This window comes from Puma concolor, chromosome C1 (genome assembly GCF_028749965.1).
Source record: "Puma concolor isolate L17-30 chromosome C1, mPumCon1.1.hap2, whole genome shotgun sequence".
Lineage (NCBI taxonomy): Eukaryota > Metazoa > Chordata > Mammalia > Carnivora > Felidae > Puma > Puma concolor.
Window position 1 is genome coordinate 222,550,744 of NC_141674.1, and position 553,204 is coordinate 223,103,947.

At 53.1% G+C, this 553,204-nt stretch overlaps 13 protein-coding genes, 4 long non-coding RNA genes and 1 pseudogene across 52 annotated transcripts; 10 read left to right on the forward strand and 8 right to left on the reverse strand.

The window, feature by feature from the left end:
* The first annotated feature begins 1,271 nt into the window (after window positions 1-1,271).
* Window positions 1,272-90,318, forward strand: SNED1 (sushi, nidogen and EGF like domains 1). 10 transcript variants are annotated; one of them, XM_086720169.1, is made up of 31 exons: window positions 1,272-1,850; window positions 25,829-26,116; window positions 29,008-29,148; window positions 29,771-29,933; window positions 32,771-32,896; window positions 33,137-33,250; window positions 35,077-35,190; window positions 35,296-35,409; window positions 43,679-43,804; window positions 44,343-44,447; window positions 44,678-44,791; window positions 45,402-45,518; window positions 50,878-50,994; window positions 51,145-51,261; window positions 51,422-51,535; window positions 51,858-52,031; window positions 61,087-61,200; window positions 61,517-61,630; window positions 62,619-62,732; window positions 63,151-63,447; window positions 64,930-65,113; window positions 66,835-66,947; window positions 67,788-68,069; window positions 69,224-69,365; window positions 69,450-69,532; window positions 71,024-71,137; window positions 78,989-79,105; window positions 79,619-79,706; window positions 84,060-84,143; window positions 84,966-85,011; window positions 86,738-90,318. In XM_086720169.1, the coding sequence occupies exons 1-30, from the start codon at window positions 1,638-1,640 to the stop codon at window positions 85,003-85,005; spliced, it is 4,143 nt and encodes a 1,380-aa protein (XP_086576295.1). In that variant the 5' UTR covers window positions 1,272-1,637; the 3' UTR covers window positions 85,006-85,011; window positions 86,738-90,318. The 10 variants fall into 10 exon arrangements, 5 of the variants coding, with proteins under 5 accessions (XP_086576295.1, XP_086576296.1, XP_086576294.1 ...); XM_086720170.1 differs by having other exon boundaries at window positions 88,106-90,318; XR_015255667.1 differs by having other exon boundaries at window positions 84,060-85,011.
* LOC147578786 (uncharacterized) lies at window positions 5,003-9,703 on the forward strand. The gene is made up of 2 exons (XR_015255672.1): window positions 5,003-6,482; window positions 6,825-9,703. It is a non-coding gene; the product is annotated as an uncharacterized LOC147578786 (long non-coding RNA).
* On the reverse strand, window positions 26,447-95,903 carry MTERF4 (mitochondrial transcription termination factor 4). Of its 2 annotated transcripts, none has more exons than XM_086720173.1 (4): window positions 95,808-95,903; window positions 94,206-94,701; window positions 91,782-91,966; window positions 26,447-26,949 (listed from the first exon to the last, which is right to left on the reverse strand). In XM_086720173.1, the coding sequence occupies exons 1-4, from the start codon at window positions 95,826-95,828 to the stop codon at window positions 26,722-26,724; spliced, it is 930 nt and encodes a 309-aa protein (XP_086576299.1). In that variant the 5' UTR covers window positions 95,829-95,903; the 3' UTR covers window positions 26,447-26,721. The 2 variants fall into 2 exon arrangements, with proteins under 2 accessions (XP_086576299.1, XP_025768093.1); XM_025912308.2 differs by lacking the exon at window positions 26,447-26,949 and adding an exon at window positions 90,565-91,089.
* Window positions 95,904-97,712: 1,809 nt separating this feature from the next.
* Window positions 97,713-138,990, reverse strand: PASK (PAS domain containing serine/threonine kinase). 5 transcript variants are annotated; one of them, XM_086720175.1, is made up of 19 exons: window positions 138,833-138,990; window positions 137,466-137,546; window positions 127,492-127,657; window positions 125,529-125,761; window positions 124,807-124,977; window positions 124,000-124,140; window positions 123,403-123,537; window positions 121,333-121,593; window positions 119,367-119,559; window positions 117,097-117,253; window positions 111,245-113,043; window positions 110,216-110,397; window positions 109,675-109,842; window positions 105,963-106,088; window positions 105,713-105,847; window positions 102,797-102,996; window positions 100,669-100,802; window positions 98,908-99,054; window positions 97,713-98,303 (listed from the first exon to the last, which is right to left on the reverse strand). In XM_086720175.1, exons 3-19 carry the CDS (start codon window positions 127,655-127,657, stop codon window positions 98,197-98,199), a joined length of 4,455 nt encoding a protein of 1,484 aa, XP_086576301.1. In that variant the 5' UTR covers window positions 137,466-137,546; window positions 138,833-138,990; the 3' UTR covers window positions 97,713-98,196. The 5 variants fall into 5 exon arrangements, 4 of the variants coding, with proteins under 4 accessions (XP_086576301.1, XP_086576300.1, XP_086576303.1 ...); XM_086720174.1 differs by having other exon boundaries at window positions 137,992-138,897; XM_086720177.1 differs by having other exon boundaries at window positions 127,273-127,657; window positions 137,992-138,897.
* On the forward strand, window positions 138,942-168,158 carry PPP1R7 (protein phosphatase 1 regulatory subunit 7). 3 transcript variants are annotated; one of them, XM_086720178.1, is made up of 10 exons: window positions 138,942-139,099; window positions 141,919-142,059; window positions 146,148-146,203; window positions 147,022-147,087; window positions 147,628-147,758; window positions 148,117-148,279; window positions 150,084-150,200; window positions 151,040-151,144; window positions 154,320-154,406; window positions 167,847-168,158. In XM_086720178.1, exons 1-10 carry the CDS (start codon window positions 139,048-139,050, stop codon window positions 168,021-168,023), a joined length of 1,095 nt encoding a protein of 364 aa, XP_086576304.1. In that variant the 5' UTR covers window positions 138,942-139,047; the 3' UTR covers window positions 168,024-168,158. The 3 variants fall into 3 exon arrangements, with proteins under 3 accessions (XP_086576304.1, XP_086576305.1, XP_086576306.1); XM_086720179.1 differs by having other exon boundaries at window positions 141,919-142,047; XM_086720180.1 differs by lacking the exon at window positions 138,942-139,099 and adding an exon at window positions 141,488-141,509 and having other exon boundaries at window positions 141,919-142,047.
* On the forward strand, window positions 143,611-145,383 carry LOC147578787 (deoxyuridine 5'-triphosphate nucleotidohydrolase, mitochondrial-like; annotated as a pseudogene).
* Window positions 168,159-173,503: 5,345 nt separating the features above from the next.
* ANO7 (anoctamin 7) lies at window positions 173,504-202,565 on the forward strand. The gene is made up of 24 exons (XM_086720189.1): window positions 173,504-174,032; window positions 175,172-175,283; window positions 176,541-176,598; window positions 180,947-181,086; window positions 182,997-183,104; window positions 183,672-183,808; window positions 184,553-184,610; window positions 185,324-185,434; window positions 186,327-186,492; window positions 187,826-187,916; window positions 188,820-188,916; window positions 190,034-190,177; window positions 190,249-190,386; window positions 191,035-191,133; window positions 191,225-191,327; window positions 192,217-192,328; window positions 192,568-192,622; window positions 194,223-194,320; window positions 195,385-195,530; window positions 196,951-197,156; window positions 197,236-197,378; window positions 201,096-201,186; window positions 201,702-201,821; window positions 201,953-202,565. Exons 1-24 carry the CDS (start codon window positions 173,995-173,997, stop codon window positions 202,067-202,069), a joined length of 2,688 nt encoding a protein of 895 aa, XP_086576315.1. The 5' UTR covers window positions 173,504-173,994; the 3' UTR covers window positions 202,070-202,565.
* Window positions 202,566-202,567: 2 nt separating this feature from the next.
* HDLBP (high density lipoprotein binding protein) lies at window positions 202,568-275,250 on the reverse strand. Of its 3 annotated transcripts, XM_086720183.1 has the most exons (29): window positions 275,098-275,208; window positions 248,331-248,484; window positions 237,318-237,382; window positions 236,008-236,120; window positions 234,468-234,625; window positions 233,025-233,240; window positions 227,561-227,767; window positions 227,261-227,476; window positions 226,536-226,742; window positions 226,296-226,403; window positions 224,895-224,999; window positions 224,445-224,523; window positions 222,663-222,802; window positions 221,137-221,241; window positions 220,911-221,024; window positions 219,845-219,931; window positions 219,548-219,679; window positions 216,048-216,266; window positions 213,332-213,553; window positions 213,022-213,240; window positions 212,094-212,232; window positions 210,451-210,605; window positions 209,510-209,614; window positions 209,199-209,333; window positions 208,100-208,243; window positions 205,933-206,118; window positions 205,377-205,493; window positions 205,035-205,163; window positions 202,568-204,919 (listed from the first exon to the last, which is right to left on the reverse strand). In XM_086720183.1, the coding sequence occupies exons 4-29, from the start codon at window positions 236,081-236,083 to the stop codon at window positions 204,833-204,835; spliced, it is 3,807 nt and encodes a 1,268-aa protein (XP_086576309.1). In that variant the 5' UTR covers window positions 236,084-236,120; window positions 237,318-237,382; window positions 248,331-248,484; window positions 275,098-275,208; the 3' UTR covers window positions 202,568-204,832. The 3 variants fall into 3 exon arrangements, with proteins under 3 accessions (XP_086576309.1, XP_086576307.1, XP_086576308.1); XM_086720181.1 differs by lacking the exon at window positions 248,331-248,484 and having other exon boundaries at window positions 275,098-275,250; XM_086720182.1 differs by lacking the exons at window positions 248,331-248,484; window positions 275,098-275,208 and adding an exon at window positions 241,754-241,874.
* SEPTIN2 (septin 2) lies at window positions 274,895-311,073 on the forward strand. 6 transcript variants are annotated; one of them, XM_086720186.1, is made up of 13 exons: window positions 274,895-275,137; window positions 283,498-283,527; window positions 285,256-285,376; window positions 295,624-295,746; window positions 296,339-296,462; window positions 297,741-297,875; window positions 298,055-298,172; window positions 302,011-302,112; window positions 302,504-302,649; window positions 304,004-304,087; window positions 305,623-305,680; window positions 307,023-307,125; window positions 309,009-311,073. In XM_086720186.1, exons 2-12 carry the CDS (start codon window positions 283,519-283,521, stop codon window positions 307,122-307,124), a joined length of 1,122 nt encoding a protein of 373 aa, XP_086576312.1. In that variant the 5' UTR covers window positions 274,895-275,137; window positions 283,498-283,518; the 3' UTR covers window position 307,125; window positions 309,009-311,073. The 6 variants fall into 6 exon arrangements, with proteins under 6 accessions (XP_086576312.1, XP_086576310.1, XP_025791112.2 ...); XM_086720184.1 differs by lacking the exon at window positions 274,895-275,137 and adding an exon at window positions 275,389-275,500; XM_025935327.2 differs by lacking the exon at window positions 274,895-275,137 and adding an exon at window positions 275,390-275,500 and having other exon boundaries at window positions 295,660-295,746.
* Window positions 288,581-294,384, forward strand: LOC147578788 (uncharacterized). The gene is made up of 2 exons (XR_015255674.1): window positions 288,581-292,422; window positions 292,666-294,384. It is a non-coding gene; the product is annotated as an uncharacterized LOC147578788 (long non-coding RNA).
* Window positions 311,074-313,199: 2,126 nt separating the features above from the next.
* On the forward strand, window positions 313,200-418,824 carry FARP2 (FERM, ARH/RhoGEF and pleckstrin domain protein 2). Of its 8 annotated transcripts, XM_086720213.1 has the most exons (29): window positions 313,200-313,358; window positions 328,403-328,634; window positions 359,462-359,566; window positions 360,615-360,657; window positions 362,022-362,100; window positions 364,131-364,228; window positions 365,980-366,094; window positions 370,759-370,906; window positions 375,629-375,724; window positions 377,911-378,074; window positions 378,406-378,474; window positions 378,987-379,044; window positions 381,983-382,235; window positions 393,179-393,357; window positions 397,692-397,781; window positions 398,155-398,288; window positions 398,680-398,761; window positions 402,445-402,682; window positions 405,315-405,445; window positions 410,809-410,877; window positions 411,474-411,563; window positions 414,892-414,912; window positions 415,120-415,202; window positions 415,942-416,060; window positions 416,401-416,561; window positions 417,459-417,566; window positions 417,793-417,944; window positions 418,211-418,324; window positions 418,569-418,703. In XM_086720213.1, the coding sequence occupies exons 2-28, from the start codon at window positions 328,431-328,433 to the stop codon at window positions 418,278-418,280; spliced, it is 3,159 nt and encodes a 1,052-aa protein (XP_086576339.1). In that variant the 5' UTR covers window positions 313,200-313,358; window positions 328,403-328,430; the 3' UTR covers window positions 418,281-418,324; window positions 418,569-418,703. The 8 variants fall into 8 exon arrangements, 7 of the variants coding, with proteins under 7 accessions (XP_086576339.1, XP_086576337.1, XP_086576336.1 ...); XM_086720211.1 differs by lacking the exon at window positions 418,211-418,324 and having other exon boundaries at window positions 418,569-418,824; XM_086720210.1 differs by having other exon boundaries at window positions 414,892-415,202.
* Window positions 418,825-418,945: 121 nt separating this feature from the next.
* STK25 (serine/threonine kinase 25) lies at window positions 418,946-430,964 on the reverse strand. Its single transcript, XM_086720217.1, is given in 14 exon segments — window positions 418,946-419,402; window positions 419,621-419,757; window positions 421,262-421,333; window positions 421,491-421,525; window positions 421,528-421,571; window positions 421,573-421,605; window positions 421,823-421,968; window positions 422,358-422,543; window positions 422,627-422,784; window positions 423,506-423,614; window positions 424,071-424,127; window positions 424,809-425,039; window positions 430,199-430,321; window positions 430,830-430,964. Coding segments are annotated over 13 exon segments (1,278 nt in total). The 5' UTR covers window positions 430,229-430,321; window positions 430,830-430,964; the 3' UTR covers window positions 418,946-419,362.
* An 834-nt stretch (window positions 430,965-431,798) lies between these two features.
* On the reverse strand, window positions 431,799-442,486 carry LOC147578789 (uncharacterized). 2 transcript variants are annotated; one of them, XR_015254355.1, is made up of 3 exons: window positions 442,035-442,486; window positions 441,443-441,561; window positions 431,799-432,062 (listed from the first exon to the last, which is right to left on the reverse strand). It is a non-coding gene; the product is annotated as an uncharacterized LOC147578789 (long non-coding RNA). The 2 variants fall into 2 exon arrangements; XR_015254354.1 differs by lacking the exon at window positions 441,443-441,561.
* Window positions 442,487-448,831: 6,345 nt separating this feature from the next.
* BOK (BCL2 family apoptosis regulator BOK) lies at window positions 448,832-462,255 on the forward strand. Of its 2 annotated transcripts, XM_086720191.1 has the most exons (5): window positions 448,844-449,035; window positions 449,356-449,607; window positions 452,318-452,446; window positions 460,306-460,469; window positions 461,469-462,255. In XM_086720191.1, exons 2-5 carry the CDS (start codon window positions 449,385-449,387, stop codon window positions 461,592-461,594), a joined length of 642 nt encoding a protein of 213 aa, XP_086576317.1. In that variant the 5' UTR covers window positions 448,844-449,035; window positions 449,356-449,384; the 3' UTR covers window positions 461,595-462,255. The 2 variants fall into 2 exon arrangements, with proteins under 2 accessions (XP_086576318.1, XP_086576317.1); XM_086720192.1 differs by lacking the exons at window positions 460,306-460,469; window positions 461,469-462,255 and adding an exon at window positions 457,398-457,898 and having other exon boundaries at window positions 448,832-449,035.
* A 7,193-nt stretch (window positions 462,256-469,448) lies between these two features.
* THAP4 (THAP domain containing 4) lies at window positions 469,449-511,046 on the reverse strand. 3 transcript variants are annotated; one of them, XM_086720194.1, is made up of 6 exons: window positions 510,487-511,046; window positions 507,287-508,446; window positions 486,542-486,701; window positions 485,486-485,595; window positions 484,586-484,689; window positions 469,449-469,714 (listed from the first exon to the last, which is right to left on the reverse strand). In XM_086720194.1, the coding sequence occupies exons 1-6, from the start codon at window positions 510,561-510,563 to the stop codon at window positions 469,595-469,597; spliced, it is 1,731 nt and encodes a 576-aa protein (XP_086576320.1). In that variant the 5' UTR covers window positions 510,564-511,046; the 3' UTR covers window positions 469,449-469,594. The 3 variants fall into 3 exon arrangements, with proteins under 3 accessions (XP_086576320.1, XP_086576319.1, XP_086576321.1); XM_086720193.1 differs by lacking the exon at window positions 510,487-511,046 and adding an exon at window positions 509,833-510,232; XM_086720195.1 differs by lacking the exons at window positions 507,287-508,446; window positions 510,487-511,046 and adding an exon at window positions 493,766-493,998.
* Window positions 511,047-511,066: 20 nt separating this feature from the next.
* On the forward strand, window positions 511,067-537,864 carry ATG4B (autophagy related 4B cysteine peptidase). Of its 2 annotated transcripts, XM_086720197.1 has the most exons (14): window positions 511,100-511,228; window positions 511,722-511,815; window positions 519,886-519,987; window positions 520,132-520,203; window positions 522,078-522,176; window positions 522,565-522,666; window positions 523,138-523,210; window positions 525,904-525,983; window positions 532,275-532,468; window positions 532,990-533,068; window positions 533,354-533,499; window positions 534,704-534,760; window positions 535,167-535,260; window positions 536,382-537,864. In XM_086720197.1, exons 2-14 carry the CDS (start codon window positions 511,809-511,811, stop codon window positions 536,453-536,455), a joined length of 1,179 nt encoding a protein of 392 aa, XP_086576323.1. In that variant the 5' UTR covers window positions 511,100-511,228; window positions 511,722-511,808; the 3' UTR covers window positions 536,456-537,864. The 2 variants fall into 2 exon arrangements, with proteins under 2 accessions (XP_086576322.1, XP_086576323.1); XM_086720196.1 differs by lacking the exon at window positions 511,722-511,815 and having other exon boundaries at window positions 511,067-511,228.
* LOC147578791 (uncharacterized) lies at window positions 522,334-525,906 on the reverse strand. The gene is made up of 2 exons (XR_015255675.1): window positions 524,815-525,906; window positions 522,334-524,498 (listed from the first exon to the last, which is right to left on the reverse strand). It is a non-coding gene; the product is annotated as an uncharacterized LOC147578791 (long non-coding RNA).
* Window positions 537,865-540,338: 2,474 nt separating the features above from the next.
* On the reverse strand, window positions 540,339-547,081 carry DTYMK (deoxythymidylate kinase). Its single transcript, XM_025935049.2, has 5 exons — window positions 546,913-547,081; window positions 546,097-546,205; window positions 543,533-543,623; window positions 542,613-542,810; window positions 540,339-540,749 (listed from the first exon to the last, which is right to left on the reverse strand). The coding sequence occupies exons 1-5, from the start codon at window positions 547,040-547,042 to the stop codon at window positions 540,639-540,641; spliced, it is 639 nt and encodes a 212-aa protein (XP_025790834.1). The 5' UTR covers window positions 547,043-547,081; the 3' UTR covers window positions 540,339-540,638.
* Between the last annotated feature and the right edge of the window lie 6,123 nt (window positions 547,082-553,204).

Below are 553,204 nucleotides of genomic sequence, written 5' to 3' on the forward strand. Positions count from 1 at the left end.
GCCCCACAGGGGCTGCCTCCTTGAACGACGAGGCCGCCAGGGTGCTGGCCGAACGGGACCTGTGTAAACCTTTGGCCCCCAGAGTCACACTCAGAGGACCTTTCCACTACTTCCTAAAAGTCACATTTACTATTTCTTGCTGACCACAGAGCAACACCTGTTCACTGAAGACGTCTTAGGACACACAGAAAAAACACGGAGCCCAACGTAAAAGCGCCCAGAAACTCAGTGGCAGCTGCTGCTATCGTGCTGGCTGTTTCTGCTGATCTCTGACGGGAACACCGCTGTCTTCAGGGGCTGGGCCTGCACTCACACATCCCCTAACACCAGGATTCTGAGAGCAAGGGGGGTGGGGGAGGGCCTCAACCCCAGGAGTCAGGCCCTGCACCTGGGGAGGGACCAGGTGTGCGGTCAGTGGTCTCAGAGACGGGAGAAGCGCTGGGATGGCCACAGCTGGGGATACGGAATCTGAATTTGGGCTCTGGAGGCCCTACTGCGGTCCGCCAGGCCCACTAACATCCGTCCGCTTGCCCCCCCCCCCCCCCCCCCCCCCCCGCCGGCCCAAGAGGACCAGCCTTCCCTTAGAGCCCTCCTTACCCTGGAGTCTGCTAGACACTCTCTTGCTGTGAAGTTCCCTTAGGGCCCTGAACCCATCAGAAAACCTCCCGGGGGTTTCTCCCTGATGGGTCAGTGCAGGATGCAAACACCTGGTTAGTGCCCTGAATTCCCCCAGGCCAGGGGTCCTCACATAAAATCAGACCAGGAGCACCCCCCCCCCAACAAGTGTCCACAGGCTCAGATCTTGGGGAGCAACACGGGGCTGGCCCCTGGCCACTTCCATAAGGGCATCCAAGGCACTGCTAAGCCAGGGTGGCCCCGACCGAGGACACTCTGCGGTAGAGCAGCGACCCAAGCCCAACATCTCAGGCAGGCAGGCCTTAGGGTCTGTCTCAGAACTGCGCCTTGAGCAAGGCGCCTCCCCTGGGCTCGCTCCAGTCTGGCAGCTGGGAGCCCACGGAGGAGGAGGACGGTCCCCGCCGCAGGAGCGCGCCCGCGAAGCGCTCACCTCGCCAAAGCCTGGGCCAGGGAGCTCCTCCCCGCCGTCGCGGGGCGGCCCCAGGCGCGCAGCGAGCGCCCTCGCCCTCCCGCGGGGCCTGGCGCTTTAAGAGCGGCCTTATTTGCATGGCCCCGCCCAGGCCCCGCCCAGGCCCGGGGACCGCCCGGCCGGGTATTTAAGCCGCGGCCCCTGGGGCGGGGCCGGCCCTGAACGCGGTCCCGCCCGGCGCCTTCCTTCGCGGAGCGGCGACCCGAGCGCGGCCCGGCCGATCGCGCGGGAGCTCCCCGACGGCGCGCCGCGCCTCCCGCACCGCACCCGGCCCCGCCGGCTCCGGCCCCACACGGACCGCGAGGCCCCTCGGTCCCCGCTCTGTCCCCGCTGCGTCCGGCTCGGTCCCGCTCCGTCCCCGCTGCGCCCCCCGCTCTGTCCCCACTGCGCCCCACTCTGCCTCCACTGCGTCCCCGCTCCGTCCCCGCTCGGTTCCGGCAGTGTCCCCGCTCTGTCCTCCGCTCGGTCCCCGCAGTGTCCCCCGCTCGGTCCCCGCAGTGTCCTGCTGCGTCCCGCCCGCCGATCCCCGGCGATGCTGCGCGGCGCCGCCTGGGCGCTGCTCCTGGCCGCCGCCCTGGGGCTCGGGGTGCGCGGGGTGCGCGGCGCGGTGGCCCTCGCCGACTTCTACCCGTTCGGCACGGAGCGCGGCGACGCTGTCACCCCCAAGCAGGACGACGGCGGCTCGGGGCTGCAGCCGCTCTCCGTGCCCTTCCCGTTCTTCGGCGCCGAGCACTCCGGACTCTACGTGAGTAACCTCGGGCCGCGGGGGCGCCGGGGCGGGTGCTGCGCCCCCGCCGCTGCCCGCCGCCCCGACTCGCGCCGCCGCCGCCAGCAACTTGGCACCGCGGCGGCCAGAGGTGGAATGAGGACAGCGCTTCCTCCCTGCGGCGGCCAAGGCCGGACAGCGGCCCGCGGGAGAGGCGGGCGGGGGTGGGGTTCGAGCTGCGGCCCGGCCACCTGGGCGAGCGGAGCGCAGGCCCGGCCTCACCCGCCCCCGGGGCTTGGGCAGCGTGCGCACACCGCGTCCGCCCAGCCATTGGCCCCCCGCAGAGTCCTGGCCCCGTCCTGGTCCCACACGTCAGTGTGACGGCAGCCACGTGCTCCCTGGGGCCTCAGTCTCCCGAGCGGGGCACCTGGCCTGCAAGTACCCTCTGGCAGCCACCTAGACCCCGCCCCGCCCTCCTTGACGCCTGAGGCCCGCTGGCAGGAGGCTGGGACCCCTGGCCAGGTAGTCAGGGCAGGGCCTGCTTCTGGGCAGAAGCCCCCCTGGGTGTGGCAGCAGCTGGGCGGAGTGTCCCCTCCGAGCCTTTCCCTCCCTTTCTCCCTTCCTCCTGAGTCCAGGAGCCACTTACTCAGGCCAGTGCCTCCCCAGCGGGACTCCCAGAGGGAGCTCTGGGGCCAGGCACTCAGGACAGCAGGAGTCCTCAGGGCGAGGGGCAAGGGCGAGGGTTCTGTGTCTGGCGCTCCCGGTGTGGGAGCCATTTGTGGGCCACAGAGGGAATGAAACGTGATGGCTCGTCACCGCATTGCTCTGTGGGTGGGCCGCTGGGCACCTGCCGTCCCCTGAATAGAAAAGAGTTAGGCCGGCCGGATGCACTGTTACCTCTACAACCGCCGCCCCAACCACGACCTCAGCCACTTTCAACTCCATCCACTGCCACTTCCACCACCTGTCCTGCCATGGACCCGCCCCAGCACCCCCCGCTGGGCCACCACCTGCCCCTTCACCACTGTCACCCACTCCGTCGGCCCCTCCTGACATGACCAGCACCCTCCCCACCACCTTCAAGGCCACCCGCACCACCACTCCCATCTTTTGCACTACTGACACCCTCACCGGGCCCCGTCCGAGCGGCCACCACCAGCCCCTCCACCACCGTGGCCACCGTCATGTGCTCTCTCCCCCGGCGACCACGGCACTCCCCATGCCGATGCGGGAAGCTTCCGCACCTCGGCAGCAGCATTTGGTGACGTGACAGTGGTAGGAGGGGGCCGCCGTCCTCTCTGTAGGCCAGGACTGACTTCCAGAAGTGCGTCGTGGACAGCACAGAGCTGTGCTCAGGGTCTGCAGGGGCCGGAGCGGCTTGGAAGTGGGAAAACTCACGCTGGCACCATTTGAACAGAACACCGTCAAAATGCTCCTAAAGCATCTGGGCCAGGCTCAGCTTTCCCCCTCACGGTCACGGGTGAAAATATTCTTAAGACGGTTGACCTTCTTAATAGCCTCACCAAAAACATCTACTCTTAGCAAAACAACTGGGAGAAATGGTTCTAAAGTGGAAAGATCTACTAGGAAAACAAACAGTTTCATCAGAAATGAACATTATGGCCGCTAACAAAACATATATCTCCGTGAGAGCTTTTTCCGGAAACAAAGATAATATTGGAAAAACAAGTGTCCATGTGGACATAAGTAGCCACGCTGTGCCTTCTCTTCCTTCAGCGAGAAAGACCGTGGGATTCCTGAGGGTGCCATGCCCGGACAGCTTGCCTGACGGCACCGGGAGGGCGCGGGGGTCCTGCACGAGCAGGCCGGTGGGTGGCTCCGATTAAAGCTAAGTGAGAGAAGGGAAGGTGTTTATTCCAAAGCAGGTGATCTGGCCAGTGCCTCCCATGCCTACCTGGTGGCTACGCCTGGATATCAGAGGGCAGATGGGGAAACTGAGGCTCAGAATGCAGATTCAGGGCCTTTAGACCACCCTGTCCGGCTGCCTCCTTAGCATTCCATCTCAAACTTAGCAGGACCCAGACAGAGGTCCTGCTTCCTCCCTAGGGCCACCGTAGCCTTTTGATGCCTCCCTCCTTTCCCTCGTCCCCTCCTTGTTGGAGACTTAGAAATACATCCCACTCCTCAGCGCCTGCATGGCCACAGCCCGGGGCAGGGCCACCGTTCCCACCCGCCTGGATGCATGTAGGTGCCTCCTCGCTGGCCTTTGTCTCCCGGTCCTGCCCCTCGAGCCTGTGCATCCGGCGGCTGAAGCAGCATTACCAAATGTGAATGAGATCCTGGCTCTCCTTCCAGCCCTTACCTGCTCCTGGCCCTGAGGCTGGGTGGTCTGGCCCCCTTGTCCCCACCACACCCTCCAGCTCTGTCTCCTGTGCTGGCCCCTGACCCCACCTCAGTCGTTGCCCTCTGGTGTCCACTTCCTGCGTGTGGACGTGTGCCCTGCGAGCCACAGAGGGATGACCTCACAGCACATATGTCCGTATGTCTACGTTTACATCTCATGGCAGCCGGCTGTGGACACAGGCCCTTACGCATGTGTCTATGCACACAGCTCACTCGTTTCCTGGCTCTGTCCACTGAGGGAGAGCGACGCTGCGACACCCCCGTAGCGCCAAGCACTCCTGGTGCTCAGATCCTGCTTGCCAAACACCAGTTCTCCCTGGAAGGAACCAGGACTCTCTGGAGATGATGGAGCCCTGGCAGGGAAAGTGCAAAATGCACCTGGAAATCAGTCACACGCAGGAGGAAGAAGAGTGCTCCAAGAATGGCTGGGATGTGTCCAGAGGACACAGAGGCCATCAAACAGGCTCCCTGGCCATACGGGGGTGGGGGGGGGGGCGGCAATCTGAGCATTAAAATAATGGTAGTAATAGGTTTTAAGCCATTGGATAAAGGGGGAGCCAGTGAGCTCGCACTGGTAAAAGGAAGTAAACGATTAAGTGTGTAAATGGGAGGAAGTAGTGTGGACGGCCTCACATCAACCTCTAGCTTCCCGACCTGGGTCCTGCGTGTGCGCTTCCAGCAGAGAGCATTCTTGTCTGCCCTTCACTCTCCAACAGCTCAGGAAACATTGCATAGAGACAGACGGACAGACAGACAGAGGGGGGAGAGCGAGTGCACGGGGCAAATCCGAGCAGTGGGAGCGTGTGGATTAAGAGTGGGAGGACAGGGGCGCCTGGGTGGCGCAGTCGGTTAGGCGTCCGACTTCAGCCAGGTCACGATCTCACAGTCCGTGGGTTCGAGCCCCGCGTCGGGCTCTGGGCTGATGGCTCAGAGCCTGGAGCCTGTTTCTGATTCTGTGTCTCCCTCTCTCTCTGCCCCTCCCCCGTTCATGCTCTGTCTCTCTCTGTCCCAAAAATAAATAAACGTTGAAAAAAAAAAATTAAAAAAAAAAAAAAAAAAAAAAAAAGAGTGGGAGGACATTCCTGGCTGCGACCTTGCGTAATGCTGTCAGCTTGACTTTACGTCAAAACTGAGCGAATGCCTCCTGGTGAGAACACCCTTGTGTCTGTGCCCAGAGCACCTGGCCACACACCTGGCCAGCCCCACTGGGAGGCAAGCCTGGCCAGCTGGGAATGAGTCCGGGGTCCCCACTCCTTAGCTCTCGGTGACCGTATGAACTTTGGAGCTAGAAGCGACCAGCTCGCCAAACCCTGTCCTTCCAGACAACTCACCATGGAAACCTCGTGCATTCCTTCGCCAGTGACTTGTTCCCTCGTTCATTTATTCATTCACTCATTCATTCATTCCAAAACCTTGACTGAGCCCTTGCTCGGAATCGAGGAGTCCAGATGCACTAACAGCAGTGTTTTGGTTTTAGTATTACCATCATCCTTGTCTATTTTGTTCACCGCGCTATCTTGGCTTCTGGAAGAGAGCTAGCTTCTAGAAGCTTCTAGGTCAATGTTGTTGTTCATCTTCTGATCAGTGGGATGGTACAGGCAGAATCCCACCATCCAAAAACAACACTTTTAACATTTTGGTGAAATTCTTCTTGATCTGTTTGCAAGCATACCTAGGGTCCCACGAGACAAACCTGGGGCTCCCATTTCGTGCAAGTTTCTATTTTGCATATTTCTTTCGGTACTTTAGGCTGTGAGCATTTCCCATGCCCTAAATTTATAGAAACATGCTTTTAGGTGACAGTGTAATATTCCTTCCTGTGGCTGCATCATAATTATTTAAGTCGACTGCTCTGTTGACTGTTGCCCCTGTGGCTGGTTTCAGTGTCTCCCATGAATTGACGGTGCGCTGGTGCACGTGCACCCTATACACGCCTTGTTACGGGTCTCTCGTCCTTTCCTCACAATAAATTCCCCCAAGTGGGCTGACTGCGTCCGAAGGAATGTCTCCTTACTGCCCCGGCCATTCAGAAGGGCATCCTCTTCGACACCTTCCTCTGCTGGGTCAGGTGGCCGCCTCACCTGGCCTGGCTCAGCCCGGGGGCAACTGCTCTGCCCACCACCCCCCCCACCTCCCTCAGCTCCAGCAGCCATCAGGAGCTGTGTGCACCTGCAGGGCACGACCCCAGCATGTGTGCTGCCGGTCGCCAAGGGGCGTGGTAGAAATGTAGATCCCCGGGCCCTCCCAGAGGGTCTGATTCCAGAGGTTTGCATGGGCCCGACTCCACATTTTGACCAGGGGTTCCTGGTGCCTGTCCAGAGTTCCATCTGAGAAACGCTGCTCTTCCTGAGGACACCCACTGACCTGCCCTCCTACTCACGGCTGGCCCTGGACACTCCTAGCCCCGCAGGCTCGGGTGTTGACTGCCTCCCATTTACTGGTACAGGGCGGCCAGGACAAGCCTCCCCAACAGGGCCCTGGGCACGGGTGCTCCTTGTGATCCGTGATGGGGGTGGGGCAGTGAGTGGGCCCCAGGACAGAACATCTGGAAGAGCCTGAGCCCCAGGGATTCCGCTGCTGTGGGTCTGTGAGCAGGCAGCTGGGTGAGGGCACCTGGCTGGTTTCACCCCATACCTGGTCTCCAGGGAGGCCCAGCCTTAGGGCCTCAACATCCAAAATCTGGTTCTTTACAAAGTGGGGCAAGTTGTTCATTAAACACCTACTGTGTGCTTAGCCACTGCCCCGCTCCCCAGGCCCGAGGGGACTCAACAGGTCCAGAAGTCTGAGCTGCACAGGCTGAGTGCGGGAAGGAGGAGTGAGAACAGGACGGGGTCCAGGCTCAGGTCCCTGACCCCAGCCCCTCCACACCGGGAGGCAGCCCAGGACCACACTGTCCCCTGAGCTGGCCTCGGGGTGGACCAAAGCCAAACGCAGTCCCTCGAGCCTTGCTGGCTACTCTGGGCAGAGGGCGCATGGGCAGAGGCAGCTTCAGAAGCTTGCTGGGGATGGGGTCTGGGGTGGAGCTGGGGTCCCGAAGGAGCAACTACTGTCCCCAGAAGTGAGTGTGAGTGGAGGGCAGGGACACACCAGCTGCATCTCCAGCTGTGGTGGCTGCAGGATGACAGTGGACCCCATGGTGGTCACAGAGATGCAGGGTGGCCCAGGGGTGCAGGGTGTCCAAAAGGAGGGCCCCGGTATCTGAGGAGTGGACCAGGCTGAAAGGCAACATGGTCTCCAGAGAGACGGGGAGGCAGCGGCTCGGGCTGGTAATGGATGCCGAGGGAGGGCAAGGGTGCCCGGATGCTGTGGGACTGTATTCCACAGGGAGGCGTGTCCAGGAGCCACTGGGGAGCTGGGCTCTTGCCCTGGGGGGGCACCTGGTCCTGGTGTACCAGAGGAGAGGCGGGGGGAGGCTTTGCCGGGGAGGGGGAGGCGGGAGCTGCCATCTACACAAGGATAAAGGAGGGACAGGTGCTGGGACACCTGGAGAGGCAGCCTCTGTTGGTGGGGGAACAAGGGCCTGGACTGTGGGGCCCCCCAGGAGACCAGAGGGTGGCCACAGGGCGGCCCTGGAGGAGGACAGAGGAAAGGGAGAACACGGCAGGAAGCCCGGTCCCGGGGGCCCGAGATCCAGGCGGGCTGGGCCTGTGGGGGCAGAAGGGACTACTCCTCCAACACCAAACTCTGCTGTCCCAGCCTCGGGGGGGACTCCCTCCTGCCCCAGTTCTGGTGGGGGCACTTCCCCCGGAAGTGGGCCCTGGGGCCGCTCCCTTGAGTCTGCCTGTTTGCCGAGGCTCAGCCCGGGGCGGGCCTCCCCTCCTTCCTGGGTTGGGCGTGCGGCAAGTTCTGGGTCTCCGGGGCTCAGACCTGACCTTGCCCGGGAGCCCCAGGGGCCCTGCCCACTTGCTGCCCTGCAAGCCGGACTCCAGCCCCCAACTGTGCCGTGGGAGGAATCCTAATTACCCAGAAAGCTGCCAGGAAATAAAAAACATGCCTACATTTTTCAAAACAAGCTTATAAAAGGCCTCAGGGGCTTTATTGTTTTATTTTTGGCAGAGAAGTCAAAGCAGGAACCAAGGCCCCGCCCGTTTGGATCTGATGTTTGCAGAGCAGGGGTGCTATGGCCTCGGGGGTCCCTGGCTCCCCTCCAGGCCTGCCTGGCCCGCTCAGAGCAGCCCCTCCACCCAGCAAGGGTGGCACTGGCGAGCCCTCAAACTCCCGGCTCAGGGACCCGCCAAACACACGTCACATACTTTGGGCTGCAGGTCGCCTCCGAGAGGCTCTCCAGGACATTTCCGCTCTTTCCTGGTTTTATCCAAGTCGGAAATGCCACCGGTGCTGTCCTCCTGTGCTTCTCAACAGGCGGCGTGGGGGGGGGGGGGGGAGGGGGCTGGTCCTGCAGAAAAGGCATGGGCGCCCTCTGGCCAGCCCCCACACCGCACTGCACACCCAGGCACACACACACGCTCATGTGCATATACACACTCGTACACACTCATCACCTACACACAGCCACACACTCATGCACGTACACACACATGCTCATATGCATATACACGCTCATACACTCATCACATACACGCTCACATATGTACACACTCATACACACATATGCACACTCATTATATACACTGTCATCATACACAATCACAATACACACTCATAAATATGCAAACACTCATGCACATGTACAGTCATACACACACTCATCTCATATACATCCTCGTACACACATACACGCTCATTCATACATACACACACTCACACACATATACACAATTACACACTCATACACACCCATACACACGTACATACTGATACACATGTACACACAGGTACACACTCCTATACACAATCACCACACGCCCTCACACACACACATTCATACACAAATACACATCCTCATACACACATACAGACTCATCACATACACATCATACATATACACACATACCCTCATACACATAAACACACTCATACACACTTGTACACATACACTCACACATACTCATTACATACACACACTCATACACACACATAACCTCATACACATACTCATACATACTCATATACATGCACACACTCTTATACACATATACACATACAGATTCATACACACAAGCACATTCTTACACATACATATACTCATATACATACACACTCACACACATCATATATACACACACATACACACTCATCACATACATATGAGCACCCATTCACCCTCATAAACGTACACACACTCATACACACACACACACACACATTCATACACACATATACACCCTCATACACCCTCATATATACACACTCATACACATACTCATTACATATCCACCCTCATACACACACACTCATACACAATGTACGCACTCATACGCACACTCATCACATACACACACGCTTATCACATGCACACGCACATACACACATTCATCACATACACATTCATACATGTACACATATATACTCACACATACACAGTTATACACACACTCATACTCATGTACACTCATCACATACACTCATGCACATACGCATACTCATATATATATATACACGTACTCGTACACACGTGTACATTCGTACGCATACACACTTATACACACACTCATACACATACATATTCACACACACTCATACACACATACACTCACACACACAATACACGCATGCACACAGACACATGCCCTTCCCCCAGGTCAAAGAGGGGCCTCTCCACCCCAGGGCCACCTTGCAGTTCACAGAGTCACTGCAGTTTCCTGTCAATGTGGCTTCGGGGCCTCCCTAAGAGCGACCACCAGCAATTCCTTCCCTAGGACCATCAGCCAGCTCAGAGGGGATTGGAACACCCCCTCCGCCGACTGACCGCAGGCCTCCTGCACCTGCCTGGGACAGGAGAGTGCAGGGGGATGGCGTGGAGGGTGCAACTGCCAGTCACCCACCCCTGCACTCGGTTCTGTGCTCCACGCAGGCCTCACAAGGTAGCCCGTGTGCAAGTCCCACCCGGGGCTGGGACCCCCAGTGGCAGCCTTGTTCTCAGCAGCAGGTGCCTGGACACCAGAGAGACAGCCGCTGTGTGGGAAAGGAGAACTGACCCCAAGGCCTGGCTTAGGGACACCACAGGGTGGCCTCAGGGAGGCCTGGCCAGAGGGGTCTGCAGGGAGGGGCTGGGAGCAACAGGTCCTGCAGACCAGTGCAAGCAGGTCCCCTGTCCCCACTGCTCCTGGGGTCTCCCTGTGTCTCTGTGAGAGTGCCAGTGAGCTGGGCAGTCCCCTCATCTGGCCCCAGATCCTCATGGCCAGCCAGTGGGGGGTGGCCGTTCCAGGCCCCGGGCTCCAGCAAACACCCAGGCCCGTGGCCACGTTTCTGGGGCTTCAGTGGCTCAATAGTGCTGGTGGGTCCCCCTTCTCTAAGTCACAGGTGCAGATCAGACCTAAATGATTCATCTAGGACATTCACCTGGTGACGGGGAGGCATCTGAGGGGGAGTCTGGGCCTAATCCTTTCTCCTCAGTTTCCATGTCTGCACCTCATGTTTCATAAAGTACTACTGCACGTAGAAAAATAATAATAAAATTGGAATTTTGTGGGAAGCGGCATTTGCCCCACCCTGAAGGAGGGGAGGGACCCCGGTGTGGGGTGGAAAGCGGCGGCCACACGGCTCCCCGCACCCCTCAGCTCCCTGCTCTAGTTCCGCCACACCCAGCCCTCTGGTCCAGCTTGCCCACTCCCCAAACCCTCACCGGACGAGCAGATGCTCTCATCTGGGTAAAGGAAGTCCAACAAGGTTCCTGTCCAGGTGACAGCGCCTGCCAGCAGCCCGCTTGCTCAGCCCCTGGGCCCCCACCGCCTTCTCGGCTGTGGTCCTGGCCCGGCCCTGCCCTGGCAGGGAAACAGGGCCGGCTTGTTCTGCCTCCTTCCCGGACCCCTGGGCTCCAGGCCCACACCCGGGAGGTGGGGGGGAGGCGGGCAGCGTCAGTGTGGGATGGGGGCACACACCACACACACCTGGGGGCTGGACTTGGACTTCAAAGACAGGAGGAAACTCAGTGGTCTGTCTGTAGGAGCCACAGTGGGGAGCAGACCAGCTAAGGGATGCAGGGAGGGAGGTGCAGGCCAGTCCCACCCTGGCAGGTGGCCCATAGCTGCCTGCAGCTCCAACCCGACCCAGGGTCCCCCGGTGCCTGCTGCAGTGGCCTCTGTCCCATCCACAGTCACCTTGTCCACCTGTGACTTCTCACCCTTAGCTCTCTTCCTAAACGCATGTGCCACAAAGGCACAAATGCAGTACAAGCCCCTAGCCCCGGCCCCTCATGACGATGCCCTCACCCTCCTCCCCCCCCAACCATGCACCCCTAAGACCGTGTGCAGACTCGGGCTGACGGAGGCACGCGGAGCCCGTTCTCTTGCACCTGTCTCCTTTGCTCCAAACCGTGCGGACGTTCGCCCACCCACGTTTGGCGCGGCGTCTTGGTTTGTCACTGCCGATAATTACGTGGAGAGATCACAAGTGGTTTATCTGCTGCACCGTGGGGGACATTTGGGGTTCCTACTCTTAGACTATTTTTAACAAGGCTGTTTATGAAACTCTGGAACATGTACCCGGGTGTCCGTCCCCAAGGGCACGTCTCACACGAGAGCGAGAGCGTTGAGCCGGGGGACGCGCCTGTCTTCAGCTTCATCAGATGCGGCGGCGACAGGCGTCCCCACCGCATGACACCCTAGCCGACGCTTTTACCCATCTGGCAGTTGTGCACCGGTGCGTTAATGCGCTTTGAATTTCCTTTCTCTTCCACGAGGCTGAACGCATCCTGTGCGTGTTCACCGACTGTTGGATTTCCTCATCTGTAAAGTCCTTCCCCTCTTTTCTACACAGTTGCCTCTTTCCTGTTGAGTTGGGGGAGAGCTTGACAAACCCAGGTCCCAAGTATCGTAAATCTCTCCTCCCATTCTGCGCCTTATTTCACCCTCGTTAATGGCGTCTTTGGGTGAGTAGACGTTCTTAATTTTAACGTAATAAAATGTGTCCAGGTTTCTTTTTATGGTTAGAAGTTTTTGTGCCGGATTTTAAAAACCACCCTCAGAAGTCAGGAATATACTCTCCAACAGTGTTATTGCCGGACTGTTTTGTTGCTCACACTGAGGCGTCTAACGCACGTGGAGCTCGGCTCCGTGTGTGGCACGAGATCGAAGGTACACGGGTTCCCATCTTACAAAAGAGGAACCACCCCGTCCCCCTTCCCAGGGCTCCACCGCGCCCCCTCTGTCCAAACGGACTGTCCTGCGTGTGGGCTTGCCTCCTGGCTCTCTGTCCCTGAGCCAGCATCGCCAGGTTACCGCGGTGTTGTGGGAGACCTCAGTGTCTGTCACAGCAAGCACCTGCCTCGTTCTTGAGAGAGTCATGGTCACTCTTGGCGTCGCATTTTCGTTTGCAGTTTAGAACTGGCTTATCAAGTTACACCAACACACACATACTCGCTGGGATTTTGTGACACTGCCTTGAGTATATAAATCCGCGTGGGAGAACTGGCATCTTTACAGTATTGAGTCATACGGTTCAGGAACACGGTGTGCTTTTGTATTGATTTAGGGTGTCGTGAATGTTTGCAATCCAGTTTTAGAAGCGATTGCGGACAAGTCTTGTGCATCTCCCGTTTAACTTATTCTTAAGCACTTTATATTTTTACTAGTGTCAATGCTGCATTTTCTTTCATTTCTTTTCTGCTTATTGCCGGTATGTAGAACCACAGTTGACTTTTTTACATTTTCTAATTTTATATTTAACAACCGAACCAAGCCTCTTATCAGTTTTACTAAACTATTTGGGGATTCTTTCAGATTTTCTCCAACCATGTTCGTATCCTACACAACTCATAGCAGCTGTGTTCCTCCCTGTCTGATCTCTTTACTTTTTGATTCCTTTTTTTTTTTTTTTTGCCTTGCTGTGTTGGCTCGGGTCTCCAATGTGGAAATGGTGTTAGAAGGCTCCTTGTCTCGTTCCCAGTCTCAGAAACCAAGTCTGTATGTCACCACTAAACATGATGTTCGTTCTTGTTTATTGTGAAGACGCTCTTTATCAGATGAAGGGTGTTCTCTTACGTTCCTCGTGTTCTGAGAAGTTTGATCACAGATGGATGCTGACTTTTATCAACTGCCGTCTCTATACCTAGTAAGGTGATTATAGGACTTTCTCCCTTACTCCGCTAAGTGGATCATTTAAATTACTTAAATTAGTTGGTTTTCTAATGTAAAGCCTAGCTTGTACTCCTCACAAAAATCCAACTTGCTAATGATGAACTGTTTATCCTATTCATACATCACTGGATTCAGTTTGCTAATTTATTGAAGATTTTGGCAACGTTTTCGGTGAGTGGAACTGGCCTGGTTGCTGTTCCTGCACGAACTGGCCCTGTTAATCTCAGTGTCATGATCGTGCCCGTCTCATGAAGTGATTCTTCTGTTTAGAAGGGCGGGTGTGTTTCTGGAGTTACCCCCTACATGTCAGCTGGAACTGACTGGGGCTGCCGTCTGGAGCAAGCTTTCCTGGGAGAAAGTTTTGTGCCGATTCAAATTTCTTTAACGATTATATTTTTAAAAGTTTTCTATTTCTCCTCGCATTCGGTAGGTTGTGTTTTTCTAGGAAAATTTCCATTTTATGTACAATTTCAAGGTTGTTAACATGAAGTTGTCAAGGCTTAGGATGTGCTGTGCCCTCCTTACTGGCTCATGTTAGCCTGTTTCAGATTGGGGGGGTGGGCACTGGCAGGACCCTAGACTCCTGGGTCAGAAGCACAGATCCATGGTGCAGCGGGCAGCACAGAGCAGTCAGCCGCATCGGGGTCCCTTGCTCCCCGAGTCCCACGGGGCAACACAGGGGTCTAGGTACATGCTCCCCCCACTGTGGGTTTGTGTCACGGCCAAGAAACACTGAGCTTGGGGAAGCCTGCCCTCTGTGCACAAGGGAGACACTTCATCCCTCAAGCTGATCTCTGCAAACACAACCCCGAGCCGCAGCCCGGGGACGGCAGACGGAGCCTTGCGTTCTTGGCATACCCAACAAAAACACGAAGGCGCTGAGGACCCATGGCAGATTGCCTCTCTCCACAGTCCGCCTCCTCGGCCCCACACGTTCTTGGCCCAACTCAGATTTTCACATGAGTCTGCCATTCCAACAGTCAATCTGATCAGTCGGACCACAGAGGCCGGGACCGATTCTGTGTGATTTGCCTCATGACGCATTTCCCGCGGGCTGCCCCCCACGGGGCTCCCAGCAGCAGCGCGAAGCCCTGCGGTGTGGACTGCACCTCGCCGCCGGGCTGCAGGTGCAGCCGGCTGTGCGTGAGTCCCGGAGAGGCTGGCAGGGGCTACTTCGGCCAGGGTGCGGCCTGAGGCCAGGCTACTCCCCCTTACGACCCACACGAGGAGCTCGGACCGCTGACCTCTGGTGCCACCACCATAATTACAGGGGCAGCAAATGGGCCAAATAGGTGATTCCCCTTAGGGCGACCTGCTTTACCAGAACTTTCCAGGTCTCGGCACTGGAAGGCCCCGGAACCCCCTCGGTCTCAGGCCGATGGGGCACGGTTGGCCCCCTCATCTCCACCCCCGTGGAGGGACATTCCGTGGCTCACCCTCCCCCGAGGGGCACAGGCCACTACGGTTCGGGATCTGATGCTAACCTGATCTGGATCTCTGCCTGAGGTCTGTGGGCCGTGTCCCCAAGCTCCTGTGGCCTTGCTCGCCACACACGACATAACCCAAGGCCAAGTGTGCACTTGTGTCTGAAGGACCTAGACAAGGTCGTATGACATGTGTGGCAGCCCGTGAGAGGCAGGGGCCCACGTTGGGAGTCAGGCCCAGCAGAATAGTTTGTGACTGGCTATGGCCACTGTTTCCGCTGCAAGCAGGGGTGCAAACCCCGCACAGGTCGCGGTGCCCCCTGCCTTCCAGGTGCCGGATCCAGGGGGAAAGAACCGTCACTGCTTCTGACCCCCGAGCCCCCAGGCCTGAGGTGGCCCCTGCCGGTGCCCAGGTGGGTCTCCGCCTGCACAGTGTGCCCATCTCAGTATCTCGTGCCTTCTCTCCACCCATCGCCTGCTCGCACACAGACCTTTCACCTGCAGGCTTTAGGAGAAAAAAAGCAATGGGGGCATCTGAGTGAAATTTATATAGACTCACCACACCCCTACTTCGGCCCCCGTGGACCACCACAGATGACAGTGAGGGGGTACGCAACCAAGTGACCTGTGTCTCCAGGACCTAGGGACGTGTTGGTCCACCAAGAAAATCCAGGTGGCTGCACCAGAGTTCAGTTTGAACCCCGAGGCCCCTTTCGGCCCGGTGGCACCCGGCAGGCACCCCCAGGGGCTGGCCTGTCCTGCTATCGGTAGGGGGAGCTGCACCATTGTGCCCAGGAGCAGTGTGGGCGTAGGCCCCAATTTTCAAAATAGGCCCGCACAACCCCATATCAGTCTCCTCCCTTTTGTCCTGGTCATTACCCAAGGGCAACCAAGAGGAAGCAAATCCTGGCGGGGGACGGCCACATTCAGTGAGCAAGCTGCCCAGACCAGGGCCACGGGGTGTCAGGGGCGGAGGTCTTTGGGGTGGGGTCTGGGGAGGCTGATCCAGAGCTCGGCAAGGCCTGATGCCAGTGGATGGTGGGAAGCATAGAATGGTCCCTGGACAGTTCTGCTGCTCAGTGGCCTGTGACACAGAGGGAGCATCTCTGTCGGGCACAAATGGCCCAGGAAGTTGACAGTGATGTGGCCGGAGCAGGTGTTTGGGCTGCCACAGCAGCATTGTCCCCTAGATGCTGGGCCTGGGGGCCCACGGTCCTTCTCGGCAAGATGGAAAGTGGGTCAGCTTCCATGGGGACAAACCCGGTGTGTGGGAGGGGCTTCTGCACCAGCAACACAGAGGCCTTTCCTTTCACTGGGTCCCTGCCGTGGCCGTGGTGCCATTTCCGGTATAAGGAGGGATCCCGGGGGCAGTGTCGGCCGGCGAGAGGCCTCCATCGGCAGCTTGGTCCCCATCAGCGCCATCAGAGAATGCTCCTCCCTGTGGACCCCTCTGAGAGTGACCCAGACTGAATCCAGTGGCCGCACCGTGCGCCCAGTTAGTAGGCCCCAGAGGTGGGCGTCTTTCGTCTGCCAGGCCGGGCCCTTCCGAGCAGCAGGCCCGATGACAGATGGCAGGCTTTCTCAGCGGAGGGCCACGAGCGAGTATGTGGGGCTTTTGGGCCGAAGGGCTCTGTCTGGATACTGAACTCTGAGCGGCCATAGGCGGAGTGGGGGTGAGCGGCACCCCGGCGTTCCGGCAGAGCTTTGTTTATAAGACGAGACTAGGGGTCTGCAAAGGACAGCCTAGGGACTGGCCCATCGTCTGTTTGCGGATGGCCTGTGAGCTAAGAATGCTGTTTATATTTTTAAAGGGCTATAAAAACAAAAGCACAGAACAAAGAAAAATATGTGATAGAGACCGTATGTGGTCCACAAAGCCAAACACGTTTACTATCTGGCCCTTCGCGGAACAGCGTGCTGACCCCCAGCTAGACCATTTGCAGCAACTCAAAGGTCAGTAAAAATCTGGCGTGCCTGGTCAAGAGTCCCTCCTCAGCCAGGGTGACCGCGTCCGATCCCACCCGAAGCACCGGCCGACCTTCCCACAGGCTGCCCTGCCAGAGCTGGGGCTCCGGGGCGGTTCCCCAGGCTGCTGCCCCCCAGGGGACACCATCGGGCCCCAGCTCGGCCAGAGCAGTGGCAAGCCAGGCAGGCTTTCTGGGGACCCTGGGTGACTCGAGGGCCCACTGAGCCAGCACCTTTGCTTTGGGCACCGGCCTGAAAGACGAGGTCCCCCAGGGGTAGCTGCCATTTTTTCACGTAAAACCGAGATGCCTTAGCCTCTGTGCAATTTCCCCTTGGCCGCCCAGCCCGTCGGGCCCTTCCCGAGCTCGTGGGCACGTTCAGAGTCATGAGCCCCCATGGGTCACCTTGGCTTCTGCAAGCTCCCAGCTGGGCCCTGACTCGGGCAGGGGGAGCTGCTGCATGGAAGCGCCTCTTGGGCCCGCAACGCCCGGACTCCACCAGTTTCTGCACAAGAGCCTGCAGACAGGGCTCTGCGGTGTCCTCTTATCTCCCAACTACAGCGGCCCCTGAAAGGAGAAGCCCCAACCCTTCCCGGCGGAACGGCAGGCAGCAACTACACACTTAGACACAGAGGCCGTGGGACTTGAATCCCGGCCATGGGGTTCCCTTAAGCTTCCTGTCTCCACTGCAAGTTTGTCTTCCCCTGAGTCAGAGGCCCATGCTCTGCCTCTAGAAGCCCGGTGGGCGGGCGGGGGGTGGGGAGGGGGTGGCGTGCACAGGGGAAGCTGCTCGCTTGTGTGGCCTTTAGCTTCGGGTGATGCCCAAGCCCCAACCCCTGCCCGCCTCCCTCCCTTCCTCCCTCCTTCCTTCCACTTTATCGAGATATACTTCACATACCCTACCTTTCACTCTCTTACAATGCAATGGGTTTTCATAGATTTCAAGTATTTGTTCGTCCATCACCACAATTTTAGAGCATTCTCCTTACCTCCAAAAGAAACGCTGACCCCGCACTTGTCACTCTCCAGCCCCTCAATTCTGCCCTGACCTAGGCAATCACAAATCTACTTTCGGTTTCTATTGATTTGCCTCTTCCATACATTTCATAGAAGGGGAATCATACAGTTTAGTTTGTCTGGCTTCTTTCACTTAATATAATGTTGACAAGGTTCATTCGTGTTGTGGCAAGGGTATTTCATTCCTTTTTATGGCCAAATAATATTCCATTTACCTTTATCCATTCATTAGTCGATGGATACATGCGTTGGCTCCACTGTTTGGCTATTGTGAATAATGCTGTTATGAACATTTGCGTATAGATTTCTGTGTAGATGTGTTCTCGGTTCTCCTGGATATACATGGATATGTACCTGGCATGGAATTGTTGACGTGCGTAGTGATGTTATGTTTAACCATCTGAGGAACTGCCAGACTCTTCCAAAGTGGCTGTACTATTTTACATTCCACTAACAGTGTATGAGGGTTCCAATTTCTTTACACCCTCACCAACACTTGTTACTGTCTCTTTGTTTTCGTTACGGCCATCCTAGTGGGTGTGCAGTGCTGTCCCATTGTGGTTTTGACTTGCATTTCCCTGATGGTTAATGATGCTGAGCATCTTTTACACTATTTGTGTACCTTCTTTGAAGAAATGCCTATTCACTATTCAAGTCCTTTGCCCATTTTTTATTGGGTTGTCTTTTTTCTAAGACTTTATTTTTTTCAGAAGAATTTGAAATTCACAGCAAAATTGAGAGGAAGATAGAGATTTCCCACATATACTCTGCTTCCACACATGCACAGCCTCCCCATTATTAACATCCCCACCCCAGTGCTAGCTTTGTTATAACTGATGAACCTACACTAATACATCCCAGAGTTGTAAAAGTGTAAGTCCTTCCCCTCTCTGAAGTCTCCTGCCATATGTGGCTTTTTCCTTAAAGCAGCTGAAGTCAGGATAGAGGAGGAAGCAAGGATCCAGGGACACAGCAGAAGACAGTGACTCTGCACCAATAAGGAAGGCTTTGCAGTGGTCACTCACACAGCTCAGCCAAATGGACTTTTAATGTTTCGGGTCCCCTCAAAATTCTAAATCCTTAAAAAAAAAATTCTCTAAATCCTCATTGTTAAAACCATTTATCTCAGCTTTGGGAATCTTTCCTCAGTCATCAGGGCCCTTCTGCTTTTTCATTGGGGCGTTAGAGGGTTGCTACCCCATTGTCATGGTAACAACCAAAGTTCTGATCAGATGGCTTATTTCAAGCCTAGCTCTCACTGCTCTGCTTTATTGCAGGTAAGACAGTGGGCACCCTCACTTTCCACCCCCGACTCACACTACACCTCACTTGTGGAGAACACTATCTGCTGGGATCCTGGGGCATCTTCTCAGTTTCTCCTGTCCCAGTCCACGGAGGCCCTTGTCCATCCTCTTCCAGAAAGTCAGTTCTCTGTTATGCTAACATCCTTCCTCCTTTATTTCTTCTTAACCCAGTTCTTTAGAAATTTTTTTCATTTCATCTAAAAATTTAAATGTATTGTTATTATAAAGGTATTTACAATATCTTCTTGTTACCTTTTTTGAGAGTGTCAGAGTATGAAGCCATATTTTCTTTTTCAGTCCTGATACTGGCCATCAGTACCTTTTTTTTTTACTTAACCAATTCCAACAGAAGTTTATCTATTTTACTGGTAGTTGAAACAAACCAAATTTTGGCTTTGTTGGTTCTCTTTTTCAGTGTTTGTTTTCTAGTTTATTAACTTGTGCTCTTAATTGTTTGTTTTTCTCTTCCCCTGTTTTCTTGTTGTTGTCGTTTCTTTCCTGTATGTGGATTATTTACTAAATTTTTGGTTTCTTCACTAAGTATACACACTGAGATAAGCATGCAAGGGTATAAATTCCCCTTTTAAGTTTGCTGGCACCTCACCCTCATGAGTCTTTTTTTTATTTAAAAAAATTTTTTTTAATGTTTATTTATTTTTGAGAGAGAGACAGAACACGAGCAGGGGAGGAACAAAGAGAGAGGAAGACACAGAATCCGAAAGAGGCTCCAGGCTCTGAGCTGTCAGCACAGAGCCCGACGTGGGGCTCGAACTCACAAACCGTGAGATCATGACCTGAGCCAGAGCTGAAGCCGAAGCTCAGCCGACTGAGCCGCCCAGGCGCCCCACACCCTCACGGGTTTTTTCTAAATAGCACTTTTGTTATCTTTCGCTCCCAAGTTATTTATAACTATATTTCTTAATTTCCATATACATAGAAATTTCCTACCTTTTGGGGGTTAATATTTTGAGTGTAATTGCGCTGTGGCCAGAGAACAAATTATTTTTTGCAATCACTTGAAATTTGTTGACACTTGCTATGTGATCAGTATATAGTAAATTTTTAAAAAGATATTTGTAGTATCTATTAGGTCACTCACTATTTTCATTGCTCAAATCTTCCGTATTCTGCCAGATAATTTTGTCTGCCTAGTCCATTTTGCTAAGGAATGTATGTTGAAATGTTCCACAGTGGTTATGAATTGACCTATTTCCTTTTGTCAGTTTTTCACTTATGTGATAACTAACGTTGTTATTAGGTATGTAAAAATGCAAACTTGTTATATCTTCCTTTATTATCAACAAGTGGCCCTTTTGGTTTCTAGCTATACTTTTTGCCTTATGGTCTATACCAGGTTTCCTTTGGTTAGCATTTGGATAGTATGTATTTTAACCGGAACATCTAATTCATTTTTATTTAAAGTGTTACTGACGGAGCTGGGTTCAATCTAAGATCTTCTGTGCTGTCTGTCCCACTTGCTTTATATTTCCTTCTCCTTCCTTTCTTGCCATCTTATACATCAAGTATTTTAATCATTCAGTCACATCCCCTCTATCGGTTAGGATGATATACACTGTTCCTATTCTTTTGGTGATTATCCTAGATAGTACTGTATTCATTTTTACTTACCAATATTCACTAATAAGTGAATGCCTTTACCCTTCTGGAAAATACAGTGACCTTCAAACACTTATGTATTCTCCCAATTTATAAGCTATTATCATTAATCTTAATTCTACAGATTTTTTTTCACACAACTACACAAAGCTTTATTTATATTATTTCTGTATATGGTCAATGTTCATTTAGATTTATTCTCATGCCTTCTGGTTTAATCTGTTCTGGCTGCTATGATAAAAATGCCACAGACTGGGCAGTTAAAATTTTTTTAAATGTCTTTTTGTGAGAGAGAGCTAGAGCATGAGGAGGGGGAGAGACAGAGAGAGAGGGAGATACAGAATCTGAAGCAGGCTCCAGGCTCCGAGCCGTCAGCACAAAGCCCAACCCGAGGCTTGAACCTGCAGACAGTGAAATCATGACCTGAGCTGAAGTCGGATGCTTAACTGACTGAGCCCCCCAGACGCCCCTAGACTGGGTAGTTTAAACAACAAACACTATTTCTCACAGTTCTGAAGGCTGAGAAGTCAAGATCAAGGGGCTGGAAGATTTAGTGTCTGGTGAGGACCCACTTCCTGGTTAATAGACAGCATCTTCTCATCGTGTCCTCACATGTCAGAAAAACAGAGACAGCTCTTTGGGGTCTCTTTTATAAGAACACTAATCTCCTTCATGGGGGATCCACCCTCATACCTAGTCTCCTCCAACAGGCCTCACCTCCTAACACCATCACAGTGGGGGCCAGGTTTCAACATAAGAATTTGGGGGAGATACAGACATTCAGTTCATAGCACCTTCTTTCACCTTCTTTGCCCTTTTCCCCTCCTTGCATCTCTGACTTTACATTTCCCTTTGACTTGGCTTTGTTTATGTGGATCTGCTATTTAGTTCCTACTTATTTATTATTTATTTCAATTATCTTTCTTTTGCCTGCAGTAATGAAGGATATTTTATCTGGGTATAAAACTGCAAGCAGATTATTTTCTTCCAGCGTATTCAAAACACAATCCCACCATTTTCTAGTCCCCATTGTTGCTTATGAGAAATCAGCTGCCACTCTACGGGAAAGACCCTTGATGATAATTCATATATTCCTACTTTTATAACTGTCTCCTTATCGTTGATGTGCATTTACAGCAGTCATTTGTTGTTGCTATATTTTAATTCTTCCAGCTAGGGAATCACTGGGATTATTGAATATGTGGCCTGATGTTTTTCATCAGTTCTGGAAATTCTCAGCCATTGCCTTTATACCTCCTTACCCTCTGGTGCTCCAAACCGTACCTGTATTTGACCATCCTCCTGCTTCACATAAATCTTCTTTTCTTTTCTCTACTCTCCATGTCTTTGTCTCTGTTCTAAATTCCAGATGGTTTCTTCGGACCTGTCTTCTAGGTCCAGCTCACTAATTCTTCCTTTAATTGTGCTCTTAAATTATCCATTTAAATCTGCTTTTAAATTATCTACTTAGTTCTTAATTTGTTATTTACTTAGTTTTAGTCCTAGAATTTCTATTCAGTTCTTTAAAATGGTTTTTTAAAAAGAGAATTTCCATTCCTGATTATTTTTTTTTTTGTCCCAGACTTTGCTTTAGTCAATTTTTTATATTGTGGACAATACACATAATATAAAACTTAGCATCTTGACCTTTTTTTTTTTAACATTTATTTATTTTTGAGAAGAGAGAGACAGAGCATGAGCAGGGAAGGAAAGAGAAAGATGGAGACACAGAATCTGAAACAGGCTCCAGGCTCTGAGCTGTCAGCACAGAGCCTGATGTGGGGCTCGAACTCATGGACTGCAAGATCATGACCTGAGCTGAAGTTGGATGCTTAACTGACTGAGCCACCCAGGTGCCCCTACATCTTGACCATTTTTAAGTGTACAGTTCAGTGGTATTAAGGACATGTTGTTCAATCATCACTACCTTCACCTCCAGACTCTTTTCATTTTATAAAACTGAAATTCTGTCTCCACTAGACATGCCCCCACCCCATCTCCTCCAGCCCCTGGACACCCCCATTCTATTTTCTATGAATGTGACTACTCTAGATCCCTCATATAAGTGAAATCACAGCATTTGTCTCTTTGTGACTGGCTTATTTCATTGAGCATAAGGTCCTCAAAGTTCATCCACTTTGTAGCACATGTCAGAATTTCCTTCCTTTTTAAGACTGAATCATATTCCATCGTATGGATGGACCACATTTGCTTATTCATCCATGCATTGGTGAACCTTGGGTTGCTTCCACCTTTGGGCTGTCGTGCAGAATGCTGCTATGAACACGGGTGTACAAAGATCTCCTGAAGACCCTGCTTTCAATTATTTTTGAGTATCGTTGTGGATGAATTGTGTCCCACCCAAAATTCTTATGTTGAATTCTTAACCCCCAAGGTGATTGTACTTGGAGATAGAGCCTTTAGGAAGGTAAACTGAGGTTGTATGGTAGGGCCCCAATCTGATAATAAGAGGGACAGACACCACAGAGCTCTCTCCCTCTCGTGTGCACACAGAGGAAAGGCAGTGTGGAGACACAGTAAGGAGGGAGCCATCTACGAGCCAGGAAGAGGGGCCTCGCTAGAAACCAATTCTGATGACACCTTCATCTCGGATGTCTAGCTCCAGAACTACAAGAAAACAAATTTCTGTCGTTCAGGCCACTCAGTCTGGTATTTTGTTATGGCAGCCACAGCTGACTAATACAGATATATACCCAGAAGTAGAATTTCCGGATCATATGGTATATCTATTTGCAATTTTTTGAGAAACTGCCAACTGTTCTCCACAGCGACTGTGCCATTTTACATTTCTGTCAGCAGTGCACAAGGGTTCCAGCTTTTCCGTGTCCCTGACCACACTTGTTCTTTTCTAGGTTTTTTGATGGGAACCATGCTAATGGGTGTGAGGTGTTAGCTCATTGTGGCTTAGGTTTGCATTTCCCTAACGATAGTTATGTTGACCATCTTTTCATGGGATTATTGGCCATTGGTAGATCTTCTCTGGAGACAAGTTTATTGAAGTCTTATGCCCATTTTTTAATGAGGTTGTTTGCATTTGTTGTCGTTACTGAGTTGTAGGAGCTCTCCATATGTTTAAGATATTAAGCCCTTATTAGATACATGATTTGCAAATATTTTCTCCCATTCTATGGGTTGCCTTTTCATTCTGCTGATAGAAACAAATATTTTTAATTTTGATGAACTCCAGTTTGTCTGTTTTTTTTTTTTTTCTTTTGTGGCCAGTGCCTTTGGTGTCATATCCAAGAAATCATTACCAAAGCCAATGCTGTGATTCTTTTATCCTATGTTTTCTTCTGACCTTTATATGTTTAGCCCTCATGGTTAGGTCTTTGATCCATTTTAAGTTAATTTTTGTATCTGAGGTGAGGTAAGATTCCAACTTTATTCTTTTGCATGTGGACGTCCAGTAGTCCCAGCTCCATTTGTTGAAAAGACTGCCCTTTCTGTTGACCCCCTTGATGAAAATCATTTGCCCATATATGTGAGGGCTCTCTATTCTCTTCTATTTGTCTGTATTTCTGTCTTTAAGCCAAGACCTCACTGTTTTGACTGCTACAGCTCTGCAGTCCGTTTTGAAAGCAGAAAGTGTAAGTCCTCCAACTTCGTTCTTTTTTCAAGATTGTTTTGGCCATTCTCTTGAAGAAATTTAAAGCTTGCACTTGGAACACAGTAAACTTAGTCACTTTATAGTCTCTGGTCTGATAATTCTGATATCCAATGTTTCTTGCATTTCTGCTGATTCTTGTGAGTGGTACCTTGTTTCCTTATGTGCCCAATTATCTTTGTGACCTGGGTTTTGTACTTGAACAATTATTTACAGGACTAGCTTGAGGCCTAAGGTGATGCCAGCTTCCACCAGAGAGGCTTTTCTTTGCTTCTGGAACCTCAGGATGCTATCCATTGGGAACCGAGAATCTGAGCCTTGATCCGAGTCCCAGTTTGAGGGGCCCTGGATCTCTTGGGTGAGGGGATGGCAAAGCGTGAGGCCGCATGAGGACTGTGTACTTCAAGTTCACCCAGCTTAGTGTGGGGGCTTACCCCCAACCCCAAGTGAGCACCGAGCTTTGGCGTCTCTCTCTCTGTTCCTCCACGAGGCTGCAAAACTTTAGGTCTTGTTTGCAGCCACTGCTCCTCAGTGTGCAGGTGCCCTCACTTGGGCGGGAAGGAGCTTTGAGAGCCGGGCTCGCCTTCGGTCCCTCGCTGTCCTCAATTTGGAATCCAAGCCCTGAAATACTTCACTTGCTCGATCGCTCTCGGTGCCTTTAAGAAGAGAGCTGTGCTTCTCTGGGTTCCCGGGCCACCCTCACCTAAAGGGCAAGTCCAGAGTCTTTTCTGAAAGCATAGTTCTGACCACGAGCCTCCCAGGAGCAAATCCTGACAGTCTAGGGCCCAGCTCTGTGCTCACTAACTCGTTCCAGGCTGCCAGCATCCCGGAGGCAATAACTAGTGTTATCCCCATGTCACAGGTGAAAACCCAGAGCACAGAGAGGTGAAGGCTGAACTGCCTCCTGGGTGCACGGCTAACTGCACTGGGACCAGTTGCGTCTTACCGCACAGACGCTGCCTGCCGCCCCCCACCCCCCCTTCTGCTCAGGAGCCTTCTGCAGCTCCCTACTGTCTGGAGTCCTGAGCACAGACCCTCCCCACCAACCAGACATCCAGGCCTTTCCAGCCTCCCCTCAGCCCACCTCACGTGGCTCCAGCTCACCTGTCCGCACCTGGATCCAAGGCTGGCAGCCTACTGCGCCTCCCAAGGTGCCTGGTTAGAGTGGGACCCAGGACCCTGAGCGCCCCAATTGCCCAAGGCCAGGGCCCACAGCGGGAGCTCCCTGACCCCACAGCAGCAGCCCAGGTCTGGGCGCCGTGCGGCGCATCAGGTAGAGCAAACAGGTCAGAGTCTGTGCCTGAGCGCACAGCCTGTCCGCAAGGGGATGGGACGGGCCGAGGGGTCCCATATCAGGGACCAGGAACTGTCAGGCCGTCCTAGGGTTGCCCGGTTCAAGGCCGGCTCCCCCTTGGAGGGCGCCTGGCGGGTGAGGCAGGGGAGGCCGCCGGGCCCACCCACCTGTCCCCAGGTGCCCACTGGCCCCCCGTCTGGCTTCCTGACAGGTGAACAATAACGGAGTCGTCTCCTTCCTGAAGGAGGTCTCTCAGTTCACCCCCGCGGCCTTCCCCATCGCCAAGGACCGCTGCGTGGTGGCAGCCTTCTGGGCAGACGTGGACAATCGGCGTGCAGGTGATGTGTACTACAGGGAGGCCACTGACCCTGCCACGCTGCGCAGAGCCACAGAGGACGTCAGGCGCTACTTCCCCGAGCTCCAGGACTTCTCCGCCACCTGGGTCTTCATAGCCACCTGGCACCGTGTGACCTTCTTTGGAGGCAGCTCCTCTTCCCCCGTGAGTTTTCTGTCCTGGGGGAGGGAGGACGTCGGTCTGGGGTCCAGGCTCTCCCTCCAGGGACCCTGCCTTGCTGAGGTGGGTCAGACACAATCACTGGTGCACGGCCGAGAGGGGAAAACTGGGCTCAGGGATGGAAGTTACTCTCCCAGGGTCGCAGAGTCAGGTTGGAGGAGGGCAGAGCCCTGACCTTCCCCAGCCCCCACCCCCCTGGAACCCATCTGCCTCTAGGAAAATGCCAAATGCCCCGATACAGGAGTTCACACGCTAGGGAGATACCGATCATGTGTTAGAAGAGTCTCCTCTTGGAACGGTTTGAAACTCAACAGGTTATGCGGGAAGTTTATTCTGTTTTATCCTTTATTCTGCGATAATGCCAGACGACGAAGGCACTGGGGACCCGCGTCTCCTATGCGGCACATTCTAGACGCCAAGGGCCGAGAAGCACTCAGCCAGCACAGCCCGTGGGACTGCTGTGCCAGGCAGAAGGTGGCGGCTTAGCCACAGGAGGCTTCGGGGCTCGAGGGACGGGAAGGCTCAGAGCGGCCCCGAGGGATAGATGTGTCTGCACAGTGGACCGCAGGGGACAGGCACGGGCACAGCAGTCAAGGGCAGGGCCTGGTTTCCCGCCACACACACACACACACACACGAGTGGGTGGGCAGAGGGTGGGAACAGGTGAGGTCTTCACTCGGCACGGCGGTGCGGGGTCCCCAGTAGCGGCGGCTCGGGAACACAGCGCAGGTGGAGAGCGCTGGCCGAGTTCTCCAGCAGCGGGGGGACCGAGCACGCCCGGAGCGAGACAGCCGCTGAGCGACTGCGGTGCTCGCTTCCTAAAAGGAGGGCAGTCAACAGGGAAAGATGGGCTTTTTCTGTAAATATTACTACGGATGAGGGTTCACGCTGGTGAACTTCGTTCATGGAGAGCCCGCTCATCTTTCGCTAAGTTTTGTTTTTTCTTATCACCAATTTGTAAGAAAAACATCTGTGTAACACAAAGAAAAAAAGAACCAGAGATTCCACCACCAAGAGGTAACTCCCAGTAAACACTTCCTATTGTATACTGACACCCACTTTAAGAAATAAATAGAGCCACGGAGAACACGCCGTTTTGTGGTTTTGTTCGCTCAACAGCGTCCGCCTTCCCCACGGCATCGCGGAAACCGTGATGTCACCTGTGCCCTCTGTTTCCTGAGCCCCTCCTGTGTTGCCAGAGGAAACCTTACTGCTCTCCGGTGTCCGGGCCCAGGGGTGTGAATGTCTGGGCAACACAAGAATTCTTATAAGGGCTCAGAGTTCTGAGTTTGGGCTGGGAGAGGGGCCGGGTGCTGGCGGACCCGGAAAGCCCTCCTCTGGGAACAGGCCGCATGACAAGAAGGGAGGAAGGGACGTAAGCCCCACGCCCGGCCTCGCTCTCCTCGCACGCCGGGCCTCAGCAGCTCGCGAAGCCCCGCCGCTGGCCTTGCTGGCCCTAGTCTCACCCTACGTCCCCCCTCGGCTTTCCTGCCTTCGTGGCCGCGGCATCCTGGTCGCATTAGCTCCAGGTCTGCCATCCCGAAGGGGAGCACTCGGTCTCCCTCTTGCTCATTCTTACGGAAGTAAGAAGATGGACCATATGATGCCGTGTCGGGCGGCACCTGTGCCCCGAGGCGGGCACCGCGCGGCCCCGCTAGACCGGGGACCGTCTCCCGGCACGAGGCTCCAGCAGGGAGGCCGCTGCCCGCAGAGCTCTGACGCGCCTCTCAGACTCGTGGCCTCAGACATGTGAGTGAGCCACGTGTGGCCGCGGTCTCCCTGGGCCCAGCAGACGCCCGTGGCTCCCCTCCCTCGCCAGCGCCACGGGCAAACGGGGAAGGCCTTTTCCTTTTACTCCAGGCCTTTGGCGTCCAGGGCTGGCGAATCTGTTCAGTGTGACCGGGCGGTCGCGCTCTGCTGTAACGCATCTGCTCACGCGACCCTTGCCAATTCTGTCACCTTTCTCGTCTTTTTCTTGCTGACCCGTACAAGTTGTGCTTGAATTAAAGACACCCACAGTTTCGCCGGCCACCTATGTTGTAGAAACATCTTCCACTTTGCTCTTTGCTATTCAGTGTGATCTTACGGCACTTTTTATACACAGAAGTTTCTGTAGTCAAACATACAAATCTCCTTTCTGGCTTTCACGGTCGACAAACGTTATGCTTCAAGTCCTTCCCCGACGCAGCTCTGCAGACTCGAGTGCCCATATTTTCCTCTAGGGCTTTGATGGTTCCATCCATGACCTTACTTGACGTGGGCTTTATTAAAGTGAGGTAAAGATGTAAAGCTCCAATTTTATACTCTTTCAGAGAGTTTCCTACTAGTCCCGAGATCACTTTTTAAACAGCCCCCCTCCCTGCCCGATCTGAAATAACGTCTCCTATACATGCTACTCAAGCATAGTTTCATGGAAGAGAATTCCATGAAAAACAAGAATTACTAAGACCACTTTTTCTCGTTTCCTTTCTTTATCTCCCTCCCGCCCCCCCCCCCCCCCCCCCCCCGCTTTACGTTTTTTTGTTTCACACAAGGCAGTGGTGCGGATCTGGCCCAGTCAACGCTCACCCTTGTGCCCCAGCCACCACAGGGCGCAGCGTCTGCTCCTGGCGTCCGTGGGCCCTCATGACCCCTTGGTGTGTCTCACTCACCAGGCGACAGATATTGGGGGTCTGGCCCGTGCCGGGGCCTCAGACGCTGGGGACACGGTGGAGGACGGGGACGAGGCCGTCAGCCTGACGGCAGATGGCTGACCACCCGGTCGGGAACACAGCCGGTGGATGATGACAGTGCGCGAAGGGATGCCGGAGGGGGGCAGGGCCTTGCGGCGTGGACACTGGGGTGCAGAGCCCTGTTCAGACCTCCCTCCTCGGCAGGTCAACACGTTCCAGACTGTGCTCATCACTGACGGCAAGTTCTCCTTCACCATCTTCAACTACGAGTCCATCACGTGGACCACAGGCACACACGCCAGCAGCGGGGGTGACACCACTGGCCTGGGAGGGATCGCGGCCCAGGTAGGGGCCCGGCTCCCCACCGCCACGCCTGTCACAGCTGACAAGGCGGGCGGACCCTCCCTGCACACAGCCAGTACCGTGAAGAGGCCAGTGGTCCTCCGTGCACTGACTGTCCCAGGGGCTGGCCCATGGCCCACAGAACTGTGGCCGGCAAGAAGTCTTAAGTGTGGAGGGCGTGGTCAAGTGCAAGTCCCCGAGGCCAGCCAGTGCTCCTGCACTGTGTGAAGGCCCCCACCTCCTCCCGGGCCACCTACTTTCTCCTGAGCTCACACTTGCCCCTGGCCCCCGGTCCTTATGGGAGCTGAGACTCCAAGGGAGTGAGCCCCGCAGGTGTGTGTGTGGGGAGCACGCCAGTGCTCAAGGTCGGTGGCTGGAGGGACTGTCGGCTGGGGTCAGGATCTGGCTGGGAGGTTGCTGATCGGGACAAGGACAACATGGGGGGGTGGTAGGGGTACCCCTAAACCTGTAAAGCTCCAGGGTTACAAAGCTGCCTTCCACGTGATTTCTTTGACCCTGGCCACTGGGGGGGGGGGGGCGGTGGGGAGGCGTTATGTGGGTCTCAGGAGCTTCAGGGGGACCTGGGGACCCAACTGGCGCCTGCCCCCCACTCTCCCCACCCCAGGCTGGCTTCAATGCGGGTGACGGGCGGCGCTACTTCAGCATCCCCGGCTCGCGCACCGCGGACATGGTCGAGGTGGAGACCACCACCAACGTGGGCGTGCCCGGGCGCTGGGCGTTCAGAATCGATGATGCCCAGGTGCGCGTGGGGGGCTGCGGCCATACAAGTAAGAGGATGGAAACAGCGGCTCAGGGCTGTGGGGGCTGGGGTGGCTCAGGGAGTCGGTGGGGGGTGACAGGAGGGGACCGGAGCAGGGAGGAAGGGATTGGGATGCTGGGGACAGGGAGGAAGGGGCAAGAAGAAGGGGACTGGATGCTTGACGGGGGAAGGGCAGGATGGGAGAGGGGGCAGGGAGGACGAGGCTGGATGAAGGGGGTGCTGGACGCTGGGGACAAGCAGGCTGCTGGAGGGCATGGCTTTGCCCACCCCCCCCCCCCCAGCCAGGAACCTGGGCTGGTACCGGCTCGCCCCTTGAGCCCCATCTTTTCCTGGGGAGGCTTTCCTATCCCTGCTTTGGGCGCCACGTGGGGGAATATGCTGGAGACCACGGAGGAGCTGGGGTCACCCGTCCTGGGTCCAGGAGCTGGCACTCTCCCCTCATTCTCCCCCAGCCTGTGTCCTGGGCTGGGGAGGGGCACCTGTCCCCAGGATCGCCTGGAAGGCAGGCACCCTTTTCACTCTTCTCCCCATGTTTGCCAAGGACCTGATGCTTGGTGGGATTTGCTGCCTGTTTCACACCCCCCACATCTGCCTGACCAGACGGATCTCCCCGACACCCAGGGGGCCTTCAGGCAATGACCACGCATCAGACGGGGCGGGGTGGTGGGTAGGGTCCATCTTAGGGCAGACAGTCGGGACTGGCCGAGGAAGGATTTGTCCCAGCCCCTTCCCCTGTGTGGCGTTGGCCGAGGTGCAGACTTTCCTGGAACGTGCTTAGAAATGGAGAGGGTGTGTAAATGATTGATGTGGCCACTCTGAGGGGAGGACTAACCACAGGCCTGCAAAGGCTGAGGCCACAATGACGCCCACGTGGGGACCGCCTTCGCGGACTCACCTCCCACCCACAAGGAGACCGAGGCCACAGAGAGGACCCTCTTCCCACTTCTCCCAACCCCGTAGCTCGGCGAGTGAACCCAGCGCGGGTGGATCCCACCCAGACCTTCCAGGGCAACAGGCGCGCACTTTGCAGGGACGGGGGCAGGAGCCGGGGAGGGCAGGTGTGCGCCCCGGCGGGCAGGAAGACTCACCAAGGCCTGAGGATGGTGCCCCAGTGAGAGATGCCTGGGGAAGCCGAGCCCACCCACTCACTGGAGCACCAAATAGGCCCCAGCCAGAGCCTGAGCTCAGAGGATGGGGAACCCACAGGCCAGGGAGCCCAGGAGCCAATAATTTTGCCCCTTCCCCAAAGTGGCAAGCGGGGCACCCAAGAACGCAAGCCCTCCTGCAGCCCCAGGGTGGGCCAGGCCAAGCCCGCGGCCTACTCTGCCCATCGGGGCTCTGGGCGGTGGTGTTTCGGGGGTGGGGACACCGCTGTGTCTCTGATGGCAGGGAGGTCTGTTGCTTGTCACCCACCAGTAGCCAGGGGCTCAGGCTGTGGTTAGGGATCAAAGTACGGGTGCAGGTGTGGGCTGCCGTGAGCGGTGCGGCGTGGACGCGAGTGTGGGAGCAGGTGTGAGAGCAGGCGTGTGTCTAGCTGTGGCCAGGCCCATGCTCCCCACCAAGGCTGCAGGCTGTGACCCTGAGAAATGATCTTCAGAAGAGGGTCTCGCCAGTCCCTCGGGGATCCTTTTCCCACGGTGACGTGCTTCTCTCCACGATCCCAGGCTCCTGGGGGAGTAGACGGAGGAGGCAGGGCTGGGCCTTCCAAACTAGTGTGCACAGAGGCCCACAGGAGCCCCCTTGCTTCCCCGCGGCCACGCTGCGGGCCCAGGAAGGGAGCTCGTGCGTGTCAGTCCGGGTTGCCTACACACGGGCCGTGCCGGGACGGGAGGGTCAGTTCACACGCGAGAGGCAGCGCCTCCACCGTCGGAAGGCTCACTCCTGAGGAAGGCCGGTCCAGAAACGGCTGGTGGACACAGCCACCACACAACGGCCGGCAGAGTGACAGTGTGACCGAGTGAACGGGGGAGGGGTACGGTGAGGGGCGGGGGCCGTCCGAAAGATACCCTTAGCTCTGACGGTGTTCTGGGCCACGAGGTCCTTCCGGGAGTGTCCCCCGCTTGCTCTCCTTCATACCACGCCAGATCTCCCGGGGCCCTCCTAGTAACAGGAGATCCGAGACCTGGGGGTGCTCTAGTTACATGCCAAGCCGCGCTTCTTCATCGCAGATTTCAGTGGCCCTACTTCTCCAGAGGGGTACGGCCCCCCGAGCTGAGCTCTGTGGGCTGCGCGTCCTGCGAGGCCCAGGCATGGCCCTCGGGGACCGCTGGAGACCCCCTGGCCAGGAGGCCATGATGTGCGAAACCCTGACTTCAACAGCCCTGAGTGTGGCCCTCCTGTTTCACGCGGGGAGACCCGGAGGGCAGCTGGGCGTGCATTTCCGTAACTATCGGGGCGGCCCTGGGAGCAGACTGCATCCCCTCAGAAAGGCCCGAGGGACCCCGCCCACCACCTCTGGCTCCCACAGGGGTGGGTCCCCCTCATCCACACCCGCAGACGTCCTTCTCATCAGGCTCACTCATGCCCGCACACCTTCCTGTGTCGCTAGGCACCCTTGGGTCTTGAACCTTGTTAGTTCCTCAGACAAGTTGATGCATTAAAGAGATAGGAAGTGCTGTGGGCTTAAAGGATTCTGGGAAAGCCTGGCCTCCAGGGAAAGCCAGAGTCACAGAGTAGGAATCTAAGTGTCAGCAGGACAGACGGCAGGTGCACTGGGCACCCTGGGAGACCTGGGAAGTGAATCATGGATGCTGGGTGGCCAGCAGACCACCGGTGATCCTTCAGAGACGGGCCCTTTGGGTCAGGGGAGGGAAGGGACGGCTCGGCTCCCTCCTGTGTCCACAGCCTCCGTGTGCCTGGCCCTGCGTCCCTGCCTCAACGGCGGCAAGTGCATTGATGACTGCATCACGGGCAACCCCTCCTACAGCTGCTCCTGCCTGTCAGGCTTCACCGGGAGGCGGTGTCACCTGGGTGAGTTTGCACTGCAGCACAGCCAGGGGCCCCAAGAGCCCAAGGTCAGGGTGTCTGTCCCCACAGTGTGGGCGATGGAGGGGGAACACACAGAGGCTCCCTGACAGAGAGCATGGCAGGCGGGGCTACGGCTGCCCCGTCTGAGCCGACCCCCCCTGAAGCGAGGCCGGGAGGGCATCCGGGCAGAGTCTCCCCAACCTGGCTTCGTCCACTGAGGCCCCAGCCGGCCCTGTTTTTCAGATGTTAACGAATGTGCTTCCCATCCATGTCAGAACGGCGGGACCTGCACACACGGCATCAACAGCTTCAGCTGCCGATGCCCAGCCGGCTTCGGGGGGCCCACCTGTGAGACAGGTGAGAGGAACGCCAGCGGCTGCAGGGCACCCCGAGTGGTCCTGCCCGGCCAGGGACACGTGGTCAGCCCGGTGGGGGCACCGGGTCGGCATCCGCGGAGGGCTCGGCGGTAGACTCGGGCAGCCCCAAGGCTCGTGGGGGCAGGAGCGGAGACTCGAGAGGCAAATCCAGAGCGCCTCCTGGGCCCTGGTGCACACACCAGGGATGACACGTTGGAGCAGTCGGTGCCCGGTTCCAGCCGGGCCACAGGGCCTGCACGAGGGCCGCCCCAGGTGCTACAGGCCGTCACTTGCCTCTCAGCTCTGGACTGGCTTGGGGCGAATGTGGGGCCTCCTGAGGTCAGACAGGCCAGCTGTGGGGTGCAGAAGGGCACAACCCCCCACCCTCTTCCTCTCTGTACCCCCAGGACCCCAAACCCCAACAGCCCCCCACAGAAGGGGAGGCCCCCAGGTCTCACAGGCGAGGGTTGGGGTCCTTCTTGAGACCTCCTTGTTGCTGCACCCCACCTGCCTCCCTCCTTCCAAACAGCACCCCCTGCCCTTCCGCCAGCACCTCTCTGGGGTCCCTTCACCCTGGCCCTTTGCCTACCTGGTGCCGGAAGGGGGGCCCCCACTTCCACCCCCAGTCTCACTGTGGGAAGCTGCTAGGGGAGCCCAAGAAAAAGAGCCTCTTAAGATCAAAGCACCGTGATCCCTAACGCTCCTGGGCTGGACCACACACCCATTCCCCTATAGAAGAAGAACCATTTTTCAGGGAGACTTATAGCCACAAGGAATGTTTCAAGGTCTGTGACTCCAGTGCACATACACGTGTCTGGGCCCAGGGAGGCCCCTCGGAGGGCCTGGGGCTGGAGCCGGTGGCCCCGTGCCTCAGATTCCTCACGGCCAAGACGGTGACACCGATGAGTCCCAGGTCCCCACCGACGCTCGCTGGTCTCAGGACCCACCTCAGCCACCAGGGCACACGACAGCAGGGACACCCAGCAGCGTCCAGACAGGGACACCTGTGCTGTTCACCATGAGCCTCCCCTCCCCACAGGTGCCCAGCCCTGCTCTCTGGTGGAGTCAGGGTCCGGGAGACGGGGGTCATCTGGTGCCGTCAGCCAGCAGAGCCCCTCCACACCGCCGTCTCCTTCCTCCCACTGTCCCCCACGAGGCCCGGGAGGGCCACGTGCTCCCGACGCGTTTGGCGCCCACACTGAGTCGTTTGGGGAATGCGCTGTCATCAGGACATGTGTCATGGCTGAGGGAAGGCAGTGTCCCCCCACCCCCGGCTCAGCCACCAGAGCTCAGGGGCCAGCAGCCACCAGGGAGTCTGAGAGGCCAGCACGCTGGGTGGAGGTGGCCAGGAACAGGCGCCACCACGGCTCACCCCCACCTGGTGGGGGCTGACAGCCTCTACGCCCAGCCCTGCGGCAAGACATGCCTCCTCCCCCCTCCCCCCCCCCCCCCGCCCCTTCCGCTAAGGGCCATTCTCCCTGCCCGCTGCACCCCTTCAAGGCTCTGGCCCAGAGGAATCCCTCCAGCCAGTGCCCCAGAATCCCACTCTGTGCTGGCAACTGAGAAGAACAACCACAGGGAGGGTGGAACCTGGGCCCGGTCACCCCTGCGCCCCCCACCAGCGCGCACAGCCTCCTTCCACCCCAGATCTGCTGCCACAACCCCGGCGCAGACGAGCTCGAGGCCGATGGGTGGGAACCGTCCGGGCCAGGCCCCCCACAGCCAACACCCTCCAGAGCCGCCTGCAGAGTGGGGCTCCACGGGACTCCCCCCCGCCCCCGCGGCCACAGCGAGGGGTCCGACACCTTCCCCCCTCTGCACGTGCAGCACTGTCTCCATGTGACACCAGAGAGTGTGAGAACGGCGGCCGGTGCCAGGCGGAGAGCGGCTCGGCGGTGTGCCTGTGCCAGGCCGGCTACACGGGCACGGCCTGCGAGACGGGTGAGTGGCCTGCCCGGGGGGAAGGGAGAGGCTCCCGCCCGGCCAGACCAGGTGCCAGGGAGCCAAAGGCTGGCTCGAGCAAGCTCCCACCTCCTCTGCCCGCAGATGTGGACGAATGTGCCTCGGGCCCGTGCCTGAACGGAGGCTCGTGTGTGGACCTCGTGGGGAATTTCACCTGCCTGTGCTCAGAGCCGTTCGCGGGACCTCGCTGCGAGACAGGTAAGGGCACGTGCCCACAGCCCCCGGGCCCCACAGCGACGGCGGTCCAGCGCGGGCACCCGGCCCCTTTACCTCACTGTCCAGATCGGCTCCACTGCGGTCTGGGGTGGGGAGGGTCACCTCCCCAGCCTGCCTGTGCCAGCCTGTCCCCAGGGCTGCCGTTGTGGCCCCGACTCTGCCGCCCACGTGCCGTGCGGGGTCCTCTCCAGTCCCCATGTCCATCTGTAACATGCAGGGAAAGATGGCCACACCCTCAAGGCCCCTCCTCCAGCTCAGGAGATTCTTGGCTTTTTCACATCCTTCTTTCCGACTCCAGACCGCTCACCGTGCAAGGGAATGGGTGACGGGAGTCAGAAAGAAAACTGATCTTTACTACATGTGATGAATTTGCTGGTTTCTATTTCCCATTGTTTTAAATGCTGATTACGACTTGGTAGATCAATGTAAAAAACAACCAGATTTTACAACCCACAGAATAAATCCAGGCTGTCAGCGTCTGACATTGCTCTGACCTCCAAAGGTCTTGCTCGGCCACTGTGCCGAGAGCAGTGTGCACGGCATGGGCAGCTGCTCCCCAGGGGGCCCAAGACAAGCTTGTCAGGTTTCCTTGGAGTCTAAAAACTTAAGGAGGAAATGACATTTTGCCCACAAGTAAGATGTAGGTGGATGCTATGCCCTCCATCAGTCTTTGGTCAGACGGCCACACATAGGACGGGCCACATCCTGAGGACAGGGTGAGGCTCTGCAGTGCAGAGGGGAGGAGGGGAGGGCAGCAATCTTATCTGTCTGGTTGCTTAAAATCACTGCGAGGGGTCCCAGCTCACCTTGCCCAGATTATTATCTAAATATCTGTGTATTTAACTAAACTCATGTCAGAAAACAGATTAGTGATTTTAAAAGATTTCGCAAAGAAACCACATTCGGTATGGGAAGAATAACGCAAATACAAGCAAATAACGAGGAAGGACAGAACCGACACCTCCATCCCTAATGTACGCTCATCGGTCACGCTGCAAGATGCCAGCCTTCACGTCCTAATCAGATTCAACAGGGAGGTGACCAAAAGGTGGAGGTAATTTTAAAAACCAGTATGCACTCTTCTGCTTCTGGCCAAGGGAATTTCCCTCACCGTCCACGACTGGAAAACCGGGTAAGATACACGAAACAACTATTTTTGGCCTCTGGACAACAGACGTCCTGGGACTGTTCCCCTGCGAGGAGGGACTGAAGTGCAGTACACCCCACGACTGCCCCGAGTCTGCCTGCAGGAAGCCCCCCAGCTCCTTGCAGCAAGGGATCCAGGCTCCAGCGGTTCCCCGGAGTCTCGGAGTCTCGGAGTCTCGGAGACTGGGACTCGAGTTTGGTGGTTGCAGTCTGTGGGGAGAACTCCACAAGGGACGGAGCTACTAAGCAGGAGGTTGGAGGAGATGTGAGAAGCAGCTCTGAGGATGAGCAGAGGGGACCCCGACTCTGCTCAGCACAGTCCAGGTGGGGTGAGGTCCACAGGCCGGGAAGGAACCCCCAGAAGTGTGAGTCAGACAATCCTTGGAACTCCACAAGGCTCAGGATAACCCGCTTCTCTACAGCCAGGGTGCAGAGAGCTCTTCACAGCCAGGGCCAACGCTGAGGAGGGTCGTCGGTGGGGATCATCTTGCTGGTGTGGATACATAGATGCTAAAGGCTAATCTGACCTGTCCTAACAAACACTGAAAGAAAGTCTGAAAGGCTCAAACCAATCACAAGTAGTTTAACCACATGCCAGAATCAAATCCTATACTCCTTAAAGGAATGTAACAGAATCCAGGACCCCAAAATGCCCAGCCAAAAACTACCAGGTATACTAAGCATCAAGAATATATGACCCACAGGCTCAGTCGGTTGAGCCTCTGACTTCGGCTCAGGTCAGGATCTCTCGGTTCGTGAGTTCGAGCCCCACGTCGGGCTCTGTGCTGACAGCTCGGAGCCTGCAGCCTGCTTCGGATTCTGCATCCCCCTCTCTCCTACTGTCCCTCCCCTGCTCGCGCTTTGTCTTTTTCTCTCAAAGATAAATAAACATTTAAAAAATTGTTAATTAAATAAATTAGAAAAAAAAGAATATTATGACCCACAGCCAGAAGGAAAATAGATCAACAGGAACAGACGGCAGAGACGATGAAATTAGCAGATGTGCACGTTTAATCGTCTCCTGTGAACATGCTCTGTATGCTCAAGGCTGTGGAGGGGAAAAGACACAGTGAGAAGAAGATACAAGGAACTTCTAGAGATACAAAACGTAAAATCTCTGTATTAAAAACACACTGGACATATTAACCACAGGTTAGACCCTGCAGAAGGGAAGATCCGTGCACTGGAAGAAACGACCCAACAGGCAGCACAGGAAGGAGAGAGACTGCGACCGAGGCCGAGTCTTCAGTGACCCGTGTGACACACACCAGGCAGTTTAGGGTCTACACATGCGGGGCCCAGAAAGATGAAGGGGCTGCAGGGGCACAGAAAAAGATTGAGGAAATAATAGCCACGTATTTTCTAAGTTGGATGAAAATTAAAACCCACGTATCCAAGAAAAGCATGAAGAAAATCACACAAAGCACATCATAATCAAATTGCTGAGAACAAGTAACAGAGAAAATCTGAAATGCAGCCAGAGGAAAAAGACCAGACACAGGACAAAGAGAAACAAGAATGGTAAAGACTTCTCATCAGCAGCAGTGCCAGCCTCAAGACAGCGGGCCGTCCCCCTAGCAGTGTATACACAGAAAAACTGTCTCTCAAACATGAAGTAAAGATCTGTCAGACAGCAAAAACAGAATTATTCAGCACCGGCGTATCTGATCTATAAGAAATGGGTTTTTTTTTAAGTTTATTTATTTATTTTGAAAGAGGTGGGGAGGGGCAGAGAAGGGGAGAGAGGTCCGGGGGAAGAGAGAGAATCCCAAGCGGGCTCTGCGGGGTCAGCATGGAGCCCGACACAGGGCTCAAACTCATGAACCGCAAGATCATGACCTGAGCCAAAACCAAGAGTCAGATGTTTAAGCGACTGAGCCACGTAGGCACCCCGCCTGCCACCCATTTTAAAAAATAAAGTTTTATTGGAACACAGCCATGCCCATTCATTCATGGATGTCTATGGCTGGCTGCTTTTGCATTACACTGGCAAGTTGAATATCTGTGGTCACATGGCTCTTAAAGCCAAAAATACTAGTATCTGGTGCTTCACAGGAAAAGCTTGCACACTCTGCTTTAAGCTATTAAGGTCATACATTTATTTCTATAAATGCTACAAAGCCCAAAACATACTTTTATTTTTTGTGTTAAAATTATCTTTGAAGAGATTAAAAAGAAGAGAAGTATTTTACAATTATACCTTGGAGATACTGTGGGTTCAGTTCCAGACCACTATAATAACATGGATATGGCAATAAAGGGAGTCAAATGAATTTTCTGGTTTCCCAGTGCCTATAAAAGTTAGGTTAACATTACACTGCAGTCTATTAAGTGTGTAACAGCATCACATCTAAGAAAATATACACACCTTGATTAAAAACTACTTTGCTAGGGGTGCCTGGGGGGTTCAGTCGCTTAAGCATCTGACTTTGGCTCAGGTCATGATCTCGCAGTTTGTGGGTTCGAGCCCCACGTCGGGCTCTGTGCTGACAGCTCAGAGCCTGGAGCCTGCTTCGGATTATTTGTCTCCCTCTCTCTCTGTCTCTCCCCTGCTCACGCTCTGTCTCTCTCTCTCAAAAATAAATAAACATTAAAAATATTTTTTAAAAAACCTACTTTGCTAAAAAATGGTAACCATCATCTGAGCTTTTAGTGAGTTATAAGCACTGATCACAGGTCACCATAACAAATATAATCGCAATTTAAAATTTTGAAATACCGCAAACTTACCAAAATGTGGCACAGAGACATAAAGTGAACAAATGCGATTAGAAAAATGGCCCCAGGGACTTGCTTGGTGCAGGGTTGCTACAAACCTTCGATATGTAAAGAACACAGTATCAGTGAAGCCCAGTAAAACGAGGTATGCTTGTACATTTACCCACATAGTTAGGGTTTCCAGAGCCCTTCATTCATTTGTGTAGATCCGGATGTTCATCTGGTACCATTTTTCTTTAATCTAAGCAATTTCCTTTAACATTTCTGCCTGTGCAGACCCTGCTTGGGATTCTCTCTCTCTCCCTCTCTCTCTCTCTGCCTCTCCCCCCTCGAAATAAATAAACTTAAAAAAAATAAATAAATAAAACAGTGGTGGAAATAAAACGGAATCCTAAAAATACTCAATCCAGAAGGCAGGAAAGAAGAAAAAAAGGAGTAAGAAATACATGGAACGAGTCACAACCACCAGCACGATGGCAGGTTTGATCATACTGCTAGTTCTGTTAACATGTGACATGCGTACACACACCACTTAAAAAGCAGACGTTGTAAAACTGAATTGAAAAGCAAGACCCGACTAGACACTGTCTACAAGAAACCTACTATAAATATAAAGACACAGATAATTTGAAAGTAGTGGAGTGGGTTTCTGGTTTTGGGTAAGATGGAGTAAGCATGCTGTGCCCTGTTTCTCCCACTGGATGCAGCCATAAATCCTGGACAGAATGCGTGGAGTAGCTCTCTGAGGACTCGGAAAAATAAATAATAGCAGGCGGACTGGGGAAGGGGACCCAGCTTCGAAGCACCACAGAACCAGTGGTGAATTTACCATTTTTTTCCTCTGGTGCCTCCCCTGCCTGGACTCAAAGCATCTCCCGGGCCACAAATGAGCATCAGATGGACAGAAAGAGCTCCAGGAGTAGGCACTAGTCAGGCACGAGAAGCAGGGCCAACAACAGCAGCAATGGGTGGGGGCGGGATCCCTCAGGGGTCCAAACTGACAGGAGGAAACTTCCTCTCCACCCGGAGGTCCTATGACTCCACGAGGATGGGCAACTTCCATTGCTTTTATTTTTCTCTGTCCACCCACCACTTGGCCCAGACTTGAGAGCGCACTCACAGGATGGAAGTAGCAGAATGGGGTCAATAAAAGCCCCAGATTTCTTGCCAGAGGACTCAGGGGTCGCCCCAGAACACTGGGAACTATGGGGAGATTGCAGAGAGGGGGATCTGGGTTCAGCAACCCCATAATCACTTCTGAATTCCAGAGCTCCTTAAGTTGGGCAATCCGATCGAAAATGTTAAAAACAATACCATTTAGCTTCTCCCAAATTGAAAGACTTAGGCATAAATCTGACAAAACACGTACAGGACTTGTATGCTGAACACCACAAAATTCTGGTGAGAGAAACTGAAGATCTAAGGAAATGGAGGGACATCCCATGTTCATGGATTGGGAGACTCAACATAGTAAATATGTCAGTCCTCCCCAAGGTGATCTATAGATTTAACATGATTCCAACCAAAGTCTCAGCAGAGTTTTGTAGCTATGCATAAGCTGGTCCTAAAATTTATATGAAAAGACAAAGGAATTAAGACAGCCAAAACAATTTTGGAAAAGAATAAATGTTGAAGAATCACACTACCTAGTGTTAAGACTTAACTATAAAGCTACAGTGATTAAGACCCTGTGGTATTGGCAAAGGGACTGACACATACATCCCTGGAATGGAAGACAGGATCCAGAAGAAGACCCACACACATATGGCCAAGTTTTTTAAAAGGTATGAAAGCAATTCAGTGGAGAAAGGATTATCTTTTCAACACACGGTATCAGAACAATTAGACATTCTTGTGCAAAAAATGAACTTCAGCTTCAACCTCACACCTTATACAAGATTAGGTCAGAATGAATCATAGACCTGAATGGAAAACCTGAAACCATTATATTCCTAGAAGAAAACATAGGACGAAAATCTCTGTGACCTAGGGTTAGATGAAGGTTCTTAGGTAAGACAGCAAAAGCGTATCCCAGCAGAGAAAGACAGAAACAGTGGTCTTCATCAGAATGAAACACACTTCTCTGTGAAAGACACGGTCCAGAGAATGAGGAGACAAGCTGCATGCTTCAAGAAGTCCTGTCTGACAAAGGAGTGGTGTCTGGAACACATAAAGAACTCTCCATGCTCAACTGTGACCAAACAGCCAACCAATCACAAAATGGGCAAAAGACCTGAACAAGACATTTAACCATAAAGGATGCCCAGAAGGCAAAGAAGCACATGAACAAACGTGGTGATCTGTCATTATCATTAGCCATTGGTGAATTGCAAATTAAAGCCACGATGAGGTACCACCACAAAGCTATCAGAATGGCTACGAGAAAAAGTGCTGACTGGTGAGGACACAGAACTATAGGAACTCCTGCGTATGTTGGGTGGTGATGCCAAATGGTTTAGCCACTGTGGAAACAGCCTCGCAGTGTTTCATAAAGTTAAACGTGCACTTATAATATGACCCAGCAATCCCATTCCTAGCTATTAACCCTAAAGAAATAACAACTGTTCACACAAAATACACAAATGTTCATAGCATGTCTATTTATAATCACAAAAACCTAGGAATCCAAATGTCCTTCCCCGTTCATGGAATACATGACTGCTGATCATACAACTGAGACAGATCTTGGAGGCCTGATGCTGAGTGAAAGATGCCAGTCTCAAAAGATCACATACTGTTCATACATAATCTTCCACTTCTCTCATTCTTAGACAAACTGTGGTGATGAACGGATCAGTAGTTGCCAGGGGCTCAGGAAGGGAGGGAGTCTGTGACCCTGAAAAGATAGAACAAGGAAGCACTTGAGATGACGGAGTGCTCAGTGTCCTCATTGTGGTGGGAGCAACACAGATCTGTACGTGTGTTAAAAGTCGACATCGAGCAAAAGCCAATTGTACCATATGTTACTTAAAAGATAAATTCTGAACCACATGAAGAAATCAAACATCTAAACAACGAAAAGCAACAGGTTGGCAAACACTGATCGAGAGAAGCTGGGGTGGCTATCTCCATATCAAACAGATTAAACTCTAGAGTAAGGAATACTGCCGGAGACAGATGGCTCTTTTATGCCAAAGGTGTCAACCCATCAAAAAGGCAGAGCATCTGTAATGTACTTGCACCCGTGAACGCTGAACACGTATCAGGACAAAGGAAGCGAAAGCAAGGAGAAATAGATCCCTAACTACCGGGGTGGCTCCAATACGCCACCCTCAGTGACTCACAGAAATCAGTATGGACCTCAAAGATGTGAATAGCACCATCGGACCACCTGACCTAAGTGACATTTACAAACCCCCCACATCCTTTCCAAGTGCTCATGGAGCACTCACTATGACAGACCATCCCGTAGGACACAAAATAAATCTCACCCCATAATCCAGCAATCGCACTACTAGGTATTTGCCCAAAGGATACAAAAATGCTGATTGGAAGGGGCACATGTACCCCAATGTTTATAGCGGCACTATCAACAATATCCAAGCTATGTCCATCGACTGATGACTAGGTAAAGAAGATACGGTACATGTAGACAATGGAATATTACTCAGCCATCAAAAAGAAGGAAATTTTGCCATTTGCAAAGACATGGATGGAGCGAGAGTGTATCGCGCTAAGTGAAATAAGTCAATCAGAGTAAGACAAATACCAAGTGATTTCACTCATCTGGAATTTAAGAAACAAAACAGATGAATGTACAGGAAGAGGGGGGGAAGAGAAGAGAGGGAAACAAACCACAACAGACTCTTAACGATAGAGAACAAACTGAGGGCTGATGGAAGGAGATGGGTGGGGAGTGGGCTAGATGGCAGATGGGTACTAAGGAGGGCACTTGAATAAGCACCGGGTGTTGTATGCAAGGGATGAATCACTAGGTTCTACTCCTGAAACAAATATTGCACTGCTTGTCAACTAAAATTGAAACAAAAATTAAAAAAAAATAAAGTTCAGTCAGTTGGAAAGGACTGCGTTCTCTGATTACAGTAGTTAAACTAGAAATCAACAAAAACTGTATGTGGAAAATCCCAACCATGTTACTAACAGAAATGTGTGATTAGAAACATTTGTTTAGAGCCTCTGGCCTTAGCTGTGCACACCATGGGGCGCTTACTCTTGCTTGCCCTTCTGCTCCCCACAGAGGGGGCTCAGACGGTGACAGGCAGCTAGAAAGCAGTTTCCAGAAAGTGAGCCTCAGACTCAAATCTGAGACCTGAGACCTGAGCACTGTGGGGCCCGAGCAAGGAGGCCCTTGGCCTCACTCCCCACCCCACCCCACCCCGCCCCGTGCGCTCCGTGTGGCCTCTGGTGACTTCTGTCTTTCTTGCAGGAAGCCACCCAGTGCCCGACCCCTGCCTCTCAGCCCCTTGCCAGAACGGGGGCACCTGTGTGGATGCAGAGGAGGGCTACGTGTGCGAATGCCCCCAGGGCTTCACTGGCCTCGACTGCAGGGAGAGTGAGTCTGGGCTGGGGCTGCCGGGGCTGTGGTTCAGGGCAAGGTCCTCCTGTGGTAGTGTATGCAGGGAGTCAGGTAAGTGTGCATGCAAACACCCACGAGGGGGTGGGGGGAGGGAAAGAGAGAGAGGGAGGCAGAGAGAGAGAGAGAGAGAGAGAGAGAGTGTGTGTGTACACAGCAGCACTCATGGGAACAGGGGAGGGTCAGGCGTAGGAGGGGGTCAGGCGCAGGAGCGGGTCAGGCACAGGGGAGGGTCAGGAGCAGGGGGAGTCAAGCGCAGGGGTGGGTCAGGCTTAGGAGAGAGTCAGTTGCCCAGGTGTGTCAGGCGCAGGAGGGAGTCAGGTGCAGGAGAGGGTCAGGCTCAGGGGAGGGTGAGGTGCAGGGGAGGGGGGAGGGTCAAGAGCAGGAGGGAGTCAGGCGCAGGGGAGGGTCAGGCTTAGGAGAGAGTCAGGTGCACAGGTGTTGTCAGGTGCAGGGGAGGCCTCTGCCTTCCAGCACTCCCACATCGGAGGCTCTTCCCTCCCTTTGTCTACGGCAGGAACCCCTGAGCACTGTGGGTGCCGCAATGGTGGCAGATGCCTAGAGGCCAACACCACCCTCTGCCAGTGTCCCCCAGGGTTCTTTGGGCTCCTCTGTGAATTTGGTAAGTGCCCAGGGCTGTGGCGGGGGCACCCTTTCCGCCTTGCCCCTAAAAGTCCCCCAAACCGGAGGATAGGTGGTGGCTTGGGTCTGGGCCCGCAGCATAGACCCAGACCCTTAACTAGGGGTCCCGTGATCCCCCGCTCCCACCCCAGGGTGTGGGGCTGGCCACCTGCTCCTTCCCAAGGACTCCAAGTCCCCAGGGAAACACACGGGCCTCTTCCTTCCCTGCAGAAGTCACAGCCACGCCCTGCAACATGAACACGCAGTGCCCGGACGGGGGCTACTGCATGGAGTACGGGGGAAGCTACCTCTGCGTCTGCCACACTGACCACAACGTCAGCCACTGTGAGCTGGGGGCGGGGCTACCGGCACGGGGGGGGGGGGGGGGTGGGGGGGGGGGCGGTGTTAGGAGGAGGAGTGGGGGCACAGCAAGCGGAGGCCGGGGCTTCCCTACAGGCCACCAGAGGCCCTGTGTGTGACGCCACCCCCTACCGTGTCACCTTCTGTAGTCTGGGCCAGGCGTCCACCCCCTCCACCGCCAGAAGTTCACAGCTGGAAAGTCATGTCTAGATGCTTGCGAGCTCTTCCCTGAGCCCCTGGCTCGGCTATGAAAATCCTTCACACGAGCCTAATTCAGTATGTGTGATTAAATACTTACTCCTGTGTATGTGTTGGTATACAGAGAAGTCATGGCTTACCTACGTAACGTATAATTACACGTGATGACGATGGTGGTGCTCGTATAGAAACATCTACATACCACAACTCGTCCTAGCTCATACAAGAGGTAGGATGAATTCTGGAAAATTTGAGAATAAAAGAATTTCCAGGGAAGGGCCTTAGAGGCTGGTGTAAAGAATTAAGACCCCCCCACCCCACAATCCCACAAATTGTATATTTTAAGTGGCCTCGGTTCCAGCTGGGAAGTCAGGGTGACCACCCTCTGTCCCCCCAGCACTGCCATCACCCTGTGACTCGGACCCCTGCTTCAACGGAGGCTCCTGTGACGCCCATGAGGACTCCTACACTTGCGAGTGCCCCCGAGGGTTCCATGGCAGGCACTGCGAGAAAGGTGGGGAGGGCAGGGATAGGAGGGCAGGGGAGGGGTGGAAGGGCAGGGTGAGGAGGAAAGGGGAGGGGTGGGAGGGCAGGGGATAGGAGGGCAGGGGAGGGGTGGGAGGGCAGGGGATAGGAGGGCGGGGGAGGGGCCGGAGGGCAGGACAAGGCACAGAGGCCCTGCTCACCCTGAATCATCTTGGTCACTCACGCTCAGTGTTTCATGCCAGCACCATCTCCCCACCCAAGTGTTGCTTATTTGGTTTGTAGTTCTACTCCGTGGCCTCCTGGCCACTCCCTGGTTTTCCTCAGAATAGGCTTCATTTCCTGCTCGGCATTTTTTTGAATGGATTTTAGAATCCTTGATTTTTTAATTTAATTAGGACTTTATTAAGTCTCACCGAACCTGGGAAATGTCAACATTTAGCCACTTAAGAGCACATAAGAACACATAAGAGTTGTATAAGAGCATGGTGGGTGGGGCACCTGGGTGGCTCAGTCGGTTGAGTGTGGGACTCTTGATTTCGGCTCAGGCCATGATCTCACGGTTCATGAGTTCAAGCCCCATGTTGGGCTCTGTGCTGGCGGCACGGAGCCCGCTTAGGATCCTCTCTGGCCCTCTCCCCTGCTCGTTCTCTCTCTCCCTCTCTCTCTCCCTCACAATAAACAAAAAAGAACGTGGCAGGCATCGCTGTCCTTGCCCGTGCCCAACCTGGACTGTCCTTTCCGTGCAGGCAGAACCAAGCTCAGGGCTGTACAGTGGCACCCCTCGGTCGGAGCCGGGCCAGCCCGGGGCCTCTGTCCCGGTGCTCAGTGCTTGGGCCACACACAGCCCTCTAGGCCTCCTGCTGCCCTCAACTGTCCGAACAGAGGCCTCGGTGGCTTTACCTGGAAGTCTCTTCTGCTCTCAAGGGGGCCCCGAGGGCAGGTCCTTGCCACTCTGACCCAGGGAACCCCCACAGCTTTGGCCACCCCTGTAGGAGGAGGAGGGAATTTCCAAAGGGAAGCCCCCGGGCTCAGCCCTCTGCACGTGCAGTTGAGGTCCTGTGCCTTTGACAAAGGCGCCCCAAAGTGGGGATGCGGGGTGGCTGCTCTCAGGGATGGGGTGGCTGGAATCTGGGCATGCAGCCTGTGAGGCCGTGCAAGGTGTGGGGTGGTGGGGAGAGAAGGGCTGAGTGCAGCGGGCAGGCCCCCTTCCTGCTGCACACTTTTCCCAAAAAAGTGAAGGAAGCTGAGGCTCTAACTCCTCCCGGGGCCTGTGAAGGTGCCATTCCTCAGGGTGGAGGGACCGACGTGCCATTCGATTCACATCTGTAAATCGTGGACTCCTCAAGCGCAGGCATGGGCATGTGAGCCCCTCGGGGCCCTGGGAAGCTGTTGGGACCCAGAGAACATGCGTCCGTGCCAGAACAGGCACAGAAAACAAAAACCAAAATGGACTGCTGTGATTCAGGCCTATCTCAAGAAGTGAGAAAGGTTCCAAAGACACAAGCAAAACTTACACCTAGAGGAATTAGAAAAGGAGGAGCAAATAAAGCCCACAGCCAGCAGAAGAAGGGAAATAATAAAGATTAGAGCAGAAGTAAACAATATAGAAACAAACAAAACAGCAGAACAGATCAATGAAACCGAGAGCTGGTTCTCTGAAAGAATAAACAAAGTTAATAAACCCCTGTCCAGACTGGACCCAAATAGATAAAATCATGAATGAAAGGGGAGAGATTACAACCAACACCACAGAAATACAAACAATTATAAGAGAATACTGTGAAAAATTATATGCCAACAAACTGGGCAATCTGGAAGAAATGGACAAATTCCTAGAAACTCACAACTACTAAAACTCAAACAAGAAGAAATGGAATATTTGAACAGGCCCATAACCAGCAAAGAAATTGAATCTATAATCAAAAATCTCCAAACAAACAAACAAAAAATCTCCAAACAAACAAAAGTCCTGGGCTAGATGGCTTCCCAGGGAATTTTACTAGACATTTAAATTATTTTAATGTGTATTTATTTTTGAGAAGGAGAAGGAGACACAGAATCTGAAGCAGACTGCAGACTCCAGGCTCTGAGCTGTCAGCACAGAGCCAGACACGGGCTCAAACCCACAAACCACGAGATCGTGACCTGAGCCGAAGTCGGATACGTAACCAACTGACCCACCCAGCTGTCCCACTAACAGACACTTAAAGAAGAATTAATACCTACTCTTCACAAACTGTTCCAAAAAATACAAATGGAAGGAAAGCCTCCAAACTCATTCCATGAAGCCAGTATTACCTTGATTCCAAAACCAAAGACTCCACTAAAAAGGAGACTTACAGGCCAATATTTCTGATGACTATGGATGCAAAAATTCTCAACAAGATACTGGCAAACTGAATTTAAGAGTACATTAAAAGAATTATTCACCATGATCAAATGGGATTTATTCCTGGGCTGCAGCGTTGGTGCAATATCTACAAATACCATGTTGGTGCAACATGATACACCACGTTAATAAAAGAAAGGATAAGAACCCTATGATCCTGTCAATAGATGCAGAAAAAGCATTTGACAAAACATAGCCTCCATTCTTGATAAAAACTCTCAACAAAGTAGGGAGAGAAGGAATATACCTCAAACACCATAAAGGCCACATACAAAAGACCCACAGATAATATCATCCTCGGTGGGGAACAACTGAGAGCCTTTCCCCTACCGTCAGGAACAAGACAGGGTTGTCCAGTCTCACCATTACCATTTAACATTGTACTGGAAAGCTTCGCCTCAGCAATCAGACAACAGAAAGAAACAAAAGGCATCCAAATCAGCAAGGAAGAAATCAAACTTTCACTATTTTGCAGATGACATGATACTCTATGTAGAAAACTCGAAAGACTATCAAAAAATTGCTAGAACTAATACATGAATTCAGCAAAGTTGCAGGATATAAAATCGACAGACAGAGATTGGTCGCGTTTCTATACACCAATTAGCAAAGCAGCAGAAAAAGAAATCATGAAATTGATCCTATTTATAATTGCACCAAAACCAATTAGACACATAGGAGTAAACCTAACCAAGAAGGTAAAAGATCCATACCCTGAAAACTATAGGACGCTTATGAAAGGAATTGAAGAAGACACAAAGAAATGGGAAAGTATTCCATGCTTATGGACTAGAAGAACATTGTTAAAATGTCTATACTACCCAAAGCAATCTACACATTTAATGCAATCCCTGTCAAAATACCCTCAGCATTTTTTGCAGAGCTAGAACAAACAATCCTAAAATTTGCATGGAACCAAAAGAGCCGAATAAGCAAAGCAATTCTGAAAAAGAAAAACAAAACTAGAAGCATTATAATTGCTGTATTACAAAGCTGTAGTCATCAAGACAGTATGGTACTGGCATAAAAACAGACACATAGATCAATGGAACAGAGTATGGATCCACAACTGTATGGTCAACTCATCTTCGACAAAGCAGGAAAGAATATCCAATGGGAAAAAGACAGTCTCTTCAACAAATGGTGTTGGGAAAACTGGACAGTGACACACAGAAGAATGAAACTGGACCACTTTTTTACACCATACACAAAAATAAATTCAAAGTGGATGAAAGACCTAAATGTGAGACAGAAAACCATCAAAATCCTAGAGGAGAACACAGGCAGCAACCTCTTTGACCTTGGCCAGAGCAACTTCTTGCTAGGCACATCACCAGAGACAAGGGAAACAAAAGGAAACATGAACTGTTGGAACCTGGTCAAGATAAAAAGCTTCTGCACAGCAAAGGAAACAGTCAACAAAACTAAAAGGCAGCCTATGGAATGGGGGAATATATTTACAAATGACATATCTGATAAAGGGTTAATATCCAAAATCCATAAAGAACTTCAAACTCAACACCCAAAAAACAACCCAGTTAAGAAATGGGCAGAAGACATGAACAGACACTTTCCCAAAGAAGACATCCGGATGGCCAACAGACACGTGAAAAGATGCTCAACATCACTCATCGTCAGGGAAATACAAATCAAAACCACAATGAGATACCACCTCACACCTGTAAGAATGGCTAAAATTAACAACACAAGAAACAACAGGTGTTGGTGAGGATGCAGCGAAAGGGAAACCCTCTTGCACTGCTGGTGGGAATGCAAACTGGTGCAGCCACTCTGGAAAACAATGTGGAGGTTCCTCAAAAAACTAAAACTAGAACTACCCTACCACCTAGCAATTACACTATTAGGCACTTACCCAAAGGATACACGAATACGAATTCGAAGGGGTGCATGCACCCCAATGTTTTATAGCAGCATTATCAACAATAGCCGATAGCCAAACTATAGAAAGAATGCAAATGTCCATTGACAAACGGATGAAGAACATGTGATATATATACACATACACAATAGAACATTACCCAGCCATCAAAAAGAATGAAATCTTGCCCTTTGCAACAATGTGGATGGATCTAGATGGTATTATGCTAAGTGAAATAAGTCAATCAGAGAAAGACAAATACCATATGCTTTCAATCCTATGTGGAATTTTAGAAACAGATGAACACAGGGGAAGTGGGGGGAAGAGAAAAGAGGGAAATAAACCATAAGAGACCCTTTTTTTTTTGCAATATAATTTATTGTCAAATTGGCTAGCATACAGCGTGTAAAGTGTGCTCTTGGTTTTTGGGGTAGATTCCCGTGGTTCATCGCTTACATACAACACCCAGTGCTCATCCCAACAAGTGCCCCCCTCGATGCCCATCACCCATCTCCCCTCTCCCCCACCCCCCCATCCGCCCTCAGTCTGTTCTCTGTATTTAAGAGTCAACCATAAGAGACTCTTAACGATAGAGAACAGACTGAGGGTTATGGAGGAGGAGGGTGGGGGGGAGGGGCTAGATGGTTTATGGGCATAGGGAGACCACTTGGGATGAGTCCTGGATGTGGTACGAAGGGATGAATCACTGAATTCTCCTCATGAAACCAGTATTGCACTGTATCTTAACTAAAATTTAAATTAAAAAAAAAAAGAGAAATAAAATAAAAATGGACTGCTGTGGATCCCAGTGTCGTATCGGCTGCAACCGGGCTCCTTGCTGGCTGTCACTCACCTGCCGTGCAGGAAGCAGGGCTGCAGTGTCTGCTGCACTGTGGGGCCAGATCTCCACCAGGAAGGGCCCAGTGGGCCCCAGAACCTGGGCAGAAAGAGAGGAAGGGTGGGCAGGGGGCCCCCAAGGGCCTGGGCCTTCTGGGCCCCTGGGGCCCGCAGGCCAAGAAGAGGTGAGCAGGGTATCATGGGTGCCGCAGGGCTGGAGGCTGGCCCCTGTTCACCCACTTCTGTGTGTGTGTCTCTCTCTCTCTCCCCCACCCCACGCAGCCCGGCCACGCCTGTGCAGCTCGGGGCCCTGCCGGAACGGGGGCACGTGCAAGGAGGCAGGCAGCGAATACCACTGCAGCTGCCCCTACCGCTTCACCGGGAGGCACTGCGAGATCGGTGCGCTCCTGCCAGCTGGAGTCAGCCTGGAAGGGCTGGGGGGGCCCAAGGCCCACCAGCTCTGGGGTGTGGGAGGGTCAGGGGAGGGGCGCTGGGCGGTGGGTGCAGGACACCCGACACCCGACTCTGATGGGGCCCCTTCGTTTCCAGGGAAGCCAGACTCATGTGCCTCGGGCCCCTGTCACAATGGCGGCACCTGCTTTCACTACATCGGCAAATACAAGTGCGACTGTCCCCCAGGCTTCTCCGGGCGGCACTGCGAGATAGGTAAGGCGGGTAGAGGCCAGCGGGCCAGGGCACCTGGGGCGGCATGTCCTCCCAGTGGGCAGGGGTGGCCCCGCTCTGGAGGAGTGGGAGGCAGAGCTCCCGTGGAGCCTAGAGGCCGTCGGGGAGGCCCCAGTGATGGTGACCCCTTGTGTCCTTGCAGCCCCGTCCCCCTGCTTCCGGAGCCCCTGCTCGAACGGGGGTACCTGTGAGGACCTAGGCACAGACTTCTCCTGCCGCTGCCGAGCAGGGTACATGGGACGCCGGTGCCAGGCGGGTGAGAGGGCTGGGGGTTGGGGTGGAGGGACGGGATCTCTTCCTAATCCCGAAAGAGCAGAGGAGGGGAGGGGGAAGAAGGAAAATCCGACGGGCAGCCAGCCCTGGAAGTCAAGGCACTTCCACCTGGAAGGGCTGTGCAGGGAGAAGGGTCCTAGGCCCTGTGGCCCAGCGGGGCAGAGGGCAGAGTGGCGGGGCAGAGGGCAGAGGGGAGGGGAGAAGGGTCCCAGGCCCTGAGGCCCGGTGGGGCAGAGGCCAGAGCCGGCGGAGAGGCCTCCGGCAGACGAATCTCAGTGCAGGACAGGGCCGCTGTGTCCTTACAGAGGTGGACTGCGGCCCCCCAGCGGAGGTGAAGCATGCCACGCTGCATTTTAACGGCACTCGGCTGGGCTCGGTGGCCCTGTACAAGTGTGACCACGGCTACAGCCTGAGCTCCCCCAACCACGTCCGAGTCTGCCAGCCACAGGGCGTCTGGAGCGAACCTCCACAGTGCCACGGTGATCCGCAGGCCCTCCGGGGCAGGGAGGGCGGGTGGGTGGGCTCAACCGGTGAGGTCCACAACCCCCTCATCGGGGCCACCCGGAGGAGCACAGGAGCCACAGTTCTGACCCTGGTCCTCCCCTTCCTCCCTGCAAAGTCAGGTCACGACCCTGGTGGAGGCGCTGATGACTGTTCACTAAGGGCCTCCCTGTCCTCAGAGCGAGGTGTCCAACTCATATGCCTGCTGTGCAGATGAAGCAGCTCAGACCAGGAGGTGGCCCCAGGGCAGGGTTCTCAAGGGGCAGATTGGGGATTCAGGGCCTATCTCCTGCCTCTGGCCCTGGCCTCCCCCCTGGAAGCAGACCCTCCTTTGAACAAGGCCCCCAGGACACCCACAGCTGTCGGAGGAAGTCCGCTCCAGACAGCGTCACCTCCAGGCTCCCAGAGTGCGCCAGGTGCATGGCCTGGGGTGGCCCCCGTCTACCTGACGCCCCTGCAGGCGTGGGGTCACTTACACAACTGCATGTGTATTCCACTGCATCCCTAACTCTGTCCATCAGAAAATCTGTGTGATGTTAACACATCTTCACAAAGCAAGGAGTTTTAAAACAAAGTAGCTCAGGGACCATGACAGCACCCAGAGATGGGGCGGGGGGGGGGGGCGGGGTGCGGCACACAGTGCCGCTCTCTCCCAGCACCCTGCAAAGCCCATGCCGTGCGACCCCACACAGGTGAAGAATTCTGGAGGATGGATGGGGCTGCCTAGCCCCACGTGTCTATGCTTTCCTCCTATCCTTCCAAGCACACGGGGCTGGTGGTTACTGTCTGGGAGAACACCCCTCTCCAACAATAACAGCAATAAAGTCCAGACAACAAATATTTAGGAGCAAAAGAAAGAAGGTGGACGAGCATAGAAATAGGCATGGCAGATATACAGAAGAGAACATGGCACTGGTCGTAAAAAAACAGGGTCGATAAATCATTCTTAACAAAAGAAAGTGGAAAAAAGAAGACTGGAGAACCCTAATAGTTGAAACAATTTACAAAGTCACAATTTACAAACGGATACAGATGAAGTTAATGAGTTGAGAGGTCCATTTGAGGAATTTTCCCCCAGAGAAGCAGAGAGGCGTGTGTAGATCAGAGAGAAAATGCAGGCGCTGTGGAGGGCGGAAGCGGATGTGCCAGCACCGAGGCAGCGGGAGTCCAAGATGAGAGAAAAATAAAACCGCAGGGAAACGTTTGACCAACTGTGGAGCTCAGTTTCCAGGACGACAGGTGAGCCCCACGGCCTGACGGGCCTGGAACATCAAACGGGAGAAAAGAGGAACATTAGCGCATTACAGCCGAATTTAAGATTATCAGAGACAAACAGAAAAAATCCTTAAAATAATGACTACGGGAGCAAGCATGGTGGGCTGGCATCAGGGGTCGCAGACGCAGGGCAAGTGCTCGGCACCCGCCAGTTCTCCCCCACGGCACTTTCACGAAGTGCACGGGGAGCCAGGAGCTGGTCTGGAAAAAGCAAAGAGGGATCTCATACTCACTCTCCCAAGGCTGAGGTCTCCAGTCCAGCTGGAGGGAGAGGCCTGTTCCAACCCTCAAGCATCTAAAGCCAATCGGGGACTGGCACTAACGAGCACAGCGCACCAGGCCCAGCCCAGCTCACTTCCTGAGGACATCAGAGATCAGCTCCTCCGCCCAGCTGCCCAGCGCAGAGTGGAGCAAGCCCATGCTTGGTACGGGGTAGGTATTTTCTGCTTCGGGCTCTCTGGTCTTGTACACAGTATGTGTAAGAAGCAAGAGATTATGACGTATCATCTCAAGAAGAAACAGGCCTGCGGATGACCCACACGTCTGCATTAGCAGACAAGGACTTTAAAAAAGCCATTATAAATACGTTCAAGAGAAGCAAAAGAGTGAGAGAACAGCACTCTTTGAGCAGAATAAAGAAAACTTCTTAAAGTAACAAAATTAAAAGTGCAACATCTGAAGTGAAGACTGATTGGATACGCTCACCCGTAGGATTGATACAACGGAAGAAAATCATGGACCTCAAGGACAAGTCAACAAAATGATTAAAACTAAAGATCAGAAGAAAAAACGAACTATGAATTACTCATGAATGAATTTTCAGCATTTTTTAATGCTTATTTATTTTTGAGAGAGACAAGAGCACGAGCAGGGGAGGGGCAGAGAGAGGGAGACACGGATTCTGAAGCAGCTCCAGGCTCCAGCTGTCAGCACAGAGCCCGACGCGGGGCTCGAACTCATGAACCCCACGATCATGACCTGAGCCGAAGTCAGACGCTTAACTGACTGAGCCACCAATAAACGGTGCCCCCAATAAATGAATTTTTAAAAAAACAACAGAGCATAAGAAATCTCTGATTTGGAAATATCGAGCAAACAAGCACACAATTGGGAGTCCCAGAAAGAGAGGGCAGAAGAGGCAAAAGAAATATTTGAAGAGAGAATGACTGAGTATTTTCTAAAAATGAAGAACTATGTCGACCCACAAATCCAAGAAGCTCAGCAAATACCACAAGATAAATATTGACATAAATAAACTTAAGACCTAAAACTTTTATCTAGTCAAATTATTCAAATGTGAGGGCATAATAAAAAATATCCTCTTACAAAAACAGCTTCAGAGGCTGACCAAAAAAGAGGATTGGGGGGTGGGGGGGGGATAGTATTCAAATAGTAAGATAAACCTAGAATATTCTGTAAGCAATAGGAGAAGGGAGAATTATCACATACTATAGTAAAGTCTGTCACTATCTAAAAGGAGATAGAAAAAAAAGCAGAAAAAAGTGACAGTTAAGATCATGATAGAAAAAATACAAGTCAATACGAATGAGCTAAATTTGCCATGTAAGAGATTGCCAGATCTTTTACAGAACAAAACGAAACAAGCTATACTTTCGTAGATGAGACACTCCTAAATCAGAAGAACAACAAAAAAGTACAAGTATGGAAAAAATATCACGTAAATACACATACAGAAATAAAGCTGGTTTAGCTACACTACCATCAGCCACAATAGACTGTCAGACGGAAAGCATCATTAAGAACGAGAGGGTCTCCTCCAATAATTGGTTCAATTCACCAAGAAGATCGTTATAAACATTCCAGCGTCTAATGCAATAGTCTCAATACATACAAAGCAGACATTAACAGACGGCACGAAGAAACTGACGGATTTACCTCAACACTGGGAAATTTTGAACCACCTCCCTCAATTAGTTCGGGTTAAGAAGCCAAAAAAACAATAAGCAAAAAGAAGGTCTGAATAATACAGCTAACAATTTGAACTAATTCATTCCCAGAACACACAGGAAATATTACGTTATTAAGAAGAAGAAGATAAATTTTAAATCTCCATGTTTAGATATTTTTAAAGATACTTTGAACTAACTTATCGGTAGAGGAAATATGGACAGTTACAAATTTTGAGTGCATATTAACGATCATTTTCTATATAGAAACTTGTGTGATGTAGCAAAAGCAGTGCTTCAGGGGAAATGTACAGCTTTATTTTTTTGAAGATTTTATTTCTAAGTAATCTCTACACCCAGTGTGGGGGCTCAAACCCACAACCCCAAGATCAAGAGGTACGCACTCTACTGACTGAGCCAGCCAGGCACCCCTAGAAATTTACAGCTTTAAATCCACAATAAGAGAAGTCCAAAAATTAATGAATTAAATGTCTGAGTTTAGAAGTTAGGAAAAGGACAACAAATGATACAAATAAAGTAGAAAGAAAAAGGTAACACAAGAGCCATAATTAACGAAACATAAGTCAAAAGTACAGAGAACACCAAAATCAGTTCTTTGAAAAGCCTATGAAAATGGACAAACTTCGATCAACTGATCAAGAAAAACAAAGAGCACACATAAAAATCCTTATAAATGAAAAAAATTACATAGCCACAGATATAACAGAGATTAAAAAGATAATGAGAATGCTATCAACCAGTCTATACAAATAAATTTGAAACCTTAGCAGAAATGGACATAGTCACAGAAAAATATAACTTACCAAAAAGGACTCAAGGAAATGTAGAAAGCCTACATAATTCTATAAAGGTCTAAAGGTATTGAAGCAGCAGTTAAAGCATCTTCCCACAAAGAAACTCCAGAACCAAACAATGTTATAGGTAAATTCTACCAAATTGCCAACCAATAGATCATTGCATCATTATATAGGCTCTCTGGAGAGCAGAATATAAAGCGTATGTGCCAACCTATTCTATGAGGCCAGTATAATCTTGTTGCCAACACCAGATATGGACAGTGGGAAAAAGTAAGCCATGAGTCTGTTAAACATACGGACATAGATGCAGAAACTCGATGGTCTATGAAGACTATACATACCATTATCAAGCTGGGTTGTTGCCATGAATAGTTCGATATTAGGAAAACCTGCTCTATTAACCAACTGAAGGAGAAAAAGCATGTAAGTATCTAAATAAGTGCATAATAAACATTTGGCAAAATTTATACCTATTCATGAAATAAATTCTTACCAAATAAGGAATAAAAATGTACTTCCTTACCAGATAAAAATCACACACACACACACACACACACACACACACACACACACACACACCCCTGCAGTGCCATGTGGTATAAAATATATAGGATTTACTGGAGGAAAAGCTTAAAAGAGAGAAGGAGCAGAATCCACATAACCCCCAAAGTGTGCATCATCCCACAGAGAGGTGTGCTTAGGCTGGGCACAGCCAGACTGGTCATACTGTGTGTAGCCAAGCTATAAGACTTCACACCTTTACAGAGGAAGGACTACAGGTTACATCGAGAGAGCTGTGGAACAATGAGTGTCCTGACCCTTGTTATACAGAGGTAGGATCTGGAATTCAAAAGCTGTGCTTCTGTTGATCTGACTCAAACACACTGGGCGGCCAACAGGGGGAAGGAAATTAGCTTCTGAAGCAGTTTTACTATGCTTCTCCTCAAACCCCAAGTAAACATTATCCTAAATAGACATTCCTCTTAAAACTGGGGACAAGGATGCCCACTGTCACTAAGCCTCATCAAAATTATATTTCAAGTATTAGCCAGTGCAATAAAGAAAAAGAAACTGAAGTCATGAGAATACTAAATAGGGAGGTAAAATGTCAGTATTTGTAGCTGATAAGGTTGTCTTTAACCTGCAGGCAAACCACTGAAAATGACAGGAAACATAGTATGTTTAGTGGATATAGATTATTCTAACACAATTACATTTTAATATCTCAACAATCGAAAATGTAATTATAAAAAAACCTGCGCAGAGAAAACCAATGAAACTGAAAGGTGGTTCCTTGAAAGGCTTGATAAAATTGACAAACCTCTAGCTATACTGATCAAGAAATAAAAACGAAAAATTAGCAATATCAGAATTAAAGAAGTGTCATCACTTAGGATCCTACCAGCATTTAAAGGACAACAAAGAGATATTGTGAACGACAGTAGGCCAATGTATCTGGCAAGGGAAAGAAAAGGGACTACCTTGAAAGACACAAATTACTAGAAATGACAGAAAAATAAATAAAAAATACGAATAGCTCTGTATCTACTAAAGAAATTTAATTCATAATTAAAAACCTTTCTGCAAGGAAATGGCAAGACTGGATTGCTTCATAGATGAATTCTAACAAACACTGAAGGAAAGAATAATACTAACCCTACACAAGCTTTTTTAGAAAATACAGGAGAGAGAGTACTTCTCGATTCATTTTGTGAGACCAGTATTGCCTTGGTACAAAAGCAGACAGAAAGGTTATTTTAAAAAATGAAATCAGAGACTAATATTCCTTACCAACATGAGCATAAATATCTTAACAAAGTATTACTAAATCAAACCCAGTGTTACATAAAAAGTATGATATATCATGACCAAGTGGGAGTTATCTCAAGAACACAGGTTGGCTTAATACTTGAAAAATGTAATTCACCATATTAGGATAGGAAGAAGAAAACCATATAGTCATTTCGATAGAAGCAGAAAAATCATTTCAAAATATTCAACTACTGTTTAAGACTCTTACTAAGCTAAGAGTGGAAGGGAAGATCTTGAACCTGATGAGGGCATCCATGAAACACCAACTGCTAACAAAGGACTTCACGGTGGGAGACATCTGGCTGCCATCAGTAACAAGGCAACTGTGTCCGTCTCACCAATTCCTTCCAGCATTGCCCAGGAGTTCCCAGACGGTGCCACAGCCAAGGAAAGGAAATAAAAGTCACATCTACTGGAAAGGAAGGGGACATGATCATGCACATAGGAAATCCCAAGAAATTCTACAAAAGAAGCTATAGAACAAATAAGCAAATTCAAGTGGGTCACAGGACACAGGACGACATTACAGAACCTTGATATTTTCATATTCTGGCAGTGAACACTTGGCAAATAAAATAAAATGAACAATATTGTGTGTAACAGCACCAAAAACATGATACATTTTTACATGTGTGAAATGAATTGTAGACATAAATGTAAAAGCTAAAACTATAAACTTCTAAAAGAGCATTGGAGACAGTCTTCTTGACAGCTGGAGTAAAATGGTTATGCATTTGGAAAAATATTACATTGTCCCCTGCTTTTCACCACACACAAGATTCCAGATTAAGGACTTAAATGTTTTTCTAAAACTATAAAATTTTATGTGGAAAGTATAGGTATCTTTTGGCCTTGGGATTAGGAAAGTTTTCTTAGGCCACAAAAAAGCACTATCAAAGGGGCACCTGGGTGGCTCAGTCAGTTGAGCGTCTGACTTTGACTCAGGTCATGATCTTGAGGTCTGTGAGTTCGAGCCCCGCATCGGGCTCTGTGCTGACAGCTCGGAGCCTGAAGCCTGCTTCAGATTCTGTCTCTCTCTCTCTCTCTCTCTCTCTCTCTCTCTCTCTCTCGCTCTCTGCCCCTCCCCCACTCATGCTCTGTCTCTCTCTCTCTCTCTCTCTCTCTCTGTCAAAAATAAACATTGAAAAAAAGCACTATCAAAGAAAAAAATGGACAAATTTGACTATATAAATATGAATTTAAAATCATCAGCCCTAAGGAAGAAAGTGAAATATAAGCGACAAAGCGGGAAAAGATGTATTTATATAAAACTGGTTTCAAGAATATATAAAGAACTCTGTGAATGAATAAGAAAAGAATGATCAACCCAATAGGAAAACTGGCAAAACACCCGAGTAAGCCCTTCATGGACGAGGAGATACTGAAAGCCAACAAAAACAAGGAGAAATATTAGTAATCAGTGAGCTGCACATCAAAAGCTCACGGAGGCAGTTGACAAACCTAAGAAGCCATCTGCTGGTGAAAACGTGGATGGGCAGGATTTCCTAGCAACGGCTGGAGGGAGTGTAAGTCGGGGGAACACTTTGAAAAGGGTCTAACAGTCTGCCTGTCCAGCTGACCATGCGTATAAGCTGTGTGCCCGTGATTCCACCTGTAGGCTTAGCACACTTATACCAGGAGCTAGGAAAGGGGAAAAAAACAGAAGCAGGTTTCTATCATAACAAAAAGTCCACAACCAACCCAAAGGCCCAGCAAACGACACCGGACAAAGTATGGTGTGGTCACACCACGGATCCCACCGCCGCCCCCACGTTCACGCAGCAGAAAGCAGAGACCCCGGAGATGCGGAGGCCCCTCACGCCTTCCAACAGAAGAGTCCCTATACCCCAGTATCTTATCAGTAAAGTTCATATGTAGCACAAACAAACCATACATGTTTAGGTGATTCATAAAAATCGAAACACGGAAGGGGTAACGAGATCGTGGCCCTGAAAATTCCATCCCCGGGGGTGGGGAGGGGCACGTGCCGGTGAGCCGGTGGACTTTGTAGCTCCCAGGCGTCATTACTTACTCATCTGCATTTTGAGCAGGAACAGTAAACTTTAAGAAGTTGAAACTTTTGAATTCGGAAGTACACTTCCCAGTTTAAAAGAAAAAGTGAGCCTGTGGCAAATACTTCAAAGGGAGGGCCCCGTCCCCATCGCGCCGGTTTCATATGGGATTGCTGTGTATCGAACGAACAAGATTGGGCCTTGCCACCCGAGAGTCACTGGGGTGAAGTCCCACACCACCTCTGTGAGCCCTCGGGTCATCATGCGCGCCTGCTGTCCCCGGGCCTGCTGCCGCTGCTTCCTCTCCAGGGTGTCCCCCCCCTGCCTGGTTTCTGGCCTCTCCAGGCACTGAGAGGTGCTGGAGACTTCCGTCTGTCTCCTCGAACAAAGCTGATTTATGTCCATCTTATTCGGCTTCAAGCCACTGCTTCCAATCACAACACTGCTTTATTCTTGGGGTCTCTCCTGGTGCCCGTGCACCTGGGCGCCCCTCCCTCGGAAGCTGGTAGAGCTGCACGGGGGCTCCTGCCAGGCACCTGTGCGTCTGCAGCACAGGGCGCAAAGGAGCCCACTGTGAGCTGAGTAAGACTGCGGGACACAGCTCCAGCCCCTCCTGCCCAGGCTGCCGGGCCCACCACTGCCTGCCCTCGGACCCCTGCCTCTCCGACTTCTAGAAAGACAGAGGTTTACAAACATCTCTGCCTCCACCTCCCCAGGGAGACGGACAGCGCAGCTGAACAAGCTGACCTTGACCTCCTCTCGCAGCCCCTCCTTCTGCAGCCTCCGCCTCAGGGGTGGAGGAGGTGGGGTGGAGAGAGTCACATCCTGACCACCCCTGGTCCTGTGCTCCAAGCCAGCAGAGGGAGGGGAGAGGCCTTTGGGGTACACTGACGGACGAGCCCTGTGCCCTCCACACCTAGGTAGGACTCTGACACCGCCCCAGGGAGGGCCAGGCCCAGGATGCCTCCGGGCCCCTGAGAAGCCTGGAAGGGAAATGCTGGAGTAACCTGGGGGTGAGCCTTTGCTGGGCAGACAGCGGAGAGGGTGGGTGTCAGGCTGAAGCCGCAGGGCACATGTGGAACCCTGGGTGTGGTGGAGGCCCGTGTAGAGCCCATGCAGGGCTGTGTCATCCCGTGCAGGGCCCATGTAGGGCCACGCAGCCTCCTATCCTGTCTCTGCAGAGACAGACAAGTGCCCCTGTCTCTGCAGAGACAGATGAGTGCCAAATGCAGCCTTGCAGAAATGGAGGCTCCTGCAGGGACCTCCCGGGGGCCTTTGTCTGCCAGTGCCCCGCAGGCTTCACTGGAGTCCACTGCGAGACAGGTAGGGGCTGCGCTTGGGTGGGTCCCCTGAGCGGCTGGGCCCTCACCCACGATCGCGATGCCCCGGACACCCCGGGCAAACCTGTTTTCAACAAGCCTAGACCCTGGACCGCTGAGAGGGCAGAGGGAAGGGGCTGGGGCCCATGGCCCAGCTGGACAGGCCCCCTGGTGGGAGGGACCCCAGGGCTGAGGGGGGTTTGCCCAGCCCCCCCACCTGGCATCTCTCCTCGGTTCCCCTTCCCTTCTTCCCGCTGTCCTCTCCTCCCTCCCCCAGACACCCCCTTGCGGCTCTGGCCGACTCTCTGGGTATTCTCCAGAGGTGGATGCCTGCGACTCCAGCCCCTGCCAGCACGGAGGCCGGTGTGAGAACGGTGGCGGGGCCTACCTGTGCGTCTGCCCAGAGGGCTTCTTCGGCTACCACTGCGAGACAGGTAGGGAGGTGGGGGCAAGTCCCTGCTCCCTCTCCAGCGGCCCCAGCTCCCCCCGGGAGACTCGGGCTGGCCCCTTGTCCAGCCTGGACGGGCGGAGCTCACCACAGCCCCAGAGTCCTCACGGCTCCTTACGGCTGGAGACGCTCCCCACCTTTTCCCCCTTCATAGGACTTGCCACTGTCTGGAGCCGCCTCTGCGATATAACCCCAACTTGCTGACCTCAGCTCTCCTCCTGGGATGGGTGTGTCCTGGGGGCACATCCTGGCCTATCCTGTTCTAGGCCCCAAGCCAGGCCCGGCCGGGGCGGCACCGCACTGTGTAGGGTGCACGCTGCAGGGCAGCGAGGGCTGTGCTGGGGGTGAGGTGTGCCATCCACGCACTGCAGGGCGGCGGCGGGGAGGGGGCCCAGACGGAAGCATGGCGGGACCGTTTGCGGCCAGGGGATCTCACCGCGCAGGCTTGGGGTGGGCGCGGGCACACCCGCAAGAGCAAGGTTAGTGGCTGTGACGGTGATAAGGGGACACGTTGGTTGTTTGCCATTGTTTCCTGAGGCTCCACTGGGAACCTGCTGACCCCTGGCCCTGGCCTGGGAAGCCCAGGTCCGCTCGGTGCCCGCAGCCCTGGCGCAGAGGGAGGCTGCAGAGGGCTGGGGCCCTTGGATGCCCGGCTGCCAGCTGCCCCCCCCCCCCAGGAGGGGCCAGCACCGCGCTCACCCCCGAGTCACCGCCTGCCAGCCCACCTTGGCTTGGAGCAGCAGTGGGACAGCCCGGCTCAGGAGGAAAGACACACTTGCCCAGCCCCTCAGTGGGACCTCCAGCAAGCCCTGCAATCCCCGTCAGACAATGTCCCCTCCTTCACTTCCTAAATCCCTGCCTGTGATGGTACCAGCCACCTCCACCCCACAAACACACCCACACAGGAAGGACAAGGGTCCCGCTGGCGGAGCTGCTAAAACCCCAGTGTTCACCGATACTTTCCCCTCTCCCAGTGAGCGACCCCTGCTTCTCCAGCCCCTGTGGGGGCCGCGGCTACTGCCTGGCCAGCAACGGGTCCCACAGCTGCACCTGCAAAGTGGGCTACACGGGCAAGGATTGCGCCAAAGGTGAGGTGGCAGAGGCACCAGTGTGGGGGGCGGGGCCTCCCTCACCCCTCAGAGGGCACAGGCGCCCCCGGGGACAGGCCACAGTGCTGAGCGGCCCCCCAGAGCAGAGTGTCTAGGCAGCTGCTCACCCAGGCTCTGCCCGAAAAGCAGGGAGGGTTATAAAAATACTCCGGGAGGCATAAATGCAGTCGCAGGTGCGCACACACCTGAGACCTGGGAGGCACTGGCCAGAGGCTGAGAGAAGAGGTCCATCGCAGGCGACAGGAGCTGGCTCCCCACCCCCGGCAGCTGCCCCCACCTCCACCCCCCAGGGTAGCAGGCCCAAGAGCCACCAGGTGAGGTATCTGACTGGGGGCCAGGGCTTCCGTGGCCGACAGCTGACCACCCCCTTCCCTTGTTCTCCACCGAAACCCCGAAGAGCTCTTCCCGCCGACGGCCCTCAAGGTGGAGCGAGTGGAGGAGAGTGGGGTGTCCATCTCCTGGCGTCCGCCTGAAGGTCAGGCCGCCAGGCAGATGCTTGACGGCTACGCGGTCACCTACGCCTCCTCGGACGGTGCCTACCGCCGCACAGACTTCGTGGACCGGAGCCGCTCCTCGCACCAGCTCCGGGCCCTGGCAGCCGGCAGAGCCTACAACATCTCCGTGTTCTCCGTCAAGCGCAACGCCAACAACAAGAATGACATCAGCAGGCCGGTGCTGCTCCTCACCCGCACACGTGAGTGCCCGCCTGGACGTGCCTGCTGCCACCTGGAGAGGCACACTGGCCAGGCACCCCGAGGCACCACGGGGACCCTTAACCTGTTCCCTGGGCAGTGGCTAACAGAGATAAGAGCCGGTGGCTTAGGAGTGAGGCTAGGGGAGAAGTGGGGGTCTCCCTGAGAAGGCACCTGTGACGAGCCAGCGCATGTTGGGGCGTCCAGGAGGCCACCCCAACATGCTGAGGGGGGAGACGGCAGCTCGGAGGGGCCGGGGAGGGAGCCTGCTGGTGGCAGGTCTAGAGAAGGGGGGTGGGGCAGCGAGGGTGCCTCTAGTGCTGTTGCAGAGTAGCTGGAAACCTAGCCGAGGGAGACCTCGGGGCCTCCACTGGCTTGCCTGTTTCTGGGCTCTACGGGGGAGGAGCCACTGGTGGGCAGGGGCCAGGGGACCCTGGGGACTTTGGAAGGGGGTGCTGGAGGCTGGAGGGAGGAGTATGGATCAGGCAATGGTCCCTTGGGCAGCACTGAGGGGCCGTGAGGGCAGCCAGTAGGGGTTCAGAGTGTGGCCAGCACACAAGGGGCTCCGTGCCCGCCACACCAGGTGCTGGCACAGGTCAAAGCAGGCAGGCGGGGCCAGCCACAGGAGCGCCGTGAGGCCAGACAGCCATGGCCCACCGGTGGGGACTCGGGCTGGGTAAGGAGGGAGGTGAGGACGCTCAGAGGCATGGAGAGGAACTTAGCGGGAGAAGGGAGGGTGCCCTAACATCACCTGCCAGCCCGAGCCAGACACTAACCCTGAGGACATTGAGGGCCAAGTGAGAGAGGAGATAAGGAACTCAGGACAGGTGTGTCGTGGGAAAGCACAGCCAAGAGGCACCTACAGCGAACTTGGGCAGCAGGTAGGCCGAGCGAGCTTGCGGGGTGGAGTGGGCTCAGCCTGAGCTTGGCTTCAGGAAGAGGTGGCACCCCTCCCTCTCCCCCATCAGAGTGGGGTCTCCCCAGGAGATCACGGTGGGCAGAGCCAGCACTGCCCGCCAGACCGGGCACCGCACCTGCCCAGGGAGCCAAGAGCTCCCCTCCCAGCTCCCGTGCTGAACCCAGACCCTTCCCTGCGGCAGCCCAGAGCTTTCCCGGCTTCTATGCCCGCTGGCCCAAGCGTCACCCAAACGTTCACTGTCAGTGTGACCAAATCAGACAGACACAGGGGAAGGGGGTTCCCAGGGTCCGTGCACGTCCAAACATGTCTAAATAGGCAAGACTGCGGGCCTCCGGTGGAGCTGACTGCACCGCCCACCCCAGGCTGGAGTCCGGGGCCTGACTTCCCCTAGTCCCACTGTGGCCAAGGGGTGCACTCAGCAAGCCCAGGTGGGCCCGCACCTCACTTGGGCCACCTCTGTGACCCCCAGCACACTTCCTGAGCCTCGTCTCATTGTCTCAAGCCCCTGCCCTCCCCTGGAGACGAGGAGGTGCCAGCATCAGCTGAGGGGCCCATTGCCCCCCAGGACCCCGCCCCGTTGAGGGCCTTGAGGTCACCAACGTGACAGCCAGCACCATCTCAGTGCGGTGGGCTCTGCACAGGATCCGTCACGCAACGGTCAGCGGCGTTCGTGTGTCCATCCGGCATCCCGAGGCCCAGGAGGACCAGTCCACCGATATGGACAAGAGTGTGGACAAGTTCACGTTCGGGTGAGAGCACAGGGCCGGCCTTCCCTTCCCTCCGGGCCCCAGAGCTTCCTCCTCTCTCCCTCTGTGTCCTTACCCTGCCATTCCCCAGCTGCCCAGCCTGCTGTGAGAAGCAGGGATGTGTGTGTGTGCGCTCCCCCCGCCCCGGGTCCCCCAGGCACCTGCCCGCCTTGCCTCATCACGGGGCTGCAGAGACTCTCAAAAACTCTGGGAGGTGCTGCCTCCTGCACAGATAAGGAGGGAGACTGGGCCTCCTGGAGGGCAGCACGGCCTGAGTCACACAGGCCCCTCCCCTGAAAGGGAGACACAGGGCACCCCTGCAGCTGCTTTACATTTTTATGCTGTTTAAATAATATGGTCAAACCTTAAACTGGGCACAGAACCATCTTATGCTGAATGATTACAAATCAGATGCAAACGGAATTACAAACTAGCTCCGAGCGGCTGAGGACTGAAGTGTGCTCGGACAGCCCGCAGCGAAGGCTCACACTCCACGGCCTCAGCCCCCAGCGGCCCCGTGGGCCTTCACCAGCCAGAGGGGCTTCCGAGACCTGCTGGGGATGGTGCTGGAAGACAGGAGTGTGGGAAGGAAGACTAGCTGGCCGCGGCCTGGGGCCCCTGTGCCTGCAGCGTGCACACAGCTCTGGTAGAGGACAGGCCCACCTAACTGCCCACACCCGACAGCAGCGGGCCACGTCGCCAGATCAGCAGCATCCTGCCCAGAGCAGCCACAGGCCACGGCCATGGGGAGGGCTGTCCGGAAGGCAGGCGCTGCAGGGGTCGGGGCAGGAGAGCCGGGCACAGCGCTCAGTCCCCTCTGCACCACCGAGCTGTGTTGCTTCTAGTTGGCGGACTTTCCAACGCCGTATTTTCCATGCCTGCTGTGCTGGAGACAAGACTCTGCTCTCTTTGTCTCTTAAGTGTTGCTGTGACCTTTCTTGATGTACATCCTGCCCACTTCCGAAGAACAGTGTCACAAAAACACACGTGGGGCCCCGGGTGGGCACTTGGTGAGTCAGGGTCCCCAAGACCACCCAGCTCGGTGAGTCACTGGGGGCCCCCCTGAGACTCAGCACAGGCCGCGCTCCCAGCTGGGATTCACAACACAGAAATGGTAGGGCGCGCAGGAAGGGAGAAGTCGGGGGAGCAGGCCTGAGCTCCCGGGCGCCCTCCCTGTGCACTCACACAGGCCACCACCAGGTGCCTGTGAGAGACGCAGCGCCCGGGGTTTTAATCGGGGGCTGGGCACGGGGCCCCCTGGGCCTGGCATAGATTCCGGATGCCCGGGCGGAAGCGGGTGCTCAGCTCGAACCACGCCGCACAGACGTCAGGGGGCAGCGAGGTCCTCTGATCCATGAGTTCCAGCCTCGGGCCACCTGGCGGGCGGGCATTCCCGAGGAGGGCAGCGGGGCCTGCTGGTCAACCCTTTCTGCACAATGACCTCCAAGGGCCCTCCCTTTTCTGGCCTCTCCTGTCTGAATACCAGCCTGGGCACTACAGCCGCCGCAGGCAGGCGTGGGCTCTTCTCGACCCTTGCCCTGTTCTAGACAGACAGACCAGGGAGGAGCTCCCACCTGAGGAGCACACAGGTCTCAGCCCACAAATCTGGTCCTTGTGGAGGCCCCCCGGGCCACCTGCAGGACCACTCACACCTCTTCCCCCACCTGTGTGGGAGGAGTCACAGTCTGTAATGGAGTCTCTCCCCCTCCCCTCCCCTCCCGCAGGGCCCTGCTGCCAGGAAGGAGATACACCATCCACGTGACTGCCCTCAGTGGGCTCGGGGGACAGGAGCCTCCCACCGAGAGTCTGGCCTCGGCCCCGCTGCACGTGTGGACGCGTGAGTACAGTGGCATGAGCTCAGCTCTTAAGGGAACTTTGCCAGCCATCACCTCCCTCCGGCCCCAGTCCTACCAAAGTGGCCCTGGTGCCCCAGAGGTCTCTTCCCCTCCAGTGCCAGGGAAGGCGGCCTTCCCAGGAAGCCCCCTGCTTGCGCATTCACCCGGCACCCGGATGCTCCTGGGCTCCTACCGGATGGGAGTCACAAGCCAAAGGCCAGAGGGGCACACCGGTGAATGCACACGCTGTCCACTCCTGATCTCCATGGCGTCTCATGGGCAGGAGACCTGGCCCTCACCAGCCCTCCCAGCCCAACGTGTGGGAGGGGGCTAGAGTGCCGTGCGGTCCACGCACAAGGGGACCAGTGAACACGGGGGATGCGTGGTGAGGACGGAAGGTCTGGGCGGGGCCTTGCCCAGCGGGGAGGCATATGGATGGCCCGTGGGGCAAGGGTGATCACAGGCTCAAGTCCTGGCACTGACCCTGAGGCTGGGACCCTGGCCCATTCCCTGCCTGTCTAGCCCAGCCCCTCTTATGTGTCCCAGGAGAAGGTGCATATGGCCAGGCTTAGGGGATCAAAAGGAGGACACGCTGACAGGCTGCATAGGCATGGGGGCCTCCGTGGGTGCACCGGGCAGCATTCTGGGGTGCATCTCGGGCAGGAGGACGTGCTGCTACAGACACCCCTCCACACCATCCTTCAGGACCATAAGGTTGTCCGTAATGACCAGACTTGGCTTCGCACGAGGCTTTGGCAATCCACGTCAGATCTGTAAACGTGGCGGTGGCAGGAGACCCCGCCGGCCCCTGTCACCTCCCTCCCCTGCTCTGTGCCTATCAGGGCCCCTGCCACCAGCAAACCTGACCGCCGCCAGAGTCACGGCCACCTCTGCCCACGTGGTCTGGGACACCCCCGCTCCAAGTACCTTGCTGGAGGCATACGTCATCAACGTGACCACCAGCCAGAGCACCAAAAGCCGCTACGTTCCCAACGGAAGGCTGACGTCCTACACGGTGAGGGACCTGCTGCCAGGGCGGCGGTACCAGCTCTCGGTGACAGCCGTGCAGAGCGCAGAGGGCGACCAACTGCACAGCGAGCCTGCTCACCTCTACATCATCACCTGTGAGTGCAGCCCTACCAGGGCTGGGGGGAGGGGACGGCCACACACACAAGGCCCCGTGGTCTGCTCAGGACCCATGGGGCCATGGTGAGTGCAGCCTGGCCCCTGGTGCTCCCTGTGGGCCACCAGCAGGGCAGCGGCCTGGACTGCCATCCCTGGGGAGTGGTGTCCTGGCCCAGGAGACGGCTCAGCCCCAGGACCCTCTCCCAGCACGGACCACAACTGACCCACGGACATCAGACAGACAACCTCAAAACAGGACCGTGTTAACGCAGGAGAATCGGGGGTGTGGAAATCGGTGGGGGAGGAAGGACTTGTGTGCAGCTGGCACAAGGTCAGTACACCAGGAATTTGGAGACATAAGCATCTTGCTCCTCACCTTGTCCCCGGGGCGTGGCCGTGCAGCCAGGCCTCACCCACGAGGAGCCGATGGACAGAAGCATGGGAGAGAGAGAGGCCCAGGATGGCCACAGGAAGGGGAGCCTGGGGGAGGCCCAGACAGATGGACGGTGGGAAGAGCTCAGGAACGCAGCGTCTCAGAGAGGCCACATGGAGGACGTGGCCCGCGGGGTCACCCAGGTCCCTCACAACCCTGCTCACGTTCTCAAGCTGTAGGAAGACGGTACATCCGGACAGGTGCTACAGTGAGGGCAACAAAGGGAGAAGAAAGAACCGTGGGGTGGACAGTGGCTGAGGCAGAACAGAGCCCCAGAGAGCAGACACGCGGGCACCACGCAGGAGGTGGACGCTTGCTCCGAGAGGTTCAGACCCAGCACGGCTGCATGCACCTGCCCAAGGGAGGGCTGAAGGGCACAGTCAGGCGACAAGGACCCACGGAGGCGCCTGGTCCTCCCGCTCTGGGCGTGTGCAGGGTGGGGGCCTCGCTGAGGTGTCCCGTCAGGTCTGAGTGGCTGGCCGTGCCCTGCAGAGCGAGAGCCTGGGCCCAAGGTGGGCCAGGACAGCTTGTCCCGCGAGCCCTGGGATGGGAAGCGGGTGGAGGCGGGGGTGGGCACGGACAGGGCCCAGGGCTTCTCGGAAAGCCGTGAGCCTGCCGCGAGATCTCGGGCATGCACACGCCCCTCTTCAGTCCTCCCCCTCCGAGGGGCCAGGAGGGTCAGGCCTTGTGCAGCCACCCGCTCCTCCCACCCACCTGCAGCCCCAAGGGACGGCGCTGACAGACGCTGGCACAGGGAGGGACTCCACCCACGGGTGCTCAGAAACAGACCGCCCCCCGTGCGCCTGCCGGAGCACCTGCTCAGTGACCGTGACGCCCCTGAAGCTCAGACCCCGGCCCCCAGGTGCAGCCTCAGCCGCCCCCACCCGGAGCGCGCGGCCCCAGCCACAAGCCCCACAGTGGTGACGCATGGTGACTCCCTTGGCAGGTTCTCGGAGCTTGTGGACGGCAGAGGGCGAGTGAGTGCCAAGTTTAGTGGCTCACCTGGCAAATCGGTCACCGTGAGATCACGTGAGTGCCTCAGCCAGCCCCTGTAGCCTCACTGCCACCTCATCCGGCCCTTGTCCCCGGCACCCTGAGAGCTTAAGGACAACCCTCCCCACCCAACCCCCAACCCCGACACCTGACACCACCTTCAGCAGGGACCTGGCGCAAGGCCAGGCCCTCACACCTGCACAGGCTCACAGGAGCCTTCCTGACTCGGAGCCGAAGTGCAGGTTGCTGGCAGGGCTCGGGGGCACAAGTCGGTCTGAGGCACAGAAGCTGGCCTTGCTTCAGGAGTCCCCGCGTGGCTTGCGACACTAAGCAGGAGAGTGTGACGCCATCTAACTCGTTGCTGCTCCCAGCACACCAGCCTCGCCTGGTGGCTTCTAGAAGTGCAGGGCCCCACCCAGAGCTGTGCAGCTGGAGTCTTTTAACAAGGAGCCAGGTGACGGCAGGCACATCAGTCAGCGGACTGCACCTCTCTGCTACAGTAAGAGATCGTGTCCCGTGTTCCAGGCAGAGCCTTGGGGTCAGATCCTGCTCGGCCTGGATGGGTGGGATCACCCGTGGCAGGCCGGCAGGCCTCTCTGCAGGGCCCCAGCAGCACAGGGCATGGGCGATGGGCCCCGATGGCCTGGCCCCTTCTCATGTGCTTCCGCAGGAGCAGGTGGCCAGGAACCTATCTGCAACAGGTCCTCCCCAAGACTGTGGCACAGCAGGCCAGGAGCCACACGCCCACTGGCTGCCCTGCCCCGAAGGCCCTCAGGACGCTGTAAACCAGGGCCCGTCCTCATGGATTCCCTGGCAGAGAACCTGATTACCAGTTTAGTGAGGATTTTCAACCAACACAGACATTCCTGGGCCAGGGAACAAAAGGGACAGTGATGAGCAGGTGGTGTCGCAGCCCTGGCGGCCAGCAGAGGAGCAGCCGAACGGCTCGCCGCACACAGCGACCAGGAGCAGGAAGGGCCCGGGCAGGTGTCTGGGCAGCTGCGCAGGCTGGGCTGGGTCTGGACACCCTCCTAAAGCCATTAAGCACACAGGCAGGGACCCCTCAGAAAAGCAGACTTACACACAGGGGTGGCCAAGTACAAGGTCCGCCTGAAGGTGGATGGGGGTGGAGAAGGCACCACAGCCCTCCAGAAGCAGGGGTGGAGAGAGAAGAGAGCAGAATTTGACCACAGGAAGGACAGCACAGCATCAGCCACCTGGAGGGATGGGGCCACCGGGTTGGATAGGACATTCGGCCCAGCCTCAGGCCACCGGTGACCTTCACCAAAGCAGCTGTGAGGTTCAGCAGGACAGGGAGGAAAGCTCTCCTGCTGGAGGGAGTGCAGGGGCCCGTGGGACTCTGCCCAAGTGGGGGAGGGGGCAGCAGGGAAGTGGGCGCCGAGCGCTCACCACGGACATCCCTGCACCCTGAGGGAGAGAAGCAGCTCAAGGACACCCAAGAACAATCCTGGGCACGAGGCAGCAGGCTGTGTGGTCAGCACACCGGGGCATTCTCGTTTCTCCTAGAACCCACAGCTCTGGCGCAGCTCGAGAACACGGAGGAGGCCCCCAAGCAGGCGCCTGAGCAGGTCGGCCTGGCCCTCCAGCTCCCTGAACGCAGCAGCGACAAGGACATGGAAAGTAAGTCAGCAGGAGTGGACTTTCAGAGCTGACCACCTTAGGGGGCCTTAGGGCCGGAGGTGAGGAGGGGGCCGCCCACAGGGAAGAAGCGGGAGACACAGAGCTGCCCAAGGAGCAGCCAAACACCCCGTCCTGGAAAGGGTGGGCGAAGCTCACCACACGGGCCGCGGCGCCCACATCTCTGTGTACAGAGAACAGGCTGGGAGCACACTCACCCAAACGACCCAGGCCTGCCCTGGAGGGACAGCCCCTTCCCCCCCAACAGAAAGCACAGCCCTTGCTTCTCCAGAGGACCGTGCTGAGCAGGGTGCAGAAGTCCCGGAGGGGCAGCCGGGACAGCTCCAAGACACACGTCCGTCACCCAAACTCAGACCCCGGCCCCACCTTTCCTCCTCGCTCTAACCCCTGGGGCTGGGTCCCTCTGGGGACCATTCCTGCAGGACCCAGCGGCCCTTTCTCCCAAGTCACACCACAGGCCCAGGCTGGGCCCTCCCACCAACCAGACCCCAAGGAAGGCGGGAACGGTGAGCCAAGTGCCCGAGATGCCGCCTCCGAGGGCGCGTCTCACCTGCAGGCCTGCCCCGGGTGACCCAAGGACTCCCGCACACATCAAGGGCATCTGCGCCAGAGGGTGTGTGTGCCTGGAGTTGCCCTCAGCCCGAGGAGCCCCGAGAGGGTGGTCTGCATGACCCCATTAGTTGAGGTGGGTGCAGAGTAAAGTAAAAATTATGTTGCTGTTGGTTTGTAAGTGACATAAGCACCCGTGTCATCAGAGGGTCTGTGTTAGTCAGCCCTTTTCAATATGAGACGCTGCGTTTCATAAAACTCTGGAACCAGAGAGACGTGAATTACCGCTCCTTCTCAAGGCGGGGGTTCAAGCTGGCCCCGGACGACACTGCAATCTGCAGTGTTTGCTAACGAGAGCCATGCAGGCAGGCGGGGGAGGGGCAAAAGGAGGTTTCAGGTGATCAACAGGAAAAAAAATCATCAACATCCCCGAGGTGTGCAAAGTTAATTGTGGCTTTTGGTTCCTGTTACACCTATTTGGGGACCATGACAGCCCCTTTTATTTAGTTTAATAAGTTACCTTTTGCTAAGATAACGAGTGACCTTTAGATGTGGAACCCGACCCGTGAACTAGAACACGAACAGTAACCTGCATCTCGCTGTCGTACTGCCAGCTAGCCATGCCCCTGGACTCCGTGTTAAGTCCCTTTGCTCTGCTGCAGGGTGGGCGGTGGGGAGGGGGCCTCACACATACCCACGTTTGCCTCAACAGTTGAGGTTTTTTAGTTACAAGGTGTCTGCCGTGCACATCCTCCCGGACCGTCAGTAAGGTCGGTCAGAGCTGTCGTTCGTGGCCACAGCTCATTCACACATGAGTGAATTCGCCGCAGCCTTGTCCACTCTTTGCCCAGAGGGCACCTGGGTCGTGTTGGGCTGTCACTGGCAGCTTCACCATCAAGTTCCTACATGTTTCCCCCGGCACAAGTGCAAGAGCAGAAATGCTGGGCTTGGGATGTGTGAAAGCCCAAGTCACTCAAGAGTGCGAACCTGTTTTCTGAGCGGGGACGTGAGTTCATACTCCCTCCAGCTATGATCAAGAGTGTGGTTAAGCCAGTCTCTCTAAAACTGATCTGGCAGGGTTACCAGATTCTGCCAGTGGAATGGGGATGAAGCACACCCCTTGGGATCTGGATTTGTGTCTTGAATGCGGATACGGTCAAGCGTCTTTTCATTGGTCTTGACCAAAGGCTCTGGGTCCACCGCTCTGTTCCACTGTTTTCCCTTCCTGAAGCCAACACCACGATTTTAATGGCGCTATCTTTGGTAAGACATGCTATCCCTCAGGGCCCACCCACTCACTCCGACCTTCAGTGTTGGCTGTTCTTGGTCTTCTGTCTTTCTATACAAGTTTATAACCAGGGGCACTGGGTGGCTCAGTAGGTTGAGTGCCAGACTTCGGCTCAGGTCATGATCTCATGGTTTGTGGGTTCGAGCCCCGTGTCGGGCTTTGTGCTGAAAGCTCAGGGCCCGGAGCCTGCTTCAGTTTCTGTGTCTCCCTCTCTCTCTCTGCCCCTCCCCTGCTCGTGCTCTGTCTCTGTCTCTGTCTCTCTCTCCAAAATAAATAAACATTAAAAAAAAATTTTTTTTAAGTTTATAACCATCTTGTGGAGTCCCACAAAGCACTTGGGATTTGGCCCTACATGCCTGAAAATGCTCTTAGTAGCTGTCACATTTGAAAGACAATTTGAGGGGCGCCTGGGTGGCTCAGTCGGTTAGGCGTCTGACTTTGGCTCAGGTCATGATCTCGCGATTCATGAGTTCGAGCCCCGCATCAGGCTCTGTGCTGACAGCTCAGAGCCCGGAGCCTGTTTCAGATTCTGTGCCTCCCTCTCTCTCTGCCCCTCCCCTGCTCATGCTCTGTCTCTCTCTGTCTCAAAAATAAATAAAAACATAAAAAAAAAAAAAAATGAAAGACAATTTGAGTGGGTATAAAATTCGAGGTTCAAAGGTTGTCTACCTTTCAGTTCTTCAAACATTAGTCCCCTGTCATCTGTCCAGCACTGCTGTCAATGGGTGTCAATCTTATTCCTGTTTCCTTGTAGGATATCTGCTCATTTTCTCCGGAAGCTCTTAGACTTTTCTTTCTCAAGGAAAGGAGGATCCCCAGAGAGCCCTAGACACCCAAAGACTACAATTAACACTCTTGATTGGTGTCTCCTCACCAGGCAGCTCTCTGGGTTAGGGGTGCACCTTTGAGCTCCCAGGGAAAGTTCATGGAGAGGAGGAGGATCCCCAAGATCATAACCTGCCCCTTCAGAGGTCTGGAGTGGCCACTGAGGCTAGTCAAATTCTTCCTGTTTCCTCCAAATTCTCACCCCAGCAGGATTTGGGGGTTCTCCCGGTTTTATCCCCTGCATACCAGAGACAGGCAGGCAGTCTCCATCCTCGGGTGACAGCAGCAAGGGCAGAACTTACACCTCTTTACTCTGTGACTTATCATCACGTGGGAGCCTCCCACTGCCACCACCCCAGAGTGCAGCCATACCCATTCCCCACCCCGTTCAAAACAGCCACCTCTGTTAAAGGGTGCATAGGTCACAATAACCTCGGGATTCAGTGGGCTGACTTCACAAGATGAGGCTACAGTGGGCAGTGCCCTGGTGAAAATCCCACTGCTGCATGACCTGCAGGCTTAGGGCCTCAGCTGCCCAAGAGTGGAGCGAACATCAGTCAGTCTCTGCAGCCTGGTGTCCCGATCACAAAGGGTGAGGGTAGCTGGCAGAGGCTCACGGGCTCCACACAGGCCTGCGCACTGCCATGTTCCGTAAGCTTGCCATAAGATATCTATGGACATGGTGTATGGGGCCTAAATTCCATATGGAATTGGAAGGGACCCGGAATAACAAACACTATCTTTAAAAAGCAGAAAGACCCATACACCCCGTTGTCAAAACTTACCACAGGGCAACGGTAATAGGTCAGTGTGATACTGGCACAAGGACAGGCTTATAACCAACAGAACAGAACTGAAAGCCAAGAAAGAAACCCATCCGTCTGTGGTCAACTGATTTCAACGAGGAGGCCAAGACCACTCAATGGGGGAAAGAACAGCTTTCGACACATGGGAGCTGGGAACCCTGGACGTCCACATGCAGAAGAATGAAGTCAGACCTCAACTTCACACCATACACAAAATTAATCCAACAGACCAACTACTTAAATCTAAGGGCAAAAACTGTAAAACTCTCAGGAAAAAACACAGGGGTAAATCTTCATGACCTTGGATTTGGCAAAAGACTTTAGATAGACACCAACAGCCTGAGCAACAAAAGAAAAAAAGGCAGATTGGACTCATCAGAATATAAAGCTTTTTGTGCTTCAAAGGACGTTATCAGAGAGAAGACAGCCCAGAGAAAGAGAGACAATATCTGCAAACATATACCTGAAAGGCATCTGTATCCAAACTATATAAAGAATAACTTTGCCTGAATAAAAGATAATCCTAGTAAGAAACAGACAAAAGGATCTAAACACTTATTTCTAGAAGGAAGATACACAAATGGCCAAGAAGCCCATGAAAAGATGTTTGGCATCATTAGGCATCAGGGAAACGCTAGTCAAAACCAGTGAGATGCCACCTCATACCTGCAGGATGGCTAGAACGAAAAGATGACAATGAGCACCGGTGAGGATGTGGAGAAACTGCTGGTGGGCACGTAGAGTGGTGCAGCATGACGGGGGAAGGCAGGTGCAGCACGGGGCGGGGGGGGGGGGGGTAGGGGAGACAGGTGCAGCGCGTGGTGGGGAAGGCAGGTGCAGTGCGTCGGGGGAAGGCAGGGGCAGCAGGTTGAGGGAAGACAGGTGCAGCATGGCGGGGCTGGGGGGAACACAGCCCGGCAGTTCCTCAAAGAGCTGAACCGAATTATATGACCCAGAAAATTCCACCACTCTTAGGTATGTACCCAAGAGAAATGAAAACAGATGCCCACACAGGGACGTGTGCACAAATGCTCATAAGAACATCATTCACCATCCCCAAAAGATGGAAACAACCCAAATGTCTACCAACTGGCGAACGGATACACGGAACGTGGTCCACACAGTGGAACATGATTCGGCCATAAAAAGGAATGAAGAAGTGCTGGCACAGGCTACGACATAGGTAGACCTTGAAAACATCGTACTAAGTGAAAGAAGCTAGTCACAGTAGACTCTGTATAACATGGTTCCACTCACACGAAAGTCCGGGACAGGGCACTCCACTGTGAAAGCAGAGTCAGTGGCTGCCTGGGACTGGGGGTGCGAGGAGAGGCGAGTAGAGGGGGTGACCGCCTGGGGGTACCAGCGTAGCGTGGGGGATGACAGCTAAGGGATGTGGGGTTTCTTTCTGAAATGACAAAAACACTCTAAAATTGACTGTCGTGACGGATGCACCTATCTCTGAATATGCTAAAAACTAATAAACTACACACTTAAAATGGGTGAACTGTATGGTATTTAAATTATATCTCAATAAAGCTATTATTAAAACGTAACGTGTAGACCAGTGTGTTCAGTATCTCTTTTGTGTAGAAAAGTGGGGAAGGGATATACGAACACACCTATTTTCTTATATTTAAAAAGAAATAAAACTAACAAAAATGGTTGTATGAGGAAGGAAATAAGAACAAGGAAGCAAAGGGATGGTGGTGGATGCTAGACTTCCCTGAATGTATCTTTATAGTTTTTATTTTAGAACGAAGAAAGTGTTTTTTTCCCAAATGACACACAGAAAAAGCAACACCTAATAACTGAAAACAAACTGAAATAAATAAACCTATTTACCATGTTGATGGCATAACCAGACCGGAAAAAAGTATCATTTCAAGTGATTTTAAAAACAGCCTTCTGACTATTCATTCCTAGAAGGATATATTTAATAAGAAGAATTCTTATTATGAGAAGAATTGAGAGAAATTTCAAGCTGTACTCAATGATCTCAATGTCAGTAGACACAGTGGTACTATTTAGAATTGTTACACGTACACTGCGGGATAACGAAAATAATTATGTCAATGCCACCAAGATTTGCAGTGTAGAGAGACACAATATAAAATCAAAGAAGTAAAATCCCTGTTTCCCTTCTTAACTAAATATTGATATAAACTCACAATTTGTTTACTTTTATTTTTAAACCTAAGTTCCTAGTTCCGTCCACTGAAAAGGCCTGAAGCACTGACACCCCAGGAGCAGTGAGCACCTTGGCCGCCCAGACTGTGGGCTCTAGACGCCACCCTCCGATTAAAGGAACCAGGGGTCTTTGGAGAAGCGGCTGATTCCAAGACTGAAGCAGAATATGGACAAAATACACCCAGGACATACTTGTAAAACAAGCAAGCTTTCAAAGACAACTGGGGTTTTATCTCCTGAGCACAAGAACAGACCTGAAAGGCTCCCACAGGCAGAGGACGGATAACCGGGGCATCTGGATAACCGAAGACTCATGGCAGCTGCAGACTGAGTCCCATCAAATACAGAAGCATCCCTGAGTTGACGATGGCACCGAGAGCAAGCACCATGTGCTGGTCCCTTTTAGAGCTGGCTGGGGACCAATGCTTACTCTGCAAGTGTACAAATAAAGGGCAGGAATGAAGCATCTGTCTGGCCTGGCCTATGTGGACTGCAGTTCAGGGTGACCAGGCAGTGGGCAAGGGAAAGCAGGTCCTCACAGGAGGCCTTCCAGCCAAGGAAGGCAGAAGAGTTACAGTTGGGGTTAGATGCGGCCCTAGTGAGATCACGGAACTGGGACTCGAGATCTCCTGACGCTCAAGCCGTCAGGTGCAGAGCCTATCAGAACTTTCTCCTGGATTAATCAGACTGCCGATGCTGAAGCAGTGATCAATCCCCACATCGCTAAAACTGGAGACAGAGACATCACACGCCTCCTGGAGTAGCGAAGGGGGAAGGGGGAAGCAGTCCTGCAAAGACCACTTGAAACCGAACCCTATCAAGCCCTCTCTCTGATGATCAGTTTACAGGAAATGTGGGGATCGGAGAGGAGTTCGTGCCACAAGAAAGCAATAAGTCCAGGAGGGAGATTGTACAGGACAAATGACCTGGTTTCTTTAATAAATGCAGATGGGGGAAAGACGAAAAGTTACAGATTAAAAGAGAGATACATCAAACTAAGGCAGTGTGTCCTTAGGACTCCTAATTAGATCAGACCAGCTGGAAATGACATTTTTAAGATGATCAGGGAAAACCTGAACAAGGACTGCGATTTCTTACAGTACTAAGGAGCTACTGCTGATTTCGCAGAAATAGCGTTGTGCTTACGTAAAAATTTATAAAAATCTGTACATATCAGACACCTGCTATATTTATAGGTGAAATGGTTTCTGTGAACTGCTTCAAAATTCTTCAGTGAGAAATGGGAATAGATTAAATGAGATTGGCAAGATACCAAAGATCCCTGAAGCTGAGCGATGGCTCATGGGGCTCTTCATACTCGACATTTTACAGATTTCTAAGTTTTCAACAATAAAACTTTCTCGTAAAAGCTGACGACTCACCTTTAGCACACCAGGAAAGGCAAGAAGACAAGTCCCAGAGCAGAGTCAGGGGAGGAAGGAGGAAAAGTCGCGTAGATACAGTGAGGAATGAGAACCGGCCAGCACAGAGCCCCCAAGGGCCAGGAGGGCCCAAGGGAGGTGTGAGGCCTGCGGTCAGCACCCAGCCGCGAGGAGGTCTTGAGAAGGGGGCGTGGGAGGAGATGCAGAGGGGACGGGCCTTCTGCTACTGGAAGTGGTGGTTGCGCACAGTTCTCACTCTTTCGTGTTCCTCAATTTTTTAAGTTAAAAAGGAAAACAACAGGCGTCTTGACAAAGCTAAAGAAAAAGAAAACAAAAGACAGGTCTAAGGGAAAAAGCCGGGCCTGGCCCTCCCGGGCAGCAGCACCGACACCCTCTGCCTCCAGCCGCCAGCAGTGCGGTGAGGATGCAGGGGAAGACACCGGCATGGAGGCCTGCAGAGGGCTGGCTGGGGACTTGGGGACAGGCACTGGAGGACAAGGAGGGGGCAGGGTGCAGGGACCAAGTGCAGGGTGGCAGCGGCAGGGACCGCAGGCCGGAGCGGGGCTGGAGTGTCTCTGTACTGCGGGCCCCAGAGTCATCCCCCTCCCTGGAGGTGCAGGCTCAGGGACAAGCACACCGAGGCCAACCTTCCCACCTCTGCTCTCGGACCGCTTGACAGCGGACCACCCCCAGGGCCCGGGAGCGCTGCGGACGGCAGGAGGCAGCCACGGGGCAATGTTGGCAGCCCTTCCTCTGGGGTCCCGGCAACTAACTGCTCATGGCTTGTTCGCAGACACTCCTGGGAACTGTTCAGAAAACCCCTGTCAGAACGGAGGCACCTGCGTGCCAGGTGTGGACACCCACAGCTGTGACTGCAGCCCAGGGTTCAAAGGCAGACGCTGTGAGCTGGGTAAGTCGGGGGCCGCTCCCTCCTGTGGGGACCCAGGTCTCAAATCACCTGTCACAGCCGACTGTGATGGGAACCCTGGGCCCAGGGTGGGCTTGCCACAAGGACCTCCGACCTCCAGGTGCCAGGACGGGGGCCCAGCTTTGGTGCCCCAGACTCCGGTGCCCGGGTAGGGATATTGAGGCGCAGTGAGTTCCGAAGCACCAGGGTGAGGGGCGCTGCCCAGAGAACGGGGGAGGCTGGGGACAGTCAGAAAGCAAGGGACATGGAGCATCCCCAGAGCCAGACATGGTAGCAGGAGGGAGAAGAGCCACCGGCCTCCCCCACTAAGAAGAATCTGGGACTGAAGGTGGGGGGGGTGGGGCGTGGACCAAGTCTCCACAGCAGCTGCTCACCCCCGTGGCCGGGCAGAGCCGACAGCCTGGGGCTGCCAGGAGCCAGGGCAACCCCGCACTTGTGGGAGGGGTGCGACCTCAGTGCCAAGCCTCGGCCCTCTCCCTCCCTCTGTGCCGGCAGCCTGCACCAAGGTGCCGCAGCCCTGCACTAGGCTCTTCTCCGAGACCAAGGCTGTGCCCGTCTGGGAAGGAGGAGCCTGCCACCACGTGTAAGTTTCTCTCCTGCTCTCACCACATTTGTGGAAAGTTCCCGGCTTCCAGAAGTGCTTTCACAAAGCCCAGCTCACCCACCCTTAGAAGCCCCGAGGAGGTCTGGGGGTTGAGGTCACACAGGGGCTTGCACCCTTTCCCTCCATGTAACACATCAGGAAGCTAAAGCAGACGGCTGAATAGCTTGTCGAGTCCGTGCAGGAAACCCTGGTCCCCTGGCTCCTGACCCCTCGGACCTTCCTCTCCCGCACCCTTGAGTGGCATCACCCCACCCCCTCACTGGACGGCAGGGCAACATGTACATCGATGTCAGGAAATGACATCCCCTCCTCTCTGCCTCCGAGCCCCCAGGAAAGATAAGCAACCGCACAGGAGAACGCAAGTCTCCGTCCTGCCATTAGGTCATGACGTTCATGCCTTGGCTTCCCCATCTGTAAAATGGGTTGCAGAGGGAGAGCTGGCCTGGCTCATCTCACAGGACCTTTCTTGCTAACACCCTGTGGCCCTTTGGGTCATACTTACAATGTGTTTGGTTAACAAACACACTCGGCACATGCCCGTGAGCAGAACTGGCCAAAGTCCTGCCCTCGCGATCCTTCCACTTTCGACGAGACAGGACACCAGCAGCAGGAGCATGTTATGTAGGGCTGGGGAAAAGATGAACAGGTGGGGCCAGGAGAGCCAGGGTTGGGGGACGGGGAGGGGCCGGCTGCAGCATCACACAGGGTGTCAGGGGAAGCCTCGTGGAAACACGACATTGAACAGACACGGAGGGGGTGAGGGATACCTGAGGGGAGAACATTCCAGAAAGTCAAAATATCAGTCGCCAAGGCCCTAAGCCAGGAACATGTCCGCCTGTCTGAGGACCGGCAAGGAGGCCAGTGGGGCTGGAGGGGAGCCAGGGGAAGTGGTGGTCAGGTGGGCCAGCAGGAACCCAGCAGGGTCCTGGAGGCCCTTGGAAGGACGCTGGCATGTGTTCGGAAACGGGGAGCTACTGAGGATGCCGAGCAGAGGAGTGACCTGTTCGGTTACGTGTCTAAAGATCACTCTGGATGGGACGCGGGAAGGCCGGGTAGGTTTGCTCTGAACGTGGACAGGAAGCCAGGCCTCACACACGGCAGGAGCTACAGGGGTGCTGAGCTGCACTGGCGCCCGTGGATCCATGTGCGCAGACCGTGTGAGTTTGGTTCTGCGGAACGGCAGCCCTAACCTGCAGCGTCCCCCACCTTCCAACTGAGCCAGAGACACCGGTGCCTGCTAGGCCCACCCACCTGTCAACAGCTCTCCGTCCTCTCACCTTAACCACGTGCCTGGACGTGACTTTCTCGTGTTCAGCACGTGGGGGTCTCGCTTTACATCCAGTCTGACGCCTCTGGTCTTTATTGGGGTGTTTACACCATCCACATGTTGCCGTGATGACCGGCGTGACTGGGTTTAAATCCACCATATTGCTGTGCGTTTTCTATTTGTCCCATCTGATCGCTGTTCCTTTCTCTCCCTTTTCCTGCCTACATTTGGACCAGTTACTTCTTAGGATTCTGTTTTACCACTGCGGTTGGTTTACTGGTAATACTTGTTCGGTCGAATGTTCTGTGGTGACCATGCCTATGGGATCCACAATATGCATTTTCAACTCAGCACAACATACCTTTAACTGCTGCCACACGAGCTCAGATGATGGAAGGCTCCGGCTACGGCAGGCTCACTTCCCCTCAGGCCGTCAACGACCGTAGCCGGACGCTTTACTTCCACAGTCTGAACCATACAGTATGGTGTGCCGGCTCTCAAAGGACAGTTACCTTTTTAAAACCTGTTGAGAGTCAAGTCTCTTGTTCTCCCTTCCGTGTTCATCCCCAGCACCTGGTATTCCTTCCTACAGACCTAAGACGCCCTCGGGCACCATTTGCCTGAACAACTTCCTGTGGCCCCTCTCACAGTGCAGGCCTGCTGGCGATGAACTCTCTCTGCTTTTGTCTGGAAAGGGTTTATTTCACCTTCGTTTTTGAAGGATGTATTTGCTGAATATAGAATTCCTGGCTGACAGTTGCGTTTTTCCTTTTGGCGCTTTAGAGTGGCCCCTCCTTGTCTTGTGACTTGCATGGTCTCAGGAAGACTGCACTCATTTTTTTTTTTTTTTTAATGCTTATTTATTCTTGAGACAGAGAGACAGAACTCAAGTGGGAGAGGGCAGACAGAGAGAGAGAGACAGAGAGACAGAGACAGAATCCGAAGCAGCTCCAGGCTCTGGGCTGTCTGCACAGAGCCCAACACGGGGTTCGAACTCACAAACCAGGAGCTCGTGACCTGAGCCGAAGTCGGACATTTACCAGACTGAGCCACCCAGGTGCCCCAGGCTGCACTCACTCTTCTCCCCCAGTGTGACGTGGCACCCCCCCACCCCCACCCCCCACGGCTGCTCTTATTCTCTTCTACCGTCTCTGGGAAACTTGAGTGTGCTGCATTTGGACGTGCTCGTGTACATGGTTTTGCTCTCAGGAGTTTGTTGGGCTTCTTGGATCTCTGGGGTTCGGGCCCTTATTCTTCAGGTATTCTTAGCGTCCCTCCATTTCTCTCCTGTCCCGTGACTCCAATCATGCAGGTGCTACACTGACATAGTCCCTTCAGCTCCCCAAGGTGCTTTTCATCATTCCCAGCCTTTCTTCTACTTCACTGTAGATCGATTCCACAGCTGTGCCTTTGAGCTCCATGATCTTTCCTTCCGCACGGTCTCACCTGCCATCAATCCCACTCACTCAGCAAAATCTTCACTTCGTCATCTCTGGAGATTCAATCCAGTCTTTTCACATGTCTTTCCTCTCCATCCTCACTGCTTCTGTTTTCCTTCAGATCACAGAACATATGGGAGCAAATCTGTGACACGTTTTATGGTCCTTGTCTGGTCTTCCTGCCATTGCGCTCCCGTGTGAGTGTCTTTCTATTCAATTATTGTTTGCTGTTCACGGGTCACATTTTCTTGATACTTTGTATGAGTCTTTGAATGTCTTGTAATTTTTTGTTGGATGCCGGACATTGTGAACTTTATGTTACTGAGTGCTAAGTTTTTTGTGTGTGTATTTCCAAGAACCTTAGTTATGTTCTACAAGGCAGCTGATTTTAGTTTGATCTTTCTGAAGGCTGTTTTAGGGTGATTTGTGTTCATTTTCCCTCCTTCTAAACCATGGTCTTTCTGGAGCTTCTAGTTTATGGATAGAAGATTGCTCTAGCTCAATTGTTCAGCTTCTCGGTAGTTCCCCCTGCCCAGCCTCAGGGGACCTACCACATGTGTGCACAGCTTAATTTTCAAAGGGACCCTTCTCCAGGCTTCAGCTCGCCCTCTACATAGCTCCCTCCTCCCCAGTGCTCTGCCCCACAGACCACAGCTGCCTCTACCTCAATTCTCACATTGTTCCCTCAACTCAGTGTGACCACTGCTTGGCTCCCACGCGCCTCCCCCCCCCCCCCCAACTGCCACCACCCTGCAGTGCGGTCCAAAACATGCCTCCAGACTGAATTCAGGGGTTACAGGGCTCATTTCATATGTCCCTTGTCTCAAGGACCACAGTCTTGCACTGTATGTTTTCTAACATCTGAAAACTGCTGCTTACATTTTGTCCAGTTCTCCGGTTGTTCGTATTGGGGGGTTCACTCCAGATCTTGTTACTCCCTGATGGCCACAACTGTGAGACTTAACCAAAGGCTTTAAGTCCCAAGGGCTCTCCTAGACTGAACATGAGTTGGAGGTCTGCCCATCACACTCCCTGGATCTCCCTTTCCAACAGCTCTGACATTTGAGAGCTTTAACAACAAACACTTTCCTGTTCATTATTGTCTACAAATCTGTGAGAGGTAACACAAATAATTCCCGTTTCACACAAAACTGAGGCCTAAGTTCCAGACACACACTCCAAATAGACTAGTTAATAAATGGGAGGCAGGGCTGGAGTCTACACTGTCCATGACAAGCACCTGCATCTTCAAGGCTCTCAAACTTCTCCAAGAACTGCCCCTAAGACAGAAAAGTCGTACTGTATCAAGGCTTCAGCAAAACACGTGCTTGAAATTTCTCCTCTCATGTCTTAATGTCGTTATTTTGCTCACATTTCTCAAAATGCACATTTAAAATGGGTGTATCTTATGTAAATTATGCCTCAGGGCAGTCAATTTTTTTTTAATTGTATGACTTTTATGTTGGACATTTTATTACATCCACGTGAGATAAAGTTTTATTTAGAAAATAACGACCTGTCCCTCGAACACGTGCACGGTCACTGCGGGCCCGTGAAGCCTAGGTGAGGCAGCTGGGCAACGTCCTGCTCTAGTTTCTGGCTTCACAGAACTTTCTCGTGACACAGGTATAAGAGAGTCTACAAGGTGCACCAGGACGTCTGCTTCAAAGAGAGCTGTGAAAGCACGAGCGGCAAGAAAACCCCGAGCAGGTGCCACCTCAGGGGGGAGGCCCACACGGTGTTCTGCGTATAGCTCACAGGGTAACGGGGCAAAGGTGGCCCTGGGGACAGAGCGCCGTGGGCTGCCACGGTCCTGTGGGCTGAGCCAGGCTGTCTCGTGTGTTTGTCCAAATGTCCAGCCCCGTATGGACACTCCACTTAGAAACTGTGTGCACGTATGTGTGCACCTGAACACGCACAGACTGGTCAAGCCAGGCATGGTGGGTGTGGGGGAGACCACACGGTGGGTGCTTAGAGGGTCTCTGGTTATGCATGTTCACACAGTACCTGTGGTTCACACAGTACCTGTGAATTGGGAAGCAGGGGACATCACTGACAGGTGCACATATGTAACTGCAAATATAGTAAATCTCTACTTTTTATTTACTCACAGCCAGGTTCTTTCCCCAAAGGGCCCCAGGGACTCACAGGAGTTATTACATAATGTACTGCCCGAGTACATTATATGCTTCCCAAACAGAAGAGTCCTCACCCCAGTCGCTCCGACAGACCAACCAGTAACCACACACCTTAGCTTTTGCATTACTGACTGTCAGGGAAAGACTGCAGTGTGCAATTCGACACCTGCTTGGCCAAATATGTCCCTGTCCCTTCCACTCTCCTTCTCCTCCCTGTGACTCACAGCCGGTCAAGTGGGTGCACAGACACTAAAATGCTAGTCTCTGCATCAGCGCCTCGCTAACTGTGTTCCCCAAAATGGAATATACCTGAGCCAAAGAAGGGACCCCAGCAGGCAGCCTGGGCTCCAGGTACACAGTTTCTTTTCTGTTAAACCGCCTTTTTCTATTTCAGGAAACAAAGTAACAACAGTCCGACACTGAAGAAATCTTAGGTACAGGTATGTTTCCCACCCCGGCTGGGTGGCTGGTGGAGCCGCTGGGAGGTCGGAGGGGCTGGCCCGGCAGGCGGGCTCCGGGAGGGCTGCCATGTCCTCGGGGCCCAGCTGTACCCTATTACAAACCCCCAGACCAGGGGGTTCAGAACTCTCTGAGGGGGCTACAACGGGAGAGAAAAAACAAATACCCAAGGCCTCCGAATACACATAAACCTGGTAGAGATGCACCTGGGAGTGAGCACGAGTCTCACTCTACCTCAAGCAAATGGAGAAACGCCTCCCAGCCCCCCAGCAGCAGCAGCAGCAGGGGGCAGGACTGACGGGGGCTGCCGTGAGGGGTGGCGGCAGGTGGGGAGCTGGGAAGGGAGGGTGGTCAGAGGGGCCTGGGGAGACGCAGACCCAGGGGCGCAGGGGTTCAAAGGAGGGCTCCCAGACTCCGTGAATGGCGATACGTTGAAAGAAAAAATGGGGTGAGGGACCTCGATCACGTAACTTTGGGGAGGTCCTGACGACTCCCTCACTGGGCAATTCCCAATGGACGCAGAAATCCTGAGCATTCGGAATCCTGGAATGGAAGAAACTCTCTAGCCCTATTCTTGTTTGATCTGGCATTTCCCAAACTCCCCTGGAAACTCCACGCCACCCGGCTTACTCGCCACCCATAAACTCTGTCCAAGTCTTCCTAACAGGGACATATCGGGTTGAACCACGAAGACCCGTCTGCAGCCCAGAATCAGTCCCACGCTGAGCGTCACCGGGAATAAGGTGGCACACCCCCCCCCACCCCCACCCCCACCCCGGGCAGCTCACTCCTCCTGCTCCGTAAGTGAGCCTCCCGAGTCCATCCTCCTGGTGTTGAGAGGAAAGTGAGGCACCTCAGGGAACAGGCAGCTTCAGCACAGGCTATACCGTCTTATGGACTGAGGAGATGGAGGAGGAATGTTTCTCAGAGCCTTTCCAAACAAGCAGAAGCAAAAGAGCCTCGCAGGGGAGGCGCCACCACAGGAAGTGCGTCCACCCCAGCCAAGCGGGGAAAGCCGAGGCTGGGGTCTGCACAGCGCGGCCTTGGCAGCCGTCCCCGGGCCGACTTCTCAACAAGCCTCTGCGTTCAGCTTGTCTACCCAAAAGCATCATTCCCCTCCCATTTCATACCCCACAGACACACAATGCAACACACGCCCCACGGCTCGCGAGCAATTTGCTACCGGGACAAGAACCCGCAAGTATAGCTTGGGTCTGAAACCTTTGTATCACAGTAAGTCACCTGAAAGAATAGTACCTTTCTCTAAAACTCAACAAGTCCATTAGTATAAGAACAAATCAGAAACCCTCAATTAACTCCCAGATCATCAAATACTAGCTTCCAGGACACCCATTCTTCAAACAATGGAGAAAACACCACCAACAGGAGTTCATTTCAATCCAGAGCAACAAGGGACAGCCTGTGTCTTCAGAGCCAAAATTCAAGGGCATCGCCTAACGGAAGGGAGCAGCCGGCGGCCTGCGGTGCCGCCCGAACACCCCTACCGCGGGGTCGTGCAGCCAGAGCTCCTCGGCACACCTGCCCTCCCCCTGCTGAGTGTTGGAGAGCTCAGCGAGGCTCTGATGCGACAGGAACACGGGGCCACCTGGGGGCGGGGACCGAGCACCGCTAGGGGAACAGGAAGCTGCGTCTTAAAGAGGTATGGGTATCACTCTCCTCACGCCCCGTTCTCTTTCTCCTTCAAAGGATTCAGGACGTCCTTGTTACACTCCATCAACCTCGTGAGCTTCCAGAGCCCAGAAAGACAGGGCTAAAAGTGGACTGAGACGGGCGCCTGAGACATCAGGTCCTGGCTAGCGCCCGAACCCTCTGCAGCTTCCCTCCCCCGCCTCTACGAGACAGACGGCCAAGGCCACGCCAGGGACGCCCTCTGGGCTGAGTCACCTCCAGGCTCCGCGACACTTCTAGCAGCCCGTGCTGTAAGCCCGGCTGCCGTTTCCTACGGGGACAGCCCAGGCATCGGCCCGGATAAGCGAGGCAGCCAGCCAGGAACGCTCCTGCGACATCCAGACACCTGCTCTGGGACTCCGAGGTCGGGGGGCAGTTCTCCCCCGGAGACCTCACAGTCACGCTGAGGACGAGCGGCTCTCAAGCCCCCCAGGCAGAGGCGGCGGCGCCAGGAAGGGGCTGCGATGAGGCGCCACCGCGAGGGAAGCCGAGGGCTGGGTGCCCGTCGGACCCTCCTCCACCATCGCCCCCGCTCGTCTGCTGCAGGCGCAACCCGGCACCCGGCCCAGCAGATTGGGAAGAGAAAGTACAATAAATACGAAGATGGGGTTTACACACTTCCAGCCTCCAACCCTTTCCCAAACAGTGACTATTTTTGGCTCCGTGGACCAGACGGTCTCCGCGGCAACGACTCAGCTCCGCGTTCACAGCAGCGCTGCCACAGACGTGTGACCGGACGGGTGTGGCTGTGTTCCAGTAAGACCTCATCTACCCACTTGGCTAAGCCCCGCTCGATCGGGTCACCCAGGCCTCAGTCTCGCGCAGAGAAAGCCATGCCCCGATGACGCACCTCGGCAGCAAAGACCCCAGAGCTGCACGGAAGCCCCGCGCGAGCCCCCCAATTCGGGAAGCCGAGGGGGTACCCACGGCGCACAGCAGGGGCTCCTTCCTCCTCTTGGGGCCGGGTGCCACAGAGACCTGATCACGCCGGAGATGCTCAGCCCGTGCCTTGAGCGACACTGCTGTAGGCAGTCGGCTCGCGGCCGTTCACACACTTCGTCTCTGCAAACAGGGGGCCATGCAGCCTCGCCACATATGCCTTCCAGAGTCTTCTACCAGCAGTCTTCTCCCTGAGGAGGCCAAAAGCAAGCAAGCCAACCCACCTCGAGTCGCGTACATTTTAGGAGCCGACCCAACGTGAACTCGAGCCCCTGGGCGCCTCCCACAGACACTGCCCCAAGTCTGCATTCCAGCACAGAGAGGGCTCCTTCCCGTCATCTTTTCTAAAAACACTTTTTTGAAGAGTTAGAGTATATTTTAGGCTTTTTGTTTTCATTAAAATTTTGTGTGCATATGTCTGTGTATTATGCGATTTGTCCTTTTCAGAAAGGAAAGACGGTCATTTCAAGAGCGTCCCCAGTGACCCAGGCCCGCCTGGAGAAGACGGGGGAGCTCATTGCGGGCTCCGGCACTGGGGGAGTGAGAGGAGACCACGTACAGACACGCGTACTGCTGACTTCTGCTGTGTCCCTGGGACCTGTCGCTGTGTGCCTACGGAAAGCTACAGCATCACCAGCAAGTGGCGAGATCAAGTGATATCACTGGAAAAGTAGATGAAACTTTCTACTGCGATGCTAATGACCTCAAGCCCCTCAGCCGTGAGGCGAACACTAGCGTTTCAGTTTTTAACTCAGAAACGTTTGTTTCTACAAGAAACAGTCTACTGAATCCTGAGCTTGGTGGCGTCTTATGATGAACTCATCGTGATGTTTTACAAATCTAGTAAGTCTAGTAAAAACATCTCCTGATGCTAAAGGAATCACAATTCATCCTGGAAACATTCTAAATGAGACACTGCTTTTTTCACACAGTTCTTTCACAAAACTGTAGCGTCTTCCTCGAACATACACTCAAACTCCACCTGAAGAAATTAGTAATAATGCAAATCAGAAAATTATCAGGTGCGTAGAAATTTATTTCTGCATCAAAATGCAAGGAGCAATCATGAATTGCTAGGTTAGCCATTCCAGTCATAGAAATTTGTAATTCTACTTAGTCCCCCGACTGGACACAAAAGCCCATCTGAGGGAGAGTACTGGTCACTCGGACGCCACAAAACAGAAAAGTGAAAACGCCAGCAGAGTGAAACGCTCTCGTTTTCACATAACCTTGCCCACGGCCGAGAACCCAGTGAAGACAAAACCTTCCTTCCGCCGCCGCACGTGGGCTGCCACAGAAGCAATCCCTCACCCATCCTGCTGCTCTCCCTCCGGCAAACCCAGGGCCAGCCACCTCCAGCAGCTGCCTTGGCAGGGACTCTCCTGCCGGCCAGCTACTGCCACGACACTGGCCTCCGACACCACACAGGGACTCACTGAGCTACTTTCCTTCCGCCGAACGTGGCTCTGTGTGGTCACGCTCACACATGAGCCCGGAGAAAACAGAAGTACCTTGGTGCTGAGTCCCCACAGCAAACAGAGCTCAGACTACAAGAACACTCCAGTGCATGGGGGAACGGAACGCAAACACGCAGCTACTGACTTTTCTCTTAAATACAAGAAATGTAACAAACATAAGCCTGCTTACAATCCACCGGACCAGGCTTTAGAGCTGCTCCTTGGCCACGGCCCCGCTGACACCCCAGCTGGATGGTTCTGCAGTGAGGCCATCACGGGCCTGGCAGGATGTTGAACGGCAGCGCTCGCCTCCACTAGATCCCAACGGCGCCCTCCCTTGGTCCTAACAACTGAGACGTTCTCAGATGTTGCCAGACGTTCCCTGGGGTCAAGATCGCAACAGGTGGGAACCGCTGCCCCACAGGATTCCTGCACAGTCTCTGCTGGAAAAATAAGGCCGAGCACCAGAACTTTCACATGGTTGTTAAAATGCTGCCAAGACCTGGATTTTGGTTGCATCACCAACAATGTCTTCTGCGTCACCAACCCCGTGCTGGCTCCCCCGAAGGGAGGGACACCAGGACGTTCTGAGGTGCACCAGCCCTCCCTCGCGGAGCCCAGACCATCAGGGCCGGGCCTCTACCTCAGAGATGACTTCTATCACATTCCGCTCTTTAAATCACCCCTGAGGCCCACCGGGTTCCCCGAGGGGACTCCCAGCACCATGCTGTCGTGGGGCCCCCTGAAGGAGACCAGGTCCCGCCCCGCCAAAGACCCCGTGTGACTCCTCTTCTCCTCTGGTCTCAGGAGCCACTGTGTGAAACGGGCGATAGGGAGATGACATCAGACTGCCCCAGCCCCTTCCTGTTCTGGCGCACTCCAGGCCACATTCCTGTGGCCGCCAGAGCCTTCAGGCCTGGATGTGGCCCACCGGCCGTGAGCTCGGCCTCGCAGGCAAGCCAACTTTCCTGAGAGGTCAGAGCCAGGGCCTCGTCCTCACAGACATAGAGAGCAGCCCCCCAACCCTCCAATGGCAACAAGAAGCTGTGCGAGATGAAAACACACATCACTAACAACTCCCTTCACGCTGCCGGATGCTGAATGCAGTTAGGAAGCAATATGTGTGGATGGAAAACACGAGTGTTTCTGTGGGAAACCGGCTACTTGTTTTCATAGAATAAAGTGCTGTGATGTACAAAAGCCTCCCTGCCTGCTCATAATTGTATCTTTATCACTAGAAGGAAATATATATTGACTCGAACCAGAGGGAGGAACCCCATTCCCCACAATCATGGAATCATCACCCACGTATGTAACAGAGAAAAAAACAAAACCGGATGTTGAGATACTCAGTCCCCCTGAGTTTAACAGCTCAGAGTAACTCTCATTCAGGATGGAACAGGGCCCTCCCCACAGAGATCCGACGACAGATCAAACTAATGCAGTTCCTTCTTAGTCTGACCTGCTTCTCAGGTGATTTATAACAATGTTTTCACTAGAAGACCAGTTTTAGAAGGAAAAATAACCTGAGAAGATCCAAGTGAAGCTCTCAAGAGCTCTGAGAAAATTAAAACATTCTTGGATATCTATGGGCTCTTCACTCCTGTCCTTCCATCACTCCTCCTCCTCTTCCTCTTTCTCCTCCTCCTCTTCCTCGTCCAGACTTAAGCTTTTATGGTCAGGCATGGGGCTCTCGGACTTCTCTTCCTCCTCCCGAGCAAAGAGCTTCTTAAAAACTTCAAACTCCTCAGCAGAAGAACAGGCTGTCCTGGCCAGAAACTCAGCTTCTGACACTCTGAGGATGTCCTTGAGTAAAGGATTGGGGACCTGGGTCTGGCCCTTCTTATCAGGGGTTTGGTACCGTCCTAGGCGCTCGAGGAACACATGTCTCTGCTTGATCTTGGTGATGGAATACTGCAGCAAGTCGGTCCTCACCACGTCCGCGTGCTTAACCCCCATCCTGAAATAGGCATACTGGAGACACAGACACAGTTAGGAGGCCCAGGCACAGTGACTTACAACCGGCCCTTCTACGGTCCATAATCGCCTCAAGCTGTCCAAACGCACTCACAAAGGGCCGCCCAACTAACAGTGGCAGGACACTCCATGACGCCCGGCAATTATGTGACGACTGAGTTTTCAAAACATTTTCAAATTCATATTGAGAAAAATTTAGCAGAAAATAAAGGGACAAGGGAGATAAATTCAGTTCTGTTTTTCTCAGGGAAAAAACCGTGAGTATGGAAAGAACAGGCAAAAAATTCAGAAAACATCTAACAATTTGACCTAAGTTGTCATAATTGTTACCCAAAAGTTGGGACAACTGTCACAATTATACTTCTAAAATCAACATGCAGAATAGGTTCTAAAGAAAGGAAGATTTTCAGCTCTTTTTAAATTAGCTATTTCAAGCAGAGGCCCCGTTTGGCCCCCAGGAGTGAGACTGGGTGACCCCCCATCAATGGCAGAAAAACTGCAGAACCGGTCCTACATAAAGGGGTGAAAGACCAGAGGCCGATTCTCTCTGGCTCCTGCAAAGAGGATCTAAGCCCCTCGCCTCATCCACTCACCCTCAGGGCGCCTGAGGCCTCCCTCGGTGGAGCGGCCCCTCCCTACAGCTGAAGCACTGGCTGTCCCTTCCCAAACCCCTGACCAGGCACCCTCACCTGGAACTTGTACTCCAGTTCACCGGGGTCCTCCTGAAGAACATACGGGCACCTGTGCAAAATCCTGGTCACCTGCTGTACCGTGAAAAGACATTTCTCCTTGAGAACTCCGACAATGCTGTCGATGTCCCTCTGGTGCATGGTGAAGATTTCAGGGCAGCAGAGAAGCACCGTCTTGAGTTTCCCTGCAGAACATAAAAAAGGGCAAGTGCATCATTTCAGGATAGTCCAGAAAACCAAGGGCTCGCTACACCCAAGCCAGCATTTAAAACACGGACCAGGGTGCTCTCCTCCACGAGTGACAGCGTCCACTGCCCGCCCAGGAGCGCCAGAACGACACATCTCCTCACCGACTCTCTCTCACTTCTGAGACTCACCAACCTTCCCTCCCTGATAGAAAGAGGGGGCCTCTTGCTGGCCTCCCGGCTGAAAGCCACTAACCTCACATTCTCGGCTTCCTCCTCTTGCCCCCTTCCTCTAAAGAACTTCACGGTGGGGGAGTGGGGGGTTAGTGCACCTGGGTGGCTCATTTGGCTGAGTGTCTGACTCTTGATTTTGGCTCAGGTCATGATCCTATGAGATACAGCCCCACGTCGGGCTCTGTGCTGAGCGTGGAGCCTGCTTCAGATTCTTTCCCTCTGCCCCTCCCCTGCTCATGCACAATCTCTCTCCAAAATTTAAAAAAAAAAAAAAAAAAAAAAACTTCACAGGGGATTTACGGAAAGATGAGACAGTAAGATGAGACAGTAGTTTCCCCCACACTGGGGCTTTGGATTGATGTTTCCTTCCATAATAAAATAGAAGCACTGACAAGCAACGTTCCTAAGATCTGGGAGCCTAAACTCCATGAAAAGGACTTCCATGATAATAATTAATGTAATAATAAGAATACTCATGATGTGTAGCCATAAACACTGATGTCCTAGTTAGTGAAGTGACCATACATTATATCCAAATTAGGGCAATTCTGAGTGAAAGAGGTCCTATTAACAAATGCATTAGGGTAACTGGTAACTGAGATTACCCTACGCAAACTGGGGCATATGGTCTTTTTTTTCTTTTCTTTGAGGGGGGAGGAGTGAGGAGGGGCAGATAGAGAGGAAGAACATCTTTTTTTTAATATTTAAAGTTTATTTATTTTGAGAGAGAGAAAGAGAATAAGGAGGGAGGGGCAGAGAGGGACAGAGAGAGAGGGACAGAGAGAGAGAGAGAGAGAATCTCAAGCAGGCTCCAAGCTGTCAGCACAGAGCCCGACGTGGAGTTCGAACTCACAAACCACGAGATCATGACCTGAGCTAAAGATGGACACTTAAACCGACTGAACCACCCAGGCACCTCCGAGCTTTGTAATTTATAATCATAACATACAAAGTCTTAAATTTAGCCTTTTAGATTATACCACAACAGGTAATCCAGTAAGAGAAAGAGAGAAGACTACCTTCTTCCTTATCTTCTAGAGGAGGTCCGTAGAGATCCTCTGAAATAGTAGATCCCTAAACCTTCTGTCGCCCTCAACAATATATTACCAGTAACAGTCAAAAATGACAAAAAAGAACAGTGGTCCTCCGCTGGTCAAAGTAGGTAAAGATCCTTGGAGACGCTCATGGACCCCTAACCCCCTTCTCCTAAAGGCCCATAAAGAGATCCAAGGAAATTCAAGAATCCTTGGGGCACCTGGGTGGCTCAGTCAGTTAAGTGTCCAACCTCAGTTCAGGTCATGGTCTCGAGGTCTGTGACTTCGAGCCCTGTGTCAGGCTCTGTGCTGACAGTTGGGAGCCTAGAGCCTGCTTCAGATTCTGTGTCTTCCTCTTTCTCTGCACCTCCCCTGCTTGCGCTCTCTTTCTCACTCTCTCTAAAATAAATAAACAAAAAAAAAAAAAGAAAGAAAGGAATTCTAGAATCCTTGAGGTGTGAATCCTGTTGGGGATAGGGGAGGGGGTGGGGGACGTGGTGGAGGGAACAGTCACTCCTCAGTTTCCTAGGAGTTTGGGAAGATCTCGTTTTCCACAGCAAATCAAGACACCTTGTTGGAATGCACGTCTTTACCAGGGCCTCTGTAAGCCTTTGGCTCTACGTCATACAGACACAAAGCACTAAGACCACTTCACGTTAAACATCAAAAACGCCATAGACACACATGTATCAGTATCACATACTGACATCTATCTGCTGGGCATGAGCATGTAGTACGTGCTCTAGATGCCAGGGGCCCCACAGTGAGCACACCAGACAAGAGTCCTGGCCTGTCCCCCCTTCCCTCCGGCAGTGCCATCCAGAGGTCACTCCTCTTTCTCACCTCCGAACCAAATCACGTGTTATTCTCAAGGACGTTCCCCAGAAGCCCCCCTAGTCCATCCCACCTGGGCTACTCATCCCCCAACCCCGAGTCCTCGGCGTCGTCCACGAAATCAGCACTTCCGGTACCTTCTCCAAGCCCAAGCTTCCGCAGGTAACTGGAGCGTTTCCTCATCTGCATTATAGGCAGCTTCAGCAGCTCAGGGCTTTTCTTTAGGGCCACATACACAGGCTCTGGGTTCAAACCCAAGAGTATTAATTCTGAAATGATGTCCAGCAACTGTTGGGGGGGCACAGTTGGCCACATACTGAGCAATTCATTAACGTGGATGTCACTGAAACCCATGTCCAGGAGGGCACTGATGACGTTCTCTCGCTCTAAGAACCCTCCAGCCACAGGAGTCCTCTGCTTCTCAAGGGGGTCCGGGGTGAGATCTGTCCTGCACTCTGGTTCCCGCACATACTTTTTGGGTTCCACGCAGGATACCTTCTGGAGGTCCCCTCCATTGGAGGCTGTGGTCAGTAGACACAACAACGACGCAGACGTCCTTTTCTGTTCTCCGAGAGGAGTCTGCCTAGCAACATGCGCCCAGGTGAGGGGGATCAGGCGGTGCCAGTCAAAGACCTACGAGACAGAGTACCAATGGGGAATAAATTCCTCACTACCCCAATTTAACAGACATCACAGGGCTCCTGAGCCAGGTTACCTAGTGCCTCGGTCCCACATAAGCACAGCAGCCTTTGTAAGCAATCTGCAGAACCGTACCTGAACCTAAAAAAGCCCGCAGAGAAGGAAGTTCACATACAGACAGCAGAGTACTGCAAGGGCACAGAGGTCAGAGAGCCAAGCAAGTGTCCGCCAGCTTTTGTCACTGTAACTGAGGGGGCAGGGAGGAACAGAACTAGAAAGGGTGTCTGTGCGTGGGGTACTTTTGCTCTACCCCTAAGGTTCAGGGCTTGGGGGGGGGGGGGGGCGTGCAAATTTAACTGAAAACAGACAAACAGGAAGATTAAAAACCAAAGTTTATTCATAGGCATGGAGCTGCTCACAGAAGGGGTAGCTTTCTATACGGTAAAATTAGGGCCTAACTTAAGGAGGAGGCAGCGTCTATGGGAAGAACAAATGGGGGATAAGCAAGTGTGTAACAATGTTTGTTTACGCAGATGCAAGTGGTCTCTCGTTTTCTTCTTGGCCATAAAACTACCCAGGACAGAAAAACATGAAGCCTGTTTTACCAGTGAGATAAGGGAATCTCCCAGAAACCCTTCTGCAGCTGCTGTATCCTAAATACAATAGTTGAAAACAACTTCCGTGCCACCCCTGGGGGTCTGAGTTGGCGTCCACACCTCAAAGATGTGGACCTCACACTAGTGTGCAGATTCATCGACCTAAGTCCACTCCGTAGAATCAGCCTGACGGCCAAGGTGCACACACACAACTCCCGCCCGCCTCGAACGGCTCGGCGGTGCTGGCCACGCGAGGCAGACCCCGCAGTCGCCGCCCGCGCACTCAACACCCTACCCTCCCCACCCCGACCCGCAGCGCTCGCAGGCGTCCACCGGGGTCGCCGCCCGGCCGCCCGCCCTCCCCTCCGCCGGGTTCGGCCCCGGATGCCACCCCGCGCGACAGCGCGCCGCGGCCCACGCGGGTCACCGGCCCCCGAGTAAGGCTCCACCCGGCGGCGGCTCGTCTGCGACCGCGCGGATCCCCGGCACCGGGTGCCACCTCACCTGCCTGCCGAGCGCCGCCATAGCGCGGAGGCGGCAGCGACCCTGGCGCCGGAAACCGGCCCTCACTGGTCCGCGCTTCCGCCCTCGCGAGCCCTCCCTTCCGCCCTCCCCCGGCAAGCGCGGGCGCGCGAGAGGCGCGTTCCGCCGCGAAGGTTCCCAGTCCCCCGGCCTGCCCTCCTCTAGCGGGGACGCCCGGTCGTGCGGACACGGAGCCCCGGTGTCTTTCAGAGCATCCTCCGCCCTCCCGAGCCCCGAACCTTCGTTTGTACGAGCTTCCTCTTTTTTTATCTAGCACTGGCTTCTGGACTGAGAAGGGCTTGGAGCACCTGCTCCGTGCCCGGCACTGGGCTGGGCGCCGCCACAGGTCATGTGACGAAGGACGTTGTCAAAAGAGAAGGTTGTAATCTGTGTAGAACCAAAGCATTGGTTGTTTTTCTTGTTTGTTTTTTTTACTCCAGTTTTCTTGCAAAACTACCCAAGTGTCGGCCTCTCAGGATAAAGTAATGCTTTTACACCCAAAGCCTAAGAAAATCCCCGTGTGCTGCCGCCACTCCCTGGAGGGAATCAGTCACCGAGCCCCAACAGGTAATCCGGCTGGAGAGATAAAGTCGTGGCCGAGATGCAGGCCTCGCTCTAGGAAGCCAACAGCATCTTCAGTCCTCTGAAAATGCCGCTCTCTGGAATCGCACCGGGAACACAGAGAGAAAGATCTGCCAGCCTGTCTCAGCCTCAGCCTCTCTCTGCAAAGAACGCTCTCAAAACGTCAGACCTCCTACTGCCATCCAGAAGGATGAGTTTTATTATTCCTCAGAAGTAACAGTCCTTGGAGAGCTAGGACTTTACCCTCTTAGTCCATTGCACCCGGGTCTGAAAAGAACATTCTGTAACCTCTTACGTGTTATAAGTATCATATCTACTACAAGGAAAAACGTGGGGTTTTTTTTCACTCTGGAAAAGAGTTATCAAGAAACTCATTCAAACTCAGAAGAGTAAACATCACTTTTTATTACACACTTTAAAAAAAATACACACCTAAAAACCAGGCCTTTGTGGTCCTTGATGGAGGAGGGTGTGTCCCCCTCCCCCTGTCAGTCTCTGGTGACAGCAGGGACTCAGGCAGCACTTTGTAAAGGAAGGGGATAGCAATATCCCATATCCCCACAGTTGAGAACGAACCACTGCTCTCTGGGTGTCCCAAGATACTGGAAGACAGTTGGGTGCTCCCTAATGAGCCCAGGGCTTCACCAAAGCTGTGTGACTGAGCATCTTCCGGAGGACAAGGCAGAGGAACCGTCAACCTGCAGAAAGGGGTGACGTGCTGGAAAAAGGGTGGGGGGGGAGGCCTCGGGGTTTTTTGTTTTCTTCTCACCATCTTAGCAAAGAGAAGAATGAAAGAGTTCCCTCTTACTCCCAACCACTCCCTCCCCTCCAACACAGATAAAAAAGAAAGGCTGCTTTTCACGTGCTCCGTGAGCATCTGGATTCCGCTCCGAAGGGGGATGGGTCGGAGCCATCGGAGTGTGTGAGAGACATCCCGGCATGTGAACCGGATGGGAAGTAAGACAGACTGGACGCCCCGGCCAAGGTGGGGCCTGGGCTGGACGCAGGCTGTCTGGGGAGTGCTGGCAGGGCGTCTGGGTGGACAGCAGGGCCCAGGTGGGCTGCAGTGCTGGGGGGGGGGGGGTGGAGGGGAGAAAGAAGTGCTTGAGCATCAGTGCCCATCCGGCCTCCTTAGACTGAGCAAGCTGCAGGGCTCCCGGCTCACCCGGGGGAGGCAGCCCCAAACTGACAGAGGCTGAGCCCCTCTCCAGCTGTAGCAAGTGGGTGTGCACAGACATAAAAATAAGGAAAGGAAACGCTTCCCACACTGGCGTTGTGGAAGAATTCAGACAGTCCAAGTCAGGATAATTGTTTACTACAAAATTGCTTTAATTTGGAAAATGTTCAAGAAAATAAGTTAATGAAATAGTCTGGTCAGTTGCTAACCAGTTCTACAAACTCCACACATCCGATGGGCACTTGTCCAGTCAGAGGAGACAAAAACACATGTGTATATACAAAAGCAAAAAGACTAAAAAACTTTATGCCTTTCCGAAGTCCACAAGTGAAAGCCCTTTAACAGTACAAACTCAACCCGGCATTAGAACGCTTTCCCAAGGTCATGACAAAAGTGAATTCCAAGTCTATTTATAAACCTAAAATCTTACAGCATCACTGGCTTTTGTTCTAGCATTTTTTTAATGCTAGAGAGCTTTTAGCATTTTGCATGTGAGCTTTTAGAACGTGAACTGGGCCTAGTTCTTGAGAGTTTACTTTCTCTGAATGGAAGAGGCCCGAAAACAATTCAGTCCCCCAGAGTGATACAGAGGAGCAGGGAGCTGGTGTCCGCTCAGCAGGGGCCGCCCCTAGGGCACAAGGCCCCGCATGGCTCTGGGGCCACTTCCCTCGCGCACCTGCTCTCCATCTCCAGACTCAGCGCCGACAGACCTCCACTTTCTGAAGAAAGAAGAAGACATTGTATCATTCACACAAGATTCTAAGACACTTGCTTCTCGCTGGGAGAATCCCTAGCCGCAGAGACATCAGGGGCCTTCAGAACGGGCCTGGCACTGCCCGAGTCCCGGCCCCTGCCGAGCTGCTGCACGGATTCTAGGCCGGGGGCCGCCAGCTCCAGCTTGGTCCACCCGCTTTGAGCACTGGTGACCAGACGCGCTGGCTGCTGCCCAGCTCTGCAGCCAGAAGCCTTATCTGAAGAGCCAGGGCTCCTGGGTCCCCTCAGAGCATCCCACTCCCACCATCTGCAGCCTTACCCTTTCCTTTAGCTGGCTCAGGCCACCACCAGCCTTTTGCCCCCAATCCTTCTGTGGGCGCCTCCTTGTCAGGGCCTCCCCTGGGTGCTCACCCACCTTCTAAGGCCCCGGTGGTGTTCAGGGGCCTCTGGAACAGAATCAAGCTCCACTTTCTCCACAGGTGACAAACCAGCTACAAGGCCTGACATTTGTGTCCAGGACAGCATGGAGAAGGGATCATCCTCCTCAGACCCAGGAAGGCAGCCTGGGGAACCTCCTTGCCTTCCTGGCACACCGGCCATGCCTCTCACCTGGCTTGTTCACTCGACACACCTCATCCCAGGTGTAGTCAGCAAGGTTCACAGGCTGTGTCACCCAGGGGTCTGTCACCAGCTTCTCCAAGGTGGTGCGCTGCTCGGGGATAGGCTGCAGCAGCCCAGACACGAGGTTCATGAGATCTGGGGACAGAGAGACCCACCCCACGCTTGTGGGTGGATCCAGGCCAGGCTCAAGTAGAATATGTCTCAAAACTACAGGTCCTGGGTGTGCCTGCCAGGAGCACCTCTGAGCCCTGGAACCTCCATTTCTGACAAGAACCTGGGGTCCCTGGCACACGGGCCCAGCTACGCCCCAGACAGGCTGCAGGAGACGCTTGTCCCTCTGAAATGGAAGCATGGAGCTCAGGGTCCCGCCTCGCTCACCTAACCAATGTGCGGAGCTTCGTAAACTCGACCTGTTCTTGGGGCTCTGGCTGTGCAGAGCTTTGAACGACACAGGGTTTGTGGGACAAGAGGAGAGGGACGTGGCCAGAGCAAGCCCTGCGTTGTCTCCCCCCCCCCCCAAAGGAAGCACAGGCTCTGGGAAGAGCCCCAGCCTTGGGTCTGGATTTGGGCCCCATTTCCTGTAAGAACATGGGGTCCCCTCAACCAGGGCTACTCTGGGCCTCACCATCCCAGAGGGTATCGTGAGAACCTGGTGAGTGTGTGGAATAGGCGCTGTGGGTGGAACAGAATGTGCTGCGAGCGGCGTGGTTCGTGGGAATCCGGGACTTCAGCAAAGCTCTAAAGATCCTCCTCCAGGCTGTTAGGGACTCAGTGTCCCCACACCTCCCCCCATCCCTGTCTCCCACTGGGACAGTGTCAGGAGGTGGCGCCCTCGGGAGGTGACGGGGGCGGGGGGTGTTATATGACGTCTTTCATTTGAGTGTGCAGCCCGGTGATAGGGTTAGTGTCCTCGCAAGAAGAGAGACCGAGCGTGGCGTGTGGGCACTCTCTCTCATTGGGAACCGAATCCGCGGGCACCCTGATCTTGGCCTCTCAGCCTCCAGACAGAAATGGATGTCTGTCTGTCGTGTAAGCCCCAATCCGTGGCGTGTTTTCGTGGCGGTGCTGACACTGGCTTCCAACCCAAGCGGAGTTAGGCTGGACCCCAAGCTGGTTCCAAACGGACTCCGTGCACGAGATGTTCATGCTTGTCACCCCGCCACTTGTAAGGATAAACGAGTGCCGTAGAGTCACAGGACGCCAAGCCTGGAAGGGACCCCGGAGCCCACGGGCCAGCAGTGCCCGTGAAACTCTTACCAGCCCCCTCCCTGGGGCTCCTCCGCTTGGGGTGCCAAAGGGGCTGACTCCAGGCACAGGAAGTCATTTCCAGGCCACTGAGCCCACTGGTCCTTCCTCCAAATGCACACAACCCCCTCCCCCCCGTGGCCCCGACAGGAGCCGGAGGTGCGACAGAAACCCGCAGGCTTCCCAACAGCTGCTAGGGGACCGAGTCCCACCACTGCCCCCAAGTGATGAATGTCTGACCCCAGTGCTGACCTTACAGTCACTGCCACAGCCAGGTTCTCAGGCTGCTAGCGTCTGTCTCAGAAGCGGGTCCCCCGGGACCCAAGGGGGATTCTCCTGCACATAATGTTATCATAACGGTTTAGTCATGGTCACGTTACCCTTCTGTCCACATCGGCATTAGAGGCACAGAAAGAGCAATGAGGTTGTCAGCACGGACAAAGGGGCGCTGTGCCCGAGGCAGGGGACTGAGCCGTCTCCGCGGCACCTGCAGCGCAGGCTCACCTTCTGACACCAGGTATGGCGGGTGGATCACGGCCTCCATGGTCTCCTCCAGCTCGCAGAAAGGGTTCTCCTCAAAGATCAGCGTGTACAGCGTGACCCCCAGTGACCACATCTCCAGCTCCGGCCCCTTGTACCTGCAAGGAGGTGGCGGCCACGTTCGGGGCACGCCCGGGCTCAGCCCAGAGCCACAGGACGCCCCCGGCGCGTCCTGCAGCCCTCCTCAACTACGCCCTCAACTCCGGCTCCAGCCGCGCGCTGAGGAGGGAGAGAAAAGCAAACCTTCGTGCTCAGGCAGCTGAGAGATGCCCACTGCCAAACGGGAGGGTGTGCGGCATGTGAGGGTGGAGCACCTCCTGATGGGAGGGCTTCCTGGAGGAGGTGCAGAGAAGGCACAGCAGAATAGAGGCTCTAAGCTGCACGGGAGCAGGAGGAGGGCCAAGGTAACAGCAGCGACCCAGAGGAGGGGGCAGGGGGGGAGGGGGTGGAACAGGGATAGTGCTTTGTCGCCATGTTTCATCATCGTAAGGTCCTAACCTGGCTTCCACTCGTGGGCACCTGTGAGATGCCAACACTCCGCCAGGCATTTTATGGGACCCTGCCCTAAGCCCCACAGCTGGCCCGAGAAGCAGCACCTCCACGTGACACAGAAGGTGGGGAGCTGCCGCCGAGCTGGCCCCAGAGCCGCATGGTCACGGGGGTCTGGCACTCGGGGGCGGTCCGAGAACAGAGACGGAGTCAGTCACACAACGTGGCTGAGAGACACTGGTGAGCGGTAAGAGGGTCCAGGACGTCAGGGCGCCGGAGAGCGAGCTGGGGGGGCCCTGGACGCTGACAGGTGCTGGGAGGACAGACCTCAGGCAAGTGCGGGGTGAGAGACTGCACAAGCCAGAGCGAGGAAAGCAGGTTCGACACTTTTTGTTTTGTGTTGTTTTGCAAAGAAAGATTTCAAGAATACTGGAGACTGAAGACAAAAGTCCAACAGGGTACCACAGGTGACAGCGAACTTTTTCCGTAAAGGGCCAAACACAAACGTTTTCGGCTTGTGGGCCACCCAGCCTCTGTCACCAGCACGACACTCTGCCACAGCAGCGTGAAAGCTGCCACAGACACTGCATAAGCAATAAAAGTCTACGTCTAAAACCCAGTGGCGGGCCGGTTTGGCGGAGAAGGATACAGAGACAATGAGGAAGGAAGCAGAGTCCCTGAGGACGGGATCGAGAATCAGAGCTCAGCAAACCCCTGGTGAGGTGAGACGGGGGAGCATGCAGGAGAGCGCCCGCAGGCCAGAGAGGAGGGCGCAGGGACGGTGCAGGGCCGGGGCTCCCGGAGAAGGCGGGATCGCCCTCGGGCGGGCACTGAGGTGCGGCACCACCCTGTGCTTCCCTGTGGGAGCTTCCCAGCCCGGGTGCAGGGGGTGGGGTGGGGGGCAGACAAACCATAGAGCGCATGCCGTGATCCCACGGACAGGACGTGCAGCCCCCCGCTACAACTCTGACGACCTGGTGGCCACCACAGGACAAGACAGCAGCCAAGAGCACGCTTGGGGGCACCAGGTGCTCAAATTACATCTTCAGAGAAACTCCAAGGCCCTCTTAGACTATCCCCCTTCAATCTTCCCTCTGGTCTGGTGGCTCTGAGTGTGCCGGATGACAGGGGAAGGGCTTAGTGAGCACTGGCTGGAGCCCCCTGTGGCCCGCAGGCTCCGGGGCAGGAGCAGGAGGCCTGGCCAGGCCCCAGGCCACTCGGTCCTCTGCACCAGTACATCCCATTGCTCGATCCCCAACAGTGGTTACTAGAATAGCTGTTATTCCTGTTGTCACAAGGAATAAACCCAACTGAGGAGAGACCCTCTTCATTCTTATGCTTATCTTGATCTTTCATGTTTTCTAAAACTCCAGACCTACACACAAGTTGAGAAAAGACCACAACAGATCCTGCAGCCACCGCCCAGCATCCCGTAACCAGCCTTACTTTGCCTGCCTGCCCACAGACAACAAAACGCTCATAATGAGTCGGCGGCCCTGTCACCAAGAGGCACAAACTGAAACAGTTTCCCACCTAAACTCCCGCGGGTGGCAGGGCCCCGACGGAAGGCGCAAGGCCCAGCTGCCGTGCAGCTCGTACGTACGGGTTTCCCAGGAGCACCTCGGGCGCACAGTACTCGATGGTCCCACAGAACGTGTGAAACAGCCTGCCCTTCTCCAGGTAGGCAGCCGAGCCGAAGTCGATCAGCTTGATGGTAAAGTCCTCCGCAATCACGATGTTCTCGTCCTTGATGTCCCGGTGAATGATGCTCTTGGAGCGCAGGTAGGCCACTGCCGACACCAGCTGCAATGGGGGCCACAGGGACTTTTTAAAAAAGCAAGTCAAGTAAAACATGCATTTAAAATAAGGATTAACCGCAAAGAAAGAAACAGTAACGAAGCTAAGAGCCTATTGTCTGGTTTATCACGCGTGGGTGACAAGAAAGAAGGCTGGATGCTGCAGACGCCGCCCAGCTCAGCATAGGCAAAGCAGGTCCAGGTGGGGTGCTTGGCGTGGCCGGCCTGTCCCACCGCTGGCAGGAGCACCAGCACCTGATTCTTCTTTAAAATTTCGGAGCGCCTGGGTGGCTCAGCTGGTTAAGCGTCCGACTTCGGCTCAGGTCATGATCTCACAGTTCATGAGTTCGAGCCCCACATCGGACTCTGCGCTGACAGCTCAGAACCTGGAGCCTGCTTCAGATACTGTGTGTGTGTCTCTCTCTCTCTGCCCCTCCCCCAGTTGTGCTCTGTTCTCTCTCTCTCTCAAAAATAAATGTTAAAAAAAATTAAAAAGCAGGCGCCTGGGTAGCTCAGTCAGTTGAGCATCTGACTTCGGCTCAGGTCATGATCTCACGGCTCATGAGCTCGAGCCCTGCATCGGGCTCTGTGCTGACAGCTCAGAGCCTGGAGCCTGCTTCTGATTCTGTGTCTCCTTCTCTCTCTGCCCCTCCCCCACTCATGCTCTGTTTCTCAGGCTCTCAAAAATAAAATATAAAAACGTTAAAAAAAAGTTAAAAAAAATAAATGAAAAAAATAAAATTTCATTATTATTATTTGTGATAAGGACACTCAACATAAGATCTACACTAAGCCAATTTCTGAGCCTGCACTACAGTATTATTAGCTATGAAACAGGACTTAGTCATCTTGTGTAGCTGACACTTTGTGCCCCCACCAGACAAACACTGATTCTCAAGTTCTCGCCACGCGGAGAAGCCTTCCCAGCAGACATTCACTCACCCCTCAATACACATCGTGACAATCTCAGGAGGAAAGACAGACCACAAGCAGAAGCTACAAAGACGCACGGTGGGCACCTTACTGAGGGTGGTCTGGGCGTTCAACGGGAGGGGGCCCTGGAGAAAGACGGAGTCTGACACCGTCGGTTCACGGGGAAGGAAAGGACCCTGCCCAGAGTTCATGCAGTGCATGGGGGCAGAGCTGGGAGTGGAGGCCAAGTCTCCAAAGTCCTACTTCTGGGCTCTAGCAGCTTCTCAGAGAGCAGCACCGAGCATCAGCCACACTGCGTGGGGCTCTCACGGAGGCAGACGTAAAGTAAGTCCACTGGAAGTGGGCTTCATTCCAACAGGCCTCATGCAATAGTTCCCGCTCTGAAAGGGTACGGTTGTGACAATATACTGTAGGTCCTCCCTCCCCTTCGCTGCATAGGAGAGCTGGCCGCTGAGTGGGCCCTTGGTGGATTTGGAACTGAGAAGCAATTCACTGATAACTGGCACTCTACATACCTACGCTAATATATAATGGTATTTCTCTATAAAATCATGAATCCATACGCACATACATATGTAGCACTTACACATGTAAATTTACAGAAGGGCTATAGATACTTCTTGAAAAATTATAAAGTAGAGGACACTATATTTACCTATGTCAGTTGCCCCAGAATTAACAACTGAGAGACACCAGCTATTAACAAGTGACTCCTGTTGTCATAGGACTGCCTGCCATGAAGATCTCAAAAACAAATCTTCGCTATGCGTTAAGGTAGATGGGTATGTAATCTTGCAAAACAGGAAGAGGGAAAAAGGGGACGACGGTCTTTGAGCAGAATCATGATGCCTGAAATTTATAAGTAGGTGCCTGAGAAAGTTAATTTCAGAAATCCAATAGCTTCTGGGATTTTATAGCTCTGGGTACAAAATGTCAATTTATGGAAGCTGTCATGAGAAATTAAGTCATCACCAGGAAACAATCAGAGAGCAAACCTGGGACTTGTTCACTCCCCTCTGCCCCCGGCCTTCCAGATTATTTCTCCACTCTTTCCAGGGTGCTTGGAACAGTCTAAAATGAAATCACCACCGTCTCCTCAAAACAAGAATTACTGTCTCCTCTCCACCCCCTCCCCAACCTCTCAATCTCCCAGCATGCCTTTCTATTTCGCTGATCAGTCTCCTATTCCAATAAAAGAATAAACGGACAAGATCAATACATAAACAGATATAAAGAGACCAAGACAAATACTGTAAAATGAGATTGCTAGAATCTCAACCTTTACTGATTACTTTAACTGACTGGACAGCTACTATTTATCGAGCATTTACAATGTGCGGGACACCGTGCCGCACAAGTGCCTTAGAGGCTCTGATCTAACCCTCTTAGCCTTCCCGCGCCAGCACTATCATGATCCCTGCTGCACAGATTAGCAATGCTTTCCTGCTGGGAGACGAGGATTCAGATCAGAGGCGCAGGCCTCAAACCTTAATCCAAAAGCCTTGCTGGCCAAGTTTTGCAATTGGCATGGGTACTGTAGGAATATTTCTGGCTAAGTTTGCAATTGGCATGGGTGCTGTAGGAATATAAATAAGCTTCCATCTCCGAATGGTCCAGGACGGCATCTGGCCTCCAATGTATATCTTATTATGTATCTTACTCCGTCAAATCCAAAATCTAAAGGCTAGACCCCAGCTTGTGAGAGAAGTGCGTGTGAAGCCACATCTGCGCGGCCTCAGAGCCCCGTGCCCAAGCCCGTCACCTCCCCAGCACGGCGCCAGCCTGCTCACCTGTCGGAAGATGTAGCTCGCCAGGGGCTCGTCTAGGCCGGGGTGGCGGTCGATGAACGCAAAGAGGTCCAGGCCGGAGCCGTGCTTCTCCATCACCAGCTGAAAGAACTCTTGGTTTTCAAATACATCCACCACCTGCAAAAACACAAAGTCAGGTCTGGGCCTGCCGAGACACCTTCAAGACCACGTATTTAAGAGCTTCTCCCACAAGCAATGTCGGGACACCGCTAAGTGAGAAACAGCACTCCACCTTGATGATGTTGGCGTGCTCCACCCTGGACAGAATCGCAATCTCCAAAGTAACTTTTCCAAGTTTGGGATCCTCAATCCAACAATCCTCCAACACCTTCTCCTTCTTAATAAACTTCACCACCACCTGCAAGGAAGACAGAGGGGAGAAGTGACCGCCAGCGTGCCTCTGCGTCCCCTCAAGCCTGGTGCCCACTGCTGCATCGCAGTGCAGGGGAGGGTAACCTCCACGCGTACCTCCCCTGAATCCAGGGACGGGAGAGAGGAACCTAGTAGTGACCCCCGCCTGGCACGAGGAACACACAGGCACACCAGCAGCTGGCCAGCAGGGCTGAGGACACCTGCCCACTTAAAGTGGATGCGAGGACATGATGGAGGGGCCAGGAGCTGAGGAGCCACAGCCTGGGCCAGAGACCTTGCAGCAGGTACCCCTCAGAGGCCCCAGCACCCCCATTTCTCAAGTGAGGACAGGTGCCCTGACCCAGGAGACGAACGAGGAGGCCTGAGGACTGGGAACACAAAGGCCACCACTCACATCAGCTGGAGCCCAGTGGAGTCCAGCAAGCCTGACGGACACAGGCCAACACAAGAGAAACAGCATCACTGCCCAGGACGATGGCAAAGGTCACGGGGAGGAGACGAGCACTGTGCCGGTGAGGGCCGGGCGCGTGGCCGAGGGGCCAAGCGGAGAGCAGAGACGGCCGGCAGGAGACCCCACAAGATGGCCCCCGAGCCCCACCCCACCGGCTCATCGGCTGCGGGGGGCACGGCCAACACACAGCGTGCCCAGTGCACCGGGCGAGCAGGGAAGCAGGTAGGGAGGCTCCCCGAGAAGGGACAGCTGAGGGGACCCGCCGGAGGGGCAGCGAGCGGGAGAGGAACACGCAGAGGCAGGAGGAACAGCAAGGAGCACGTGGAGCACCCGGTCAGCCCTCACGTGACCTCGAGGAAAAGGTGATGGGTTAGTGCTGGCCATCAGTGGTGACAAGTGGTCAGATCCTAAGGATCCTGTGGAGAGAGGGCCCCGTGATTCGATAGGCTGGAGGAGACACGTGAGGGAAGGCAAGAAAATGAGGGAAGCAAGGCTGAAGCCCTGTGCACCCAGGGGCACGGCCAGCGGGGGTGGGGGAGCACGCAGAGGCTGTGGCCGTCCCACCACAGGGTTCGAGCAAACCAGCAGGAAGCCTGCTGCCACGGGCTGCAACACACACCTGAGAAGGGGTTCAGGGGAAAGTACAGAGCGAGAAAGAAGGAAAAGAAAGAATTAACAGAACAAAAGAATACATTCTCTTAAGGTAAAGAAAGCTTTACACATTTAGATCAAAGTCTCACCAAGCATCAAGCAAGAATAAACAACACACATGCACGCGTGCACACGCACACACACACACGCAGAAATACATCCTGGTGAAACGTATGAAGTCCAAAGATCAAAAGAAAAAATTCCGGGGGCGCCTGGGTAGCTCCGTTAAGCACCTGACTCTTGGTTTCAGCTCAGGCCATGATCTAAGTTCAAGCCCCACGTCGGGCTCTGTGCTGTCGGGCTCTGTGCTGACAGGCTCCAGCACGGAGCCTGCTTGGGATTCTCTCTCCCTCTCTCTCTGCCCCTCTCCTGCTCGCTCACGTGCTCTTTCTCTCTCTCTCAAAATAAGTAAACTTCAAAGAGAATTTTTAAGTAAATTAAAAAAATCAGAAAGGAAAAACATCAGATGGCTCTTCAAATAAATGCTAGATGACAGCAGACGTGGGCTCACACGTTCGGAGAGGAATAGGGAGGGCGCATTGCCACTGAAATGGAAGGGAAACAAATCAGAAAACATGTAAGAACTCAAAGTGTCCTTCCTAGGAAATTAGTAACGCACATTCCAGCAAAAGAAAACTAGGCACAAGAAAGAGAAGAGACTGGATATAGAAATGACACCAATTTAAGAAAAGGAGGACAGGATTTGCACATGGAAAACCACGGCATGCGGCTGAAAGAAACATGCTGGTCTGAACACGCGGAGAGACACCGCAGGTCCTGGGTCACAAGAGTCACTGTGTAGGGATGGCAGTCCTCCCATCCTGTCCCGTGGACTGAGACTGCAGAGCAGCGCTTGGCCCTCGAACGGGCACCTCACCCGTGCAGGGCTGTTTTCTGATTGGCTGCTTTCCTTCATCGTTTGCTGGCCTAGTAATATTTAGGCTGACATCTGTGTTCTGAAAGGTGAAACTACTCATGTGTTTCTTTTCAAACCAAGAGAAGGACTCTCGGCAGCTTCTTTCCTCTTCCTTTAGGCAGAGCGGTCCAAAGAAAGCCCTGTGGTCTGTCGGGTCGCCGACCCAACCAAGAGCGAGACCCGCCTCACAAGGACTAGACAATGAAGCCCCTGCAAACACAGGTGGCAAGAGCGGCCCGCGCCACCACCAACCGCTCTGCAGGGGCCTTGTCACTCAGTAATGGCTCCACGAGACACCTCCAATCCGATAAGCTAGAAATACAGCACAATTAACTCCCAGAAGGTACAAGAAGACAAGTTCAAAGAAAACAAAACAAATATCTGGTTAACAAAACAGACACTTCTTTGGCAAGTCTCGCAAAGACGAGAGAGGGCAAACACAAGAACTAGGATGGCCGAGCGAGCAGACGCAGCTGCACGTCACCTGCACACGGATTTGCACACGGAAAACCACAGCATGCGGCTGAAAGAAACATGCAGGTCTGAACAGGCGGACAGACACCGCGCTGACACGAAAGCGCTAACTCCACAGGCCTCGCGTCACGCTGATGTCAGAAGAGAGGGAAAACTCATGGATGGAATATAAATGAAAAAGAATCCCAAGTAGCACTATCAGCAAGCCAAATTCAGCAATACGATAAGAGAATATTGTAACAGAACCAAGGGCTGATTCTGGAAAACACAAGCTGATCGGTGTTACTGACCAGAGAAACCAAGGGTGTGATCGTGTCAGCCACTCACTACCAGACAGAACTCAGCACTCGTTCTTCAAGCCAAGTCTCAGCGAGCTGCAAACAAATGAAACACCCTCCCCAGAAGGATCCATCGAGAAGGGAACGGAGCGGCTGCGATGGCAGGGACGCAGCAAGCGGCTGCCTGCTCCTGAGCTGCTCACCTGGAGCTCTGGGGGACCCACGAAAACACGTCAGGACTGCAAGGGTCTCGCACAGACACACAATGTGTCAACCCCAACACGTGCTGGTAACAGCCAACAGGTCAAAGGACCCCGAGTACACAGTCTCCCAGAAACCAGTAGGTGGCACGGGGACACCTGGGCAGTGTCACGGTGTTCACAGGGACAGGCAGTACAGTCACCATGTCGATTCCCTCAAATCACAAAACGCTGGGCAGCTACACCCGCAGTCTCAACAGGATGTGGGAGGAGGGGCAGCGAGGCCTCGGCTCAGGTGGACGAGGAATAAGTAAGAATGGCCACGCCCACTGAGACCACAGAAGGAAGCCTGGCGTGTCCCAACCTGAAAATCAATAGACATCAGCCCCCGAGGGAGAGGCACTCGAGAAGCCCACATGGCCCCGAAGCGGCGGGCAGGATTGCCAAGGGGGGAATGTGTGCGCTGCCTCGGGTGCCCTCCGGGCCAGCCGGTGTGCTCAGTGCTTTCCACGGAGGACGCCTCCTGCCCCGTGCCACGGCACTGAGGCCACGGACGCACCGGAGCGGCCCCGTTGCTGCGCACGGCCCAGGAGCCACAGTACCTCCTTATTCTCCTCTCTGTCCACCGCGGTCCACACGAAGCCGAAGGCCCCGCTGCCCAGTGGGCTCAGCGTGCTGTACTTGCGGGAGTACGCGCCCTCGCAGGCGGCCAGCCCCTCCACCTCCAGAGCCGTCGGAGGCTCCTCAAACCAGGGCTTGCTCCTGAGCATCTGTGAATGAAATGGGACGCCCGAGGGGCCACGTGTGACCAGCAGCAGGCAGGCTCGCGTCATCCGGTCCCCTGTCCCCCCTCCTCCCGTGTCCTGGGGGTATCTGGCCTGAGAAGTGCCCTCCCGGTTAGCCCAGATGGGCACACACACCCGAGCGTGTTTATACCCCGCCCTGCACACGGGGCAAACTCAGGTCTAAGATTCCACATCTGGCTTCCAACTTACCCACGAACTTAGAAGATAGGCCCAAAAAGGCACAACTGGACCTCCCTCCCGTCGCAGAGGAAGCAGAGAGAAAGAGAGAAAAGCCGGGCAGCACCGGTTCCCACACCACGCGGCGGGTGCAAGGTGGGAGCTGACCGCAGACACCCACCTCCCCTGTGCTGGGTCCAGAAAGCTCGCACATGGAGTGGCTGGAGCTGGGCAGGCTGGCCAGGAGCAGGCGGGTCCGCGCGGCCGAGTCCCGGTGGCTGCGTAGCAGGTCTTTCACGAGCCAGCAGCAGAACAGGGTCGCGGAGCCCTGGAGCTCCACCCGCTTCACCTCAAACTGCACACCTGGAGGGGAGGGAGGGTCACCACGACAGCTCCACCGTGCACCGGGCGGGGCGGGCAGGGGCACCCACACTCGGAGGACGGGGGAAGCCTGGAGACAGCTGCCAGGAATGTGAGCGGCCTCAGTGGAACGCGTACGTGCCTATGGCGGTTCCTGCAACCACACGTGCGCGTACGTACAAAGCCCACATGGTTTGGATACACGTCTGTGCATTTTTGCACGGCCTCCAAGGTACACGCCAAAACAAACGGGGTCATCTTGGGGGAGGCATTTACAGGTGGCTTTATTTTCTTTTTGTTTGTGTTTTCTAGTACATCTACAGATAACACATATTTCTTGTAGAACCTTTTTAAGGTTAGGGAAAAAGCCTTAGTAATCGACACTGTGAAGCCAGCAGTAAGGAAACAACTGGTGAAAAAGATGTGGATCTGCTAAGAAATCAGGAGATAATGTGCTAAGAAATCACGAACATAATCGACTCCCAGGGGCAAGTGAAGGGGCCCGACAAGAACATTGCCTCCTAGCGCACAGCGCGTCAGGCGCCAGAGCCCCAGTGGCACACGCGGGGCCACAGAGCACCTCGCTGCCCAGGGTGACCATGGAGGTCGGGGCCGGCAGAACCCATCCCCTGGTGCACGGAGCAGCTCCCAGGAAGGGACCGCAGGCTCCACCCTTCCCTAGCACGTGCACTCGTCACCCTACTTTTCAAGAGATAAGCTCTCACTGCAGATCCTTTAGCGCATCATTTCTGCCCAAACTATTCAGGGGGTGCAGCCACGTCAGACTCTGGGACGAGGAAGTCCCTGCACCAGCCACGCTGTGCTCCCACAGCAGCCGCCCGCCACATACTCAGCCACGAGCCGTCTCGGTGGTAACAGCTGCCGGAATAGGTGCCCTCCTGGATCTCATGCTGCGGAGGGGCCCCGGGCATCGCCGGGCTATCCCCTTTCACAGGCGTGGAGGTGACCTGGAAGCTCAGCCTGGGCTCCTCCAACGGGCACACCTCCACGGAGCCAGCTCCCGGCGTGGGAAGGACGCAGGTTGGGTTCTCTCTGCCACTCACTTTGTAGGGTCCTGAGGACACCACACGGGTCTCAGAGGGCTCGGCTGGGCCGCGCCCCAGACAGCTCTCGCGAGGCTGAACTTCACCAAGATGCAAGCAGGTGCCCGTCAGGAGCAACAGCTCTCTGTCGTCCAGAATTTGTGACCCGGGCCCGTGCGGACCACTCAGGTCTGCGTCAGAGCCCGCCAGCGAAGGAGAGGCCATCTCCACAAGCTCCAACGTGGTACAGGAACGGTTCGAGAACATTCGGTCTGTCCGTTCACTGAAAAAGAGTTCCTTGAGATTCCAGGAAAATGAATTCCCATCGGCCTCCCGGGCCTGCACTGCATCCAGGACCCCGGGGAGGTCTGTGGCCAGTGCGTAGTAAGCCGCGGAGCTGCCCACACGGCTGCGCGGGCCTCCACCTCCCGGGTCACACAGCGACACAGGGGCAGAGAATAGGGGGTGCTCTGTGTAAGAGACGCCCGGTGGCCCCACGACGCTCCACTTGGACAGCTGCTCCTTAATTAGGCAAGTCTGCAGCTCATCTCGGTCACTCTCCCCTGCCCACGGCTCATCTAGCACAGGCTTCCAGAATGAGGGTGGCGCTGCCCTGGGGGGGCTTCCGGGCTGCGTGTTCTGCTCACCCCCATACCTGGGGTAGCACGGCAGGAGGCGCTGTCCCGCCGGCTGGCCTGCAGCATGGGGCACGGGCATGACAGAACCAGCCCGATGGTTTGAACCACCGGCACTGCTCACACCTGCCCCCTCCAGCTGTGCCTCCTGGTGCGGGCCACACACCCCAGGGTTTCTGCTCCCACCCTCTGCTGGAGCCGGGCCTTCAGAGTCTTCACGTGAAGCAAACGTCCACGTGTCCCTGGGGCCAGACCCACTTTTTCCCTCAAGGTCCCGTATGAGGCTCTCTGGGGCTGCACGCTCCTCCTTCTCCAAGACAGTGTCCTGCTGGGCCTCGGGTAAGGACCACTGGCTATGCGCTGGCGGGCATCCTTCTGGGAGGTTCCGCTGGTCCTTGGACAATGAGTACTCCTGGGTTGTCGGGCTTCTTTCCAGGGTGTTCTGCTGGTCCTTGGACAATGACTTTTCTCTGAGGGCTGCCAGGCTTCCTTCTGGAGTGTTCTGCTGCTGGCCCTCAGGAAATAACCACTTACTGAAGGCTAGTGAGCTTCCTTCTGGGATGTTTCGCTGGTCCTCAGGCAAGGACTTTTCCTGGCATGGTGGGCATCCTTCTGGGATGTTCCGCTGGTCCTCAGGCAATGAGTATTCCTGGGATGGTGGGCATCCTTCTGGGATGTTCCGCCGGTCCTCAGGCAATGACTGTTCCTGGGATGGTGGGCATCCTTCTGGGATCTTCTGCTGGTCCTCAGGCAGTGACTGTTCCTGGGATGGTGGGCATCCTCCTGGGATGTTCCACTGGCCCTCAGACAATGACTGTTCCTGGGATGGTGAGCATCCTTCTGGGATGTTCCGCCGGTCCTCAGGCAATGACTGTTCCTGGGATGGTGGGCATCCTTCTGGGATGTTCTGCTGGTCCTTGGGCGATGACCATTCCTGGGCTGGCAGGCTTCCTTCTGGGATGTTTTCCCCTCTGAGGATTGTAACACGGATGATGTAATTACTTAAGAGCCACAGAAGAACCAAAAGTAAAGACCACACGGATCCTCCTCTATTAAAGACAAGTATAAAGCAGTCACCACCATAAGCTATGAGCAGCTCATGTATTCTCTAGATAAATCCTCATTTAACAACGATTTAGCAAAGACAGCCCTGAACACCCAGGACCCTACGTTCAGGGCTCCGGTCAGCATCGTCGCTTCGCAGGGAGGGAGCCTCCCTGTAGCCGTGCAGCCCTGTACGATGTTGACCTGTGATCGGCTACAAATGCTATCAGATGTCACAGCCAAAGACAGACAGCTCTGAGAGGCTGGCACAAGGAGGGGCCGTGAGAGCAGGGCCTCACAGGGGTGGGAAGAGCTGGGACACAAGCCCAGGAACTTCGCATGGAGGCCACCGAGGGAGGGGCCGCCTCCAGGCAGGGGGGCGATCACAGAGCCAAAGGCCCCAGGTGAGGACCCCCGCCCCCACAGCTGGCCTGGCCACTGTGGCCCCACGTGACAGATGACGCTGAGCTCCTGCCCGGGGCCAGCCGAAGCCTGACGCCAGCACCAAGACGCACAGAAGGTGGCCGTGGCCGGCCTCGCTGGGGCGTGTGCGCCGGTGATCTGGCAAGCGTCACCACAGAGGTTTGTAAAGAGGCACAGGTTAGGAAGGAACCAACAGAAAAGGGCAGGTCCCACAGAGGAGGGAACCGTGAGTGGGGTTCTGGGAACAGCAGCAGTTTTCTGGGGAAAACGAGGGCACGGGCAAGGGTGTGTAGAGGCCACGCAAAAATCATCTGCGTCTCTGGCTGTATCTCTCTATCTCTGTCCATTCACCCAGGTCAAGAGACCAGCCTGGAGCTGGCCCCCAGGAATCGGCACGTCCTCTGCAAGGTCCAAAAAGGAGGCAGAAGGTCTCAATCCCCTTTCCAAGCAGTGCGGGCACCCTCGGAGGGCACGCGGGGTCAGGCCCCAGGGCAGGGTGGGGCACCCTCCCATGTGGGCACGCGGGGCGAGGCCAGGGGCAGCACTGTACCCGCGTCCACCACCACAGCTCCCGGCAGCCAGGTTTCATAGTGTCACTGCATTCCAGCCAGGGTAAACTGAGGAAGTGACAAGGAGGCTTCCGGGGGAGCCTTTAAGTACAGAGAGGCTCCCGTCCCCCTCCCACCTCCCCTCCACCCCGCTGCCCCAGCTGGCACACGGCAGGGCCCGCACCGGTGCCTCCGGGTGGCTCACGCAGGGTCACAGGCTGGTCTCCAACACAACAATCCACTTGGTTGGGTTAGCACCTGCCTCCGGGGCTCCTGGGAGAGCTGGGAGAATGAGGAGCAGGCACGACCCTTGGTCCCCGGCACCGAACACTCCCAAAGTCATGCTGCAAACCTGCCTTCCCACTTCCCAGTCTCACCGTGTTTGCTGATTTAGCCCATTTTCTGCTACAAAGTATTTCTTAGGGATGATCCTTCAAGTCTTTTGCGATGCTTATTTATGGAGTGAGTGATGAGTGACTGAGGGAGCGATGAAGGAGTGAATGAAGGAGGGAGCAAGGGAAGGAGTATGGGAGGGAGGAAAGGAGGGAGGGAGAGAGGAAGGAAGGAAGAAAGGAGTGAAAGGAAGGAAGGAAGGAGGGAAGGAAGGAGGGAAGGAAGGAGGGAAGGAAGGAAGGAAGGAAGGAAGGAAGGAAGGAAGGAAGGAGGGAGGGAGGGAAGGGAGGGAGGAAGGGAGGAAGGAGGGAGTAAAGGAGGGAGGGAAGGAGGGAAGGAGAGAGGGAAGGAGAAAGGGGGGAAGGAGGGAGGGAGGGAAGGAGGGAAGAAAGGAGGGAGGGAGGGAGGGAGGAATGAGTGAAGAAAGGAAAGAAGGAGTGAAGGAAGGAGGGAAGGAAGGAGGGAGGGAGGAAGGAAGGAGAAAAGGAAGGAGGAAGGGAGGGAGGGAGGAAGGGAGGGAGGGAGGAGGGAAGGAGGAAGGGAGGGAGGAAGGAGGGAAGGAGGGAAGGAGGGAAGGAGGGAGAGAGGGAGAAAGGAGGGAGGAAGGAAGGGAGGAAGGAAGGAGGGAGGGAAGGAAGGAGGGAGAGAGGAAGAAGGGAGGGAGGGAGGGAGGAAGGAGTGAAGAAAGGAGGGAAGGAGTGAAGGAAGGAGGGAGGGAGGAAGGAGGGAAGGAGGGAGAGAAGGAGGGAGGGAAGGAGGGAGGGAAGGAGGGAAGGAGGGAGGGAGGAAAAAGGGAGGGAGGAAGGAAGGAAGGAGAGAAGGAGGGAAGGAAGGAGGGAGTGAGGGAGGGAGGGACGGAGGAAGGAGGGAGGGAGGGAGGAAGGAGTGAAGAAAGGAGGGAAGGAGTGAAGAAAGGAGGGAAGGAAGGAAGGAGGGCGGGCAGAAGGAGGGTAGGAGGGAGGGAGTGAAGGAAGGAGGGATGGAAAGAGGGAAGGGGGAAGGAGGGAGGGAGGGAAGGAAGGAGGGAGGGAGGGAAGGAAGGAGGGAGGGAGGGAGGGAAGGAAGGAGGGAGGGAGGGAAGGAAGGAGGGAGGGAGGGAGGGAGGGAAGGAAGGAGGGAGGGAGGGAAGAAGGGAAGGAGGGAGGGAGGGAGGGAAGGAAGGAGGGAGGGAGGGAGGGAGGGAGGGAGGGAGGGAGGGAGGGAAGGAAGAAGAGAAGGAAGGAAGGAAGAAAGGAAGGAAGGAAGGAAGGAAGGAAGGAAGCAAGCAAGCAAGCAAGCAAGCAAGCCAGGGGCAGTGACAAGGACAAGCACACCTACAGGGCCTCTAGGAGGGACGTCGGTCTAGCACTACAACTTGAGCTCAGCACGTCCAACCCGAGAGAAGCGTCGGAAGCGGCTCATCTGGTGGGACTTGCTTGTCGCACAACCTCGTCCCAGAAAATGGAGCGTGCGGGGCCCAGACGGGAGCTTGGGGCAGAGCAGATGAGAGCCACTGCCAGGGTCCCCCACCCCGGGACTCGCAGGCCGGGAGCCCAGCGGCTTGTAGCAGCGACCACCCCTGGGGCCAGGGGATCACGCCTCAGGCGGCCCCGCCGGGGGAGGGTCCCCCCGTCCACAGATGGGCACGTGGCACAGAGACCATCCAAAGCGGACCCCAGAGTGAAGTAGCGGAAAGCCAGGGAATCCAAGCCAACGGCAGGAAAGCAGCGAAACCGCAGAGCTCCACGGGAGGTGACGCGTGGAAAGGGCTCGGACGCGCACGTCTCACACACACACGTCCAGGACAACACGCACGGGGTGACCCGGTCTGTGCCACAGGGGCAAGAGCGGCTGCCCACGAGCACCCGCGGACGCGGAGGACACGCTAGGAAGGTGCCCCGCTCCGAGGACAGGGACGTGGCGGGGCAGCCCCAACAGCTGACGGCGGCTCCCGCGGGGAGAAAACTAGTTAAGAAACTCCAAAACGCTGTGTACCGTGGGACCACGATCTAAGCAGGGGCGACCGGTGAATTTCTCTCTGCCTTTCTACATTTTCCACGTGTTCTAACGTGGACTTGACCACTCTACATACAGTATTTCGTTATTTAAAAGAGAGCAGATGCAAATGGTTTTTTATTTTTTTTTTTAATTTTTTTTTTTTCAACGTTTATTTATTTTTGGGACAGAGAGAGACAGAGCATGAACGGGGGAGGGGCAGAGAGAGAGGGAGACACAGAATCGGAAACAGGCTCCAGGCTCCGAGCCATCAGCCCAGAGCCTGATGCGAGCCTGACGCGGGGCTCGAACTCAAGGACCGTGAGATCGTGACCTGGCTGAAGTCGGACGCTTAACCGACTGCGCCACCCAGGCGCCCCTACAAATGGTTTTTTAAATGAGGAAATCCTGCTATGTTAACTCCCTGGAACCCCACCCACACAACGGGGCTGGGTCTCAAGGCCACCACCGGGGACCACGCCAGGGACCACGCCAGGGACCACGCCCAACAGCGGACTGGAGCAAGCACTCGGTGGCCAGGAGCTAGCGCCGCCACCGCTGCTGCGGGCACCTGTCTCCCCGCAGCACGCTCCTCGACCGCGCCCGCCTACCGCCGCCCCACCCCACCTCCAGGGGACTCACCGCGGAACAGGCGGAGGCGGGAGGGCAGGAGGGAGGTGGCCTCCGGGGTCTGCCTGGCCCCCGGTCCCTGCGAAGGCTTCTCGGCTTCCCGCTACCTCTAGGGTCTCGCCTCGTGGCAGCTCATGGTCTCCGACAAGCGAGCCGTCAACCCTGGAATCTGGCAGCAACAGAACAGACCGTTTCCCACCTGCTGACCGAGTCTCCCCCCACGGGACTCGTGAGCAGGGGGGGCCCCGACCTGATCTCGGAAGCCGTGGCGAGCCTACGTCCGCAGCGTGTCCCGGGCCACCCCCTCGCCACTCCGCAGGTGCCCAATCGGGGCCAGCGGCCCCCACTCTCCCTGCTGCAGTGTCCCAGGCCCTGTCCTCAGCCGGCAGGATCCCACCACCACCACCCCCCGGGGCTGCAGCGCGTCCCTCCATCTGCCGAGAGCCCCCCGAGGGCTCTGCTCTGACTCCAGGTAAAAGCCCAAATCCGTACTGTGACCCCCCACGGCCCTGCGGCCCGCCTCCTGACCCTCCGCCCAGGGCCTCTGGCCCCCGTCCCTGGAACGCCACTCCTGCCTCCTTCGGTGCTTCACCAAAAGCCACCGTCCCAAGGGTCCCTCCCAGGCCCACGGACCCTGAGACTGTACGTCCTCCCCCTGCCTCGCTCTTCCTCCTGAGGGCTGGTCACCTACGCGTCAAGCCTATACTTGCGTGTCACAGCCTCCCCACCAGCTCCCCGGCCCGGTGCCTGTCCACCCACACAGGGCCGAGCACACAGCAGGGGGGGTGGGAGCAGGCGGGCTGTCCCCGTAAATGGCAGTCTGGATCGGGGCTGTGGGGAAGAAGCCCGGCCCCCGGCGGTGGAAGTGGACGGGCCGGCACCATCTTTCCAGTGGACATTCGGACGACAGCCAGAAAAAGCAAGCATCCCCACGTGCCCAGAAATGCCACTTCCGAGAGTTCATCCTGAGGAGGCACAGGGAGAGGGGCAGAAGCGACCCCCGCCCCCTGACCTTCCACAGAGAACGTGCGTTAGACACACACACGGGAGAGACGGTGGAACGGTGGGAAAGGGAAGACTCGGAACTAGCGACGGAGAAAAGAAACTGAAAAAGGGCCGTCTGTGTAGACAGAACGCAGATGCGACGGAGGAAGCCGGCGTGGGAACAGTGGAGACCCCAGCAGAGCCAGCAGCCCGACAAAGCACCTTGTGAAACAAAATGCTACGAGGTCACCTCCAGTGCCTGGAAAGCAACCCTCAGGGCACACGCCCCACTCCCAGCCTCGGGTCCGAGCCACGCGCTGCAGAAACCCCCGCTGGGGTTCAGCGCCCAGAACACAGAGCGCTGCCCCACGACACAACGGCTCCCACGTGGCCCCTCCACTCCCTTGGTGACTGTGTTAAACCCCCGTATGTGAGCGCTCAGACAGCAAGTCGGGCCACAGGCGGCAGCACGGGGACAACGTGTTCCAAGGCACCCCGAGCCTGCCCCGTGCGCACGGCATCACTACCACGCCACCCTCCAAGAGGGCCACGGAGCCCTGGACACATGCGGCCGCCTGACACCTGCTGCTCCCCAGCAGCCCTCTCGTTTCATTTCCGGTGTCCCCTCCCACGGGACGTCAGAGACCAGGGAACGTGAGGACCGCACCCTGTCAGCGGGCAGTGAGGGAGCGGGTACTTGCAGAGTGGGGCCCTGTGGGCTGGGAGCAGAACGGGGCGCAGCTGCTCCTCGCTCCTTGTCAACGGAAAGGTGAGCACTGAGGAGGCTGCCGGGCGGTATCGTGCCCTGTGGTCCCTGCTCCTGGTGCCCCGAAGCCAGAGAGGAGCCCTGCCAGGGCGGGAGCCGTGCTCCCGGCCCGTCCTCACACACCACGGCACCTAAGATGTTCACGTCTTGGGGACTTGGGATATTTGCTGAAATAACACTAAACGCTAAACTAAAAGTACAGAGGAGAAACACAACGAGCAAACAGGCCTAGAACTACTTAACTTAGGGGTTAACGCGATAGGCTACATTAACACTGTCGTAGGCTACGTGAGGCTCCACAGATCTACTCGTAAAACACCACCAACAAGCTACCCCCGGGACCCTCTCTATGCTCACGGCTGTCAGACTCACGACACGTCCCATCCCCTGGGAACACAGAAGGCCCACGACAGACAGGGTCTCCACGAATGCCCGGCGGCCACTCGCTTACACTCTCCGTCCCGCCCAGCACGCCCGTGCCCCCTCCCTCTGAGGTGTAGAGCTGTGTGTGGCTGGGCAGCCACGGACGCACCTGGGAGGAAGAGGCTGGGCCGACCCTTGGCCTCGCCGGCCGGGTCCCAGCCCTGGTGGGGGTCCACAGCACTCTCCCCAGGCTCACTCTGGTTGCCAACGTCCAAGCAGTTGGTCAGGTTTGGCCGTGGTAAGGAACTGTCATATGCGAGCTCCATGTAGTCGTAGAAACCGGGAATCAGAAAAGTGATATTCTAGAAAAGAAACCATGACATTTCAGATCTGGTGAGGATCCACCCTGACCCACGGGGCCGGCGCACCATCCGGTCTGCAGACAAAATGTACGCGACGTGAGCACATCTCCGGGCAAGGTGAGCAAAGACCCCAGGTCGTATTCCTTTCAACAGACCCACAAAGCCCCTCTGACACTCAACATGGAATTCGTGACTTTTCCTCCCTTTTCTTACGAAAAAACAAAATCAACAACTGAAGCTACCAATACCAACACACCTCCATGTCTCCCGGGCAGATGTTCGCCCCATGTTTTCCTTAGGCATGAAAGCCACGTGTGCAAATCTCACATGTGCAAACGTGGCTCTCAGGGAGCGATGGGTGCCCAGGATAAGACAAAGGACCTGGGGCGCCTCTGCTGTGCTGGCCAGCACCTCAGCATGAGGGTCCCAGGCCCCCGAGCTGCAAGGACACGTGCCCTCTCTGAACCCGTGTGCGCCCCCTACTCACAGCCGTGTGAATCTGGAACACAGTCTAATCCAGAGGCAGGTCCATCCACCCCACATGTGGTCCCTACAAAGACGGGACGCCCTCGATGTTCCTGCGGGAACCCCTGGTCCAGAACTCACACTGACTGTGTTTTCATTAACTTCAAACTAAGTTTACCTTCATTTAACTAAGTTTCAGCTTACTTGCTCCTTAATATTTCTAATTAGAAAACAAAGAGGGACCTGTGTTTGGACCTTGTCACTGGGTCTGAGAATGACAAGAGGGAACAACGTTCCCTTCCTCTGCGGCAGCGCGTGGTGAACAAGGTGCTCCGTGAAGGGCTGCAGGCAGCCAAGGGCCGAGCCAGCCGGGCGCACCGGCACAGTGGCCACTCGATGTCAAAAGCGATGCACCAGCCGGCAGCCTCTCCCTCCCCCGTGACCCTCCTCCCACTGAGCAGAGGGCCCGTGTCCCCTTTCCAGGACCCAGGAGGACCCTGGGACCACGTGAGGAGCATGCTGTGGCTGCCTGAGATGCTCACCTGCCCTTGGAGCCCGGCCACCACACGACACACAGGGGCTCTCAACACCGCCCCAGCCACGGACCTAGGCAGCCAGACCCACGGGTAGGCGCGCCTGGGGACGATGCCAGCCCCGGCTGACACTACATCAAAGAGACTAGGCCATCCTGCCGAGCCCAGCCCAAAGGGCCCATCTGTGACCTAAATATGAGATTGTCATGTTTTAGGCACCAAGCTCACAATGGTTTGCAGCAACAGATACAGACTCTCAGCACGGTCTTAGATAGAAACTGGCAGTTGGCATCCCAGCTGGGCCTGGCTCTTGGTGTGTGGAGATTTCCACCTCCCCGTGTTCAAGAAATTCAGAGAAAGCTCCATCCAAGGAAGAAGTTCATAAACACTTTCCTCTGACTCTGACCGCACAACAGACCCCCCCCAAGATGGCCCCCAGGGCACAGGAGGTGAGACAAGCCCCGAGCTCCACGCGCAGAGAAAATCCGCACAGGTGGGACACACGCTCTGCTCGGGACAGGTCTCAGGGTGACAGCCCCTCCCTCTCCCAGGGCAGCACCTCGAGACAGCCCAGGGGGTCATGGAGGGCTCGGCGTGGGGTCCGGAGAAATGAGTGCAGACAGGGAGCACGCTGCCCGGCACCCCCCAGGGGCAGCCAGGGGGCCGGCCCAGCAGACAGGGAGGTACGAGGCCTGTGGCAAGCACAGGTCCTCACTGTGGAAATGGACCAGCCCCCTGCAGGGGCACGCAGGCTGGCCACCTACGCAAGGCCCACCTTGCCCAGGAGCTCCGTCTTCCCGTAACCGAACAGCATCAGGGCAAAGCTGTGGTTGATGCCATAGATGGTCCCGTCGGGCAGGAGGGTGATGAGGCCGCTGATGGTGGAGAACACCCAGACTGACGCCGAGTAACCCCGCTCAGGCACTGCCCTGCCGTCTTCCACCATCTCGCTTCTGGTCTCGGATTTCAGTTTTAAGCTCAGAGGGAAGGTGGTGCCATCTTTGGCTCTCCCGACAGACCTCTGAATCTTGAGATTCTGGAAGGAACACGCACCACTGAGCTGACAGCAGCATCGCACCCAGCCCCAGCTTTGAGTCTTTGCAGCCTGAGAAGTGAACCCACCCACGTGTGCTGGGGAGCACCCCCAAACATCACACTCCCCACACCGGCCCTCCTTCCCTGAGCTCCCCACACCCCGCCTTTGCCCCAGGGAAAGCGGAAGCTGGCCAGGAGCTGTGACCGGGGGCGAGGGCACCCCAGCACGGCAGCCGCTCACCACTCCAGAAAGGCCCGAGGGCAGCAGACACCAGGGCAACCAAGACGCGCGCGAGGGCTGGCGTCTGGGAGGGAGGGCCAGCGCTCCTCCCCGCTCTCCACCTCGGACCGCCAGTATCCCCAGGGTGCCCCCCTCTGCAGACGGCCCCATCCCTCACTCTGTCCCCCATCCTTCGGCCTGAGGGGCAGTGGCTCCCTGCTGTTGCTGACTACTGGGTGGCCACGCCCCATCTGCCTCATCGGCACCTACATCACCCACGAGAGCACATCCTTGCTTTACGTTTCCCTTCTTGAAGACATGGAATGTATCCAGTTTCAAGTAAACCTCGACCAAGGCAATATCCTCACCCAAGGGCTTTGAGACTGTGCGCCCTTTCAGGTTTCAAGATGAGGCCCAGGCTTCTGTGCCCACCCCTCGCCCTATCCCACCCACCCCTTCGAGGGGCCACCTGGGAGACAGAAGATGTGAAGGGGCCCACGTCGTGGGCACCGCCCTGAACACAGGAGGGGAGCTTCACTCAGCAGCACTGCACCCTCAACAGGGTCGGGACTCCACACGCCAGGCTCCCTGTGCCAAGGCCGTAGGCCAGGCGTCAGGTCCCAGGGGGCCCCACAAGGAATGAGGGGTGCAGCACCTGTCTCCATTCGCTGCCGGGGAGTCGGGGACTCTAGTTCGAGGTTATTACAAACGTGCCTTCTAGAACATACTTCTCTTGGATGCGTGCCTGCGTTCAGACTGAGCAGGTGCTGACACGCGAGCTCCCAGCGGGGCTGGGCCAACAGGCGCCCCCCACCCCCCGGCCTTGGGGCAGGGGAGAGGACACAGAGACAATAAGGACTAGGGACGGGGGCAGGGGGTTCCCATTGAGCTGGAAAGCTGAAAAATAGCCGATGACTGCTCAGAGGGTTCGGCTCTTGGCCTGAGGCCAGCCAGAGAACCAACGAGTGCCTTTGGGTGGCCTGAAACCACCTGCGAGTGCCTATGGGTGGCCTGAAACCATCTCTGATTTCTTACAGCGGCAGAGGTGACTTTAGGCAAAAATCAACCGTCCAGTCTGATCCTGCAGGTCACTGGGGTGTGACATGAGGTGAACTCACTGCAGTGTGGGTCACTGGTGTGGAGGCTGCACACTAGTATGAAACGGGGCTCCTGGGAACTGGGAGGATTCGGTCGGCATCAGAACCTCCCCCCGACCCCAGACCGCCACTGACCCCAAAGCTGCCGGCCCTCCCCCATCTGACTGCCATCCTGCCTTGAGGGGACACCTGCCATCAGCCCGTTCTCCCTGTCCCTCAAGACCCCAGACCTGTCAGTAAAGAGAGGCAGCAGGCGTTCCCTACCCCAGGCTCCAGGGAGAGGACCGAGGGGACAGGGCAGTCAGTTGGAGAGCCACACGGGCCCTGACCGGGTAAGGCTTCTGAGCCCAGAGAGCAACAGGGGAACGGGTGCCACTGAGCACAGGTCCCAGACTGTGTGGCCAGGTCACGGATTCCAGTCTGGGAGATGAACGGTCACCAGTCACTGGATAGACAGACTCCCTGCGGTGGCCAGAGGTCCCCGGGGCCCTACCTGTGGGACGAGCTCGCCGGGCGGAGGCAGCTGCACAGAAGGGATGAGGTCTGCCACGTGCTGCCCGAGCACCTCCTCCCTGGACGCGTACCCGTACAGGAGAGGGAAGAGGCTGTCGCACGACGTTATGGTTCCCTAGGAGGAAGTACCAACATTTTTAAGCCTTAGGATAAAACTCCTGGCACCTCAGCTTCAAGCTCCACCAAACGCCAAGTCTCGAGCTTGAAAGTTCGCACCGCGCGCGGCAGAAGTGTGCGAGGCGTGCACAAACACTCCTGAGGCCCAAATTCCTGACTTCTCGAGATGTTCCGCAGAAGCCGGCACAAACCACACCCACAGCTCACAGCCCAGGGCTGTGTACCACACACGGTGCGGAAACAGTCCTGTGAGTGGTTCTGATTATATCCCAGTAGTACACATGAGGAAACTGAGGCACAGGGAGATTGGATTCCTTGCCCAAGTGCACACAGTGGGGGGTGCAGCGGGGCCTCCCACAAGCCCCAAAGGCACACAGCAGGCCACAAGGTGAGCCCGAGCTCCGGGAGCAGCGCCACAGGGTCAAGTTCCGTGCAGCTGAGATGCCGCGGGCACACTCACATCGCTCTGGAAAGCGACCCAGGCCGAGACGCGCTCCACGGGCTCCAGCATGACCACACAGCAGAGGCTGCGTTCCCGCTTCACCTTCTTCATCCACACAGAAACTGGAACCTTCTCCCCACTGCGGCTCATGATGTCCACCTGTGGGGACAGACGGGCCTGCACCTGGCCCTCCCTGGACCCCAGGCCCACGGACGTCTGCGGCCTCTGCTCACCTGCCCCACATCTCGGAAATGAACCAAAGTATAAACAAGGTTTCGGACACTTAACCTAACAGTCTCTGAGCCAACGTTCTATGGGAAGAGAAGGGTTTCTGGCAGCTTCGTTCAACACCACAGGGGAAACAGCATCCGTAACTTCTCGAGGAAACAGACACCAATGTGTGGTGAACATGCCAACTTTTTCTTCACAACAGCCAGGTGGCCTTTCAGAAGTAGCGGACCACATCTCACTCCCCTCGGTGCCCGGGGCCAAGGGCTCAGCATCTAACACGCAGTTCAACCCGTCAACTGCCAGCTGATGCACCACACGGGGAGGACCGAAGCCCCCGGGAAACCTTGCCAGCCCCGCCAACGAACACCGACACACAGAGCTGGAGATTTAGGGGTGGGGACCCTGAGACGAGAGCATCCGCGCCGCATCCTGCAGGCCCGCAAACCGCTGACTGGCCTCCTCCCCCATCAGGTGGTACCGCCCTCACGCCAGCTCAGCTGTCCCCCGCACCAGCACCGAGGGGGGGACAGCAGCCGCGGTGGCCGGTGACCGGCCGTGTTTGTACGGCCCCGGCGGCACACGCCGGGCACTCACCACCGTGCCAAACACAACGGCGGCGTGGCCGTCAGCCTCCACGTGCTCTTCGCTGAGGGCCTTCACCACGTCGGAATCTGGCTTCAGGAAGAACTGCGTGAGATTCTGGCCGATCAGGTCATGGCTGCTGTACCCCAGGAGCTGGCAAGCCTTGTCGTTGGCGACCAGGATCTGGGGGTCACGGAGAGGAGAGGGCACGAGCATCACCAGCGGCACCTCTAACCCCCGGGAACAGCAGACGAGGCGGCATGGTCCAGCGTCCTCCTCCCAGTGTCCTGCCCTGGCGGTTCACAGCAGTGACGCCTTGGGTCCTCGGGGGCCTTGGCCACAGAGGGGGACACAAGAAATGGCAGCGCCGCGACCGGGCACCTCACGTCATCAAGACTACGTGGACGTGTGGGGACTTAGGCCATACTCCTGCCCACCGAACAATTTCAGTTCTCTGTGCCCCTAAGCGCTCTGCTCTCAGGCTGGGAATGCGTTCTCACTCTCGGGCGGCCAGTGCCTTAGCACGAGCGCGTGCCTCGCCCCCTCCCTGGGGTCTCCACCTTGGTGAGAGGACTGTTTGGTGTGGTTGAGTCTTGTTTATGTCGCTTCTGCAACTACACAGGTGAAACCCAACGCTTTTCTGATCTCACTTAACACAAACGCCTCTGTTTGAGGCCACGGGTTGAAGACACGGGCTACACGCTCATGGCAGGGTCACAAACCGAAGCAAATACCTCTGTGGTCTTGGCGTCCACGGTGAAAACAGCCTTGTTCGGGTTGGACACGGGGGCCGGGAGGAGGGGCGTGGACCGCCCCGAAGACAAGCCCCGCAGCAGGGAACAGCAGGACGCGCCCCCCAGGGACCCGGCCGCGTCCGACCGCTCCGGTGCGGCCAGGCAGTGCGGCTTGCTCGCGCACATATTCTGGGCAGCCAGCGAGGACAGACAGTAGGAGCTCCATCTGCCTTCTGGAAAGAGAAGGAAAGGAAGCCTTGGACCTGCCAGGAGCGCACTCCTCAAACACACCGCCACACACAGCCCCTGCTCTCAGTTCCTGCCAAAGGCTCCAAGGGCTGGTTTGCACCCCTGGGTGCGTCTCAAACGTCCCCAGAGCCCAACAGAACAACACCTGGGTGTGTCTAGCCATGCGGAGTCGCACCTATGGGGAGCAGGCCCAGCCTCAGTGATTCTGTGTAAACACACTCTGAGGTCCCTTTCCACCCAGCCCCCCGAGGGGTGCCCTCCTGGGTCTGTCCTAACGCCCCTCGATCCCAGAAAGTCTCCCAAATCCAAGAGCTGCCTGGCTGTCCCGGCCCCTTCCTCTCTCCCTCATTCATTGGTCAGGTTCACTCACGATCCCTCCAGAAAACCCCCTCCCGGTAACAGGTCCAGTGGCTCCCAAGATGCTCAACCCCGTGGCTAGTTCTCAGGGCTCCTTCACCCCCACCATCAGCAGCCCTGGGCCAGGGGGCAGCTCCCCAGCTCTTAAACCTCTGCCCTTGGCAGAGCTCCCGCCCCCCTCCACCTGCCTGAGCTCTCATCACCCTGGAACCCTGGGGATCAAGCTCACCGCTTCCGCTCCATCCCAGCCACTCCTTGGTGGCTTTAAATACACTTCACCCAGGAATGTGCTGCGAGGCCCCTGCTTACACCCCTGCCCTGCCTCTCCTTTCCCATCTCAGTAAATGTCAGCTCCATCCTTCAAACGGCTCAAAAACCAGGCAAAGGCAAGTCTTCCCCCCTTTCCCCTCCTTAGCTCACGGGCCCACCCCAGACCATTCTAGGAGCCTGGAAACTGCACGGCCCAGAGCCTCGGCCCTCCTCTTCCAGGCTGCCCCAGGCCCGGCCTGATCTCCTTACAGCACCAGACAGGCGCTGTGGCCCCAGCTCCGCCCCCTGCTCCCCAAGCAGACACCCACCCATGCTCCCTCCCAAGGCCGAGGGCGAGGGTGGCTACCTGCCTGCCTCACAGACCTGCCCAGCCCACCCCACAGAGCCTCCAGCCCTCACCTGGAGGACCTAGCCTCTGCTCCCCTCTGAACAGCCCCACCCTGTGCCTCCAGGCCAGCATGTGAGCCCTCTTCTTGGGCTCTAACCCTCCTCCTCCGTGGGACTGTTCCTCACCTCCACCTTTCCTCCAGCACCAGCCCTTCTATCAACCTAACAGACTCCCCGTGTCCTAGCCCCGGGCTGCAGGCATGCACCTCTGTCTCCCAAAGCACCCCCTCCGACAACGAGCCCCTCGGGGGTGTCTGGGCTCTGGAGGCACCAGTTAACTTGGGGAAACATGAGCGAGTGGGTAGCAGGTGCCTCGACCTCCTGCCCCCTCCCCCCACCACACCGGGCACCATCTTCTGCACTGGAAAGCTAGCTGCCCTCAAGCCCGTGTTACTCGTCTGTAACTGGGAAGAAAGCATGAGCCCGCAGCCCAGCAGCTGGGAAATATTTGCCGAACTAAAGCCGCAAAACTGTATCTTACTTGCAAGGCAGCCCAGCCCAGGGTCGCGCTCACACACACTCCGCAGGACAGGCTCATGCCTAAGAATCACGGCGGCGCAGGAGAGGCTTCAGCCAGCACCGCCGCCCGCACACAGAGCGCGTCCTCTCAGCAAGAAGAGAGAGAGTGGCCAGAGCCCAGAGCGCCCCCTCGCCTGCGTTTTCGACACCGCCACCCACGATGCCCAGAAGGGGCGGGTACCGGAGAGGGCCATCCTGCTCTGGCACAGCTTCGCCAGCCCATTCCTTCTGCTCAGGTGTCTGTGCGCCGAGGACGAGGACCTGCGGGGCTCGGAGGTGGTCCGCACGGCAGGGCTCTCGGCGGGGCCTCCGCCCTCCATCGGGGAGCTGGCAGGCCAGGAGAACATCTGGAAAACCAAGCGAACGCCATCAGCATCTGCAGCACAAGAACCAAGAGGCAACTGATCCCCCCGCGAGGCTGAGAGCAGCTCAGCCCCACGGCCTCCCCCAGCTTACAACGCGAGCCCAGAAGGACCGAAGTCCTGCTAGGAGAAGTCCTTTGGGAGAAACGTGGGGGAAGAGACGGGAAAGAAAGAAGAAAATGAGGAGAGAGCAGAGCAGGGCAGGAGGGACCTCCAAGGAAGGCCCAGGCTGCGGCGGCACACCGACTACAGATGGCCCCAGGCGAAGGGCGTTCCCGACGACAGGAGCACCTGCCAGCGTGTGAGGCTCTGTGTGGCCCCAGCTTTCCCCAAATCCACTGCATCTGACCAGCCACACCCAGAATCATCCATGGGGCTTCCAACAAAATAGCAACGCAAAGCCAACATACAGAGTCTGGAGATGGGCCTGGCACCAGACGTTTGTGTTGTTAACTTCTTATTTTTAAATACTTGCAAGCAGTTGTAAGGAAAGCAAATACAGAAAAATCTCCTGCGTCCTTCACCATTTCCTCCAAAGGTGACATCTTGCAGAACCACTGTCTGGAGGTCCAGGCCAGGGTATACAGAACCTGCTTCCAAGACCCTCGTGGGCCTCTCCCCCCACCAATGCTCCCTCGTGGGCACACACAGGCCCAAGGACTGGCTGAGGGGCTTCCTTTCCAAGGAAGACCAGGCTCCAATAAGCAGGCGGGAGTGCCCCACAGGATGGACCTGCTATGGAAAGGGAAGGCAGTTGCCCCCCCCACCACCACATTGCAGCTCCAAACTCCAAGGAGGCCCCGCCCACCCGTTCTATTCTGGCTTGAAGGCCTTCATGAAGATTCACCACCAGGAGAGGAGGGCAGTGACTTTCATAGTTAACGGCTTTGAGCCCAATCTATAATTTTGCATACAGTGGTAACAGCATGGGATCTCCAGTATGTTCACGTTCCAGGCCCCTCAGGTGTTAGGGCCCGGCCAATGCTCACCTCAGCTGCCAGCTCCTGAGCACGGTGGGGCAGGGGCCCCCTAGACAGAAAACTGAAGGCCCTCCTATCACCAGCATGGAAGGCTGCTGACATCAAAACATGCCAGCGAGCCACAGAAATGGAGGTCGGGACAGCAGAGGAACAAAAAAGACGACAAAACAATCAATTTCACAAACAGACTGATGCTGTGATTGATGTCGGCACCCGGTGAAGATCGGTGGGGGGTGAACGCTGCTCCCCAGCACAGCCCCCTGGCCTGCCAGCATCAGCCCCTTCTGTGCACAATGTGAGCAACGATAATGCACAACTCTCAGCACGCTTGTGATGACCCAAGGGTCTCAGCTGCTACCACGAATTAGAAATGCCTAATAGCCTTGAGCTGTCAGTTTGGGAGTTGGCGTAATCAGGGGCAAAGTGGCACCTCTATGACTTGCCATGTACAAAAACTAGTTCCAGGTGAATTTAAAAACAAAACATAAAAGTTCTAGGGAAAAAAAAAGATGAAGCATACAGTGGCCTGGGTAACTTGAGCGGGCCCTGTATCCCAGACCAGCTAGAGCTCATTAAGAATATTGGTGCTGCGGCATCTCGGAGCTACCCAGAAAAGACACGACCTTTGAAAGATGCACATAAGCTGTACAGAGCTGTAAGCAGGTCACCCTAATGAGGCAGGGGCTCCCCGAAAGGACGCCAGGGCCCCAACAAGGGACAGTGTGGCCCTAGCTCAGGAGCCTGGGCCCTGGCAAAAGCAATCTTCCTGATTGCTTCCAAGATCAAGAACAAGCAAATACATTCTCTTCCAACAAAAAAGACAGGGAAACAGGTACATTTGGTGAGAGTCTACAGAAGAATCAAACAGATCCAGACCCACAAGAACATCAGATGTTAGAAGTACCCAGGTATATGTTTAAAACGTAAAAGATATGAGTCAAAAAGTGAGAACAAGAGTTTCTCAAAAATAACTACATACTGACTGAAAGAATCGATTTCAGCATTATACAAATGAAGATGTAATTTAAAAACTTTCCCACAAAGATCTCTAAGCCCAGATGGCTTCACTGGTGAATTCTATCAAACGTTTAAGAAGGAAATAACAATATTACACAAACTCCTCCAGAAATTAAAAACCAGTGGAGCACATCCAGCCCAGTGTTTGAGAGCAGCATTACCCTGATACCAAAACTGGACAAAAACATCGATAGAAAAGGAAACCACAGGGACACCTGGGTGGCTCAGTCGGGTGAGTGTCTGACTTTGGCTCAGGTCATGATGTCACAGTCCATGGGTTCGAGCCCCATGTGGGGCTCTGTGCTGACAGCTCAGAGCCTGCAGCCTGCTTTGGATTCTGTGTCTACTTCTCTCTCTGTCCCTCCCTGGCCTGTGTGTACTCGTGCGCTCTCTCTCTCTCTCTCTCTTTAAAATAAATAAATATTAAAAAAAAAAAAAAAAAAAAAAGGAAAGGAAACCACAGACCAAAAACCCTTGTGAACAAAGATGCAAAAATCCTCAACAAAGTGTTAGCAAATCCACCAGGCAATAAGTAGAAAGGAGAATACATGACAATCAGGCAGCGTTTATCACAGGAACAAAAGGCCAGTTTAACATTTGGAAATCAGTCAGTGTAATTCATCATATCAACAGGCTAAAAAAGGAAAAAAAAAAAAAGGAAGAAAAATCACACAATCATATCATATCAACAGATGTTGAAAAAGCATCTGACAAAATCTAACACCCCTTTATGGGAAAAAACACTCAACAGTTAGGAGTTGAGAATGTCCTCTACCTGATCCAGAGCATACATGAAGAACCCATAGCTAGCGACATGCTTGCCTTCCAAGGTCAGGAGCAGGGTAAAAACGTCCATTCTAGCCTCTTCTCCGGCGCTGTCCTGGAGGTCATAGCCAGGACACAATGGCAGAAAAAGAAAGAAAAGGCACATATACTGGAAAGCAGAGCATAAAGCTGTCTCGATTCACAGAGGACATGAGAACATACATAGAAAATCCTAAGGATTCATAAAACTAATAACCTGCTTATTTTTAAAGAGGGTGGAGGATGTAGGTTTTCAATGGACACTTCACCAAGGGAGGCACATGAATCACAAAGAAGCACATGAGAAAAACATTCACCATCATCAGTTACCAGGGAAATGGCAGTGAAGCCCTTAAGGAGCTACCATACACGAGCACCAGGCACTAGCGCAGACAGGCCCCACCTGTAGGGGCAGCAGGCCAAGCAGGGGCTGTGGGGGGCCAGGGGTGGGAAGGGCAGGGGTGGACTCAGAGCACAAAGGGGATTCTGAGGGTGACGGAAAGGCCCTCAGACTCAGCTGTGGCTGTGACTGTGAGGTTGGGTAAGCCTCCCGACACTCCTGAACTATGTACTTAACGTCAGCACGTTTTACTGTCTGTAAACTATCTCAATAAAGTTAATTTTTAATGTCATTGCATGAGTAAGACAGGTAGGTAGTCACAGCTGAAAAGAAAATCCGAGGATTGGAAGATCTATGTGAATAAATAACCCAGAATGCAAGGACATAAAATCATGAGAGAGAAGTTAAGAGATTCAGGCTGAGATGATCTAACTGGAGGGAGAGTGGAGAGGAAGAAACATCAGAAGAGGTAAGAGCGAGTGAGCTTCAATAACAAAGAAATAAATGTACAGGTCCACACCCCTGAGGGGGGCAACTGGGCCTGCCAGGTGTGAAAGATCGACAGGAAGCTGTGCTCACCGGGCGGGTGTGTCTGGGCAGGAATAACCAAACCCATCAAAGGAGCAAACGGGCGCCCAGCCGCAGGCCTGCGCGGGCCCGAGCCCCGGACCCGTGCCTGCGGGAGGGCCCGTGGCTGGAAGAACCCAGCCACCAGCACACGGGGAGGCCAAAGTGGCTCCACCTCCAGACCAGGATGGTCACAGCAGAGCTGGCCACACGCCAAATGCACAAAGCGGTGTCCAGGATGTGAAAGACTTAACTTGTCAAAGTCAAAACACTAGGCTTTTAGAAGACAATTAGAAAGACCGTCTGTGAGTTTTGGGCAAGGAGAGTTTTCTTCAACAAGACACAAAAAGCTCTACCTGCAACATAAGATTGAAAATTTAGCATTAAAGTTGAGAACACCTGTTCACATACATACACACACATATAGACACACGCGCACACACACACACACAAACCAAATGATAGAAATAAACCACAGGTTGGGAGAAGATATTTGCCACACATATATCACCAGAAAATATCCAGTATAGTTTAAAAGGTCAATCATTGAAAATTTACAAAATTCTAGGGCACCTGGGTGGCTCAGTCAATTAAGCGTCCGACTTCGGCCCAGGCCATGATCTCATGGTTCATGAGTTCGAGTCCCAAGTCCGGCTCTGTGCTGACAGCTCAGAGCCTGCTTCAGATTCTGTGTCTCCCTCTCTCTCTGCCCCTCCTCCCCTCTCAAAAATAAACATTTTTTAAAAATTTACAAAATTCTAAAAGACACACCCAGTTCTATAGAAAAATGAAAACAAGGATTTCATTCAACAAGAAGAGGAAGCCCTAATGGCCAATAAACCTATAACAAAAGGTTTAATTTTATAAGCATAATCATGACAATTGTACACCGACTACATCAGCAAAACGTAGTAATTCTAACATAGAGATGCTGTCCTCTGAGAGCACACGACCTGGCTTCATCAACCTTCAAACGCTCCTGTTTTCACAGGTTTAACTCAAATGCCAACCAGAAACACCTGCAAGTCCAGCCCTATGTTTTCAGGATCATTTTTCTGGGTTTTGCTTTTTCCTCTGTACCTGCTCTGAGCAGAAGATCCAGGAAGTTGAACCAGAGAGCACCTGACGGTGTCTAAGAGTAATTCCATTGCTGTTGCTAGTTTTGATTTCAGAAGGCATGAGTGTCCCCCCCCCACCCCGGACCCCCGAGACCAAACAGAAGCAAGAAGAGATTTGCAGGGAGCTTCTGGGAAAGTACCCTTTGCTCTTATGGGTGAACCTTTGGAAACAACCATCTTTCTCCCACTAGAACACAAGCTGGGAAGCAAACAGCTCCAACTGATCCCACCACTGCTGTGCAACCAGGTGCAGAACCGGCCTCAGGGAGAAGCCAACATGATGGAGAGCAAAGCAGAGGATGGCAAGGATGGCATTTTGAGCCACTGGATAAACCCACCCTAAAATCCTCCTTCCTCTGGACTTCAGGTTTGGGGCCAATAACTACTCAGAGCCTTTCCAAGACCATCTGTGTCTCTCCCCTGGAGGCATCCTAGAGAATATCTAGGGTGACAGCTGCTGCGATGAGGCGGGGAGGGGGAAGCAAAAGGCACTTCCCAGACCTGAAAGGGCAATAAAGGCTTCCTGGAGGAGGCACCAGCAGAGCTGAGCACTGAAAACTGGGATGAAGAAGCCTTCCAGGCAGACAGAGGCACCTTAAGACAAAGATTCCCACAGTACCCCGGGGAGTTTGGGACACAGGAAAGTGGGTGGAGATGGCCTGGAAAAGTCAGGCATAACTCCCAGGGATTCCTAAGCCTGCCCAAGCAGTCTGGACTTCTTACCAAAGATTGTCTACGCTTGGGAATAACATGACCAGATTGGCAGTTTACAAACATCACTCCAGGAGCAAAGGAGGTGGGGGATGGTGGGGAGGCAAGTAATACAGGCAAGAAATACAAGGTCTTACATTAAAGCAGTGGCAGAAAGAATACAGGAGCCCCCAAATATATAAAACAATTACTCACAAACATAAGCAACCTTATTGATAAGAATGTGGTAATTGCAGAGGATTTTAACACTCCACTTACAGAAATGGATAGATCATCTAGACACACGGTCAATAAAGAAACAAGGGCCCTGAATGATACATTGGATCAGATGGACTTGACAGATATATTTATAACTCTGCATCCCAAAGCAACAGAATATACCTTCTTCTCGACTGCACATGGAACATTCTCCAAGATAGATCACATACTGGGTCACAAAACATCCCTTCATAAGTATACGAGAATTGAAATCATACCATGCATACTTTCAGACCACAATGCTATGAAGCTTGAAATCAACCACAGGAAAAAGTCTGGAAAACCTCCAAAAGCATGGAGGTTAAAGAACACCCTACTAAAGAATGAGTCGGTCAACCAGGCAATTAGAGAAGAAATTAAAAAATATATGGAAACAAATGAAAATGAAAATACAACAATCCAAACGTTTTGGGATGCAGCGAAGGCAGTCCTGAGAGGAAAATACATTGCAATCCAGGCCTATCTCAAGAAACAAGAAAAATCCCAAATACAAAATCTAACAGCACACCTAAAGGAAATAGAAGCAGAACAGCCCAAACCCAGCAGAAGAAGAGAAATAATAAAGATCAGAGCAGAAATAAACAATATAGAATCTAAAAAAAACTGTAGAACAGATCAACGAAACCAAGAGTTGGTTTTTTTTTTTTTTTTTTTTTTAATTTTTTTTTTTTTGAACGTTTATTTATTTTTGGGACAGAGAGAGACAGAGCATGAACGGGGGAGGAGCAGAGAGAGAGGGAGACACAGAATCGGAAACAGGCTCCAGGCTCTGAGCCATCAGCCCAGAGCCTGATGCGGGGCTCGAACTCACGGACCGCGAGATCGTGACCTGGCTGAAGTCGGACGCTTAACCGACTGCGCCACCCAGGCGCCCCAAGAGTTGGTTTTTTGAAAAAATAAACAAAATTGATAAACCTCTAGCCAGGCTTCTCAAAAAGAAAAGGGAGATGACCCAAATAGATAAAATCATGAATGAAAATGGAATCATTACAACCAATCCCTCAGAGATACAAGCAATTATCAGGGAATACTATGAAAAATTATATGCCAACAAACTAGACAACCTGGAAGAAATGGACAAATTCCTAAACACCCACATGCTTCCAAAACTCAATTAGGAGGAAATAGAAAGCTTGAACAGACCCATAACCAGCAAAGAAATTGAATCAGTCATCAAAAATCTCCCAAAAAAAAAAAAAAAAAAAAAAAAAAAAAAAAAAACTCCTAACAAATAAGAGTCCAGGACCAGATGGCTTCCCAGGGGAGTTCTACCAGACGTTTAAAGCAGAGATAATACCTATCCTTCTCAAGCTATTCCAAAAAATAGAAAGGGAAGGAAAACTTCCAGACTCATTCTATGAAGCCAGTATTACTTTGATTCCTAAACCAGACAGAGACCCATTAAAAAAAGAGAACTACAGGCCAGTATCCCTGATGAATATGGATGCAAAAATTCTCAATAAGATACTAGCAAATTGAATTCAACAACATATAAAAAGAATTATTCACCATGATCAAGTGGGATTCATTCCTGGGATGCAGGGCTGGTTCAACATTAGCAAATCAATCAATGTGATACATCACATTAATAAAAGAAAAGAACCATATGATCCTATCAATCGATGCAGAAAAGGCCTTTGACAAAATTCAGCAACTTTCTTAATAAAAACCCTCGAGAAAGTCGGGATAGAAGGAACATACTTAAACATCATAAAAGCCATTTATGAAAAGCCCACCGCTAACATCATCCTCAATGGGGAAAAACTGAGAGCTTTTTCCCTGAGATCAGGAACATGACAGAGATGTCCACTTTCACCGCTGTTGTTTAACATAGTGTTGAGAGTTCTAGCATCAGCAATCAGACAACAAAAGGAAATCAAAGGCATCAAAATTGGCAAAGATGAAATCAAGCTTTCACTTTTTGCAGATGACATGATATTATACATGGAAAATCCGATAGACTCCACCAAAAGTCTGCTAGAACTGATACATGAATTTAGCAAAGTTGCAGGATACAAAATCAATGTACAGAAATCAGTTGCATTCTTATACACTAATAATGAAGCAACAGAAAGACAAATAAAGAAACTGATCCCATTCACAATTGCACCAAGAAGCATAAAATACCTAGGGATAAATCTAACCAAAGATGTAAAAGATCTGTATGCTGAAAACTATAGAAAGCTTATGAAGGAAATTGAAGAAGATATAAAGAAATGGAAAAACATTCCATGCTCATGGATTGGAAGAATAAATATTGTCAAAATGTCAATACTACCCAAAGCTATCTACACATTCAATGCAATCCCAATCAAAATTGTACCAGCATTCTTCTCGAAACTAGAATAAGCAATCCTAAAATTGATATGGAACCACAAAAAGCCCCTAATAGCCAAAGTAACTTTGAAGAAGAAGACCAAAGCAGGAGGCATCACAATCACAGACTTTAGCCTCTACTACAAAGCTGTAATCATCAAGACAGCATGGTATTGGCACAAAAACAGACACATAGACCAATGGAATAGAATAGAAACCCCAGAACTAATACCCACAAACGTATGGCCAACTAATCTTTGACAAAGCAGGAAAGAACATCCAATGGAAAAAAGACAGTCTCTTTAATAAATGGTGCTGAGAGAACTGGACAGCAACATGCAGAAGATTGAAACTAGACCACTTTCTCACACCATTCACAAAAATAAACTCAAAATGGATAAAGGACCTGAATGTGAGACAGGAAATCATCAAAACCCTAGAGGAGAAAGCAGGAAAAGACCTCTCTGACCTCAGCCGTAGCAATCTCTTACTTGACACATCCCCAAAGGCAAGGGAATTAAAAGCAAAAATGAACTACTGGGACCTTATGAAGATAAAAAGCTTCTGCACAGCAAAGGAAACAACCAACAAAACTAAAAGGCAACCAACGGAATGGGAAAAGATATTTGCAAATGACATATCGGACAAAGGGCTAGTATCCAAAATCTATAAAGAGCTCACCAAACTCCACACCCGAAAAACAAATAACCCAGTGAAGAAATGGGCAGAAAACACGAATAGACGCTTCTTTAAAGAAGATATCCGGATGGCCAACAGGCACACGAAAAGATGCTCAATGTCGCTCCTCATCAGGGAAATACAAATCAAAACCACACTCAGATATCACCTCACGCCAGTCAGAGTGGCCAAAATGAACAAATCCGGAGACTATAGATGCTGGAGAGGATGTGGAGAAATGGGAACCCTCTTTCACTGTTGGTGGGAATGCAAACTGGTACAGCCACTCTGGAAAACAGTGTGGAGTTTCCTCAAAAAATTAAAAATATACCTACCCTATGACCCACCAATAGCACTGCTAGGAATTTACCCAAGGGATACAGGAGTACTAATGCATAGGGGCACTTGTACCCCAATGTTTATAGCAGCACTCTCAACAACAGCCAAATTATGGAAAGAGCCTAAAATGTCCATCAACTGATGAATGGATAAAGAAATTGTGGTTTACATACACAATGGAGTACTACGTGGCAATGAGAAAGAATGAAATATGGCCATTTGTAGCAACGTGGATGGAAATGGAGAGTGTTATGCTAAGTGAAATAAGCCATACAGAGAAAGACAGATACCATATGTTTTCACTCTTATGTGGATCCTGAGAAACTTAACAGAAACCCATGGGGGAGGGGAAGGAAAAAAAAAAAAAAGAGGTTAGAGTGGGAGAGAGCCAAAGCATAAGAGACTCTTAAAAACTGAGAACAAACTGAGGGTTGATGGGGGTGGGAGGGAGGGGTGAGTGGGTGATGGGTATTGAGGAGGGCACTTTGGGGACGAGCACTGGGTGTTGTATGGAAACCAATTTGACAATAAATTTCATATATTGAAAAAAAAAATAAAGTTGCATGTGTAAAGTGAAAAAATAAAAAAATTTTTAAAAATACAACAAAGCAGTGGCAGAAAGATGGAGACAGGAACACACAGACAAAACTTGGCACAGAACTGACCTAGATACACTGGGTGATGAGCACAGAAGGAAAGGCATCAAGACGGCATCCCAAGTTTCCCGCTCAGGCCGCTGCCATGCTCTGGGAAAAGAAAAGCCGGTGAAGACAAGGTTCAGGATAAAGCCAGGTTTGTATGCGACACCCAAATGGAGATGGGGGAAGCAGTGGGCGTTCATGCCACAAATACCCGCTGGCAGGCACTGTTCTCGACGCTGGAGAGCAGCCGAGAGCAGGAGGCGGCCCCTGTTCTCCCGGACTCGCCATCCAGAAGGGGGAACAGGCAACCCGAGGTAAACAAAACACTCGCGGCCAACTCCGGGGTGGACGGCGCGCCGGTGGGGTTAGGCCCCGGCCGGGTCCCAGGGCCCTAGGGCCCCAGGGCGCCGCAAACGGCGGCAAGGCGGCAGCGGGCCACCACCAGCCGCAGCCACGCGAAGGGGACGCAGGGCTCGGGTGCGGCTCGTCCACGGGCCGCGCCAGGAGCCAGCGGGTCGCGGGCCGGCTCTCTCCAGTGCAGGCATCTCACCTGGGGCCTGCCAGGGTCTCCCAGCCAAGTTCGCTTCACCCGCCGGGAAGGAGCTCATCCTCGCCTCCGGCCCCACCGGCCAATCGCAGAACGACTCGTGCCGATTGACAGGCCCTACGAGCCAACCACGAGTGCTTGTGGGCGGGACTCGGCGAGCTTGCGCGGGGAAGCCGGCGCTAACGGTTGCTAGGGACGCACCGGACTCCCTTTACGGCGCCTCGGAGGAGCCAAAAAAGACGGCACCTCCGCCCGCGGGGTCTGACCGACACCGTTTCCTCGGGTCTCCGAATCCGGAAGGGTGAGCAGTGCGCAGCTCGCCTCTCTGCGGCCTCGGAGGTGGGGGGCGCGGGGGGGATCCCTCACGGGCCACGCACGCCCGAGGGGCCGAGGGACCGAGGGACCGACAGAGGCTGCGTCTCACAGTGGGCTGGGTCGACGTCCTGGACCCCCAAGAGGCTGTCCCCGCACCTGCGGGTGGAGCTGGCCCCCGGTGCTCGGGCCCCGGCCCCTGGCCTCGGCTCCGACTCCGGCACGAGAGCGGGCGCCCTGCGCTGAGCGTTAACTGGAGGCCATCCCTTCACACGGACTAAATCCGCGCGGCGACTTCAGGACGAAATTGGCCACTGTACAGACGCAACCTCTGAGCCCCGGAGGGGCCGGCACGCCCTCGACTGGCCCGCACTTTGCAGCCCCACGCAGAGACCCTCGATGAGCCCCAAGCATTTCCCAGATTCTTCTCTCCGCTTGCCTGCAGCCACGGCTCCGTGCATGAGGCCCCGACCGCCCCTGTCTTCTTCCCCGCTCCTCGCCTCCAGAAGCCTCCGGTGCGCTCTCAGATTACCTGTCCCTGGGAGGTGAGGCTGGCTACTCCTGGGGCTGAGGCCCGCATGGCCTCGCGAGTGGACTACAACTCCCATGAGGCGCGGAGGCTGCGCAGGCGCGTCGGGGGTTCAAACCTGGGGTGGGATTCCATTGGCTGAGCAGCACTGAGTCGGGAGCCCTGATTGGCTGAGGGGCCTGAGGCGACAGATTCCGGAAAGGGGAAGAGCAGCCAACATGGCGGCGGAACGCGGCGCGGGCCAGCAACAGTCGCAGGAGATGATGGAGGGTGAGTGGCTGCGTGGGGCGGCGGCCCAAGGGCCCCGCGGGCGGGGAGGCAGCGGCCCGCGCCGGTCCTGCCTGAGAAAAACGGGACTTCCCGCCTCTAGCCGTGGCCCCCGTGGGCTCCGCCGCGCGCCCTGACAGCTGCCAGCCGGCTCCGCGGGGCAGGGGCGGCCCGGGACCCCGGGACCCCGGGCCGAGACTGCGGCAGTCAGGAAGGCGCTGGCGGCCAGGAGGCGCCGGACCCACGGCCGGTGGGAGGGGAGAGCGGCGGCGCAGTAGAGTGGGTGGGGACTGACGACGCGGTGGTTCGACAGCCCCGGCGTCCACCAGCTGGCGGGAGCCTCGTACCGAACCTCTCTCTGAGCCTGGCCCATGGGGTCGGTCCCTTGGGCAGCTACCTGGAAAAGTAAGGCGCACGGCCCCATGGGACCTGCCCCAGTCGGCTCGTGGGTGAACGTGGTGGAGGTGGAGAAGAGTCCTCTCTTAAGCAAATGTGTTGTGGGGAACGGGTGGCAAGGAGCCGAGAGGTTGAGTTCGGCAGAGGGGATGCCTGGTTTAAAAACTATTCTAGTTCCCAAAAGACTAAATTCAACTCCTTAGCTTTGTTGAAAAAAATCACATGCATATTGCGTGTGCATATAGTTATATACACACAGCAGTTGGAGAGTCAGTAATGTTTTCCTAGTGCTTATATGCTTTGGGCTCTGCTGGTTTGGAGGGGAAGTGGGGATGAGGTCAGAGCTCCAGAAGAGCAGCTACTGTCTGATGTGTACACTACTAGGTAAGAAGGGAGGCGGGGTGCGAAGAGGAGCTGGCCTGTTTGGAGTGATGGCTGCCCAGCCAAAGCCACCTCTGAGCTGAGCCTTGACAGATAACTACAAATCACCAGGTTGGGGAAAGATCAAAGATCATTTCAGGAGAGAGAAAGACAAAGGCAAAGAGCTGTGAAAAGAATGCAGTCTGCCTGGAAGAAAATTTGACCAAGAATAACAGTCCTGTTGGAGGAGGGTGGCAAGAGAGGGTCATGGTGGACCTTGGTGAAAGGTCTTGGATCCTTTTAAGCAAGAAAGTGCCTCTTCCTGTCTGCTCTCCTCGACTCCCCGTGTCCCAGTCTACTCCTTCCTCTTCAACTGTTTCCATGTCGTGGTAAAAGGAAAATACAAAACCTAGGTGATCCTCTCTCTCCCACTCCCAGCCATCCAATTAATCAGTTCTGGTGACTCTATATCCTTAATATCTCTTAAGTCTTCAGTACCTCTTCCGTTCCCTCTGCCAAGACTTTGAACCACCCCATTTCCCAGTGTCCCAAAGTCACCTTATATTCTGATCTACTGTCCCATGCTCCAGACCCTCTGCTGCCTTCAGGATAGAGTCCCAGGTTTCATTAGCTAGGTCCCTGCCACCCTGGTCTCAGCCACGCCACCCCATCTCCCAGTAGAACTTGCTCTCCCTTCGCCATGACCACAGAGTGCCCTGTGCCTGGTGATCACTAGTTTACTTAGTGTTGACTGCGTGTCACACACATGCTGACTGCTGCTTTTGTGCCTTTTCAACTTTAGCCCTGACAGCGCCTCTGGTAAATGGGTCCTAAACTAGCCTTCTACAGGCGAGGAGAGTGAGGCTGGAAAAGGAGAGAGCCTGCCAACGCTATGTCTCTAAGGGCAAATTGAAATCTCAGCTGGAGCCAGAAACATTCCAGAAACTTGGAGTCAAAGATCAGATTTGGATTTTAGAATCAAATCAGATTCTCTGGCAATGCAGAATGGATTCGACAGAGCCAGAAAAGCCACCGAGAGACCAGTCGGGAGGCCTGGCAGTTGCCAGGGTGGGGAAGAAGGAATGGATTTGGAGGTTTGGGAGCTGGATTTCGTAAGGACTTGGTTTTATCCAGCAGTCCTTTCCTGGGTACTGTTTTCCTAGGCCCAGGAGGAGACAGAAAGGAGAAGTAGAACTCCTGTCCTCAAAGAGCACAGCCCTCTGTGGATAAGCCGTAGGCAGGAAAGAAAATGCTTTCAGTATGGTTGATAACTCCCAGTAATTCATTAGTGTTTCAGCTCTTCCAGATTCCAAGACAGGTCATGGAAAATGTTAGGAGAAAGGAAAATGATGTGACAGTCTCCCCAAAGAATTTTTATCAGTCTGCTATACTTAGTCATTGCCTTATTTATTAATTCAGAAAATATTTATTTACCAGCCTTTCAGAACTCTCGGCTGGCATCACTGTGTACTGGTGTTTGGCATCAGTGACCTCTATGTGGGGCAGTTGGCACTACTGGCTGTCTTCTCCTTTGTCATTACAGCCCCCCCCCCTCCCGCCCACAGTCTGATTTGAGTTAGTCTTGATTTCTTTCAGAACGTGGGCCTGTGACGGGGCTGGTTTTCTTGGCCAAATGGATAGTGGAGCGTGGATGAAGGTATGTGGGGGGAGGGTCACACGGTCCCCTGTACACGGATGTCCAGGCTGAAAGTGAGCCGCGCAGGAGGTACTTCATTGCGTCGCTGTCAGTACGTTCGGTCACAAATGACCCAGGGCCTTCAGAACACCTGGTAATTCTTCAGTCTTCTCGAGGGCAGGAACAGTATGTTACTCATCTTCGGACCCCTGTGTCCTCCCTGCTCTGCCTTCCCCCACTCAAGTTGTCCCCACCTCTGTGCGCTGCAGGTGGCGCCCAAGAAATGGAATACAGGTGTTTGTTGAACTGAATTCAACGAACGATTCTGAATGAAGTCTTTTTGAGTTACAACTGGATATCAGTCTATTCTGTGTTCTTCAGAAAGTCACATAAAGTGGCTGTGAATTCTTACTGATGTGTGTGCATTCAGTTGACAGGCGAGTCGAATCTGAAGAGTCTGGCGATGAAGAGGGGAAGAAGCAGAGCGGCGGTATAGTGGCAGACCTCAGCGAGCACAGCCTGAAGGACGGAGAGGAGCAGGGGGAGGAAGACCCAGAAGGTACCAGGCCGAGTTAAGAGCCTTTCACTCACTAAGGGCGGGAGGCGGGGTGGGTGCGGCCATGTTGCACGCAGTCCACCCAACACCCACCCCACGGTGGGTGTTGGGGAGGCAAGGGCGGCGGGAGGGCTGCTGTGCGAGAGGGGGTTCGTTTGGCGAGCTCTCGTTCCGCTGATGCAGCGTTGGAGGCCCTCTGGGGGCTGGTGGCCGTGTGCTCTGGGGGCGTGCGCCCTCTGTGGTACTCCCTTAGTGAGCTGACTTGTGGACGGCATCTGCAGGCAGGATGCATCTCTTTGGAATTGCACGGAAGGCAAACACGACTACTAATGTTACTGGTGCCAGCGTGGCATCTGGAGCAGGATCAGAAAATCGCGTTATTAACCGTATATTCGGAAAGCGAGATGTGAAACAAATATTTTGGCTGATGATGCTTTTGTTTCCTATCGTAGTAACATACACTAATTTCAGAATAGCACTCTTAGTATCTTGGAGAAGTCGTTTGAGTCCTGCTTCACCATACTTCCAGGCAAGAATTGACTCCTAAGATACCTAGATGTTTGAAAAATTGTCTTAGGTGGAAACTATCTCCATAGCCTCCTATTGTTTTAGTGATTAACAGCAACAAAATTAACTTACAGATGAGAAAAGTAAATTCTCAGTCCATAATGGGTGGTTTTTCACCCTACCAACCATGATCTTGGGTTAGAAAATAGATTTACATTGAAAAGAAGTGAGACAGGGGCGCCCGGGTGGCTCAGTCGGTTGAGCGTCCAACTTCAGCTCTGGTATGATCTCAGATCGTGAGTTCAAGCCCCGCGTCGGTCTCTGTGCTGACAGCTGAGAGCCCAGAGCCTGCTTCGGATTCTGTGTCTCCCTTGCTCTCTGCCCCTCGCCTGTTCGCACCCTGTCGCTCTCTCCCAAGACTACGTAAGCATTAAAAAAAAGAAGAAAAAAAGAAGTGAGACAGAGCATAGGAGCAGACAGAAAGATGTCCAAGGTATGTTATTAGGTGAGAGTAGCAAACTACAAAACAGTATGCACGTTCAAATTTTATTGTTAAAAATATTAGTAATATGTAAGTTTTAACATACTTAACGGAGAAAACACATCAAGTTTCAGTTGAGGGTCTCCGAACAGCAGGTGTGAGAGGGTCTTGTACTTTGTGCGTTTTCTAGATTTATATACAATGTGTGGACTTCTAAGGTGTTAATAGTCACGTACTACCCTTATGATAACAAGAGAACACAAATTTATAAGAAAACAAGACTAATTTTTAAAATAACATTGTGCTCTGTGCCAGTGAGGATGATTGGTAACTATGGCAACCTAATTTTAAGGCAAAAGGAGATTACCATGAAAGTATCAGCCACGTTTACTTTGGAATGCCAGAGTCGATATTCTGGAAGTGATGTGGGTGGAGTAAGTACACGGGAGCGATGGATGAGAGCTGTCGTTACCGTCTTAACTGAGTCACAGACGACCGAGAGAGTGGGAGCGTCGCCTGCTCTCGGCGTCTGAACACCTGGCGCTCGTGGAGAAGCGGAGAGGCGGTGGGGCCCTGTCATGGGGCTCCTCTCCCTGGGTGGTGAGACCTGCTCCCTGTGGCCTGCCCAAGGGCTCGTGGTGACAGAGTAGAGGAGCTGGACTTGAGCGCAGCTTGTCAAATCCAGAGTTCCTTCCTCCAGACCGCTGGCTGATTAGAAGCACTCTGGGAATATACATTTTTATGAGTCCTTAAGAGAAACCAGGACTCACTGCCACTTGTATTTGTCTAAGTGTTAAGTTCAAATAAAACAAATTCAAACACGTCGACTGTTACCTTTCACTTATTTTCCCTAGCTTTTTTTTTTTTTTTTCCCCAAAAGATCAATAAATACATGGTACATTTGGGAAAACATTCTAGGCTGGCGACTGTTTCAGAGGTTAAGCTGATGTTTTGAGGGGCCTGCCCTATGTGCTGGATGGACAGACAGAAGCACTTTACGCTGTGTGAGCACCTGTCCTGAGGAGAGCCCGGGCCCGGTTTCCACCCACGGGCCCTGCTCCATTGTCTGCACCTGCCCTGGACTCTCCTGGCGCCCTGCTTTGGACACTGGGTGGCCTGGACACCTGCCTTTGTTGCAGCTTCCTGAGTTCGTGGACACTGCATTTGTGCTGCCTTGGGCTGAGGGGTAATTTGGCTCTTTCTCTTGGTTTTGCCCAACTCCTTTCACTTCGTTCCTAGGTTGGTTGATATCCTCTAAAGTTACAGCAAGTGACTCTGGCTCCACTTGCCCCCTGTGCTGCTGTCTTTTCTCACGTTCTGCTCTGCCACACCCTGCGCTGAGGTGACATACGCACCATCTCCCCCAGCAAGCGGGCTCGGCCTGCGGAGGACACTGCGAGGCTCTGCTTCGTCCTGCCCTCGGAGCACGCCACCGCTTTGACCGAGGGGTCTGCGCGGGCTGCGGGCTACGACCTACGACCTGTGCGGTGCCCGTGATTATACAGTGCCACCTATGGAGAAAACCCTTGTGGAAACACTCTTGCTTCCGGGTGCCGTGGAAGGGTAGCTCGCCATTCTGGCTTAGCTGCAAAGCACTTCATAGATGTAGAAGCTGGCGTCACGGGTGAAGATTATAGAGGAAGCGTGGCTGTTGTACGATTTAATTTTGGCAAAGAAAAGTTCAAAGTCAAAAAGGGTGATCGGATTGCACGGCTCATTTGTGAATGGATTTTTTTATCCAGACGTAGAGGAAGTTCAGGTTTTGGAAGACTCTGAAAGGAGTTCAAGACGTTTGAGTTCTACTGGGAAGAATTAAAATTTGTGCTAAGAATAGAAAATGAAAAGACATTTTTTTTTTACAGAGTTTTTGCTAAAAGTGAAAAAAAAACTCTAGTAAATGACAAACCATACTAAACGACATACTTTTGAACTGGCCGTTGTGGATTGTTGTGGAACAGGCACAGTTAGGAATCTGAACTCAGCCGGTGCTTACGCTGCTGGGTCCGGTCCGAGTGGTGTGCACCTCTCTGCTGCCTCCAGTCAAGGGGCCGGACTGAGCAGCAGACGGACCTCCGGCCTTGGTCCTTGGGAGGCCTGAGGGCTACAGCCGTGAGCCACCACAGAAGCCAGCACAGCTCCCCCACGGGGCAGAGGCGGCGGTAGGAGCCGGGCAGGACAGCACTGGGAACGACCGATTTGCGGGAGATCTGGGAGAGCGGAGGTTACACACTCCCACAGGAGTGTCACAGCCAGGCGGCCCAGTTTCTTCAGCCAAAAATTGCAAGAGCAGAAAGGGACATTAGAGAAATGTCATCCAGTCACAATATATGCCCTTATTCAGATCCTAATAAAAGCAGACGGGGCGGGGGGGAGGGGAATGGGGGGGAATCGTAAGACAATTGATGAAATCAAAGAACGACTGTTACTTTTTTAAAGCATCGAATCCTTTCAGACATGCATGCTTCTGCAGTTCAGAGGAAAGGAAGAGGGCTTCTTGGGGCTCTCCTGGGGCACCGGGGTGGGCTGGCCTTCTGCTGGGCCGGGCCCCCAGTGGGGGAAAAGCGTGTTTCCCTTGTTAGGGCTCTCCAGTCCGTCTGTTGAGCTGTGCTCTGTTGTGTTTTCCTCTTGGCAGACAAGCATTTAGAGATACCAGGCCACTTTCCAAAGCAATAAAAGGCACATCCTAGCACATCTGACATGCCCAGCATGATCCATATTCAGATGGTCTGACATGTGGCCACAGACGAGAAAGGAAAGGTCAGGGAAGAGCAGGCTGCTGCCAGCTGTGCGGCTCTGGGCAGCCACCACCCCCACCCCCGTCCCCCCGCCACCGTCCTCCCTGCAAGCAGCTTCAGACTACATTTCCTTCCCTGGCAAGTTCACTGGCACAGATGGAAATTTGGAGACTTTTGCCAGCCACCTAATTCAGAAAAGTCAGAATGCTTGAATGGTGACCATTATCGGAACTGGTGTTAAGCCGGCCACACCATCCAGGGCCCCCGCACCACCCATTGGCGTCTCCTCTGCACTGATTCAGCTCTGTGAGCCAGGCAGCCTGAGTCCCAGCTCCACTGACATTCGGGCTCTGAATGGGCTTTTTTCCTTATTTTTTCAGAAGGACAAGAGCTGCCCGTGGATATGGAAACCATTAGCCTGGACAGAGATGCAGAGGTAATGCCACCTGCTGGAGCCAGCCTCAGGGGGCCTGGTGACGGACCACTCTGGCCGTCAGGGTATCTTCTATGGAGGTGCTGGATTAGTAAGTGATTACCCTAGGCGAGGTCGTCTGAGTCCCCTTGGTTGGGTCAGATTCTTTCTGTCCTTGTTTTTTTTTTTTCAACGTTTATTTATTTTTGGGACAGAGAGAGACAGAGCATGAACGGGGGAGGGGCAGAGAGAGAGGGAGACACAGAATCGGAAACAGGCTCCAGGCTCTGAGCCATCAGCCCAGAGCCCGACGCGGGGCTCGAACTCACGGGCCGCGAGATCGTGACCTGGCTGAAGTCGGACGCTTAACCGACTGCGCCACCCAGGCGCCCCTCTGTCCTTGTTTTTAATACCCGTGACTGAAACCCATTTCTGTGTGACCAGAGGGCTGGGCAGCAGACGAAACGCCCTTGGCTCCTAAATGCCACCAGTGGATCAGGTGACGACTTTGTAAGTCGTGGGGGTCCTGGCCATCCCGGCATCTGAAACACACTGAGCGTCAACAGCTCAGTGTGCAGGAGACCGCCAGGGAGGGCAGACTCATCACAGCTCCTGCCCACGGGGCTGCTGCGGGATGAGAGAGGGGCTTTACGTACTGCTCATTGTTTTGTAAAACTGCTGAGGAATGTCTCACAGTGCTCCTGCATGTTGCTGTGGCCGGTCCGCTGCAGGCTCGCCAGCCCTTCCTTGCCCGCCCCTCCACCCGCCAGGCCAGCCTCCTTTGGTCCTAGTCCAGGACACGGGTCTTCAGGCAGCTGAGCCGGATTTCTTCTTCGTTTCAGGACGTTGATCTGAACCACTACCGCATTGGGAAAATCGAGGGATTTGAGGTGCTGAAGAAAGTAAAGGTATGAGGGGCTCTGTCCTTTGTCTCCTGGGGACACACGCACCCCGGAGCCTGTCCTACCCAAGGGACACAGGCACGTGCATCACTGAGACTCGGTTCTGCAGAAGGGGCTAGGCTCTGTCCAGAACTGACATCAGCACTTGTATCCTAAGCGTGGCCGGGTTTACAGAGGCCGATGGGCTCTTCCTGATGCCTGGCAGTGGTCCAGGGCAGGGCCTGCCTGCCGTTCAGCACACCCCAGCCTATGTAGTCCTCAGCTCATTTCAGTTAAGTTTGTTCAAATTCAAGCCCTTCAGAGGTTGGCCAATGCAATCCCTGGCCAACGACCCCCTCACCAAGGAGGTGCACTCCATGCAGAGCCTGCCTCCAGACTCCCTTTGGGTATCTGCCCATCCTCTCCAAGGTGGGGACATTTCTAGAAAACCAACAGAAGGATGAAAACCGCATTTCCTGTCCCACGGAAGGTTTGTCCTGTAACACAGTTGGCACTTCCTCGTGACCTCCCTGCTGCCTATGTCACCTGTCCTTTTTCATCCCTCAGAGTCTCTGCCTCCGTCAAAATTTAATTAAATGCATTGAAAATCTGGAGGAGTTACAGAGTCTTCGAGAGCTGGACCTTTATGACAACCAAATCAAGAAGATTGAGAATCTGGAGGCGCTAACACAGTTGGAGTGAGTCATGAGTCCAGGGGACAGCTGAGGGGCCTGTCCAGTCTCCCCAGAAATGCCCTGGGCCCCACGCTCAGTCCTGGAGGGCCACCTTTGCCACAGGGTCCCAGCCAGCGCCTGTCTCCATGGGTGGCGTTGGCTTGCCCACAGTCCCAACCTGCAGGTTAAACCTTTGATTGCGGACTCCAGGCCGGTCCATCTAGGGGCCGGCGCGATTGCTGCCGTCGGGGCGCCTGGAGAGTCAGGGTGGGCTGCTGGGTGGTGCCTGGCCCACCGGGTGGGGCGGTGCCTTTAGGTTGGTTGCATTCAGAGCTCTATTCCACCTGTTCTTATTAAAAAATTAACGCTCTGCTTGTCCCAGGATTCTAGATATTTCTTTTAATCTGCTGAGGAACATTGAAGGAGTCGACAAGCTGACACGACTGAAGAAGCTCTTCCTGGTTAACAACAAAATCAGTAAAATCGAGAACATAAGCAGCTTACACCAGCTGCAGATGCTGGAGCTGGGGTCCAACCGCATCCGGGTAGGTGTGGGGTGCGGCTGGCGGTGGCAGTTTCGAGATGTGTGTTTGGCTGTGGGTTTCATACCATATGATTTTATTTTCCAGGAGAAAAGTGCCAACTGCAGGTCAGTGTTCACAAGAGCGTGCGCTCACACCACTCGGTCTGGCCCTTCTGTGCGTGTCTCTCACTTGCTCTGCATCCAGGTCACGACCTAACCTTAGCAAAGCGTCCCTGTGACGTTCTGCCCCAGGTGAACGGGTCAGCCCCAAACACTTTGCTTTTGAGTTGCTGAGGCTGTGTTCTTTGGTGGGCCTCTCTGAGGTGACAGTGCCCCAAGCACAGCAGAGTGGTGGCTTGCAGTGACCTGACCTCCACATGGGGGCCGTAGGAGGCACATTGCACCTTCGGGTGCTTGGCCGGCCCATCCTCCCTGGACAGCCGCGTACCAGCGGAACACGCCCCATGGCAGCCTAACATCGCGCCATTTACCAGGCCCTGACCTCTGGGAGCACTGGGCAGAGCAGGCAGGAGACGCTTTGGGAAAACGGTCTGGGGTGCTATAGGAGCAGTCCTTTACCCACCTGACTCATGGGTGCTGGGCACTGCCCGTGGTGTGAGCCACAGATGGGGTCACAGAAGGACTGATGTGGTGGGGGGGGGGGGGCCTACCAGCAGAGAAGGGGAAGGGTCACCAGGACGTGTGAGGGTACCTGCCAGCCAGAAGACCCCTCAGTGCTCACCCCACATCCCAGTGAAGCCATGCTACCGAGCCCGGGGCTTCCCACTGGCCTTGTTGAGCAACTAAGAGCTGGTGTTTCCAAGCACTTCTTCACCTGCCTCTGTGTTGGGAGTAGCCCTGTGCCTGGCTTTGTGTCTACGGCACACTGTGATCCATCCCACTTGGCCCTGGAGAGCTGGGCAGGGTGCAAACCAAGGAGGGCCTCTTGTGACGGTTGTTAGCAGGGACATGGCCCACATATCAGAGCACCATGTTTAAAACTAAAGAGTGGCCCAGACGTCAGCCCTTTATATCAAGTATATCTCTGTAGAATGTTTGTAGGCAGCACGGTGGCCCAGGAGCCAGGAGCAGCTGGCAGGATCCTCCTGCTCTGTGCAGGCAGGAGCAGCTAAGGATCCATCCCCCTGGATCCTCCCCCCTCATAAGCCCCCCAAGTCCCTCTGTGAGGTGCAAGGGGGGTGCGGTCTGCACCCACTGCTCATTCAGTGTCTACGGGAAAAGCTGGCAGTGAACTCAGGAGGGAAACCGGTCCAGGCAGTCAGTGCTTGCTAGAATGCCTGCTCTCCGCAGGGCCCTGGAATTTTCAGTGAATAGAGGAGCACAGGATGCTGGCAAGGGGGGAGGGTTGTGGAAACTGAGGCAGGGGACAGAAAGCCATGGAACAGAGGCGCCTGCTCTCAGGAATCCTGGGTGGCATCCCAAGGTCAGAGCTGCTTCTGGGGAGACCTAAGTTCTTGGAATGCACCGTAAGGAACCCTACGTGGGATGACAATAACCTATCGACTCAACTTCAGCACTGAGAGGGACTTGAGAAATGTCCTCATCTGTGGGTTTCAAACTGTGTCCCCTGACCTTGAGCTCTGGGGGTGGGGGGCACCCAGGAGACAAGGCCTTGGACTAGCCACCTTTTCGCATTCTGTACTTTCAAGTGAGACTTCATGGGAGAATTTCCCGAGTGGATAAGTAGATTGCCCACGTCCCAGGGCTCAAGTCCAGATAGCTGTATCTCCTCTCCCGGCACCTTTCCCTCTCCAGTCTCGCTGGTCAGCCACACAGTGCTAACTGCTTCTCTGTCTTTTTCGTAGGCAATTGAAAATATTGACACGTTAACCAGTTTGGAGAGTTTGTTTTTGGGGAAGAACAAGATCACTAAACTTCAGAACCTGGACGCACTTACCAACCTGACGGTCCTCAGTATGCAGGTACTGACCCACCTTTGCTCCCATCTGGCCAAGCCCCGGCCGGCGCACCGCTGCCGAACAGCCTTCACCTTTGTCTGCCACCGCGTCCGGGATCGACGCTACTTTTACCGCCAGTGAGCAACCGAAATGTTAGGTTTCAGAGACTTAGACGTACGTGTGTGTTATATGCACACACAGCTAAAAGTTCCCTCCCTGGGTGGTCTCTAGCCAAGGGGGGCTTCTTGAGAAGGCTGCGTGTGCATGCTCTCAAGCCTCCCGGAGTGTCGGGCTCAGTGGTGGGAGCACTCCTTGCACACCCGCACAGAGAGCACAGCCCTGGGAGGGACTGGCAAGCACGCCCAGGTTCAGGTTCAGGCTGCCTCTTCTGCTGGAAGCGAATGAGTGGAACCGGACCCTCGAGGTGAGGTGCAGGAGGGCATTCTGGCTGCGGCAGGTCCACCAAAACCACCTGTGCCTTTTGCGAAGCAGACATTCTGCAGACTCTTAAAAAAGGAGGGCCTTGTACGTGAATTTGAGTTACAGTATGTCCTGAAAGAAATGAGAAGTGATTTATTTTACAGCATTCGTATATTTGACATTTTTGAATTACTGAATTAACTGGGGTAGGCCTTCCCCGGGCACACCTAAAAGAGTGAATTCCTCGCCTAAAAGCCCCCAGCCTTCACACACGCATTCTAGCCAGTGCAACAGCCTCAAAATTTTGATCTCTTTCTCTATGTGAGTTCCCACCCAGCGCGCTTAAAGTGTCAGCTCCTCAAGAGGAGAGCCCTCCTGTCCTAAAAGCCGTTTTTTCCATACCCTCCGTGCTATCCTGATGGTTGTTGCTCTCCCTGTCACAGAGCAACCGGCTGACCAAGATGGAAGGTCTGCAGAGCCTGGTGAACCTTCGAGAGCTGTACCTGAGCCACAATGGCATCGAGGTCATCGAGGGCCTGGAGAACAATGTAAGACATCCGCTGGTCCGGGGCGGTATGGGCATGGGGACCGGGCAGCCGCCAGCCTAGGCCTGGTCGGAAGAAGACTCGCTGCCTCGAGGGGCTCGTGGTAGAGACCTTCCCAACTCTGAAAACAGAGAGCTCCGTCTTCACACTAGCACGTGCATAAAACACACACAGTGCTCCCCCTCCCCTTGGGGGAGCACGGAGCTGGCGCTGCATGCCGTGCGCACCATACAGTCACCAGCGGCACCGCAGCCATTTGGGAAGAATTTTGGAACACAGACCCCGCGCGTTCCTAGGTGCCCCGTGCTGCAGAGGGCTGGCAGGTGCTGGCTGCCGTCTCTCCCCCTCCATTCTGGCCGCCGTACTCCGTGGCAGCAGCCTTTTGGCACACGGGGGCCACGGGGGCCTCCAGGTCTCAGCTGCTCTGAGCTGAGCTCCTGCGCGTTTCCTGCTCCTCCCTGCCTTTCACCAGCCCTCGTGAGGCTAGGGAGGGCCTGTCCGCCTCCCACGGACGGCCCCGTTCTCACTCAGCACAGGACAGCCTTAGATGCGCTGAGCGGGGAGGCGGGCCAGCGCTGGCCCCGGCCCTTTTCAGCTGCCTGCGGGCAAGCCTGCTTTTCCTCACTGCGATTCTCAAGACAAATAAAATACTTTTTCTCATTCAGTTTTACTGAGCTTTTTTTTTTTCTGTTTTATTTTTAGCAAAGGTAACCATATTGGTCACTTTTGTTACCGTAAACACAGCGTTTCATTCTTAGTAAAGGCTCCGTTGGCCTCAGCCCCTGGGCCTGGCCACCGTTAGTAACGTCTTAGAGGGAACGCCACATTCTGAATTTCCTTTTGCCAAATTTTAGACAAGGCAGAATGGGCCTCTGCTAAGTTTAGTTGTCTTCCTCCGCCTTGCAGTCAAATTCAGAGTTTACCAACCTGCTGTGTAAACCAGCTGTACACTCAGGCAGCGCAGGGTGGTAGCTGGAGGCCCGGTTCTGAGACGTGGGACTGTGTGCGGAGGCCATGGCGTCAGAGCTGGCAGGGTGTGCCGACCCCGCGCGATGACCAGCCTGCGGGGCCCACGATCGTGGAGAGCTGGGGGTCTCCCCAACTCCCAGGTCTCCCCAGGGTGGGGGAAGTGTGTCTGCAACAGGGCCGACAGAGTGGCAGGTCCCTGGGCCAGCAGGAGAGAAGCTAGAGCTTAGAATTTTACCCGCAGGAGTGGGCACTGTGGTCAGTGTTGAACTCCAGATCATTCTTGGGCCTCTGCAACAAAACAGAAAAAAAAAAAAACAGTTGTGGTTTTGAAGGTAATTATGTAATTAGAATATTTATCAAGGTCCAGTGTGACAGTCTGCTCCGGCTTCGTTCAGTTGGAGGTCAAATACTCGTCTGTATTTTCTCTCTCAGTTTATCTGGAAGTTATTTTTGTTGTGGGAAGTAAAGAATTGAGTGTATGTTTTTCCCAAATGGCAAATCCCCTGTCCCAGCACCACAGACGCCTTGCCCAGCATTCGGGCACTCCCCGACCTCTGTGTCTGCTCCTGGGCGCTGGGTTTTCGGGCGCTGGCAACCCCTCACCCGCTGCTCTCTGGCGCCGTGACCGCAGCACTTGTGTGTGGCCCCATGTGCTGTGCTCGCTCCCACCCTGCCCGGTTCCTCTCTTTATTTTTTTATTTTTTTAAGTAGCTCTCACTGGTTTGCTTTTGGATGAGCTTTCAAAACACTGTCCAGCTCCCCAGAAAAAACAAGACAGTGTCAAACACATAACTGAGTCCCTGCGCCAGTGCTGTGCACCGTGATGCCCCTGGTGCTACGCCCTTGGACGGGGCCCGCACCGTCATCGGCCTGTCGTGTGTCTCCTCGTGTGCACCCCGTGACACCGAGCACTGCAGGATGGGGTCAGAGGGCCAGAGACCACCGCCGTGGAGGACCCGGCCCTCTTCTGCCGAGTTCTCCTAAGTCCCCGCTTGCTGCGGTCCCACCAACCGCCCCCCGGCTCCCGTAGGCAGGAGCCTCCTGGCACACTGCAGTCGCGTGGCAGTCTGAGCACACACGACGTGCCCGACACAAGCTACTCAGAGGAGCTGCTCATCTGCGTGCCCGTGCCCAGCTTGGCATGTGACCTGACGTGGCACCATGTAGCTTCCTGGAAACTGACTGGCCAGTGCTCTTACTGGGTGACGTGGGTGCGGGATGGGCGGCGGGCCCTCGAGGAATCCGAGACCAGGACCAGAGCGCTCTGAGTCAGCACCGCCGCTGGCTGGGGGCTTCTGTGTGTGTTCGTGGATTTCTTTTTATTTTATTGAGACGGTTTTTAACCTTCCCTTAAAACTTGGGAGGACCAGGACTCGGAATCCCACGAATACAGTAGAAAATGTAGGAAGGAATCCACAGTGAGAAATGGGCAGACAAGAAGGGAATGGACTTCTTTGGGCGGCTGTGAACCAACTTCTAAATGTTTCCTTTTTGATTTTAGAAAAACTTCGCCAACTGGTTTGATTCCACATACTTCAGCAAGCGGCGGGAGCTTTAACAGACTTCGTTTTTACTACAATGTTATTCAACTCTGTTAAATCTTTAAACCCTGAACTTTAAAAAAATATTACTCAGGCTTAGCTCATATGTGTTAGAAAAACCGTATCTGCTGGGCATTCTTAGGATAGGGGGTTGTGGGATACACGCTAAAGCAGATGTTGTTGAAAACAAAAATACCGTTCTGAGGATTCCTTTTGATATATCGTTCGTGTCCTCAACAGAAACTAAATAGATGTTGCTACAGTGGTTACCCCTTCTTCGGGGCCCACACCAGATGCCCCCATGCAGCCTCCCGGAGCCCCAGGCCTCCCCTGCTTCTAGGGAGGTGTCACTCTGCTCTTCCTAGGACTACACAGCCCACTGGGACACCGATCCTTGTAGACGGGAGTCTGGGAGCCTGTGGCGGAGACTGTCAGATGCCAGTGTTAACGGGGGCTCTGCCGAGGTGGTGGTGAGGGTCTGTGTGCGAGTAGAACGGGTGGGCCGCAGGGAGTGGCAGGTGACCCCGTCCTGTTAGCCTGCTCCTGTTCCTTGAGGGTAGGGAGGGTGGCTCGCCCCACGGCCGTGAGCACGGCGCCCGACAGCATGTGTGTGGTCACACATTATTGAACTGAGGTAATCCAAGAACAATCTTATTTCCTTATTTTAGAACAAACTCACGATGTTGGACATTGCATCAAACAGAATCAAAAAGATTGAAAACGTCAGCCATCTGACAGAGCTGCAGGAATTCTGGGTAAGTGGAATGACCGCCGGGATTGGTTCTGCCTCCGCTGAAGCGGCGCCACCGAGCGAGCACGAGCGTAGCACTGAGTGCGTGCGGAGCGCCAGCCCCGGGCGCCTCCTACGCCGTGAGGTGGGGGGCGCTGTCGCAGAGTTTACTCTTGGCTGTGTGCGCCGGCATCACCCAGGAGGGGAACTCGGGCCCCGCGTCATCCCAGACGCACAGACGCGGGCTGTAGCGGCATCCGCGTTTTCACAGATTCTGGGGATCGCAGCACACAACAAGATGTGAGAGGCCCGGATCTGTAGGGTGAGAGTTGTCTGTGACCGAGAGCTTTCCAGACCCGGCCTGGGAGCTAGTGCGTTCAGTGCAGATAGACCACAGCAGCACAGGAGAAGCCGGAAGGCTCTCTGCACTCAGTCCTCCCGGGCTCTGCCTCGTGTTTTCTGAGGCCAACAGGTGTGGGTTGGGGAGTGGTATCCCAGAGCCGGGAGGAAGAAGTAGGAAGAGAAGCAGCACGTCGCAGGTCCTAACTTCTTGACTCCTCCAAAGCGTTGCACGACGGTCACCGAGCTGAGGGCCGCAGTGTCGGGATTCTGTGGCGTGCTCTCCTGACGTGTGTGCTCTGCCTGTCCCCGGGCTGGGGGCCCGTGCACGGATCGTGGCACACGTTTCACCCTGAGATCCTTTGAAGCGAGCGTTGTCCTGGGTGTGCTCAGCTGACCGGGCTGTGCGTGGAGTCTGAGACATGACTCTTCCTTCCATAGCCGTGCTGCTGACCCTGCTTACGTCATCTTAAAAACTCCTCCAAGTTTCCCGACAACACAGGTAGCCTGCTGTGAAAACGACCTTTGCCCCTTACCGATAGCGCTGGGTCTTGGGTCGTGTCAGGTTGTGGTGCCAGAGCAAATCTGGGGAGACCAGAACCAGAAGTAGAAAGGTGGGAAAACCTTCAGGAGGTTTGGGAAACCAGCTGATACTGAAGCAGTGTTTCTGAAATGTGTGATTGCTTCTACATGCCCTGCCAAGGGACAAGAGCATGGGACATGGGGTGCTGAGACCACAGGTAGAGGCCAGCTGGGCACCCTGGCCATCGGGAAGGCAGGCAGGCAGGCTGGCACTTGCTGGAAGGTGGATAGTGCCCTGCCCTGTAACACACAAAGCAGATGAAGACAGTCAAATGAGGCAGAGCCTACAGTGCTGATGGTGTCCAGACTGCTTCCTCTTCTGATCTGCTGATCATAGCAACCCTGCGAAGCAGGCAGTATTATGCCATTTTACCACTGAGGAGTTGCATTTCAGGAAGGGAGGTTGCAAACTGGGAGCTCTCAAACTCTGCTGTGCTCCTATCACATGTAGGGTTTGCTTAGCTATGAGCTGGTCTCTGAGAGAGAAATAGGAAGCCAGGCTTAATAAAATTTTAATCACCCAAATCCTATGTTTATTGATGTTCTGCTTGTCCTGCCAGTTACTGAGAGAAAGATGTTGGAATATCCCAAACATAACCGTGGGTTTGCTTTCTCCGTTCAGTTCACCGGCTTTTGCTCCTTGTATCTTTAAGGTTTTTATTGGTTGCATACACATTTAGGGTCATAGTGTCTTCTTGAGGCATTGTCTTTTCATCACATGGAATGTCCCTTTTCCGCGCTGCCCTCTTTGTTCTTGTCCTGAATTCTACCTCTCCCGTGTTAACCTGGCCGTTCTATCTTTCTCCTGTTACTGTTTCCATGGGTATCTTTCTCCATCCATTTACTCATCCTCTGTCTTCATGATAGGTAAAATACGTCTCTCGTAGACAGCACATCGGTTTTGCTTTTTCATCCAGTCTGACCATCTCTGCCTTTTAAGGGCAGTATTTACCCTGCTCATGTTTAGTACAATTACATTCACTTACACTTTGTGCAATGGTTGGGTTTAGGTCTGCCATCTTGCTATTCGGTTTTTATTTGTCCCATGTGTTCTTTGTTCCTTTTTTTCTCTTTTCTTGCCTTCTTTTTGGATTAGAAAAACATTATTTTTGGTAGTCTATTTTATTTTCACTATTGACGTAATTTGCTTATATCTGTATGCTGTATTTTAGGAATCACAAAATATATTTTCAATTTATCACAGTCTGCCTTCAAATGATATATCATGTCACAAATAATGTAAGTCCCTTACAGGAGTGTGCTTCCATTCCTCTCCAACAGCTGACATTGCCCTATGTTTTACTTTTCATAGATTTAAGCCCCGTGACATGTTGCTGTATCAGTTATCTTTTAAGGAAATTTAATAACAAAATCCACTTATTTTACCATTTCTGGCATTTTTTAATTGTTTTATGTGGTTTCCATTGTGCCATTTCCCTTCCACCTGAAGAATTTTAATAATTTTTTATTGTGCAGCCTGTTGTAAACCAATTATTTCAGCTTTGATCTGTCTGGAAAAGTCTCTTTATTTTGCTTTCATTTTTGAAGTATGGGATTACAGCTCTACAATTCTAGTTTGCCAGTTTGGGGGGTTTGCCTACAGCACTTCATACGTGTTCCATTGTGCTCCAGCCTGCACTGTTCCTGATGAGAAATTGTTAGTCATTCTCGCCCCTTCTGTGTGACATGTCTCTCTCCCTCCAGCTGCTTTTTTTTTTTATATATAATTTTTTTAATGTTTATTTTTGAGAGAGAGGGACAGACAGCATGAGTGGGGGAGGGGCAGAGAGAGAGAGGGAGACACAGAATCCGAAGCAGGCTCCAGGCTCCGAGCTGTCAGCACAGAGCCCGACATGGGGCTTGAACCCACAAACCATGAGATCATAACCTGAGCTGAAGTCGGATGTTCAACCGACTGAGCCCCCCAGGCACCCCTGTCTCCCTCCAGCTGCTTATTTATGTTCTATCGTCACTTTTGTTTCTTGCAACTTGAAGGTCACGTGCTGTTGAGCTTTGGGGATCTGTGAATTTATAGTTTTCAAAATCAGATGCAGCAAACTTCTGAAAATAATTTCCTCCAAAATTTATTCTGCTCCCCTTCCCCCAGTTTCTTCCTAAAACTCCAATTATGCATATGTTGTCCAGTGCTTGGTCACTGGGTCACTGGCTTTTATGTTGTGTGCTTGCGTTTGTATGATTTCTGTTCCTATGTCTGTAAGGTCATGATCATCTGCAATATTCATATGCTGTTAAGCTCTTGGAGTCAGTTTTTTAGCTCAGATGTTATATTTTTCAACTCTAAAAAAAAGTTTGGTTCTCTTTTTATAGATTCTGTTTCTCTCCTTAATGTTTGTGTTTCCCTTGAAGCCTTCCTTTTTCACATGGCTAGTCATTTTTGTATTAGATGCTGGCCATTAGGATGTTAAGTTATTGGGGCACCTGGCTGGCTCAGTCAGTAGAGCATGAATTCTTGGTCTCAGGGCTGTGAGTTCAAGCCCCACGCTAGGTATAGAGATTACTTAAAAATAAAATCTTTTTTTAAAAAGATGTGAAGTTATTGACTCTGGATTTTTTTTTTTTTTTTTTTTTTTTTTTTTTGCTTTCCTTTAAAGTGTATTGGCCTGTATATCTGGCACACAGTGAACCTGATCCTTTTGAGGCTCACTTTCAGCTTTATCAGCGTGAATCTACGAAGCCTGTCCTCTAAGGCTACTCTGCTCTGTTTCTAGGCTGTGACCCTTCTTGGGTCTCTAGTGAATGCCCTGGGCATTTAACGAGGTCTCTGCCTCTGGTTGGTGATGGCGCAAACATGTCCTTTCCGTGCATGAGCTCTGGCCTTGCCCAGTTCATTGCTTCTGGCACCTCGTGGCTTCTATGCTGTGGCCAGTCCTGTAATTTCACGCCACCATCCACACTCAGTTGTCAGTCCAAGATTCAAGGGGACACTGGGTGCCCTTCTGGAGCTTTTTTCCTATACAGCTCACTCCTCTCCAGAAATCCCAGCTGCCTCTGCCTTCCCAAACCAGATTCACTGTCTCAACTCACTGTGGCCTCCAGGCTCTACTTGGGTTCCCCTGTGGTCCACAGCGTGCCTGCAGACAGAAGGCCAGATGCACACAGAGCTCACCTCCCTCGTTTCCTTGCTCTCTGGAGTCACTGTCCCGCGTCACCTGTTGTCCAGTGTATGCAAACAGCAGTTTCATGTTACTTGTCCTGTCTTCCAGTTTACGACAGAAAAGTGGAGTCCCGCTCCAGTCCTTCCCTCGCTTGAAGTGGAGGTCCTGTGACTTCATGTAATTTTTCACTTTTCTCTCTCACTCCTCCACGGCACACCGTGAGCTTCGCGGGGCAGAGGAGTCTCACTTTTGCTCAGTGTTGCCTCACCAACCCCTAGAACAGTGCCTGGCACACTCTCGGTTGAATGAGAGGCAGGAATTTAGGAGAGGAAGCTTGGGTAGCTGGGTGGAGACCAGCTGTGGATAACATTGAAAATGACCCCGTGCAGGTACGTGAGCTGAGGGTTACTGTATTAAAAACGGCTCCTAGAGGGGCGCCATTTGAAAACGGGAGGTGGGGAACAGAGCACGAATAGGCATGTCGCAGAATAAGAAGTAACAGTTGCTCGTAGGTACATAAAGCGTTTCCTACTTATTAATTTTTAGAATACACTGAAACAGTGAGATGTGGTGTTTTGATGGTCAGGTTGACAAAGCCTTTGCTAGAATGAGGCGTGCGTTGTGGCGAGCACTCCCTTGGGCGCTGGCAGGACTCTGGTTGACACGTGTTCTGGGGGGCATTCAGAGCCTTGGAACTTTCACATCTAAGACCTAACAAAATGATGAGAAAGTCAAAGATTATGTACAAAAATACATAGACATCAGGATTTGCGTTTGTTGTTTTTTTTTTTTACAGTGGAAATAGCTTTGTTGTATTTTCTAACGATAAAAGTATTTCTGTTCGTCGTAAAAAAGAAAAAGATCATATTACAAAGAAGAACGAGAAATCTGTTTTTTCCTTGGTTTTCAGCGTTTAGGGTCAGTTTAGAAAAGGTCATAAACCCAAAACTTATAAAAACAATTGTCCAGATTTTCTTCTGAAACTTTAAATTTGTATCATTCATATGTTCTCTCCAACTTAGGGAATAATGAATTATGATGTGGCCACACGATGAAATATGCTACTATAAAGCAAGGCTTTCAAATGACGTTTGTAAAGGGGATTTAATTACAGGAGAATGCTCATAATGTTGATGGGAAAAAAGGAAGGTGCCAAGTGTTTGGGGGCAGATCCGGGTGTTGGTGAACGCAGTACACGTGGACGCTCGCACACAGAGAAAGGCCAGAGGAACGTGGGTAGAAACGAGAAGCCCTGCTCTCTGGATTGCACACATACAGCGGCTTCCTTTTTCTCTCTCTACTCTGCGGTTCCTCCAAGTTTTCCATGGTGAGCACGTATCTCTCTCGCGATTGAAAACCAAAGCATGGAAAAGTACATTCGAAGAGAAGCAGAGGTGAAGCTGACGCCAGTGCCTCCCGCCAAGATAGGCTCTGTGGCTCCCAGAGGAGGCCGAAGAAGACAGAACAGAACATTAACAGCGGTCTTCCTTTTGTGGCGAGACCGTGCATGATTTTTATCTTTTTCTTTTCCTCCCTTGCTGTATTTCCCACTCCTCGGCAATGAACATTTTTATCTTGGGAAGAAAAAGAGAAGGAGGTGTATTTCCACGCATGCTTGTCAGCAGGGGCCGAGCAGGTGAGCCACATGGCCGCCTTGTGTGCTCCATACTGGCGGGAGTGCAGGGGCCAGTGGAGGCCAGCGGAGGCCAGCGGAGGCCGAGACCCTTCTCCTGCTGCCCCACAGGTGACTGAGGCCACGTGAGCAGACCTGGCAGGTCGCGGCGGGGTGAGAAAGAAGGGAGTGAGTTCCAAATGAAACCTCGATGGTGAGTCAGCAGAAACTGGTCACCAGCTGAGGGAAAGGCGAAGGTCACGGGCAGGGAGATGTGTGGGGCCGAGCAAGAAGGCAGCAGTTGAGCTGGGAGCTGTCTAGACGGCCTCCCCTTCACCAGATCATCCCGGCTCCCAGAAGTCGGCGTGGACGAGCCCAGATACGTAGCGTGCTGCGCAGAAGTTAGTGCATGCGTGTGTAAAGTGTATAAATAAGAGCGGGTACATGTGTCCCTCCTTTCTGCAGAGAGAAACCCCAGAAGCATCAACCTGCAGAAACGGTCGCCCGTGGGGCCCGAGGGGAAGGTGGAGGGTGTAACAGCAGACCGTGTCTTCTCCAAACACATCATTTTGCAGAGTTTTGGTTTTTGAAAATGCTTTATGCATTTTTTTAAACATTTTTAATTTACAATTCTAAGTGGACTGAAACAAACGACTCGATATTTCAAATTCCTACAATAACGACACAGAAGACAGTGACACAGGAAAGACTTCTCTGACCATACGGCCTTTGGGAGCTGCATCCTAAGCACAGAAAGAACTCCTAAAGGATCTTGAATGTCCCTTGGTGGTTTTATTAGTGATAATATTGGTGTTATGATTTTGAAACTATTTTAAATATGTTACAGGATAAATACACTAACGTGAGTAGGATCCTTCCGAATACTCCACATACAAGAAAAGAGGCACAAATACAAAGTCACACTAGTGTGGTCTGTCGTGTTGGACTTGGATCTGGGGCCAGGTTTAGGCATGGAGGAAAGGCCGTCAGTCTTCCCATCTCGCACAAACAGCTATCACATGGGCAGGCATAGGGAGTAGCTGTTTCCAGGCCATGGGCTCGGGGCGACCACCGTGTCCACACTGCGGCCCTCAGCCAAGGGTGCTCGCCACCCACAGGTGGGCCCAGACACAGAGCTGCGGTTTCCCCAAGCAAAGGAAGCAGAAATCGGAGCTTGGGCTCCCGGGGCTGAAATTTTCAGGGCAGGCTCGCAGCGGGGCGATGGCCACATGGAGACAAAGCCAGAGAAATCAGCCTGAGGATCCCTCAGCCGAAGAATAAGCAGCACATGGGCAGCAGGCCTGGCAGAGGACAGCTGAGGACGTCAGGCCAGGTGGAGATTCCGGATGCCACGCGCCGTGTGGAGGCACCGCGTTCCAACCTGCCAGGGCGGGACGGCTGTGCCCGACACCCCAGAAAGCGCATCGACAACCCAGCGCAGCCACACGTCAGAGGCACATGCAGCACTCTCCCGGAGCCTGCGACCAGGCCTTCACAGGACCAGGAGGCTTCGCAGAACACCGCTCTTTAGAGGAGGACAGCAAAACGCAGGCTGCAAGAAGTGTGGCATCCACAGCAGCCAGTGTGCAGAGAGGCAGGAAAGTGCCACCCAGAACAAGGAGAAAACATCCATAGAAACCACAGGAGATGACCCATGATGTGTCCCCCTCACTGAGGTCCTGGCATTCGTGCCCACGTGACCCCTGCCCACAAGTGTGTGTGGGCCTTACCAACTCATTTCCAACAAAACATGGCAGAGGCCACAGGAGCCCACCCCTGTGCTTGGGCTATGAAGAGGCTGCCCTCGGGCCCAGGGACTCTGTCTGGCTCTCCCTCTTGAATCCGTACCTGAATACGAAGTAACAGACACCTCTTCTGACGCCAGCAGCACACAAGGCACACGTCCCCTTTCTTGAAATGCCCTACAGATTGTCCACAAATAGGTGGTTGTGATATTCTACCAGTTACTTACAAGATGTACCTTGAGAATTCTTCCACACCTCTGTTTTCAAGATGTCACTGAGTTTAGGGGAAATTAAATGTAAATCTTCTATATAAACATCAGCCACAAAAAACCATCGTAATGGGAAATACATCCTGTGAAGTTAGGGTCTCAAAAACCACAAGCAGTCTGCTGGGAAGATGTCGAGCAGGGAGACCGTCAAAAGCAGAATTCCAGTCGTGGACTCAGGCCACCTCATCACCGGATGCTAAAATCACTGAAGAGCTGGATGTCTGCCGTGTGTCGCCCCACGTAGAATTTGCTAAATGCAAAGGGCAACTTCATCCATATGACCAAATTTACCATCCCTGACAGCAACAGCCTGATGCTGTGTCCCCCCGCCCCCCCATGTGAGTCATCTATAAAACATACTTGCCAAAAATGTTTATTTGCTCTAACCAAGCATTCAGACCTAACTTTGAGTTTACAGGAAACACGGGGGCTAGGAGAACATGCTAGGTGACACCAAAAGAGAGCCAGAGGGTACGTCCGAACGAGGGGCATTCCACAGGAAAGTTAACTGAGTTTCTTCACAAAGTCAATTTCATTTAACAGAAGAAAAAAAAAAAATGTGAGTTGAAGGTGGGAAATGTTCTAGATTAAGAGACTAGAAGTTGTACCTTCTGGGGAGATATTCTCTAAGGGTCACACCCCACCCTGTTCCTTTACGCCCCGGTTGTAAAGAACGTAACGGGGAACAGGAGGTGCCGTGTTTTCCCTCAGTGAGTATAACATCTTTGCCCCGGCCTGGGCTCAGGAGACTCTGAACTGTGTGTGGAAACAATACAAGGGAATGGTTTTGCGCTCCATTTTGGAAACATGAAGATAAGACTCTAAAAGTTATCTGTATCCAAGACATCATTCCAGTGTTCCAGTGGGGAGGAGTGAAATCTCCAGTTCCGCACTGATGGGATCCTGGAGGAAACTGGCCTGAGGCCGATTGGATCACCCGAAATGCTGGAATCTGGACTTTATAAAGATAGTCTCCCCCCCAGAACTGGCGGCATGCGGGTGTCCGCGGGCACCGTGACGTGCAGGACGGCAAGCGTGCGGTGGGCAGATAGGAGAAAACGTGTGTTTTGAACCAGAAGAGGACCGGGCGCTGTGCGGCCGCCTGTGCCAGAGCTGACAGCCTGAGTCCACCACTGTGACGTTATGAAAAGGTTTTTAAGCAGACTATGTTGCAAAAAACCTTATTTCTTCTAAAGAATGCTGTACTGCTACTTTTATTTTGCTGTGTTAAGGTCAAAGCGTAGGTACGTGTGTGCACCGTTTCGGTGGCTGTCCACTTTGGCGGTGGATGGACTGCTTCCCCGGCACTTCTAATCGTGCCCACTTTGCATTTGGCCGTGTGAGCGGCTCACGGGTGGGGAGATTTATGCTTCATCGAGTAACACTTGAGAATGCGTCCTGAAGGAGCTGTTCTCCAGCGTCCCCTCCAGGGGATGCACCACTCAGGCCGACGGCAGAGCGCCTTCTCAGTGTCCGGGCCCTCTTGCAGGTTTCCGTACCTTTGCGGGGCCGAGACCTGGGTTTTGGAAACCTAGACTTTCCGAAGCAGGTGGCACCCTCGGCCCACAAGAAGTCATGTGAAAAGAGGGTTCCTCGCCCAAGTAGGTCTGGGAGTGCGCGGGCTCACGGGGAATTAGTGCAGACGTTCCGGCCGTGGCCGCCGAGCGGGTAGCGGACTGGCTCCAGCCACAAGCAAGCACAAGATGTGGTTTGGCTCTACTCGGGCAGAGCACGAGGCTGTGGCCCCGGGGAGGCGTGGCAACTGTGGAGCGAAGAACAGGACCCGTGGTCAAAGTTTATGGCAAGACAAGGCATAAGGCACTGCAGAGGGGGTAGCCGTGCAGAGAAGGGGCCCAGCACACCGTGGCTGAGGCCCGAGCCGTCTGGGCCCAAGGCCGCCCCACTCAAGGCTCACGCGGTGGCAATGCGGGGGTGCGGTGCCCACGTAGAGAGAGCTTGACAACACCATCAGCATCCAGGCCAGACTCCACAGAGGCCGTTCCTGACGGAAGGACCCCAGGCTCAGATTCGACCTACTGCAGACCCGCCCTAAATAAAGCCGAAATCAAGCTCAAACTATCTCCAGAGGTGGAGTTTGGAGGTCGGTCCCCACCGAGTCGGAGGGACCCTGACAAAGTGTGAAACCAGGTTCACGCAGGGCGTGCTGATCAGCTGGTATTAGAACAAAAAATCCATTCTCTTCAAAGAATCCAGTGTCGATAGCACGTTATCCACAATGTCTAGCGTTTGGTCTAAAATCACAGATCTATAAACAGGAAAATATGATCTGTGCTTAAAAAGAAGTTGTCACAAGAAACCAAACCCTTGGTGCCAGTTAATCTCTGGGCCTGGAGGGGAGTTGTGGTGTCTTGTTCTCATGCCCGCCTCCAGACGGTTCTTCCTCCTCCCTAAAGACCTCCCGCCACGCAGCCTGGTGTGCTCACTCCACCCCGGGGGCCTCACCCCTCCCTTCCTTGAAGATGTCAGGACTCGCTCCCACCCAGCACTGCCCCTGCCACGCGCGGTCCTTGCTGCTCTCCGAGTCCGTGTAGGTGTCCCAGGGGCCTGGCGCCTCCTCACCCCCCCGAAAGTCACGGTTGCTGACACCCCCCCTGACGGACCCCGAGCCCTGTGGTTGCCAGCTCCACGCAGTCCGCTCCATCCGCCAGCATTCCCATCTGCTTGCTGCCCCATCGAGACCGTCACCAGGGACCCCGGCCCCCTGTCCGTCTCTCGCCTTCTTAGGTGCTCACCCCCACACCACTCCTACATCAGGAGGCTGCTATCGTCACCCCCTTCTGCTCGACCGGCTCACCCTGCAGAAGGTGTTAACTTCGCCTTGGCTGAGCCCGCCATGCTCCCCGCAGTGCCTTCCTGCCTTTCGAGCCAAGCTTAGCCCATCTTCTCCGGGTCAGGTTCCTCCGCCCTCGCCGGACGTCCTTGCGTGGAGAGAACCTCACTCTCAGCCCCCCATCATGGCGGATGTAGGCGGTTCTCTGCGGCCACCTCCTCTTCGTTCAAGGACACCCACCAGTGACGCCCCTGCCCCAGCCCGTAAAAGCGTTTCCACCCGTGCATAGGAGAGGCTGCAGCCTCTCCTGTCCTGAAGGCTGCCCTCTCTCCTTGACCATGATCCCCCCCCCCCCCCCCCGCCATCGCCGCCCTCCTTTGCAGGCAGCCTGCTCAGGAGACCTCTCGTCTGGCTGGCTGTCACTCACCTCCACCCTCCACCCTGGGACTCACTCAGCAGCAAGCTCTCCCCGTGGCCTAGGACGGGCACGCACCCCCAGCCACGGTGTGGCCCACCAGCCAAGATGGTCTAGCAGTCGGGGCCTGTGCTACACCTGGCGTGTTGGAAGCTTCCCTCCACCAGCAGACATGTGGCTGGATTCAGTGTCCTTCGCACCCCTCACTCTACGCTGGAGTGCCTGCCCGGGGTCCGGTCTTGGGCCTTCTCTCTGCCTAATGAGCCTCTCCAGTCCAAGTACCCCCGTCTGCTCCCAGCACCCATATTTATATTCCCAGCCCGAGTCTGTCCTGGGCTCCGGATTTGCAGCAACAACTGTGTGCCCAGCGCAGGACGTCGTTGGCTGACTACCCACCCCCAAACCCAGCAGCACGTCCTGAGCCCGTGAGCCTCCCTCCCCAAGCTGTCCTTCCTCCATTTTGTTCAACAGCCTCCCAGTTCTTCGGGCCAAAAATCTCAGAATCTTCCTTTGTTTCTCCTTATCTTTTACACATCACATGCAAGACGACGCCTTCCCTCCCCCTTCTACCCAGAATCCAGCCTCTCTGCACCTCTGCTGTCAACACCGTGCCACAAAGCCACCATCATCCCTGACCGGCACCATTAACACCACTTTCTAATGTGCAGCACTCTCCACACGACCGTGACCAGATTCAAGTCCACAACCCTTCCAGGGCCACCATCTCAGTCCTTCAAAGTCCCCACTGCCACGCCCATGTCATGTCGCTGCTGAACCCCAGCTCCTAGAACAGAGCCTGGTACGTGAGAGGTTCTCACGCATTCGCCCAGATGCTGAGCCGCCGTGTCAGTGTTTCGGACCCGAAGGCAAGGCAGTGTCCCAGAATTCCATGCCGACTAACGTGCTCTTGGCTCGCAGCGCTTGAACTCCCCTGGCGCTCCTGCCGAGGGGCCACAGGTGGGTTCCTGGAAAGGCTCCGCCTCCTTCCCATTGCGTGCGCGTGGGTCGCTCCTCTGTATGCAGAGGTGAAGATGAAAGGGGCCACGCTGTCGCCTCCACCCACCCCGGCTCCCGCTGCAGGTTCACAGAGGACGGACCTGCCCCTGCCCTTCAGGAGGAGCGCACCTGCCCTCGGCCTGTGTGCGCTTGGAACTGGGGGGGTCAGACCAGCAGGCCGTGAGGCTGGTGTGGCACCCCCCTGTTAGTGATGCCTACGCTCCCAGCGGCTTTCTGGCTTGCGCCTCGTTTAAACTTGGTCATCGGGGCCACCCGGCTGGCTCAGTCGGTGGAGCATGCGACTCTTGATCTCGGGGTCACGAGTGTGAGCCCCACGTGGGCTGCAGAGATCACTTAAATAAAAATAAAACTTTAAAGTTCCTGTCATCCAAAACCCTCCAATGACCTGCTGGAGTCCGGTTGCCCTGCTTGTCAGAGCCAGCTGTGCCTCACCCCGGCGCCGCGGTCTGGGACGTGGCATGGGTAGGGTAAGATTGGCCACGGCGGGGCGTTTACACCACAGAATCTGGCGGACACTACCCATCAGGGCTCTTTGAAATCTCTTAGAGCTGGTTGCTGAGGGCGCCTGCAGGACCGCCCGGCCTACGCCCTCGCCTCCGCACCCCCCGGGGCAGATGGCTGTATCTAGCCTTCAGAGACTGTCCCGCCATCTGTGTTCACGTGGTCCTCTGCCAGATTCTTGGGGAACTGGCAGAAGCCAGGGTGGCTCACCCTCTGAGCCTCCTGTCTCGCCCCCCACGGAGGAGCCACCACCATCCACAGGACAGGTGTGGACTGAGCGTCATAAGCACGTGCTGTGACAGGCACTCTAAATCCAGAGGCCCACCATGCCCTCGTCTTGACGGTGGTTCAAAGAGAGAATTCTCCCTGGCTCTGGCGGGTCCTGTCCAGGTGGGCCTTGGCAGGATCAGGAGGGTGAAATCTAACCTGCTTTGAGCCTGTAACTCAGACTTCTGAGCCCCTCCTCCAGGTTCATATCCTGGGGCCATCATGTCAGCCATGCAAGGTGAGCGGTGGCCGGGCATTTACGTCACAGACCCCAGCAAGGGGCATCCCAGTGGGACAAGCCAGAGGCAACTTCGGGGACAGATGGACGTTTAGTCAGCGTGGCTGCTGCCCTGCTGACCATGTCACAGGCAGGGCGTGCCGTCAGGCCGTGGGGATGACTGAATGGGTCTGAAACAGAAACCGAACCTACTGTGACACGTTGCCAGGAGATGGGGCGGGGTTGTCCTCGGTGTTGCTCTGATCGTTTCTCCGCTGATGTTAACTTGGATTAGCCCCTTTCGTGGTGATGTGGCCCAAGTCCTGGGCATGAGCAAGAGCATTTCCTTTGGGACACTGCTGGAAGGTGGCCGGGAGGTACCGAGCGGTGACAGGGTTCCATGAGGGCACCAGGAAGACTTAATACCAAGTCACATTGTCTTCAGAGTGGGGAGGACGGGAGCGCGTCTGTGGCCTCGTGCCCAGGTGTGGGGGTGGGAGGCTCGGGCCCTTCAGTCCTACAAGCTTTTCTAATGCACTTTGTGTGTGTGTGTGTGTGTGTGTGTGTGTGTGTGTGTGTGTGTGTGTCCTCCAGATGAACGACAATCTCCTCGAGAGCTGGAGTGACCTCGACGAGCTGAAGGCAGCCAAGAGCCTGGAGACGGTGTACCTGGAGCGGAACCCCCTGCAGAAGGACCCCCAGTACAGGCGGAAGATCATGCTGGCCCTGCCCACCGTGCGGCAGATCGACGCCACCTTCGTCCGGTTCTGAGTCCTCCCGGCTCCTCGCCCGGGCCCTCTCTTCACAAGAACTTCCCAGCCACGGTTTTTATCTGCCCGTTGCTCCTCGAGCCGTCACTCTCAACAGTCACAAACCCAATGGCAATAAAAAGGCACTGAGTGATAACCGCCGTGTGTGACGCCCGCGCCGCTCCGGGATGCCGCCACGCGGTGTTCTAGTTAGACGGTCATGGTCCCACCTGTGGTGTTCCCGCCACATCAGTCTCCTCCTTCCTCTCCGGGAGGTCTTGGCCCTCATGAGAAGGGCGGGCCGGTGGGTATGGGGGCGCTGCCCAGGGTGGGGGCACTCGGTGGCCGGCCTGGCCGCCAAAGCTGTTTGGTCTTAAACACCAGGTGATGCCTCAGTTTTTCTAATTGCATGTATTTAAAAAACAAAACCGGGCACAAGATGCCTCAGCCCTGCGTGCTGCAACCCTCCCGGCTCTTAGATGGTCGCAGCCATGCACCAGGCCCCTGCTGACCGCTGCCCGGGCTTGCCCTGCCGACCCAACCTCAGCTCTTCGGGGCCCGGACCGCCCGCAAGAGGAGACGCTTCCCACACGCACGGCTGCCCGTGCTGCTGGCAGTGCGGACCTGCCCAAGTCTCTGTTCAAGACTTTCTCCAAAGAGCCCACCTCCTGGCAGATTCTGACATCACTTCCCGGTCTTTCCCTGTCATGTTGGCTTGTTTCTTAGAAAATTTACGTCAACACTCACCCAGGGTCTCTCGGGGTCTCAGATTTCCCTTCTGCAGAAAGAGCACTGAATCATGGTCACCATGGTCCCTTCTCCAAGGTTCTAGAGCTGCCCTGTCCAGTATGGGGGCCACTTGCCATCACGTGTGGTTGCTTCAACATAAACTTAAATTTGTTAAAATGAAATAAAAGATTCAGTTCCTCAGTTGCACTTGGCACATTCCAGGTGCTCAGTAGCCACGTCTCACTAGGGGGACCCGTTCCCGTCGTCACAGAGAGTTCTGGAAGGTCCTGCTCTAGATCCTGATGAGTAGCCTGCACAGGCCACTCTTGAGAGCCAGGGAGCAGGTCAGAGGTCTCCGAGCGACCAGGTGACCCCTGCCAACATTCGTGGACCTGCCAGTTGTTGGCCTGAAGTTTAAGGTCACGTCTAGTTCCCAACTCACCTTCACCAGGATAAATCGTGTGGCCTGTCCCTGTGAGTGCCTGCCCACTGGAAGCAAATTTCCGGGAAGGGGTCGGGAGGGCGCGGCCCCAGAAAGGGTCTTCAGATTACAGCCCTAGAAGTAAGAAGAAAGACAGTCTAGACACAAGCATTCGGGACTTGACTGCCACTGCTGGGAGCATTATTCACAGGCATCATGCACCCAAATACAACCCCGTCAGATGAACCACAGAACGGTGGAGGTGTCATTCCGGAGCAGCAGGCCACACCCGGCGGGACCTTCATTCATGAGCACACAGCTGACAGAGAGCCCTCTGTGAAGCAGAGACCGCATTCTTGCCCGGGCACGAGACGCGCCCCGAAAAGTGGGCCATGTGAGCCACGAGGTCACCGCTTTTTAGTCTGGGAGCTAGAGCGTCGCGGGTAGCGGCAGACGGCACATGTGTTCACCATGGCGTGGAAGAAAAGGAGCAATCGTTTATAAACACGTGCATGGGGAGCCATGTGGTGAAAGTAGCTGCGAACAGGATAGGTTTGTCCTCATGGGTAGGAAAAGAAACCCAGAGAGCCTCGGGCAAACAGGACAGTAAGGAGATAAGCCTCAGCCTCTGGTGTGGATGAGGTGGGGACACGTGCCCAGAGCCAGTCCCAGTCCCCCTAACATCCGGCCTCTGTGCTTTAACAGACCCAGGAAATGTACAGGGGGGAAGCGGGGGAAGGGGGGGGAAGGGTGTGCAGAACCGGCAGTCCCAGACCAAGCGTCACTTGAATATTTGAGAAGCTCATTAAACTTAAGATCCACACTGAACCGTGAAACTTTGGACAAGGGTCGAGGGAGGCAGCTTCCTGCCGGATCCCAAAAGCTACAGACCAGGCTGGCGGGGTCCCGGCCCCAGACGGTGCCGAGCAGCATTGCTGTGTACAGGACACCCCCTGCGTGGCCCGGGGTCAGAAACCTCGGAGTGACCGGGAAAACGGGTGGCGGGAGGAAGTGCGGGAACACCTCTGTGAGCCGCAGTGGAGCAGAGCATTGATGCCCGGAGCGCAGCCACAGACACGGTTTTGATGGGTTCGCCTACACAAAAATAAAATCCCTGTAGAGCACGGAACACCACGGGTAGACCACAGACAGCAGGTGAAGAGACATGCTCCCAGTGTTTACAACTGGCAGAGGCCTGATCAAAGAGCCCACCAGAAACCCGCCGAAGGCGACAGCAGGCAATCCAGGGAAGCCAGAGGGCCCGGCGACCACCCCCGGCGCGCCGGTCTTCGGAGAGGCACACACGGGATGGGCCGCTGCTGTGCCCCTACCCAAAATTAGCCGGGTGGAAAGCTCCCGGCGTGGGGTGTCCAGGAGGGCACCGCACGTGGGCCCTGGGCGCAGTGCCGTCACGGCCCAGGCAGAGGGACCCCAGGGGCACCCTGAACCCTAAATGCGCACCCAAGCTGGGTCTTTGGCTACGGTAAATGTTCTTCGGCCGGAAGCAGCTCGCGGCGCCTGCTGAGCAACCCCGAGGAGGCTGCGGCCCCGGAAACCACGCGTGCGTGGAGGAGCGCCGTGCGGGGGCGCGCGCGCAGGCAGGACGGCCTGCGGGGGCGCGCGCGGACTGGAGGGCTCTCAGACGCCCCCGAGGGAACGGCGGGAACAGCCAGGAATGAGGGGCAGCCGGGAACCCCGCCTCCTCACGCACGTGGTCCGAAACAACCCCAAGCAAAGACACCTACTAGGAGGCAAGTTTGGAGCGAGAGGGAGGGAGGTGAGGAGACAGCACAGACACCGGCAGGAGTGGCCATACTGCTGATCCCACGGGGGGTGGGGAGCGTGGCTGCACTCGACGCCTTCGCCCCTGTCCGTCGGCCTTCCCTCTTTCAGGTACTTGGGATCATACAGCGGTGAGCCAGACGACCCTTTGTTTCTTCTCATAAGATTTTTAAAAAACCCGCCCTTGGGAACTTCCCCGGGGAGCGGGCGTAGGTTAAACAGCAACCGGAAGACAATTATATGGCTAGAAGGTGGCTCCACGTTTGGGAGAAACGTGCCTTTGGCCAGGCTCCCTGGCGGCAGGGGTGGGGTGACCTCGCTGAGGGGCAGAACCGGGCCAGAGCCACACTGGGGGGTGGGGGGAAGCAGGCCGAGGGGGCAGCAGAGAGGAGGAGGCAGAGCAGAGGGAGGGGAGAGTGAAGCCTCGGGCAGAGCATTCTGGAACCCCAATCCCCCGGGCTCGGGGCGCTTGGAGGGAAGAGCCTGGATGGGGAGTAAGCGCTGGCAGGACCCCAGCAGGCTGCAAGGGAGGGGCACAGAGGGAGGGGGAAGCAGGGAGGGGCAGGGCAGGGGGACGGGCAGACAGACACGCTGGACGCAAAAGTGGCGTCCTACTGCAGCAGGAGGCGAGCAGAGAGGGCGGTGGCCACCTGGGGGAGGGGGTGCTTGCTCCGTGCAGAGGGAATGTTTGGGAGAGAGGTGGAATCTGGGAAGGCTCTTGAGGGGCAGGGATGAGTCCTGGAGGGGACAGAAGGGTCCTGGGGAGCAAGAGACGGTCCTGGGGGACAGGGGGGAGTCCTGGGGAGGAGAGAAGGGTTCTGGGGGCAGGGGTGAGTCCTCGGGGGGGGGCCAGGAGAGGGTCCTGGGGGTCAAGAGAGGGTCCTGGGGGACAGGGGGGAGTCCTGGGGAGGAGAGAAGGGTTCTGGGGGCAGGGGTGAGTCCTCGGGGGGGCCAGGAGAGGGTCCTGGGGGCAGGTATGAGTCCTGGGGGAGGGGGGCAGGAGAGGGTCCTGGGGGTCAAGAGAGGGTCCTGGGGTCAGGAGTGAGTCCTGGGGAGCAAGAGAGGGTCCTGGGGGATGGGCGGGGGGGAGTCCTGGGGAGGAGAGAAGGGTTGTGGGGGCAAGGGGGAGTCCTGGGGGCAGGGATGAGTCCTGGAGGGCAGGGGTTGAGTGAGCGGATAACACATAGGATACAGGAAGACTGCGAACCATTCGTGGCCCACCCCTCAGACTGTGTGCAGGACGGGTGACTGAGGAGAACAGGAGGGGCACCCAGCTGGCAGTCACTCCAAGGGCCATCAGCCCAGTGATTTTGTTCAGAGCAGCAGTGTGCCCACCCCAGGGAGGAGGCACATTTGGTTGTAAACCAGCTGTCAGATCTGCTCCCTTTCCAGGCTGCCCCACGGCGGTGGCGGGGTGGGGGGGGTGTGTGTGGAGGGGCTGGGACTCGTGCTTAGCCGGTGGCACCTGCCGTCTGGAGGGGAGGGACAGGTGCAGATGGCACAGGCTGGAGTCTGGGCCTGCAGGTGCCCCACCTCCCTGTTCTTGTGAGGTGACGAAGATCCTTTTTCAGCCACAGTTGGAGGTCTTTTCCCCCTGCTTCCACCGATGTATTTCTGAGTGTTCAACAGATGAATATAAAAGGTTACAGTCAGAAAAGGCCAGTGTGCAGTGTGGCAGATCCGGGCCCTGGGCTCTTCCTGGCACCCGGGACCCAACAAAACACCTGCACTCGTTGCTTGCTTGCTTTTTTCTTCTTCTTCTTCTTAATTTTTAAAAACTGCCGCAACTTGGAAAAATGTCAAACCGGGAAACATCGTGTAGAGTGAAAATCTAAGCTTCCCGCTCTTGAAGGTGTCCTGCGTGCATGTGTCCCTCCAGGGCTCCAGCCGTGGGGCGCGGTGGCCCCCCGCGACCTGTCCCCGCTGCCCTCCTCAGGTAGACATCCCTGAGGCCCCAAGAGCAGAGAGCCGGGAGCCCCTGACAGCTGGCCTCCTCCTGGGATGCTCCTCTGCAGTGTCTGGCCGGAGCCCAGGGCACAGTTGTCTCAGGCCGGGAAAACTCTGGGCCACACCAGACAGAGGCCCTGGGGGTTCAAGCCGAGCTCCCCACCCCCCGGGTGCTCCCCCTGTCTCCGCCTGCCTCACCCCTTTCCTGGGCTCTGGGGCATCCCATCTCGGCGTCTGTGTGGGAAGCGCTTGACCCTCAGGCTCAGGGGGTCCCAGCTGTGGCTGGGCCCTGCCTGTGGGAGCTTGACCCGCTGAGCAGGGTCTCCCTGGGAGCAGAGTGGGGGTCAGAGATGCAGCCAGGACGAGGGTGCGACTCGGGGGTTTCAACAGGTGTCTGGTAAGGAGGGCTGAGCGCGGGTGAGCGGGATCCTGGGAGAAAGGCCCAGAGCAGAGAGGGCCCAGGGGGTGCCCGGGGCCCTCCTCCCTGCACTGAAGTGGGCCCTGAGCTGACGTGGTAGCCTGAGGCCACACCCGGGAAGTGGCAGAACGGGCTCTACCACCTGGGTCCCCCATGTCCCACATGTCGTCCCCTGCCAGGCAGAGACGACAGCCCGCATCTGTGGCCACACCCGGGAAGTGGCAGAACGGGCTCTACCACCTGGGTCCCCCATGTCCCACACGGGCACCCTGCCAGGCAGAGACGACAGCCCGCATCTGTGGCCACCCCCGCCGGATGCCACCTCTCCCTAATGTCCCACAGCAACGGCCCGACAGCTGACATGGGCCCTGGCATCCCTGAGTGCAAAGGGGAGCACAGTGGCCTTTGCATGTGCGCTGGGTGAGGGCCCTAGGAAAATAGGCTGCCTCTGTTTGCAGACTCAGAGCCCCACACCCCCTCTTCAAACAAAGGCAGATCCCATTCCAGGAGCTGGGGGGGTGGGGAGGGGTAACTTGCCCCAGCCACTCTGCTTCCGGGCCCATTTGCCAGGCGAGGGGAGGACATGTGAGTGGCCATCGCCCACCCCCGCGCCGGGCAGGGTCCCTCCCAGTTCTCTGCCTATGGGACTGGCCTGGACTCAGCTGCCCAGACCAGGCTTGTGCTGAAAAGCTGGCCATGACCTCGGAGGCCTCTTCTGGAAGCCGCCGTCCCAGGTGGGAGCCTTTTCTGATGCAAGGGCCATGGGGAGGAGGGGGGAGAGGGACTCCAGGGAGGCTGGGTGAGCACCCCCGGGCCATCAGGGCTCCAAATGCCCTGAACTACGGGTTAAGCTCCAAGGTCCCCCTGCTACCCAGAGGCCTGCCCAGGCCTCGGGGGTGAGAAGAGCCAAGGCTCGGTGTGGCTCTGGGCAGGGCGCCTCCAATCGGAGGGACAGCCAGTGGAGCCACCACGGAGGAGGTCACTGCTGTGGCCTCATCCCCCGTCCTCTCTGCACCGAGCGCTCACCACAGTGGGGAAGGCTGCCAGCTGGCTTAAGATCCCTGAGATTTCTCCTCCAGGAGGGCCTCGTGGCCCCCACTGTCACAATGCCAGGCCCTGGCTCAGGGCCGTCTGGCACCTCAAAGACTCCGGGCTGCGGGCTCACACCTCCGTCTCCCCCAGGTTATGTGGCCTAGACGAGCTCTCCCCAAAGGCCCCCACGGCTTCTCCACCTCCGCCCTCCCCGCCTCCGTGGGCCTGGTGGTGGCCGTCAGTGCCTCACCTGCGCTGGGGCGGATGGCTGGCCCCACTCAAAACCACCCCTTCTGGGCCACAGGGTTCCTCTTGTTCTTTGCCAGCCTGTCAACTGGGAGAGTGGCATCTGTCCTCCCCACAGAGGGGTCCTGAGGCCAGATGGGGAACACACAGGGTCAGCGTGGCCGGGCCAGCCTCCCTAACGGGTCCAGGACCCTCCCCACCCCCCGCCACCGGGAGGAGCTGAGGCCTCGAGTCTATTAAAGGGTATCACCCACTCCTCCTGCTGGGGAGCAGAGCTGAGCCCACCCCACTGGGCCTCCTCCGGCCCCCACCACCCCGGGCATTGCTGGGAGGGAGGGAGGCACACGCTGGACAGGTGCACAGACGGACAGCTGCTGGGCCAGGCCCCTGCCCCCTCCCTCCTCCTCCCTGGTCGGCCCCTGGGGAACCTGCCTGTGCTCTCAGGAGGGACAGTGCAGCCTGGCGCCGGCCCTGGCGCCTGCCCCAGCCTGTGCCCTTGCCTGTGAAGTGGGTTCACGTGGCCGCGCAGTGGTATGGGGACCGAGCCTCATGTAACCGCTCTGCCCCGTCCCCACCCCGGTGCTGTGAGGTGCAGGAGTGGGATGCTGCGGAGACAGTCCCCGGAGGAGGACAGTACCGTCCTGATCGACGTGGCCCCCGAGGCCGAGAAGGGCCACACTTACGGGAGCACAGCCCCCACCTCAGAGGTAAATCTCCAGAGGCAGCGTCCTGCGTCCTCTCCCTGGGACCCAGGCCCGCGGTCCGCTGTAGATTTAGGAGGTCTCTCCCTGCCTGGGCCTGAGCCCCCAGTCCCTGGTTGGACTCAAGGACCCTGAAGACAGTGGCTGCAGCCGGAGCCCCGAGCCTGTGGGCAGACGCGGCACCCACAGCCCTCCTCGACGCCCGGACCTCCTGCGCCCTCGAGCTGCCCCAGTGCTCGCGGTCAGGTCACCGCCCAGGTCACCGGTCCTCGGGGATGTGCAGACGACCCGGGGGACGGGCTGGGTGCAGGCTGGGCTCAGGCTGGACTGGGCCGGGACTCAGCAGCAGGAAGGACAGCGAGAGGGAAGCATCGGGCATCCGCAGGTAAACCAGAGATGCTACTGAAAATGCCGTGGAGTGCGCCCCGTCCGCTCGGATGTACACGCAGCGTTGGGGAGCAGCCTGGAAGCAGGCACGCTCCCGACGGCCCTTGCCCCACGGCAGGGTCGAGGACGGCAGCTGTGTCCACGCTGTTTTGTCACCTAAAAACGTAGACTGGGCACATCGAAGGTTATCAGTGCTCGCTCGGGCAGGGGGGGCGGGGGGAGGGAGTGGCTTCTGGGTGCGTGTGGCAGCACGTCTGCACGTGAGGATGGTCAGAACTCAGAAGAGACCCTGGAGGAGCCACAGCGGCCCGAGGGCAGACGCGCTTTAGAGTTCAGGTCGGGTCAGCATTACTGTTAGCGCAGGGTTCAGCGTCAGCGAAGGTTACGTTCTGCTGGATCCCGGGCTAAGGTTAAGCTTGCGGTTAGTCAAGGTCGATGATTGGGGTAGAGGACGGGGTCTCCTGAGGCTAGTGAGTGTAGATGCCTCTTACCAAGGGCTCTGGTCCCCGGCAACTTCGAGAAACCCGAGCTGATTCCACTCTCTGGATGCCATGACTGCCTCTGGGCGGTGCACAGAGCACTTCCAGCCCCCGGAGACCCTCGGTCGCGGGCACCCCTGGGTCATGCCCAGGTCACCTACGAGCCTGACCGTTGCCCACAGCCCAGCCAGGTGCTTGGAGGCCCGTGTGGTCTGCGGGAGGCTGGAGGGGACGTGGGGCTGGCCTCCCCGGCCAGACATGCCAGCGCCTGTGAGCCCCTCTGCCCACACTCGGTGGCTGTGTTCTTGCTCGTCCTCCTGTGTCCCAGAGGAGGAGGGGGCGGGGGGGGGGCGGAGCAGTTGTCAGATGCCTGCCATCTCTCTTCCTTTCCTTCCAGCTGAGTGGACGCCGGGAGGCCGCCGGCAGGGTGGGGAGCCCCTCCAAGCCCCGAGTAGGTGAGCCCCTCCCAGTGTCTGCCAGCTGCGCCCGTGTTGGTCCTGGGGGTGGGGACGCAGACGGGATGCCCACGGGTGGTGGCAGGTCGCCGTCCTCAGCGACCAGGCCGCCCCTCCCTCGCCCGGCACTGTCTCCTGAGCCGACTCGGTGCCAGCCGCCGTGCCGGGGGTGAGGGGAGGGCCTCGTGGTGAGCAGAGCACAGCCAGGGAGATGGTAGGGAAGTGGGGGGAGTCCTCCCTGAAGGGGGGCGGGCTGAGAGGCTCTGGAGGGCCGGGGGGGGGGGCGGCCCGCCTCTCTCCTGCTCTGGCCTCAAGACGAACGCAGACCGTCTCTTGTAGCCCACACCTTTTCTAACCTCAAAGTCCATTAAGCTCCACTTATCCTCACCCCCCGCCCCCACGGTAACGTCTGCCCTGAGCCCAGAGTGCCGACCACCCCCTGCCTGGGCTCCCTGCTGCCACCTCGCTCTCCCTGCGGCCCAGAAAGTAGACAGCCACCAGGACAGCTATTATTAAAAATAATAAAATAAAACAGAAAATAACCAGCATCGGCAAGGATGTGAGGAGATTGGAACCCTGTGCACAGCTGGAGGGAAGGTGAATGTACAGCCGCCGTGGGAAACGGTGTGGTGGTTCCTAAAAATTAAACCAAGAGATGCCATGCGCCTGGGGGCCTCGGTGGGTTGAACATCTGACTCTTGGTTTCAGCTCAGGTCGTGATCTCACAGCTGGTGGGATCAAGCCCCGCGTCGGGCTCTGTGCTGACGGTGCGGAGCCTGCTTGGGATTCTCTCCCTCCCTCTCGCTCTGCCCCTGCCCCGCTCATTCTCTCTCTTCTCTCTCTCTCTCTCAAAAGAAATAGATAAACTTTAAAAAAAATTGAAAGAAAAAAAGAAATACCATATTTCAGCAATCCGACTTCTATGTGTATCCCCGAAAGAATTGATGACGGGTGTTTTGCTTGTTCCCCTTTTGTGGCTTTTGTGAGGACCGCAGCAACAGTGGCCATTCGTGCACAAGGTTTCACGTGGATGTGCTTGATTTTCTTGGCCATGTACACTTGAGCAGAATCACAAAGTCAGATAGTAACTCAACATTAAACTTTTTCTTAGTGTTTATATATTTGAGAGAGAGAGAGAGAGAGCACATGCACGAGCAGGGGAAGGGGCAGAGAGAGAGGGGGACGCAGAATCGGAAGTAGGCTCTGGGCTCTGAGCTGTCAGCCCAGAGCCCGACGTGGGGCTCGAACCCACGAACTGCGAGATCATGACCTGAGCTGAAGTCGGACGCTCAACCGACTGAGCCACCCAGGCGCTTCAAAGTTGAACATTTTTGAGAAACCACCAAACTATTTTCCAGAGTAACTACCACCTTACAAAGCACAGCAGTTGCGGGACATCCATCCTAACCTGCCTGTTGTCTATCTGTGTGCCAACTGCCCTAGTGAGGATGAAATGGCATCTATCTTGTTGTTTTGACTGGAAAGTCCCCAAGGGCTGATGATATTGAGCATCACTTCATGGCCTTATTGGCAGTTTACACACCTTCTTTAGAAAAATGTCTATTCAAAACCATTGCCCATTTTTAAATTGGGCTATTTGTCTTTTTAATGTTGAGTTAGAAAAGTTCTCCCTTGCCAGATATATGATTTCTAATATTTTCTCCCATTCTGTGGGGTATTTTTCACTTTCCTGGTGATGCTTCTGAAGCATATGTGTTTTTAATTTTGACAAAGTCCAATTTATTAGTATTCTCTCTTATCTCTATGCTTTTGGTGTCATGTCTAAGACATCGTCACCTACACCAGGTCATGAAGATGTACCTCTGTTTCCTCATCAGGGCTCTATCATTTTGGTTCTTATACTTAGGTCCACCATCTTTCTCTGGTTATCATAACTGCACTTTGTATATGGTGTGAGGTAAGGGACCAAAATCATTCTTTTCAATCTAGGTATCCACTTGTCCCAGCACCATTTGCGGAAAACACTTTTTTTCCTATTGGATTGTAATGTCCCCTTTGTAAAAAATGGATTGACCATAAATATGTGGGTTTTTCAGAATCTCAAATATACCCATTCATCTATATGTCTGTCCGTATACTGGTACCACACTGTCTTGGTTATTCTAGCTTCATAGACAGTTTTGAAGTCAAAAAGTGTGAGCCCGACAGCTTTGTTCTTCTTTTTCAACATCGTTTTGTTCATTCGGGGTCTCCTCTTATTTCCAAATAAATTTCAATCTTGTCAATTTCTGCAAAAAAAAAAAAAAAAAAAAAAAACAATAATAATAAGCCAGCTAAGATTTTGATAAGGATTGTGTTGACTCTGTAGATTAACTCTGGGAGTGCTGCCATCATGATAATATTAATCTTCTGATTCATGCACGTGGAATGTCTTTGCATTTATTTGCTCTTTAATTTGTTTCAACAATATTGGGTGGCTTTCAATGTCTAAATCTTGCACATCTTTTGTTACATGTGTTTGTAAGTATTTTGTGTTTGGTGCCGTTCTACACGGAAGTGGTTTTCCTCATTTCATTCTTAGCTCGTTTATTGCTAGTGTATTGAAACCCAGTTGATTTCCATATGTTGATCTTGCATCCCGGAACTTTGCCAAACCTGTTATTAGTTCTCCTAGTTTGGGACTTTGGATTTCCTGTATGCAAGGTTGTGTGTCGTGTCTACCTAGAGAGAGTTGCGCTCCCATATTTTCCTGTGTGTTTCCATTTGGGTCCCCTCCCTGCACATCAGCACTTCCGTCCAAGATGATCTTGTGCAGACGGAAGAATTTCCTTCAGTAATTTAGAGCAGGTGTGCTGGAACTAAGTCTCTGATTTGTGCTGTTACAGAACGTTTTCATGAGCCTTCGTTTCTGAAGGATATTTCCGCTGGATCAGGAATTCTGGCGTGTGGCATCTGTCCCTCAGCAGGTCAAAGATGCCATCCCATTGTCTCTTTGTTCCTGTCGAGAGATCAAGTGTATGTATCACTCTTGTCCCCCTGAAAAACAGTGTGTTCTCTTTATTCTTGCTGCTTGTAAGATTCATCTTTATCCTTAGTTTACAGCAGAGGTACGCTGTATCTTGATTTTCCTAAGCGTAGCTGCTTTATCCTGTTTGGGAATCGCTTTGGAGTCAGTTCTTTCATCAGACCTGGAAATTCTTGACCGTTTTTCTTCAAAGACTGCTGCTCTCCTACCCTCTCCTGGTCCTCGGCTTGCAGCCCATTGGGCCTTTAGACCGGGACCCCACCCTTCAGGTACCATGTTCCATTCTTTCCGTCCTTTTTACTCTGAGTTCAGTTGGGATGTTTTCTGTCCTTGCTGAAGGACCAGTCTGTCCTTCAGTCTGCCAGAGCTGTCTTCCGTTGTGTCAGGTGCTGCGGCATGCTGTTCTCGAACGTCTACTTGATTCCTTTTCATAGATCTGAAGTCTCCCTTGAAATAATTCCACTCTGCAACCATTGCCCGTCCTGGACTCCTTTCTCGGCTTTACCTCCATCACTGTTCCTCCTCTCGGCCCTGTTCTGCGAGTTCCACCATGTGGCTCATCTCCGGGTCTGTTTCTGCTGATTTTATCAACTCTGCCCCCCTCCGGTGCGCCCCTTAACTCCTGTGGTGGAGTCCTGGCTCCTGGGGTAGGACCCAGAGTGTCACCTGGAAAGCCAGGGCCCCCACCCGCTGCCCCCATTCTGCCGCTGGAGCCCCAGCGCCGTGCCTCCTCTGGGGTCTCTGCGCATCAGCAGCTCCGGAGCCACAAGGGCTCTGTCCTCTCTGTCCTCTCCACATGACACCCCTCGGGCCCCAGGCCCCCCCCCCCCCCGCAGCCCCCAATTCTGACCTCACTCATCGCTCAGCAATGCCTCTTGGGCTCTGTTGCCCCACCCCGCAGTTTAGAAACAGCTCTTAGGGAGAACCCCCAAGTGAGTCTGGGCTCACCCCTGTGGTCCCCTACTCTCAGATCTCAGAGGCCTTAGCCCTGCACCCGCGGCTGTCTGGTGGCAGAAGAGCAGGGGCTTCCCACATTGTGTCCAGCCTTTACAGTCTCTGGCCGGGAGGAAATTCCGTGATGGCTTACACGTGAAGTCCTTAAAGCCCCCTCTGGGGGTTTGGGACTTACCTGCGGGAGTGGGAGCCACACAGGGATCTCAGGAGCCCCAGCCCGTCTCCAGTCCGTGCCACCAGCCGGCGCCCCCAGTGCTCCCAGCCCTGAGCGGGACCAGAGTGAGGGCCCAGAGGGAGACACCCAGGAGCAGGGCGAGTGTCCGAGAGCTCGGGTCCCACTTCCCACTTGGAGCCTGGGTGTCCTGGCCGGAATGCCAGCCCTGCCTCTGTCCCTGTGGTTTCCGGCAGACTTCGTCCTCGTTTGGGAGGAAGACCTGAGGCTGGGTCGGCAGCAGGGTGGCGCCGGCCGGGACGAGACAGACACGCGCGGTGCCTGGAGGGAGACCTTTCTGGATAACCTCCGCGCCGCTGGGCTACATGTGGACCAGGTACTTGGGGTCCGTTCTGGGCACTGCATCCGTTCAGTGATCCACCACCTTCCCGACAAAGCCCAAGGGCATGGGGTCCAGAGCCCTGGGACGAAGCAAGAGCCCAGTTCCTGCTGGGAGCCTGGCCCCTGTGCGAGCCCCCTGTGCCTGTGGGACCACCTAGCACAGGCCGGCCCAGCACCTGCCCCGGTCCCGCCCCACGCTCACTCGTGGGAGCCAGAGCCCGTCAGACCCACCGGTCTGACCCACCTCCACTGAACTGTCCCGGTGTCACACTTGCGATGATGACTGTGTGTTTCTAGAACTGAGCAGCTAAAGCAGCCCCTCCCTCACTGTGTCCCCTGTGCCGGTGACCCCACTTAGACCTCCTCCAGCAGTGGCAGGGCACCCTCTCGTCGTCTCGTCCCTGAACCCTGGCTGGGCTCGCTGCACGTGTGTCCTCCGCCCTCTGCCGTCCCCAGGAACGGACTCAGCCATCAGGTGCCCTCTCCCCACCCAGAGCCAAGCAGCCCTGAATTTTACATTAATCACATTTTCGTGTGTTGTTCATCATGTTAGCACCAACTTTATGTTGCAAACAGTACAGCTTGGTTTTGTTTGAACTTGATGGAATGGACTCAGGCTCGGTGTAACCCCTCCTGACACCATGCTTGTGAGCTACACCCATGTACTCGCTGTGGGGCTGCTGCCCTTGCCCAGAGAACCCCCGCGTGAATGTGCCCCCACTTACCTCTCCGTTCCTGTGGGAGGACGTGTCGGATTTGCTGACCTTCCCCACCCCTGAGGCCCCTCCAGAGGGCTGTAGCTGTTGGCAGACATACCCACAGCGGGATGGTGGGGAGACAAGAACAACACCCTCTCCCCTTTGAGTTTGGATCCACCTGACAGTCTGGTGAGTGGGGATGAAAGGTGTCCCCCCCCCCCCCACCTTATCTTGGAGAAAGCTTTGGCTCATGGGTGTGACCACATGAGATTGCAAAACCTTCACCCAGAATGGGTGGTCTTACCTTCTAGTGGGGGTCACCGGAGGACAGTCGTAGTGGGGGTCACAGGAGGACAGCCACAGGGGACAGCAGTGGGCGGCTGCCCCACCACGGTGACTGACGTGCCCCGAGTCTTCAGTCTAGGTGGCAGCTCCCGGTGCACAGCACAGCCAGCCGGTCGCCCGAAGCACCGCCGAGCCCATCCCGCCCCGGGCGTGTCTGCTCCAGTGGGCCCTGGGCGGGGGCTGGCCATTGGCATTCAGGGAACCCTAAAGGCTGTGACGCAGGGCGGGCTGAGAGCACCTGAACTAGGCAAGGTTCTGGAAACCAGGCCCCAGACCGTGTGCACCGGACCGGGATGCCCCAAGTCCCCTCTCAGAGACCCAAGAGGGCCTGCGACGTGTCTCCACATGTGCGCACGCATATGACAGTCACGCGCATGCACTAAACACGTGTGCACACATGTGCATGCATAACATAGAGGCCCAGCGGCCCGTCAAAGGACAAGACCATTGTTCAGTCTCTGCAAACCAAAAGCTGACTCTATTGCCTGCTGAGGTCAGGAGAGTGGGGCGGGTCAGCCACAGTCTCTGGACGAGGCAGGCTTTGGGGAAGGGTGTGTTTGGTCCTGCCAGTCCCAGGGGGCGTGGCTGGCGCAGGCTGGGTGCCGTCCCTCCCTGGCCGCTGGGCTGGTTGCTGAATGGGGGCGGTCACTGCCCGGTCAGCTTTCGGAGGCACATTCAACAGGCAAGTTGTCATTTTTGGAACAGACTTAAAACCGGTGCTGGTTACTTGTTACCATGGCTACAGAAGCATCTGTCTTTCCCAGGAGTGTAAGTGGACACACGTGCACGCACTCCAAGCGCGCACACACACGCATAGGTGCACACGCCCCTCAGGCTCTCATGGAGCCCTTGGTCTCCGCAGCGTGCTGTCCAGGGTGAGAACGGAGCAGTGCAGTACGTCCTCCTCAGGGCCCCCTGGGCCGTGCTCTGCTACTACGCTGAGGACCTGCGTCTGAAGCTGCCCCTGCAGGTGCCCGGGTGTGCCCGGGGCGGGGGGAGGGGGTCCTCCGCAAGCGAAGGTCACTCATGATTGCGCCCTCATACCACGGCCAATACCAACACCCCTGGAGGCTCCCGCTCGGTGTCCGCGAGGGTCCCTCCCACCCCCATCACTGTGCCCCAAGAAGCCTTGGTGGGCAGAGAGGGTCGAGGTACCGGGCTCGGGGGGTAGGGAGCGTGCGTAGGAGCCAAGGCTCTGAACTGGCCACCTGGACTCCTCCAGGCCCAGACCCCAGAGGCCCCCCCCCACCAGAAACCACCCACTGGGGGCCAGCCCCAGCCTGGGGGACACGGGGTGAGGGGCAGCACTTTCCAGGTGACCTCCAGATGATGTGCCTGGGGGCTGCTCCCGCTGCCCACCATGGCCCAAGGCCCAGAGAGCGCCGGAGGCTGGCCCGGTCAATCCCCGCAGGCTCCAGAGCCAGGGGAGGGCGGGCAGGCTCCCTCTGCCCACTTTCTAAACCCACGCACCCCCACCCCACGCATGGTGCCCGCCTCTGCGTCCGAATCCGCTCAGGAGTGCAACCGTGCCCTCCAGGAGCTGCCCAACCAGGCCTCCAACTGGTCGGCGGGCCTGCTGGCGTGGCTGGGGCTCCCCAACATCCTGCTGGAGGACGTGCCCGACGTGCCCCCTGAGTATTACTCCTGCCCGTTCAAAGTGAGCAAGCTGTCAAGGTGAGACAAACGTCCCCCAAACCCGCTGGGCGCTTAGGTCCGTTTCCCTCTCAGCTATTGGTCTGTGGTGGGTGGGCAGGTCCCTGCTCTGCACGGTCTTCAGGGCTCAGGCTCCTTGCTTCTGAGGCAGAGACAGGAGGCGCTGTCTCGGCTCGGGAGGCGCTGTCCGCATGCATGGGACAGCCCAGCCGCACGGCCACCCCAGCCACGGAAGAGGGGAGTGTCCAGGGGCGGTGGGGACCCCTGTCGGTGACCAGCACCGAAGCTTCGCAGGTGGTCTTCCTGCCCGTGCCGAGCTCACCTCCTTTCGGGGGGAAGCCAGCAGTTCTGGGGCTTCCCAGGATTCCAGGGGCCCAGGGAGGGCCCCTGGCCGATCATCCATCCGCACAGGCCACCACCAGGCACCACCCACGAGGCCATTGACCCCCTGCTTAGAGTCTCAGGGGGAATGTGGAAGGCTACGGGGCTCCTTGGTGAGCCTGGTGCTCCCACACGGGCTGTCGGGGGGTGCTTCCGTGCTGTCCGGGGACCCGGCTGTGACCTCCTGCCCCCAGACTGGAAAAGGCAAAGCAGGAGTTGATTGTGCTCCCGGGTTAGGGGTCGTCTTCCCAGCTGCGGGATGAGGCTGTGCGTGTGCGCCCGTGTGCACCATGTGTACTCGCGTGCATGCCGTGTCATGTGCCCGTGCGTGCTCTCCTGCATGTGCGCAGGTTCTCGAGTTCTGCCCTTTTCCCGCGCACTCAGGTTCCTCGGGAGTGACAACCAAGAAAACTTCTTTACCAGCACCGAGCGGCACCAGATTGTGAGTGTGTGGCTGTGGGCCTCAGACCTCCCGGCCCCGAGCCGGGAACAGAAGGGAGCCGAGCCGTGGACGCAGGAAGACTGTCCCGTGACCGGGGCTACCCCCCACCTCACGGCACAGCGGGGGCCCCGCTCGGCACCCCTCGGGGCCCCCAGGACCCTGAATGGACGCCACAACTGTGGCTTGCGGGGCAGACGGCCAGAGGCACCAGGCCCGGGGGAGGGGGGTGGTGGTGTGGGTCCTGCTGGCTGGTGAGGAGGGGCCGAGGGCCAGAGCACCGGCACAGCCACAGCACCCCCGACAGATGCCCTCCAGGAGGCCTGTTCCGGTGGCCTGTGGTGGGGAAGACGCCAGGACAGGCCTGCCCCGCGAGTCCCCCGCTGACCACCAAAGAGCAGGAGGCCGTGTGGGCTGCCCGGGGGCCAGGGGCGGTGCCCACCCCTGACACAGGCACCCGGGTGGAGGCTGTGACCCTGAGTTGGGGCCTGGGTTCAGATCCAGACTGGACTCCTGTGATTCCAGTGACTGTGGCCAAAGTAAAGCGGGGCATCGGGGACGGTGGTATGTGTGAGCCAGCCACGTGCGGAGGAGCTGGACCCACAAAGTCTCGTCACTGCTTGTCAGCAGAGGGCTCGGCCGGGGATCAGCGGGCCGGGATGGTCCTGCCCTGCTGGCACGTGACAGGTAACCGGCACTGTTCCCACCACCCCTAGCTGTTTGCGATCCTGGCCAAGACCCCATATGGCCACGAGAAGAAAGGCCTGTGCGGGATCGACCAGCTGCTGGCGGAGGGTGTCTTTAGCGCGGCCTTCCCCCTGCATGATGTGAGACCAGGGGCTTGATGGGGTGGGGTGGGGCACTGGCCTGGGCATTAGGGTGGGTTCCTGGTTGAGGAGGACCGCCGGGTCCTGCCGTCCACCTCCGGGCATGTGGGGCAGCGGCCCCCTCTGTGCTAGGCAGCTGTGGTCAGACGGGTGGCCCAGGCCACGCTTGCCACGCGACAGGGCCACGCGAGGGACTGTCTGAGGCTGTGGTAGCCAGATGCCACCCTCCTTGCCATGTGACAGGCCCAGTAGCCCTCCCTCCCTGGACAGCTTCAGTCTCGGGGAAGACGGGAGGTCTTCTGTGCCCCTCTCGAAGCCAGGTAAACTAGGGCGGTACCAGGGAGTGGCACCTGTTGGCCTGACCAGGGTCCTGGCAAAATGTCCACCATGTAGGTCTGGAAGCTGTTTTCCACCCGGCCCCCTGCGCAGTACCCACTGCGAGTCCTCAGAGCTGCACAAAGAGGGTGGGGCCTGCAGGGCTAGGGCAGGCCAGTACCCACAGCTGTGTGACCGTGGGGACTGTCCCTCCTCCCCAGACGCTGCCTAGGGGTACATAAGGCAAACGGGCGGGATGGCGAGTGCCCCTGGCTCTGGGAGGCACTGCTTTTCCACAGGCACAGCCGGCCCCACTTGCCCTATGGTTGCTGTGGGCTGCGCATCTCTGGGTGGCAGGAGCCCCTACCCAGACATGCCTCCTGGTGTCTTCCAGACCCTTCCCTGCCCTGGCCGAGGGGCTCAATGCAGATAGCCCTTCCTCAGAGGCCTTCTTGGCCCCTTGGCCCCCCCCCACACCCCTCTTTCCTTCCTCAGGCAGCCCTCCTGAGCGCCACACCTATGACAGTGCCCAGTCGGCCAGCCTGGGTCTCCCCACCCGACAGCTTCTTGTCCACAGGGCCCGTTCAGGACACCCCCAGAGGGCCCTCAGGCCCCGGGCCTCACCCAAAGGCAGGTTCTGTTCCGGTACTGGGCTCGCTGGAGCCAGTGGAACAAGTACCAGCCTCTGGACCACGTGCGCAGATACTTCGGGGAGAAGGTGGCTTTCTACTTCGCCTGGCTTGGTGAGTCCTGCCCCCCCGGGGAGAGCCACGCTGGCCCCTCCTGGGGAAGCCCTTCCCGATCCCCAGCCTTACCTGCCCAGCGACCACCAGCCCCAGTAATATTCCTGTGGCTCTTCTGGGCCCTAACGCCCCAGCAAGGGACTAGGAACGCCCCTCCGCAGGTAGGGCCCTCCTGACTCAGCCCCCAGTGTCCCCAGCCCACCAGATGCGGCCCATGAGGCCCTGGGCCACTCCAGGAACTCCCGACCAGCTGAGGTCACCCCTGCCTGGGTCCAGGGCCAGCCACCTCTTATCACCTGCAGGCAGACTGGCACCTTTGGAACGACCTTCTTCCCTGGGCAGCCTGGGGCCCTCTGCCCCCTCACAGGCTCACCCCCATGAGCATGGCCCTCTCCCCACTGTTCTGTGCCCCAAAACTTCTGAAGTCCTTTCTCATCCCTAAACACAGTACCCGTGCCCTCCAGCCCCGGGCGTGGGCAGCCCTTCAGTCGTGCATGCATGCATCTGTTCAGGCCTCAAGCCACACTGGGGATGCTGTGCAGCACGCAGGGACTCTGCTCTCATGGAAGGCACCAGCCATGGGTGACACAGAAGGAGAGGCCACCCACAGCCTCTGTGGCCCCAGAGAGGGCTGGGCGGGTGGAAGGGTGCACCAGGCCCGGGCATGCAGCCCAAGGCATAGCATGTGTGCGAGGACCCCAAGGGGGCCGGGGGGAGCGGGGGCCGTGGGACAGCAGAGCCAGTTTGGAGGGCCGCAGACGGCACGAGGACAGGGTCTTCATCTGGGTTCCAGACAGGCCGGCCTTCTACGGAAGTCCCTCTGCCCATGCAGGATGGGGCTGGAGGCAGACCCATGGGAGACGGTGGGGCGACCGCTTGAGGGATTGGGGGTAACAGGAATCTGGCCACAGTGGGTGGGCTGAGGCAGAGGGAAGCATCCAGAATGGACCGCCATCGGTCTCCCGGGGTGGAGTGCAGTGAGCGGTGTGCTTCCCGCGATGGGGACGTCCAACCCAGGCATGGTGCTTAGAGACCAATTGGACTCGGGAAAGGGGTGTCCAGGAGGTGTCGCCACACTGGGCTGGGGCTCTGGGGCAGTCAAGTGCCGAGGCCAGGAGCGGGGGGGGGGAGGGGGGGTTCTGCTCAGAGCTGCCGGCAGAAGGTCTGACTCTGCTGGCGGAGCATGGGTTCCCCAGGGACAAGTGTGGCTGTGCAGACCCCACCCACTGCTTCGCTCTGCGCTGGGTACACGGGCCCACTCGGGGCACCGACGGCGGACTCCCAGGGTCCCTCCGCCCAGTCCCGGAGGGCCAACTCCAGTGTTGCCCTGCAGGGTTCTACACAGGCTGGCTCCTGCCGGCAGCGGCAGTGGGCACTCTGGTGTTCCTGGCGGGCTGTTTCCTGGTGTTCTCAGACATACCCACGTAAGTGTCATCTCCCAGCCCCCGAGCCTTGCCCTGTGTCTCCTGAGGCGGGCGTGTGGTTCAGGGACCCACAGGTGCCAGGCCCTGTGCAGGGCTGGGGATGGAGGTGAGCACTGAGCATAACCATGCCCTCCTGTCGTAGAGGACACCGTGGACCTGGCTGGAAGGCTGACAGGTGCACAGGTGTGCTCCCAGAGCGACACAGGTGCACAGGTGTGCTCCTGGATTAATTTTATTGGTACTTACCCTCGCTTCTTGTAACAGTATAAGCTTTTCTTATCCATAAATGGCCTTGGGTTTTACTTCATTATGGAGCTAAAATTTCAAAAAGTTATCTCAAAAATTATCATTGCATAGGAGCACCTGGGTGGCTCAGTTGGTTAAGCATCCAACTTTGGCTCAGGTCATGATCTCGCAGTTCATGGGTTCAAGCCCCGCGTCAGGCTCTGTGCTGACAGCTCGGAGCCTGGAGCCTGCTTCGGTTTCTGTGTCTCCCTCGCTCTTTGCCCCTCCCCTGCTTACTCTGTCTCAAAAATAAACGTTAAAAATATTTTTAAAAATTTGCACTGCATATATCTTAAAGCCATTTTTTATTATTTTTTAATGTTTATTTTTGAGGGGGGATGGGGTAGGGGCACAGAGAGGGGAACCGAGGCTCCAAAGGGGGCTCCGTGCTGACAGCACAGAGCCCAACACTGGGCTCAGACCCACGAACCGTGAGATCGTGACCTGAGCCAAAGTGGGACGCTTATCCGACTGAACCACCCAGGCGCCCCTTAAAGCTGCTTTTTAAAGAAACGCTGAGCCTGGCAAAGGCAGCTGGGGGGAGGCAGAGGGCAAGGGGTGGGGCTGGTGTGAGCCTGCTCCCCTAGGGCTCCTGCAGCCTGTCCTTGTGCCCAGAAGGCAGGAGTTGTGTAGCAGCACCGATCACTTTGAGATGTGCCCGCTCTGCCTGGACTGCCCCTTCTGGCTGCTCTCCAGTGCCTGCACCCTGGTCCAGGTACGAGGGTGATGGGGAGGGGAGGGTCCCGCCTGTGGGTAACACCAGCTCTGGCACCGTTGAAGGCAGGCCCACTGTGGCAACGCTCCAGCTGGAGCCGTGCCAGCTTTAGCTGCGTTGTGTTGTTGTGCATAAGTGGCCAAGGTCGGCTGGGAGACTCCCCAAGGCAGACAAACCCCGAAACTTTTGGGGCACAGACAGCCCGAGTGGGAGGCGGGAGGAGGGAGGCTCCTTGGGTCCCGGACCCTGTCCGCCCACACGTCAGCACCGCGCACTGCCTGGGCACATGGGCTTTTCCACGGGGACGGCGGCCCTGTGGCCTTGCCTGCACGCCACCCACATTGGACCGGGCGCCCGGGTGCCCAGGATGGGCCCGCAGACCGGACACACTTTTGGTACACCCCTGGGACCCGGTCGGAATCAGCTTCCTAGGGCTGCTGGCACAGGTGATCATGCCGAGGGGCTTAAAACACCAGAACTGTTTTCTCACAGCTCTGGGGGCCCCAAGTCCGAGATCAGCGGCCGCAGGGTTTGGTTTCTTCTGGGGCGTCTGCTCCACGGCCCTCTCCTAGTGTGTGGGGCCGCAGGAGTCTTCGGTGTTGGTTGGCTTGCGTCCCCCAACCTCTGTCCCCGTCTTTCCTGTTTCCCCTTCTTTTCTAAAGCTGTCACCGGGCTTAGGGGCTGTCCCGAGTGCTCCCACCCAGAAGTCCTTACCTTAACTATATGCGCGAAGGCCCTCATTCCAAATGAGGTTACGATCCGTGGTTCCAGGGGGACGTCACAGTTCAACCTATCACCATCCGCCCTCTGGCCCCCAAAACTTCACATCCATCCCGTGTGCCAGACACGCTCGCCCCAACCCAACGTCCCCCAAAGTCTCAGCCCGTAGCAGCGTTGAGGCGGAGTGGGACGTCCCGCGTCCCATCCCCTGAATCGCGCCGATCAGGGGCCACCCCGGGGCGACGCCCTCCCCGTCCGTGGGCCTGCGCGCGCGGAGAGACAAGCGGGGCGACGGGCAGGCACAGGAAAGGTGTTGCCTTCCAAAAGGGAGCACTCGGCGGGACGCAGGGGCCACGGGTCCCACGCGAGTCACAGCCGCGCCCGCCCGCGCCCGCAGGCCAGCCGGCTCTTCGACCACGGCGGCACCGTGTTCTTCAGCGTGTTCATGGCGCTGTGGGCCGTGCTGCTGCTGGAGTACTGGAAGCGCCAGAGCGCCACGCTGGCCTACCGCTGGGGCTGCTCGGACTACGAGGACATCGAGGTGGGTCCCCGGGCCCGGGGCCGCTCCTCCCCACGCGCGCGGGCCGCTGCTGAACGTGGGCTCCCTTCCAGGAGAGGCCACGGCCCCAGTTCGCCGCCTCGGCCCCCACGACGGCCCCGAACCCCGTCACCGGGGAGGACGAGCCCTACTTCCCGGAGAGGAGCCGCGTACGCCGCGTGCTGGCCGGCTCCGCGGTGGTCGTGATGATGGTGAGGGAGCCCCTGCCACCCTGCCCTCCCCTCCCCGTCGTGAGCCCCGTGGGGCACCTTTCGTCACCCCTTCTCCGAACCTTGAGGCTGGGAGCCCGAGGCTTCTTCTGGGACCCACGAGACTCTCACGGCTCCCAGAAGGCCCCAGAAGGCCTTTGTGTGCCCGGGCTCCAGACGGGGGACCACGCCCGGGGCCACGCTCGGGGGTCCAGGCTGTAGGAGGCGGTGCGTGCCAGGTGGGGGCTCTGCGAAGGTCTCCCGTGGACGCGGGCCCGGGGCAGCCTTCAAGCGTGGGGGGAGCATCCAGCACGGGGGGCCCACCCACCCCTGCTCTCCAGCCAGAGGGGCTTCCAGACAGGACCACCTCCCTCTCCCTCCCCTTCCAAGACGTTAGCAATCCCCAACGTTCGGTTGCTGAGGGCGCGGGGTGGGGGTAGGAGGGACGGCTCCGTAGCATCGAGGGCCCAGAGCAACGCACGGCGGCCTCTGGCCATCCACGTGGTGCCCACCCTCCATTCTGAATGACCTTCCTCCCCACCCTCCGCCTCTGCCCCCCAACTAGGACGGGCGGGGACCACAGCCAGCTCTAGAGGGCCCTGCAGTGCCAGGCCGCCGCACGGGGGCTCACGCACTTGCCTTGCCCCACAGGTGGCCGTGGTGGTCGTGTGCCTTGTGTCCATCATCCTGTACCGGGCCATCACGGCCACCCTCGTGTCCAGGTCGAACAACACCCTCCTCGCAGCCTGGGTGAGCCTCCACCGCCCGCTCCCGCTGGGTGGGGTGGAAGGCTCTGGACCACCCCTCCCGCGCTCCGCTCTGACCCGCCAGCTCCCCTCAGGCCTCGCGCGTCGCCAGCTTCACGGGGTCGGTGGTGAACCTGGTCTTCATCCTCGTCCTCTCCAAGATCTACGTGGCCCTGGCCCACATCCTGACGAGATGGGGTGAGTGGCCAAGGATGCTGGGCGCTGACCCTGGGACCCGCCCAGCCCTGCCGGCCAGAACTCGACTTCCTGTCCTACCTATGGGCCCTTCTGTCTGAGCGAGGCACCGACGGGGCATGTGGGACCCTGCCCAGGGGCCTCACACATAGCACTGGGTGGGGCCTCCGTGGACGGACAACGGGACACCCTCGCAGCCGGGCTACCCCTCCGGGGCCCGGGACATACCCGGCCCCCTCCACTTTCCTGAGCCCCTTCCCTCTGCTCTGCCCTTCCTGCCCCTCTCTCCATGCCCTCTCCGCCAGCGTCTCTCCTCCTTTCCCTGACCCCCATCTCCTGAGGACAAACGCTGATGAAGCAGTCTGTCCGTTCCACACAAACTGCTTACCTGTTACCAGCCTGGTCTAAGAGAGGGACAGAGGACTCACCTGGGGACGGTGGTGTGGGGACAGCAGTGGGCAGGTGTCCAAGGAGAGGCTCCAGGTGTGGGGACGGCAGGGACGGGCTCTGTTGCCCCGAGTGTTTCTGCAACAGCAGGCTTCGTGCGTCCCCCCTTTCCAGCCACGGGTGTCCCCCTCGATTAACATTGTGTGTCCCCAGCCCCGGACACCTCCTCCGCCCAGCCCCCAGGCTGTCTTCTGTCGCTCCGACCCCTTGTGCCCACCTGTGCGCGCCGTGGCAACTCCGCGTCGGTGCCACCTCCCTTCCCTTCCCCCAGCTCCTCCTCTACCAACGCGATGTTTTTAAGCGACTTTGAAAGTAGACATTTAGGAGTGCCATACCCCACCCCATTCTCGAGTGAGTTTCCTTAAGACGTCCGGCAGTGCGACCTTCTCCTCCCTCCCTGGCTGGCCTCACGTGGGGGACTGAGCGAGGCCCCCCTGTGCCGCAGAAATGCACCGCACGCAGACCAAGTTCGAGGACGCCTTCACCCTCAAGGTGTTCATCTTCCAGTTTGTCAACTTCTACTCCTCCCCCATCTACATCGCCTTCTTCAAGGGCAGGTCAGCACCGCTCCCTCCACTCTGCCCTCCTGTTCCCCCCGGCGGGCACGGGACGCCGTCCAGACGCCCAGGGAAGGGGGCTGTTGGCACAGGAGCCGAGGGTGGGACCGGGGCCAGTCCTGGCCTCAGGCCTCTGAGCAGACTCGGTTTCGGGCCCACCTGGTGTTCCTCCTGTCGGGCGGGCGAGGGGGCAGCAGCCCCTCCTCACTCGTGGCCTCCGGGCCCCGATTCTCCTCCAGGTTTGTGGGATACCCGGGCAACTATCACACCTTATTCGGGGTCCGCAACGAGGAGGTGAGCGTGTGGGGAGGCCAGCACCCGCCAACGGAGGCGGAGACCCTGGGGCGCGCCTCCTGAGCCTCCAGGGCCTCGGACCTTCCTGCCCCGCACGACCCCGCACCGCTTGCACGCCTAGTCACAGGTCCTGCTCGTGCCTCCTGTTCCCGTGTGGCTCGGTGCACACCTGAGCCGGGTTTCAGCCCTGGTGAAGGACCCGAACCACCGTGGGGGAGCGGGGGTGCAGGGGCTGGACACCCTCAGGGGCTCGGTGCCCGTGGCCAGGGCGGCCCTGGCTTCTCCCCGCGGCCAGCCCCAACCCCATTAGCACAGGCTGCTGCGAGAGCCAGGCGTGAACCTGGTGGACGTGGAAGTGGGTTTGGTGCAGGATGAAGCATCGCTATAGTGTGGGGTCCCCCAAGCAGACCCCAAGATAAAAACTCAGGTGCAAGCAATTGTTGTGGGCGTTACCCCAGCAAGCATGTGAGGGGTGGGGGCGGGGCAGGAGAAGGGAGCGTGTCTGCATTTGAGGGAGGGGTCACTGCTATGAGCCCCTGGGTGCGAGCGACTCTGTCCTGGACCTTCTGGGACATTGGAGGAAATCTCCAAATGGTCTTCGTGCATCCGGTTCCTCACCAGGGCAAGGCCAAGCACGCCGAGCCCAGAGGTGCAGGCAGCATGGGGGGCGTGCCTGGGACGGTCCACAGGTAGCTTCCGAGCTGGGTCAGGGGACACGGGCGGGGGTCTGATAGCTCCTGCTGAGCTCATCACCTAAAAGACCCGCTTCTCCTTTCTGAGAAAAAGAGGGTCTCCTTCCTTCCCGCAGGTTTGGGCTGTAACCCAACCCAAGAGCTGACTGCAAAGTTGCCACCTCTGAGGGACACCCTCCATTTTCCATGAGATGGGAGGAGCTTCCTAGGGACAGGCAGCTGGGACCCCGACCTGGGGGCACGACTGTGCACGACACGCCATATCAGTGAAGCAGCATTCAGTTGTCAGTGGGAAAAGTTCCCAACTCAAACTGGCTTAAGCAAACCAGGCAGTGCCACTGGCTCTGGTACCGAACACATTCAGGGCCCCGTGGGCTCAGGTATGGCTGGATCCAGGGGTCTAACCAGTGCCGAGCTGCTTTCCCCATCGCTGGCGTGCACTCAGCCAGGTTCTCCTTACCTGGTTGGGGAGACCCTGCAGTTGGCCTGACACCCTCGAGCTCAGTACCCCTGTGCCGCCTCAGGAGCCCCCGTAAGAGCCCCAGCCCGACTCTCACTTGACTCGGGTCACCGATTCGTGGGGCCTACATCTTGAGTCCTCCCTGGAGGCACAGGTTAGGGTCAGCCCCACATAACCCACCTTTGTGTGGGTCCCCAAAGGAAAGCTGGGGTGCGATAGGGCAGCACCCCCATCATCTCTATGCACAGTCTGCCAGCTGGATCTGGGGGAGACTGGGGGGTGGTTGCATGAGGTCGAGGAGAGGGAGGGACAGTCTCTGCAGTCCTGGGTGTGCTGTGGCATGTCTGAAAGGGGACGGTGTGGGAGGGGACGCCTTCGAGGCACAGAGAAGGGTGGCGGAGATGAGGCCGGTCCCTCCCAGAGCTAACCTGAAGCCTTGCTGCTATAGTGTGCTGCCGGAGGCTGCCTCATCGAGCTGGCACAGGAGCTCCTGGTCATCATGGTGGGCAAGCAGATCATCAACAACGTGCAGGAGATTCTCGTCCCGTGAGCCACCCCACCCTGCCCTGGGCAGCAGCCAGGGGCCATGGGATTTGGGAGCGTCTGGGAGAGCAGCCCCTGGCCCAGCCCCAGCCCGGAAGAAGAGGTGGAGAAGACCACCTCGATGCCTCATCTGCAAGGGAGGGGGAGGGTGTGCCCCAGCCACCTGCCCCGTGTGGTGTGTGGTTGCCGGGCAGGCTCACGAAGGCCTCTGGCCCTGGGCCGGCTCTGGGGTGGCGGGGAGGCCTGGGTTCCCGGGCCCTGCCCCACCCGTGCTGGCCCATCAGGTGTGCAGCCCACTCTAGCTGGGCCAGGGCATTCTTGAGCATCCCCAGCCTCGAGGCCAGCACCAGAGGGAGCAGCGAGAGGCCCCAGGCTTCAGGTGCCCTGACCAGGGACGACTGGGGTTCCATCTCCCCGGTGCCACCCCACTGGCACCACCGTGGCCCTCCTCAAGGCAACGGGGTGCCCCTCCCAGGCTGGAGCCGACCTGGACACCCTCCCGTCGGCCCCTGCACACCTGATCTTCCCCCACTAGCTGACTCCCCTTAGCTGTGGGACCGTGACCAATCCACACCCCCCCCCCCACACCCCTGGGTGTGGCCTTGCTTCTCTGGGCAGTTGGTGCCCTGAAGCTGAATGTGAGATTACAAGGGCAGCGTGTACCTCGGTGCCTGGCGGGGACAGGAGCTGGACACCTGACAGTGTGGCAAAGCAACAGACACACCCGCCCCCCCTCCCCGAATATGATAGAGCGACGCACACGTTTGCCCCCACTGGCACCGCGGTGTCCTTTGTCCCCTCCCGACCTTGACTTAGCGCTCGGAACCTCTCTGCAGTTCCCCAGGGCGCTGTGGGGTGGGGGGGTGGGGGCAGTCGGGGGAGGGGTTGCCCCCGCGGCGGGGTGGGGGGGGGATGTAGATGCTCTCAGCCAGCGAGTTCCACAAGATCTTCACCCCTCCCCTCCCTATGGCCCAGGCCCTCCTCCCCCTGCTGCCCCTCACCCACAGAGCAAGCGTGGCCAGGCCTGGGAGAACAAGGGCCGTTTTCCTGGATGTCTCCTCCTCTAGGAAGCTACAGGGCTGGCGGCAGAAGTTCCGGCTGCGCTCCAAGAAGAGGAAGGCGGGGGTTTCTGAGGCGGTTGGCCAGGCACCTTGGGAGGCCGACTACGAGCTTCTGCCCTGTGAGGGTCTGTTCGACGAGTACCTCGAAATGGGTAGGAGCCATGTTAGCGGCCACGGCCACGGCCTCGGCCGGCACCGGGGACTTGGGGGGGGAGGGGCAGCCGTACCCCGAGAAGGGCTCCAGCCTGTGTTCCTCTGGGTACATCTACCTTGAAAGATGATGTGGACGTGGGGACGGAGGGTCCCTGGTGGAGCTGGGCCTGCAAAGGTTCCGGAAGGGAGATTGTGGGGTTTGGAGAGGGGAGATCTTGAAGGAGGACGGCCGAGGGTGGGAAGGGACGGTGCCCTGGGCACGGGGGTTCAGAAGAGGGCCTGGGGGCAGTGGGTGGGGTGCTCCTTAATCTCCCCCAACCCTGGGAAGCATGGGCCAGGGCACATGGAGGGAGTGAGGAGAGGTGCCCAAGAGACCCGGCCCTGGGGGCGGGAGGTGGTGGGCTCGAGGAGTTGATTTTCTCGAGAGCGTCTCGACGCCCACACTCTTCACTGGACCCTCAACTGTGCCCTAGCCAGGTGGTGCCCATGCCTGCGGCTCATTCCCCACGTGGGGTGGAGCGCTTTCGGAGGGCAGGGGCTGTGTCTACTATGGGTAGTGGTCCCCTGCCCGTCCAGGGTCTTACCCAGAGACAAGGGAGGGGAAGCCATCACGGCACACTCCTACTCTAAAGCACTGCATCTGAACCCAACACATTGCGGTCTCCGGAAGCCAAAGCAAAATGAGTGACAGTGGTGACGTCGTTCTTTGCATAAAAGGGAGCGGGACAGTTCTTGGAGAGTCATGCTTTTTCATAGCATGTGAGTGGGGTTGATGGACCTCATGTGTCCCTATTTCACTGGACAACAGGAAATGGGACCCAATGCTCTCCTTCAGGATTTCACATGAGACCCAGGAACCCCTTTCACGAAGCTCTGGGTGGGGGTGGGGGTTGCACCCGGCTGGCTCAGTCTGTGGACCGGCGACTCTTGATCTTGTGAGTTCGAGCCCCAGGTTGGATGTTGACATTAGTGAAAAATAACCTAAAAACAACAAAAGCCATTCCCTAAAGCCCCCCCCCCCCCCCTCCAGAGGGGTGAATGGTGAAGTCGGCTCTGAAATCAGAAATGTTTCTGTTTCCATCGCTGCACGAGCCCTCAGGGTGTCTGAGCACCCAGGTTGGAGAGTTCCAGAGTCCCTGACCTCAGAGAGCCAGGGGAGGCCCAAGCTCGGCCAGAAACGCCTGCAGCGCTGTGGGAGCAGTCAGGGGAGAATTCCCGGGGGCGGGGGCTCTGCAGCTGAGTCTCAGATGAGCCGAGCAGGAACCGCAGGTGTCCCCAGAGCCTCCGGAGAGGAGGGCCTGCGAAAGGCTGGCGGGCGGGCAGTGGCACCCACTGGTGGCAGGCGCGGGTGGCTCTGCTCACCGGCCTAAGCGGGCGGACAGGGCTCACACAGTGCGGGCCGGGGGCCCTCGCCCACAGTGCTGCAGTTCGGCTTCGTCACCATCTTCGTGGCCGCGTGTCCGCTCGCGCCGCTCTTCGCGCTGCTCAACAACTGGGTGGAGATCCGCCTGGACGCGCGCAAGTTCGTCTGCGAGCACCGGCGCCCGGTGGCCGAGCGCGCGCAGGACATCGGCATCTGGTCCCACATCCTGGCTGGCATCGCGCACCTGGCGGTCGTCAGCAACGTGAGCGCGCGGGCGGGGCGGGGCGGGGGCGCCGGGGCCGCGCGGACGGGCCCGCGCTGACCAGCCGCCCCGCGCCCAGGCCTTCCTGCTGGCCTTCTCGTCCGACTTCCTGCCGCGCGCCTACTACCGGTGGACCCGCGCCCCCGACCTGCGCGGCTTCGTCAACTTCACGCTGGCGCGCGCGCCGCCCGCCTTCGCCTCCGCGCACAACCGCACTTGCAGGTGGGGGCGGGGGCGGGGCCGGGGAGCCGGTGGGGGCGGGGCCCGGGGGCGCAGACCCGCGTCGGGGGGGGGGGCGGGGACTGGGGTAGGGGTGAGGGGTGGGGAGGAGGTGAGAGCGCAGGCCTGCGTCTGGGGACACGGGGACCCAGGCGGACTTGGTAGGCAACACTGGGCCCCTGGGGAGGCGACTGTTACTTCCATTGCCATTCCCTTCATGGGCATAGGTTTATTTCCCGTCTCTGTTTCTTCTCGGTTTTGGCAATTTCATTTGCAGAAAACTGTATTCCAGCTACTTATTTTATTTTTGTTATTTTTTAAAATGTTTATTATCTCTGAGAGATAGAGAGGCAGAGCGCGAGCGAGGGAGGGAGATGCAGAATTCGAATGGGGCTCCAGGCTCTAAGCTGTCAGCACAGAGCCCGATGCGGGGTTGGAACTCATGAACCGCAAGGTCATGACCTGAGGCGAGGTTGGCACTTAACCGTGAGCCACCCAGGCGTCCCTATTCCAACTACTTTTAAAAACAGAATGACACAAACTTGTTCATAGTATTCTACGATGATTTGCTTAAGCTCTGTTTTGGTAGTTATCTCATTTTCTTTCCAGATAGTTTTCTTTCCTCTTAAAAAGTCAATCTTCTGAACTTGACATCATAGCTCATTTGCTTTCAGTCTTTCATTAAAAAAAATTTTTTTAATGTTTATTTTTGATTTTTTTTTAATTTTTTTTCAACGTTTTTTATTTATTTTTGGGACAGAGAGAGACAGAGCATGAACGGGGGAGGGGCAGAGAGAGAGGGAGACACAGAATCTGAAACAGGCTCCAGGCTCCGAGCCATCAGCCCAGAGCCTGACGCGGGGCTCGAACTCACGGACCGCGAGATCGTGGCCTGGCTGAAGTCGGACGCTTAACCGACTGCGCCACCCAGGCGCCCCAATGTTTATTTTTGAGAGAGAGAGAGCATGAGCGGGGGAGGAGCAGAGAGAGGGGGAGACACAGAATCCGAAGCAGGCTCCAGTCCCTGAGCGGTCAGCACAGAGCCTGATGCGGGGCTTGAACCCACGAACCGTGAGATCATGACCTGAGCTGAAGTCGGACGCTTAACCAGCTAAGCCACCCAAGCGCCCTTTTTTGTCTTTCGTTTTAATAAACGTATTTATAAGTTTACTTGACCCTACTCCTTAAAAGCCTCATTTCGTTGATAATACCTGTCCCTTCACTTCTGAGTCTCTTAACTGCAGTTGTTATCCCCCTACTTATCTATGAATTATTTAGAAAAGTTCCCCAGTGTGGAGGGTTTTTTGTTGTTGTTGTTGTTCTTCTACTTATAAAAAACCATTCTGGTTTAACTGCTTGGTGATCAGAGAACCTGAAGAGTCCATATGATACAAATCTCTTAACATGTGTTGTTTTCCTTTATGATCTGCTCACTTGATTTTTGCTGGTTCAAGTGAACTTGAATCTTGTATTATCTGTTTTAAAGTAAGGCTGTCTATAAACCTCTGAGGGAAGGCTTCTTAACTTTCTTGTTTGGATTTTTTCTGCAGCCCCCCCCCCCCCCCCCCACCTCGCTGCGTTATCAGATTCTGATACAGGCGAAGTGAAAATCTTTCCAGGAATGTAGAGTTATCAGTTTCTTCATGTGGTTCTGTCACATCTTGCTTTATGTATCGTGAGGTTCTTAGTTGCATAAGTTCTCATTTGTGATCTCTTCTTAGTGGATACTTACTTTTTCCATTCATTTTTTTTTCCTTTTTCTTCTTCTCTTGCTTTCTGGTGGATGACTAGAATTTTTTTTCTTTATGCTCATTTAGAACGGATGGCATATATTTTTATTCTTTGAGAGATTATCCTTACATTTTTAGCATACATTCTTAACTATATAAACTTTCCTATCAGACTAAAGGAATTCACATGCTTTATCGCCTATTTAGCACCCACCACTCCATCTTATTATTGTTATACAGAGTTTTAGTATGAAAAAATAAAGACATTTCTGGTCATTTGTTAATCATGTCCATATGGTATGTTTTAGTAGCTTCTGTGGCTACAGGGGTTTCTTAACGCTTTGCCTTCCCTCTGAATTCACTTTCATTCTTGCAGAAGTACATCCTTGACTAGCGCTTTCGGGAATGGTGTGTAGTTGGCAAACCCTTTTGTATGCTGCCTTTTATATCGGAAAATATCTCTTTGTCCTTCCAATAGCAGGTATACAGTTCTCCATTGAGCTATCTTCCTTTGGGACTATTACTCTCTTGTGGAAAGCTCTGGTAAGCATAGAAGGTTTTCCTCGACTTGTGTTACTAATAGGTCTCTGCCATCGTAGAGTTTAAAAGTTTCTCACTGGTGGGGCGCCTGGGTGGCGCAGTCAGTTAAGCGTCTGACTTCAGCCAGGTCACGATCTCGTGGTCCGTGAGTTCGAGCCCCGCGTCGGGCTCTGGGCTGATGGCTCGGAGCCTGGAGCCTGTTTCCGATTCTGTGTCTCCCTCTCTCTCTGCCCCTCCCCCGTTCATGCTCTATCTCTCTCTGTCCCAAAAATAAATAAACGTTGATAAAAGTTTCTCACTGGAAATCAGTTATGTGCTTTTGATCTGAAAGGTGATGTCTTTCTTTAGTTCTGGAAACCTCTCCATTTCGGTTTCTTTTTTTTTCTTCTTTTAATGTTTATTTTTGAGAGAGAGAAAAGTGTGAGCAGTGGAGGGACAGAGAGAGAGGGAGACACAGGATCCGGAGCAGGCTCCAGGCTCCGAGCTGTCAGCACAGAGCCCAGTGCGGGATCCGAACTCATGAACCGCGAAACCATGACCTGAGCTGATCAGACATTTAACCGACTGAGCCACCCAGGCGCCCCATGGAAACCTCTCCATTTTTCAAACAGAGCTGCTCTAACTGTTCTTTGCATTCATTCTCCGCTTCTGGAACTGCTATGTTGGAGCACCTCTGTTCTCCCTTCACGTCCCAAGGTCACGGATACATTTTGCAATCTTTTGGCTCTCTGTGTTGCGTTCAGGGTGATTTCATATAATCGTCTCCAAGTTCCCAGTCTTTCTTCTGTTGTGCCTAGTTAGGCCACTTAGAGTTTATTACAGGCATTGAGGATTTTTCCTTCAGTAACTTTTTTTAATGTTCAAGAATTGTTTCTTTTTCTACAAAGTTGGCCCTAATACTGCTTTCCATGGAGGGTAGCATGGCAGTTTATGTCAAAATGGAATGCCGAATCTAACCGGAAATACAGGAAGTTGTCAAAGGATGACAAGATGACAAATTGGAAATAGCAAGCAAAACTTAACATCAGCTTATTCTAGTCAGGGAGAGAGCCATGCTGGACAGGTGTCTGGGCACAGCTGACTGATCTCCGAATGGCAGGTTTTCACAGTGTTGACGAGGTTGACATCACCGGCCGAAGCAGATTCATCATATTATCACATCCATGACATTAACAGGGCGTTTGCCACTCTGGGGCCCAGTGCAGGCTGTAGGGAATGGGACAATCCAGCCCATCCAGCCCTTTGGAACCCCGGAACCCCAAGAATTAAAGCCGAGGGCACTGTTTAGTACCGTTTAGGAATATTCCCTCCTTCAGGCACTCTCAGGCAAGCCAGGCCCAGAACTACACGATCAGGGAAGGAAAAAGTAGAGAAGTAAGAAGGGCCCCTGCCAGCTCCTCAGCTGACCCTCAGCCCCAGCTCCCCACACTGAGTTCCGTGTCTCCTGCAGGTATCAGGCTTTCAGGGAAGATGATGGGCAGTATTCTCCAACATACTGGAATCTTCTGGCCATCCGCCTGGCCTTCGTCATAGTGTTTGAGGTTAGCCAAGTTCCTAGTTCCCGTTGGCTCTCCCGACTGGCTCTCTTGGCCTTAGCAGGACACCCACCCCTCCCCCAGGATGCTTTGCCTAATCCCACCATGTGGGGTGTGTGTGTGTGTGTGTGTGTGTGTGTGTGTGTGTGTGTTGGTGGGGGTAGGGGTGGGAAGGTGTGCGACCAAGCTACTACCCGGTCACAGGGCCACTCTCCTGTGCACTGTCGTTTCCCCATCTTGAAAACTTTGTCAACCCCTGCCTGGCCTAGATTGTGTGGATACTGAACTGCTCTGGGCACTGCTGGGTCCGGGGAGGCTCCACAGGCCGTGAGACCTGGGGCAGGTCTCCGCAACGGTGGCTTCTGCCTCCAGGGCTTTCCTTTCCTGCACCTGCTCCTCTCCAGCTCAGCTCACACCTGGGGAGCAGGTGCGCACCCCTGGCCCCATTAAGGCCACCGCAGGCGTCTGTCTTACCGAGGGGTGGGCGCCCTCCCACTGCTCGTACTATGTCCTGCCCCCAGCACGTGGTGTTCTCCATCGGCCGGATCCTCGACCTCCTGGTACCCGACATTCCTGAGTCCGTGGAGGTCAAGGTGAAGCGAGAGTACTACCTCGCCAAGCAGGCGCTGGCTGAGAATGAGGTGAGCCCTTCTGCCCCCCGCTTTACCTTCCCTCATCCACCGGCGGCACGGTGCCCGGCCGAGCACTCTACCCTGGCCTGTGACAGGGTAGCCAGTCCGATCACCCCTCCTGTACCCTTCCCTGGAGACAGGCTCTCTCTGGAACAAACGGAGCAAAGGACAACTACTCCCAGAGCTCAGAGAGGAGTTTGGGCCCACAACCTACATTGCCAGGAGGTGGCCAGGCCTCACGAGTCCCTTCTCTCTGAGGTCACGGGGGTCACCCCAAGCCAGCAGTCCCATCTGGAGGTGAGGGACTCTGCTGCCCTGGAGATGTCAAAGGCTCACTGCCCTCAGAGGCCACAGCCCACCTTCTGCCCCTTCTTGGCCCAGAGCTGTGGTGCCCTCGGTGACCCTGGGCCTCTGCTCATGAGCCCTAGCTCCTCAGGTGCCGGCTGCCGCCCCCCAACCCCCTGCCCGCAGCAGCACCTGGAGCTTCCCTGCCACCTCCCTCCCAGCCCCCAGGGCAGGTGGCCCCGCACCAGAGATGCTGGCCCCGACACTGTGGCTCAGGGCCCTCCCCACCCCCAGCTCTCTGCACGCGGGGCACAGCTCTATCTCCCATGTGCCACCGGGAGAGTCGCACTGGAGACTAGAACCATCTATGGGTCTCTAGTTACCACTCAAAAGCATGTTGAAGACACCCCTGGTTCCACAGGACCGAGAACCGGCATGCCGCGTGATAAAACGAGTTCTAGCACACTACATCTGGTTTTGGGTTTTATTTTAGAATTTATAAAATTCCAGTGTCATCCATATTCATAAGCCTTTACACATGTTTGCATATAATCTCCAGATTCCAAAATTAAGGCCAAGGGACGGATCATAGCTATGGAAACACATAATATGGAAGACATTCAACAAAGGAAATGGACACGCACACCCCACCCTGCCCAGGGCTGCCCCAGCAGCAGGGGCGGCCACAGGAGACCAGGCCTGGGCAGGGCCACCAAGTCTTTACCAACAACAACCAAAAACAGAGCACGCAAGATCCCAAACACAGTTCAGGGGAAGAGGGGATTCGTATCTACAACATTTAGTGATAAATGCAAATGTGCAAAAACTTGTGAAAATTTAAAATTTACGTTTGGGGAAGGGTGGGGGACGTCGAAGGATGCCATAGAAAAGATGAAGGGCAAAGAGGGCTGGGCAGACGCCGAGGGAGCCAGAGGGGCAGGCAGAGGGAAACAAGACAGCCCACGGGAAAGGCTCCAAACCTCATGCAGGTGGAGAGGCGGAGGGGCCCCCCCTTCCCAATCAGGCTCCCCGAGAGGGGAGGGGGTGCCTCCCCTTCCTCCGTCTCCTCACAGGCCTACTCTGGGGACACCCAGGCCGCCTGCTGAGGTGGGTGCTCTCTCCTACCCCCGTGGCTCGCTCCCACAGATGGGCACGCTGGAGGCTGCCGTGGCAGACGGAAAGCTGGCAGGGGCAGCCGAAGGTACACTTGGGTTGAGCAATTCTCAGTCTACTTAGAATTTCAGAGTCTGGAGATCACCGGGCTTGAGCTACCGAGTGGAGAGTGAAGGACGGGGGTGCAGGGGCGGCGCAGGGTGTGCGCCAGACACGAGCTGGCCCCCAGGAACTCCAGTATCCCAGGTGGGGTGACCCGACAGGGCCCCATCACCTCCGTGCGGGCAGAGGCAGAGATGGGGAGGCCAGGGGGCCGACACAAAGGGCCATCCTCGTTCCCTCACGATGCGACACACGGGCGCCTCTGTACCGCCCTGGGGCCACCTCTCCTCTCCAGAGCTGACCTTCAACAGTCCGCTGGGGGGCAGGGCACGTTGTGGTCGGGCCAAGGCCCGTGGTCCGACACCCACAGTCACCCAGCACACACCTGAGAAAGAGCGGACCCTCCCTCACCAGCACCGGGTCCTCCGGCCCAGGCCAAGCGACCACCTCTCTCTGCCCCAGGACCACGATGCCTGCCTCTCTGAGACAGCTCCCGGGGGCTCACACGCAGCATCCCGGCGTGCGTCAGAGGACAGCCTGGCTGAGCCCCAGCACCGGCTTCCCGCCCCCAGGGCTGCAGCAGACACGCCACCACCAGAAACATCTACGCCGAGAGGCTGAGCGCCAGGGTGGCACCACCCTAAGCACGAGAGCAGCCACACTGGCTCTGAGGTAGAAAGGAGGACGCCGGACACCTGGCCTGGGGCGAGGGGGCCACAGAGGAGCGGCTAGTCTCTACTGCCACTCTGCGGGCCGCCCCTCTCCCTGTCCCCACGTCTCTCAGGCCACACCAGGCCGCCACGACAGCCACGGCCGGCCCAGACGGAGACACGCGGCCCTGCCTTTGGGGTCTGCTCACCACGCTTGGGGGCGGAGACGCTTGGGTGCTTTCGGACCCTGACACATGTGAGGCCAAGACAGCCCAAGAACCCAGTCACCCTGCTGCCTCTCGGTCCCCTCTGGCTCCACCACGGCTCTCCTTTGGGCCCAGGTACTCCCAGTGTGCAAACGGGTCTCCCTCACCACCCTGTGGTCTAGGCCAAGTGGGCTTTTGGCAGCTGGAAGGCGGACTGCATTCTGGAAGGAGGGTCTGGATGGCAGGCAAAGGGAGGAAAGGAGGTGGGAAAGGAAGAGGGCAAACATTTTGGCTTTTATAAAGTCAAGGAAATTTATTTCCTGAGGTCATGACACAGGAAGTAGACTCCGCCACAGCTGTGGAGCTCTCCTAGCGGAGGCCAGAGCCTTACGGACATGCTGGATGAGCCAGGACGCTTACGGGGAAATGTCCAATTACCTCGGTTAGTGTTCACGACAGCGGAGAGCCGTCCCAGAGCGAAGGTGTCAGGGAGCAGATCCTGAGCGCACGCGGGGTGCTGGCGCGCCTGGCTTCACTGCGAGACCTCGGGGAGGGGGAAGCGTCAACAATTTATAGAGGCTCCAGCCGCCGGGTCAGATTGAGACAAACCATGTGTTGGTGGGGTTTGGGTCAGCAGGCTGGAGAGATTTCTGCTTTTTGATCATTATCGCTTGGGGCCCCATGGCAGGGTCTTGGGAGCCACCTGAGCCCCAAAACTGGGAAATTCTTCAGAGCTGCTCATGTCAGGAGCCTGTAGGGGGGAGAGGGCACAGCCTCAATAAGAGGTCCCGCGTGAGCCGCTTCCCAGCGAGAGGCGAGTGCCGGGGGCGCCCCCACCTCCAACGGCGGGCCTAACAGTGTCTGACCTTCTCGCTGCTGCTGGCGGTCCAGGGAGCGTCCCGTACCACAAAGCCCTTGGATGGCGCCTTGGACTCCTCGTGGGCTGGCGGCTTCATGTACACCTGCAACGCCTCGCTGTCGACCACGTCAGCCAGCTGTGGGCACAGGTGGGGGCGTCAGTCTGCAGCAGGCACAGACGACGACCACGCTTGCCTTGTCTCAAGTGTTTAGGGCTCGCTTAGGGGGACACCCTGCAACCGGCGTGCCTCTGGGAGCGGACGCACATACGTGGCCTTGCTGCTGCCCCGGGCCGGTTAGTGGCAGGCAGGGTGCCCCAGGCACAGGCCTGCTGCCCACCCATGACTCACATATTCCTCCTCTAGGTTGAGAATGTGGTCGATGGCCTCCTCCACGTTCTCTGGGAGCCCCGTCACAGTGACGCAGTTGGGATCTGGGGCCCCACTCTGCGGGAAACGAATGTCCACCTGGAAAGACAGCACATGCGGCCGCTGAGGTGTCTGAGGACACTCCATCTGGAGTCTCTGGACCAAAGGGTCATGGTCATGTGTGGCTGAGAATGGTGGACCTCTAGGGAAGTTTTCCCAAATTAACCTTGTGTTCAGGAGCCAAGGTCCTGTATGTCAGAGCTAACACATCACGACAGTACAGGACCATGCCGCACCGAGGGAATGCCGTCTCCTCCAGGCCAGTGTGGGACGCTGACCGACGGTGTCGCGTATACGCAGCTGGGACCTCCACATGACCTCACCAACTCAGGGACGGGCACCAGCGCCTCAGAAGTCTCCCGTTCCAGACCCCAAGGGCGGTCAGCAGCCGAGGCAGGAGACCTGTGGTCCCAGGCACTCACTCCCCCGACAGCGTGGGACCACACACCCCCCCTTCGTGGTGGGGCTGGGGACCCACCTTGAATTCATCCATTATTTTGCGGATGGCTTTTCCACGGGCACCAATGATGCGGGCGTGAACACGGTGGTCCAGCGGGACGTCCTCAGAAACCATCTGTTCAAGCTCACCCACGATTTTCAATATAGCGTCCCGGGCGGCTTCTGTATTCTTTTCATACCCTGTGATGGTTATTTGGTCCTGGGGCTAAGAAAGGAGAGCGCAGTCAGAAGAGGGGATGCCCCTAGAGACCCCAGGCTGGGAGCCTCAAGCCAGCAGATGTGGCTCCACGAGGCGGCAAGAGGCAGTGCTGGCGGAGTGAGGCAGACCTCAGCTTGAGGGGAAACACTGACCCGCTCAGGAGAGAAAGAAGATGGGGGAGACCGCCATAAGCTGATTTAAAACAGGTCAATGACGCCCATTAGCTCCTGCGTCCCCACCTCCCCCCAGACGTGTACGGGAAAAGAAAGGACACGTGGCCACAGAGATGGCTGCAGGCGAGGAGGGTGCTGCGTCAGAGACCACACAGGGCACGGGGAAGGTCACCTCGGGCCCTGCATCTGGAGGCGTCTCGCTGGAGACAGACCCGCCTGGAGAGAAGGGGCGGGACACTGCGGCTGCACTGCACAGCCCCAGCACGCCCCTGCGCAGGACTTCCCTCCCACAGCACACGTGGACGGGTGACAGCGCCACGCATGCACAGTGCGAGCAGAGCCAACACAGGACTCAAAGCGAAACGACAACAAAAAAGAAGAAAAAAATCACACACGTAAGCTATATTCTTTAAGACAAAGGAAAAGTTACACCCACAAAAGAATGGAACAACAGAAAAGGACCAGAGAACAAAAACACCTGGAAACAAAGGAGCGGACACTTCGAGATCTACCCAGAAGAGAAAGAGGCCAGAATGAGCCAGGCGGTAGCAGAGCAGCAGCAGGCCCCACGGTGGCAGTGGAGGGGTGGGGGGCGGCGGGCTGTGCCTAGAACCTGCCTGGCGGAGTCCAGAACCCGCCAGCAGCCGCGAGCGCTGTGCCAAATGCAGACACAGAACAGACTGCAAACGGAAGCATAATTCTCACAGGAAAATGCTGCATATCAAAATCACATGGCCACCCAATCCTACTTGGCTCTGAAACACTAGCCCGAGTGGTTTGAACCCTAAACAATGACTAAAAAAGTCACGTTTCCTTGGGAAAATTAAAGAAAATAGAAGGTAGTGAAGGTGCGGAGTTTAGAGGAGCTCAATTCTCAGGATTCAACATCAAAAGTTAAAGTTAAAGGGACGCCTGGCTGGCTCAGTCAGCAGAGCAGGCAACTCTTGACCTCAGGGTCATGAGTTCAAGCCCCACGTTGGGCATAGAACTCACTGAAACAGAACAAAAATCACAAATTAGCGTAAGAAAGATCAGGAGCATAAACATGTTTGTTAGAAACACAGCGGGAACAGAAGGATGCACCCAGGGAAGGTCAGGACCAGGCAGGAGGCGCAGAGGAGAGGTGGGGGCTCCAGAGGGAGCCCTGCAGGCCTGCCTGCCTTTCTGAACTCAGGTTAAGTGCGTGGCTTATAGACTCGGGCTGAGCAGAGGAGGAAGGTGCAGAAACAGGCAGTCTGCCACAGCACGGGAACACGGGGCTGAAAAGGCCAGAGTCTGCAGAGGCATGTTGGGATTTGCTGACCAGAAGGTTCTAGAGAACCATTTCTGGGTGCCTGGCTGTGTACCATGGCCAGAGATGCAGGCAGAGACCAAGGCTCCCACAGTGGGCAGTGCTATGCTGGAAGGGGGCCCTGATGGGAGCGGAGAGGAAGACGGGCTGGGGTGTGATAGGCAGGGGGAGGGTGCCCTCTGAAGGACCGCACCTGTGGGTACAGATGCGAAGAAGGACTCAGCCGGAGCCAAAGCTTGCCTACCACGAACAACCAGGCGGGCGTGGGAGAAATGTTCCGCACTCGCGCGGCAGCCAAGCACAGGGAGACCTCGCCCAGCTGGCACAGACCGAGGTGGGGCCCCGACGCCCAAGGCAAACTCAGACCCTCAGAGACCTGCCCCTCTGCGCTCCACCCTCCCCGCCCACCTGGGCAGGCCCTACGCTTGCCTGCTCACGGCTCCCAGGTCAGGGTGAGGGTACGAGAGTCCACCTGCCCCAAAGCGTTCCAGCCACAGAGTCTGACCCAAGCAGGCATTCTTACCTGGTTCCCGTCATCCTTATCGGGAAACTGGATGTTCACGTCATGTTCCAAGCGGATCTGAGTAATCACTGCCCCTTTCCTCCCAATAATTTTGGGATGGTATTTGGGGTCCACAGTGACGCTCAGCTTAAAGCTCCTTAAAGCCTGCAGGTGAGACAAGGGTGGAGTTCGGGCTTGACCTTCACCACATGCAGCCACATGTCAACCCCACTCTGTCCTCGACCCCAAAGATCTCCTCAGTGACAAAAGCAAGATACACTTTCCCGTTAGCCTCTATGCACTGCCAGCTGGAGGGCTGACCCGGAACGAGTGTGCACACCCCTCACAAGAGCATCGTTCAGGCGCTGACAAGACTGGCACCGTGCGTGGTGGGCTCTGAGCTGGCTCTCCAGTGAATTTCATGGGGGACGTGATGAGGAAGCATAAACACGTCCTGGGGTCTTTAAAGCCTGGGGTATGAAAGCAGGCCAGAAGGAAAAGGGGGCACGAGAGTGCTGAAGGACGGCCAGCCTGGGACATCTACGGCCAGAGGCTAGACCACAGGAACCAGGCTCCAGAGGTCTGCGGACCCTTCGCATCAAGACTCCAGAAAGTCCTCCTCCTCATGGGAAGCCCGTTCCCTACAGAATCTCTAGCAGGGCTTCAGAGCCTGTAACACCCAGCCTTGCCGTGCACTTAGGAAGCCCTTCGAATGCCAGCTCTCCAAAGCAGGGAGATGGGTCCCCAAACCTACTCAAAGCAGGGCAGCTCCGGAGAGAAGGTCCGCATGGGCCTGCTGACACCCACCCTGGACCACACCACTCACATTCGGGGTTCTATTCCAGCAATAGTTCCCAGGCCTCTCCAACCTTACCTTACCTATCGGGTTGGAGACACCACACGTGGCAGGGTTACTTTGAAAAAAAAAGTGCTAATTAATAGGAAATCTAACTCTGCCCCTGTTACACTGAAGAGAAAAGTGCCATGCTCATAACACTGTGTCTGATGGAAGGCTCCCCGGGTGGCCAGGTCCCCCTGCAGCCATGTGGCTGAACTGCCTGCAGTGTGGTCGGGGACCGTGGCTCTGGAGGACACCCCTGCGGGCCCGGCTGACACCCACTCGGTCCTCCTGCTCAGCCTGCAGCTCTTTCACTCGCTCCAGCAGCCCAGCCTTGGCCCGGTCCAGATTCGCGGCAAGGCCAGTGATGGCGATGACGTCAGACTGTAGTTCTGGTGCCGGCACATGGATGTTCACCTGCAGGGGACACAGATCTGATATAGGCGGGGGTCCCGCACAAGAACCGGGGACGGAACACTGCTACGGGGCACGACCAGGATGAGGCGCACTGCCGAGGGGCTGAGCCGCCAGGGGCCCGTGGGAGGGCTCGCTCCCAACACTGGCTCCTGGGGAAAGACTGCAAATCCCAGTACCTCAAACTCATCCATCATCTTCCGGATCCCGCTCCCCTTCTGCCCGATGATGTACCGGTGAAGGTCAAAGGGCACCTCCACTTCGATGGTGACGGGAACCAGTGCCTGCAGAGAAGACAGGGTCGGGCCTGAGAGCAGCTGGCAGGGAGCCAGTGACCCTGTGAGAATTACAGGGCGCTTCCTGGAACCTTCTATGATGTTCTGCCTCAACTGAGAACTTCACCCAGACTTTTAACTCAACAGAAAACACAGGAAGAGAATCCAGAATCCAGTTTTAAGGTTAACGCCACCAGAGCAAACTTTCTGGCCCTCACCCCAAGCCTATGCCCCTAACCGTGGCAAACCTCTTACAGAAACAAAACAAATCCAGGAAAAACAGAGCAACTGGAGAGAGACCGGTGGGGCTCAGGGACAGAAGCTGGCCTCACTGACATCAGGAACAGACTGTAGCCAAGCCTGTGTGGGTTGCTGGGTTAACAGCGGGGGACATGGGCTCCCCTGCTCTCTCTCTACGCTAGCCCCTGACCACCTCTCCACAACCCCTTCACTTCCACATTGCACTGTTTTTAAGCACCACCTGACACATGACCTGTTTCTGCTTCTTGTCTGTCCACTCCACCTAAGCACTAATCTGCACACCGTGGAACACAGCATTTAGAGCAGCGCCCAACAGGGAGGTGACTCTCAGGTAGGTGCCCCCCACACAAAAGACTCCTCCTCACAGACCTGAGATGGCAGTGGTTATCACTAGGCCACAGAGGCTACAGATCACGTTGACCCTGCTGTCACTGAAACCTGCCGGTTCCACATACTTGCCCAGGCCCCAGTGCCGGGCTCTGTGCCCGGGTCCGGTCCAGCACAGCCCGCGGTGCAAGCCAAGGTGCTTGGGGCAGCCCCACCGGGACGAGGTCCAGTCACACACTGCATGAGGGCACACCCACCTCGAGGGCTTCCTTGGCGGCCTCGCACTTTTCCTTCCGGCCAGAGATGATGATGATGTCACATCTCCTTGGGGAGCCAGGGTCGGTGTCTTTGGTGTCCCTCCCGTCTCCAGCATCGTCACCGTTCTCCTGGACTTGCGGCTCCACGCTGTGAACTGGGGAGAAGGGCAGGGCAGCTCAGAGTCCTGGCGGGAGAGGCAGGGCAGACCGGCGCCAGCCTGGCTCGCAGCCTGGCCTGGGTGGCAACAAAGGCCCCACAGTGAGGCCGGGAGTGGAGCGCTCTTCCTTGGAGGCTGGAACGTGATGCCCGGTGAGCCCAAAGGGTACGGAGCCTAGAAACTGAGCCACGATGCTGGGACACGGCAGCGAGAGGGACGAGGGAAGCCTCCAGCGGCCTCGTATGTCAGGAGGCAGGCAAGCCTCAAGAGTGAAGGGACACGAACACAGGAGTGGGCTGGCGGGGGACAAGTGTGGACCCAACACAAAAGCAAGGTTCGCGGAGCGGGATGGAACCCAGGAGTCTGTACGACATGAACGCGAGCGAGCGAGTGAGCATCAGGCAGGGCAGTGCCGCACAGACCAGGGTAAGGTGGACGCTGTAGAACTGCCGGCACCGGAAAGATGTGACCATCGACCACGAATTCAGTACCAGTACACGGAACGCCAGCTCCGCGGATTCTGGGGGATGTGCCACAGTTATCTCTAATGACGTTAAGAAAACATCCTTATTCTTAGGAAGTAGCCACTACAGATAAGGGACGAGTCTGAAAATTACACTCCAGTGTCTCAGAAACAACAACTGTGTGTGCATAGAAGAGGAGGTGCAAAACAAAAGAGACTGAATTTCAATAACGAACATATAAAATATGTCTTTATCTGGTACGATGTTCCTTCAAATATACTCCAAACAGCCCATGTTCTAAGGAAACAAGAGCTTCAATGGCCACGAGAAGCTCCAGAGAGGACAGAGATGGGCGGCGGCGGCGGGGGGTTGGGGGGGGGGGGGTCGTTCAGGGAGGACCCAGGAGGCTGCGTGCAGGGTCGGTCATCGACCAGACGAGACCAGAGACGGCACAGTGGGCTGCAACCTAGCTGGGAGCCTGGCGTGACCAAGTGAGGTCTGAGACACAGGCAGGACGCTGCTCTCACTGAGCCCACATGCCAGTCACCTCCTGGCTGCCTAACCACCCTGCCGTGCTCCCAGGACACAAGCAGGACCAAGTGACAAGCAGGACATGGAGCTGGGGGAGGGGTGTCACAGAAGGGCAGCCAGTGGCCACCTTTACTGGAGCCGCCTTCCTCACAAGGGACAAGACCCGCCAGGTAGGGGTGCTTGGGGGAGAGGCAGCCGCAGTGGACAGAGTGGGAGCAGCCCATCACACACATCACTTGGGAATCTGTAAGTAGCCTCAGAACCAATCCCCTGCGCATCAGAGGCCGCAGCTGCTTTGCCGTCCTTGGCCTTGTCACCCTGCACGAAGGCCACCTGGTCACCCTGGGACCCGGGTGTTCCAGCAGCACGCCAGCACTGACACACGAGGCAGCACACGTGATGGCCACCTGATGCCCACCCTCCGTAGGGGAGGTCCATTCACACACCCCCTGGCTCCCCACTCAGCACAGAGCTCACCGCTGAGACCCACCTGGGTTCTCCTCTCTGTCTGGGAATTTAATCTGAACGTTATAGTCCCGAGTAATCTGCTGGATTCTAGAACCTTTGGGGCCCATGACAGATCGATGGAACTTCTGGGGTATGGCACATTCTATGGTCACCTGGGCTTCCTGGGGGGGGGTGGGTAGGGGGACACAGCAAGAAAGAAAAAAATAAAGGCAAAGGTTAACTGCTTAGGCTCGACGCGTATTTTCACCAGCTTTCGCTCAATCCTCTACAGAGACCCCCAAATGCACAGATGCACGCCCCCCCCACCCCTTTTCCAAGTGCTCAAAGTACAACAGGGTGGACAGAGGGAGGGTGGGGGCAGGACTGACAGGGAGGCCTCTTTCTGAGACATCTCCCAGTGACTAAGTACTGATGACCTGTCTGTACAAAATGGCACCAGCACTCACTGCTGCCCAGAGCACGTGTGACCATCTCCTGTCTCCATGCACAGAGCCCCCGCCCCGAGCACAAAGCACGCGGCACTGTTAGCCACTGTCCCTGTAGGGGACACTAGCCAGGTGACATTCAAGTGCTGTGGCTGTGACTCTGTGAGGAGGCATCAGGCTTAATGGTCAGGACAGTACTTCCAAGGCCCCAGCAGGGGAGGGCTGGGAGGAGCCCTGGAGGGGGGGATGAGGCTCTCTAAGGGCTGGTTTAGAAAACCCCACAAGTTTCCATGTCGATTCGCTGACACGCCCTCCCCTGCCATCTCTTTTCTTCCCGTTGGGAAGGAGAGGCAGACAGAAGGAAGCCGGTTCCTCATACAGATTTCATTTCATAACGTGTTTTTAAAAGCTGCTGCTCAAGGGCAGTGTCCCGCCAAGAGTAAAGCCAGAGAGGCTGAGAGTCCAAGACTGAGAACCAAAGAGCCCCAGCCTGACTGGAGCCCTGCCACCCTCCCAGGCACCTACCAGGTCCTCGATGATCTCCTGAATGCGCTTCTTGGCCGCCTCCACACAGTCCTTGGCGCCCTTGAGGGTGACCTTATCACTCTGCGTGCCAGAACGTGGGAAGCTAACCATCACCCCACCATACTCTTCAGCAATCTCCCGCAAGACCTGGCCTCGCCGGATGACAAAATGGCGGTGGTGCTTGGGGTCCACCAGCATGCAGTCCTCCACCACGTTATCCTGCAGCATTGGAGGAAAGGAGAGGGAGAGGACTCGTGTCAACCACGCCGACAGGATGGACAACCAAGGGGCAGCTCCCACTGGGCCTTACCAGGTTCTGAATAAGGGCCTCCAGCTCCTTCTGTGCCTCCCTGACAGCATCCTCCTTCCCGATGATGGTGATCAGGTCCTGATCCTTGTCCTCAGCCGTTGGGAATATGATACGGGCTCCAGTGTTGTCACGCACCTTGCGTATTTTGCCACCCCCTTTGCCAATGAGGAACTTGTGGTATTCCGGCTTGGCGCGGATGTCAACAGTGAAACTCTTGGTTTGCTGTGGAAACCAACCGCAGATACATTGGTCTGATGCTACTTGCCTGGTCCCCCGGGCAAGTGAGAAAGAGGGCCTAGAGAACAACAGCGTGGGGCTAATCGAGCCTCACGGAAACTAATGGATGGACTCCCAGACGGAAGTACTTACATGCCATCTACCATGACCACAGACACTCAGATAGCCAAGAGCATGTGGATTGAGAGCCCCAGTCCTGCTGCTTCCCCAAACCGACCGAACCCCCGCCAGTGCTCTCCATCTACAGAGGGGACTGGGTGAGTGTGGCCTCGGGGTGCTAGGCAAGTAGGAGGCAACTGCACAGCAAGTAAGCCCACAGCACTCCGGTCCTCCCAAGTCGAGCAGAATGCTCCCTGTCTGGGCGTTTACCTGCTCTCGCCACAGGGGAGCCCTTCCCAACAGGAAGGCCCCATCTCAATCTCGGAGAGACCGAAGCCAACCAAGGCCCTAGTCTGACACCGAGAAGCCAGGGCTCAGCAAAAGCCCCGACACGACGACCTTGTTGAGGATTCATCTGGAGCACACACTCTGCCTGGCTGACTCAGACCCATACAATGCTTCCCCCTTCTTCCTTGTATCCTGAAACCTGGCTCACAGGCATGAAGGAACACAAGAGGGGGGAAAAAAAAGAGGGTCTACCAGCATGCTAAACAGAGTAACAAACAAGTGAATTTTGTTATCTTTTAAATGCTGGTTTCACAAAACACCCCTGAGAAAATCTTCTACTCTTCAGACAACGACATTGGCAAATAGCACCATTATTAAAAAACCTATGAGCAGAGGTGCCTGGGTGGCTCCGTCAGTTAAGCATCCAACTCACTGTTCGTGAGTTCAAGCCCCACGTCGTGCTCTGTGCAGACAGCTCAGCCCCTGGAACCTGCTTCAGATTCTGTGTCTCCCCACTCTCTGCCCCTCCTACCTCCACCTGCACTCTGTCTCTCAAAAATAAACCAACGTTCAAAAATAAAGCTAATGAGCAAGGTGAGCCCAGCTTAGCAACACGATAAAAGATGACACACTTAAAGCAGTGGGGTCACCCAAAAACACAAGGTCGGTTAAACATTAAAACAAACAAAAAACAACCAGTAGGGGCACATGGGTGGCTCAGTGGGTTAAGCATTGACTCTTGATTTTGGCTACAGTAGTGACCTCACAGTTCATGAGCTCAAGCCCCGTGTGGGGCTTTCCACTGACAGTACAAAGCCTGCTTAGGATTCTCTCTCCCTCTCTCACTGTTTCCTCTCCCCCCAAATAAATAAACATTAAAAAAAAAAAAAAAAGCAAAAAGCTAACCAAAAAAATCTAATACATATGCTTAAAAAACGAAAAACCATGCTACCATGTCAACAGATGCAGAAAAATCTTCCTATAAAACCCAACACCTGTTCCCGCAACAACTCTGAGCAAATCGGTAACAGACAGAACTTCCTCAACCTGATAAAGAGCAACTTTGGAAGACAGTGTAACTCCCACTTCATGGTGAAGGACTGAGCACTTTCCCCAAAGGCTGCCAACAAGGCAAGGCTGTCTGCCCTCCCCACTGCTACGCAACGCCATCCTGGAGGCCCGCGTGGCGCATAGGACAAGACCTACGGGCGTACAGATCAGAAAGAAACCCAATTGTCTATGCAAAGACATGTTCTACACATAAAACTCACAAAAAAAGCTACTAATACTAGTAACTGAACTTTAAAGCAGATGCACAAAACAAAGCCACTACAAAAAAAAAACATATTTCAATACATGACACTAGCTGGAATTTGACACTGATTTAATTAACAACAATGCTACAAAGCAAAATAGTGAGGATATGAATTGAACAAAACACGAAGGAGAACCACATGCTGAACATAACAAAACACCAATTAAAAATCAAAGACTTAAAACAGACTGGAAGACTGAATTCCCGGGAGGTCAGTTCTCCCCAATTTGGTCTACAGATTCAACACAGTCTCGGTCAAAATCTAAGCAGGATTTTCCCCTAGAAATTGGTAAGCAGTTTCCAAATGCAGAATGGCAAAAATCTAGAACAGCTAAAGTGGTTCTACAAAAGCACAAAGCTAAAGGGCTCTCCCAGCCCCCCCGACCCTATGGTGTCACTGGGACACACAGAGTCCAGCAACAGACCCACACGTGGGTTTTGACAAAGGGGCAAAGGTGATTCAATGCAGAGTTTAAGGTGATGGCCAAAACATTTTCACTGCAGTGGTGGTCATGTCAGTGTGTGTATGCTCGTCAAAACTCAGAAAAGTGGACTTTATGGTCTATGAACCCTACTTTAAAAAGCCAATACGCCAAACCGCAACTTTTCTACATCGTACAGGTAGGCATTTGACCTGCCAAGGCCCTTTGTTCAGCAATGGCAAAACCAGAGACGTAAAGGTGTAACGAACCAGTTTTCTGACCCGCCACAAAAACAGGGCAAGGGCTTCCAGCAAGGGACAGACACGGCACCATCACTCCTGGGCGTGGGGCTCACCTTCTCCTCTGCCAGGTGCAGGAGCTGCTTCTTGGCCTTCTCCACATCCGAGGCGGGGCCCCTGATGACAACTGTGTCACTGCCCGAGCCCTCCACAGGGAAGTGGATGTGCACCCCGCCGCACTCCTCCATGATGGAGCGGATCAGGCGGCCCTTCGTGCCGATGAGGGAGTTGTGCAGCCTGGCGGGGATGGAGACCTCCACTTCGGCAATGTTGGCCTGGAATCACACACAGTCCATGAGGTGTGGGACACAGGACGGCACGCCCGCCGCCCAGGGACCCCGAGTCTGTGTGCATGAGTGGGTACATGAATATGGGTGCGGGATGGGGCGGGGGCAGTGGCTCACACAATGTGGAAGAGAAGCCTCCGGGTTACACCGTCAAAACAGTGCTTTCCTCCTTTGGTTCTCTTGGTGCCCAAGCAGAGATACACCGATATGCCTGCGGGTCAGCACCTATCCTGCCTCTAGTCAAGGTGACACAAGGACCAGGTTTACCTCCCACAAGGACACAATGGTGTTCAAGACACTGGAGACACGGAGGAAGGAAGGTAAGCCTGCTGACTGCCCCCTGGCCAAGTCCCAGAGTCAAGGACACAGGGCCGACAGGTCAGAGCCTGAGGGGAGGGAGCAGCGTGGAGGCAGAAGCCCCCGTGAACTGGACATTGCTCCCATACTGACGTGCGGAGGGAAATGGCCGAGGCTTGGGAAAGAGCCCCGGATCACTAGAGGGAGCAAACCACAGCACACAGCACTGTCCACATGCCAGGACGTGGGCACAGGAAAGCCTCACTTCAGTAGTGGGAAGTAATGCCCCAGACTAGGCACTGCTGTGACGCCACCTCATGTGTCTCAAGAGCAAGTCCACAAAGGAGCAAAGTATTTCAAAGTACCTTAACGAAGCTGAAAGACACTTACAGGAATGCAAAACTATCCAGCATCCACCAGAGTAAACCTTCTAACTTCTGGCATCCAATGAAAAAATAGCAGATAAGCAAAGAAACAGGAGAAAACTATCTCACTGAGAAAAGCACAGAAAACAGCCCAGAAATGACACAGACACTAGAACCAGTGGGTTGAGGGGCGCCCGGGTGGTTCCGTTGAGCATCCCGCTGTGGATTTCAGCTCAGGTCGTGACTTCACGGTCCTGATATCGAGCCCCACATTGGGCTCCACGCTGGGCAGTGGAGCCTGCCTGGGATTCTCGCTCTCTCCCTCTGCATCCACACCTCAGATTAAAAAAACCATAAAAAAAGAACCGGAGGAGACCGATAACACTACAACAGGCATTTTCACGACCCTGCATATGGCCAAAAAGGCAAAGAAAGACTGAAGGTGTCAATGTAAAACCTCCAATATTCCAACTGAACCCCTACAGGTGAAAATGTCCAAAATGACAAATACACTAGGTGGGATACAGATTACACACTGCAGAAAATTAATAAATTTAAAGAAACTAATGGAGGAAAAAACACCACTTCACCTTTCCACTCAAATAAATAGCGTACCAGTGAACCACAGGACAATCTGGCTGCCTATCACCAGATAACTGGAGTCCCTGAAGGGGAGGACAGAAAAAAAATATTCAGAAATAGTGACCCCAATTTTTCCAAATTTGATGACAATGCTAAACTCACGTATCCAAGAAAGCTCAATGAACTCACACGAGGAAAGGGACCCCCAGACATGTCGTATGTCGTTCAAAGCCTACGAGACACTCCTAAAAACAAGAGCCAAAGAACGTGTGTGGAAGAGCAAAGTAAAGGAGGACCTCAGACGTGTCCTCACAGACACTGTGGGAGGTGCCAAAACAGAGTCAGGTGCAGAAAGAAAACCTCCAAGCCAAGGTTGCAGAGCCCCCGGATGCCCACCCTGCCACTGGGGCAGCCTCCTGGGAAGACGGGCTGGCACTTTCTTACAAAACTAAATACATTCTTGCCACATGACCCACGTTAATACTAAGGGAAAGAAGCCAATGTGCAAACAAGAAGGTGCCGCAGGGCCACAAGGCAGACCAGGGAGGCCGGACAGCAGCGCTGGGACGCGGGATTCTCAGCACCTCCAGCGACACTGCCATAGCACGAAGTGACCCGGAGGAAGCGCACGTGGAACGTGTGCCCGGACAACTCTGAAACAACCACTAAAGTAAAAGCTATAATATCCAGTAAGCCATAAAGGGAGATCAAAGGAAAAACAAAGTTCTATTAAATCCAAAAGCAGGCAGAAAAAGAGGACAAAGACGGGACACACAGAGAACAAGTTCAAGGCGGTGGACTGAAACGGAACCGCACAGAACAATCACATCAGGGGTGACCAAGGGCTGTGGAGGGCCAAAGGAACTTGTTTATGGGGACAGTTTGTTTGGGAAGATGGAAAGTTCTGGAGACTCATGGTGGTCATGGCTGCACAGCAAGTGTGAATGCACTTAATGTCCTGGGGCTGTACGCTAAGATGGCAAATCTTGTTTACGTGAATTTTAACAGAATTTTAAAATTAAAAAAATTCATATTTCCTCACACTTACTAAAAACATGGATTAAAACATGGATTAAAACAAGATATCTACAATTACTAATGTAATTAGGTACAATTAAAAGGCAGAGATGGTCAAATTGAGTAAAAAAAAAAGCAAACTGCTTAAGAGAAACCTACTTTAACGAGAAAAAGTAGATTTCAGAGCAAAGACTACTACCAGGGTAAAGGAAGATGATTCTAGAATGACACGAATTACAGGCATCAGGAATGCAAAAGAGACCACCACAGTGAAAACACACTATGGGAATACTATGCAAAATTCTACACTAAAAAATTTGACGACTTATTAGATAAAAAACCCCTTCAAAGAAAAACTACAGGTCTCAGACCAAAAGGAAAATCATCAGTGCATACAATGACAGTACTGCGCGGCCATTAAACAAAACAAGGTGCTGACACACAGAGCAACACGGATGCTCGAGGTGAAAGCAGCTGGAGATGGGGGAGCAGACGCCAGGATTTCTTTTAGGCAAAGATGCAGGAAACCCACTCTAATCCCCTGTGGCCGAAAGCAGATCAAGGGGATGGCCAGGCAGAGTAGGGGCGGGGGCTGGCATGAAAGAGGGAGGGACTGAAAAGGAGCAGAAGGACATTTCTGGGGTGCTGGACACACTCCGCATCCTGACTACGGAAAGGGTTCCATGGATGTACACGTGTCATAACTCACCAAAGCGCACACTTTAAACATGCAGTTTTTTACACGTTGACTTTTCAGAAATTGAAAAAAATTATTGTAATGGCTTCACGACCTGATTTCCAAGCACTCACGTCCAGTGCTACCGCTCAGACCAGCGGGGCACACCGCCACAGCCAGGCGGCAGGTGGCTGCTCGGAGGCCAGCACTGCTGCGGGGAGGGCCGGCCTGCCTGACCCCGCGTGCCTGAACAGCAGGCTAGCGCCGTGGGGGCTGCTGAGACAGGACCACAGGGAGCCTGGCTAGCGTCCTGTCACAAAACACCCCATTACCAGGTCTTTCTGGATGGACAGGATGCGGCTCCGGGCAGCCTCACAGTTGGCTCGCTTGCCTGTGATGATAATGGTCTCTGAATTGCTATTCTCTGCTGGAAGGTCGATCTTTGTGTTGCTTTCTTCTCGGATCTACAAGCAGATGGGACACCATGAAAAGCGGACGTCCCAGGTGAGACAGCTGGAGCCCAGGGCTGGAAAGGAAGGCTCCCTCCTTCAAAGCTCAGCCGGAATGGCAGAGGGCTTTGGGGGTAGGCCGAGGAGAGCCAAGGTTCAGGGGACAAACTGGCTGGTCACCTTTTTAATGTTTGCGCCTCCTTTCCCAATGATGTTCTTGTGAAATTGTTTGAAGATCGGAACAGAAATTGAGTAACTATTTTCCACCTTAGAGACAAAAGGAGCGGCACAATTAGCCAGCATACTGGAGTGAGGTATCCCATCATCCATGAAAGAGTATGAAATGACAGGTCTCATTATGGGAAAACACACACTTGGATCCTCCTGGTCTCCCGCTCTCTGACCTCTGACCTTCAGAGGCTTGTCACAAGAATGGGGGATAACTTACTCAGCAATTAGCTAACTGGGCAAGCCACAGTTAACTGATGCAAAGCCACCTTTATAAAAAGTGGCTCGCAATACAACCTGCCATCTGTTCGATGCAAGTTCCACAATCCAGAAGCAACGGAGTGTGCCAAGTGTCCTCAACCGACACTCTGGGTACGAGGGGGTTCTGGCCACCTCCAGGACCAGAGCTGGCCGAGGGCCAGTGGAGACCAGGACACCAGGCTGGGAGAAGTAAGCCCAGAGCACACCTCAAGGTGACACACAGACCCTGCCACTCTTGGGAACCCCACCACTCCAGGGCAGCGTGAATGTGCTCAGGGCTGGGAGAGCCCCCGTCAGTGATTGAGGCAGCTGTCCGCTCGGTCCAAGCCCCATGAAGGACCACAGAAAGCATGAGTCCACCTGGAGTCCTCCCGTCAATAACGACCCTCGGCACTTTCCAAACTACCTGTTCCCATGCCAGCTCTCAAGAAGGTAACAAATCAGTAACTGACTCCCCACACTATCTGCGTACATCCCGCTCCTTACCAGATGGCACACGTTATCTAGATACCCCAAGACCCCTCCAGGACACAAGGAACCTGGCACCCCACTTTAATTCCACGCAACACTGAGGCCCTAACAATTTCTGCCAGTCTAAGCACACGGGGTTACCAGGGACGGCATCACTATGGAGACGGCAGACCAATCCAGGGTCCAAGTGTGCTCCCCAAGCAGAGGTACTGACGGGAGAAGTCCCCCAGGCCTCTCCACCACCGGTAACACTGTATCACAACCAAGGAGGGAAAACACCCCCTACCAGGTCTGCCACCATCTTCTGCATGTATTTGGTGCATTTTTCCACCTCATTCTTGGGCCCTCTGAGCTGGACGATATCACTCTTCTGTGCTGGGTCTGGAAAGTTGATGATAACCTGGAACAAATCACCGCAAATGCAAGTTCAGTTATTGGTAATGACCGGATTCCACAACAGTGCCAATCAATCCCTCCTAGAGGACTCGAGGACGCCTTTGGGAAACCCTTACCTCTGGGAATTTGTCACGAATTTCACGGATCCGTTCACCCTTCTGGCCAATGATGGTGCGATGGAATCTCTGCTCAATGATCAGATCCTTGGTACGCTCATTTTCCTAAAAACGCGGTTTGAGGAGATGACGTTAACAGCAGGAGGCCCCCCGGGGGCCTGAGGAGCTCCACACAGCCTCGCGGCAGCACAGGGAGTCGGCAGCCAGCAGAGTGCCCTGGAGAGGACACCCACTCTCTCTAACAACACGGGCTGGGTGTCATTTTCCTGATGAAGTACGATTCCGCAGCAGAGTTCAGGACCCCTCAACCAGAAGTGCCAGTGCAGTGGCCTCGATCCATGGGGATGAGAACAAGAGACCACGAGGCACAACGCCCTGCAGGCAGTGATCCTTCCACAACACAATGTGGTTCAACCACTGCCACACGTGGATAATTAAGAAAGGTTCAACACCAGGCAATAAACCTGCATGGTTCTGGTTCTCACCTACCCCAGCATCTCACTAAAACACCAAAGAATACAAAAGAATAAACAGAGGTAGGATAAAGGAAAAATACTAGCAGGTAACCATTCAAAATCCTGGGGGAGATTCTGGATCAGACTGGCACCAGGCTGACAGAGAAACACGGGTTCAGTAATCCCACAGAAGCACCAGATACCCCAGACCAAGGGACCCCCCCCCCCCAACCCGCACCGGGCAACAAGAGAGCTGGCTGAGTAAGGGAAGAGCTGGAACCCTCTGCTGAGCTGTGAGCTCAGGGATGGCCAGAGAATGGCAGGAGGCCGCATGTGTCGGCTTGCAGCTGAGGAAAAGGAAAGGCCTACTGCCCAAAGGGGGCCTTGAGGGCAGGCTCCAGGCCTGGGCACCAGAGCCAGGCAGTGACAGGGTGAAACAGACATGCAGCTCACTCCCTATCCCGATGAGGCACGCACACTGCCCTGCTCGAGGCTTCCTGACGTTCTGCACATGTTTACGCTGAACCGTAAACTCTCACTCAGCACGTGCCTCCTCTGGATGCTGAAAGGCATCCCAGTGACGCTTATACGTGCAGCCCAAACCAACAATCACAGCTGCATGGCTATCTGCATATGAATCACACAATCAAGATAGACACACCAGCGCTGACAGCTTAGACAGGGGAGTGCAGAACTTCAGTCTGGCAGCAGGAACAAGCCCCGCCAACCTTTAGAGTTGCAGATAACCACACAGCAGGAATTTTCAACCTTGGCTGCACATGGGAGTCACCTGGGTGCTTCTAAGAATCCAGAAGATCCATCACAGTCCCTGGAGTCAGTACTCAAAGCATCCCAGACTCCGGGGTTTCCCCAAGGCCAAAAGCCCTGCTGCAGAGCCCCAGTGCCTCCAGCACAGCACCTGGGCCCCTGCAGGTCAGAGCCACTCCTAAATTGAGCGAGTTCCATTCTCCAGGACCACACATGAAAACAGAGGCACAGAGGGTACCCTGCAGAGTCACCCAGCAGGCACAGGTGCACCCCTCCCCAGCAGGGCCTGGCCGTAGGTCTCACCATCCGAGAGGCAAGCTCCAGCAGCTCCCGCTTGGCCTGCTGCACACCCTGCGGGTCCCCCTCGATACGGATCAGGTTGCTCTTCTCACTGTCAGGAGGGATGCGCACGGACACCTTGTACTGGTCTTTGATTCTGTTTACTTAATAATACAACAAGAAACACGTTTTAGACTCAGAATCTATTATGTTCCACTAGTGATTAACCACCTAGCAGAACAGGACTAAAGCCCCCCACTCACTGGTCACCCAACAAGTAAAGGGGGTGATTAAGCCTTCGGTGCAAGACCCTCCATTCTCTCAAATGTGCTGGGTATGGTCTTTACCTAGACGGACCATGCAGGTGTCACCCTGAGGATGTCACGTGACGGACAGCTGGGGCCTCTCAGTGGATGAGGTTTCCCTGGCCTGGGCTATGGCTGGGGCTTTAGAATACTTAAAAGATCCCAGGGGTTTCTAAGGTGGAAGCAAGTTTGGGAACCGAACCACTGTGTTCTCACGTCATAAAATTACTCTCAAAAAAACAAAAATAACCGAAGGGCACCTCCCAATGACCACCTGAGGGCTCCACGGAGGTCAGGCTGCTGCCCAGAGAGACCCCACCATCAGCTGGGATCCAAATCAAGACTTCACTTCTTTGCCAAACAAGTTGAGTTGAAAACCCTCTGTCATCTTCTTTGAACAGAGACCCAAGCCCCCACACCCTGGAGAGACCTTATCCCAAGAAACAAGGCCTGCATTTTGCCCAAGCTCCTTAGGGGTCACAGAGGAGGGCTGCGAACACACACAAAGACAGCCAGGACATGTGCTATTCCAGGGTGAAACCACGTAGGACAACAAGAGCCAAGGACTCAGAAGCCAGGTGAGAGGTTTCAGATCGTGAAAGAAAAGGAGGGGAGAAACAGAACCAGAAAGCGAAGAGAATTAACCTGAACCGCACGGGGGGCCCCACACTCCCGGGGAGCAGACACCGGCAACTTGTGTCAGAGCTACGAGTTCTTACGTTAAGACACCCCAGAGTTCATCCACACACACACACACACACACACGAATCGAGTTACAGCGTGCGCGAGGCTTCAGCAGTATGTGCAAGGAAGCTCCATCAGGAGGTGTTCTGTGTCTGTGGACTCTCGCTGGTGTTTAAAATACCCCAGAACACAAGACTGACACCAAACACGGCACAGCTGACAAGCTCACGTTACTATGAACAAAAACTGGACCGTATCAGGCAAAAACCAAAGAGGACACACTCACAGGGCATCCTGTCTACACGGCTGGGGTCCCTACAACCTAGGGATGGACCCAGGCTGGGATGTGTGCTGCCCTCTCACCTCCTACTACAGAGAAAACATAGGGACAAGGAAAGCACTGTAATGTGTTGGATGGCCTCACAGTAAACCAGGCCAAGGAGTGGGTTTTAGAAAACATCCTTCATTTGGGCACAGCCCTCACTCAACACACTTCTGAGGAACCACGCTTGCGCTCCTGATCAGACAGAGCTCACCTGGGCTGCCGTGATATCGCTTGCCCAAAAGAACCCCTCCCTGTGCCCGTGAGCCCAGACATTTCCTGCTCCTTGGGGAGCCCTGCTAGGCACCCATTCGGTAGTGACTAGAAAACCAGTGATGTTACCCCATCAGGCTCGGCAGTCCTTCACCGTGACCTCTGACCAGGATGGTCATGGTTACCTCCAGACCAACCACAGCCCGAGGAGAAGAGGAGTTCGAAGCTGTATGACCCAGCCTCAACCCCAGCACCACCCCCGGCGCCATCAGCCGCACTCACTGTTGGCCCCGCTCTTCCCGATGAGGTGCCTGTGGAACTTGTGGTCCACGTTGATCTCCACATAGTCCATCCGGGTAATCTGCAGGAGGAGCACAGAATGGGTCCGGAGACAAACTCTTGAGGCCATGGGATGAGCCACAGTCTCAGACACCAGCAAGAACCAAAGTCCAAAAGCCGGTAGCTGTTGCCATGTTTTGTCACTCAACTGTCAGGCATTGTTCCAAGACTGTCCTTCCGGCCCACTTCAAAGACCCTTCTTCAAAACAAAGTCTCCTCCATCCATGAACCTCCTGGACTTGGCCAGGTTCTAACCGCTTCAGAACCTGTTACTCGCCCTGGGCTACCCCTGGGTAGCCAGGCCCACCCACGTGATGTCTGACTGGCAAGCGAGGACATTCCAGCCACGGCCCTACTTCACCAGCACCCACAATGTGCAGGGGGGCACCTTACCAGGTCTTTGACCATGGCTTCAATCTGTTCCTGGGCCACGTTTACATCCTCTGTGGGGCCTTCCAGAGTGATCTTGTCCTCACCTTCCGTGAACTCGATGTGAACCTACCACATCAAAATGAGGAAAGAGATGGCCAAGACGGCACGGCACAGCGGCAGTGCCCTGAGAACCTGCGAGTGCTTTCCTGAGGCAGCGGCCAACCCCACCTGCTTCATATAAACGCACGTCCAGAGACACCACAGGCGGCTGAAGAGGGCAGCTGGGGGACACGCGTTATTTCGGTACTACTGTGATCTAATCATCTTTGCTTCAGTAAATGTGGGAACTGTAAAATCCTCCACAATACGCCTACCACCCAAACCACAGACCTAGAGCACCTCAACACCACTTTCCCCACTGTTTCGCTGTGGCACTTTCCCTGTTACAGGCCTACTCCTCTTCGCTTACACGAAGAATGAGACGTGAGACAAGTATTGGGGCCCCTGGGTGACTCAGTCGGTTGAGCGTCCGACTTCAGCTCAGGTCATGATCTCACGGCTCTTCAGTTCGAGCCCCGCGTGGGGCTCTGTGCTGACAGCTCGGAGCCTGGAACCTGCTTCGGATTCTGGGTCTCCCTCTCTCTCTGCCCCTCGCCCACTAGCATTCTGTCTGTTTCTCTCTCTCAAAAATAAACATTAGAAACATTTTTTTAAAAAAGTCAAACAATGAGGACAAGCATTAGGGAGGAAATCTGAGCCCATGGAGAGCTGCCTGAAGGTGGTCCACAGGCAAGGCCAGCCCTGTCCCCGCTTACGACACACCAGGCAAGAAGGCAACGTGTGACAAGGGCATTAAGGGAGAGTGGCCCCAGGAAGCAGCTGCATTTGTGTGAACCAGGACCCTGAGCCTAAGGGAAACATGAAGAAGTCAACTGGAAACCCGCTGTGAGTCGGAGGGTGGTACGAAGGATGTGCTCCCGCGCAAGTCAGCCGGGGTAAGTCCACGGGGAGCTGTGGTCCCCTCCGGAAGACCAGGAAGACGTCAAGGACGGAAGTGTAAAGCATGAAAAGGCTGTAACACCGCACTTCAAACAAACGGCGCACGTGTGCTCTTCCAAGTTTACAGACATAACCATCGTGAAGTTACTACGCCCTAATACGTGAGATCTTTCCTAAGGTATCCACGACACCTAACGATACACACAGCTTCTGATTAAAAAGATCAAAAGAATGACAGATACATTAAAAACTTTATTATGTTCTTCCTCAGCCACCCATGTAAACGGACTGTCACAAACAGCAACTGACTTTTAAAAACCGTGCCACAGTCTTCAGAGGCATGCCCAAAATAAACAACAAATGTCAGCAACGGGATGACAAGATCAAAAACTCAGAACGAACACATCCGCAAGGCCCCCTCACCTTAGGCATCTGCTGAGTGATCTTGGCCAGGTTCTGCCCTTTCTTGCCAATGATGAATCGGTGAAGCCAGGAAGGAGCGGAGACGGACGATACCGTAAAACTGTTGGCCTAGGAAACCAGGGGGCAGAGCAGCGGGTTTGCGGGGGCCAGGTCACGCGTGTTCATGCTCACCAGAGCCAGGCGTGCGCTCCCCCGACGCGGTCCCTGCACCCAGCGCCCAGTGTCGCACGCGGCAGTTACCTTGGCATAGACTTCAGTCAGCGCCTGCCCCAGCTTTTCAGGCTCGCCTCGAAGTATCACAGTCTCGGAGATGCTGTCTGAGGGTGGGATCTCCACAGACACGCCTGTTCTTTCCAGGATCTCCTGTAAGGAATTGCCCTTGGGCCCGATGACATACTTGTGCTGGGACTTCTTTACCTCCACAGCGATGGTTGTGGTCTTCTTTTTCTAAGAGCACCATGAGGGAGTCAGAAGGGAGGACTCAGGAGGAATAGGTGGGAACAGAACACTGTCATCAAAGAAGGGGGGAGCAAGATGCAGAGCCTTACATACTCGTGAGCCCTTGCAAGTGAAGACGGGGACCAGCCAACCCCCAGAACCACCTCTGATCAAGGGCGGGGTTTCGTCCTCACAAGAATCACCTGAGAATTTAACTCAAGCCCAGACTGAAAAGTGCAAGTCCATGAGGTGAGGACACCGAGTCCTCCCCCTACCTCAAGGAGTATGGGGACTCCATGACGGGGACTCACAGCAGACAGCTAGCTCCAACATTTGACTGGATCTGGGTGCTACATCCAGCCCAGACGTCTAGCTCCAAGCTCTGTCCACTCTTTCCCTGCCCAACAGCTCCACCTGCTAACTAACTGGAAACTGAACTCATCTGGGCACAAGAGGGTAAGAGGCAGGGGCTAGACTTCAGCCACACCTCCAGATGACAGTCCCCACACTCTCTGCCCAACCAGTACCTTCTCCTCATAAATCTTCTTGATGCGAGCCACAGCCTGGGCCAACTGCTCCTTCTCTCCAGTGAAGACAATTTCTGTCCGGTTGACGCTGGGTGGGGGGATGTTGATGCGCGTCCCTGTCTCCTGCATGATCTCACCAACAAGTCGGTTATAAGGCCCAGCGATGAAGGGGTGGAATGCCTTCTCCACTTCCAGCCTCTCGACAGCACGTTTGTCCTGGAAAGGACAGAACAGAACCATGAAGGCACAGCTCTTGGGCTGAGGCCAATGCACACACACCAAGCCCTCACCTGGCCCCACCTGCTCAGCGGAGATGAGCAAGACTTCATGGCGAGCTTTCTCGATTCCTTCTTTGGTACCGGTGATCCTGATCTGATTGCTGGCGTCATCTGGGCGTGGGATCTGGATTTTGGTTGCAGTTTTGAGCTCTAAGTCTTGCAGTTTCTCTCCATTTTTGCCAATAACAAAGCGATGGTGTTCTTTGGGAATGGCAACAGTTGCTGAGGCCTGTAAGAGGAAGAGAGGCAGAGAAAACAATAGTATTTGTAGGTCCTGAAAAAGCATTATTCCTCCATGATATTCTCTCCGCCTGAAACGCCATTCTTGCCTGCCAGTGCCAGCCCATCCTTCAGAACACTCCCAGGTTAAATAAACATCATGGTCTTGGGGACGCTTACCCTGACCCCAAGGCTAGGAAAAGTTCAAGTGCAATACACCCCCCCAGGATCCCATGACACATGCTCTGCTGTCATAGTTAGTTAGAGGTACTGATTTGTTCAACAGCTTCTCAACGCAATGAGCCACCACGAGAACAGGAATATTCAAGAATGCGGCCTTGTTCTCCGCTGCCATGACTGCCAGCACCATCCTGGGACATGGTAGGAAAGCAGGTACGTAACTGACCACGTTAATTTTTGTTTCTGGAATACCAAGCTACTTTTATTTGCAGACAGAAGACCTATATCCCTAATAAACTCTTTTTCCTCTCTTTTACAACCAGTTAAAACAGACGACTCGTCTGAGGAAATAAAATAGAAATAGTCCAAAGCCTTCATCCAATGAGTCCAACTGCTAGAAATCAAGCAGGTTCCTGAAGTCCCAAAGAGCCAGGAGGACACAGGCTCCCAGTCTTCCCAACTCTGTGCAGAAAGTACGCACTAAGACAACTTAAAAAAGAAAAGCGTTAAAGCTCCCAACACTGGTGTAGCAGAAACTCCCGTATCAGCCACTTCCCCCTTCCCCCAAAATACCGTCTTATAGCAGACTACCTGACGTTCAAAACAAAAACATCATAGAGACCACGTAACAAGACCTCACTTCCCAACCAGCACAGAAAAAGACTACCGGCTTGTTACACATTCTGATCAGCTCACGTTTGCTCCAAAAATGGATCAATGAGGAAATCAGTTTATATAATTCATCATACCACTGACGTGTCATGACGTTGACGTAAGAAGAAAAATCAAACGATCACCTCCAGAAAATTTAAATCTATTTATGATTTAAAATGTGCAAGAACATGAACATCAATGGATGTGTTACTCCTGTAACATGACAAAAGGCATGCACCCTACTCAGCCTGTATTTAACGGGAAGTACCCACTGAGGTCTGCCCCCCCAACCTCCACTGCAGGGGGTCACCACAAAAGGAAACCCAAGGAAGCAAAGCAGGCACAAAGATGAGACAGGGAAGAGGCACGGGCCTGTGCCTTCCGGAGCCCCGGGAAACTACAACTTTATTAAACGTCTAAGGTCTATAACAGGGAGAAGAGCAGCACCAAAGCAGCTTTATCTTATGCTAACGGCAACTGGTTAGAAGACAGAATGCAAAAGAATGGCCATTTCTGACAGGCCAAAAAAAAAAAAAAAAAAAAGACAAAGTAGCTAAGTAGACACAACCCAACATAAGAGGTGGGGTCCCTGCACTAAAACTCACAGGACGGGGGCGCCCAGGCAGCGCAGGGGGGATCCGAGCACTAGAACTCACAGGACGGGGCGACTGGGCGGCGCAGGGGGGATCCGAGCACTAGAACTCACAGGACGGGGTGCCCCGGTGGCACAGTCGTTAAGCATCTGACTCAAGCTCAGGTCATGACCTCACGGTTCATGAGTCCGAGTCCCGCGTCAGGTGAGCCCCACTTCTCTCTCTCCCTTTCTGCCCCTCACTCACTTGTGCCCTCTTTCAAAAAAAAAATCACAGAACACTCCTTTAAAGCTCTAATGCAATTTTGAGCAAAAGGTAGATCATAAAGTTTTGCATGGCAGAACAAAAGAGAAAGGCACAAGGAAAATCTTGAAAGAGGACAGTACGGGAAGGGTACCAGTAACTGTACTAAATATAAATAATATAAAACTACTACTCTTAAAACAGAATATTAGCACACAGGAAGACAGACCAACAGGTCAGAACTGAAAACCCACAAACAGAAACAAGTTAATACGGAAACGTAGGACTTCATAAAAACAGCCACTCAAATCACTGGGAAAAAACTCTTTTAAAACTGGTGTCGACAACCTAACAGCCATATGGAGAAGGATGAAACTGGATGTGCCTCTCCCCCTGCTGGTAAGAAATTCCAAACATCCAGAACAAAAAGGGAAGAACACCCTTCCAGGCACCAGGAAAAGATGAAGTTTCTCATAATCCAGAAGTGAAACAGTTTCCCAGTGAGGACTCAAAATAACAACAGTAATGAACATGACTACACTTGAATAACCCGTCACACAGCAAAACACACCAAGGTCAAAAAACAAATGGCCAACTAGGAAGCGTTATTCATAAGGTGTATTACTGGTGCAGGTTTTTAAATTTTTTTTTTTAACGTTTATTTATTTTTGAGAGACAGAACACGAGCAGGGAAGGGGCAGAGAGAGAGAGGGAAACACAGAATCCGAAACAGGCTCCAGGCTCTGAGCTGTCAGCACAGAGCCCGACGCCAGGCTCGAACTCATGAAACGAACCATGAGATCATGACCTGAGCCCAAGTCAGACACTCAACCGACTGAGCCACCCAGGTGCCCCTCTGGGGCAGGTTTTAAGAGCCCTAATACACTGAGCAAGGTAGACTCTTTAACTTGATAGTGAAGGCCAAAGAACAAAGAGCACACAGAGCAAATGCAAAGTCTGTATTAAACAGACACTCAATCCTGAGCGCCTGGGTGGCTGAGTTGGTTTAGTGTCAAACTCTTAATTTCGGCTCAGGTCCTGATCTCCGGGTCGGTCGTAAGATCAAGCCCCACGTCAGGCTCTGCACTGACAGTGTGGAGGCTGCTTAAGATTCTCTCTCTCCCCTCCCCCACTCACACTTTCAGATAAGTAAATAAAACAATTCTGCTCATCTGAAAAATCCAAATTAAAAGTACACTCAGCTACTTTCCAGAAGGCCAAAAGCCCAAGCATCTGACAGGCGGGGCAAGCCTGTGGGGGAGGCCCCCGGGTGCACCTGGGGGCCAGGGCTTGGCTGCTACAGAGAAATTAAGTATGCACTGCCCTCAGACCAGCACAGACCAGCCACCTCACTGCTAGGAAACTCATCTTCGGACAGACAGGGTAAAACAGGAAATCCCATATGTACAAGGTTTTCAACCAGACACACTTATAACAGAAGTCAGGGAGGCACCCAAATGCCCATCAACAGGAATGCCTGAACAACTTCCAGCACACGCACAGAGCACCGTGCACCCAAGTAAGAAAGGAGAAGAGCCACTGTTTGCTGATACGTATACATCTCCAAAAAATACTCAGGAAAAAACAGGATGTAGGGCAAGGTTGATTACAGCAAGTTATCTTTTGCTTCTATTCTCAAACCCAAACAAGGGAAGGATAAATCAAAGACTAAGAATGGTCACCTGGCAGGGGAGGGAGATGGGGGGGGGGGGGCTGCGGAAGCTGTCTCTGACAGAATCTTATCACACAGCTCTGACTCTGTCCCAAGCTAACTGTATCTCAGGATGAGAGCATGAACTCCTTCAAGCAATTTTAAGACTCCATCACCTTTCATCTTAATTAGAACTACCAGTTTGCACTCATGCAACTTCCTAATAAAAAGGCACAGAAGGGCACCTGGGTGGCTCAGAGAGTTAATCGTTTGGCATCGCCTCAGGTCAGGATCTCGCGGTTCGTAGGTTCGAGCCCTGCGTTGGACTTTGTGCTGAGAGCTCAGAGCCTGGAGTCTGCTTCGGATTCTGTGTGTCTCTCTCTGTCCCTGCCCCCTCATGCTGTCTCTTCCCCTCTCTCAAAAATAAACTTCAAAAACAATTAAAAAAAAAAAAAAAAAGGCACAGAGTTCCTGGATGAACAGTTGACTTTACGTCTGTGGCTACAGTTGGCCTGCACGTCTCTGTGTTCGAAATCAGGGCATGATGGACACGAATGATCACTCCAGAAGGCGGCAGGAGGCCAAACCAAAGGGGGTCCCACTGTCCAAAGGTGATGCAAACTTCACCATAAAGGACTAAATCAACACATCAAAAGTTCATAATGACAGTGAGAAGATTCCCGGGTCCCCCGTGAAGATGCCAGGGTGCCAACGTAGTCTGAACACTGACTCAACAGGTGGCAGAGGAAAGTTCTTCACAAGAAGACCAAGTTAATGGGGAGGGAGTTAGAAAACTGCCATCTGCACCCCACTGAATTTAAGCCGTCTGCAGATGATAACAGTACTAAGCAAAAGATCAGGAACTTTATTAGTGGATGGATTTGCTGAAAACTGGAGTCTAGTCTTGGAATCAATAACAACCACACAGGACCACCCGCAAGTTTCCTTGCCGAACAAGTTGAACATCAAAGTAACCAACCCCTGGATCTAACCCCCAGTTTACAGGAAGTAACAGTGGACGGTGGGACAAAGCAAATACCTGCTTATCCCAGAAAATCAAAGGCACCAAGAAGAGGAGGGGAGGGCACTACTGAGGAATCAAAGAGGGCATGAGCACAAGACGCCCAGCAGGCAGGCCTGGTGTGGATGCCGATTTGAACTCCAAAGACAACTGGAGATAATTAATGTAAGAAGTCCACAGACTGGGATTAGTATGTATATATTATGAAATTACTATTACTTTTAGGGGTGCCTGAGCGGCTCAGTCCCTCAAGTGTCAGACTCGTGACCTCAGCTCAGGTCACGATCTCACAGTTTGTGGGATCAAGCCCCACATCAGGCTCTGCTCCAACAGCATGGAACCTGCTTGGGATTCTCTCTCTCCCTCTCCCACGCACACTCATTCGCTTTCACTCCGTCTCTCAAAATAAGTAACACACTTAAAAATTACTGTTAACTTTAACGAGTAACAGCCTGGTAGATTATACTTTTAAAAAGGTGGGGGGTAGATTACAGATGAATGTATCTGGGATCAGCTTTAAAGTAAAGGGAGGTGTAGGGGGAGTGGAGTGGGTCAGGTCTTCTCCCACCCAGTGCTCACTCACAAAATACTCAAATATTCACTGACCAGTAAACAGCAAGTCTGAGAACTGATTACATGTCAGCAGCAAGGTGAAGTGCTGCCTGTGTTTCAGGACTTCGGTCCCTGAAGCCAGTGGAGAGTTAGTGACTTTCCCATGGCCCACAGGACGGGGTGAGTGAGAGTGTGGACAGCACAGGGCAGTTCCCCTCCTCCCTGCTAAGTCCCTGCTCTTGCCCCACAGCCCCTCATCTTTTAGCCACAACATTCTAGAGCCAGCTCCCCCAGGAGTTTGCAGAAGATCAGTGGCAGGTGGGGAGAACCCCCATTTCTCCACCTGCTCAGGAGAACTCAGCTGGGGACCCACCTGAGTCTGCAGTCTAGCAACAATGTCCTTCCGGGCTTTCATGACAGCATCCAGCTTCCCCGACACCATGATGGAGAGGCCCTGGTCTTTGGCGAGAGACAGCTCCAGATGGGCGCCAGTCCTCTGCATGATCTCCAAGCAGATTTTTGCTTGTTCACCTTCTCCAAACTGGTTCATGTCCTTGTATTTTCTCTCCTCCAGGGGCACATGGAACACCTGCTCAGGAAAAGACAAAAAAGGGAAGGTAAAGAGATCAAGAGACGGAGAACACTTAGGTGCGTAGGCACCGAATACAGAGTCAAGAGCCTGAGTCCGCAGACTCCTAAGTATCCCGCCTCCTCCCCTCCCTTGCTCTACAGCCAGAGAGGGGGTGCCGCAGAAAGCACCTCAGGGCAGGAGGCCGCCCTCCAGTGAAGACAACTATACCCCAATACAAATGGACAGCAAGGAAGCACCAGGTAAGAGCGCACTGAAGGAAACACACAGGGAGGCAAGAGGGGCTGAGGGACAAGGAGACAGAGAAAAGCCATACTCAGAGGGGAGAGTGAGCAAAAGGGAGAGGGCAATAAAAAGGGGGCACATAAGGGAGCAGCGTGAGCACGAGGGGGTGTTGTCCAAGCAGGAGAAAGGAAGGAACCGGATTCCCCAGCCCACTCTGCAGCAAGATGAGGGCAACAAAGGGTTCGGGCAGAGGTAGGCACGTGGACTGATGACTCAGGACGCTCCAGCTGCTGGACGGAGAAGGCACTGAGCAGAGGCAAGAGTGGAAGTGGAAGGAACCAAAATGACTCTTGGTTTTGGGCCTGAACCCCTGAGTAAAACATGGTGCATTTAATAAGATTGGGAAGACTGGGGAGACACCAGGCCTGTGTCAGATAGCTGCCGGAAAGGTGGAAAGACCCAGGATGCAGTCGGTTAGGAGGTTCAGGCTCAGGGGACTTCTTGGCACATGGGTGGCAGGTAATCAACAAGCACGATCCGACAAGAGTTCACATGGGAGACGGGGTTCACCTCACCAATGTCCCAGGTCAGGAGAGCAGAGAGATGGACTAGTGAGATCAAAGAAAGCCACGGAAATGGGTGTCCCGGAGCCAAAAGGAGAAGACTTGCTTTGACATGGGGGGACAGAAGGCAGAAAAGACAGACAAGTTCCTGTTGGAGCTGGTGATGTGGAAAGCCACTTTCAGCAGTTAGGAGCAGAGACTGGATTGCAGCAGAGACTGAAGAGCCAAGGGATCCGCTCCTTCTGAGCGCCAGGGCTACGCGGTGGGCGTGAGGACAGCTGCCCCAGCAGTGGGGAATGATCTACCCTGAAAGCCGCACCCCCCCCCCCCCCACCCTGCATGCCCAAAGCATTCCCATTTCTGTGTGTTCAAAACCCACTCCCTCAGGTGCTACCACTTCCACTTGGAATGGCAGAGGAAGAAAGAACGGAGTTTCTACCTGAGTGATGACGGAAGCTTTGATGGGCCGGATCTTGTTACTCCAGGCGCCAGCAGGCTCCTGGGCGTTTTCCAAGCAAGCCGATTTCTCAGGGAGTGGAGGGAAGGCATCTTTGTAGGTTGGAGGGTCGCTCTCCTCTTCTGAATTTAAAGTAGCAACTGGACCAGCCGACACAGATTAAAAGGAAGCACACCACTTTCAACATTAGACGAAAAAGACACTTGGAGACTTTTAATGTCAAAATAAATCAATAAAAGAGAGCAACAAAACATTAATTGTGAGTGACACTCCACCCCCATCTCTTCATTTAGTGACGGTAAAGGGCCCTGTGAGCTCACCAGGCCCAGCACCCTCAGGTTCAGCATGTGGCCTGGAGGGGCCAACCCCGACAGCAGGTGCCGTGCTCCTCCCTGAGTGGGGTGAGCCCCGTGAAAACAGGCCTTACCACAAAGAATTTGAGCCCAAGAGTCTTCTAATCCTTGCTTACAGAATCACAACTATGACAACGCCTGGCACATAATCAACCCTTAAATATGCAGAACAGAATAATGTCAGTGCCCACTCAGCACTGCCCTCGAGACCCGCCTCCGCGGCAGACCCCGGCCGATCTCCCACTGTGCTGACAATGACTTGTGCAGGAGCTGCCGTCTCTGACCACCCCCTCCCAACTGCACAGGAGCCAACAAGCCTGGTGGAAACCGGGCCCCGGAGCATTCATCACCTCCATCCCCCACAGAGCCCTAATCATTCACGGTTTTTTTGTCCCATTCACCAGAGCTCCGTGAAAGCAGGAGCGGGGCTGTTCTGGATCCCCCCCGAGTGCCTCGGCAATGGTAGCGCCCCGCAAAAACCACTGTGAATGGATGTGCACACAGAGCAGGGAGATGACCTTTGGAATGAGACAGGCCTACGTGCCACTCCGGGCTCACCACTTCTGGCCACGTGGCTGTGCTATCCCAGGACGCCAAAAAGCCTCCGCGCTGACAAGCAGCCGGGTCCTGTCAGTGCCTGGCGTCCCTCATCTAGAGAGGGAAACAACCCTACGGGGCAGCTGGATGGCGCGTGGCAGTGCTTGGGTCTCCACTGCCCTAGCAATAAATGAGCACTCGAAACACGGCCAGTGGGACTTACAAAGTAAAATTTTAATTAAACTTAAGAACTGATAGTTGATTCAGTTATTAGAAAACGTTGAAAGTTGAGAACAGGCTGGAATAGAAAACCCTACTCTCTCACCTGAAAATTTTATAGAATCTGCATACAGATGAAGGATTATAAATGAGAATTTAGCATTCAAATTAAATTATCCTGTTTATGTAAATACACACCAGATCTTGCAGGATTTTAGCTCAACACAACTGGGAAACAGCAATTCTGAAAAAGAATCCCGTTAATTCCCAGTGACCACAATCACCGGCTTTCCAGAAAGCGGTCCACAGTTTGAGAGTTTCTGTATCCAGAAATACTGGCAGAAAGATCTGACAAAGATGCCGAAGGAGCGACGTCTCAGAGTGAAGGAGAAAGGCACAAAAGGGGCCGTCACCTTTGATCTGCTGCGGAACCAGCCCACTTCGGTGTTCAGCAAAGCTCTCTTGGGTCAAAACTGCAACGGAGCTCATGGTTGATCTCGCGCCCGCGCACAATCCGGGTGAGCCACTGAAGCAGGAAGGAGGGAGTCAGAGAGAAGAAAGTCAAGGCACAGCGAGACCGTTAAGTTTGGCGTTTCGGCCAGGTGTTTAATCGTTTCACCGGCAAACCACACCATTCTCCTCACAACCTGTGAGGTACCAGGACACTCAAACTTTCACTAAGTGATGAAAGGCAAAACGCAAGTGAAGGACGGTCCGTGGACAACTCTCCCCTCCAAGTTTGGCCGCTAAGTGAGGAGGCGGAGGCTCCAACTGAGCGCTCCAGTCCCATGAAGCCCAGGGGCGGCGAAAGCCTGCAGACTGACACCTGGACAGCCATCCTAACATCTGCCTCAGATATTCCGGGGGTTGGTTCACCCGCATGCCTCCTAATGCTCAAGAGATCACGTGACAGCTGCTACCAAAAGCCAATCAAACAGCGTCTGCAGGGATCTCAGGCACCACGGGCACTACAGGCAAGGCCCAGGGCACCGCACAGCTTGGCGATGCAGTCTGGTCCACGGTGGGGGATGGGGTGGGGATGGGGAGCAGCTTCTTTCACTGGAACAGCAAGAAGCAGGATGGGCAAGTGCCTCTGACAGGTGGGGGCTGGGGATTCTTTGAAGTCCTGTGTCTCAGGGGTCACAGGGGACCCGCAGGTATAGAGTTCCTCAGTCCAGGGAAAGAACCATGCAGTCTCTGCCTCCAGACCTGCTGCCCGGGCACCCCGTACTCAGCGGGACTCCAGGGCTCTAAAAGCCACAGCCCCTTATTTGGAAAAGGGGGCTCTTTCAGCACGGAAGCCGTGGTGTTTGCTTCCCCCTTTCAACTCGAGGCGAGCTCCACGCTGCTGTGAGAATGAAGAGCCCACTTTTTTCACACAATTACGCACCAATCTGTATGTACCGCTGTGGCAAAAAAGTAGTAAGAGAGCCAACTGATGGAAAAAAGTGAAGTTTTTGTGTCATTCTCACAACTCAGAACTCTTCCTAAATCCAAGAAAATTAAGCTCTACATTCCTAAAGAGAACACAACCCAAATTCAGACGATCCTGACTAAACACAAAACTTGAACACAGTCGTGGAAGCCAGACGACACACCTGCAGGGCACACGTGCATGCCGCCCGAGTCGCGATGTGGAGCCACAAGTCTCTCTGAACCACTAGAAACGTGTGCGCGCGCGGCTCTGGGACGGGAAACCTCTGGAAAAGATGGTCAAACTTACCAGCAAAGCGGTCAGTAGCCAGAGAGTCCGTCCCGAGGCCGCCTCTGTCAGCCTGCCAGTTTTTGCTGGTGTGGGACAGGAAGGGAGCAGGAGCGAGAAGAAAACCAGAGAGAAGTTACTTATCTGTATTCTACAACCCAGGTCCGTTTACCTCCTAAACAGAAAAGGGCGCGACATCATCTACACTTCGGTATTACCACCAACATTTAGACAAGTTTTTTGGGAAAAAAGGGGAAGCTCTCTGCCCTTAGGCTATCAGTTTCAAACAAAACCTATTACAGTAAAATGTAAACCATCTAGAACTTTTAGGGGGCAATTTTTCCCTGGAACGGAGTGAGCCCTTAACACCGAAACTTTTCAATTGACCCATTTTGAAGTAAAATCCTTACAAACTTGATGGTCTGTTCTCTTGCGTGGTTGACGAATTTCTCCTGCACCCCTCTTAATCTCTGACTGCTAACCCAGGAGGAAAAACATTCTGTGACACAAAACAGAATGTGGACCTCGGGGGGCTCCTCCTGAGCATCTCGGGGTGAACGAGAGCTGCTGTCTTCATGAGCTCGCTGTGCCTTGTGGTTACTCTGTTCCCGTTGTTATCCTGTAAAAGTCCTCTGGTCCCTTCTAATCCACTGGGGATTTAGAAACCAGGCCATAAAATAGCAGGGTTGGAAGGGACCTTCAAAGGCCATCTGGGGAGGACCGAGAACCACTCTGTGAAGTAAGAGGGTGTGGGTCACCTTGCCTTAGGGACTTTGGGAGAGTGAGGCTGCCAGGTAGGTTACCTGCCACTTTACGCAAACCAGCACACACACAGGGACAAGGTGCGAGAAGGTGGACTTTCCAACAAAGGTTGGGTATGTGTCTGAGATGGGAGAATCGACAGCAATAATAAGAACATCCTGCTACCTAACTGTAGAATAACATCCCCAAATTCTTGCCTGTGATACGTTTAATTCAGGAGTTAGGAAGACAATTCATGGCAATCAGGGGTGCACCAACAGACTGAGGTCTCATTGTCCAGCAGCATTTCAGAAATTAAAACAGAAGCAAACAAAACAAAACAAAAAACAAAAAAAATAACAACTCTAAATGCAAGGCTTCAGTCACACGGGGAAAGTGCCACAAGCCAGAGGCCAGAGCCTCTCTGGGGCCCCAGTCCCACCAGATCCTGGTGTGCACCCTAAGGCAGAGGGAGAAAAGTGGAGACAAACTGACCAAGACAATTTTATTTAAGAACCCGTCTCCAATAATTCTAACCCGCAAGTCCTACTGAAGACTACGGCTCTTCCATTAAATCAAAGTACCAGAGCAGCACGTTCACATGTTGATTTTGACAAGGTGCAGGAAGTGAGCACTCCTTGCAATCCCACATGTCTGGCCAGGGCACACTTAGCTAGTCCAGGCACAAGATGGAGGTGTTCTAAGTCAAAGCACCGACAGCGAGGCCAGGACCCAGGCATCCACCCTGCCTTTGTCGCTCAGAACTCCCACGTGGGTTGCACCTGCCCTTTTACCTGCCAACCTTGCATCTCAACAGCCTCCCTCCCACTCCAGGTCATGAGGAGTCCCTGTTACTTCCTAAAACCCTCAGACACCCCCCTAGTAACTCAGGTTCCCCACATGATAGACTAGACCCACACCCTCTTCTCTGTGCACCTACTGACCGGTCCTCTCGCCTTCCTTGACAGGACAAATCTTCCGTGCCTGGTGAAAGCCACACAGCAACCCTGCAAGGTACAGTCACTGTCCATATCCCCTCCAGCCACAGGTCTGTGACAAGCAATTCCCACTCTGCACCTAGAGTCACGTTAGAGGACGAATTCCTGAAGGTCCCTGCTGAGATAACTCACACACCTTTCAAAAATCCATTCCAGCTCGCTCTTCCATGGGACCTTGTAGTGCGAGAAACACAAGAAAGGATCGCACACCTACTAACGTACCAGAGTGAGCGCCTGTCCCAGAGCCTCTAACACCCCCACGTGCACACAGGCCCCCGGGGCAACAGAAGGACAAGTGGATCTCCAGAAAACTCCAGACTTGTTTGACAGGATACACTGGGTCTCGTCTCCAGATTGCCAATGGTAGTTTATCACAGCTGGAAATGAATGGATCACAACCAACAACAGAGTTAACATCTGGGGTTTTGATATCCTCAGATAAGATGGCTTTTTTTTTTTTAAATAAACTTCTCAAAACCCTGTCTTAAGGATCCATTTTAAGCACATACCTGATGACCCTTCTCTTAAGGCTCTGCTCTAAGATTTTATAAAAGGCTGATCTCAGCCCTCCTAACGTGCTCGCAGCATGACAGTCTACCTGCCTCTACGTCTACAAATCAGCACCAGAGAGACTGTCCCCCACAGCTCTATGCCCGCCCCAGCCTGCTCCCCGCAAGCCCTCACTCTGCCTTCACGGACAACACACAGCAAGAGGACTCCCACTCCAGAGTCCTTGGACGACCGCACAGTGACCACTGCTATCTTAAGTTCGCAGGAGCCCTGACACAAGCCCCACCATCAAGGAGTACAGGCCAAACACATGCTATGGCAGGTCCTCGACTGATGTACTAACACTACTCAAATCAGGCTTGAAAGGGACCTTCAGCAACCTTTGAATACCACTGGACAGGCCCCTGCACTGCCTTCCAAAGGAGCCTCGCTCCACCTCTACACATCAGAATAGCGTGCCGTATACAGTGGCAAGATCCACAACTTTATTCCCCTTTCTCGCCACAGAGAACAAGGCCGCTCTTTTCTGCAAGATCGCTTCAGCCTCGTGGAGCGGTCTCCTCCGGGTTTTCCCCAGATCGCCCCAGACCCTACATCATTTTGCTTGTTCTCAACTACTTTCCCTGCAGGAAGCATTCAGACCCACTTAATGCAAATCTTCAACTATCCTCACCCTGGACTTTAACTCTTGTTTCCCAAAGTTTAAGTGTCCACAGGGGGGAAAAAGGCACCTCTCAAAATATAACTGTGCAGCAGCAGAGCTAGAACCAAAGGAAAGGGGACAGACAGAAGCAAAGAGAGAGAGAGAGAGAGAGTGTCCTCCGTGGCAGGGAGCTGCAAGCACTCCTGACTGCTGCGTGGGAGAAACACAGTCACAACGTCCGTGGATCACATCTGGAACTCGGTCCTAACAAATACACCACAGAAAATCTTTAAAGAGAGAATTTTACTTCCTTTGCTTCTGGACAAGTACATGTGCATTCCCTTGTGACCTTGTCAATTACATTTCCCCAGCGAGAAGTCTATGCAGGGAGAACTCCCGAGGAACAGAACAGAGAGGTACGCCCGGGCCACCTAACAAGCTCCTGCTTCACGCGCCAAGACAGGACTGAATGTGCTTGGTACTAAACACCCGCAGTGCAAACTCAGACTTCTTTCCTCTTCTTCCAAGATTAAAACTATTTACTTTTATGCCTACAGTAAGCCTACAAGGAAAACCGATTTTTTCTCCAACATACTTCTCAAGGCCCACACGCTGAACTTGAGAACAAAAACGCGCTCCCCACGGGCCAAAAGTTCGAACGAGGGCCAGGTGAGCGGCTCCCCCAAGTTCTGAAGTCGGCACCCGTCCCGCAGGAGGAACTTTCGCAGATGCCACCTCAGCAGGCCCTCCCACAGGCCACGCGAGCCCGCGGGCGGGGACAGGCTTAAAGGGGCAGTAACGCGCTCGGCCTCCCCGCCTTTCATCCAAATTCGGTATTTTTCCGTAATGCACTTTTCGTGCGCCGACCCTGGGGTGCGTCCAAGTTGCACTGCAGCCCCCCAGGGCAGCAGACCCACCCGACCACGTAGGCAGGCAGCAGGTGAAGGTGCGGCTAGGCCTGCACGGGGCCCTACCGCCCTGCTGGCCCGAACCCTGCCCTTCGGGACCCGCGCTGCACCCCCAGCCCTGCAAGCCTCCCCCCAACCCGAGCCGGGGGAGGGGCGCGCGGGGGGGGGGTGGGAGGGGTCAACTCAGCGGCCGGACGCCCACGTCAGCGGCCGGGGCCCAGGTCGGCCTCCCCTCCCCCACCCTGGGCTAGGGGGCTGGGGGGGGGAGTGGGCGGCACGGAGAGAGAGGGACTTCGTGGGGGCGGGCGCCGCAGAAGGCGAGGGTTGGGGGTGGGGTGGGCGCGGGCCGGCATCGCGGACTCGGGAAAGTTTCTCACTCTTCCCAAGCCGGCGCTGCGGCCCATGCGCAGTGGTGACACGTAGCCGCCCCCCGGGCCGGGCCGAGCGGCGGAAGGGGAGGGGGCGCCCGGGAAAAGGAGGGGGCGCCCGGTTGGCGGCGGGGGAACGGGGGAGGCGGCCGCGGCCCCTCCCCCGCCCGGCGCTCCACGTCGGCAGCCCGCGCCCCGCCCGCCCCGCGCCCCAACTTCCCCGCGCCGCCGACCCCCACCCCTGCTCGCGCACGACCCACCCCCCCCCCCCGCCCCGGCCCGCGCTCACTCCTTGGGGTCGGCCCGTCCGTCCCGCCGTCCGCTCGCCGCCGCCGCCGCCGCCGCCGCGGAGTAGCCGGCCGCGCTCCGAGGCCGGCGCCCGGGCCCCCGCGGCTATATAGGGCGGCGGCTCCAATCCCGCCGAGACACGTCAGGCGGCGGCCGCCCCGCCCCGTCCCGCCCCCCCCCGCCGCCGCCGCCGCCGCCGCCGCCGCCGCGCCCACGCCCCGCCCCCGCCGCCCCCCGTGGGGTCCCCACTCGCGGCCCCAGTCCCGCCGCGCAAGGCCGAGCAGCCTGCAGACCGGGCTCAACTCCGAAAGAGCTCTGCGGCCCTTGGGGCGGGGGTGAAAGGGGGTCGGAGAGTTGAGAAATGCATCTGCCCACCCCACCCCCCACGACCGGCCAGCCGAGCCGCTCCAGAAGCGAGGTCACTAGCAATACTGCCTCCCCACCCAAGAATAAAACAAGGGACCTCGAAAGGCACCCCAAGGGAAACTGTTGCCCGCCGCCCCCGCCCCCAGCATTTACAACTCCCCACTCTGTCCTAACCAAACTCCATGCAAACACGGCCGGCCTGGCCCCAAAGTTCGGGCACAAACTTTCCTTCCTTCTCACTGCCAGGTGGTTCAGTTCCTTGCATCCCTACTCTATTCCCTGGCTACCAGTTAAATCCCCTTCACTGAAATTGGTAAGAATGGGTGTGCCTACTATGCGCAACACTAGATCCAGCAGGAGAGAAGATCCCTGCCCTCAGGCAGACTTCCACCCTAGAGGGGGAGAATGGCAGGTCAGGTTTGCACTGTTTTAAATCAAGGGTACAGGTCTCCTGCAGGAGTTTGTATATATGAGTTTATATCTCTGATGGAAATGTCAGGAACAGATTCCTGCATCAATTATGGAAGTGCACCACAGATACCTGGGGCCACAGGGGGCAAGAGGCAGGGAGGGACATATGAGGGATTGTGGGTACTGCCAGGTGGGCTTAAACAGGAACCAGGTCAGCACAGCCTATAGTTCTGGTACAGGTGTTGCTTAGGTTCCGAGGATGACTTAGAGTTTTGAGTGGCAGGTTTGACCAGATGTACTTTTTGAGTAGAATGCAGTCAAAGTATGTGGTTGGGGGGCTGAGCTACTGCAGTGGTTCAGTCTGAAGATGACACCAGCTTTCCACTATGGTTGGCAAGGGTACATGAACTAGGTGGCCAAATTTGGAAGGCAGCACCAAGAAGTCCCTCATTGATTGGAGGCAGAGCACAACAGCAGTTAAGAATGGCAGGGAGGTTCTTGGCTGCCCTCACAGAGATGAGGAGACTGAAGGAAGACTTGAATGGAGAGGGGGAGTGTGCTGCAAAAACTCACAATGGAGATGTGATGTGTGAGATGCCCACTGGTTGGTCAAGTAGGCAAAACTGTACATACAAGCTGAAGGCTAGGGAAGAAGCCAAGCCCAGCCCAGACACCGGGAACCCTTTAAGACATCATTGGGGGAGAGAAAACCATGGAAGGCAGACAAAAATCCACCACTTGGAGCCAAGGACTCACTGCCAAAGCAGCACCCAAACTCCCTAGAATAGGACATGGACAGGTTCCATGGCCTTAGACTTGGGAGAAGCTCTTAAGCACCAAGGAATTCTGTAGCGTCCCTTACTACATTATTAGCGTTTGTAAGGTAGGCCTTCTGTCCAGACCAATCAACCAGCAACTCAGACAAGTGTGTTGTGCTGTTGTTTTGCTTTGAAGTCTCAGGACTGGGTTGGGGGCGGGGGGGGGGGGGGGGTGGTAAAGGGGGAAAACAGGAGGGATTCGTGAGCAGCTGGCAGGTCCACTGTCCAGGAACTTCCAGTGAAGCTTGGAAGTCACCACAGACAGAAGCTCATACAGTAGCTGGTGCATGGAAGGCCTTGAAAGAAGTTTAAAAACATACAGTTAACAAAAAAATATTACATAATACAAAGTTGAATTTGTGCTACAAACCATCCCAGGGTGCTTCTTTGCTGATAATTATGACCAGCTTTTCTTCCCAGCAAGCTTCAGTGTATTGAAACTAAGTTTGTAGAGGCAAATTTTGAGAGGGTTGCGTCCAGCTACAGTCACGCGGGATAATGTGCGAACCCCCTATGGCTACATCAAGAAGTGAACATCAGTCTGTGACATTTGGGTTTTCAGCCCTCAAAGGGACATGGGAGATGTGGGCCAGTTCAAGGTAAAAAGAACAGAACTCTACCCTCCCACCCACTTAGAGCCATGATCCCCAAAAGGACTAACTCTCAGCAGGAGGTAGGGCATGGGGGTGGGGGTGGGGGGGGGACAAGCCCACCAGCACAGATCCTTTCCAATCAGCTTGTATGAGAGGTGGGAACTCCCACTGAGCAGTAGCAACCATGAATAAAAGGCTCAGGGCTCAAATCCTTATAACCCCATTTTTCCAAGACCCCCTAGTCCAAACCTAGAAATCAGCAAATCAGAAACCAATCTCACTCAGCAGAAAAACCTCATACCAGGCTACAAAGGATATCCACAAATCTACCCACACTGTAGAGAGGCTCTAAGTCCAAAATTCAAAAAGTAATAAGACTGAAATTGGAGTGGACTCAAGAACTTCAGATGACAGAACTATCCAATTGAGACTGTAAAAAAGCAAACAAAAAACAACAAAAAACCCTAAAGTGATTAGAGATGTAAGACATAAAGATGGCTTAAAAAAAAAATCAAGAAATAGAATAAATGAAGGAGATTAAGAACTGTGGATAAGAGGATGTGGAAGTCCAACATCTGTCCAATAGAAGTTTTTTTTTTTATCTTTATTTATTTTTGAGAGAGAGAAAGACAGCGTATGAGCAGGGGAGGAGCAGAGGGAGAGGGAGACTCAGAATCTGAAGCAGGCTCCAGGCTCTGAGCTGTCAGCACAGAGCCCGACGCGGGGCTTGAACTGTGAGATCATGACCTGAGCCGAAGTTGGACACAACTGACTGAGCCAGTTCTGAAAGAAACAATTATAAAGAACAGGGCAATACTGAAAAAATAGCAGAGAAGATTCTAGAATGCAAAGACACCCATCCAACCGCCATGTAAGAGAACAGGTAGCTAGCAGCACCATTTAATCCACACTGAAATGCACTACAGTGAAACCTCAGACCACAAAGACAAGAGTAGAACCTATAAGCAACTAGTGACAAGACAGGTTATCTAGAGGAACACCACAAAAGAGCACACTGCCCACCAGGGGACAATGAAATAAGACCTGAAAACTATGCTGAAGGAGGCACCTTCATTTCATTTCAGGACAAGAATGAAAGAGACACATGTAGACGAAGAGAAAGCCATTACTATTAGTGGATAAAGTGCTGGAATAACTATTTGAGAACATATTCTAGCAAGAAGAGTATGAAAGCAGGAGGGAATACTGGGAAAGAAACCAGTACCTAGCCAAAGTGAAACAAGCACTGACCATATACTAATAACAACAATACAATGTGGAAGAAACGAAAACACAAAATTCAATTAAAATTGTAAGCAGCAATAAGATAGGAGGTAGAAGGAGGAAACTGAAGTTGCTGTATTTCAAGATTATTTGAGAAGAGGTCAGAGATACTAATTTTAGCCCTTGTTGAATAAATGATACAAACGTAAAGACAATCTAGTAAATGCACAATTTTTAACTTTCAAACCAAAAACCAAACTCTGATCCAAACAGAAGTTACCGGCAATGTTCTAGACCTTGAATTAGGTGGTAGGTACAGAGGTAGTCATTACAATATACGTGATTGCCAGTTACATACTTTGTATCAATATTATTAACTAAAAGAGAGGAAAAAAGAAAGCAGAATAGGAAGCAGAAGAAGCAAAAGACAAGCAACGAAAAAGCAAGACAAAGGAAGCACAAAATATGATGGAAGAATCGAATCCAAACGTGGTAAAAATGTAATATGAATACAAAATCCAGCTATAAGCTACCTAAGCGACCTAAACCAGGTGGACCAGAGGCTGAATAAAGGGTGGTTGAATACTCCCAGCAAATTCTAACTTGACGAAACCTGAGCTAGCCATACTGACTAAAATAGGCTGTAGGATGAGAAGCACTACTAAGGTCAAGAATAAAAAATCCCAATCAATTGATTATACATGTATCTAAAAACACAGCTACAAAATATATACAGTAAAAGCAGGAAGGTTACTAGAAGCTGACGTATGGAGGATTTACAGAGGAAGACAGACTCACTCTTCTGGTAATACAGATTATGAAGATTAAAAATGTATAGATAATTACAATAATGCAGTTAATAAACCTACTTTATTGGAAAAAATTTCAACAATTTTCCCAATTATTAGAAAGAACATGTTCTTTTCAATCATAATGGAACTTTTGTAACAACTGGCCAGCAGCTAAGGCAAAACAAAAACAAATGGCGAAGAATTAATAGCGTAACCAACATTCTCTGACTACGACGCAATCGATTAGAGACAACTTAAAATTTTAAGAAGCCTAGAAATTTAAAAGCTTTCTTCCAAATAACTCATGGGACAAAGAAGAAATCTGAAAATATTTAGAACTGAACAATAAGCAGTTATATATCCAAACTTGTGGAATCAAGCCAGAGTGTTGCTTGGAGACAAGTTTATAGTCATAAGCCATCATACTAGTGAAGAGAAAAAAGTTAAAATTTAATCATCCTCTCCTGAAATCAGAATAGAAAACCTAAAGAAAGTTGAAATAAATACAGTTAAGAAATTAATGAAATAAAAGACATACACGGGAGAGAATAAATACAACTTCCAGCTGAGTCTTGAAAAAAAACAGACAAAAAAAAAAAAAAAATGACATGGAAAAGAATAAGAACAAGTATAAACAGCCAATACTAAGAATTCAAGGAGGCTGAAACTATAGCCATGGCACACTCTGAAAAATCATAGAACTCTACAGAAGTCTGCAGAGTTCAAAAACTTGAACACACATGCACACACGTACACCTTGAAAAACAGACTAAACAGGCAACTTCCAGAAAAACAAGTCACCCAAATTGAGTCTGTTAGAAACGGAAAGTTCACACAACCAATTCTCCCCCAATTTTCAAAGAAACAAATATAAAACCCTCAACACAGAGACAGGCCCAGATGCTTTTTTTTGTAAGGAAGCCCTGAGAAATTACCTTCCCAACTCAACTCACAAAGCTAGGGGACTTTAATACTTTCCCAGACAATGCTAACATGAATGTATGAATTTTGTCTACTTAATAATCTAGTAAATTGATCTAGAAAGTCAAAACAAATAATATATAATGATAATGTCAATTTTATTCCAATAATGCAAGGTGCTGCAGTATCAAAAAGATGAAGTAATTCACCATGTTATTACACCAGGGCAAGAATGATTTTATCCCCTCAAAACATTCCAATAAAGAATCTGATAGAACTTGCCCATTCCTGATAAAAAGGAGGAATACAAGGGCACTTCCTTAACCAGATGCTAGTTCTGGTGTCTACCAGATGCCCTCATTAGAATCATTCACTTCAGGATCATGACAACAACAGGTTGAAACGGAGCACTTTCTCTGTGCAAATCTACACTTGAGATCCTAGTTAGGGCAGGAAGGCAAGAAAAAGAAACATATGAGAACTGTAAACAACAAACTGCAGTGCTCACAGGCAGTACAACTAAGTACAAGATCCAGGAGGATCTACAGACACACTATTAGAACTAAAAGTTTTCTGGAAATAAGATCAGTACACAAAATCGATTATGCTCCAAAACATCAGCACCAAACATCAGCAATAAGTCTAGTAAGAAAATAGTAAAATTTGTAGACAATATTCTAAAAACCTCTGTCAAAATACAGAAAATACCTAACTGAATGGAGAAATGCCACATTTACCTATGTAGGAAGACTCAACTGTAAACTGTCCTTCTCCCCTAGTCAGACTGGAAACTCAGTGCGAGTGCAACTTGTACCTTAAAAGGGGTGTGCTGTGTGTGTGGAGTTTTGCAACTAGATTTTATGCAATTTTTATTTAGACAACAGTATTTCTACATACCATTTTTATAATACTGTATTTCTGTAAATAATTTTTAAACTACTTTCATATGCAATTGTATTTATGCAACAAATCTTCTACAAAAGATCAAAGGCCACGAACAGCCGATTACGGCTCGGAGATTTTACAGCTACAGTACTTCAGACAGTGTGGTGTTCGTGCAGGGACAGACACAGAGAACAATGACATAGACAAGAGGCACTGAGCCTGGCCACCTTAACAGACAGCCATCACTTGTATCAGAGATGGCCTTGTGGATGAACTGACGATTGACGCCCCTGGGAAAACTGGTTACCTAGATGAGGAAAAAGCATAGGTCCTTACTTCATATACCACTCACAAGGCCAACTAAGACCAAAGATGCAAATACCATGGGACACAACCCTACTGTCAGACTTCTACTTATGGAAAAAAGCTCTCCCACGTGAGTAAAAGGAAGTGTATGCAAGGATGTTGGTCATCACAGCACACTGTTAGCAACAGCCAACAATTCTGAACGACCTGTCAATGGATAAACACAGATAAACAAACTAAGGTGCATAATGTAGACTACTTACCCTCTTCGCTTTCACTAATTACCTGACAGGACTCAGTGCTGATCCTGGCCATGCTGATCAGGGTCAGGAAGAACAGTGGATGTCCTTGGAGTGGACATCTCCAAGGCTGTGGGAGCCGCTCAGGTTTGGTAACTTGTTCAGAGGCCCCGCAGTCCTGTAAGAAGTTGGCACTAAGGGACGGGAGTGTTCACAGTCTGCTCTCCCATAATGAGTGTGGTAGGTGGGCCAGGGCAAAGAAGAGTATGTTCTCATCCCCCTCGATAGCTGAAATACACTAAAAAAAATCCTTGTACGATGAAGCTTATTCATGCTCGGCTATAAACTGCAGTGTCAAGTTGACTGGTAGCATATTCTAATAACACATCAAAACTAGGTTCCTTTCTTTGGCTCGGAAATAATCTTTATTACGATAAGTACACTCAACTTGGCAGCCTTGTTTCCCTAAAATAAAGTAGTCCAAGTTCAGACGACAGAGAAATACATAGCCACCATCCACGCTTTCCACTGCCCCCCTTCGTTCTCTCCCCACTAAATGCATCGGTGTCCTGTCTTTTCAGGAAGTGACAGAGAGGGTAACAATTGTCTTCAATGACAGTGGCACCAGATTTCATGTATTTCTCTTTAACCTACGTTTTAACTAAGTCATAATGGGCACCCACAGTGAAAACAGACTGTATAAAGAACACCAAGCTTGTTGTCAGGACGGAAGTTCAGAATCTTGCTCAGATCCTATTTGGGTCACCTTGACAAGTTGTTTAAGCTCTCAACATTTACAAGTTTCCCATTTATAAACCTCTGAGGCCTTTGTAAATTGCTGAAAAGATCAAGAAAGATAAACTCCCCTACAATAGGTATCTCACTGTATGGGAATATCCGCATTTAATTTCACTAAATGAAATCTACTACATTAATTTTATGAATACTGAAATGATCGCATTTTTTTAAGTTTGTTTACTTATTTTGACAGAGAGAGCGAGCGTGCATCCACAAGGGAGGGACAGAGAGAGAGAGGGAAGGAGAGAGTCCCAAGCAGGTTCTGCGCCCAGCGTGGAGCCCTACGCAGGGCTCGATCTCACAACTGTGAGATCATAACCTAAGCCGAAATCAAGAGTCGGACACTTAACCGACACAGCAACCCAGGTGCCCCACCAGCATATCTTTATACAGATGAGTAAAGAGTAGCATTTATTTAGAGTCTAATTTAAGAACATGTGTCAGATAAGCACACCTTATAACTCTTTAAAAAGCAGATGGGACAGGGGTGCCTGGGTAGCTTAGTCGGCTAAGCATCTGGACTTGATTTCGGCTCAGGTCATGGTCTCACGGTTTGGGAGATCAAGCACCATGTCAGGTTCTGTGCTAATAGCACGGAGCTTGCTTGGGATTCTCTCTCAACCTCTCTCTCTCTCTCTGCCCCTCCCCTGCTCGTGCATCCGCGCACACACACGCTCTCTCTCAAAATAAACAAACATTTAAAAAAAAAGCGGATGGGACAAATGTTAGGTTCAAAAGAGTAAGTTAATGGATTTCCATAGAAACGAAATGAAAACTACTCTTTAGAGCCATGCTGGCCAGCATATACCGGTGACACGTGGCTACTGACACTTGAGATGTGGCTAGTTCAAACTGGTAAGCCCTCTACACCTCAAATACACCCTGGATTTGGAAGACTTCATGTGAAAAACGTAAAACACTTTACTGATAATGTTCTATCGATTACATGAGGAAACAATGTTTTGGAGTGGGTTAAACAAAATACATTATTGACTTGATTTCACTTGTTTCTTTTTTGCATTTTTAAGGTGGACAACAGAAAACTTTAAATCCTACGTGAAACTCTTACTTGAATTACAGTGCTATAGAGCTGGCTTTCCAAACCAAAGCAGAAATGTAATCTGACAAAAAGTTTTTTCTCGTTAATAAACTTTATATCAGCCTTTTTTAAAAAGTGCCTAATCAATTTACTGCAAATTTCCTGCTTAAAATAAATAGATGAGGGGAAGGAACACAAAATGGGTACTATGTCGCGTCTCCACGGCCACAAGCGCCCTGGGGTGTGTGGCACAGGGAGCGCTCTCAAGGGCTTCCAGGGAAGACGTGAGCAAGTTTAGTTCACAGCATCTCTTCTAAGGACTCCAAAAACCCATTAACGACCAAAAAAGAGCAAAAGATACAACCATCTTTTACAGAAATGCAGAAAACTTTGATTTGCACAAAAGAAAATGCAAGTTCAAAGTAAGAAAAGATGCTACATTACGCCTCTCAGTTTGGCAAAAATGGAGTTTCATGAGTGTCGGAAAAGGTACAGGAAACTGCTATGGCTGGAGGAGTAACTGATGGAATCTCTTTGGAGAGCAATTTGATTATATATTGTAACTTAAAATACAAATATTCTTTGACCCCGCAATTCCTACTTTAGAATTTCTCCCACATATGCTCACATACGTGATAAAAAACAAATATACTATAGCATTTCTGCAGGAGCAAAAGATTGGACATTGGTGTTCTTTCTATTAGCAAGGGGCTGCATAAACAGATGATGGCAGGGCCCAAAGTCTACTCTAACTAACCTGCTGAGTGAGCCAGTCCCCACCGACCAGAAGACAGAGGAACGGACCACCCTCCATGCACTGACGGCCTCCAGCACGCCCTGAAATCCAGCCCCCACCTGGGATGGTGTATGCTTGCTCCCAAAGCTGTTTATGCCAGTCTTGACTGTTAACGTACATAACCACATAATTTAAAAATAATACAATAAGGAAGGAAGAGTGAAATGGTTCTACGGATATTCAACTTATCACACTGAAGTTCTCAATGAGGGCAGGTTGCTTTAAAGAATTATGTCAGTTAGGTGAACAGTTCTTAAAAACCTCAAGGAATGTGATATTCTAATTGCCCTGTGTCTTAAGTTCTTGATCCACTTAAAAGAAACTGATGCTGAATGTCTAGGTAACACATTATGTTTGGTTTGTATAGACAGAGATTATGTAGAATCCAGTCAGCAGACCCTCGGATACTAGGTTGCAGCCCTGCAACCAATGATGGGGGAATGGGGGGGGGGGGGGGAGGGACGCGCCCGGATGGCTCAGTCAGCATCTATGTGACTCTTAATTTCAGCTCAGGTCATGATCTCAGTTTGTGAGTTTGAGCCCCGTGTTGGGCTCTGCACAGACAGCTGCAGAGCCTGCTTGGGATTGTCTCCCTCTCTCTCTGCCCTCCCCCAGTCTCTCTCTCTCAAAAATAAATACACATTTAAAAAAACAAAGACTGGGGCGCCTGGGTGGCGCAGTCGGTTAAGCGTCCGACTTCAGCCAGGTCACGATCTCGCGGTCCGTGAGTTCGAGCCCCGCGTCGGGCTCTGGGCTGATGGCTCAGAGCCTGGAGCCTGTTTCCGATTCTGTGTCTCCCTCTCTCTCTGCCCCTCCCCCGTTCATGCTCTGTCTCTCTCTATCCCAAAAATAAATAAACGTTGGAAAAAAAGAAAAATTAAAAAAACAAAGACTGGTGAATGAATAAGTGTCCTTCCCTCAACCGTAGGACCAGTGTCCGAGTCAACTCCGGAGAAAGGGGTAGCTCTGTATCCTATTGCTACGTAGCCAGCAGTGTCATAGACAGAAACATGCTTGTATGTACATAAAATACCCACAGGCTACTTCTAGGGTAGCCGAGCCACCGAGGAGAACAGGGAGCACAGAGCCAGGCACCAGGACACACGAGCATCAGAGCTGGAGAGAGGAGAGGGGACGATACTTACTGACTTGAAAAAGGAGCCATTTTATGAAGTTGGGAGGTGAGCACACGTAAAAAGAGCACGTATTTCTTTTAACACTTACCCAAAAAAGGTGTATTTTAAAAGGTTTAGAAATGATGGATGGACATATGCTAAGTGCTCATGTGGATTACCTGCAGGAGAAGCCTAGTTCTGTATCAGATGATGCTCCTTACTTTTTCCACAAAGACACTTCCATTTGGAGAGGGAAATAAAGAGGTATTATTAAGTAGCATTAGCTACCACAAATCAGTGAAAGACAGAGTCACAAGAATTATTTTCTTTGCTGTTTTATTAGACCGTGCTATCAGCAAGAAATCTGAAGTAAGACTTTTCTGTTGTTCACTTCCTTGTGAGGGACTGCTGACTGCAGAGAGAGGAGGCCTTACACGAACTTATTAAAGGCCCCGGCAACTGGAAGGTACCCAAGCTGGTCTTTACATATTCGAAGAGCAGGATAGAAGGGGTGAGTTCTGCCCAGCTCCCAGCACACACAGCTAGGAAAAGTGAGGGACAGGGATAGACTGCAGAGACACGTCTCCCCTGGGCAGACAGAAAACCGCCCCTGAGAGTGAGCACAGTCACTGGAGCAGGCACGCCCGCCATGTGGCAACCGCTTGCTCAGACAGACCCCTCTTGAGGGTCGCCTCCATGTCTAAAACTCTTCGTTTCATTACAGGAACCAAGTACTTCCAGGTGGAAATGCATCCAGTGACCGTTGAGTCATTCGTGTCTCCGAATGCCACAGGTTTCACAGTGGTGACAGACTGGGGACCACGGCAAGCACCTCAAGGTAATGGTGGTTCTGGGAAGAGGACAGTAAGGGCATGACAGCGATGGAATGCCTATAGAGGAGGGCTCTGGCAGTATTCCCCCTCAGTCCTACGATTAAAAAAAATACTTTTGATCTTCTGCCTAGAAAACCCATTAAAACTATAAGAAACAAAATAATTACAATTTGACCAAAGGCAACAATGTATACTTAAAGATGTTTTTTCTTCCTACAATCTACATAGAAAAGGTCTATGAGCGGGGCGCCTGGGTGGCTCAGTCGGTTAAGCAGCTGACTTCAGCTCAGGTCATGATCTCACGGTCCGTGAGTTTGAGCCCCGCGTCGGGCTCTGTGCTGACAGCTCGGAGCCTGGAGCCCGTTTCGGATTCTGTGTCTCCCTCTCTCTGATCCTCCCCCGTTCATGCTCTGTCTCTCTCTGTCTCAAAAATAAATAAACGTTTAAAAAAAAAAAATTAAAAAAAAAAAAGGTCTGTGAGCTAGAATGAACTTAGGTCATCTCTATACAACACTATGCTAGAGTAGAGATACCAAGTTAGCTAAAGCCATGGGTAAAATACCTAAACTGGAACCAGTCCTATCCAAATGGAAATGTAATGCTTCTCCACAAGGAAACAAGTATCAGAAAAAGCAAGTTTTTGGATTCTCTCCCGTTTAGGGTATCAAGCCCTGGTGGACACTCAACGTAGACATGTCACACCTCTTCACTTGGCCTGTTTTCTCACTTGTCAAATGAGGAAGTGGGACTCCATTATCTCTTCCAGTACCGTCTTTCTGAGTCTGCTCTAGGGAGCAAACCTCACTTTTAGATTTAAAGAAATCCTGGCATAGCTGTCGCCCTAAAGAATTCAACGTAAAGGTGCACTAATACAAGTCCAATGCACAGAACAAAGCAGATACATCTTACTCTGTTCTGAGTCAGACACCTGATATCCTGGACTCCGAGCAGGCCACCATACCGTAAGGGCCTCTGGGGAGCAGGAACTGAGACATTTCACCTGTTGAGAAAGAATGGTACGCAGGGCAAGAGCAAACTATTAACCCCGCTACTAGAAAATCAGCACCAACCAAAGAGGGATGTAGGGTAAAGACACAGGGAGTCAAGGGTAAGAAGCAGTAGGGCAGATCAGCATGGTGGCGCCAGACTAGAGAAAACCGAGGCCAACTCCAAGTGGACACTAAGCAGCTATCTGGAATGGACTCTACCTATTGTGTGAAGGAAGGATTACACAGAAGGGCGGCAGCAGAAACAGTAAGAAATAAAAAGGTAACAAAGTCTGGAAACGACCAAAACTTCCATTAAGGAGGAGGCTGACTAAACAAATCATGCTATATCCATGCCACGAAATAACATGCAGCATATAAGGCACGGGAGAGGTTTCCCACACTAGTATAAGTGATCTCCAGGGTTTACAGTTAATAACAAAGGCAACAGAGGACAGCAAGCAGATATAGAGAGTATGCTGCCTTCCTCTAAGAAAGAATCAGAAATACTGCCTCTATACACACACACTTGCGTGTGCGCACACGCACATAGTACATACTTATCTGTTCATGTTTTTAAAAAGAGAGGACGGAAGGAAACAATGTCCACAGAAGGGAGGGGAAAGGGATGGAGGCCGAATTCATCTGAATATAGCACAATTCATAGGTTTTTTTAGTCAGACAAATCAGAGACATACAAACTCTAGAAATAAAGTATGTCCTTCTTGATGCTGGTTACACGGATAGGCTCAGTGAGTAATAATTCATTACGTTCCTCTTCTCTGTCGGACTCGCCTACCCTTTTGCTATAGCTTGCACATCTGCGATTGTAATTCTGTTATTCTTCAACAAAATCCATTTTTAACATGCTGCTTTATTTTTATGGTTAACACAACACAGTGGCAGTGAGCATCCCTACCTAGCATATGGACTGTGGCATCCAAACACCACATGCCACTGAAAGGAGCCAGGGCTCCTCAGAAAAACCTCAGGTCTGCTAAAGAATATGGACAAGGTGGGACACCTTGCTGTGACAGAAAGGAAGCAGTTACAGACTCACAGGGTCACATCCAAAGAACACAGAGCCAACTTGGGGAAATAACATGAGCTTCAAAAAATGGCTTTAATGGGTTGACACACAACTATATACATATCCATAAATTTATGAGACTAGAAGAAAAAAGGCCACAAAAATGCTCTGCCACAAAAATGTCTTCCAATGTTGGAAGGTGCTAGTCCTGGTGCACACTAAACAGCGATAAAGACGAGAAGGAACTGTAGTACAGAGTAACCAGAACTGAGATGGGAAACCTTCTTTATAAGAGAATGCTAATAAATGCAGAAATAGAAAAATCTTCATTTTGCACTTGCCAATTATAGGCTAAATCACTGTCCCCCAAGATACCCAAGTCATTACTCCTGAAGCCTGTGAATGTCACAGATGAATTAGGTTAAGAGCACTGAGATGGGGGGTAGGGGGGAGTATCTTGCATTGCACAGGTGGGACCTAAGTGTAATCACAAGCATCCTCAAAATCTTGTACTTTAACCGAGTCTCTCCTACAAGCCTGCAGAAGGAAACCCTGACGACACCACGACTTACCCCAGTGAGACGGACTTCAGCCGAGTCTGTGGTAATTTGTTACAGCAGCAAAAGGAAACTAATACACCAATGAAATAATAATGGACACAAGCAAAAAGGCAGTTAAGCCCATTAGATCCCTGGTTGGTAAAGAACATAAAGGAATCAGCCTGCTGACACAGTAACCACTGATCAATTTTAACATCACAAATGACCGACGTGATGCCTCCTGGTATAATGCAATATGGTCCACAGCACAGTGTAGGGTATACTCTTGACACCTCTCCTCCCTCCCACTTCACCCCCTCCTCCAGGGGGGCATCAAACCCGAAACAAATTAAGCATCTAGACATAGCCACTGGTTTATGGGAAATATGAGGGTCACAGAAGCATACCACATACCACGATAGAATCAACCAAATCCAGAATATGGGAAATTCCACAGCACAAATGGCCCTGTTGCTTTTGTAAATAAATGGCGTTAAAAAAAAAAAAATAAGAAAATTGTGATGTATCTTAAAAGAGACGAAAGAGGCACCAACGAAATGCAGTGTGTGGAGAGACCTTCTTTAGGTTTTGATTCAAACCAACCCTAATATGACATTTGGAGAAAACCAAACACAATAGATACTGGATGATATTAACAACGTACAGCTAATTTTGCCAGCTATGACTTGAAGCCCTCCTCTACTAAAGATACATGCCAAAGTATTTATTTACAAGTAACACAAAATCTGAGATTTGCTTTAAAATAAAATACTCAAGGGGCGCCTGGGTGGCTCAGCCAGTTAAGCATCCGACTTCAGCTCAGGTCATGATCTCACAGTTCATGAGTTCAAGCCCCATGTCGGGCTCTGTGCTGACAGCACAGAGCCTGGAGCCTGGTTTGGATTCTTCATCTCCCTCTCTCTGTCTCTCTTCTGCTTGCTTGTGTGCGTGTTCTCTTTCTCTCTCAAAAATGAATAAACATTAAAAAAAATGTTTAATGAAATAAAATACTCAAAACTAAAAATGTTGGGGGGGCAGAGGAAAACAAACCAAAAATGGCAAAATGTGACAATTGTTAAAGTTGGTTTATAGGTGGGGCGCCTCGGTGGCTCAGTCGGTTCAGTGTCTGACTCTTGGTTTCAGCTCAGGTCATAATCTTGTGGTTTGTGGGTTCGAGCCCCACATCCAGCAGTACAGAGCCTGGTTGGGATTCTCTCTCCCTCTCTCTCTCTGCCCCTCCCCCACTCATGTTTTTTCCCTCCCTCTCTCTCAAAATAAATAAACTTTAAAAAGATGCTGCCAAAGCTGTACTCAGAGGATGAATCAAACGTATAAGTTTTATTATAAGGAAAAATGAAGATAAATGAGCTAAGTATTCAAGTCAAATGTTAAGAGAAAATCAAAGAAAGTAGAAAAAATAAAAGAAGAACTGGTGAGATAGAAAACAAAAACAAGAAATAGCTGACCTGATCAATCAAAACCAAAATCAGTTTTTCTGAAAATAGCAATGGAAGAGCAATTAACTCCTGCTAGTCTTACAAAGAAAAGAACACACAGAGAATACAATGTCACAATGATACAATACTATCCTTGCTTGGTTTTGAAATAAGAACCATTACAAACGGCAGTAATTATGTCTTCTGGTAGCTCCCAAGGAAGTAAGAGCTTCTTTGCCCCATGGGGCCCCAACAAATTTATTTTTGTATCTCACTGGCATTAATTGGGTTCTAAGCCCACCAGGGGACCAATAACCACAGTCAAGGGACCAAGGGGATAGGATATGTCTATTAGCTGTGGCCAATCAGGGTCCACCCATGCAGCTGGGCCCTTTCATCCAAAACACACAGTTTGTACGTGGTGAAAAGGGTGGCCCCCAGAGGCAAATCAAGGCACTGTTTGCTTCCCCAATCAATGAATGGGTGCTGCAGAGAAAAGATCTTAACTACAAACCAGTTTACAAACATGAAAAGTTGTCAACAAAACACCAAACCAATAAATCCAGCACTTAGTTTATAAAATAAGACATCATGACTAAGTAGGGTCTGTTCTAGGGATTCAGTAAGGATTCAATCAGGAAATGTATGCATCTCAAATTTATAGCTAAAAAGAGAACATATATACATAAACGTACACATATACATACATACACACACACACACACACACACACACACACACGACCTGATAGAGGGCCATTTAAAAAATGCTCAAAAGAATGTGGAAATTCAGTGTCTGTTCCTTGTTTCCTATTGAATTTAACATCAGCAATAGAAGGAAAAGGCTATATGAAGAATATTTCCAAGAGATAAAATATATCATGTTTGTGTAAAAAGTATCCAAATGGCAAGGATGTCTACTACTGTCACAGAGTGTCAAATATGCAACCTAACTAGACGTAATTAAGCAGAGACAAATGTCACTATTTGCAGATGACCATCTTAGAAGTCCCCTCTGCTATAACAAAAAGCTAGGAAAACTAAAGGAAAGTTTAATACATCAGCCATACAAAGCACACACAAGCACACACACAACACACGCTAAAGGCCCATATCACGGAGATGATGCCAGGTTTCAGTCCAAGAGACTTCTCACAAAGATGTCTGTCCCCTGCAAGTTCATCTACACCCTCAAGGAGATGCCCAGTAACATCTGTGGTAGGCTGAAAACGGCCACCCGGAGGCACCAGCTCCTAATAGGTGGAACGCAAATGTTAACTTATTTGGAAAAACAGTCTTTCCAAATTAAGTTAAAGATCTTAAGGAGGCTGCCCTGGATTATCTGGGCAGGTGCTAAATGCCACTGTTAAGTGCCCTTATAAAAGAGCAGCAGACAGACCCCACACAGAAAAGGGAGCTGTAAGAGGACAGAGGCAGAAACTGGAGTGATGTGGCCATAAGCCAAGGAGTGTAGAGGCAGGCACCAAAAACCACATGAGGCAGAGAACAGCTTCTCCCCCAGAGCCCACAGAGGGTGTGTGTGGCCCTGCCAGATTTCAGATTTCTCACCTCCGGAACTGTGAGAGAGTAAATTTGTGTTGTTTGAAGCTACTAAATTTATGGCAATTTATTAGGGCATCCCTAAGAAACTAACCCAACATCCCAGGAGCTTTTTTTTTTTTTTTTTTACTGTAAAAAAAAGTTCCCAAATCCACCTAAAATCTGCCTAGATTATTTGGCCTCAAAAGAAAAAAAAAAAAAAAAAAAGAGTTGAGATTCAAAGACTAGCAAAACACATGACAAAGCAATAGTAACTAGTACTTGGTGTTGGTTAAGAAAGAGGGAAAAGTATGAATGAAACAGTCTCATGAGTACTATGAGTTTACCACTTGATACAAGTGCCCCTCCAAATTAGTAAGGAAGGATAGCAACAGACAGAAGTGGGCCAATAACAAATTTCCATTTTGGAAAAATATAAAAATTGGTCTCTATCTCATGCTATACACCAAAATAAATTCCAACTGCATTAGAGATCTGAAAGTAAAAAATCAAGCCTTAGGGAGTTAGAAGATTGAGGAGAAAAGCCAGTGATTTGGAGGCGCAAAAGTCTACCGAGGATACAGACTGTAGACACCATCAAGGAAGGTATTGACTCATTTGACCCTCGTAAGAGGTTAAGAATTTTATATAGCACAGATCATCTACTAGAGAAGTTAGGATACAAGTAAGAGTTCTCTGTTTGGCAAACATCTCAACAAGCTAGGATGTGATCACACAGTTCATAGAAAAGTAATACAAACCACACATAAACAGGAATGGACGTTCATCTTCACTCAGCCCTTTATGAGATCAACAAACATGAATAAAAGTGGTGCAATTTTGGGGGCCTGGTGGCTAAGTCGGTTGAGCATCTGACTTTTGATCTCAGCTCAGGTCTTGATCTCAGGGTCATGAGTTCAAGCCCCCTGCTGGTCTCCACATTAGCCATGAAGCCTACTTAAAAAAAAAAAAAAAAAAAAAGTGGTACAATTTTTCAAATGGTGAGGAAAAACAGGCTACTTGACTATTGGGGATGTGTAAAACCAGAAGGCAATTTAAAAACACATCATGAAGAAACAGACACACAATCCAATTCGGCAATCACACTTCAAAGAAGCCACTCTCCAGAAGCACCTGCAGAAGAACGCAGAAGGCATAGGTCTAACACACAGAAGAAAACTCACAGAAGCTCCGTCAAAGGCAAAGAACTAGAAAGAACACAAGTTCGCATAGGTGAGCAAGTGGTAACTACACGGTGACATGTCCAAACCACAGTAGGCACGGTCTCAAACAATGAAACGACGGTTCAGGTAATGACCTGGAGAGAGCAAAAACAGTATACAGGGCTTTATTTTTTAAAAATAGACTATGGGCTTCCCTGTAAGAGGGTGTCCACATCACTGGTGTTTTCACAGCCCAGGTGAAGTGGCAGGCCACTTCCATGGGGTGGGAACGTTGCAGAGGCTGAGTGAGGTGAAGAGGGCAGAAGACATCCGTGCAGGAGATTGGTTAACACACAGGGTTGACTACTCAAATAAGCAAATACATTAAGGGATACCGGAATCAAGGAGTATCATCGTTGGAAAAGACAGCTACCAATTTAAAAGGGAGAAACTGGAATGAACACCAACATATCTGATCGGAGTTGGAAGTACTGGAATGAACTCATGTGTTTCAATAGAGAGAAAAACTCATGTTTTACAACTGAGAGATAAAAGTAGACATGACTGTGTCATAAACACACACGTGTGCATATGGGTACCTGTGTATACACGTGTGTGTGCGCGCACACACACATACACATTCTGTGGCTCTCTCCACCGAGAGGACCTGGGTCAGTAATACTTCAACAACAACCTACCTGGTGCCCAGACTCTGCTTCTCTTAGTACCACTTGCCATAAAAGGAGGTGTCTTTGAAGAAAAAGGCTGATTCCAGGTCCAGGGAAGGGAAGGTACGTGAAGAGCCCAGAGTGTCTTGCTGTACCAAAAAGTAAGAGTTTCTAAACAAATATGGGGCAAGCTTCAGAAGGACACAGGAGCCAGCTTTAAGGGGGGCACTCTCCAGTCAATACGAACGTTACCGTAAGTAATGATAAAGGTTGATAATGTAAGTAAAATGGGCAACGGTTAGCCTATATTGATACAGACACATGACCAAAATGAAGATTTGACAGGAACAAATATTTAGCTTCATAAGTAGCTCCCCAGCATGTACTTATTCATGGCACAGACTCCACAATGGAGAACCTGGCAGACACCACCTTAATCAGCAATCAAAGTGAGCACCGCTGATAATGGGACAAACTGAACCTGTGTGCCATCTGACAGAATGCAGAGAAAACCCAGAATTCCTTCTGTGCTATTCCAGCCAAAATAACAAAGCCTGAATCCAATCCAAATGTAATACACACTGAGGGACATTCTACAAAATAAGTGTCTGTACTCATTAAAGGACGAGACCAAGAAAGCCAAGGCAAGATGGAATAAATAGTCCTGTTTGTTGGTTTTTGTTTTTTTATGCTTGTTTTATTTACTTTGAGAGAGAGAGTGCGAGCAGGGGAGGGGCAGGTGGGAGAGAATCCCAAGCAGGCTCCACACTGTCAGCACAGAGCCCCGACGCAGGCTTGATCCCACAAACCGTGAGATCATGACCTGAGCCAAAGTCAAGAGTCGGACGCTTAACTGACAGCCACCCAGGAGCCCCATAAATGTTTCAGTTTGAAGACTACAGAGACCCAGCAATGAAATGTTATTGTGTGCTTCTGAGTGGATTCTTCTGGTGAAATGTGAATGGGTCTGAAGGTAGCAAAGCATTCTTGTTAACATCCTGATTTTGATGGTTGTATTGTGGTTAAGGAGGAAGAGTATCTTATTTGTGGGAAACACCCCAAAATATCCAAGGGTGATGAGGATTCATGTGCCCAATTTACTCTCAAATGGTTAAGAAAGTGTTTTCTACCAGTCTTACAATTCCTCTGTAAGATAGTTTAAAAAAATTAAACATACTTTCTAAATATCTTTTTTTAAATTAAATTTTATTTTTTGTGAGAGCACTCACAGGGCCTCGTGGGGGACAGGCAGAGAGAGAGGGAGAGAATCCCAAGCAGGCTCCAACCCACGACCCTGAGAGCATGACCTGAGCCGAAATCAGGAGTCAGATGCTTGACTGAGCCAGTCAGGTGCCCCTAGAACTACTTCTTAATTAAAAAATAAATAAATAGGGGGGCGCCTGGGTGGCTTGGTCGGTTAAGCGTCCGACTTCGGCTCAGGTCACGATCTCACAGTCCGTGAGTTCGAGCCCCGCGTCAGGCTCTGTGCTGACAGCTCAGAGCCTGGAGCCTGTTTCAGGTTCTGTGTCTCCCTCTCTCTCTGCCCCTCCCCTGTTCATGCTCTGTCTCTCTCTCTCTCTCTCAAAAATAGGTGAATGCTAAAAAAAAAAAAAAAAATTATAAATAAATAAATTAATTAATTAATTAATTAAATAAATAGGGGCGCCTGGGTGGCTCAGTCGGTTAAGTGGCCGACTTCGGCTCAGGTCATGATCTCGCAGTCTCTGAGTTCGAGCCCCGCATCGGGCTCTGTGCTGACAGCTCAGAGCCTGCAGCCTGTTTCAGATTCTGTGTCTCCCTCTCTCTGACCCTCCCCCATTCATGCTCTGTCTCTCTCTGTCTCAAAAATAAATAAACGTTAAAAAAAATTTTTTTTTAAATAAATAAATGACTGATCTTCGAAATAAACAAATGACACCGATCCTTCAAATTCAAAGTTGATTACATGTTTATTTGTTGGGCTTGGTGTGTATCTCACTCATCTTCTATGTAGCACAACAAAGTTTTATCTCCATCTTACTAACCTCCGTTATACGTCATCTTCTCGAAGTTCATAAACACAGATTTTCAAACCATCACAAAGCGTCAAGGAAGCTGCTGACAGCACAACCTGAGACATGCACAGCTGCTCATCCCGGACGACAGCAAGGTCAGCATGGGTCCCACGCCAGCCCCCCGACAGAAGGCAGGAGCCCCTCGGTGCTCCTCAGGCTTTTCAGACACCACATCCACAAGGGAAATGCACGGAACGCCCCACCTGAGCTCGCACTGGGAACCCCAACAACAGACCCAGGGACATCAGCAGATGGGGTGAGCCACGTCATGTAAAGGAGCGCTGCCCAGGGCGGGGTGAGGAGAGCGGCCATGTCATTTGGCCGTGGCTTACAGGAGAGGAAAGCACACACCCAACCCTCCCACTTCAGGACCAGTGAGGAGAGAAGACAGACGAAAAGTACGTTTTGGAATTAAAATACTCTTACCAAGGGTCGCCTGGGTGGCTCAGTCGGTTAAGCGTCAGACTCTTCATTTTGGCTTGGGTCATGATCTCACGGTTTGTGAGTTGGTTTGGGAGTTCGTTGGGCTCTGCACTGCCAGCGCACAGCCTGCTTGGGATTCTCTCTCTCCACCCCCACCCCACTCATGCAGGTGCGTGCACTCTCTCTCGCTCACGCTCTCAAAATAAATAAGTAAACATGAAAAAAACAAAAAATAAAATTCTTACCAAATAAGGGCTAACCAGGCTACAGCCTTCAATAAAGCCACATGCCCGAATGATAGCAATCACTATACAAGTCAACCCCAGTGACCTCAGATGGAAGGGAAAGACCCACAGACCACACTGAATCCTTCACATGCATTTCCTCCTTGGGGATTTAGTCCCAAAACTACCAGCACAACCTGAAACCAACAAGACTGCATTGGAAAGAAATGGAAAGGCTGGAGGTTTACACACACAGTCTCCGGCTCAGCAGCATCTCCAGCATGAAGCATACCCGAAACCCCGACCACCCCAGAACAAGGTGAGGCTGACCTAGCAAAGGCCACATGTCTTTCACGGATCAAAGGCTTCTTTCTACCCACGCTTCTACAAATTGACTGCTGACTCTCCCGGAGCAACACCATCTTTTTCTCTCTGTTCGCCCAATCTTTCAGAAAAGAATCGCCCTTACCGATCTCAAGGGGACATGGTGATCATCTTCAGCACCTGTATAAACTAAGGAGGGGCCCCAAAAGCCCCGAGTGCGACGGGTCCCTCTGGCTGCAGCTGGCTCTTGTCTGCACGTCCCAGACGCTGCTGCGCTGAGCACCGGGAGCCAAGGGGCCCCGTGCACAGGCAGCCTGGCAGCACTGCTGAGCTCACTGGCGGGCGACAAAGGCAACACAGAACTTTGGTCTCATGGGCTGGCGAGTCAGCGCCGAGCATAAGCAAGTGTATCAAAATAAAAGCCTTGTTTCAAAAGAAAAAAATTGTATTCTTAAAATTGATCTCACAAACACTGCTTTAAGCTGGTACTCCAGGACCACCTAGCTAATATTCTATATACCAGAAAAAGTCAAAACAGCACACATAATTCAGCAATTCCATTTGAAAGGTAGTTCTAAATGAGCTAAGTAGCAATAAAATCAGAAAGCACACCACACAAGAGTGTAGAGCAGCACATACTTGTGATTTTGTGCACAACAGCTGGCAAGTGCCCGGAGCCCACACTTGTCCTCACCGGATGCCCGACGTCCAGGAGTCAGTACACTGTCTCCACCAGGAAGAACACAAAGACAAAAGTGAGCGTCAAGTCCCAAGCAGACACGCTCCAGCCCCTTCTCTAAGTCATGGGCACCATCAATAACATGGTTCACAACTGTCAGAACGGCACAACAGAAAGGTGGAAAGGTTCACGCAGGGCTAGCTTTTCCTCTTATGTTATTTTTTAATTATAAAACTAAAGAAAGTTAAACAGAGGGCCAAAAGTTTTCAACCCTAGATAATAAGGAACCAGAAACCATACATCTGACACTGAGGGGTCGGCCCTGGGAAACGAGAACACTTCTCAGCAAGTCACTCACCTCAACCAGATCTTAAAAACAGCAACAAAAAAAAATGCCAAATACCTGACCCCCTTTCCGAAATGATTTCTTCTAGCTCTCTCCGTCTGGTGGTGTTCCTTTTCCTTCCTACCTTTACTTGTTCCGAGAGGTCTGGTCCTTTCAGGGTGTCGTCTCTAGCCTAGCCACTTCCCCTAAGGCTGTTTGTGGAGGCCAGCTCTCTCTGGAGCCTCCAGATGCAAACCTCCTGGGAGGGCGGGCACGGCTGCCACGCAGGTAGCTGCCATCAAGGCACCTGCACGCAGGCTGCTCCCCCTCTCCCAGGAACCATACGCACCCAGAGGCTTGCAGGGTGCCTCAGAACCAGGGATTAGAGGAACTCGGCCCCCTCGATGGAGTCACTGGCCCACAGCGCCTTCCCTCCCAGCCCCATTTACTGAACTGCAGCCACACAGGGCCAGTGACGCACAAAGGCCTGACACACCCTACCACCAGCAAGTTCCCACAGCAGAACCTCCCTTGAAGGGCAAAACCATTTCCACAACACCTTCTGCGTGTGGCAAACGACAATACTTGCTAAATGCACCAGGCTCAAGTTATCTCCCCTCTCCAGAAAGAAACCAAAAGTAGCACTGGTCCAGCCTGCACTGTATCTAGAAGCTTCAAGCACTGCCATCATCACCCTTGCTGGTTGATGGCGTGTCCTGCTCCTGAGTGGGGGGAGAGAGCTGAGCAGTGTTCACAGGGTCCCCTCTCACCCAACACAGCAAGGCCAAGAATTACTGCTCTGCTTCATAAATGTGGTCCCCAGCGCCATCCACATGCCCGAGGTGAGATGCTAGAAGGTTCGCACAAAGAAATGAATGCTGATAAAGACACAGTCCAGAAAACGAGCACAAGGAGACAGCTTTATGCCAGAACACCAGGCCAAGCAGCAGCTGGCCCCTAAACGGTGTGCTACACGGAGAAGGCACATGCTCTGAATGCTCTTGGATCACAACGGTTTGTTAATCCGAGCACATCCAAACCTCAGGAAAAAGTTACTCCACGGTCGGCTGAGGCCACAAATTCCACAGCAGCTTGAAGAACACAAGAGCAACACGTTGGGACCTGGCCTTTAGACTGGCTTATTGCTCTGTCCAGCGTACCCCTGAGTCTAGAAAGCTATTCTGGAATTCAGCAGCCCGCTGTAATTCACCAAAAGTTAGCAAAAGACAAGTGTTCAGCATATTCCCATTTTAGTAATCAACGCTGTCCTGCCTATTCATTCCCTCACAGCACACACAGGTTATCTGCCACAACCCCGTTACTCTGCTGTGTCACAGGGATCCAAAACAAGCAAAAGCCTACCGATGGCTTATCCTATAATGCAGACAGGGACGGGGCAGGTAAAACCAAGAGAGGACTGGGGCGCCTGGGTGGCGCAGTCGGTTAAGCCTCCGACTTCAGCCAGGTCACGATCTCGCGGTCCGTGAGTTCGAGCCCCGCGTCAGGCTCTGGGCTGATGGCTCAGAGCCTGGAGCCTGCTTCCGATTCTGTGTCTCCCTCTCTCTGCCCCTCCCCCGTTCATGCTCTGTCTCTCTCTGTCCCCAAAATAAATAAACGTTGAAAAAAAAATTTAAAAAAAAAACCAAGAGAGGACTTACTCCACGAGGCCTGCACATCCACCAGATGATGTCAGGGAGCCGGTGGTGCTGGGTTGCCGTAACAGGACGGAAACACCAGACCAGAAGGAGTTCAGAGAAGAAAGCGGATCCCGTACAGCGGCCACAGATGGATGGACAGCAGCTGTCTACAGGTTACCGCAGAGATGGGCCCTGCACGACTGCGCACTCTAGGAGTGGAACTTCCATTTCCCTCCACTTCCTCACCTGAAACTTGCTGATGCTTGGTGAGAAATTAATCTTTGATGATTGAACCAAGGAAATAGATTCAAAAGTCTAAGGGGTGCAAGACAATTTTAGTATTTATTTCAGAGTAGACCATCTATCTTGCTGCAAAGGCTTGGACGGCCCCACTCTTGGGCTAGAAAAGAGTGTGTGGATAGGATACTGCCTTCTCCACCCCAAGCTTTGGAGGAGCCCTAGAGACAGCAAGGAAACACCAGATAAACAGGTCAAGGCTGAATGTTTACATGTGTCGAACTTCTAAAACTGGCGTCAAAGACAAGGATGGAACAGTTACGGATCTTGATTGGGCCCCGTCTCCATTCCTGTAAAAAGGAGCTGCTCTCAATGGTGGTACCACTGTGAGGATTGAGTCAGCCCATACGTCGTGCTCCACCAGAGCGCACACAATAGGCTCCGTGAGGACGGTCTATTACCACCACCCTCCTGGAGATCTGTTATGTGAGGGCTCCAACAGTACGGGCAACGCGGCCCTAAACCAGCCACTCGTGCAAGGAGCTTCGTCCAGGCAGCCTCCACTCTTAACTGGAAAATGGAGCCTATGACAACTACAGCCCAGAACCCTTCTAAGGACTAACCCTGCAAAGCAGGCCTTCTCAACCTCAGCCCTGCTGACCTCCTCAATCAGACAATTCTTTGTCACGGGCTGTCCTAGGCACTGTAGGATGCCTAGCACCTCTGGCCTCTAACCACTAGATGCCAGTAGCACCCGAGTCACGACAACCAAAAAAGGCTCCAGACACTGCCAGATGTTCTCTGGGGGCCAAAATCACCTGGTTGAACCACTGCTGGAAATAAAGGGCATGGGGCCTGTCGCGTAGGAATCAGCAAATAAAAGCTTTACTAGGCAAAGCTTTTCCTATCACTTGTGCATCCTTGAAATGGATCACAGAATGTGCTACATGAGTGACTAACAGCTCCAAGTGCCGTCCTTCCAAACTTGAAAACTGAGTTTCTGACAAACTGAGTCAGTTGATCAAGTGTTCTGTGCTATCAGAAGGGTAATAACAACAAAATTTCAGATTCAGCTTTCTTATCTTTAAAAAGAAGGAGCTAAAGTCCTATAGGTCAAGAAACACCCTGAGTCACAAGGGTGATTAAGAATGGGCCCTAGGGGCACCTGGGTGGCTCACGTGGTTAGGCGGTTAAGCACCAGACTCTTGGTTTCAGCTCAGGTCATAATCTCAGTTTCACGAGTTCAAGCCCTACGTCTGGCTCTGCGCTGGCAGCACAGAAACTGCTTGGGATTCTGTCTCTCCCTCTCTGCTCCTCTTCCTACTTGCTCTCTCAAAATAAGTAAATAAACTTAGGGGCAGCTGGTGGCTCAGTCGGTTGAGTGTCCGACTTCGGCTCAGGTCATGATCTCATGGTTTGGGAGTTCAAGCACTGCATCAGGCTCTGTGCTGACAGCTAGGAGCCTGGAGCCTGCTTCAAGTTCTGTGCCCCCCTCTATCTCTGCTCCTTCCCCAGCTTGTGCTCTCTCTCTCTCTTGAAAATATAAACATTTTTAAAATTTTTTGAAAAATAAACTTAACAAAAAAAAAAAGAAAAAAAGACTGGGCTCCAAACTGAAGTCCAGGCCTCCTGACTCCTAGTCCGGTGAGGACCACCTCCCTCACTTTACAAATGTCTCAACACTTTGTCCAGTCTGGCAGAAAGAGCAAAGGCCTCACCATCTATACTAACGGACAAGCACTGCTGTTATGTCTCACAAGGTCCACCTTCAGCAATGTCTAAAAATATCAATTCATACAAATAAAAGGAAAACCTGAAAGAGTTTTCAGAAAACACTTATTTGTAAAAAAAAATTCATACAGATTGCCGAACGGTACCTGCTAACGAAATACTGGCTCCCTACTCTCCTTGCTCCAGATGAGGCCTGCTATTCCCATAGCAGGTGGGGTCTCAGGGTGCAGCTCAGCCTCCTGAGAAGCTCCTACACCCATGACAGACCCTGGGATAGGATGGGCAGGGGCCAGAAGGCCACATTAATACTGGTTTTATTACCACTATAGTGAGCCTGCTGCAGTGCTGGTCTACCAAGGAAAAGGACTTTCATCATAAAAAGACTGTAGAACATGGGGGCACCTGGGTGGCTCTGTCAGTTAAGCAATCGACTCTTGACACTGGCTCAAGTCATGATCTCGTGGTCATGGACTGGGCCCCATGTCAGGCTCCGTGCTGAGCGTGGAATCCACTTGGGATTCTCACACTCTCTCTGCCCCTCCCTTGCTCGTGCTTTCTTTCTCACTCTCAAAAGAAATAAACATTAAAAAAAAATTGTAAAACACAACTACAATAAGACAACATAAAAACTGGCAATTTCTCCTGATTCTTGTCTAAGAAATATCTCCAAAATTGTTTTATCTAAGGTTTTTTCTTGGATATGTAATATATGATTCAAATAAAAATATGATCATAGTATACGCATTGTTTTACCACTTGCTACACTTAATTCCATTTAAAAAAATTTTTTTTAACATTTATTATTTTTTAGACAGAGAGAGACAGAGCATGAACAGGGGAGGGTCAGAGAGAGGGAGACACAGAATCTGAAACAGGCTCCAGGCTCTGAGCACAGAGCCCGACACGGGGCTCGAACTCATGGACCGTGAGATCATGACCTGAGCCAAAGTCGGCTGCTTAACCGACTGAGCCACCCAGGCGCCCCGTCTTAATTCCATTTAAAATGCATCATGGCTGTCTTTCCAAATTTTACGTGCAAATTTCCCATTTATTAATAACTGCATGTTGAATGAAAACAGAAATTCTCTACTGATACTGCATGCTTTGTGTATGTATCTGATTACAAACACTGCTGGAAAACATATTCTCTGCTCACTAGAGCCAGCAACTCTACACACAGGAAAAATTCACACAAATTCAATGATAAGACTAGAGGGGGGTACATGGATAGTCATTATAGAGGCAAAATTACCCTCCCAATGAGCTAAAGTATTTATACCCCACAACACCTGAGTACACATGCCCCCCCTCACACTTGATAACTAAAATGGTCATGTTTACTTCTTCCAACTTCTAGGTGAAATATGCATTCAATGTCAATTCTCTGACATGAGCAAAACTGAAATCTTTCTTTGCTTCCCGGCCATTTCAATTTCTTGACTGTGAAGACTGACCTTTTTCACCTCTTCTTTTCTGCTAGGGCATTTCAGCACACATGTAAGACAAAGGAAAACCCACATGTAGGCTACAAAGGAGTAGTAAAGAACAGAAGAATTACAAATGTAAGTGAAATTCATGTTGTAAGCTAAAAGTAACATTGCTGATGGACACCCAGGAAGAAAAATGATCAGAAAATACTATTAAAAAGGGCTTTTTTTCGATCTCGCAGTCCGTGAGTTCGAGCCCCGCGTCGGGCTCTGGGCTGATGGCTCAGAGCCTGGAGCCTGTTTCTGATTCTGTGTCTCCCTCTCTCTGTCCCTCCCCCGCTCATGCTCTGTCTCTCTCTGTCCCAAAAATAAATAAACGTTGAAAAAAAAAAAAATTTAAAAAGGGCTTTTTTTTTTTTTTTTGCCTTTCACACCCTGGTTAAAGGCTGTGATTTTTCCCCTGGAAAGGGAACTAGAATCTTTGGAATGGGGGTACCCGTTACAATGGCGGGTGAGGCACCATTCTGAAGACACAGAAGTTAAGTTCATCTGTAGTTACTGCAAAGATTGTAGTCTTCTCCCAAACTTGGCCCCCTGGACACAGGCGACAGGCAAGAAGGTATTTTTGTGGAAAATCTGGAGAGACAGAAGGAAGCTGACAGAGTGCTGCAAGGAAATGGCCCAGCCAGTGCCTCTGCACTGAATGCCACAGCTGGCAAACCCCACCTACTGCCACATGAGCACAGGGAAAATACCACCAGATACCACGGAAAGGCTTCGATATGAAAGCCAAAACCTCAAACAGAAAGCAGCCTGAAGTAAACTGTGACTTGGGCAAAAGAAAACCTTAACTCAGAAATGTCCTCAGAGAGATAAGAGGAGGTACAACAGCTATGAAACAAAACCAGGGTGTCAGAAGACACAGCGAGTAAGAGAACATTCCTAGAGAAATAAAGTGAGAACTCAACAGCACGTTCAGAATAAAGCTGAGAATATATTCCAGAAAGAAGGTGGACAACCTGAGCAAAACCAGAGTGTCAGTCCAGAAGGTACGATAGTCTAATTCTACAGAGAGAAAGTGAATGGGAACAAATCAAAGCAATAAATCAAGAAAAATGCCCAGAGTTAAAGAACAGGAGTTTCCAAATAAAGGAACCTAAAGTAAGGCAAGACATTAGATGAAAACTGACTCCAAGGGACATTGCTGCACTGGGTGTTTTGAACTTCAGAGAGACGATCCACTAAGCTTCAGAGAAGAAATAGCCACACATGAAGACCAAGGAATCAGAATGGCTGAAGCCTTCAGTAATAACCCTGGAAGTTAGAAGATGGAGCAAAATGGTGTCCAAGTCTCACTCAGATACATGGGTAGAAGTAAAGCACTTTTCAAACACACGTGTTCTCAAAACATTCCCTCTCATGCGTCTGTTCCCAGACGACTTCTTGAGGAAGTGCTTCAACAAAATGAGAGAGTAGTAAGTGAAGAGAGATGGAGACATGGGTTCCAGGAAACCAAGGACCCAACGCAAGTGGGTGGTGAGATCTTCAGGAAGATCCCAGCAGATGGGAGCCTGGGGGAGATTTATTCAAAAGATTAATGAAATATTGAATTTCACCAGATAAAAAAAGACTCCATTCTTTCTCTTTTTTAAAAATTTTTTAACATTTATTTATTTTTGAGACAGAGCTTGAGCGGGGGAGGGGCAGAGAGAGAGAGGGAGACACAGAATGCAAAGCAGGCTCCAGGCTCTGCGCTGTCAGCACAGAGCCCGAGGTGGGGCTCGAACTTGTGAACCATGAGAGGATGACCTGAGCCGAAGTCGGCCACTTAACTAACTGAGCCACCCAGGAGCCCCCAAAAAGACTCCACTTCTTGAAAGAAATTTAGACAACTGTTGAATTTGGGGTTAAATTTTAATGACAGACATACAGAAAACTAAACACACAAAAAACAAGACTCACAAGAACTTCAGGGAAAACAAAACCTGATCCAGGAAAGGAAAAGCAATCCCATCACACCAGTTGCCTAGCTGTGAATGGCACTATGCAGTAAAAACTCAAACACTAAATACTGGACTAACCAAACTAACGGTGCATGTGCTTTAGGCAGCCGTGTATTTACACAGAGAAGACAGAGCAGTGAAAGAAAGCTAAAAACTTCATATCCATTGAGTCAAGTAAGGAGACAAGGTGTGCAACAGGAGAGAAAAGAGCAATAACTGAGCAGGCGAACACGTGCTGTTTAGAGTCAGAGGCAAAGACCAAAGAAACCCACCAAGAGATGGACGTGTATGCTCTGCAGGAGAGGAGACACGACTGGGGAAGGAGATTCATAGTGTCTTCGTACAAGCCTTTCTACGTTTATTTCTCCTCCTTCTTTTTTTTTTTTTAACGCTTATTTACTTTGGGGAGAGCAGGGGAGGGGCAGAGATGGGGGACAGAGGATCCAAAGGAGGCTCTGTGCTGACAGGCTGACAGCAGAGAGCCCAATGTGGGGCTTGAACTCACCAACTGCGGGATGATGACCTGGACTGAAGTCAGACACTCAACCAACTGAGCCACCCAGGGGCCCTATTTCTCCTCCTTGAAACTACTTGAAGGTATAACCTTGATTGAAATAAAATTCATTTTTAACTTTAAAATTCATGAATGCCAATAAAAAGTATTAAGGCAGAGTACACACAATGTATTGTTACCAAATTAATGGCAAGCATCAAAATGACTAACACAACATGATGCCCAGACATGTCTGGAACAACACGTCTGGCTCGTCTCTAGCAGTATTCGAGGACCTTTAGTATGCCTGGCAGAACAGCCTACTAGGGCCATTGCTTCTAAAATGTCTCTGATTTTAGCACTATAAAACAACAACAAAAACACACAAAAAACAAACTTACTTTAGCCCAAACTAACTTGTGTCATCAATTTTTAAAATGGCATACCGATGAAGAGTTTGGTTTTCTTGGTTTTCAAATGGGAAATGTTGTGGTGTTTTCATAACTTAAGGGAAAAAGCATTTTGACTCACTGATGCTCTCTGGCTGTTTTTCCACTTGGCCAAAAACTTTTCCAATATGCATGCCGGACTTCTTGCTACCATAATGTGGCAACTGAGAACTCAGCTGTGTGCTGTGTTTCTTCCAGGAGCTTGGTTATTTTTTAATAGGAAAAGGATGAGTCTAGCCCTGTGAGATGGATGTATGCTGAATGGGCCTTATCAAATGTAAGTACCACTTGGTACTTCAAAAAATGTGTTCTCTGCTCAAACCCTTTCGGTAAATAAACAAGTTTCAGATGGGAAGCATTAATGGAGAGCCTATCTCATCCACTTGTCACTAAAGCTCATATAAATCATCCAGGTGGACAATGTAATCACTTGAAATCCTGTCCAAGTTACAGTGCCCTAGATTGGGCTGACTGAAGGGCATAAAGTCCTTTACAACAGGACCTCGGGCAAGCCCTCTACCACTTGAGATGTTATTAGCAGCATGCCAAAATTCTCAACCTCTTGCCCATTTGTGCCACCAGCTATGGCTGTCACGCATCCCCTTGGCATAAGCTAGTCTTTCTATTTAGAACACCTCATCTTGGAAAAACCCTCATCCCCTAAACCAGTTCAAGAACCACATTCTTTGTAAAAACTTTCCAACAGTAACTACCGCCTCCTCCTTCGCATCTCTGTATCTTGTATGTATCTCTACTACTGCACTAAAAACTCTGTAACCTAGTTACTTTACAAGTGAATCCCCCATACTAGACCATAAGCTGCTTAAGGAAAAGAAAAAAAAGTCTATATCCTCTTTATCTTTATGACCCTAGAACGCTTAAAAGTATCTGGCACACAATTCCCAATAAACGCTTTTGAATTGAACTGCTGAAGAAGTGAAGTCATGAGGCCGAACCAGTAGCCCTAAACAAGAAAAACGAAGCAAAAGAAACACATAAAACTCGATGACCCAAGTTCTCCCATCAGGCTGCCGAGAGGCGGAGCTTGGCCAATGAGAAAGGGCCCTGTGCAGAGATCCAGCTGGGGTTGGCCCCAGAGGTGCCCAGGAACGTGGGCTGATGGCACCTTAGGAGCGCTCTCCTTAAACTCACTGTACATTTATCCAAGTGAGGCTAACCTGATTAGAGAAAATCAGGTAAGCCCATCAACAGTGCTTGGCACACAGAAGATCTAATGGAAGTTAGCGTAGGAAAGGAAGTTTAATCCTCACTGTAAATTATTTATCTGGCTTTTGAATGTTGTCCCTCAAGACTTGAAGGGGTGTGCTCCATTTTTCCCTAGCCTAAAAGTCTCATGATAGGCTGATGGTTGATGTTTCAGACCCAGAGAACTGGGAGTTCAAGCGATGGAAGACTTTTTTAACCAAATATCTTTTCAACTATTTTAAAACACCGCTTCCAAGTACCTTAATATCAAACGTACTTAACAAGGTTAGCTTGGGGGTGCTTATTTTTATCAAAATCGTTAAACTTGAAGACGAGGTTTCATGCAATGTTTCAATACCCCAGGTTTGGCTCCATCCATGAACGCTACAGTTATTCTGTAGGACAGCACTACCAGCTGCTTCAGACAAAAATCCTACTTGTGACGTGCCCTGTCGTAACAGGACCTCAAAGGGGCACCTGGGTGGCTCAGTCGGTTAAGCGTCCAACTTCTCGGCCCAACTCATGATCTCACGGTTCGTGAGTTCAAGCCCCGCGTCAGGCTCTGAGTGCTAACAGCTCGGAACCTGGAGCCTGCTTCAGATTCTGTGTCTCCCTCTCTCACTCTGGCCCTCCCCAGCTCATGCTCGCACTCCGTCTCTGTCAAAAATAAGTAAACTTAAAAAAAAAAAAAGTTAACAGGGCCTTGAAACCAAACTCAAAACTGAAGGACAAGTCACCCTGTTCCTGGAGATTCCACTCACCTACATCCCCGCAGAGGTTTCATCTGATCATAAATATCGTTTTGTAAACAATACACGGGGAGGTTTTCTCTTTGGATGCACACGGCGTGCAAACCCTCCTACAAAGTCTGACTCTCTCATTTTCCGAGTCGATGGTAGAGAACACTTAGCAAGTGCCTAACGTGCCCTGTCGGTATCCCCCAGCGTCCCCAACACTGTGCCGTAGCCCATCAGAGTCTCAGCAACTGAGTTTGCGTTCGGTCGGGGTCTTGAAGAAAGGCGCCCTGTGCGAAGGCATTTGGGTCCGACAGCTGTGGGCCTGCAGGCCGCCGACGGGGAGAAAGGGCACCCGGGCCGACGCGGCCCGGGCCGGGCGGGTCGCCCTCCCGTCCCCGAGCCGCGTGGCCGCAGTGGGCTTGGGGACGCGCCCCAGGTCTCACCTCGCGACCAGACAAGTAGACCGCGAGGGGCCGTGCCCGCCACTCCCTCCCCCCGGGCGCAGGCCCCAGCACGGGCGCACGAAGGCCACGTCCCCGGGGACGAGCGCCCAACTCGATGGTCCGCGCACAGGCCCGCCGGCCCACGTGACCCGCAGCAGCCAATGGAGGCGAGGCCCCGGCACCACCGAGACGACGGCGGCCCGGGGCTAGACCAGCCCCAGTCGGCCGCTCTCAGTATCCTCCGCTGTCCCGCTCTGGTGCTCCCGGCTCGGTGCTGCCGCCATCTTCCCGGAGGAGAGGGCCAGAGGCGAAGGCTCCCGCCCCGTGGTCGCTCCGCAGTCTTACTGTGACCTGCCCTATCCCCGTCCGCCTCTCTTCTCCTCAGAGCCACTTAGCTCCTTGTAAAGAGATGCCCTTCACCCCACTCTAGGTACTCACAAGGCAAAGACTCACATTACCTCTTCCACTTTATCAGCGTAAGGAAACCAAGCTCATAAGGTAGGAACTGTGGCGAAACAGGGACAAGCCGCCATCTTGGTAAAGGAGAAGAGGCTACGCTTGACCTCCCCCCCCCACCCCCAGCCTCTATATGGCCAACCGCCGTGGGAGGGGCACGGCGCCTGCGCAGAGGTGGAAAACGCGGATGGGCCTGCGCCTGCGCACTCGGAAGCCGGCGAGTGGGGGTGGGGAGGGAGGCCAGGTCGCGCCAGGGCGAGGACAGCGTTGACAGGGAGCAGGGAGCGGGTCGGCGTGATGACGCCATCCGCGCACGGGGCGGGGAAGGGCGGGGCGCGGGCGGACGTCGGGCATTGGGCGGGTCCGCGGCGCGGTCGGTTACTGCTGTTCTTTGGCTTCTCCGCGGTGAGTGTCTTGCCGTGGGTTCCGCGGTCGCAGGGGCCTGAACTGTGGGCCGATGCAGAAGCGGTGGGGGTCCGCTCGGGGCGGCGGTCGACCGGCTCCGGGGGCGCTCGGGCGGGGCGGCTTTTTGGGTGTGGGGGAGGGGCGGCAGGATCGGTGTGCCTGACCCTCCTCGACGCTCGCGGACTTTCCGCGAGCCCTCCCCGCCCCTTCCTCACTTTCCCCGGTTCTCCTACTCCTCGGGATCCCGGGCCCTCCCCCACCCTGCCCACCCGGGGTCCCCGGCCCTCCCCCACCCTGCCCGCCCCGGGGTCCCCGGCCCTCCCTGGCCCTCCTCGGGCCCTCACGGCGGGAGGTGTCCGGAAGAACCCGAGCGACCCCTTGCGCATCCTGTGCAGAGTACGTGGACCACTCTGATAATGGGCCTGGGGCGCTGGCGGTCGTGGTTGGGGAGGGAAAGTCCGGGCTGCGTCCTGCGGGGCGGGTTTTGTCGTGCGGCTCTCCCGTTGTCCACCCCGCCGTCCTCTAGCCGAGAGTAAGCCTCAACAAGTCCTCGTTGTCTTGTTAAGTTTCCAGGCTCTTCCTGGCCGCCGATTAGAGCTGGGGCGAGGAGGAGGAGGTCCCGGCCCTGTGCACAGCCAAATCCGGAAGGATGGAGGTGGGGAGGGGCCGCCATTCCCATGAAAGCCTGAGATGTGGCGACCTGTGGCTGCCGTTGCTCTCAGTAAAAGCTCAGCTAGGATGGCCGCAGGACCCACAAGACCTGGCCACCTTTCTACCTTTCTGGACTCATTTTTATCAGCACCAGCCCCACCTTCTCTGTCCTCCCCCTTCCACAGACGCCTGACCCAGCGCCTTGAACTTTCCGTTCAAACTGTTGGGTCTTTGTCACCTTTGTTCTTGGCCCAAACCCTTCTTTTTGCTCGAAACCCGGTTACCTCCCCACCTTCTGCTCTGTTGTTAGAGATTCGGCCCAGAGTCGGTTTCCTCTGGCTGGGTTAGGTTTGCGCCTGGTGTCAGCCTTTATTCTCTGTGGTAGCTTTGTACCGGATTGTTGGTCTTTTGAGGGGCAGGGGATGTGTGAGTCTTGTCACCCTTACCCGTTGTCTAGCACGATGACCAGCACATAGGAAGTTCTCAAGTATTTCTTGAGCGACTCAAATCGTAATATCTCAAAAGAAGTCTAATGTTCTAAAATAGTCTTGCCATCTTAGTGATACGTGATAGCGTAGGGGTCAGGAAAGCTGTTTCCCAGTGCTTGTAATTTGAGGTCCCATTGTTTTCGGTTTTGGTAGCTCCCACTCGGACTTTCTTTGTACCAGCCAGTACCCTGACTCACAATGTGCGCTGCTCCGTCAGGTCCTGGCAACATACGGCTGTGAAGGTGATCCTGATGTTTTTTCCTGTTTTCCACTTTGATCTCTCGCCTGACACAGAAGCCCAGTGTAAAGATCAAGGGCTTCTCAACCAGATCGTATTTGCATTCTGACTGCTTTTGAGCTAGCGGGGTGACCCAGGGAAGTGGCGAGGGAAGGAAGGACCACCCTCTGTTGTCATTCCTAAGTGTGATTCAGGTCTTTTTAAATTTCAAAAGCAGAAAATGCTTTAAAAAAATTTTTTTAATGTTTTCCCCCACAGAGATGGGAACATCATAACTCATTTGGCAGTGGAATTGGGTTGAAGCCATTTTATATTCTGTGTTTGTGCCACTTTATGCTAACGGTCATATATGCCACTATAGAAAATACATTTGATTGTGGAATGTGCTGCCCTAGAGGCCGTTGAGGATGTTGTGTTGTATGCTATACAAGTACCTTCCTCCAATCCAAAGAATCTGAATGCCAAACATTCCAAGACTTCTGGATACGAGATTATGGATATTTGGAGTCCTATACTGCAGGGTCATTTTGTGGATTGGGGTAATGTATGCAAATATAAGAATAACATGTCTGTGGTTGGCAGTTATGGACAGTCCACTAGTATAAATACCACTAGCAAAAAAAAAATGTACGTTTATTGCCAAGAATCCATTTTTATCCGTCTGTTTTTCATCTTTTGTTTTGGAAAAGTTGATTTGTTCTATGTGAATTGGGATGGGAGTATTGTTCTGTGGAAGCCATGTTCAACAACAAAAAAAATGTTTATTAAACAATTGCTAGCCTCTAGAATGAGCACAACCTGAAAGAATAAAATTTTCATTTGACCACATTGAGTTTAGGAGAGCCAATGGCCTGCACTCAGTGTTTAAATTAATCACAGTGGTTGGCATCCCGTGTTCTGGTTCTTCAAAAGTTCAACATTCCTCTTTCAACTTTCATTTTACATTAGTTAGTTCTAACCTGTATTGTTAGAAGATCACAGTGGATTCAAATTATATTTCAGGGAAAAAAAAACAATATGGAAGAAATAGGATATGACAAGAAAAACTTGATAAAGAATTCACAGCCTGTTCCAATAATGGTATTCTCCGTTTCCCAAACTTGTACATCCATGTAGCTCTTACATACCAGGAAACTGATAGGAGCAGTGAAAGTCCCCCTTTTCTCCTATGGGACATCCTCAGTCCTGCTCCACAGGGTAACAAGGTAAGGTGAACACAGGTGGGCTCGAGGTACAGCATCTTCAGGGTGCTTGCTGAAGCAAGTTGTTGAGAACCCAGGCTTCGGTGAGCTGAAGCAGATCTGTGGGAGATCAGGGGAGACCTCCGTGATAGTCGTTTGTGCTACTGGGTTGGTTTGAAGTAAGATACATGTGATAGCCTATAAGGCAAGTGCTCACTCTTTTCCACCCTCGGGCACTTATTCTTTTATGTGAACTGAAGCTCATTTTATCCAGTCCTTTAGCGAAAAAGCCACATCAGAATTCCACTTGGGGTTGGACCACATTTATATACTAATTTGGGAGAAATAGAAATGATTTGATTCACATAGGGTCTGTTTTCTTTTTTCTAAGTTTGTTCTTACGTGTTTGGTTGCTTTTTGTTTTAATTCTGTTGTAAATGGCATTTCTCCCCTGTTTCCATTTCTTTATCGTCATAACTAAAATGGAGAGAAATTATTTATTTTATATTTGCCTTATATCTAGCTACCTTATTAAATTGTTATTTTAGAATTTTTGGACTATGTTTTCTGTGTAGTCTTATCAGTGAAAAAGGTTGTTTTCTCATTTTGTTGTTTCACTGAATTCTCACTAAACTTGTCAAAGTGTAGTAGTATTCAGTAACCGTGGTGAGATTGCAATATGAAGATCTTAACTTGGATCTTACAGGAACAACCAGAAACAGACAATCAGAAATAGGAGTGCTGATTGGATATTATATTCAAAATTTGTTCATTTTCCTTAATAATATTTGTCATTTTAAAAAGTCCTTACTGTTAGAAATAAGGGATTCATAATCAAGGATGATGACAGCGGCAGAGGGGATATTTGAAACATTGAATTAGGGGCGCCTGGGTGGCGCAGTCGGTTAAGCATCCGGCTTCAGCCAGGTCAGGATCTCGCGGTCCGTGAGTTCGAGCCCCGCGTCAGACTCTGGGCTGATGGCTCGGAGCCTGGAGCCTGTTTCCGATTCTGTGTCTCCCTCTCTCTCTGCCCCTCGCCCGTTCATGCTCTGTCTCTCTCTGTCCCAAAAATAAATAAAAACGTTGAAAAAAAAAAATTAAAAAAAAAAAAAGAAACATTGAATTGATCATTGCTGAAGCTGGATGATGGGTGGTACATGGGGATTTTGTTCCGTTGTGTGTAAGTTTGGAATTTCTAGTAAGTATTTTAAAACAATTATGGTGGTAATGGACATCCCTACCTAATTAGTGATTGTAATTTAAATAGATTTAGTATTCTGTTGTTGAGAGAATAATATTTGACATTAATGTTTGGAAACACCCTGGATTATATTTAAGCAGTTTCCCTAGAGTTTTTATTAGAGTTTGTTGCTGAATTTTATCATATGACTTTTCAGCATCTATTCATATGTGATTATCTCCTTTAGTTGTAACAGCTTTATGTAGGTAGATGCTTTGGGTATATTTCTGGAACCTAATTGCTAGCAAATATTTCATTGAGAATTTTTGCATTTATATTCATGAGTGAGATTGACATACCACTATCTAGCCAGCTTGCTTTCTTAGGTATCTCTCTGGGTTTGTGGTTGAAGTTGTAGTGTCCTCATAAAATAAATTGGAGTGCTGTCCCTGTTTCTGTAGTGGCTTAAGTGACATGGGTGTCGGATAGAACTCAGCTCTAATTCTGTCTGGTTTTGGTCCCACCCCCACCTCCTTTTTTTTCTTTTAATGTTTATTTATTTTAAGAGAGGAGAGAGCGTGTAAGCAGGGGAGATGCAAAGAGAGAATCTCAAGCTGACTCCGTTGCTGGCATAGAGCCAAAGGCAGGCTCCATCCCACAAACTAGGAGACCATGACTTGAGCGGAGATCAAGAGTCAGATGCTTAACCACCACCCAGGCTCCCTAGCATAGTAATATTTCTGAGGAAAAAAAGAGAGCCAGTCGCTTAACGGACTGAGCTGCCCAGGGGACACGCTCCCCCTACCCCCCCCTCCCGGTTTTCATTGGTATATTTTATTCAGCTGTTCAATACTATTAGTCAGATTTTCCAGTTCTTGGTTCCATTTTGGTAATTTATAGTGTCTAGGAAATCATCCATTTCTTTCGGGTTTTCGGATTTGTGACCATCTTTTTTTTAATTATTATTATTTACTTATTTATTTATTTATTTATGGGAAACAGAGAGAGAGTGTGGGAGAGGGGCACACAGAGGGAGATACAGAATCTGAAGCAGGCTCCAGGCTCTGAGCTGTCAGCACAGAACCTGACGTGGGGCCCGAATCCACGAAGTGCTGATTCATGACCTGAAGTTGGACACTCAACCAACTGAGCCACCCAGTCGCCCCAGATTTGTGACCATCTTGATACATGTCTCCTGAGTCTGTGATTATAGCTTTTTTTCCATATTTGCTTTTCTTTTTTCCTTAATTTTGACTTGTGGGGAATTTATTTCAAAGAACTAGCTTTTGGATCTGTTTATCTTCTATTGAGTTATTTCATTCGTTTCTTCATATTGTGAGAATCGAATTTATTTTCAGTGTTCTTTAATGAAAATATCTGAAACCCAAAATCTCACTTGAACCGGTAGAGCTTTTACTGTGTCCCATAGATCTTGCTTTTGTCTTCCCATTGCTTTCTGGATAGCTTGTGGTTTTGCTTTTGTTACCCTCATTGATCCAAGGGTTATCCAGGATTGTCCCAAATAATTGGGAGTTGTATTTTATCTTTTTTCCCCTAGTTTTAGCAGGTCAGAAGTTGAGAACATAAATTGTAAAAATATTTTTTAAAGTTTAAATTTTCTCTATAGTAACATGATAATTTTTAAATTTTTTCTTTCACTGCTTTTCTTCTATTACCTCAAGATTCTCTATATCAATTCTAATTTATTGGCTGTATTACTCAATCCTCTGCCCTTGCTCATACTATGTTTACTGAATCTGTACCATTCTGAGGGGCGCTATTAAAGTCTCCCACTTGTCTTTTATTTTTACCAAGTCACCTGGTATTTTTCTTAGGCTTTCCTTGTGTGTTTATCTGTTGTAATGATTTGCATGTGCAAGTTTAGGAATGTTGTATTTTCTCCATCCTTTTATGATCATGATTACATTTTAATCTTAAATCTCACCCGGGGTTAATACCAGTAATGTATGTCCTGCTCTCTGTGTTTGGCTAGGCTGGTATGTTTCAGCCTGTCCCTTTGTTTTCAGCATTTTTGCTACTTTAAGAATGTTCTTCCACTTAATGATTGATTTTATTACTTTTTCTTTTTCCACAATTTTGCTAGCTTGATCAAGTTGCTATTCCATATTTTTCTCTTAATTTGGAAGTTCCACTATAATTTTTCTTTAATTGTTACTTTTTCTTTTATAGTCACTTAATTTCTATATTTGAAAAAAAGACTAAAGCTCCTTCTTCCGCTGGGACCATCTGTATTCCATCTGACCCCTCACTTCCCCTTTGGAATGTTTTACTTCTATGTTCTCACTCTTGCCCTCAACTCTTAAGTAGTTTCATACTAATTCTATATTATTAATACAATTTTCCTAGGATGTCCCTTTCCATTCAGGACACCTTAATTCATTCCAGATAGTTTGTTAATGTATGGACCCTGCTCTTTGTTCTTCTCAGGAAAATATTCTATTGTTATTCTTTTTCTCCCTCTATTCCTTTTTTACTGACAAGAACTCTTATTGATTGCCAACGGGGCACGTGGGTGGCTCAGTCAGTTAAGTATCCCACTTCAGCTCAGGTCATGATGTCACGGTTCATGGGTTCAGGCCCCACATCAGGCTCTGCAATGACATAGGGGAGCCTGCTTGGGATTCTCTCCCTCTTTCTCTCTGTCCCTCCCCTGCTCACGCTTTCTGTCTCTCTCAAGATACATAAATAAGCTTTAAAAAAAAAAAAAGTTAAAATAAAAACAAGATAGATTGCCTAGATTGTTTCTCCAAGACTATCTTTTAAATCATGATTTCCTTCTCTGTGTTTTTGCCCTTGCATTAAGTTTTCTAATATTTGATCTTCCAAGGTGAATCGCAGCTGTGACCATTTGTTCAGTTGAGTTACCAAAGTCTGAGTTTGAAAATCATGTTTTGTTTTAAGTAGTATACTTGCATCTTTATCGTAGCGTTACTATTTTTTTGGTTCACGTTATTGCCTTCCTCTTCCTGCGGCTTGCCTGTGGAGCTCTTCTCGGAGACAGGGAGTTGGGGTCACTTATCATCTTACTCCTGGGGTCCTCACACTCAGGGACTCTGTTCTCCGAGCTTTTCCAGGATGCACTATATTCGTTTCCTTGCCAGAAGGTTCTTCAGAATTCACTTCCTGCTTTTGTTCTTGCTAACATTCCTACTTTCCTTTAAGTTTAATTCCACCACCTAGGCTTGGAGCTATCCACTCCTCCTCAATCACTGCCCTTCCCTTTTAGCCCAGGCCTTACCTCATACTCCCTTCTGAGCCATAGAAGCAACAAGTGGTTTACAGACTGCGTGTGAGTTCTCAACTCTCCTCTGCCTCCCTTCTTGTTCCAGTGGGACACATGAGGGTAAGGCTTCCCATGGGCCACTAAGAACGAGAACGAAGACTGTAAACTTACCTTCTGTGAAATAATACAAATCCTACTACTGTTGGCCTTTGTTAACCAAACTGTGCATGGGGGTGCAGGAGCCTCACGTCTTCAGAGGTGGTTGGGAACATTTCCATTCAGAAGGGAAACAGTGTGCAGTTTTCAGGAATGTTAAGGTTTGGGGGATGGGGAAGCAAGAACACGAAGGGCATAAGTTTCTAAGCTCCAGAGGGAATCAAATCTGACCTCATTCATATCTTTTGACCTTGTTACCAAAGACTGTTAGCCGACAGACTCCATGTTCCCCAAAATTTCAAGTCTTCTAAAATTCGTATTAAATTCCAACTATCTCTAAAACTATTGTCGTGTTCTTCAAACACTCCAATGCCTTCAGTCCTTTTTCCTTTAATTATAAATGTTGCTCTGAGTGCCCCATTGTCTAAAACTAGTTGTCAAGAGCTCAGAGAACCTCCCAGCAGCAGACATCGCTCTATAAGTACGCTTTCCTTGTTGAAAGGTTTCGAAGAGGGAAAGGAAATTATAGAATTCCAGAGGTCATGAGATTTTGTCTTTTTCTCTTGTTGTGTCCCTGGTGCTTAGCATATAATCAGTACTAGAAAAACGTTTAGACTTTGTTGGAAATAAGGAACGTCTATATGTGTACATACGTGTATGTGGTTGACTTAATTGACCTAATTTTTTATATCTAATTTTTAATGAGATGATAATTTTCTCATTTCTGTAATTTGATGCAGTTAACAAGTAAAACAGGAACTGTTGATGCTTTAGGTGTTAAGTCTGTGTACATGTCAATTCATACTAAAGTGTGTGTGTGTACATGCATATATGTATATGTGGGTTTTTTTCTTAACAGATTGAGAAAACTTCACTGAAGATGTCTAAGGTAAGAGATCACACTTTTTTTTTTAATTTATTTTAAATTTTATGTGTTTGTTTTTTTTTTTTTTTTTTTTTTTTTTTTTGAGAGAGCGCATGCACACTAGCTGGGGAGGGTTAGAGAGAGAGCTGTCAGCACACAGCCCCTCGCAGGGCTCAAACTCATGAGATCATGAGATCATGACCTGAACCAAAGTCAGATGCTTAACCAACCGAGCCACCCAGGCACCCCCATGTGACTCATTTTTAATATGACTGATATATTTGATTTGTTGAGGCAGTGTGTAATTTTTTTTTTTTTAATTTTTTTTTTCAACGTTTATCTATTTTTGGGACAGAGAGAGACAGAGCATGAACGGGGGAGGTGCAGAGAGAGAGGGAGACACAGAATCGGAAACAGGCTCCAGGCTCCGAGCCATCAGCCCAGAGCCTGATGCGGGGCTCGAACTCACAGACCATGAGATCGTGACCTGGCTGAAGTCGGACACTTAACCGACTGCGCCACCCAGGCGCCCCTAGGCAGTGTGTAATTTAATTGACATTCTAAAAACTTTGAACTTTATTTTTTTAGATTTCCAATTTGTTTCTCAGTACATCAGTAACAATCCATTTAGCCTCCTTTACATCATTTTCAGAACACCAATCAAATAATAATTTAAAATTCTAATCATATTTCATCATGAAACTTACAGGGTTCTTAGACTTGACAAATTGGCTTGTATCAGCTCTTGCAGATTAGCCCAGAGCCCTGAAGTAAATTAGTTTTGAAAGACATGCTGAGAAAAGCAGAACTTGTGGTTAAAATTGCAAGATTATTACTTCCCTTTGCCTTTTATTTTTGAATGTTTCAGTGTTCATTACTGATGCATAATTACCTTACTAATTTTTACTTTTTATGCAAGTATGAGTCGGGAACACTGATGAGCAAAAAACCAAATAAAAATTAACCATAATTTCATCACCTAGAAATAACCACTAGTAACATTTTATGAATATTTTTACATCTGCGCATGTGTGCATATGAATATACATATACGTTTCCAAAATCCTAAAGGAAAAATACTATCTTATGTCTTGGCTGTCAAAATTAATAAAGCAGTTGGTGTATCCTTTTTTGATTTCCTCACATTTTTAGTATGCTATGCCTAGATTCTATAGCTTTGATATACTTTATGGCATCTCCGGTTTATTCCACCTGTCCAGGAATATTGATGCTTCGTTGTCCTCAGCTGTGATTCATTTTTCATTCCTAGTCTTCTCTTTGATCTTTGAAGCCCGATGCTCACATCCCACCCCTAAATGGCCTGCCTCACCCTTGATGGCACTGTTGCATAGAGCTGGGAACAAACAGGAGACACGGCTTGTTCCTGAACACTGTTCACAAATGCATCACACCTGATACCTAGAAGGATTGGCTTTTAGAAACTATTCTTCTGCTAAGTTTGTTCTGTGAAACCACTTTCAGTTGTGGCATTACTTTGTAAGTCTGATTTTCCTGCATGTAATAATAGTAGATTGGTTTATCTTTTTAAAAGTGTTAAGTGAATACAATCAGTTTTCTGATACAGGTGATTTTTTTACAAAAATGTGGATTTGTTTGTGTATTTTTTTTAATTTGTGGGAACTAATGATACCTATGTTTGTCACAGGTTTGATTATATCTTAAAAGCAACTAATAAGGTGTTTTTTTGGTTTTTGTTTTGTTTTGTTTTGTTTTTGTAAAATCTTATTTTAGCAACAACCAACTCAGTTTATAAATCCAGAAACTCCTGGCTACGTTGGATTTGCAAACCTTCCCAATCAAGTTCACCGAAAATCAGTGAAAAAAGGTTTTGAGTTCACACTAATGGTGGTCGGTAAGAAATTAACCTTTACACCTTAACACCTTTGAGCTTTTTAAATATGCAGGTGTTTCCTCTTCTCAACCTTTAGGGTATAATTGTGTGACCTATAAAGTCCAAGGGAATATTCCTTTATTGTCAGGATCAAATAACTGGGGAATTTGAAAAAGATTCTTTAGAAAATTTTTCTGAAGAGTAAAATCTTAATATTTCTGTCGTTTCCTTACTTGTATGTGGTGGAAGTATTCACTCATTATGCCAGTGAGCCTCCAGAATGGCCCCAGTGATCCTTGCCTCCTGGAATTTGTGATACTTTCTAGCCCCTTCCTACATTGAGTAGGACTTAACCCGTGTAGCCAGTAGAACATGGCAGCAATGAAGGTGTGTGACTTTAAGACTGGGTCATAAAAGACATTGCAGCTTGCCCCCTATCTTTTTTTGAATCACTCTGGGGGATGCCATCTACCATGTTGGGAGGACCCTTCAGCAGCCTTATAGAGAAGTCTCACAAGGCAAGGAGCTGAGGGCCACCAGTTGCTGTGTGTAAGCTGTCCAAGACCTTCCCTAACAAAGTTATAAACAAGCTTTGAAGGATCAAGCTGGGTGAAAAATTAGCTGCTTGTCAGGACAAAACCCATCATTCATTAAAGATGGAAATCAAAATCCAGTGTACAGTGTAATATTTACACTTGCCATCATCCAGTAAAAAGTTGTAAATGCAAAGAAGCAAAACAGTGTGGCACGTAACCAAGAGAAAAATCAGGTAATAGAAACAGATCCAGAAATGATAGAGATGATAGAATTAGCGAACAAGACCTTTTACTATTTTAAATGTGCTCCTGCTACCTAAAGGAGAACATCAATATAAGAAGGAAATAGAAGATAACCAAAAGAACTTACATGGAACTTTTAGAGATTAAATTTTTTTCTGACAGAGCTAACAGCAAATTATATACTGCCGAAGAGAAAGGGCAATAGAAAGCATCCAGACACCTAGTAGAATAAATAAGAAAAGCACACCAGGGCACACAATAAACAGTTGGTGAAAGCACTGATAAGAAGGAAAATCTTATAAGCAGGTGGGGGGCGGGGAACAAGCACATTACATGCAGAAGGTCAAAGGTGGCAAGGACCACTGACTTATCAGATATGAGCCATATGCAGTGATAGTTTAAAGTACTGAAAGAATAAAACCATCGGCTTAGAATTCTGAATTAATCAAAAATGACCTCGAAAAATGGAGATTTAGAGAAAGATGAAATATAAACATTTTTAAGTAAAAGCTGAGAATTTGTCACTGTCAGATCTACACCAAAAGAAAGATTAAACTGGGTTCTTCAGGTTGACGGAAAAGGTAGAGCACTGGAAATGGCAAGTGTGTTGATAAATGTAAAACACTTTTCTTGGTTTTTCATTTCTGTCGAACATAGTTTTAAAGCCAAGTTAACAGTGTTTAACATGGAGTAAGATGAATGAGGGCAGCACAGGACGGGAGGGTGCTGAGCTGATGTTACATAAGGGAGGGCTGCTGCGTTAGTGGTGCGTGTTATCAACTCCAGAGCAGCCACTAGGAAAGTCAAACAAGGGTTTGACTCAAAGCCAATAGTTTTTTGTTTTTTTTTTTTTAATTTTTTTTTCAACGTTTATTTATTTTTAGGACAGAGAGAGACAGAGCATGAACAGGGGAGGGGCAGAGAGAGAGGGAGACACAGAATCTGAAACAGGCTCCAGGCTCTGAGCCATCAGCCCAGAGCCTGACGCGGGGCTCGAACTCACGGACCGCGAGATCGTGACCTGGCTGAAGTCGGACGCTTAACCGACTGCGCCACCCAGGCGCCCCAAAGCCAATAGTTTTGATAAAATAGAATACAGAACCCTGTTCAATCCAGAAAGCAGCAAAGAAACAAGAGATGAGACAAATGGAGAGAGGGCAACACCCTAGCAGAAGGGGCATAGCCGTGACTGGGACAAGAAGTCAGAGGGAGAGAGTATGAGCCTGAAGGACCAGAATGGAAAATCATCATGCAAAGCCCAACCATAAGAAACCCAAAGCAGCTGTATTGATACGAGACAGAGTAGACTTTGTGTCTACTACCTGGATATTCCCAGAGATAAAGAAGTATGTGTCCTAATGATGCAGGGATGAGTTCAAAACAACATCATTTTAATTTTTTTTTTTTTTCCAACGTTTATTTATTTTTGGGACAGAGAGAGACAGAGCATGAACAGGGGAGGGGCAGAGAGAGAGGGAGACACAGAATCGGAAACAGGCTCCAGGCTCTGAGCCATCAGCCCAGAGCCCGACGCGGGGCTCGAACTCACGGACCGCGAGATCGTGACCTGGCTGAAGTCGGACGCTTAACCGACTGCGCCACCCAGGCGCCCCCAAAACAACATCATTTTAAACGTATGTGCACCTAGGGGCGCCTGGGTGGCTCAGTCGGTTGAGCGTCTGACTTCGGCTCGGGTCATGATCTCGTGGTCCGTGGGTTCGAGCCCCGCGTCAGGCTCTGTGCTGACAGCTCGAAGCCTGGAGCCTGCTTTGGATTCTGTGTCTCCCTCTCTCTCTGCCCCTCCCCCACTCATGCTCTGTCTCTCTTACTCTCAAAAATGAATAAATGTTAAAAAACAAATTTAAAAAAATAAATGTACGTGCACCTAATGATGGAGCTTCATAATGCACGATGCAGAATCTGCAAGAGAGAGAAATCTGAAGGTTGATCCAACTGATGTCGAGAGCGCTGTGCTGAGAAACCCCACGGTATACATTCTTTTCAAGTGCACATGGAGGATTCACCATAGATACTCTTGTGAGAATATTTTAGTAGGCCAACATTACCCTGTAGTCAATGATGAGAAAGTATAGACAATTCATGAGCGTAGACAGACATCTCAATAAAATTTTAGCAAGTCCAGCAATACATAAAAATGCTTAATACATTAAGTTCTACTATAATGCAGTATACACGTGTTCCTTAAAAATCACCATGCCAGGGGCGCCTGGGTGGCGCAGTCGGTTAAGCGTCCGACTTCAGCCAGGTCACGATCTCGCGGTCCGTGAGTTCGAGCCCCGCGTCGGGCTCTGGGCTGATGGCTCAGAGCCTGGAGCCTGTTTCCGATTCTGTGTCTCCCTCTCTCTCTGCCCCTCGCCCGTTCATGCTCTGTCTCTCTCTGTCCCAAAAATAAATAAACGTTGAAAAAAAAAATTTTTTTTTAAAAATCACCATGCTGTGGGGCACCTGGGTGGCTCAGCCGGTTGAGCGTCCAGCTTTGGCTCAGGTCACGATCTCACAGTTCGTGGGTTTGAGCCCCGCCTCGGGCTCTGTGCTGACAGCTCGGAGCCTGGAGCCTGCTTAGGTCTCTGTGTCTCCCTCTCTGTCTGCTCCTCTCCCCACTCATGCTCTGTCTCTCTCCTTCAAAAATAAATAAAAACATTAAAAAAATATCACCATGCTCTGCAGTAATGCACTTGAAGACATAGGCTTCTGGAGAAAATACAGGCACAAAAGTTGCCTCAGGGACCTATTAGGAAGAAGTAAGGAACATAATAAAAATGGTTTTTACATGTTAAATGGTTTTACACTTGTTAACTGGTTAAAATAATCATAGTATACTGAATATGGGCACTATAGCTTGACCAGTCTCTGAAGTTTGTCAAAGTGGGTGTCGGGAAATGGTGGATGGGAAGCTGTGTCAGGAGAGGTGAGTGGGGATGGTCCACGATAACTGTTGAACAGAGGTCACTGGTGCTGAGGGGTGCACATTATTGAAAATGTTCTTTCATGGCTTGATTCTACTGGATACAGTTTTTGACGTTCACCTAGTTTGTCACCAGTGAAATCACACGAGCAGATACAATGCTTGTATTATGTTGAAGTTGTTCCCTAGTATATCAATTGTGTTGGAACAAATTCTCACCTTCAAGGCATGTGTTAATGGCAAAGCTGTCTATACATCCTAATGAATGGGGTCTACCTCAGGAGCACATGGGTTTTGGGGGGAGGGGCTTTTGTGTTTTTATTTGTTTATTTGTCGAGAGAGCATGGGGGAGCAGGGGAAGAAGCAGAGGGAAAGAGTGAGAGAATCTCCACGACCTTGAGATCACTACCTGAGGCAAAATCAAGAGGCCAAAATCAAGTGACTCTTAACCAACTGAGCCACCCGGGCGCCACCCCTTGGGAGTGCATGATTTAACATTAGAAAATTAATCTGTGTGGTTCTAAAGGGGAAATTTATGCTGTCATCTAAAACATGCAGTCGCAACAATTCAAACCCATTAAAGATTTTAAAACTTTGTAAACTAAAAAAAACAAGGAAATTTTCTAAAACATTCTTAATTGCAAGTGAAATGATTTGTGTATGTTAAAAATTATAAGGAATCCCAAAACTACTATGTTTAATAAGTAAATTTTATCAAGTTGCAGGTTCTTTTTTTAATGTTTTATTTATTTTTGAGAGAGATAGAGTACAGAATCCAAAGCAGACTCTAGGCTCTGAGCTGTCAGCACAGAGCCCGACACAGGACTCAAACTCGTGAACCACGAGATCATGGCCTGAGCTGAATTTGGACACTTAACTGACTGAGCCACCCAGGTGCCTCCACCAACAAATAATTTTAAAATGAACTTGAAAAGACCGTCAAAAACAATGGTAACAAAAAACTTTTATTTAACGTATGTTTGTTTATTTTTGAGACAGAGGTCGAGACAGAGCATGAGCAGGGGAGGGGCAGAGAGAGAGGGAGACACAGAATCTGAAATAGGCTCCAGGCTCTGAGCTGTCAGCACAGAGCCCGACACGGGGCTCAAACCCACGAACCGTGAGATCATGACCTGAGCCGAAGTCGGACGCTTAACCAACTGAGCCACCCAGGCACCCCAACAAGAAACATTTTAAAAGACAGTACCATCCATAGTAATATAAGAAATGCACCATGCTTAGGCTAACTTAGCGGAATGGGTGCAGGACCTTCACTGACACCATGGCAGCACTGCTGAGAGAAAGACAAGCTGTGAGACCTGCCAGTGCTCTGGGTGTAACCGTGCACACTGTGCCCGTGACTCTGCCCCTAGAGTGACCCATCGAGTCAGCACATTGCCAGAGTCACACCAGGCTTTTTAAAATAGAAATGAACAATCTGGTTCTAAAGTGTGAATGTAAGTGCAGAGGGCCTAGAACAGACAGAACCATTTAGAGGGCCTGTACTATCTGATTTCAAGCCTTCCCAATAGGAACCATGACAGCGTGGTGAGGGTGGAACTCCAGGTCAACTGAAAATACCAGCCCGAAGACCCGTGTACACATGATCAACTGATTCATGACAAGGGTGCCAAGGTGACACAGAGGGGGAGAGGTTAGCCATTTACAAACAGCGTTGTACCAAGTGCGTGGTCGTGTGGTGGGCAGCGAACGTGAACCTTCCTTCACACCGTACAACACACTTAACTCCAAGTGGGTTGTTGGCTTAACTGTAAAGCTGTAAGAAGTCTAGAAGAAAACGGGCAAGAAAATTTTCATGACTTGGAGTAAGCAGATTGCTTAGGACGTGAATAACACTAATCACAAAATAAATGCAAAGTTGCACTTCGTTAAAAATTCTCTTCAGAAAACAAGAGACGGTCATACACTTGAGAAAGCGTTCACAGCACCACGTGCAACGTAGGACTCCTATCCGGAACATAAACCCGAACAGCTCAGAAAGAAGATAGGTTACCCAGTTACAGAAAGGGCCACGAGATTGGGACAGACGTTTCATAGGAGATCCTGAATGGCCAGGACCCACGGGATCCCACCACACGCTCACTGGAATGGCTGAAATTTGCAAAAAGTCCGGTAGTCCAAGTGTTGGCGAGGATGTGGACAGACGCACCTCTCCTAGTGGCTAGTGACAGTGTAAAGTGATAACAACCACTTTGGAAACAGTTCGGTGCTTTCTTAGCTGTTACTCCCTGTGTAACTAGACCGTCCGCTCTTAGGCAGATACACAGGAGAAATGATAGCATGACCACAGAGCCTGCGCCTGGATGTTCACAGCTGCTCTCCCTGCAGTGGCCCAAACTGGATGTAACACAGGTGTACCCAGCAAGAGGGTGATCAACATGTCACGATGTGTCCACATGAGAAAAGGAAACGGACTGCTGATGGATGACGTGACGTGGATGAACCTCCAGAGCTGATTGTGCTGAGCCAAAATAGCCAGATAAAAGAAGGCGTGTTGTATGATCCCATGTTTGTGAAGTTCTAGAATAATCAAAACCAGTCTGTAGAGACAGAAAGCAGATTGGTGTATGCATATAATGACACGAGAGGGGTAGAGCTGACTCTGACTTAGGCAAAGGAGCTCTCATGGTATGGAGATCCTTTCTATCTTGAGTTTATTTATCTGAGTGTGTACTTGGTCAGACTAATCCGTCAGTACAGTTCAAATGAGTGCACTTAACTGTTGAACTGAGGTGTATGTGAGTTACACCTCAGTAAAGTGGGTTTCAAATAAAGCAAGTAGTAAGGGAATTAAAGGTGAGACGGGGAGTGAATAACACCTAGAAACTTAACCACGAGAACCCTCAACTTTTAAATTGTACCTGTTAGAAGCACAAGAAAAATGATACACAGGTATCCCCTGCTTTCTGAAAGTTACTGGCATGCCACTTTTATGAAAGGCCTGTAGTAGTGCCTGTTTTCAGTAATAAAAGACCAGCAAGAGCTCAGCAGGTTTTGCAGCAAGCTGTGGCAGAGGCAGCACGCCCGCCGAGCCTCCTCGCGAAGCGCTTCGGTGTCCGGCTGCCAGAGCTGTCTGAGAGCATCTGGACTTTATCTCGACTGATTTTGTGCACCTGTTATGATGTGTTCTAAGGTATCAGAAAGGCTGAGAGGTGATTTTTTTTTTTTTTTTTTTTTAAAGCTAGGAGTGTCAAAAAATGTTTCCATCTAAGTGAGTGGTATAATGCTTTTTTGCTTTCTACCATTTGGGCTTAGGAACAGTCTACTTTCGGGTAGAGGGAGAACCTGTATCAGGAAAAGGCCAGTGCACCCACCTTGTAAGTCAGACGCTATTGAAAAAGGTGTTTTCAGGGGCGCCTGGGTGACGCAGTCGGTTAAGCGTCCGACTTCAGCCAGGTCACGATCTCGCAGTCCGTGAGTTCGAGCCCCGCGTCGGGCTCTGGGCTGATGGCTCAGAGCCTGGAGCCTGTTTCCAATTCTGTGTCTCCCTCTCTCTCTGCCCCTCCCCCGTTCATGCTCTGTCTCTCTCTGTCCCAAAAATAAATAAACGTTGAAAAAAAAATTTTTTTTTAAAAAAGAAAAAGGTGTTTTCAGAATTGCAGATAACATCTAAGGGAATAAGAAATTTCATAAAAAGGTCATATATGCAAGTGAAAAACTACAAATGTTTGGGCAGCAATCTGGAAGAAGGACTTAAAAATCACAAATAAGTTCTTTAAAGACATCACAGATCAAAGCCCAGTGGCAAGTTGCTCGTGAGGGAATGTGGTGCCTGTGCTGCTGAAGTCTGGCCAAATGGTGATAGTTGGTGATAGTTCATATCAAGTTTCCAGCCTCCCCACGAGTATTGGGGGTGGTGGGTCTGTTCACAAGAAAAGCAAAATTAAAAATAGAAAGCCTATTGTCAAATATATATATTACCTGGTAGAAAGTGCGAAGAATGGATAGTGTGACCAAATTCACAAGAGGGTTACAGAATGAACACTTCTGAAGACTCCGGAACTAAGCTAAGAGAACGAATCCTTGTAGGTTCACGCGTCCTGAAAATGCACACTTGTGTCCTGGTGGACTCGTTCATGAGGGCACATGCACCTGGGACACGGCCTGCTTGCGCATCCTTACCCCGTGAAATGGCTTGGCTCTGGGCAAAAAAGGGATCACTTAGAGTGCTGCCCTTCGGGGCCCTCCCAGGTGGCCCTGGCTGCAGGGTGTTTGAGAAAGCAAGCGCTTTCTTGTGTTGGTTAAAATTGAAAAGTAAATGTGAGGAGGACACCCTCCACCCAGGTTAGGAGCTTTTTGTTTCCTAGCATTCCTGGCTTGGCCTAAGTTTTGTGGGGGGATGGGAGGGTTCGCCTAGGTTTTAATTGGAAGCTTCTGGGATCTCTGGGACCCTGAGCCTGATGGGATTTCAGGATGCTGTAAACCCAAGCTCCCTTTCCTCCTGTGCATATTCTTCATGTGGCGGCGCCCCCTTGTGCCTGGTGCTGTGTATCTCGATTGGTGAGAATGTAAGCCGTTTTGTAAACCCTGAGTACCTCCCATCCCAGTCAGCTTCTGCTGTCATCACTGGTGCAGGACAATTACGTAGGGTTGCTCAGCCCCGTGCATTTTATGCTGTGAGATATACACTCCAGGGCCTCTTGAGCTCTTGTGTCTCCCGTGTATAGGCACCTGAGAAACGCCTCTGGGACAGAGATACTGGTGAACGAGAAATCACAAAGCTAGCCACGCCCAGAGATTCGGCCCAACAGCAGCATCATGTTCTGAGTTTATGAGTTAATTACTTGTAGGTGCTGCCTGAAAGCCATTCCAAGGGAAGATGCTTCCACCCTTAAAGTGAAGATTTGTCATTCAGAATCAGACATTGGAATGTTGCAACTGCTTTTTTTTTTCTTTTAAAGAAGGTGTCTCTACTCAAACACCTCTGCTGAGATGTCTCCTGAGCCCCATTCCCTTTCAGCTTCATTACCCACAGCTGTCACCACTTCACTGGTGGCAAAGTAACCTTGCTCGTTTGTCGTCTTCCCCACTGGACTGCCAGTCTGCACGGGAGCAGGAATTTAGCTGTCCAGCACATGGAGCTGTGCCAGGCACACATAAAGACTGAGCACTCGCTTACTGGCAAGACCTCTTCGTTTTGTGATAAAGACGTAAACTGCTGGGCAGTTTGTTAAAAGGATAATTTGGTGGCATATTTTTATGCTCTTTTATTTGGACATGTTCAGCGTGTAATTCTGGTTTTGTCCTCTTGGTGGTCCTTTCCACGTATGAAAATTGCCATCCAATTAAAGCGCAGTCCTGATTTTATATGTCTACTCATTTCAAATTTACTCTTGTACTTCATTTTACCGGAAATAATTTTCAAAACAGATGTGTGCTCCTCCACGTGCTGCGCAGGACTTAGCAGAGGGAGGTTCAGACCAAGATGCCCAGGAGATAGTCAGGCACCGAGTTCAGAAGCACTCCTCCACGCGGAATGTAGCCTTAGCTGATAACAGCTACAGTGAAATGATGGCATCTGTGCATGCTTCCTTAAGATGTAATATTTCATTTTGTTGGGGGGGGTGGGAAACGCCTGGGTAGCTCAGTAGATTAAGCTCTGACTCGATTTCGGTTCAGGTCATGATCTGACGGATGATCAGATCGAGCCCCGTGTTGGGCTCTGTGCGAATAGCACAGAGCCTGTTTGGGATTCTCTCTCCCTCTCTCTATGAATGACCCTTCCCTGCTCGCACTCTCTTTCTCTCAAAAAAATAATAAACATTTCTAAAAGATATTTCATTTGTGGTGTTTTGCATCCTTGAAGTTAAGTTGCAGATGCTCAGAATACAAACGTTACTTAACTCAAGAGTGTTCAGAATTCAAGTATTATGGTAGTTGAAGAGCATTATTAACTCATTATATATTCGAATGAGTATGTGTTTCTCTTAATTGGTCATGTCACACTCAACAGTGTTGCGTGGGCAGGCTGTCTGACCTGAGGCAGCTGACGGGCCAGTGTTGGGGCACGGAATGTATGTAAAGCAGGAAAGGGAGGAGGTGGCCTGCCCCTGCATTGGCGACAGGAGGAAGAAATGCAGACTGCGACGCAGCCTTGGGCGTGTGTTCTGGTTCAGGTTCCCACAGCTTGGCGAGCCATAGTGCACTTGATATTGGTAGATCAGTTTCCTGAAAATTGGGAACTTTAATAATTACCAAAACTCATAACTGAAAACCTTTGCATTCTATTTATCAAAAAATAAAGACCCACCTCTAAAAGTCCATCGTATACATTCGTGAAGAATTAAGGGTAATGTTTCTGATCTCACCATATGGGAATTCTGGAGACTCAGAGACCTTGATTCCAATCAAGGCCCTGCTCTGGACAGCTCTCTGAGCAAACGCTACTTAGTAACCTTCGAGCAACCGTTTCCCCATCAATGAAGTGGGGAGAGTTGTACCAAATTGGTAGTGGTCATATGGAGTGCAGAGAATGGGGTTTGTGAGGGTTTAGCCTAGTGCCAGCCCGCACGTAAACTCAGGAGATGAACCGTGTCTTACAGGTCAAGTCATGACAATGTTTTCATTTTCATCTAAAGGTGAATCGGGTCTAGGAAAATCGACTCTCATAAACAGCCTGTTCCTGACCGATCTCTACCCAGAAAGAATCATACCTGGAGCCGCAGGTACAGAAGCCCCCGCAGGACTGTTAAGTGTCGTGCTACACGAGAGCTGCTGAGAGCACATAATTGGTGTTTTTGCCTCAGCTTGAAACACAAGGACAAGCGTTCTTTCGGTCGGGAAAGGTGCTGACCTGCAGCCCTTGAGTCTTGGTTGTAGACTCGGCATTTGTGCACAGGTCCATCGTCTCCGAGTTTGTTTTCCTTTATGGTAAAGTAGAAGGAATAGTTTCTGCCTGTATTCTGTGTTTGACGGGAGGGCCGGGGGACGGTGTTTCCTCATGTGAGAGTTCTGTAAGTGGCTGACTGCCACGGGTGTAAGTATCTGCCTGCGCCTGCTGTGTGAGCAAAGGTCATAATTTTCAGTGTTGGCATTTTAACTTTTCTGAGCTGCCGTTTCTTCTTAGCTTCCAGGTCTCCCTTGCCAACTTGGGGGTTATTTTTACACAGTTCTTGTGTTAGCTTGGAAAACCTTCCTCTAGGAAAGGTAGTGAGGTTCATTTGTATCTTAATAAGAAGGTAACAAGTTCGTTTCTCCTCTTGTGAATTGGGTCAGTTTTTAGGTACATCCTCTCATTAAGTTTGTTTCTTTTTTTAGAGAAAATTGAAAGAACTGTCCAGATCGAGGCTTCGACTGTGGAGATTGAAGAGCGAGGGGTCAAGCTGCGCCTGACAGTGGTGGACACACCTGGCTACGGGGACGCCATCAACTGCAGGGATTGGTATGCTCCTCGGGGACACGGAGTCCTGGAAGTGCTATGGTTACTCTAACGTATTCAGGTTTCATAGCATTAATGAGTGATGACTAGGCTTGAGGTAGCTGTGTATAATAATACAGTGAAACAGTTTACAAGTGTGCTGATTATAACATTTGAAGTGAGGAATTTCAGAGAGAAGGAGTATTTTTTCTGGAAGAGCCAACCATCCATCAAATGCTAGTATAAACGAAACCCCTTGATCTGAATCAACCCTGGCCAGTGGGGAAGATTGTGGTCTAGCCCTTTCCCTTAGAGACTCGGTCCTTGACATCATGAGCAAAACTAAGGAAAGTTACAAGCAGAAGAGCAGTCTGTCCCTGCGCTGCGCAGAGAGCACCACGTTCGTGGTAGAAACTGCAATTTCTTACATCATCAATGGACAGCATCAACTTGCCAGCGTCTGATGAGGGAAGGGAAGGAAGGGGAAGGGTCTCCCGTCTCCTTTCTTTGGGAGTCGCTCCCTTCTCTCCCTGCTCTTTGGTTCACACTTTCACACTCCTGTCCCCACCGTGTGTTCTGCTGCTGCCCCTCTGCCCTCTGCACAGTTACAGTCCTTGCGAGAGCTGGCGGCCCTCTGTCCACTCAGTCACTTCAGATGCTTTCATTCACTTTGTTTGTTTTAAATGTTTATTGAGAGGGTGCGCATATATGCACGCCGGTAGGGGAGGGGCAGAGAGAAAGGGAGAGCGAGAATCCCAAGCAGGCTCCTCGATGTCAGCACAGAGCCCGACACGGGGTTCAGTCTCATGAACTGTGAGGTCATGACCTGAGCCAAGGTCAGGAGTTGGACTCTTGGGGTGCCTAGGTAGTTCAGTCTGTTAGATGTTGATTTCGGCTCGGGCCAGACTCCCAATGGAGCCTGCTTGGGATTCTCTCTCTCCTCTCTTTGCCACTCCCCACCTCCCATTGGGGTGTGCATGTGTGCTTTCTCTCTCTCTCAAAATAAACATTAAAAAAAAAACAACCGGATGCTTAACTGAGCCACCCAGGCACCCACCTCGGGTGCTTTTACTTATTCCCTTTGGGCCTTTAAGCCCCCTGTGGTTGGGGGAGATTATGCTTGGCACACTTTCCAAAAACATCCATCTTGCCAAACATAGGAGTGAGTTTTCCGTCCCCATCTTATAAGTGATTGTCAAATTGTATTTGGTGTGGAGGCAGGGGACAGAAAAAGCCTGCGTCTTTGAAGTTTGGGACTGCCTGCCTTTGGAATCCGATAGTCAGTATTTGTGTTTCTCACAGTTTTAAGACCATCATCGCCTACATTGATGAGCAGTTCGAACGGTACCTGCATGACGAGAGTGGCTTGAACAGGCGGCACATCGTTGACAACAGGGTGCACTGCTGCTTTTACTTCATCTCCCCTTTCGGCCACGGGTATGTGGGCCACTGGCCGCAGAAGCCAAGTGTACTAGAGTCTCGTCTTTACTCTGTGGGCTGATCGTTGCCCCCAATTGCACATTTTAATACAAGAATTGAGATAATTTTGAGAGAACAAAAATGTGTGATCTCCCTGCTCTTCCCCTAAATTCGTGGCACTGTCTCACTCCTCACAGACTGAAGCCCTTAGATGTTGCATTTATGAAGGCGATACACAACAAGGTGAACATTGTGCCTGTCATTGCCAAAGCCGACACCCTCACACTGAAGGAGCGGGAGCGCTTGAAGAAAAGGGTGAGTGTATTTTACTCAGGGTAGCTGAAGGCCAGGTGCCTCGGAAAGAGAGTGGAGGGGTGTCCTGAGATGTGGGGGAGCAGGTAGGGAGGCTGGTGGTTTTTTGAAAAACACCTAACAGTTGTAGATTTTTAGTATTTTGACAAAGATGTCAAGTTCTTATTCTTTGTAATTCACCTTAGATGAAAATACTGTCCATGAGTAGAAGGGACGCCATGTGTTACGAGAGTGGAATGAGTGTGGAAGTGTGATCATCTCTGTGAAGTTTTGTTATTTTATCTAAACATTTTATTGCAGCCAATTCATTTAGGAATGTATTTCAGTTGTAATCGTTTGGTACCATAAACGTTTCAAGGGCTTGTGTTTTGGCCATTTAGAGGTTGCCTTGAACTTGTCCATCTTCCAGCCTGTGTGACTCTCACCGCCCAGCAGCCCTATGCCGGTCATTGGTCTCTGGTGTGTCTTTGTTGATTCTTTCGTATATATTTTTTAATTACTTGTCTTTTTATTCAAATGCGCATTAAGAAAGTCCAAGTTTACGAGCGCCCGGGTGGCTTGGTTAAGCCTCCAACTATAGCTCAGGTCATGATCTCACTGTTCATGGGTTCAAGCCCCAAGGTGGGCCCTGTGCTGACGGCTCTGAGCCTGCAGCCTGCTTCAGATTCTGTCTCCCTCTCTCTCTGCCCCTCCCACCTTGTGCTCCGTCTCTCTCTCTCTCTCTCTCTCTCTCTGAAAAATACACATTAAAAAAAGTTTTAATTGCTAAAAGAAAGTCCAAGTTCATATGCTAAATTCTATAAATAAAAGTTCTCTGAATTATCCATAAAAGCAGTTGTTGTCTATAGTGACATACCTATTTTTCCAGAACATAGTTTACCTATGTTTTTGTTTTTACAGAATGGGATCATCGCGTACATATTATTCTGCCGTTTTCACTTTCTAAGAATACCCAGCACACACAGAAAACACTCCCCCGCATCCTTACTCAGCTTAGAGCAACACACACACACACACACACACACACACACACACACACATACACACACACACACACACACACACACACACTCAGGAGCATTCCCGGCACAAACTCTCTCTTCAGTGTGTTTCTTGGCTTCCCACCCCCACCCCTCTATTCCTGGCGTCAGGGATCTTTGCTTAGCTCACTTGTGTGTTCCAAAAGTTTAGAACAGTACCTGGCACATTGTAGGCACCTGTCTGTCTTCTGACAATTGTAGAAGTCAGATACATTCTTGGAAAGGAAATCGATTGGCTTTTAAAGTTACAAAAGGTAGCTGAATTTCCCTCAAAACAAATGTGTAACGCCTCACATTCTCAAAGCAGCATGTGCGCATGCTCCACCCCTGCCAGAACTGTCCCAGATCCGGCACCAGGTTTTCTAAAGTGTCTCCCATCTGAGAAATGGGAAGCGGTGTCTAGTTTCCGCGAGTGTTTTCCACAAGTGTCTGGTTGCTGATGCGAGTGAGTATGTATCCTGGTGCCTGATGCCTGTTAGTGTGCTCTCTGAGATTTTTAGAGCCTGTGTTGCATTTTTATTGCCTTTTTATTAATTAACGGATATTCTTGTGTTTTTGGACCTAGTCTGATTTTTGTGTTTTCACATTTTTCTTGATGTCTTCTGTCATGGCAGAATTCTTCAATTGTATGGACTGTGTCAGCCTTTTCCTTTGTTGTCTCAGTGCCTGCCAGCCTTTTAGGAAATATCCAGGCCTTTGGAAGAGCCCCTGAAAGCTTAGGCATGCTTTTGCTTGACAGTATGTGTTTTAGTAATGCCCACTTAAGGAAACGCCACCTTTTATAATAGGCATGTTACATTGGATTTCAGAGAGGTGGGGGAACCAGGGTCAGGGTTAGAATGTTTTGTACACCCGTCTCTGATCCTGGGCCCAGAACTCTTAGGGCTTGATTTCCAAGTCTGAAATGAATTGAAATCCTTTTTTGCTCTTTTCTCTTTCATCTTGGGCCTTTGTAATCCCTTCTCTTTATCTGGTTTCTTCCCTGTGCCTCCTGCTGTACTCCCGCTCCCTCATCTAAAAGAGCCTCTGGCAGATCTGCTTTAGTCCTACCCTTCCTTCGTCTCTAACTGGCTCCACTTCATCCAGCAGCAGGTCTCCTGTCTAGGGTCTGGCTGCAGACCCTCCACCAGCCTTGGGCCTCCCCAGTGGGTTGGCCACGCTCTCGGGAGACTGGGTCTTTCTGCCTGCTTTACCACCTATCTTCCAAGCCACGAATGTCAGCATTGCTTAGTATTGTTTAGATCGTGTCATCTCCTGTGGCTTCTGCTTTTCCTTTCAGAGAATCTTTTTTACATGAACTATGTGTGTAAACAGGAGATAGCCGCACCCCACCCCCACCCCCCCACCCCCACCCACCCCCCCCCCCCGCCATCCCGGTCCTGAGTTGGTTACCCAGCTTCCCTGGCTCCACCTGCACCCCCATCTTTGGTGTGGCTGCCCAGACAGGGAAATGTGTGACTACCTTTGATTCATCACTTTCTTCCTCTTTTCCGGTTGGAAATCGCCCATTTACTGCGTTTTGTCAACTCGGTTCTCGTCCTTGTCTCGTAAGCCTTGTCCTGATGGGGCAGCAGGGGTGGATGATGGGCAGGAAAGAGGAACAGATGGAGGAGGTTCTTGCTCACTGCTGGGCTTCTCCCACCAGTGAGATGGTTCCTCTGCTTCCTCTAGGAGGGAGGGCTCTGAAAGCACAGATGGTCCAGTTGGAAGGGGAAGGATGTTGGGAGGAGGGAGAAAGACCTCTTTGCGAGTCCTGAATTAGTGCAGACAATGCGTTAAGTCCCACGATCTTTGATCCTTTAATCGTAAAGGCCCCAGAGTTCCCGTTAAGAACCACCAATGCCAGAGCAGGGTTCAAAGCAGGGATATTTCTGCCCACTCGGCGGAGGCGAAGCTCCAGCCTGCCCGTATCTGCTGGCGCTCCCTGCACAGAAGATGCTTGGGGGCTGGGCGCGGGCTGGCTAGCGGGTGCGCAGCTGCTTCCTTCATCTCCAGCCCAGGTTTTCGTGCCCTCTGGGCCACTCTCCCGCTTGCTCAATTGGTTTGAGTGTGTGGTTCTATGGCTGCCACTTTTTGCCTCTTGAACAAAACCCAGAACCCAGCTTGGCTTCCAGGGAACTCTCCACTTGGTAACTCCAGTTACTCTTCTGTCTTCCCCAACCTGGAAGCTGACTTCCTGGCCACCCTGGGTTTCGTGGTCCCTAGAGGCCCCTCCCTCCCTCCAGCCCTCACACCTGCCGACTCCTCAGACAATGCTTGTGGCTCTTCTGGGGCCTGCGGCGTCTGGGTGTGCCACTCCCTGGGTACGTGTCATTCCTGAAGCTGGTTGTAGTGTGTTTCCTGTTAGCTGCCGTGCTGGAGTGATTGTCTGCCTGCTGCTCTGTGCCCTGAAAGCAGCGGCACACTGTTATTGTCATCCCTGGGCAGAGGGGGTCCCCTCAACATGCAAGCACGAGGCCTTTCTTAACAGGAAATCGCTTGGCAGTCAGTGATCAGCTTGATTCTGTGTTGGCATTTGGATAGTTCTGTTTATTGGGGGGTTTATCTGGTTTGGTTGGTTGGTTTTTTTGAGAGAGAGGAGAGAACATGAGCAGGGGAAGGGCAAGAGTGGGAGAGAGACTCTCAAGCGGGTTCCGTGCTGTCAGCACAGAGCCCAATGTGGGGCTCAATCCCACGAACCAGGATCATAACCTGAGCTGAAATCCACACTTAACCAACTAAGCCCCCCAGGTGCCCCAGGCACCCCTGTCTTTAATATGAGTTGTTTGGTAAAATTGCTCCTGTCTTTGTCATTTTTCCAGATTCTGGATGAAATTGAGGAACATAATATCAAAATCTATCACTTACCCGATGCAGAATCCGATGAAGATGAGGATTTTAAAGAGCAGACTAGACTTCTCAAGGTAAGAACACCTCTCCGGGTGCCCAACACGAGTCACTCCTGCTCTGTCATGAGCACCCTGGAAGGAGTTGGCAAAGGGCCATATCCAGGATGGCTGACCTTTGAGAGATTCATAGTGTTTTGCTTTAAATATATTTTGATACAGCTGCCACCTGAGGTTTAGAAATCTTATTGCGGGTTTAATATGTTTCCATCTAATTTGTCCCGTGTGGAAAACACCTGTTCTTCTGAGTAAGATGTCCTTAGCTCACCGTTAGCTAAACACCGTTAGCTCTCCGAGGAGATCTTGCAGTAAGCCGCAGCGTGCTCCGTCTGTGCCCGTGTTCGTGTGCTCACGGCGAGAATTGGGCTTCCCGGTGGGGCCCCGGTCTACCTCATGTGTCTCTCTCTAGGCCAGTATCCCATTCTCCGTGGTCGGGTCCAATCAGTTGATCGAAGCCAAGGGCAAGAAGGTCAGAGGCCGTCTCTACCCATGGGGCGTTGTGGAGGTGGAGAACCCGGAGCACAATGACTTTCTGAAGCTGCGGACGATGCTCATGTAAGACATCCGTGCGTTCCCGTTGGCAGTGCCTATAGCAGGAAGCAGAGCTTTTTGACCACAGGGTGTGCGTGTGGCCTCGCAGACAGCTGCCGGCGCCACAGGTATTAGGTGGTGGGGCCGCTGCACCTGTTATGGAAGGCCCTCACCGGGAGCTCTCTGTGGTTCTACAGAACCAACCTCTCCCACTCGAGGCCTGTGGCTTAGCACCCTCTCCTTTCTCATCAGCCAGCTCTCTTGACGCTGAAAGCAGACTGGTCCTAAACTGCGGCCTGGCCATGCCCGAACACCTGCTCTGGGCACAAAGGCTCAGGCGCTGCAGGATGGCAGGCAGCCTCCCTTCCCGCCCTGGGGCCACCGGGAGGGTCCTCAGTGCACTCTCAGCACCTCCCACAGGCCTGGCTACAGCAGCACACGTTTTCCCTCTGAGAAGTAGAGTTCGCATTTAGTGACATACATGCACGTGCTATTGCTCTTGAATCAGGCTGAAAGGAAGAGTGTTGCTAAAATCTAGAATCTCTTTAATTAGAAGAATTCAAAGAACAGATGAGGTACATTTTGAGTAACTAAAAATTGATGTCCGTGCTCATCGACGTGTGTCTTGGTTGAGCAATTTTTAATAAACAGAAAAAGCACCAAAACTAGAATTAGAACGACGCCACAAGCTTTCTCAGGCATCATTTAGGTCACTCAGGATGGGTCCTTGTGGTCATGCTGCTGTTTGCTGGCAGCTTCCTGCGTGCTTCTTAGAGTGACGGAGAGCCCGCCACCCTCTGCTGTCACTGGTCCCCTTTTCTAGACTCTAAGCAGCAGACAAGAATGCCTCATCGTCACTCGTTCCTGGCAGTTTATGTATTTGAAAGAGCCGAGCCAAAAAAATGATGATTGTTTTCTGAGATGATTACAGGATGCAAAGTGCTATCTCTAGTTTTTCCAAAATATTAATACTTTGTTTTATGGTCTTGCTGATAGCTTACACTGACCAACTCTTTAAGCTTGAGAAGTCAGGAATAGTCGAAAGAGAGAAAACAAAAAGTACGTTGTGTTTCAGACATTGTTTACCTAAAAGGGTCTGCTAAAATCTCTGCCTCGTGCACCGGTGACAGTCTCATGCAGAGGTGGGCAGTGCCTGGGGGAGGCATCCCACGGAAGGGCCTCTGTACCTGACCCTGTGCTGTGTGCTTGTGCGCCCTTGCTCGTGGTAGGGAGGAGAGAGAGGCCTCTGTAGCTTCCTTCCTGTATCCAAAGCTCCAGCAACTTCATGTACGATTTAGAAGTAGCAAGTGGGGTTTTAGTTTCTCCGTGCAGATGGCTCCGCACTCAGCCGGCCTTGCTGTGCCCTTTTCTCCTCCAGCACCCACATGCAGGATCTCCAGGAGGTGACCCAGGACCTGCATTATGAAAACTTCCGTTCCGAGAGGCTCAAAAGAGGTGGCAGGTTGTTACCCCCAATTTATACTGTCCTTCTGCCCATACTGCGTCACAGAGTCCCACTGGCCCCCCTTCCACCTTTCCTACTTTGTCTTCCTGACTCTAAGCAACATGATTTGGTTTCCTACTCAGAAGCTCTTTCCAGGTACCTGTTGCTCATGTCACTGTGTCGTGCTTTGTTTAATCTGTCCAAGGTAGCTTTAATCATCTGCATGCAAAGAACAGCTTTAGGTGGAAAGGCCAGTGACTGGTCTCAAGAACATCACTCTGTCAGTGAGGACAGACTTCACGTGATGTTACGAAGCACAGCTCCCCAGGTGGGGTGAGCAGCAGCCCAGCTCCTCAGTGACACAGGCGGCTGCCCTCACCTTTCCTGTTTCACCATCGTAGTGGGTTTTTACTCAAGGTCTGTGTGTTGTGACCTGATTTGTGTCTGGTCACATCACATCTCTGCCCAGTTTAGCTATCAAGGTAGTGACCTTCATCACTTACAAAAAGAGTTTTCTGTACAGTAGTTGCTCCCACATACCTGAGCCACAGGAGCACGTTCCAGTGCCCCCAGCAGATGCCTGGCCGCGGATGGTGCCAAATATTCTACCCATGCACCTGTTTCCTGTATGTACGTGTCTGCGATAAAGTTTAATCTATAAATCGGATGCAGTGAGGGAGTAACAACAACAGTAATTCGGTGCCACAGTTACAGCCACGTACTCTAATCAGAGTACACGAACGAGCTTCCTGCCCTGCTCTCACCATGCCCCTTGTGATGCCGTGAGATGCTAGGATGCCCATGTGATGGATGAGGTGAGGTGGGGGGAATACCTGGACGGCGTGTCGGGGCCCTGGGCCGCTGCTGACCTGACGCTTGAGAGGGTCGCCTGCCTTCGGATGACAGCTGACCACGGTCCACTGAAACCGCAGATAAGGGGGAGACTGCCGTGTTGTAGTTTATTTTAAAGTACTCACATTCTTGACATCTGGTGGGTTTGTGTGTGTATACAGGGTATATGTTAAGGCCTGCTTTATCATGTTATTTGTTTGGGGACCAGACATTAAGACGGGTTTTAGAAGCCACAAGAACATCCCACTGTGAGTGAGCCAGGCATGAGTTCACGAAGAGCTATGTCCTCATCGCTCAGAGGGCCTCCCTCACCGGCATCTTCTGTGTGTGTGCTCAGGCCCTGCTCCCTCCCTTTTTTAAGTGAACTTGTTATGATCTATGTCCGTAAAGAGCTTACCTTAAAAAAGAGTATGCTCCTGATAATGTCTCATATTCCTTGAGTAAGTAAAGACCAGAGTGTCCCAGCCCCGCTTGGAGTTAGGAAAGTTTCTTGAATTTACCATTTCACGATGTGCATTTTTCCAACATTGTCTTCTTACCTGTTTATGTCGTTAATCAGAAAAATAATGCATGTGGGTAATTTTAGATAGATAACATTTCTCAAAAACATAAAGTGAAATTTTACTTTGGACATTTGTCATCAGAAATAACCAGCTAAATTAGTTGCAATGTGATAAATTGTAATTTCGTTCAACTCTTAGAAAAGTGGACAATGAGGACATGAATAAAGATCAGATCCTGCTGGAGAAGGAAGCTGAGGTAAGTAGAAAAGGGTTCCTGTAAAGTCTAAAGGCCTATAGCGTACATCCGTACATCATTACAGTTTTCTTTCCTTACTCTCTTAAGGGATACATCATAGGTCACTAATTTATTTTATTACATGTACATCGGTATGTGTTGTAGATTAGTGCTTTACATGTGTTACCATCTGATCTCCAGTAGCAATTTAGTGGGAAAAATTGGGGAATAGTGCGAATTTAGTGACTTTAGTTACTAAGGCTTATTAGCAAATTTGATAATTTAGTAATATTCAAAATTTAGTAGCTTTCCTATACCTGGACAATAACCAGTTGAAAATATAATGAAAGAGACTGCCGTTTACAACCATTAACAAAAACTTAAGAAGAAATACGTAGGACTCCTACAGAAAAGAAACTAGAACACTCTACCGAAAACAATTTTCAAAGTGTAAATGGACACATCACTTTAGGTAGGACGCTCAGTGCACAGATCACAGTGCTCTCTAAACTGAACTCCATTCCATCAGAATGGTGGGGTTTGCGAAATTCTTCTGGGGGAAGCTTGCTGACATAGTTGTGATGTTTGATCTGAAGACTGAGCACAGGAGGGTCAGGGAGACTAACCCAGGAGGGCTGGCTCCACTGCTCGTGGAAATCCAGAGTGGGGCACAGGCTTGACGGGCTGATGACATTCACAGCTGGAAATAGGTCTGAAGTTTAAACAAGTGTCTGTGGTAAAGGTGGGTTCTGTTAGGGCTGTGGAATTCAAGCATATCCAGGAAATCCTCAAACAGGCAAGCCTTTTCGAAACAAAATTAAACTCACTTCTTTGGCTCTAATAATTCAGTATGGATTAAAATACTTAAATGTTAAAAACATGACTACAAAGTTACCTGAAGAAAATTTAGGTAGATACTTTATAATGCTTGCCTGGAGGCCTTTCTAAACCAGTGGAGACCGTAATGATGAAATTTGATGAGGGTGGCAGGGAAGGCCCACTCAGCACTGGAACAGCTAGGGCCTTGCTCCCTTCCAGAAGAGCCCAGTCCTACTCCCCACCCTGAAGTGGCAGCCTCTTTCCCACCCTCTAGGTTAAAGAATATCTCCTGTTGCCTTTACTGAATTCTCGTGTTTATTGATCGTTTCTGTTTCTTGCTTGAATTGCATATTATCATTTGCTTGGTTTTCTATTGAGTTGTTGGTTCTTTTACTGATCTGTAGGAGTTCTTTCTAAATTCTCTATAATGTTTTGGGAAAGCATGGAGGTTGAAGTTTTAGGAATCACGAGAACACCTCTAAAGAATGTCCAGGGAGAACGGACCTGGAGAAGCAATAACCTGTCTGCCCATCCTTGCCCACAGCTCCGCCGCATGCAGGAGATGATCGCCAGGATGCAGGCACAGATGCAGCTGCAGCTGCAGGGCGGGGACGGCGACGGTGGGGCCCACGGGCACCACGTGTAAGGTAACAGTGAAGCCTAGAAGACACGTGTGGTTCCAGACACCTCAACCTAAATGTAATGGCGGGCACCTCCTCCTTAAGTCTTACTAACGTTTTGTGTGTTGAAGCTCTGTCTTTAACTTTATTACCGACCTTAAAGGAGACAGTGTGGCCTCTAAAAGATGGAACCTTCTCCCCTGCCAATGTAGAAAAGATTTTCCATATTTTCTGAGCTGATAAACGTGATTAACGAAAATAAGTTAAATATTTTAAAATAAGCTTTGCTAGGGGGCCCTGGGTGGCTTAGTCAGTTGGGCATCCAGCTTCGGCTCAGGTCATGATCTCACAGTTCATGGGTCCAAGCTCCACGTCGGGCTCTGTACTGACAGCTCAGAGCCTGGAGCTGCTTTGCATACTGTGTCTCCCTCTCTCTCTCTCTGCACCTCCCCCACTCACACTCAGTCTCAAAAATAAATAAAACGTTAAAAAAAATTTTTTAATAACGTTTACTAGTCATACAATTGGAAATTTGTTGCAGTTGAAAACATCTCTTCAAAGAGAATTTCAAAGTGTTATTAAAACAGTTTTTGCAAACCAAAGGTAAAGGTGACGTGAAAAGGTGAATTATACCAGGTAGGCCAGGGGTTCCTTGATCCAGACTGCTGATCCCACCGCAGCCCTGCTCCGCCCCGTGGTAATCAGTGAATCTCGTAGATGTCTAGCCCGGTGTGCGCTCGCCTCCCTGTTTGAAGGGAATCTGCAGACAGCAGGGACCCAGGACCAGGAAAGGGCAAATGTTCCCCTGTATTCTGTGGACAGGTGTCTGTGGAACTGCTGTCATCACCTCCCAGAGGAAGGAGGGAGGGGTTAAGTCAAATACAGGCCCGAGGAGGAAGCAGCTATGTGGGTTTCAGGCTGAGGCTCCATGGAAGAGAGGTGCTTAGCGCTGGCACAGGTCTGGGGGTGCTGCAAGTACAGAGTCCACTACAGGTGGGGCCTGATTGCAGAGGCAGGAGAGTGTTGACGACAAGAGAGAGATGATGTGGGGACATAAGTGAGCTGAAGCTTAACTGACATAGGGCAGGATTGATGAGACAGAAAGCGAGGAACCTGGAGGCTGGGAGGAGTCTACCCACTGTCAGGAGTCCACCGTGGCAGTCGCACGCGTGATAGAGGAGGCCCTGCAGGCTCACCCTGGGAGCATTGGCCACCAAAACAAAGCCCGGCCCTTGCGGCTTGTGGGGCAAGGTTTCAGTTGTGAAGCAAACAGATACACCTGTTTGGTGTCCCCGGTTACTGGAACGGGAGTGTCCACATATCCCCACTTGGAGTTGAACGGCAGCCCAGAGTTGGTTGTCGACACCTCCCGGCAGTCGCGAGGCCATGCGCTGAGTCTGCGCTGCACTGCTGTGGACACCGATCGCGTGCCAGGGTTTCCAGTGATTTGCCTGTGCGCCTCTCACTGGGGAGATGTCAGCACCGCCCAAGCTCGGGAGGCTGATCTTGCGTGAGCAGGTTTGGTGCCTGATGGGGAAGTGCTGGGGAATTAGCAGGAAACAGGACTTCTGATGGGGAGGGCTCATTTGAGGCAGGAGGGAGTGACCGATGTTTGCTCATTTTCTCTGATTTTCCTGCTTTTCTTTTAAAAACTTTAATTATGAAATCAGGAAAATTCTACTTTAGGTGTATGCAGCCACTTTATATTTTTGTACCCTTTTCAGTTTGGTGGTAACTCCCAAGTTCCCAAGAGCCTCATCAATGCCGTTTTGATTTAGTTAACTCTGGTCACGTGAGCCAGCCTTCTGCTCAATTTGTGCCCTTTGTGATACAGAAAATAATGTTGTTGATGATCCTAGCAGGAGCATCGCACTGCTTCCATCTAAACATGTTGTGCTTTGTTTTTCCAGAAAACACATTGCAAGATGAAGAAAACATTCCGCATGAGTAATACAGCTGCGTGTTTCCGACAGATTATTGGAGGGCTGCCCGTCCACATTTTACAGTACCTGTGCCTGAGAATTTAATTTTTTTTTAAACTTTTGATGTTTTGTATGAAGTACTTTTAACATTTGTAATTTTGTTGCTCTGTTATACTTCATATTTTGTGAGGTGAACCTTTCATTTTTATCTCTCTTCCACCTTAACTAACCACTAATGTTGGAACTGATTTCCGGGGTCAGTTAGAATGTGTAGTTAACATTGAATTTCTTTGGTTTGGCTGGCCTAACTGACTAATGGTTGAGGAGCACTCTTGATTCATTTCTAGAACATTCAGATCGAGCCGGCAGTGTTCCTGGGTGGTGGCAACGTAGACCCAGCAAGTGATCTGGAAAGATGAGCTGGCCTGCAGTAGGGCATTTACAACACCTAAAACCAGTTTTGCTGCTGTAATTCGATACTGTTCATTCATCTGCACGTTCACCTTTCCACCACTTGAAACAATAGAATTATCTAATGTGACATGTGCATACTCAGCTCCTTTAAAAACAGGCCATTAGGAGCAAATGTTAAGAATTCTCTGGATTCTGATGCTACATTTTTTAAACTGCTCGGCAGAGAACCTGCCACAAGCCACGTTTTGTAGTGTTCTTCACTGATACTGGTTTATACTCTGCTGTGGACAGAAGGTGTCCATGAACTCCAGTTTTCATATTACAGTGATGACTCTTAACGCACACATAGCCAATAAACGATTTTTACTCAACTAACATAAAAAGTTACTTTTTAAGGAAAATTAGTAAGTTGATACATTTAGAAACCAACTTTTTTATACTTTTGTACTGCACTTTAATGTGTTTTCTGTAACTGCAAGTAAGATCTGCCTGAGCAGTGGAAATCGGGGTCCTCTGGTGGGTAGGCCTCTGAACTCCCAGACCTGTCATGGGCCCTGAGGCTCATGGCCCCATGAAGCCTCAGTGCCTACCAGGTTTTCTTGATTTGGCTTTTCTTTTGTTTCCTTGAAGTTTTTTTAATGGTTTTCTGAAAGCCAAATAGCAGATCATTTTTTTTTTTAATGTGCAGACTGTTGTCCATTTTCAGCCACTGTCCTTTCCATCATTCTGTGTAATACCAATTTCCCCATGTACCGAGTAAGACTGAAAGACATTTCAGATGTGCACCACCATCTGACTGGTAGATACCACCAGTCAGGTCCGTTTTCTGTGCTCTGCGGCCTTGGCCCTTCCATTCCCTCCTAGTGTGTCCCCCTGTCATGTGCTCCGAGGGGCGCCAATGCTCCCGGCATGCTGTTTTCAACATTTATACTGACATTGGGAAAGCAGTTCCCAGAAAGAGAGGGTGGAAGGAGACCTGGAGGGGGCAGGTGCGGCTTCAGTGTTTTCATTTTGCTGTAACAACAGGGGTTAAGATGCAGAAATCGCTTCCTCTGAGTAGGAGAAGAGTTTTTGTTTTGGCCAGACACAATATGGTGACATGGTCAAAATATATTCACTCCAAAGGTGTATTATGGAAAATAATCGGGTGTTGTCAACAACTTTGCCTTTTCACTGTCACTTAATGGTGAGTAGTCACAAGCTGTTAGGTTTAGGCACATTGTACCGAGTTTTTACCAGGGGAAAGTGCTCTAAAGAGCGCGTCCGCGTCCGTGCAAGGCCAATTGTTTGGGTTATTTTGGCATGAACTACACTAGTAAAAGCTGTTTAAAGGGTGGAGCTGGGGGCACATGTGCAAGTGGTCAGTACAAGCCCTGTGTCTGCTTGAGTAAGACTACTAGGGCCAGCTGCCATCCCATAAGGCTTCTGCAGGTGTAGGGGGCAGGTGGACCTACATTGTCTCCCCTCTAAATCCCCTTTTGTTGTGCTGCCCAATTCTAAATAAATACTTTCACTATAGATAATTGCTTTTACTAAGAGATAGTCTTTACCTATAGAAGTGTATTTTGAAAACTTATTTTACATAGCAATTTTGTATCCATTGAAACTAACCTTTTATCAATAAAGCACTATTGTTTGGCTATGAAGTGAATAGTTATTTTTGGTTCTTTATGAAGGTGTAATGTCTTCTGGGAAGGGTTCAAAGCCCTACAAAACATCTGTGTACAAAATCAGGAAGAATTATTTGCACCAGTAATATCAGTACCAACCTTTTGTATTGGCGATCCCAGCCCGAGGGAAAGAGCCATAAAGACTAGGAAGGAAGGAATTATGGGTGACCTGCTCACCTACCTATAGTGAGTGTATGCTAAAAATCAGCACTATTACGGGGTGCCTGGGGGGCTCAGTCGGTTCAACATCCAACTTCAGTTCAGGTCATGATCTCACGGTTCATGAGTTCAAGGCCCGCATCAGTTCAAGGCCTGAGTTCATGAGTTCAAGGCCTGGAGCCTGCTTCAGATTCTTGTGTCTCCCTCTCTTCCTGCCCCTCCCCCACTCGTGCTCTGTCTCTCTCTCTCTCTCTCTCTCTCTCTGTCTCTCTCTCTCTCAAAAATAAATAAATGTTAAAAAAAATAAAAATAGGGGCGCCTGGGTGGCGCAGTCGGCTGGGCGTCCGACTTCAGCCAGGTCACGATCTCGCGGTCCCTGAGTTCGAGCCCCGCGTCGGGCTCTGGGCTGATGGCTCAGAGCCTGGAGCCTGTTTCCGATTCTGTGTCTCCCTCTCTCTCTGCCCCTCCCCCGTTCATGCTCTGTCTCTCTCTGTCCGAAAAATAAATAAACGTTGGGAAAAAAAAAATTTTTAAAAATAAAAAAATAAATAAAAATAAAAGTCAGCACTATTAGGATTCCAGTGGTGCTTGGACTAGATCTAGGAAATCATTCTGTTCTAAATATCTCTGAGAAGAGACGGATAAGGAACACGCGGCCACTTACAGAGGAAACTTTGAACCTGAACTGCAGGCCTGATCCGGGTGGCTGGATGCTCTTTGCTGCCTCCACCACTGACCACCCAAGGACCTTTAGTGCTTCCTGAACCACCTGCACAGACCCCAGGGTAGAAGATACACCATCTCCACTTCTTCCCTCAGGTCAGCCTGTACCCTCCTGTTTGGCACTAGTAGAGGCCCTGCAGCCTCCGGGGAGTCACCCATCCCTGGGACCAGGCTCTCTGTTCCCAGCCCCCACTTGCCCTGCGGCCAGTCCTGAGACATGTGCCACCCTGGGGGCAGTGAGGACAGTTCTCTGGACTCCAATTTTGGTGCTGGGGGCCGGTTAGAGGCAAGGCCTCAAGGGAGTGGTGGGAGACATGGGGCCGGGAGATGGAGGGGCCGCTCCCTACAGAGCTGTCTGGATGGCCTGCCAAGCTGGGTCTCTGCGGAGCCTCAGACCCTGAGGCTGCCCTGTGGGGAGCATCAGTTCCTTGAACCTCTAGGAAACCTGAGGGGTCTGACTAAGCTCAAGAGGTGAAACACTGTGGGGGTGGGGGGTCCACTTGAGAACGAACCCAAGTTGATCCTACCTTTATCTCCTTGACAGCAGCCGGTGGCACTCCTGGTCTGCCCCAGGAGGGCGGGTGTCAGGACTTGGTGCTGAGGGCAAGTTGGGTAGGGCTTGAAGGATGCGTAGGAGTTCACTGAACCCCTAGAAGAAGGGGTGTGTGCACCTAGTGGTCGCGGGCCTGGGAGACCCAAGACGTACTGTCACATTTCCATTCCCGAGTGGTAGTCGCGAAGCTAAAGGGGGAACCACGAGGCTGAGAGGACGTGGGCCGCCTTCCCTTGCCCACCGCAGCACGTCACTGTTCAGCAGTCAGTGCCCTTAGGCCATGGTCCGGGTAGCCCCAGGAGGAACGCATCCGGGGGTAGGACAAGCAGGAGGGCTGGGCTGGAGCGGGGAAGAGAGGAGCCGCGCCCAGAACCGCCCCCGACCCGGCGAGGCGAGCCGCCGGGGCCCAGCCGCGGGTTCAGAGCCCCGCCCCAGGCTGAGGCCCGCCTGCCGAGCCGAGCCCCCCCCCCACCTCCCCCGTCCCCCAGGACCGAGCACCGTCCGCCTAGGCGAATCTCCGCTGATTTGCATTCGACTCCGCCTGTCGATTTAGCTCCGCCTCCTCCCCGTTCGTTCACCAATCAGAACTCTGTGCCGCACTTCCAGGCCGCGGGCCGTGGAGGCCCCGCCCCAAAGGTCCGCAGCCCAATCGACGGCGCGTCCGCGGAGGCGGGGGCGGGCCCCAGCGGGGCCCGCGGCGCGGGGCGGGGCGTGCGCCGTGGAGGCGGCTGGCTGGCAGTCTGGCGCGGCGGTCGCGAGCGGGCGGAGCTGCCGAGACCTGGAGTCCGCTACGGACGACGGCGCGGGCCGGGCCGGCGGGTGAGGACGCAGGGCCGCGAGCACAAGGGCCCGCGGGCGGGCGGGGCCGCAGTTTCGCGGGCGAGGGCAGGGAGCCGAGGCCGAGCTGGCGCTGAGGCCCGCGGCGGCCCGGCGCCTCAGGAGCCGCCTCAGGACGGCGGTCCACCAGCGGAGTCAAGCCCGGGCTCGGGAGGCCTTCCAGGGCGGCGGGCCCCGCGCGAGGAGGCCCCGAGAGTGCGGAGCCTGCCCGCTGGCGGCCTGGACGCGGGAGGCCCGGGGGCGGGCCGCGGAGGTCCCGCGTGGGCGCCCGGGGGCGGGCCGGAGAGGGTTTGCGTAAAGACCCGGGGAAGGTCCCGCGTGGGGACCCAGGGACCCTGGGGAGAGCCTTGCGTGGAGGCCCTGGAGGTGGCCCAGGGAGCGTCTCGCGTGGAGGCCCGCGCAGAGCCACAGGTGGAAGCTCATGCTGGTTGTGACCACACCCTTCTTGGCCTTAAAATGGTATCCTAAAGGTGGTTAACTAGGTGTCGGGTGTTCATGCTTTTAGTCCACTAAGGTTTAGAAATGTTCCCCAAGGCCTTGGGAAGGCATCTAAAGGAAAACTGGGGCCGGGATGCGGCCCAGCGTATCGCGCCAGCACTTTTTACCACTTGTGCTGGTGTCCACAGCCTCCAGTGGCCTTTGGTGTGCTGGTCAGGAATGGCTGCGAAGAACAGAAGTTCAACCATGTGCTGAAGGAAATAACGCCAGTACGTCCTATAAAGAGCCGATGGGAAGATTTAAGACCCAGGGCTAAGTCTTTAAAGGGTGGTTTTTCTTTCTTCGTTTGTTTTGTTTCCATGAGATGGTTTTGGTGGGACCACTGTGGAAACGTTTGATAACCATCTGGTGGCATTGGGTTCGGGTGTTGGTTGTGTGTAGACGACGTACCAGCAGACAACTCGGATTTTCTCTCTGCCAGAGAGACTGTAGAAGACACTAAGGCAGGCAGGCAGGCATGGAGTAACTTTACTCGTAGCTCAAATGTAATTTTAATTTCCCGCATCTGCTGTTTGTTGAGATTCGTGCGAGCCCCTGTGCGCGAAGAGAATTAGGTGTGAAGAGCCGTGAAGTGCTCCGGGCTGGTCATCGTACTTGGTTCTCTCAAACCCTGAGGAGGAGACGTGGCCAGGTCGCACAGCCCCATCTGGAAGTGGAGAGACCAGTTTAGGATCACACCCTGGCCATGCGTCTTCCGAGCTTTATTGCAGCTTCTCTCCTGCGAGTGTGCCCTGAGCCGTTTGGACTAGATGCTGCTGCAGTTCCCTCAACTGGGGAGGTTTGCTGGCTCATTTACATGATGGCCATCCTTTCCTAGGTTTCCAGGGTCCTTCTGCACTAAGTCATTCCCCAGTTTATGTGAGGAAGTTTACATGACCTATTCATTTGTCTTTGCTCCTTATCGGTGAAAGGGGGTGAAAACTTAGCTACCCCACATGGTTGTTGTGACACCGAAGTGTCTGTATATACCTGGGCCATGTGTGAGATGTCTGGCACACAGCAAGCGCTTAAGTGACGTTAGCCATTATTCTTCAGGTGGAAGAATAATCTGAGTAGAGGGTAGAGCGAGGTAGGCAGTATTTTTTTTAATTTTTTGTCAATGTTTTATTTATTATTTTGAGACATAGGGAGCAAGTGGAGGTGGGGCAGAGAGAGAGAGGGAGACACAGAATCCAAGCAGGCTCCAGGCTCGGAGCTGTCCGCGCAGAGCTCAGCACGGTGCTCGGACCCATGAACCGTGAGATCAAGACCTGGGCCGAAGTCGGACACTTATCCCACTGAGCCACCCAGGCGCCCCGGGAAGTAGGCAGTATTTAAGCAGCGTTATACTGCCTTGGGGGGGAAGATAGGAACCGATTGGCAGAGCAAAGATGGACACGTGGGTGATCCCTTCTGTCCACACACTGGCCTCTGGTCACCTTGGCACCCCCTCTGTAGTCAGACAGTAACTTACTGCTGCTTACCTGTTCCGTTTTGTTCCTGTTTTTCCTTCACCCACTTTCTCATCAGCTCACCAGCTGCCCCTTTCACTCGGTGGGTGGCCAGCCTCCTACACGCAGCAGTGGCAGTGGGCATTCAGGGAAACCTCACTGTAAAGTTGAGTGTTGATCTGGGGGCTCTTGCGTCGTGGTCTGAAATCTGGGTGTCCACAGGGTCACTGGACTATAGTATATTTGTCCACTCCAGGTTTTACCTTGGCAACAGGGAGTCAAAGAAGTGAGGATTACACAGAACTTAATATGGTAAAGCCCACTCTTGTGGGTTTCTGGGATTGGTTACTTTGGTGGTGATTCTTCTATAAATCGGCTTGATCTTTTTGGGGAGCAGTTAGCGGAATGTGCTAAAGATTTTCATTTTGTAATCCCAGTTCTGAAAAACAACCCTGATACACAAATCCTGCATGTCGGGATGGGAGAGTTCTCCACAGCTAGGGAGCATGCTCTGGGAATCCTGACAAAATGCGAACCTTCTCTCCAGACAAAATGTGAACCTTTGATTTATGGAAATCGGTTCAAAAACATGCCTTCACTAAAAAGGTGAAACCATGGGTACATAGCAATTAGACTGTTGTAAAAATATGTGAAGACGTGGACCAGGATGGAAAGGGATGTTAGGGATATATGTAGTTTTATTTTAGGGTCATGGGATTATTTCTGCCCTGCCAAACTGGTGTTTTAGTTTATAGCCTTTTTAAGAAACAGAAAGGTACTGTAACGTTGTAGGAAGCAGTTGGGGAGGATGACTCTCCCAGCTGCAGAGCAGGAGACCTAAGATTGCATCCAGACCTCTCGGTAGGCCCACAAGATCCCTCAGGGCCCAGCCCCTTGCGGGCATCCTCAGGACCCCACACCTGCCCACACTGTTCTTTGTCCTGACCCCTGCAGGGCCCCCGCCCTGACTTTTCCCAGGAAGCCTCTCTGAGTCAGGCAAGCACCCTCTTCCCAGGTTTACCTTGTACTTTCTGCTCCTGGTTACTGTTGTGGAGAGTGGTACTGGCCACTTACAGAGCTGTCTTTTATTTTATTTTTTTTAATGTAAATTAGTGAAGTGATCTACAGTCAACTGGAATATAATCATACCACAATTTATTTACTTATTTTTTTAAAGTGTATTTATTTGGGGGCGCCTGGGTGGCTCAGTCAGTTAAGCATCCGACCTCAGCTTAAGTTATGATCTCGTGGTTTGTGGGTTCGAGCCCCATGTCAGGCTCGATGCTGACAACTCAGAGCCTGGAGCCTGCTTCACATTCTGTCTCCTTCTCTCTCTGTCCCTCCCCCGCTCGCACTTTGTCCGTCTCCTCTGTCTCTGTCTCTGTCTCTCTCTCTCTCTGTTTCAAAAATAAAACATTAACAAATTTTACAAAAATAAAATAAAGCGTAGTTATTCTGTGAGAGTGCGCACATGAGCAGGGGAGGGGCAGAGAGAGGGAGAGAGAGAATTCCAAGCAGGCTTCATGAGATCATGACCTGAGCCAATACCAAGAGTCAGATGCTTAACCAACTGAGCCACCCAGGCGCCCGCAGAGTTGTCTTTAGATCTTGTGGGCCTGTGCTTGGCCTGCAGGGTCACGTAAACCAAGAGGAGATAATCCACTGTGGAATCAGGGTAGGGTTGGTGCCACTTGAGGAACTGAACAACCACCAGCAAGTCACTAACCTTTCTGAGCCTGAGTTCCTCGATCTATGTGATGGGGATTGTGAGGATTAAATAAGATGATGTGGGCCTAGCAGTGGCCATCCCTTGGGACACTGTGGCGTTGGAGTGTGTGCCAGAACCTTCTTTTGGCCTGATGCAGATGCCCTCCTGCAGAGGGCTTCTCCCTCTCTTGCAGACACCAAATTCCTGTCTGCCAGCCTTGCTTTACTTTTTCTGTGGTGCCCACCACCATTTAACACACCATCTTCTCCTGCTGTAATAGGGAGGGGTTGTCTCATAAACTCCCATGTCCTTATAGGGACACCTGGGGGACTCAGTCAGTTGAGTGTCCAACTTCAACTTAGGTCATGATCTTGAGGTCTGAGAGTTTGAGCCCCACATCGGGCTCTGTGCTGATACCTAAGAGCCCGGAGCCTGCTTTGGATTCTGTCTCCTCTGTCTGTGCCCCACACCCACTCACGCTCTGTCTCTCTCTCAAAAATAAATTAACATTAAAAATAAAAAACTTACAAAAAAACTCCCATGTTCTTACAGACTTAGATTTTCTTGATACTGAGCACGTGCTCAATACGTTTGAATAAATCAAATTTCAAATTTCATTTGGGGCAAGGGCAGATGCCAAGTTTTATGTGGCCTGAAGCTTATACATACAATTTGGGAGAGGGAGCCTTTCTAAGAAAACGAATACAATGTTGTAAATAATTAATTGGAAAGTGAATATTTATGTAGAATAAGAAAAAGGTACAGATTCAAAAAAGCTGAGAATAACATCACTAAATGGCATATTTGTTCAAAAGTAGCATATGTGTTTTTTAATTGTCTCTTCATGTGATAGAGAATAGAAAGAACTCAATGATCCCTCTCACACAAGTGATCAAAAATATTTATCGATAGGATGCATAAAACATGGTTACACCTATGGACAGTATACGTTTGCTATTTCTAGTACAGCTATAGGTGTGTGTCTCAGAAAAGCAGGAGTTCTGATAAATTCAATTCTGTACAATTCCATTCAAAAAGTAAAAAAAAATAATCTGTGCTATGTTGATAGACCTACTACATTAACATTTATTTTTCTGACAAACAAGAACGTCAGTTTTATCTACTTACAGTTTAACGTGTGTGACGATAATTTTCCCACAGGTGAGCATCTGGCTCCCCTTATTTCAAACCTTGTTTCTTTCCCATAGCCCATGCACCGCCAGTGCTGGGCACCATCAGATGTGTACAGATGGCCTCAGGCCCCCAGCCCTGCACCTTTGTTTCATGTGCCCCTGGTGGGCAGGCGTAGTGGGTGACGCCAGTGTTCCCAGAAGCCCTACCTGCACTGAGATGGCAGGTGGTAAGTGTACAAGAAGTAATTGCAAACATACACGTATCCCACCAAATCCAAGCTAAATGTGTCTCCAGCTCCTTGTGCCCTGAGCTGCATCCCCAAAATGCCAGCAGCCCCTACTAAGCTGCCTGACATAAAAGGAACAAGGTTGTAGTGGAAAGCGGCAGCAGCCTAAGTTGATTGCAATCAGAATGTGCTCTGTGAATTTTACAGAAGGCTACAACCATAGGCACACTTTGCATAGGGCCTGTCCTAGGACCTTGGAAGGGGCCAGTGCATGTGGGGGGGCGGGGGGGCAAACCAGAGGCAGAACAGCTTTAGAGGTATCAGGCTTTTGCAAGGGCAGTTGTGTCCCTGTGCTCGATGCCAGATAACACGATAGAGGCACGAGGGTTGAGGGTGCTCAGCACACCTTCTAGCACCCAGTGGAAGTGTGTTTGAGAAGGAAGAAGCAACACTAGGGAATTTTACAAGTTGTTTCAATTACTAGGCTTTAGTAACTCTTGCCTCCTTCATAATGAAAGCCCTAAACGCTTTTGATAGTAGTTGATAAGATGCATGTTGGGGGAACAAGTCTCAGTACCTGAACAAGAAATCGATTCCAGGGAGTGCTTAAAGATATTTTTATTTCAGGGGCACCTGGGTGGCCCAGTCAGTTAAGCATCCATCCGACTCTTGATTTCAGCTCAGGTCATGATCTCATGATTCATAGGATCAAGCCCCACATCTGGCTCTGCACTGACAGTGCAGAGCCTGCTTGGGATTCTCTCTCTCCCTCTCTCTCTCTCTCTCTGCCCCCCTCCCAAAAAATAAATAAACTTTATTATTTTTTTTTAATTTTACTGAACTGTTTTAGAAGAACAAGTACACTTCCTAGACTAGAGATAATAGCTATTGCATCTTTCTCTTGGAAGGTGAGCGGTGACATACCATAGGTACCCCTACCATTTAAGACTCCTAAAGCAGGTAGTACTTGTGCAGTAATCTGCAGAAAGCCATCTTATTTAAAAGTGATGTATACATATCACTGGAGGCAATTTGAAAATTATAGAACGTTGGAAAAAGAAATAAAAATCAACCTTCTTTCTCTCCCAAAGATAACCACCATAACCATTTTTAAAATGCATGGATATCAAGTCTGGCTCCTGGACCATGGACTAAGCATGCTCCACCCTGGCTCTCCCACTGCCTGTGGCTATAAAGCCTGGACAGCTGCAGGGAACTGGTGTTTGAGGACTCTGACAAGTCAATGGTGACAGGAGGATTGGGAACAAAGGCCAGAATTTGAAGAACTACTGCACCAGTAAAGAGTTTCCTATTTTTCCTCCAGGATTCCCCAGCCTGGTCTCAGAGTATCTGAAACCCAGAGGTGGGCACCAGATGCAAACAGAAAGTGCTGTAGGAGAGAATGGGAGAAAGCTGCTGGTTTCCTCCCCTCTCCCCTGTCCGCCAGTCAGGCTGTGGTTCTGGAACCTGCAGACACCTAAAACTCTGAGGGAGTCCAGAAACCCCCATTGCTGTTTTCTCCCAGGCAAGGGTGCAGGCACAGGAAGTGCACAGCGGAGCCAGTAACTAAAGCCCCAGGTTTCTGGCTGAAGGACTGAGAAGGGGAGCTCCAGGCAGCTGGAAAGTATACCAGGGAGACTTGGGAGAGGGAAGAGTTCAAGAAAGTGACTCCTGAAATTGCTTTGAACTTACGGCCTCAACGCTGAGCTGGGCACGTATGAGTCTGACCCCGAAGAACCTGCCAGAGGCTTTGGGAACTCAACTAAGAGGTAGGCCACGGCCTGGGAACCAAGCTGGCCTCTGGATGATGGTACACAAGGAGGATGGAGCCTCTGAACATGGAACTGACGCTGAGACCACAGCCTGCGGCCTGATCCCAAGCAGACCTGTGTCTGCTAAAGCAGAAGTACCCCAAGTGCACACAGTATTAAAAATGGCCACAATCCGGGGCTCCAAAAGTCCACAGTCCTATCCAAAAATACATAGCATACACAGAATCGGGAAAATATCCCCTCAGAAGACACAAGACAGGCACAAACCAAGGTGATACGAATGTTGCAGGTCTCCGACAGAGACTTTGGCAGAATTTTGGCTCCCGTGACCTTCACCTCCTGATGTTACTTCTAGGAATATGCGATGGTACAGCAGCTCAGTGCCAGCAAGGACAGGGGTCTCAGTTCGCTACCCAGACAGCTGGGCGGGCCTGGAAATACATTCTTCCGTCTCAGACCCCACACCAGCTGTCCCCTTGTGCAGACCTTGTGAGACCTTCAGCAGAGTGCTCTGCGGGTGTACATTGTACCCAGACTTCAGATCCACAGAGACTGACACAATAAAAGGCTCTTATTTAAGCTGCTCAACTGTTAAAGGCTGCGATAAAAAGCTGAAACGCACTTGAAAACAACTGTTACTAAAATGTCCTGAGAAGCAAGGGTATTCTTGAAACAAATGGAAAGGTAGAAAGTGAACTTAAAAAAAAAAGATGTAAAGGAAAAACAAGTAGGAATTTTAGAACTGAAAATACAATAACTGACGTAAAATGGAGTTACAGAGTTAACAAATGACAGTGAACGTATGATGCATGGATGTGCAATATTTTAAACGTTTATTTATTTATGTTGAGAGAGAGGGGAAATCCCAAGCAGGCTCCGTGCTCAGTGCAGAGTCCGAGGCAGGGCTCGAATCCACAAACCATGAGATCACAACCTGAGCCAATCAAGAGTTGGATACTCAACTGACTGAGCCACCCAAGCGCCCCTGGATATACAATTTTTAAAGTCAAATTGTTTTGTCCTTTAAACTTGAAGAATTTGCATTATATTGTATTGGACTGGGAGTCAGGACACTGGGCCTTAGTCCTGTCTACACAGGTTGGATCTGTGGCCTTCAGCAAGCGGCTCCATTCTCAGGCTGCTGTTTCCTATGGAAAATAAGGGGCTGGGCCAGCATTTCATGGTGTACACACACTCGCCCTCTCACCTGTGAACTGTTCCAGCGGTTTTCTGGATCCTTAATGTACGCTGAAAATTGTCGCCAGATCTGTTGTTTGTTCTTTCATTTGTTCTTTTTCTTTTTTTTTAACTCGTAGAAAATTCCAAACATCCACAAAAGTGCATATATCAAAAACAGCTCCAAGGATTAACATATGGGCAATAATTTGGGGTTTTTTTGGGGGGGAGGGACTATTATCTTCTTGACCCCCACCTCAGTGGATTATTTTAATGTAAATCCTAGGTATTATTCCACTATCCAAAAATAGTTATGTATCTCTAAGAGATAGGGTGTCTTCCACCTTCGTATATACACAATACCATTAAAACATCTAGGAAATTAGTGGTACTTGTTAAATCACCTAATTTGAAGGAAGTGCTCAGATTTCCCTGATTGTTCCACAAATACTTGATTCAGGATTCAAATAAGGTCCATGGGGAGCATTTGACAGATAATATCTTTTAGCAGTGTCTATCACCTTCCTCCCACCCCGTCGCTTGCTTGCTTGCCTGCCTGCTTGCTTGCTTGCTTGCTTGTTTTTTTTCTTTGCCATTTATTGAAGAAATGAGATTGTTTTTCTTGTAGAATATGCCACATTGTGGTTTTACTCGTAGTCTTTAATCTTTAGGATGTATTTCACTAGTGATGGGTAATGAGGTTACTGAGTTTGAAAGTCACTTGAAGTAATTCCTTTTGTAGTTTAGCTGCTGTCTGAATGTACAGTGAGGATCATTTATTTCATTTTTGAGTTTTGGGGCTTTTCTAAAACACTGATTTCATTTTGCTTTCTAAGTATGTAAAACATTCGGGAGGTTCCCAAGTCAACCCATGGAAACCTTGTGCACTGGAAGAAGAGGTTTCCAGTGCTGTATTCCCGGTGCATTCCATCCCATGGGCAGCCACTGTCAGTACGTTTGGGTTTGTCCTTCCATTGTTGTTTGAAGACAAGCAAATGCACATGTTTCTATTCCAACTCTCTTGTTCATGCTAGAGAACCATAAAGACCTTGCTTTTGTCCGTGAAGATTTTGGTGTTAAATTGGGCAGCTTCATACCAAAGGAAAAAAGGGTTGAGAATCAACCTCTTGATTGGAGGAGGTGGGTGTGTTTGTGCCACCAGTACACTTGCCCATGCATGCGGATGCCCTGCCTGCCCTCCATCTGGCCAGCTGTTTCTTGTCAGCTCTTTGAGGCGTTGCCTTACGGCGCATGTTCTGACATTTTTCTCTCTGATTCCTTATACCAATTGAATTGTTTAGTTGCTTGTTCTAAAAAATACTAGTCATGCTTATTAGGGAATAAAAGGGCCTACCTCTTGCTGTGCTGTAGTGAAGAGGTGATGTAGTCCAGGAGCCAGGTGAGGACTCCATCTGAACATTGTCAGCAACGAGCGTTCTTGCCAGCGCTGTCGTACGCTCTAGGTGTGTTAGAAACATGTCGTCGAAGTGAGTGCCATGTTCTGCTTCCTTAATTGGTCAGTATACACTTTAGGTTTTATGATCCTCCTGAAAGAGGCAACCAAGGAGGGTGGAAGAGGCAACCAAGGAGATCTTTTGCGTAACAGAATTTTTAAGCAATTCCCTTTATTGTGGACCATGACCAGTGGGTGCTTTTGTCCGGGGAGCCGTGTGCTCATTTTCCAGTAGACAACAAGGCGGCTTAGTGGCCAGGTCCAGGCCAGGCTTAGGTCCTGGCCCAGTCATTTCTGAGTTATGTGTTCTGTGGCAGACTTTTTTTTTTTTTTTTTAATAGGCTTTATGTTTTAGAGCAGTGTTGAGTTCACATCAAAGTCAAGGTGCAGGTACAGAGATATCCAAATGCCCTGTCCCTCTTATGCCTTTCCCACCATCAGCCCTCCCACACACACACACACACACACACACACACACAGAGTAGCACATCTGCTACAACCCGCATTGACATGTCATCACCCAAAGCTTGGATAGACTTTTTGTTTATTTTGAGGAAGAGAGGGCACAAGTGGGGGAGGGGAACAGAAAGAGACAGAGAATCCCAAGCAGGCTCCACGCTGTCAACACAGAGCCGGATGCAGGGCTCAATCTCACGAACTATGAGATCTGATCAGTTGGACACTTAACTGACTAAGCCACTCAGGCGCCCAAATGGACAGACTTTTGAGCTGAATTATTCCAACTTTGAGATAGAAATATATCACAAGGTGGTTTTTAAAGTTTTTCTCGGAATTCTCTCTCTCTCTCTCTCTCTCTCTCTCTCTCTCCCTCCCCCATCTCCCACTCGCTTGTTGTCTCTCTGTCTCTCTCAAAATGAAAATTAAAAAAATTTTAGGGGTGCCTTGGTGACTCAGTTAGTTAAGCAGCCGACTTCAGCTCAGGTCATGATCTCACAATTTGTGAGTTTGAGCCCCACGTCGGGCTCTGTGCTGACAACTCAGAGCCTGGAGCCTGCTTTGGATTCTGTTTCCATCTCTCTCTGCCCCTCCCCTACTCATGAGCGCGCGTTCTCTCTCTCTCTCTCTCTCTCTCTCTCTCTCTCTCTCTCTCTCTCTCTCTCTCAAAAATAAATTAAAAAAACATTAAAAAAAAATTTTTATTAAATGAAAATATGTAGGTAGGAACGGAGTTTTCTAGTAGGTAGTGCTAAATGTCAGTAGTGGAAATTGTGTCCGGCTACCAGAAATATTTTTAGGAATGAAATCTGCAGAGCATTTCATTCATGGAGGAGGATGACAAAATCTGGAGCCCGTGTAGGGCCTTGGTTCTTCACAACACTGCTTCCCTCTGGATTTCTGGGAGGCTCTCTGGAAGCAGGAGAAGTGAGCAGGGGCTAACATCTAACATTTAGGGCTCCCAGGACCGAAGAACAGCTCACGTGGCCTTGCTGTGTTTCTCATCTGTCTTGCATACTCTTGCCCTTTAAATGTTTATTTAGAAGCGCACAAGGCAAAACAAAGTAATTTCTGTTAGGTCGTAATTGATGTAAAACAGATTCATTCAGCGCATACGTTTTTCCTTTCGTTTTCTCCCGCGGTCAGCTGGAGGAGGCAGTGGGCGGGGCACGTGACTGCTGAAAGCGTGGCCTCGCGTTTCTGCAGGGGTCCGGTTACGCCGTTTGTTCTGGGGCAGATGGGTAGTCTCTGAGGGCAGCATCGGGGTTCTGTGCCCGTTTTCTGTTAAGTTCCTCATTTTTCTAAGATTTCTTAAACTTTGAAGCCAAGTAAATATTAAACGTGTAATTTATGCCACATACCGTTATGTGATAGCAACTGTATTTTTCTTTAGAACATAAGCAGTAGGGTACTTCGGGGCCATTTCCTCAATGACCTTCCAGAACAAGAGTGTCTGATGACCCCGAGTCTTAGCTTAAGCTACATTGAGGTCTTTGGGCTAGATGAAAATAACTAGGATGTCCATTTGCTGCTCAAAAGGCATGCAGACCTGCGCAGATCTCTTATGGACCAAGAAGTGGTCTTTTGTTCTTAGAAAAGATGAAATAATGTTAAAAGTATGCTGTTTTTAATTTATTTATTAGATAAATAAACAAAGATCTAGAAAAAACACATAAATCGAGTATATGGCTTAATGATTATAAAGTGAACATGGTCTAACCAAGTGACGTAACCATGCTGACCATGCCAGAGGGCCCTTCTGAAACCTTATCCTGGAGACAGAAGCCCTCCCACCAAGATGGACCACTGCGAGTTTTCTAGTACCAATCTCCTTGCACACTCTTCTTACAGTGTGCCCACCCTGATGTGCCCCTCAGCACACTGGGGGTGAGTCTTGCCTGTTTTGTTTTAGAAGTATGTGTCTGGACAGGACTCTCTTATTATAATGAGTAGAAGATAATCTGAAGAAATTTTTTCCATCTAAAATTATTAAGAAAAAAATCTATATCAGGAAACCCTGGGTGGCTTAATCAGTTAAGCGTCCGACTTCAGCTCAGGTCATAATCTCACAGCTCATGAGTTTGAGCCCCACATTGGGCTCTGTGCTGACAGCTCAGAGCCTGGAAGCCTGCTTCAGATTCTGTGTCCCTCTGTTGCTCTGCCCTTCTCCTGTTCCTGCTGTCTCTCTCTCTCTCTCCCCACCTCTCTCTCTCTCAAGAATAAATAAACATTTAAAAAATTTAAAAAAGAAAAAGTCTACATGAGAATATATAATGGAATAAATAGGTGACTTGTTAAAATATGTTTTGGTTGTACAGAAATTTTCAGAACAGTAGCTTAAAAAGGGAAGGATCACTTTGGTGCCCAGGATTAAACGGCCCATAGTTTCTCAGAAGGACCTGCTCTCAGTGCCTCAGGGTCAGTAAATGCTGTGAACTAACCAAGAACTTGTTCTCCTCTGTGTGCACATTAGAGACGCCTTACAGGTGGTGTCTTCTTTGTTCACATCCCATCAATTTTGCATTAACTACTCACATCGGTGAAATTGAAAAAGCTCATCCTTCTGGTTCTCAGAATCTCATCCCACATTTAATATTAGTGGCATGAATATTAGTGATTTTCCAGTGTTTTCTGTTTGTGACCATAGTCTGTCTTTCGCTGCTCAGGCCTGTATGGTGCATTGCCTGACGAGACAGTTCATGTTCCTTGATGACACTGCTGTGAATTAAATAAATACTTAGCAAACATTCACAGTAAGAATTTAGTTCCTGCTGTCAGGGTGCATACAACCCGGGATTCGAATATGGTGGGTAACTGCTAACCTGAACCAGACCTGTGCCTGTCCACGAGGGGCAGTCCATCCTTGTGCAAGAGTGGGGGCGGGAGGTGTATTTGGCAAAGTGATACCACCTTGTCACTTTGCTCATACCGTTCTTGGTTCACTGTCCCGGGAGGTTTTAGCTTTCTTGTGCTTTGCCTGCTTGTTCGACAGATCACACGTGTGTGGAAGTTCTTGCCCACGTGAGCTGGAGACCTTGTCTTTGCTGGGGAGGGTTTAAGTGTGTGGTAGAGGTGGCTCAGCGGGTGACTGAGAAGTTTTTAAACTTAATTCAAGAGACAAAACATTCATGAAATGGTTCTTCTTGATAACAAAGTAAGCATGGAACGGATGAAAGGGCCAGGGGAGCCAACAGTTAGGTTGGCACATGAGGGAATGGACCAGAAATTTAGATTAATTCTCTAAGAAATTTACCGCACATTAGTAGAATGCTTGTCAGAGGTAAGGGAGTGAGGTAGTTTTCCCAGCAGCTCCACTCTTTCTTTTTTTTTTTAATTTACTTTTTTATTTTTTTAAATTTACATCCTACTTAGTTAGCATATAGTGCAACAATGATTTCAGGAGTAGATTCCTTAGTGCCCCTTCCCCATTGAGCCCATCCCCCCTCCCACAACCCCTCCAGTAACCCTGTTTGTTCTCCGTATTTAAGAGTCTCTTCTGTTTTGTCCCTCTCCCTGTTTTTATATTATTCTTGCTTCCCTTCCCTTATGTTCATCTGTTCTGTGTCTTAAAGTCCTCATATGAGTGAAGCCATATGATTTTTGTCTTTCTCTGACTAATTTCACTTAGCATAATACCCTCTAGTTCCATCCACGTAGTTGCAAATGGCAAGATTTCATTCTTTTTGATTACAGAGTAGAACTCCATTGTATATATATACCACATCTTCTTTATCCATTCATCCATCGATGGACATTTGGGCTCTTTCCATACTTTGGCTCTTGTCAATAGTGCTGCTATAAACATGGGGGTGCCTGTGTCCCTTCGAAACAGCACACCTGTATCCTGTGGATAAATGCCTAGTAGTGCAATTGCTGGGTCATAGGGTAGTTCTATTTTTAGTTTTTTGAGGAACCTCCATTCTGTTTTCCAGAGTGCCTGCACCAGCTTGCATTCCCATCTGCTCTTTCTTGAGTAAACGTCTCGAATTTGTTTTTTGTCATACTGTGCTTCACTGATCAAGATTTTTCTTTAAGCTGACTTTGAAACATAAATACACATATTTAAGAAGTAAATTTGTCATAAATAGAGAGTAGCTAGATTAATACAAAGGAAAGCAAGCTGGTATTATTAGATTCTAGCTGATACTCAGCCTCTTCTTTCTTTGTAAAAACAATGACGTGATTAACCCTGTTCAGCTTTCTAGCTTGAAGCTAGAGAAGTTTCCATGGCATGCCATGGAGGACTGGAAAGGGCGGAGGGCATCGCTTGTGTGCTGGTGTCTGCTTAGCAGGCAGCGGGTGCAAGAACATCGTGAGAACAGGTAAGTGGTGCTGGGAACGGCCTGGCCTGGGGCCAGTGCCCCTCACATCAGGCACACAGCCCTCATGTCACTCTGATGGCCTCCATCCAGCCTGGTAAGACACCACTTACAAAACTGGGAAGCCTGAACCCAGCCCAGACCAACCTGGGCTGTCCTCACCTGGCTGTCCTCACCCAGCACAGGGAGTGGCCTACTGAATGGTGCCCGTCGTGCACTGCACTTGCTGTGTGGCACCTGCTCCTCTTTGCTGAAATGTACCATCTGGCATTTAACAGTGTACCATCAGCACAGCAACTCTCTGGGCTGCTGGAGCCCAGAGGATGTACCAGGGGACTCCAGGCGGCCAGACGAAGGCACAGGCCACTGTTGGATGAGGTCTTGTGAGTTACATGAGAGGATGCATTGCCTGGCTTGCAGAAGCACCAGGAAATAGTGTCTTTGTGAACAGTGCTTGTTATTTTGTGATCCACCGATCCATGTATGAGTAGAAGGTAATCTTGTTTAACTCTTTGCTTTAATGTAACTTAAGACACCTAGAAGTTGCAAAATTAGAGCAGAGAATTCCTGGGCACCTGATTTTTTTTTTAATATCTAAATAACTTTGGGGGCGCCTGAGTGGCTCAGTCGGTTGAGCATCCGACTTCGGCTCAGGTCATGATCTCACAGTTCATGAGTTCCAGCCCCACGTCAGGCTCTGGGCTGACAGCTCAGAGCCTGGAGCCCACTTCAGATTCTGTGTCTCCCTCCGTCTGCCCCTCCACTGCTTGCACTCTGTCTCTCACATTGTCTCAAAAATAAACAAACATTAAATGACTTTCAGTGACTCTTTGGGGTTTTTTGTTTTGTTTTAGAGTGCTCTTCATTCTTAGCTGATGAAGAATGGGGGAGATAGAAGGAACATACAGAGTCTTGCAGACTCCAGGGACACGCTTGGGCGCCCAGACCCCAGGGGGAGTGAGCACCCTCGAACCTGGGCAGAACCTCTTGGCAACCGCAGCACGGGCATCAGCCAGAACACAGGAGAAGCACCTTCACCTCCGAGTGAAGCTGCTGGACAACAGCATGGAAATATTTGACATTGAGGTAAGTAGTGATATTCGGAGGCATATTTCCTTATACTTTCTAAAAGTCAAGTATGATGAACCACATTCCATTTTGCTGATCAGACTTGGCCTATTTATCAAGCTGACCAAGGGTGGTGTTGGTAACACTAAGATCCTTGGAAACAGTGATTCTGAGTTTCTCCTTTTATTTGAAAAGTGATATTCTCCTGTCTTTCCTTTGAAATTCTGATACAACATGGCCCTTCTGTTCTTCAGAGAGGCTGGCTGACTGCTGTGGAGCACGGACTGGACCCATCCAGATCTGCCCACTGTGTGTCAGCTCCTCTCTGAAACATGGCGGTGATTGTAGTCCCCTCTTCTCAGGGGCTGTGGCAAGGACGCGTGCAAAGAGCCTGGCACACAGGTGGTGGTGCACAGTAACATTCAATTTGTTTTTCTGTATCAACAGATACAGAAAACATACTAACGTTTTTATTTTGAAAATTTCCTAACAATAGATTGCACTGATAATGTTGGCAAAAACAAGTGAATATAGCAAAAATGTGTAAATGTATCATATAAGTGTATGTGTGTATATATGTATCTAATCAATACTTTTTAGACCCACATAATACTTTTTTTTTTTTTTAATTTTTTTTTTTTAATTTTTTTTTTTCAACGTTTATTTATTTTTGGGACAGAGAGAGACAGAGCATGAACGGGGAAGGGGCAGAGAGAGAGGGAGACACAGAATCGGAAACAGGCTCCAGGCTCTGAGCCATCAGCCCAGAGCCCGACGCGGGGCTCGAACTCACGGACCGCGAGATCGTGACCTGGCTGAAGTCGGACGCTCAACCGACTGCGCCACCCGGGCGCCCCTATACCCACACAATACTTTAGAAAACACTGATTTTCTAAATGGTGTTAGAACGAGTGTGCTTTTTAAAATTATTTATTTTATATGTAATGCACAAAGATAGTCTCTCTTTTCTAATTTTTTCATAATGGTTTAAAGTAGTATCTTTAGAAGTTTTTTCTGCTCTTAATGTCACAAAAGGAAGGACGAGAATGAATTTAAACTTTAGCAGGAGGCTTATTTGTGCTTAGAGATTTCTGTCAAGAAGTCAGGATGCTACACAGAAACTAAGATTACTGAGCTGGGGGCCAGGCTGTGATGACCCTAGAGGAAACTTCTTGGGGGCTCTGGTGGTGCCTAATTCAGAACGCATTGCATGGGAAGGGGAGGAGGGAGTGAGGGAGGGGGTCAGTGGTGGGGAGCTGGAGGTCAGGGCTGTACCCCAGTCCTCTTGCCTGGGGTCCCAGGCACACCAGCCTCTCTTGCCTCTCCTGCTTGAGTGTTTGATGGTAAGCGTCTAGTGCCTAGATTCATAGTATCTGAATTCAGAGGACCCCGAACACTCCTTTTAAGGTCTTACCTGAGGAGGAAATTGAGTAGCATTTCATCAGGGCGGTAGTAATTGAAACTGGTAGGACCTGTCTGTCCAGCTTCCCGGGTCACTCCCGTGTTGCCAGAGGCAGCCTTTGCTGGGAAGGTAGTCCAAAACAGGCTACCTTTGAATGCTGGAGAGCTAGGGGCTGGCTGTGGGCTCTCTTTGGCAGCATTTCCCAGCCCCGCGTGGTGCTCTTTGATGAGTCACCTGCAGGAAATGGGCTAAAGGTGTGCAGGGCCAGCTGGACTCCCAGATCTTCTCCAGCCAGTGCTCTCAAGAGTTCCACCGTCTAGCCGTCTTCTGATAGACACACCCACTATGGTCTGGGCTTATAACACTCTCAGAATGTTCAAAAGAAAGAACGGAGGGGAGGGGAGGAGAGGAGAGGAGAGGAGAGGAGAGAAAAGAACACAAAGAACTGAGCTATTCAGAGCTTACTTTCAGAGCATCTTTTTTTATCCTGCCTAATAGTCTTTATCAACTAAAACTAGGCCCAAAAAAGAAGAAAGCACATATTTATTGTGGAGTCGTAAATAACACATAGCCCTTCTCTGATATACACGCCATCGCTAAGTGTCTGGATTGCTTTATTCGTCAGCATTCAGAAGTGGCATTTTGTAAAGGTTTCACCATATTTAGAACTTGTCAGAGTTGAGTAGGTTGAGATTATTGTGTTGGGGAGGAAGAATTTTCTCTGCCCTTCCAGATCTGTTTGGCTAGACCAAGAATCAGATTGACATGAGACAGATCAACCGGCAAACATCCAACTTAATAGCATATGTATAGGGAATCCACAGAGATGGAAATTCCTAACACAGGCAGCACGATGCTTATATGAGCTCAGGAGGGGGGTTGGGTCTGGGACAGGAAGGGGAGAGGAGATGTCTGGGAATAGGGGTTGACTGTCGTGCAGATAAGTGTCTCAGGTGAAGAGTCTTTGTTAATAGTTCTCTTCCTGGTGCAGACAGTTAGTTGGGGGGTGGGGGGGGCGGTGAAGAGCTTTTCCTGAATCTGCTGGGTTTTTATTGCTTTTAACTCAAAATAGCGTTCATGCCACAGTGGCCCATCTTGGGGAGGCCTGCCCTTGGCTCCTATAGTTGCTTCTGTTCATCAGATGGAATCATCATCTTCACTTCCCTGCAGGTTGATATTTTGGTAAGCCTGTCGGAGTCACCAGAAATTGCAGAATCACATTGCTGCCACGTACCCCGAGTTGGATGGAGTACTTTTTGAATGATGTTACCCACTAACGCATACCTTTTAGGAGGAGTTAGAATTCAGTATATTTTTTTGAGTCATTTGTATTCAGCTTCCAGGTACCCTGTCCTCTACAACCCTGTCAGTGGATTTTGTTAAGTAACAGACCACTCTAAAACCTTGTAACTTCAAACAGTAAATATCAAATGTTTCCTGCATGTTTGAGCATTGGCTTGGGAGGGTCTTCTGGTCTGGGCTGGCCTGGAGGGCCTACCATGTCTGGCACCCCAGCTAGAACCTCTTTCCACCCTCCAGGGAGCTAGCTTCTCCTTATTTGCACCGTGATGGAAATGTTCTCAAGAGTGGAAGCTGCCAGGTCCCTGGATGCTTGGGGTTCATGTGCTGTAACGCCTACCAAGTTTAACTGATCAAAACAAGCCACCAGGCAAGCCCAGATTCAAGCAGGGAAGAGTGGAGAGCAGTAGAGCTACCTTGTAGCGGGAGTGCCGAGGAATTTGTGACCATTTTATTTGGCATACCACAACGGCTGTTGCCAGTGGATCAGGAATGCATCTCTGGAAAGATGACTGTCTCTGTGAAGTTCTAGTATCTCCCATCAGTGGGCTGGTCTCGTTTGCCGGGCGACATGCTTTGTGGGGCCTGCCCCAGAGCAAGCCACGTGGCCTTCTCTGGGGGGACATGCTTCCCCCATACCCCTTTGTGAGATTCTGGTCCAAGAACACAGGCTTGTCCTGATCCATTCTCCCCAGTGTCTCCCACGAGCCATGGCTCCAAAGATGTAAAAGATCCAGAGATGGAGGCTGGTTGCCCCTGGGGCCCCATCACTGATCCACCACTGCTTGTTCCTTGACCGCTGGTGACCAAACTGACGTGAGTTCCCTCCTTGGTGAGTCACACATAGAAACTCCACCAGGTGAGTTAGCACACAAAAAAAACTTTATTTGCAGCAGAGAAGGAGATCATGGGAAATAACTTCCAAAGCCGTGACCCTCGAGCAAGGGTGGCTGGGTTCCTTTCATTTAGGGTTAGGATGGAATATTCAGAAAGGGGAGCCTCGTCATCCCGTGTAGAGGTGGGCACGCGGTCACACACGGGCCTTAAGGAAACCTTCCGCGTACACACACGCTGTGTGTTGTAGAAATGAAGCTTGGGCTCTTCCTTGGATGGAGGATGGAACGTTACAATGAGGTGAGGGTAACTGTCGGCGGCTCCGTGGGTCACTCCGTGGTCCGTCTGCGCAGGCGTGAGTCGGGGGTTGAGCTCACACTGGTCTGGGTGGTCTGGGCGCTCTGGGCCCCCAGAGCTCTTTGCCCAGACTGTCGTTACTGCTTGGGGGAAGTTCGAGTTTCCTCCACGGGATGCTTTACCTGTCGGGTCTTGTGCCTGAGTGAGGAGATGAGGGGGAAGGAAGAGCTTCAGGAAGAATGGGGGATGAAGGTCAGGGGGACAAGCGGGTGGCAGTAGAGCTCAGGTCTCAGGGTCCTGCAGGTGACATTTGCTCCGCCACCCTCTGCCCTTTATATCTGAGCTAAGAGACACAGGTTGTTGTCTGGGATGGCGCACACTCGTGGTTATGGGCAGCAGGCCCACAGTGCACAGATACCCCTGGCTGGGTCTTTGTTGGCAGCACAGAAGGAAGGTCTTAGTGAAGCCACCCCCTGCCCCAGAGCTTGTCTGAGGTCTCTCTCCTCCTGGAAGGCAAGTCCCAGAGACAAGGTTTTGTCTGAGGCTCTGCCGAGTTATTGATGTGGCACCGTGCTGGCTCGGTAAATACGTGTTGAATGAAGGAAATCAAAACATAGATTGGGTTAACATCCTTTCTTCAAGAGTGTCCTGAATTCTCCCCTAGAGCAGAGTTTTCTGACCTCAGATTCGAGTGCGTGTGTGTTTGTTTGGGGGTGGTGGGGGGGGACATGGCCACTGGCTCCTGCACACAGGGAGTTTGAATCACTGGCATTGTGTAGAATCCGTAGTTGACATTGAAGGGACCTTTTTAATTTAGGGAAAATTTTGACTTTTAGTTATTTTTGAAATGCTTCTATGTTGTTCAGTGAAAATACAGAGTAGCTCAGCCCGAAGACCTCCCTGTTGGGGTTCACGTCTCTTCCCGAGCAGTGTGTGCTGTTTCGTGTCTGTCTTAGTAAGTAAGATGGCATTGGCCATCCTCGTTACAGTTTAAGAAAGGTGAGCTCTGCAGGCCCCCAGTTGTATCTCTTTCTCCGCTCTCTCTGGGTGTGCGGACGCACCGCGTGTCACGTCGCTGTGTTGACCGCCGCGGTGACAGCCCATGTTTCCAGCACTCCAACTGCCAAGGAGGAGCTGGGGGGCTCGCTGGGTGTGGGGAAACTTTGTTCCGGCCCCTTCTAGGGCTGGATCACGTGAGCTTGTCCAGTGCTTGTTGCCCGCGAGTCCAGAGGGCTTACAGCCAGAAGCCAGGGTCTGCTCTCGTCCAGACAGGTTTTAGTGGCGTCGATGGTAAAGTCTTCAACAGCCTCGTTGAAGTAAAGTTCACGTCCCACACAAGTCACCCATTTGAAGTGTGCGCTTCCACGCGGCTTAGTGTGTTCCCAGACGGGCAGCTGCAGCGGTCAATTTGAAAACATCTTCGCCGCCTCAGGAAGAAACCTCACAGCTTTTAGCTGCCACTTCGCTGCCCTCGTCTCCTCTCGCTTCAGCTGTAAGCGGACAGTAGTCTGCGCCCCTCCTCCATAGACCGCACTGTTCTGGACATTTCCTGTGAGTGGGACTACGTGTGTTCTTTTGTGACTGGCTTCTTTTCCTGAGCATCACGTTTCAGAGGTTTGTACGTGTGTAGAATGTGTCAGCACTGCTTTCTTTTCTGTGCCCGAATAATGCTGTGTATGGATAGACCACATTTTGTTTATCACTCGGCAGCTGATGGACACTCCACCTTTTAGCTGTTAGGAATCGTACTGCTGTGAATATTCATGTGCAGGGTTTTGTGTGGACGTGTGTGTTTCTCTTGAGTGTGTACCCAGGAGTGGAATTGCTGGGTCACATGGTAACTATTAGAGGAACTGCCACACCATTTTCCAGAGTGGCTGGCTGTGTCTGGGGCTCACCCACCAGCAGTGTGTGGGCCTCCAGTCTGTCCGTGTCCTCCCCTGCACCTGTATTACCTGGTCTCCGAGTTCTAGTCATCCTGGGGGGTGTTAGGTGGTAGCTCATTATGGTTTGAGGTGAAATTCTAGAAGTTTATTTTGAATGGTTATTTTTAATGGTTAAAGAAGGGAAAGTTTTGAGCCAAAAACATGAGAACTGTACCAGTAAACAGTTATCTCCAGAGTGGTTCCTTGGGTAGGTTTTGGGTACTTATGAAGTTAACCCTCTTGCAGAGCCCTGGTACACATATGGAATGAACATTTTTTTTGTTTGTTTTTAATGTTTATTTATTTTGAGAGAGAGAGAGAGCATGCATATGTGAGCAGGGGAGAGAGAGAGAGAGAGAGAGAGAAAGAGAATATCCCAAGCAGGCTCCAAGCTATTAGTGCAGAGCCCGGCATGGGGGCTTGATCCCAGGGACTGTGAACCACGAAATCATGACCCGAGCCAAAATCAAGAGTCAGACGTTCAACCGACTGAGCCACCCAGGTGCCCCCGGAATGAACGTTTCTACATTGCAAGGTTGTGAGGACCACCAAGAAAGCACAGCTGAGGGCTGGCCTCAGTGTCCCTGAGATGAAGCTGGCGAAGAGTGGACGCTGACTTGGAAGATCTGTAAAACATTTTAAAGTTCCCTTTAGAGTTGTCTTGTAAATTTAAAGAACTAAGGACTGATACACTGTATTTTTAAATCAGTTATTTCTCTCACTTAATTCATTTATAAGTAACCACTACTTTGATTACCCTTGTCCATATAAATCGTTTGCTGCCCGCAACGTATACTTACCAGGACTTTGTAAGATAGGAGGTGAGATAACACTTTGTGGCTCTTTCTTCTGATGACTAATGAAGATAAGATACTTTCTGTACCGAAGGCACTTATCTAGGGGTTCCGGGAAAGGAGAGCAGCCTGCACAGCGGAGTCTGGGGAGCCATCTGCCTAGGCTTCCGTCATGTCTCATTTTAAGTGACATTTGACATCTATTGATGGGGGTTTTAGCTATGCGAAGGTCAGTCAGTGGCCGGTTTTTTGATCTAGTAAAGTCTTGATTTATTTTCAGTGAGTTAAATGAATTTTGTGGTTTTGAAAATAGAAATCTGGCCTCAGCTCTAGAAGGTCTTTTTTTTTTTTTCTGAGCCATAAAAGAAACCATCTGGAAGCCATGTGTCAGCTTGTCTTGTCCTGTGTGCAAAGTCACAGAGTAGAAATGCTTTCAGCTCCACACCACGTTAAGCGTGGAAAGTGTCTGAGTGTTGGTGCACTAGAGGGAGAGGCCTTCTGCTAGACTTCAGGGCAATATTTCTAAAACAGATATTCTTCTAATTGATAATTCACCACCAGGTTTAGGAACTGATGTGAATTTTAGCTTTTCTGTTATCTGGAAGCTAATAGTATGGAAAAGGTGATATTTAGTGATTAAAAGAACAATCTGGGGTGTAGTTTGGGTGTGTGAGACCTCACCCACAGAAGTGAATGTTCCGTGCCTTTGCTGGCAACTGGGGAGCAAGTTCTAATGAATATGAGGTTTCTTGATTATTGTTAATCTGTTTGCTCACATTCCCCTTTTCTTTATCATACTCAGAATTTTTGGAGGAGGCTTACTTTTTTTAAAAATTGGAAAAGCTTTAGATTAAATATGTGACAAGTTGGAGGACAGTGTCTCAATCCTGAAGTTCTGTGCTAGTTGCTATTCCAGTAAAAAGTTAATGTTTTCCTTCTGGCCAGGAAGAAATAGTCAAAATTCCAGAAAGTATCGTAGCCAGATGTTTGTCATTGCTCCCACATGAACATCCTAAATATGGCAAATAAACCTCTTTAGAACTTATTTTGGTGTGATCTCAGAAGAAAAAGGCAGTAATTCAGCATCTGAATTTGGAGATAATATAGGCTCTATACAAAAGCTCTTATGTATTTCGAGTATATACAGCTATTACAGGACTCTGTCCTAGCCTCAGAACCCTGTTATTTTGTCTGAGAAAGCTGATCTGTTCCTTTGACCATGATGCCCAGGAATGTGGCCAGGTGGTACAGGGCAGAGATGTGGATGTTTTTATCCTCAGTGACTGAGACGTGTCATCAAAGCTGCTGGTGCCGGCTCCCCCCGCCAACCCTAATGCGCGTGCATGCACACAGCTCGAGGTCGGCATACACAGTCTGTTGGATGTGATGTCGACAGAGGAGGAGCTAGACCAGCAAATGGAAAAGAAAAGGGAACTGTTGTCCTCCTGATCTTTGTACCGGTGAGAGTCCCATCACCACCGAGATCTCTCAGTGTCTTGGCGGAGGGTCACCTGGACGTGGAATGCCACTTCTTGGGCACCTCAGTTCTGGCAGTTGGCAGTTTTATCTCCTATCGTCAGCAGCCCCAGCAGGATATGGGAATGAGACGGAATGAGCCCCCAGGTGACACAGGTAGCAGCTAACCTCTCCAGCTGGGAGCCTGCTCTTGTGACCACCCCCATGCTGTCTCCAGAAACCTTGTGCTCTCTCTTTTTTTTAAAATTTTTTAAACGTTTTTATTCATTTTTTGAGACACAGAAACGGTGCAAGCAGTGGAGGGGCAGAGAGAGAGAGGGAGACAGCAAGACAGAATCCGAAGCAGACTCTCGAACTCACGAACCATGAGATCATGCCCTGAGCAGAAGTCAGACGCTTAAACTGACTGAGCCACCCAGGAGCGCCACCCTGCCCCGTGCTCTCGTCTTACCCCAGTGATACTCTCATTTCTCATCCCGAATGGTTCTGCTTTGGCTTGTTCCTAGAAGGCTGAGGAGCTGAACATATACCTAATTTACTGACTTGGCCTTTGACTCATGCCTCCCTTCAGTTCTTTTCACCTCTTCCCCAAAATTTCAGATGCCTGCATTCTTGGCCCACCTCCCCACAAGTAGGTGACCCACTTGAGGGTGATGCTTGCCTGATGAACTCTTCTTTGGGGCCCCCTTGCCCAGCATTCTTGGTCCCCCTTTCCTCGGCCAGCTTCTTTCTCTCTGTCCCTAAAGAATCACCACACAGGGGCACCTGGGGCCTCAGTCAGTTGAGTGTCGGACTTCACCTCAAGTCGTGATCTCAGTTTGTAAGTTTGAGCCCCACGTCGGGCTCTGTCCTGACAGCTACGAGCCTGGAGCTGCTTCGGATTCTGCGTCTCCCTTTCCGTCTGCCCCTCCCCTGCTCGTGTTCTGTCTCTCTCTCAAAAATAAATAAACGTTAAAAAAAAATTCTTTTTAAATGAATTGGTTAGTCCCTGCAAGGGGCAGCCTTTAAAAAAGAAAAAAAATCACCACACAGGGCAAGTGAGGACCAAGTTTTAAATCTCAACCCTAGGCCTCTTGACGGCGTATAGAAGTGCCTTGTTCCAGGTCTGGGGACAGCTTTGATCAGGTGACCCATCTGGAACTGTGGGATGATATGGTCCATGTCTCCTCCCACTGGGGCCATGTGGGTTGCAGTTGAGGGCAGTTCCCAGAGGCCAGAAAGGCCCAAAGTCCTCCAGTGCAGGCCTTCCCTCGGCTGCCCTGCTAGTCCCTGTTGCCCTGGGCTCAGCGCAGTGTTTTCTGGATGCACTAGAATTCAGTCTTGTTCTGTTGGGAACACTGAGGTTGTATATGTTGTCGTGGGGACGCGTGTGGGTTTCTCGAGGGTGTGTTCCTAGCATAGACTTTGTGGTTGTGAGATGTGCCCTTTCTGGCCCTGCCCAGGTCATGCAGGACGGTTCTGCCAGCCGGTTCTCCTGTCATACGTTCCCTTCCTCCACACAATGCCCCCCGGACTGTGTGCCTCTCTCCCCTCCTGTCGAGCTGTCCCCTCCTCCTCTGTGGAGGACTCTTACCCTCTCTTAGCCTCCAGTTCCATCCTCCTGCCACCGGCTTGACAGGAGGGACTTGTCCCTCCTTCCTGCTGCTACAGTCTCCAGGGGCCTCGGCACCGAGCCGCAGACTTGGCTTACAGGGTCTTGTTGGCAGGGGTCTCAGGTGATTCTGGGCAGGACCAGGGCCTGTGGCTTTAAGAAGAGTTGGTATGTTCTGGAACGTGTACCCTCCCCACCTGATTCCAACCTTTGTGCCCTTTTCTCCTGGCCCTGCCCTTCGTTCATTCGTTCGTTCGTTCGTTCGTTCTTCATTCACCCACCCACCCATCCATCACTGAACAAGATTCAAAAACCCTCTTCTCTGTACCAAGAAGGTCCAATGTTGTTTTCACAGCCAACTTGGAGTGTCTTCCTGTGGAGCATTTCTAGAGCACACCAGCCCCACGGTTCATTATCAGTGTTAATTGTCACTTCCAGATCCAGAAAGAAACCAAGATTCTCCAGAAAACTAATTGTAGACTTATAATTTTCTCTTTTTTCAAAGAGAGCATTCTGCTTTTTTACTTCTTGTATTTTTTAAGTGTATTTTTTTTTTTTTTTTTTTTTAGTAATTTCTACCCACAACGTGGAGCTCAAACTCACAATACCAATGTCAAGAGTTGCACACTCTTCCAACTGAGCCAGCCAGGCACCCCTGCATTTTCACTTCTGTAGAGTGTTTTGTACATTTTTTATTACTCTCGCACGATGACGTGCTCACTGGGGTCAGTGTCCACAGAGAAGCTGTGCTCTGGCGAGGTCCCTCTCGCTTCTCTGCTGCTTGCTGAACTGACTGTGGCTGCAAGACCAACCAGGATGTCACTTGGGGTTCCTGATGCTCCTGGTTTTAGATGGAACTCATCTGCAAAGTAATTCAGTTTCTGTCATACAAATAATTCGTTGTAGAGAAATAGAAAAATTTAAGTGATCCATGACCAAAGATAACTACCCAGAGGGAACAGCCATTCACATTTTTCTGAATATCTTTCTTTTACTTTTTACCTACCACATATATTAAATAAAATTGGAATCAGATTTACATGCATTTTTGTAGTCTATTTTTAAATTTAATGCACTGTGAATATTTTTCTGTGTAATTACTCTTTAAAAAGTTTTTAATGGCTACAAAGTTTTCTGCTTTCAATTTCTCTATAATAAGTCTTTATACACATTCTTGATTGTTTCCTTTAGATAAATATGTACAGTGGCAGTCCTACACCAGAGGGTGTTACGCATTTTTGTGAGGCTGGGACAGGTGCAGTGAAATCACTCTCCTCCGCACCCCCAGTAGTGCTCACCAGCGCCTGCTTCTCCCCCTTCGGCAATGTTTCTTACAAGATTTTTTTTTTTTTTTTTTTTGCTATTTCTTTCTTTCTTTTTTAAATATTTAGTTAGTATATAGTACAACAATGATTTCAGGAGTAGTTTCCTCAACGCACCAGACCCACTTAGCCCATCCCCCCTCCCACAACCCCTCCAGCAACCCTCAGTTTGTTCTCTATATTTAAGAGTCTCTTATGTTTTGTCCCCCTCCCTGTTTTTATATTATTTTTTCTTCCCTTCCCTTGTGTTCATCTGTGTCTTAAAGTCCTCGTATGTGTGAGATCATATGATAATTGTCTTTCTCTGACTAACCAATTTCGCTTAGCATACATACCCTCCAGTTCCATCCACGTAGTTGCAAATGGCAAGATTTCATTCTTTTTGATTGCCGAGTAATACTCCATTGTATATATATACCACATCTTCTTTATCCATTCATCCATCGATGGACATTTGGGCTCTTTCCGTGCTTTGGCTCTTGTCGATAGTGCTGCTATAAACATGGGGGTGCATGTGCCCCTTCAAAACAACACTCCTGTATCCTTTGGATAAACACCTAGTAGTGCAATTGCTGGGTCATAGGGTAGTTCTATTTTTAATTTTTTAAGAAACCTTCATACTGCTTTCCAGAGTGACAGCACCAGTTTGCATTCCCATCTTATAAAAATTTTTAATAAAATCTCCAGTTTAATGGTCAGGAGCCTGGGGCGCCTGGGTGGCTCAGTCGGTTACGCGTCGAACTTCAGCTCAGGTCACGATCTCATGGTCTGTGAGTTCGAGCCCCACGTCGGGCTCTGGGCTGATGGCTCGGAGCCTGGAGCCTGCTTCCGATTCTGTGTCTCCCTCTCTCTCTGCCCCTCCCCCGTTCATGCTCTGTCTCTCTCTGTCTCAAAAATAAATAAACGTTAAAAAAATATATAATAAAAAAAAATGGGCAGGAGCCTGTTTTTTATAAAACTTCTGGTTTTTTGTTTTGTGGGTCTAGGGAGGATTTTTCTGGTGTTTGATCTGCATCATTTTTTTTGTTTTTTTTTTTTATTGTGGTAAAATACATGCAACAAAAATGTAGCATCTTAGCCACCTTTTTTATGTTTTTAAATTTATTTTTGAGAAAGGGAGCACATGAATGTGGGGGAGGGGAGGGGAGAGAAAATCCCAAGCAGACTCTGAGCTGTCAGTGTAGAGCCTGACGCGGGGCTCAAACCCACAAACTATGAGAACATGACCTGAGCCAAAATCAAGAGTCAGACAATCAACTGAGCCACCCAGGCGCCCCTTAGCCACCTTTAAGGGCACACGGCTCAGGGGCCTTAAATACATTCACGCCGCAGCACGGCCATCACTGCCATCCTCTGTGCAGCTCTTTTCTTCTTGTAAAACTGAAACTCTGTCCCCATGAGACACTGACTCTCCGTCCCCCAGCCCCTGGCGCCCACCCTTCTGCTCTCTGTCCCTGTGAATCTGACGACTCTGCGTGTCTTCTCGTGACTGGCTTGATCACGGAGCCTAATGTCCTCAGGGCTCCGCCATGTGGAAGCAGGCGTTAGAATTTGCTTCCTTTTTAAGGCTGAACAATATTCCATCGTGCAGGTGGACCACACCGTGCTCCTCCGTTCATCTGTCAGTGGTGCTTCCATATTTCAGCTGTTGGGGATAACGGTGCTCTGGACGCGGAGGTGCAAACACCTCACAGAGACCCTGCTCTCACTTCCTTGGAGTGTACACCCAGCAGTAGAATTGCTGGATCGTGTGGTAATTCTGTTTTTAATTTTTGAGGAATCCCCGGGCTATTTTCCACATTGGCTGCACCAATTCACATTCCCACCCACAGTGGATGAGGGTCCCATTTCCTCACATCCTCTCCAACACTTGTTTTCTGTTATTTTGATAGCAGCCATCCTAATGGGTGTGAGGTGGTGTCTCATTGTGATTCTTGTTTGCATCTTCCTAGTGATTAGTGATGTCACACATCTTTTCACGTGTCTATTGGACGTTGGTAGATCTCTTATGGAGGAATGTATACTCAAGTCCTGTGCCCCTTTTTAAATCAAGTTGTTTGGAGTTTGTTGATGAGTTTTAAGAGTTCTCTATATATCCTGGATATTAACCCCTATATCAGATACATGATTTGCAAATATTTCCACATTGTATTTGAAGTTTAGAAAAAAATAGGAGGTTAAGAGTTAGGGAAATAGCATATACATTGTATTTAAAGTTAAAAAAAGAGATGGAAACAAGAAGGAGTGCTGGAGACTTCACAGAAGTGACATCTACAGTGACGAAAAGGACAGGAAATGGTGGAAATCACACATGAGAATTTGAGACCTAGGAAACAGACTGTCAGTGTGGGTTGAGCTGTGCTTACTGACCCAGAGGCCCATAGGGGCCGCCTTTGTTCAGCTGGTGTGTTTCCTCAGCACCTGCCAGGCACCCTCGTGGAAGCCGGAAGTGCATAGGTCAGCAGGATGGACAGTGGGCTCAGCCTTCTCGGTGCTTGTTCTGCAGCAGGAGTTTGACAATGACCACGGCGAAACACAGAACACTTAGTGCTAGGGAGAGAGACAAAACGGGAAGGGGACAGGAATGTGGGGTTTGCACTCTGAGATAGCAAGGGAGTGGGGCTCAGACCTCTCTTCTCAGGAAGAGTGTTCAGGGTGGTTGGAACAGTGGCCTGGAGGTGCAGGCAGAAATGCCCCAAGGGCATGATGACTGGACCAGAGCCAGGTCAGGGCTGGTATGGAGAGGAGGAGCAGGACAGTGCTGACCATCAGTTTCGTCCTGGAAGGATTTTGAAGCAGGAGCCCACAGGATTTGCTGTGCAGAAGATGTTGGCACAGAAACCAAAGAGCCAAGGTGATGCCAGCTTGGGCCTCAGATAGGGGTCATGAGGAGAGCTGCTTTGGGAGGATGGTCAGGAGCTGTTTGGGGACACAAGGAGCCTGAAGTGATCCTCAGCATCTGAGTGGAGGGTCCTTGCCGTGTCCTTTAGTGACCTGCACTCTCATACACAAGGGCAAGGACAGCCATTGCTGTGACCTTCCCAAGATGCTAGTATTGCCCTTGTGTGGTGCTGTGATTGCGTTCATACTGGTTCATGTCAAAGGACGAGTGTCACAAGTGTCATGCTGTGGGCCAGGGAGGCAACTTTTTAAAACTATCCTCAGTCTTTGACTCCTGGTTGCAGTAATTATGGGGCTTTTATTTTTAGAGATTTTGACTAGTCATTAAAGAGAAACATGAAAACATCTGTTGGTGCTTCCAAACTGCTGTTGTTGGAATGCTGTGGGATGTTCTTGTGCACACGTGTTATGCTTTTATGTGTATAATTGTATAGTTTATATAACACAGCTTCATTTTGCCACAGTGGCAGAGAGGATCCCAGCCCTTATTCAAGAGCTTTTTCTGATGATGGTGAAAAAAGAAATATTTTCTTCCTTAATCCACAATCTTAAACACCTGCCTGGAACTAATAACCTTCTCAAAAGCTTCAGTTTAGACTTCTGTGAAATAAGTCCATTGATAAACTAAAATGTCTTTCTGAAATAAGTCTCATGTTCCTGATTATGAAAAATACATTCTTAGTTTTCTGTACTTAAATATTCATAATGTTTCTTCATATCATCATAACTTTACTTTTTAAATTTGTTTCTCACTAATATGTGGCAGTATGCTTTTGGCAGGGGGGCATGTATTGGTATTTGAAACTGGTAAAGTCAGATTTTTATAGCAGAAGAAAAACCCGTTTTTTCCTATTAAAGTAATTTTTGTTAAGACAACTCAGAATCACCTGAAGGCTCTGGACGTTGCTGTTCTCCTGGAAAATATGCTGAAAGATAAATGTTAAAAATACATAGTGGGGCACCTAGGTGACTTAGTTAAGCGTCCGACTTCAGCTTGGGTCATGATCTCATGGTTCATGGGTTCGAGCCCCACATCAGGCTCTGTGCTGACAGCTCAGAGCCTGGAGCCCGCTTCAGATTGTGTCTCCCTGTCTCCATGCCCCTCCCCCCCTCTCAAAAATAAATAAAGATTAAAAAATTTGTTTTTAAATACATAGTGAGCTCTTTCAAATCAAACTTCTGTTAAATCAAGAACATTCAGCTCTGTAGTTGCTTGCTTTTGGCTTTAATTTACATCAATCTTCCATTTTTTTAAAACCACACAGAATAATAAAAACATGACCTAAATGTCATTATGAATGCAAATTGTAATATGAAATGAAATTATAAATTAGGTATAAGTAGTAACATCATAAAAATTGAACTTGTTAGTGTATTAACATAAAAAATAAAAATAGGTACGGGGCGCCTGGGTGGCTCAGTTGGTTAAGTGTCTGACTTCGGCTCAGGTCATGATCTCACACTCTATGAGTTTGAGCCCCACATCTGTGCTGACAGTTCAGAGCCTGGAGCCTGCTTTGGATTCTGTGTCTCCCTCGCTCTCTCAGCTCCTCCCCCGCTTGTATACTCTCTCACAAAAATAAATAAACTTAAAAAAAATAAAAATAGGTACCTTGAGAGAGGACAGACTCTTGCTGAGAACACAGGCTTTACACTGGGTCAGTTTTTTTCTTACTGGATTTAAATGTGGAGACAAGTAAGAGCACTAGAGAAAGTAAATTGTTTTTGGAACGTTGTTTCCATAAAGTTCTGGAAAAACAAAATTTCCTATTGCTGTAGATTTTCTGCAGTTTAGAAATTAATGCTGTTATTGTTAATTATTCAAGTCAGTTGGGTTTATAAAATAATAACATTTTGTGTGCTTTTTTGTGTTGTCTTTTTGTTTTGCATTTTCTGCCCCAGGAAGTTTCTGTATGTATTTTTTTAATTATAAAATTGATACACGCTCACAGTAAAAAATTCAGTCAATATAAAAGAGTACAGAGGAAAAAAAATTTCTTACTCTTTTACACCCCAAAATAGCCTCTTTGATGTTTTGGTCATATTATCCATTTAATTCTTCCTGACCATTTTCAGTCTTGTTTATGCACTTATGTGCACACACACACATCATCCATAATATCACTTCTGTCCATGTGATTACTTTATCACTGAGGAAGTAAATTAGCCATTGGTAATGTGTTCATGTCTATTCCTCTTCTTATCTCCTGTAATTGTTGTTTTATGAATGTTGACACTAGATTCACTTGTACAGAGATATTCACGGTTATAGCTTGACGAGGATGGCACTGTTTTCCTTTTATAAAATGTCCTCTTTCTTTTGTTCTAGCGACTTTTTGGCCTAAATGCAACTGTGTATTCTCTAAGTTCAGGTTTCCCTTGCTTTTCTGTTGTTGTTGTTGTTGTTGTTGTTGTTGTTGTTTACAGTATGCCTGGTACACTCATTGCATAGTTTTATTTTTCAATCTTTCTGAATCATTTGCTTTAGATGTCCTAACCTAATGGCCAACATTAAGTATTTACCATATTCTGAGTGCTGTTCTAAAGTGCTTTGCAGGATGTGTTACTTAATTTCATCCTCACCGTTTGCATTATAATTAGTTTTATACTTAAGAAAACTGAGGTAGGGGCGCCTGGGTGGCGCAGTCGGTTAAGCGTCCGACTTCAGCCAGGTCACGATCTCGCGGTCCGTGGGTTTGAGCCCCGCGTCGGGCTCTGGGCTGATGGCTCAGAGCCTGGAGCCTGTTTCCAATTCTGTGTCTCCCTCTCTCTCTGCCCCTCCCCCGTTCATGCTCTGTCTCTCTCTGTCCCAAAAATAAATAAACGTTGAAAAAAAAAATTTTTTTTAAATAAATAAATAAATAAAAAAGAAAACTGAGGTAAAGAGGTTTCTTAAAACTTACTACTATGGGGCGCCTGGGTGGCTCAGTTGGTTAAGCAGCCGACTTCGGCTCAGTTCATGATCTCACGGTCCGTGAGTTCGAGCCCCGCATCAGGCTCTGTGCTGCCAGCTCAGAGCCTGGAGCCTGTTTCAGATTCTGTGTCTCCCTCTCTCTGACCCTCCCCTGTTCATGCTCTGTCTCTCCCTGTCTCAAAAATAAATAAAGCGTTAAAAAAAATTAAAAAAAAAAAAAAAAACTTACTACTAGAATTTCTAGCCAGGACAATTGGGGAAAATAGAAAAAGAAGAAGAAAATTTTTTTAAAAGGCATCCAGGTTGGAAAGGAAGAAGTGAAACGATCTCTGTTTACAGATGACATTGTCATAATATGCAAATTCCTAAGGAATCTACCTCAAAAAACCCAAACTAAAAACTATTAGAACTAATAAACAGATTCAGCAGGGTTGCAGGACACAAGATCAATATACAAAGATCTTGGGACACCTGGGTGGCTCATTCGGTTAAGCGTCCGACTTCGGCTCAGGTCATGATCTCGTGGTTCGTGAGTTCAAGCCCCGTGTCAGGGTCTGTGCTGACCAGTCAGAGCCTGGAGCCTGCTTCAGATTCTCTGTCTCCTCTCTCTGCCCCTGCTCATAATCTGTCTCCATCTCTCTCAAAAAAATAAAACATTATAAAAATTTTTTTAATGTATAAAGATCACTTGTATTTTTTTATAATAGTAATGAACAATTCCAAAATAAAATTAAGAAAACACTTTACACATCAAAAAAAATACTTGGGAATAAATTTAACAAGAGAACCTCAAAACTTCTACACTCTCTGGTTATCAACTACTAATTTCTTAAAGAAGAAATCTGTTATAACCCATAAAAAGAGAGTTTTAAAAATCTAATTAGTGACCCGGAGATTTTGAATTATGCTTTTTTTTTTTATTGAACTATGCTTGACATACAATATTACATTAGTTCCAGGTGTTTAATTAAACTTTTTAGGGAGTGTCTGGATGTCTTGGTCAGTTGAGCATCTGACTTGATTTTGGCTCAGGTCATGATCCCAGCATCATCAGATTGAGCCCCACGTCCAGCTTCACACAGCATAGAGCCTGCTTAAGATTCTCTCTCTCTCCCTTTGTCCCTCTCTCCAACTCGCTCGCTCACTCTCTAAAATAGAATAAAATAAAAAGATTAAAAAAAAAAAACTTTTTAGGAAAGAAGAATCCAAAGAGAATAACCCAGAGAGGCTTTTTCTCTTTCCCAGTATAATTATCAAAATAATTACAAATTCATGAGCCCAACAAAATTCTAATTAAAACACAGTCCACTGATTTGTTTATAGGGTCTAATTATCCTTCCTTTACATTGTCCATCTATTTTCCTATGTTTTAGAACTTAAATTACAGTTGTAGAGTATTTATGTTGAATCCAGCTGCAAAATTATTTACTGGTTTTTACATTGCAGTTTTTCCTAAAAACTAAACATGGTAATACATGTAAAGTCCTAAAATAATTGAATCACTGTTCCTATCTGTATTTACATTTGGCCTGTCTGCTAGAAGTACTGATATATGAGATAGAACCAAATTTTATATTTTCTCTGGAAACCTATATTAATTAGAAAAAAAACCCTACATACTACTAAAAACAAATCCAATAAATCTCACTCTGTATTTATGAAAAACATGATTTTTAAAGAGAAATTTTAAACACTAGAACCAAATGTCAAGACACTGAGATTTTTTTTCTTCAACAAATACTTAAAGATTAAAGGCAAAGATTGGGCTAAGTGAACATATATTATTCATTTCCATTTTAGGATGGTGTTTGCCAAAATATAATAAATACTCATTAGCAACTTTTGCTGGTGCTTCTAGCAAAAGACAGTAAAATGAAACCTAGAGCTCAGCTGTGGAAGTCCAGGAATTTTGCTTTGCATGTTTTCACTCCACTTCATCATGCCATGTTCAGGACAGCCCAGATTCCAGTGATCATGAGAGACCATAAAACAGAATTCCAAACACAGATATTATGAGCTCCAGTGAAACTATTACTTTTTTTTTTTTTTTAATTGTGCACTGAAAACTGTAAAGCAGGACGCCTGGGTGGCTCAGTTGGTTGAACGTCCAACTTCAGCTCAGGTCATGATCTCACAGGTCATGAATTCAAGCCCCACATTTGGCTCTCTGGTGTCAGTACAGAGCCTGCTTCAGATACTCTGCCTCCGCCCCCTCAATCCCTCCCCAGTTCGTCTGTCTCTCTATACCAAAATAAATAAATAAACTTAAAAAAAAAAAAAAAAAACGTAAAACTGTTGCAAAAAACTAAAGAATAGCTAAGAAAAGACATCCCATGTTCGTGTATCAGAAGACTTACCATTAATGGGGTACCTGGGTGGCTCAGTTAAGCGTCAACTTCAGCTGAAGTCATGATCTCATGGTTCGTGAGTTTGAGCCTCATGTTGGTCTCTGTGTGGACAGCTCAGAGCCTGGAGCCTGCTTCAGATTCAGTGTCTCCCTCTTCTCTCTGCCCCTCCCCTGCTCACACTCTGTCTCTCTCAAAAATAAATAAGCATTAAAAAATAATAATAATAAAAGGAGTCTTACCATTATTAAGATGGCAATACTCCTCAGTTGATCTACAGATTTAATGTGATCCCCATCAAAATCCCAGTGGGCTTTTTTTGCAGAAATTAACAAGCTGATTTTTAAATTTTATATTTAATTTTACCTAGGGGTGGGTGCCTAGGTAGTTTAGTCGGTTGAGCGTCCAACTCTTGATTTCAGCTCGGGTCATGATCTCACAGTCGCAGGATTGAGTCCCACATCTGGCTCTGCCCTCACAGCATGGAGCCTGCTTGGGATTCTCTCTCTGCTCCTCCCCACTCACACTTGCTCTCTCTCAAAATAAATAAACATTTAAAATGAAATTTTATATGGAAATGAAAGGGAACTAAAATAGCCAAAAATAATTTTGAAAAAGAATAAAGTTGAAGTACTCACACTTCAAAACTTACTATAGTGCTATAGTAATCAAATCATAGTGGTACTGACGTAAAGATAGACATAGATATCAGTGGAATAGAATTGAAAGTCAAGAAGTAAGTCCTTATGTTTATGGTCAGTTGAAGAAAATACCCTAAAAAAAGTGCTAAGCCAGTTCAACAGAGAACAAATGGTCTTCCACAAATGGATGAGAATGAAGCTGAACCCTACCTAACACCACACACAAAAACCAACTCGAAGTGGATTAGTGACCTAAGTGTTGAGTTAAAACTATAAAACTCTTAGAGGAAAACCTAGGAGAAAATTTTCATGACCTTAGGTTAAACAGTGGTTTCTTAGGTATGGTACCAAAACCAGAAATGACAAAAGAGAAAAATGGATAAATTGGACTTTATTAAAACAAAACAAAAAATGTGCTAGAAATAATACTATTGAGAAAGTAAAAAGAATGAAGAAAATATTTATAAATTCTATATCTGAAAAATAGTTTAAAATGACTTACAACTCAATAATGAAAAGACGACCCAAGTTCAGATATTGCCCAAGGTCACACAAGTAGAAAACAGGTGCAGAGGAACTGTCACCCAGCTGATCCTTTTTCTCAGGATAGATGTTATTGTCTTCTCTAGAGCTCTTGTATCTGTTCTTTCTGCTCTTAATTTACAGAGGCAGTTGCTCTATGAACTTTTCTTTTTCAGTTCAAATTTCAGTCACAGCTTCATGTGCTAAGAGGCAACATTTTTCAACTGAGTGTTCATCTTACATTTGTTTTGTATTTTGTTTCTTTTCTCCTTTTATCTTGAGTATCTTTGAATATTTGCAATGATTTTAGTTTGACTTCTCATCTTTGGGGCAGATAAGTTGTTCGTGGATGGCTATCTTCAGGAGGTCTTGTATGGGTGGCTGGTTATAGCCTAGCTGAAATTTGAAATTTATCCAGTGACCTGAGGTTTGTATGTAAGTTAGCTTTGCCTTTACTTCTTCTTCGCCTGTGGTTGTGGGGGTGGGGCAGGGGAGGGTGGGTCTCACAGTGTCTCCCTTGTACAGCTCACATACAACTTCTTGTTTGCCTCTGGCTTCTGTGCAGCTCTGCTCCTGATGCCTCTTGCCCCTCGTTTCTGCAAACGACGGATTTAAGTTTTACTCCCCGGGTTCTGTCTTTCACTGTTGATCTGTATTCTTTGAGGCTTCTCCTGAAATTTGCTTCCTGGCATCTAGTTTGAGCCACCTCTATACGCCAGCACCCTCTGGCTCTGTGGCTAGTGACACTCCTCCCCCTAAGGTTTTTGGTTTTTTTTTTAATTTTATTTTTAATTTTTTTTTAATTTACATCCAAATTAGTTAGCATGTAGTGCAACAATGATTTCAGGAGTAGATTCCTTAGTGCCCCTTACCCATATAGCCCATCCCCCCTCCCACAACCCCTCCAGTAACCCTCAGTTTGTTCTCCGTATTTATGAGTCACTTCTGTTTGTCCCCCTCCCTGTTTTTATATTATTTTTGTTTCTCTTCCATACCCCTAAGGTTTTTGATTCAGGGTTTAGCAATTTTCCTGAAAATGGAGTTTACATTTTTGTTTGTTATTTTCTTTTTTCATTTGGAACGATTCTAGCAAGAGATTGAGGAAATGACAACTCAGACTACAGTCTTCAAGAGGCAAGCCACCGGGTATTGTCTGTAGCACCACCCACACCCCCTGTACCCTTTACCGTCTCCATCCTGAAATCCTTCTCACACACATTTCTGAATCCAAACTCTTCCCTCCTTACTTCTATCTGCAGAAGTTTGCCTCTGTTTTTCATGCCATCGGTTCAGATTCATACTTGATTCATACTGTGATTCAGGCCTCCTGAGTTGAGGTTTAATTTCTGGAGTGCTCTTTTCATGTCCCCTTTAAGTCATTAGTTGCTTCTCTTTTCCCCAGAGTCTCCTCATTTCATGAATGCAGTGGCCTGTTACATTGGCCTTTTTGAGGACCTTAATTTTTTTTACTGCGGTTTCTTTGGTGTACCCCACTCTTTCTGTTCACTGGGGTCAGTTCCTCTGCTTTTCAGGCTGATCCCTCTGTTTCAGGAATTTCCTTCTCTGTGTCTGCTCATTCTTGGTCGCCCGTGTGTTTTTGCAAGTGAGGCTCCAGACTGCTCCTATTGGCTTCGTTGGCCTTTGCAGTGGCCACAGGTTGATTTTTCCCAGGCAAGCTTCCTTTCCAAAAATGACAGTTGCCTGGTTGCAGGGCCACGGGAGTAGTCAAGATCCTGGCTGGGTGAGTGGGTGGGGCACGCTGACAGACAGGTTTCCTCTCTGTGTATGCGTTTTCACAAGTACAAGTAAGAACAGGCAAGCCGCCCAGAGCCCTTCTGTTGACGAGGAAAAAAGAAAGGAATTACCTGTGAGGCCGACTGCTCTGAGAGCTCTACTGCCAACCTAAGATGCTCTCCCTTTCCTTTGCTTTTTCCCTGATGCTAAGGTAAAGACAAGGAATTGCGGGGGGCGCGGAAGAGTAGGTTGATTGCCCAACTTCTAAAACTTACCAGAAATAGCAAGTTGCTTCTTTGGCTGCTGGTCTATAACTTACTGTGTACATATGTGGTGGGGAAACCATGAGTGTCACAAAACCGGGCCTCATTCACTTGGCGTGTATCCTTTTGGAGGCGCCCTGGCTCTGGCGTGAGGAGACTTTAACGGTCCTTCCGCGCAACGGCAGAGTCTTTTACACCTATCCCCTTCTGTGCTCACGTCTCAGCCCCTCTGTGCACTCCACCAGTTCCTCTGTTATGAAGCTTGTTACTGACTGTGTATTCTCAGGCAGAAACCTACCTTCCCTCATTTATGAGAGCCGCTTGAAGGCACAGTGTTTTCTTTTCCTGACGAATTGGGAACAAGCAGAACAGGCACCCACACAAGCCCCCCGTAGTTATTACTCTTGCACTGGTAAGCATCACCTGGCCCTGCCAAGCCTGTGCGCCAGGACATACAGCTTGAGCTTGGACAGCTTACAGGAGGGCCGCTATAGATGCGACATTTTTCTCCTCAGTTACAGAACTCTTCCTTCCAAGTTCCAGATAGATGTGCCAACTGTCAGCATTTTCCAGGGTCTCCCTGTTGACGTATTCAGGGTCCCAGCCAGGATCTTGGCCACTCCCACGGCCCTGCGACTGGGCAACTGTCATTTTTGGAGACAGAATACATCAGGGAAGCCTGGGTGGTTCGGTCAGCTAAGCGTCTGACTCTTGATCTCGGCTCAGGTCATGATCTCACGGTTCGTGAGCTGGAGCCCCGCATCGGGCTCTGCACTGACAGCAAGGAGCCTGCTTGGGATTCTCCCTCCCTCTCTCGCTGCCCCTCCCCCCTCGATAAGTAAATAAACATATATATATACATGCCAGTAATTTGAACTGGGAAATGTAATAGGAGTGATTATTAAGTAGTATAAGGATTAACTACTAAGGGGAGGAGAGAATGCTGAAGAATACAGAACCAGAAATGCAGTAAAGAGCGGCCAACACAAACTTGGAAGAGGTCTCCTTCTCTAGGGTCGAGGTTCAGACCTACAGTTGGTGGAGATATTTGCTAAGGTGCCAGGGAACAGGCTGGCAGGCAGGAAACTGCCCCCTGGCAGGACTGGAGTAGAAGAGGGGAGACCCAGGAGGGCACAGCCATGGGATCTCCTGCACACAGTGGGCAGGGAAGCTATGGACTGGCCATAGCTGCACAAAATCCCAAAGCCCCAGAAACAGGGAGAGAAACTCCTTCTTCTCATAGTATCCCTGGCACCCTTTCCTGACAAGGCAGCTTGTAAAAGAGAAATATCTACAGGGACCTGCCCCCGTGTGACAAAGCAAGGCAAAGAAGGGTAGATTTGGAGAAAATAGCAGTAAATGGATACCTGGCTCACCCGTGTTAACAGGTTCAAATTTGGTAATTTTAAGTTGTCCTGTTTCCTTGAGTAATTTAAGAGAAACCATTGTAGAAAGAGCTAAGGTAGCAGTGGATCCATTGATAAGTAGGCTCTCGCGTTATGTCCATGTCTTATGGTAGAGGTAATTTACGTGCAAGGTGATCTCCTCAATCTAAGAACACTGAATGTGTGGGGATACATTTCTCCTTCCAGGACATAGGATCCCCTCTCTGATAAGCAGAAGTGGCAGTTCCATCTTTCGGCGCTCAGATTTAACACAAGTCCTTGTGGCTTTCCATGCAGTTTGGAGGAGTTCTCTGGTGCACAGCATTTTAGGGAGATGTGAGAACCTAAGACTTGAAAGTGTGCCAGAGTGGGAATGAAATGCCTATCAAAAATGTTGGTGACCTTTCAAAGAATCTAGAATGAATGTAGCTACAGTTTCCTGTGAGCACTCAAGATTATATTCATTGTACAACATAATATTATAAAAGGAAATTTGACATTGATGTAATTATTAGACAAGAAAATTTTTTAAGTAATGAAACAGTAGAGATATGAGTTGTATAATAGGCGTAGGCATCTGGATAGATAGATGGAGGAGTTATAATTTGGCAAATGAACTGTAAATGGGCATGTGAAACAAGTTGAAGAACTAAATCAAGCTTTTTCCAGAATTTTCCCACAGTGCTTAAGACAAAGAATAAAGAAGTACTTTGTGAGCTGAGATTTTGTAGCCCATTTCCATCCAGACAAAATCTTTAATGGTACTTTTGTCTATGCAAATTTCTAACAATATGCTTTATGTCTAAGCTTGGAGAAGAACTTGAATACTGTGACCAACTGGAAGATGGGAACACCAAACAGAATTTTTGGTTTTTAATCTATATTTTGTATCTTACATTTTTAATGCTGTTTCTTCTCCAGTCTAGTGTTTGAAACACAGTTCTAATTTGGGTGGCTGCTTGCCTCAGTGGGAAATGGGTTGTGAAGACCATTTTTCTTCCATTGTGAGTATCTGTCCATGATGCCAGTGTTTTCAGTGTCTGTAGAGCCTAGCCCCTTATGTAGTTCAGAGAGAGTCTGGTTTCCTTTGCTACTTCGGGAATATGCAGTGGGCATGGGTCCTGTAGTCCACCTGATGGTGCATTTCTGGATTTTTAGGAGCAGATGATGCTCACACCAAGCTTTATTGCTTTGCCTCTCCATGATTCATGTTGAATTAATATTTGTGTATGGTGTGAGGTAGGAGTCGATGTTCATCTTTTTTCCCATATGGTCATTCACTTCCCTTGGCTCCAGTTGTTGAAAAGACCACCCTTCCTACACTGAATTACACTAGTGTCTTTTCTTTAAGTTAAATGAGTGTGCGTATAGGGGTCTCTCTCTGGGCTCTTGCACACTCCACAGGTCGGTTTTTGCACCAATAGCATACTATCTTAATTACTGCTGCTTTAGAATAAGTCTTTTTTTTTTAAGTTTTTATTTGTTTTGAGATGGGGAGAGAGAGAGCAGCAGGGGAGAGAGAGAGCGAGCGAGCAGCAGGGGTGAGAGAGAGACTCCCAAGCAGGCACCATGCTGTCAGCACAGAGGCCAACACAGGGCTCAATCCCATAAGCCACAAACTGCGAGATCATGACCTGAGCAGAAATCAGACACCTGACTGACTCTTCCACCGAGGTGCCCCAGAATAAGTCTTGATATCTGGCAATGTAAGTCCTCCAACTTTCCTCTTCTCTAAAGTTGTCTTCACTTTCCAGGCTTTGGTATTTATATTGATTTTTAATCTGCTTTATCAATTTCTCTTTTTTTCTTTAATGCTTATTTATCTTTGAGAGAGATAGAAAAGTCGGGGAGGAGCAGAGGGAGGGAGACACAGAATCCGAAGCAGGCTCCAGGCTCCGAGCTATCAGCACAGAGCCTGATGCTGGGCTTGAACCCACGAACTGTGATATCATGACTTTAGCCGAAGTCAGACACCCAACCAACTGAGCCACCCAGGTGCCTTAAAAATTAACACCTTGTGATGTGAGCTATAATGTTTTCTCCCTGAGTGTTTTTGGCTTTATAGTAGTTTCGTTTTGTTTTCCTTTCCTTTTTCCTTTCTCCTTTCCCCTTTCCCCTTTCGCCTTTCCCCTTTCCCTGATTGTATTTTTTAAGTAAGCTCTCTGCCCAGCATGGAGTCACATGCTCCCCCAAAGGAGCTGGCCTCCACAGCAGTTTCATCTCGTGCAGACGTTTCTTGTTTGATGTCCCAGTTTCTCAAGCCCCTCTTACAGCTCTTAGCTTCTGGAGTGTCCTGACCATGGCCTTCTCTCCACCCAGAGTATGAAACAAAACGGTCTCATTGCCAGGACCTTGATGGGTGCATGTTTTTGTGTTTAGGTATTTTACTCATCTTGAAATTATTACGTGAGGTAAGGGTACAACCTTATTTTTTCCAGATGGATACTAAGTAGTTTTTATTGAGTAATCTGCTTTCCTCCCACTGATTGACTTGAAACATCACTTTTATCAGACACTCCAATACCTTATATATCTGGGTATATTTCTTCACCTCCTAATCTGTTCTATTTAGTTTGTGTAGACATGTACCAGTACCAAACATTTTAATTGCTGTGGTTTGAATGTCTGCTAAGGCTAGTCTTCCCCTATTTTTCTTTTTCATTGGCATGCTTGCACTTAAAAAAAAAAAAAATACCAGCTGTAGAATCAGTCTATCAGGTCCATCAAAGAATCCTTTTGCTCTTTTTATTAGGACCATGTGGAATCCGTGGCTTACTTCAGTGAGCAATGACGCCCCTTTGGAGGCGTTCGTGTGCCCTGCACCTCTCCACGCTCCTTCTGTGTCCCCCTTTCTGTCTCATCGCAGTGGTTTTAAATTTTCTCCATGAAGCTTTCTTTTGTTAAGCTTACTCCAAAATACTTCAGCTCTTTCGTGACTGTTACAAATGTGGCTGATTCCTTCCTTTCTGTCCTGAGGATGGTGGCTAATTGTGTATAGGGGAACGCAGCTTAGATGCATGTATGGTATTTTTCCCCCATCACCTGACTCAGTTCCATCTCTTCATGATAGTTTTCTGGTTGATGTTCTCAGGTTTTCAAAGTGAATTATCGTTTCTACAAATAATGATCGTTTTGCTTCCTTTCTGATTTTTTACGTCTCATTTCTTTCTGTTTTGATGTCAGTGTCACATAGTAGCTATTTAGTGTACTGCAGAGAGTGGCCTCCTCCTCTTGTTCAAGAATCACTTTCTTCCTGTTCTATGGGCACCTGGGTGGCAGCTGACTCGATTTCGGCTCAGGTCATGATCTCAGGTCCGTAAGTTTGAGCCCCATGTCAAGGTCTGTGCTGACAGCTCAGAGCCTGGAGCCTGCTTCAAATTCTGTGTTTCCCTCTCTCTCTGCCCCTCCCCTGCTCATGCTCTGCCACTCTCTCTCTCTGAAAAATAAAATAAACATTTAGGGACACCTGGGTGGCTCAGTCGGGTTTAAGCATCCGACTTGGGCTCAGGTCACGATCTCGCGGTCCGTGAGTTTGAGCCCTGCGTCAGGCTCTGTGCTGACTGCTCAGAGCCTGGAGCCTGTTTCAGATTCTGTGTCTCCCTTTCTCTCTGACCCTCCCCTGTTCATGCTCTGTCTCTCTCTGTCTCAAAAATAAATAAACTTTAAAAAAAATAAAATAAAAAATAAAAATAAAATAAACATTTAAAAAAGTACATTTATCTTGATGATTACTCAGAAATGTATGGAATTGTTGAATCCTTACATTGTACAGCTGAGAATAATATAATGACACTATATGTTAATTATACTTCAATTGCAAAAGTAAAGGAAACTAGAAAAATACCAAAAAAAAGATGAAATATGGCCCCTGCAAAAAAAAAAAAAAAAAAAAAAAGAGAGAGAGAGAGCACAGGGGAGAGGCATAGAGAGAGGGAGACATAGAATGCAAAGCAGGCTCCAGGCTCTGAGCTGTCAGCACAGAGCCTGACACGGGGCTTGAACTCACGGACCTGAGATCATGACCGGAGCTGAAGTTGGACGTTTAACCGACTGAGCCACCCCCAGGTGTCCCAACATTAAAATTATTACTTATTATTTTTTTGCTGAACATAGGATAGTTGACTTGCAAAAGCTTTTTTACTTTGGTAAAATTTACTCCAATACAGGAGTTAAACACACATATATATACACGTATGCATATGTGTGTATGGATATATGTGTATCCATGTGTGTGTCCATACATATGTATGTATATGCATGTACATTAGTACAGAAACCTGTGTAATGAAGTGTAGTTTTATGCCCAGATTTAAAAACCCTGTTCTGGATTTGGACGCTGGTGCATCATGGATGTGTGCCTGTGTGTCTGCACACTTGATACATGTTGGCATCCCTCGGTTCGGCAGGCCTCCTGGGACAAGCCAGGGCTTCACTGCCCGTGGGTGGAGGGCTTGGATGGGGCTGTTAATCCCACCATCGCCCCTTACCGCGTGGGGTGACCAGGCAGTTGAGAAGGGAGAGGGGAGGACTGGAGCAGCAGAGCAGTTGTGGACGTTCTGGGCCTGTCAGTGGTGCATCTGCCACATTGCTGGGCCTCGAGATTCAAGATGGATGATGCAGTCTCTGACCCTGTAGTAGTAGGAATGCACCCAAACAAGTAAATGTGGGAACGACAGCGCCATAAGCACCGTGCTGGAGAGAAGCACCAAGTGACGTGGCGGTTATGTGGAGCCAAACGCAATTAAGGGGACCTTCCCCACGAGGCAACTAACTCACCAGGTTCTCAAGGGTCTGCTCGAGGCCGCCAGAGGGAGAGGGGGTCTCCCTGTGAGGGAGCAGCCAGGTGTCCAAGTCGCCCCCGAATGGGCAAGGCCAGGCCTTGTGGGGCCCATGCGCACACACCTTTGGGGCCTTCCTCGTCCTCCTGTGGAGCCCCCCACCCCGCAACAGCCCTGCAGTCCTGGGGGAGGGGACACAGCTGTGGGAGAGCTTCCTGGGGAGGAGTGCTGAGCGTGAGAGGAGTTGCAGCAGACCCCATGATTTCTGACCAGCTCACCGCTGAGGGGATTGGGCCGCACGTCAGGCTGCAGAGCCTGTCGTGGGTGCGTTCTCCCAACAGCACGGCCGGCACTCGAGCCCTCACCATGATCCTTGTCAGACGTGATCTTCTGGTACTTCGTCCAGAACATTTGCTCTTCCCTTCTCTACGGATGGCGTTGTCTGCATCCCTTTGCGGCTGTGACTCGCCGCATGCCGCTTTGTCACCACAGAGGGCGGCTATTTCCGTCTTCCCATAAGAATGCTCGCTTTACAGGCGTCTGTGGGGCTCAGGCGGTTCAGCTGCTGACTCTTGATTTCGGCTCAGGTCATGATCCCACGGTTCGTGAGTTCGAGCCCCTGCATCAGGCTCTGCACAGAGCCTGCTTAGGATTCTCTCTCCCCGTCTCTCTCGGCCCCTCCCCCACTTGCGCTCTCTTTCTCTTTCTCTCAAAATAAACTTAAAAAAAGAGAAAAGAGGGGCGCCTGGGTGGCTCAGTCAGTTAAGCGTCCGACTTCGGCTCAGGTCACGATCTCACTGTCTGTGAGTTCAAGCCCCGCGTCGGGCTCTGTGCTGACTGCTCAGAACCTGGAGCCTGTTTCAGATTCTGTGTCTCCCTCTCTCTCTGACCCTCTCCTGTTCATGCTCTGTCTCTCCCTGTCTCAAAAATAAATAAAACGTTAAAAAAAAAAAAAGAGAAAAGAGTGCTCACATTAGGAGCACAGCCACTTCTTGGGCACACAGTAAGAAAGTCCAGTGTTTAAACCCACGGAAACTACCGTCCTGGGGAGCCATGGAGGTTTGCCTCTCCTCCCCCTGCAGATGTTATCTTTGCAGTGCGAAAATGACATGCCCGCTGATGAAAACTGAGACATCGCGGAAGTTAGAAAATAAAGTAAAAGTGAAGGCCCTGGTCCCTGTCCCCCACCCCCATTCAGTCCAGAATGGTGATTTCCTCTCAGGATGGAGCCTTCCAGACTTGCTTCAGTTAAGGTAAATGCAGCATGCACATTTTATGAAGCGGGCTTCTGTCATGTACACTGGATAGGAAGGGAACCCTTTTTTCTTCATGACTGAACTGTAGTCTTGGACTTCATTCCACGCTGGTGCAGAGTCCTAAGGGCTGTGACAACGGAGGTACCGTTGTTCGTGTCATCAGTTCTCTGTTGGGTTTGTCCTTGCGTCTTTAGCTCTGTGCAGTTGTGTGAGAATATCTATAGGAGAAAGTTCTAGAAGGGGAATTGCTGGAGCAAAGGTGTATGTGTACACTTTAAGTTTTGGAGGTGTTTTCAGATTCTCCCGGAGGATGGGACGAACTGGAGTTCTCCCAGTAGTGCGCGGACACGGCTGCCTTCCCCCAGCCGCACTACCCCATGCTCCCAGTCCTCTGAGATGGACAAGAAGTGGTGTCTCACTGTTTTATTTCATTATTAGAGGGCTTGAGTACGTTTCTATGTGCCTAAAAGCCATTTGTATTTCTTTACCCAATTCATGAGAGCAATGTGAGAGAGAAATCACTTGTTTTAGTGTGATTCTGGATGGTAACTTTGTTCGCTGTTTCTCTGTTCAGAAGTTTTTCACCTTTAATTAATCGAGTCTGTCTGTCTTTGTGTGGTATTTAGGAACACTTTACTTAACCCCAAAACTGGAGAAATATTTTCCTGCTTTGTTCTGTTCTTTAGTCCATAGGAGTTTATTTTTGTGGCCAGTGCAGACCAGGGAGCTAACTTCACGTTTCTTCTGAATGGAGGGCCGATCGTCCCACCTCTAGTGTGAGCAGTGCGAGGTCTCCTCGCTAATGTTATTACCAAATAATCAAGCATTCACTGGGGTCTCGGGCAAACATGGAGTATGAGACCCACCTCCGTAGTGAATACCAAGTTGATAAAGTGTTCAGTGAGGCTAAGAATGGGTTCTGTCATCTAACGTTGCCAAGAAAAATAGCTAAAGATGCACCTGAGAAGGTAAGAGTGAAGGGGTTGTCTGGCTTCACTTTGGTGTCCGTTTCTGAGCACTAAGAGCCTTAGAAGAAGGCAGAGTGAAGCAAGGAGTTAGGAGGATGCATTTTACGTGCGGAAGCCACATCTTGCCACGCTGTTTCACGAACCCGGGTTGTTGGAAGGCACCTCATTCTCCTGTGCTCCCCTCCCTGCCTCTCACAGCCTAAGCGCGATGGCCAGACGCTGCTGACTCAGGTGTGGAGGCGCCTGAATCTGACGGAGTGTGACTACTTCGGGCTGGAGTTTCAGCACCCCCGGGCCTACTGGGTACGTGCTCTTGCCTCACTCTTGCAGACGGGCTGTGGGTACGTGGTGGGTGCTGGCGATGCACGTGGCCATGGCAAGCCTCGGAGGACCTGTGGCAGCAATGGGAGCACGGAACCTGATCACAGGGCTGTTACTGGGGCTGTCCCGTGGGAATACGGAGTACACGTGCCTGTTAGCTAGGCTGAGTTCCCATCCTCCCTGAATTTGTTCTCCCTGCCAGTACGTGTGCCAAGGAGATCCAGAAACTCCCTCTAGTACATCTGTTCGGTGATCATTTTTAGCAAACTGTGCTACTAAATTGTTTATCCTTTTTGTTACTTGATAGATGAGCCTTAAAAAGTGTGGAGCTTTGATATTTACAGGTGGGACTGTTTTAAAACCCCAAATCAACCTGTTCGTTCAATAAGTATGTCAACGTTAGAGTTCCATCCACCCCTTCGTGTAGTGGTGTTCTTGCCATTGTTGTTTACAAGTGCAGCATGCACCACATAGTTGTTTGGCCTTAACAGATGCCCCCCCCCCCAAAATAATTATTGGTACCTGTTCTGTGCATAGCAACAGCAGCGTGCTGTGGCCTCGTGGTGGGGTCCCATACAGTGTGGCATCTTGGCCTCCTGCCACACTTCTCGAAGCAGGTGCTCCTATACCTCTCCCAGGTGTCTTTTTTTTTTTTAATATTTATTTATTTTTGAGAGAGAGAGAGAGAGAGAGAGAGATTTAGCAGGAGAGGGGCAGAGAGAGTTGGAGACACAGAATCCAAAGCAGATTCCAGGCTCTGAGCTGTCAGCACAGAGCCCAACACAGGGCTCGAACTCACAGACCGTGAGATCATGACCCAGGCTGAAGTCAGACATTCAACTGACTGAGCCACCCAGACACCCCACTCCCTGGTGTTTTATCAGCATTAGACTGGTGTGTGAGCGGAGAACCAAAATAGGCCTGCCTTAAATATCTCTCCTAATTATAAACAGTTCTGTATTTTGTAACATACTTATTAAATAGAGAAATCATTGAACACATCTGATCTCTTTTCTTAAATTCTCTTTAGATTTGGCTCGAACCTATGAAGCCCATCACTAGGCAAATACGGAGTAAGTCCTTTTTTTAAAGTCTTTAAAAATTCTGTTCATTTTAGATGCTTTCGTTCTTGACTGTTCAAATTGAAGGTATGTTCAGATGTTCATTGTCACTGGATAGCAGCAAGGTGATCGACAACAGTACTTGAAAGTCATTTCACTACTTAGTCTTATCCTATGTTAGCTGGGGGTGGGCAGTAATTTAACTCACTTCATTCTCAGGTGTGGCAGTAACAGGATATGTTCTTTGATAGCACTTTAATTTTGGACCAATATGCAAAGACAAATATCGTACAATTTCATTCATATGTGGAATTTAAGAAACAAGACAGATGAACATATGGGAGGGGAAAGGAGAGAGGGGAAACAAACCACAAGAGACTCTTAATGACAGAGAACAAACTGAGGGCTGATGGAGGGAAGTGGGTGGGGGACGGGTATTAAGGAGGGCACTTGTGACGAGCACTGGGTGTCATATGTAAGTGATGAATCACTGGGTTCTACTCTGGAAACCAGTACTACATTGTATGTTAACTAATTTGAATTTAAACAAAAAAATAAGAAGGCAGTTTCTCTCTGAGTTATGAAAAGACATTGAGGTTCAATTAGCATTTGTAATTTTTTTTTAACAATTTTTTTTTCTAGAGAGAACATGCATGACTGGGGAGAGGGGTAGAGAGAGAAGGAGAGAATCTTAAGCAGGCTCCATGCTCCACACAGAGCCCAACACAGGGCTCGATCCCATGACCCTGTGGTCGTGACCCAAGCCCAAATCAAGAGTTAGATGCTCAACCGACTGAGCCACTCAGGCACCCCCCTTTTTTTTTTAAACAGTTTTTAAAATTTTTTTTTGATGTTTTTTTTCTGAGTATAGTTGACACACAGTTTACATTTTTAATAAAATAGTTCATACTATTTTGTAATTTTAAACATTATTTTTGTCAGTCTCTTATTAAATTTGTTAAATTGAGGCACATAGTGATGCCTCTTAATAATTATGTAACGCACAGGGTCCTTTCTAGGGGTCCAGATTCACCTGCAACGTTTTTAGTCCCGAATGGGAGAGAAGGGCATGCACCAGTAGCTTCACCAGTCACTGGTGACGTCAGGCCGTGTGGGGCATCATCACATTTAGCGAAACAGCTCCTCTTTCCTTTTTGGTGAAAATTACATGGGTGTGTTACTGTAAAATTTCAGTAAAGCTAAGATACTCAGATGAGCTAATAATACCTTGTGCTTTTTCTTTACAGCAGTCATATTGTTCTGGTTCAGTATAGTTAGCGATGGTGACATTTTTCTTTCACTAAAGTGTACAAAGATCTCAAAAAATAGTGGGATTGACCTAATATTTGTGAAGTTTAAAATGTTTCTTTTCATAGGGCCAAAGAACGCATTGCTTCGTCTAGCAGTCAAATTTTTCCCACCTGATCCGGGTCAGTTGCAGGAAGAATATACAAGGTAAAGAGCCCCTACTAAGCCACAGCTGCTGTCAGCGGGATCTAGAATTCACCTGTCTCTCCAGCAGCGCCTGGCTCATCAAGTGCTCAGGCTCTATTCAAAGAATGAACGAATACATCTTCATTCACCTAAAAGGTGAACAGTATACACATAAAAGGTGTGGTCAGTGTCTAGTATTAAAAGAAGCATTTAACTCTTGCACAAACACAAATGCCAGCGGAGCTTGGAAGAGTGTTTATAGTGCAAACTGGGGACAAAGGTGGGGGGACTAACACGTGTTAGTGTGCTGTTGAACTGATAGCCTCCTGCTGACACAGATTTACGCATGTGCATAAAGTTGTCAGGAGCCTAGCCCGTATGCCCAAAATACTCTCAAGTGGGAGAAGTGTTGACTTTGAGAGTCCTTATGAATATATGAGCAGAAGTATTTTAGGTGATTTCTTTTGTTACCACTCTCTCGAATTCGAGATTGATTCTTCGTAGAAATGATTTGAAGAAAATGTTTACAGTTGCTTCATCTGGCCACAGATTATGGAATTTATTTTCCTTGTGTTTTATGTACCAATTCAAAACCCAAGATCAGATATAAGATAAAAGAGAACTGTGATATCATTGTGGTGGTACCAGCCTTTCTGAGCAAAAAAATGTATTTATACCTGCATCATGGGCATCTTATGAATCTCTCTTTAGAAGGTTCTTACATCACAGAATCCCAGGTTGTCAGCTGCAGGGAGATGTAGAGATCCCATTAGCCCAGCCGCTCACTTTGTGGGTAAGGAAACAACCCCAAGGGCAGCAAAAAGTGTTGTTATGAGTGAATACAGAGCTCATCTTCTTAGCATATTAAGTACCTGGCGTTTCCCAAAAAAGTCCTCTTTGAGGGAATAACAGGTAACGGAAGGTGTTACCTAACTGGGTCCAAGCCAACTTTATGCAGAAGGTGCTTCTTTTATTTATTAAAAAAAAAAAAAAGGCAGTTTATTATAAAAGAAGAAAATCTTCAGAATACAGCTACATGGAATAAAAAGCAAATGTTCCCCTTCACTCCCTGCCCACTGCGCTGTCCCCAGAAGTAGTTACACTTGAGGAGTGTCTTCCAGACGAATTCACAGCAAATGTATAAATGGAGCCAGGTCTTTAAAGAAATGGTAATTTACAAAGCCGTATCACACTATGCGCCCAGAACTGTGGGCTGGATGGCTTGTTTGGTCTTGTTTTGTTATCCACGTGTCCGTCTTTGTGCGTATAGTGCATGTGCCTGTATCTGCTTTACTAAATTATTCTTACATTAGTGCATACTTAGATCATTTCCAATTTTTCTCTGCTATATTGCTGCAAACAAACAGCCTTGCCCACACATCTTTGTAAGCTCTAGAAAATATCTCTCCTGAAAAGTTTCATAAAACTGAAATTGCTAAGTTAAAGGGTAGCCACATTTAAAATTTAAGAGAATACAGTAAATTTTAACAGCTCACTCAGGTATAAATGGCAGCAAGGGCAGAGAGAGTTTGTCTTGTCCATCGTAGCTCCAGCTCCAGAAATAGTACCTGGAACATGGTACAAGCTCAGTGATTATTTGTCGGTGGAATAAATGTGCATATGAGCATATTAATACTGCCTTCTCTAGCTACTTTCAGGAGTGCCTGTTTCTCAGATCCTAGCCAAGGCTGAATATCATCGATCTGTCTCAAACTTCCATAGCCACATTTTAAGCTCTGTCTGAATTGGATGTTGCTGATTCTTTCACAACAGAGCCATTAAGTGCAGTTGTGTGTGTGACAGAAGTGACCTGAACTTGTGAGCTTGCCCTTAAAGGTGCGGTAGGGTCCGGGAGGCGAGCATCTGAGTGCTCTCGTGTGTGCGGTGACTCTGCCCACGGAGCTGCCGCCTGCGACTTCGCCTCTTTGTCACTGTCTGCTCTGGTGTCCCTGGTCACCGCTGTTTACGGGTGCTGTCCTGCGACGGAGATGCGGGGGGTCTGCTCTAGAGCCTTCGGAGCTGACATTTGTGCTGTTTGAACTCCCTTCTAGGTACTTGTTTGCCTTGCAACTTAAGAGAGACCTCCTGGAGGAGCGTCTGCCCTGTGCGGACACCACGGCGGCCCTTCTGGCATCCCACCTTCTGCAGTGTTAGTGTCCCCAGCCGCGGGCGGAGGCGCATACAGTGTCCTAGGTGCACGGCCCTCAGGACCGCCAGCACCTGATGTACCTGCACAGTTAATGAATGTGATGAAAGAACAGGCCTTTGATTTGAGTATTTTCTCCAATAAGCTGAAGATTAACATCTACAGAGTGGAAGTCCTTGAGGCAGACAGTCTCCACCAAGAAAGGAAGGCTCCAGGCCAAGAGCTGCAGCCACACGAATCCTTTCCGAACATCTCTCCTTTGTGTCTTCCCGCATTTTCCCCGTAAATGTCTTGCGTCTGGGAGCCAAGTGGCAGCCCTGACCCTCAGCACCCCTGGAAAGAGACCTCCCTGGGGTGACCGTCACAGCCCCTCTGGTGATAAGTCAGTCATCAAACCCTGAGGGAAAAGAACACATTTCTCAGTATGTCACACAGCAAGAGGTAGCTCAGAAGAGCGGGAAAATTTATATTGTAGGAAGAGGTTCCGAAAAACGGGTGTGTGTCTTGCTGGGGCTTTACAAAGCCCCCCCCCCCCCCCCCCCGACAGGGTAGGACGAAGGAAATGCTGCTTCTGGACTAGAGTCCCTGACACAGAAGTGATGTTTCTGAAATTTGAGCACAGAAAGTAGAATGTAGAAAGTGTGGGGGATCATAGGAACGGCTAAGTACAGGGGTTAATTTGTGGTTTGCCAGGTCCCCTCCCCTCCCCCACACACACCTTGTACAAATAGCAAATTTCATCACTAGGGGCCTTGCTGTCACTTGTTGATATAAGTTTTCAAAGTGACTTCGTTGTTTTTTATTGGGTTTGAGGTCTTCTCAGAGAGACAGCTGGCTTTCCGGTGCCAACGTGGTGTGATAACCTGTCGAGCTGTCGCCCTGCCCTTGGACATGCGCTGCGTCCACTGCGGGAACCTGCAGAGACAGGGCCACCCGCTGCAGCGTGACTCTGAGCCAGGACGTCTGGCTGTAGGAGACGTGACAGAGCAGCTGCTGACAGCATGGTGGGGTCTGAGGCTCGGATACCGCAGCAGACCCGGGGCCCGCCTGCTTGGGGGCTGTGCCCTGCTCATGGGCGGCTGTGTCTTATGTGGACACAGCACACCCTCAAGTGTGGCACAGTGCAAGCGACGTTTCTGTGAACTTGAGATGGTCTCAAAACAAAAAGATGTATATTGTTTAAGATTATTGGGCTTTAACTACAATTCTTGAAACATTAGTGGCCTCTCAAGCTTCATGAAATTAGAAAGAGACATTGTTCCTCAAGAATTTGAGAGGCCCTGAAGGAAAAAATGATTTAAAATAAATAAAATAAGTAAATAAATTAATAATAATAAAATAAATAAAATAAAAAATAAAATGATTTAAAAATTGTCCTGAAACAAACAAGATACATATTCCTGGTCACAACAGTCTTGAGACTACAGACAAATAAAGCGAGGTTTAAAACACAGAAAACTCAGGATAAACTGGCGACTGAGTGTCATCCTCCCTGGGGTCACTCACCAGCATCTTTGTTCTTCAAAACTCAGGAAAAAACTTCTTTACCTGCCTTTATATTTGCCTTTAGTAGCTTAAGATGTGTGGGAAAGTAAAATACAAAATCTTGTTCATAAAATAAAAATATTTATATATTCTTTTATTACAGATTTAGGATAATTTTTTTCTTTTAATTCATGCATTTGCATGTACAAATGCTTGTATTTTTCTTTATTTGAGAATTAGAATTACTGACTGTTGTTCTCTCACTTCAGCTGAAATAGGAGATTATGATGAAACCCTGGATCGAGAGCACCTTAAAGTGAATGAGTACCTACCCAGTCAGGAGCGTTCTCTTGAGAAGATTCTAGAATTCCACCGGAAGCACACGTGAGTCTGTCAGAGTCAGCCGCTGGCACCCTGTCCCTACACTATAATGATGAAATAGTGTATTTAAGTAACGGGAGCCGCCACTAAGGCTTCTGCAAGGCTGACTAAAGTGACCGCCGTCCACTCCCTGGGAGGGCACAGTCTCACTGCTTTAGAAAGGCCGGAAGGGACGTCAGGGCCCTGGTAAGAGTGACCAGAGGGCAGAGCGTCAGGGGCAGCCATGGGGTCCCACCACATGCATGACACTCTTAATGGTGAGAAGCGTGTGGTAGCCCGCCGAGCAGCAGGTGGCCCTCCTGTGAGGTGGGGTAGGGCTGGCGGGCCTGCTCTTTGACTGACTTGACGCTGGTACGTCCTTTCAGGTTGAAGAGAGGTGCAGGAGGGAGGGCCAGGGCCGAGGGCCTGGGGGGAGTTAGCTGTGATATTGAACTCCCCAAAAGGAGAGTGGACAGGAGAGAAGCCTTGCCCTTGAGAAGGTGGACCAAGATGCTCACCTGGAGGACCTTACCCCGGCAAGACTGTGTGCTTCTCATGCATTTGGCCACTCACGGCACTTGGGGAGCTCCTCTTGTGTGCCTGGCATCGGGACGGGCACTGGATACACGAGTATATTGTTGTGCACTGTGGTGTGCAAGCTGAGGGCAGACAGAGTGGCCAGGGTGAGAAGGGTGAGTGGCCGGGCTGCTTGGGCCAGCAGGCATCTCTAAGGAATTGGCCACATAGGGTTGGTGAAGGGGGAGTGCCAGGCGAAGGCAGCAGCCTGGGAGGGTCCAGGAGACCCAGCATGGTGCCCGCAGTTGCAACTGAATTTCTGGCTTGGCTGGTGGAGCAAGTAATAGTGCCCGCTGCTCACAGGAGGCTGTGTGACTCCACTGTCATGGTAAGACCAAGCAAAGGCCCCAGCCCCCTCTCGGTGCACGGTTGGGGGCACCTCTCAGTGTCAGGGTTCAGCACACTGGGGCAGAGGAACAAAGGGTCATCTCCCAGCGCCAGTCCCCAGGGAGATGATCGCCTGTTTGGGATTTGTTCCTGGAGTTGGCGTGGGGCACTACAGGGTCAAGGGTCCCACCAAGGCATCGGTGCCAGCAGGTGGATGGGTCTGGGATGCGGGCAGAGTGTTGTCAACACGTAGGGCACATCAAGCTGTGCAGGTCATCCAGGGAAGAGAGGGTAGACACAGATGGGAGAGCAGGGCCCAGGACAGCCTCCTGAAGACTGGCCTTGAAGGGAGGAGTGAGAAGGGGGCTCCGCCAGAGGCCATGAGAACAAGGCAGGGTGTGTGGGGGTCTCAGGCTCTGAGGGACAGGTACATCAGGAAAGGGTTGAGGCTCCCCACCGGGCCCGGCGAGTGTGGACACAGGCATGTGTGTCAGGTGATGGAATGGTGCAGGTCTATGAGCAGTCACTTTGAGAGCCGCGTGGGAGGGCGCCTGTGCTCACATGTTCATGAGCTTGCACGTGTGTGCGTGTTTGTGCGTCTTAGGGGTGTGTCTCAAGGTGGCTGCTTTAAAAATTCGTGAAAGCCAGTTAAAGAGAAATCAGGTGATGTGCTTGACACAGGACTAACCCTGGGTTCTTTCCAACAGAGTGCCGCCATCCCTGAGCTCAGCTGTCTCTTGGCTCTCATGATCTTTTTCTTTTCTTTCTGTCAGATATTTAGGGGGCGCCTGGGTGGCTCAGTTGGTTAAGCATCCAACTTTGGCTCAATTCATAATCTCATGGTTCGGGTCCTGGGTTGGAGCCCTGCATCGGGCTCTGTGCTGACAGCTTGGAGCCTGGATCCTGCTTCAGATTCTGTATCTCCCTCTCTCTCTGCCCCTCCCCCACTCTCTTGCGCACATGCTTGCTCGCTCTCTCTCTCTCTCTCTCAAAAATAAACATTAAGATATCTATTGTTCAGTGATCTCTACATGCAAGGTGGGATTCGAACTCATAACCCTAAGGTCAAGAGTTGCACACTCCTCTGAGCCAGCCAGGTGCCCCTCTCGTGGTTCTGTTGCACTAACTTTGTCCTCCACGGTCATCAGATATTTACTGCACTTTTATTTCTTTTAATCATTTTTTATGTAGGATTTTTAGAGACGATGTAGTACTTTCATTTTAATCAAGATCTAGTTCTTACATAGTTATTTATAATTATCTTCCTCGACCCACTGGAAACACCCTTGTAATCACCCTTCAAGAGGATATTGAAGGAGTGGTTTTTTTACTTTTATCACAGTTCTTTTGGATCTTTGACATTGAAGGAAAAACATTTGAAAACTGGTGTCTTAGTCCTTCGCGGCTGCTATAACAGAACACCCCGAGCCAGGCAGCTTGGGGACCACAGACTGTGATTTCCCACACTTCTGGAGTTGGGGGTCAGACATGGAGGCACTGGTAGATTCGGGTGTGGTGAGGGCCTGCTTCCTGCGACACGGATGGCATCTTCTCGCACATCCTCATGGGGCGGGAGGGGCCAAGAGCTCCCCGGAGCTTCTGTTAGGGCATTCTTACTCGTGAATCCCCCACCCAGGCCCTCCCAAAGACCCCCCTCCAAATACCATCACCCCAGAGGTTAGGCTGAAGCATCTGAATTTTGGAGGACACACACATTCACTCTGGAACGTTCCACCCTCCACAGTTCATGTCCTTCTCACATGCAAAGTACATTCATTCCACCCCAACAGCCCAAAAGCCTTCACTGCTCTAACACCAACACTAAATCCTCTGATTCCATGGCCTTACCTGAATCTCATCTTGATGAGATCTGGCTGAGACTCCAGGTATGGTTTGCCTGAGGCACAGTCTCCTCTAGCTGTAAAACCAAAGTACTGTGGTAGGGGATAGGCGCAGGGTGCACATTTCCCTTCCAAAGGGAGGGACTAGAAGGAAGAAAAGGGTGACGGGTCTCAGGCAAGTCCAGAACCTAGTGGAGCAAATGACATAAACCTTAAGGCTCAGGAATAATCCTCTTTGGCTCTGTGCCCTGCCCTCCAGGCCTACCATACTCCTCAAGTATACCCTCCTGCGGCTCCAGGCAGCCCTGGCCTTAGAAACCTGAGCAAGGGCCAGTTGTGTTCCCAACCCCTACGCTCTTCCACCGTGGCCTGTGATGGGAGAGGCAGCCCTGATCCAGACTGCCTTTGGGATCCTCCTTCCCCTGTCCTGATTTCCATTGCGGTGGCCGGTCCATACTGACCTCCTGCTCAGCCTCTTAGCCACACCTCGGTGTTCTTGTTTTCTGCAATATGGGCAGGCTGAGCACTTTCCACGTCTTAAAATTCTGCTTCCTTTTTGCTTAAACTTCCATGTCTCGGGCATCTCTCTCCTCCTGCATTGCTATCAGCAGTCAGAGGAGCCCAGCCATACCTTCATCACTTTGCTTAGAAATCTCTTCGGCCACGGGTGCCAGGAGGGCTTGCTCAGTTAAGCCTCCCACTCGATTTCGGCTCAGGTCATGATCTCATTGTTCTTGAGATCGCGCCTGCATCAGGCTCTCCACAAAACACTAGGACACGAATGTAACTCAGCCAGGTGTTGGGCCACTTTATAAAAAGGATTGCCTTTTCTCCTACTTCCAATGACATATTCCTCACTTCTGAGACCTCGCCAGAATGATCTTTACCACCCTCGTGTCTACCAAGTTTTGTTCACGAAGGCTTAGGGCTTCTCTGAGAAGAAAGGCTTTTTCTCTGCTCTCTTTTCCTTCTTAGCCCTTACCAGAATCTCCCTTAGCATCCCTAACCCTAGCCTCCCCTCAGAACTCCTCCAGCTTCTGCCCAGTGCCCTGTTCCAAAACAGAAGCATTGGGACGCCATGGAAAACGGTTGTCACACCCTGGGTGTTCCTGCTTGATGATGATTTATCAAATATAAGCTGATAGTCGGGTGTCCATATCAGACTCAGAGAACAGAAGCTTTAGTCTAAGAACAGAAACTGTGGGAAGGGCTGTTCCTTAAAGATCCAGAAGCTCAGACATGTGGGAATGAGAGGAAGGGTTGTTGATGGAGAACCCCACATGCAGGGCTCAGGCCTTGTGTAGGGGTTCTCCTAACCAGGACCCTGTCTGTCCCCTTCGCCCAGCTGTGCCCTCCCTGAGCGGCAGCCTCCTGGAGGCTGGTCAGTGTGACATGGGCCATGGGCCCTGCCCAGGTCACTGCCCTGGGAGCAGGACTGTGGACTGTGCACTTGGGAAACATGGTTTTATTCCGTTTCATAATTTTATCCTTATAAAAGTATACTCTCTCGGTTAGAATTGTACATTACGAAAACGGTTTTTTTAAGTATGAAATGGGTTTCATGAGATACCGGTGTTATCTGTGGTTTCCCTGCGTTTCGTACCTGTCTCTGCGTAGAGTGTTTGCATGTCACCTCCTCAGTATGAAGAACAAATTACAAGGCTGAGCACCTCAGCTCATTTTGTGCATACAAAGAAAACATTCTACCCATCAGGAAGTGGATCACAGGATAAAAGGAAATGGACAGTTTCTTTGGCCTGTGTGTGCTCTGCTGCACTTCTAGTGGGTAAATACACTCACAAAAGCAATCCATTCTCTAAAAAAGCCTCCTGTGTAGGTTTGTTTCATTCTGCTTTGTTTTCCTGATCAGTTTTGTTACACACCTTGGCTCTTTTAGAAATCAAGTTGTTTTCAGTGCTGTGATCATGCCGTCCTTTGTCATAGGGGCCAGACGCCTGCTGAGTCGGATTTCCAGGTGCTCGAAATTGCCCGAAAGTTGGAAATGTATGGCATCCGTTTTCACGCCGCTTCTGACAGGGAGGGGGCCAAAATTAACCTGGCCGTTTCCCACATGGGTGTCCTCGTGTTCCAGGTAGGGAGAGGGCAGGGGTGTGCGAGGACTGGGTGGGGGCTGATTTGACACGTATTGGTAAATTTTCGTTCTGATGCTGAAGGTCTTGGACTGGTCGGAGGAACCTAGCGTGCCGGTCTCATCCCGTGGAGCACTTCTTTCCCTGTCCTTGCTGTCACAGAGCCCTCTGCCCCCCAGGGCACGCGGTCAAATGCCACCATTCTAATGCTGAGCCACAGTTCATGTCCATAGAACCTTCAGCAGAAACACTGGCTCTTCCACGCTTCAGGCGTGGACCTGCTGCAGGTCTGGGTGTGACGCTCTGTGAGGTGTCATTTCAGTACATGAAATAGACTGGAAAGTATCAGAGTCTGTTGCACGTGATAAGCATCAGTACAGCCTTCAGGAACTCGTGTATTAGTTATGTATGGATATGTAATTAGTGACATAAAATGGCCACTAAGTTCTGCCTGCAGTCACACATGTGTGTGCTTGGGTTTTTGCTGTGGAAGCATCCGAAGCAGAGGAACGCAGACCCTTTGTGCCTGGACATGGTGGAGGGCTCCCTGCATCCTCTCACTCGGGCTCTGTGGCCCAGGTGCATGCAGCCGACCTGCAGAGACCTGCTCATTGCTGACCGCCATGGAAGGTTGCATCCTGGGAGTCCAGGGCTGCATCCTGGGACTCCAGGGAGTCCACTCTGTGGGCTCTTTTTTTTTTTTTTTTTTGAGTTTATTTATTTATTTTGAGGGGGTGGGTGGAGAGACAGAGAGAGAGAATCCCAAGCAGGCTCTGCACTGCCAGCACAGAGCCTGCCCGACGAGGGGCTTGATCTCATGAACCGTGAGATCATGATCTGAGCCGAAATCAAGAGTCAGACACTTAACCAACTGAGCCACCCAGGTGCCCCATCTGTGGGCTCTTTTTAACCTGTGTTTGCCTAAAATGGCTTGTCTAGTCCAGGCCTCTGTAGTCAGGCTACGCTTGCTTTCTTTCCCTTTCCTTTTTTAACCTAGCCATCAAATTTCAATTGCCTACTGGGAAAAAAATTAATTTGTAAACAGAACGCTAATTGTGTTATATCGTACACTGACTGACAGGCAATGATCGTGTCAGGCACACCCGGTGAGTTGGTGGACCCATGACCTCCCACACCTGCTCACTCAGATGACAGTTCTACCATCGTGCATGATGAAAATCACATCCATCCGAATCCAGCCAATGTCATTTTCCAGAAAAGGATAACTAGTTTGTAACTGGAAGAAGTTAAAACCAGAAATTAGAGTCTTCAAATTAACCACGTTAGATGGAATTCACTATTACTCTCTCAATTGTTGATGCGGGGGCACCCCGTGGTGACAGGCCTGCGTCCCTACTCCAGCCCACAGAGAGCCTCCTCTTGTAAAGACTTTCGTTTGGAAATACTTTCAAACTTAGAGAAAAACTGTAAAGAATTAGAACAGCACATTGAGCCCCCACTTGCCCTTTGCCCAGATTGACGCGCTCCAGCATTTCTCACGTGTGCTTTATGGTTTGTGCTTCCCCCAGCACACATTCTCCTCCCCCAGCTCTCTACATGCACGCGCACATGTGCACCTGCAGATGGTTTCTCTGAAGCATTGGAGAGTGAGCTGTAGACTTGAGGGCCTTTGACCACTGAAGGCACATATTTCTAACAAGAAAGGGCTCCCTTACCCTCCTCACTGACGCAGCTGATCCACTGTTCATTTTCTGGTCTTGTCAGCCGGCAGCGTCCTCACAGCTGCTGTTCTCCCCAGGATGGGACCCAGTCGAGGACCAGATGCAGCACTTAGCGATCGTGCCTGCAGTGTCCTTTAAGCTGGAACATTTTTTTTTTCTTTATCTTTTACCGCCTTGACAGTATTGAAGAGCACAGTCCTTTTTCTCTTTAATAGGATGTTCTTGACTTGTGGTTTGTGATCTGTTTTCCTGGGATTAGGTTCAGGGGACACATTCCCAGCTGGACACATTCCCTACCCGGGTATTGTCACGTCCTTCTCAGGGGGTCACGACAGAGACACCACCTGGCCTCACTGGTGGTGTGAATCTTCATCGCTGCTTTCTGGTTATTAGCTATCAGTTACTATAGTTACTGGTTTTTCTCTTTCAACTAATAAGCAATCTGTGGAGAGCCATGTTAAGACCATTCAGTTATCCTGTTTCCCTCCAGATCTCACACCCACTGAACCAGATGGTCACAGGCTCCCGCAGTCCTGGGCCTCACTTTCAAACTCAGTTAACCAGGGATCGAAATCCTCTCCGTTCAGAAGAAACAGAACCTATGCCAGGGATGGAAGAGGAGAAACAAAGCCCATAGAATCCTCAGAGAGGACCCCACCTTTTGTCTGTCCCATGGGCAAGACATAGAAAATTGCTTTATGCTGGGTGATGCTTATGAGGAATAGGAATCCGAATGTACAGTTTTCATCTTGTTATGTGAAATTCTAGTCTAGTCATTTATAACAGTAAAACACTGGTAATTCATCAGGAGGCTGGTGCATCCATACTGTGGAGCATCAGGCAACTGCACAGGAACGTAGAGGCTTCCTGTGTCGTGGCACGTGGGACGTTCTGTCGGACGCCCTGTCCCTGTTGTGTGAGCAAAGACTCAACAGGTGTGTGTGGGGTTTGCTGCTGCCCGTGGGGAAAAAGGAGAATTACACCCCATTTATGCCATAGAAGAACCAGGTGGTATTCGTGGCCACGGGGAAGGCAGCTGTGGGTTCCGGGAGCCAGTGAGGGGGCTTTTCCCTGTGGACACATTCTGGTGCCTGCGAGTTTGAACCTTGTTGACGTGTTACTGTCTTACGTTTTCTGGAACGCCCTGCAGAAGTCAGAGAGGACCTTCATCTCTGAAACACGAGCAGTGTCCAGTCACAGGGACACACGGAGAACAGGAGCGCCTGCAGGTCTGAGATGCGGTGGCAGGGCGGTGTTGGCGGGATGGGACTGGAAGATGAAAGTAAGGCAGAATCTCCACCAGGAGGCTTTGACTGAAGGTGGAGGAGGGGAGCGAAAATTCGGGGAACAGCTCGGGAGGTCCAGCACCCAGCACCCAGGAAGCCCAAAGCAGCAGAGGGAGCCTTTAAGAAATTACCTGGGGAAAATATCCAGAACTGAATGCACAAATTTCTATGTTAGAACCATCTACACGTTCCTCGTATAACCCACGAGGAAAGATCACCACAGAACACACCGGCGTGAAATGTCATAGTAGGGGATGGGACCAGAGAGCCTCCAGGAGGAGAGACCAGGAAGCGTGTCAGACTCGTCAGGGGCAACACTGGAAGCCACAAGACGACCGGGCAGGCGGTCGTGCAGAACACGAAAGTAAGTCAGTTCCCACCCAAGGGCCTGTGCCCCGTCCAGCAGGACTTCCCAGGACTTCCGTGCAGAGAAAATAAGAGAGTTTTCCAGACACGCAGTTTTGCAAAGGGGTGAGTGCTGAGCACCCCTTAAAGGACGAAAGAGACCAGGATGGCGGCGGGGGGGCAGGGGTGGCCTCACGCTGGGGGCTGGGGCCCGGAGAGCACCTGCCAGCGCGCAGGCAGCGGGGAGAAAATTGTCTCGTGGATCAGACCCATCAAAGAGTTTAAATTCTGCATGGATGGTTTAGGCTGAATTGGTGATGGGAACATAGAGAATTGAGTAAATGAAAAGAGGCACTCAGTAAGTCAAGAAAAAGGAAAGGAGAAAAATATAGTTAGAATTCACCATAGCTCAGCCTGTGAGCTGTATTCACGTGATCAATAGTATGGAAACCAAATTTAAAATTCAGTGGCCATCGAGGGGTGTGGGAGGGCTCAGAGGCCAGGTCTCCCACAGGCACCCCGGGCAGGCATCAGAGCTGCTGGGGAGGGTGGGGGGGGTTTCTGTCCCAGCAGGAGTGCTTGAGCATGGGGCCCACAATGCCTGGGTTCTGTCTCAGGCCCTGCCTGACGTTTCTAATTACACCGTGGGTCATTGCATACAAATCCGTGTGAGAGCAGTGCTGCCGGCTGCTCAGGTTTAAAAGTTAGAAAGTCTCTGCTCTCTTTCTCACTCTTTCTCTAAATAAATAAACTTTAAAAGCGGAGAGGGCTTCTCGGTGGCTCAGTCAGTTAAGTGTCCCACTCTTGGTTTCGGCTCAGGTCATTATCTCACAGTTGGTGGGATCGAGCCTCGAGTCTGGCTCTGCGTGCGCGGACAGCGCAGAACCTGCTTGGGATTCTCTCCTCCCTCGCTGCCCCCTCCTGCTTACTCACGTGCACGCACACTCTCTGTGTGTAAATATACTTTAAAAAATAATAATAGTAATTTGTAGGAGAGCCGTATCAAAAACATCAACTTTTCCTAAAACAGGCAGATTTGTATGTTTAGTGTTGACATATTAATTCAGAGTCATTCCAAATATAATTGTAAAGTATCAAGTGGGTTGTTGTGCTATCTGGTAAGTTTGTAATTTAAACATTTCTCTGTTTCCGGGCGTTTGAGTGGCACGGTCGGTTGAGCATCCAACTTCAGCTCAGGTCATGATCTCACAGTTTGTGAGTTCAAGCCCCACGTTGGGCTCTGTGCTGACAGAGGTCCTCCCCACCCCACCTTCCCTCTCCGCTCCTCCCCGGTTGTGTTCTTTTTCAAAAATCTATATTAAAAAATAAAAAATCTTCTCTTTTCATGAAAAAAATGTGTGTGTCTGTCTGGATTATAAATGTGTCTGAGTGTGCATCTCATGGATTTCAGGGCACCACCAAAATTAACACTTTTAACTGGTCCAGAGTCCGAAAACTCAGCTTCAAGAGGAAAAGGTTTCTCATCAAACTGCACCCAGAGGTCCGTGTAAGTACAATTTTGAGCACTTTCTAAATTTTAAGAAAATTTATTCTGCTAGAATATTGACTTTTCAAATTATAAAGCACTTTGGCGCCATGCACACAAGAGTTTAAGGATGGGATCTGGAATTGTGTGGAAGGGCTTCTAGGTAACCTGCCCTGTAGGGCTGCCGCTGAGGATGGGTCAGCGTTCTGGGCAGGGACCACTTACACAGCTCTTCCCAGCTGGCTTTCGGGTTTAGCCGGGTCTGGGGTGAGAGAGAGAAGCTCCCAGGGGCTGCTGAGAACAGTCTGTTTATTGAGCCTCTTTGTTCTCTAGGTAAGGAGGCTGTGGTCTGAAGGCCTACAGCACATTAGCATTAGAGCTTCTGTCACGAGTAAGCTGAGGGATGTTCCCAGTATTCTCCTGTCTCTTTGATTCAGAAATTGACCTTTTACGTGCTCTAAATGGAGAAGTCTTGATTTTCAGAAAATAAGTACTCCTTTCATTTGAGATTGTCTGTCAATAAAGTAATAATTACATATGAATTTACTGAAATGGGTAAAGATGGAAAAAAGTAAATGTCTCTATAAGTGTGATAGTTAGGAAAAATCCAGTACTTGAAACGATTCGAAGATGTCCACATTGGTACGTTCCCAGTGTACAAAGGAGGTTAGGAAATGAGAGTAGATTAGCCGAACGCTGCGGTTGAGGCCTAAGAGGCTGTGTCAGCGAAGACTGGCTTCCAGTGGTGGGAGATTTAGGTCCTGAACCAGCTGAGAAGAAGGCTCTACTTAAGCTTTTAAAAGGCGCTTGATTAGCAAGAGCCTTTGTCCAACAGCAGGTTCCTGGGCTGCCTGGCTGTTTCCTTTCTGTAGAAGCCAGGAAGGAAGGCTTGTTTCTTACTCAATATCTGCTGTAGGGATGGGAGGGAAGGATAAGGATGCTGAAAACATACACAAAATCAGGTAAAGGGCTGCCGTTTTCTCCGTGAGTGAAAGAAAGGGTTCTGGGGCTGTTGGGACAAGTTGGAAAGAGGAGCGTCCCTGCCCAGTGTGCTGGAGCCACAGCGTGACACTCCATCAAGGCTCAGGGCTGCGGCTGCACCTGCCCATGGCAGTTACAGCTTGTATCCGTCAGCACTTAGATTTTAAAGACAGAATACAGGAGTCTGGGTAGGATAGTCTTTCTGGAAGATAATTTAGTAATATGTCACGAGGTTCAAAAATGTGCATTGTGGGGGCACCTGGCTGGCTCAGTCGGAAGAGCATGTGACTCTTGTTCTCGAGGTCATGACTTTGAGCCCCGTGTTGGATGTAGAGATTACATAAGTAAATAAATAATTTTTTTTAATATGCATTGTTTTAAGCTCAGTGTAACAATTCTAGGAACTTATCCTGAGGAGTAGTTATGAGAGAAGGCAGTAGTTTCTTTAAGGCGATGTGTGTGAGGACATCCAGCACATCCCAAAACTCTGCAGGCAACAGCATATAAATAATTGCCTCACAGACAAAATGCCCTGGTTTGCTGGGTGGGATGTGTCGCAAGGATACACTTATAAATGTTAGCAGTTGTGCGATCGTGGGTGACTGTATTTTTCTGGTAATTTCTACAGTGAAATTTCTTCTCTTAAATATAAATGACACCAGAAGTCTTTATAGATAATTCAGAATAAAAATCTTCCTGAGTTTTTTCAAGTTTATTTATTTATTTTAAATTTTTATTTTTGAGAGAGAGAATGTGCCCGTGAGCAGGGGAGGGGCAGAGAGAGAGGGAGACACAGAATCCGAAGCAGACTCCAGGCTCCGAGCCGTCAGCACAGAGCCTGATGCGGGGCTTGAACTCACGAACCATGAAATCATGACCTGAGCTGAGGTTGGACACTTAACCAACGGAGCCACCCAGGCGCCCCAAGTTTATTTTGAGCAGGAGTGCGTGCACATGCACTCGCACTTGAGCACTTGAGGGGCAGAGAGAGGGGGAGAGAGAGTCCCGTGCCGTCAGTGCAGAGCCCAGCTCGGGACTCTGTTTCATGAACCGTGACATCATGACCTGAGCCAAAATCAAGGGTCAGACGCTCAACCCATGGAGTCACCCAGGTCTCCCAAAAATATCTTCCTAATTTTTAACTTTGAATAAAAAGCCTGTTGCCTGAGTACTGCCTAAATTTTCTTCTTGAATTAGTTACTTGAACCTTTGTGTTTTGTTTCTAGGGACCTTACCAGGACACACTGGAGTTCTTGTTGGGTAGTAGAGACGGCTGTAAGAACTTCTGGAAGATCTGTGTGGAGTATCACACCTTCTTCAGACTCTTTGATCAACCTCAGCCCAGAGCTAAAGCTGTCTTCTTCAGCAGGGGCTCCTCCTTCAGATACAGGTGGGGCCACACCACGTGTCAACGGGGCTCTGGCGGCTTTGTAGGACTGAGAGTATGCATGTCCCTGGTCAGCAGGCAAGCACTGTGAAATGGTTCAGAGAATTACATGCAGAACACAGCTACTGTGAAACTGGAGGGAGCAAATCCAGTAAGATAGTGGAAAAAACAGTTGTGATAAAAACTGCGAAATCAGTTATGCTTATCACAAACAGAACTTTACAATGTCTCTGGGAACTTAGAGGGCTGGCACGTGCTATTTCGCCTTCCTGGAAAATTTATGCTGTGAATTGCTGCCGATTCTTTCCTTTAAAATCTGAACTTTTATTCACAGTGGAAGGACTCAGAAGCAGCTGGTGGATTATGTCCGAGACAGTGGGGTGAAGAGGGTTCCCTATGAGAGGTGAGCACCATGGTCTTTGTGGTGGAGAGTATGTGCTTTCAAAGTTAATATTTTACATAGTTTTAACCTTTACGTAGTCACCTCAAGTACGTAAACATGTATTTTGACACTGGAGTTCTCTTTCTCTTATTTTTTTTAAATAATGGATTAATATCTGTCTGTAGTTACTCTGCGCAGATACGGATAATTACTTTTTAGCCTCTAATCTGTATAGCGTATCTTATATATAATGTTTTTATATAGTATGCTTAACTTTGAATCTGAAAATGCATGGGTTTTTTGCATGTGGAATTTTTCTTCAGCGTGAGGGGATAATTTTACCTCTTCTGCGACATCTGTTTTATCTGAATTCCTGCTTTTTGTCACTGCCTGTTTCTAGCCAGGTGCCTGTGGCATGTTATCAGAACCTTAGCCCCGTTCTTACGTGCACTCTTCCTCGGGGCACGGCTGCCCTCAGAACAGGTGCTGGGAGAGGCAGGCTCGGTGGCTCACAGATTGTTCTCTGTTTGCAGAAGACACAGCAAGACTCGGATGTCTATTCGTGCTCTGACTGCAGACTTGCCAAGACAGGTTAGTCCTTCCGGTTGAAACATACGTGATATTATCACCCGTACTCTTTTGCAGAATCACCTGGCAGTGTTGTAACAGGACTCTTAGAATCAGTCCTGTTGTTTACATGGCACTCCCAGCCCGGGGGCTGTTTGCAGAAAAGGAGTCCTAAGTAAGGAAAAAGCTTTGTGCACTGAGACGCACCACGGTGGCATTGTAACGCTGCCTGTGCTAGGTGACTCACTAGCACGGTTTTGGTTTCAGGTGTGCCCATTCGATGGGGAGTACCCGGGAACCGCCACAAGTCCCGGGGCAGGAGAGCGGTGTGCGGCCTGGGACACACGCACAATGTGTTGGCAAGGGGAGCTAGCAGGTTGTGGAGCAGCCTGTGTGATGAATCTAAAGTGACAGATGCACAGAGAGGACAGGCTAGAGGCACAAACCTAAGTGTCCCGTGTCGTCTCTGGGTGGCAGGGTTCCAGGCAAGTTCTACTACTTGCCTATCAGGAAGCTCAGCCTTGCTTGTCAGGAAAACAGACACTGAATGTTACCTTTATAAAAGCGTGAAACTGTAAAATGCCAGCTTAGGACGCTAATTTACTTAAACTATATTCACAGAGTGAGATTTTTTTTGCTAATATGTTAAGGGTGAAAAGCAGGAAACAAATTTATATCCGTGTTTGGCGTGATTACTACTATACTAAGCATGGGCATAGCCAGAGGCACGTGCAAATGCTTCACAGAAAGACATTTGACCACAGAATCCAAAATGTGATAGCAGAGCCGGCGTGAGGGGACGTGGCTGGTCCTGTGCTTCCCGTGTGCTTGACTAGAGTCTTCCTGTCTGCAGGCTCACATATGTACTGTATGTAGACTCTTGCTCTCTTCATGTGATGCTGTCACTGTCTCCTCGTGCAGCTCCGTAGTTTCACATTTAGAAGTTTTTATTCCCGTTCGATGTTAGTCTTTGTTGACAGTTGGTCATTTATATTGTTATAGTGTTTCCAGAAGCTGCACTTGTACCTCATGTATCAAAGCTCGTGTTTCCCAAACTTTGTTTAATTGGATCTTTTAAATAAAAACATTCCTTGGGGCGCCTGGGTGGCGCAGTCGGTTAAGCGTCCGACTTCAGCCAGGTCACGATCTCGCGGTCCGTGAGTTCGAGCCCCGCGTCGGGCTCTGGGCTGATGGCTCAGAGCCTGGAGCCTGTTTCCGATTCTGTGTCTCCCTCTCTCTCTGCCCCTTCCCCGTTCATGCTCTGTCTCTCTCTGTCCCAAAAAAATAAGTAAACGTTAAAAAAAATAAATAAATAAATAAATAAATAAATAAAAACATTCCTTAACTCTTCTAGGTACGTTTCACATTTAGGAATTTTTTGCTAAATCAATGGATATTAGAAGACTTCTGTTTAAACAAAGTTAAGATTTATGAACGGTTTCTTTTTTTTAATTTTTTTTAAAGTTTATTTATTTTGAGAGAAAGAGAGCACACAAGCACAGGAGGGGCAAAGAGAGAGGGAGGCAGAGAATCCCAGACAGGCCTTGCGCTGTCAGCACAGAGCCCAATGTAGGGGCCGATCCCATGAACCGCGGGATCACGATCAGACCTGAAATAAAGAATCGGAAGCTTAACTGACTAAACCACTCAGGTGCCCCTGAATAGTTTGAAATAGTATGAATGGGGGCACCTGACTGGCTCAGTCAGAAGAGCGTGTGACTCTTGATCTCAAGGTTGTGAATTCAAGTCCCACATTGGAGCTGCAGCCTACATTAAAAATGAATGAATAAAATCGTATGAATAGGGGTGCCTGGGTGGCTCAGTTGATTGAGCATCCAGTACAACTCTTGATTTCAGCCCAGGTCATGATCTCAGGTTTGAGGGTTTTGAGGCCAGAATCAGGCTCCATGCTGACAGTGTAGAGGCTGCTTGAGATCCTCTCTCTCCCTCTCTCTCTGCCCCTCCCCCACTCGTGCTCTCTTTCCCTGTCTCAAAATAAACATTAAAAAGATAATAGTCTAAGAATTACATTTAAACTTTCAGTTCTGATACTGTCTTTTAAAAACCACAAGAGCATGTTGAGTACAGTTGGATGATTGAAAAAGCGATGGGATGCACACCTGTGAGAGACTGACCTGTGGACTGAAAGCTACCATTTTCTTTCTGGTCGGTCACTGCTTTGGCTTCTACCGCTGCGCTCATATCGCATGCCGCTCCTTGCGCGGAAAATCATTCAGGACTGTCTGGTGATACCTTGGTCTAACCACCCCCTTGACGATGTTGTGTGTGTATACGTCATCTGAAGTTTCCTGGAGGCATGACTGTCTTGTGGCACGTGAGCAGTGACAGAAGGAGAAGAGAGGGCTCACCCCGTCTCCTTGCGTGTGGGACTGTGAGTGAGGACAGGGTCCTCCTGCCCCTGAGCAGCTGCTCACGCGAGCTGGGGGCGACGCCAGTGCTTCCAGAAGGCCCCGGGCTCCTGTGCTGCCGGCGCTGGCAGAGTCCCCGGCCGTGCGTGCCCATGTGAACGTACTACCGACGCGCTTCATCAGTGCCTGGCCATGACCTCCGAGGAATGAGCGTCATGTGCAGCCGTGTGTGTCGCCTTATTGGTGCTTTGCTTTGGAGTCTCGTTAGCTGAATGGAGTGGCTCACACCCTCTGTCCTCTGCCCCGGAAATGATGAGTATCCAGCACGCTCTCCTGCAACCTCAGGGTGGCACGGGACACTCTTACAGCAGAAGAGAAAAAATGAAACTGTGAGGGGTTTTAAACAGATGATCCTGGGTCCTTCTGAAATCCTATCTACGTTTACAAATCTTCAGTTCTAATGGGGAAAGTCTGGTCGGTCGCACTTCTTAGTGGAGGCAGACGTACGAGCTTGGGTCCGTTAGCTTTGCAGCTTTCTAATGATTTGTAATCTTATGTGCGCCTCTTTTCTTCTCTTCATCTGTGACCCGCAGAGCGTCTCCTTCACCGAGGGCCTGAGGACCTCTGCGTCCCCGTCTTCAGCAGACGCCTCCTTCTATTCCGTTCCTACCTCCCCTCTGGCCCTGCGAGGCCTGCCTGATTTCAGAGACAGCAGTGGCTCCCTCACCGAGCCCCAGGCTCCCGACACCAAGAGGCCAGCCGCAGAGGGGAGCAGCACAGCAGCGGCCGACGGCAACACCAGACGGGCCCGGTCCCCCGGGCCCCCTGCACCGCAGCCTTGTCAAGGTGTTGCGTTTTGTCACGTTGTGAGGAGTTGCAGCCCCAGTCGCCCCGTGGGGCAGAGTCACGACACTGCCACAGACCCAGATGCAGGGGGTGCTGGCGGGGAGCGTAGAGCTGCTGGTAAAAGTGACCGCGGGGGTGGCGGCGGCTTGACCGTGGGTTTGTCCCCCACCAAGGGGGAGCACCCACATGGCCGGCAGGGCAGCGGTGGTGGGGGGGGGCCTGTTTTCACATTGACAAATGCCCGGCTGCAGGTGTCTGAGGAGTTCATAGACGATGACCCGGCAGACATCTCTTTCTTTGCTGGAGGCTCGGAGGCATTTTCCTTCCCCTACTGTGCATTAGCCCCGCAGGCCCCTCCCTGTGGTCACCCCAACTCCACCCCCTCCAGCCCAGACAGGTACCCCCCGGGGGTCATACACATGCACGTAGAGCACGGTTTTGAATTTGAGGGAGAGGATGGCTTTGGTGGCAACGTGCACCCCTCAGACACCTCAGAGCTGTTTGAGGTGAAGGCACAAGCCAGCCTGATGCAGAGCCTGCTGAGCGCCTCGGAGACCAGCTCGCTGAGGAACAACCAGTCTGAGAACAGCTCCCTCAGCAACCTGCCGCTTCACAGCGGCCTGTCTGTGCGCACTCCCAGCTCGGCCAATCAGTCCGAGGCCAGCTCCATGGCCAACTTCCCAGCCTGCTCGGTCCGCTCCGAGGCCAGCTCAGCCTTCCAGCTCTCAGACATTATCGACCAGTTAGAGCAGCTCAGCTACCCGCCCACCACCGCTGAGGACTCCAGCAGCACAGACACGGATTCGTGGGGCGCCGAGGCCGGGGCCCCACTAGACATGAGCCTTTTTTTCAGCAACCCTTTTGCACAGACAGGTGGAGAGAGAGTCCTTTTTGATCTGCAGACCATAAAGAATTTGACTCCAGGAGAGCGGGTAGATAAACACCCTTCCTGAGCAGCCCTGGGCCCCCTTGCAGGGTCACCCCCCACCCGCTCAGTGTGGTGAGAGCTCAGACTGGTGGCTTTACACCTAGGCAGCGAGTCTGTGTTCGAGGCTAGATGTTCTTCTTTTTCTAGTTTTCTGCTTAGTCTGTTCTGAATATCAAAGGATTAAAACTTTTGCTTAGAATGGTGTGTTAAAAGGCGTAAAGTAGATGAGTATTTCCACCTAGAGGCTGATGAGTCAGTCTTCGCAGCTTTATCTCTGGCATACGCGTTGACTCAGCGAGAAACTGGCGCCCCACTTTTGGAACGGTACGCGGTTCTGGTCCACGTTGGTCTCTCCTGCAGTGTGCATTGTGCCTGGTGCTTCTTTTTTAAGATGAAGCTTGCTGCCTGAGCTTCATCAGGACGGCAGTCTGGTGAGATTTGTCCAGGTCCCGCACAGAATTTCCAGTAAGCCCCGCAGAACCCAGCTCCTGGGAAAGGCCCTGGAGGCCGAGGCCCCCTGCCTGCCCAGCCCTGCAGCTGCACGTGGCGGGGTCCCTGGCCCTGCGGCAGCGCTCTCTGCGCCAAGGGCATTGTCTACTGACTTTAGATCCAGAAATGGTGCTGTGTTTAGATAGTGGGCTTGGAGAAGTTTGGTTTAAAATGCAATGTAAGTTTGAACTGCTTTCTTCCATCTGGCTTAATCGGGATATAAAATATTTGGTTGCAGAAAAAGCAGAACTGGACACACCGATCTGCCTGAAAGTTCAAGTGCGTAAGCTCTCACCAGAGCTCTCTGCTTCACACTGATGGGGGAGCTGTTCACTAAAAAGCAGCAGCACCCAGGAGCTCCACACACGTCAGGGGCTGAGATGTTCACTCTTCGTTCGGGAGTGTCATTTCCTTCAGGTCGGGTTGCATGTGGTACGTGGGCGCCAGCCCTTTCTAGTAGTGTCTGTTTCTGAGGCAGACGGAACGGCCACGGGAATGGACAGCCTGAGGTGGCCGTGCCCACCGGACGGGCACACTCGCAGGTGCCTTGGTCTGCGCCACTGTGAAGCCCGGGCTGCTGCCCACTCCACAGATCGGACTTTCGTAGCTTATCCTTTCTGGTCTTACCTAGTAGAGACAGGCCGTGTTAAAGGCTGTGCTTCTTAAACGTCCCTTGGTAACTGCAGGCCTCCCGTCTGTCCCTGTGTGCGGATGGCGGACCCTCCGCCTGGCGGGTACCTGTGCACACGCCCAGCAGCCAGCGGCCTCTCGCCAGGGGCTGTCTTTGTCATCCGCATTCACCGGATTACCAGCAGAGGCTTTTTGCCAAATGTGTTGATTTTCCATTTCTGTACCTGCCTTAAACCTGCGGCACCGTCTCATCACTGTGGCCTGCAGGTCCTTCTCGCTTATCCTATCCCTTGTTCCTGAGACCTGGCCTGTGTCCAGCGTGGAGGCAGTCTGGTGCAGTGTCGTTCGTGTTGGCTGACCAGTACCTGTGAAGAGACGGTGTGAGTGAGGGAGAAGGTGGTAGGGTTGCACAGGTAGGAACCACAAGTTAGAATAGCATGTTCCAGACACTTTGTCTTTCCCTTGGGGTCACTCAGAAACAAACCCTGCCTGTGTCTGTGCAGCGAGGAGTTAATCTGTATTCCATGGAAAATGCTTTTCCTGGGCTGTAGTCGTCATGAGGGCTGCCTCTCTCCTAATGAAAGTGCCTGGCATTGGGCTCAGCGAACCTGAGTTGTCCTGTTTCGGGTGCCTAGGCAGCAGGCCCCACGTGGGTGGGTTGGAGCCAGCCAGGGCGGGTGGGGGAGGACCTCATCACACCACCCTTGTCCTGCAGATTCCGAGTAAAGGCTGTTCTCCGACAGCTTCTACCGGGCCTTCCTGTAAAGGAGTTCTGTTTCGCCGGTGAGCCTTCATTTTCTAGAGTTGATTTTTTGCTTTTTATTTAGAATGTTTTCAAAATACACAAAAGCAGAAAAGGGAGTAGACATACCCCCGATGCCACCCCACTCAGCGTTACCAGAGTCCGACCGTGCCTGTGCCGTCTGCTCCTTTTCCTTCTCCGCGTTTGGTGCTCTAATATTTTCTTGTGGGCCCTGACATGCCGATGCCTTTCCTCAGAATGTCTACGTGCATCTCTGAAACTGAAACGTGACCCCTTCTCTCATGGGGCCACAGACAGTCATGCAAACTTAATAATCCCGTGGTATCCTCAATAACCCTGTGGTATCCTCCAGTACCAGGGATGTACTTGAATTTGCCCTGGTGCCTGAAGGGCCTGTTAATACCTGATTTGTTCAGATCCGGCTCTAAACGCACTCTGCTCAACACATGTGGCAGTGACCGCCCTTCCACCTTCTCTCGTTGACAAGACCCACTTCGTGCCAGTGACTTGTAGAAGGAGCCAGGCCCCTGGTCCTGGCTCGCGCCCCTGCCTATGCCGTCACCTGTCTGCCCTTCCCCTGATTCTCTGGGGGCTGAGCCCCGAGACGTGCGGACCGCTGAGCATGTGCCCTCACCCACCAGCCCTCGTCCCGCAGCCCCACGAGGCTGGCACCTCTGTGCCATCAGCACGTGGGGCAGCACGGCTGAGAAACGAGCCTGGTCCCAGACGCTCTGTGGACACCACTGGGACAGCTGTTACGTTCAGATTCAGGTTTAGCTTTTTGGCAAGATCTGGAGAAATGTAGAAGAGCTTTTCTCTTCCAGAGTGTTCATACTATGTTTAGGTTGGCAGGTCTCCCTTTCTAGTGAAGTCAGTGACTTGGAAACCAGTCGTGGCTTTCCTTGGAGGCGCCTGCCATTCACGTCTCCACCAACCCCCTTTGCTTCCGGGTGGGTCGTAACCCCCACACATAGGGAGTTCTTTAGAAACCTGGGGAAGGGGAGCCCGAAGGACGCTTCCTGCTACATATGTGCTTTCTGCTTGTAGCAGATAGTTCAGGCAGTGACCTTGTTCTGTTTTATCTTAGTAAGAGATGCTTTACCACAAATATCAAAATATCTGGAGCAGTTTGGATTGAGCGACAGTACTTCCTGAAGCATCGTTGGGTCTTTCTTTTGTTTGTTTATGACCATTGATCACGATCGGAAGCCCTCGTGTGCACGAGGCCGTCTTGGGAGGGTGGTCCCTTATTCCTGGATCACAGGATGGATGTTCGTACCTGAGTGAGCTGTGCAGAGTTGTAACGAGCACTTCTTATGTCAGTGGCCACTTTGCTGAGAGTGTGTAGTTGAAAAGTGCCTGCAGTGTAAACGGTTTTCTCCTTTTATGTGCTGCCTGCCTTGGCCAGATGCAGGCCTGACCTCCCACAGGAGGGCACCCACCAGCCCCATCACAGACGGGAGTGTTGGGGCCATAGACAGTGCCTGTTACCTCCATGAAGTCCACCTCTGAGAGTACACCTGCTTGAGGCAGAATATTTATTTATATTAGTTATCAAGTCTATTTTTGTATTTAAGTTTCCAAAGTCCAGTATTTTACATACACCAATATATGAGTATCTAAAGTCTAATAGTAAAGTTTCAGGTTAGCAAGATTGACTGCACTCAAATCGGCAATGGTGTGTACTGTGTAACTTTATGAGTCGCTAGGTCTGGTTGTGTGCCTTTTCTGTGTTCCAAGGGAATTCCCTGAGTATGGAGTTAGGTCAGGATCCCCTTTTCCAGTTAACAAAGTGTGTTGTGTCAATGACACATGATGTTACGTTAGTGTCAGTTGTACAACAGTGATTGGACAAGTCTGGGCATCGGGTGTGCTTGCTGTGAGGGTGGCCGCCATCTGTCACCACACAACCTCATCACAGTACCTTGTGTGTGACAACACACATTTTAGAAATAGCAGTAATGTAGATGGATGGACAATAAAAATAGGACATCAAAAAGCTTACAGGGAAACCTGTACATCTGTTCATCATAGTCGTTTGCAAAGTCCTTTCTAACTGGGTCCTATGTGGACATACGTGGATTTTCAGTGACGATCTCCTCCACCTGCCGCCCCACGTGAGTCACCACGAGCGCCCCTCGTGTCGTGGCTGCAATCACGTAGGACCCACCTGGCACGTGGGCCATCTCCCCATGAGCCATGTGTTTGTGTGACATTTGATGTCAGTGCCTGTGTCTTCAAGGTACCATTCCCTCCTGGTTCACGGAACATCAAAAAAGAAATCCATTTCTAGAACAATTACTTCACAGACAAAAATGTTAACCTTCTCCAGGCGCGTACAGTTGAGAATTGAGAATTTCAGTGTGTGTTCTCAAGGCATGGAGTCACGCTGCCAGGGTTTTTCTTTGGCCCTTGTCCTGAAGTTACAGAGCTTGTCACAGCTGGCTGGAGTGCAGGTGGCCTGGTTGGCCCCTCTGTGAGGTCTGGTGGCTGTGCTGTGAGGTCCCAAAGTGCTATCTTTGGCCTAAACATCTACTTTCCTCTAGGAAATGCAGAGGAAAGGAACCGGTACTTCCTGACGCACTTAATTTATTCATTCTCTAAAGAAAACACGGATGTTGCCTCCTTTGTGGTACTTAACAGAATTTGTTTTCCACTGAAATTGCCATTTATAAATTCACAGATATGTACTAATTCAGAACTTAATTGTTTATTCAATAAAATAAGGAAATATTTACTATGAACTTTTAAATGGGATTTTTAGCTTCCTTTCCCTCTCCTTTTTTTATAGTTTTGGTTTATATATGTTAAAGATGGTCTCGCGTATTAAACGAATCTCTGGAACAGCTACATCTTGTTTCTACAACCTCTTCACTGGCGCCTCTTTCACTTCGTAGGCTTCTGAGCAGCGAATAGGCACCTTGGCGGGCTTGCTTCAGGTGTGGACAGGCGGCCCTCTGGAAGGCCAGCAGGGGAGGGTGCCGTGCACTTTCGCGGGGGTCACTCTGTCTCAGGGCCTGACGGGTGCGGCCAGCGTGCAGGCGGACTTGGGGGGCCATGGCCTGCTGCTCAGGGCCCCGCACCGCACCTCTCGGGTGGTGCTGTCTGCAGCATTGGGGACAAACACGTGGTCCTTAGGCTTAGACTGCACGCAGAACACCTGCTGCTGGCTTCTTAATTCTGAAGGTGAGAACGTTGTGCCTTTTCTTCCCCGAGTCAGCTGGAACCCTGTGAAGTCCCCGACCCAAAGCGCAGCAGCTACACAGAGTCTGAACTTGAGTTTCCCCTCTGGCCAACACGAGCTCTTGCTGCCCCCACGGAGCCGCCCCCCCCCCCCCCCCGTGCAGCCCCCCCCGCTGGGTCCTGGAGCTTGGCGGATGCTGCTCTCACCTACCTCTCCCTCCTGGTGCTCTGAGCAACACGGGCCCCTGGGAGCGGCTGCCGGTCTCCTCCCTGGGGCTTCGCGGTGCCTGGCGCCTGGTGTGGCCGGAACCGGGGGGGCCGTGGCAGCAGCAGCAGCCTTCTAGAAAAGCACCTTGGCACACACCCCACAACCCGCGTGGGTGGTCCCTTCCCCACTCAGAGGGTTGGTGTGCCACAGGAAGTCCTTCCCTCCCGCGACACGTGGGTCCCCACGAGGTGTGTCATTAACAAATCCAGATTTCAAGGAACTGCTCAAAGCTTTCTCTTTTCCATCTCATCTCTAGGATGACTGGTTAGAAGGGTGAAAAACGTCTGACTTTTATTGCTGAATTATGTCAATCTCGGTTACATTTGTTTCCTAACAACATCACATACAGGCTTTTTTGTGGGTTTTTTGTTTTTGTTTTTGTTTTTTTTTGAATAGTTGGTTGTGGGTACCTTGTCCCCGATGCTGCAGTGGGTTCAGAAGACCCATGTCCTCCGTTAGAACCCAGATGCAGGGCACCCTGGACCACACGCAAGAGACCTCACCCCTGCAGACGCCCAAAATGTGACTGTGTTGTAGGCCACAAGACCTGTTTTCCTTAACAGGGAAAGAGTCCTGTTTATTTAGAACAAAAGAAAAGATTGACAATGCACGATGGCGTCTCCCTCTTCACTTCAGGTCACCACAGCCACATCCACACCCTGAGGTCCCCCTGTGCCAGGCACCGGCCCACAGCCTTGTAGGTGAGCACCACAGCGCCGTGGAAAGGTACGGCACAAGTCAGCCCTCCTCTGCCGTTTGGCGGTAACACGGCGGGCGACCAGCTGCTGTTTGTGCCCCATGCGCCCGCCGTTTTTCTTCCACTCTTATTTTTGAGCCAGATTTTGTGTAAAAGTGACCCCCGACATCCTAGTCCAAAAGCAGAGCCAGAAGTAGTTTTCTGCTAACTTGTGATGCTCACATTTACCTGAATTCTCTGTACAGTTTAGCCTTTTCCATTTATGGAATTAATGATCCATTTTTCAAACGAAAGGAGTTTCTAGATCTTACTTTCTTGCTATCATATTAACCTTCAGACTTGACCTTGTATTTTCCAAACCGAACCTTGATTCTTCATCCACCTTAGGCAGGATTTTCAAGAGAGTTCATTACAAGGTTTTGAAAAAGAATTTAAAGGTACGAAATGAAAATAAGCCTAACTTTTGCTCTGTGCTGTTATCTCTCCCCAGCTAGTTAGATGGATAAGGTGAAGATGATCACAGAAGTGTAATACTGTGCTTTTTAAAATGGCATTTCAAAAATTACAAGATAGTTAGACATTTTGGGAAATAAAGAACATCACCTGTCAGAGTTGCTTCCTGTTGGCAGTTTGAAATGTTTTAAATGTGCGTTTTCAAAGATAATCAAATCTTGTGCGTTGGCCCTTTGAGTGCAGAGCTGTCTTGAACACTGGGTGGACAGCGTGGAGCCACTCCAGCAGGAATGAGGTGCTCAGTAGAACATAGCTATCATTTTTGTCTATCAATTTCAAAGAATTCGATGCTGGAAATGGAAGAATTTCGGAAAATTCCTCATGCACAAGTAGAAGAATTGGTCATTCTTTTTTTTTTTTTTTCTTTTTAAAGTTTATTTTGAGAGTGTGTGAGCCGGGGAAGGGCAGAGAAAGAGAATCCAAGCAGGCTGTGCTGATAGCACAGACGTGGGGCTCGAACTCGCAAACCGTAAAGTCATGACCTGAGCCGAAACCAAGAGTTGGACGTTTAACCAGCTGAGCCACCAGGTGTCCCGGAACCGGTCATTCTTGATCCTGCGGTGACACAGTAGAGCACCGCCTTTGTGTCTGAGTAGATCAATGGTAGGGACCCTGTCACTCAGAATAGTACTCTCGCGGTTTTTCCGTAGAGGACCTCGGACACGGGAGTCTGTTTTCGCAAATATTGAAGACTCTTTCCGTGTCCATTAAGACTAAATGTGCTCCGTGGTATCTGAAACGACGGCTTAGCATTTTAAAAATCCCTCAGACCTGCATCCTGGTATGTCAGCGATGACAGGGTTTGCTATGGCAGGGAGCTTCTAACGTGAGTGCCCTTGCGCGCTGTCAACACAGGGTCCAGAGCAGCAGGCCGTGGACACCGCTGGCTTCTGTCAGTCCGGAAGAACACACCACAGAGCCACAGCCCACGCCTGTGTTCTCCGTGTGCAGTGTACGCGTTGGTGACCTCAGATGCAGTACTAAGGCTGACCCACACAGGATAGGGCATGGAGCCGTGGCGCCCACTCCAGCAGCCTCCAGCAGCAGTGTAGACGGGTTCCATGCTCACTGCCACTTGCTTGAAAAAGTGTCTCCTAACAGATTTGCTTTGTCGTGTAGGATCTGTGTTCACATAATTTGAAGTAGGTATGACTTCTGTTTCGATGTAGCTGACAGATTTAATAAAAACAGGTGTTTAATAGCAGTTTGTGGTACTTTTTAATCTATTCACTAAATTGTGAGGTGACGACTTTTGTCAAGTAAGCGTCCACAGTGATAATACCAAATGACGGCTTGTACCCTCCCTGGAACCACAATACTTTATTCCAAATGAGCGGTCCGTCCTGGAAGGGTGGTTCCTCTCACAAGTTCATCAGAAGGGCCGTGTATTGGAAGCCGCATTCTCTAGTTTGATGGCCCGACCAGCCCGACCCCACGGGTCATGGCACCCATCCATGACACTTCAGGGAGGACCACCTCCTCCAACGTCACCTTCTGCTGTTTAAACATGAAGTCAAGTTCACAGTGACTTTTGGGAAACTGTCCACTATGACCTTGTGGTAGGACCACCCATCTTTGAGGGAGGCGCTGCGCAGGGCATGGGGCGGGGTGGGGGGCAGAGCGGAGCAGTGGACTTACCTTATTTTCATAACCAGTGAGTATGAAATATCTCAGTTCTCACACTTTGAACAGTACAGTTGTGAAAAATAAGGTATGTTGCTAGGAGCTTCTAGACATTTTTGTGAATTCTCCTGTGTGTAAAAGTATCTCCCGACACAGTTCTGAGCTTGCTTGAGACAAAAAAGGGTTTTGGATAGGAGTCCTAAAATAGCTCATCTTTGGAAACACCGCTTTCCCTCGTAGGGGTCCTCCGCACCACAGGGGTCGGCAGAGCCCTCGACCCCATCTGACCCCTTCAGAAGCGACTAGGCTCCTGCACATGAGTAGGGCACGAAGGAAGCCCATGTGATTTCAAGGTTGCTTTAGCATGTTTTAAATGTGTAATAAAAGCAAATTCTAATTTGTTTAAATTAATGTGGAATAAAAGCACATTCTGATTTGATTAATAATTTCATGTTCTTACAGCATCCAGGTTTTCTCGGTCAGTGAATGTTTGCTTGAGTTTTCACTCTCCGTCGTGGTGAGAGGCCCACAGGAAAGTTCTGCCCTCATAGCATTGGTAGCTCCCCTCCAAGGCGGGACCCCCTCCCTGGGCGAGACCCCGCCAGCACCAGCAGCCTTCCAGAACTCCACCTTTGTCAATGTGAAAATCAAGCCTGCCGGCCGCGCCCCAGGGCTCCCTGGTGCCATGCTCACCCGGCCCTCCGGGCAGCCCTCTGCACTAACCTGCCTGCACACGTGCATGTTTGAGGTCAAATAAGCCAAGGTTTGGTTTTGTTAGCTGGTCACTATAGGTGACTGCTTTTGAAGTCTCTGTCTACGGTGTAAGAGGATCTCGCTTTGAAGCCAATGGTGGATGGGCTGAGGTGGGGTGGGGAGGCACCAGGGGTCCTGGCCAAGTCCCTTAGGTGCCCGCATTCCATAAGCCCACTTAGCCACAGTCAGGAGTAATGGTAGCATGAGAGCTAGACGCCCATTTGTAAACCTGAGGTAAATTTCAATTATAAATAGCTTCTAAACTGGTTCGATTTCTTACATACAACTCTGCTTTAAAGATACCTTCAAAAGTTGCCATTCAGTAGTTGACTGATTTCCCGTAGAAAAACATTAGAAATAACCCTTTCAGACTTGAAGGTCTCTTGAAAACAGAATTCCTGTATTGCAAAACGTGGGATGGGGCATGCCTCGTCAGCCCTCTTAGGACTCGGCCACGCTTTGGCCTCTGCCCAGTTCCAAGCAAACCCTGTTTTAAGAAGAAAAATAGTAGTAGTTACTGTTGTGGTATGAGTCTAGAAAACCAATATAAAATCCTTGTTAATAAAAAATTCAGGGAAGTAGAAAACAGTATGATGAGTACATGATCCAGTTTTTTTAACGAACGATTAAGTGAGGAGTGCGACCTTAAAGCACACTTCTGTTTTTCAGATTCGTTAGCACCAGGTGGGTACCTTCCGTCTAAGCTCCGCAATCTGCCTTCCGTTAATGTGCGCACAGAAGCGCCCTACTCAGGGTGTGCCTTTTGCTTCGCAGGCCTTGTGCTGCTTATTCTCATCACAGTTGCATCTTGTCTAGAACCGAGAAAAAACCCCAGAAACTCAGAGCCCTGGGGTGTCCGAACCACCTGTGGTTGGTCTCTGAAATCGGGTCGACCGGCCACCAGCCTGTGTTCGTTTCGCTTTCTGTCATATTGAGAATTGCACCTGATAGAGGCTTTGTTTACATGCCTCCCAGAAGGTGCCCGGTGGTAGCGTTAGGCTAATGTTGGCTAAAGCACGGTAAGAACTGTGGTGTCTGGCCGATGTGGCGGCCCTTTCTCATTTCTTGCTCCATCCCCCGCCCCATTCAATTCCAGGCCTTTCCGTGGACAGTCCTCAGCCTTCTCCCTCCACCCAGAAGAGCCCGCTGAGCCTGAGCCCTGCATCTCAGGTGACTCTGGGCCCAGCTGAACAGGGCTTGTTCCCCCTCCTGAGCCCTGTCCTTAGCGACGCTGGCGGAGCCAGGATGGACGGCGAGGAGGAGCCAAAACACAAGGTGGGCGCCGCCCCAGCAAGAGGCTGGCTGCTGGTGGGCCTGGTTTGCAGGGAAGCCTGGGGGGCCCAGGGCGAGCTCTGTCCCAGGGGGCTGGCTCGCCCAGTGAAATCTGTCCCTAGAGCTGCACGTCACTGGGGACTCTTCGGCCACCTTTGCGCACAGGCAGGCTTCCTTATTCATTTAATGGCCGTTCCTGGCACCTGTGGGTTTCAAGTGGGGATGTGGTGGGAATGGTAGGGCCTTGGGGGACTTCTCAGCCTCCTGCCCTCCCTCCCTTGTTGGGCACTCTCTCCAACGATCGGGTAATTGGGAGGGTGACCAGGAACCCCCATCTTTTTGGTCTCGTGGATGAGTGGGTTCTGAAGGAGTGACCGGGTGGGGTGGGGTCCACACGAGGGGGCGTGATAGCACAGGAGGAGGGTTGTGTGGGGTTTGCGGTGGAAAGTTGAGGGGATGCCCACAGGTTTCTCTTTGCTCTCAGGGACAGGAGGCCGGCAGATCGGAGAGCCCCAACTCGAGGATGAGGCATTGGCCAGAGGCAGTGGCACCTGTTGCGTGGCCACCCCCACCCTCCTGGCCTGTGCCCCCGCCCCACAACCCGAGCAGCAGCATAGACCAGGTGGTCCTGGCCAGGCAGCTCTGTGGGCGGGCACACAAGGGAGGACAAAGGGGCCAGGCAGCTGGAGGCTTGGGGAAGAGAGTGGTTGAAATAACGGGCGGTGGACTGTGGTGGCCCAGAGGGCACCTGTCCCCCTGTTTAGGGTCCTCGAGGAGCAAGCTGGAAGGAAGCAAGGCTCAACTGGGCTGCCAGCAGGTGGGACCCTGCCTCACAGGTGCCTGTCACGTGGGAGGGCTGTCTTGGAGAACACCTTGTCAGGCCGTGGGTTTCATCCTGAAGTTGTTCCGAGGGATGCCATGCGTGGGATGCGGGAGATTCCTCGAGAAGTGGGGTCGACCGGTCGGAGGCCTGGCGAGGCCTCAGCACACACTCCCTCCCGGGGCCCCTGTCAGAGAGAGCAGGTCCTGAACCGGAAGACGGGGTGTGCCGTTGGGCGCCTGGCAAGGGCAGGGATCCCAGGACCCCGGCCCCGGGGGCAGGGCTCACAGTCCCCGCCCCTCAGGCCTCTGTTCACATCGGGCTGCCTGGCAGAGGTCACTCTGGTCCCTCGAACCCGGTTTGGCAGCAAGACTGTTGGCTTGGGGTGTTTTTATTTATTGATTTTGCAAACCTAACAATTATCTGTTTAGCTCACTGTTGCTTTGGTGCATAAACAGAATGGCTGGAAAGCTGCATAAAAAACTAAATTTTGTTTTGTTACTCTTCCGCACTACAAAAATAGTCATCCTTTAGGTGGTTCTGTAGGGAGACTTGCGAGGGTCACCGGCCGGATTCCCAGTGGGTGGCCGTGGCCTTCCCAACCAGACCAGGCCTCAGAGATGGAACCTGGGAGCCCCACCACAGGCTCACAGAGCCATGTCTGGGCCCTGCACCTGGGGATCCCAGGCCCTGCCCCACAGCTCCCCTGCCTCCTCTCCTGTCCCTGGGCACTTTCCTCAGTGCTGCCCACAGCCAGCCCACAGGCTGGCGCTAAGACACATGGGCCACAGACCCAAGAGGACTCCCTGGCAGGGCCTCAGCAGTGGCTAACCGCTGGGAGGGGCTTCTGCGTTTACCTCTGACTGCCGGACTCCCCCTCCGTGGGGAGCAACCCGCCCACTTGTTTCCCGGCGTCCCTCCTCCCCAGTGTGTCCCACTTAACTGGCTGTTTCTCCCCCTTTCCAATAGAAATCCTTGAGGACTGACAGTATTCGGGAGGGACGAAGACTGAGGTGCTTTGTGGGGCACTCCCTGCCTGGGGCTCTTGGGCTGCTTCCTGTGAGGACAGGTGGCAGGGCTGGGCAGAAAGTACACTCCTCCCGGGGTGGTGCCGTCCCAGCCCCACCGATCTGCAGCCAGGCCGGCCGGGCTTTTGCTCCCCTGGGAGTTTCCCTAAGAGGTTTTTCACCGCATTGGAAACCTGCGGACCACCCTCGGTACACAGGCAGGCTGTCCGTCAGCCGCTCCTGACTGCCACACCCCTGTGTCCCGTCACCAACTGGTGGCGCCTGTGACGTGATGGTGAGCTAATCAGTGACACTGCCGTGGCTGTGTTTCTGAGCATTTCTCTGTGGGTACTTTCATCCCCCACGGAAGAGGAGTCGGTCTGGAACCTCAGGGTGACCCTGCTTCTGCAGGATCGCACTCAGGGCTAAGGCACTGCTTGGGACCCCACGCAAAGGAAATGTGGGTAGGAAGCCAGCTTGCCTGCCCTGGATCCCCCACCCAGAACCCCCGGGCCGACAGCGTGCAGGTGGAGGTGTCCAGGATCAGGGACACTTGGCCGCATGGGGGTGGGCAGAGGCTGCAGACCGGGAACGTGGGCCTCCTCCTCGGCTCTGGCCCCCGAGAGCTTGCTGGGCACTTCGAGCTCAGGTGGAGATGGGGTGTGTCAAAGAGACTGGACTGAATCAGGATTTGGAAAGTCATGTTTCAATAGCACAAAGCCCAGAAAGAATTGAAGAGCCACAAAGGTTGCCACTCTGCAGGGAGGGGGTCTGGAGCTCTAGGAACAAGGGGTGGGCACTCCAAGGAGATGCTGCTGGGACCCCGGTGTTGTGTGACCGCAGAGCAGGCTCACCGGGGCTGCTGGGACAGAGCAGCTGTTGACTATTTGGAAAGAGTGGGCCGCGGGGAGTAGTCCCTGTGGGTGGAGAGGTCACGGCCAAATCGGTGGTCTCCGGGGCACACAGGAGGCATGAGACTGTGTTGCCACCGTGGGAACATGGCAACCTCTGGTCAACTTCACCTGGGGGCAGGGGCACAGGGAGGAGAGGGGCCCCCAAATAGCAGCCTCTAGCCCAGCCTCCCCTGTCAGCTTCTCGCCGGTGTCGAAAGCCCTTCCCAGACTCGTGCAAACCCGACTCCTCACCTTCCTCCCCAAACCTGTCACCTCGGGGATGGCAGCTTTGTCCCTGGGCCTGGACCCAAAATTACAGTCAGCTTTGTCTCCTCTGTCCCTTGGACCTCCACCCACACCAGAACGTGACCAGGAGACTCTTTCCGGGTCCTGCTGCTCCCCTCCCCACTACGGACGGAGGCTTCTGCCAGGCCCCAGCCCCCCCATGCTGCTCTTGGCGCGGCATCCGAGCCCCTCCCAATGAGCTCCAGTAGGCCCCAGAGACGCCCTGCTTCCCCCACCAGTAACCAGCTCACCTGTCTCTTGCCCGTCCCCCCCCATCCTTGACCTCCAGCTGGTCTCCCACTACCCGACCCCCTGTCTCTGCCGGCAGGGGCTGCGGCCGCCCCACACCTCCGGCCTCCACCCTCCCCGCTCTGCCCTTCCTCCCACTGCTGTCGCTCCAGCGCAGGGGCCTCTACTCCTGGGGGAGTCCCCGGTGCCTGTGTGCCGTTGGTATGTGCTCTGTAGGTGTTTGCTTGGTGGCCTCAGGGACAGCCAGCCCTAGAGAAGTCCTCGGCCGGGTGGGGGAGCTACAGGGGAGCGTGCAGGGATAGAACAGAGCAGGGTGTCAGCCAGGTGGGACAGGACGGAGGAGGGACCTTCGAGCCGGACCTTGACAGAGGCAGCTACCTGAGGCGCTCATGGCGTGGAGGAGCCCCGCAGGGCTGAGCAGGGCCACCCACGTGGGGCATGCGGCCTGTCCCTTGCTGGCCTGCCGAGAGCTGGGTGTGGTGTGGCCCAGGTTCCCAGGGGGCCTGCGGCAGCCCTTCCTGCTCCCGAGGGTCGGGTCCCCTCCCTGCTGATTTGGCTGCCGGCGCCCTAGAGTCAGGCAGAGGCCGTGACGACGGAGAATTCGGAGCTCCCAGGGCGGGGTCATCTCTGGCCCTGCACTCAAAGCGTGTTAGCCGGCCTGGTGCTCTGACGTTGGGCACAGTTAGAATGTTTGGCAACTTTAATGACTTTTTTGTGAGTTCAGCTTAATCGTTTCTAGTCACATACATGCGTGTATATGGACACATGTATCTGTTAACCAGCTACACCCCTGGCAGCGACACCAGAACAATAATTTCATTACAAAACCAGTATTGAGCTTCAGAACATGTTGATGTTTGAACAGTGATTTTTTTTTTCTCCCTCTAAAAAAATAACATAAAATGGGGAAAACATGTGAAGGAGATCCATCTGGGCTTATGTTTGGACTCACAAGTAAATCCCTTCAGGAATTACAGATGAAAAGCGCACAGTGATGTCAGCTTGGGCAGAAGAAAGTGAGAGCTGTGAGCGTGGGCGACGTGGCCGACAGACACACGCTCACACTGTCTGTGCCTCTTGCAGAGCATGGCAGCAGATGAGGCCTATTTCATAGCGAAGGAGATTCTCGCTACAGAACGAACATACCTGAAGGATTTAGAAGTTCTCACTGTGGTATGAAACCTAAATCCTTTGTTACTTTGTCTTCTTTAATATAATCGACACCAGAAATAGAGCATCTGTCCTGAGAAGTAGCTCTTGGCCACCATGAGATGTACATGTTTATCTTCTATTAAACATGTTTGCCTTCAAGCCTGTCTAAGAATAGAGTCAGAATAGTGAGTCCAAGTTTTTTTGTAAAACTAGTATCCACTTGAAGCTTTTCACCCAGAACTGTTTTCGTATGTTGTGAAAACTGGGTGATCAGCCAAGAGGATAGCTGTAGCACTGATTTGAACGATGGGGAATCTGGGATCGGTGCCGTGTGTCCTATGGCTACAGACCATCGGGGGTGAGGTTCCTCGGTCACCCTGAGCTCTTCCTGCAGTGGTTCCGCAGTGCGGTGGTCAAGGAGGACGCCATGCCTGCAGATCTGATGACCCTGCTCTTCTCCAACATAGACCCCATCTACGAGTTCCACAGAGGCTTCCTGCGTGAGGTGGAGCAGAGGCTGGCACTCTGGTAACACCCTGCACAATTGGCGGCCCCTGCCCTGGACCCCCACACGGCCAGCTCCGCCGACGTAGCTATATCACTGCCCTCAGGAAATTCCCAGCGTCAGAAACTAACTCACAAGAACCATTGTTTGGTCGAAGCATATTTTTAGAACTTGTGGGAGGGGTAGACCTGTAACAGCAGCCACTTTCATTCTTCCTTTTCCGTAAGAGAGAATGAAGTCAAGGTAGATCCGCTTTTTTGCCTCATTACCGTCTTCTGTCATATACGGGCCTCCCACCTTGAAGCATCTCACTGCCATTCTAAGACTAGGACAGCCAGGCACACTAGCGTCAAAGTACAGCTCGCAAGTTTTAACAAGGTTTTGACCATATTTGTCCATCTCTGTCCACTCCAGGGAAGGGTCTTCCAGTGCCCATTCCACAGGTGGCCATCAACGAATCGGGGACATCCTGCTCAGGAACATGCATCAGTTAAAGGTACCACGTGTTGGTGTGATAACTCCATACGTAGCAAATGACAGTGCGCCCTCAGCGTTGCCCTCAGAGCAGCATTCCCTCAGAGCAGTTATCTCCTCAACACAGCTTTCCCCTCGGGGAAGCTTTCCCCTCAGGACAGCGTTCACATCAGGACAGTTTTGTAGGCAGGACATGTTTCTCCCCGGGGCAGTTTTCCCCTCAAGACAGCATTCCACTCAGGACAGCGTTCCCTTCAGTTCTCTTCAGGACAGTGTTCATCCAAGAATAGCTCCCCTCAGGATAGCGTACCCCTAAGGATTTGCCCCAGGGCCGTTTTCCCCACAAGACAGCATTCACCTGAGAACACTGTTCACCTCAGGATACGATTCCCCTAGAACATGGTTCACCCCAGGTCAGTATTCCACTCAGGACAGATTTCCCTTCAGGTGAGTTTTCTCCTCAGGACAGCATTCACCTCAGCACAGTTTTCCTCTCAGGACAGACTCCCTTAGAATAGCTTTCCCTTAGGACTGCATTAGCCACAGAGCAGCATTCTCCTGTAAAGAGCGTATGCCTCATGACAGTGTTCCCCTCAGGACAGCATTCGCCTGAGGCAGTTTTCCCCTCAGGATTGTGTTCCCATCAGGACAGTGTTTGCCCCAGGGCAATTTTCCCCTCAGGACTGGACTGCATTCCCCTCAGGACAGCCTTCCCCTCAGGACTGGACAGTGTTACCCTCAGGATAGCCTTTCCCTCAGGACAGCCTTCCCCCTCAGCACTGTACTGCATTCCCCTCAGGACAGCTTTACCCTCAGGACTGGACTGCATTCCCCTCAGGACTGGACTGCATTCCTCTCAGGACGGCATTCCCCTCAGGACTGGACAGTGTTTCCCTCAGGACAGTCTTCCCCTCAGGACTGGACTGCATTCCTCTCAGGACGGCATTCCCTTCAGGACTGGACAGTGTTCCCCTCAGGACAGCGTTCCCCTCAGGACTGGACTGCATTCCCCTCAGGACAGCGTTCCACTCAGGACTGGACCATGTTCCCCTCAGGATAGCCTTTCCCTCAGGCCTGAACTGCATTCCCCTCAGGACGGCGTTCCCCTCAGGACTGGACAGTGTTCCCCTCAGGACAGCGTGCCCCTCAGGACATTCTTCCCCTCAGACCTGGACTGCATTCCCCTCAGAAGAGTGTTCCCTTCAGAACTGGACAGTGTTCCCCTCAGGACAGCCTTCCCCTCAGGACAGCATTCCCCTCAGGACTGGACTCCATTCCCCTCAAGACATCCTTCCTCTCAGAACCAGACTGCATTCCCCTCAGGACAGTCTTCCCCTCAGGACTGGACTGCATTCCTCTCAGGACAGCGTTCCCCTCAGGGCTGGACAGTGTTCTCCTCAGGACAGCCTTCCCCTCAGGACAGCCTTCCTCTCAGGACAGCCTTCCCCTCAGGACCAGACTGCATTCCCCTCAGGACAGTGTTCACCTCAGAACAGTTTTCCCCTCAGGATAGTGTTTGCCTCAGGACAGAATTCACCTCAGGTCATTTATCCCCTCAGGACAGCTCTTTCCAGGGGAGTTTTCTCCTCAGGATAGTGTTCACCTCAGAGTTTTCCCTCAGAAAGCATTCACCTCAGGACAGTTTTCCCCTCAGGTCATTTTTCCCCTCACAGCAGTGTTCCCCTCAGGGCAGCATTTTGCTCAGGACAAAGTTTTCTTCATAGTAGCCTTTCCTTCTGGGCAGTTTTCACCTTAGAATGACACAAAAGTCAGGATGAAATTCCCTTCAGATCAGGGTTCTCAGGTCACCATTCCCTTCAGGATAGCTTTTCCCTCAGGGCTGCAAAACCTCGGGATGCCTGGGTTGCCCAGTCAGTTATAAGTCAACTCTTGGTTTCAGCTCAGGTCATGATCTTGAGGTTTCATGAGTTCGAGCACCGGGTCAGGCTCTGTGCTGGCAGCACAAAGCCTTCTTGGGATTCTGTCCCTCTCTGTCCCTCCCCCACTCGCCCTGTTTCTGTCTCTCTCAAAATAAATACACTTAAAATTTTTTTTTACTTCATTTTTTGAAAAGTTTTTTTTAATGTTTGTTTATTTTTGAGAGAGAGAAAGAGAGAGCAAGCACGAGTGGGGAGGGGCAGAGAGAGAGAGAGGGAGACACAGAAGCAGGCTCCAGACTCCAGGCTGTCAGCACAGAGCCTGACACGGGGCTTGAAGTCACGAACCGCGAGATCATGACCTGAATGAAAGACGCTCAACCGACTGAGCCACCCAGGTGCCCCTAAAAATTTTTTTGAAAAAAGACTGCAGACCCTAAAGACAGGGTCCCCTTAGTGCAGTTTCCTCTTCAGGACATCAGGACATCATTCTCCTCAGACACCCTTCCCCTAAGGACAGCATTTCCCTTAGAGCAGTGTTCCCTCAGGACAGCATGAGAGGGAATAGCGTGCTGAGGGCTGGCGCTCCTGATGCCTGCTGATCACAGTTGACCCGTATAGTTGTCGCTGTCCTTGCTGAGCTCACCAGCTGCAGTAGGATGTGCAGGACGTGTCTAGGCTGGCAGTGGGTCTTTGCACACAGGTCTGCTGGCTTATAGTTCAGGTTTTCTCCCTCAGACGTGTTAGAGCTCCCTGAAGGGAATGTGCCAAGGAAAGTACGGAGCGACTCTGGGGAGCCGAGGTCAGCGACGTGGCAGAAGCAGCATGTCTTCTCATTAGGACCAGTTGTCACCGGTGTGGAAAACAACGGGGCCAGCCGTGCTTTCGCTGTTCAGGGGTCTCACTCTGGCTAAACACACCTGGGACAGGTGCCCCACCCACATGCTCATCCTGGAGCAGCCCTGCGGCATCCTGCCCGGGGACTCAAACCCACTGCTCTGGGCTTCCGAGCCCTCATGGCCTCTCGCTGGGCTGGCCGCCGCCTCCATCCCAGGCCTGTCCTGCCTTCCAGCCAGTCCAGCCAGACTCCTGACATATTGTAGGCCCCACTCCTAGAAGCCTGGGGGGCCCACAGATCCCTCAGTTCTGTCTTCAGAGAGCCCTGCTCGGAGCCCCTTCTGAGACTTGTTTGGTTTTCTGAGCCAGGTAGCAAATTCGTCATTCCTATCCCAAAAGCACTTGCACAAATTTAAAATCAAAATACGCACGAGTCTGCTTGAGGTTATCGTACCACAGACGTTATGTGTAACATTAGTAAAACGAACTGATTTAATATTGAAACCTTCTAGAAGGTAGAGAGGGACTGGCTGGGATTATCTGTATAATACTCAGAATCCATACACGTGTGCTTTGATTTGTGCTGTAAGAATATTAGGAGTGATCATTCCCACTCCAACAAGTGGCTCGAACACCCGCTCTGCTCTGCACGTGGCTGGGACCTACGGCCTCTGCGGGGCTGAGGGCAGAGGGGAGCTTGGTCTGTTTCCCTGCCGCCCAGCACCACTGTGTCGCGTGACGCAGGTTACGGCCCTCTCAGCCCCAGCCCTTCATCTGTAAAGTGGGGCTAACACCCCGTGTCCCCTCACCACACGTGGTGGTGACCCTGTGGCTGAGCCCCGCGCTCCCGTCCGAGTGCCGTCTGGTCGCACGCGCACCGGCCGTCCTTTTCTGTCTTGCCCCACTGAGATTTCCGGCTGACCAGGCTGTCCCCGCGGGCCCCCCTCTCCCGGCCTCCCAACCTAAGGCCCTCCCTTTTATGCCCCAACAGGAGTTCACCAGCTACTTCCAAAGGCACGATGAAGTCCTGACGGAACTGGAAAAGGCCGCCAAACGCTTTAAGAAGCTGGAGACGGTGTACAAAGAGTTTGAGCTCCAGAAAGTCTGCTACTTGCCCCTGAATGCGTTCCTGCTGAAGCCCATCCAGCGGCTGGTGCACTACCGCCTGCTGCTGAGCCGGCTGTGCGGCCGCTGTGAGCCCGGGCACCGTGACTACGCGGACTGCCGTGGTGAGTGTGGGCCGGACCGGCGGGAGCCGGTGTGGCCCAGAGCCGGCGTGGACGGGTGCCAGAGGCCCGGCTACGGGGCAGCATGCTGGCTTTCTTACTGGGAACTGGGGAGTGCGTGGGAGCCTGGGAGGGCTGGTCTGGCCGCAGTCCCCTCCCCACCCCCCCCCACCCCCCCGCCCAGCTGCCGGAGAGGTGGGTGCCCGTCCTTTAGCTCTGCCACTCCAGGGCAGGGCTCTTCTCTGCACGTCTGCGCAGTGTAGGGAAGGACTCCGATCGCCTCGCCAAGTCACGGTGGCCTTCTGCTGTGAGGGGTTCCCCCCCCCCCCACCCAAGTCCACTGCCGGTAGAGAGCAGCAGAAAGCTGACCCTTTCTGGCCTTGAAGCCTTGGCTCTAAAAGTCAAGCATTTGAGCCAGCATGGCCCATCAGAAGCTTCTGATATTAATGAGCTTGGTCATTTTTATTTGTGTTAAAGGGGCAAAGGAGCATAAACCCAGAGCTTTTAAGCCTACAGACGACCTCTAGTTGTGCGCTTCTGGTGCCAGCCTTTGTGCGAGTCCCCTACTGTCATTGGAAGATGAAAGATTATTTAGCTGGTCCCCACCTAGTCCTGAAGGGAGTAAATAAGATACTTTCTAATGTGTCATAGGACACTGACATCTCCCTTCCTCTTCATTCCAAAAGCAAGGGCTTTCTGCTCGATAAAAGGACAAAATTGTGGGAAATCCTCGCAAGCACATTTAGGGTGATACAAGTACAGAGCGTTTATAAAAGTCCGTTGGCCGTGGGGTGGGCGGTGCCGGCAGGGGAGGCCCGGGCTCCAGGACACGGCAGGGAGGCCAGTGCAAGTGGAGAGGGCGGGGCCCGCTGGCTACCACCGGCTTCCCACTTGGTGGAACCCATCCCCGGGCTGATGCATGGGAGGGCTGGGGTTCTGCTGATGCAAAAACCCAGCAAGGTTGCGTGTCTGAACGTGCTGTGTAAATTGTTAACATGACACAGTGTTGATAACCCGACAGCCTGGATGGGTTTGCCTCAGAGCCTGGCCATCTCTAGAGCACCGGGAAAGCCATGGACGAAACACATGCTTAGCTGACAGCAGCGGTCAGGGCCCCTTCCCACCTGTTCCCCGACCTGCAGGGCTTCCTTGAACCTGTTGGGCAAAAGGGGATCCCTTTAGGTTGAGGCTTGCGTTGTGTTTTTTTGTTATTTTGTTAATGTTTATTTATTTTTGAGAGAGAGAGAGACACACACACAGAGTGTGAGCAGGAGAGGATCAGAGACAGGGAGGCACAGAATGCAAAGCAGGCTCCAGGCTCTGAACTGTCAGCACAGAGCCCGACGCGGGGCTCGAACTCACAGACCTCGAGATCATGACCTGAGCCGATGTCAGGCGTTTAACCGACCGAGCCACCCGGGGAGCCCCTTGTGTTGTTATTTTATCTTTCATTCAGTAAGGGTTTCCTGAGGGCGCTGCCTGGCACTGGCTCGGGGCCACACGTGTGTGTCTGATCCCTCGACATCACTGTGATTCTGTGGAGACTCAGGCACAGGTGGGCCTGGGGACATCAGTTTGGCAGTAGGTCAGACACGTGTCCCCAGCTTCCACAGCCAACAAAGGTGCAGCGCGAGCCCACGTTCCGGCCCTGTGCTCCATGCACACAAGGCGTCTGAGAGCGAGGGACACCGGCGAGGCAGCCCGCGGTGCACCGGCAGAGCAAAGCAAGCATCCGTGTGCCCCCGCGTCCAGACTCAACGGGAGCCCTGCAGCACAGCAAGGCCGGATGCCGCAGGCGCTCAGGGGCGTGCACCGTCCCTGGGGCTCTCCCAGCGGTTCCTCCGGAGGAGCGGCTCATCAAAGCGCGTGCTTTCTTATCCGATTTGATCCTCTTAAAGCTGTGACGCAGGGGTGGGCACCCCGCTGGGAGCAACCGACCTGCAGGGGCGGAGCTGAGGGTGCAGACAGCTCCCGCTGTGCCTCTTGGGCGCACCAGGCAGTGGCCAGGCTGTCGGCGGAGGTTCTGGCGGGAGGGTGGAAGCTTCTCTGAGCCGTCCCCAAAAGGAAACAAAATGTGGCCACTCTGCTCCGGCCAAGCGGCTGCTCCCGGTGTGGCCTGGTCAGGGCTGCGTGGTGAAGGCCACCCTCCGTGGCTGCTTTTGTGCTTTGTCTGAATGAGTTTCCCCTCCTGATGATAAACCTTCATATCTGTACTGGAACTACAAGATTGGCAGGTGTTTCTCGATTCAAGGAGAAAAAGGACAAAGGTTTTGAAGATGCGAATTATTCACCTTTCAACTACAGTAGCTAGTTCTCCCTGAAAAACAAATACGGCTGTGCCCAGAACGGCAATTATTCACAAAGACCATTCTTCCTGTTTTCCAAGCCGGAGCGTTAGCTAGTCAGTGGTTTGGACGGAACAGGTCCAAATGTCGAGGCATCTGCAGGGACCGCCACGTGCTGTCCCTGGCAGCTGCAAACCATGGACGGCAGTCCCGTGAGGAGTTGGGAGTAGAATGTTCCTTGGGTTAAAACTGCCTTTTAAAATGCCAGTTCCTGTGGCAGAGGTGTGGGTGGAGGGTTCCTTCCATGCCCACCTTCCCCGGTGCCTGTACTGAGGGGTCTCTCCTCACAGATGCCCTCCAGGCCATCACAGAGGTGACCTCCACACTGCAGCACAGCCTTGCCCGGCTGGAAAACCTCCAGAAGCTGACAGAGCTGCAGCGGGACTTGGTCGGCATAGAGAATCTCATCACTCCCGGCAGGGTGAGTGACTTCGAGGAAGTTTTTTGAGATGGTCACCTAATTGTTTGGTTTTTATCCAGTGTAGTTCACAATACATTGTTGTGTTAGCTTCGTGTGTGCAATACAGTGATGGTTCTGTGCTCCTCACGGTGAGTGGGCTCTCAATCCCCCTCACCTGTTTTACCCATCTGCCCACCCACCTCCCCTCTGGGAACTACCAGTGTGTTCTCTATAGGTAAGAGTCTTTGCCGGGGGGCGGGGGGGGGGGGGTTGTCTCTTTTTTTTTTTTCATTTGTTTCTTAAATTCTACGTACGAGTGAGATCATATGGTATTTATCATTCTCTGACTTCTTTCGCTCAGCATGATATTCTCTAGATCCATCCACGTGTTTGCAAATGGCAAGATTTCATTCTTTTTTATGGCTGAGTAATACCCCATCTTATCTATACACCACGTCTTCTTTATCCATTCATCAGTCAGTGGACTTGGGTTGCTTTTATATCTGGGCTATCGTAGATGATGCGGTAGTGAACTTAGAAGTGCAGATATCTTTTCAAATAGTGTTTCCATATTCTTTGGGTAAATAACCATAGTGGAATTACTGGGTCGTAGGGGAGTTCTATTTTTAATTTTTTGAGGAACCTCCACACTGTTCTCCAGAGTGGCTGCACCAGTTTGCATTCCCACCAGCAGTGCACGAGGGTTCCCGTTTCTCCACATCCTCATCAACACCTATTGTTTCTTGTGTTTTTAAGTCATTCCAACAGGTGTGAGGTAATATCTTGTGGTTTCCATTTGCACTTCCCTAGTGATGAGTGACATTGAGCATCTTTTCATGTGTCTGTTGGCCATGAGGATGTCTTCTTTGGAGAAATTTCTGTTCATACCTTGGATTATTTTTTCGTGTTGAGTTGTGTAAGTTTTTATATATTTTCGATACTAATCCTTTCTCAGATATGTCATTTGCAAATATGTTCTCCCATTCAGTAGATTGCCTTTTTGTTTTGCTGTTTCCTTTGCTATGCAAAAACTTATTTGGATGTAGTCCTAATAGTTTAGTTTTGCTTATGTTTCCCTTGTCTCAAGAGAGATATCTAGAAAGATGTTGCTAAGGCCCATGTCAGAGAAATTATTCTGATGTTACCTCTTCTAGGATTTTTATGGTTTCAGGCCTCACATTTAGGTCTTTAGTCCATTTCAAACTTATTTTTGTGTATGGTGTGAGAAAGTAGTCCAGTTTTCCCGGCACTGTTTGTTGAAGAGACCGTCTTTTCCCCACTGTATATCCTTGCACCTTTTGTCAAAGGTTAATTGGCCATATGATCATGGGTTTATCTCTGGGCTCTATTCTGCTCCACTGCTCTATGTGTCTGTGTTTGTGCCGGTACCACACTGTTTTGATGACTGCCTCTTTGTAGTACCTCTTGACATCTGGGATTGTGATGCCTCCAGCCTTGTTCTTTTTCACTTCATTGCGTGTAATTGAGACCTGAGTCACATACTGCAGAATTCATCTTTCCAAAGTGTACAGTCCAGTGGTCTTTAGGGTGTCCACAAGGTTGTGCAATCAGCATCGCTAACTCTAGAACATTTTCATCCCCCGTGAAAGAAACCCTGCACCTGTTAGCCACTCCCCTCCCCCGTCCCCAATCCACGGCAGCTACTAATCCACTTTCCGTGCATTTGCCTCTTCTGGACGTTTCCTCTAAGTGGAATCACTGTGTGGCCTCTGCGTCTGGCTTCTTTCACTGAGCATCATGCTTTCGGGTTCATGTTGTAGCACGTCAGGGCCTCACTCACTTTTGTGGCTGTAAATTCTGTTCTCTGCATACAGCATGCTCTCTGTGTCCGTTCATCTGCTGGTGGACTCTCGGGCTGCTCCCCCTAATGGGGACCGTGAGCAACGCTGCTGTGAACGTCTGTCCCTGCCACACAGGTCCATCTGTGAACACGTTTCCAGTTCTCCTGGGTAGACACTTAGGGGTGGAACTGCTGGGTTGTATGGGAACTGGGTTTAACCTTTTGAGAGACTGCCAGCTTTCCAAAGTCTTTCAGAGTCACCGGACAGCTTTACGTTCCCACCAGGGGTGTGTGGGGATTCCGGTTTCTCTGTACCTTGTCCCTGTGAGTCTAGGCATCGGGCTGCTACACAGGGTGTCTCACCGTGGTTACGATTTGCGTTTCTCACACAGCGGATGCCAAGGCTTTTGTTGTGTGTTTGTCGGCCGTTTGTGTGCCTTCTTTGGTGAAATGCCACTTCAGATCCTTTTCTCCACCCGGGTTGTCTTTTTGCTGTTGAGTTGTGAGATTCTTTATCTGTTCTGGATACCAGACACTTACCAGAATAGGATTTGCAAATATGCCCTCCCATTTTGTGGGGTGTTTTTTCACTTTCTCAATGGTATCACAACACAGAAGGTGTTGGATTTTGTTTTTAGGGATTTCTTAACTTTTTAAATTTATTCTTTTTAATGTTTTTTAATGTTTATTTACTTTTGAGAGAGAGTGACTGTGAGTGGGGGAGGGGCAGAGAGAGGAAGACACAGAATCCAAATGGGGCTCCAAGCTCCAAGCTGTCAGCACAGAGCCCGACACAGGGCTCGAACTCACGGACTGTGAGATCACGACCTGAGTGGGAGTTGGATGCTTAACCGACTGAGCTACCCAGGCGCCCCCAGAGATTTTTGATTTTCACGAAATCCAATTTACCTATTCTCTCTTGGGTTGCTCGTGCTTTAGGTGTCACAGCTGAGACATCACTGCCCAGTCCACAGTGTGAAAATATACGTCTGTGTTTTCTTCTAGAAGCTTTCTGTGTTTCAGCTCTTATATTTGTTAATGTTTGTTTATTTTTGAGAGAGTGCATGAGCAGGGGAGGTTACAGACAGAGGATCCAAAGTGGACTCCATGTTGACAGCAGATGGCCCGATGTGGGCTCCAACTCACACAGTGAGATCATGTCCTGAGCCAAAGTCAGACGCTCAACCAACTGAGCTACCCAGGCTCCCCTCAGCTCTTATATTTAGATTTGATCCATTTTTAGTTCATTTTTATGTGTGGTGTGAGGTAGGGGTCCCACTCCATTCTTTCCCACGTGGACATCTAGTGTTCCCAGCACCATTTGTTGAACTGTCCATAGACACAGATATGCAGGTTTCTTTTTGAACCCTAGTTCCCTTCCATGGGTCTACATGTCTCCTGGCTGCTTGCTCCTTGCTTCGCCACTAATGCTTTTTGCTTTGAACTTAGTACTGTCAACCTAAGAAGACCTTTTTAAGGGTTGCATGGGGGGATGTTTCTCATCTTAACACAAATCAGACTGTGGTGTGTAAGTCATGTGTCCGTGTTAGCCTTGTTAGAAGGTATGGAGAATGTGGGATCACAAAGAAAAGAAATGAGCTACACTAAAATGTATAGGAAGGGGGGAGCCTGGGTGGGTCAGTCTGTTGAGCGTCCGACTTTGGCTCAGGTCATGATCTCGCGGTTCCTGAGTTCGAGCCCCGCATCAGGTTCTGTGCTGACAGCTCAGAGCTTGGAGCCTGCTTCGGATTCTGTGTCTCCCCCTCTCTCGGCCCCTCCCCTGCTCGAGCACTGTTTCTCTCTCTCTCTTTCTCAAAAATAAATAAAACATTAAAAATTTTTTTACGTACAGGAAGGTGCTGACCTCCTGGAGTCAGGGCTTTGGTTGGTACCCAGACAGCTCTGTGTCCTTTCTCTCCTTGCCACGTGGCTGAGGGTTGCAGCTGGCTGTGAGCTCCTGGAGGTCAGTAGGGCTCTCAATACAGGCTGTTTCTCTCGGTGCTCCACGCAATGGGTTATCGGTGGTGGCCCAGGGGACTGTCACTACAGGGACTGGAAAACCGGGCGGGGTCTCTGTGTGGCCCGGCAAGTTGCTCCACGTCTGGGGCCACAGGGGACTGATGGCAGCTGCTTGGCTCAGCGCCTGGCATGAAGTGGCTGGTCTGCAAACACTTGCTGCCATAGTTGTTTTTAGCCCAAACCTCTAACGTCTTTATGACTCAGGGCTCCTGGTCTCCCTGCTTGCTAAATGCTCATGTCAGAGACAGAAGCCACACCAGAGACGTGAGCAGAGGAGTTTAAGAGCCAGGGTTATTAACTAGGAAGAAAGTTGATAATGAGGTACCAGAGGGCCAGCAGGGCCCTGTCGGAGAGGCAGGACGCAATTGCCACCCGGGGCGAGCCTGCAGCGCCGCAGGCAGTGTTTGAGGGAAGGGCAGCCATGGACCTGGGACACGCTCCCCGGAGAAGGGGCTGCTGCCCTGCGGCTCCCCCTCCCTGGGGCAGAGGGGGAGGAGCCGGCTGTGTGAAGGGAGGAGCCCTGCAAACAGGACTGGGGGCCGCAGGAAGGGGCTGGGCTCCCTGCTCACCCTCAGCCGAAGAGTGAGAAGAGTGCGTGCGGCTGGGCAGGTGGGTCCGCAGGGGTTCCGCAAAGTCCTCCGTTTTACGCCCTCACTCGGTCCATTCGAGGGCCGGGGTCTCTGGCGAGTGCTCAGGGTGTGAAGCTCACGCTCCTGCTTCTCTGAAAGGAACGACAGATGGCAACAGAATGTCTGGAAATTGTCCAAACCAGAATTCTTCGGAATTACCAGGACCGACCCTTCCCGCCATTGGTATGGGCAGTCAGGCCTGTGTGGACGCCCGAGGGCCTGGGAAGTGCTGCTTCCGGGGCAGGTGGGGAAGTGTGAGGGCGTGCCCGGGTCCTGGTGGTGCCATCAGGCCCTGGCGGCAGAGGCCGCACCCTCTCCTCCTCGGTGGAGGGACAGCCCAGGACGAGTGTGGGCGGCTCCCACCAGGGCCTCATTCCTTTGGGGTGGAAAAGCCTGCGTGGTTTGGGGAATCATTTCTCCAAATGCCAGTGCCCAGGTGGCAGCTGACACTAATTACCTGTGAACATTTGGTGGGAACCAGCTGTCCCTTCCTCCCTCCCATTCTCAGGCTGCTCTGGCCGAGTTTTTCCTCAAAGCTGAACTCCGGTATCTCTGTGTCTGAACCTTCCAGAAGCTTCCCCTCAACAAGAACAGTGCCCTTTGCATTCCATGAAGGCTCTCAGCATAGCTGGCCGGTGGCGAGACGGGGCTGCAGGTGTTCAGCAGACAGTCTGGGGACCGACTTGGATGCCAAGGGAGGCAGGCGGGGGGGGGGGGGGGGGGGGGGCGGGGAGGGGAAGGGAAGAGGTCGGAAAAGCATGGAGCGTCCTGGGTAGGAGGGCACTGTCGAAGGGTCGGACGGGGGCCTGTGAGTGGCTCATCCAGACGGGCTCAGAGAAGTATAAATGGTGACATCACCTGGCCCTCAGCCCCGCCAGCACACCACCTGCAGAGGTGGCCTTCGGCACAAACAGGACCTCATCTCTCTCTTTTAGGAGTTCATCCGCGAGGGCTGCCTTCACAAGCTCACCAAGAAAGGTCTGCAGCAGAGAATGTTCTTTCTGGTAGGTGGGGTGGGTGTGGTTGTGTCCGGTGAGCCAGTGCTGAGGCCCAGGCAAGCAGCCCCAAGTCAGACAGGAGCCCGCCTAGGACGGCACAAAACACTCGCGGCGAGGCGCCTGCCTCATTCTGTGTTCTGGGAGCCTGTCTGCAAGGCCATCAGAAAACCAGAAGATAGAAAAGTCCACATTCCCGTTGCTGCAGGAATGTTCTGCTGAGAGCTGCCTTTGCCTCAGAGAGGCCCTCCCGGCAGGTCCCCTTGATCGGCTCCCTTCCTCCTGCCACTTAGGAGACCCCAGCCTGAGCCACCCTGGCTGAGCCTGACCGGAGGACCAGCCAGAAGTCCCCACTGCCTCCAGCTGGCGGGCACTGGGCCTAAGGCACGCGGGCCTAAGGGATCTGCTGCCTCGTGTGGTTACCAGCTCGTCAAAATAATCGTGTGACTGAAAAAAAAAAAAATCCCTTTTTTGCCCCAAATCTCCAGCAAGCTGAGCAAATTTGATAACCACATAAAGGCCCCAGGCGCTGAAGTTGGTCTAGTAAGACATTGAAACCTGTCGCTTGCTTTTAAGCTTCACGTAATAAAGCCTGTCGTCTTCAGTTCTCAGATATGCTGCTCTACACAAGCAAAGGGGTCACGGGTACCAGCCACTTCCGGATCCGGGGCCTCCTTCCTCTCCGTGGCATGCTGGTGAGTGCCAGGCACTGCGCCGGTGGTCGTTACTATCCCTCCTCACGCTCCAGCCCACCTGCCGTTCCCCTGGGGGCCTGTCCCTCCTTAGACGGCACAATGGGAGACCCCAGTTGGGTGCTCAGGGAATGGGGCTGACCCAGCTCTTGAAAAAAAAAACCCGATCCCCTTTCACTGCTCTTGTGCTCATCCCTTCTCACACGGGCCATTCTCTTCACGTCGTCTGATCGTTCCTAGTTCTGTCACACGTGCACATGCGCGCACAGCTTCAAAACCAGAAGACAGCACCACCAACAAGTCGTCAGGCTGTAGCTGGGGGCTGGGCTCGGGCCTTCCCTCCGTGTTCTAGGAGCTGGCCACAGGAAATGTCGCACCCCGTCTGTACGCCGCCCTAGCGGGCCTGGGCCACCGGTGACCCTGTTGCACAGTGTGCCCTCTGTCCACACCACACACCGGTCAGCATGTCTGTGTCCCCTCAGCACAGGCTCAGCCAGACACTTCAGTGTGGTCTCTGATGAGCCCTTCGTTTTGACGTGACCCAGTTCCCCAGCTTTACCTTTTGTGGTCGGTGCTGTTCGTGGTCTGACGACCCTGCGTGAAGGTCTCAGAGAGGCTCACGCACACACATCGACTCACTGTCCATTCGCCCTTGAGCGTAAACCTGCACTCAGCCTGGACCCCGTCTTTGGGAACAGTCAAGATGGCTGGCCAGGTTCGGGTGTTTGCCACAGAGCTGTGCTGTTGGTCCAGAACAGGCCACACTGCAGTGAGCGTCTCTCCTGCAGCCCCACCAGCCTCCCGTCCAGGTGCCCACGGGTGGGGGCTCAGACACCACTCTGCTACACTTGCCTGGTCTGCCTCAATTTCCCCACCTTTCTTCAAGGGTGTTTTCCCCTTCCCGGCCCTCCGTGTTCCTGGGCACTGTGCCTCCTTCCACTGGGCACCCGAGCCTGTAACATTTGGTGGTTTTCCCCACCCTCAGCAAAACGGGGCCTGTCCGAACACAGTCCTCTGCCCTCGCTGGAAGCAGACCCCATCTGTTCTAAAGTGTATATTTTCTTTTTAGTTTTTTTTAACGTTTATTTATTTTTGAGAGAGAGAGAGAGACAGAGCATGAATGAGGGAGGGGCAGAGAGAGGGGGAGACACAGAATCGGAAGCAGGCTCCAGGCTCTGAGCCATCAGCCCAGAGCCCGATGCGGGGCTCGAACTCACGGACCGCGAGATCATGACCTGAGCTGAAGTCGGACGCTTAACCGACTGAGCCACCCAGGCGCCCCTAAAGTGTATATTTTTTAATTATACTTTCATTATAGAAAAAAATGGAAAATATAAAAGTCTCTCATAACTTCGCCACCAAGTAACACGCACTGTTGGCATTTTGCAACGTGCCCTTCAGGCTTCGTCTGTACGGGAACATTTCCATGGGTGGCACGGCGCAATCACCTACAAGCTCTTCTGTAACTCGCTTGTTCTTGCTCAGCACTTCATCCCTAACGTCTCCTGTGCTTGTAATAGGTGGGCTCCGTGCACATTTAACGGAGACGGGCAGTGGACTGGGAGGCCAGACTCTGGCTTTCTGAACTGTTTCCCGACATTGGACATTCTGGCTCCATTTAGTTTTTCGAAATTAGAAATAACCCCGCTGGATTTTGGTCTTTCTACACATCTCTACGCCCGGCACGTGTTGTTCGAGCCTTGGGCACGCTCGATTTTCTGGCTCCGAATATCAGCGCCACATCACTGCCGGAGCATACACACGACCCGGCCTCCCACTAAGTGCATCCGAGCCTCTTTCCACGGCGTCGGGGGGCACTGGGCACTCACCCCTCATCCTTCGCAGTCCGGCCAGTGGCGCAGCTTTTGGACGGTCGTGGAGGCTGACGGAGTCCGTGTCTCCTAGAGTCTGGGGCCTCCCCGAGGAGACACGCGGGTGTCTGCTGCCACGGTCTCTGTCGGTCTGTTGGCTCTTCGTACACATTTGTGCCGCATTTTATAGACGCCACCCGCTCGCGGAGGCCACGGATCCCTTCCGCAGCTGGCAAGTCCTGTTTGTCTCGCCTGCGGTTTGGTGTGATCTGGTAGAATTGAAAGTCCACTGGACAGTGATCGTGTCTTCCTCCTGGGACGGCACCTAGCACAGAGGTCCCAACAAATCCTTGCTGAAGGAGGGAATTCAGACATGTTTATAGTCAGATCAGTTCATCCTTTCCATCAGGGCTCCCATCCTTAGTGCGGGCTCAGGAAGTCCTTCCCTGTGCCAAGATCACACCGGCGCCTTTTTGTTCTTCTGATACATTCAGTTTCCTTAAGTCTCCCTCACAAACTGCCTGAACGCGTTTCCTTGCGGGCCACCAGATGGGGACGTGCCACGTCCCCCCTTGCACGCAGCTTCCTTTGTCGAACCTGTTTCTCTCTGACCTCCAAGGCTGCCCTCGTCATGGAAACACTGTGGCCTTCACACTTGGGGTGCCTGCTGGGCCTCCCGTCTCATTTCTCCGGGCCAGCCTCAGTTCACACTGTTCTGTCATGTGGGGGGGTTGCTGTGTTGGGAAGCTCCACCCCTTATTCGTCCTCCTTTTTAAAAAGTTCTTTGCTACTTTCAAGTATTTAATTCTTCCAGATAAACTGAGGAATCATTTGGACAAATTCCTTCCAAAAACAGCACCAGGATTTCTAGTTCAATGGCATTACATTTACATGCTGACTTACAGGGAGACGAACATCGTGACCTTCTCTTGCCACTGCTCACACTTTCAGATCTTTTGTGTCCTGAGTGAGGCTTGGTGGTTGGCATCGCATGGGCCCCCACACAGGGAAGCCGTCTCTTCGGGGGTGGTCTGTAACCGGCTGGTTCCGGGGAACAGACAGCCAGCCCTCATCCTGAATGCAGAGGGAAGGGTGACAGGTCTTGGCTTCAGAAAGAGAACCTGTGTCATGTTTACGGCTTCCTCCTGTTTCCATGTGAGAGACATCAGAAGTCACACGTTGCATTTTAGCTGAGGTGTACGTGGCATTGCAGAAATGACCGCCCTCCTCCTGACAGGGAGACCTCTGCTGGCCGGCTTCCCAGCGTCAAAGCACCGTTGCATCCCGGGAGCACCCTTCCTCGGTCACAGGACAATTTCTTGTCTGTGCTTTGGGTTTGATTGGATAGTATTTTATTTGGGAGTTACTTCAGTGAGTCACTTAGAACCGTGAGCAGCCCGTTGGGTTTTTCTCTGAAGCTAACTTTGTCAGGTTTTGGTACCAGGTTTATAAAGCGAACTGTCCATTTCCCTTTTTGATAATGAAAATGCTCAACATTTTTTCCTGTGCTTGACTTTCAGCTAATAGTGCTGGACCCACCGGTGAGTAGTTCGGTGCCCTGCGGCCCACAGCTCGCCCACCTGGGTGGCAGGTGCCGTGGCCTGGGGATCCCCATGCCCCCTGTAGCCCCTGGTAGTCAGCAGAGATTTGCCCAGCACAGGGCTTCCGAGGCACCTGTGTTGTGCTGCAGGCGCGGGCTCTGCCGGCCCCGGGCTCACTCCACACGCCCGCCTCTTCTCCCGCCACAGGTAGAAGAGGGCGAGAGCGAGCGGTCGGTTCCACACTGTTTCACCATTTGTGCAGCTCAGAAAACAGTCGTGGTGGCAGCCAGGTAAGAATGTTCCACTGTGCACCCAGCGGCCCGGGGCGGTGGGGTGGGGCGGGGGAGTGCTTCCCTGGCACGAGCGAGGTCGTTGTGGGGCGCGTGCCCCCTTGAGCCCTGCTTCAGTTATGTGACCAGAGAGCAGGTTCTCCTGTGGTGGGAAGCGAGTGACCTTTGAGAATGTCCCCACGGAGCGGCCACGGTGCTGTTGAGCTGCCTCGACCAGGGGCAGCCCACGTGGTTAGTGGCACTTAGGTGCCCTCAAGTCGGGAGGGGCCCGGCCTCCACCTGCCCCCACGGCCGAGCCACTTCCCCCAAATCACCCCAGTGTGAAGGAGGCCTGAGCTCAAAGGTGAGCAGGCGGCTCACTGCCCTGTAGGGGCCGGGGGTCCCCGGCCCCTTCCAGAGGGGAGGCGTTTCTCCTCCCGGGAGGGCACCCGGCTCTGGGCTTCCACCCCGTCGTCACCGTGTCACGGCTGACGTCAGAGAGCACAGGACACTTAACGCCCCACCAGGAAGCCGTGGCAGCTTAATCGTGAACCAGGAACGGGTCTGGTATTTCAGCGGCAGAGACTTGAAAGTTCTGGTTTCGGGAACAGTGTCCCTGGAGAAGCCCCCCCTCCAGGCCCTTCACCTCCCAGGGGGGTGCGGCCCTCGGACCTTCAGTCAGAGAAGCCGGCACAGCAGGGAGCCCCCGGTGGCCTGGGTCCTGTGATCCGGGCGCTGAGCCTCGGCCCTCCCCCACCAGCACCCGCCTGGAAAAGGAGAAGTGGCTATGTGACCTGAACGCTGCCATCGACGCGGCCAAGAGCGGGGGTGACCCGTCCCTGGTGCTGCCGGGTAGCGTGCTCTGCGCTCCTCCCTGCAGTGAGTTCCGGCCGGGACGCCCCCTCGGGGACCCCGCCGCACCTAAGCTTCCCTACAGATCCCTTTTCTTGGTCACAGGCCTCCTGCCGGCCCACGGGCTCTCCCTCCACAGAGAACGGTCCAGGCACCCCGAACACCAGGGGGGAGGTGGGGAGGGGCCACGGGCTCTCCTGGCAGAAGCGCCGCGTGACTGTGACTGCTCTCCGCCCGTTGCTGACCCGGGCCGCAGGCTTCCCTCGTCCCCCAGTCCAGAGCACTGGACCGAAAGCAGCCCCCACCCCCGCCCTACTCGCCCCGTGCTCCCGTCTCCCTCTGAGCAGAGGGCCGACTCCTTCCCCAGGGTCCTCCGAGGAGGTCTCTCCGGAGCAAGGGTCCGAAGACACTCACGGCGTCCACGGGTCCCTGGAGGGGCAGGGCCAGCACCGGGCCAACACCACAGTGCACGTGTGCTGGTACCGGAACACCAGCGTCTCCAGAGCCGACCAGAGCGCGGCCGTTGAGGTACGGTGGCCCCAAGCGCCCTCTGCTTGCGCTGGCTACAGGGGAGGAGGGCTGGACCGGGCAGAGCAGGGGGCCACCAGGCTGCGGGCTGACCGTGACCATCAGGGCTTGTGCAGGCCCACGAGATTGGTTCCGCGTGGGAGGATCCGGGCGGACGGCGTCCCTGGGGTTCTCCGGAAAGGGCGGTCTCGCGGGGGCTGCCGCCTCCCCTCCCACCTCCTTCACCCGGAGCGGCCACTTCGCACTCCGGCCCTTCGGCCCCCAGGCCGCCTCCCATTCGCTATGGGTTTTGGGCTCCTGTCGTACCTGAGGCAGAACCAAGTGAGGAAGCCGTCAGAGCCCCGGGCTCCCCCGTCAGCTGGGGCCCGAAAGGTAGGGCCCACAGAAAGGGCAGAGCACCGCCAGCACGCCAGGCCCCACGAGCCCGGGGCGAGGAGTGCGGGCTGAAGGCGTCCCTGCAGGGCCCTCGTGAGCACAGTCAGGGTTACAAGGGAGAGGCGGGGCCGCTGGCCACAGGGGCCATCCTGGGTCAGGACGCCACGCTCAGGGCCAGGCCGTCTCGTTGGGACTGTGCTAACTTGGCTCCACGTGGCCTGTCACAGCATCGGGTTTATGAGGGTCATGGCTGGGGAGGTTATAAACAGGGAAAAGAAACTTCGTGTCCTTCTACTTAGCGCCTGGGACCTCACCCCCCACATCTGTAAACATCCTTCTGTCAGACTATGAGCAGACTGACGACCCAGAGCCCTGGCGAAGGAAGCTGCCGCTCGGGAAAGTGTAGTCAAGGCCACAGCCAAGAAAGCCCTCGGGGGCCGATGCGCGCTTCGGGGTAGCGGGTGCTGCTCCGGGACAGAGTCCCAGGACCCTAACCAGTACCGGTGTCTTTCTTTCCCATAGAACCAGCTTTCAGGGTATCTGCTGAGAAAATTCAAAAACAGTAACGGCTGGCAGAAGCTCTGGGTGGTTTTCACCAACTTCTGTTTGTTCTTCTACAAAACTCATCAGGTAAAGGTGCTGGACGGAGCCGGGGCGGGGAGGCGGCCGTGCCCGTGGCGCTGGCAGACAGCGGCCCCTGCTCCTAGCACAGGAGAGCACGGCCTCCCGGCTCCTCCGCCCGCTCCCACGGGGCATTCAGTCCCGACGGGGAGAGTGGGTTGGGCGGTGGTCGCGGGGCGGCGAGGGGGGGGGAAGGAGAGGGGGCGCACCCGCCGAGCCGCGTGCCACCTTGCAGGACGACTACCCCCTGGCCAGCCTCCCGCTGCTGGGCTACAGTGTCAGCGTCCCCAAGGAGGCCGACTGCGTCCACAAGGAGCACGTCTTCAAGCTCCAGTTCAAGTCCCACGTCTACTTCTTCCGGGCTGAGAGCAAGTACACGTTTGAGAGGTAATCCTGTGGCAGGCGGCCACGCTCGGCCGCTGTCCCCGCGGGTCTCCTGTTGTTACAGAGGGTGCCGGAGACAGGCGCTCTGAGCCCTGGAGAGAAGGGCTGGGTGCCACCTCCAGAATGGCTGGCTGGCCCGTTCGCTCCGTGCCTGGGGTTACCCCTGGGGAGTTATTTGAGCACAAGGCCGCTGGTGTGACCAGGGCACACCCTGAAATCCGAGCGAGCGAGCATCTTGGGAGCTTCTGACGGCTCAGCCTCTTCTCCAGGTGGATGGAGGTGATCGAGAGAGCCAGCAGCTCACCCGGGAGGGCCAGGCGCCCCGAGGACGAGGCATGAAGCCCGCCCTGCCCGAGGAGGGCAGAACCAAGGAGCAGAGCAGGGTCAGCACATCCCCCGTGACTGCGGGTCCCGTCTTCCCAACGGCGCAGGGGTGGCTGTGGTCTCCTCGGGTCCCGAGCGTAGGATAGGTGGGGTAGGACAGCGTGGGGACGCCTCACAGTGACCTCTGGGAGGGTCGTCATCCCGAGACCCAGTGGGCACCGGGAAGGACACACAAGTAAAAAGGCGGGCCCGGCTCAGGGATGGTGGCCACACCCCACGCTCCCCTGCCCTCTCCTCTTCCAGAGCAGCGCCCCGCCGAGGACCGGCCCGGAACAGGAACCAGGGTGGGCCCCACAGCTGCACGCCAGGTGACACGTGTCCACGCAAGTCCAGCAGAAGCCACTCTGGAGCCCGCCCCACAGACCTCTGGAGGAGAGGACACCAAAGTTCCCACCTGGCCCCGGGAGGGCAAGGGCCTAGAGTTTCTCGGTTCCCCAGGGTTTCCTCACAAATCAAAGTAAATGGACACGGGCTCTGTTAGTCTGTCCATGCAAACGTGCGTGCGGTCCAAAATAAAGAGTTTCTCCCCTGCTCTCCTGCCAGCGGGCCACAGGGTCACCCTGTGCCATGATAAGGACTCAGAAGCCAGAACCGGGGCCCCCGCCCACCACCAGCATCTGTCCGATTCAGGTTTTTATTGAAAGTGGCCCGAGCCTCTCGATGTTCTATGAAAACTAACACCTTAACCTCAGAACATTTAGGGAAGCAGGAAGTTCATTTTCTTTAAAAAAAAAAAAAAAAAAATCCTGGCCGAAACGAGTCCTTGGGAGACACGGTAATGCGACACGAAGCAAACCTGGGCCCGGCGCGGCCTCGGTGGGCCCCAGGCAGGGGAGGAGGCAGGGCTGCCCCGACAGTCTCTGCTCCTCGTGCCACGTGGTTGCAGGTCGGTGCTCCGCTGCCAAGAGGGGACGTGGAAGAGGGACCCTCTGCGCGGGTGGGGGGGCGGTGACCCGGCAGTGAGGCCCACGTGGCCACGACAGCACAGGGGGCTCCACACAAAGACCCTTCTCCCCACTTCTCAAGCAGCAGCGCCTTCAGCGGGATGACGTCAGGTGGTTTCTGTTGTGGGAAAACCTGCGGAGCGGGGGAGACGCGGTCACTCCTGGCCAGGTGGGGCGCGGCCCTGGACAGGGTGGGGGAGGCCCGCGTTCTGACCCGAGCCTCTGAGCACAGCCCGCCGGGGGCCGCGAGGGCCGCAGCCTCTCCTCGCAGGCCCCGAGGCTCCAGAGGAGAGAAAAAGAGGAGAGAAAAAGAGAAGCCGACGCAGACAAGGCCGGCGCCCCGGGCCTCACCTCTGCACCCGTTCCACCAGGTGCGCCATCAGCTTGTCCGAGATGCCAGGGCAGGACTCCTCGGCCAGGCTGAAGGCGTTCTCGAGCTCCTCCAGCGCCCCCACGCCTCCGCCGCTCTGCCTGTGCTTCTCCTTGAGCTGCGGAGAGACCACCGGGAGCCTGACCGGAACTGCCGACCCCGGGGCCCTCGGCTCTGACGCTCCCACAAGGAAGCTCCCGCGGAAGGCTTCCCGGCCCCTCGCTGTGACCTGCGTTTGCGGGACCCCAGCCGTCGGTCCACCGCAGAGCTAGGGTGGGCCGGGTCCCCCAGGGTTCCCGCAAAGACAGATGCTGCCCCACCCCCACGCCTGAGGGAATCTCCCAACTCCGTTCTCGAGAGGGGTCTCTACTGGCCCGTCACCGTCACGCTACAGTGGGCCGGGCTAACCACGTGGCTTCCTCCCAAGGGTCACAGAAACCCCGTGCCTCAGGCCCCGCAAACTTGAGAGAACAGCCCAGAAACCCCCCCCAGTGCGCGGCACAGCCAGATCAAGGCATCCTGACCCTGGGCCCCACCACCACCGGGGACTGTGAGAACCAGATGGAGGCATCACCGCCCTGGGGATTAGAAGCAGGTCACCCGGGTCCCCTGCCACACCCCTCACAGAAACTACAAGGGTGCCTCCTAGCACACCCCGTCCAGCGGCCTTCCACCTCAGGCCCCGCCCACAGAATCAGGCCCCACGGGGGGCCCCGACCACCTGGATGAGGCTATGCTTCCCCCCCAACCTCCCCACACACACGCCATCACACACGGTACAGGGGCTCCAGCAGCCCAGGGCCCCACCCCTCCACTCTACACATTCCAAGCGGCCCGGGGCGCTACAGCCCCGGCCCTCCTGTGACACTGGCCGCCTCCCTCCCCAGGGTGGGGACGTGTCCCAGCTGAGCCCAAGCTCCTGGTCCATGGCCCGACAGTACCGCTCTTGCCACCTGCTCCTCCCCAACCTCCTCCCCTGAATATCAGGCCCCTCCCGGTGGGAGCTCTCCCGCCTCTACCCATTGCCCCCCAGCGGATACCCAAGGGCCCGCTTGCCTCAGGAAGGCTCTCAGCACCCCGTTCCTCCCTCTCTGGGCCTGCGGTGGGAACTGGGCCCCTGACCTACTGCCAGCCCCAAGTCCAGGGTGTGGGGGTCCCTGGGGTGCTATCGACCCCCCACTGGTAGGTGACATGCAGGGTCGCATGACCCTTGAGGCCTCCCTGCCCTGGGCCCGACATCCAGCACTGAGAACTGAACCTCCCAGGCTCTGTCTCAACAGATAACCATCCCATGCGTTTGCAGTTCAAAATAAAAGTCACAGGAGTTTTCGATCAAAGCCATCCTGAGACCCCAAACCACCACAGCAGGGGGAGAACTTGGGGAGGTCACATTAAAGTACTTTCTCCCAGCCGCTTCTGCTTTGCTCAGAAAGCCTGGCTCCCAGGTCCAGGTCCAACCACAATGGGCTTCAAAGGGCCCAGAAGCCCCACACGCGGGGGGTGGGGGGGGGGGGCTGGCCAGCACACCTCCTGATAAACCTCAAGGTCACAACGTGGGGACAGCGTGTGCAGGGAAGCACGATAGCCTCCTGCCCCAGGGGACCCCCTGACCTGGCCCTTACCTCTCCAAAGACAGGCCGGACCAGCGTGGACAGGCACTGGGACCTCGGCTGCCTCTTGGCGGGCTCCGCAGACTGCCAAGTCAAAGCCCCGGCAGGGTGATGAGAGCGAGTGTGCCCCAGGGTCAGGCGTGCCCCGCCCCCCTCCCAGCTTTCTGACCTCCTTAAAAGGTGCAGCCCGTGAGGTGTCCAGGCCTGGGTGCCTGCCCCCCACCCCCCAGCCAGGTCAGACCTTCTGGGAGCCGTGCAGGGCTGTGCCCTTGTGCACCTTGCTGTGGGGGCTCGGCCGGATGGTGGGGGGGAACGTCCAGAGGGGGCCCTGCTCTCCATCCTCAGTGTCTCCGTCACTACAGTGGAAGGTGAGAAGGGTCGTGAGGAGCATGGGGGCTGGGATTTGGGGGTCCCAAGGTCCACACCTGCCCTTAGTCTCCCCATTGATTTTGGAGACAACCTCATGGCCCTAAATGTCGAGTAGGCCCGCCCTGGGGCCCTAGGGGCCCACTGACCCCCCACGGCACAAGGCCCACGGCCATCAGGGGGCGTGACCCCCAGAAGGGCCCTTACATGTCGGAGTCCTCGGAGCTAGACTCCTCGCCGTGCCCCTCCGACTTCCAGCGCTTGTAGCGGTCAATGAGCTCAGTGAGGAAGGAGGTCTTCTTGGTGTAGCGGGTGATGAACTTGTGCTTCAGCAGCTCCTTGGCAGTGGGCCGCTGCCGAAGGAAGGGCACAGGTCAGCGGACGCCAGGGACGGCTGAGCTCTGCCTTTACACTCCCGGAGCTCACGGCTCCCCCCGGGGACCAGAGGGACGAGGCCACCAGCAGGCTGGGGTGGAACACATCCCCCTCCACACCAGGTAAACACCCGCCTCGAGCTCCCCCAGACCTCAGCCCCTGGCCAGGGCCCGCTCTGGATCAGGAGGCGCTCGGGGCTGGGCGAGGCTGGGCGCAAGGAAGGGGCCTCAGGCCCCGTCCCCTCCCACGGGGCCGTTCTCTGGGGCCCGGTCCCAGAGCCGCCCCTACCGCCTTCAGCCGCTCAGGCCTCCTCCCGGCCCACCCCACAGAGCCAGGGCCCCAGCGGCCAGGGTGAGACAGGCCTTACGAATCGGGGGTCTTTGTTGAGGCAGGCTTCCACAAACTCCTTGAAAGGCTTGCTGTGGTGGCCCTCCAGGGTGGGCGGGCTATTCTTGGGAATCAGGAACAAGACACGCATGGGGTGGAGGTCAGAGTTCGGAGGCTCGCCCTTGGCCAGCTCGATGGCCGTGATGCCCAACGACCAGATGTCAGCCTGGACAGAGACCCATACAGGACTGTTGCCGCCGGGGGGGCCCCAAGCCACGCGGCGGCCCCCCTGCCGCCCGCCGCACCCACCTTGAAGTCGTAGGCCGACTGCTTGATGACCTCGGGTGCCATCCAGAAGGGGGTGCCCACAAACGTGTTCCTCTTGATCTGTGTGTCTGTGAGCTGCCCCGCCACACCAAAGTCGGCCAGCTTCACGTCACCCTGCTCTGAGAGCAGCACGTTGGCGGCTGCTCGACACAGGACGGTAGGGGGTCACCCTCAGCGCCGCGCAGGGCCCCTCCCCCTGCACACAGCTGCCTGAGGAAGCACAGGGCTACCTGGGGACGCCAGCAGGTCTGGCTCAGGGACCTTAGCTCTCCTCGGCACCCAGCAGGCCAGGCACCCCGGACCACGTGCACAGCCGGGGGGTGGCTGCGGGAGGGGCCCGCCTGGGCACGAGGTCCAGGCCTTCCCAGAGTGTGCCTTATATGACAAACCCCAAGAACAGAGCCGCCGCCCTTTTCTCCCAAACGGCAAAGCAGGCAGAAGTGACTCTGGCCCTCGCCCTCACACCCCCGGCTGCCCTTGGCAGGGCCGGCTCCCACGGTGGGGCCGCTGGATCACACACTGGGCGCTCAGGAGACCACGAGCAAAAATCCACACGTCTGCTTTAATCAGGTCCCTTCCGACCCGAGGAGCAGAGGTGGTGTCCCCACCGTACGGGCACAACATACTCGGAAAGTTCTGTTACTGGCAGCATCTTCAGGAACAGAGCAAGACGGCACCGCTCAGCGTCGGACCGCCCAAGGGAGTTCAGGCCAGAAGCGCCGAACTACAAGGGTCCCCGCATCCCAGACCCCCCAGCACCGCCAGCCGCACACCCCTCGCAGCGACCTCCACCTCGCACCCTGGCGCTTCTAGGGTCTGGAGGGGACGGGGACGAGGGACAGGGGCCGCGCCCCCGGGGACCTTTGATGTCTCGGTGGATCTTGCGCTCCGAGTGCAAGTAGTCCAGGCCCTTCAGGATCTCCCGCAGGATGGTGGCGATGTACGTCTCCTCCAGGGGCCCGGGTTTCAGCTGCAGGCAGAGAAGGGACAGCAGGGCCTCAGGCACCCCCACCGGCACATGCCAATCCCAGCCCCACGGCCGCGGCCTCCACCAGGGGACAAGTGGACTTCAGATGCTGAGTCAGGTGGGAGTGGGGGAGGCTCTCTCCAGACGGTATCTACCGTTCTCTCCGCTGGCGTGAAGGGGGTCCCGGCCACTGCCGAGCCCACGTACCTGGGGGCGCTGACCCGCCTGCACCCACCAGCCCAGAACCCCTGGGAAACCAGCGGAAATGGACCCCAGTTCACTTCTGGGCTGAGAAGGCTCTTAGCACGCACCACACCGAAGCAGCCAAGGACCGGAGGCCCACAGGAGCCAGGGGTCCTCAGGCAGTGGGTCCAGGGCTGCTGCCCCAAGCCCCACAGCCACCTCCTGTGTCCACTCCTGCCCACGACAAGCCGCCCACTGCCGCAGCCTATGCCTCACCAGGTCCAACGCGGAGCCTCCGCCCAGATACTCCATGATGATCCACAGCTTCGTGCCCTGGGCCCAGAGAAACGCCCATGAGCTCAAGGCCACGGCCCCAAGACACACACACACTCCCCGGCAGGGGAGACTCAGGCCTCCAGCCCTCAGGAACCCTCAGGGACCAACCCTCAGGGACCCACCGCAAAAAGGCCCCAGGGGCCCCTATCCAGCCCCCCTCCTGTCACAGCCCTGATGTGTGTGTGTGTGTAGATGGACCCAGTGCTCAGGCCGGTGGCCAGGTCCCCCATGCCAGTACCCCAATGGGAACCAGGCTGCAGGCATGACATGTCCAGCCGGCACTCGGCCTGCGGGCACCTGCACCCAGGCGGCCCCCTGGGCGGGCCCCCAAGGGCAGAGCGGGAGATGGGCTCAAAGACGCTGTGCCGTGGGGCTGCCCTGGCCTGGGAGACGGCACAGCCAGGAAGTGAGACACCACGGCCACTTCAGAGCCAACTAGGTCGCATTCATGTCCTACATGCCTACCTGGCCCTCGGGACTGTAGTTTCTTGAGCGCCCTCATCCTTCAGACCCGGCCTGTCCCCACCGTCCCCATGTGGGGGCAGACCTAGCCCGGGCCTCCCGAGCAGGTACAGGGACTTTCTGCCTCTCTGGAGGCAGCCTGGGTGGGGGGCGGCGGTCACGGGCATCTACCCAAGCGCAGGCCTGGCATGGAGCGAGCCCCCACCCCACAGGCACCTTCAGGTAGGAGCCGAAGTAGCGGGTGATGTAGGGACTGTCACACTGGCTGAGCACAGTGATTTCCTGCTGGATGTCCTCGATCTCATCCTCGGCCTCCTCCAGGTCGATGATCTTGATGGCCACCACCTCCTTGGTGCGGTTGTCGATGCCCTTGTATACCTCCCCAAAGGAGCCCTTGCCGATACGGTCGAGCTTGGTGAAGAGCTCCTCGGGGTCCACACGTGAGTGCTGTAGAGACACGGAGCAGGCAGACTGAGGGTGACCCTGCTGGAGGAGGTGGCAATCCCCAAAATGAGGAGCTAGGGAGCCCACCCACATTTTTTTTTAAGTTGACGCTTTTTAAATAATCTCTACACCCACTGTGGGACTTGAACTCACAACCCCAAGATCAAGAGTCGCGGTCTTCTGACTGAGCCGGCCAGGCACCGCTCTCCTTGCTGCTTTTACCTCTTTGTTCAGGAAACCTAAACGTACCCTCCCCACAAAGGAGCACAGAGGCCCCCGCAGCAGCCAAGGGACCAGGCTGTGGAGCAGGTGGAGAGACCGTGAAGGTCATGCCCTACCTGCCCACACCCCACACGTGGACACGTGGGGAGGGCCAAGTGAGGCACAAGACAAGTTTAAAGGGGATACGTGGGTAGGAAATGGGGATTTGGGGGCAGCGAGGCTATCCCATAGGATAGCGGGGACAGTGGGGACAGCACCGATGCAGTCTCGCGGACCAGGGGCCTAGTTCGCAAGAACATACCCATGCTGCCTCTTCGTTTGTAACAAACACACCCCAGCTAGACTCGGGGGCGGGGGAGGGAGGTACCGGCGCGCTAGGTTCCCCGGACCCCCCCGAAGTCCTCCTGAGCAAGAGTCTATGGCGTCAGCCGGTTCTCCCTGCACACCTGGGAGCCACACCCCCCGGAAACGGCTTCCCTTCTGGTCCCCAAATCAGTCCTCAAGACAGCTCCACCCTCACACCAGCGGGGAGTTGAAAACTGATGCTGTCTTGGATGCTTAATCCTGGATATTCAAGTACCACGCAAAACCAGCGCACTGTCCTGTCCTCGGACTTCAATTCAAAGCCTGAAAAAGAGCGCCCAGAGGTCTGAGCACCAGGGCGCGGCCGGCAGAGGGGCGCCCGCCCGCCCGCGGGCGGACACTCACACGCCTGACACTGCCCTTCCACACGTCAGGGGCTGAGATGGCGCTCAGCCTTCGGGGGGCTGCCCGAAGGAGGCAACACCCCTGCGCACGTGGCCCCCCGGGCTCCCGAGAACAGCACTCTCTTGGGAACGCCAAGCCACTGTGTCCTCAGAGAGCCAGCAGCAGTCCACACAGCCCCAGAGCGACGCAGGGGGCCAGGAGGGTGGGAGCCTAGCGTCTTGTCCAGGCAGAGGCAGAAAGGGTTTTCCAAGGCCCCGAGACTCAGATCCACCAGGAGGCACCTCCCGGCACAGAGGCCGCTGCCACAGCCCCAGCACCACCGGCAACAGAGCATCTTGGTGCCGGGTACACGAGGGAGAAAAGTACGGCTTCCCGTGCCTCATCGGCCCGAGGGACGGCCCATCCTGCGGTGGGTGGGCGCCCCCGGTCCCGAGCAGAGCCCTCCACGCATGGACTCGGCACACACACGGGGCCCACCTTGGGCTCACCCCCAGCAAAGCTCCACGTCGGGCCTGACCGGCTCCAGACAGAGACTACGCATCAACAGAAACTGCTAATTAGCCGCCTTCCCGAGGTGTGCGACCGGGAGGGAGGGGGCAGCACACAGGCCCACAGGTGAGCAGCCCTGATTCCGAGCACCCGGAGAGCCAGGACAGCAGGGGCCGTCGGGTGCCAGGAGCCCCGCAGGACAGCAGATGGAGCGGGGCCTGGCCGGGACCAAGGGGCAGAGCAGCACTCAGCACAGTCCCCACAGACGGGGCGGGCTGGGCCGGGCACCACCCACACGCTGGCCCAGCTGGTTCAGGAACGTGGCCCTCCTCGCTTCCTCACCAGAACCAGCAGCCCAGTCCCCAAGCCAGTGCGCGTAGAGGACAAGGCGCAGCGGGTGCACGCGGTCAAGTTACCACCGAGTCCCCAAGCCAAGGCTGAAGGCTTCAGCAGGACACAGAGCTGAGCGCCACTCGGGTCCCTCGGGCCCAACCGCCGGGCATCTCCATTCCTGCCGCGCGTGTCAAGAAAACCAGGACAGGTTAGGCATGTGGCCGCGAGTTGCAGCCAGTCGGCTGTGTTCGGGAAGGGGGTGGCGCGGATCACGTGGCCAGAACCCACCCCCACCCGAAAGAAAGGCCCGGCAGGGCACCTGCGCCATCCCGCCAACCCCGGCCCCACACGCGACCCCACACGCGACCAGCCGGCGGCCGGACAAGAACACCTTCCTGCCGGAGGGCCTTCTCCGCGAGCGGGTGGGGGACCTCGCTGTTCCCTGGCTGCCGCGGTGGGTCATGGTCTGCGACATGGCCCCTCCCGGACCTGCTCCTTCCGCATCTGCCCAAACAGCACCTTCCCAGAGGCTCTTGCCATCGACTCGGCCGTCACCGCCTATTCGGTGCCGGGGGCGGCGGTCCACCAGACCGCCAGCCTGTCCCCTGCCCCAGAAGGGCTGGCACAGCGCTGCAGGACACCCCACGACGGCTGTCCAGTAACTCCAGTCCAGCTGGTGCCCTGACCTCGTGTCCTCTGTCGCCGAAGAGAGTCCCTCTCCTAAGGTGCCCTGAGAGAAGAGCTGGAGGAGGTGGGACGGACAGCAGGCAGCACCAATCAGCGGGTCCCCTTCCCACCGTCAGGCAGTTGCTGGCAACACGTCCTCCTGCTCCGCTCCCCTCAGCCCTGCTGAGAACACCGCGGCCCTCTCCACACAGGGCCAGCAACCCAACAAGGGAAACCCCCAGACGGGGCACTCAGACCCCCACTGCCCGGGAGAACACGGCAGACCCTAAGCCAGAGTTCCTGGCTTGGCAAGGAAGGCGGGGAGCCGCAACCCCCGACTCTCATACTCTTGAGTCCCCCCCGACTGCAGGCCAGTCAACTCAGCAGACAGTGTGACACGTGCACACGCCTGGCTGCGAGCCTGACGCTACAAGAATGTCACAGGGCCCACCTGTTCCCAGCCCCGCCGGGAGAAGGAAAGGCAAGTAGCTCCTGGGTCTGGGGGCCTCGGGCTGCTTTTCCAGGCGATGCTGGAACAGCTCAAAAGCTCGACTGGCTCTGGGGGTTGACACCCTTGTCCTCCAACCCTGAGGCTGCCAGGTCTGTGGCCGCTGCCTGGCAGCGTGTCTGCTGTTAATGTCACCTCATGAAATGGGGGGAGCGAAGCCATCCCCACCCACCACACGACCAGGTGGCAGCACAGGAACAAGCAGGGGCTGGGGGGGGGGGAGGGGAGATGAGGAGGGCGGGAGGGCAGGCTGTGGGGAGCACAGCCTACTGCCCCAAGCAGGGACTGCCCCACGGAGCCACAGTGACAACTGTCTCAAGAGAAAATGATACACTGACAGGCTCCCTGCCACTGGCCTCTGAAAGGACAAAGGGGGCTTCGTTCCTGAGGGGTCCCTTCTCCCCGTCTGATCTGGACGCCGAGGGCCGACACGAAGCACCGACCGCACACGGGGACGGGGGCAGCTCAGGGCTCCGATTTCCGGGAGCCACGGAAACTACTCCCACAGCTTTTTTTCCTTCCTGTGTTCTAAGAGGGAAAAGAAGAATGGTAAAGGGTATTTCTGATTCATTGGGAGAAACAATGAAGCCGCGACGACAGACACATCCTGCCATCGGACTGCAGGACGGTTGGGAGCGTCACCCCAGGTAGACTTGGATCCGAAGCCTCGATCTGCCACTTTCTAGCCGACTAACATCTCTAAGCACCGAGTTTTTAAACCCAGGGTGACGACGGCACCTGTGTGGTGAGGCTGAGGGGAACCACGAGAGCTACACACGCAAAAGGCTTAGCGCAGAGAGACTGGCAGCAAGTGCTCTATAAACGTTTACTGAACGAGTAAATGTCACCCAGACAAAGTGTTTTGTTTTTTTTCCAAATCAATTCTCTCTTTCTAACCCGCACCTTTCTAACCGCCTCTCAAGTTTGACAATGAATGTCAAAGCCCTTCACACATGGGTTTGGGGCTTCCTGTGCACTTGGAGCTGCAGCCGTGGAACTTACAAGGTGAGCTTCGATACAGTCACTTCACGATCACCGGCTTGGTTCTCCGGTGCTTTCTCTGCAGCTTCTGCCACTCACCAGCAGCAGGATGGGGGGCGGGGCGGGGTAAGGCAAGGGAGGCTCTTTCTGGGTGCAAAATGTACCCTGCGGCTCTTGAAAATAAGCTCGAGGCCGAGTTTTCTCTGCGTACCAGTAATGTGACTTACCAGACAGAAATGTCAAAGCCTAGAGAGGAATCTGCTAGCCCCATTCGGCATCAACCAGCGAGGCTCGGTTCCCATCTGTGGCCACAGCTGGTGCAGGACGCGCCGCTCGATGGGAGCCCCACAGGCTTCCCCGTCCACACCTTCCCCGGGGCAGATGCCAGCGGAGGGGGGCTAACGGGCCATCCCATCACCCTGCAGCAGCCAGCCCACTGAGGACACGACCACACCGCCAGCACCTAGGAAAAGTCTCCGTGCTGCCTCCATCGCCCTTGTTTTGAGACAACAAAACGGGGAGGGGAACCAACCACAAGCCCCCACGCTGGCTGCCGCCACCACGTCCCAGCACCAGCAGCCGGCTCCCCTGGAGCTGGACAGACTCCGGCCGGATGTGGGGGGTCCCCCAGAGCCCGCCGGTGACGCCGCAAAGTGGTTCGGGTGGGGAAGCACAAGAACTTTGCAGGCAGGCACTTCCGGCCCAGGTGACGCACTCCTAGAGCAGCCTTCCCAAGAAACCCCGACAGAAACACACTGGGGCCCTCAGCTCTCCCGACACACCAAGTCACCCGAGGCGGCTTCATCGCGCCCCCAGGGAGGGGACCCCCAGCCTCTGCCACAGCCCGGCATGCCCCCGGCCCGGCCCCGGGACCCCGCAAACGCAGCCACCCAGGTTCCCAGACAAACCCACCAGCGCCGCCCGGCCCCGCTCTGCTCCCAAGGTCAGCCTCCGCACACCCTCCACTCCTGCGCGGGGCGGGGGGGCTTCTATTCTGAGAAGTCTGCGCGCATCTGCCCCCCAAAACCCGCACCAGCCGCCCCGAGGCAGCAGCCCCTCTGCACTGCCCCCTCCTCGGAGTCCCCGGAGGAGCGGGGTCCTCAGCGGGCGGCTCTCCTGAAAGCCCAGGCGCTGTTCAGGTGACACGCTCGTGGGTGAAATAAACGTCTTCCCGGGACGCGGCGGTCGGCGCTCCCACGTGCGGGGGCGGGGCAGGCACGCTGCCGCACACCCCCCATCCCGGAACCAGCCTTACCTGGTTGGCGAAGCCCCTGAGGTGAGCCATGTCTGCGATGCCCTCAGACCATCGGCTGCAACCCCACGAGGCCCCTAGATCCCGCCTCGAGGCTCCGGAAGCCGGCTCCCTCGCTTCAGTCAACTGGAAGGACAGCAGGCGCGCTCGATGCTGGTGCCGCTCGGGGTACACAGGGCTCCCCGGGGCCAGGCGCCCCCACCCGTCTCGTTCCTTGATGGCCTCACCAAGCGGGGCCCCCTTCATAGCCTCTCCCGCCCGCGCTCTGGCCTTCGACCCTCCACCGCTACTCCCCCCCGCCGCCCAGGGCCGGGTCCCCGAGCCCCTTCACGCCCCTCACACACCACCCCCGACCCAGCGCTGAGCCCCGCCCCCAGCGCCCTACCCCACCCCGAACCCCACCTCCAGCGTCCTCTCCCCCCTCCCCGCGCCCTGCCCCCACCGCCAAGCCCCGCCCCCAGTTCCCTCAGCGCCCTCCACTCGCCCCACGGTCCGTAACTGCCCGACACCCCCCACCGCCCGGCCCCCTCCCCAACCGCCGCAGGCGCGGGCCCACCCGGCAGCGCGCCCACCTCCGGGGGGCTCCATCCCGGCCTCCCCCGGCCCGCTCCTCAGTGCCCACGAAGGCTCCCACCCGCAGCCTCCTCTCGCCCGGGGAACGCCCGGACCTCCAGCCCGCGAAGGAGCGGCAGTGGCGGCGGCGGCGACCGGAGAAAGCCCAGCGGCGGCGACGGCGAGGGCGGTGCGCGGTGTCGTGGCCCGGCGCGGGGCTCTCTGGGACACCGAGTCCCGCCGCTCGCTCCGCGCTCGGGTGCCCGCCGGCTCTGGACTACAAGTCCCGGCAAGCCACGGGGCAGGGCGGTGTCGCGGGGCTCGCCGGGACTCGGAGTCGGGCTTCCTGAGCGGCTCTACACTACGTCTCCCAGCAGGCCGCGGGCCGGGCCGGGGCGGGGCCGGGGCCGGGGCCAGGATGGGGTCCTGCGGCCGGGGGTTGGGGGGGCCCTTGGGCATGCGTCCTCCCACCCGTGGACTCGCTCCCCTTCCCGCCCACCCGGTCCCCGTCTGCCTCCTCCATTACCCCCGCCACCCCCTCTCCGTCCTCCCTCCCAGTCCCGTCCATCCCCCTCCGGCCTTCCTCTCCCCTCCCCTCCTCTCTTCCCCTCTCTGTCCTCCCTCCTGGTGGTCCCTCCCACCCACCTCCCCGCTCTCTGCTCTCCCTCCTCCCTCCTCCCCTCCGCCTTGGAGGGCTTTCGCCGATGCCCTGTTTTGGAGACCCTGCCCAGTGCAGCAACTCAAGTAACCGTGGAGGGTGGGATGGAGAAACAAAATGTGACGTAGCAAAGCCGTGGAATACTAGTCAGCCTGAAAAAGGACATTCTGACAGCTGCGACAACATGGATGAACCTGGAGGGCATTATGCCACGTTAACAGAAGCCAGATACAGAAGACCAATTATTTCATGGGTCCACATACGTGGAGTCCCTAGAGGGGGAAGATTTACGCAGAGTAGACGGTGGGTGCCAGGGTCCGGGGGAGGGGAAATGGGGGGAGTTACTGTTTAATCCACACAGAGTCTGTCTCACAAAATAAAGAGTTCTGGAGATTGAGTGCACAACAATGCTAATGTACTTACAACTTTTAAGATGGTAAATTTTATGTGTGTTATGTCACAATTTAAAGTAAATAAAATACAATAAAATAGAAAAGGAATTACGTTCTGACACGTGTCACAACATGAACTTTTAAAAGCATTATGCAGGGGCTCCTGGGTGGCTGGTCAGTTAAGCATCCCAATCTTGATGAGGTCAAGTCCAAGTTCTGTGTTGGGTGGTGTGTTCAAGTCCCAAGTCCACACCCAGCATGGAGCCTATTTAAAATAGAACAAACAACAAACACATTACGCAGGGGACATACGCCGGTCACAAGAGGCAAATACTGCATGATTGCACTTACCTAAGGCATGGAGAATAGGCCAATTCAAAAGACAAAGTCAAATACAGGTTTCCAGGGGCTGAGGAGGGGAACAGGGAATCATTACTTAATAGGGACAGAGTTTCTGTTTGGGGTGATTTTTAAAAAGTCCTGGAAATAGTGGTGATGATTACACAACATCGTGAATTTGTTAATCCCACTGAATTGTACACTGTATAGTCTATGTTATGTGTATTTAATTTTTTAAAGTTTATTTTTGAGAGAGAGAGAGATAGCGCAAGTGGGGGAGGAGCAGAGACAGAGGGAGACAGAGAATCTCAAGCAGGCTCCACCCTGTCAGTACGGAGCCCTATGCAGGGCTTGAACTCAGGAAACTGAGATCGTGACCTGAGTTGAAACCAAGAGTCATACGCTTAACTGACTGAGCCATCCAGGCGCCCCTACGTTACGTGCATTTAACGCAAAGAAAGAAAAGCAGTGATAAAGTGAATGTCAACAAATTTTTTAAATTTTGCTTTCAGAAAGATACTGTTGAGAGAAGGAAAAGACATGCTACAAGGCTGGGGGAAAAAAACTGCAAAGCACATATCCAAATACATACATACATACATACATACGGATGTATGTACGTGAAATATGTATTTATACTATACACATACTATACAACGTATATACACAGAGCTCTCCAAACTCAACAGTTAGAAAACAACCCAATTAAAAAAAAATTGAGAACAGACTTGAATAGACACTTCATTAAAGGGGGTGGTGAGGAGCACCTGGGTGGCTCAGTCGGTTGGGCGTCCAACCCTTGACTTCGGCTCAGGTCATGATCTCATGGTTCGTGGGTTGGAACCCTGAGTTGGGCTCTACACTGACAGCACAGACCCTACTTAGGGTTCTCTGTCTCTCTCTCTGTCTCTCTCTCTCTCTGCCCCTCCCCTGCTCATTCTATCTCATAAATAAATACATAATTGGGGCGCCTGGGTGGCTCAGTCGGTTGAGCGTCCGACTTCAGCTCAGGTCACGATCTCACGGTCCGTGAGTTCGAGCCCCGCGTCGGGCTCTGGGCTGACAGCTCAGAGCCTGGAGCCTGCTTCCGATTCTGTGTCTCCCTCTCTCTCTGCCCCTCCCCCGTTCATGCTCTGTCTCTCTCTGTCTCAAAAATAAATAAATGTTATAAAAAAAATTAAAAAAAAAAAAGAATAAATACATAATTAATTAAGATGGGTGAATGGCAGTAGCACGTGAATAGATGCTTTATGTCATTAACTATCAGGGAAATGCAAACAAAACCATAGCGAGGTACTGTCTACATGCCTGTTAGAATGGCTAAAATCAAAGGTACTGATAATAGGGAGTTTCCAGTTCTGGCACTGAAAGTCCCACATCCCTGGAAACCCCTCTGCCTGAGGCAGAGCTGAACAGTTGGTCATTCAGGAGGAGGATGAAAACCCGGAACTCTCATACATCCTACGCGGTGCGAATGCAAAATGGCACCACCGCTCTGGACAACATCTGGATGGTTGCTTCTCTCTCTCTAGGCCTCTCCCAGCCTCCGTGGCCTTGAATGATCCCACTGGCCCAGTGCCCCGGGCTCTGGGTCAGAGTTCTGCGGGGGGCCCCCTGTTCTGGGGCCCCAGGGGTGGGACAAGGCGGGCCAGAAGCTTCTGCTCTAACGTGCATGCTCTCCTGGCCAATGTCAGGGTCAGATGGACTCATCTTGGGAGGGCTGCAGAAGCTCACGCCGTCCAAAGGGGCAGGGGCAGTGTTGGGCGGGGGAGGCACCAGAACCGCCCCCTGGGTGGGAGGGGACTGAGCGGTCTGGGGGCTTCACCTTGCCCCTGGTAGTAGGTCCCAGAGGGGAATCCCCAGGCTTCTCAGACCCTAAACCGGGCAAGGATGAGAGGGTGCAGAGCTCACGGCGGGGAGGGGCGTGGGGACGGCCTCACCGCCCCTCCTTGGGACCCAGGCTGTCGTGGGAGGAGGGTGTGGATGGCTGAGCCGGCCCCTAGGGGCTCCCGTGTCATCCAGAGGAGCCCATCAGCCTGGATCCCGGAGTCCAGGGGTTCAAGAGAATGGAGAAGGGGAGGGTGTTCCCCGGGGCCGAGGACAATGCCTGCCACTGGTGACTGTGGACGGGAGGCAGCACTCAGGCAGCGGGTGTCACAGGGCCACAGGGGTGTCCTGGGATGTCCGGGCAACCGAGAGACTGCAGGGAGAGTACCCCGCACGGGCAGATGGCATGGCCGCCGGGCTTGGGTGTAGGATGGAACCGGCGTGGGGAGCACCCAGTTCCACACAGGCCCTGGGCTCCCTGGGCTCTGCACCTCCGCCTCCGATCCCGCTCTCCGCCCACCAGGCTCTGCGCCTTCAAGTGCGACCCCCAGGAAGCCTCACTTTCCAGCCGTGACCTGGCACCCACTGCCACCACCAGGAAAGCCACTGAGAAGGGCAGGAGTGTCCTGTCCACGCCCGTCCGTGGACGAGGCTGACGGCTCCTGGAGGGCGGTGGAGGATTCCAGCCGTGGGACGGAAGAGATGCCACGGACACATGCTCAGGGATGGCGTTAAGTGAAAAACCAGTTTAAAATTTTTTTTTAATGTTTACTTATTTTTGAGAGAGAGACAGAGCGGGAGCCGGGGAGGGGCAGAGAGAGAGGGAGACACAGAACCCGAAGCAGCTCCAGGCTCCGAGCCGTCAGCACAGAACCGGCCGCGGGGCTTGAACCCACGGACCGCAAGAAGTCCGACGCTTAGCCGACTGAGCTACCCCGGCGCTGCGAAAAACCAGGTTTTAGAACTACATGCTAATTGTGTATACACATGGGGACTATTTTGAACTGACAGGATATGGGGACTGGACACAGCCATGTGGATCTTAAGTCTTATTTTATTTGCTCTCCTAACTTTCCAGGTCCAGTAGACTTCAGTGACCAGATTTTACTCCTGTATTCAGAAAAACAGCCTTATCTGTGTCTGCTGGCTGACTTTGACATCTCAGAACAATGAGGATTGTTTCAAAATAACACATTCAAGGCCTCAGGATCTCAGGAAGGAGGTTAAGGTAGAAGAAAACTCACTCCCCTCAGGGCAAAAACAAACAAACAAACAAAACACCAAGTCTGGACTGGAGGTGACGACATGGCTCAGGTGACTTCCTGGGCCTGCCCAGACCTGCTCCCCGGCCCACTAGGTGGAAGGGTGGGAGCCCCGGCTGGCCCTGGGGAGGTGACGGCCCCCAACCGCAGCCTCGAGGATCCTCAGGCTCTCCTGGGTCGAGGTCTCCTCCACCCTCACAGACAGCAAATCTTCACCTTCTAAGACTGACTTGAAGTTCCGGAAACATCTAAACCCAGTTTGGTGAAGACTGGTGCATTCAGGTGCCTCCGCATTAGCCAGCAGCCTCTGCCTCCCGCCCAGCTTCCCAGTCACCAGCAGCCAGCACAGCCTCTCTAGACACACCCTGGGTCGTGTCAGGCTCCGGACCAAAAAAGTGCTGCTTTGCCCAGTGCCCACCGGGCAAGCTCAGACTCGGATGGGTTCAGATACTGGCAGTGGGGTTCGGGGGCGAGCGGTGGGGGGAACAATGCTGTCCTGCATAATATTACCCAGGTGCAGAGCTTTAAAAAACGCCCCCTCCTGCTGACCCGGCAACACCACCTCCAGGCATCAGCACTGAAGAAATCGAGAGGCGCGGGGCACCTGGGGGGTCAGTCAGCTAAGCGTCTGGCTCTTGATCTCGGCTCAGGTCGTGATCTCACGGTTCGTGGGATGGAGCCCCGCATCGGGCTCTGCACAGGCAGCAAGGAGCCTGCTTGGGATTCTCCCTCCCTCTCTCGCTGCCCCCCTCGCGCACACGCGCACACATGCTCACACACGCTCTCTCTCTCTCTCAAAATAAATAAATATTAAAAAAATAGGCACGATTTAGCTCAAAGGTGGGAAAGCAGAAACACCGCAAAAACCCAGTGATACTAACAGTTGAATAATACTTCCATATATCCTTGGGACGCGGTGCTGTCATCCAACTGCTGTTGCTAAGACACCATAATGACAGGAAAGTGTTCCCAAGGCAAGTGGGAAAATAGAAAAACTGCTCCTGTTGCAACCCAGCCCCCCGCCCCCCCTTCCCTCTCTCTCTTCCTTCTTCCCTGTTGGATAGAAATAAATGTATTGGACGTTTACAGTGCTCGCTTGCCTGTGAGCCAGATTATGACTCTTTCCTGCAAATTCTTTAATTTTTTCTGTACTTTTCAGAGTTTATTAATGACCATGTATTACTTATAGACTAGGTTTCCCCTGGCGGAGGGCAGCAGCTTGGCTTCCCAAAGTGCCCCGCAAGCTCTCCCTGGGCTCCCTGAGCCTAAACAGAGGCGAGCTCACAACCAGAAGCGCCAGGCACGCGCCTTTCCCACGGCTGCTCTAACAAGATGCCCCAAACCGAATGGCTTAAGACAACGCAGGTATTTGATGGTTCTGGAAGAAAAAGTCTGACATGGGTCTCATTGGGCTACAGTCAAGGCGTTATCAGCGCTGTTTCCTTCTGAAGGCTCCAGGGCGAACCCGTTTCCTTGCTTTTTCCAGCTTCTAGAAGCCACACGCAGCCCAACTTGGCTCATGCTCCCTCCCCCATCTGCAAAGCCAGCCTCTCTGACCCTGCTTCTCCCAGACCCTGTTACGGATCTGCTCTCTAGGCCGACCCTCCTTGGTCCCAGTTACAAGGAGTCTTGTGATGATACTGGGCTCATCTAGACAATGCAGGGGGATCTCCCCCCTCAAGATCTTCAGTCCAACCCCACCTGCGAAGTCACTTTTGCCACGTGAGGCAGCTCACGCGCAGGGATTAGGCAGAGCACATCTTTGGAACTGATCACTCGGCACGCCAAGCACGGACGGCGCACACAGTCTCACACACGCACACACTCAGACACATACGCAGACACGCAGACACACACACACTCGGACACAGACACACACAGACGCTCAGGCAGATACAGACAGGCAGGCAGGGGCAAACACACACCCACAACCACTCAGACCACATGCATGTGCAGAGACACACAGTAGGCAAAATTTCCCCAAAAGTGAAGAGAAATGTGGGTTTTCAGGTTAGAAGAGGAAATAAAGTCTTGACCTAACACATTGTAGTAAGTTTTAGAAGTCTAAGGATAAAAACAAGTCTTAAAAACCGAGAGGGTTGGGGCGCCTGGGTGGCTCAGTCGGTTAGGCGTCCGACTTCGGCTCAGGTCATGATCTCACAGTTCGTGGGTTCAAGCCCCGTGTCGAGCTCTGTGTTGACAGCTCGGAGCCTAGAGCCTGTTTCAGGTTCTGTGTCTCCCTCTCTCTGCCCCTCCCCTGCTCACGCTCTGTGTCTCTCTGTCTCTCAATAATAAATAAATGTTAAAAAATTAAAAAAAAAAAAAAAGCTGAGAGGGTTGAATGGCATCACCCAGAGAGACATGTCGAGTCCTACCCCTGTCCCTGTGAATGGGACCTTGTTTGGACAGGGAGTCCTTGCAGAGGACGTCAAGTTCAGATGAGGTCATGCTGGAGTAGGGGCCTCCGGACGGGAAGATTTGGACGCAAACACACAGGGAGAGGGCAACACAGTGAGGACAGAGGCAAGGACAGACCCTCCCCAAGAGCCTCCGAGGGAGCCAGCTCTGCCCACACCTGGGGTTCTGGCCTCCTGGCCTCCAGACTGTGAAAGAGCCTGTCTACTGTTCTAGGCCAGGTTTGTGCTGCTTTGTTAGGAGCCCCGGGAGATTAATGAAGATTAATAAAGGAGAGGAGGAAGGGACGGAGCAGGGAGGAAGACTACAGGAGGGAGGACAATGGAAATGCACAGAGACCGGGGAGTGCTGTCTACTTGTATCCCGAGTGGAGTCACAGGCATCTTCAAACACACAGGGACCCAGGAGTCGGAAAGAAGGATCGGACGGCGTCGCCCAGAACAACGATAAAGAGGCACAGGACACAAGTAGCAGAATTGCACAGAGGTCAGCGAAACGTGTTGGGAAGTCAGCATAAGTGTTGACTGTACCGCTGGAAAGCAGGCAACCACAATCCCAGTTTAAAATGGCTCAACAGCAGGGCGCCTGAGTGGCTCAGTCGGTTAAGCGTCTGACTTCGGCTCAGGTCATGATCTCACAGTTTGTGAGTTGGAGCCCCGCGAGGGGCTCCATGCTGTCGGTTCAGAGCCTGGAACCTGCTTCAGATTCTGTGTCTCCTTCTCTCTCCACCCCTTCCCCACTCACGCTCTGTCTCTCTCTGTCTCTCAAAAATGAATAAACGTTAAAAAAAAAAAAAAGCTCATCAGTCACATCTCCTCCCCACGCCCTTCTAAAATGGCAGTGAAAGAACTGTACAATAGGGAAAACCCTCAAAAACAAAGAGAACTGCAGAGAAGGCAGAGAAGGCAACAGTAGATGAGAGATTTGCATGCTTTCCACCACACTGTAATGCAAAGAAAGATGGAAGGTGGTGTGTGACTCGGCACAAGTAGCTGTCAGCTCCGGGCAGTGACTCCCGGTAAGGAGCAGCCCTTGAATCACAGACCCTGGCGGCAGCCAAGTCGTCTCTCTCCTGCAGGCACCTGTGCCCCCTGGCTCCTCCCTGCAGCCTCGCCCACACACATTGGCTCCTCCCCGAAGCTCCGCCCACACACACTCCTGTTCCTGCTGCGTTCCAGGAGTCAGGGGGAGGGGCAGCCTTCTCTGGGGCAGAGCCTGTGGCGGAGTCAGGAGGCAGAAGCGCGTCCTGGCTCTTCAAGCTTCTGCTCACTCATGGCCCTCGTCACCCTACTCACGTTTCATAGGCCGAGGCAAGTCTCATGGCCCCGCCAGACATCTGGGGTCCAGGGCCTGTACCCACCCCGACACACACAGGCAGGGACTGTGAAATCGATGGAGCTCACGCTGACCCCGAGGGTGTCTGAGTGTCACAGCCCAGTCCCTGCCAGGGAAGGCAGCAGGGCCTGACCCCCACGTCCCTCACCCACGTCCCGCAGCCAGGCTGGGTGGCCTTGCCCAAGCCTGCTGCCCCCAGGACAAAACCAGATCAGACTCTGTCCTCGGAAGAAACTGGGTCTGAGGCATTCCAGCTGTGGGAATGTCGAGGGCGGTGAGGCCCAGGGGAGGGGTGTCAAGGAGGGGCTGTCTCCCAGCCTGCAGACCCTGGTTCCCTTCACGAGTGCTGCTCCGGGATGCTGCCAGAAAGACAGGGAGTGCCCCCCTCACCCCAAGCAGGAGACCTGACGAACCTTCTCAAGAGAAGCCAGACTGCCCAGGAAAAGGACCTCGTTTTAGGGTTCCCAGGAGAGAAGCAGGCCAGCTACCAGACTTGGTTGGACACCCACAAGGAGCTGCTGGACCTCCTGTCCACGTGGAAGGACAGCCAAGGAGCACCTCCCTCACGAAAGGGGAGGACTAAATCATACAGAAGTGTGGGGGGAGAGGGGGCAAAATAAGAGGCCTCCCACCAAAAAGTCCCTTAAAGTTATGATCCTCAGAAAGAGAAGATACTGTGTCCATAACACCGAGAACAGGAAGCTTTGTTAAGGCAATGATCAAAGAATAAGAAAGAAGCATTGGAATAGAAATGCATGAAGATAAAATTAAGGAACTCTTCCAGAAGCCAGAACCAAAGACACAGAGATGGAGCAGAGAATATGGACGGGGGTGGGGGAGGGGACACTGGGAAGCTGGTGCCGGCCCCAGGCCATTGGCATCACCTGCACAGGGGTGAGACCCACGCACACGGGGGAAGAACGCAGAGGGGGGCCTCCAGGACAGGACAACGGACAGATGCACTTGGAACAATGACTGATAACGATGACAGGACCACAAAGTGTCCATCAACTGTTCGTACCAGGCACACAGAAGCAGTAGGAGGGGAGGCAGTCCTTAACTCCAGGCAGGGAAGCCTGTGAATCAGAATGGCTGCTTACAAGCCATGTCCAAGGTGAACCTGTGATGTGACCATATTGGGGAAATGGAAGGCAGGGGCGAGGGGTGAGCCCGAGAAGGCCCTGTACCTCTCCTGGGGGAATCCCCGCCAAGCTCTGAGGTCAGAGAACACTATAGGATCGGTGTGGCCTGGGTTTCTTCACATGAATCCATCAGACTGATCCAGAATGTTGTTTTCCTGAGGATGTCACTGGGGAATGGCAGGCTGGACCAGCGACGAGGGGCCCCAGAGCTCTGGGTTATCTTCCTTTGGGGCAAGATTGGAAACGACTGGAACTGGACAGTCACACACCAAGAGTGTGCACTGCAGGGCCACCACCGGGACGCCAGGGCTGTGAGCATGGCTCTGCCCTTTGGCACAGACACAAACCTCACCCAGTCCCAGAGAGTGAAAACGGGAAGGTAGAGCAGCCAGGAAGTAGGTGTGGGGCTGGGGGGCTGATTCCTCACCTTCCAAGGCAGCAAGTGAGTGGGCACATCTCTGACAGAGAACCCAGAGCTGCCCAGAGGCGTGCCTTGTAGTGAGGGTTGGAGATGGTGTGTCTGGGGAGGAGGCCCCGGGGACAGCTGCTTTTCACCGAAAATCTCATAAAGCTACTGAGTTCTTTAAATCATGGACGTGCATGATTTTCGTTGAAGTGCACAATAAATGCAAAAAGAATGCATGAAAGTCGAATTCACCGTGCCAGATGTGAACACATACATGAAGTAGCTAGGAGCATGAGGAATTGAGGCAGGGCCCGTCCACGGTGAGTCCAGACTTGGACTCAGGTTCAGCTTTGAGTTTCAAAGTCCTGGAAAACACCAGCCTCTTCGGCAGGAAGTGTTGGACAAACCTCCAGCCCAGGTTGGAGAAGACCAAGAAAAAGAACATCTTTCTTACTAACATCCACAAAACTGGCGCTTTTTGTTAGAGAGAGAATCTCTCTCTTTTTAAAGTTTATTTCTTTATTTTGAGAGAGAAAAGCCACGAGTCAGGGAGAGGCAGAGAGAGAGGAAGAGAGAGAGAATCCCAAGCAGGCTACCGGCTGTCAGTGCTGAGCCCCGGTGGGGCTCGAATCCATGAACCATGAGATCATGACCTGAGCAGAAGTCAGACGCTCAACTGACTGAGCCACCCAGGGGCCCCACAAAACTGGATTTTAAACACCACCAGAAGGGCAGGAACAGAGCCTGGCAGCAGGTGTAAGACAGCGGGGTGGGCGGCCCTGCCCCAACGAAGGCCCCAGGGAAGGGCGGCAGCCTGGGGGAGCGGGCAGATATTTGCAACATTTATATAAAACAGACGAAAGATTAATACCCAGAATATACAAAGAATATGGACAAGCCAAGGAGAACAAATAAATACCTGAAGGAAAAGGGCTGATTCTGTGCCTGGGAAATTACAAGAGCCCGGATGGCTCACAGCTGGTGCAAAGTTGCTCAGTTCTGTCGGCAGCGGGCACATTAACTGGGCTCTTCACCTGGCTGCTTGACAATGTTCGCATTTAAAAAAATTTTTATGTTTATTCATTTTGGAGACAGGGAGAGAGAGAGGGAGAGAGAGAGCGCACGAGCAGGGGAGGGGCAGAGAGGGGGAGACACAGGATCTGAAGCAGGCTCCAGACTCTGAGCTGTCAGCACAGAGCCCGACGCCAGGCTCGAACCCTCCAACCGTGAGATCATGACCTGAGCGGAAGTCGGATGCTTAACTGACTGAGCCAGCCAGGTGCCCCCAAATACTTTATAATTAAGCAGCGGAGGGGCTGGCAGAGGGGCAACGGGCCCTGCGGGCGGATGCAGCTGGTCCGGCTGAGCCCGCCGCCCTGAGGCCGCCTCCCAAGGCTGGAGCCCACCCTTCCATTTGTGCAGTGGGGGAGGGAGGGGGCACAGGGTCAGGCATGTAGAACCCCCCCCCCCCCACCCCCGTCTCTGCCCCTGGGTGTTTATCCAGCACTTACCCCAGTGTATACAAAACCCTTCTGTCCCGGCTTTGATCCTTCCGGAAGAAGAATGAGCTACTAGAGAAAAAAAGGGAGGGGCCAGAGCGGGTCTCACAGCCTCCCCAGGCCTCAGCCCCAGGAAGCTTCCAGGTGCCGCCTCTGTCCCACAAGCCCTCCTATTACTGCAGCATCGCTATGGAAGAGCCGGAGTGGACGCCCACCCGGGCAGCTTCTGCCCACGCAGCCTTCCTGAAGGGGTAGTGAGGGTCACCTGCCCTGGGGTACTACCTGGGGGCCCCGCCCACACCACGGCTCCGCCCCGCAGGGGCTACCTGGGGCCCCGCCCACATTACGGCTCCGCCCTGCACCGCGCTCCCCGGCTTTGTCCCTGGGGTGGGGTGGGGTGGGGTGGGGAGACGGGCCCGGGGAACCAGCCCCTTCAGACCTCGCTCAGCACCCCCAAGGGCCCCTCCTGGGGTGTTCCCATCTGGCAGCAGGGCAGGGACCTCATCCCAGAGCCTGGGCCAAGCCACAAGTGTTTGCAGATTGATGTCCACGTGACCACCTTGTCGGCTTCTGCCTCTGGGACTCTTTAAACGTCTCCAGGGTTCAAGGATGCTGTGCATTTCTGGTCGGGATCCTCTGGCTCCTTCTCTGCTCCAGTTTCCACCAGCCTGAGTGGCCCTGTGCGGAACCCCCTGCAGAGAGGCTGGTGCCTGGGGGGCCATTTCCCCTCGTCTGTCTTTTCTGAGGCTCCTGACCTCCTTCCAGTAGGTCCAGTACATCAGTTCGTTTCCTGTCAGAGAACCTTGAGGGTATCCCATCACCACCCACGAGGTGCACATCCTGGACCTCAAGAGAAAAGGGGCAAGAACGCCTTGGAGTAAACAGAACCCCTAACAACAGAGCTCCAGGGGAACCGCCGACGGGGATGGAGGGCCGGAGTCGCAGCGCCCCCCACTCTCGGCTCAGTCCACACGGGTGCTCCGCACAGATCTCTGCCCCTGCGTCCAGGAGGAGCAAAGCACCTGATGAACACCTGAGCCAGAGGAGGAGGGGAGCCCTGAGGTACCCGGAAGGACGGTGCGCCGTGCCCCGTAGAACATACACAAAGTGATACTCAATAAGGATATCTACCGTCAGTGAGGCTTTGGACTTCCGAGAGGGCAGACTCGGGTATGTGAGCGGCAGGCTGTGTCACACCTCTCGGGGACTCCGCCTCGTGTCCTCCTGGTCCACCTTGTCCTGGGCCACCCCTGTAGGGACCTGCTTTGCACAGAGGTTGTGAGAGTGAGGAAGACTGTAATGGGAGTGGCGGGAGAGTCAGGATCCAGGAGTGGGCATCTCTGATGAAATGTTACGTGAGCAGAGCCGTGAAGATAGTAGAGAAGAAGGCACAGCAAGTGCAAAGGCCCTGAGGCACAAGTGTTTGATGATCTACAAGGAGATGGGTGGCTGGAGCTGAGAGCAAGGCAGAGGGAGGGGAGAGGAAGCCTCGGAGGTCGGGGAGGGTAAAAGCAGGTGCCGGGGTGCCGGGCACTAATGAAAATGGTTGGGTTTGAAAAGGCACTCCCCACGCACAGGGTAGCCTAGAGAGGTGTGGCTGAGAGGCAGGCATTCCAGAAGAGAGGGGCGCTGACCTGGGTCAGGGTGCTTACAGCAACGGAGGCAGAAGCAGCTCCCGTCGGGTGTCTTCTGAAAGGAGAATGAAGAGGCTTGGTGAAGCCCCACCCCACCCATGAGTCATGGGTCCCCGGACAGCGGGCACGTGTCCCCAGCCTGCACACAGGAGGAGTTCAGCAACGACTTAATGCAACATGCAGGCCCCCACCTTAGACGAGCAGCCCCATGATGTCCTGGAAGGCCTGGACGGGGTCCAGAAGATCAGAGTCCCACAGGAACCTCACGTGGCCTTCTCGGCCACAGCCAGTCCTGCCCACGAGGCCTCACGTGAGCCCCACGTTTGCAGCCCTGTGCAGCCACTTCCATGCCCATCCACACGTCCGTGACCGTCCACATCCCTGCAGACTCCAGCTGCTCAGTCTCCTCCAGGGCTGGGCTCGGGGAGAGGCCCACACAGGCTCTGTAGGTGGCCGTGCTAGTGTAGACAGGGGTTTCTGGAGGCCTGGGCATTGGCTCTGCGGGACAGGACACTGGCCTGTGTGCCTTCCCCCTTGCATGGCTATAGGGGACCAGGCAGGGACCCTGGTCCATGTCTGTGCTAGTATGACCACTCACCTTTCAAACCTGGCATCACTGGGTTGTGGACCCCCTGCTCCCCAAATCGTGACCCCCACAAAGGCCTTGAGCAGGATCTTATGGAAAGCCAGGCTCCCTCTCCAGGTCATGAGCTCCACCCCTATCCTTGCTACCTGGTGGCACTGACAGGCCCCTGCACCCCATCCGGGGCCACGAATATAATCAGACCTGACACCGTGGCACCTTCCCTGTGTCCAGCCACAGCTGGTTCAGGGAGGGGCTTGTGACAAAAGCTGCTGGCCCCAGGGCATCCTGGAAAGACTGGGTTTTTTCCCTCTGGGAAAGCCTGCATGGCTGAGGTGAGTGCAGTCCCTCAGGGACAGCCTGCCTGAGGGTGAAGCCACGACGAAGGAGCACAGACAGACCCACAGGCGGAAGGAGAGCCTCCTTCAGGATCCAGCCGTGCCTGAAACCAGTGGACCCCTCCCTGGACATTTTAGTCGCACGAGCCAAAAGCCCCCCTATGCTCAGGCCAGTCTGGGGCCGCAGAAGGCTCCTTGCCAACCAGGCACCAAGGTCCACACTTGGTCAACACCAGGGCAGACAGAGGGGCAGAAGCAATACATTCTCCAGAGGCAGAGAATCGGGGCCAAAGGTGACGGCGGAGTGTCAGAGCGCTCATGGGGAACTGCGACCAGGACTGGGTGGACAAGGCCAGCTTCCTCCAGGCCTCGAGGGACAAGAAGGCCTCAACTAATTCCAGCATGATCCAGCCTTTTTAAAAAAAGATTTTTTTTTTTTAACATTTATTCATTTTTGAGAGACAGAGAGAGACAGAGCATGAGCAGGGAAGGGGCAGAGAGAGGGGGAGACACAGAATCCGAAGCAGGCTCCAGGCTCCGAGCCGTCAGCACAGAGCCCGACGCGGGGCTCGAACTCACGGACCGCGAGATCATGACCTCAGCCGAAGTCGGATGCTCAACCGACTCAGCCACCCAGGTGCCTCCACGAGCCAGCCTTTTTAAGGTCTGGATAAGGGTTTGTGCTCTAACTACTCAGGACTGCTTTAACCCTCTCTCTTAGGGGCGCCTGGGTGGCTGAGTCGGTTGAGCGTCCGACTTCTGCTCAAGTCATGATCTCGCGGTCCGTGAGTTCGAGCCCCGCGTCGGGCTCTGTGCTGACGGCTCGGAGCCTGGAGCCTGCTTCGGATTCTGTGTCTCCCCCTCTCTCTGCCCCTTCCCCCATTCATGCTCTGTCTCTCTCTGTCTCAAAAATGAATAAACGTTAAAAAAATTTTTTTTTAAAAACCCAAAAACCTTCTCTCTTAATAAGCCTTTGGGGGCATTTCCAGTCCCTTACTGTTATCAATATTCTGTACTGAACATCCTGAGACATGGCTTTGATCTGCTATAAAAGGTCCAGGGAGGAGTCCACTGGTTTCAGGCATGGCATCCCCTGGACTGAAGGGACTGTGCTAAACATAGGCATCTATCAGTTATGTGCAGTGATTTGTCACTTCCACGTGGGGGCCTAGCAAGTCTTTCTGCACCCATCCATGCTCCCCAGGAGGAAGGAAGCACAGAATGGGATCTCACGTCCTATAGGAGGCTGTAAGTGGGGCCGAAAGTTGCCTGAGGCCACGTGGGGGGAAGGTGGCAGGAGGGGGCATCCCTGTCTCCTGTGTGCAGACCAGGTTTTCCCTCTGCCAGAAGTACATTCCAGGGGCCCCAGGGGTGGACCCCAAAGTTCACAATCTGATTATGCACAGTCTTGCGGAGATACCGTGGGTAAATCCCTTTCCATCCTGAGCATCCATATTCCATGTTCCCATCTTTAAAACACAGGGAGGTACCAAACCCGAGTGCTCTGCAGAAATGCCAGGGCAGACTCTGTCCCGACACTCCAGACCCTACACTGAAGAGGTCATTCAAATGCGCACTCACATTTGAGAGCCCCGTAGCTTTTCTATGTGACAAGCAAGTTTTTACGTGGATTCACTAGTCCAGGCCTCTTGACAACCACACAAGGTAGGTAACTGTTCTATAGATGCAGAAGCCAAGGCAGCAGAGGTTCGATAGCTTTCCTCGATTCTTGTAATGTTCTACGTACGTTTGGGTATCAATGCTTTGTTGGCCTTGCAAAATGAGGTGGGAAGTATTTGCTCACTTTTTAGTCTCTGGAAAGGTTTGTGTAAGGTTGGTGATATTTCCTCAACTGTTTAGAGGAATTCCCCCAATGAAACCATCTGAATTAAAAAAAAAAAAAAAACATGGGGCACCTGGCTCAGTCAGTAAAGCGTCCCACTTCAGCTCCGGTTATGATCTCATGGTTCGTGAGCTCAAGTCCCTCATGGGGCTCTGTGCTGCCATCACAGAGCCTGCTTGGGATGCTATCTGTCCCTCTCTCTACCTCTCCCCCAGTTGTGCTCTCTCTCAATAATAAATAAATAAATAAATAAATAAATAAATAAATAAATAAAAAACAAACAAACAAACTAACTAAAAAAAAAATAAACCATCTGAATTAGATTTTCTTTTGGAGAATATTTTAAATTATGGATTAATTTTATTTAATTGGTATAGGACTATCCAGATTTTCTATTTCTTCTAATGTCAGTTTTGGTAAATTGTGTTTCATTTAAATTTCAAATTTACTGTCTTGGAGTTGTTCATACTATTCTCTTATCATCCCTTTTTTTTTTTTTAAGATTTTATTTTAAAGTAATTTCTACACCCATGTGGGGCTCAAACCCTGAGAGCAAGGGTTGTGTGATCCACTGACTGAGCCAGCCAGGGTCCCCTTATTATCCTTTTAATGTTTGTAGTATCTGGTTATGTCCTCTTTTTCATTCCTGATACTGGAATTTCTGTTTTCTTTTTCTTACCCAACATTTCCAGGGGTTTATCAATTCTATTAATCTCTTCAAAGAACCAACCATTGGCTTTGTTGATTTTCTCTAATTTTGCTTTATTTCATTAATTTTTGCCATAGTTTTTGTTATTTCCTCTCACCTCTGGGTTTATTTTTTTTTTAATTTTTTTTTCAACGTTTATTTATTTTTGGGACAGAGAGAGACAGAGCATGAACGGGGGAGGGGCAGAGAGAGAGGGAGACACAGAATCGGAAACAGGCTCCAGGCTCTGAGCCATCAGCCCAGAGCCCGACGCGGGGCTCGAACTCACGGACCGCGAGATCGTGACCTGGCTGAAGTCGGACGCTTAACCGACTGCGCCACCCAGGCGCCCTCTCACCTCTGGGTTTAATTTGTTGTTCTTTTACTAGCTTCTTGACTTGGAACTTAGAGCATTAATTTTCCACCTTTCTCCTAAAGCTACAAGTTTTCCTCCAAGCACTGCTGTACCTGCGCCCCTCAGTGTTTGGCAGGTCATATTTTCACTTCAAAATATTTTACAGTTTCCCTTGTGATTTACCATTAGATCCTTAATTATCTAGAAGGGTAAGGTTTAAATACCAAGCACTTGGAGGCTTTCTAATTGTTTTGTTGACATTGAGTTTTAATTTAATTCAAAGAGGACACGCTTGCATGGTTTCAATCCTCTGAAATTTGTTGAGGTTTTATGGCCCAGGATGTGGTCTATTTTGATTAACATTCCATGTGCACGTGTTAGAAACATGTATTCTACAGCTATTGGATGATGTGCTCTATGTATGTGAGTTAGGGCAGGTTGGTTAATCTTGTTTGAACTGTGTGGTGTTGGTTCAAGGATAGAGGAATTGACCAGTGGGACGTAAGAGCATCTAGAACAGGTCATCACATACACCATTACTTGATTTATGATGGGGGCTCTTGTCCAATTCAAGAGGAAAAGGATGGTCTTTTCAGGAAATGACGTTGGGTCAACTGGATATTCATATGAAAATACAAAAAAGAGCTCTGTCTGGTCCCTAGGACGCCCTTCACAAGAACTGATCTGTGATCCATCGATGTCACCGGTAAAACATTTATGCTATGAAAAGGAAACGTAGGAGACTATCCTAATGAAAAAACAACCTTATGAGAAAAGACAGGGGCGCCTGGATGGCTCCTTGGGTTAAGCGTCTCACCCTTTGGTGAGTTCCACTCCCGCATCAGGCTCTGCACTGAAAGCGAGGAGCCAGGAGCCTGCTTGGGATCCTCTCTCTCTCTCTCTCTCTCTCTCTCTCTCTCTGTCCCTCCCCTGCTCACGCTCTGTCTCTCTCAAGATAAACAAAGTTAAAAACATTTTTTAATAAAAAAAAAAGAGAGAAAGACAAATTGGACTTGGCTGAGAATCACTCCAGTTCCTTGTAAGCAACAGCAACCCCCCCCCGACCCCCCCCCCCCCCAGCGCCACAAGATTTTTGTAGGGTCTTCAATGTGCTACGCGGCCAAGCGTTTATCTACAGCGCAAGGCCACGTGTCAGACCAGGGGCACGTCCCCGGGGCACATGGAGAACATCTGGGAACCAGTAAGAAAACGCACTGGGTGCGAAGCCAGGGGCCCGCGCGGGGGCCGCAGCTCCAGGTCCTTCCTGCCCGGTGGCGCCGGTGGCGGCGAACTCGCTCGGTCCTCCTTAAGCCGGGAGGCGGCGGGGAGGCCGGGCCGCGGCTCCGCCCCGGGGGCTGCCTTTTCCTTAGAAGGCGAAGCCCCAAGCCTCGCCTCTCGCCGGCGGAGAGCCGCGCCGTGCGCCCCCGGGAGCGCGGACCTGCGGGGCGAGGGGCGGGCGCGCGTCCCCGCCGCTGCGGGGGGAAGGACCGAGGCCGGCGGGGCCCGCGGCCCGCAGACGCTGAGGCCAGAGCCCCCTCCCCGGCCCCGCGCCCGCGCCATGCAGCGGGGGAGGTGAGCGGGGCGACGGCCGGGGACGGGCGCGGGGGACGCCGCGCCTCCGAGGCGGGGCCCCAGGGGCGCATCGCCACCTCGCAGCGGTCCTTCTGGCGCGGGCACCCTGGGGAGCCTTGTGATGGAACCCGGAATCTCAAAGAGCGTGGCACCGTGATTTCAAAGATTTGTCCCTCCCCCCTTCACCAGAACGAACGGCCCCTCGCGGCCGGCCGCGCCCCTCCAACACCTCCCCGCTGCGCCCCCTCCCCGCGCGCCCCCTCCCCGCGCGCCGTCCCCGCCGCCGGCCAGGCCGGGGCGCTGAGCCGGGCTCCCCGCAGGTGCCGCGCCCCTGGCCCGCGTCCCCGCCATGGAGGTGCTGCGGCGCTCCTCGGTCTTCGCCGCCGAGATCATGGACGCCTTTGACCGCTCGCCCACCGACAAGGAGCTGGTGGCCCAGGCCAAGGCGCTCGGCCGGGAGTTCGTGCATGCGCGACTGCTGCGCGCCGGCCTCGCCTGGAACGCGCCCGAACGCGCCGCTCCCGCCCCCGGAGGCCGCCTGGCGGAGGTGTGCGCGGTGCTGCTGCGCCTGGGTGAGTGCGGGCCGGGGCGGGCGGGTGCCCGGGAGAAGCCCCCCGCTGCTGGCCCGAGGGGTGTCTCGGGGGCGACCCCCGTTGCTGGGCCGAGGGTGCCCGGGAGAAGCCCCCCAATCCTGGGCCGAGGGGTGCCCCGGGGGCGACCCCCGTTGCTACGCCAAGGGGTGTCCGGGAGAAGCCCCCCGCTGCTAGGCCGAAGTTTCCCTTGGGGGCGGACAGGGGGCGGGCCGGGAGGGGAGGAGGAGGAGGGCAGGAATAGCCTTGCTTCGCTAGGCGGGCCCACCCACACTCCCCTCTTTAGCCCCTGGGCTCTCCGGCCCACCCGCTGCAGAGCTCCCCGGCATGCCAGCTCCGCCCAGATCTGAGACATTCTGTTCACAAAGACTAGAAATCTCTGGGAAACAACAGTGTTTTGGTGGCTAAACTTCCAGAGTGACCCTTGTACTGAGCTGGGCACAGAAATCCTTTGTGGGACCACGTGTCCCGATGTTTGTTTTGGAAAGTAGGTCTTTGGGGTTGCTGCCTGAAATCCCCGCTGCTCTTTCCCCTTGATGTGGAGGCCTGGTAGGGCTCCCTGCAAAAGAGGCTCAGAGGCTCAGAGCCACCAAGGGGCCAGCCCGTGTGTATAGACACCTGGGGGCACTTATGGGGGGGGGGTGCGGTCACACGCAGCCCAGTAACTGTTTCCACCTTCTCCAGGGTCTGCACCCCAGAGGGGGACCAGCCCAGCTGATTCAGTGTACTTCCCCCAGGGACTGAGCTCGCTTACTGGTTGCTGGCGGTGGGCACATGGGCAGGGGATGGAGGCCTGATGGTGCGGCTCTGCGCGCAGAGTGTGGGTCCAGGCTCGCGGGGAAGTGCTGTGTGAGAGGACGCTGCCTCTTCGGCTGACACCGGTGTCTGCTTGTCCCTGTTTTGTGTGGACTCAGAGCAGAGCTGTGTAGACCTGGGGTGTGGGGAGACACACAGATTCCTTGGGGCGTCAGACAAGGCTGCCAGGAAGGGTGGTAGCCCTCCGGGGCCTCAGGGGAGGGGAGAGCCAGTGGGGTTTGGGGAACCAGGCAGGGGTCCAGAGGGCCTAGACTCCCATGAGGTCAGCCACCCACAGCCGTTTCTTCAGCTGGCCTGTGGGGATGACACTGGTGGAGCATTCTAGAGGGCCCTGGAGAAGGTGGTTCCTTGGCCTCCCTGGGGGAGCCAGAAGGAAGTCTTGCCTCCGTCCTGGCCTGCCCTGCAGCCCCCCAACCTCCAGCCTCTGTCTCCTTGTCTGTGAGCAGGAGCTGGGCACTGCCTCTGCCCTGGGCCCAGAGTGCCTATTGTCTGAACTTGTCTGAAGAACTTTGCTTCGGCCTCTCCCAGTCTGACCAGGCTGGTTCCTCTGCCCTCAGTCCTGTGTGTCCCATCCTGAGAGCCCCGGTATTTCCAGCCTGGGCTTGGGTGCCCAGCACCAGCCATCTCAGGAGCAGGGCCTTCGAGGCCCTTCCCCGGCACCAGGCTATGTCCGGTGGCTGGGACTCAGCCCTGCCGGGTGAAATCCGGAGGGAGGAGATGGCCTGGCCCCCCAGGGTGCTCTCCTTCATGTCTGTTTGCTGCGTTCTGCTCTTGGTGCCGCTCCGCACTAGCCCCTTCACGGCCGGCGCTGCCTCCCTGCCCCCTGCCTCCCTGCCCCCCGGCACGCCCCTCAGCCCCTCCTCGGCACAGACGCCTAGCTCCCGGGGCAACGGCACACAGGAAGAAGAATGGGTCGCGTCCCCGTGGTCAGTGTTTGGGGCCGGTCCCCAGCGGCCCTGAGGTCTGTGTGGGAACGGCCAGGCCGGCCCTGGGGATTTCCATGCCACCTCCTCCAGCTGCCCGCCAGCCTCGCCGGTTTGTGCTTTGCATCTAGATCTTAGTTCATTAGATGGAGTGCAGCTGGCCTCGGGAATGACGCAGACTCCCCTGTCGCTCCGTGTTGGCCAGTCCCCGGCATCTCCCCGTTGGCCTTGGCTGCAGAAGTGCCTGGGCTGGGGGACACCGGTCGGAGGGCCGTGCGGGATTCCCAGCACGTCACTGCCAGGGGCGCTGCAGCGAGCGCAGGCCACGGGCAGGGCTGCTGAGAGGGCATTTTCTCTGCCCAACGTGGCCGCCGGTCCAGACACACCCGCTTGGCACCAGGAGCCCAGGTTTGAGCCTGGGCGGTGTCGGCGGCTTGGGGCAATGGCTCAGCTTCTCGGTTCACAGAGCAGGGCCTGAGCGAGGATGCCCCTCGGAGGCAGCAGCCAGGGGCCCACCTGCGTGGGGTCGTTGGCACAGCCCCTGCCCGGGTCGGGCTCTGGCTGCCTGCCCAGTCCGCCTGCCGCCCGGGCAGCTCACTGTGAGCCATGAGTCACCCATCAGGCACGGCCCTTGTTCCTCCTTGGGATTCCCACCACACCGGCCCAGCAGGCTTGGCCCTGGGTGGGAGTGGGGGGTGGCTGGCTTGTCGGAGGGGCGGGACGCGGAGGTAGGTCTGGGGGTTCCCAGTGTACTTCCTTGGTCTCCTGTTCCCAGGGGCCATGGTGGGGCCAAGTCAGGGTGGGAATTTGACGGGCTGAATCCGGTCGGGGATCAGGCATGTTCGGTGCCAGCTGCGGGCCGTGAGGAGTGGGCTGGTCCCAGGCCCGTGTGATGGTGGGACTAGGGTCGTGCAGGCACGGACCACCTCTGACCCCGCTGTGTGACTGCACAGGAGATGAGCTGGAGCTGATCCGGCCCAGTATCTACCGCAACGTGGCTCGTCAGCTGAACATCTCCCTGCAGTCTGAGACAGTGGTGACCGATGCCTTCCTGGCCGTGGCAGCACAAATCTTCTCCGCAGGTAGGCCTGGGTACCCCCTCCCCCAGGGCGCCCACAGGGCTGGGGTGGGCCGGGGGGCAGGGCCTTCAGCTCTGGGGCCTGCAGGAAGCGGCCCCCACAGCCCTGGAGCCACCTGGTGGTCACGTGTACTTTCTTGCTGCACAAAAGAGCCCAGAACCTTGACTCGAACGGTGACGTGCAGTGCCTCCCCCGGTTGTGAGGACGGTGGGCCTGCTGGGCAGCTGGTGCCAGGCCTCTACGAGGCTCTGACTGGGCATCGGCTGGGGTGGCAGCGACCTGAAGTCTTGTCTGGGCCGCGTGTCCCAGATTGCCAGTCGGTGCTGGCCGTTGACTTAGAGGGGGGGCAGCGTGTCCTGCGTGTGGCCTGTGGGCTTCTCACGGCGTGGTACCGGGTCCCCAAGGGGAGTGTCCCCAGCGTCCCGGGTGGGACTGTCAGGCTCTCGGGATGCAGCCTCTGCAGGTACGGTGTCACTCTGCCGGATTGTGTTGGTCAGAGGCGCCTTGCAGGGCGGCCCCATGTGGAGGGAAGATCCATGAGGACAGGAGCCCTGGAGCAGAGGCTCCCTGGGCAGTCTCTGGGGAAGAGCACCACACCTGTCTCAGCTGGCTGACCCGCACTCCCCTGGGCGTCTCCTGGTGCCCCAACTGTGCGCAGGTGACGTGTGCTCCTGCCACCTCCTCTCTGTGCCCTCACTTCTGAGTTCAGCTCCTGCTGCTACCCCCCGACTCACTGGAGGCGATGGGGCTCGTCCCCCTAAACCTTCTCCTGTCCCCATGTCCTCTCCTTGGAACCCTGCTGGGCTCCCTGCCGTCCACGGACCTCATATCCCCACCTGTGACACCACGTCCTGTCCTGGCACCCACACTCTGTGAGTCCATCCCTGTATCCTTGTATAACAGGTGCCAGGCTGTGCGTCTAGGTAACCAGAGCCCCAGCCCCAACCAGCACCTCCTGCCTCAGCACATCCCGTGGGTGTTTCCCCGGCACCGGGGCCAGGGGACCCCTGATGACGGGACAGCCGGCCCTGGCCCTCGCCGGGGGAAAGCTTGGGGGCCTCGGAGCCAGAGTGTTCCAGAGGCTGCATCCCAGCTGGAGTGGGGAGTGAGGTGAGCGGTCATGTGGCTAGTGGAGAGGGCCACCCTCCCTCTGGGGCTTTCTGGAAGGCATTCCATTGCAGGAGGAAGGGCCCCAGGCAGCAGGGAGGCCTCGCACCCTCCTCTGGGAGGCGGTCCTGGCTCTGTTGCTGACCAGCTATGTGACCTTGGCCTGGGTTTCCTCATCCATGGGATGGTTGGGACAGCAGCAGAGCAGGGCTTTAGGGTGGAGGCTGCAGGGGGAGGCATGGTCCCCACCACCCGCAGATGCAGCCCACACCCCGCAGGGAAAAGAGACAGATAAAGCAGAGGGCTGCTTCATCCCATCAGAGATGAACCCCTAGCCCAGCTGACCCCACCCTCTGGGGTGACCACACGTCGACTTCCGGTATCCTCCCCCAAGGAGGCTCTACCAGCTCCTGGTGGGCATAGGCTTCCCTCAGTTGTGGCCAGTGCGGTGGGGATGCAGGACAGCCAGGGATGGCCAGGGACATGGGACGGCCAGGGACATGGGACAGCCAGGGACACAGGACAGCTAGGAACGCAGGACAGCCAGGGACGCGGGACGGCCAGGGACACAGGACAGCCAGGGACGCGGGATGGCCAGGGACATGGGACCGCCAGGGACGCCGGACGTCTAGGAACGCGGGACAGCCAGGGACGGCCAGGGACATGGGACAGCCAGGGACGTGGGACGGCTAGGGACGCGGGACGGCTAGGAACGTGGGACAGCCAGGGACAGCTAGGAACGCGGGACAGCCAGGGACGTGGGACGGCCAGGGACACAGGATGGCCAGGGACGCAGGATGGCCAGGGACATGGGACAGCCAGGGACACGGGACGGCTAGGAACGCGGGACAGCCAGGGACGGCTAGGAACGTGGGACAGCCAGGGACACGGGACGGCCAGGGACACAGGACAGCCAGGGACTTTGACGGCCAGGGACATGGAACAGCCAACCGTAGAATCTAGCTTCCTCCAGGGCCACCACCAGGTCAGCACTGACCTCCCAGGTAGGAGTCAGTAAGGCTAGGACGTCATGAGGCAGGTGCCTGGGTGGGCTGGTGGGAGGGCCAATTTCCTTCAGAATGTTCTAACTGTCCCGACCTGGGGCAGGGCGGAGCTGGGGGGGGGGGGGGGAGGGCGGTGCTGGGCTGTGGCAACCTGCAGGGGTGGGCTGGGAGTGCACGTTGTGGAGAAGGAAGCAGGTGGGGCCCAGGAAGGAGGTGGGGCCCAGGGGACATCCTGGGCTGAGGATCCCCCTCCCCCTCCCTGGGCTCCTGTGTCCTGGGCCTGATGGCTGGCGCGTGGGTGGCCTCCTGTGTCTGACTCCAGGCTGGCGGGCGGCTGGTTTATGAGCCGAGGTCTGGCTTTAAAAGGAAGGCTTATCTCTGAGAATGCAGCTCTGCTCTGCTGCTGGCTGTGGGTCTGAGCGGGAAGGCTGGGCTAGGCTCCTGGGTGGTGGCTGCTATGTGGGCAGGGGACAGGGGACAGAGGGACCACTCCACCTGCCCAGCCTTGCTCAGGGAGGTGTTCGGAATGACTGGGACCACGAGGACAGGGGAGGGGCAGGGAAGAATGGGCACAGAAGCCGGAGGCTCGATCCGCTTGCAGAGGTCAGTTAGTCTTGTGGTTTTCACCGGAGACTGGGGCGGAATATACCCCCTCGTGTTCAAGCACGTTCGGCCCTGGCCCCCGCCGGCCCCGTCCCCTTCCCCTTCTGGGGGCAGCCTCCACACCTGACCTGCCCCTGTGGGCTCTTCGGCAGCTGCCCCTCATCGGCTGTGGCTCCGTGACCTGCAAGTGGTTTCTTAGCTTCTCTGAACCTCAGAGCCACCTGAAAAGAGCAGGGCTGCACGGAGGTGGGGTTGCAGGGCTGGCCTTCTGCTGCTGCCTGGCTCTCCGGCCACCCCCTCACCAGCTGTGGGTGCGCCTCCCACCACCCTGCTTGCCGCCCAAGGCTTCCCCTTGGTCCCTTGTCCATCCTACGTCTCAGGTCCTTAGACCCTTTCGCCACTGGGTCGGCCCCAGCCGTGAGGTCCAGCCTTGAGGTGCTCGCCAGCACTGTCCGTCTTCCCGCGGCCCCTCCTTGCTCACACGGACCCTCCCGCTGCACCTCGCACCCCCTCCTCCCCTTGGCAGGCCCCCCTGGGGTGCAGGCCCAGTCAGGGCTGTGGCCCCGGATGGGGCAGCTTGAGGACTACAGGGCAGGACCTGTGGAGGCATCCCCTGGGTGGCCGTGTCTCTGTCCCTGCCCTTTGTCTGCTCAGCTCCCTTCAGGGGAAAAGCTGGTTTTTCTCTCCCTGGTTAGAAGTTGGCAGGGTTTTCAGTTTTTTCTTCTTAGGACGAGAGCAAAATATTTTACCACAAAGAGATCAGAAAATAGAAAAGATAACCAACTCTTAGAAAACAGTACTAAAAGACCACCCAACCTAAAAGAAGCGAAGAATCTGAGTAGACGCTTTTCCAAGGAAGATGTACAGATGGCCCATGAAAAGTGCTCTCATCAGCCAACCAGGGAAGAGCCACCACCGCGAGGCCCCAGCGCCCGCCCACCAGGATGGCTGGGATCAGAGGCAGGTGCACACGCCACGGTGGGGACGTGAACAGTCGAAGCCTCATTAGCTGCTGGTGGGGCCCCAGTGTGGCTCGGCTGCCGTGGAAGACGGTCGGCCTCTCTAGCGGTTTAACTCGAGTGGCGTTACCGCGGGGCACACCGGTCCTGCTCCTGGGCGTCCACCCGTGAAAAATGGAAGCACACGTCTACGCAGACGTTCAGAGCAGTGCTGTTCACGGGCAACCCAGACGTTCGTCATCTGATGGATGGATGAGCAGAACGTGGTCTCTTTGCGCAGGGGAACGTCATTCGGCCACAGAAAGGGAGACATGCTGACAGGTACCACGTGGATGAACCTTGGGGACGTTGTGCCCGGTGCAAGCAGCCAGACGCAGAACGGAGTGTCGTGTGTGAGCCCTTCCACAGGGAACACCTACAGGAGGGAGATCCGCCAAGGCAGAAGACGGGTCTGCGTGCAGGGGTGGGGAAGGGGCCTGACTGCCCGTGGTGAGGGCGTCCTTTGGGGGCATGAAAATGTGTTAGGGCGAGACAGAGGCGGTGAGTGCATTAAGTGCCACTGTAATTTAGGGTAACTTATTACCATCCCTGGCTTTTCTCTCCAGACCTGAAAATACAGCCATCACGTGGAGCTCGCCACAGTGAGCACCTGTCTCCACGTGGGGCACCACAGAACGTGGTGTTCACCTCCTGCATCCCGTGGCAGTCACCCCGACCCTCGCGTGTCAGTCCCTTCACCTGCGTCCTGGCAGGGGGCGGTGCCTGGCAGGTGCCAAGGGCACCACGTGAGCGGGACGGGCATGGGGGGAGTGCTGTCACCACGAGCTGGCGCCCTCACGGCCTGGCCTGTGGAGCTGGGGAGCACTGCCGGCAGCAGGGAAGAGGCGGGAAGAGCACACGTGAGGCCGGGGTGGTGGGAATGGGGCCTAGAAGGGGGTGGGGGCTCACATGAGATTTCAGACTTGGATTTATTTTTAAGTCATCTCTACACCCAGCGCGGGGCTGGAACTCACACCCCTGAGCTCAAGAGTCACACGCTCCACAGGCTGGGAGCTGGCCACGGGGCCCCGTAACTTGGATTTCTTTTGAAAGAGACGCAAAGTAACAGTAATGGGAGGTTTTTACGCAGGGGAATGATGTGGTCCCATTTATGGGGTTTAAAATTTTTCTCTTTATTGAGATGAAACTTACAGAACAATGAACCGTTGTAAAGCGTACAATCGAGTGGCCGTTAGTGCATTCACAGTGCGTGCAACTAACACCTCTGTTTTCATCGCCCAGGACACTTGGAGCCCCTTGAGCACCCCCTCCCCGCCCCTCCCCCGGCCCCGAGCAACTGCCGACCTGCGTCTGTCTCCATGGATTTACCTGTTCTGGACGTTGTGCGTAACAGATTCATACAGCGTATGCGGCCTCTTGAGTCTGTGGCTTCCCCTGAGCGCCGTGTTTCCGAGGCTCCCCGACGCCCCATCCCTTTTTGTGGCTGTCGTGTTCCCTGGCACGGACGGACCACAGTTTGCTCTTCCGCTCACAGTTGATGGCTCTTTTGTCGCTTCCATCTTTTGGCGATTGTGAGCAGGGCTGCCGCGAACACGGGCGAGCAAGGGTGGGTGGGAGCCGGTCTATGCACCGGCTGCTCCGCGAAGGTGCGTTGACCCGGCAGCACCACCATCCGCGGATGCCGCGTCCTCAGGCTAATTCCTGCCGTGATGGTGGCTGTCTTTCCCGTCAGGGTGACAAGGTGCAGACTCACCTGGATCCTCACTCACACTGGCATTTAGAGTTTTATTTATTTTTTTTTTTTTTAATTTTTTTTTTCAACGTTTATTTATTTTTGGGACAGAGAGAGACAGAGCATGAACGGGGGAGGGGCAGAGAGAGGGAGACACAGAATCGGAAACAGGCTCCAGGCTCTGAGGCATCCGCCCAGAGCCTGACGCGGGGCTCGAACTCACGGACCGCGAGATCGTGACCTGGCTGAAGTCGGCCGCTTAACCGACTGCGCCACCCAGGCGCCCCTGGCATTTAGAGTTTTAATCTGACAGGGGTGCTGGGGTGGCTCAGTCGGTAGAATGTGCAGCTCTTGATCTTGGAGTCATCAGTTCAAGCTCTGTGTTGGGGCTAGAGTTTACTTTAAAAATGAATACATAAAGGGGCGCCTGGGGGGCTCAGTCGGTTAAGCGTCCGACTCTTGATTTCGGCTCAGGTCACGGTCTCACGGTTCATGAGCTCGACCCCCGCATCAGGCTCTGTGCTGACGGTGCGGAGCCTGCTTGGGATTCTCTCTCTCTCTTCCTCTCTTTCTTCCCCTCCCCCACTCACGCTTTCTTTCTCTTTCCAAAATAAACAAGTAAACTTAAAAAGACAAAAGAGGACAGTTGATAATGTACTCACATGTACTCGCGAGACCAGAGTAATTGTAGTTTTTTGCTGTTTGTGAAGAATCTTTACTTGTAGAGGGGCCCCTCGTGTTGGGAGGCTGGAGGGCTGTGACTCTCGTAGCCTGGCAGGGAGGCGGGCATGGTATCTGGGCCTTGGTTTCTGGGACCCCGGGGCCCTCCCGTTTGCTTACTGACTGGTCCAATCCATGCCATGGGTCAGAAGTTTGCTGGGTGCACAAGTCTGAAGCTGTCAGAGTTTCCAGCCTGGGGTATCTACCTGGTCCTTGGCTTTAGGGGCTATATCCTGTGACTCTGCACAGAGCACGCCCTCTCCTCAGCTTCCAGAGTCACTGTTCAGACCTGTTCAGTGTTATAATAAATCTGGACAGGGGACACACTAGATCCCAAGGGATGATGCTGTCTGGCCATTGTTTTATTTTTCCCCTGGGTCATATGATGCTTCCTCGGTTATATCCAGGTAACCATAATCCTCCCCTGCTACAATCTGTTTTAAAGATTCTTCGACATATTCTATGTTTTCTCATGGTATCTTTTATAATTGATATTTTAATGAGCATGAGGAAATTTTGGTACAAAGAGGAATGACTAATACTTATAATTACAATGACAACGGTAATACAGCCACAGAAAATAAAGTGCCCCCCACATGTTACAGCAGTGCTCTTCTAAGTGCTTTGTGTTCGTTAGTCGGAGAATTAAGGACGGTGGGTTCGGGGAGGAGGAAGATTAAGAGAGGTAAGAAAGAGGGGAGGCTGGGTGGCTCAGCTGGTTAAGCATTCGATTCCTGACACCCGCTCAGGTTGTGATCTCCCGGTCATGAGATCAAGACGCATGTCGGGCTCTGCACTGACAGCGTGGAGCCTGCTTGAGATTCTCAATCTCTCTCTCTCTCTCTCTCTGCCCCTCCCCCCCAAAATAAATAAAAACAATAAAGTTTTAATCTGACAGATTGCAATCTATATCTTGTTTTCATTGGCCTTTCTGTGGTTATTTGTGAGGTGGGCATTTTTCAGATGTTTCATGTATTTGTATCTTTTCTTCCGTGAAGCAGCTGTTTATTCTGCGTTCATACTTTTGAACGGTTTCTCTTTGTTCTGGCTGAGTTGTAAACTCTCTTTATACGTTAAGGAAGCCCACACCCTAGAATTTCGGGCATTCTTTCTCAGACTCCGTTCATCGGCCTTTTCCTCCCGGGCGGCCCCATCTTGGTGCCACTGCTCAGGAGCTCTGTGGTCTGGGGAGGGTCACCCCCCTCGTGGGCCTCAGCTGCTTCGTGTAGGGAACATCCCGGTGCCTTCACACCGCCGTTCGGGAGACCGGACGCGCCCGGGGCAGGTGTGGCTTGACGCCTCTTACTGGACACAGTGTGCAGCTCCAGGTCACTTGGCCACCCTCGCCCCTGGCCTCCGTTTCCTCCTCACTGAACTGCCTTGCTGTCTTATCGCCTCCTCCGGCAGACGGTGGGCCGTGCGAGGTTGTCCTGGGCGCTGGCACAGGTGTGCGGGCGGATAACGGGGGCTTCGAGAATCTCCACCTAAGAACTACCCGTGAGGGTGGCAGGACTGACCTGTGATGGAGGGTGGCTGGGGCTCGTGCCTGGCGGTCAGCTGGCAGGGCACCTGTCCAGGTGGGGTGGAGGCTGGCGCCCTGGGTGCCCACCCCAGTCATCAGTGGGAGGATGGCAGGGGGCGTGGCTCAGAGAGGCCCTTCCTGCGACCCCGAGGGCTGGACTGGAGCCAGGGTTTGGGTGGCCTTCTGCTGACCGGCGTCTGTCTCTCTCCCTGCAGGCATCACGTGGGGCAAGGTGGTGTCCCTGTACTCAGTGGCTGCGGGGCTGGCCGTAGACTGTGTGCGGCAGGCCCAGCCCGCCATGGTCCACGCTATCGTCGACTGCCTCGGGGAGTTTGTGCGCAAGACCCTGGCGCCCTGGCTGCGGAGGCGCGGCGGATGGGTGAGGGGCACCTGAGGTCCCGGGAAGGGGTTGCTGGGTGGGGCAGGGGTGAGGCCCAGCTCCCTCCAAGGCTGGAGCCTCCCCCCACCTCTAGGGCTAAAGTCCTGCTGTCCGGGAGTCCCCCGCAGGGCAGAAGCTGGTCTGCAGCCGTGACCCCTCTGTCCAGGAGAGGTGGGGCACATCGGCCCAGCCCGCAGGGATGCGTGCAGGCGTCCTACCCATCAGTCCCCGCGCCCCAGCCGCCCGCCCAGCCCTGGCCAGGCTCCCACAGGAGATCTCAGTCTTCTCCTCTGTAAAAGGGATGGCGGGCAAGGGTGTGCGAGGCCGGCTGTGGATGACAGAGCTCAGCCCTCCGCCGAGGTCGGAGCCGAAGGCCGAGGTCGGGCGGTTCTGGGGCCGGAGGCTCATCTGAAGTTGGCGCTGCGGGAGGCAGGCGGAGGGACACCGCCTCCAGGGTGACTTGTGGCTGTGGGTGTCCCTCAGCAGGGACCCCGGGGCCTCTGTCCCTCCTGCTTCCTCTCCGTGGAGCCAGCAAGGCCGTGACCACCACGGTCCAAGTCTGGACTGTAGAGAAAATACTTCATTTCTTAGCAGGAATAGGAAGAAATAGTGGCCGTTCCCTGGGGTTCTGGAAAGCTGTGTCCACTCCTGTTCGAAGGGAGAGTCTGAAGTTGGGCTTGGCGTTTCCTGGCGCCCCAGGCTCCACAGGGCCAAGGCAGAAGGAGGCCGGGGGTTGCAGGGACGTGGCTGCAGGTAGTGGCCACGGGGCTGGCGGTGGAGTCCTCACGTGGGCACCGCAGGCTTCTCCCGTCGGCTGGCCGCTCCCTGCCTCCACCTACCTCCTCCCTTCGCTTCTCGTGGCCGGGTCGGCCCCACGCGGGTCTTCTGTCCGGAGTGGACCACGGGCCTTCCCTAACGGCCTCGCGCACCCCCTCGTGGGTGTCGGCGGACATCCGTGTGAGGTGCCCTGCCCTCTAACTGTGCCCTCTTCCCTCCCAGACCGATGTCCTCAAGTGTGTGGTCAGCACCGAGCCCGGCTTCCGCTCACACTGGCTGGTGGCCGCACTCTGCAGCTTCGGCCGCTTCCTGAAGGCCGCCTTCTTCGTGCTGTTGCCAGAGAGATGAGCCGCTGGCTCGGGCAGAGGCCGAAGCCAGGCTCTCCGACCCAGGAGACCCCCGGCCCTCGAAAGCGCCAACGTCCTCCCCAACCAGGCTGGGAACGCTCCGATCTTCAGAGCCCCGCCTCGGTGCCGGAGGCCCTGCCCTGAGCCCCTGGTCCACAGACCCTGGCCCTCTAGAAGGGGAAGCAGCGGGGGCCTCCCTGGCCTGGAGCTGGGTTTCAGTGCCTTCCCCTGGAACCCCTCCCTGTCCTCTTCCATCTGGAGCCATGAAGCCAGGGTCACCATCCAGGTCCCAAAGGAAGGGGGCTGGGAACGCCAGGCTGTCACTTGATGCCCGGGTCCCGTCCGTGAAGGGTGACCACGTCAGGACGTGAGCTGGGCCGTGGGCCCTGCACATGCAGTCGGAAGGAGACCCTGGCCTGGCCAAGGCTGGAGGAGCCGTGGGGTCTTACTGACCTTGTAAACAGGGCATAGAGCTCATGTGCTGGTTGCTTAATCCATTTCTGGAGGGAGCGCGTGTCCCCCTCCCATGGCAGGGAGGCTGTGTTGTGGGGACCAGGGGTGTGGGCTCCAAGCCGGCACGCCTGGCCTGAGAGCACAGGAGCCTGTGAACAAGAAGGCTGGTGTGTGTGCGTTCAGTCCCAATAAAGTTTCATGGCAACGGAGGTGACCCATCTGCTTTCTTGGTGCCTCTGCCCTGCCCTGCCGCCCAGGGACGGGACAGGAGGCAGGTGAGAAAACACGAATGCGGAAGCATCCCAGCACGCTCCCTGATTAGGGCGGCCTCTGCTGCCACGCACCGTGACAGGGAGCTCCACACGGACACATTCGTGCATGCACGGCGTCACGGGCACACACGCACACACACACCGGGAACAAATGCTCAGCGGTCCCGCCCTGCACGACTCCTGAGTCCAGCCCGGCCGTTTTCCTCCCCTTGCTTTGCCGGCCACGGCCTCCGTGCCCCTTTCCGGGCTCCCCCTGGGCCCAGAGGCCTGGCTGCTGGCTCCGGGCAGTCCGCACCCCCGGCTTTCTGGTGAACGGACATTCTCCCCATGGGGGCCCGACTCCTGCTCAGGCCACAGGCACACAGTGCTGGATTCTGCCACTCAGTCTCCCGTGGTCTGGGTTTCCCTTTCTGTGCAACGTATGGCTGAGCCAGAGGAAGGCTGAAGTCAGCTGGCCCGGCCCTCCCATCCAGCCTCCCAGGGAAGCGGCACAGGGTGGGAGTCGGCTGGCTGTAAGGATGCTGCTTCCTCCAAGCCCTGCCTGCCCTCCTCTCGCCCTGGTGCCCGTGGCGGGGGCAGGCGATGCCGGTCAGGTCTTCACTGCCCGCTGGGCCTGCCCCAGCTTCCTCCCTCACCCCCTGGACCCAATCCTGGGGCAGGCTGGCAGCACAGGACAGCAGCAGGGTCCGAAACCGCAGGGAGATCAGACGGGGGCTGTCTTCACACACCTCCGTTACAGGATGCGGTAGGAGAGAGGCTCTGTTTCCAACAGCAACAAATGGATAAGACTCCTCTGCGTGAACCCAACAGTGAGAGAGTCTGTGTGCGGAAGGCTCGTGTGCCTTCAAGACCCCACACGGACTTGAGCAGACGGAGGCACCATGTTCCGGAGAGGAAATCCATCCACAAAGAAGACAATTCTTCATAAGCAAATTTACAAATTTAATGCATCCTTGTAGACATATCAGAATGGCATTTTTTTTCTAGATTTAAACAAGCTGATTAAAAAATTTCTTTTAAGGTTTATTTTATTTTTGAGAGACAGCACGAGCAGGGGAGGGGCAAAGAGAGAGAGGGAGACACAGAATCCCAAGCAGGCTCCAGGCTCCGAGCCGTCAGCACAGAGCCCGACGTGGGGCTTGAACTCACAAACCGTGAGATGGTGACCTGAGCCAAAGTCAGATGCTTAAACCGACTGAGCCATCCAGGCGCCCCCGAACAAGCTAATTTTAATGGGAGGAAATTTTCTTAAAAAGCAAAAATAGGGGCGCCTGGGTAGCTCAGTTGGTTGAGCGTCCAACTTTAGCTCAGGTCATGATCTCACGGTTTGTGGATTCAAGCCCCACGTCGGGCTCTGTGCTGACGGCTCGGAGCCTGGAGCCTGCTTGGGATTCTGTGTCTCCCTCTCTCTCTCTGCCCCTCCCCTGCTCGTGCTCGGTCTCTCTCTCAAAAAGAAATAAAATGTTAAAAAATTTTAAAAATGAAAAAAAGTACAGCCAGAATGAATCTTTTTTTTTAAAAAAAAATTAATTTTTTTTTAATGTTTATTTTTGAGACAGAGACAGAGCATGAACGGGGGAGGGGCAGAGAGAGAGAGGGAGACACAGAATCGGAAGCAGGCTCCAGGCTCTGAGCCATCAGCCCAGAGCCCGATGCGGGGCTCGAACTCACGGACCGCGAGATCGTGACCTGAGCTGAAGTCGGACGCTTAACTGACCGAGCCACCCAGGCGCCCCCAGAATGAATCTTAAAAAAAGGAGAAAGGTGAGGGAGAAGCCCGCCTGTAGCTGAGCCCGGTGTGGCGTCTGTCACGGAACCGCGAGCACGAGGCCAAGTGCAGGCAGGCAGTCCGGGGGACCTGGGACAGCCAGAGCCAGACCCCAGTGCCTGCAGAACTGAGTCCGCGAGTAAGGTGGGGGAAGAGACGAGATGGGACCCGAGGTCACAATATACACGGGGACAAATTCCAAGTGGGTCAAAGACCTAAGTGTAAATCATGAAAAAAGTACTGGAAGAAATGGGTAATTTTCTCCGTAACTGGGGAACAGACAAAACCTTCCGAAGTAAGACGTAAAATTCAGGAACGATGAAAGACAAAATGCATAGTGGATAAAAAGGCATTTAACATTTTCAAAAAGACTTGTAACTTGAGACAGAGAAGAGTAGTGGGCGCCAGGGCTAGGGGTCGGGGGACGGGAGTGACCATCACGTGGTCGGGGGCTTCCTTCTGGGACGACAAGGATGGTTCGGGAGAGGGCAGAAGTCACGGTTGCCCAGGAGGATGAAGGTACTAAATGCCGCTAAACTGTACTTTAGTTACTGGTTAAAATGGCGAACTTTATGTCATAACAGTGTGTTTTCCCTCAATAAAAAAATTGTAACTGAACGTTCATGTCAGGATTAATATTCCAAATTCAAGAGTGCACCGGCTACAAAAACCCAGAAGAAAAAAATAAAATGAGAGAAATGCAAACCCCAGCTAGCCCAGCTCCCGTTCCCTGACGAGCGCCCGGCTGGTGGGGCAGGCGGCCTCCCACAGCCGTGGGGGTGGAGGGCACAGCCCCGAGGGGTCGGGTCCCCTGTGCCGCTGGCCTTGGGCTGGCAGCCCCCCTCCTGGACGTCCCGCCTGCGTGCGCCGGCAGAAACCCAAAGCGGCAGGTTACTGGTGGGGACATCGTTAGGCCCGCCGAAGACCGGAAGCGGGGTGGGCGTCCGGCGGGAGGGGACCCGCTTGGTGAGCCGTGGCCTGGCTGCCCCAGAAGCACCTGCAGCTGGGGGCGGGCAAGTGGGCCCTATTTTACAGTCCTGGCAATAAAGTCACGTCGGGGGTTTTGCGTAAGCAGAGCCACCTCGCGGAGTCAATCAGAGAGTTACGCAGGAAGCTTGTGTGGCGAGCCGGTGCCGGAAGCACCAGGGAAACCGAGGAGTCCAGTTCGACTGTATCTGGACTCGCTCTCTCTGCTGGGAAGGGGCAAAACCAAAAGGAAAAACTGCAGACGTCCGGCTCGGTCCGTTGTCACAGTGTTACTCCTCTGAAAACGCTATGTACCTGGAGACTAAAGCAACTAATATTGCAAAGAACCAAGATTTTTCACCTTAGAAGAGGTAAGATCAAAGAATTTAGGTGAAAAGTTCTGCGCTCCTAGAGCGTGAACTGGAGACGGCACGGATGCTACGCTTTTCCCCGTAAACACGAATGTGAGTCCCCTGTGCTGAGGCAGCCACGGGGAAGGCGCCGACTGCGTGGCGACCTCAAACGGGCCACGGCGGTGCCGAGACCATGAAGTGTAACTCCGTTTCTGGCTCTGCCCACGCAGGCGGGAAGCAGGGCAGTGGGCCTGCGGCCTCTGAGCACCCCGCCACCAGAGCGGAGGCCACGGGACACAGCTGTGCACTCTGGCCTCTGAGCACCTCCCACCACCTTTGACCTCCCACCCTCGACCTCCTGTCCTCTGAGCACCTCCCGCCCCCTTTGACCCGAATCACAGGTTCCGGGCAGCAGGAGGAGCAGAGGAGCCTTGGGTGTGGGCCTCCACTTGAGGTGCTAGGGCTTTCTGACGCAAATGGCGGCCGGCTTTCTGCTGGGAAGTTACTTCAGGGCGACCAGGCTCAGCCTGCTGCACGCGGAAGGAGTTTCTTCCTGACAATTCATCCCCCAGTGCAGGAGTGACTGCTGTTGGGGTGCCTGGCCGGATCAGTGGGGGCAGCATGTGACTCATCCCAGGGCCAATATTTTGTTTTTTAAATGTTTGAGAGAGAGAGAGAGAGAGAGAGAGAGAGACAGAGAGAGAGAGAGAAAGTGTGTGTGTGTGCACGCGTGCACGGTGGAGGGGCAGAGAGGGAGAAAGAGATTCCCAAGCAGACTGTGCTGTCAGTGCAGACCCCGACTTGGGGCTTGATCTCGTGAACCGCGAGATCATGACCTGAGCTGAAATCAAGAGTCGGATGCTTAACCGACGGAGCCACCCAGGTGCCCCTTGGGGTCGATATCTGGAGCCCCGTGTTAGGCACAGAGATTACTTAAAACAAAGCAGTTGGTGGGGAGGCCTGTCCCTTCCGCCTCTGAATGCCTCTCTCCGGGTCTCTGACAAGCCTTTCCATTCCTCTCTCTCTCCCATCTGCCGCTCACACCACGGCTCCAGGAAGAGAACAGTGTGAGGTCCATGCAGCTCTCTGACTGTCATGTAGCCAGTCCTTCAAGAGAGGGGGTCAGGTGTCCCGGGGACCATGCTCTGGCCCTAGAGGTGGCAGGACTTGTCCCTCTCTTCCCAGCCCTGCCCTGGGGGCTGTAGAAGAGCCTGGGGATTTAGTGGTCCAGATGGCTGGAGCTAAAGGGGCCAGGGAGTGGGCAGGCAGTGTGTCCGTGGGGTGTTCCCCACTCCCAAGAGCTCCCACCCCTCCTGCCTGACAGCGGTGCTGAGGGGGCCCCTGCGATAGGAAGTGAGTGGTTCTCCGCCGCCCATCCCCACTCCAGAGACTACAACACTAGACAGAATGTCTGCTGCTGTGGCGCTTCCCCATCCGTGATCTCATGCATTTCCCCTACGATTTCCTTCTCAGACAGGCTACTCTGTCCATGGCACTGACTGGCCTTTTAGACCAGGGCCTCTGAGAGCCTTGTAGGAGGGGACGAGGATGTGGAGGGGAAATGTCAGGCCTGAGCCAGCGGGTAGGTCGCGGGTGGCTGGGTTGAGCGCAGAGAGGCCTGGAGGTGGTCAGCAGCTCTGCGATACGGACTATGGCTCTGCGCCCCCGCCACCCCAGGCTGTCAGAATAGGAGTTTCCAGGCTCTTCTGAAGACGCTGTCTCCTTGGAAATGCCCCAGAAATTTCCATAGTCTCCTCAGTTTTCCAGGAGAGCCTGGGATCCCAACGCCTGGCTTGTCCCTGGAATCCCTGCCTTTCCTTCTCCTGTTTGTGTGGGTGGTGGCAGGGCCGCTGGGGAATGTGGTGGGAGGTGCCCCGCTGACACCTGCAGGAGTCTCAGCCTCCCCCTCTGACGGCTGCAACTGGTTTTCCTTTCTGTCTCTCCAGCGCTGCAGGCATGAACGAGTCACAGAAGGGGAAGGAGGGAGGCAGGCATGGCGTCCAAGGTGGGCATCCGCTGGGATCTCTGATCTACCCAGGAGCTGACTCCTCAGCTCCTACCTGGGGTCTCCCTGATCCACAGATGCCCCTGAACACACGCAGGAGGCAGGAGTCGCAGGACCTGGGTCCTACCCGCTGTCAGCAGCCGTGCTTGCTCCATGCCGCTCAGTTCATCGGGTGGGAAGGGTCGGAGGGAGCAGAGCCCCTCTTCCCATCAGGATACTGCTGACCGGTTTGCAGTTTTGGCTCCTCTATTTTGTTAAATAAAAAAGATGCCAGACCCGATAAAATACAATGACTCTGAAAAATGAAAAAGAAAAGTGCCCGGCTGCTGGGAGGAGCATGCCTGCTGATTGGGGGACTGTGAGTTCAAGCCCCATGTTGGCGTGGAGATGACGTAAATGTATAAATAAAGAAACGACCACAGTGGTAAGGCGGCCAGTCTGCAGCGCTGACCGTGGGGCTGGCTCAGGAAGAGATCCCCCATGGTGGCAGACTCCCCCGTGAGAGATGGGTCAGCCCCCCACCACTGGGGCCTCTTAATTTTAGCATCAGCAAAGGGCGGCAGTTGGACAGGTGACTGCTGGAGTGGCGACAGAAGTTCTGGGCATACACAGTCCAGTGAGAACTTCCATCCACGGGGACAGAAGGGACGGAGGAACGAGACAGACACACCCCCAGTTCAGCCTGGGGAACACCTTCCGGGCTTAGAGACCCCGTTCCCAAACAGCACGGGGGAGGGACCAGACGGTGCCGGATGTTTGCTTCTGGTCCTGGGCTCCGAGCCCACCCCAAAAGCAGCTCTGGGCGGGAGGGCCGCGGGTGGAGGCCGCCCTGCCGGCTTCCGGGGCCTCCGGTGCTAAAGTCCAAATGTTTGTTTTCCCCAAAGCCCAGATGCTGAAATCCTAACCAGAGGGGCTCTGCTACTTCCCCCTAGACTTTGGAGGGTGAAGTGGCCCGGAGTCTCGGCAGAGACCCACGCCCCACGCGGGTGGAGCCGCTGGCGTGATTCCAGCCGCAGAGACCCCAGAGAAGTGCATATAATCTACGCGGCACAGCCGCGTAATCCCACAGGAGCGCGTCCCAGGGAGCCGCGTGTGGGCTGCATCCAGCAAAGCTGGGGAGGCAGGGCCTCCACCCTGCAGGCCTCCGGGCAGGCCCGGAGCCAAAGAGCGGGACTCTGCCGCCTTCAGGTTTTGGCCCTGCCGGGGAGCGTCCACACTGTCCCTGGCCTGCCATGTTCGGGAAGCACCTCAACTGTCTGGTTTCACACGCAGCTAGAGGGGACTTCACCTCAGGATGACTTCATACGAGTCTCCTGCCCTGGATTTACTTGGCTTGCAGCAACCTCCCTGGCCCCTTGGTCCCTGGGTCACCAGTCCTGGTCCCTCCTGAGCTCCTAGGTACTGGCCACCTCACCTGGTACCGCCTTTGTCCCCAAGCCCGGGGTGGGGGGGGTGGGCGAGGCTTGGTCCTCCTCTCCCTGGGGCTGGGGCACCACCTCCCTTCACGTGGGCTCCACTTCAGGGCTGGGCTTTTAAGGTGGGGTGTTAGGAGGAAGCAAACGGTTTGTTTTGCTTTGATATGCACACTGAAGCAGTTGGTGGAAACGCCGGGAATTTGTTTAAAAATACTCCAGCGAAAAGAAGGGAGAAGGGACGAAGCCCTGGGAGGGGGACGGCTGGGTGGCTGGGAGACTGCACAACACACACAGAAATGAGAGCAGCGGTCCGCACAGAACGGCGGGGGGTGTGAGGGACTCACGGCCGCGGGAACGCCCTTCACCTGTGCAGATGGGGCCCCGAGACCGTCAGCTCTAAAGTCATAAAGTAACTGATCCCCTTTGTGACGCGTTGGTTGTCGGCTCCCCCACTGAAGATTTATAGGTATTTTAGATCTTGCCAAAACTACCAGAAGAAAAGGTGAGGGAACACGAGAGTCACTCCTTAATTTTTTAGGGAAAAGACTGGAAAACAAGCAGCCACCGGCAGATGGAAGAAACGCACAGTCTACACGAGGGACAATATTCAAAATGCTCCGTCATAAAAATAAAGGCCTTTTATTTGGTTTTTCTACGCCGTTACAGGAACACGTGGCAACACGCGGGAGCCCACGGAGACCTGCGGCCACACCCACACCTGCTGCGGGCGTCCACGGGGAAGCCGAAGGGTCACAACACACGCTCGGGGTCACGGGGTCACCTTCTTGTAGGTGACGTGAAGATGCTGAGTCATGGGCTGGGTAGTGGTTGCCATGGAGACCGTCTGTTCGAGTTTGCCGTCAGAATTCAGCCGGAATTTTCGGGTGATCTGAGCAGGACAAAACAAACGCAAACCCCTTAGTTCTGTCTTCCAAGGGCGGCCCTGCCACAGGCCAAGCGTGTGGCACACGCCGCAACTTGCCGCCTCCGTCGTCAGGGGCCCGTGGGCCTCATGGTGTCCCCGCCAGCAGGTGGGGGGCATGGCGGGGGGGTGGACACGGGGCCCACAGCCGCCACGGGGCGTGCCGGGGTCAAGGCGTCCTGACCTCTGCTCCGGCCCCTCCCTCTGCCCCTGGGCTGTCCCCAAAGACCAACAGGCAAGTGTGGGACTTGGTCTCACCCCAGCCTACTTAGAAGCCAGCCATCCTTCTCTTTCCTGCTTTGTCACCGTTCACTTTCACGCCCACGACTCGAACTGACGTAACATGCGTTCTCGGAAAGCTCAGTACGAGCACTTTTGGAACCACGAATTAGTCAGAACAAAGTACGGCGGCCGGTGAGAAAACGCTACCCGTCTGGAACGTTTGCCCAAGAGCGTGGAACATGCAACGGCTGAGATACAACCCCGTGGCCGGGACCTTCCGGGTGTTCCGGACGCGCTGGGGGGCCGCAAACGTACGAAATAGGACCTTTGCCGCAGGCCGCAGCCAACCGCTCTGTAACTGACCACCGGGCTCCGAAAAACCAGAAAAGCCGCATTTCAGAAAGTCCACTTAAAGGCATCAGGGAACCACCCCGAAGCCGGGACAAAGGTCCCGGAGAGAAGGGCGTGTGGAGACCCAGCTCGGGGCGGCCCTTCACCTGAGTCGTGTGCCTGCCGTGAGCGGCTGCCTGGACCCCGAGGGGACGGCAGCTCCGATTCATGGCGCGGTGCTGCGTGGAGCACTCTGCAATTCCACGCCCACCGAGGAGGAGAGGCTGTGGAAGCACCGCGGACTTTGGGCTGCCCCCAGCACCGAGAGTTAACCGGCTATGGGACAGGGAAGGCCAGCTTCGAAGCGACTCAGCCTGCAACGGGCGGGGTCCGCCCCACAACAACCCTCGGTGGGAGACAGCCCCACACAGAGCCTCATGGCACCTGAGGTTTCCACACACAGGGTCTAGAGTCCAAGAGGGAAAGAGAGAAGAACTGGCTTAGCAAAGGAGGTAAGAGCAGGACCGGCACCCCGGGGTGGGGGTGGGGTGCCGATACCGCCCCGGTCAGGAGACCACACGGTATTCCCTGCGGACAATTTCAGCAGAGAATCGGATCTGCCAGAAAGAATAAGGTAGAAGTTCTGTAACTGCAAAATGTGATAATGAAAATTAGAGCCCCCAAGGTGGACTCGGCAGAAGAGTCGCAGCTGGAAAGCGGCTGGTAGAAAACACCCGCTGGACCGTGAGGACGGACAGACGGACGGACGGAAAGTCACAGCTCACACGTGTGGCGGAAACCCCAGCACACAGGACAGAACGATACGGCCAGATGTGAGCAGGTCGCAGCTGTAAGACTCGCATGCAAAGTGCATCCGGGCCTAACACTGGCTGCCCCAGGAGAGCAGGAGCCCCCAGGGCAGGGGCAGGGCGGGCACCAGGACACAGCGGGACAGCACCACAGAGAAATGACAGAACCGCCACCCAAGGTGTTCTCTTCAAAACTGGAGGCAAGGGGCGCCTGGGTGGCACAGTCGGTTGAGCGTCCGACTTCAGCCAGGTCACGATCTCGCAGTCCGTGAGTTCGAGCCCCGCGTCAGGCTCTGGGCTGATGGCTCGGAGCCTGGAGCCTGTTTCCGATTCTGTGTCTCCCTCTCTCTCTGCCCCTCCCCCGTTCATGCTCTGTCTCTCTCTGTCCCAAAAAAATAAATAAACGTTAAAAAAAAAAAAAATTTCAAAACTGGAGGCAAAATAAAGACGTCTTTGGACAAAAGAAACTCCACAGATTTCGTATCCCCTTAAACAGAAGACCAGAGGGCCCCCCGCACGGAGAAGCAGGGGCAAACGAAGGGCAGGGCGAGAGCAGGCACATGGGTGGCCACGTGCAGCGAGGCGTGGGAGCGCGCGAGTGGGGAAACTGAGGCAGCAGCACGCTTTGCTTCTGTGAACGGGGGAGCGTGGGAAGGGGCTGACCCACGTCCGGCTCATGGGAGGGGTACGAAAAATGCCTCAGATGGCGATGTGTTTGAAAATACCTTCCCTATATTCAAAGTCACACGCCGCTGTGTCAGACACGGTTTCCTTCTGGTCTCCCAGACTCTAACTTGTGACTGAAGGGCGCCAGCTGCGAAAGGCGTCCAGTGAACGAAGCTCCCGGGCTCCCTTTCAGCCAAAGGTACTGGTATGTTCTAAGGCGGGACACACACCTGCTCCCCGCAAAGGATGTTCATCTCTGTCTTCGAGTACGAGGAAAGATTTCCGAGGTCACCTGTGAGGAAATCTCTGACTCCTGCTAAAGTGACAGGAAACACTTGTATTTCCTTGTGAGAAGAAAAAAGATTCCTTTTGCTGTCATTCAGAAAAAGAGTGGTGGAAGATAAAAAGCAAAGTAAAAAGACGACAGGGCAGGGGAGACGCACGGAGTCCGCGTCCCGTATCCCGCAACTCGGAGCGTGTCCCCAGCGCCAGCAGCTGCCGCCCGGGAGTGCTGGCCACGCAGTCCCAGGCTGCACCCAGGCTCCAGTGCTGGAACTTGGGAACCTCGCCCATCTGCAAAGTCCCTCCGGTGGCGGTCACCACAGGGCAGACAGCAACACTCGGGAGGACGGGAGAGCATAAGAGGCAGGCACGGGGGAGCGGAGCACCCAGAACAGGACACACAGACAGACACACAACCGGGGGGCCTCATGTGGCACGGAAGCTTCGTCTCACCGTATCAGCGCCTGTAATTCTACGTGATTTCTTCTGGAATTTCATTTAAAAATAAACAAGGCTTGGGGCACCTGGGTGGCTCAGTCGGTTAAGCGTCCGACTTCAGCTCAGGTCATGATCTCGTGGTCAGTGTGTTCGAGCCCCGCGTCGGGCTCTGTGCCGACAGCTGGGAGCCTGGAGCTGCTTCGGATTCTGTGTCTCCGTCTCTCTCTGCCCCTCCCCCGCTCATGCTCTGTGTCTCTGTCTCTCAAAAAAAAAAAAAAAAAAAAAAATAAGGCTGGCTTTAACCTTTGAGACCACTTCTCAGGGGACACAGGTGGAGACATGTGGTCTTGCGGTGCCCTCAGCTGAGTGCCCGGGACCACGCTGCACAGGGACGTGCAGGTGAGGCACTGCCTTGTGAGCCACGGAAAAGAGCGAGGCTGCTGCTTATTTACTCTGAGCCCGTGAGAGGCTCCTCAAAACATCTAACACCTGAGGACAACTGGCCTTTTCTGAACGGCTGTCTCTGCATGGCTGGAGGGGCTTCTGGAAATACCACACGGCCCCCCACAGCCCGCCTCACGGTGCAGTGATCCAAGTGTGGCCTCCCCTCACCTCTGCCTCTTCGTGCCAAACCTGCGACGGCCATCCTATTCCGGCGTAAGCAGCATGGCGACGGGCAGCAGGTGAGCAGGAGACAGGAGGCAGGCCTGGGGAGCACAGCCCGACCGCCAGTCCAGGAAGGATGCGGGGCTGGGGAGCGAGGGGCCACCCTGCGCCCACCGCCCCCAGAGCACACTCACTGGGCTCTGGTCAGGTCGGGCACCTCCGGCACGTGCCGTGTGGCCTCCGGAGTGCTGTCAGCCTGTCGCGGACATGACAGCGGTCACAGCGGAGCACTCGGAGCCAAAGCCAGCAACGGTAGCACCAGCGCACAGGCCCCGAGAGTCGCCCGTCAGGTTCCTTTGGAACTGGAGGCCCTCGGAGGACGTTTCTCGTCCCCCCCTACTGCCAGTCGCTGGAAAGATGTAAAGTCGAGGCTGGCTGCACGCTGCCTTGCTCGGTGGTTCCCCCGGCCTCTGCCCGTAGACAGCAATCTGGTAAGCTCGCTCAGAGTAATTCCGTGTTCATCCCAAGTCGGCCACGACAGCGAAGGCATCATCGAAGACCCATCTGGGCCACAGACAGATCCTCATTTGAGGAACGGGAGGCTGGAAGGAGCCGCTAGCTTCGACAGCTTCAAAGGGGAGCCGGTCCAGGCGGCCCGGTGATCGCAGACAGCACGCTCAGACCGCGGGGAGCCCGGCTCCCGCGCACACAGCCGGGCCGAGGGCCCACGAGCCTCTGGAGGTGCAGAAGAGGCCCTCCTGACAAACGCCAGTTGTTCTCTAGCCAAGGGTGACCATTTCCCCTAGACTGCGCCCACCGCAGGGAAGTGCGCTGCGGCGGGAGGCGCGCTGTGAGAATTTCTTGATGTCTTAATGCTTTCTAAAAGCATGTTTTTCCTTGTTTTGTTCAGTAGAGAAAAGGTGGAAAAGGAAATTCAGGAGGAAGATGGCTTTCACTGTGTGTTAGTTCCTAAAACAAAGAAATCAGGAAGCCACAGTGGTTACCGTGCTCGCCGTACAGCAGGTTTGAGGTGGAGGTGTGGAGGAGGGTGTGGAGGTGTGGAGGAGGGTGTGGAGGTGACAGGGGCCGAGCTTCACAGCCGAGCTTCACAGGAATCCCGGCGAGCCGACAGCTACCCTACAGCCAGGCCTGTCGTCATTCCTCGGTGGCCTGCCGCCAGTCCGCACGACCGAGAATCCAAGCACACACACGCTCGCCCCCAGCTTACTGAGACACACGACACTGTGTAGGTGCAAAAGTGTGGACTGGACACAGGTGTCTCTGGTGCTAGCTGACCCCCATCACCTCACACACTTTTTGTGTACGGGGTGTGCGATCTATGAGATCTACTGTATACAATACGGTAGAAACTGCAGACACCATGCTGGGCATCACGTCCCCACGACTCACTCCTCTTCTAACTGGACGTCTGTGCCCTTGACCTACAACCTGCCATCCCTCCGCCCCTCGGCAACAACCAGCAGTGTTTCTTTTCCTGCCTTATTTTACTTTAGCATGATCCCCTCGGGGTTTTATCCATGTGGCAGATGACAGGATTTAATTCATTTTAAAATTCTAACATTCCTCGTGTGCGTGTGTGTGGGTGCACATCGCACACATACTCGCTCTACCCGTCGGTGCACACGAAGGCTGCTTCCGTGTCTCCGTGAACGGGTGAGGAGTTCCCAGTGGGTCCGGGGGGCAGTATCTATCTCACGGCCGTAGACACGCAGCTGCTCCACGACTGTAACCAGACCCCTGCCCTGCTGCTCGCGGGCGACAAGGAGAGGGGGTTGCCAGAGTGGGGCGAGGGGGAGGTGAGGGAGAGAGGAAGCCAGGAAGAGAGGTCACTTTGAGAGAAGGCACAAAGACAGAAGGATGAAAAACTCACTTAATAGCTTAACTGGAGACAGAAGAAAGACTTGGTGAAATTGAAAATGGGTCGATAAAAATATCCAAATTGGGGGCACCCGGCTGGCTCAGTGGGAGCATGTGACCCTCGATCTCCGGGTTCGTAGTTCGAACACCATGTTGGGGGTAGAGATTTCTTAAAAATACAATCTTTAGGGGCACCCGGACAGCTCAGTCGGTTGAGCGTCCAGCTCTTGACTGTAGCTCAGGCCACGATCTCGCCGTTTGTGAGTTCGAGCCCCGAGCAGGACTCTGCCGACGGCGTGGAGCCTGCTTGGGATTCTCTCTCTCCCTCTCTCTGCACCTCCCCTACTCCTGCACGTGTGTGCTCTTTCTCAAAAATACATGAACTTTAAGAATAAAACAGAGGCGCCTGGGTGGCGCAGTCGGTTAAGCGTCCGACTTCGGCCAGGTCACGATCTCGCGGTCTGTGAGTTCGAGCCCCGCGTCGGGCTCTGGGCTGATGGCTCGGAGCCTGGAGCCTGTTTCCGATTCTGTGTCTCCCTCTCTCTCTGCCCCTCCACCGTTCATGCTCTGTCTCTCTCTGTCCCAAAAATAAATAAAAAACGTTGAAAAAAAATTTTTTAAAAAGAATAAAACAAAATCTTAAAATTTTTTAAACATTTATTCGTTTTTGAGAGAGAGAGTGTGTGTGAGTGAGCGGGGGAGGGGCAGAGAGAGAGGGAAACACAGAATCCGAAACAGGCTCCAGGCTCTGAGCTGTCAGCACAGAGCCCGACATGGGGCTCAAACCACGAACCGTGAGATCATGACCTGAGCCGAAGTCGGACGTTTAACCGACTGAGCCACCCGGGAGCCCCAATACAATTTTTAAAATATCCAGACTGAGTAATATGGAGAAAACAGACTGAAGAATGAACAGCCTCGGGGACGTGTGGCACAAGATTAAATGGCTTTTTGACATACGTTTAACAGCAGTTCCGAGGGGAAAACGGGAGTAACTGAGCAGAACAGTTGAAGAAATAATGTCTGAAAATCCCCAAATATGAAGAACACGATCTTACAGTCCCAAGAGTTTCAGGAGACCAGCCCAGGCCCACAGGAGATCTGAAGGGCCGGCACCCCTTTCCCCCACTTCTTTTCCTTTTCCCCTTTTGGGAACCACGCATCAGCGACTCGGACAAACCAGGGCATACACGGGGAGGCCAGAGTGTGCCTGCACACGCCCAGGGAAAGGCTCAGAAAAGACCTGAGGAGACCTTCAGTTTACGTCTTGGGTGGTTCCTGCGCACGGGCAGTCTACACCAAAAACAAAAACAAACAAATAAAAAAACCACCCCAAAACAGTAAACATAAATAAAGGGATGCCCATCCCACGTTCATGGATTAGACGACTCAGTATCAGTAAGATATCAATACTGCCCAGGGATCTACAAAACTAACGAAATCCCTATCAAAACCCCAACAATATGTTTTGTAGAAACAGAAAAATCCGTCCTAAGAGTCACATGGAATTCTCAGGGACCCGGAATAGCCAAAAAAAATCCCGAAAAGGAAGAACAAAACTGGAAGACACACACCTCTTGATTTCACCATAGCGTGGCACTGGCATACAGACAGACATACAGACGATGCACCAGAACAGAGGCCTCAGAAACAAGCCCTCACATACGCGGTCAATTTTCAACGCAGCCGCCAAGACCACTCTATGTGGGAAGGACGGTCTTTGTAACAAATAGCGCTGGGAAAACTGGACGTCCACACGCGAAAGAACGAGGCTGGACGCTTCCCTAGCCCCACACACAAAAACTAACTCAAAGCGAGTCAGAGACTTCAATGTCACAGCTAAAACAATAAAACCCTTAGAAGAAAACAGCACAAACGCTTCACTGTGCGGGACTTGGCGATGTTTGGATGTGACACTGAATGCAGAGCCAACAACAGAAAAAACAGACAAACCGTAATTCATGAAAATTACAAATTTGTATGCGTCCAAAGACACCAAACAGTAAAAACAACTCACGCAACGAGAGAAACATCGGCCGGTCGCGTCGCTGGTAACAGAAGTCCGGCTGCCGCCCCAACAGCTCGAGCAGCCGGAGGGTGAGGACGTGGAGGAGGGGGCCTCCTGCACAGCCGCCATGGGGCTCGGCGTGGACTTCCTCACAAAACCAGAAACGGGACTGCCGCGCGACCCCGCCAGCCCGCTTTCGGGTCCACGCTCAGAAGAACCGAAAGCGGCGTCCTGCAGATGTCTGTGCACCCACAGTAACCGCATTCCAGCCGCTACAAGGTGCAGGTGGCCCTGGCGTCCGCCACGGATGAACGGATGAGCAAAATGTACCACAAACACACAACAGAGTAGTACTCAGCCCGAAGAAGGAAGTTCGGCAATATCCCACAACACGCACGAACCCTGGGCACGTTGCGCTACATACAATAAGCCAGTAACAAGAGACACACAGGGTGTGACTCTGCTTGGATGAGGTCCCTGGAGTCGTCAGGCTCATAGCGCACCGAGTGGGACACGGGGCACCAGGGGCTGTAGGGGGAGACAATGGGGAGTCGTGACTCACGGGGCATAGAGCTTCAGTCTTAGGAAACCCAAGTGTCCTGGGGATGCGCGGTGGTGATGGCTGCTCGACTGCACGAATATACTTAACACCGCGGACGCACGTCCGTAAACACAGGTAGGATGTGGGGCGCCTGGGTGGCTCAGTCAGTTAAATGTCTGACTCTCGATTTTGGCTCAGGTCGTGATCTCACGGTTTGTGGGATCGAGCCCTGCGTCGGGCTCTGTGCTGACAGTGTGGAGCCTGCTTGGGATTCTCTACCCATCCCCGCTGCCCCTCCCGTGCTGGCGTGCACATGTGCACTCTCTCTCTCAAACAAATACATAAACGTGAGACAATTACTTGAAAAACGGTCAAGATGCTAAAGTTTGTTACATGTATTTCACCCCACAGTTAAAAAAAAAAAAAAGAAAAAGAAAAAACAAAGTTCGGGAGTGAAATAGTCCCAAGAGACTTGCTGAGAGCAGACTATGCTGCGAGAAGGGCCACTGATGTAGGTCTTGAGGATGAAGGGAGATGACACCGCTGGAGACGCAGGGCCGCAGGAAGGAGAGGAGAGCAGCACACAGAGAAAAGCAGTGGGTGATGAGAAGAGGGTACCGTTTCCCCTCACTGTAATTTCCCCGCAAATCAACTATTTAAAGCAAAAAGAACAGTACCGTGAAGATTTATGGTGTGTGTGTGTGTGTACTTTTGACATCAATGTTTACACAAACATGTTACGGGTGTGACGACACCGTACAGAAGAAACGGTCAGTGGGACTGCAGAGCGGGAAGAAGGAAGCATCAGCTGTGAAGTCGGATTATCCACAACCAGTGTGAAGGGGCAAATGTCACGGTGGCCTCCGAGCAACCATTAAAAAAACGAGGGAGACACAGTTGAGAAGCTAACAGCCACAGAAACGATGAGACCTCGTCATTTGTGACCACGTGGGTGGGCCTAGCATGAGTGAAACAAATCAGCCAAAGGAAGACAGAAACCGTAGAATTTTACTTATATGTGTTATCTAAAAAACAAAATAAGCAAAAAAATCAGGAAGAGACCCATAAATGCAGAGAACGCCCTGGTGGTTGCCAGAGGAGAGGGGAGGGGCGGGGCTGGAGGGAGGGGCGCAGGGGAGAGGGAGGGCCAGGCTTCCGGTTACGGGCGGAAGGAGGCCCGGTGCGGAAGGCCCAGCGCGGGGACCGCAGCCAGTGGCGCTGGACGAGCGTCGCGCGGTGACCGCCGGGAGCTACGCTCGTGGGAGCACGGCGTCCTGCCCACGCCGTCCGGTCACCGCGTTGTACACCTGAGAGTGACGTGACAATGTGTGTCAACTACATTTCAATAAGAAAAAGCGGGGGGGGGGGGGGGGGGGGGGGCGGGGCACCTGGGTGGCTCAGTTAAGCCTCTGACTCTTGGTTTCAGTTCAGGTCATGATCTCGTGGTTCGTGGGTTACAGCCTGTGTTGGGCTCTGCACAGACCATGCGGAGCCTGCTTGGGATTCTCTCTCTGCCCCCCCCCCCCCCACTCTCTCTGTCTCTCTAAAAAATAAATAAATAAACATAAAAAAAACCCTAACAATAAGACAGAATGCCAAATATATTTAACCCAAGAGAATGCAGTAAAGGAACAAAAACAAGAAAGCACAAAAAAACAAATCAAGGTGGCGGTCTTACAACCAACCATACTAGTAATATTGTTCTTAAATATACGTGGACTCAACATTCCAATTAAAATATAGTTTTTTGACAATAAAAGCAAGCCTACAAGAGATGTACTCTGAATACAGACAAAGAGGTTCAATGTAGAAAGGTAGGAAGACAGACACGCACATAGACAACCACCACTGGAGAGCAGGTATGGTTGTGTTATTCTCCAACTTCAAGGTACACACAAGTTACCAAGGGTAACATGTCATAAACATGAAATATCATACGCACGCATTTAATAACAGAGCTTCAAGTTGTGAAGCAAAAGCAGGCGGAAGTAAAGGAGAGAATTAGCCTCAATCGTTGTTGGAGAGTTTAACACCTGCCTGCAATCAGATAGAACCAGACTCCCTCCCCCAAAAAGTTCAGTAGTATGCTAGAAATCTGAATGACGCCATCAAGCGACCTGACCTAACAGTGTCAGGTCCGCTGCACCCGACAACTGTCGACTTCTTACTCATCTGAACTGTGTATGGTATATTCACCAAGTTATAGCACACATTGTGGCATAAAGTAACTCTAAGAACACGTTCTCTGGGCTTTACAGAGTTGAATTAGAAGTCACTAGCAATACGATAAGTAGAAAATCCTTAAATATTTGGAAAGTAGTAGCATACCTTCCAAATAACCCAGTTCCAAGAAGAAAGTCACTAGAGAAAATATTTTGAGCTAGGAGGTCGTAAGAACACACTCTACTAATACCTGTGGGAGGCAGCTGAAGCAGGGCTTACAAGAAAATTCATAGTTTCCAGTGTTACAAACTAAAAATGGGCTAGATATCAATGATGCAAGCTTCCCATTTAAGAAATCAAAAAGCAGGAGGATATTAAACTCAGGATGATTAGAATAAAAAATAATATAAAGCAAAACTTCTCCAATTTATGTACTTAAGCAATACAAAAATTCAGCAATAACTAAAAATGATAAATCATTACAATCAGGTGGGGTTTACCTGAAGGATGCAAGGTTGGTTCAACATCTGAAAAACTGTTCCTATAACGAATCACGTTAAGAGAATAATATAGCAGGGGCGCCTGGGTGGCTTGGTTAAGTGTCTGACTTTAGCTCAGGTCATGATCATGCGGTTCGTGGGTTCGAGCCCTGAGTCTGTGCTGACAGCTCAGAGCCAGGAGTCTGCTTCAGATTCTGTGTCTCCCTCTCTCTCTGTTCCTCCCCCACTCGTGCTCTGTCTGTCTCTCTTTCTCAAAAATAAATAAACATTAAGGAAAAAAAACAACAAAAAAACATCAATTCCAAAATCATAAACCTTAAAGTGAAAGAGAAAACCATAAAAATTCTTGGAGAAAATGCAAGTTACTCACCTCTGCTGCCTGGCTTGGGCAAAACAATTTACGAAAGGGCATTAAAAGGACAAACCGTAAAAGACAAGACTGGTAACAGAACGTGAAAAGTAAGACACTTTGTTAACGAAACGAAAAGCTAAGTCATCAGCTGGAATGCTGTTACCGTGTCAACGTGTAGACCTTGCATCCAGAACGTGTAACCTTCAGAGCTGGGCGACAGGGGCACAGGATGCGGGCGCTGGCTTCACAGATGAGAAACGGGCACCAGGAGGGTGCGACCCCGTCAGGCATCCGGGAGTGTGTTTATCAGCACAGGGAATGCCGTCCGCGGCCACTCAAGGACCAGTGCCGCAGAGAGGGCGGCCCGGGGACCGTGGTGCGTCGCACTGGGCACCAGTAAGCCTGGCGCTCGCCACGGGACTGGGCGGTGGCAGGCCGAGGTCGTCACCCGAGAAGTGAAACCACGTGTCTGCGTGCAGGAGCACACAGACGCTCGTGACGGCCCAGAGCTGGAAACAAACCAACCCACGTCCCTCAAAGAGAGTAGACAAAGCTGTGATGGACGTGCCCTGGGCATCAAAACACCCAAGCTTCCGCTAAGAGCAATAGCAGGAACGAATCTCAAAAGTGTTTCCCTGAACGAAAGGAGTAAATACTGGATGGTTCCATTCATAAGGGGTCCCAGAAGTCGCACACCTAGTCTGTGGCAACAGAAATCTGGCCCTGGTTGGGGGGCAGGGGCTGGGGGCCGGGCTATTATGGTCTTGACGTACAGGCATGGACACCTCAAGTGTATGTGCTAATTCTACGTAACTATACTTCAAAAGAGTTGATTTTTTTTAAGTAAAAAAAAAAAAAAAAATTCTAGTAATCTCTAATAATTAAAACACAGTAGACTGGCCCAGGGTGGACAGGCAGGGCGCCTGGACGGGGAGGGGGGTGGCAGACAGGCAGGTTGCCTGGACGGGGAGGGCGACGCAGGCCTTTCCGGCTGGGGCTGGGACAGCGAGCCTTTTATCTGCACGAAAGTCTAGGTGCGTTGATGAGCTGAAAGGGAGGTTTTAAGTCAAGCTGTAATGCTTCCGGAAAAAAATACATAGAATACGTATTTTCTGACCTGTGTTCAGGGAAGACTGCTTAATTAAGAAACACCAAAACCAATCCAGAAAGGAGAGCCTGGGAAATTGAACCACATATAATTAAAGTTTAGTAAGAGGAGGAAGTGATACAGACAGGAACGGATACTGGCACCACAAGTAACTGACAAGGAGCTTATATCCAAATTATATGGGGACGAAGAAATTGTATGGGGATGAAGCCGGCGGGACAGACACAGTGGACGCGGGTCAGAGGGCCGGGTCAGGACTTCCCAAAAGGAGGGACCAAGCAGGCAGGGATGGACACTGCTCAGCCTCACTGGCCGTCAGAGCAGCCTGACCGCACAAGCCAGCACCTCAGGACGCGGGGAGTTTCTGGAAGGCAGGGCCTCTCTGATCCTCAGTGTCAGATGGGGGCAGGGGCTAGACCCGCTGTCTCAGAGCCGTGTGGACAGTGTGGAGTCCTGAACGACCAAACACAGATGGCAAGTAACAGAGAAGGGTGAGGACGGGGTTGGGCTTCAGTAGCAGACAGGCAGGGACCTGTCCCGACACCTGCCACTCCCAGGGGTCTGCAGAAGCCAGGCGTTCTGCCTGCCAGCTGCTGGGAGGACAGACACATACTTCCAGTCCCCGCCCCCCTCCCTTCTTCTGGCCCCAAGTGTGAGCTTCTCACTTCCAGGTTCTGTCCATGTCGAGCCAGCGGGGAGGCCAACCCAGGCACCCACCAGCCTTCGGTCGGCCGGGTCACTCTGCGGGGCTGAGCCTTCCTTTGGCCCTGCCCCCACAGGCTTCACCTCACCTCCTCTGTCCTGCAGAGAGGGGCTCCTCTGTTTCCGAAAGCCCAAAGTCAGTTCTCCAGCAAAAATAAAGCTCCCCCCACCTCCACAAAACCCTGATAAAATAAGTAACCTCTGGCAAGTACCACCAGCAAGAAAAAGAGAAAACGGTCATACGCAAAAGATCAGAGATGTAAGGTGGACACAGAATGGCAGAGAGAGACCAGTATGTGTCACTTCTTCCTCAAACTTGAAAACCTAGAAGAAAGGGCACCTTTCCCGGGAACCGTGAGGGGAGGCTGCCAACGGAGCAACGAGGGAGAGGGTCGGGCAAGCAGGGAGGGAAGCAGGGGCCGCCCAGGCTGGGCCCAGACGCTGTCCCCTGGACACCCACCAGGAACAGGCAATTTCCATGGGGCTCCCTCCTTGTCAGGGAACGGAAACCACTAAAAAGCTCCCAGCTCACTCTGTGAAAAACTGATACCCAAATGGATAATAATTCCTGAAAATCACGCAAGTAGAAGCTACCCTCAAAAAGCAGGCACGCCTCAACACTTAGAAGGTATTATTCTGATTCACTGCGTCAACAGCTTCAATGAGAAAAAACACAGAATCCTCCCAAAAGAGGCTGCAAAAGCATTTGATGAAACTCAAAACCCCTTCCTGAATATAATTCTTACCATAGTAAAAACATAGTAGAAACAGGATGTCCTTACCCGACCAGCCCGCGAGCCCCTCACGGGGTGAGCGCCAACACACGTCTCTGCTCGGTCAGGGTTGTGCCCAAGAACCAGCTGTCAGACGTGACAGACACGTCCCAGTTCAGCACAGGTGGACAGAGACCAGAGCCCTCCCACCACCCACAGCAATCAGAAGGCGAAGCCACATGCCGTCGGTACAGCCACGAACGCTAGAGAGGACCACGACGTCACCTGCCATGAAATGTCCAACACCTACATAATTACACAAGATTATAAAGAAAGAAACTTCGTGCCCCCGAAAGAGCGCAAACTAGACCTGAAACCATGGCAACACAGCCCCGAGCTGCTGTGTGCTGCTGCAGACGAGGAGGCCGCTTCTCCCCGGATTCATTCGTGCACTTGCACAGCCCAGCACATACGGCTCACGCAGAAGAGGAAGTGCTGAAGAATTCACCAAGGAAACTTAGAGAAAAGAGTATTGGGAACCTACGTTATTGAACAATTTTAAATTACTATCAGTGAGGAGGTGGACAGACAGACGGACACTTCCTCTCCCACCTGTGGGATGGGCCCGAGCCAGGCAGGACACTTCAGGTCTGTGGGGCACTGGTCACCACGTGTCTGTACATGGCATCATGGGAAAACAAATCTGGGATGGACTAGGGTCTGAGTGTGAAAAGCTACAAGAGCGTGGGGAAGGGAGGGATGCTTGGATACTTTGATCATCTGAGCAGAAACACCTCCCAGAGCCAGAACCCAAATCCAGACGCCATGGAGGGAAAGACCCCTGGAGGGAGCGACAGGAAAGCTCACAACAGGTGGTGGAGCACGGCACAAACCAAACTACCACGTGCCACCAAATGGGGACTGTGTCACATAAGCAGCAGACACGGGGGTACCAGCCACGCACACAGAAAGCTCCCGTAAGTGACAACACACACAACACAGGCAAGGACCGCGAACATCAAGTATGAGAGGAGACGTGGGGACGCTCCCTGCATCCACGAGTTCAACGTAAACACAGCCGAGATGCCGTCTTTGATCCGTCAGACTTGCGAGGGCCAGTAAGTCTGCGAGCAGCGCTGATGAAGGAGCAGCGAGCCGGGTGCCCTCACGCAACGCTGGTGGGAACGCAGCGGTCAAGAAAAGCAATTTAACGGAATCTGTCACAATTTAAAATGTGCCTTTGACCCAGCAATTCAATCGGGAGAAATCTCGCAAAGGCGGACAGCACAAACGCAGAAGGATGTGTGTGCGAGAAAAAACGGCACACCCGAGCCCCGCCCACTGGCCAGGGACCAGGTGTCTGAACGGTGGCACACCCCCATGTGGGCATGAGAAAGCACAGGCAGACAGGCTCGGTCAAGCAGAAAGGCAGACTTTAGGCCAAGGGATGGGCCGGGACCCTGGCCCAAGTGCGTGACGGTGGCGAGGGCACCCGCGAGGGGACTGCGGTGTGGACTCACCTGCTCCACGTGGGGCTCCTTGGCGAAGGAGATCCTGGCGACGGAGTGGGACGTGATGCATAGCTCCTGCCCGTTCACCTCGCCCTCCTCCACCTCCACGATGCCTGTGGGACCGCCAGTCCTCAGTGTCCCGCCCGCGGCTTCCTACGCCGCTGCTCCCACCACCGGCCTTTGCACCCCAGGCTTCAACAGGTCTGAACTTTGAAGCCATCGAGGCGACGACCTGTCCCCCTGGCCAGCACAGAGACTCCCAGGCGTCGAGGGGGAAAGACTCACGGGTCCTCTTATAGCCGGGGCGGGGGGGGGGGGGGGCGGGGGCGGTCTGTGGAGGGTCATTCTCTCCGGGGGTGCCCTGACCCTGGCCCTGCCCTCGGCCCCATGAAAAAGGCCAGTAGGCATCCCCCTCCCGGCCATTCGCTGCCCCCCCGACCTCCAGCTCACTACTGCCTTGGGCAGGCCCACCCCAAGTTGGGCTGGTTCTGACTGTCCACCTGCTTCTAGGAAGTGAGCCCCACTTGGACCAGTGAGCAAGGTTAAAGGTCAAGCAGGTGTGATTTGAGTAATTTCCAATTAATCAACCCTGTGAGCTATCTTAGGGTGGCCTGGCACTGGGGGCGGTGCGGACTTCCAGAGAACCTCGGGCCCCGTGTGGGCCTCCTGGTCTGGTTCCCTCCACGCAGCCCCAGCCTACAGGCAACACCCGTGTGCAGCTCAGGGCAAAAGGGGACCCGCAGCCCCTGCCACCAGCTCCCTCCCGCCAGCCCCACTGGGCCCGTCCGAAGGCCTGATGCTTCCCAGAGGTCACTTGCAGAGTGGCAGGCGGGACGCAGATGCCACCTCTGGCACTGGCCACCCCTCTACTGGCATGCGGGCAGGGGGCGGGCCGTCCAGGGACAGTACCTGTGTTCTGGGCGCTGACGAAGGCCACCTTGTTGGTGTCGGGCTTGAGGCGGATGAAGCCACACTCCCTGTGCATGGGCTTGTGCGTGTCCGGGTGGAAGGCGTTGAACCTAGCGGGCAGGAGGGTGAAGGCCCAGGTAGCGGATACCCCCGAGACAGGGCCAGGCTGCGTGCACGTGCCCGTCTCACTGTACGAAGCCCCCACCCACCAAATGTAAAATAAACAGCTTCTTGTTCATGTGGAAAATGCAGAGACACATAAAAGACACGGCCCAAGAGACACGAGAGACCACGTGTGTGGCCCGGCTGCCAGGTACGTCAGGACTGTCTCCAACCCAGAAGCCGCTCCTCCAGGTGCCACCCGCCCTCGCTCTCATCTGTGTCCCCATCTTCCTGACCGTCACGACTGACAGTGACCTTGATGACAGAAACTCGGTCTCCATAGTTTAGGCACACGCCTCCTGCAAGGCCCCTCCGTGCTTTTCGGTCCCACGCACCCCACAAGCACAGTCAAATCCCACCCTCACCCCAGGCTTTGCCTCTTGGGAGCTATTATCGTGCTCGGGGGTCCCACCAACCCCCACGTAAGACACAGCAGGCACGAAGTCAGGGTGCTGACAGAGGACCTCAAAGGCCGTGCGCTTGGCTGTGTGGTACGAATCTGAGAACCACAATACTAACCGCTTCTCTGAGACCTCACACGGCTCAGCTCAGGGGGGATTTCTGGGAAAGGCATGTTCGTCATCTTATTCTCAGTGACACGGGGGTGGCTGGTCTCCATACAGGACAGCGGCAGGCACGGGGGAACTTAACTGAGTGCCGGCACCACTGATGGTGTGTTTGCATCAACACGCCCGAGGCTTTGTGGTCGGCCGCGCGTCTTCAGAAACGTGACCACCAGAAAGCACCTCGTTATCCGCTGTGCGACCAGATTCGGGGCAGGGAGAGGGCGCGTCTCCGAAATACAACCAAGTTCCTTTGTGTCTTCCCACCCGGCGCCCGCCGCTCCGTCCCCGGTCCGGACCTGCTCTTGCACGCGGTCGGGGGCACACTTACGAGAAGTTCAGCACGGGCTGGCCCACGTGGGAGATGTACACCTCCTCCAGGTACCGGAAGGGCTGCAGCGTCGGAAAGGTGCCGGCTCCCGGCGGGTCGGACAGCCAGGTGCCCAGCATCCAGGACAGCGGCTCCACCACTGGGTTCATCGTGGGGGGCTCTGAGGACAGAGGGAAGAGGCGGTCAGTGGGCTCCGTGTCCACGCTCGGTGAGGGAGCACGCCCTTGTGCAGACAGCAGAGCTGGTGCCTCCATGAACGCGCACCAGCCGGCCGTCGAGCCGGGGAGAGACAGCAAATGTCATCTTGTCAGACGCAGCTCCCACGCGGGGGAGACAGCAAGAGGGCCTGGGGGTGGGCGGGGCTGAGGCCAAGTCCAAGGAAGACAGGACCCGCGGAGGAGGGCTGCCCTGCGCCAGGCTGGCGGCAAGAAGTGGGAGCAGCTGTGGGTGGAAAACGGCGGGTCGCCCCTCCACCGTGGGAGCCCGCCCGGACAGGCACAGGTGGCCGGGGAGGGGTGGGGCCGCTCCTCCCGGCCTCTGCAGATGGCCTGTGGACAGCTGGGAGTGAGCATGGCCATAAGACTTTCGTAGTTAGACGACAAGAGAAAAGTGAAGTCGGGACTTCGGCTACCACCTATGGTGGAGAGCAGGAATAAAAGCTTCATAGTCAAAGGTCTGGAGCAGGACAGAGCAGACAAACACCCTGCTCACAGGGACACCGGTGTCCCACCGAGGGAAGAGAGCAGTCCACCAAGAAATAAGAAAAGGATGCTGAATGTGTGGCGAAAGAGGCGACAAGCCGAAAGGGGGTGGGGCTGTGTGGCATTTGAGCTTGAAACTTCGAGGGCGGAGGACGGCTCCCTGAGACGCGTGCAGAGGCCGCGGTGGGAGTGGGCCTGTGGCCGCTCCGGGACACGGAGGCTTCCCCAGGGCCAGCCGGGCCAGATCCTGGAGGACCCTGGGGAGGTCCGAGTGGGAGACGCGGGGGCAGCACGTGCCTGGTGGCGGAAGAGGGCGGCCTGGGCCCTGTGTCGCCGGTGGAAAGGGCCAGATCCCAGGGGTGCCCTGCAGGGAGAGCCAGCTGCACGCACGGATGTCTGGGATGCAGGGCTGGCGAGCGGCGCCCGAGGTTCAAGGCATCAGGGAGACAAGGGGAGAGCAAAGCTCGGATGGTTTGGGCCTGCGGTTCTCAGAATAAACAGAAATCACTGTTTTTCAGCCAGCCAGCTAGCCAGCCAGCCACAGCCTCTGAGATGCTCTCTGTCCAGCGGACCCTGTGTCGCGTCCAGGGCAGCACTTGGAGCCGCTGTCCAGGCCCCACCTGCTGGTCCAGTCCCCTCTGAGTGAGAGCAGTGCCCGCCTGGGCTGGTGAGCGTGGCCCTTCCCCTGGGCACATAGCCTAGGGTGGCGGTGGTGGAACTGCAGCCAGGCCCCGTGGGCCTGGGATGAGGGGGAGGGAGACAGACAGGGAAGGACCCAGAGACAGAGGGAGACAGACGGACAGACAGACAGGGAAGGACCCAGAGACAGGGGAAGGACAGACGGACAGACAGAGAGACAGATCGGGAAGGACTCAGAGACGGAGGGAGACAGACGGACAGACAGAGAGACAGGGAAGGACCCAGAGACAGGGGAAGGACAGACGGACAGACAGAGAGACAGACCGGGAAGGACCCAGAGACGGAGGAAGACAGACGGACACAGAGAGACAAACATGGAAGGACCCAGAGATGGGGCAAGACAGATGGACAGACAGAGAAACAGGGAAGGACCCAGAGATGGGGAAAGACAGACGGACAGACAGAGAGACCTGGGTAATGCTCTTTCTTGCCTCAAAATCTCTCTGGGGATCTCTCTGAGGGAACAGGGATGGTAGGTGAGCATTATCACCTCTTTCAGAAAGGAATAAAAAACGACAACAGAGATAATTGAAAACCCTTCCCCTGGCCTTGGCTCTCAGGGAAGTCAGGTCACAGACACAACCCACGGCCACCAAAATGCGCAGGAGGGCTGTGTGGGGGCTGGGGTGGCCCTGGGACCCTGCCCGTGTTCACAAGCAGCAGGAAAGGAGCCGGGCCCCTGGCAGGTGCCACTGACCTTCAGGGACACAGGACCCCCCGCCCCCCGCTTCATAAGCACCCTGCATTCCCATCAGACTGTGCCAACCGCGGGAGCCTGAGAGTGGACGTGGGGCCTAGAGCCCGAAGACTGAAGGAGCACTGACCCCCACCAGGGCCCAGAGGAGGCTGTCAGTGTGGGCTCTGCACACAAGTCTGCACGCGCGGGTCTGTACCCAGTCTGCGCACACGGCTCTGTGCCCACGGGTCTGCGCACATGAGTCTGTACACACGGCTCTGCGTGCCCACTCTGTGCACACGGCTCTGTGCACGGTGAAGCAACCACCTCCAGGAAGAAATGCAAGAATGTGGGAGAGAAGCGGCAGGAGAGGTGAAACTCCAGCAGAAAGAAGTCGGGAGAGATGCATCAAGAAGCTGGGAGTGGAGGTGGATGAGGACAGCATGGGACTCACGGCAGACACGCGCTACAGAGGACAATGAGAAGAGTAAAACGAAAACAAAGTCAAGAGGTTTGGAGACTTGGGCTGGGGGTGTGTGCAACGTGCAGCCTGTGCAAAGACAGGTGGGGGGAGAGGGTGGGGGAGGGGGGAGAGACTATGGCGGGGGAAGGGGGAGGGGGAGAGGGAAGGGGGGACCTGGGCCGGGCGCGAGTCCCACGGCTGGGTGTCCTCCTGTGAGAGGACGACACGCGTCCACGTGGCTGCTGTTCACAGCTGCTGGATGCGGAAACCTCCCAGCGGCTTCCGGCTGACGAGTGGGTGAGCACGACGTGGCACAGCCAGACGGAGGAACAGTATCCGTCATAAAAAGGAATGAAGAGGGCACCTGGGGGCTCAGTCCGTTAAGCGTCTGACTCTTGATTTCAGCTCAGGTCACGATCTCATGATTCGTGGGACAGAGCCCCACGTCGGGCTCTGCAGTGACAGCACAGGGCCTGCTTGGGAATCAATCAACCAATCACACCCTCTCTCTCTGTCTCTCTCTCTCTCCCTCCCTCCATCCCTCCCTTTGCCCCCTCCTGCGCCTGCGTGCTCTCTCTCTCATAAATAAACTTAAAAGGACTGAAGCACTGACAAATGCTACCACGTGGATGAACCAAGAAAAAGACCACGCACCCTGATTCCACTCATATGAAACGTAACAGGCGAGCCTGCAGAGGCCCAGAGTGGACCAACGGTTCCTCCACAGCAGCGTCCGGCTGATGCTGGTGCCACACTTACAAGATGCACGGGGAGAGTGAGCGTCACGGATTTTGTAGCTGCCACAGGTGTGTCTGACACAGCCGCCCACGGCCCCACGTGGACATCTGGAGGCGCTGGTCCACTGAGATGTGCTTTAAGGCTAAGACACACATGGATTCCAAAAACTCAGCACAAAAAGGACTTCAGACATCTCAGTAACTTTTAGGTTCCGATGGTTATGTACTGAAATAACGTTTCAGATAACATTGGGTTAAATAAAATATAGCATTGAAGTTCACTTCACCTGTTTCTCTTTACCTTTTGATTTTTAAGCAGGTTCCAGGCCAAACGTGGGACTTGAACTCCCAACCCTGAGATCAAGAGTCGTACGCTCACTGGCTGAGCCAGCCAGGCGGCCCTCTCTTTACCTTCTCAGTGTCGCTACAGGACAATTTCAAACCATGTCCGAGCTCACGCTGTGCTCCTGTTGGACGGTGCCGTGATGGATGGTCTCTACACTAACACTCAGGGATCTCTGCTACAGCGAATTCTGAGGACACCACCAAAGGACAGCCTTCGCCAGGCAGCCACAGGGAAGTGACGGCAAAGGGATTCCCAGAAAGTCATGGAAGCGTTCCCCAGGAGAACTGGTCCCAGGCAGTGGCCGCCCTGACCATGCCCGAGGTCTACCCCCGAGTGGCGACGTCACGGAGGCGGGCAAGCCAAGCACAGACCAAGTGGGGAAGGTTTTATTCTAAAAACATACGCCAAGGTACAATATAAAAAATAAGGCAGAGCTAAAGCCACATGTACCGGAACTCACCTATGAAAAGGAAAAGCTTTTCACACTGGATCACAGAGCAAGACCTTCAACTCTTGCTGCAAAGGAGAGATTCACCAGACAGAATCACTCAGAAAGGCATTTCAGAGCCAGGCAAAGGCGGGCCCAAGGGAAAGCTAGCATCGTGCTCCCGTGGTGAGGGAACATGAACTTCCACCCAAGACGCGTTAGAACAGACAGAGCACGGCTCTCCAGAGCGCTCAGGGTCCCGGTCCCGGCGAAGACCCCGCGGTCAGGAAGATGCAGGCGCCCAGCGGCAGCCGTGACAAAGCAGAAACTACTGACGACACACAGATGCTCACAGGAAGAAACCAGCAGGAACCGTGGTTCGCGTGGGTCTGAGAGAACAGCACGGCACGGAGGGCTCGCTCCACACGACTAGAGAGCTAGTTCTGAGCGCGCGACGCTGTGCTCCGCGCCCGAGACTGCAGAATCTCCTCTCCAAGCCTCACGAAAACTGACCTCGTAAATGGTCAGAAAGTAAAGAGAGTCCCCACCATGTCGTCCGACCACAGTGCAGCAAGGCTATGAAAACATGATCAGATTTCCCTCAAAAATGTCATGCCACAAAAGAGACCATGTACGTAATCTGCGTTTCTATCTGCATGAAATTCTAGAATAGGTAAACGGGTGTGGGGTGGGGGCTGGGGCAGGAGGGCGTGGAGATCCGGGGACTCTGGATGATGGCGTCACATAGGAGTCACGGAGGGACACCCAAGGGCTGTTTTACTTATATTAACTGTACCTCAGTGAAAACATTCAGATGTGAAACTTCCACAAAGCAAACAAACATGAAAAGAAAAAACAACCCGAGCCTGGGAACGCCTTCCCAGGACCTGTTTACTGTCACCACAGCACAGGTTCATGAGTGGCCAGGTGACTCCAACCTCAGCTGGCACTTCAGGGGGCAGCCTAGCCTCCCAGGGCCTCTGGTCTGTGCTGGCCGACTGCTGCCCACAGGGAGACAGCCTTCTCTTGCAGATTGTTTTGGTGTTTAAGAAAATCTAGAACTACTGACCTGGGGGTAAAATACCCCAATTTCTGAAGATGCGTTTGAATGACAACAACTGCAGCTTACAGTGTGAGGTGTGGTTCGGTGAGTCAGTGGTCAGGGCCCTGGCATGTGGACATCCTCCCGACACCCCTGCAGGGGCCCGGGGGTCTGCTGGGCCTCCTCCCCCCGCAGGTGCTGGCCCTGGAACCACTGAAGGTGATTCTCGGAGGATCTGGGGGCTTTCTGCATCAGCTCTCACTTGCCAGTAGGCAAGACAGGTGTCTGCACAAGCAATTCCGACCAAGTGACACCAGAAGGGGGGGAGGGGGAGAGGGAGTGAGGGAGAGAGGGAGGGAGGGAGGGGGAGGGAGCGGGGTGGGGGGAGAGAAGACAGGAACAGCACACAGGTGGAAAAGGTGCTCCGAGATCTTGTTAAGGGTGGGGGACGGGGGACTGTGACTGCCCACCCAGCTAACGCAGGCGGAGCCTGGCCCATCCCAGCAGCCCTGGACTGCACCCTCTCTACCTCTGGGGTGCTGATGCAGGGCCTTGGGACAAGACAGCAGCACCCCAGGTGGTCTGCTAGCACGGGTCTGGCCCGTTCCCTCTTTCCTTGGTGACGACGACTGCAGGCCAGAGCGCAGGTGCTGTGCTGTGGGGGCTCGGGTAGGGGACAGGGGACCGGGGGGAGGGGCTGGAGTGGGTGACTACGGCTGGGTGAGGTGACACAGAGGGACAGCCTGCCCAGGGTGGGGACCAGGGAGGTGGGCTGAGGGGACTCATGCTGGAAGCCCGGAGGACAGAATCGCCAGAACCACAAAATGGGAAGAGGGGCTTAAGAGGTGATGCGGGCCAGGAAGAGTGGAGGAGAACAGGGATAGGTGGGCAGGTGCGGGTCAGGGGGAAAGTCCAGCAGGGGCCGGTGTCCCAGGCTGGCAGCCTGGAGGGGGATCGGGGCCAAGGGTGGACATCACCCCAGGACAGGTCAAAGCCCCCAGAGGGGTGGGCTCAGCAGGGTCACAGCACCGGGACCCGGGGTGAGAGGGTGTCTTCAGGAGAGCAAGTGGGAGAGATAGCTGAGGGTCTAACTTCTGCCTCTAACCAGTTCTGTGTAAACCCGTTCAGTGGGCTTTGCAGCGGCGGGAGGGTGCACAGTAGGTCACGCAGAGCCTCCGTACAGGAGGCTCAGCAAGCCCTTGGGGAGACAAGACGCACTCAGACACCAGCGGTTTCTGAGGCCCACAGAACTCGCCTGATGGACCTGCAGAAGCTCCTCTGACGCGTCACATTCAAGTGGAAGGAAGCAGTGTTTCTTTGGCAACGCAAAGTTTCTGGAATGACTCTTCAAAGAAACACCATCTCGAGCAGCAAAAGTTAGAACCTGTGTGGAAGGTGCGTGCCATTAAGTCAATGTCAGGAGACTCTGGGTTGCCTCGCCCAGGGTCCACGACCAGCACGCACGTCCACCAAACCTCCAGCCCCAGGAGGCGTGGGATTCTGCCACGGAGAACCTAACTGCTCTGAATTAGGTTCTTCAAACGTAGTTCTCCTGGCTTCCTGGCAATTTGCTCTCGGCTGTGACGAATTTTAATCGAATAAGGATGACGGGGCAGGCACTAACCTGCCAGTGGTGGGCAGGGGGATTCCACGCCTCCTGCCAGGTCTAGTGCCCCCGGACGCCGCCCCCCAGCACGGGGTGAGCCAGGTCCTCGGCACCTGCACCCCTGCCCACGGCCCTGCCGCCACCGTGTCTCCTCCTGTTTTCAATGAAGCGGTGCAGGGGACGACCAACAGGGAAATTCTAAGATCCAAATGTCAAGTTACGTGAAATATGTCAAAAGCCATCCAATCACATCCTTCACACTGGTGTCTTTCACTCCATGTAAATCATACTTCATTAGAAAAACGAAAGTAAGATAAACTTGAAAGTCAAACAAATGAGCATAAGAAGTAAGGGACTTAAGCCTATTTGCCACTTTCTACCTCTTCAAGTAAATCAGACAGGCTTTTAGTTTCATTTTTTTCTTCTTTTATTAAAACCTCAACCGAAATGCAAAAACAAAAATTTAAATCTTCTCCAAGAAATTTAAATTTTCGTTTGTTGGCCCAAGACAGCAAAAGCAGGCTTACCCATCACTAAGTTTTCTGAACTCCAGACACCGTCAAGGTTCTTCAAGGTTGTTCTCTGCCAACTGACGGAAACGTTTGCACCTGGTTACTAACAGCTTGGCAGGAAGGGAGTGCCAAGCCGAAGAGTGCATTCTGGGAAGTGTAGTTCCAGCCGGGAGAGGACAAGGACACCCGGAGGTGACCGAACTGGGATCTGGGAGATCATTCCGGGGCTTAGGAAGGTGGGACCTGCCAGGGAGTGAGGAGTGGGGCCTCGGCCCTGCACTGCCTCCCCCAGGGGCCACGGAGGAAACCCATCCCTCCAACGGGGAAGCAGGCGGAGCCAGGCACATGGCAGAAGCTGTTTCTGTAAGTCACCCTGGAAACTCCTGATGCGTCCCTTGCATCTATCTCCCAGCGGGCCGGTGGACACTCATCTTGGCTCTGACACGGGTGCGCGAGACTGCTGTGCCTCCTGGCAAAGGTGTCAGCAGACAGGCCCAGGACCCCAGCGACAGGAAACAAGCAGACACGCTCGCTAGGGACGGACGCCTTCCTGGCGCCTCCCACCCTCCCTCTGCTTTGTGTTAGCAGACGGCAGTGTTTCCGACACCGGCTGCAAAGCACGAGAGAGAGAGGGCCCAGGCCGCCGTCGCCTGGCTGGCGCTGGCCGTCCCGGCGGAGCAGACACTGTCCTGGCCCTGTGACCGCTCGTACCGCACCTGCCCGGCGCCTCAGGGGAAGCTGTTCTTTTGAGATGGTGGCAAGGCCCTCACTTTATGACCCGTCAGATGAAAAGGTGTTCGCGCACACAGGGAAAAAAGAAAGGACAGGAAATAGGGCAAACGTTCCTGTAAAATACAGAAAGACACAAAAGGAGACCAAGTAGTTATTATTTGCGAGTATTATGGTTGATTACCTAGTTAACTCCAAAGCCTCAACTGAGAAACTATTAGAATAAGTGACTTTGATAAGATGGTTTGTTTTTAAAGTTAGCTTTCCTACATATTAACAATAACCAAATAACAGAGGAGGGAGATTCACGGTTCAACTCTGACCCGTAAAGAGCTTAGAAGCCCTATTTCCTGTCTTTACAACAAGAAAAACATGGAACGAACTGAAAATCAGTGACTGCCTGGACCCATCAGAAGTGAGGTCCCAGTGTCCCAGAACTTGAAGGGACATGCTCACCCGGGGCAGATGTGAGCTGACAGGGATGCTGGATGACAACTGGGCAAGAGGCTGGAGCTGAACGCAGACGAGCAGGAGACCGTTTCCTGGGGGCCCCATGCTCCCTCGGGTCTCATTTCCAGGAACCCACCAAGTTCTCACTGTGAGAAGCCAAGGAAAAAAAATCCCCTGGTCTCTCTCTGGCACTGGAAGGGGAGAGAAAGTTCTGACCGGAGCTCAGAGCATGCTCCAAAGGAAAGGGCTGTTGTGCAGTGCAGATGTCACCTGAGCTTTACTCTGCTGGGGACGGCTTCCCCCACGAGCTCCTACGGCCTCCCCCCCGCCGCCCCCACTCCAAGAGGACAAGAACGGGAAGGTCACAGCCCAGAAACACAGGCCACAGAAGAGGAACCCCACAGAAAGCTGACTGCAGAGTGTCCTCCTCCCCCACGCCCTCCTCAGGGCTCCAGCAGGTGAGGGGATCAGAGCAGAAAAAGCCGCAGATGCAGGGGCTGGGAGGGAGTCCGGCAGACAAGCCCCAGGACCACAGTGGAGACGTAGCGTAAAGACAGCAGAGGAATCTGAGCCTGATGCAGGAGAGATCAGACACAACCCACCTGCCAGGCAGGCCAACTTGGCGGCTCAGGTTCCATTACCATGTCCACCTTTTAGAACGATTATAAGCCATGCTAAAGGCAAGAAAAAATTCAGTCTGAAGAGACAACATCGGAACCTGACTCCGATAAGGCAGAGGTTCTGGAATCCTCAGACTCGGAGTTTAAAATAACTATCATCCATCCGCTCAGGTTCTAGCAGAAAGAGCAGACAGCGTGCATGAACTGAGCTCTGTAAGTGGAGAGGAAGCTAACAAGGGTCCGAAGGAAAGGCTGCACATCCAAACCAGCGCGAGACAGGCGAAACCTGGGGTGCCTGAGGTCCAGGAGAGCCAGCGAGCTCGAAGGCAGGCAGCAGAGACGTTCCACAGTGAGATGCAGAGAGCAGAACACACACAATACTGGGGGGTTGGGGACAATTACAAAAGATATGTGTATGCATCATGGCAATGACAGCCAGAGGACAGAGGGAGAAAGTAGGAGAGATACATGAAGTAGTAGCTGAGAAGTTTTCAAAATTAATGACAGACACCAAACCACAGACCCAGGAAGCTCAGAGGACACCAATCACAACAAATACCAAAAACCCTACACCTGCGCATTTCATATTCAAACTGCAGAAAACCAAAGATGGAGAGTCTTGAAAGAAGCCAGAGGAAAGAACTCTTACCTATAGAACAAAATGGGGAAGAATCACAGAGGGCATCTTGTGCAGGCAACAAGAGTAGAATTCCATGCCCAGAGACACTGTCCTTCAAACACAACGCTCTACGTTAGTTGGGATTAAAATGAAAACTTAAAAGGCCCCCGGAGGGCTCAGTCGGTTGAGCCTCTGACTCTTGATCTTGGCTCAGATCATGATCTCACAGTTCGTGGGTTCGAGCCCCACATCGGGCTCTGTGCTGCTGGCGCAGAGCCTGCTTGGGATTCGGTCTGTCCTTCTCACTGCCCCTCCCCCACTTGTGTGTGCGTGCACTCTCTCTGGAAATGAATAAAATGAAAACATAAGAAGAAAAAAAAAGAAAAGAAAAAGAAACTGTCCTTCAAAAGTAAAAAAGCACTGGGGTGCCTGGGTGGCTCAGTAGGTTAAGCGTCCGACTTTAGCTCGGGTCACGATCTCACAGTCTATGGGTTTGAGCCCCCCATCAGCCTCTGTGCTGACAGCCCGGAGCCCGGAGTCTGCTTTGGATTCTGTGTCTCCCTCTCTCTCTGCCCCTCCCCCGACTTTTCTGTTTTTCTCTCTAAAAAATAAACATTAAAAAATTAAAAAAAACAAAAACAAACCAAAACACTGATTTCTGGGTGCCTGGATGGCTCAGTTGGTTAAGCGTCCGACTTCGGCTCAGGTCATGATCTCAAGGTTCGTGAGTTTGAGCCCCACGTCGGGCTCTGTGCCAATAGCTCAGAGCCTGGAGCCTGCTTGGGATTCTGTGTCTCCCTCTCTCTCTGTCCCTCTCTGGCTCACACTCTGTCTCCCTCCCTCTCTAAACAAACAAACAAACAAACAAACAAAAACTAAAAAAAAGTAAAGAAGAACTAAAGACAAAAACTTTTTCAAACAAAACTGGAGGGGATTCCTTGGTAGACATGCCCTATAAGAAATATTAGTTCTTCAGGGAGAACGATGAAGCAGGTTGGAAACCTGAGTCTGTACAGACAAGAACACTGGGGAAGGAATATGTGAAAGATAAAATCTTTCCTTTTTCTTAATTCACCCAACAGATGAATGTGTTCAGATTAATGGTAGTGAGCCCAGCACACGTGCAAGTGAAACGGAGTCCCGGTTTTATAAGGGACGACACGGGGGTGACGGGGACGCCCAGGTCTCAGGCGCCTGCGCTACCGGGGACGCGGCAATGTGTGAAAGTGGATGTACTTGAGTTGTAAACGTGGGGCGAAAACCCCAGGGCCCCCACGAACAGAGGTGCGGCGAGAAGTCAAGTCAGTGTGCTGAGAAAGGGACACAATGAAATCACACAAAATGCTCAATCAAGGCCAGAGAAGGTGGAAAAGGGGAGAAGAGAAATGGGAAGCAGTCACAAATTTGAGCGCTTAGTCCCACTGCAACAATTATCACTTCAAATGTGAACGGGAGGGAGAAGACAGTCAGGAGACTAGAAAACACCCAACTATATGTTGTCCATAAGAAACCCACTTTAAGTATAAAGATAGACCAAAGGAAAGGGACAGAGAAACATCTATCCCGCTGACACAAATCAACAGGAAGCTGGAGGAGCAATGCTAACTTCAGAACAAAACAGACGTTAGGATCAGAAAAATTATCAGCGACAAAGAGGAACGTTACACAATAACAAAGGAGTCAATACTCTAAGACGACATAATAATCCCTAATGTCTATGTTCCTAACAAGGGAGCATTCAAACACACGAGACAAACGGACAGATCTGTAACAGGAAACACACAAATCCACTGTTACAGTTGGAGGGTTTGACACTCCTCTGTCAGAAATGCACACATCCAGCAGCAGAAAATCAGGAAGGACTTGGCCAAACTCAAGGGCGGCATCAATCAGCTGGATGTAAGTGACGTCCGTACGCTACCGAGATAGGTAATGTCACATGTCGGTCTGATGCAGCTAAGAGACGCCCAGAAAGCTGGTAAGACATTACTCGTGTGTGTGCCTGCGAGGGTGTTTAGGGAAGATAGGAGCCTGTGAACTGAGTAAAGTGGAGGGCCCTCCCCTAGGTGGGTGGGCACTGAAGGCTTGAATAGAGCAAAAAGGCAGAGGAAAGGTGACTTTGCAGTTAGAGCTGGGAGGTCTGCGGTCCTGGGACATCAGTGCTGGTCCAGGACTCATGCCCTCCCGCCGCCCCTCCATCCCCCAACAATTCTCAGGCTTTTGGACAGGGGCTAGACTATGCCTTCAGCCTTCCTGGTTCTCCAATTTTGTCATTCTTAACCACGGGAGCCAATTCCTGTGATAAATTTCCTGTCGTGTACGCGTATGTATACATCCTGCTGGTTCTGTTTCTCTGGAGAACCCTAACAGGTCAGCGTGAGGCTAGGTTAGGATGCTGCTTCATCCAACAACAGCAGAACACTTAATCTTCTCCAGCTCACACGAACATTCACCAAGACAGACCACATTCTTGACCATAAAACATAACAAATTTAACAGAGTAGAAATCATACAAAGTATGCTCTGAGACCACAATGGAATTAAACTGGAAATCAGGAACAGCAGTGTAGTTGAAAAATCCCCAAATATTTGTAGATTAAACAAGACACTTCTAAGTAACAGGTGAGTCAAGAAGGAGGCCTCAAGAGAAATAAAAAAATATTCGAAGTAAATAGAATGAAAAATATACCTTATCAAATTTTGTGCAGTGCAGTAAATGCAATCTTTAGAGGGAAATTTATAGCACTGAGTACATTAGACAAGAAGAAAGATCTAAAATTGATAATCTAAGTGTTCACCTTAGGAAAGTAGGAAGAGAGGAATAATTAAGTTGTTGAAAGCAAGCAGAAAAAAAAAGAGACACCGATGAAATTGAAAACAGGAAAATAAAGACAACAAACAATAAAATCAACAACACCAAAGGTTTTTTAGAGGATCCATAACACGGATAAACATCTAGCCCAGTTAACTAAGAACAGAGAGACAGAAAGAGAAGACATAAAATGTCAATATTATAAATAAAAGAGGGCCATCACTACCAATCCTCTGAACATGAAAAGGTCAATCAGGGTTACTATGAAAAACTCTATGCCCACAGATTTGGTAACTCAGGTGAAATGGATGCATTTCTGGAAAGACACATACTGCCAAAATTCACCAAGGGAACTAATAATCTGAATAGGCCTACATCCATCAAAGAAACTGAATCAATAATTAATAACCTTCCGAAACAAAGCCCCAGGCCTAGATGGGCTTATCAGTGAATTCCACCACAGAATTCAGGAAACAGTTAATACCAGTTGTCTACAATCTCTTACAGAAGGTAGAAGCAGAGTGTTAACTCATTCTGTGAGGTGAGCCCTACCCTGACACCAACACCAGACAAAGACATACAAGAAAGGAAACTACAGATGGGTATCTCTCATGAACACAGACACAAAAATTTTTAACAAGCATTTAGTAAACTGAATCCAAAAATATAAATAAATGAGTTATTCACCATGATAACACCTAACACCCATTTCTGATAAAAGTTCTATTCAATAATCTAGGAACAAATATTATTATTAGGAATAATAAACAACATCGTTAACAAGACCCTATAGCTAACATCATACTTAATGGTGGGAAAGCAAAAGCTTTCCTACTAAGCTCAGCACCACTCACAGTCAGCATTGCACTGGAAGTCCTACTTGATGTAATAAAAAAAAGGAAATAAAAGGCATACAGATTGGGACAGAAAAAAAACAAAACAAAAACAAAACAACCATCTGTGTTTGCAGATGACATGACTGTCCATGTAGAAAATCCTAGAGAACTCACAAAAAACTCCAGGAATTAGTAAGCAGCAAGGTTGCAGGATACAAGGTTAACAGGCAAAAGTCAATTGTTTCCCTACACACCAGCAGAAACAAAACAAAACAGAAACCCACAAAAAACCTGGAATATGAAACTTTGATGAAAGAAATAAAAGATCTAAATAAACGGGTTGATACACAGGAAGACTCAGTATTGTTAAGATGTCAATTCTTCCCAAATTGATCTATAGATTCAACACAATCCCAATATCAAAATCCCGGCAAGCTATTTTGTGGAAATCGACCAGCTGATTCGCAAGCCAAAAGACCCAGAACAGCCAACACAATACTCATGGGAAAGAATAAAGCTGGAGAACTCCCAGTCCTGTTTCAAGACTCACTAAAAGCTACAGTAACCACGACAGCATGGGACTGACAGCACAACAGATACACAGATCAAGTGACACAACAGGGTGCAGAGACAGATTCACACACAGGGGCGCCTGGCTGGCTCAGTCAGAAGAGCACGTGACTCTTGATCTCAGGGTAGTGAGTTCAAGTCCCATGTTGGGTGTAGAAATTACTCAAATAAATAAATATTAGGGACGCCTGTGTGGTTCAGTTGGTTAAGCGTCCGACTTCGGCTCGGGTCATGATCTCACGGTTCGTGGGTTTGAGCCCCGCGTCAGACTCTGTGCTGACAGCTCGGAGCCCGGAACCTGCTTCAGATTCTGTGTCTCCCTCTCTCTCTGCCCCTCCCCCACTTGCACTCTGTCACTCTCCCAAAAATAAACCTTAAAAAAAAATAAGATTCACACAAATTCATGAATCTGATTTTCGACAAAAGAGCAAAGGCAGCTATATGGAGAAGAGTCTTCTTGACAAACAGTGCTGGGACTGGACATCCATGTAATCAGAGATAAATGGACACACATCCTCTGTTCATGTGAGGCTTAATGTTGTCACAGTGTTGATATTACTCAAACAAAGTTGCAGATTCAATGCAATCCCGATGGACATCCCAAGGACACTGCCTGTAGATAGAATTCACGCGGAATCTCAGGGACCCAGAACAGCGAAGAAAACAATCCTGGAGAAGAACAAAACTGGAGGAATCAGTTCCTGATTTCCGCACTTACTACAAAGCCACAGTAATAAAAACAGTGTGGTATTAGCATAAAAACAAACATAGAAATCAATGCAACGTAGAGCATCCAGAAACAAACCCTTGTTTGTATATGGTCAACCGATTTTGACAAGGTGCCACGACCATTCAATGGAGAAAGAACGTTATCAACAAATGGTGCTGGGAAAACTGGACGTCCTCATGCAAAAGAATGAAGTTGGATCCTTACACCATAAACAAAAACTCACTCAACGTAGATCAAGGATCTAAAACAGTAAAACTCTTAGAAGAAAACAGCACAAAAGCTTCACGACCATGGACTTGGCAATGATTTCCTGGATAGGACACTAAAGGCACATGTAATGAAAGAAATAGACAAATATGACTTCGTGAAAATAAAATTGTACATCAAAAGGCACTATGCATAGAATAAAACGGTGCCCCAGAGAATAGGAGAAGATATTTGCAAATCATACTTCTGATCAGAGATTGAGGTCCCCAATGTACAGAGAAGTCTTCAAACTCAGCAGTGGGAAGACAACCAACCAGACTCAAAAATGGGCAAACAAGGCTCTTCTCCCAAGATACACACAAGTGGCCACTGAGCACAGGACAAGATGCTCATCACTGATCACCACCGATCACCAGGGAAATGCCGATGCGAACCACGACGAGGGCCCACCTCACACGCCCCAGGACGGCGGGAATCAAGAAAACAGAAGACAGCAAGCGATGGCGAGAATGCAGAGTCTGGAGCCCATGCTCCGTGGGTGGGAATGCACACTGTTAAAGCCGGTGTCGAAAACAGTACTGGAGCGCCTCGAAAAAATTAAACGCAAAATACCCCGTGATCCGGCGATTCCACTTCTGGCTGTATGCCGAAAAGAAGTGGAAGTAGGGTCTCGAAGAGAGATTCGCTCACAGCAGCATCACTCTCGACAGTGAAACCGTGGAAGCAACCCACGTCTCCTGACAGATGAACGGATGAGCAAAATACGGTGCGTCCGCGCAGGGCAACGGGATGGTTCAGCTGGCATCAAATTCTGCCACACGCCACAACGTATCCGCGTCACGTTCAGCGCAACACGCCAGATTCCTCTTCCAGGAGGCGCTGGGAGCCGACAACATCACACAGCAGACATCGGAACGGCGGGGAGGGGAGACAGGACCGTTACGCTCTCACACGTGTCAAGCTTCAGATTAACGTGAGTTCTGGGGGATGGATGGTGGTGGCTGCACGACCAGGAGAACGCGTTTAACGCCCCTGAACTCCACACCTAAAAGCGGTAAATCGCTGCTCTGTACGTATGCATTTTTAAGTTGATTTATTTGAGAGAGAGAGAGAGAGAGAGAGAGAGAGAGAGAGAGAGAGAACAAGCAGGTGAGGGGCAGAGAGAGGGAGAGAGAGAGTCCCAAACAGGTTCTGTGCGGTCTGCGCGGAGCCCAGCTGTGACATCACAACCTGAGCCTAAGTCAGGGGTCCAACGCTCGAGCCACTGAGCCACCAGGCGGCCCTTGTTGTGTACATTCTAAGTCAGTGCAAAAAAAAGGTGAGACGATGCGCTACCGAGCCACAGAGAGGAGCCTGAAGCACACGCGCCGCTGACTGAGGGAGGCCACCCTGAAAAAGCTGTGCCTGCGACTCTACGGCATCCGTGTACTCCAACCACGGAACACTCTGGAAAAACCCACACTACAGAAACACCAGGAAGGCCGGTGGTGCCAGGGCTGGGAAGGGAAGGGGTGACCACGAGAAGAGCAGGGATGCTGAGGGACACGACTCTTCTGCGCGGCACCGCACGGGATCACCGCGGGCACCCACTTGTCAAAATCCAAGGGGTGTCTGGGCGGCTCAGGGCCCACTCGGGCCATGATCTGATGGTCTGTGAATTTGGGCCCCGTGTCGGGCTCTGTGCTGACAGTACAGAGCCTGCTTGGGATTCTCTCTCTCTTCCCGTCTCTCTGCCCCTCCCTGACTCCTGCTTTCGCTCTCAAAATTAGAAAAAGAAAAAAGAAAAAATCCAAGTACAAGATAGTAAACCTCTATGGGAAGATGGCTGGTAACGATGTATCGATGTCAGTTCCCAACTGGTAAGGATGAACAGCTGGGCTCACAGAAGTCCTCCTGGAGGCTAGAAACAGCAGCGGGAGGCGGGTGGAGGAGGGAGAAAGTCCTCCCTGCGGACACCCTATGAGAAGGCCAATCAGCACCCGCCTCCTGGAGGGCTCTGAACCCAGAACCTGCAGACCCCTGGCCCAGCTGCCCCGCTGGAGGTAATCTGCCCAAAAATAAAGGGCTTGCCTGGCTAAAGACATTGGGCGGAATAAACACGCGTATGCCTCTTCGACATAAAATCCCTAAGAAGTTTCCTTCGTTGACCAACAAACTAACGACAGCCTGGGAGGGAAACCATTAAGAGAGAAGACATTTTGAGTGGGGGGCTCCAGGCACGTCTCCTTGGAGACGAAGCCAGGGTGCCCGCTGTCCCTCCCACTGCCGCCCCCCAACACCTCTCGCACCCTCCCCTCCCCTGCCAACCAGCGACCAGCCCCACCCCCCCAGGGAGCACTGGGCAGAGGCGCTGGGACACCCTGTCCACCAGCCCCCTCTCCGGGCACCTCCTCAGGGCCCAGCACACTCCTTCCTGGCCCCCACGACTCCTGCTCTCCATCCCACCCACGGGCAGCGCGGACACCTGCTTGCTGACCCCCACTTCACAAACACAACTCTCCCCTGGAGCCACGTTCCCTGGGGTTTCTGCCCACAGTCCACTCCTTCACGGCCAACCCTCTTAAAGTGCCCCAGTGCTGCCTTTCACCCGCTCTAGACCGACCCAGCAGTGTTCCCACTGCTCCAAGGACACCGCGGTCACCAGTGACCCCATGTGGCTGAGCCCAGCCATCTTTCCCCACTCTGATCAGAGCTGGGTCCAGCCCAGCTGCTTACCCTCATCTCCCCTCTGGGCTGTCGTGACCCCACGCTCCCTCTTTCACTCTCCCTTTCCGGGGCCCTCTTTGGCCCTCTTCAGCCACATCTCTGCAAACAGCCGGCTCCCGGGCCGGGCCTGGCTCCTTCCCCAGCTACAGCTTCTCCAGGAAACCCCATTCAATCGTGGCTTTAAATACCCCTGACCTCATCCTGACACCACACGCACACACACGCACACACACGCACACACGGGCAGCTCTGAGAGAATGGATGGTTTCCTGGCATCAGCATTTCAAACTCAACCCCTCTCAAAATCTTACGAGGGTAGGACTTACAAAAATACCATTAACTCTTTCTGGAAAGGAAGCAAACAGCAAACGGTGGTGAGTGAAGTGACCCACCAACTGTGTGCTTGCACCTCATTACGGCCCCTAGGCCCCTAGACAGGAGACCTGAGTAGGGGAGTAGAGGACACACACAGTCCGGGCGGGTGGGGGAGGGGGACGGGACAGAAGCGTGGAGGCGCTGGGCTGTGGAACCCAGCAGCCCAAGCTCTAAGCACCACAGGAAGATGGGCTTCAACAGTTAGCTTCGAAAGCTGCGAGACATCCACCAGAAGCACAGAAAAAGAAACGAAAAAGCCTAACAAATTAAAACATAAAACGACAGGCACAGATTCCAACTTATCAATAATCACAATTATAAATGGATTACTCTAAACGAAGGAAAGACAGGCTGCCTGGGTGGCTCAGTCAGCTCAGGGCACGATCTCATGGTTCGTGGGTTCGAGCCCCATGTCAGGCTCTGTGCTGACAGCTCAGAGCCTGGAGGCTGCTCCAGATTCTGTGGCTCTCTGCCCCTCCCCAACTTGCACTCTCACTCCCTCTCTCTCAAAGATAAATAAACGTTTAAACAAATTTATTAAAAAAATGCAAACACTCTCAGATTGGGTTAAAATATAGCTAAAAGATAGAGGAATATAAAAAGCTTTCAAAGGTAAGCAGATAAAGAATACTCAAATTGGGACAGAAAGGGGCATTCCGTGGTGGTAACAGTCAGGACCACTTGGGCATCTCACACAGGGCCGCGGGACGCATGGCAGCACCAAGCAGACGCCCAGGAAGGATGGGCACGTCACCCTTCTGTCCCCGAGATAAGGGATTCGGTGAGTCAGGACACAGACCTGTTAACAAGCCAGACGGAGGCTCAGTGAGACAGAGAGCCATGGAACCAACAAGCGGGGAGGATACATTCTTCTCAAACCACAGCGAAACAGTCACGACAACAAGCTGCATATTAAGCCACAACGAAATCCTGAAAGGGGCCAAAAACCAAATATGACCTTAAAGCAATAAAGTTTAAAAATAATCACAAAAAAGGGGAGGAGGTTGAGGGCTGGGAGAAACGGGGAGGGGATCGACAGGACACTCGTCCTGATGCGTGGAGAAAGTACACGATTAGGGAACCACTGCCCCGTGCATCTGAAACTCGTGCAACCCTGTACGTCAGCTACGCTGGAATTAAAAACACACATTTTGAAAGAAAGAGAGAAATGGAATATTTAAAACCGCCAAAAAAAAAACAAAAAAAAAACCCTACAACAAAATTAGCTCCCCTCCCCCAACTTGAAAAATGTCAACGCCCTTCTAAATAACTCAAAGAGGGAACACAGACTGAAATTAGAAACTATTCAGAAACGACCAGTGATGAGAGCTGCACGGGACAAATCCTCTCGGGCCAATGGGACGGACACACCTCCACCTGCAGGCATCCGGAAACACCCTCTTCCCCCCAGGAGCCAGAACCACCAAGAAAACCAAGTAACAGTGGAGAAAGCAGAAAGAAGTGAGGATTAATGAAGCGGAAACAAGGCGGCCTTGCTCAATGGAGCAAAGGAAAGACCCGAAACAGTGACGGCCCCTGGGAGGCTGGCCAGGAGGAGTAGGTACCATAAAGTAGTGAGCGGGTCTACCTCCACCAGTAAGCACATCGGTGACCCTAAGCTGGGGCTGTCCCTCCCCCAGCGTGCACTTTGCACAGGATGGGGCTCTTTTCTTGCTTTGGTTTCATATTGTGCGCGGCTGCTGCCCTGGGATCCAGGATGTCCCAGCCCGTCACGTTAGGAGCCTCTTCCCAAAGAAGTGTTCGTTACGCCCGGGAAGACAAATATTGATCCAGATCACATGAACAACAAGTAGGAAAATGTTTTCCATGTATACTTAACAGGTAAAGTACATAACACTCAAAATGTAGAGAATATCTAGAAAGCAGTTTTTTACAAGTACTAAGTAGAAAGGTAAGGTGAAAAGTAGAAACGTAGCTGAGAAGCTTACAAAATATATATCCAACCTGCCTGTACCTATAGGTTGAAAGACACGTATGTGACAACACAGACGATAATCTAAAATATCATACAGGAAATTTTAACAAGGACCAGAAGTCAGGGATAAGTGAGAAATAGGATTTTTCACCACTTCTGAAGCCCCCTTATTTCCGTAGCATCTTAATTTTTATAAGACAGAATATATTCTACTTGAATAGATGTTTAAATTTTTTTTTTAACGTTTATTCACTTTTGAGAGAGAGCGAGTGAGCAGGGGAGGGGCAGAGAGAGAGGGAGACACAGAATCCGAAGCAGCCCCAGGCCCTGAGCGGTCAGCACAGAGCCCGACGCCGGGCTCGAACTCATGGACCGTGAGATCATGACCTGAGCCAAAGTCGGCTGCTTAACCGACTGAGCCACCGAGGCGCCCCTAAGGTTTTTTATTTTGAAAGAAATGACGAGCAGGCGCACTAAAGTAACTATTGACGTTCAAAACAATTTAACTTCAAGGATATTCCTCAAAACACTAATGGAAAGAAACTCCCCACGATTTTAAGAGTCTCCTACCGCTTTTCCAACAGCTTGCTGAGCCTACTGCACTCACGTCAAGAGGTCAACTCGTCTGGAACCGTGGTTCGTGTGAGGGGTGCAGGAGTGGATGCCCCACCCCCACCCCCGGCCGGTGGGAAGCCACGCACTGGGGGTTCTGGCTCCCCCAGCAGACGGCACAGGCCTCCCTTCCCATTGGCCGAACCCTCAGAGCCACAGACGCCCTTCGGGTGCCCTGGCACGAGGCAGGGTCCTAACCCGGCTCTCCGTCTCCCAGGGCAGCTCCGATAGAGGCCTCCTCCCGAGACGCGCGGGTGCCCGGGGCCCGGCGGCCACGCGGCGAGAACCCCCTCCCACGGCCGGGCGGCACGGGGGCCGCGAGGCCGGTACTGACCGCGGCTCAGGGGCAGCAGGCTGCTCAGGTAGGGGAAGCTCGCTCTCCGCAGCTCGTCCAGCTTCTCCTGCAGCTTGCGCACCTGGCTGTCGGAGCGGCTGACGCGCTGCCGCAGGGTCTTCAGCTCGCCGTTCTTCTTCTCCACCTGCTCCCGCAGGCAGCACACCTGGCTCTTGTTCTGGCGGGACGAGAAACAGTAGGAGTGCAGCGAGTCGATGAGCCTGCAGGCCCCCGACGCCGACAGGATGACCTCGTTGATGGACATGGGGCTGGCGTCACTGTGCTCGCTCTGCACGGCTTCCGCCGCCGGCTTCGGGGTGACGTCCGTCGGAGGGGCGGAGGGGCTCTGGGAGGGCTTCTGAGGCGTCGCCGTGAGCGATGAACTCGGGGGGCTCTGGGCCAAGCCCTTGTCGGGCCCCAGGCTGGTCCCGCTGCAGCCAGGCTCCACGTCCCTCTTCGGCCTCTTTCGGTCAACGGGCTCTCGGGGCACAGACGCCCTCTCTCGCGCGTGCTTGGAGGAGAAACTGTAAGAATGAAGTGAGCCAATGAACTTGCAGGCCCCAGACCCTGGCGGGGTAAAGTCATCCACGGAAATGCCGCTCTTGTCCACCAGGCCTCCGTCGGGCGTGGCGGCGCTCTCACCGCCGGCGTCTACTGCAGACGCCTCTGCTTCGCCCTGACTGCTGGCGGTGGCGGCGGCCGAGCCATCGGCCGGAGTTCCTGCTGGGGCCTGCGGCGCCCGCTCCCGACCGGCGGCTTCCTGGGCGGCCCCGGGGGCAGTCTCACCCTGCGGCGCGGCCTGCTTCACCTTCCGGGCCCCGGGCTTGGCCATTGGGTTTGCACCTGAGGACGACGACGCACCTGCAGCTCCTTTTCCGTCCGCCCCGCTCGCGTGTCCCCTCAGGCCCCCCGAGGCCTTTCTGGTGTCCTTCCTCCTCGTGCGGCCATGGCCTCCGGTGCTCCTCTTCTTCTCAGGCAGGTGGAAGATGGAGGGGACGGCCGTGGGCTTGAGCAGGCGATGCTGGTCCTCCAGCCTCTTGGAGAAGCTGTCTTTGGTGAAATGTTCACTGCAGAGAAAAGAGTACTTGGTGGGGGTCCAGTTGTCCCTCTGAACAGCTTTTAACCACTGGATCAGACGCTTTGAGTCCTTCAAGGGGAACCTGCAGGAAGAATGACAGAGAATTAGAAAAAAAGAGCTAAACGTCTCCTCCTAAATTTATCAATCACGAAAGCAAAACAAGTGGTTTTGCAAATACCCAATGCCGCGTTGACTTTACTCATTTAAAACTTAAGTAAAAACGTAAGGGACACCTTCTGCTCGTAAGTGATTGTGAGATAGAAGCCAGCCAGCCTCACCACCTGCCCACAAGGAGCTCACGGTTTGTAGGGCAGAGAACGAAGGTAACTCCTCCCAGGCTGTGGTGAATGTCCCGTAGGGACACAGAATGCTCGGAGAGATCGCACAGGAGGGCGTCCGACTACAGGAAAGGCTTGGGGAAGCCCTGGGAATAGTTCCTAGAAACGCACAGCACAACTGCCCTCCTGGTGTGCCTCAGAGGCAGGATGCCAGGTGCGAAAACAGGGACGGCTGGTCTCCTAGTTAGGGGCCAGGTCAGGCGCTGGCCAGCAAGGGGTCAGGAGAGCATCCCAGACGGCCTGCCTGATGCCCGACCCTCACAGCTAGAGCTGTGACTCCAGCAACTGAGGATAATTCAAAGCTGCAGTCCTGGGTTTCTACTACATTTCCATGGCCGGGAGCGAAAGTGTCTTTTAAAAAGCAACTAACTCCTAGAAAACACTAAAACACTTAGCAGTCGTTTCTTCTCATTGTTAGACAACATCCCTATTTACAAAAGTCGGACCAAACTCTGCCCTGGGGGTGGGGTGGGTGGTTCCTCCCAAGGGCCGCCTCTGCCCCACCTGAGGCCACTGTGGACCAGGACCAGGGCCAGGGCCAGGCAGATACTAACGCGCCCCAGGAAGTCCCATGCAACGCGCCCTTCCACACTTCCTCAATGCTTTGTGAGCCCATTTCCCCAAGACCCTGATCCCCATACCCTTTGCCCTTACCAGCGAAGACCACTATGGATGCCGGCCAAGAGAAGCGACTCTGCACTGATTTGCCCCATCTGTGAAAGCAGCATCAAAACTTTCCGGACACAGGGTCTGAGCAAAACTCCAGAAAGCACGGTGGCTGACCTCTAAAACAATCTGCTATCAGCTCTTTTGACAGATTGTAACAACTGAAGAACACAAACCCCTGAGAACTCCCAACGAAACTACCGGCAACCAACGGGATTCAAGTTTTTAAAACAGCAAACACAAGTGTCTGCGCCGAGGCTTTCCAGGGAGCGAGTCGAGGGAAGAGGACGGGCTGAGAGCGGCCCATTTCCAGAATCCCTCAGAGAGGGGGGCCAGGCCCGGCCAGGAAGAAGCGGCCAGGAGCGCCGGGTCCAAGAGTGGGCCCGGGAAGCCCCCCCTGTGAACAGCGGGCCTCGCCCTGCTGGTGCGCAGGATGCAGCCAGCACGACTGTCCAGGGACGCACCTGAGCGCGGCAGGGCCACCTCTCGGCGCGACCGCCGGGACCCTGCTGCTGGCAGAGCGTGTGGCAGCGCGTGTCAGTCCTCGAGGCACAACTTGCATCTGCTCGGCCCCAGTCCTGATCACTCGACTCAAGGCAGGCTCCCTCGCGATCGAAAGAGCACAAAAGTCACAGCAAACGCAAGAGGACAACTAAGCTAAGAGCGTCTCCAGGACACACTGTCTGGAAACCGGCGGGGCCAGCCCGAATCAATGGAGCGCAGGGTGGCCGCGGGGCGGAGGTGAGAGAGGGTGGTGGCGGCCGTAAGGTGGGCGCCGGGCGGCCTCCACGTTGGCGTGGGGTAGGTGCCCGGTGGCGGAAGGGCGAAAGGCCGGTGGCCGCAGAGCGGCCGCCGGTGGGCGCCGGGGTGGCCGCGGTGGCCCGAGACGCCCGGCCCAGAGACGGCGGCCCGGGCCAAGGTCACACAGCGCCCCGCGCTGACTCACTCGCGGGACCGGCCCCGAGGCCCGGCGCACCGAGGGCCGCCCGCCTCGGGCCGGCACGCGCGGCCTCAGTTTCCCCGCGGTGCCGGGCCGGGCCGGGCCGGGCCGGGCGGGGGCGTGGCCGGCCGGGCCGCGCGGGCGGCCGGCCGGGCGGTGGCGGGCGGGGCCCCGTTACCTGTGGAAGGAGACGGCGCGCTTCTCCCCCTTGCCCTGCCGGTTGGAGCAGTTCGCGGCCGCGCAGCAGATCACCATCTCGGGCCTCAGGCCGCCGCGCCGCCGCCAGGCTCCGGCCCTCGCCTCGCCGCGCCGCGAGCGGGACCGCCCCGAGGGGAGGGCGCGCGGCGACACGGCTGCGGGACGTGGGAGCCGGCCCCCGCGGCTCCCGTACGGCAAGATGGCGGCGCGCGCCCGGCCGCCCGGCCGCCCGGCCCCCAGGCCGAGCCTCGGCGTGCCAGGGTTCCCCAGCACCAGGCGGGGCGCAGCCCGAGGCTCCAGGCGTCGAGGGTGGGCGGGGGCGCCTCGGGCCGGTGGCCCCGTACGGCGGCATGGCGCGCCGGCCGGTCCGTACGGCAAGATGGCCGCGCCGGCGGCCCGGGCGCACGGCGGGCTGACGCGCCCCCCCACCCCGGGGTCCCGCCGCCCGCCCGCGTCTGCTTCCGCTAGCCCAACGGGTCGCTGCCGAGGTCTCCGGAGCGAACGGTGCAGGCCGCCAGGGAGCCGAGCGCGCGGGCCCAGCCCTCGGCTTTGGGCCCCGCCGTACGCCAAGATGGCGGACGTGCGCTTCCAGCCTCACTTCCGGCCCCGCCCGCTCCCGCTAGGCCCGGATTGGCCCCGGCAGCGGCCCGTCGCGTCGCGCTGCGGAACCGTCGGAGCGACGCCGCTCTCAGTCGGCGGCCGGAGAGGGAAGATGGACGCAGGTGAGGGCCCGAGCGGGCGCTGGGCTACCCGCGGGCTGCGCTCTCCTGGCCTCTCGGCCGCCGGGGTGTCGCCCGGCCTCGGCGGGCGTGAGGGCTGGGCGCGGGGCCGCGGGGCGGAGCTGGCCTTCACGCGGAGCGGGGCGGGGACGGCGTCCGTGGGGAGGCCGGCGCGGATGTGACAGCGGGTGTTTGCGTGTCTCGGCGCCTTCTCGGTCCCGCCCGGGCGCCCGGCGACAGGCCCAAGGCCAGCTCGGACGAGAAGGGGCCTCGTGGCGTCCCAGACGGGACACCGCCTCGGTGTCGGGCGCTTGCTGGGGGTCGGGCGGAGCTGGCTCTAGAAACTGCGGCCGGAGAATGCCTTGTCTTCCCCCACCCGCTCCCCATGCCCCGGGAATTAAGAAGTGGAGGAGACTCTTGAACTCTCTGGAGGCCAGAAACATACTCACGGCACGCGCTTCTTCTTCTTTTTCTTCTTCTTCTTTTTTAAATTCAGTGACCAGTAGATCATGCCAGCTTCCTTTCCGTGGTTGAAGAGAGCACCTGAATTCATCTCATCATAACTTAACTTCTTGGGGTCCTAATGCAAAGTATGTGGCCGAGCGGGAGGGTGTGTGTATTATCCGTGTGTACACGTACATGTGCGAATATCCGCATATGTGGTGTTTTGGTCTGTCTCATCGTGCTTCTGTTCAGAGGAGAGACCGTCCCTTCATTTTTGCTGGCAAGCTATTTTGGGTCTTTGTTCAGTAGCCTTGAAAGCATTTCCAGGGCAGTCTTAGCCTTTTCGTTCATTATAGGGAGTGATTGGCCTTCAAGCACCGCTCCCCTCCCCCACCTGGTTTCATCCCACCTGGTTTCATCCCACCTGTCATCCTGGATGGCATTGTTTGCTGTGTCTTTCTTCTGGCAATGGCAACAAAAACTTACTGAAATCTCAGTTTGGAAATGAATGCAAATGTGTATGACCAGTATTCAATGATTTGTAGCATCTTGTCCTTTAAATGTGTTGGGGAGGCTCAGTCAGTTAAGCCTGCGACTTCAGCTCAGGTCATGATCTCAGGGTCGTGGGTTCGAGCCCCGTGTCAGGCTCTGTGCTTCTGTGCTGACAGCTCGGAGCCTGGAGCCTGCTTTGGATTGTGTGTCTTCCTCTGTCTGCCCCTCCCTCGCTCGCGCGCGCGCTCTCTCTCTGTGTCTTAAGAATAAATAAAAACATTAAAAAATAATAATAAACGCGTTAAGTTGTGGTGGACACTTGCCCAGATTCCCAAAAGAGCAGGTAAAAGAGGTTATTTTTTGTGAGGTTTGTTTTAAAAAGAAGTGTCAGAGAGTGTTTTACTGTTTGCTGGGGGCAGGGGGCACAGGGTGGAGAAAGGAATAGAATTATTTACCCACTTTCTTGATGTTAGCCCTGCCCAGAAACTGTAGACCTTTGACATGGGAGAGTTGGTTAAGGAGGAAAACATGGTTTAATGCTGGTTGTATTGCCGTGCACGTGAAAATCAGCAGGTTAAAGTTAGGGGTAGCCACGTGGTGGTTCCCTGAAGTCATCTCCAGGGAAAACACCAAAGCTGTTTCAAAGTACCAGAAGGTGTTTGCATTTGAGGGCCTCTGTTGATGCTGATAAAAGTACGTGTGGTATCTGTAAGCTGCAGTGGAGGGTTTTTTTCCTGACGTGATGTTGTGCATCCTTTTAGGGATGATTAACGATCCAGTCTCCCCTGATCCCTGGAGTCCTTACGGATTCTGCCTTCTTTGACCAAATCTTACGCAATTCCTGGTGGTTCTGTTTTTACAGTGATCCATTTGATAAACTACATTTATTGTTGAGTGAGAGGTTTGTGTTGGGCATTGTTCTAGGCCCTGGCTAGAGACGTGAACAGAATAGACAAAAGCCATGCGGCTCACGTGGGAGCGGGATGTGGGCCAGGAGGGTTGGAGTCATGGGCAGGGTGTCTCTGCAGACAGAGGTAAGTTTTAGCTGAGACCCAAAAGCAGCGTAGGAGGAAGGGCAGGTGGCCCAGTGTGGCCGGGGTGCAGCAGGTGGGATGAGAGCTTAGGAGCTGAAGGCAGAGAGACGAATTGGGCCCAGGCACAGGACTGGGCTGTTTATTCTAAGCAAGTTGGTGACTCTTTGGGAGGTTTTGAGTGGAGGAGTACCGTGATGGGAAATGTGTTGCACACACTCACTCTGGCTCTTCCGTCCGGGAATGCTGCTTGTGCTGAGAGGGGCAAGGGCAGAAGCCAGGAGGCCGGTAGGGAGGCTCCAGTAGGGACGCTCTGCTAGGGACACTGGTTGGGAGCCTGTTGCAAGGAAGCCCAGCGGACCTTACTTAGTTGGGTCAAATTCTGGATGTGTTGGAGGCTTGAGACAACAGGACCGTCTGTGGGTTGGAGGTGATGGGGCGGTAGGAGGGGACGAGAGGAAGGAGTCGAAGGTGGGGCTGAGGTTTGTGGCCTGAGCTGAGAAACTGCCGGGGAGGACCTTGGGAGTGGTGCCGGTGGGGAAGCTGTTGGGAGTTTGGCTTTGTACGTGTTGACTATTGTTCGACATCTGCTTTGTGACGTCCGGGGAGGTTTGGGTCCCCGGCCTGGAGCTGAGGGCGTGGGCCTGGACTAGAGGTTCAAGTGTGTGGGAAGCCACTTTGGAGGAGTTGCTGATGGTCTGAAGAGAAGGAAAAAGAAGGGGCCTAGGAGGGGTGCCCAGGGCTGCCGGCCGGGGCATAGGGGTCCAGAAGGCGGCAGGCTGGCTGCGGGCCCGTTGTGTTTTCCCCTGAGCCCCCAGCACTTGTGTCAAGACATGCTCTGGGTTCAGGGAACTGACCGGTGCCAGCGGTTAGAGAGCTGCACCGCCCGTCCCCTGAGGACAGAGCCGGCACCTTGTGCGCACAGGCCTTCGTGCTGTGTCTGGTGCGTGGCTGGTAATTGAAGCAGAGGTTGAATCTGTGACACTTTCCCACTCTGCACTGTAAGGACTTCGGTTTGGAGAGTTTGCCACGTAAAGCTAGCCTGTTGTAACACGAAGGTGTAAACGGCGAGAAGGGGCTGCTGATCCCTGCGGGGCAGCAGGGTTCAGAGTGGCCTTCTGTCTGGTGTGCTCATGAGCGCGTTATTTTCTAGTTCTTGGTGTCGCTAACGTTCCGGGTACTTTTCCTATCTCTTCCTTCTATTCAGAATTGAACTGCCAACATCTTCATGTAAACTATTTGGGATTTTAGAAAGTAACTACTTGCAAACCTGCTATTTTAAACAGACATTTTCTGGGGTGCCTGGGTGGCTCAGTCGGTCGAGCATCCGACTCTTGGTTTGGGCTCAGGTTGTGATCTTACAGTTCATGGGTTTGAGCCCCATATCAGGCTCTGTGGTAACAGCGTGGAGTCTGCTTGAGACTGTCTCCCTCTCTCTCTGCCCCTCCTCTGCTTTCTCACTCTCTCTGTTTCTAAAATTAAAAATTAAACGGGGCGCCTGGGTGGCTCAGTCGGTTAAGCGTCCGACTTCGGCTTGGGTCACGATCTCGCGGTCCGTGGGTTCGAGGCCCGCGTCGGGCTCTGGGCTGATGGCTCAGAGCCTGGAGCCCGCTTCCGATTCTGTGTCTCCCTCTCTTTTTGCCCCTCCCCCGTTCATGCTCTCTGTCTCAAAAATAAATAAAACGTTAAAAATTTTTTTTTAATTAAAAAAAAAAATTTAACTGTAAACATTTTTTTTTAATGTTTATTTTTAAGAGCCTTTGAGAGAGATGGAGAGGCAGAGCACAAGCGGGGGAGGAGCAGAGAGAGAGGGAGACAGAATCAGAAGCAGCTCCAGGCTCCGAGCTGTCAGCACAGAGCCTGATGTGGGACTCGAACTCCCGAACCATGAGATCATGACCTGAGCTGAAGTCGGGGCTGAGCCGCCCAGGTGCTGCTTAGCATAAACGTTTTTAAAGGAAAGGGAGAACGCTTCTTTTGATTTTGTTTATAAAACATGATCTCTCAGGAGCTGTAGGTATTTTGGGGAAATGTCTTTGAAATGTGATGCTTTACAAAAAGCTTGAAAGGAGCTAGTGGTGTGTGTATTTTGTATTTCTCCCTGGTTGGGTTACAGTGTGATTGGTACTAAGCGTAGAGAAATTGGTGACATTCGTTGAGCACAGTTCCCTATTTTTGTGTCAAATTAATAACATAAATCAGAACATTTCTTTCCTGATGGAATTAGCATGCTATTAAAGGGTTTTCTGCTCCTTCTTCCGGATGTGATCAGGGAGGAAAATGTGGAAAATCAAGTGTCTGGGACTCAGGTGACCAACCGAAGGCAAGTGCCTCTGAAGGAGCCCCTTTCTCACGGCGAATGGCACCTGTCAGCCCTTCTCGTCCTGCGCGTCACCTTAGTGGGGGTTAGTCATTTCTTGGGAGTCGGGAGACTGGCGGTCTTTTCTGGATTTGACCCTTTTTAACGTGGAAGGTATGTGAACTGCTTCACACAGGATTGAGATCACACGGGATGGTGATGAAATTAGATAAAGGGCTCATCAATTTGCCGCAGCCTCTCTGGGAAGGAGGCAGAGGCTGCCGGCCGGTGTGAGCGGAGTTGGTAGACGAGTGGCCTCCCGTGTTGGCCACTTTGTTCAGGCGTTGCGAGCTGAGTTTTAAAGGAGGAAAGTGCTGGTTTGTCTATTGAACTGTTTTCTGAACGGGTGTCCTGTAACATTTTCCGTTCTGCAGGGTCATTAATATGTGTTTTGACCAAATTAACATGAACGGCAAAAGTGTTCTCTGAGGGGAAGGGAGATTTAGTTCCATCCCATGAAATGTGAGGTCCAAGAGGATATGAAAGAGAGGAAGAGGGGATGCTGAAAACCACGGCTGGGTGCCACACATGTTGCTGGGACCTTGCACCAGCCTGTGTCCCCACCCCCCCTGGGCAGAGCCAGTGGCTGTGTCCCCACTCCGTGGTCAGGGGACCCGGGCGTGCATCCTGCAGCCAGCAGGTGGGCTCTCTGTGCCCAGAACCAAATCTTCCAGCAGCTACAAAGTTGAACTTCGGACGTGCATGGATTTAGGAAAACATTGTCTTTGTTGGAGAGTACAATCTGGAAGGGCCAGGAGCTTGCTGGTATGGTCCAGGCGCCGTGAGGGTGCCGGGCTGTGGGGACACCAGGCGGGTCCCGTCCTCCGGGGCAGGGTGGATTGCCGGGCAGGACTCTGGTGGCTGCACGGGGACGAGGGGTCCTTCGGTTGCGTTCCTGGGCTGAACTGCCGCAGGTCCATGGGACTCGTCGCAGTGGCTGGCATCTGCGCTCTGAGCACGGCCCTGCGTCTATGAGGGAGGTTTGGGCCTTAGATGCAGTTTTGTGCTCCTGCGGGTTGTGTTCCAGGCCAGCTTCCTGCTCACATGGCCCTGGGGGCCACAACTCAGTTACAGAGCGTGGGGGCTTCTCGTTCCTGGCTGTGGCATTGCCAGCATGGCCGGCTCGGTCGCTCTCAGGGGACCCACCCTGAACCTCGCTTCCTGTCGCCCCTTGTGGCACAGAGCCTTTCAGGTTTCCTCCTCACACCGTCCCTGTTTTACCGATGAGAGGACCAAGGCAGAGAAAGGTCACCACCAAGTGAGGGTGAGCCTTCTGGTTCCACACGGCGGGGAGTGTGTTCGACAGGCAGTGTCCCCCAGGACCGGGAGGCGACCACGGTCCCTGTCTGAGGACGCCGCGGTGCGCTGGGGGCAGTGTGTCTGCAGCTGGTTCCAGAGGCGGATGGTATGTGACTTGCACCCCCCCCCCCCCGGGGCGGTCAGTGGAGGGGCAGGAGCAGGAGAAACAGTGGTGTGAGGGGACATGGGGAACGGGCACGGCAGCGCTCTCTGGGGACCCGCAGATAACGTGTGCCCTCGCTTCAAGGCTCCTGCTGATCTGGCAAGAGCTGGGGTCACTCCCTGGTGTAGTTCATTCCCTTCAAGTGTCTGGCTCCTTGCTTGCTTTTGGCTGGGGCAGTAAAGGATCTGAGGGCACGCAACCCATAATTTTGTTAGCTCTGGGACGAAATTTGGTGACCGGTGTTAAAGGAACGCCTCTTACTCCTTTCCCTCTGAAGTTGGCGTGGTTGCCTATAAACTTTGCTAGTAAACCTAAGAAATACACCTGCTTTGCGTTTTGCCACCTCATTGATGAAAACCTCTCAACTTCAGAGGGGCCCCGGCTTTCACACGGAGTGGTGGCCCTTTGACGTGTGCCGCACCCCTGACGCGGTGCACGGGGGAGATGCCGCCCGGAGTACTCGGTAGCTCTCAGGGTCGTCAGAGACCCCTTCACCCGTAGTTGACGGCTGCGGCCGTAGGAGGACCTCAGACGTTAGTAGGGCAGGATGAGAGTGTGGTCCTGTGGTGGTGTCACTTGAGACCAGACAAGCTGTTTGCCTCCTTTCTCCTTGAGAATAGCTGAGTGTCCGCGTGGGTTACGGCCCAGAGGTCCTGATGAGAGAGAGAGAGGTAACAGGCATGGCGGTGTTTACAGCCCCGTGAGAAGGTGGAACGCGAGTCCATTCCCGCGTAGCGTTTGCAGTTGTGTGTGGAGACCAGAATTGTCCCTAACAAAGGAGGGGGAGGTAGCCTTGGGCTGGGGCTCTTCCTCACGGTGGAAGCGTGGGCAAGTCACACGCACCGAGCGGGGCCCCTGCATGTGCCCGAAGCCCAGCGAGTGACGCCCCGGTGCCTGCATCCTGCTCAGGCGCTCTGGGCAGCGAGGCTTCTCTGGAAGCGCAAGACTGTTCTGATGCCATCTGATTCGGGGTGGGAAAAAAAGGCAGGGCTGGGTCTGGGTTCCTGACAGCCAGGGGCTTCTTTAAGTAGCCAGCACGGGGTCTTCTGTTGCTGTGGATGTCTCTGTTGGCGGAGCACTGGCGGCCAGCCCCGTGACGGGCATTAGTGCGCCTCCAGCGCAGCCTCGCCTTGTCGGGGAGTACAGTTGCGCGCCTTTGAGCCTGCAGGTCTGCGTCCTCGTCCTCGATATTAATGATGCCAGCTGACCTCGGAGCCCTTCAGTCTGCCAGCTTCTGTGTGAGCGCCTCGCGGGGAGGATTTCACAGACACTTTGCAATCGCACTGCGAGAGCATCCTGTTACTTTCCCCCCTACCCCCCCATATTATGGGCAAGGAAATTGCTACACCAGGAGGTCAAGGAGCCCAAAGAACTTAGAAGCTGTGAGTGCCTGAGCTAGGATTTGAACCCCCACTGCCAGCGCCACACCCCCGACACCCCCAGGGGATCGCACACAGCACAGACCGATACACTGGGACGTTCACGCAGGAAACCGGGCGCTTGAGCGCTCAGGGCATGGACATCTGTGCAGCGGGACACCGTGAGACTGGTAGACATTTGCTGGAGCTCTGTGTCTGTGTGGACTGACCGCGTTGTTGTCCAGAACAGAGAGGAGGAAATCAGGGGTGTGGTGTAGTTCCTTTGTGGATCCACACGTAGACCTCTGGAAGGAGATTCACCGCTGGGTGTGAAGCTGCAGATGATTTTTTATAATATTTTTGTAGTCTTGGGGTTTTAAAAATCAATATATCGTTGTTACCAAAAGGTGAGGCTGTTGTCAAAAAGTAAATTCAGATGCGGGAGAAACTATTATGATAGATTTTCCAAAGATTTTGGGGAAGCTACAGGTGAAGGGTACAAGTGACTAGGTGCCACTGAGGCTTGGGAGCTAGCAGATGAGAGCTGTGCATTTTTGTTCCATGAGGAGCAGCCACAGAGTTGGGGGGCCCGGGACCTACTGTGCACCTTGCCTCGTGGGTGTCTGTGCTCTGCCGGGTCTGCAGACTGTGTGCACAGGGTTTCCTCAGCCGGGTCCAAGGACAGAGAGGGACCCTGGGCCTCTAGTTTCTTAGCTGAAGCAACACAGTATTAAGTGGTGCTCAGGACTTGCTAGCTCCACACACAGCAACCTCCTTAGCAGGTGGGAGCCGGTGGCCTTGTTCTCAGAGCGTCAGTGAAGTGGAAACAGCTTGCAGGGGCCTCTGGGTCTGTTTCTGGGAGTCTGTGTCCCGCCCTCTGCATCTGGCTTCGTCGTCCAGGAGCTTGTTTTCTTGCCCCTGAAGTGCCTGCCTTCCCCCACGGCATCTGGACACATGCTCCTAGGGGACATTTACTCCACCGTCTGTTCAGTCTGCAGGCCCCCGTGTGCACTGAGATGCCAGGGCTACTTTTGTCCTGTAGGTTTAAATTTAAAACAAGTACTTAATGGGGCACCTGAGTCTAGATTTTGGCTCAGGTCATGGCCTCAGCATGGGACCAAGCCCAGCATTGGGCTCCACGCTGAATGTGTAGCCTGCTTGGGATTCTCTCTTCCCCTCTGTCTCTCTCACTCTCTGTGTCTCTCTCTCGGGAAAAAAAAAAAAAAAAAAAAACAAACACAAAAAAAAACAAAGACAAAAAACTCTTACAAAAAAAAAAAAAAAAAGAATTAAGTTCTTCCCTGCCCTGGGCCTAGCCCAGTGGGCCTCACCTACGTGTCTGCCGGAAGGTGAGGCTCGGGCCGGGAGGGGGGTGGGGGGGGGCAGATAGCTGGCACGACCCTGCAGAGATGCAGAATTCCACCTAGCTCTTTATACAGAAATGCTAGAGATAGTCTCTGATGCTGTTCTCTGAAATCATAAAAATGGGATCACTGTGTGTTTGGTTTCAATAGCTACTCTGACCTACGACACTCTTCGATTTGCCGAATTTGAAGATTTCCCGGAGACCTCAGAGCCTGTGTGGATACTGGGTAGAAAATACAGCATTTCCACAGGTATTAGCCGTGGTGAGGCCTGCTGTGCTCACGGGGCTCAGTCTACAAAAAGCGTTTTGTGGTAATAATAGTTACCTGCTAAGTTTCTGTGACACGTGATCTACCAAGTTAAGGCTGTGTTTTCTTCTTTTAAATAATCCCTAGAAAAGGATGAGATCTTGTCCGACGTGGCGTCCAGACTTTGGTTTACATACAGAAAAAACTTCCCAGCCATTGGTAAGTACTCTGTCTGTTACAACCTGTGACAATACGTACGTCGTATGAGGAGGGAAACTTGACAGTTAACTTCAGGATGCTAGTTGTTTGTCACTTCGTTTTAATTGTTGTAGCAACCTGAACTAAATATAAGCCGGCTGAGGGCTCGCCCCTGGTGTGGCAGAGTCAGGGGCCAAACCCAGGACTCCTGATTCTTCCGAGGGCAGGGATTATCGGTGTGCAAGTCAAGGTTTCTTCCTGGGACCTGAGATCAGGATAATGAGTCACAACCGGCATTTAAAAATGCAGAACAGAAGGGGACACGAATTGGTGTGTTACCGTAGCGCACAGCGTGTCAATCCAGGAGGATCTAGTTTGTGTGTCTGAGTGTTGTCCCCGGGCCGTGGTGGTGACAGTTCGCTTCCTGCTGTGGGGCCAGCATGTGTGGAAGCCACTGCCCTGTATCCGACACTTTTTAAATTTTTTTTGAAGTTTATTTATTTTGAGAGGGAGGGAGGGAGGGAGACAGACAGAGGATATCCCAAGCAGGCTCCATTCTGTCAGCGCAGAGCCCAACACGGGGCTCAGTCCCATGAACCATGACCTCATGACCTGAGCCAAAGTCCGACATTTTACCAACTGAGCCACCCAGGCGCCCCCCTCACCCCCGCCCCCATTACCTTTTCCGATGTGTTCCGCACTTAGCCGTGGGAGAGCTGAGGGGCAGCGCACATACGTACGTGCCTACGTACGTAGCACGAGCGTACGTCCCACTGAGAGTGACCCTTTGTCGTCGGGACCCTGGGGGTGGACAGGTTGGGCACCAGGGTTCTCGTTTGGAGAACCTGACACTGGAGGTGGTGGGGCACCAGAAGGCCAACGGGTGGCTGGTCTCAGGCCCCTCACCCAGACGCGGTTTCCTGCGTCCCTGGAGTGAGGTGTGTGTGGCCGAGCCATGGTGCCTGTCGGGGAGTGTTGCAGAGTGCGGACCCGAGGCCTGTGCCACCACACACCACTGTCTGATGAGCCCTGTCGGCTGCGCCCTGGGATTGAGGCGGGGTGGGGGTGCCTGGCGGTGCTGGCAGGACCCCGCTGTCCTGTGGGTCTGCGGTCTGGACACAGAAGGACAGGCCGAGAGGAGCCTTGTGCGGTTTGGTGAAGTCATCGAGAAGGACGCGGCCTGCCTGTGAGGGCCACCATGGTCTCTTTCCTGCCCTGGCTACGCGGAGAGGACTAGTTTGTCTGGGGCGCTGCGCTCTGAAAGCCCAAGAGGCTTCGTGGGAGGGGCTGTCCGAGGCTCTGAGGTGACGTGGGCGGGGACAGTGGAGCCAGCTGGGGCGACCCTGGCATCTCTGCTCCTCCAGCACCTGCCTGTGGAATTGCGGGTGGATAGGACGTACAGGTGTCTCCTGGCGTGCCAGGGCCCATCCCGGAGGCACGCAGAGCTGCTCTGCCTGGTGGCCACACCCTCTGTGCCCCGGGGCGGGCCTGCTGCCAGGGCACGGGGTTGTTGCTGACCCCCCGGTTCTGCTCCTGCCCTGCGGCCGATGCGCCCCTGCCCGCTCTCGCAGCACCTGCGTCTCTGCCCTTCTGGGGCTTGGAAAATGGCTCCTGATTCAGCTTCAGGTTTCCTAGATTACTCACGAGGCTTCCTGTCTTTTCATGTGTTCCACACACTCTTAATTCTCTGCGACTGACTTGTTCACATATTTCACCCATCTTGAGAGGATGGCGGGGTGCGTCACTGCCCACTAAATGTGCCCTTGGCACGAGCAGGCTCTAAATGGCCTGTCACCTGGGGTGCAGCTGAGGTGGCGTCCGGGCCTCCCGCCGGTGGCCTCCTGGCCCACCGGGCCCTCTGACAGCGAGGCCTGTCTGTCTGTCTGCCCTGCCAGGGGGGACCGGCCCCACCTCGGACACAGGCTGGGGCTGTATGCTGCGGTGTGGACAGATGATCTTTGCCCAGGCCCTGGTGTGCCGGCATTTAGGCCGAGGTGAGTCATGGCGCAGGGACGGCAGCGTTCTCAGCAAAGGGGACTGTGGGGTGAGGTCACCCAGAGTGATCACTGGTGGAGCAGAGACTGGGGTTCAGGGTTTTCTTGAGTGGTGACCCCCTGGGTTTCGTCAGCTCGAAAAAGTGACTGTAAAGGATACTGATGAGCGTTTGTCTTTCAAAAACTCTTTATAAAGTCACTGAAACCACGTCTGTCTTCTGCATGGATTTGTTCCGGTGGGTTAGCTCATACGTATTTGGAAGCTTGGAGAATTTGTTAACGTCAGGAAGGTTCAGGGAAGGGTATCCTCTGTGGCTTGGGTGTTCTAGAAGCGTAAAGGCCTCTCTCTGCTATTTGGGTACCGCTGACCTCTGCGTGTCTCCGGTAGATTGGCGGTGGACGCAGCGGAAGAGGCAGCCGGACAGCTACTTCAGCGTGCTCAACGCGTTCATCGACAGAAAGGACAGTTACTACTCCATTCACCAGATAGGTGGGAGGCTGCGGATGTGCGGGGTCCCCCGAGAGCCGCTCTGCTGTGGGGTGTGCGAGGCGTGAGGCTGTATGTAGGTCACTCCGGCCCATAACCGGCGGGGCTGTGAAAGTCGGACCCTGCCCCCGAGGGTTCGTCCCGCTCTGCGCCCTTCGCGGGGTCCGAGTGCTCCTTGTGTTGATTCGTGTTCTCCTGCGGGGCAGGGGAGAGGCAGAGCTCTGAGAGACCCGGCCCTCCTGCTCCTCACCGAGGGGCTGGGGTCCTGGCTCGTAGTGAAGGGCAGCCCTGGCGTGGCCTCCGCGCCTCTCGCGAGGAAGCGTCCTGGTGTGCGTGGGGAGGGCCCGCTGGAGGCCGGGGTGGGAGCGCCCGTGCGGGCTTCCTGTGGAGCGTTGCTGCTGCCGCTTCGGGGGGGTGGGGGGGTGGGGGGGAGGGCTGCGGTGCCCGTCACTCATCCTGTCTTGTTTCCTGCAGCACAAATGGGAGTCGGCGAGGGCAAGTCCATCGGCCAGTGGTACGGGCCCAACACGGTCGCCCAGGTGCTCAAGTACGTGCCAAGCTCTATCCCTCCCGTGTCCTGGGGCGTAGTGGAGCGCGAGACTCCGCTGAGTCTCGCTTGCTGAAGGCCGTGGGGGGGTCTTCCCCTCTTCCCCTCACGGGCGGCTGCACCAAGTGGTCTCCTGTGTGGAATTTCTGTTTCCCGATAAATGAACATCTTCACCCATATGGCGCACTTTGGGTGGGGCCCGTGTGTGTCACCCGGACCACCCACTGGTGCTTTCTGAGGGTCTGGGAGGTTGACGCTGGTCTGGAGCGACGGCAGTATGGCGTGGGCACCGTGGGGCTCTGCCCCTTCCTGGGGCCCCGTGTCTGCAGCTGCAGCTTTCCCTCCACGTCCTGACTCGTGCACGTGCTGCCCACCCCCCGGGCTCTTCCCAGGCTCCTCGCTCAGCGGGTCTGAACCGGCCCTTGTCCTTCGGCCCCAAGCCCGCTCCTCCTCGTTACGGCGACGGGCTGCCAGCTCCGCCCGGCTGCCCTGGTCGCGTTTCCTGGGTTCGAGGAACCCAGATGCTGCCTTCTCTCGCACGTCCGCCTCCTAGCTGAGCCCCGAGCCCACCCGCCATCTGTGTTCTTTCCCAGCCCCCCATTTGCTCAGCCCCCACCACATGCCCTCAAGGGCCCTGGGCCCAGCCCCGCGTGCCTCAGGAGCCTCGTCTGCGGATGGTCAGTCTCCCTGCATGGTGCGCGCGCGTGGTCGGTCTGTGTGGCCCGTGTGCCTGGCCTGTTTGTGCGGTCAGCGTGTGTGGTCTGCATATGACTCTCCTGGTGTGCTCTGTGCATACGGTCTGTCTTTGTGGTCCGCGGTGCACGTGGCCCGTGTGTGCCGTGGCTATGTGGTCCACGTGAGTGTGGTGTGCTGTGTGGTGTGCGTGGTTTGCAGGTGTTCTCTGCGTGGCCTGTGTGTGTGGTCTGTGCGGTGTGCTGGTTTGCGTGGGTGCTCTCCACGTGCTCTGCGTGTCTGGACACGGGGTCTGTCCACGGGCTCTGCATGTGGACTCTCCCTGTCTCAGCTGTTCCCTCGCTCTGCGTCCCCGCTGCTGCTCTGAAGAGCTCCTTCGAGGTTGCTGTCAGTCTAGTGGTCACATCTGAAGGCCAGGTTTGGGTCCTCTGTTTACTCTGCCGTCCAGCAGGTGGCCCTCGATGCAGGTGTTCTGTCTTGGAAACCCTGGGCCGCATGGTCATGCTCTCTGGTCCCTGTCGATGCCTCCATTGTGGCCACTTCGCCCCATCGGGGAGCACCGCAGGCCCGGCCTGGGCCCTTGGCCGCTGTCTCCCTGTCAGCGCCGGCCTCAGCTGCTGTGTGCACGCAGCCGGCTCCCAGAGCCACGTGCCCAGCCTCCAGGCCCAGGTCCACATGCTTCCTCAGCATCACCCCTTAGGTGTCTGAGGGGCAGGTCAACCTAACAGCCAGAACCCAAAGCCGGCCCCCCTGCCCCCCCTCCCCAGCCTGTTCCTCTACAGGGAACGGCAGTGCTGTCCTTCCTTCCAGAATTCAGGCCAACAACTGAGATCCTGCCAGACTCTTTCTTGGCACACCCTGTCCCAGTGTGTCCAGACTCTAACCAGGGGTCACTGCTTCCCTGTCCTTACCCTGGCCCAAGCCCCGTCTTTTGCCTCCTCCTTGGTCTTCCTTTTCTGTCATTCTTGAGTCTCTGTGGAAATAGCAGTAGGTGACGCTTTCACAAAGTGCAAGTTGACCACCTGCCCCTTCTCTGCTCGGAACCGTCCTGGGGCTTCCCAGCCGAGTCCAGGGAAAGCGGTGAGCACACGCGGGGCCCTGCCTCCACTGCCCACCCTGTGCTCGCTCCCAGGCACTCTGCACCTGCCCTGGAAGTGCCCCCCACTGCTGCTCCGTGCTTCTCCACGACGCCTGCTGCCCACACGCTTCTTCGGAACGTCAGCCTCACGAGGGGCTGCTCTGTGTCTTGTGCGTCCGTGGGTTTCGGGCCCGCACCTGGCCCTCGGCAGATGTGAGAGGGAGGCAGCCAGTGGCGTGTTGCACGCGCTCCCCCGGCCTCCACTCTGGCCTCCCATTGGGAGCGGCTCTGTGTGGCTGCCCCGTGCCTTCCACGTGCGTCCCCAGACAAACCAGGTCCTCCCTGTCACCTGGGCGGCCCCACCCCGTCACCCAGCACCCAGGGTGCACTCGCCCGCCTTCCTGCTGCACCTTCGGTTGCTCTCTGGGTTTCTTCAGAATCTTGTCTTTGGCCTCGGTTCTTTTCCGCTGCTGTTCGCAGTTGTGAAACCAGATGTCTGTGGGAGGACCCGAGTGCTGGTCAGTCCGGCACTTTTGGAGCTGCGTGTGCAGGTGCTGGGAGAAGCGGGGGGCTGGACCCGCCTGGGTCGGCCACACCCCTGGTGCCTGAGGCAGGGCTTGTGCCCCAGTTCCCTTTCCGCGTGCAGCTGGGTCAGGAGGTGATGCCGCGCAGGGCTCTGGCGCGGGGACTGTGTCCGCAGGTGGAGGCTGCGGGTGATGGAGGGTGCGCTGGGCCCAGGTGGGAACAAGCGGGCCACAGCCTCGGCCTTCCTCCCAACTGCGGTGCTGACCATCTCGGTCGTCATCTTTCTCATCCGCAGAAACCGCTAGAGCATTTGACGCTCTTTCCTTCACCTGCCCCGCACAAGTGAGATGTCTTTGATCGTGAAGGCTTATTGGTGTGTTCTCCCTTTTTCCGTCAGGAAGCTTGCTGTCTTCGACACGTGGAGCGCCCTGGCAGTCCACGTAGCGATGGACAACACGGTGGTGATGGAGGACATCAGTAAGTGAACGGGCATGCGGGGCTGTGGCTGGTGGGCCTCGGGGGCGGCTCCCTGGCCCACGCTGGGCGCCCCCCCCCCCCCCCCCGGCATGCAGGTCGGCGCCCCACGCGCAGGCCAGGGGACCTTTTGTTCTCTTTCAGCACACACCAGGCTTGGGGGAGGGCCTGGATTCTCTGTAGAGCTGGGTTGGGTCCCTCAGTGCCCCATGCTGTTTTGTGTCCTCGTTGCAAGTGAAGTGTTCCGGTGTGCTGGGTCAGCCCCTCGCGGGCATCCGTGCGCCGCAAGGAAAGGCAGGAATGGCTTTCTGCTGCGCCGTCTCGGGCCAGCGTGCAGCAGGAAAGGGGACGTAGCTCTGTCCCTCCCTCTGGAAGGATCCACGGGAAACCTGGAGGCGTCCAGGCATGCTGAAGTGGTAGTCCAGGAGGAAAACGGCTCCATCTGGCAGATAGCCTCTAGAGAGTGAGTTTTGAATTTGGAGTTGACATCCTCTTGTGCTACCAAGCCGACAAAACTCTTTCGAACGTCTTAGTTTTTTCCTCGGGAACGCCTTTTCCCCACAGTTTCCCAGCCCTCCCTCCCTCCGGTCTTGTTGAAGATTGTCACATAAGAAAGAGCCTTGTGAGCCAGCTGATCTGCGGGAGGAGGTCTTGTGCTGTGATGGCGGGTGGGGGGCCCCCGCCACAAGCGCACCTGGGCCCGAGGCACCGCTGCTCCCCGCTGCCAACTGGCCCTTCCCCTCTTCAGCCGGGGGACAGCGTCCATGAGGTGTCGGGGGAGCCAGGGTCGGGCCTCCAGCAGGCAGCGGCCCTCTGCCCGGCCCGCCCTCCCAGCTCACCGACCCTGTGTCCCCTGAGGGCTGGCCGACCAGGGCCCCCACAGAAGGACATGTATCTTTTCCCTCTGCCTTCTCCTCGCATTCTGTTTCTAGAAATGTTTGTGACACGTTGGAAACTATGGAAACGCACAGAGAATGAGGGAAACGACACTTGATTTTCTCACTTGGAAATGGTTCCTGTTGGCGTATAGATGGCCCCTCCTAGTGTGTGTCTCGTTTCTGAGAGCGGTCCTTACAGGCGTCAACAGCGGCCTCTTCCGTCAGTGAAACGTCACAGCCATCTGTTGTCTGTTCACTTCCCGATGCACATCAGGGTTTTTTTGGCCCCGTTGTTGGGGGAACCGCTTACCTCAGGGTCTACCCAGTCAGCCTCCCAACCTGCCCTCAGACGAGCGAGGCTGGCTCCCTGGTGCGGTGCCAGGAGGGGTGAGGGACAGGCTGCTGTCCGGAACCTCCATTCCTCGGTGGGGAGGGTGCTGGCTGGCACCTGGAGGAGACTCAGCCACGTGGCTGGACGCTGGCTCCCGGCTCTCAGGGTCTCAGGTCGCCCGCGGCAGCGCTGCTGGAGACGAGGTGCAGATCCGGGGTTTGTCTGAAGACGACATGGGTCTGTTCTGGGGAGGGTTCCTAAGCGGGGTGAGTGTGGTCGCCCGGCCGTGATCAGGGCCCCGTGGTCCTCCCCTCCTGAGTCAGAGCGCTGTATGCTGGTCACAGGGACGACTGAGGAAGGACAGCATCAGAACCCAACCCACAAGGACACTGGGGCTGAAGAAGTGCAGAGACCTGAGGGGTGAGGGGTGCGTGGAGTAGACGGAGGTGCTTCCCAATGGCTGTGCTAATGCTTTTGGTTTTAGGAGCCCCAGGGGAGGCCCCGTGGGCTGCAGCAAAGGCCTGAGGGCAGCCTCTTTGTAGTCACGGGGGCTGAGGTCGTGGGCACAGGAGGAAAAGCTCTGATTCAGCAAAGCAAGTGGTGGAGAACCAGCAGTGGCCGAGCAAGGGCCGACCTAGTTTTCAGAGCCACTTCGGGAGTGGTCAGCCGGAAGCACCCCGGGTGTGCAGGGTCAGCCGGAAGCACCCCCAGAGCCCCTCCCCAGGGAAAGCGCGGGCTTCCCACCTTCCCTCCTCTTCAGGGGAAGTGTGCTGGGCGAGGGGAGGCCTTGCTGGTTGGGATGTCCCCACCCACCTGCCCACCTTCCTTGGGGGGCCGGCCAGGACACCCAGAGCAGCCTCTGCCCCTGCCAGCGCTTGCCGTCAGTGGGTTTAGACCCTCGTGAACAAGCAGACAGTGGGAAGTCACTGGATCTGGGGAATTACAGATTGACAGAGACAATCTGGTGTTGCGCACGAATGAAGGAAAACTAAACTCGAGCACACCGGAGAAAGCATGTGGCGGAAAGACCCTGGTGGCAGAGATAAAACAGAGGTGGCTGTGGATAGAATTTTCAGGAGGCAAGGACAGGTGGCCGTGAAGGAACGGGAGGAAAGCTTCCCCGCTCCAGAGCAGGTGTTATCTGTAGAACCGGAGACCTCCGACTTTTTAACCAAGAGTTGTTCAGATATGCTTGTTCCTGGTGACACTTCCAAGCTGCAGAGATAAAAGAGACACTTTTATAAGCACCCGATTGACAATGATAATAAGCTGCCTTTGAAGAAGGGTGATCCTACTGGCCTGGCTGTCTCTCTTCTGCCACAGGAGATGCTGGCGGAGACAGGTCAGCATCCCGAGGCAGTGGCCTGGCTTGTGAGCTGGGGGCCCAGGCGGCGTGCAGCTGTTGTCACTGATAGAAACACAGGGGGCTTTTACATGGTAAGGGTGTTAGAGCAGCACGACAGAATTGCCAGTGGGTGCCTGGTACAAACGAAAACCCGTTGTTCGTTAACAGCAGGACGTTTGCAGTGTTTGGGCCACATGCAGCCTTGGTGGGTCCCCAGAGTGCAGCAGTGACAGGCCCTGCTCCCGTCCTCTCTTGAGCCCATCCACGTGAGATTCTGTGCTAGTGATGAAGATGCAGTGAACCAGGAAAGTGTCACAGAACAGTAAACAGACTAGGTGACAGGTTGAATGTACGGAACGTGGAGTCACGGAGCCGCCCGATCACACCGTAAGAGAGGTTAGCGGATACACATTGAACTCTAGATTCTGGCCACAGAACATACCTTTTTGAAGTGTCCGTGTGTATAAACTAATGGAGACTAAATAGAAGACACGATACTACCTAGAAATTTGAAACCGGCCTTAGCTTTTGGATCAAAAGAAGTGAAGTTTACAGGCTCCGTATCAGAATCTGATGCATTCTAAACTCAGGAAGAGCCTGTATCTGCAGTACTGCTTGCCAGATACTAAAAAGTGAAAACACACGAAGCGAGCATATACTCAAGAAGTTAGGGAAAGAACAACAAAATTAGCTGAAGAAATCCAGGAAGAGTGGTATTCGTAAAGACCAATTGATGATTAATGATTTAAAAGAAGGAATTGTAGGGGCGCCTGGGTGGCGCAGTCGGTTAAGCGTCCGACTTCAGCCAGGTCACGATCTCGCGATCCGTGAGTTTGAGCCCCGCGTCAGGCTCTGGGCTGATGGCTCAGAGCCTGGAGCCTGTTTCCGATTCTGTGTCTCCCTCTCTCTCTGCCCTCCCCCGTTCATGCTCTGTCTCTCTCTGTCCCAAAAATAAATAAACGTTGAAAAAAAATTTTAAAAAAAAAAAAGGAAGGAATTGTAGAACTAATAAATTCTGGAGCTGGCTTTTTCAAAATAGCAATAACACATCACCAGGTAACTTTATCAAGAGAAAATGGGAAGGGGCACGTGGGTGGCTCTGTTTCGTCATGACCTGACTTTGGCTCAGGTCATGATCTCAAGGTTCACGAGTTCGAGCCCCACGTTGAACTCAGTGCTGTGAGCGCAGAGCCTGCCAGATCTTCTGTTCTCTCTCCCTCCCTCCCTCCCTCCCTTCTGTTCTCTCTCCCTCCCTCCCTCCCTCCCACTCCCTCCCTCCCTCCCTCCCTCCCACTCCCTCCCTCCCTCCCTCCCTCCCTTCCTCCCTCCCTCCCTCCCTCCCTTCCTTCCTTCCTTCCTTCCTTCCTTCCTTCCTTCCTTCCTTCCTTCCTTCCTTCCTTTCTTTCTCTTTCTGCCACTCCCGCACTTGCAGTCTCTGTAAAATAAATATTAAAAAAAGAAAATGGGAAAAGCCCAGAAATCTGCTTTCAGAAATTAGATGGTAAGATTCTGACATCAGTTCTGTTACGTGGGCTTGCACCCCCCACACCAAGCAGTTCTGTGACACCAGCTGGGTGTAACTATGCTACGTTGTAACCCAGTTGGACACTGAGTTGAGGCAGCGTCAGACCCTGTGGGCCGAGGGCTCGGTTCCACAAGACGATGCCCCTCCTTCAGACCCCAGCGCCAAGACCAGCTTGTGGCCTGTGCTTCTGAGCTGTAGATGGGAGGTTCTGACCACCCCTTCTTCGGGTTTGGTGAACTTGCTTGAGCGTCTCTCAGAACTCACTTAGTAGATTCCCGGAGCGTTGGAAGGGACGCAGCTCAGGAACAGCCGGCTGGAAGGGGTGTGGAGCCTCCGTGCCCTCTCCGGGAGCACCACTCTGCCCGAATCTCCACGTGCTCACCCACCCAGAAGCTCACCGAACCCGGTCCTTTTGGGTCTCTACACAGGCTTTGTTACACAGGCACGGCTGATGGAATCATTGGCTGTTGGGGATCGATTCCGCCCCAGCCCCTCTCCCCAGAGGTCAGGTGTGGGACTGGAAGTTCCAGCCCACCCGTAGAAGCTTTGGGGAAGTCACCTCATTCGTACAACGAAAGACACCTGTGTGGGCCTCATCACTTAGGAAAATTAAAGGGTTTTAGGAGCTCTGCTAGAAAACCAAATACGTGTTTCTTACAATAAATCGCAATATTAAACAAGGATTAGCCAGAGATGAAAAGAAAGTTGAATCCCTTCCTCACCCGTTCTTTCATCTTCCAAGTATGTATTTTTAAAGTAAGAGACAGCATGAGCACCAGCAGGGGAGGGGCAGAGAGGGAGGGAAAAAGTCCCAAGCAGGCTCCCTCTGCGTTCAGTGCAGAGTCCCTGGGATCGTGAGCTGAGCCGAAGTCAAGAATCGGACGCTTAACCGACTGAGCCACCCGACGCCCCAACTACGCATTTTGAGAAATTCCAATCCCGGGTTCGTTCAGCCATCAACCTCCCTCCTGCATCCCCAGTCGGGGTGCTCTGGCACACCCACTTTCCCGCCGCTCCGCAGCCCTGGCCTGTGGTCCGGGGGCCTCGCGGTCTCCTCTGATCTGACGGTTTGCCCCCTTGGTTTATGTTCCTGGGTTTTGATAGCACTGACCTGTTGAAGAACCCGGGCCGGTTTGGTACAGCGCCCCACACTCAGTGTATTTGCTTCCTCGCACTCGGATCTGAGTAAACATTTGCCCACGAGCAGACCCCGGGGCCGCCAGTAGAGCGCCGCCATGGAGGTTCTGCCCAGCAGCGGTGCTTCCTCAGGGCACCTGCTTGGCCGCGTCTCTGCTTCTGCGATCGCTGAGATCTGAGGGTGATGCAGAGTGTGCTCTGAGGATTTTTGCCTGGAACGGTGGCTCTGTAACCGTCCTTCCTCCACGTTCCCCGGCCGGCTCACTGGCTGGCCTTCTCGAGAAGAGCCCTCTCTGCCTTCCTTCTCCTCATTTAACTGAGCCACCCAGGTGCCCCTTTCTCCTTATTTCGATTTGGAAACTTTGTGAGTCACTGGACTTGTGGATTCTCTTTTTATTCAGTGGGTTATGCATTACACGTTATGGTCCTTACTCATTGTTCCAAGTACGGTGAGTGGACACCCCTTCAGGTTCGTGCTGTTTTCTGACGTGCTCTGTCATCGTCATCGTCCAGTCCTCCGTTTGGGCGTTAACTAGATTCAGGCTCATCTTGCACTCTCTCTGCCCCAGGCCTGGGATCGGTGGTTTCCCTGAGGAGCCCCGGTTCCATGTAGTGGGGAAAGGTGTTCAGAAACCACGGACCGGGTGCTGCTGGAGCATCCCCGTCCACACGACCAGCCAGCCCCCTTGTTAGCACGTCGGTTAGGGATCACCAGCAGGTGTAGACGGCAGATAGCAGCGTTCATGAGGGAGGGAAAGCATCTCGTTGCTGAGGGGCCCCGTGCCTCCACGGAGCCGTGTCGTCGCTGGGCGCACGGCTGTGTTTGCTTGTACGGTTTCACAGGACACTTTACTTCACAGTAACAACTGTCTATCGGACGTGCATAGAAAACGTTTGATTCTGTTTTTTTCTCTGTGGGTGGCAGGATTAATCGTCGTATTTTCCAAGTTTGAATTGTGTTTAAGCCCTTGGCTTCTTATCCCCTTTTCCTAAGACCAGATGATTGTGTACTTGTTTTTGTCGGGTTACCGTCCGCCTGCCCCTGTTCGGCCCTTGAAAGCCCGTCTCCATCTTTCAGGAAGGTTGTGCAGGGGCGGTCTTCCGTGCGCGGGGGCCGCCGCGCTTCCTGCGGATCCCGGCCGGCACTGTAACGGCTTCCCCGCGGGAGCCGAGGTCAGCAACAGGCTGGCACCTTGGAGACCCCTGGTGCTTCTCATCCCCCTGCGCCTGGGGCTCACGGACATCAACGAGGCCTACGTGGAGACTCTGAAGGTGGGTGGGGGCCGGCGTCTTCTCGCCCACCAGCAGGGGGCTCGAGATGCCGCTTGTTGCTAAAGCCCTGCTGTCGTGGCCATGCCGGCACCCTGTGGACTGCTGGCCCCGCTCCCGGCAGTCCTGACCGCCTCTCCACTGGCCGCTGCGCCTCTGCTCCCCTGCTCCCCCTGCCTCCGGTCTCCGCCAGCACCCAGCCTCGGGGCACCGCTCCCCCCCCCCCCCCCCACGCCTGTCTGCCCTGTGCACGGGCCACCGAGCCCAGTCCGTACCTCCTCCCTGCGCCCGCGTCCCCCTTCCGCAGGCCCACTGCCCCCACAGAGCTTCCCTGGACGCGACCGCGGATTCCTTCGTGGCTAAGCTCTGGGGGACCACGTCTTCCGGCTCTCCTTCCCGCGTCCCGCCCTCGGGCCTGGGGCCGGCAGGGAAGGGGCTGCCCCCTGGACACACAGGCTGGCGGTCGCGTGGCTTGTGTTTCCGCACAGCATGCTGAGCCGCCCCGCCTCCCCTGTGTCCCGCAGCACTGCTTCATGATGCCCCAGTCCCTGGGCGTGATCGGAGGCAAGCCCAACAGCGCCCATTACTTCATCGGCTACGTTGGTGAGTGGTGGGTGTGCGGGATGCTCAGGCGGGCCCGAAGCTGACTAAGAGGGGGCAGGCTGCACGTCCTTAGGGCGTCGGCTCGAGCCGGGTGTCCCGTTCCCGCGGGTGGTCCGTGTCCCCTCTTGGCCGGTGCTGGCCTCCCCAGTGGGCTGGTTCCCGCCCCGTCTGCGGCCCACCGGCTCTCCCGGCCTGATACACCCAGCCAGGTGGGTCTCGGTGCAGCGGGTCTGAATTGGGACCCCGGGCTGCTCCCCGTCTGCTGACTTCTGTCCTCTGACGCAGGCGAGGAGCTCATCTACCTGGACCCGCACACGACACAGCCCGCGGTGGAGTTTGCAGACAGCTGCTTCATCCCGGACGAGAGCTTCCACTGCCAGCACCCTCCAAGCAGGATGGGCGTCAGGGAGCTCGACCCGTCCATTGCCGTGGTGCGCCCCCACCCCGTCCCGCCTTCTCCGGCCACGTGGGCTGGTGTTATGAGTCGTCCTGTGCTCAGTCCCGCTGTTTTAGAATGGAAGTTTCGGAAAGGCTTCAGATTCTCGTGATTTTTGTTTTTTTCCCCAACGTGTTGGTTTAGAATGCAAAGGGCACAAAAGGGTTAACGGTGTCCACGAGCTACTCACACCCACCAGAGGCCGTCATCCTGCGTGGCCCTGCGCGGCCCTCACGGCCTCGGTGTGAGAGCGCAGTGAGAGTGAGTGAGCTCCTGTAACACAGCGGCGGCAGCGGCGGCCTGCCCAGCCCACTGCCCTGCACCACCCCTGTGGGCTTTTTGGGTTGACTTTTAAGTTTCTTGACTTCTGTGCCTGTGAGATCGTCCTTAAGAATCAGTTTCCTTCTCTCTTGATTCCAAGGCTGGGATCTGGGGTGGTGATTCCTCTGAACTTGCGTGCCCTCAAAATGTACTTGATGGGGAACGAGGCCCAAGATGCCTGCAAGTAATGATGTCCCTCGGGGGGTGACTGAGTCACAGATGAGGCAGATCGGTCCTGAAACAGACATCTGGACGCAGGGTCTGTGGGTCTTGTGTCATGTCCTGAGGTTGGTGGCCCCGGGGAGGATGCCTGAGGGTGGCGGGACGTGGCTGGAGCGTGGAGGGTTGAGTTCCCGTCTGGCTAGCGCGAAGTACGCAGCTGCGCAAGGTGCTCGGTACCCGAGCCACCTGGACAGCCAGCTCCGCGGACGCCGTGTCCTCGCCTGATAGGAAGGGTGCTGCACGTGGGCTCCTTAGGAGAAACTAGACTGTTTCCCTGCAGGGCGCTGCCCGTGCTCCTGTTCGTGGTAAAAACCTGTGATTCTGCTGGCGCCTAGAGTTTCTTGTAACTCGTCAGCAGGGTTGGCGCTCTGTGCACGTGGCTGTAACAGTGCGCCGTCCTCACTGGCTCCGTGGGACCCAGGGCTCCTCGCGTCGAGGTGCCGCTGGGCGGGGGAGGCCCACTTGGGCTGCACGTGGTGGGTCCCAGGGGCCTTCGCTGCCGGCCAGGCCGTTAAAATGTGCACGGCCTCTGTGTCTGGTCAGTTGGGGCAGAGCCTCCAGAGGAGGGTGGACGCCACTTCGCGGTCCACACGGCGTCTGAGGGGGCCCCACTCTCGCGCCTTGCCGCGTGCTGCTCACCGTTGTTTCTCTCGCAGGGGTTTTTCTGTCAGACCGAGGAGGACTTTGACGACTGGTGCCGGCGCGTCAGAAAGGTGGGTAGCGGGTCCCCCGCCTGCGGGGCAGCGGGGAAGGCCGTCTCCGGTTTGGGGTCCCACCTCGCAGCGTGCCGTGGCCCTCGCGTGGTCGTGGCTGTGGCGTCGGCCTCGGACCTTGCTCGTGCGCCTCGGTTTCTGGCTCGCCGCTGTCGTGTCGGTGAAGGGAGGCGGTAAGTGGGATTTGCCCCCGAGGCTGCTCGCTAGCCTCACGCTTGCCGCCCCCCCCCGTGTGGCCGGAGACCTGATGACACGTGGATGCCCGAGGGGCGGCGGCACCTGCCTCAGCAGAGGGTCGGGAGCCTCTTGTGCGGGGGCTGCCGCCCCTTTCTTGTCCCCGGTTCCCTCTGCCTGGTGAGCGGGGGCGCTGGGGCCGTGTCTGACGGCCGGCCGTGTCTGCTGACAGCTGTCGCTGCTCGGGGGCGCCCTGCCCATGTTCGAGCTGGTGGAACAGCAGCCTTCCCACCTGGCCTGCCCCGACGTCCTGAACCTGTCCTTAGGTGAGTGTGGGGGGCCACGGGGCCACGTGTCAGGTGCGCCGTCCTGTGGTCTGTGTGACGTTCTGTCCCCGTCTCTCTGCTTCTCCGGTTGCCTTTGGCCTTTAAGATTTGTATGACCCTAGGGGCGCCTGGGTGGCGCAGTCGGTTAAGCGTCCGACTTCAGCCAGGTCACGATCTCGCGGTCCGTGAGTTCGAGCCCCGCGTCGGGCTCTGGGCTGATGGCTCAGAGCCTGGAGCCTGTTTCCGATTCTGTGTCTCCCTCTCTCTCTGCCCCTCCCCCGTTCATGCTCTGTCTCTCTCTGTCCCAAAAATAAATAAACGTTAAAAATCATTTAAAAAAAAAAAAAAAAAAAAAAAAAAGATTTGTATGACCCCAGATGGGACCGCTTGTGGTGTGTGTGGGACCAGGGGTGCTGCCCGGCAGCCCGTCCCCTGCCCCAAGCGGGCTGTCCCTCGCCTCACGCGCAGTGCCCGGGGGTGCTCACGTGGCCCCTGGGTTCCGTCAGAGCCGGGACACGCCGTGTCTCCGAGACGGCACGGCGCCAGCTCTGGGACGGCAGGCCGCAGCTGGACGCCCGTTTCCTGCTGCTCACGGGCTCTAGGCCCAGGCCGCCTCCCTCGCTCAGGCCCTCCGCGTCTCCGACATCAGTCAGCCTGCAGCGTACCGAAAACCCGGCCTCGGCAGGAAGGCCGGGAGCACATCCGGTTCCTGAAGCCGTCTGTCTCCGTGACGATGACGGGGCTCGTGTCCTTGTCCCTCTGAGAAGATCCTGGAGGCTGATGACGGAGTCCACTGTCTGACAGAACCCAGAAGGGAGTGCTGCCCGCCCCCCCCCCAACCCCGGGACGGGAATCCCTGCCCACCCAGCCCCCAGCCTCTCTCTCTGCTCCAACGAGAAGCGTGTTCTCCTCAGATGAGCCTCAGGGACACTCTGGCCCGCCCTCCCCTGGTTGAGGCTCCGGGCCGGCCAAGACCCGCAGCGGCCCGGTGTCCTCTGGGCTCCTGCTGCACCGAGGGCAAACCGGCCAGAGGCAGGGTGCGGCGGGCGGTGCGCACACAGGCGCTGGTCGCTTCGTCCCCACGCCAGGCACCTGATGAGGCGTTGGCTTGTTTCTCCTAGATTCTTCTGACGTAGAGCGACTGGAAAGATTCTTTGACTCAGAAGATGAAGACTTCGAAATCCTGTCTCTTTGAAAATCCCGGAGCTGGGGGACGGTTTCCACTGGCCCTCACTGGGGGCACCTTTGAGAGCCCAGACCCGCCCTGGGGCGCTTGGTGCCGCCGCATTTCATCCATCCAGCCTGCCCGTCCGCTGAGCGCCCGCGCCCCGTGCCGCCTCTGCCCTCACACGGAGCGCCCCCGTGAGCCCTGCTGCTGCTTGGGCCCAGAGGGTCTGTCTGGGCGACAAGGCGCGAGCCAGGAGCCACCGAGGGAAGCCCAGCGCGGCCGGGCCGGGAGCCCCCGAGAGCAGGGCCCGTCACACTCACAAGAGCTCTCCCTGCCACACTGCCGGCCCTGCGCTGGTGCGTCGCCTCTGCCTTGCTTCCTCCTGGGCGCTCGGTTCTGGGTTTGCTTTGGAATTAAAATCCTGTTTGAAGTCACAAGGACGTGAATTTCTGTCCTGTCCGCCTCAGAAGACCTGCAGGGCAGGCGTGTGCGGCGGGACGCCTGTGGACTCAGCCTCGGCCCCTGCCTGCTCCGCGGCCTCCGCCCTGCCACCGTGCTTTCTCAAGGGCTACCTCGGGGGGAAACCGGGCCGGAAGAGTCAACGGCAAGGCTTCTCCTTGATTTGGGAGGAAAAGTAGCAGAGTGGTGGGGCGTGGTGGAAATCCAAAGATGTCACCGTGCATGTGACTCGCTAGGACAGGGACACGCCTCGGAGCTGCAGGTCACGCCCGAGTGGGGCATGCCTTCCTCACGTCTCCTCTGTGGGTCCTGGCGTCGAAGACACACCCCCCTCCCCCCCCCGCCGTGCTGCTGCTTTCCCGTCGCCGGCTTCCCTTGGGTCGGATCTGGGTCGGGGGGGTGGGGAGGGGGCTGCCCTGGGGCCCCCAGGCCCTTCCTCCGGCTCCCTGTCCTTCTCGGGGTTGCCTCGTGGTGAGGTTTTAGGTGGTTTGGGGCCAGAGGGTAAAGCCTAAGGCTTGATGGTGCGAGACTGGCGCCCCATCCTTCTGCACCAGTTGGAGACGTCTCCAGACCCTTCTCGTCTCTAACGTCAGCACCTGCAGCCTTCAGCCCCCGTGTTCCGGGACCAGACTGCGCCGGGCCCGCCGGGGCTTGCCAGGACGTGTCGCCAGGGCTCCGTGTCCCTGCTCGTGTGGGCCGTCTGTCCTGCGCCCCATCCGTGAGGTAGAGCCTGGGGAGCCGGGAGGGCTGGCTGCAACCCTCTGGACCACACATGTGCCGCCGCTGCCGCGGGCTGGGGGCGCGGGGCGCTGCCGCAGCCCTGCCGTCGGTACGAACCGGGGGCGCGGGCGATGGCCTGACCCACGGGGAGCTTTGTTTCGTGTGTTTTGAAAAAGGCTTACTGAAGAAAATGTTCATTCCTCGTAGCGTAGTTTGCAATTCTTAATGGCAAATAATAACCGTTTCAGTAGAAAACACTTTGTTGTCTGTGTCTTGATTTCTACTGGAGGTCTAGGTGCTGTGATGAGAGCATTTCCTGGGCTCACGATGCCACAGAAAGATCCTCGGGGTGGGGCTCTGGTAGCCGGCAGGTGTGGGCAGCTCTCGTCCCCAGAGCGGCGCACGAGGAGCCCGTCCTGCCCCCGCCAGCTCGTGGGCTGTGATGCTGCCCTTGGCCTCGTGGTCCCCAGAGTGAAAGACAAGGAACTCGATTTTAGGACGACGCACAGCGACTCCTCCTTCGACAAGAGAGGCTGTGGAGAGTGTCTCGCGCGTGGTGTTAGCCTTGGTTTGATTCTTAATGTTTATTTTTGAGAGAGAGACAGTGTGAGTGGGGGAGGAGCAGAGAGAGACGGAGACACAGACTCTGAAGCAGCTCCAGGCTCTGAGCTGTCAGCACAGAGCCTGATGTGGGGCTTGAACTCAAAAACGGCAATGCAAGATCATGACCTGAGCCGAAGTCGGCCGCTTAACCGACTGAGCCACCCAGGCACCCCATCCTTGGTTTGATTTCTGAAAGCAGTGTCCTTCCAGGTGGGCTGAGCCCACTGGCCTCGTCCGGTCACCTCGGCACGAGTCACACAGCGCCCCCATCTGCCATCCACGGCAGCTGCCAGGGGACGAAGGCAGACAAAAGCTCCCCAGGTGAGGAAGTCCGGGAGCCTGCGCCACGGCCTCTAGGGGACACCCAGAGTAGCTTGAGCTGGAACAGTCGAAGCAGCAGCCGCCTTCTTCCCAGGGGCCCTGAGAAGGCTTCTGCAAGGCTGCTTCTGGCTGGAGGCCCCGGGCCCATGCTGGCCCACCTCCTCCCGTCTCCCAGAAGCCACCTGTGCTCCCCGGGGTGGGGCCCTCCCTCCACCCTGAGTGCCAGCGAGGGAGCGCCCTCTGAGCCCTCCTGCTGCCGCCCACTCCCCTGACCAGGACTGCCGCCTCCCCACCAGAGACCCTGTGACGGCACCGTGGGCTTTCTCCGGTCCCCTTGCCATGCGGGTGCCCCACCCAGCGCCTGACAGTCGTCTTTAGGGAGAGACCGGAAACCACCAGAGAGAAGGGTGCTCTGGATCCTGTCCCCCCCACCCACCCCTCCTTGGTCAGGCCCGCCCCTGCCACCTGGCCAGATGTTTGAAGACCCACCGTATTTCCTGGAGAAAGTTGGAATCTGTCAGACCATTTCTGCCTCCACTCCAGCCCTTCTCTTCCCGAATTCCTGTCCACCTCCAACCCCACCACGGCCCGGCGCCGAGCAGGTGGCTCCCCACGGCTTGAGTTCTAGCCTGGGGTGCAGCTGTCTGCAGCTGAGAGGTCCCCTCAGCCGCCATCGTGGCCTGGGTGTTCCGGACACAGCCTCCACCCACCACCCACTCCGCCTGCCCGACAGTCCCCACCTCTCACTAGGTGTCAGTCACCCTGGCCTGCCCCACGGCAACGGGAGGCACATGGGATGTTGGTTTGGGAGCTTCTTAAGTCTACTATTACTTATTTTGAGAGAAAGTGTGCATGTGCAAGCAAGTTGGGGAGGGGCGGAGAGGGAGAGAGAGGGAGAGAGAGGGAATCCCAAGCAGGCTCCATGCTGTCAGCACAGAGCCCAACACAGGGCTCGATCCCACCAACTGTGCGATGATGGCCAAAACCAAGAGTTGGATGCTCAACGGACTGACCACCCAGGGGCCCCCAGTTGGGGGGGGGCAGCGACTGTTTTCATCACAGGGCATGAGGCCTCGATTCTGTCAAAGAGCACAAAGGCAGCTAACGATGGTGAGGCCAGGCCACCACTGGGGGGCGCGGGGGGGACACCCGGCACTCCACAGTCTATCCCTGTTCCCGACAGCTCTTGTTACCCAATGGTGACCTCAAGGGTGCGGCGCGGTCTGAGTGGACAGAACCAGCACCTTCTGATGGACAGAGGCCTGAGGCTGACACCGTGCTGTCTCCAGGCCCCTCAGCAACCAAAGGACATAGAACCCATCATTTCCTCCGTCCCCTTTGAGATGCCCCCTGAGGACCAGGACGCAGGGCCGGGCTGCCTTGGGCACGTCCGGGCCTGCGCCCCCGGCCCGGTGACCACAGACAAGAACCCAGACAAGCACGACCCTGCCCAGCACAGGCAAGTGTGGCCCTGGGCGCTGCCGCTGCGCAGGACCCTTGAGGCCACCGCCAGGTGCTGCCCAGGCTCCTCTCGTCACCTCTTACAACGTAGTGGTCACCCAGATACCACACCTCGGCCGCAGTCCCTCTGGATGGGGGCCCCCGCTGCACTGCCCTCAGCCCCGATTCTCTTCGTGCCCTCAGACCACGCACAGCAGCTTACGACGGGCCGGCACGCAGGTGCTCGGGGCCCAGCGGCGGCTGCCGGCAACGCCGGGCAGGAATCCCGAAGGCCCGGCCGGGGCTGGCCCGCTACGACCGCCTCTCCCTCACGCCCACGGCTGCTAAGGAGACGACTGCCCCGCAGGACGTTCCCCAAATCATTTTTATTAGTTCCTAGAAAAGATTCAGGAGAGTTTCAGCTGACTGCCGTTTCAATGAAACCGCGCGGATGCGGTCCCTCCGGAAGAGAAAACAGTAATTTACCGGGATCTCGGGGTAAAAGCGGGCGGAGGAAGACTGCGCGCACGGGGTCTCCGCGCCCCGCCACCTCACGACGGGCTGGCCTGCGGCTGCCGGCGCTGGTCCACGCATGCGCACGGCGTCGGGTCGCCCACCTCCCCAGCAGCTCCGCCCCGAGGGGCCACCGACGAGGGGCGCTGCGCGTCTACTTCCACAGCTCCCCCAGCGGCCTCTGCGTGACGGCCCGGATGGTGTCCACGGAGAGGGCGTGGATCTCCTTGTGGACATCTTCGATGCTTTTGGAGGCGTCGACCATCTGTTCCCACAGGGGAGGCAGGGAGAGAGAGGACGGTTAATGCTTCTCGCCGTTCTCGCTGCGCGCGGGGACTCCAGGCGGGGCTGGGCTCCGGAGGGGCACCCCACGCCGCCGGGGTCCTTCACCCTCCCCTCTGACCTCTGGTCGTGGCTTTGCTCGTGTCCTGAGGACCAAGGCGTCCCGCACTCCTCCCGTGGCCCCGACACAGGAGAAACACCCAGTCCTGCTCCCCATCAGCCCCCTCCCCTCGCCTCCCCACCCCGACCAGTCCAGCTCAGAGCACGCGCAGGGATTGCAGGGCCCGCCCGGCCGCAGCCCTGCCCGGTCGCTGAGCGGAACTCGGGCAAGTTCTGCAAGAAGTCAGGCCTGGGGAGACGGTTTTGTCCTGACACAGCCGGGCTCCTGGGAGCACAGACCCACTCGGCTGTGGAACGATTTCGTGAGGTCTGGTTGCAGGAGTCGGAATGACCTCCTACACAGCCCGAGAGCCCACACCGGTGACACCCTCCTGAAGGCCTTTCAGACTGCATTCTGCACCCTGCATGCCAGGTGTGAACTGGCATACCGGCATGTCTCACACACGTATGAGCTCGCACATGGGGGTACCCCCCCATACATGTAAACACACACAGGCGTACCACACATGTATAAACACACACGGGAAAACCACACACGTGTACCACACACACACACACACTGTATAAACTCACACATGGCATATCACACAGAACCTTCTACATCTCTAGTCCTCTGAGGGCCTGGGAACAGACAGCACAGCATCAACAAGCGCCCTGGGTCCCTGGCCACGGATCTAGAAATACCTTTCGCCACAAAAAGCAACCAGGGACACCTGGGGAGGCAACCGATTCTAGAGCTGGGCTGGAAAAATATAGGACAAATCCAAAAAATGTTCACGTGCTGGGGAGCAGAAGTGTAACAGGAGCCGTGGGGAGGGGGGTCCTGTGGGCCAGACCTCGGTGGAACAGACTGCTGGTGGTAAAGCAGGAAAACATGGGTCTGTTCAGATATAGACGTAAAGGTGAACTGAAAACGTGATGAGCGATGAGACTCTTTGGTGGTTTTGAAGAATCTCATCACAAAACACGCATTAGTTACAGACGGAGAGTCCCCTCGCAGTGGGGCCCGGCAAGCACCCTGGAGGTGAACGTCACCGGTACGCGCACAGTGGGACATCGCTCAGCCGAAGGGCGGAAGGAGCTCCCGCCGTATGCAGGGACACAGGTGAGCCCAGGGGGTGGCAGGCTAAGTGAAGTAAGCCAGAGACAGACACCGTATGATTTCACGTGTACGTGGAATCTAAACAAACAAACAAAAAGCAGGAAGAGACGCATAAATGCAAAGATCGCATAAACGCAAAGTCAGTTGAGCGTCTGACTTCGGCTCAGGTCACGATCTCATAGCTTGTGAGTTCGAGCCCCGCGTCGGGCTCTGTGCTGACAGCTCAGAGCCTAGAGCCTGCTTCGGATTCTGTGTCTCCCTCTCTCTCTGCCTCTCCCCTGAGTGCACTCTCTCTCCCTCTCAAAAATAATCGTTAAAAAACAAAAATTAAAACAAAACCCAGAATAAAAAAAAAAAACAAGGCGAAGCGAGGTGTGACTTGTGGGTGGCATGATGCCAACAGAGGAGCCCTGACCACACGGGACTGCACTCTGGGAGCTGCCATCCAGTAAACTCTCCCCGACTCACCCGCCAGGCACCAAATTCCCTAGTTGTGCACAACCCACAAAGGACCGGGGTCTGCTGTGCACAGAAGCCCTGGAGGAGCCCCAGGCCCGCCAGGTGTCTCAGCTCAGCGGCAGGACCGAGGTGCTTTCTGGCGGCGACACCAGGAGACACCCTCACCTTCCAGTTCAGAGTCTTATCCGCCATCAGCTGATGGAAGCGACGCAGCGCCCGCTCCTGGAAGTTCCCGTTCTCATAGCGTTCACGGCCAAACTCTCCCCGGGTGGCGGCCTCTGCCAGCCGTAACTGAAGGAACACCACGAGGTCCGGCTTCGGGAGGCCCACGTCCGGCTGCTTGCACCAGTCCAGGGAAAAATTCTGGCAACAGAGAACCCGACGGTTAGAGAAAGAAGCCATGACAGGGTCGAATTTTTGGTTTCAAAATTCCTAACAAAGGGGGAAAACAAGCTAATGTGTGTCTGAGACAGCAAAGGGATCTCACTTCAAGTCCGGCCCTGAAAGGGATTCTGATTCAGTCTATGTGTGAAAACACAAGACCAATCAAGCAGTTCCCGAAAGAACTGGCGACTGAGCACGTGACTGAATGATGGCGTCGGGAAAGGGCTCCTCTTTGCTAAGGCGACATGATGTTAGTGAGAAGTTATTTTGGGATGTGAACTGAAATGTTCACCATGGAGCTAGTGACGTGCCCGGTGGGTCAGCTCAGAGACCAGAAAGTTCTGAGGCAGGCGATGGTGCTGCTGGTTATCGTCTTCTCTGCTGGTGCTTATGTGAACATTTCTAAATAAAAAGCAGAACGAACGGGCAGCATGGTCACTGCCGTTCTCCCCGTAGAACGACAAGTACATGGCACTGGGCGGGGGGAGGAAAATTAATAGAAAACACCCAGACACCCACCATGGAATGGAGGTGCTAATATGCTATCCGAGCAACACAGAGTTCTGACTCTGTGCTCTTCCTCCCGATTAAGAGCCACTTAACCCAGCAAAGAGAGGGACCCTTGCAGTCCTAGAAAGCATTTTATGAACACACGGAGTCTGTACCTGCCACGATCACACTGGGGGCCAGGAGACACTCACCTCCTTGGCACTGGTGAAGGCGACACCAGAAAATGCGTATCTGTCAACAACGAGGGTGATGCCTTGGCTCAACTTCTTCTTAATTAATGGCCTAAAAAACAGAGTGCTTCTGAACCACGGTCCTGGCTTCACAGGTCCAGAGAATATAACTCACCAGTTCAGAAACCCATGCAATGAAGGGATTACTGGGCAGTGATTTGTAACTATTTTTGTTCAGAAAAGATCTGGATCTTCGCTTTAAAAAAAAATCTTTTATGTTTATTTATTTACTTAAAAAAAAATTTTTTTTAACGTTTATTTATTTTTGAGACAGAGAGAGACAGAGCATGAACAGGGGAGGGGCGGAGAGAGAGGGAGACACAGAATCTGAAACAGGCTCCAGGCTCCGAGCTGTCAGCACAGAGCCCGACGCAGGGCTCGAACTCACGGACCGTGAGATCAAGACCTGAGCCGAAGTCAGACACTTAACTGACTGAGCCACCCAGGTGCCCCATGTTTATTTATTTTTGATAGAACACAGAGGGGGGAGAAGAAGAGAGAGAGGGAGACACAGAACCCGAAGCAGGCTCCAGGCTCTGAGCTGTCAGCACAGAGCCTGACACGGGGCTTGAACCCATAGACCATGAGATCACGACCTGAGCTGAAGTTGGTCGCCCAACCGACTGAGCCACCCAGGCACTCCTGGATCTTCTCTTTAGAAGATGCCACAGGAGCGTTCCCGGCAAAGCCCAACGTAGAAAAGACAAGTCCACTAAAGCACCACAGACACAAGTGACAAAGACAGATGAGCAAAGGGAGGCTTGGGGCTGTCTGGGTGGGGGCGCAGAGGGGCCAGGCTGCCCTGCTGAAAAGAAGAACCCAGGAGGGCAAAGGAGCAGATGAGGCCAGGAGGAGATACGATGATGCTTGTGGCCTCGAGCCTGAAGGATGAGGACGAGGATGGACAGGTGGCCAAGGGTGTCCTTGACCGGATGATGGCTAGTCAGCCCCCAGCCCTGAGATCTCAGGTAGACAGGCACAGAAGGGAGTAGAAAATGGCTAAATTGCTATGGGAAGTAAAAGAAATCCCTAATTTCCAGGAATGAATTCCTGCATGGAGTGGGAAGGTGCCCCTGGAGGACTGGTGGGTTTTGGCAAAGAGACGGGGAAGGAAGTGCAGGGTGCTGCCCCCATTCTGTGAGGGCAGTGCCACTCAGTCTGTGCCCCCGGACTGTACAGAAGCCAGAAGACAAGTATCTCTGGGAACCAGCAATTGAGTCCATTAAGAAGCAGAGCAAAAAGATGGACAATTACAGGGCTGGAGGAAATCAGCAGTTTCTTCACATTAGTGCTTCAGAAAAGCTCAGGTTAACCGGGCACTCATTCCCAGGCCTGCCGCCCAGCTGTACTTGATCCTCACCTGGATCTATAAGAGGGGCCACCACGGCCACGATGCTGATGAGGCAGCTGTGGCTGAGAGGGGCTGCGCAGGACCAAGGTCACACAACTGGTGGGCAATGGTGCCAGATGTGAACCCGGCATCTGACCGGTCACCCAAGGACTTTCACATCTGACTGAGCAAATGGTAGTGGCTGGAATGACCTGAAGGAGGAGTGGTGCCACACGCAGACCTGTGTGCCAGGGACAAGATCACTCACTAGGAAGTGGAGTCAGCATTATTTTTCATTTCTAAGTGGACTTATTTTTCTACAAAGCCACAAAAAGCAAAATCAGACCAATTATGTCCATGAATTCCAGATGTATTAAAGTTTATAAAAATGATCTCACTTTCTTCTAATACTTGGAGTGGGAAGAGCTTTCCAAATAAGACACAGGTGATCCAGAAGAAAGCAGCGTAGGCTTGCTCATAAGGGGGGACAGCGCAAAGCCGTCAGCAGGCATCTAGCTGCATCTACTGTGGAGTAGCCTTTCTGAAAAGCTCCCCAGAGCGACAGGGAAGTCAGAGCTCTGCAGGCCAGAATTAGGAAGCAAGTTAGGAGGCGGTTTGTATGGGAGGATCCCATTTATTTATGTTAGAAAACAAAACAAGCCCAACAACACAGGTGTATGTAAATGGAAACAAAAGCACCTAAAAGCATACCCCACAGGCACTGTGTAAAAGTTACATGTTGAGGGAAGAGGCTGAGTAAGAGGAGGCAAAACAAAAGGGGCGGGAGAAGGTAAACTGTGAACTTCAGTTACTAATGTGTCAACATCAGTTCACCCACTGTAACAAGTTAACTCGCTGATCTAACCAATAACATGAGAAATGGAGGAGGGGGTAGGGACAGGGGTATGGAGGAACTGACCTTTTCACCAGCTTTTCTGTATACCTAAACCTACCCTAAATAATGTCTATTAATAACAGAAAGGTGGCAGGGCAGGAGGAAGGAAAAGCACTAATCAGTGCTCTTTGGGAACTATGGAGCTCTAAGACCTCGGGTTACGGGGGACGAGCCTGACACTTTTAAAAGTGTCATTACTGGCGTTCCTGCCAACACCCTTCAGAATCAAGAGCTGCCGTTCACCCAGGCTCAAGAAGGAAGAACCACACCAGGAAGGGGCGGCACAAAAGTTGTTTTTACACTTGCTCCCAGCGGTTCGCGGAGAAAAGCAGGTGCACCGAGTGATCTTCCACCTCGCTCTTCTTTTCCAAGTAGGAACTCAGAAGTTTGCCAATTTCAGTTGATCTTTCTAAAAAGAGAAGAGGGGGTGACACAAAAGTGAGGACAGACTCTCCACCTGAAGTAGAATATAGCTGGGGCTGAGCTTCCGGTCCCACACTCAAATCGAACTTTGTTTTATGGTACCACGTGTGTACACAGGTTCACACCTCCCCCTGAAGCCAAAGGAGCTTCCCTGAGAAAGGGCAGCAGCGTGCACACACGATGGGACGAAAAATGCTTTAAGAAAAGGAAGTGAGGGCACAAAGTAGTTGTCTCGAAAGAAGTATTCATAAGATTTGCAGACTGATTAGAACGGTATTCAAAAAAGCATTTTACCCTCATTTCCATTTCGTACGCTTTAAGGTGTTTTTGGATAACGTAAGCACTGACGAAATTTTTGTAAGCACTTTGGAGATCAAAAGTTTTACTTTACAAACTAAAAATATCCCATACCGCCCCCCCCCCCCCCCCCCCCCCCCCCGCGAGAGCAAACAGCTATCCAGAAAACCAAAAGCAGACACTGGGGTACGGACTACACATCAGCGCCAGAACACTGCTGGGGGTGACAGATCGGGTCGTCACCTCGCGACACCAGTCTCCTGAGTGTACGACCACGTCACGACCCCGCTTTAGAGAGGGCCGCCGGGTCGTACGTCCACTACAGACCCACGGAGCCGCACAAACACCAGGCCGAGCGGGACCGCGCACCGTCCGCCCCGCCGGCGCCACACCCACCCGGGAAGCGGAGCAGCTCGGCACGGTGGCCCGAGGCGCACAGCGTGGCCACCAGCTTGCGGCTCTGCGTGCTCTTTCCCGCGCGATCCACGCCCTCCAGCACGATGAGGGCTCCGCGCCGGCCCGCCATCGCGGCGCCTTCCCGCCACCCGCCGCGGTCCCGGGCCGCCCCGCCTTTCAGAGCGCCCATTGGCGGGCGTCCGCGGCGCGCGCTGTGATTGGCTGAAAGGGGCGCGGTCGCAGTGCGCGCTGGGAAGAACCGGTAGCCGCGGCGCGTGGCGGGCCTGTTGAAATATCTGCGTCAGCGGAGCACCGCCCGCGCGCGCTCTGGGATTGACTAAGGTGGGCCGTCTTCACTGCCGCACGCTGGGATTGGCTGCTGGCCCGGGGGTGGGGCGAAGGCGCTCTGGTCGGACACTGCCCCTTCCGGCGGAGTCCCAGTCTCCGGGCCCGGGCTGCGGCCGCTGTGGCCCAGGGCTGCGGGCCGTGCCGCGGACGGACTGAGCTGTCCCGTGGCGGCCGTGTAGTTCCGCGACAGTCGCGGGGAAGCGGTGGCGTTGTCGCTGTTCCTGAGGCCCGGGGTGCACTTCAGAAGACACAGGCGGGCTCTCGGGAGAGGGACGGGGGCAGCTGTTCCGCCGCCTTGTGCCCGACTCCTGCCGTGGGGCTACGGCAAGGGTGGGCGGGTAGCTTCAGGGTGGAGAGGAGCGCCTGGCGTCCGGAAAGCGCCCTCTCCTGTGTGCTGTTGTCATGTTAGGGACACCCGGGCCGTTTGGGGTGCTTCAGGTGAGACTGTGCTCCTGGGGAGTCCGCCGGCCTCGCCTGGTGAGGGCGCTGTACCACCGTCGGGATCCCGCCCTCGCCACCTGCTCGCTTCCCGGGGGGCCCTGCCCAGGTGCCGTCACATGGGGAGCAGGACACAGAAGCTCGGGTGGTAATCGGCTGGGGGCCACGTTTCCCGGAATAGCCTCCATAACTGGATTAGAGATTGAGGATCGGAGGCAGTTGCAGGTAGAATTTTCTAGCGAGCCTCCTGGAGCACAGGCTTCCCTGCTGCAGCCCAGGAGACTGCCGAGGCTTCCACACCACCCACGTCCTCGGTCGCGATCTCCCTGACTTTTCCCCCCAGGTCTTCGGGTTTGTTACAAGACCCTGATGCCGCTCTTACCCAAGACACCTGGAATAACTTTATGTTTCCCCAACTGACCTTTGCCTGATTTGGTTTTCGGTTCTGGAAAAGGTGATAGATTATATCATCATTCCAAATCGTTTGCCTCATTCCTCGATGTCGATCTTCAGCGTATGACTTCCAACGCTGCTGTAATCAGAGATGACACGCACACTCTGAGGCAGAAGCTTTAAAAGCTGGTGTGTGGTTCATCCATCCCCTCTTTGCCCCCAGTGCCAAAAGAGTTTTTGCATGGTTATGACTCTTTGTTCGTGCTGATCCCAGAGAGAAGGCCTGCAGCCCCTGCAGCTGATGGCACGGCAGGAGTTAAGCCAGCGGGATTCCCTGTCCTTGATCCTGGGATCCCTTGTTACTGCAGCATGGCCTAGGAGGAGCTCACTGATACAAAGGCTGGTGCTTAATGTTCAGGGTGGGGAAGTAACATCCATTTGTTTGGTGTCTCCTGTTCTAAAATGTCCATCTCCTTGCCTTCGAAAGTGTGAAAAGGATTAGAGTGGGGACGAGAACCTTCGCGGGGTCGGCAGGGCCCAGGGTAGCCTTGTGCCACGTCTGCAGGATGAGCTCACCAGGCTGCCGGGGAGGAACGTGAATGCAGGGACTTCCTGGCTGCCGGTGGAAATGGAGGAGCCTGGCTGTTGAGGGTCTTGGGTGCCGGGTGCTGGTGGGGGTGCCCTTTTGACTGCAGAAACGGCTAACCTGGCACAAGCACGGTGATGTTGTTAAGATACAGCAAACAGTTTTGCTTCCATCGCTAAGGACATGTCACGCCTCTCAAATATCAGGATGACTCTAACTGCCCGTGTCAGAATCCCAGCCTCACTGTGGCTTAAATCACCAGGATGTTTCATTATCTCATATAACTCGAAGTTCAGAGTTAGGCAGCTGAGAACTGCTTCCTTTGCTAGGTGATGTTGAAGGTCAGGTCCACATTTTAGTTCTACTTTTCCCTCATGGTCACAGGGTGACTTCCACCTCTTCTTGCATCCAGTGCTGATCTCATAGCCCTGCGGTGGGCAGAGGGGCACCATTGGCTCTGGACATCGGTCTCCTTTCTGCTCTGCCACGGTGGGGGAGTCAGGTCTCGGGCCTGATTTTCAGCATGGTCTGTCCTGAAGCAGTGAGTCCTCTTCCCCAGACCATGGAGGCCTTGTAGGTGGGCACAGGACATCCACTTCATGGACGACGTTATGCACTTCCAGGTCTAAGTGTGCTTGGAGACAGAGGTGAGATAAAATGGGTTGTAAGTTGAGAGTTGGTGACACTGGCTGATGGGCACACAGAGCTTCTTAGGTCCTCTCTACTCTTAATGTCTTTGCGACTGTCCATTAAAAAACAAAAAGACTTGGGGTGCCTGGCTGGCTCACAGTTGGTGGAGTGTGCGACTTGATCTCGGGGTTGTGAGTTCGAGCCCTACATTGGGTGTAGAGGTTACTTAAAAATAAAATCTTAAAAAAAAAAAATCACTAAAACCCTTTTACTGTTGCCTTCTCAGGTGTGTTGTACCTTTCACCTCGCAGGATTGTGTCAGACACTGGTGCTATGGAGCAAAGACCCTCTCACTGTGTTAGCTTGGCTACCATATCGAAACACCACAGACCGGGAGGCTCAGATGGCACCAGTCTTTCTACCAGAGGTGTGGAGAGAGATCTCTGGCGTCTCTTCCTCCTCTTAATTACTTTTCCAAATACAGTCACACTGTGGGCTAGGAGTCATCCTATGAGTTTGGGGGGATATTCAGTCCATAGCACTCACCTACTTCCAGAAGACTGCTGGGCACATCGGTGCCTTACCAGACTCTTTTTCCCAGCCCCACTTGCAGTTAGGTGTGGCCAGGTAACTGCCAATTAAACGTGAGTGGGGGGGGGCACCTGGGTGGCTCAGTTGGTTAAGTGTCTGATTTTGGCCCAGGTCATGAGCTCACAGTTCGTGAGTGTTGTCAACAAGAGCCTGCTTCAGATCCTTGGTCCCTCTCTCTCTGCCTCCCCCCCAAATAAACATTTAAAAAATAAATAAATGTGAGTAGATACGGTGTGTGCTCCTTGAGACAGCAAACAGTGCTCTCCCTTTGCCCACTGCTCCTTCTTGTTGCAACCCAGCCTTGCCTCTGCTGATGATGACAAAGCTCCCTGGGGGAGACACCATGCTTGGAGGAATCTTGGCCCCTGAGTGACCCCAGGGAGCATGGTTGCCACATCCTGGACTCTACATTGGGACTGTTACATAAGAAATAAAATTCTGTCTTTTCCAAGCCACTGGATCTTGGTTGGGTTTCTTTATGTCAGAGTAGCTTACTCTTGCCCAAAATGCCCCCCAACTGTTTCTCGATTAGGGGACATTTTGATGGTCACAACTTGGGAAAGTGCTATCTAGTGAGTAGAAGCCAGGGATGCTGTTAAGCATCCTACAGGGCACAGCACAGCCCCCCTCCCCACCTCCACCTCCACAGCAAAGAGTTTTCTGGCCCAAGGTGTCAACAGTGCTGAGATTGAGAAACCTGCTCTTAAGTACGTTGCAGTAACAGTAGACAGGGAGTCATCTCTGATAGTTTCTAAAACAGGGTCTCTGTAAGAGAATTCATCAGCTTTGTCACGTGAACGAAAGAAGACAAATGGTTATCTGGAAGGAGTTACTCTTTTTTTTTAATTCTTAAGAGAGAGACGGAGCATGAGCAGGGGAGGGGCAGAGAGAGAGGGAGACACAGAATCTGAAGCAGGCTCCAGGCTGTGAGCTGTTCGCACAGACCCTGACGCCAGGCTCGAACTCATGAAACACGAGATCATGGCCAAAAAGTGTAGAAACATGCTTAGTGGAGTGTCAGTTGGTATTATTTTCCCTTGGGCAATTCATTTAGAAGTATCAACACTTAGAACATGCAATAGTTTTTGAGCTAGCAATTCCATTTCTAAGAATTTATCCTAAAGGGCTAATAGGACAGTGTGTAAATTAGAGCTGTCCACAACCATTGCTACTCCTCCCATTGAGAGGTGTGTTTAATTCCCCTCCCCTCAAATCGGAGTTGGCCCCAACAATTTGCTCGACCAATAAAATGTAGTGAGGTGTCTTGGGACTTCCAAGGGGCATTCGCAAGTATTGCAGCTTCTACGGAGGCCTGGAGATCTCGGGAAGCCCTGCATGGCCATGTGCGAAGTACTACCACGTGGGACAGCTATGCTGGAGAGGTCCTATGTAAGTGCCCTGGTCCATAATGCCAGTTGAATGCCACCTTCCAGTCACCCCAGTGATCTCTACAGTCTCCCATAGAAAAAAGAATCCCCTGCTTGAGCCCTGCTGCAATGTGTGACTCAGAAAAATTATAAGTGATAATAAAATGGTTCCTTTAAGCCACTGTTTTCAGGTAGTTTATTATGCAGGAATAAATAACTGGAACACACAGATACATACAGCCATATGAATAAATGTTCAACAGGGCATTATTTATGGTAATGAAAAATTGAAAACAATCAAAATATTAAACATCTATTGTTAAAATGTGGTACACCAATGAAAATATATCTAGTCAACAAAATGAAGTGGAATTGAGTAAAACACGGCCAGATGTTTGCAAAGAGTATTAAGTTAGAGATGTAAATAGTAGAAAAATGGATAGTATGATTCACCAATAAGAAAACCAACAGCCCAATTTAAAAAATAGGCAAAATTTATGAACAGACACCTCACAAAGGAAGATATACAGATGGCACATATATGTGTGAACAAGTGCTCAAAATCATGTCATTAGGGAATTGCAAAAAAACAAAAAACTATTTCTACACACCTGTTAGAATGGCCCAAATCTGGAACACTTATGACACCAGGTGCTAGTGACGATACGGGGCAACAGGAACTCTCATTCACTGCTGATGAAAATGCAAAATGATACGACCACTTTGGAAGACAGTTTGGTAGTTTCTACAAACGTAGACAATCTTACACTTCTTTGTATTTAACAAAAGGAATTGAAAACATGTCCACACAAAAACCTGTATACAAGTGATTATACTATGGGAATGCAAACTGGTGCAGCCACTATGGAAAACAGTATGGAGTTTCCTCAAAAAATTAAAAATAGAACTATCCTATGACCCAGCAATTGCACTACTAGAATGAAATCTTGCCATTTGCAACTACATGGATGAAACTAGAGGGTATTATGGTAAGCGAAATTAGAGAAAGACAAATATCATATGACTTCACTCATATGAGGACTTTGAGAGACAAAAAAGATGAACATAAGGGAAGGGAAGCAAAAAAAATATATAAAAACAGGGAGGGATGGGGACAAAACAAGAGACTCTTAAATATGGAGAACAAACAGGGTTACTGGAGGGGTTGTGGGAGGGGGGATGGGCTAAATGGGTAAGGGGCATTAAGGAATCTACTTCTGAAACCATTGTTGCACCATGTGCTAACTTGGATGTAAATTTAAAAAAATGACTATACTAGCTTTATTCATAATTTCCAAAACTTGGAAGCAACCAAGATCTCTTTCAGTAGGTGAATGGGTAAACTATGGTACACCCAGACAATGAAATATTACTCAGCGTTAATAAGAAATGAGCTGTCAAATCACAAAAAAAACATGGAGGTGGGGCACATGTGTGGCTCGGTCAGTTAAGCATCTGAATTCAGCTCAGGTCACGATCTCACGTTTCCTGAGTTCGAGCCCCACGTCAGGCTCTGTGCTGACAGCTCGGAGCCTGGAGCCTGCTTACGATTCTGTGTCTCCCTCTTTCTCTGCCCGGTCCCCACTCGAGATCTGTTTCTGTCTCTGTCAAAAATAAACAAACATTAAAAAAAAAGCATGGAAGAAACTTAAATGCATGTTGCTAAGTGAAAGAAGCCAATCTGACAAGGCTACATACTGTGTGATTCCAACTATATGACATTTTGGGAAAGGGAAAACTATGCAGTAAGATCAGTGTTTGCTAGGGGTTATGGGGAGTGGGGAGAGAGCTGGAAAGGTGGAGCACAGGATTTTTAGGGCAGAGAAACAATTCTGTATATTATACACGTCATTATACATTTGTCAAAACCTATGGAATGTTCAATAGAGTGAACCCTAATGTTAACTATGGACTTTAATAGTAATGTATCAATATTATT

What these genes read in the sequence shown, in the direction of transcription:
- SNED1 (XM_086720168.1), top strand. Translation starts at nt 1,638, where the DNA reads ATGCTGCGCGGCGCCGCCTGGGCGCTGCTCCTGGCCGCCGCCCTGGGG. An exon ending in GGGACCTCGCTGCGAGACAG is followed by an intron (nt 35,410 to 43,678) that starts GTAAGGGCACGT and finishes TCTTTCTTGCAG; the next exon opens with GAAGCCACCCAGTGCCCGAC. An exon ending in CAGCGACAAGGACATGGAAA is followed by an intron (nt 71,138 to 78,988) that starts GTAAGTCAGCAG and finishes GCTTGTTCGCAG; the next exon opens with ACACTCCTGGGAACTGTTCA.
- SEPTIN2 (XM_086720184.1), top strand. Translation starts at nt 275,393, where the DNA reads ATGACGCCATCCGCGCACGGGGCGGGGAAGGGCGGGGCGCGGGCGGAC. An exon ending in CTTCACTGAAGATGTCTAAG is followed by an intron (nt 283,528 to 285,255) that starts GTAAGAGATCAC and finishes ATCTTATTTTAG; the next exon opens with CAACAACCAACTCAGTTTAT. An exon ending in AGCAGACTAGACTTCTCAAG is followed by an intron (nt 302,113 to 302,503) that starts GTAAGAACACCT and finishes GTCTCTCTCTAG; the next exon opens with GCCAGTATCCCATTCTCCGT.
- PASK (XM_086720175.1), bottom strand. Translation starts at nt 127,657, where the DNA reads ATGTTCTCCTGGCCTGCCAGCTCCCCGATGGAGGGCGGAGGCCCCGCC. An exon ending in CCGTTGTGTTTGGCACGGTG is followed by an intron (nt 124,141 to 124,806) that starts GTGAGTGCCCGG and finishes CTGTCCCCACAG; the next exon opens with GTGGACATCATGAGCCGCAG. An exon ending in ACAGAGAGGAGAATAAGGAG is followed by an intron (nt 106,089 to 109,674) that starts GTACTGTGGCTC and finishes TCTTCCTTGCAG; the next exon opens with GTGGTGGTGAAGTTTATTAA.
- MTERF4 (XM_025912308.2), bottom strand. Translation starts at nt 95,828, where the DNA reads ATGGCGGCGCTCGGCAGGCAG. An exon ending in GAAGCTTGGGCTTGGAGAAG is followed by an intron (nt 91,967 to 94,205) that starts GTACCGGAAGTG and finishes TATGTTCTGCAG; the next exon opens with GGAAACTCAAGACGGTGCTT. An exon ending in AACTGGAGTACAAGTTCCAG is followed by an intron (nt 91,090 to 91,781) that starts GTGAGGGTGCCT and finishes CTGTGTCTCCAG; the next exon opens with TATGCCTATTTCAGGATGGG.
- ATG4B (XM_086720196.1), top strand. Translation starts at nt 511,078, where the DNA reads ATGGCGGACGTGCGCTTCCAGCCTCACTTCCGGCCCCGCCCGCTCCCG. An exon ending in CTACTCCATTCACCAGATAG is followed by an intron (nt 522,667 to 523,137) that starts GTGGGAGGCTGC and finishes TGTTTCCTGCAG; the next exon opens with CACAAATGGGAGTCGGCGAG. An exon ending in ACGGTCGCCCAGGTGCTCAA is followed by an intron (nt 523,211 to 525,903) that starts GTACGTGCCAAG and finishes TTTTTCCGTCAG; the next exon opens with GAAGCTTGCTGTCTTCGACA.
- PPP1R7 (XM_086720178.1), top strand. Translation starts at nt 139,048, where the DNA reads ATGGCGGCGGAACGCGGCGCGGGCCAGCAACAGTCGCAGGAGATGATG. An exon ending in AGGTGCTGAAGAAAGTAAAG is followed by an intron (nt 147,088 to 147,627) that starts GTATGAGGGGCT and finishes TTCATCCCTCAG; the next exon opens with AGTCTCTGCCTCCGTCAAAA. An exon ending in TGGGGTCCAACCGCATCCGG is followed by an intron (nt 148,280 to 150,083) that starts GTAGGTGTGGGG and finishes TCTTTTTCGTAG; the next exon opens with GCAATTGAAAATATTGACAC.
- THAP4 (XM_086720193.1), bottom strand. Translation starts at nt 509,930, where the DNA reads ATGCAAGTTGTGCCTCGAGGACTGACACGCGCTGCCACACGCTCTGCC. An exon ending in GGTGGCCCTGCCGCGCTCAG is followed by an intron (nt 508,447 to 509,832) that starts GTGCGTCCCTGG and finishes TTCTTCCTGCAG; the next exon opens with GTTCCCCTTGAAGGACTCAA. An exon ending in AGGAGCCCCACGTGGAGCAG is followed by an intron (nt 469,715 to 484,585) that starts GTGAGTCCACAC and finishes TGTCCTGCTCAG; the next exon opens with ATCACCCGAAAATTCCGGCT.
- ANO7 (XM_086720189.1), top strand. Translation starts at nt 173,995, where the DNA reads ATGACCTCGGAGGCCTCTTCTGGAAGCCGCCGTCCCAG. An exon ending in GTCTGAAGCTGCCCCTGCAG is followed by an intron (nt 183,105 to 183,671) that starts GTGCCCGGGTGT and finishes CGTGCCCTCCAG; the next exon opens with GAGCTGCCCAACCAGGCCTC. An exon ending in GTGCCTGCACCCTGGTCCAG is followed by an intron (nt 188,917 to 190,033) that starts GTACGAGGGTGA and finishes CCGCGCCCGCAG; the next exon opens with GCCAGCCGGCTCTTCGACCA.
- DTYMK (XM_025935049.2), bottom strand. Translation starts at nt 547,042, where the DNA reads ATGGCGGGCCGGCGCGGAGCCCTCATCGTGCTGGAGGGCGTGGATCGC. An exon ending in GCGAACCGCTGGGAGCAAGT is followed by an intron (nt 543,624 to 546,096) that starts GTAAAAACAACT and finishes TCTGTTTTTTAG; the next exon opens with GCCATTAATTAAGAAGAAGT. An exon ending in CCTTCACCAGTGCCAAGGAG is followed by an intron (nt 542,811 to 543,532) that starts GTGAGTGTCTCC and finishes CTCTGTTGCCAG; the next exon opens with AATTTTTCCCTGGACTGGTG.
- FARP2 (XM_086720208.1), top strand. Translation starts at nt 328,431, where the DNA reads ATGGGGGAGATAGAAGGAACATACAGAGTCTTGCAGACTCCAGGGACA. An exon ending in AACTGCACCCAGAGGTCCGT is followed by an intron (nt 375,725 to 377,910) that starts GTAAGTACAATT and finishes TTTTGTTTCTAG; the next exon opens with GGACCTTACCAGGACACACT. An exon ending in GCTCTGCGCTCCTCCCTGCA is followed by an intron (nt 416,061 to 416,400) that starts GTGAGTTCCGGC and finishes CTCCTTCCCCAG; the next exon opens with GGTCCTCCGAGGAGGTCTCT.
- HDLBP (XM_086720181.1), bottom strand. Translation starts at nt 236,083, where the DNA reads ATGAGCTCCGTTGCAGTTTTGACCCAAGAGAGCTTTGCTGAACACCGA. An exon ending in AGAAGATGGTGGCAGACCTG is followed by an intron (nt 219,932 to 220,910) that starts GTAGGGGGTGTT and finishes TTTGTCTCTAAG; the next exon opens with GTGGAAAATAGTTACTCAAT. An exon ending in TGTCCATCCAGAAAGACCTG is followed by an intron (nt 216,267 to 219,547) that starts GTAATGGGGTGT and finishes GTGTGATTCCAG; the next exon opens with GCCAACATTGCCGAAGTGGA.
- BOK (XM_086720191.1), top strand. Translation starts at nt 449,385, where the DNA reads ATGGAGGTGCTGCGGCGCTCCTCGGTCTTCGCCGCCGAGATCATGGAC. An exon ending in CGCGGTGCTGCTGCGCCTGG is followed by an intron (nt 449,608 to 452,317) that starts GTGAGTGCGGGC and finishes GTGACTGCACAG; the next exon opens with GAGATGAGCTGGAGCTGATC. An exon ending in AGCACAAATCTTCTCCGCAG is followed by an intron (nt 452,447 to 460,305) that starts GTAGGCCTGGGT and finishes CTCTCCCTGCAG; the next exon opens with GCATCACGTGGGGCAAGGTG.